The sequence below is a fragment of the Peromyscus californicus genome, unplaced genomic scaffold (genome assembly GCF_007827085.1).
Source record: "Peromyscus californicus insignis strain IS unplaced genomic scaffold, ASM782708v3 Scaffold_19__1_contigs__length_69161282, whole genome shotgun sequence".
NCBI classification, from domain to species: domain Eukaryota; kingdom Metazoa; phylum Chordata; class Mammalia; order Rodentia; family Cricetidae; genus Peromyscus; species Peromyscus californicus.
The window spans coordinates 4,266,764-4,812,126 of record NW_026294491.1 but is presented as its reverse complement, the minus strand read 5'-3'; the positions used below and the strand labels follow the sequence as shown (position 1 = coordinate 4,812,126).

The 545,363-nt window shown below is 49.3% G+C and overlaps 9 protein-coding genes, 1 non-coding gene and 1 pseudogene across 28 annotated transcripts; 6 read left to right on the top strand and 5 right to left on the bottom strand.

The window, feature by feature from the left end:
- Positions 1-65,927: 65,927 nt before the first annotated feature.
- Tcp11 (t-complex 11) lies at positions 65,928-77,896 on the top strand. 5 transcript variants are annotated; one of them, XM_052744398.1, is made up of 10 exons: positions 65,928-66,005; positions 66,217-66,525; positions 69,048-69,120; positions 70,920-71,040; positions 72,631-72,851; positions 73,569-73,705; positions 74,027-74,241; positions 74,329-74,510; positions 75,645-75,808; positions 76,368-77,896. In XM_052744398.1, the coding sequence occupies exons 2-10, from the start codon at positions 66,234-66,236 to the stop codon at positions 76,592-76,594; spliced, it is 1,632 nt and encodes a 543-aa protein (XP_052600358.1). In that variant the 5' UTR covers positions 65,928-66,005; positions 66,217-66,233; the 3' UTR covers positions 76,595-77,896. The 5 variants fall into 5 exon arrangements, with proteins under 5 accessions (XP_052600358.1, XP_052600360.1, XP_052600359.1 ...); XM_052744400.1 differs by lacking the exons at positions 65,928-66,005; positions 76,368-77,896 and adding an exon at positions 76,191-76,342 and having other exon boundaries at positions 66,097-66,525; XM_052744399.1 differs by lacking the exon at positions 65,928-66,005 and having other exon boundaries at positions 66,101-66,354.
- Positions 77,897-85,514: 7,618 nt separating this feature from the next.
- Anks1a (ankyrin repeat and sterile alpha motif domain containing 1A) lies at positions 85,515-251,986 on the bottom strand. 9 transcript variants are annotated; one of them, XM_052744379.1, is made up of 26 exons: positions 251,681-251,986; positions 190,718-190,798; positions 188,945-189,101; positions 186,725-186,787; positions 179,592-179,888; positions 178,814-178,889; positions 178,503-178,604; positions 178,303-178,404; positions 172,997-173,193; positions 170,466-170,558; positions 166,066-166,186; positions 154,365-154,951; positions 110,595-110,661; positions 105,823-105,929; positions 99,732-99,830; positions 98,012-98,164; positions 97,617-97,724; positions 96,510-96,674; positions 95,293-95,418; positions 94,964-95,035; positions 94,507-94,593; positions 91,218-91,355; positions 89,723-89,893; positions 89,411-89,509; positions 88,893-88,990; positions 85,515-87,737 (listed from the first exon to the last, which is right to left on the bottom strand). In XM_052744379.1, exons 1-26 carry the CDS (start codon positions 251,866-251,868, stop codon positions 87,734-87,736), a joined length of 3,558 nt encoding a protein of 1,185 aa, XP_052600339.1. In that variant the 5' UTR covers positions 251,869-251,986; the 3' UTR covers positions 85,515-87,733. The 9 variants fall into 9 exon arrangements, with proteins under 9 accessions (XP_052600339.1, XP_052600338.1, XP_052600342.1 ...); XM_052744378.1 differs by having other exon boundaries at positions 85,515-88,990; XM_052744382.1 differs by lacking the exon at positions 89,411-89,509 and having other exon boundaries at positions 251,681-251,985.
- A 103-nt stretch (positions 251,987-252,089) lies between these two features.
- Positions 252,090-259,785, top strand: Taf11 (TATA-box binding protein associated factor 11). Its single transcript, XM_052744387.1, has 5 exons — positions 252,090-253,777; positions 255,907-256,055; positions 258,058-258,145; positions 258,583-258,679; positions 259,270-259,785. The coding sequence occupies exons 1-5, from the start codon at positions 253,607-253,609 to the stop codon at positions 259,398-259,400; spliced, it is 636 nt and encodes a 211-aa protein (XP_052600347.1). The 5' UTR covers positions 252,090-253,606; the 3' UTR covers positions 259,401-259,785.
- Positions 259,786-260,631: 846 nt separating this feature from the next.
- On the bottom strand, positions 260,632-313,363 carry Bltp3a (bridge-like lipid transfer protein family member 3A). 2 transcript variants are annotated; one of them, XM_052744377.1, is made up of 21 exons: positions 313,008-313,357; positions 288,823-288,985; positions 288,684-288,722; positions 288,222-288,313; positions 284,821-285,010; positions 284,425-284,565; positions 283,888-284,058; positions 282,829-283,021; positions 280,505-280,591; positions 279,869-280,039; positions 279,402-279,541; positions 278,790-278,931; positions 278,140-278,333; positions 276,525-277,972; positions 271,646-271,842; positions 268,986-269,137; positions 268,724-268,874; positions 266,288-266,550; positions 265,164-265,272; positions 264,945-265,045; positions 260,632-264,623 (listed from the first exon to the last, which is right to left on the bottom strand). In XM_052744377.1, exons 1-21 carry the CDS (start codon positions 313,049-313,051, stop codon positions 264,498-264,500), a joined length of 4,314 nt encoding a protein of 1,437 aa, XP_052600337.1. In that variant the 5' UTR covers positions 313,052-313,357; the 3' UTR covers positions 260,632-264,497. The 2 variants fall into 2 exon arrangements, 1 of the variants encoding a protein (XP_052600337.1); XR_008219763.1 differs by lacking the exons at positions 260,632-264,623; positions 264,945-265,045 and adding an exon at positions 265,494-265,591 and having other exon boundaries at positions 313,008-313,363.
- Positions 313,364-320,485: 7,122 nt separating this feature from the next.
- On the bottom strand, positions 320,486-332,983 carry Snrpc (small nuclear ribonucleoprotein polypeptide C). Its single transcript, XM_052744376.1, has 6 exons — positions 332,916-332,983; positions 332,584-332,626; positions 330,377-330,485; positions 327,845-327,934; positions 325,094-325,198; positions 320,486-320,807 (listed from the first exon to the last, which is right to left on the bottom strand). The coding sequence occupies exons 1-6, from the start codon at positions 332,921-332,923 to the stop codon at positions 320,683-320,685; spliced, it is 480 nt and encodes a 159-aa protein (XP_052600336.1). The 5' UTR covers positions 332,924-332,983; the 3' UTR covers positions 320,486-320,682.
- A 22,569-nt stretch (positions 332,984-355,552) lies between these two features.
- Positions 355,553-430,073, top strand: Ilrun (inflammation and lipid regulator with UBA-like and NBR1-like domains). 3 transcript variants are annotated; one of them, XM_052744375.1, is made up of 5 exons: positions 355,555-355,831; positions 381,270-381,424; positions 386,614-386,811; positions 408,068-408,171; positions 427,199-427,372. In XM_052744375.1, exons 1-5 carry the CDS (start codon positions 355,674-355,676, stop codon positions 427,232-427,234), a joined length of 651 nt encoding a protein of 216 aa, XP_052600335.1. In that variant the 5' UTR covers positions 355,555-355,673; the 3' UTR covers positions 427,235-427,372. The 3 variants fall into 3 exon arrangements, with proteins under 3 accessions (XP_052600333.1, XP_052600335.1, XP_052600332.1); XM_052744372.1 differs by having other exon boundaries at positions 408,068-408,396; XM_052744373.1 differs by lacking the exon at positions 408,068-408,171 and having other exon boundaries at positions 355,553-355,831; positions 427,199-430,073.
- On the bottom strand, positions 392,496-407,929 carry LOC128113964 (MICOS complex subunit Mic27-like; annotated as a pseudogene).
- Positions 430,074-436,012: 5,939 nt separating the features above from the next.
- Trnak-cuu (transfer RNA lysine (anticodon CUU)) lies at positions 436,013-436,085 on the top strand. Its single transcript has one exon. It is a non-coding gene; the product is annotated as a tRNA-Lys (tRNA).
- A 20,303-nt stretch (positions 436,086-456,388) lies between these two features.
- Positions 456,389-463,575, top strand: Spdef (SAM pointed domain containing ETS transcription factor). 2 transcript variants are annotated; one of them, XM_052743848.1, is made up of 5 exons: positions 456,389-456,794; positions 458,605-458,802; positions 459,624-459,671; positions 459,773-459,919; positions 461,771-463,575. In XM_052743848.1, exons 1-5 carry the CDS (start codon positions 456,389-456,391, stop codon positions 461,947-461,949), a joined length of 978 nt encoding a protein of 325 aa, XP_052599808.1. In that variant the 3' UTR covers positions 461,950-463,575. The 2 variants fall into 2 exon arrangements, with proteins under 2 accessions (XP_052599808.1, XP_052599809.1); XM_052743849.1 differs by lacking the exon at positions 459,624-459,671.
- Positions 463,576-466,040: 2,465 nt separating this feature from the next.
- Pacsin1 (protein kinase C and casein kinase substrate in neurons 1) lies at positions 466,041-510,968 on the bottom strand. Of its 3 annotated transcripts, none has more exons than XM_052744369.1 (10): positions 510,680-510,968; positions 474,590-474,706; positions 473,604-473,760; positions 472,034-472,269; positions 471,490-471,645; positions 471,217-471,392; positions 469,984-470,104; positions 469,760-469,887; positions 469,015-469,202; positions 466,041-468,692 (listed from the first exon to the last, which is right to left on the bottom strand). In XM_052744369.1, the coding sequence occupies exons 2-10, from the start codon at positions 474,641-474,643 to the stop codon at positions 468,583-468,585; spliced, it is 1,326 nt and encodes a 441-aa protein (XP_052600329.1). In that variant the 5' UTR covers positions 474,644-474,706; positions 510,680-510,968; the 3' UTR covers positions 466,041-468,582. The 3 variants fall into 3 exon arrangements, with proteins under 3 accessions (XP_052600329.1, XP_052600331.1, XP_052600330.1); XM_052744371.1 differs by lacking the exon at positions 510,680-510,968 and adding an exon at positions 509,740-509,768; XM_052744370.1 differs by lacking the exon at positions 510,680-510,968 and adding an exon at positions 483,513-483,707.
- Positions 510,969-534,410: 23,442 nt separating this feature from the next.
- On the top strand, positions 534,411-540,456 carry Rps10 (ribosomal protein S10). The gene is made up of 6 exons (XM_052744368.1): positions 534,411-534,523; positions 535,441-535,590; positions 535,856-536,027; positions 537,724-537,801; positions 539,717-539,772; positions 540,370-540,456. The coding sequence occupies exons 2-6, from the start codon at positions 535,441-535,443 to the stop codon at positions 540,409-540,411; spliced, it is 498 nt and encodes a 165-aa protein (XP_052600328.1). The 5' UTR covers positions 534,411-534,523; the 3' UTR covers positions 540,412-540,456.
- Positions 540,457-545,363: the final 4,907 nt, after the last annotated feature.

The following is a 545,363-nucleotide window of genomic DNA, read 5'->3' as shown; positions in this document are numbered from 1 at the left end:
AGGGCGGCCATGGCAGGTGTCCACCCCCATGCCCGGGGGGGGGGGCATTTGCCTTAAACGTTATCTCCCTTGCTTGCGTTTCATCTCTGGGCAAAGGACCCCTCTGAGACACTCCTAGTTGATATATCCAGGGTCAGATCCTTCCAGGGGCACCCCTGTCAGAATCCAACCACGTGCAGGCACCTCCCCCAACCCCCTCCCTGACAAATCTCGTTCCTCAGCCTTTGCATTCCCTCTCAATGCCTCAGCTGTCCCAAAGGTGAGACCTACCCAGCGGCAAAAGCTTGACGACGAGAGTCTACTGGAGAGCAGGCGGCACAAGCCAGTGTCCCAACATCAGAGTCAAGCTGGGCACCCTTCGTACCTGCTGAGCTGGCCACTTCCTGGAATCCCAGCTGGCCAGTGATGTGCCTCTCAAAGACAAGGTATACATGGGCCCTGCTGCCATGAGCTAGGGAGCTAAATGACTTGAGAGTCAAATCCCGGCCCAGTTACTTTACTTTGCTTTACCGTGTGCGTGTGTGTGTGTGTGCGTGTGTGTGTGTGTGTGTGTGTGTGTGTGTGTGTGTGTGTGTGTGTGTACATGTGGCCAGAGGTCAACAGCCAGTATCTTCTTCAATTGTTCTGCCTTATTTTATATATTTATTTTTTTAAATTAATTAATTTATTTTCAAGACAGGGTCTCACTATGTAGCCCTGGCTGACCTGGAACTCACTCTGTAGACCAGGCTGGCCTTGAACTCACGGAGATCCTCCTGCCTCTGCCTCCTGACTGCCACCTCCCCAGGAGTGCACCACCACCACCACCACCACCAGGCTCCACCTTTTTTTTTTGAGCCAGAGTCTCTCTCTGAATCTGGAGCACACCTACTGGCCAGCAAGGCTCAGGGATCCCCTGCCTCTGCCTCTGCAGAGCGGGGGTTCTGGGTGTGCGCCGCAGCGCCCGGCTTTTCATATGGGTTCTGGAGAACCAGGTCCTCGTGTTTACTCAGCAATGCCCTGACCACTTGAGCTGTCTCTTCAGCCTCCAACTCAGCTACCTGGATGACCTCTGACCTCACAGGATTCATAGCATTAGTTCAATGAGATGATGTGTGAAAAACACCTGGCACAGAGCACATCCTAGATAGAGGCCATGGTTGCTGCTTCCACCACTTGGCAGGAACAAAGGGCCACAGTGTTGGATGGGTAAAGGCTATAGCAGTGCCTGGGACAAAGCAGCCTTGGGTCAGGCCAGGCTTTGATGCGTGGGGTGCTGGCGAGGTCAACCGGGCTTGAGTCTCACCACCCCTAACAGGTTCCTGTCTGTCACACATTCCTACTGGGAAGGTTCCAAAAATTCCATGCATTCCAGCACACTGGCTTTATCTGTAGCCTTCCATTTTATAGAGAATGAAGCGGAAACTCACCTGCCGGTCCCTGGCCCTGACCCTGCTGCCCTGCTTCCTTAGGAAGATGCAGATACCAGGGCACAAATCACAGCTCCCAGCCACCACCCACCCCGGGGGTGCGGTACATGCCAGCCCCTCTACTGCACAGTCCAGCCAACGCCTGGGGCCAGCAATTTTAATTAATACCTCGGAGCTTCATACCACTGGGTGTTGAACTCAGGTCCCCCGACATGCTCCACAAACTCTCTACCACCGGGCTATGCGCGCTAGACTTCCCTTCTGCCTTTTATTTTGAGACATCATCTCACTAAGTTGCTGAGGCTGGCCTTGAACTCATGAGCTCCCTGCCTCAACAGAGTAGCAGGGATTGTGCCTGCACTACCGTGCGTGGCTCTAGTCCCGTTTGTACTGATGGGAAAACTGAGCACTGAGCTCAGGCAGATTGACTTGCATAGGATGCTACAGAGGACAAAAGCCTGGGGGGGGGGATATCAGCCACTACCAATGTCAGCTGATGGGAGAGGTCATGTGACATGCCCAAGGTCCCACCATGTCTGTAAAGGGAAAGCTGGAACCCAGGCACATCTCTCCTCAGACCTCAATCCTGGATCAGCACTGTTGCTTCGCAGCCAGAGCCATCAGAGGCCCCTCCTGTTCCCCTCTTCCTAATGTCAGACAGCCGCCGCCACTGGTTCTTTCACCAGTGTGGGGTGCGAGTCTCACGTCTCACACTACTAGCCTATGCTCAACAGTGCATGGGAGAATTAGACAGTGGGGTCCCTGGGCTGGTGCTCAGGGACCTTTGCTTTGCTCTCACAAGGGCCTGGGTTCAATGCTCAGCACCACAGAAAACCGAGGCGCAATGACTATGCCTGTCACCATAGGAGGAGGCAGGCAGGAAGGGGCTAGATGGATTGCTCAATGGTTAGGGGTACGTACTGCTTTTGCAGAGGGACCTGACTTCAGTTCCCGGCACCCACATAAGGTGGCTCACAACTGCCTGTGACTCCAGCTCCAGGGGACTAACAGCCTTTGCTGGCCTCTGAGGGCACACGCTCACACACACACACATATACACGTGATTAAAGATTAAAATAGAATCTTTAAAGAAAGAGAGAAGGGAGGGAAAGAAAGTGTGGTCCTCGCTGGAAGTGACACAGCACTGGAGTGGGTGTGAAGGCCACGCTGAACCCCAAAGTCTGGAATCTTAGCAAGCAGCCGAGGATGCAGAGTATCGGGATGACCTTGAAGGGCCCAGGCAGAAAATGCCACTGAGAGGCAGAGGAAACAGGGACCCGAGAAGGCTGCCCTCTCTTCTGGACATTCTGGCCACCTTCGGTTCATCGCTCCTGTCTCCTCACCCCAGTGTCTAAACTCCCTCCCTCCCCTGTACCTGAGTCGAGGTGACACTCGTTCCTTGCCCTCAGCTGTTTGCATGAAGAAAACAGAAATCTCCAGTCTCCAACGGTCAGGCATGCCTCCACCCCCCAGAACCAGCACCTGCCCTCTCGAGTGTCGTTGCTCCCCTGAACTTTGGTTTCCCAGTCTCGGCTAGCCCTTGTCCCCTATTTCTCCAGTCAGCATCCTTCGCCAGCATGAACATCCCACCCCACCCTCTGCCGTTGGGACAGAGGCCCTTCCTCTTAGCCAATACCACGTACGTGGACCTGCTCACCCCATAGATTAGCCCCTCCCCCTCCTAACACAACACAAGCCTCAGCCACAAACCCACACCAACCTCCCAGGCTCCCAGGACTCTAGCAGGAGCCTGCCTGCACCCAGTCCTGACCGGGTCACCCCTCACTCTAGCGCGGCGCAGCCCTGACAGCTGGGGAGCCAAGGTCTCCAGTGGCTTCCACAGGCATTCTGGCATCCTGGGCTGCCTGCCAGGCCTTATCAAGCTTGACCTGACTGCGTCACCCCAAGGCCTCTGCACATTTTCCTCTCCCATCTTGGAAACCCCTCCCTCCCCTGATCCTCTCCTGGCCAGTTTCATGTTGGAGCGGGGCGACTTGTGGAACTCGAATAGCTTCTATCTCCTCCCCCACCCTCCCACCCCGTCCACTGTGACTGTCCATGATGGAGAGCCATCCATGGTAGTGAAAGGAATCTGGGCCATGCCATCAGTCAGCCCTGAGTTTAAATCCCAGCCCGGGCCGCGATCCCTCCTCTCTAACGTGTGCATTGTTATCTAGGAGACAGAAGATCAGACTCCAGCAACCACACAGGCAGCTGGGGATGGGGAGGGTCACAGAACAGGGGTGCAGCAGATGGAGACCTTTGAGCTTCCCCTCTCAAGCCCATGACTCTAGGGCCCCTGACCTCCTGGTTCTCACTCTCCATGTCCAGTTTGTAAGCCCCTCTTTAGGTCTCTCCCTACTTTTTTTTTTTCTTTTTGGTTGGTTCTATATTTCTGCCTACTTATAGTATTTTTCTATTTAAAATTTTTAATATTTAGTTATTTTGAGATAAGATCTTGTTTTTTTTTTTGTTGTTGTTGTTGTTTTGTATGTTTGGTTGGTTTTTTTGAGACAGGGTCTCTTTACATACTCCTGGCTGTCCTAGAACTCACTATGTAGACCAGGCTGGCCTCCAGTTCAGAGTTCTAGATCTAGATGCCTTTACCTCCTGCGTGCTGGAATTAAAGGTGTATGCCATCATGCCCAGCCTTTGAGACAGAACCTTAAGTTGGCTAGGCTGGCCTCGATGTAAAGCCAAGGATGACCTTGAATTTCTTATCCTCCTGCCTCCACCTCCCCAGGGCTGGGATTGTAGGCCAGCATCGCCATGCCTGGTTTCTGAGGGGCCGGGGGGTGGAATCCAAGGCTTCACGCATGCCATATGAGCACTCTGCCAACTGAGCCAATGTCCAGCCTCCAGTAGTCATTTTCAAAATTTCAGGAGGAACCCACCCCAGCCAAACTCCCTCCTCTCACCACCTGCCACTGTCCACTTCCTAAGAGCCGAGCTGAGTGGCCCCGTGACCCACTCAGTGACTGCAGCTGGCCCGAGTCCTTAGACTTCTGACCGTCCTCTCGTCCATCCCTTCTCTCCGTCCTTACCATTGCTGCTACAGTCCTCACACCTACAGAGTCTCCGGGGACCATTGCCAGTCAAGGTGAAGTTTGGGTGCCTCAGCATGGTGCGGGTGACCCTCCATGCCGGCTCTGGGTCTTTCTCTGTGATGATATTTGATGTTACTCTTCGGAGCTCACTTCCGTATACCCAAGCCACAGCATACCGCACAATTCTCGCCAGCTGGCTGACCACCGCCAATCTTTAAGACCCAGCTTCAGGGCATCTTATCTCTGAAGCCATCTTGCTGCCCCAGCAGATTGGAACTCTGTGGTCCTTGACACACACACACACACACACACACACACACACACACACACACACACCATGAAGGCTTTGTCCATGTTGTGCCTGTCGACCTTCCACAGGTCTGTCAGACCTTTGAGGACAGAGCTCTGTTTGTCTCCCCTGGAGCCTCAGCCTCGAGCATGTGTTGGCCCAGCTATTCTGACCAGAGGTACCTTGAGCAAAAGGATAAAGGGGTGGATGGCTGTGGTGGGGCAAGTCTGTCACCCCAGCAATGAATTCAATGTCATCTTTACATATCAGGGCAGCCTGGGCTACATAACACCCTGTCTCAAAATCAACCAACCAACCAACCAACCAACTAACCAACCAAAGAAGTCATGAAGGAACAAGGGTGTTCGCGGGAACCCTCCATACAGGTAAAGCAGCCCCTGATATGGTCTCCCTGCCCCCCACCAGCTTGGAGATGAGGTAGACCACCTACAGGGCAGCAGAGGGTCCTCAGAGTGGAGGGGCCAGTGAGGAGACCCCAAGCCAAATGAAAACCAGGGAGATGTGTGTGTGTGTGTGTGTGTGTGTGTGTGTGTGTGTGTGTGCGTGTTGGGGAGGGGTGGTTCTTGGATTCCCAGAAGACAAAGATGGAAAGCTAGAACCTTCCAAGACAGAGCTCGGGATCTTCCCAAAGTTTGAAGAATTGGATGATGGCAGCCTTGATTCAACAGCCAGAGGCAGGAGACCGGACAGGAAGAAACCTGATGCCAGAGACCTGGGGTCAGGGATGACAGTGAGTCCCATAGGCAGTTCCTGGCTGAGTTCTGGGGAAGCAGAGCCAGGGGGAGGCGGAGTCCTAAGGGAAGGCCTCTGAGAGCCCCAACCCCCTCCTCCTCTGCCAAGGACCTGCACGCTAATTCTTAAAAGGTTGTTGCAGACAACCCTTTTGTGTGATGGAGAAAGTTCTTATATAGTCCAGATTAGTCTCCAACTCTCTATGTAGCCAAAGATGACCTTGAACTCCCGATTGATCCTCTGGCCTCTGCCTCCCACGTTCTGGGATTTCCCGGGGCATGCCATCACACCCGGTTTATGCAGAACTGGGGATCCACCCCAGGGCTTTGCACCAGGGCTTCTGGCAGCCGATCCACATCCCCATGAGCTGCCTCCTGGGTCTGCCTCTTTGGTCCCAAATAGAAATATCCCCACACAGAAGGCTGCAGGACAAGGCCTCTGCCAGTGACCAGTTGCTGCCCTGACAGTCCCAGCCTGGGCGGCAGAGAAGCCTGGCAGCTTGGTCTCCCTGCCTCAGCCCTGTGTCTTTATGGATGAAGCCCCTCCCACTTCCCTTCCCAGGAAAAGATGGAGAGGCAGTGTGGGACCTCTCCCCCACCTATCCCAGTCTTGTGGGTATCAGCACAAAAGGAAAGACATTGGAGGTGGTGGAGTGTTTAAGAACCAGGCTTCAATAGCGCATAAAGGGCCGCTGTAGAGCGCCTCAGAGGAGGGCCGCAGAACCAAGAGTCCTTCTGGAAGTATCTGAGAATCACGAGGGGTTCTAGGAGTGTCTGCCAGAATGCTCTGGATGTTGGCATTACAAACTTCAGCCTTTTTTTGCATGAGGTCTCTTTCTTGACTTAATGCTTATTTAATTTATTTTTCTTTGAGATGGAGTCTCACTATATAACCCAGGCTGGCCTAAGTCTCTCAGCTCCACCCCCACCCTGTCCGGCCCTGGGATGGCAGGTGTGTGCCCCACATCCTGACCCTCTCCTCCAAGCTGAGATTCCCTGGGGTCCTGCCCTGGTCTAGGAAAATCCAGTCTGCAGGAAGTCACGGTAGGCTGGGGAACAAGCTTTTCCGGGTGTCCTGACCCCAGCGCACTGTTGCTGGTCCTCAGCCCCGGGCCTGGCACCCGCTGAGCGGATGCCGGAGCGTCTTCTAGTCTGCGGTGCCGATCATCACCAGCAGGTGCCGCTGTCCAACATTCCATCCTCCAGCCCCTGAAATGAGACCCCGGAAGCCTCCCCCGGGGTCCGCGGGCCTCCAGAGCGTTTGCTCAAGTGCGTTTTAGAGACGAGGTACGCTCACACTGGGGCAGCGAGGGCGCGGAGTTAATTGTGTGTGTTTCTTTAGGACCATTGCTTCTAACCTACCATTGTGTGCCAGGGACTTAGAGGATGCGGGGAGTCAGGATGACTCCGTGGGGAGGAGAGAGACACTCACATAGAACTAATCGGCCTATGAGGCCGAAGGTGACGATGTCGATATGTGGAAGTGTCAACGTAAAATCTTAACGAGGTTTTGAAGAAGAACGAACGGGTTGCATCCGGAGGCATGGGCTGGAGGAAGGAGAGGCCGGTTAATCTCCGGCCTCAGAAGAACACAGCATTCCCACCTGTGGAGCTCAGGGAAACAAGGAGGGTGGCGGGTGGCAGGAACCAGGTGAGCAGGGCTTGCAGGAGGAGAATGCCTCCCAGAAATGATTAACTAACGGGACTCAAGAAGACATGTGTGGGACTGGGGAGGCTCAGTGGTTAGAGCGTTTGCCTGGCATGCACAGAGACCTGGGTTCAGGCCCCAGCACTTAAGTGTGGTGGTTTACACCTATAAGTCCCACACTCCGGGGGGAAGCCAGGAGGATCAGTTCAAGGCCATCCCCAGCTACTTAGTGAGTTTGAGGCCAGCCTGGGCTATGTTAGACGCTGTGTGGCTCTGTGTCTGTATAGCAGTTGAGGGGAGCAGGGGGGACTTACGGGGGTGAAAAGAAGCTCTGAGCAACAGGATGGAGCAGAACAACGGTGGGAGGCAGGGGCTGACAGTGCTGGATCAGCTTTGGAAACTGTAAAAACTATCATTTCCCAGCACCCAGGAGAAAGAGGCAGGTGGATCTCTGTGAGTTCAAGGCCAAGGCTGTCCTGGAACTCACTCTGTAGCCCAGGCTGGCCTCGAACTCACAGAGATCCACCTGGCTCTGCCTCCTGAGTGCTGGGATTAAAGGCGTGCGCCACCACTGCCCGGCTCTTTTTTTCTTTTCTAAGCAGCAGCCGGGCAGGCTCAGGCATGGATTTGCTTGTTGCAGGGTACCACAAAGTGAGTTCACTTCCTCACGGAAGAAACCAGGGAGAAGAGCAAGCAGAGACACCAAAGGGCGGGAGGTCACAGAGCATGGGAACAGAGGTGCTGCGTTGGCTTCTCTGGGCCTCTGGCTCCGGGCCTGGGGGACCTCAGAGGACAGTGGGAGGTGGGTTTCCCAGGGACGTGTCTTCTGCTGGCCCTGTCCTGCCCATCTGGTAAGGGACATGTCTGGGGGAGAGGCTGAGGAGACAGGTGTGGTGGGCAGGGACAGTGGCTCCTAGCTGGGCTCGGAGCCAGGAGGAGTCTGTCCTGAGAATGTGTAGGCATCAGAGCTGGACTTCGAATGTCCCTGTGAGAGGCCTCTATGTGTGAGCCGAGGGCCAGGTGACCTGGCCGAACCCGGCCATGATTTGCCCGTAGCTGTCCCGCTGTCCTACACATCCTGGCAGGGAAGAATTAGCCCTGAGGCTGGGTTCCTCGGTGCAGCCAGGATGTCCTGCTGGGCTGTCCACTGAGAGCTCAGCTTCCAGGCCCCAAGGGTGGGCCTGGCCCTCTCCTTCCACAGCCCTTAGACGTTAACCTCACATGCAATGTTACTGTATGAGACCCCTCACAAGCTCAGCAGCTGCAGCTCTTGCTCACTGAAGAACAGGTTCCTTGGCATTGCTGGGGTATGGCCTATTGTCAACATCAGATACCCCTGGTTGACAGGGTGGGACACTAGTCCTAAGAGCCCCCATTGGCTAGGACTCAGACAGCCTTTGGATTCCAAATTAGTCTAAAAATGGCCCCTTTGGGTTTGTTCCCCTAGTTTCTCCCCTGCCTCAAATCTCAGTTGTTTAAAATTTTAATTATTGCAGTTATTTGAGGAGGGGTATACACAGGAATGGTGGATGTGTGGACAGCAGGTGTGTGGACTGTGGGTGTGTGGACAGTGGGTATATGGATGGTGGGTGTATGGACAGTGGGTATATGGATGGTGGGTGTGTGGACAGTGGGTATGTCGATGGTGGGTGTGTGGACAGTGGGTATGTGGACAGTGGGTGTGTGGATGGTAGGTGTGTGGACAGTGGGTATATGGACAGTGGGTGTGTGGATGGTGGGTGTGTGGATGGTGGGTGTGTGGAGGTCAGAGGACAGCTTTCAGGAGTCAGTTCTCTCCTTCCAACTCATATAATCAAGCATAATGGCGGATCTCCCTTACCCACTGAGCCAGCATTCTGGAGGCAGAGGCAGGTGGATCGCTATGAGTGGAGGCCAGCCTGATCTACACATGGAGTTCCAGGCTAGCCAGGACTGCACAGTGAGACCTTGTCTGAAACAAACCAAAAAGGGATCCAGAAGTTGAGAGATGCCTTTCTTCCTGTTTACAACGTTTCAGCCCCTCTCACTTTTATTTTGAGACAGGGTCTCATGTTGCCTGAATGTGTTATGCAGATAACCTTGAACTCCTGATTCTGCCTCCACCTTCCACGTGCTGAGATCACAGGTGTGAGCCAACATGGCCACCGTGTTTCCGCTCGTTAGTGGAGTGGGTTTCCCATAGGAGAACCCAGTTCCTTCCACCTGAGGGCTTCTTCATTCCCTGGTTAACATGGAAATATACTGAATCTTGTAAGTCGTTTCCACGTGAGTCTAAGTTAGAACATGCTGTCACATAAGTCTTGAAGTGATTGGGGACCCCCCCAATCATATACAAACCCTTGTCCTGTGTGTGCATTCCCCAGTGAAGTTTTCTATAGTGTTCTCTACAATCCCACACACATTCACCCCGAGTTACGGTTAAAAATCTCTACAATGGTGCATAACCAGGGTACAAGAGGCCACTCCTCCCCCGCCTCCACCCTCTGCTTGACCAGTCAGACCCCTAAGGAGACACCTTGCTTTCTCCTTGGGGACATTCCTCCACTCACAGACTTCCCATTGTCACCCCAACACAAGGGTGTCTTTCCTGAGGTGTGGAGGGGTGAGGGGCCACAGCCAAGCCCTTAGTTCTAGGTTGGCTTAGCTGCCCGGCGGTGAGCCATGGCTTTGGATGGGCTTGCTGGGCACAGGGTACCTGGATCCTCAGCAACTGCACAGTGACCCAGCCAGGAGGGCGGGAGGGACCATGCAGGGCTGGCCGCAGCTGGCCTGAGGAACTCTCCTCAGCTCAGACAACCCATCTGCTCTGAGTTGTAGCTGTCTCCAGAAGGCCCCTTCGGGGTTTGGAAGAGGCGCTGGAGGTGGCAGGTGTCTGCCATCCTAACATTTGGGAATAGAGGAGAGAGAGAGAGAGAGAGAGGAGGAGGAGGAGGAGGGCAGGCTAGGTAGATGGCTCCATTAGTAAGTGCTTTCCACTGACTGGAGTTTAATCCCCCAGAACTCATGTTAAAATAACAACAGCCGGGCGGGCGTGGTGGCCCACACCTTTAGTTCCAGCACTCAAGAGGCAGAGGAAGGTGGATCTCTGTGAGTTCCAGAACAGCCTGGTCTACAGAGTGAGTTCCAGGACAGCAGGCTTCACATGCCAGTACACTCCACAGTACACAAAGAAAGTCTTCTTGGGAGGGGAGTTGGGATTATGCCAGTCAGCCAAGGGAAAGCAGTGAGCTCAGAGCAGGGAAGTGGGGTTGGGGTGCGCCAGCGCTGTGACTGTGACACAGCGCTACCTGTGTCACCATGCCCCGCTGTCCCTGGTACCTTATGTCCGTTACCTTAATCAGTCCGATCCTCTAGGACCCATCACACCAGCTCTGTGACCACAGAGGAAGTTCACGGACTGAGACAGACAAGGCGCCCAGAGGAGCAGGGCCTGGCCTCCATCCTCCCGGCCTCGCTTGATGTGTGGCCTTGCTCAAGGCGCGGACCCCCACAGACCTCTGCGGCCTCCTTGGGAGAACAGTTAACATACCTGCCATGTTCAGAGGAGAAATGAGGTCATGCTTGGGCCTTGTTCTGAGCCTCGGAGACAATGAGTGTATTCTTGGGAGCAGTAACAATAATAATAATTACAGTGAATCTAACCAGTAAACACACCCGGAGCGGTAGTGCGGCCCCTTGGTGGGATAACAATGAAAGGTTTGGGGTTTCTTTTTGAAGTCTCTAGGTGGGGGAGTTTTCTTGGCCCTACATTGATCTCTGGGGTTTGTACAGTTGATACTGTGGGAGGGACTGAGGCCTGCGGCCATCTCCCAACGTTAGCATTTGCTGAATAGTCTTGTGTGTTTGCGGGTTTTTTTTCCCAGAGGCCTTCAAGTTCCCTCTTATTCTTTTGTTCGTTTGTTTTTATATTTCCCAGACAGGGTGTTATGTAGCCCAGGATGGCCTAAAACTTATGCAGTCAAGGATGCCCCCAACTTCCTGATCCTCCTGCCTCCACCTCCCAGGTGTTGGGGTTACAGATGTGCACCATCTCCTCACTGGAGGTGGGTTTCAGGATTTCTCAGACCCCCACCTCCTCCATCAGCTAGTAACCATCCACTCACGGAGACAGTGATCTGGCTGTTGGAGATCCTGGGCATTTGGGCCTTGGCCACAAATTAGCCTGAAATCATGGGCACTGAGACTCTTCTACCTACTTCTTGGTGGGCTCATTGCCAAGCAGAGGTGTGTGTGTGTGTGTGTGTGTGTGTGTGTGTGTGTGTGTGAAGCCCCCAGGTGTGATTCCAGTGCTGTTTGAATTCGGGCCTCATTAAGTCTTCAGCCTTCCACTATTGGCTGTGCACTGTCTGCTGGCAGAGAACTACGCAGTGTGGAAGTTTGAATAAAGCAGCTGGAGGACGCTCTCTCCTGGAATCTGCAAACTGACAGGAAAGCTATGGTGGGAGCTGAGGGGTGTGGCTCCGCTGCCAGAGTGCTTGTCTAGCTGCACAGGCCTTCCTGGCATCCAGGGCCATCTGCAGCACCTTGTAAACTTAGGTGGTGGTGGAGTCCTGCAGTTCCAGCAGGAAGGGTCAGGAGTTCAAGGTCACTCCCAGTGCTTGGGGGTAACGTCAACACATTCTGGTTTCTAGGAAGACCAAGTTCTCCTTTAACTCAGCGTCAGGATAAGCCAGGAACTCAGAGAAGATCGGACGTTTGTCCTGGTTTGAATGAGCTGGCCCCCACAGGTCTTGGGCAGTGAATTCTTGGTCCCTGGCCTTGCTCTTTGGAGAGGATGAGGAGGTGTGGCCTTGCTGGAGGGAGTATGTCACTAGGGGTGGGCTTTGAGGTTGCCCAAGCCATTCCATGTTAGCTCTCTCTGCTTCCTGTTTGTGGACTAAGATGTGAGATCTCGGCTGCTGCCCCAGCTGCCTGCCGCCTGCTACCTCCACACCACCATCATGGACTCTAAGCTTCTGGCATCATGAGCCCAAACTAAACCCTCCCTTCTCTAAGTTGCGTTGGTCATGGCGTTTTGTCCCAGAAAAGCGACAAAGATAGGCATTGTGGATGGATGGAGCTTCAGACAGTGGAAGGTGGACGCTGCCTGAGAATGACATCACAGGTTGTCCTCTGACCTCCACAGGGGTGTACATACATGTGTGTGCACACACACCCATAACAACAACAAAGACCTTAGCACCTTAGCGAATAGAGAAGTGTAGCTAGAGTTTTCCTGCCTGGCCCACAGTCAGGACAAATCTCTCTCACCTGCCAGTCCCACAGCCGCTCAGACCCGACCAAGTAAACACAGAGACTTATATTGCTTACAAACTGTATGACCATACCAGGCTTCTTGCTAACTGTTCTTACAGCTTAAATTAATCCATTTATGCCGGGCAGTGGTGGCGCTCGCCTTTAATCCCAGCACTCGGGAGGCAGAGGCAGGTGGATCTCTGTGAGTTCAAGGCCAGCCTGGGCTACAGAGCGAGATTCAGGAAAGGCGCAAAGCTACACAGAGAAACACTGTCTCAAAAAACCAAAAAAAAAAAAAAAATTAATCCATTTCTATAAATCTATACCTTGCCACGTGGCTCGTGGTTTACCGGCATCTTCACATGCTGTTTGTCATCATGGCGGCTGGCAGTGTCTCTCTGACTCAGCCTTCCACTTCCCAGCTTTATTCTCCTCCTTGTCCCACCTATACTTCCTCCTGCCTGACTACTGGCCAATCAGTGTTTTATTTACTAACCAATCAGAGCAACACATTTGCCATACAGAACATCCCACAGCAGAGAAGGGAAATCAGCAGGGAACGATGAAAGGAAATCTCCTGGCTTTGTAAAGAAAGAAATGAATCCTTGGATCAACCACTCCCAGAAACAAGAAAGAAAGATCTAGACCCTTCCATAGAGAGCACAAAAATCAAGTCACTGATAAAAGAATATGAAGCTGGCATCATATATGATGTTAAGGACAAGAAGCATTCGCTCCGAAATCCTGAGGGAATGAAATCTTCAGGTGGGGGTGGGGGAAAGGTCAGTGGGTTTGGGTCTCTTCCCACCCTCGTGCTCTTTAACCCTAGAGAAGGTGTGTAACAAAGTAACAGTGAGTTCAAGAAAGAGGCGGCCATGGGCTGCTGGGAATGCAGGAACACAGAAAGCAATGTGTGCTCCGTGAAGTCTAGGGGTGATGAGGCACAATGTGAATGTCTAGAGCAGGGGTTCTCAACATCCTAATGCTGCCACCCTTTAATACACTTCCTCCTGTTGTGGGGACCTCATCTTAAAATTGTATTCATTGCTACTTCATAACTGTAATTTTCTGCTGTTATGAGTAATGTAAATATGCAGGATGTCTGATATGCGACCCCATCCAGAGAGGCCATGACCCGTAACTTGAGAACCACTGATTTCAAGGATGATAATTCAGAGCTAGGCTGTGGTGGTTTGAAAGAAAATGGTCCCCAAAGGGAGTGGCACTATTAGGAGGTGTGGCCTTGTTGGAGTAGCAAGTGTGTCACTATGAGGGTGGGCTTTGTGGTCTCTTTTGCTCAAGCTTCCCTTGGTGTGACTGTCAGTCAACTTCCTGTTGCCTCTGAGTTAAGATGTAAGGACTGTCAGCTCCAGCACTACATCTGCCTGCACACCGCCATGCTCCCTGCCATGATGACAATGGACTGAACCTCTGAATCTGTAATCAAGCCACCCCAATTAAATGTTTCCTTTATAAGAGTTGCCATGGTTATGGTGTCTCTTCACAGCAATGAAAACCCTAAGACAGAAGTTGGTACCAGGAGTGGGGTAGAGCTGTGATAGGCCTGTGTTTGTTCCAAGGAATTTGAACTTTGGTACTTTGGGTTAGGAAAGAAGTGGAATGCTTTAAGCACTGCTTAATGGGGCATGCTAGTAGGAGAATGGAGGATAACGGTGCTGCTAATGATTTGAAATGTCGGGAGCTGGCTCAAGAGGTTTCAGAGATGACCTCAGCTTGGGAGGCAGCAAGTTGGGGAGGAGAGTGATGCACATGTGTTAAGGAAGACCAGACAGGCTTCCCACCATTGGGAATCAGGGAATCTCAACAGGCTGTGGTTCCCAGCACTCAAGAGGCTGAGGCAGGAAGAGCAAGTGTTTGAGGCCAGCCTGAGTGACATGTCAAGATGCTGTCACAATAAAAACTAAAAGAAATGTATCTCTGCACATTGCATCTATAGGATTTAAGGGCAACCAGGCCCTGAGAGATGGCTCAGTGGTTATGAACACTGGCTTCTCTTCCAGAGGACTTGGGCTCAATTCCCATCACCCACATGGTAGCTTATAATTTTCTGTAACTCTGGCCCCAGGGGATCCCTCTCCTGGCCTCCTTGAGCACCAGGTACACATGTGATATACATACATAAGTGCAGTCAAAGCATACACATAAATACAAATTATAGATATTAATTTTAGGGTGACTGAGAGAAGATGGGGCTAGAAAACAAACCTCCTCCCACTGGGGATGAGGGTCAGTTGCTAAAACACTGGCCTGGCATGCACAAAGCCGGCCTTCATCTCCAGCTCTGAACAAACCAGCTGTGGTGATGCGTGAGTCATCCCAGCATTTGGGAGATGGAGGCAGGAAGTTCAGAGTTATCCTTGGCTACATATCCAGTTTAGGGCTAGCCTGGATCACGTGATACCCTGTCTCATAACAAAGCAAATGAAAAAGAAAATATCAAAGGAAAATGAACCAGTTTCATGAAAAGCAGAAGAAATATAAAATAAAATGACAGGATGGTTCTTAAAAAATACCATTAATAATACATGCTCCCTTTCACACACACAAATAAATGTTAGAAAAATTTTAATTAAAAACTATTAACCTCAAGGGGCCGGGGAGACAGCTGGAAGTAAAACAGCTTACTGTGCAGCCTGTTGACCTGAGTTCAACCCCTGGAATGCACTTAAAAAGATGGATGCTCTGGATGTGGCGGCTTACGCCTTTAATCTCAGAACTTGGGAGGCAGAGGCAGACAGATCTCTGAGTGAGTTCCAGGACAGCGGTGTACATGGTGAGACCCTGTCTCAAATGCAGATAGATAAAGATAAATAAATGAAATCGGGTGCAGTGATGCACATCTGCAACCCAACACCCCTAGAGCAAGATGGTTCAGAGACAGAATTCATGATATGGACACAGGTTGGTCATCCTGAGTCCATGGCATGAGAGCTCCCATCTCAGCAAGGTGGCAGGCGAGGACCAACTCTCAAAAATTGTCTTCTGACCTCCATACACACTCTATGGCACGTGTATGTCCACACTCACACATAGATCACACACACACACACACACACACACACACACACACCCCTAAAATTTTTAATTAAAAAAAGAAGTTAACCTCACAATCATGAGATGATATGAGTCTCTGTAGCCATTTGGAAATGTAAACTCACTCATGGGAAATCTCCAGGAACCCATATTGCTTATCTCTGAGGCAGCCTTTTTGTGGGGTATGCTTACCAGGGAAGGCTCACATAAAAATGTCACCTGTGGGGGGGGGGCATCACCTTAGACTTCTGTTCCTAAGATGAAGTCTCAGTAAACTTATTGCCAAGTGTTTAGATCCCCGCCCCCTGCCCCAGTCTCACCTCAGCCTGTTGTGGAATAGTACTTTAACTAGGCAAAGATGTGCTACATTTGTTTATGTTGCATTTGTTTAACAATGTAAACATGTGTTGCTGTTTCACCTTGCCTGCCTAAGGCACCTGATTGGTCTAATAAAGAGCTGAATGGCGAAAAGCTAGGCAGAGGAGGGATAGGCGGGGCTGGCAGACAGAGAGAATAAAACGAAGGAGAAATCTAGGATGGAGGACCGAGAAAAGAGAGAACAAGGGAAAAAGAGGGGGATGCCTGTGGCGAGGACCGAGAAAAGAGAGAACAAGGGAAAAAGAGGGGGATGCCTGTGGCGTGAAGCCAGACATGGAGGAAACAGGAAAGTAAGATACCTAGAATGAAGAAAGGTAAAAAACTCAGAGGCAAAAAGTAGATAAAGAGAAACAGATTAAAATAAGAGCTAAGGTAAGGCCGAGCATTCATAACCAGTAAGTTTGCATGTCATGGTTTGGGAGCTGGTTGGTGGCCCGAAGGAAAGCCTGTTACATCAGCCTGCCTGCCTGGCCACCACTCCCTGCTCTGTAACCCTTACCCTTCCCTCTGCTGGTGAGCCCCGCACCTGTCTGGGACTCAGTCTCAGAGCTTCTATTCCTTTTTAGTTGTTGGATTGTTTGTATATTTCTTTGCATTTTATGTGCATTGGTGTTTTACCTACATGTATGTCTGTGTGAGGGTGTCAGTTCCCCTGGAACAGGAATTACAGACAGTTGTGAGCTGCCCTGTGGGTGCTGGGAATTGAACCTGCATCCTCTGGAAGAGCAGCCAATGCTCATAACTGCTGAGCCACCTCTCCAGTCCCCTATTTTGTTTTGTTTTTGTCTTTTTTGTGGTGTGTGTTTTGAGACAGGGTTTCTCCATGTAGCCCCAGATGGTCTGGAACTCACTATGTAGACCCCCAGACTGGTTTCCAGCTCACAGAGATCCACCTGTCTCTGCCTGTCAAGTGCTGGGATTGCCGTTGTGTGCCATCACACCTACCGAATGTAGTTTTTAAGGTGAGTTCCAAGGACTGAGCTCAGGTGAGCAGGCTGCACCGAAGCCAGCTCCCAGGCCTGTGGTTAATGAATTTACCACCATACCCAGTCATCCTTTCTAACTAACTCAGTGACTGATTGCTCAAGCCTTCCAGAAAACCTGGACCCACTCCTGTTTCTATGAATAAAGTTTTAGTGACTGAATTATGTCCATTCATTTGCATTTTTCCATCTGCCATCTTTGTGTACTTACAACTGAGATCATGTGACCGGCACTGCCCATGACATTTTCTACATGGTCCTTGACAGAAAAATTCTGCTGATGTGTAAAGGTAGAAATACTTTGTGTTTTCTTTCGGGTTTATTTTATTTTCTGTGTATTTTTTTTTTACATGCACTTATTTGTCTGCATGTATATTTGTCTGCATACCACATGAGGGCTTGCTGCCAGAGGAGGTTGGAAGAGTGCGTCAGAGCCCCTGGAAATGGAGTTACAGATGGTTGTGAGCCACCATGTAATGCTGGGAATTGAACGTGGGTCCTCTGTAAGAGCAATCAGTGCTCTTAACTGCTGAGCAGTCTCTCCAGAGTCAGGGACACCTTCATTCTCATGTCAACATCACAGAGCCTCAGCAGGAGAGTACCTGTCACTCATTACTTAATGGCTGAAAAATAATGGTAAAGAATTGCCTGTTGGAGAAACCACAAGAACGTTCCCTTATGCCCCAAAAATTTTCTGTGGGGCTAGAGAAGTGGCCTCAGTGTTAGAGTTTGTGTAGCATGCAGGAGATCCTGGGTTCCAGCCTCAGTGTTGTAAAAGTGGGTATAATCCCAGCTCGAAGGTGGAAGGTCAGAAGTTCAAGGCCATCCTCAGCTACATAGTGAGTTTGAGGCCAGCCTGGGCTACATAAGACCCTTTTTAAAAGTGGGGGGGTCCCCATACGTGGGGGTGTGACCTCAGGTCGGCTCTAAGATCCCTCATCTCTTTCACCATAGACGGTGAAACCCACCTCTGTGGTAGTTTAAGCAGAGTGACAGGGAAGACATCCGAACCCCACCTGCCCTGACACATCCCTCTCAGACTGAGTGCCTCAGACTGGTTTCAGGCATCTCTGTGTAGCACTCACATGGCAAGCTCCCTGGGACCTCTTTCCCACCCCTTTCTCCACGGCCATCTCCTTCAGTTCCAGCCCGAAGCCTTCCTGACCCCTCATCCCTTGTCCTGGGCCCCTGGTTGACAACAGGCTGTAAGCACACTGAACAGCCTGACTCGGCTTAGGGAAGAGGGCCAGCATGGTGGCTGGAGAGTGGCATTCCCCTCCTTAGCCACCTGCGGCCACAGACCCTGTCCCTGATTATTCGCACCCTGAGACCGGCCAGTTAAGAGGCAGGCAATTCCTGGAAGTCACCCGTGTCTTATCCAAAGTCAAGCCTCCAGGGTCCCTTGGTCTAACACTGATGAACAAAACCCTGAGTTCTTGCACCCCCATCGTCCAAAGAAACCCCCAGCTTTCTCAGTCAGGGCTGTAGATAGTCATTCCAATGACTCTCCACCAACAGAACATCAAACAGAACGAGCCGGAAGGTGCTGAGGAGGTCAGAAGTCATTGCCCAGAGGATTGGTACCTCAGGCCCTGGCAGCTCAAGGTCAGCCTACTTCCTCCTCCTCTACCTCTTCCTCTTTCTCCTCCTCTACCTCTTCCTCCTCTCCCACCTCCTCCTCCTCTCCCTCCTCCCCCTCCTCCCCTTCCTCCCTTTTCCTCTTTTCCTCCTTTTTGAGACAGGGTCCCATATAGCCTACACTGGCCTTGAAGTCCCTATGTAGACCAGGCCAGCCTCAGCCTCCTAAGTGCTAAGATTTAAAGGCGTGCACGGCCACCATGATGGCAACACTTTGATTTTACAAATGAGGAAACTGAGGCCCAGAGAGAGGAAGTTTCTCAATCTGCCACAGAGAAGAATCAACACTGGAAAGTAGTATCAGCTGAAGCAGCTGGGGGGTGGGGTGGGGTGGGGGTTAGGAGCAGGCCTGGGAGGGGTAGGAGCCCACAACTGTGGGCATGGCATCATCTTAGAGTACTGGCCTCTCTGGGACAGGGGGCTGTCCCCGGCTTGACCATCCCAGGCACATAGAGTCCACTGTCCTCTCAGCCAGGCCAAGTGCCACCTCTACTTGCCTGCGGCAGTCCTGCCCAAGGAGGCCTCCCATCCCTTGGCCCAGGGAGAAAGTCCGCAACAATGCCTCCAAACTGAAAACATCTCTTTCTCCACAGAACAATGGCCATTAACAGGCGTGGAGCTGGAGCGGAGAAAGAGGCGAACTCCAGGGACTGAGCGCCTGGAGGGGTGTGGAGTGGAGGGGTGCTGGGGAGAGCTTTTGTCCTTTCTGTCAGCCACCCCCCTTTCCCCAGAGGCATTCCCATGGAAGCCTCTGGACCCTACCCTCACACTCTGTGAGGGTTCAAGCCTGCAGAGGGTTGACCCCCCCACCCCAGCCTCACCCTGGACACTCGCCACCCACTGGGAAGTCAGTGACTTCAATAAGCCAACGATTTAAAACAGCTCCCACAACATCCCCAGCAGGGTAGTCCTGTTCCCAGAAGCCCCACTGCCTTGCTGGAACCGAACAGGACCTCAAGGGCGACCTAGAGGCCAGCAACAGATCCCCAGTTCCCTTACCATGGGAACCCCACCAGCCTAGGACTTTTTTTTAGGGGGGTAGCTGAGACAGCGCGTCCTTGTCGAGAGCAGGAGATGACGCATTTTTCTGCAGCCACAAGCCACTTTTGACGGGTCCGCCCCATCGGGGAGCAACGGAAACCTTGTCCCACCCAACACGGCCTTTGTCTGCACCACATATTTATCTTATTTGGAAGATTTTTGTGGGTTTTCCTGTCTTTCTCCAGTGCATACTGCCCTGAGGGGGATGCAGGGGGTGAGCAGAGGGAAGGGTGAGAGGCGTTCTCGGGGCTCTATGCCTGGTGGTTACAGCACATTTGGGGGGGGAGAAATCTGTCCCCCAGCACCCTCTGTGCCCCACAAAGATGCTAGAGACCTGGCCACATTCCAGCCCCGTCTCTTCTGGGTCTCCTGGGCCAGTACTTGCTCTGACACTGTTTTGTTTTGTGACAGGGTCTCAGGTATTCCAGGCTGGCCTTGAGCTCACTGTATAATGGTGAATGACCTTGAACTTCTGACCGTCCACTGCCTCCACTTACCTTGAGTGTCCCTCATTTCTACCTAAATCTATCCTTCCTTCCTTTCAAAGACAGGGTCTCGTGTAGCTCAGGCTAGCTCTCTCTGTCTCTACGGAGCTGAAGCTGGCCTTGAACTCCTAATCCTTCTGTCTTCCCCTTTCAAGGGTTGAGATGGAAGCCACGAAGCACTGGCTCCTGATAGCTTTATCCTAAGAGTTACTTCTTTTATGTCCGTGTGTGGGTGCGCCTGTCTGAGTTTATGTACACCACATACATGCAGGTGCTCAAGGAGGCCAGGAGAGGGCGCCAGAAAACCTGCAGCTGGAGTCACGAGTGGTGGTCAACCACCTGACGCGGTGCTGGGAGCTGAGCCTAGGTCCTCCGCCAGATTAGTAAGCACTCTTAATCGCCATCTCTCCAGCCCAACTCCACATGGCTCTGACAGTGGGGATGCTCCTCCTCTTGTTGAGATTAAGCCTGCTGCCTTCTGGCTTTCACATTACTCTCAGCTAGGCTACGGAAGAATATTCTAGGTTTTTTTGCCTCACATCTGCAGCCTCCCATTGAGGCCGTCATTTTCCTTCCTTGGTTCCTATTTTCCCTCCTCCCTCTCTCTCCCTCCCTTCCTCCCTCTCTCTCTCCCTTCCTCCCTCTCTCTCCCTCCCTTCCTCCCTCTCTCTCTCCCTTCCTCCCTCTCTCTCCCTCCCTTCCTCTCCCCTCTCTCTCCTTTCCTCCCCTCTCCCTCCCTCCCTCCCTACCCTTTCTCTCTCCCCCCCTCCCTCCCTCCCTACCCTTTCTCTCTCCCCCCTTCCTTCCCTTTCTCTCCCTTCTCCCCTGTTCAAATACAGAGACAGCCCAGGATGGCTTTTAACTCAGTATGTAGCCAAGGCTCCAATGCACAGTCCTCCTGCCTCAGCATCCCAAATGCTGGGATCGCAGATATGCACCACTGCACATAACTCTCTGAAGTCTTACTTAATAGTTTTTCTTTGTCTTGTGTGTATGGGTATTTTGCCTGCACATGTATCTGTGCATCATGGAGGCCAGAAGAGGGCATTCGATGTCCTGGGACGGGAGTTACAGAAGGTTGCGAGCCACCATGTGGGTGCTGAGAGTGAAATCCTGGTCCTCAGCCGGTGCTCTTAACCTCTGAGCCATCTCTCCAGCTCCTGCAATCCTTTCTATTCTGAAGGGGTTCCTGTTATGCTAGCTGTCCGTACCCCATGCCCTTGGTGACCACAGATTTGGGGTTCCTCTTCCCATTTGGGCCCCTCTCCGAACTCTGCACAATAATCCCCCCTCTCTGCATCCAGTAAAGGTTACAGCTTCTCAGAGGGGCTCCCTGGCACGTGGCAGCGAGGAACGCTGAGCAGAATCACCGTCTTGACAGGTTGGGGGACAGGAAGGAGGTGGGGTACAGAGCTGTGGCTTTGCCTGTTTCTGTGCCAAGCAGCCCTCCTCCCTCCTGGGGGGCCACAGGGCATCCCCTGTGGAGGCCTATTTTGTCCTACACACACCTCGGAGACTGTCGCCCAGTCATCAGTGTGCATTTTAATATGGCTCTTCAGAGGGCCACCTGGTATTTTAGACCAGAGAGGGTGACTCACCACGGCCTTTCAGGCAAGTGAGATATTTTGGGACAAGAAGCCTTGCAGTGCTCGGCTGGCTCCCTGGCTTCTGTGGATGATGGACAGCCGCCAACCCAAGCATATTTGCCTAAGGCCAGGTAATTCTCAAGGGGCTGTCCCTTCCAGACCTCAGGCTCACATCAGGCTGGGGATGGAAATGCAGGCTTTTCCACCCCATGTGGCTCACCATCTTTATTTCCTTAAAAGTTTCACTTTTTTAAAAAAGATTTGTTAGTTAGTTAGTTAGTTAGTTAGTTAGTTAGTTAGTTAGTTAGTTAGTTTGCCTGTACTATGCATGTGGAAGGCCAGAAGGAGGCATCACATCCCTTGGAACTGGAGTTATGAACGGTTGTGAGCTGCCATGTGAGTGCTGGGAACCGAACCTGGGTCCTTTGCAAGAGCAGTCAGTGCTCTTAACCACTGAGCCATCTCTCCAGCCCTCCTATTTATTTTTAGTATGTGTGTGTATGTATGCATGTATGCGTGTATGTGTGTAGGTATGTGCATGTGAGTACAGGTGCCCACAGAGGCCAGAGGTACCAGATCCCCTGCAGCTGGCAGTCCTAAGAGTCTGCAGCCACCCAGTGTGGTGCTGGGACCCGAACCCAGGTCCTCTTCATGCTCTTCACTGCTGAGCCTGCCCTGCAGCTCCATCACCATCTCACATATCTAGTTATGATAAGTGAGGCTTCCCAGAAGAGCACAACAGACCTTTGAAGCATTCTTGTCCCAGTCAAGAAAAGGAAAGAAAAGATAATTACTAACTACCGATAGGCAGCAGAAAGATGTGGTTTCTTCTTTTGTAGCCCAGGCTAGCCATCCTCCTGTTTCAGCCTCCTCAGTACTGAGACTGCAAGTGTGTACTCCCATCCCATCAGAGTGGGGGGATTGTCATTGGCTTTTTTATTTCCCTTGTACTATACTGAGGGCTCCTGAGTGAGGGCATTCGTCCTTCCCTGAAGACTGCAGCCTCACTGAAGTTGGGGACCGAGGCCTACCCTCCCCAAGTAGCCTGTTGGACATGGTGTAGACAGTCTGTATATAGGATTGAGGACTAAACTGATGGACTCAGTTTTATTTTAACCGTGGAGGAGCTGTCCCAGGTTCCCTAGACAGAGCTCACACACAGCTGATGGGATGCAGGATGACCAGGGGCTCACACACAGCTGATGGGATGCACGATGACCAGGGGCTCACACACAGCTGATGGGATGATGCAAGATGACCAGGGGCTCACACACAGCTGATGGGATGCACGATGACCAGGGGCTCACACACAGCTGATGGGATGATGCACGATGACCAGGGGCTCACACACAGCTGATGGGATGCACGATGACCAGGGGCTCACACACAGCTGATGGGATGCGACCTGGTGCATCCACACCTCCTTGTGGGTTTTCTTCTTTTTTCAGTAGAGGGACTCAAACCTAAGACCTCATGCCTGTTAGGCAAGTAGTTTACCACGGAAGCAGGCCCCCAGTCGACATCCAAATCTTTTATTGATTGATTGATACAGGAAACTGTATTCCAGGTTGACATCAAACTTGGTCTGTACAGAAGGATGACCTTGGACTCCTGATCCTCCTGCCCCTCTCTCTGGAACACTGGGATCTGGGGCATGGTGCCGTGTGTGCTGGGGACAGAACCTAGGGTTTTGTGCATACTGGGCAAGCTCTCCAACAACTGAGTTTCATCTCAGCCTCTGGGTGACTCTAGTGGACAGAGCCCCGATCATCCACAGACCACTTGAAAAAGCAGCAAGATCAGGAGAAAGGCATGTGTTGAGCCACTGAGGCTTTGGGAGTGTTTGTTACTAGGACATGATAAGGATTCTTCTGACTGATATATGCCTTTTTTTATATCTAGATCATTTTATTTTAATATCACTTTATTTATTGTATGTGTGGGTACACAGGTGCCCTGATGCACCTGTGGAAGTCAGAGAACATCTTAGTTCTCTCCAGGGTTCAAGTCGGGTCATCAGGCTTTCATGCAAGTGCCTGAACCCACCGGGCCATCTCATTGGCCCTAGACTATTTCATAAAAAAACAAAAATGACAACAAGACAACTCTCTGTGGTTTCTGTGACCTAAGACACAAGGGAGTGCAGCTTAGGGAAACACAAGCTCCCGCAAAATGTAATCTCCAAATACTTCCTCTTTCCTTTTGCGCTGGGCTGATATGCTGAGTGCACTGTCCAGGCCGGAGTTCCAGACACCTGTGCAGGACAGCCTGGGATGGCCACCTCCCCTCCTACCAGGCCTTCAGATCAGAGTCAGCTGGGCGTGAGCAGGTTCTTGTCATGGGTGCCTGGCAACCATGATGGACACATAGGGGCAGCCTGCTGTGTCCCAGGTCCACAGCCCAGTTACCCTGCAGTGACCTTGCCTGGAGAAGAGGGGACGGGGCTCAGAGGCCATGTTCTAGTTGACTTTTCTGTTGCTCTTAAAACCACCATGACCCTGAGCAGTTTGGGAAGGGAAGGGTTTATTTGGTTCCCATTTCCCGGTCACAGTCGGGAAGTCGGGGCAGGAACTGAAGCAGAGGCCATGGAGGAATGGTGCTTACTGACGGGCTGAAGTTCACCATCAGTTGCCTTTCTTATACCCCCAGGCCCACGTGTCTGGGAACGGTGGCTGGGCCCTCCATCAGTCAGCAATCAGGAAAACACTTGTGGACATGCCCACGGGCCAATCTGATGGAGTCATGTCTTCAACGGAGGCTCCTCTTCTTAGCTGTGCCAACTTGACGCCCAAGACTGGCCACTATAGGCAATATTTGGATTTCTTTTTATTATGTATTAATTTACCTGTATATGTGGGTGGTTTTTGTTTTTTTTTTTTGAGACAGGGTTTCTCTTTGTAGCCTTGGCTGTCTGGAAACTCACTTTGTAGACAAGGCTGGTCCTGGACTCACAGTGATCCACCTGCCTCTGCCTCCCCAGTGCTGGGATTAAAGGTGTGTGACACCATGCCCATTGTGGATTTCTTTTTAAGTTGAATTTGAGCACGTGGTGTGCAGGGGTGCCTGTGAGGGTGAGCATTCACACGCCCGCTCCCAGGCCAGAGTGGGATGCCAGGTGTCTGCCTCTCACTTCATGCCTGTTGCCTCCAGACAAGGTTCCTCAGCAGAAGCTTACTTTCCAGCTAGATTGGCTGCCCAACCAGCCAGGGCACCCACCTGTTTCTACCTTCACAGCTTCTGGGGTTACATGCATCCGCACCAGGATTCATACCTAGGTGTTGGGGATCGGTTGGTCTTGCACAGCAAGTGTTCTTATCCACCCAGCGGCTCCCCAGCCCCTGAACCTGGGTTTCTGACGTGCTTGCCCCATTATAGGCTCCAGAGATTCTCATTTCTGATCTCTTGCGGCCACCCCAGAAACAAGGCAAGGTGAAGATGATTTCATTGTCCAGGTGAGATAAGGGGAGCCCAGAGAGGGGAAAACAGTCACACAGCAGGATGAGGATATGGTTCTGGTGGGGGAAGGAGTCATCTCCAGATCTTCCGTGCCCAACTCCCAATCCTAAGCTATAGCAGGGACGCGAGGCCTTCTGTAGAGGCTGACCTGGGCCCCTCAGAGTCTCCTTAGCCTCTCCTGGGACCTGAGTGGAGAGGAAGAGTAGGAGAGACCTGGAGAGGTCAAGGCTATCCCTCCTTCCTGGGGCAGTGACGACAGGTTGGCCAGGAGCCCTGTGGTCCCGCCACCGGGCAGCCAGGTCACGGAGCCTGCCAGAACACGGGGGAATCCAAATACACAGCCGGGACAGCCTCTGTGGTAGAAATGACATTTCTTGGCTTTAAATAGCTGTATCTGGAGCCCCGGAGCCTCGGCGGGGCTATTAATGCCTGGTTCCTGGGGCCCAACGTCACTGTTTGCCTAGATCAGGGAAGAGCCCCGCCACCCACTCGCTGCCTGGCGCCCACGCCGTCTTTACAAGGGGTCCGTTTATTTTTGGCATCAGGATTCGAGTTGACCATGGGTATGTTTTGTTCTCACAAAGTGACTGCTCAGGTCCACAGGCAACTGGGAGATTTTTATTGTCTCTGCAGTGGAGGGAGATGGATACGGCGTAAGGGGTGAATGTGAGTCCTTTTCCAGACATGGATGTGTCCACTTAAAGAATTCCCACGTGTGTTTTTGTGGCTTTGTTTTGAGTTTTAGTCTTTGAGGCAGGATTTCATGTACCCTAGGCTGGACTCTAACTCACTATGGTAGCAAAAGTGAGCCTGGAAATGCAAATCCTCCTGCCTCCACCCCCAATGCTGGGATAATATCCATATACCACCACACCTGGCTCTGTGTTTTCCTTATGTATTTTCTTAAATTAGTTTTGTTATATTTATTTTTGGGGAGGGACAGGGTCACAGTGCACATGTGGAAATCACAGGACAACTTGTACTCACCATCCACCAAGTGGGATTCTGGGAGATAAAGTTTATGTCATCAGACACCTTTACCTGTTGGCCAGCATAACCACACTGGTGAGCTCCAGGTTGAGTGGAAAATAAGGCAGGGGGTAAGGAGTTCCAGATCATCCTTGACTATAAAAGGTATTTGAGGCTAGCCTGGGCTACATGAGACCGTGGGGTGATTTGAAAGAAAATGGCCCCCAAAGGGACTGGCACTATTAGGAGGTATGGCCTTGTTGGTGTAGGAGTGGTCTTGTTGGAGGAAGTGTGTCACTCTGGAGGCGGGCTTTGAGGTCTCATATATGCTCAAGCCATGCCCAGTATCTCAGCTCACTTCCTGTTACCTTCAAGATGTAGGACTCTCAGCTACTTCTCCAGCACCATGTCGGCCTGCACACTGTCATGTCCCACCATGAGGATAATGGACTGAAGATAATGGACTGAACCTCTGACCTGTAAGTGAGCCACCACAATGAAATGTTTTCCTTTATAAGAGTTGCTGTGGTCACATGGTGTCTCTTCACAGCAATAGGCACCCTAACTAAGACAGACCATGTCTCAAAAAACCAAAAACACAATAATGACTCAGTGGTTAAGAGCACTTGCTGCTCTTCCAAAGGACCTGAGTTCTGATCCCTGAATCCACATGGGGCAGCTCAAAACTGCCTGTAACTCAAGCTTACACACACACAGCGCTAGTGTCCCCACAAATAATAAACGTTTCTATTGCTGTTGTTGTTTGAGAAAACATTTCTCTATGCAGCTCTGTAGCCCTGGCTACCCTGGAATTCACTATGTAGGCCAGGCTAGCCTCAAACTCAACAGAGACGTGCCTGCTTCAATCTCCCCAGTGCTGGAATTAAAGGCATGCACCACCATGCCCAGCATAAACAATAAAATGAGGAAAGTCTTGCCAAGACTTTGTTGACTCCCCAAGGGAGGCCTTACCCTTACTGAGGAGTGGATGGGGGGGGTGGGATGTAGGGAGGTGGGAGCGCAGGAGAAGGGGAGGGAGAGGGAACTGGGATTGATATGTAAAATGAAAAAAAACTTTTAAAAAAATGAATAAATAAATATCCCCCCAAAAAATTTATATATCCATATACATATATACACTCAGAAAGCTGTGGAATGAAGAGAAACTTCCATGGTCGACAGCCTCCCAGCTGGGGTGGGCAGAGTGTCCCCTGGACTACTACTCTTCAGTGTCAAGAAGAAATGACAGACACATACAACAGCATCACAGATGTGATGCTGAAAGAAGCTTGAGAGGAAGATGGACATCCTGTGCAGCCATTCAAAGTTCAAACCAGCTTTTCTCTGTCCCTCCCCATCCCACAGCCATTTCCAAATAATCACTCAGAGGCTTATATTAATTATAAATGCTTGGCCAATGGCTCAGGCTTATTACTAGCTGGCTCTTACATTTAAATTTACCAATTTCTATTAAACTATGTATTGTCACATGGCCTGTGGCTTACTGGTTCTTTCACATCTTGCTTCTTGGGTGGCTCACAACATCTGCCTGAGTCTGCCCTTCATCTCTGTCTTCAGTTTGAATGTACCGCCTAACCTTATTCTGCCTTGCCATTGGCCAAACAGCTTTATTATCAACCAATCAGAGCAGCACACATTCACAGCGTACAGAAAGACATCCTACAGCAGAGAAGCCTCAACTGAGGAATCGCCTAGGTCTAGCTGGTCTGTTAATAGTGGGCCCAGCCAACTGTGGGTGGCACCATTCCTCAGGCAGGTGGTCCTGAGCCATATAAAAAAGCTATGCATGAACCAGAACAAACCAGACAGCAGCATCCTTCCATGGTTTCTGCTTCAGGTTCCTGTCTTGAGCTCCTGACCTGATTTCCTCATTGGTGGACTGTGACCCGGAAGTGTAAGATGAATTAAACCCTTTCCTCCCTCCTTAAAGTTGCTTTTGGTCTGTGTTTTGTCACAGCAACAGAGATGTAACCAGAAGAGAGACTCTGACTCAAAAACAAAGATGGAGAACAATGGTAGAGACGCCTATACTGACCTCTTGTATCCAGGCACAAGCACACATGCATATACCACCAGCATGTGCGTGCCCAGAGGTGCATATACACACACCACAAACTCACACACACACTCCAGAAAATAAAAAGTAAATAAACACAGGAAAAGGACAATCCTTGAAGGTGTTTCTCCTGATCCCCTTTCTCGGGCATTTTTTTTGTTTTCTGGAAGTTCTGGGAGAAATCCTGGGCAAAGGGAGTGTGATATATCAAGCAAGGTTGAGGAAACCTGATTTTCACAGGCCAAGCATACGGGGCAGCACTCGGGACTTGTAATTCTCTGCACCACTTAAGATTTGCACGGCCCCTCCCGCTGACCTCTGAGAACTGGAACCAATTAGATTGTGACCTCTCCATGGCAGGCTTTCCCACAGCTTGTCCTGGGGGACCTGACCCCAAACATCCAGCCCTGGAAAAGAAATCCACTGTCATCTTGGGTCTCCGAGTGTCTGGAGGCAGATGTGTTATGAGGATCATCCAGGGCACCCTCACTGCCCGCACCCAAAGAAGGACTGTTTGTAGACTTAGGACATGGTTGATGAGGACTCAGGGCCTGGGGCCTAAAGGCAACTAGGCCTGATAAGAGGAGTCCCTCTGTGTCCCTGGAAGCACCACTGCAGACTATGGAGCAGACTCATGCCCCGGCCGGGGCTGTCCCAAGGTGACTCCTGATGACAGGGAATACCTCTGTGGTTGAGGCTGGTGGGAGTGTGGGGGTGGGGTTGTTTTATTTTTATTTTGTTTGATGACAAACTGTTAAATAATAGACCTGGCTGGGGTTTGGGCTTCTCCAGTGTGTTGGCTGACTGACTCAGTGGTGGGTTATTTTGGCCCTGCAGGGGGCCTAGGCTCGGTCTCTGCTCCTTAGGCCTTCCTCACCTCTGGCTCTGCCTCCCCTCAGTGCCAGGCTTGTTTGCCTGTCTGTCTGGGTCCTGAGGACTGAGCAGGCAGGAGGTTTGTGGGACTCTGAGTGTCCAGGGTCTGGGCACAGGGCTCTAGGGAGGCAGATGTCACAGCCTCAGGGTACTCTTTAACTGCAGCGTCTTTCCTGGGGTCCCCTCCTCTCTGCTGGCCCCTCTGCCTGGGCCCCCAGCTCTACAGGATACAGCGGGCCACTGCCAGCCCTATCCACAGTGACGGCTCCTTCCACGGGAAGAGGGCCTTCTGGCTCCCAAGTCCAGGCCATCCCACTGCCCTCAGTCTGGGCCTGGGGCTCACCCCAGGGCGTGGATTCACAAAGCTTAGCCCATGTCTTGGGTCATGTCTCCTCATCCTAGGTGTCCTCGTAGTTGGGGAGCCCGCTGTCACCCCAAGTCCACTTCCTCCTAAGCAATAGAACCTCTTGAGCCCAAGCAAAAGAACAATTCTATGACATTCCTTAAACAGGTGGGGGGCGGTTGACGCCTTTACTCTTCCCCATTGCCTAAAGTTCGGATGTAGAAGCTGTGGCTTCAGCAGCTACCTTGAGCAGTGAGGTGACGCTGAATGCTGCTAAGGTTGTAAAGCTGGACCTTAGGGGGGCTTTGAGGTACCAGCCCAGCCCAGCCCAGACTCACACCCTGAAACTCACTCAGTAGACCAGGCTGGCCTCGAACTCACAGAGACCCACCTGCCTCTGTCTCCTGAGTGCTGGGATTAAAGGTGTGTACCACCGCCCGGTCAGACTTCTTTCATAAGAGAGAAATAAGTCTGTCCTGAAGAGCCATTGATGCCCGGTTTGGCATTGCCCAGCTGACTCTCTTCTGACCCAGAGACCCCCATTCCTAGTGACCCGCCTTCCCCTCTTCCGCTCACTTTCTGTTGTGCCCCTCCCCCCCATCACCCACCATTCCTACCTTGTTAATTGGGTCCTTCGAAAAGTGCTTTCTGACCAGTGTTCTCGGGATGGCGCCGTCTTCCCGAGAGAAGATGCCGTGCGGTTCCGGATGCTTCACATGCTAACTCACATGGAAGCGAGAATGAGGCCTGGAGAGGCTAAGCAAGCGACGTGGTGTAGGGTGGGGTGGTCCGCTTGCCCAGCAGCAGCCAGCCTCTGCACCAGAGAGCCAGGGCCTCCTCTCACAGTGCAACCACACACGTGTGAAACACACACATGCCACAGGCAGAGGCAAGAAGATGATCACACGTTCAAGAACAGCCTGGTCCTCACACTGGGCTTCAGAGGGAGACCGTCTCAAAACAAGAAGTCGCAGAAAGGAACCATCTACTGGACTTAGTTGTAATGTTTTGAAATTTGACTCGGGGCCTGGAGAGATGGCTCAGCTGGATGGCGCCCACTGCGGTTCCCAGCACCCTGGTGTCACTAGCTCCCGGGGCCCAACCCCTTTCTCTGGTCTCTGAGGGCACCTGCATTCACATGTACATACCCACACACATATACACCATCACAAAATAATAATAAAAAAAAATCTTGTGCATTGAGACAGAATTCCCATACCATAAAATCCACTCACTTAAAGTGTGTGATACAGGGCTGGAGGTGGGGCTCAGTGGGTAGTGCTCGCCTAGCATGCCACAAGGCCTGGGCTTGATGCCCAGCATTGCATAAACAGGCTGTGGTGGCACACCCCTGTGATCCCAGCACTCTGGAGGCTGAGGCAAGAAGATCAGAGGTCTAAGTTTGTCCTCAGCCATAGAGTGAGTTCAAGGCCAGCCTGAACTACAGGGGACCCCATGTGTAGCATGTAATTTCTTCTCATGTAACATGGTTTTGAGATTCATCCATGTTGTAGCATGGGCCACAACTTCCTGTTTGACAACAGAACCATAAGTTCCATCTGGATTTACCACGTTCTGTTGGTGGACACCGGTCTCCACCCCTCAGGTGCGGTAACGATGTCGCTACCCCACTCAGACCTTTTGGGCGCAGGCTGTTCTGCAGAATGCCCCTTTGGACCGCATGATTGTCCCTCTTGTGATTCGGCCAGGCTCACTGGGCCTCCGCGTTCTACAGCCAGGCAGCTATTCCTCTCTGTCTTGAGTTCCACCATTGTCAGGTGGGACCGAGCGCAGAGCATCCCGTCTCCCAACAAAGCGGCGCTATGACCCTGCTGCTGCCCGCAGACTTTGCCACAGCCCTCCCGTCTTCGTGACCACAGGACCTCAGAGCTATTTCAGGCCCCTTTGTGGTAGAGCCGGCCTGGGGAAATCTGAGGTCCTGGCTGCCGGACACCGCTGCCTTCCTCAAAAACAAGAAAGTCATCCCTGGGCTTGTGACTTCAGTCAGGCGGTCCAGCCCCTTGTTTCTGGTTCCCACTGGGGAAGAAGATGCATGCATCACTGGGAGGGGCTTCCTGTTGACAGACAGCGTGGCTTTAGTGTAGTGACAGCTCGAAAGACCATCTCTCTAAAAGTGGCTCAGCGCCCCCAGGACTCCCGTGTCTTCGTCATGGCTGGTTCCTTCACACCAGCAAATACTTCACAGTCTGGTTCCCTCCATGCAGCCCCCAAGGGGGCCCGAGGGCTATGCAGACCTGAACTTGCGTCTCTCCCAGGTGCTTTTCCTGGGATCCCCAGATTCTGCAGGGTGGGGGTGGGACCACAGTAGTCTGGGGACTTACTGTTCAACTCTGACCCTGTGTGGCTTTGAAGAGGTCCCTGGCACACTCTGGGCTCCCAAGCGGCCACAGAGAGCGAATGGTGCCATTCTTGGCAGTAGTGATCTGGGGTGGGATGATAAAACAGCTAAGAGACAGGCTGGCTGCCCTCCATGGAGGACTAGGCCTGTGATAACGGGTTAGGTCCTCTCCGGCCACCCTCCCCAAGACAGACAGCTCTAGAAGAACCCGAGCCTGAGGACTGGACACCCCGGAACCCAAACTCACCTTTTCCTTTTTGTTAGCTGTGAGGCCCTGGGCAAGTGACTTAATCTTGCTGTGGGGTGTTTACCAGGAAAGACTTCTCAGACATGGGTTTAAACCAACAGGAAGTCTTTATTAGCCTGTGGCGATACTACACCAGGTGTTTGGGATCCCAGTGTAGCCCCGAGCCTTTCTCAGTATGAGCTTTTAAGCACAACTATGTTCTGCATTGACATACTTCAGTTAACAAGAACAATTAGCCCGATGCAGAACTGCATAAGCCAACAAGCAAGGCCAGTGCATTCAGAGACTTTCCCAGAACTATGGACTTTGATGGATTACGTCTTTGTTTTCATTTTAGCGGGTGTTGTTGTTTACATGCTGAGTTTTACAGTCTGGAATGGCACTTCCATCATGGAGTCAGTTGTGCTAAGGTCTGGGGCCTGTTACAATCTCTTGGACCCTCTGAACTCCCGAGTCTCCTGTCTCCACCTCCTGAGTGCTTGGTTCACAGGAGTGATTACAGCTACTGGTTTTTTTCGCTGCGGGGGTGGGGTGGGGGGGTTGAGCCCAGGGCTTCAAGCATGCTAGAGCAAGCACTGTACCAACCAGCCACATGCCCAGCCCACCCTCCCTTTGTATAAGGCTGTAATATAACGGTGGCTTTTTCGTGGGTTGATAGATTCGCGCTTCTCAGTGAAGTGTTGGCGATAGTTTGTAGAAGGTTACAGATGCCCAATAAACCACAGATGTTGGAAGTACAGATGTTGGGGCCACCTTGATGTTCCCCCATCAGCTGGTCTCAGAAGCTAAATAGAGCCCAGCCTGCCTAGCACCATGGGAGAAGGTTCGGCCCAATAGGACCAGCACCGGCTTTCATCCTAAGGCCCCGGGCCTGGGGCTCAGGCTGAGGACAGGCTAACGTTGCCGGGCGGGGTAACAGGACAGTCCTGAGGTATTTCCCCCTTGAAATCGACAGTCCTTGTCTCTCATTCTCCTTTTCGCCAAGCCCTGATTTCAAGACCTCAGACAACGGAATTAGAAGTGGATTTCTGAAGAGATCAAGATATCCCCAGATAAACCCAGAAGGGGAAGGCCCCAGCAGGGGAATGCACCTCACCTGTGGGTCCATCACCCTGGGAGGCATGTGGGTTCCAGCCTCCCTGCTGGCTCTTGTAGGCCACCCAGAGGGTGGGATTTCATACTGCCTGGCCACAATCCCCCAAGCCTCGAGAATGAATTCTTGATAGTTCCTTGGAGGTCTGTTGATTCAAAACCTTGATCCCTGTGGGAAGGAGAGACCTTGGGAAAAGATGTGTTTTAATCCCCGGCGGCCACGAGGCTGGATGTGGGTGACATGGCAGGTGATGCTCTGTCTCTCCTCCCTTTTGTCATAGCCTGCCAGTTCCTTGGGTGTATGTGTGCACATGGCCAGTCTTGGGTGCCATTTCTCGGGTGCCTTCTACTTTGTTTTTGAAACAAGGCTCTGTCTCACTGGCCTGGGGCTCTCTGAGTAGGCTGGACTGGCCGGCCAGGGAGCCCCGAGGAGCCGCTTCCCTGTCTCCACATCTGGCTTTTGACATGTTATAGAGATCAAACATAGGTCCTCACACTTGTAGAGCAAGATTTAAAAACCGAGCTGTCTCCCCAGCCTGGAGCTGCTGCTCTGGCTGCCTTCATTACAGCGGGCCGTATCTGTGCTTGGAGTATTAGTTTCAAAAATCGGGGAGAACTGAAGAGATGGTTCAAGACACGGATTCAGTTCCCAGCACCCACATGGAGGCTCACAACCATCTGTAACTCCAGTTCCAGAGGATCCAACACCCTCTTCTGGCCTCCTTGGGTACCAGGCATGCATGTGGTGCACACACATACATGTAAGCAAACACACATAAAATGTGTCTTAACGGCCAGAGAGCAATGAGAGTCAGTTCTCTTTCTACCATGCAGGTCCTGGGGAGGGAACTCAGGTTTGGCAGCAAGCATGTTTTTCCGTGTATAGTTAGAACCTCCAGTGACATGCCCACCCTCTACCTCTCACCATCATTTTCCCACTTGTGACAAAAAATGTCTCCTAACGTTGCCAAATGTCCCCCTTGGTGTGCAGTGGTTTGAGTCACTGAGTGAGAAACTATATTACCCAGCCTCCCTTGCAGCAATCTGTGACCATAAAGTGCTACCCAGCGGTACACGGCCTGAAACACAGACCTGTGCAGATGCCAGATCATGTCTTTAAAGGGGAGAGTGGGTCCTTTGCTTCCTGATTGGTCTTCCCACTGGCTGGAAGGTGACCCATCTGATGGCCTGAGGTGGGAGTTACGGATCAGATTGGTGGAGTCACCACGCCCACCTTGTTGTTTAAGCTTAAGCAGCATCGTGTGAGAGAACCTCCTATTTTGCCAAAGCCAGTGTCATCTCGGCCTCTGATGTTATCTGTGTCTTTGTGTCCCTGGAACTCGGTTCCGGTAGCCTGGTGAGCAGCCTCTGGTCTCCATGCGCATGCGCACGCAAGCACATCTGTCTCCACTGGGCCTCTCCTAAGTTTTAAGGACTTTTGTGAATTGCTGAAAGAAAAACATTGATCCTGTGATTCCAGAAAAAAGATACCAAGGTGCAGAGGTCACGTGACTTTGCCTACATCCCAGAGCTAGCAGGGGTCAGAGCCAAAACTCAACCCAAGACATGGGAAGATCCCCCCACCCACCCCCACCTCCCCACCCGGTGCCCCCAGGTTTGGAAGCCCCGTCTTCAGGTGCGCCTGAGGGTGGGTGAGAACGGGGCATTGCTCCCTTCCACCTGCACCAGCTGTTACTCAGGCAGATTGTTAACCCTCTCTGGACCTCAGTGTCTTTCTTCATCCACAAAACAAGAGGGTTAGACTGAGCTCCCTCTCTGGCATCCTTCCCCTCAGGTCCCGTGGTCAGAGGCCAGTGGCAGGGCCAGAGGACCCGAAAGAGAGCCCAGTCGAGCGCTGCTTCCCACGTCCATGGCCGCGCCGAGTGGAGGCCACAGGCCATGCGAGCCGCTTTGTAGGACCCCGCGGTGGCTAGCGTGCATCACGCTTCACTTCGCTGGACTTCAAAAGGGACTGCAGGGCTCCTGCCCAGACAATCGCTGGGGGGCATGCGCGCGGCCAGGCGGCCCCACGGGGTCACCGCTCTGGGCAGTGGGCAGCCTTTTATGGACCCGACGTGGGGGATGGGAACAAGGAGACTGAACCCTCAAGCGTGGCTGTCACCGTCCCTGGTCTCTCCATCTCAGATCCCCAGCTACACTCACGCCTCTCACGGGTGAAACGCCCCCGCAGCTGAGGGGGAGGGGAGAATAAAGGAAAGTTTAAAAAACAAAAGTGGGGGGATGGTGGATCAGAGCAACTGCACGGAGGGAAAAGGAACAGGGTCCCGCAGGCGACAAAACAGCCGTGCGTGCGTGCGTGCGTGCGACACAGCTGCTGGAGCAAACGCATTCGGTGCTGTAGTTACGTCCTCAGAACCGGAAGAAAGGCAAGACTATTAATCTTGCCCCCCAGACACGGGGTCTAGGCAAATGTGTGGGTCACCTCACCTGCTCCTGGCCAGACCCAGTGAAGTGAATGCCAGTCATGATCTTGCCATGTTCCCAGTGAGCAAGCTGAAGTTCAGAGAGCCTCAGCAACCTGGCCGAGGATAGACCCCACATGAAAGTCAGGGGTGGACTTTGATCTTAGGTCTCTCTGTCTAGGCTGCTTTCTGAATACCGACTCCAAACCAGCCTGGTGAGCATGGAGTTCGGTCGCCTGTCACCCCAGCATGTGGGAAGCTGAGGGCCCCCCTCCCTCATGATTCCAGGCCAGCCTGGGCTACGTAGAAAGACCCTGTCAAGAAAGAGAGAGGGAGGGAAGCAGGGAGGGAGGGGAGGAGAGACAGAAATAAGGAAGCAGAGCTGAAGGCAGCTCAGCAGGGCGCTGCTCTTGCAGAGAAGCAGTGTAGTTCTAGAGCCCACGTCACCTGTGACTCCAACTCCGCATGATCCGACGCCCCCTCTGGACATCTTGGGCATTGCATACACATGCTCAGCCACACACAGAGACACACATAAAAATACAAATAAAAAAAAAACTTGGATGGAAGGTGGCTCAGTGGGGGGGAAAAAACCTTTCTAAAATAAAAGGAAAGACGGGAGGATGGAAGGAAAAGAAAGAGAAGGAGCAAGCTGTTGTACTAGCGAGGAATACAGACACTGGCTTCCAAGCCCAGGACTTGAGTTTCATCCCCAGGACCCACATGGGAGAGAGAACCCACTCCTGAGGGATGTCCTACCCCCCCCCCCCCCCGTGCTACAACACACACGCACGCACGCACACACACACACACACACACACACACACACGCGCGCGCGCATGGGCGCACTAAATAAATGTAAAAAGAAGGAAATAGAGAAAAGAGAAAAAAAGGTAGTTATGAATCTTTAATTTTTTTTCAAGACAGGGTTTCTCCGTGTAGCTTTGCGCCTTTCCTGGAACTCACTCTGTAGCCCAGGCTGGCCTTGAACTCACAGAGATCTGCCTGGCTCTGCCTCCCGAGTGCTGGGATTAAAGGTGTGCGCCACCACCACCCGGCTCTGAATCTTAAGATTCTTAAAAATTATTTTTATCTTATGTGCATTTGGTGTTTTGTTTACATATATCTGTGTGAGGGTGCTGAGTCCCCTAGAACTGGAGTTACAGACAGTTGTGAGCTGCCATGTGGGTGCTGCGAATGGAACCCGGGTCCGCCAAAAGAGCAGCCAGTGCTCTTAACCACTGAGCCAACTCTCCAGCCCCGAATCTTTAAACTTTTAAAGTGATGGGGAGTAGCCATTGTGGTGGCCCACATCTTTTTTTTTTTTTTTTTTTTCGAGACAGGGTTTCTCTGTGTAGTTTTGCGCCTTTCCTGGGACTCACTTGGTAGCCCAGGCTGGCCTCGAACTCACAGAGATCCGCCTGGCTCTGCATCCCGAGTGCTGGGATTAAAGGCGTGCGCCACCACCGCCCGGCTTAGTGGCCCACATCTTTAATCCCAGCACTTGGGAGGCCGAGGCAGTCAGATCTCTGTAAACTTGAGGCAGCCTGGTCTACATAGGGAGCGCCAGAACAGCCAGGGCTGTCTCAAAACAAAACAGAAATGTGGTGGGGAGAAGCGATGTTTGTCTTCATAGCCAGGAGGACCAAGTGAAGCTCCCACTCACTAAGAGGAACTATTTGGTAGTCAGTCGCCTGGTGACAGTCACCACAGTTCAGGAGCTGCGACTCTTTGCCCTGGGTGTCTGCACATAGCATGTAGAGGTAGGCACATAGACCCTGAGAGGTGGGCTATGGGCCCTCCTGCTCACCTCCAGATCCCAGCAGGGAGCGGAGGGGCAGGATTGGGGAGGCAGCTGCTGGTCAGTGACATCCAGGAGTCATGGACTGACCTCTCCAGGGGTTTCCGGGGGCCATCCCTTCTCAGGGGTCTCAGGCTACTTGGGCTTTCACCTGTTGGGAAGCGCCCTGGCCTCAGGATGAGGAGCCTTCAGCTTTTGGTTGTTAACAAGTCATTTGCTCCCTGCTGACCAAGTTCCTTCAGCTGATTTGACAGTTTGGTTCAGGTCGGTTCTGTGGTGTCTTAGGTGATGCACGTAAACTTGAGACAAGAATCAAGGCCTCCCTGTGTCTTAGAGGCAGGAGCTGGTGGAACAGGATAGGTCCGGCTATCCTAAGGAAAGGGGGTCCTCTCGGTGAGGTGAGCTGCAGAGGTAGCCCCAACAAGGAAGCCTCTGTGTGTCTGTCTCAGTGAAGATCCCAGAACATGTGTTCAATGATAACTGTGGGCTCCTTTCCCCAGAAGACCAGCAGACAGGCTCCTGAGACTGGCGAGGAGGGGGCAGGCGAGGAGGGGGCGGGTGAGGAGGGGGCGGGTGAGGAGAGAGGCAGGCCTCAGCATCCAAAGAGCTGAGGGGTTTTGCAGTTTTTGCTCCTTAAATCCTTTAGCTTGCTTGCTTATTTTGTTTTGTTTTCAGGCAGGGTCTCATTTTGTAGCCCAGGCTGGCCTAGAACTTACGACCCTCCTGCCTCAGCCTCTGGAGAGCTAGCATGCCATCACCACCACTGGCAGCTCTCCTTCATGTTTTTGTTGTTGTGACAAGCCTCATCACCCCTGGTCATTTTGTCGTGTTTTGGTGGCACTCGGGATCAAACCCAGGACCTCATGAACGCCAGGCAAGTGCTCTGCCACCAAGCCACATGCCTAACTCGAGGGATCCACTGAAGGAGTGGTGGAAACATCCTGAGCTTGAGTTTCAGCCCTGCCACTTCCTGGCGACTGACTTCACTTTGACTCTTCACACAACTGATAGTTGGGACAGCTGTGCTGTGAAGGAAGGTGGGGAAGCTGTCTTTATGGGAGGTGGGTGGCGTACACCGGCCACGCGTGTGCATGTATGTGTAGGCCAGGGCTGGACACTGTGTAGCTTCTGGGCCCGGTGTTCTGTCCTCTGAGCCACAGTGGCCCTGCCTTCCGGAGTCCGTCTGGGCCAAAGATCATCACAGCTAGGCCTCTGGATTCTTGAAGGTCCTTCTTGGGAGGAGGGAGCGGGGAGGGCCGTGGACTCGCCTGAGTATCCAGCCAGCTGTAAGCAGACCTGCCCTAATTGCACGTGGTCTCGGGGTCTCTGGGAAGGGCTGGAGGACATGGGTGAGGAAGGAGGAGAGGAGATGCCGCTCCGTCTACACAGCCGTGGGGGAAATCACTGTCTTCCACGCTGGGTGCAGACCTTCCGTGGCCACTTTAAGGTCACCCACGCTCTGTAAGTCAGTCCTACAAACTCACTGGTTCCTCGGTGGACTTTGGTGGACTCACGTGTTGGTCTGTCGTAGGGCCTGGGTGGTGGGTGTGGTACGGCTCCCTTGGGGAAGGAATTTATGTAACAGCCATTCTTCACATTACGTTTTGAGGCAGGGTCTCTAAATCTGGACCTCACTGACTGCCTAGGCTGGCTGGCTTGTCCACGGACCTCTGAGTCCCGGAGTTACAGGCCCACGATAAATACTGGTGTGTGTGTGCGTGTGCGTGTGCGTGCGCGTGTGTGTGTGTGTGTGTGTGTGTGTGTGTGTGTACACGTGTGTACACGTGTGTGTACCAGGGATTCCAATGAGGTCTTCACTTTTTAGCAGCTAAATCTTTGCCCACGGAGCCGTCTCCCCAGCCTCAAAGCTATTATTTATCACTCCAGGTCAACAGCATAAACCCAAACCGGGGGTAAGCTGGGACAAAGGTGTGCTGCTAATGACTCACAGATCCTGTTTCTGCCTTGGGAACATGGACGTTGTAATAGCCACAAACGTGTGCTTCTCCTGGCTGAACTGCAGATTCGGTGAGTGACGTTCAGTGGGTACTGAATGAGAGCAGGCCCCATGTGGCCTGGCCCCTCTCCTCACTTTTCCTATATCTAAGAAGGGGCCAGAGGAGCTGTGCCCAAGTCCCTTCTGGATGGCTCAGCCCGCTCAGCCCTGCATCTCTTTGTCCTTTGATGAATGCAGTCCCCGGGTTTTTCTTGGCACAGGGAGGCCGCTCTGCGCACAGCTCTAGGATTGTAAGGCTGGCCTTTCACTCCCAGGTGATTTGAATCAGTAGCTACCAGGAAGTTTGTTTTCCAAGGCCTTTAGTCAACATGTGGGTATGGAAACTTCGACCACTTTCAAGGCAGTCTACTCCTTTCTAAATAGGGACTTTCACGTTAGACTTCTCAAAACAACATGGTATTTAAACAAAATTCCATTTCCCTTTCCATCATGGACAGCAGTTGCTAAAGATATTTCTGTCCCGACCAGGGGCTTCCCCAGCCCACATTCAGCTGCTGTGATGTCATGGTGTTGAGGGGAGGGGAGCCAAATTTGGTGGCTTTTTTTTTCCCATTTGTTTGAGATGGGGTCTTATGTACCTTAGTCTGGCCTCTAACCTGCTATGCTACCAAGGACATGCTTGAACCCCTGGTTCTCCTGCCTCAGACTCTCAAGTGCTGAGACAACAGGCGTGCACCGTCATGCCTGTTTGAATTGTTCTGTGTTCTCAGTTTCTCCTCTGGCTCATCATGAGACCTCAAAGCCTAAGCTGCTTGGGCCAGAGTCTCAACATGGTTTATTTCTTTGTGTCTCTGGGCTGCTGACTGCCTGGGATTCCAACAGTGCACCCCTGGGATTCCAACAGTGCACCCCTGGGATTCCAACAGTGCACCCCTGGGATTCCAACAGTGCACCCCTGGGATTCCAAGATGCACTTCTAAGTGGTGCCGTGGCAGCACCCCAGGGTTCCTGTGTTACAGCCTCTCCTCTCAGACCGCCTTTACGGCCTTTACGATCCCAGGACTTGGCATGAGACACTTCTAACAAAGCATCAAGTACCCCCAATGCGGCTGCCTCCCGCCAGCCAAGCCTCACTTCCCACCCGAACCTGTCGCTGGTGTGGTGCATGCAGACCTGACGTCCTTCCAGAGCCGTGAGCCCTGGCCTGTGTCTGCTGTGTTCCTGCTCTTCTGCCTGGTAAATCAGCCCTCCTGTGTCCCATCTCCATGGCTGGATGATTAAAGGCTCCGGCAGCTGTTTCCTGTGCCCAGGGGCCGCCATGTGCCCCTCGTTTACCAACGGGGGCTTTGGCCAAGCTGCGGGGCAAGCGGGGCCTCAGCTGTGTGACCCGGGGTCCTTCCCTAGGGTCTGGTGTGAGGGATCAGTGACCTCAGGAGTGGGGAGAAAGTTGGGACTGAAGAGGTAGCTCAGTTGGTAAGTGCTTCCCAAGCAAGCTCAAGACTTGAGTTCAGATCCCCGGCAAACATGTCAAGAGCTGAGCGTGGTTGCATGGGCCTGTAATTGTAACGTAAGTGAAGACTGGAGCTCCGAGGAGCTGGTAGCCAGCTAATCCTGCGGAATATGTGAACTCCAAGTTCAGTAAGAGACTGTCTCAAAAAGTTAGATGGAGGATTGGACCTCAGTAACTGAGAACACTGGTTACTCTTGGAGAGGACTCAGGTTCAGTTTCCAGTACCCACGTGGGGCATGGAGTGTGTGTGTGTGTGTGTATGTGTGTGTGTGTGTGTGTGTGTGTGTGACAACTGTCTGTGACTCCAGCTGCAGGGGATCTGATGCCCTCTCTGGTCTCTGCCAGCACCAGGCATGCGGGTGATACACATATACACAGGCAAACATTTATACACATAAAATCAAAATAAATCTTTTTTCAAGTTGGAGAGAGGCACCCAGTGTCCCTTATAAGCACATACACACAAAGCCATACTCATGCATGCAAAACACACAAAGAAAACACCTAGAACCTAGGGTCTGATAAGGGCACGATTGCTGTTAGCTGTGTTTCTGATGCAAATTCAACACAACCCTACCTGACCCTGGGTGACTATGACATAACCTGCCCAGGCCCTCTGTATAGGTGACAAGAAGGCCTTGAGATCTGGGCTCTCTGAGCCTCGAGTCTGGGTTCAGTTCCAATTTGGTTCCTTGTGCATGTCCATTATTACCAGACGATGTGCCAGGAGCCGGGTGGGGGAGCCAGGATGGATGGAGCCGAGGGAGCTCCGCCCAGGTCTCAGTTGGGCTCATGCGGCAGGCGCTGGGCTCCGCACAGTTAATCTCCAGCCATCCTTTCTGGCTTCACCTGGCTCATTAAAGCCAGACACGTTTTGAGTTTACTTAGCATCTGCGAAGAGCGTCTTTCATCTTCAAAGGCTTCCCGAAGCACCAACCAATTAATCCTTACAACTGCCTCATCTTGTAGACAAATATTTATCCTCATTTCGTACCCAGGAAAGCTAAGGTGGCGTGAGAGAAAGACCAGACTGTGGGAAGAGGAAGAGTGGCCCCTGACCACTCAGCTTTCCAGTCCGTTGGATGCTGGGAAATTGTTTCTGTAATACTCTCTCATATTCCCTCCCTCCCCCATCCCTCCCTCCCTCCCTCCCTCCCTCCCTCTCTCTCTCCCTCCCTCTCTAAATGGAAACTTTTTCGAGTTCAGATAAATAGCCTGTTTTTAATAGTAACCTGAAGGAAACACATTAAAATCATATTCTATCAGTTACAAATCTTCATGTCACCAGCCGAGGATGAGGGAAATAATGCCGGGCCCCGAAATACATAGAGTCAGCAGCTCCTAAACAAGGGCAGGGACAATTTATAGAGTGTGGGCTCCGGCCCACGGGAACAGGCCGCGGAGCTCAGCAGAATGGAAGCCGGGCTGCTCTCAGATGAGGTGAGGGGGCAGAGGCCGCCGAGGGCGGCTTGGATTTAATCATTGTTTCTCATTTCTTTTCCATGTAAATTGCCTTTTCCCCCCAATGCTATAAAAGTCAGGTTGAGATCTGTCTCGAAAAGATTGCCTTCGTTATCTGAGTCTGTCAAGGGTGGTTTGAAAGTTATCAGCCCCCCAAGAAATGGTCCCCCCACATATACATACCGATCCCCACAATGGCAATCAACTCCAAAAGGGGCCATCCGAGCAATGAATTGATTGGGAATCTGGATAGTGTGTAGACAAAATATTTGTATAATTAATATGACTTTATTTCTTCTAACAGCAGGGGTTTTTCTTTGCCTTAAAATACCAAAATAAAGCTGGGGTGGTGGCACATGCCTTTAATCCCAGCAGATGTGAGTGGATCTGTAAGTTTGAGTCCAGCCTGCTCTACACACTGAGTTTCAGGACAGTCAGGGTTATGTAGAGACCCTGTCCCAGAGAGAAAAACAGTACCATGTAGCTTAGTGAATTATGGGAAGATAGTCTAGTTCCTGTTGTTGTATGTTTTTGAGGCAAGGTTTCATGCATCCCAGGCTGGCCTCACACTCCCTCCGTAGCTGAGGATGACCTTGAATTCAGACTCCTCCTGCCTCAATTAGTGCCTGCTTTTACCTGCTGCTCAGGATCAAACTTAAGGCCCTGAGTGCTAGACAAGTGCTCTACCTCCTGAACCACACCCCCAGCTCCACAGTGGTCTTTCTTTGTTTTTCTGAGACAGGATTTCTCTGTGTAACAACAGACCTGGCTGTCCTGGAACTCACTCTGTAGACCAGGCTGGCCTTGAACTCACAGAGATCCACCTGCCTCTGCCTCCCAAGTGCTGGGATTAAAGGTATGTGCCACCACTGCTATAGAGGTCTTTTAAATTAACTTTTCAAATGTATATATATATATATGTGTGTTTGAGTGTGTGTATATCACATGTGTGCAGTTCCCTTGGAGGCCAGAAGAGGGCATCAATCCCCCAGAGCTGGAGTGACAGGTGGTTGCTGAGTCTCCTGATGTGGGTGCTGAGAACCAAACTCATGTCCTCTGGAAGAGCAGCAAATGCTTCTGGTTGCTGGGACATCTCTCCAGCCTTAAATTACTTAATTTTTGAACTCAATGATTATTGTGACAAATTTTGAACCCAACAGAGCCTGATAAAAGTAAAGCTTGACTCTGAGGGTGACACAGGTGCACTGTAGGAGAAGAGTGGTTTAAACACATGCCACCAGCACTCGGTTGTTGTTTGGAAGGTAACGTGCCAGGGGTGTGTGAGCTTGTCACAGAGAAGGGGCAGGAGTGCACGGTGGACACAGATAGACTCCCAGCCTCATACCCCAGTACTCACAGGTTGGGAAGCAGGTGGAAACTCTGACCCCAGGTCAGAGGAGAAAGAAGCAGGTCACTGGATGAAGTCAGTTGGTAGAATGCTTGCCTAGGTAGGGTGGCCCACATCTCTAATCCCAGCCCTTGGGAGGTGGAGGATCTGAAATTCAAGGTCATCCTCACAGGTTAGAGGATAGCCTGGGCTATCTACTTAGGAGGAGAGAGAAGAAACTGTGTCTGGCTCCTGGGGTTGACAGCTGCCACTTAGGGTTTGGTTGGTTGGTTTTGGTTTTTTGAGACAAGGTTTCTTTATGTAGCCCTGGCTGTCCTGAAACTCACTCTGTAGACCAGGCTGACCTCGAACTCAGAGATCCAGCTGCCTCTGCCTCCTGAGTGCTGGGATGAAAGGTGTGGGCCACCGCCACCTACATAGCAATTTTGAATAGCATGTTCCAGCCAGTCTGAGGACCCGAAGGGCAATGAAGCCCTTTCAGCTTGTCTGGGATTAGCAAGGTAGCATGGACCGTGGCACTAGAGTCTCTGGGACAGTCTTTGGTATGGTGGGACAAGTTGTTCACCCTGCTGGGCTGTGTCTGTGTAGCTGATACTGTGACCTTAACTGGTTCATGGGCCCTCATCAAGGAGGGGATGAAAGCGAGAAAGGCCCTGTGGTGTGGCTCATGGAAGAGCGCATGCTCAGCACACATGCTCAGTCTTGGGTTCCATCCTCAGCATCAAAAAGAAAAGTGAATTAAAAGGGGGGGGGGGCTGAGCCTGGTGTAGTGGAGCACACCTTTAATCCCAGCACTTGGGAGGCAGAGGCAGGCGGATCTCTGTGACTCCCGGTAAAGGCATTTGCTACCATGTCTGTCCCTACACGGTACAGGGAGAGAACAGACTCCTGAAGGTTGTCCTCCAACCACACACCACACACACACACACACACACACACACACACACACACACACACACACACACACACACACACACACACACACACACACACACACACACACACACACACACACACACATACACACACACCACACACCACACACACACACACACACACATACACCACACACACACACACACACACACACACACACCACACACACACACATACACACACACACACCACACACACACACACACACATACACACACACACACACATACACACACACCACACACCACACACACACACACACACACATACACCACACACACACACACACACATACACACACACCACACACCACACACACACACACACACATACACCACACACACACACACACACACACACACACACATACACACACACACCACACACACACACACACACACACATACACACACACACACACATACACACACACCACACACCACACACACACACACACACACACAGACACCACACACACACACACACACACACACACACACACACTCACACCACACACACACACACACACACATTTTTTTAAGAAGATGAAGAAAGACTAGGGACTCAGGCTGTGTAAATTGACATGGAGAACAGTTATTGAAATGATCACATTTTGAGAAATAAGATTCCAATGCCTTTGGCAGCCCTGAGAGTTGAGCCTAGGGCCTCATGTACCTACTATGAGCCGTCATTTCAACCCGTCCAAATCTTGGTTGAGCCTTTAAGGAAAGAATGCTAGAGTAGGGCGGTGGTGGCGCACGCCTTTAATCCCAGCACTCTGGAGGCAGAGGCAGACAGATCTCTGAGTTCAAGGCCAGCCTGGTCTACAGAGAGAGTTCCAGGACAGCCAAGGCTACAGAGAGAAACTCTGTCTCCAGAAAAAGAAGAATGTGAGATTAGAATCATTTTTAGAGAGGGAAAACTGAGGCACAGCATTCTACATTTTCTTTGAGGCCAAGAGAATAGACCCCTGAAAAGCTCTAGCTTGACAACCTATGTGGACGCTGTTCCCCGAGTTCTTCTCTGGTTGTGAACTTGGGCTGGCTGCCAGTCCTCGAGGTCTCCCTGTTTAATTTTTGGGGGAACGAGGCTGGAACCTTCCTAAATTTGATTCCAAGGACCTCGCTCTTGGCAGAGAACCTCAGCGGGGTCAAGGGAGGATGGGGGCTTGGGAGCGATGGCGCGGGTTGGTCTTCCCCCTCCACACCCGACAGTGGTGGCTTCTGGGGCAGTGCTCAGACTGCTTCATAAAGAACAGCCCCAACTCCATGCAGCTGGCCTGCTGCGTGCTGGGAGGACCCTGCGTGTCTGGAATCAGAGCTGGAACCGCTCAGTGCAGGAGCCTGGCTGGCTTTTCAAGCCCGCCCTTCTCTCTCTCTCTCTCTCTCTCTCTCTCTCTCTCTCTCTCTCTCTCTCTGGTTTAACTGCTTTTTCTGGCCCCAGGGGATCCCTTGCAAGTTAATAAAACTTACTACATCAAAGGGCACCACAACCATTACCCAATTAAAACCTACCAGGGCTCCTGAAGCAGGGGGAGCATGATTAACCCCATTTCACGGATGGGGAAACTGAGGTTAAGTGGCTTGAGCACCGCCCCCCCCCCCGCCCCCCCCCAGGAAATGAGGTCCTAGCTGTGTTAGGGATTTGTGGCTTGTTCTTCTGGAGGTGGGGGTGGGGGCTGTTTCTGCGGCACACTGATTTTTATTTTTCAAAAGTACCTTGATTCTTAGAAAATCTCCCCCCCCCCCACCCCTCCTGCAGGAAATGATTCCTCCAGGGCTGTACTGGGCCTGAAGAAGGTCACTGATGCTGGCTGTCGCCTGGCGGCGGCTCCTGCCTGCAGTCTAGAGAGGTACCATAAAAACAGATGAAAGCCAGAGGTTCTGGGCAGCAATTTAGGAAACAACTTGGGCCTTTCAGAAATTAATGTTATTTAAAGGTGCGGACCCATCCCCCCCAGAGCCCTTCTGGGAGCTCAGTCAGCTTCTTTTCTGGCCCCTAATCCTCTGACTTGCGGCGCAGCTCAGCCTCCTGGAGGGAAATCAGCAACAAGAATAAACCTAGCAGAACCTGCCCTGTGCCAGCCACCCCTCCTCCTCCCCAAACAGCATAAAATTCCTAATCCTGTTTATTCTCAGCAGGGCATTAAACTCAGCTTCCAGCAGACAGTGCGTCCCACGGGGGTCTCCACGCCTCCCCCCACCCCCAACCTGTGTCCTCTCTACTGTGGATGCAGCCAAGACGCTTGGGATCTTTCCTTCCTTCCCGTCCACTGAGCCCTCCAAACCGTGGTGATGCTGGGTGTAAGTCTGCCCCGGCCTGCTGAAGGAGATTATATATTTTGGTTTGGATAACGCTGTGAGCCACGAGGAAGATTTTAGAGACTCGGAGTTTTCCAAAAGTCTCCAGTGCCGTCCCAACCAATTATAACCCACCAAGGCAGGATGCCGTGTTTATATAAATAATTGCCAGATTTCGGGTGGCCAGACGTGTTTCGGCACCCAAGAGGCAAGCCCATAAATTAATTTGGGGAATTAAGGGTCAGATTGATTTTTATCTCTGCAAAGTGGGCCAGATTCCGGCAAGCTCCAGGGACATCCGGTCGGCTGAGCCTTAGGAAGTGTGGGCCCAGGAACCAGTGAGCTGGGGGATGCTGCTTCTCACTACCTTTTCTGCTTCTTCCTGTTCCCCCACCCCAATTCTGGGAGGGTGGGTTAGGAAGAGAATCACCCCGACTTGCTCTCTGCTTACCCTACAGAGGAGGGGTGTGGGAGAGGGGCGTGGACACCAGTTCCCTATCTGTGTTTTCTTCCTGGACCACACATCAACCAGTAGATGAGCCACAGGACGAGCTCTGGGGGGGGGTCTTCTCCTCACAGGCCACTTCTCCATGTTTTTATTCGGCCAACACACGTGGTGCTGGAGCGGGTGGCAGAGCACTTGCTAGCCTGGGGGGCGCTGGGCGTCACGGCAGAGGGCTGTGGCCCAGGAACCAGCATGCCTGAGCCTGAATTCTGGCTTCCCGAGCTCTTCTGTGAAAGTGACCTAGTCCTCCAGGCCTCGAATTTCTTGTCTGGAAATTGGGATAATGACATTACAGTACCCCTTAGAATGGACAAGGAGTAAAGGAAGCTGTTTTTTTAAGGAGAGTTCTACATGGTCGTTACCATTTTTTTTTGTTTGTTTTTGAGACAGGGTTTCTCTGTGTATATTCCTGGCTGTCCTAGAACTCGCTCTATAGACTAGGCTGACCTTGAACTCATGGAGATCTACCTGCTTCTGCCTCCCTAGTGCTGGGATTAAAGTGCCCCACCACTGCCTCGCTCAGAACTTTTTTTTTTTTTTTTTTGCATTACCATTTTTTTTTTTAAAGACCAGGCTGGCATTGAACTTGCTATGTAGCTGAGCATGACCTTGGAGCCCTGATCCTCCCTCCTACCGTCAGTGCTGGGATTACAAGCGGGCACAAGTTTATGTGGTGGTGGGGAATGAATTTAGGGCTTGGTATGTGCTCACCATATCCTGGCTGGCCGTGACCATCTTAACCAGAGCAGCCATGATTAGCAGCATGAGACCCCAATAAGATCAGGCTTGTTGAGGGGGTGGGGAGAGTCCTGGACCCTCGCCTGAGATTCCTGCCATTCATCCTCTTCTGCACACCCCATCCTTCCCAGCTGCCTGTGGTCTCGGGTGCCTGAGTGGTTGGAAAGGGTTTCACTATGCATGCAGCTCAGGCTCTCCACCACACTGGGGGTGCGGGGTGGGGTTTCCTGTGAAGAAGCTGTTTGGGGATCACCCCTGCTCCTGTAAACGCGTTGGCACACTCATCTGAACTTGGTAGAGCTATTTCTTTGGTGCCTTTTCTGGGGTGACTGGATCTTTGTTTCCATCTCCCTGGCACGGTTCTCACGGAGGTCTTAGGAGAGATCCGGGCACATAGGAAGCATATGGCAGGAACTGGTTGGTTGTGATTACTGCGGCATCGGCAGACCTCACCTCTGAGGGTGGTGATGACCTGGTGGGGTGGGGTGGTCGCTTGGGGACCCAGAAAGGAAAGGTGGTTCTGTGAGGAGATGGCCTGAAGGAAGGCAGGCTTAAACCGGCCTTGGCAGGTGGTTAGCCATTTTGTCAAGTGTCTCCATTTTGGTTAAACAGTGACAAGTCCCAACACTAAAGCAGTTTGGTTCCGGCACTAAAGTGCCTTCATTTTCCAGATTCTTCCCCCACTGCCCTCTTGACCCCAAGTAATGGCTGACCATGAGAGATGTTTATCATCACTTGGCATTCTTCTCCCTTTCCCCCAGCCACAGCCAACTGCCGACCAAAAAGGGAGACTTTCCCTCCCCTCCCCCTCCCCCTCCCCCCTTTTCTGCCCTGTAACTGCCCCTGGCTTGGAAGTGAACACTCAGGGTCCCTTCCGCTGGCCCTTTCCAGAGTAAAGCCCATGTCACGTTCCTCAACAGACCTCAGAAGGACGTGCACGACTGTCCATCAGATGGGGGTCAGGGGGCTTAAGAAAGGCCTCAGGGTGCTAGAAGATGGAGGAGGACGTCAACAGAGTCTGCGGCCTTCACGCGAAGCAGCAGCCCGATCTCGTCCAGGCTCACAAGTCAGGGCTGCCCTTTCTTGGAGAGAGAGGAGTTGTTTTGAGTCGAGAGCTCGCTGAACAAGCGCGGAGCACAGGACTATAGAGAGCGGCTGGCCAGTGACTCTGGGGATCCGCCCATCTCCTTCCTGCCCCACCCCACCAGGGCCGGGGTTTCAGGGGTGCACCACCGCGCCTGTCTCCTGTGGGTGCTGGAGATCTGAACCTGGGGTCCCCTGCTTCTGCAGCAGGCACTTTCCTGACTCAGCCATCTCCCCCAATGGCTCCTAAGCCATTCTTTGAATACGTACTGAGCTGGGGATGACACTCAGTGTGGCGGCTGCTTCTCTGGGTATGGCAGGTTGTGTCTGTCCTTTCTGTAAGTCGGAAAACAGTGAAGGGCTGGGGATGTGGCTCAGCTGGAGGCTCACTTGCCAAGTGCTGGTCAGTTTTGGTCAACTTGACACAAGCCAGGGACACCTGGGAAAAGGAACCCTAGTTGAGGAACTGCCTCTGGCAGATTCATCTATGGGGATGTTTTCTTTGCTTCTCTCTCTCTCTCTCTCTCTCTCTCTCTCTCTCTCTCTCTCTCTCTCTCTCTCTCTCTCTCTCTCTCATTTTTATTTTTATTTTTTTTATTTTTTGAGACACGACTTCTCTGTGTAGTCCTGGCTGTCCTGAAACTCTCTTTGTAGACCAGGCTGGCCTCAAACTCACTGAGATTGCCTGCCTCTGCCTCCCGAATGCTGGGATTAAAGGCGTGCGCTGCCACCGCCCGGACGCTTTTCTTTATTTTTTTTTAATTATGTACAAGTGTTTTGCCTGCATGCATGTCTGTGTACCATGAGAATACCTGCAGAGGCCAGAAGAGGGCGTCAAATCCCCCAGAACTAGAGTTACAGGTGATTAGGAGGTGCCCAAAGTAGCAGTAACTGTTCTCAACACTGAGCATCTCAGTGGGGCATTCTCTTAGCTGCTGATGGATTGTAGGAGGACCCAGGCCGTCATGGGCGCTACAGTCCCTGACCTAAGCTGTATAAGAGCATTGGCAGAGCAAGCCAGCAGGCTGTGCTCCTCCGTGGTTCCTGCTTCAGTTCCCGCCCTGACTTCCCTCAGTGATAGATTGCAACCTGGGAGCTAGAAGATGAAATGAATGCTTTCTCCTAAGTTGACTACTTTCCCCAGTGTTTCGTCACAGCAGCAGAGAAGCCAGCTAGGACACCAGCATGCACCAGACCCTGACTTCTCCCCGAGCACCTCACAAAACAAGTGAGGGGTTGGCGGGGGGGGGGGGGGGGGTTGATGGCTCACGCCTGTAGTTCCAGAACTTTGGAAGTAGAGGCAGGGGCATTAGAAATTCAAGGCCATCTTTAGCTATATGCCAAGTTTGTGGCCAGTCTGGCCTACACTAGAACTCTGTCTCAAAAGAAAAAAAAAAATCCTGTCCTCAGCACAGATGAGGTTGACCACAGGAAGACTGACCCGAGATCCAGAGGAACAGACGTGGCAAGTCCGGACCTATATGCCTGGAGAGGTATTCCCGCTTCCACTTGGAAGATGGGATAAATATTGCTTGTAATCTTATTGTGTGAATAAATGAATGTTATACCAAGTCTGAATCAAGAGTGATTATTCCTCCCCCGTAACCGGGGTGTGTGCTTGCCACAGAAATATAAGAATTTATTGTTAACTTTTAAAAAATTATCCTTGCTGGGCAGCGGTGACATGCCTTTAATCCCAGCACTCGGGAGGCAGAGGCAGGCATATCTCAGAGTTTGAGGCCAGCCTGGTCTACACAGAGAGAATTCCAGGACAGTCAAGGCTACACAGAGAAACTCTGCCTGAGGGGGAGAAAATGGCCCTAGTCATCCATCTAAAATGGAATTTCTGAAGAAACTTTTGCTTGGATAGCATACCACTTACAAAGATAAATCAATTCAAGAGACATTCAGCAAGTGCACCAGCCATGGGCCTGGCTTTGCTGTAGTTTCTACAAAAGATAAGAAAGAATTTGAAAAGAAACAAGGATTTTTTTGCTTCCAACTAAAGTGGCGCAATGGTGACTGTATTTAGTCTCCTGTCTGGTGAGTGAGAGGGAGAGGGGAGGTGGGGGGAGAAGACAAAGAGGAGGCTGGAGAGACGGCTCTGTGGTTAAGAGCACTAGCTGCTCTTCCAGAGGACAGGGGTTGGGTTCCCAGCACCCACAACTGTTCACAACTATTGTCTTTAGCTCCAGTTCCTGGGGATCTGACCCTCTTCTGGCCTCTTCTGGCCTCTGTGGGCACTGCACTGATGTAGAGCTTGTCTAGACAAATTAACATATACACATAATAAAAAAAAAGATTATATTTTTAAAAAGAAAAGAAGATATGATGGAGGAAGGAAAGGAAGAAGGGTAGGAATAAAGAAACCATTGTTTTCTAGAATTTACCAGAGATGGAAAAGACTTGCTGAGAGGTGGAAAATAACACATGACCTAGCATCACTCCAGCCTGTTTTGAACTCAAAACCTTGCCTTGGCCTCCAATCTATTAACTGCTGTGTGCCACCATACCCAGTAATGAATTGTAAATCTAAATCCAGTAAAACATCACGTGGGCTATGGGATGGCTCATTGGGTAAGGGAGCTTGCTGCCAAGCTTGACAACCTGAGCTCAGTCCCCAGGACCCACATGATAGAGGGTCAGAGGACTCCTACAAGCTGTCCTCTGACCTACACACACACACACACACACACACACGTACGCACACATACACACACATACACACGTACACACACATACATGTATATACACACATGTACACACATGCGCACGCACACACATAGAGGCCAGTGAGCATGTACATGTTTGCTGCACACATATGCAAAGTAAATAAAAATGTAAGAAAGAAATCTTTAATAATAAAAGTATAATAGCGACCTTTTCAGACATACAAAAGTTGGAGGAATCTGTCAGCAGCAGAATTGCATTGTAGAAAATTGTCAAAATCCCCCAGACAGAGGCAAACGATGCCAGATGGACTGCGGCTGTGCTTGGAAGAACAGGGCAAAACCACGGGATTTGAAGCAACGGTTTATATCTTTTTCAAAGATAATTGACTACTTAAACCAAAAATTCATGTTGTATTGTGTGGTTTTAAAATATGTATATGTAAAACGTATAACAATAAAAGCCAAAAGGTCAGGAGGAGAAATGAATTCATATTGTAGGAAGATTCTTGTATGTGAAATGGGGGAGGCAATGGTGATAAGATATGTATTTTATATATATATATACACACACATCATTTTATATGTCAATAATTGTATATGTAGATACATAGAAATAGAGTCTGGAGAGAGAGCTTGCTGCTCTTACAGAGGACCAAGTGTGGTTCCCAGAAACCAAGTTGGGCAGCTTACAAATGACCATAACTCCAGCCCCAGAGGAATCTGACGCCCTCTTCTGGCCTCCTTGGATACCTGCACTCATATACATGTACACATAGGTACATAAATGAAAAATAAAAACTCGTATTTTTTAAAGGGATTGGGGGGCTGGAGAGATGGCTCAGCAGTTAAGAGCACTGGCTGCTCTTCCAGAAGTCCCTGGTTCAATTCCCATCACCCACATGGCAGCTTATAGCTATATGTAACTCCTGTTCCAGGGGATCTGACTCCCTCATAGAGACGTACCTGCAGGCAAACACCAGTGTACATAAAGTAAGAATAAATTACAAAAAGGGTTTGGGTATCTTGGTGCACACCTTTAATCCCAGCACTCAGGAGGCAGAGGCGGGTGGAGCTCTGTGACTTTGAGGCCAACCTGGTCTATAGAATAAGTTCCAAGACAGCCAGGGCTATATATATATGCACCATATAAATATAAATATATATATGTGATTAAACTCTGTAAAAAGCCACTAAAATAGCAGAACACTAAATCCCCAACCCAGAACAAAAATAACAGTAACCAAGACAGAGGACAAAATGGAATCATGGAAATGAACAGAGAAGAAATGGCAGGTAGACTCTGCCTTAGTCTGCAGATGATAACACTGAGGGTTAATAGTCATGCCAGGCACAGCAGCACATGCGTGTGGCTGGGCCGTTACGGAGGCCAGCCTGTGCAGTGAGAACCCCTGGTGGAAAAGACGGCAAAGGACTCAGTCCCGTGCTTTACACAGTGTGAGGAATGAGGGGAGATGCTAGGTCAGTAAGGGGTCATAATCCCAGCACCGGGGAGGGGAGGTGGAGGCTGCCAGATCCCTGGGGATCCTTGGTCGGCCAGCCCAGCCCAGCCCACATGGTGAGTTCTGGATCGTGAGACCCCACAAGTTTCAGGTTGAATGAAAAAGACCAAAGGACGAGTTAAAGAGCAAGACACAGATAAGATAAAATCTAAGGCTAGGGCTGGGGAGGGCTCAGGGGTAAAGGTTACGAGCCCGGTTATGAGTTCATCCCAGGACCCACACAAGGGAAGGAGAGAACCAGCTCCTACATGTCGTCCTATCTCCCCTCGAGTGCTGTGATGTGTGTGCTGTGGCCTGTGTGCCGCCCACCACCTCCCTAACAAATATAATAAAAATGTAATACACTTTTTAAAAATTGAAGAATAGAGATCGACCATGGCAACCTGCATCACAGGACGGAGCTGCTAACCGCAGAACCTTGAGTTTCTGTGACCCCTTCTCACCTGGGAAATTAAGCAGGGGCAGGCTTTGTTAGTATTTGGATGGGAGAAATACAGAAGTGACTTTATTAATATCAAAGATTTCGCCGGGTGGTAGTAGCGCATGCTACTTTAATCCCAGCACTCGGGAGGCAGAGGCAGGTGAATCTCTGTGAGTTCCAGGCCAGCCTGGCCTACAGAGCGAGATCCAGGACAGGCACCAAAGCTACACAGAGAAACCCTGTCTCGAAAAAAACAAACAAACAAAAATCAAAGATTTCAGAGCAAAGAATGTTGTTGTGTGTTAAGAAAATACTTGGGAGGCAGAGGCAGGCAGATCTCTGAATTGGAGGCCAGCCTGACCTCCAGAGTGAGTTCCAGGACAGCCAGGATTACACAGAGAAACCTTGTCTAGGAAAAACAAAACAAAAAGAACAATAATAACAACAAAAACCTTTAATAATGATGGTCAACCCACTAGAATTATTTTGTTCTGTGCTTCCTTCCTTGTTTCTGAGACAGACTTCATGTAGCCAGTCTGGATTCCAACTCAGTCTGTAGGTAGGCATGACCTCGAACTTCTGATCATCCCATGCTGTGCTCACCTCCCAAGTGCTGGGGTCACAGGCATCACCATCATGCCCTGTTTGAGTGATGCCGGGGATCAAACCTGCGACTTTGTGCATGCTTGACAAGCGTCTGCCTACTGGGCCACAGCTCCAGCCTCAGTTCATCAAAGTCTAAATGTGTGTGCACCTAATAACAGAACATGAAAGTAGATGAGGCAAAAATGGGCGGAACTACAAATATAACAATCACGGCAAATGGCTCAATATTCCGTAATTACTTATGTGGAAAATAAAGAAGGCTCTGGAAGACTTGAGCAACACCATCAACCTGACCTGTGTGACCTCCTGGGTTGTCCCATCCAACAGCAGCAGAACCCAAATACTTTTCAGACTCCCAGAGAACAGTTACCAAAATAGGCCATATTCTTTCAATAAGGCAAGTCTCAGTATGTTTAAAAAGATTCAAGCAATAAAAAAAAAATGTTTTCTCACCACAATGGAATTAAATTAGAAGCTAATAATAAAGATCCTTGGAAAAATCCCCAAATATTCGGGAACTTTGCTTCTAAATAACTATGGGTCGAAGGAGAACACAAAGAGGAACGCAAATGCATTTTGAGTGGGATTGGAACCCGAACATGAAGATGTGTTGGCGTCACCAAACCAGTCCGGGGAGGTTTCTGTTTGAAGTCTCATTTCTGCTCTGATAAAAGCACTCTGACAGAAAGCGGCTGAGGGAGAAAGGTTGATTTTAGCTCACAGTTCCAAGTCACGTACCGTCCGTCTCCCAGGCCAGTCAAGGTGGTGGGACTTAACCCATCACATCATCGCCACGGACAAGCACAGAGAGAAACGAGCACACCTGTGCTTCCGGTACTCCGCTCTCTCCACTCTTATACAGCTTTGGACCCCAAGCCTAGGGAATTGTGCCGCCCACCGTGGACTGGGTCCTCCCACACCAGTCAAGGCAATCCTCCATAGACATAGCCACAGGCCAAGCTGATCTAGATGTTCTCTCGTTGAGACTTTTCCTAGGTGACTCTAGGTCAAGTTAAAAATCAAAATTAGAGCCAGGCACAGCGGCACTCACCTTTAATCTCAGCACTAGAAAGGCAGAGGTAGTTGGATCTCTGAGTTCAAGGCCAGTCTGGTCTACATAGCAAGTTCCAGGCTAGCCAGGGCTACATAGAAAGATCCTGTCTCCAAAAAGAAAAATAAAATTAAAACTAGAAACAAGGTGTGGTAGTGCAGACTTTTAATCCCAGCACTTGGGAGGCAGAGGCCAGTGGGTCTCTGGGGGTTCGAAGCCAGCCTGGTCTACAGAGTGAGATCCAGGACAGCCAGGGCTGCACAGTAAAGAGCCTGCCAAAAACAATAAGAAAAGAAAATTAAGACCAATGATTCAGCCTCAAACCAATAACTTAAGCTTTCACCTGGAAGCATTAGGAAAACAAAAATAAAAACAAACAAGCAAAAAAACTTGTTGACTCGGGCTTAGGATCCCAGCTACTCAGAAGGCTGAGGCAGGAGGATCACAAGTTTAAGATGGACACACTGTTTCAGTGGTGAGAGTTACCCAGTATAATATTTCCAAAATTCAGCTTTATGTGATGGCCCACACCTGTAACCCCAGCACACGGGAGGCAAAGGCAGGCTGATCCCTGTGAGTTCGAGACCAGCCTGGGCTACACAGTTAGACTATCTCTTAAACCAACATAAAACTAGAAAGCAGTCATTGGACCTCTTCCGTGCCTCATTCACCCAACCTGTGTCATGTGCTCAGGGTCCACAATTTAGTGTAGCTGGAATAAATTAACTTAACTTACCCTTAATAAACTTACACATGGGTTTGAGGCAGCTGGTAACCCCTTAGCAACTTCTGGAAGCGCTGAGTGCAAACACTGGTTCCAACCATGAAGAACCTTATTATAGAGGGACCAACACCTGCACATTGAAGAAAGAGAGAGGGAGGGGAGGAGGGAGGGAAGGAGGGAGGGGAGGAGGGAGGGGAGGAGGGAGGGGAGGAAGGAAAGATCATGTGGGGCTGTAGAGTGGCTCAGCAGTCACTTGCTGCTGTTTCAGAGGACCTGACTTGGGTTCCCAGCACCTAAGTCAGGAGACTCACAAGTCCCTGTAACCTGACACCCTCTTCTGGCCTCCTTGCACACTCACACAGACACAGACACAGACACACACACCCCATCTTAAAAAGAATTCCAGATGCCAGAGAGCCCCACTTCCCCTCTTCTCCCCCAAAATTCTCAGAGTTGGGGGGCACATCATGTGGTCTTGCCTAGCAGAAATCCAGGCTTCTGTCAAGGCACCCCCTTCTGAAATCCAGGCTTCTGTCAAGGCACTCCCTTCTGAAATCCAGGCTTCTGTCAAGGCACCCCCTTCTGAAATTCAGGCTTCTGTCAAGGCACTCCCTTCTGAAATCCAGGCTTCTGTCAAGGCACCCCCTTCTGAAATCCAGGGCTTGCTGTTTCTGACCTGTGGCCTCCCTGGGGGCAGGCTGGGAGTGCCGGAGCTGGGGAGGGGTCTGTAGGAAGCCCTAAACAGTTCTTTAGAGAAGAGGCCTCTCTTAGACTGAGGTGAGGGTGGGGTAGGAGGCCGATGGCTGAGAGAGTCCAAATGTTGAGTAAAACTCAAGCTGGAGATCAAGGGCCCTCCTCGGCGCCTCTGTTGGCACCAGTGGGTACAAGAAATGGAGGTCCTGCAGGGGTCGGAGGGGGCTCAGCCGTGGTTTTTTATTTGATTTGTGACTGGACTGAGAGTGAGCCTGGGGCCTGGCTTGTTAGTCCAGCACGGTACGCTTGGGCTACATTCCCAGCCTTTGCCCCCGGCCCCCAGCCCTCCCTTGTACTCGTGTGTGTACGTTTGTGTATTCATGTGTGTGTGAAGGTGCGCACAAGTCCATATACTTGGCGGCTAGAGGTCGACTTCCGGTATCTTCTCCTTGCTCATCGGTTGCTGTTTGAGACAAGATGTTTACTGACCTCGGAGGCCTTGGTTTGGTTAGTGAACTCCAAGGGTCCTCCAGTCTCTGCCTCCACAGGGCCGGTACTACAGACTCACAGTCACGCTTGACTTTTATGTGGGTGCTGGGGTCTGAACTCAGGACACACACACACACACACACACACACACACACCCCTACACCTACACCTTTCGAGGGAGTTGTTGAGAGAGGGCCTTGCTGTATACTCCAGGCTGTTCAGCCAGATCTCACAACGTAGCCCAGGCTGGTCCTGTGTTTGTGGCAATCCTCTTGCCTCTGCCTTAGCAACTCAAAGGGGAAATTCCATAGCATGGAGTTCGAGGGTGCCCGGGGAGGCCTCCATGTCTCTTCCTGTGTCCCCACCTCTTAGCCCCGTAAATCACAATATAACTGCAAGAACATGGGAGCTACACGTGGCCTTGGACCAGCAGCTCAGCCTCCAGCCCACCCTGTTCTTGCTTCCTCGGACCATCAGGGTCAGAAAATTCTTGCCATTCCTCAGCTAGCAGCAGAGACTCAGCCGCAGTGACCTCCTTTTGTTCTGAGGGCTGCAGACCCTCAGCAAGGTTAAACCTCTCTCTCCAGCCATGCCCAGTGAGTACAGGCTTGCTTCATCAGCAGACTGTCCTGTACTGCCGGGACGGGAATGGGGAGGGGCACTGGGAAGAATCCAGAAGGGAGAAAGAAAAGCTGGTGTGTGTGTGTGTGTGTGTGTGTGTGTGTGTGTGTGTGTGTGACAGAGAGACAGACACACAGAGAGAGACAGAGAGACAGAGAGGAGAGAGACAGAGAGGGCTCTCACTCAACTCCCCCATTCTCTTGTTGTGGGAGGGAAAAGGCCCAAAGAGACACTGGTGTATGAGACTTCTCTCCTATTAGGGATGAAAGCAGGAGAGAGACTGCCTGGTTGGGAGGAGCGCCGGATGGGGAGGCATTGTCCAGAGGGTACAGAGCTTTTGTTGAGGATGAGAAAGGCTTGGGTATAGATAAGTAATGATATTACCCAACATTGTAATTTTAATTTATTTAACGTCCCTGAATTGTCCATGTAGGAACGGGCAAAGTGATAAATATTACACTACTCTACCACAATTAAGAACCCCTACAGCCATGTCCCCCGAAACGTCTCAGACATTTCTTTTGAGATCAACTTCAAATAGACTGGCCCTCGAACGCCTCGTCCTTTGTCAGGCCATTATCCTCCGCTCTCAGCACAGATAATTACAGAGGACATGACTGATTGAAACTGATTTATTTCTCCAGCCGGCTTGTGATGCCTTCATGCCTGTCCAGTCCTGGGTGTCCAGTGGCTGCTCGCCTTCACCCAAGTCGGGAAAAATAAAACGCAGGCCCCCACCTCAAGGGGGCCCTCATTTAAGGAAATGGCTTATGTGAAATCCAAAGATTTCGAAAACAAGGTTGGTGGCTGGTCATTTGCCTTACAAAAGACCGCCTCACTCAACAAAGGGTTTGCTCAAATCTTCCTTCAAGAAGGGAGCCCCCTGGAGCATTTAATGATATTATTGGATTAAAATGAAATCCCGTGGACCATTCAAGGACACCGAGTTGGAAGTATATGAATGCATTGTACTGTGTTGAGAGCAGTCAGGGTTCTTGACAAATGGACCATTTGGGCCCGAAGTAACACAAGAAAAAACAAAAACAAAACGCGTTTTCTTGGTCTAAAATCCTGGTGGCTTTCTGGAAAGGCTTTGGCAGTTTTCTAAGTGATTTATTTAAGGCCAGTTAGGCCCGAGGCCTGCGATGTGTCCATTTTATGAGAAGGGGCTGGTGTCATATTTAGGGTCAGAGTCACGACTCCTGCTGACCCCTGTCATCCGCCCTAATCAAAACGGGTTCCTGGGACCTGAGCTCAGCGTTGCCTGGCCAAGGCAGAGAGAGAAAAAAAAATCTCTCCGTTGCCAGAAAGCAGAAATGAGGCATTATTTATGTCTGCATATAGGTACATTCTGGGGCCCATAAAGGTTTAATTGTCCCTCCAACTCATTTTTTTTTTTTAAACCCACAAAGAGGCTGCCAGCTTTCCCCAGAGTTGAGAACCAACTGAATATGGTTCTTTGGGAACAGCTTAAGTGTGTAACTCGCGCCCGTGTCCCAGGCACAAGGAGCAATTGTTTTGGGGACACAGCTAAGAGAACTTCTCAAGTTGGTGTTTGTGGCTGCTGCCGAGCCTGAGTCACTGGGGAGAGGGGAGGGGGAGGAAGGGAGAGGGACGGGAGGGAGGGAGGGAGGGCTCAAGTTCTCGGTGACATTCTCGCTGCCCTCTGCTGCCCCCTTCCGGTCGAGGGGACCCCAGTGTCGCAGGGCCCTCTGCACTCCCCCCCCCCGCCGTAACACCCCCCCCCCCCCCGGCGAACCCCCATTTCAATAAAGGTTCATCGTAGGATCAAACCTGTGACTGCAAGTTTAATGACTGCTCTAGAGAGAAGGGGCGGCGTGGGGAATCCAGCAGCAGGCCCCGGGGGTTTCCGAGGAACTGAGGCTGGTAAGCCACGTCCACAGGGTGAGGGAGCTGGGAAGCCTGCTGGAGGCAAGGCCCTGGGGTAGGGACAGCAAAGCCTCTCGAATGTTGCTGAAGTCAGGCAGTCACCGCCACTTCCAGAACCTTCTTTGTCCCCAGCCCTGAGCCTCCTCCCCAGGCCCTGTCACAGTTACCCTCTTAGGGACCCCCTCCAGGCCATCCCCAGATTTCCTCAGCCTTTCTCGTAACCTTGGGGGGGCCTGTGGAAAGAAACACATTTGTCAAGAGTCTAAAGCAAATAGTTTTGACGTGCGGTTCTGTGTGGAAGAGGGGCCCCCGCGGAGAGGTCCCAGTTTACAGTGCTCCAACTGGTTCCATTTAAATGGCCCGCCCTGTATTTACGCGTCCCCACCACTTCAGGGGACTGTTTATCCCCGTGGCCTGGACTGGCTTGGTCTCCATTTAACCCCAGCCTTTACTTTTTCCATCCCAGGGCCTATCATTGACATTTTTTTCCTTCAGAAATGTAAATATTTATTTACAGTATTAGCATTTACTCCTGCAAAGCTCTATACATCACACGGTAAACAGACTGGGCTATGGGCTCTTCTCTCAAATTTTCCATAAACTGGTGGTGACCTTAACCCAGTCATTCACCCTCCTGACTCAGGGCGACTTTGGTAAAATTAGATGGTTTCTGCCTTTGTTTGGTTTTACCTTCCCCAGCCGCACTGGGGATTTCTTTTAAAATTTGAACTTCTGTGTGCCTGGAGCCACGTAGGACCATTTCCTGAACATCCCTGCTTTGTATCCAAATGTTCTTTTCAGAACATCCTTGTGCACACGACCAACCTCCAGTACAATATGTTTCTGAGAGGTAGTGCACACAGAATTTTACCAACGAGAGTAACACATACTCTTGGGCTGTCATTCAGCCTGAGACGTGTGGGGACCGTTGAGACGCAGGGGAATTGCAGCTGCCAAGGCCTGACATGTGTTTTTTTCTTTGTTATTGTCTCCCTTTCTTCCTCTGCCCCCAGCTCCTCTGTCTCTCCCTCTTTCTCTCTGCAACAGGTTCTCATGTAGCCCAGGCTGGCCTCGAACTCTCTACATAGCCAAGGATGACCTTGAACTTTTAATCCTCCTGCTTCTCTACTTCCCAAGTGCTGGGATTGCAGGTGTGAATTTCAGGCTGGGCTTGGACCGAAGTATCTGTAGCCTGTTTCTCAGAGCGGGATGAGGGACGCAGGGAGACACAGGCATTCAGATTAGTACAGGTAAACCTTCCTTCTAGGACAGGAATTCTCAAATAATTGAAGAGGAGAGTCGGATTTGAGTGTTCGAGCAGATGTGGAGGGCAGGTGTGGTGTTGCACACCTGCAACCTAGCACTTGGGAGGCAGACGTATGAGGAAGCCTGGGCTCCATAGCCTGTATGAGGCCAGCCTGGGCTCCAGAGTGAGACTCAGCCTCAACAAATAGATATTACGACCAGAAGATAAAAGGAAAATGGTGTCGTAGTATAAAAAGTGAACCCTGAAGTCAGGAGAAACGGTACATGCATGGCTGTAGTCCCAAGTACTCAGAGGCTGAGGCAGGAGGATCACAGGTTTGAGGTCAGCCTGGGCTATATCCAGGGAGTTCCATCTGAGCCTGAACTACGAAGGAGACCCGACCTGAGTCAGGTGAGCTTTGGGCCGGACAGCTGTGGGCACACTTCAGCGTGAGGACAAGCAAGGCTTTTACTTCCCACCTTAGGCTGCTTGTGCAGACACCCCCATTTCTGAGGTTTATTATGCACGGGGTTACGGTGTCAGGTGAGTGAGGAGGGACCATCCTGCTACCTGGTAGACATATGGAGAATCCCGTCACCGTTAGAGTGTAATGGCAGCCTGAGGTGGAGGGCGAACTAGGCAGACAGCTCCAAAGACAGAGGGCCGTACAGGAAACCGTATATGCTTGGGATCCTGGATAAAGGCTGAAGTTGACCTGACCTGAGCACCTGGAGCACCCGGAGCACCCCATCCTTTCTCTGACCCGCCCTTCTCTTGTACCCCATTTCAGACTCCACCAAGCCACTGTGCGCTAGACCTCCTTGTATGTAGATAGCTTCTCAACCAGAGCCAGGCAGTCAGTGTGAATTCGTGAGAAGCGTATGATCGAGAGTCAAGACCTCGCTGGGCAGGGGTGGCACACCTTTAATCTCAGTGCTCCGGAGGCAGAGGCAGGTGGATCTCTGTGAGTTTGAGGCCAGCCTGGGCTACAGAGTGAGTTCCAGGACAGCCAGGGCCAGAGAAAGCCTGTCTCAAAAACAAAAAAAGAGTCAAGACCTTGCCCACCAGTGCCTTTGGTTACCCCTGGAAATCGCTCTCATCTTGCCTCTTACCTGGGGACAGTCCGACATGATGCCCACTTTTGCCTCTTTGCACGGGTAGGGCTGTGTGACGGTCATATGCATTTGGAATGTCAAAGCACCGAGTAAACCATTAATGGACAAGGGGCGCCTACCTCATCTCATAGCCCTGGCCTCTCGACTCTGGCTCTTGCCTGGTTGGTTCTGACAGCTATTAACGACACGGATCATGGAGTCTGCACCGTGCCTGACCCTGGGAAAACACTTCTTAGTCTCTCTCTGCTACCCCCATCGTCTCCTCTTCTTCAGCCCCGCCACCAGCAACCCCCCCCCCCCCAGTGCCCGCTCTGCTTCCTCCCACAACCCTCCAAGAGAAGTTAGATCTTTTTTTTCAGAAGCAGAAATATTTATTTGTAACAAAGGAGTTTGTGTACAGTGTTGAAAATCTACAACTTCTTGTTAAATTCACATTTGCACTTCTCCCTTTTAAACAAACATTCGTAATCATTATTTTATACAGATAGAGATATGTAAATACAACATCGAGTTCAGTGGGCCTTCAACATTTTCCACTTAAATGTTTTTTTCTTTTTTTAACATAAAAACAGGTTATAATTCCAAAGTCCAGAGTTATCTAAAACTGGAAAATATTTTCTCTGTAGAAAATAGTAAAAATGATAACATTTCCCAATAAGCCCTTTTAAGCCAAATCATAGATTCTGTGATACAGAAGAGACCTATCTTCATCTGTTCAGAGAGCTGTGTTTTACTTAAGTTGTGTAAGTGAGATTCCTATTCATCTTCCCCTTCACTGTTTGATTTATGGCAGACATTTTTCTGTAGGCAAATCCATACTCTAAAAAGATTTTAGCCTCCCCTCCTGAAAGTACAGCCAGCATATCCTTTCATCAGCTTGATACAGTACAAATTCTTATCCTAATAGTGAAATGTTTCACTAAAGCTTGCCCAGTGATTAAAACCAAAACTTATTATAAGTCACAGTCATCCTAGGGTCCCCCCTGCTCGGTAGCCTCCCTGGATCTGTGGGTTGCAGTCTGATTGTTCTTCGATTTATATCTCGTATCCACTTATGAGGGAGTACATACCACATCTGTCCTTCTGGGTTTGGATTACCTCTCAGGAAGATATTTTCTAGTTCCATCCATTTGCCTGCAAATTTTATGCTTTCATTGTTTTTCTCTGCTGAGTAGTACTCCATTGTGTATATGTACCACATTTTCTTAATCCATTCTTCAGTTGACGGGCATCTAGGTTGTTTCCAGGTACTGACTATTATGAATAGTGCTGCTATGAACATATTTGAGCATGTATCTTTGTGGTATGATTGAGCATTCCTTGGGTATATGCCCATGAGTGGTAGGGCTGGATCTTGAGGTAGTTCGAGTCGTAATTTTCTGAGAAACCACCATGCTGATTTCCACAGTGGTTGTACAAGTTTGCACTCCCACCAACAGTGGGAAAATGTGCTATTATTAAAAAGAAAAAAACAACTTTTCTTTTCTCCCAGACATTAAAATACCCAAACAGAATTCTGGACTTTTAAAAATTTCTTTTTGACTGGTATGGTGGTGCACACCTTTAATCTCAACACCGGGGAGGCAGAAGCAGGCGGATCTCTGAGAGTTTGAGACCAGCCTGGTTTACAGAGTGAGATCCAGGACAGCTGGGGATACACAGAGAAACTCTATCTGAAAAATAAAACAAAACAAAAACAAAAATAATTTAAATATTTTAATATTTAAAAATGTTATTTTTTGTGTGTTTTGCCTGCATGTGTGTGTATGTGTGTGTACGTGTATATGTATGTATGTATATCATGTATATGCCTAATGCTCGGAGAGGCCAGAAGGTACTGGCTAACCTGGAACTGAAGTTACAGATGTTTGCGAGCCGCCATGTAAGTGCTGGGAACTCAGTGCTGGTCCTCTGTAAGAGCAGCAGGTGTCTTAACAGTTGAGATATCTCTCCAGTCTCTATGTGTTAGTGTGTGTGTGTGTGTGTGTGTGGGTGTGTGTGTGTGTGTGTGTGTGTGTGTGTGTGCGTGCGCGCCATGTGCATGCAGGAGCCCTTAGAGGCATAAGAGGGCATCAGGTTTTGAGCTGCCATTTGGGTAGTCTCTTTCCAGGCCTTGCATGTTCCTTTTAAAGGAGAGATCAACAGAGGTCTAAATACCTCATTATACGACAATGAGACAGTGTGACATCACAGTGCAGCTTCCGTTCACTTTTGAAGGAGAGGCTGCTTCACAGTGACACCGGAGGGGAGTGTCAGGGAGCAGGAGGGGGCGCAAGGTTTAGCGTGAGTTAGTTTGGGTGGGTGGTGATGCTTTCTGGATAGCTCTCTCTCTCTCTCTCTCTCTCTCTCTCTCTCTCTCTCTCTCTCTCTCTCTCTCGTGTTCTTGATGAGCTTTTAGAGTAAAAACCTTCGTCTTCTTCACAGTTTTCTGCTTCAAAACTGAGTTGTTCATGAAATTCACACTCTGCATTAACAAGGCAAGAACCCCAGGCAGAGGTTCTTAGAGCTGATGATACAAAGTCTAAGGAAGAAAGGTGTGTTGAGCGCCCTGCCCGGGACTGAGAGCTGGCCAGTGACCAGAGTGCTCTCTTTCTCCTTTCCATCCTTTTAAGTAAGTTCATTTCTGAGACATATAGAGTCTCATTTATCCCAAGCTGCCTGGGAACTCATGGGCAGCCTTCTTATTCTCCTGCTTCCACATCCTGACTATTGGGATTACAGGCACCTGTCGCCATGCCTGGTTTAAGCAGTGCCGGGAAGCGAACCCAAGGCTACCAATCAAGCTACAGCCCTAATTCCTTTATATTATTATTATTATTATTATTAATTATTATTATTATTTTGGTTTTGTTTTTTCGAGACAGGGTTTCTCTGTGTAGCTTTGTGCCTTTCCTGGAACTCGCTTTGGAGACCAGGCTGGCCTCGAACTCACAGAGATTTGCCTGCCTCTGCCTCCCAAGTGCTGGGATTAAAGGCGTGCGCCACCACCGCCCGGCTATTATTATTATTTTTAAGCCATGGCGGCAGTGACACGTGGCTTTAATTCCAGCACTCTGGAGGCAGAAGCAGGAAAAATCTCTGAGTTCGAGGCCAGCCTGGTCTACAGAGCAAGTTCCAGGACAGCCAGGGCTACACAGAGAAACCCTGTCTCCAAAATCAAAACCAAACCAAACCAAGAAAAAGAAAAAAAAAAAAAAAAGACTTGTAATTTCTGTGTATGGGTGTTTGCTTGCATATATATGTAACTACACCACGTGCATGCAGTGCCCCAGGAGACCAGAAGAGGGCGTCGGATGCCCTGACACCGGAGTCACAAATGGTGATTTGTGGGTGATGGGTCTCGAACGCTTCTAACCGCCGAGCCATCTCTCCTGCCCCTGAGGACTCTGAGGGTTGGGGACTGAGTTCAGCCAGTGGGGACCTAAGGCCCCTTCCATCCCCAGCACATGAACCCTTCACGGGGGGGGGGGGTTCACACCGGTGACCCCCAGTACTCAGGCGGAGGCAGGAGGGTCAGAAGTTCAAGGCCCGCCCCCCGTCCTGGGTGCTCGGCAGGCTACCCCTGACACCTGGAAATCAAGAGGGCTGAAGGTGAGCGTCTCGGGCCATCCTGGTCTCGCCCTGATTGGCGGCAGGTGGTCGGTGGCCGGTGGAGGGGGAGGGCTGCGCACGTGCCGCGTTGCCAGGGCACCCGAGCGGTTTGTTTTCGAATCCCGGGCGCTCCCACTCCTGCCGGGGCCGCGGGGTGGGGGGTGGGGGGCGGGGTTTGCGTGACGGCCCAACGAGGGGCTCAGTGGCTCCGCCCCGCTCCCCGGCCCCGCCCCGGCCCCGCCCCGGCCCCGCCCCGGCCCCGCCCCCGGGTGGTTTAACCGGAGCCGCCTACCCGCCCCGCGCCGGAGAGCCAGCCAGAGTGGGCGGGCCGGCGGAGGAGGAGGTGAGGGGAGGCGGAGGGGGAGAAGGGAAGGGTTGGAGGAGGTGAGGGGGAGTGGTGAGGACCGGGTGGGGTGAAGGGCCGGGGGGCGTTGGCCCGGGGAAGGCGCCTCGCGGTGGAGGGTAGGGTTGGGCTCCGCGGCCTCAGTTTCCTCCCTGCGCCAGCGCTGGTCCCTCCGGCCCCGACCGGCCTCCCGCATCTGCCCCCGACCCAGATACCAGCACCACCGAGATGCCAAACGTGAAGGAGAGGGCGGCCCGGAGGGAAGCCAGAACGGCCGAGGGCGCCTCCCGAGAGCCCCGCGCGGGACACCCCCGGGAGAGCGCGAGCAGCGCCCAGGGCCACCGATCACGTAGGTTCAACTGTCGCCAGGCCTCCGCCGCCCCGGACGTGGCCCTTAACCCCGAGCTCGAGGAGCCGCCCGCCCGAGGCAGGGTCGGCGGGGCCCGGGACCGCGAGCCCGCCCGCACCGCCCGGGTTCCCGCGCGGCGGCGTTGCCATGGATCTGCCTGGACGCTCCACAGTTAGTCTCTGCCCGTGGGGCCACGCGGGGTCGCTGCTGATCCACGAAAGGACGGCACGGGTCCCGGGGGTTCGGGGGGGGGGGCGTGGTTTGTTCCTCTAAACCCTGGGGCGGGTGGCGTGCGTGAGGGTCAGGGGTTGGAGGTGAAGCCGATGAAGCGTCATCTGGAGGCGGTGACGTCCACAGGTGAAGTAACTCGGGACGGTATAATCGGACTCCCGTTTTAGGAGTTCGTGTATTGGGGTTGCTTTGTTTTGCAGTGTTGTGTTTGGGGCGATCTGGACTTTTCAGAAGTCTGCCTCAGTCGCACGTTGTCCCTCCTTGTTCTGGAGCCGCTTGGTTGCGGTTGGCGGGTTTTAGTGTTTCCCGCGGGTTTTCAAGACGCCCCGCCACGGCCGCTCAGCCCCGCGCTGAAGGCTTCCCTTAACCCTCACGTGGTCCTGTGAGTTAATAGTGGGTCTGTTTACGTCGTGGACTGTGTTGTACCAGCCATCTTGGCCGGGATTGTTCCCAGGGGCGGAAGATAGGAGCCGCAGCAGCAGGTCACCTTGTTTTTGTAAAAGGATATTTAATTGTATGTTATGTGTGTGCACATGCGCGTTCAGGGCCAGAAGAGGGCGCCAGATCCCCCGGGACTGGACGTGGAAACCGGGAAAGGAGCTCAGTTCTTAGGGAAAGGCAGCCAGTGGGCTTAACCGCTCAGTCACCCACCTCTCTAGTTTACCTTCTTATAACCCTGGATTTTCTGTGAAAATCCACAATCACCTTTCTTATGTTGAGATATTTCAGATTTGTTGCAAAGTAAAATCCAGTGACTCCGCATTGTATGTTTTCTTCTTTACTGTGTGAAGGCTACAGTGTGACTTTAAATTCTTCTGAGAGAGCGAGAGAGCGTTATCCTATGTAATCTGCTCTACAGTTATTTTTTTTTTTTTTTTTGGTTTTTCGAGACAGGGTTTCTCTGTGTAGCTTTGCGCCTTTCCTGGAACTCACTTGGTAGCCCAGGCTGGCCTCGAACTCACAGAGATCCGCCGGCCTCTGCCTCCCGAGTGCTGGGACTAAAGGCGTGCATCACCACCGCCCGGCCAGTTATTTATCTTTTACATTTTTTTTTTTTTTTTTTTAGGTTTTTCGAGACAGGGTTTCTCTGTGCAACTTTGCGCCTTTCCTGGATCTCGCTCTCTAGACCAGGCTGGCCTCGAACTCACAAAGATCCGCCTGCCTCTGCCTCCCGAGTGCTGGGATTAAAGGCGTGCGCCACCACCGCCCGGCTATCTTTTACATTTTTAATCTCTTACTATAGAAAAGTTCTACCTCTCTGGGCCCGTGAGATCCCTCAGCAGTTGAGCTCTCCACACAGGTCTCAGTGGATCCCAGGCACCCACAGTAAAGGTGGGAAGCCAGACCCAACCCCACCAGACTGACCTCTGGCCTTCACACATGCCTGTGCTGTGCAATAGTAACCATTTTAAAAGACACATTTTTACAAAGTAGTATGGCCAGCATCCTGAGTCCCTGTTTACCGGTCCCCTGCTTCATTTGTTACAGACCTAGGTCTGGGTGGTCCTAGAGTAGAATTTTTTTCTTGTCCATACTTCACAACACAAAGAATTGGCAAGTTGTGATTTTTTTAAAAATTTTTAAAATTTATTTATCTATTATATATTATGTATACAGTGTTCTGCCTACATGCCAGAAGAGGGCGCCAGATCTCATTACAGATGGTTGTGAGCCACTCTGCGGTTGCTGGGAACTGAACTCAGGACCTCTGGAAGAGCAGCACAGTGCTCTTAACTGCTGAGCCATCTCCCCAGCCCTGAAAGTTGTGATCTTTAACCTTAAATCTTCTTGGAAATTTCACTAGTCAGTGAAATCCTAAAATCGGGGAACTGCTGTCTTGGAAAACCAAATAATGTTGGCGCTGCACATGGATGTCTGTTACCCGGAGGGAGAACCCGCTTTGTGGGGCAGCAGAGGCACAGGGAGAAAACTGGCTCAGTTAACAAGTGTGTGTTTGTTTTTGCAAACCCCAAGTTGGTTGTTTGTAGCTTTGTGGGTTTGTTTTTGTTTTTAAAGTTTTAAGACAGGCTTTCTCTGTGCAGCCCTGCCTGTCCTGAACTTAATCTGTAGACCAGGCTGGCCTCAAACTCAGAGACCCACCTACTTTGTGGTTTTTGTTTTTTTTTAACTTGGAAATCTTTACCTTTTAGTCAGCTTCACTTCACGCTTTCCTGACCTAACCTTCCCCATGTTGGACTCCGAGTGTTTCTAGCACTTTCATGGGAAATACAAATGTCTGCTGTCCTTGAGTCCTACAGATGAGTGACTGAATAGGTTCAGATTTATGTGGGTTGATCAGTGTCCACCAGAAATTCTCTGTGTGGCCCTGGCTGTCCTGGAACTTCCTCTGTAGACCAGGCTGGCCTCAAATTCACAGATCCACCTGCCTCTGCCTCCCGAGTGCTGGATTAAAGGCGTGCACCACCACCGCCCGGCTTCACCAGAAGTTCTTTCAATTACAGGCTTGGCGGAGAGGGTTCATGAAACTTCCAAGCTTGATTCTCACTCAGAAGAGAAGACCTTATCTTCAAGCAGGTGTTGGCTTTTATAGTTTTCTCTGTTTGACTTCCTGACATCATTACTTAGTGTTGAGGGGTTCCGTGACTCAGTGGGCACACATTTGCTGCTAAGCCCCACAGCCTGAGCTTAATTCCTAGGACCCACATGCCCCCCTCCCCAATCAATAAATAAGTAAATATCACTGTCTTAGTTAGGGTGTCTATTGCTGTGAAGAGACACCATGACCACGGGAAACTCTTCTAAAGGAAAACATTTAACTGGGGCGGCTTACATTTTCAGAGGTTTATCCATTATCATCATGGTGCGACATGGTGGCATGCAGGCAGATGTGGCTTGCCAGCCTAGCTGAGAGTCCTACATCTTTGGTCTGCAGGCAACGGGAAGTGGTCTGAGTGTCACGCTGAGTAAAGCTTGAGCAAAGAAGACCTAAAGCCCGCCCCCACAGTGACACTTCCTCCAGCAGGCCACACTCCCTTCAAACTATTACAATTATTAAAAATAAACTCAGTGTTGTGTGATGGTACAAACACACACACACACACACACACACACACACACACACACACACACACACACACACACCTACCTGTAATCCTAGGAGTTGGGAGGCAGAGGCAGGCAGATCTGTGAGTTCAAGGCTACCTGGATCTACACAGAGTTGCAGGCCAGTCAGGTCTACACAGGGAGACCCGTCTCCAACAAGCAAAACAACCCAAATTGTTGTTGCCTTGGCAAAGTGTGTTGATTGTAAAAGTTCCTATTTCAATTAATCTATTGAGGCTAGTTATAATGGTTTAGTGTTCACAGTCCAAAAATATGATCCTTTTGTCCACCGTAATTTAAATTCAGTTCTCCACATGTGATGTTTAGTAATTCTAGCAGCATTTGTTGAAAAGATTCTCTGAGCCAGGTGGTGGTGGTGCACACCTTTAACCCAGCACTCGGGAGGCAGAAGCAGGTGGATCTCAGTGAGTTCGAGGCCAGCCTGGTCTACAGAGTGAGTTCCAGGACAGCCAGAATGTTACACAGTGAAACCTTGTCTTGAAAAACCAAAAAAAAAAAAAAAATTTTTTTTTCCATTCTATATTAAATTGGCTTTGTATTTTTTTAGTTTAGACAGGGTCTCATGTAGCCTATGCTGGTCCTCCTGTCTCTGCCTCCTGAGTGTGGACATTTTAATTTTTTAAAGTCATAACAAAGAACAATAACAAAGCATAGCCTTCCTGACTGGATAGATAATGCTCTCAGAATAGGAATATATGAGGAAGAGGTGGGTGGGGGTAGTCTTTTTTTTTTTTTGAGACAATTTGTGTGTGTGTGTGTGTGTGTGTGTGTGTGTGTGTGTGTGTGTGTGTAGCCCTGGCTGGCCTGGAACTCACTCTGTAGACTAGGATGGCCTGGAACTCACAGAGATCCTCCTGCCTCTGCCTCCTGAGTGCTAGGATGCCATCACACTGGGCTGAGCCAATTTATTTTAAGCCCGACTGATCTGGAGATGTCTCTGACATTTGAGTATTGTCAAAAACAGGAAAATATTTTCCTAGATTTTAGGAGTGAAAAAGTGATGAATAACCTTCTGCTCAGTGCAGCAGCGTGTAGACACATACACGGTGAGGCACACAGGGAAGACTCACTGCTGCACTCAGGCTTGCTTCTGCTCATGAGGGTGCCTTGAAGTCACACCTAGCCTTCAGTGACTCGGCCCTGCTGTGCCTGCCCGTCTGTTGCTCCTGGTGTTGTCTTTGGGGTTTAGATTCTGAGCGTGGAACAGTTTCCCATGCCGGGAGTAACCTGTGTGTTTGACCCTCTTGTAGCCTGGAAGGTAAGGGCAAGGAGACAATGCCCAGTGACTTCTGGGACCACCTGAAAGAGCAGCTGTCGTCTGTGCCCCCCGACTTCAGCTGTGCTCTTGAACTTCTGAAAGAGGTCAGGGAGGTGAGTGCATATCTTCACTTGTAGCTTGGAGGTTCCAGGGCCTGTCTCAGCACCAGTGGGTAGTGGCTGCAAGTCCTAATTGCTAAGGTGACTAGACAGACCAACCACTGAGTAACTTAAGTGGGGAAGAGGTCATGTCAAATGACTGCAGCGGGACCAGAAAGGGAGCCATGGCTAAAGACAGAGAATTCTGAAGAACTCTGGAGCGTCACCACAAACATGTGGAGTGAGTTACATCATCGAGCTGTGTTGATGTATCCTGCCTTGAAAGTCAAAAACCGGTGAATAATGTGCTCTGTTTGGGGTGGGTGATCAATCGGAGGCACGGAGCCCTGCCTTTTATCTTCGGGGATGACCAGCTTCCTTCAGAGAGCTGGGGCAGTGAAGGAGGCCCTTCCTCTTGTAGCATATTTAGCCTCTATAGACTACAGAGGGAGCTTGTTGCAACCCCAGCAGAGAAACATGGGGGGCGGGTGGTGTCAGCCCCTGCTTCCCAGGGCAGGCACTGAAGGGCAGATTTGAAACAAAGCAGTTCTGAGTTGGTAACTTTGAAAGCTTGCTGACTGAAATAGGTAACATGAAGCAGTCTTCTGTGTACCACCTGGAGCTGGTAACTGGATTCTGCTAAGACAATTAGTATTTGATTATGCTAAATAGGCATGGGTGTGTCCTCCAGCTCCACGTGTTGGGTGTCTTAAGGAGACACAGGGATAAATAAATAAGAGTCACTTACCAGAAGCTCACATTTGGGCATCAGAGACCCCATTACAGCTCTTCTCATCTGTCTTCTCCCTCTGAAATAATTTAAAAAATAAATAACTGACCTTCTTAAATTAAGAGCACATTTTCTGGTTCTTTTTCAATTGAGATTTATTTTTAGTCCCAGCACTCGGGAGGCAGAGGCAGGCAGATCTCTGAGTTTGAGGCCAGTCTGGTCTACAGAACTAGTTCCAGGACAGCCAGGACTACACAGAGAAACCCTGTCTGGAAAAACCACAAATAAGGGGCTGGAGAGATGGCTCCGAGGTTAAGAGCATCAACTGTTCTTCCAGAGGACCCGGGTTCAATTCGTAGCAACCACATGGCACCTCACAAGTGTCTGTAACTCTAGTTCCAGGGGACTCAACACCCTCTCACAGACATACATTCAGGCAAAACACTAATGTCCATAAGATAAAAATAAAGTTTTAAAAAACACAAATTGAGTGTTTTTATCTTGTGTGTATGGTGTTTTGCCCGCATGTGTGACTGTGCACCATGTACATGCAGTGCCCAGGCAGACCAGAAGAGGGTGCTAGAGCCCCCTGGTCTGGAGTTATAGATGGCTGTGAGCACCATGTGGGTGCTGGGAACTGAACCTAAGTGCTTCTAGCCCAGCTCTGTCTGTGTCCCGTGTGCTTTGTGTGGTCCTTGGCTTTATTAAACTCTCTATCTCACTCTGACCCATTTATCACTAGCTAAGATAATACTCAGTGGAGCATGTCTGCAGCAACTTCCTGATCCTAAAAAGACATAGGCTGGTGTGTGTGAAGGCGTGAACATGGGGGAATGTGGGACTGAGCGGAATGTCTCTTCTGACCTGCCTGGCAGATTCTGTTGTCGCTGTTGTTACCACGCCAGAACCGCTTAAGAAGTGAGATCGAAGAGGCCTTGGACATGGACTTCCTCCATCAGCAAGCTGAGCGTGGGGACTTGGATGTCACCTATCTCTCTAAGTACATTCTCAACATGATGGTCTTGCTGTGCGCACCAGTGCGAGATGAAGCCGTGCAGAAACTGGAGAGCATCACGGATCCTGTCCGGCTGCTGAGGTGTGACACTTGTGATTAGTCACCTAACCTGCTCCAGGGCCTGAGCTGGGAAGGGCCGGCAGACTGTGGGACAGCCGTTGTCTTGGCTGTCTTCCTGCTGGAGACGACGTGACGCCCTGCTCCTCTCGGGCCTGTTGCTTTTCACATTTCCAGAGTGGACCTTTGGGTCATCCTTAGCTTGACAGGACCTTTGTGTAAGACACTGCGGTAGAGAGAATTCCAAGACGTGACAGACATCCTGTCCTATCTTTTCTCTGGTCTCAGTTCACACACTGTAAGGGACACGGCATGTCTCCTTCTGATGTACGGTGTGGCTGTGTGGCATTTAGGAAGTGTGTTCAGCGAGTTAAAATTCAAAAGCCACCACCCCCACCCCTGGCCTGAGTGGAGAGGAGCATCACGTAGAAGGCTGCCTTCTGTGCGGAGCTGGTGTGCTGCTCTTGCCCTGGAGCCCTTGCAGGACTTGAACTCACAGCACTTCTCTCTTGAGCCCTCCCATGGCCCTTGCTGTGCTCCACCACACCCAGCAGAAAGAGAGGATGGTGAAAGCGACTTGGCTCACCGTGGGCCTCGGTCTCGGCTGCCTGTCCTTCCGTGAATGGAGGAGACAGAGCTACGGTTAAGCTCCTTCCAGGCTCCAAGTGCGGGCCTCAGTCACCCCGCTGGCTGCCCTCCGCTTGGGTCCTTTTGTAGCACAGTTCTTTTCTCCTGCGCTAGGGGCATCTTCCAAGTGCTGGGCCAGATGAAAATGGACATGGTGAACTACACGATCCAGAGCCTCCAGCCCCAGCTGCAGGAACACTCCATCCAGTTTGAGCGGGCCGAGTTCCAGGAGCGCCTCAACAAGGAGCCCAGTATGTATGATGTGAGGACAGAGGCGGGCCACGGCTGGCACCTGACATTCTTCACACAGTGAGTGGGAGGGAGAAGGCAGATTAACCAGGAGCATACACTTTTTACATTTTAATTTAGTGATTATTTTAGTTTTTTGAGATAAAGTCTCACTCTTTAGCCTTGGCTATTCTGAAACTCATTATGTAGCTCAGGCTGGCCCCAAACTCATGGCAATGCTCCCACCTCAGCTCCACCATGCTCCACAGGAACAGTAGTAGCTGAAGAGAACCGTGGCCTGCAGCTGCAGAGGTAAAGACGCTTACACTCTCCTCCCGTTGTAGACCTCCTCGATCACACCATTAAGTGGCTGACCCAGGCGGCCGCAGACCTCACCACCCCTTCTGCAAGTTGCCCTGACACACGGGACTCCTCCAGCTCGCCTGGCCCATCTCCCAGTGACATGACTGCCCCGGAACCACTCAGCTCTGCAATGGTGCTGTCCCAGGGATTCCTGAACCTTCTCATCTGGGACCCTGAGAATGAAGAGTTTCCTGAGGTGGGAATGGGGGCATTTCCTTGTTTTAGGGTTTGAGCTTGGGCCGGATCCCTCTGATGCGCCCCCCCCCCCCCCCCCCTTCCTCAGACCCTGCTGATGGACAGAGCCCGGCTGCAGGAGCTGGAGTTGCAGCAGAAGCAGCTGACCATCCTTGCCTCCGTCATGCTGGTGGCCAATAGCTTCTCGGGCAGCGTTCTGTTTGGCTCACCCCAGTTTGTGGACAAACTAAAACGCATAACGAAGTCCCTGGTGGAGGAATTTAACTCCAGGTGAGCTGCAGACATCTTTTTTTAAAGGACTAGAAGGAAGGAGCTGGGGAAGTGACTCAGCTGGTAAGGTGAGGTGCTTTGCTGGGCAAGCATGAGGACCTGGCTGTATCCCTAACAGGCTCAGAGAAAGGCAGGCATGAGCTGGCGGTGGTGGCGCACACCTTTAATCCCAGCACTCAGGAGACTGAGACGTGTGGATCTCTGTGAGTTCGAGGCCAGCCAGAGCTACACAGAGAAACCCTGTCTCCAAAAAGACAAACAGGAAGAAGCCAGACGTAGAGCAGATGTCTGTAACTCCAACACGTGATGGGGGTGGGTTCAGGGTCAGCCAGCCTAGTCCACTGGTGAGCTGACTGGGTTCAGTGAGAAAGAAGGAAGGGAGCCGCTGAGGAAGAAGCCTGCTGCCAGCCCTAGCCCCTGTGGTACCGGCATGTGTACAGGGTGGGCGCAGACAGAGGAGTAGATGGTACAAGCGTCTCGGATACTGGCAGGTCATGAGTTTCTAGCTCTTCACCACAAACCCAGAGGCCCTCTAGAACCAGCCACAGTGCTGGTTTATTTCTGTAGTGATACTGGGGCTTGTGGGGGCGGGAGAGAACTTTCCAGAAAAGGTGTTGTGAGACCTGAGTGGGCCTGAACATGTTTGGGCTGTAGTCGATGATGACTGAGGAGATGGAAGAGCCAGATTTGGGCTGGGGATGTAGTTGAGGGGTTCAGCACTTGTTTGGTATGTTCAAGACCCCAGACTTGATCCTCGGCTCCCCAAAGGAAACAAACAGCCGGCCAGGTTTGTGCTTGGGGCCGGGGGGGATGTGACCAGGGGGGATGCTTGGGAAGGGTCTCTGTCTTTACAAAGTGCATTGGCCACAGACATCTGCATCCTGGGGAGAGCCAAGCTGTTCTTTGGTCCTGAGAGTGTTTTTACGGTTCAGGACACAGCACCATTTCCAGAGGTCGCTGGTGTTTAGAGGGAACCAGGACGTGGAACCTATCTGTCGGGCTTTGGTGCTGGGCAGCTGGGATGGGGGACAGGAGTTCCCCAAGTCCCTAACCTCTTCTGCTTGAGGCTTTGTGGTGTCTATGCCTCTGCCAAGGCCACCTGCTAGGTGCCAGCTGACCTCTGTTGTGGTCTAGGCCGGAGGAGACCATGCAGACTGTGAGTGAGCAGGTGACCCAGGAAATCCACCAGGGTCTCAAGAGCATGGGCCTCGCCCCTCTGACCAGTGACAACACGGCGTCTCTCATAGCACAGTTCCAGAACATTGCCAAGGAGGGGAACTGTGTCCGCAACGTCATTGGTGAGCTCGACCACATGTGGGTGGAGGGGATGCTGGAGGGAGGGGCCCCAGCCGTGGGTGTGGGCGAGTTTCCAGGTTCAGTCAAAGATGAGATGGTCCTAAGGAGGACTGCACACAAAAATCCTGTCCACCCAACCCGGTTAAGTCACTCAGGAGTCTCACCGTGTGACATCCACACCCACCCACCAGCAAGAAGCCAGCTGGCTTGCTTTAGAGACATTTCTCTGTAGTACAGACCCCAGCCCCATGTGGAGGAATCAGTTGAAGATGTCTTCTCTAATGTCAAATCCTAGGCCTAACCCTGCAGCCCAGGTTGGCCTGGACACAATATGTACCCTAGGCTGGCCTTACTCATGGTATTCCCCCTGCCTCTGGGTTCTAGGATTACAGGTGTGAGCCACACCCTGATACTAAGCAGTCTTGAGTACTTGAGTACTACACCCGGTCCCCGTGAGAAGCTGTCCCCCTGCTCTGGAGCACGTGACTCAGACGGCCATCGAGCAGCTGGACCCCAGCTGCTCAGTGGTTCGGTTGCCTTTTCCTTCTCTTCTGCTCACAGACCAGCGGATCCACTTGTTCCTCAAATGCTGCTTGGTTCTTGGTGTGCAGCGCTCACTGTTGGACCTTCCTGGAGGCCTCGCCCTCATCGAAGCGGAGCTGGCGGAACTGGGCCAGAACTTTGTTACCCTTACACATCACAACCAGCAGGTGTTTGGCCCTTACTACACTGAGATCTTAAAACCTATCATCTCCCCAGGCCAGAACTTGAAAGTGGAGTCTGTCTGAGCATGGGCTCAGAGCCCTGGCACCTTGGACCCAGGGGGAAGGCCCATCCTCCTGGAGTGACATCACCAGTGACCAGCAGAGCAGTGAGTCCCCTCCGCACCCCCACAGCCGGCACAGCTGGGCTGTAGGGATCAAGTATGTAAACACCAGCTGGCCCAAATCCGCTCCCTAATAAACTATGAACAGCAAGCAGCCCGCCATTCTTCTGTGACTCAGCAGAGGCCAGGCCCTGTGACTGGCAGCACCCCCCTCCGGGGTGTGCCCCCGTGGTGTCACGGATGACAGCCGAGATGTCGGGGTGCTTACCTTGGGAGCCTTCATGTTGCCCAGCCAGCCAGGAGAGGACGAGGAAAGCCAATTAAGTCAGACCTAGAGTCCCCTCGAGGTTCCAAGAGCCCCCCAGGAGGTCGGGACAGCAGGAGCCCCTGCCCCATCCAGAGCATCCTGCAGAGCCCCCGCTGCAGGAAAGTGATGGTGGCCGCAAGCAGCACCCCCAGTCGGCGGGCCCTGGTGGTCTCAGCTCTCTCCCTCAGGTTATCTAGAGTTCAGGCTGGCACAGGTAGTCTGCCCTGGTCCCACCCCCGTCCAGGCTTCTGTGGCCTCATCACTAAGTTTAGAGCGCCCACTCCTCGTGACCGAGGCAAGGCGTGCGTTCAGGTGGGAGCAGACTCCATCTCTCCTTGCTCTGCCAGTGTGGGTGGTTGTGGTGTGAGTGCCCCTTGTCGTAGACCAACACCAAGTGGGACTCTGGGAAAGACCTGGGTCACACTCACTGTTGGCAACTGGCTCCCATGAGGAAAGTGTCCCATTCAGGTCTGGTCCTTTTGTAACAGACAATGTGTGGGGATTGACTTGTGTGTGTCCTCAAGACAACATAAAGAAACATAATGACCCCTTTCAGAAGCTGGGAAAGCCCACAACACAATGCAGAGACAGCACAAGGTGGTGTCTGAGTTCTGTTGGCCTGGGATGGGCCTCTTTTTTTTGGGGGGGGGGCGTCTTTCAAGACAGGGTTTCTCTGTAGTTTTGGTGCCTGCCCTGGATCTCGCTCTATAGACCAGGCTGGCCTCGAACTCACAGAGATCTACCTGGCTCTGCTTCCTGAGTGCTGGGATTAAAGGTGTGTGCCACCACCGCCCGGCGGGATGTGCTTCCAACTGGCAGCCTTTTTAGATAGGTGACAGTGTGGTCAACAAAGTGACCAGGCATAGATCACTCAAAGTCCTGTCTTGTAACTGTATCGCCTCACTTGGGGTGGCCCAGGAAAAGATATGCTCAAATAAATAGGCTTGGCTGCTTAGAGCTCTGAGTACAGTTACTTGGTTCAATTTCCAGAAGTCCACATCTGGGAAGGGCTGGGGGGCTCTGTGAACACTGCCTGGGCAGTGGGTCCAGGCGCTGGGCTGGTGAGAGCCTTGCTTTATGTCATAATTAAAGTCTGGAGTAACCAACACAGTAGACGTTTTGAAATGTTTTTTCTTGTTCTTCTACGTGAAGGAGACAGGAACCCTATTTTATATTTACATTTATAATTCAGTCTTGCCCATGGGTTTGTGCTGGGGAATAATCCTCTTGTACACTGTAAAGGTCTGTCACTCCAACTGGTTTAATAAAATGCTGATTGGTCAGTAGTCAGGCAGGAAGTATAGGCAGGGCCACCAAGCAAAGGATGATGGGAAGGAGAAGGACAGAGTCAGGAGTCGCCAGCCAGATGCAGAGGGAGCAGGAGAAGAGCCTGCCATGCTAATAAAGGTGGCACTATGTGACAGCATAACTAAGGAATATGGGTTAATTAAAATGTAAGAGTTAGCTAGTAACAAGCCTGAGCTATCGACCAAGAATTTCTAATTCATATTCCGCCTCTGAGTCCAGTTATTTGGGACCAGGCAGTCGGGACAGGAAAAGCACCATTTATAGGTTTGAGGACGTGTTGTTGTTTCAAGATAGGATCTCACTATGTAGTCCTGGCTATCTTGGAACTTAGTAGACCAGGCTGGCCTTGAACTCAGAGAGATCTGCCTGCCTCTGCCTCCCCAGTGCTGGGATTAAAGGTGTGTGCTATGCCCCTATGCCTGGCTTGAGGGCATTTTTAATTTTTTGGGTTATATTTTAAGTTATAATAAATATAAAGTTTTCCATTAGTGATTATAATTTCATTCCTAATGTCATACAAGTATCATGACCTCCCATCCAGTGTCATTACCACAGAAGGAAATACCAGTGACCAGTCATCTCTATCAGCTCCCTTTAACCCGGGGAACCATCACTCTGGGGTGTGTGTACGCACGCGCATGCAGCCTGCAGTGGCCCTCTAAGGGTGGGAGTTACCAGTGTTTGTGAAGTGCCACGTAGTTGCTGGGAACTGAATTTGGGTCCTCTGAAAGAGCAGTAACTGCTCTTAACTACTGAGCCAATGCTCCAGACCCTATAGAAATATTTTATGTAAATAGTGTTTATATATAGAAACATGGCATGTTGTTGTTTGGTTGACTTCTTTCACGGAGGGTTTATGTTCTTAAGTTGAAGTCAGTCATGTCCTGGCTGGCTTTGAACTTGCGGTCGCGCCTCAGGCTCCAGAGTGCCCGACTCTGCCCAGTGCTTGGGCATCGTGTTCCCTGCTTCCTTACAGCTGGATCATGACGCCCCCGTGTGGCAGCGCCATGTTCTGCCTTGCCGTCCACCAGCTGGCGGCATGTGTGGTCTTTGGTAAAGTCTCTGTGGACAGGAGCACCGTGAATGATGTGCATCTCACTATACTTCATCACCTGATTTCAGTGGCCTCAAACTGACAGCCAGGAGAGCTGCCATCATGTGGCAAGGCCATGATTTGGTTTTTGTTTTTGTGGGGTTTTGTTTTGTTTGTTTTTTCTTTTTTTGTTTTTTTTTTTTTTTTTTTTTTTGGTTTTTTTCGAGACAGGGTTTCTCTGTGTAGCTTTGCGCCTTTCCTGGAACTCGCTTTGGAGACCAGGCTGGCCTCGAACTCACAGAGATCCGCCTGGCTCTGCCTCCCGAGTGCTGGGATTAAAGGCGTGCGCCACCACCGCCCGGCTGTTTTTTGTTTTTTTAAGACAGGGTTTCTCTGTGTAGCCCTGGCTGTCCTGGAACTCGCTCCGTAGACCAGGCTGGCCTCGAACTCAGAGATCTGCCTGTCTGTGACTCCCCAGTGCTGGGATTTGAAGGCGTTCCCCACCACCACCTGGCTCCACGTTTAACTCATAAAGGATCTAAAGTTTATATTGTGAGGACCGGATGCTGTGAAACAGGGTTATTCTCTTGTGTGTGGATACAACGTCCTCAGCGCCACTGTTGGGTTCCCAGTCATGCTGTGGGTACCCTGGTCAAAGAGAACTCACCGGTGGGTACTGTAGATGTTGCCCTAGCTCTTTGGAAGACTGAGGCAGGAGACTCATTTAAGGCCAAGGACAGCTTGGGCAATGTATTAAGACCCCATCTTAGAAGAAAATACTGTATAGGTAAGTGTTTATTTTTGGCGTTTCTAGTCCATTGGTCTATATGTTTGACCTTAAGCCAGTAAACTAATGTTTTAATTACTATAGTCTTGTAATTAACTTTTGAAATTGGGAGGTATGAGTCTTCAGTTTAGCCTGTTTTCAGGATTGATCATCATTATTATTTTTTTTTTCAAGACATCAGGATTGATTATTGTGGCTACTTCCTGCATTTTGATACGATTTTTAGTGTTAGCCTGTCCGTTTCTGCTACAGGGAGTTGGGAATATTTTAAATTTTATTTAATTAAAAAATTTATGTACATGGACGTTTTACCTGTATGTATGTATATGGATGTTTACCCTGTATGTATGTATGTACACCACGTGTGTGCAGTGTTGGAGGAGGTGGGAAGAGGACATCAGATCCCTTGGAACTGGGGTCATTGACAGTTGGGAGCCACCATGTGGGGGCTGGGGATTGAACCCAGGTCCTCTACAGGAGCAGCCAGTGCTCTTAACCGCAGAGCCCTCTCTCCAGCCCTGGAGGTTTGGATTCCTGAAGGCACTGAGTCTGTCTGGGGAATAATCCATCTCGGCACTATGGTGTCTGCCCATCCATGAACACGAGAGTGTACCTCTGCTTTTTCCAGTCATGTTGGGGACTGAACCTGGGTTTTGTACAGGGCAGTCAAGCACGCTACTACTGAGCTCCGTCCCATCCCTCAAGCCTGTGTGTTCATTCTGGTGTTTTTTCAGTTATGTTTTACTGTTTTCAAAGTATGGATGTTGCGTGTCCTCGGCTCTGGTTGTCCCGAAGTGTTTCTCCCATAAGTGGAGATTTGTTACTTCTGCTCTGTGGGTGACCTGTAGGGACAGACCTGTTTCCTGTGGCTTTGCTGGATCAGGTACACCTTCACGTCTGCACGGGAATTCTTTGATATTTTTCTCTCTTTTTTTTTTAAGTTTATGGAGTTTATTTATGTATGAGTGCTGTATCTACATGTATGCTTGCATGACAGAAGAGGGCGCCAGATCTCATTCTAGATGGCTGTGAGCCACCATGTGGTTGCTGGGAACTGAACTCAGGACCTCTGGAAGAGCAGCCAGTGCTCTTAGCCTCTGAGCCATCTCTCCAGCCCCTCTTTGATATTTTACTTCACGGGCTCATGTGGACATCTGGAATAAAAAGGTTATGTTTTCCTTTCCAGTTTTACTGTTTTCTTGCCTAGTTGATCTGGTTAGGACTCGTAGTCCAGTGTTGAGAAGCACTGGGACACAGGCATCCTTTGCTTATTCCTAATGGGGGGCTTTTAGGGTTTTTTGCTGTTGAGTTTGAGTGCTGGCTAGTTTGACATCAACTTGACACAGTTAGACTCATTTGGGAAGAGGCAACCTCAGCTGAGACAATGCCTCCACCAGACTGGCCTGTGGGCATTTTCTCTTCTCTTCTCTTCCTTTTTCTTTTCTCTTCTTTCTTTTCTTTCTTTCTTTCTTTCTTTCTTTCTTTCTTTCTTTCTTTCTTTCTTTCTTTCTTTCTTTCTTTCTCTTTCTCTCTCTCTCTCTCTCTTTCTTTCTTTCTGTCTCTCTCCCTTCCTCCTTCCCTCCCTCCTCTCTCCCTCCCTTTCTCTCTCTCTCTCTTTTTTTTTTCCAAGACAGGGTTTTTCTGTGTAACTGCCCTGGCCATCCTGGAACTCACTCTGTAGACCAGGCTGGCCTTGAACTCACAGAGGCTTCTGCTTCCTGAGTGCTGGGATTAAAGGCTAGTGGGGCATTTTCTTGATTAATGATTGGTGTGGTATGCCTGGCTTTGGGTCACTGGTGTGAATTGTACATAGTACATAGTATATGAAGCTCTCCCTTCGAGGGCTGCAGCCAGTTTATTTCTGTTACTGGTTACCAGGATTTGAATGATGTTCTCAAAGGCCCATGGTTAATGGCTTGGTGCCCACTCATGGTACTGTTGAGAGGTCATAGGTCATTAGGGGCATGCCTTGGAGGGCCATGGATGGCTCGATTCTTTGCGTGTAAGTGGCTCGCTCCACTTCATTTTGTAAGACGGTTTGAGGCGTGTTGGCAGAAAGCTGCTGAATCCCTGGCTATCCCTCTTTTCTCCTCAGTTTTGCTACAGGTTTTGACCACTGTGTTGAACTTTCTGGAAGACGGCTGTGTGTGTGGCTTTAAAATTTCTCGATTTTGGTTTCACTGTCCTCTGACATCTTGCTTTGAGCTTGTTTGTACTTCAAGACTCAAAACAGTGTCAGTATATTGTGGTGTGTATTTGGAATTTAAGACTTCCTCAAGCTGGTCTCAAACTTGATGTGTAGTCATGAATGGCCTTAAATCCCTGACCCTTGTGCTGGGATTACAGGTGTGTGCTACCACATCTGGCTCATCAGTCTTCTAACTGATATTTGAAAACAATTTACATTTAACATTATTATGGTTGGATATGAAGCATTTCCCAAAAGGTTCTTGTGTCGAAGGCTTGGACCATTTTGGGGATTTGATCAAGTTATCTGGAGGTTGACTAAATCATGAGGGGTATGACCTAACCACTGATTACCCCACAGAGTGGTTCATGATTTGATGGTTTTGCTGGGAGGGATTGGGATTTCTGCAGGGGAGGCCTGTGGCTGTAGGGAGCAGGCAACTGGACCAGACCTCCTCCTCGGCCCTTTCCTGGCCGCCACGAAGCAAGCAGCCCTGCTGAAGCACAAGCTTCCACCTGCTCAGTTCCCCTCAGGCCCGGAGCAGTGGAGCCCACAGCCAGCCCACAGCAGCATTTCTTCGGAAACCGGAAACCCAAATCTTCCCTCAGGTATTGTCGGAACACAGGTGCTGGGCAGGAAAGTGACCACTAGGGAGGAGGTCCGCTGTTGCTTTTCTAGTGGCTGGATTTTTCTTTTTTCCCTGCCTCTCTGAGTTATCTGACTTTTGAGATGGGGTCTTGGTGTTGCACAGGCTAGCCCTGAATTTGTGATCCAAGTGCTGGATTACAGGCACTCACTGCCACACTTGGCACTCACCACATTGTAAACCACTTTGATTTTATCCGTAGGGTCTTTCCATAGCTTTTTAAAAAGTGGTTTTGAATTTGTATATAACTTGTCACAGTCATCTTCTACCAGTTCAAGTAACAGAAACTCTGCCTCCCAGTATCCGTTCTGCACCTGCATCACTGCCTCTTTGGTGAGCCGGCGGACCTGGTGGAGGTGCTTGGCACTAAGCCTGACGGCCTGAGGTCAATTTCTGGTGACTGAGTTCCTCTGTTTCCTTTCACCCCCAAATGCCCATATTCTTGTTCATTCCTGAAGAATACTGACCTCTTAAATGAGGTAGGATTGTTGTGGAATATTTGTTTCTTTGCAAAGGTGTGTTGCATTTGTTTAGCTATGCAAAGGTGTGTTGCATTTGTTTAACTATGTAAAGGTGTGTTGCATTTGTTTAACTATGTAAACATGTGTTGCATTTGTTTAACTATGTAAAGGTGTGTTGCATTTGTTTAACTATGTAAAGGTGTGTTGCTGTTTCACCTTGCCTGCCCAAGGCACCTGACTGGTCTAATAAAGAGCTGAAGGGCCAGTAGTGAGGGAGGAGGTGTAGATGGGACTCCTGGGCAGGGAGAGGGAGGAGGAGGAGGAATTTAGGCTGGGGACGAAAGAAAAAGAGACGCCAGGGAGATGCCAGGGGCCAGACAGACAGACATGGAGGAAGCAGGAAAGTAGGACATACAGAATGAAAGAAAGGAAAAAAGCCCCAGCTAAAACGTAAACAACTAGAAACAGTTAAGTTAAAAGAGCTAGTGAGACAAGCCTAAGCTAAGGCTGGGCATTCTAAGTCTCTGTGTCTTTATTTGGGAGCTGCTTGGCCACCTGCATAGGATTCTGGTTTGTCAATTCCTCCCATCCATAGTCTTCTTTTGAGGTGTAGGGTCTTACTCTACTCCAGAAACATACTGGAACTCACCACACAACCCAGAGTAACCTCAGCTCACCCATGGCACACCTCCTGCCTCAGCTTCCCAAGTTTTGGGATCACACATGTGCCACCGTGTGCAGCTGTGTGGACTGAAGACAAGTCTCATGTCATTCAAACTGCTTTTCTTGTGGTGGCGCACATCTTTAATCCCAGCACTGGGAGGCAGAAGCAGGCAGATCTCTGAGTTTGTGGCCAGCCTGGTCTACAGAGCAAGTTCCAGGACAGAGAAACCCTGTCTCAAATACCCCCTCCCCCAAAATTATCTTTTCTTCAGAAATCTGACTGTGCTGTACTAGTTAGTATCTTGGCAAGGATTTTTGTGGGCTTATCCGTTTTCAAGTTTGCTCAGCTATCAGCAGGTTTCTGTCTCTTGCCAAAATTGGGATTAAGGCATTTATTTATTTAGCAGTAATTTTCCTTTTCGAAACAGTCCACCAGGTAGTCTGGCTGGCCCACTCTGCACTCATGACCATCCTGCCCTCGCCTCCTGAAAGCTGGGGCGGTAGGCTTGATCACCACACAGGACTGACAAGGGGTTTTCCTTCTGGAATTTGGACTTGTTAATATTATTTAAAGCTGTTTAGCTGCTGTTGTTTGCCACTGCCCTGCTAGCAAAGGGATGTCATGGCTTCCTTGCAGCCATGTTGGGCAGAAATCCAGATTCCTTTGGCCTTGGCCAACACCTGAGGTGTGTGCTCCTCACTGCTGGGTGGGAGCACTTCCCGGTCCTCATGAAGTCTGATGCTGCTGGGGCATCACACAGCCTGGAGTGGACAGCCAGGCTCCCCTGTGGCAATTGGCTAAAGTAGAGCACAGGCTAGAACTGTCTTCCTTTTGAGGCTGCCTCTTCCCTGGTGCTGCTCTAGAAGGCTTTTGCTTGCCTTTTTTCCTGTCCAGTGGGTGTCTCCATTGTTAAGTTATCCCTGGTTTAAACTGTACTAGAAAAGGGAAGCAGATGTTCCCCGTTACTTGTGACAACTATCATCAAGCCATCCTTTGTTTCATGTGGTACAAACATTAATTCCAGTTGTTCCTTTTTATGAATGGTTGCATTCTGCTATGCAGAGATGTTTGGTTTTATATACAGCTGAGCACATGAAAATGAATCCAGAGTTTTACAGCATGCATGAAAGGGCTTTTCACAGCAAGACCCTGCAATAGAGACTCTGGGCATGTTCGGCACTAACCTGTAGCCCAGGTGGAGTGGTTCTTTCAGCGTTAGAGAGACCCTCAGTGGACATCTGTGGGTGAGCCTGGCCCAAGGTGGCTCATCTGTGGCCTGCATCCCTTCTCTGTTCAGTCCTGTCCCTAAGGATTCTGCTTCAGAAAGGGTTGACTGTTAGGGCTACCTTGGCATCTACCTGCTGAAGACCACTAGACAGAATTCCCAACTGTTATCCACGTGCCCCTGACCTGCAGTGGCATCTAGCCTGTGTCCACACACAACACCAGAAGAGAAGCTTTCGGATTCAGAGACTCCAAAGCTAAGGCTGGTTTCCACGCTCTCCTTTATTAGCTCAGTCTGTCCTAAGCTGTACAGCTATGACAATAACAAACCGAGCTGGAAGCCCAGGATATGCACACTCTGTAGTGAGGTCAGTCTATGCTGCTGCACAGGTTGGTTACGTTTGGTACCACATAATTCAAACAAAATCAGACAGATTAACAATTTTATGTACAGTAAAACAAAAGGGAAGTCATTCAAGTATCAAAATATGGAAACAAAGATTAAATAACATTTTTCTTACAGTCCAGTCCCACTGTCCGCCATGAGCAACAACTCCCGTGACCTGCAGTATAGGCCCAGGCACCTCACGAGCTGACTGTGAAACATCTTGACGATTGCAACCATGCCTTCCGAGTGCTCAAACCCGAGGCTTCTCGAGAACTCCCTAACAGGCAACCTCAGAGGCAGAGCCCAAAGTACCCCATTGGGATGCAGAGCCTGCTGGTCGGGGCCTCCTGCTCAGGGCAGCCTGCGGCCACGGCAGTGAGGACACTGGGCACCTTTTACCACCCTCGTGGGAATGGCTCCTTCACAGCCAGGCACAGCCGTGGTTTTGTCAGAGGACACAACCCTTCCACTTGGCACCTGTCCTGAAAGGGGGAGACCCGCCCCGAGGAATAGAAGAGGAATTTCTTGAATGTCCCCAAACCAGTCTTGAAACGAGACCCAGAGCAGCCAAGCCCAAGACTCTGTGGTAGGAACACCCTGAATAAATAAGACACAGCAGCGTCCAGGGAAGAAGTGCCCGCCTGTGATTTTAGAACAGAGTCTCGTAGTGTCTACAGTGTCCCCAGGCTCTGCACCCACCACTGAGCTCACCGCTGGGAGCAGGAAGGGGTTCGGCACACCCGGTCCAGGAACCAAGGGCAGCTTTCGAGGGCTGAGAGCGCGAGGCAGGGAAAGGAAGTACTTTGGCCAGTACCGAGCAGTGGAGGAGCACTGGCTTCCTCCCAGAGAGGAGCTGCAATGCACCTCAGCACACAGCAGACGGAAAGCCCCAGGTCTGGCAGAGGTCAACCCTGCTTCCCACTGACCAGCCACAAGGTGAAAGTGCCCAGGAGCACTCCACACACATGCCCAGAACTGCAGTTCACAGACTGCTCAAGCCTGGCCCACTGTCCCCAGGACCAGAATGAGCTGCCAGGAGAGCCTGAAGCCTGCCTGCTACTGTCCCCGTGGGCTCAGTGTGTCTCTTCTGTTTTGCTCTCTACTCTAGAAACCCTGGGGAGCGGCCGGCCTGACTTGGTCCCCTTCCCTAGCACTCTGCTCCTCATTGTTCCTTAAGCCCAGGAGGAGGACCACCACCCAAGTCACTTTAAAAAGCAAAGCAAGCTGCAGAGGAGGTTAAGGAACACCAGCCTGTCCTTAAGACCACAGTGGGGAAGTAAGACTGTCACCTGACTTAGCCCTTTCCACATCTGGAACAGATGTGTCCAGCGACAGAGGATATAGACGTCAAAAGCACTAGCGTGAGGTCGGACAGACAAGTCCCAAGCTGGCAAGCTGCAGTCTTAGCTGACATTCCCATTAATGCTCCAAACAAAGCCACTTCTCCTCCTGACATGGCAGCCGCGGCCTGTCAACAACACGGGACAGCTGCCTCGGGCAGTGCTAACGTGGACTGGAGAGTACCAAGGAGTTCCCCACACCAGAAACTACTTGCTCATCCCCATTTGGAACCCCAGAAACTTCTGCTCTGGCCCAAGTGCCATCGGCCCTGCCCAGCTCTAAAGCAGCTGGGGACCAAAGACTGAAGTCTCAACTTTGGCCAAGCCACTCCCAGGCTGAGACCCCACCCTGAAGGCAGGGGCTGTACAGACGAGGCTTCTGCCAGTCTTCCTCTGTCTTCTTGACTGGCAGCTTCAGCCAGAAGCTGGAGCCAAGAGTTAAAAATTTGTAAAAAAAGATTGCTTTTTCCTATTAAAAACACATGTCCTGGACAGGCCACTCTTGGGACACCCAAAGTTATGGTCCCCTCGGCTAGATGCTTGGTGTCTTCTCTGCCTCCATGGCTGGGTTTGTTCTGCAGGTGGTGGCAGGCCCAGGCCAAGCAGCGGAAAGGAGGTCGTATGGCGGCGGGGCTGGGCCTGGGTCTTCAGCGCTGCCGGTGAGGGGTGAGGCTCTCGGTGCTGGGGCACAGGAACCTGTGCTCCCCACGTCCGTCCGCGTTTCCGCAGCACAGTGTGGCTGGCTCCTCAGTGGCTCAGCTTGGCAGAAGCAAACAACGGGGGAGGAAAGAGTTAACCAAAGAGCCTGCGCAGAGTGGAGGAAACGGAAGGGCAGAGCAGAACACAAGGTCCCTGCCTCCCCTGCAGCACCCTCCACAGCCTAGGCCCACGCTGCTCCTGGCCCATCTGCTCAGGAAGGCACAAGGCAGGCAGTCGAAGCGGGCCAGCCCTGCTGGACAGCCCGGGTGCTGACTGACTCCCTCTTCCACTGTACTACACTGTTGGCACCACGCCACAGCAACCAGGTCTTCTGTCTACTGCCATCTAGACTGGTCTTCCCACATCAGGACATGTGGGGCTGTCTCCAAGATCCAGCTCCATGATGCTAGCTGCTGGGGGCGGCTGGATGACGGCTGTCTCAGGTCCCCACCACCGTAGGGAGTATGAGAATGTTGCCAGACACCAGAGAAGCTGCTCAGTCTCCGCCCTGTGCGCGGGCAGCTCCACTTTGAGAAGGAAGAAGGCGCACTGTGTGCAGGGCACACCTCAGTGAGCTGGACTCCGGAACTAGGCCCACAGCACAGAAGGGGGCCAAGCGCACACAGGTCCCTCAGGAGCCCCCTGTTTGGATGTGCCAGGGCACGGCTGGTACCAACCTTGGCCCTTACAAAAAGTCTGTCCCTGGTGAAGCCACATCACGGGCCTGACCAGGTGAGAAAGCAGCACCTGAGAGCGACTGTGTGCAGGACATCCCGGCACCGGGTAGTCACAGTGGTGGGTGGCTCAGGAAAGGTGAAAACTGGTAGCTTTTGGCATCCAGCTGTGACCCAGGAGAGGACAGAAGAGCAACCTCGGAGGGGGCTATTGGGGTCCCGCTAGAAGCTACCCCCACCCCTCGCCTCACAGTGCCTGTTGCAGACTTTGGGAGCCTCAGAGCCCCTCTGGTGCCCCCTTCAAAGGCAAGTCACCCCCCAGCTGTCCTCAGCCCAAAGGGAGGATTCACAGTGTTGGGTGGTGTAAGCAGGAGCTGGAGTGGAGGAGTGTCTAGAGCTGCTGCCAGGAGAGCAGGTCCCACGGAGGTGGGGCCTTGGTGGCGGCAGCTGGAAGGAGAGTTGAGACAGCAGAAGGATCGGGTGGTAAAGGCACAGTGGGGTAGTGGAGACAGGGTGGCTTTAGAAGATAGTGGTCTCATACTTGGTGCTGAGGCTCCGCTTAGAGTCTGGCTTTGGGTCCACAATCCAGGAAACACTAGCGTGGGATGGGGCCTCCTGGTCCGAATCAGGCGGTTCCAGCTGCCAAACAGGGAGACAGCGTTAGGACTCAGAGTGGCCTCGCAAAGCAGGACCCAGCACACCTGCCCCTCCCTGAAGGTGAAGGACGGACACCTCCAGGAACTCTTGGGGACTACTCAGGATCCTTGTCCCACTGGAGTTCACACTCGGAGCTCCAGTCGCGTGGGCAGGAAGGGACAAAAGCTCAGCAGCCCCAGCCCTTGGGTCCCTCTAGTGGGCAGAGAGCTCAGCCTGAGGAAGAGCACTGCACTCCTCCCAGACCTTTGCAGAAGGCGACACAGGGCAGAGACAAAGGGCAGAGCACACAGGGAGGGAAAGGAAAAGAGTGTCACACAGGCAGAGCACGAGGCCACCGGGGCAGGAGACAGTTCACGGGCACTGTAGAGAGCCTGACACACACAGAGCGGGAGGCGGAAAGACCTTGACTCCAGGACTAACAGACAGCAGCGGAAGGTAGGAAGGACGGTGGGTGGTGCAGGTGTGACAGTGACAACAGCGAGTGTCGGGGGGCATCGGCACCTGGGGCGCAGAGCAAAGCAGACAGACGGGGTGTCACTGGGGCTGGCCGCGGCACAATGCCCTCTCCTGCCCGAGGAACCCAGGGCTGCAGGGGAGGGAGCTAACGGACAGGGCTGCTTTCCTGGGGCAACTGCCAAGGAGTGAGAAGACACTTGGTGTGCCCAGCTCCGCCCGGGCCCTGGGGGTGCCTTGTGGGTGGGGGAGGGCACATACCGCAGACTTCCTCACGCCGACCCGAGGCTTAGGCACCGGTTTGGAAGATTTTGTCTCAATCATTGCAGCTGCAGAGGCCCCCATGGTCCTGGACTTCTGGGCCTGGAGGGCCAGCTGATAGGCTACCTCAAATGCCTGCCCCAGGGTCAGGATGATCTCATAGGTGAGGTTCTGGGAAGAAGCAGAGTGCCCGCTGAGCAGTGCAGATTCCTGCAGACCCCACACTCCTCACAGGGAATAGGAAACTTTCTCTCTTTGAAAACACAAATTTAAGCCTGGCAGTGGTGACACACGCCTTTAATCCTAGCACCTAGAGGCAGGGACTTTAATCTCAGGAGGCAGAGGCAGGCAGATCTCTGAGTTTGAGGCCAGCCTGGTCTACAGAGCGAGTTCCAGGAAAGCCAGAGATACACATTTTGAAACCCTGTCTTGAGAAAGCAAAACCAACCAACCAAACACCCAATCACTGTGTTTCAGAGTGTGGTTTCAAGGGAGACATTTTTCTTTTTTTTTTTTTTTGGTTTTTCGAGACAGGGTTTCTCTGTGTAGCTTTGCGCCTGTCCTGGAACTCACTTGGTAGCCCAGGCTGGCCTCAAACTCACAGAGATCCACCTGGCTCTGCCTCCCGAGTGCTGGGATTAAAGGCGTGCGCCACCACCGCCCGGCTCAAGGGAGACATTTTAGCACATTTAGTTTCCTTAGGCTCCAACCACCAGGTGACTGCAAAACCAGCTCACCCACTGACATCCCACGAGGAACACCTGCAGCCCATCCCTAGTGTCTCAGGGACTGTGCTCTCTCCCAGGCTTCTCTGGCTTGCCAGCTAGCCACAGTCTCTTCCCAAGGTGGAGCGCTAGTGATTGGAGGTGCATAAAGTGTAGAGTGTGCCCTCAACCCCACAGGCCTAGAAACCCCGTGGTCCACTGGACTGTGCTTTATGCAGCAGTGGGTTAGGAGCAGGTGTGCCTCCATGAGCCACAGGTGAGGAGCTGCGGGCTAACACCACGTAATCTTCAGAACAGCCCAGAAGGGGAACGGGTAACATTTCTAGATCACCGAGCTACCAGAGAGAAAACTGGGCATCTGATGCCACAGTCCAGGGCTGTGTGGAGGAAGCCCCAGAGAGCTGGGCACAGGAGACTTCCTGTGGGGTGAGCAGGAGAAAGGAAGGAGAATCAAGGTCAGAGTGTACTGCTACCGGGAGCTGGGGGAGCTGGGGCAGTGGGTTGACCAAGGACCTGTCCCTCCCAGGAAACGTGCAGCTACAAAACCAAGGAGTCACTGACAGCCGGGCCTAGGCTGCTTCTCTCTGAGCTGCCGCTCACGGCCGTGAAAAAGACTGCACTGCATACCACCGGGCTTCATTCATAGCCAATCCACTGCCAGCTAGGGCTAGGCCAGCACCAACGCCCATCCGATAGGCCCTCCATGGCCACGGTCTTTTCTGCCTTCTCAGGACAGAGAGCCTGCTGTTGTCATGGGGACAACAACTCACCACGTCCACTGTGCTGAATACGTGGCAGTAGTGGTGGCCAGTCTGCAGGTCCTTGGTAATGTAGGCAAATGTACACAGGTCCTCCGGGTCCTGGGCAGCGCAAGAAATGTTCCGGATCTCATGCTCAGCAATGACATTCTGCCAGGAAAAATGTGTTCTGGAACTCACAGTTCCCCCAGGGCATGACTCTAGGATTGCCACCCTAGCCTTCTTCTAGCCTGGAACTCCAGACCATCCCCTCTAACAGGCAGCAAAATGTTCCCAGCTATCCCCTACAAGAGGCAGAGGCAGGCAGATCTCTGTGAGTTCTGCTCCACCTATCCCCTACAGGAGGGCAAAGAGCGCTCTCAGCTGGTGGATCCCGGAGCAGTCGGTGGGTCACTGAAGGAACCACTAAAGCCAGGCTGAGGACGAGAAAAGCAACTGTCACTACAGCTGAGACAAACTGGATTCCAGGACAAGGACCGGCAAACCGGAAGAGTCCCAGGAACCTGACAGTGAGGTGGCTCTGCCCACTGCTGCCCTTTGGACAGGAAGTGCTTCAGAGACTCATGTACTGAACACTTGTTCCCCAGCTTTTGGCAATGTTCTAGAAGGTGCTGGAAACTAAGAGGCGGGGCACATGAAGTGGATTAGTGAGAACATGCTGTGGAAAGTTACACCTGCCTGGCCCCCTCACTGTTTGCTGTCCACCACGAGAAGCTTCCACTTCTGAAGCCGTATGGCACAAACCCTGTGTGCTCTGCTGGTCACAAATGTGAAAAGGTGACGTGGAAGTGGGGCTATCGCAGTGACTAATCTGACAACATGGGCCTCACACCTTTGCAGAGATGTCTGTGGAGGAATCTGGAAATGTGGGACAGAAGAAGTGGGATGCTACCAGCAGACTGTGCTCATGAGGGTCTGGTAGGAAGGAGGTATCTACTGGGGAGTTGCGTTACACTGTGATGAAGAACTTGGCTGCATTCTGTCCCTGCCCCTGACCTGAAGGTGACAGCTGGTGAGCCCAGGTGAGGAGGCCGCAGGGATGCACTGAGAGGGACTATGGCTCTTAGCTGTTCCAGTCAGGCTTACAGGGAGAACTGGGAACAATAACCAAGGCAGAAAGATGTGAAAAACATGAAGTTTGGTCAGAAAAATCTGATGAAGCTGGCCCAAGGACAAAATGGTTTCTGAAGAGAGCAGCAGCATTAAAAAGGAGTCAAATATTTGCATTAGAATAATAGGAAAAATGACTCTGGAGACAGTTGGGCATTGGGCAGACCCTGCCCACAACAAACTCAAGACAGTTGGGCATTGGGCAGACCCTGCCCACAACAAACTCAAGACCATGGAAGAGTGCTCTGCCTGTGCAGGGCCACCTAGAAAGGTGTTTCCCTGGAATTCATTTGACCATGCTCAACCCTGTGGAATAGTCCTTTACACTGTGTGAATACATGTCACGGTGATTGGTCTAATAAAGAAGCTGACTGGCCAACAGCTGAACAGGATAAGGTTAGGGGGAGAGCCAAACTGAGAATGCTGGGAGGAAGAAGGGCGGAGTTGGAGGAGTCAGAGAAGCAAGATGGGCATGTTTTACTAAGAAAAGGTACCAACCACTTGGCAAAGCATAGATAAGAAATATGAGTTAATTTAAATCTAAGAGTAAGCTAGTAACAAGCCTAAGCAATTGGCCAAGCATTTACAATTAATATTAAGCCTCTGTGTGTTTATTTGGGAGCTGCTGGTGGGACAGAAACTTCTGCCTACATGCCACAGGCATGGTCTAAGGGCCCAGCCACTTCTTTAGTGGATGGCAGACCCTGGCATCACCTATGTGATGCTAGTTTTGCTGACATGAAGAATGCAAAAGTTACAGGGTCATGGAGGCTTGCACTCCAATTTCAAAGGAAGGCCTGGGGTCAGGTGGTGTGTGGCAGCATCAGGAGCCCCGTGGGAAGTTTGAGAAGCTGTGAAGTGAGAGCAGTAGAGAGACTGAAGATACCAGGAATGTGATGTTTCCAGCTGGGAGCAGTGACCAGAGCCAGCTGAGACTAAAGAGGGGCAAGGGCGGAAACAGCAGGGCTTCCCAAGGCCCTGGCCTCACAGTACCACACTACATGCCCAGACATGGAGCCATGGGCATCGTTTACCTTGCTGGGCTCTCCCTTTTAGTGGGAAAATTTTTGTTCTGTGCTATTTGTTACCTTGTGAGCATGTAATTTGTTTTCTGATTTTTACTATTTCAAAATTTTATTTATAAAATACTTATATGTATGGAGTTTTGCCTGTATGTATGTCTGTGTACCACATGTATGCCTGATGCTTGTGGAGGCCAGAAGAGGGTATCAGATTTCCCTAGAAGTGGAATTACAAATGGTTTTGTGCCACCATGTGGATATAAAAATTGAACCTGGGTCCTCTGGGAGAGTAGTCAATGCTCTTAACCATCTAGCATCTCTCCAGCCCTGGTTTCTGATTTTTTAAATTTTTTTTTATTTTATGTGTATTGGTGTTTTTTGCCATGGGTATCAAGTCGCCTGGAACTGTAGTTATAGACAGTTGTGAGCTGCCATGTGGGTGCTGGGAATTGAATCCAGGTCCTCTGGAAGAGCAGTCAGTGCTCTTAACCACTGAGCCATCTCTCCAGCCCCTGATTTTTATAGGGGCTCAGTTTGCTTTGAAGCTGGGCATGGTGGCACATGCTTTTAATCCCAGCACTTGGGAGGCAGAGGCAGGCGGATCTCTGTGGCCAGCCTGGCCTTTACAGTGAGTTCCAGGGCAGCCAGGGCTACAGAGTGAGACCCTGTCTTAAAAAAAAAAAAAAAAAAAAAAAAAAATTGTTTTGAATCTCTGAGGAGACTTTGAACTTGTACTTATGAAAAGTGCTGGAAGTGTAAGGCCTTGGAGGACGCTTGGAGGTGGACTAGATGCATTTGTATTATGAGATGGTCATGAGCCGTTTGGGGCCAGGGGCAGAATATTATAGTTAAGAAATGAGGTGTCCCCCTAAAAGGATCATGTACTGAAGGCTGGTCTTGGCTGGTAAGTGATATTTTAGGAGGTGCTAGAGGCTTGAGGCTTGTCCCTGGCCTTTCCCGTCTCTGCTTCTTGGGCACCATGAGGTGAACAGCCTCTACCACATGCGCCCCTCCCCCGGCTGGTGTACTGCCTCCTCACAGGCCCAGAAACACTGAGGCAGGTGACCCGGACCAGCCCATCTGAACCCTAGGCTGTTTTCTCTCTGGTGTCTGGTCCCAGGGACACAGAGTCTGACACACCTGCCAGCAGGTCCTCACCAGAAGCGTACCTTGTTGGAAGCATCGATGAACTTGACCCCTTTGTATGTGATGGACAGGATGATGGTGGGGACCTTCTTCATGTGCTCGGTAGATTTCTGTAAGAAAGATGGGCTGGGCTGAGAGTGCCTTCTCTGATTTCACAGCCCTCCCATCCCTCCGTGGCGTGGTAGGGCCCGGGGGTTGTGACTGGCATTCCCACTTGCTATTCCAGGCGGCATCTCCCACCTCCCCACATTTTTCCCTTTCCATTTTCATGTCGTGTATACGGTTGTTTTTCCTGCGTGCATGCCAGCACACCACATGCCTGCCTGGTGCCCATGGAGGCAAGAAGAGGGCATCCGATTCTCCTGGAACTGGAGTTACAGACAGTTGTGAGCTGCCATGTGGGTACTGGGAATTGAACCTGGGTCCTTGGGAAGGGCAGACAGTACTCTTAACTGCTGAGCCGTCTCTCCAACTCCTTACCCGCATTTTGGCACAGGCATCTTGTGTGGATTCTGTCCCTCGAAGATCTTTGATCAGCATAGAGCCCAGATACTGGGGGATGGACAGAAGATGGGTTTAGGAACATCTGTGCTGTCGCACAGGTTGACCGAGCCAATGTGGGACCACCCTGCTGTTAGAGGGTCACCTTTCCCAACACGCTCTTTTCTCCTGCCCCTTCCCTGTCTTAATCTCAGGCTAGTGTCCCTCCCCTTAGCACAGCAGAGGTTGGCCTGTAGGCCCTCGGTCCAGCCTTGTCAACAGTCTGAGGGCCTGTAGAGGCCCAGGAAGGAAGGGCGGGAGTGACTCACATTGGCCTCATAACCACAGGATTCAAAGATGAGTTTTTCCGGCTGGTGCTGCCAGCTCTGCACAGGAGCATAGGGAGCAGCCAGGCTGGGTGGACGGAGGGTCAGCTTGGTCTCACCGGGCTCCTCCTGCACAACACACACAGTTGGACACTGTTCACCTGCTCCAGAGAGCTCACAAACTCACTGTCGGGCACACCCAAGAGTGGGGAAGCCCGGGACCTCAGCAAGGGCAGGAGTCAGGTGCAGAGGGCAAACAGGCACCTGAGCAGCACTGGGGCCAAGGGATGCGCTCTCGGGACAAGCACAGCCAGAAGAGCTGTGGCACGGAGACAGGAGCATGCCCACAGCACCGTGTGTGGAGACAGGAGCATGCCCACAGCACCGTGTGTGGGAGACACAAGAACAAGGCCAAAGCTGTGGAGCTGAGTCCTTGGCTTCCTCAGGCCCTGGGCAAAGGATGCCTTTTTAAATGGACCCTCTGCTGGCAACTGGGTGGTAGGAGGCCGCCACAGCTGAGGAGAGTCAATGTGGGGATGGAGGCACAGGCTTCTGCTTCCCCCATGCGCAGTCTCCACAGAACTGAACGACTGGGCAGTGTTTTCAAGTCTGTAAAATTCTCAGCTGTGCTGTGGGAAGGAGAGGGACTGGGAAGGGGACAGGGAGACATCGAGTGACCTAGAGTGTGTGCAGGGTGTCAGAGCAGGAGGGAGCGAGGCATCGCTCTCCCAGAGGGGAAGGGACACCTGCCAGTCTGGGGTCCAGAAGGCTACTTGCAGCAAGGGGCAGAGCCAGAGCCTGGCAAGGCAGGAGGACAGACAGGCAAGCACTGGACATATGAATATGAGGGTAAGGAATCTAAGGGCTGAGCCCAGAATGCAAGCTGCCTGCACCAGCCTTGCCCTGGTGAAGCATGAAAACATCTAGCTGTGCCCACAAGTCTAAGAGCAGCAGCAGAGCACATCGTGACCTGGGCCATGGTTCTGCTGGGCCGGAGGGACAGGAGGGCAAGTTCTGGGGACCAAGAGGGGTGAGAGAATGGGACAGCCATGGGGATGAGCAAGGGCCTGCAGGAAGACCATGCCACAGGAGAGCCCCAGATCTAAAGATGGGAGGAAGTGGAGGTCTTGGACGGTGGCTCTCCTCAAAGCTGCTGGAGGTCGAAGGCTTCACCTAGCCCTGGGTAGGGGTGAAGGAGGCAGGCTGACCCTCCTGCTCACCTGCACTCGGAAGCGCTCTGCCCGAGAGGCGGCCCCAGGGTCGTACGGGCTGTCATGACGCCTCCTGCTTGTGTCAGCCGAGGGCAGCAGCAGGTCTGCCGACCGCCCTGTACAGGAATCATTCTGGCTCAGCGGGGACGAGGTCTGGGAGATTAAGTCCTGGCACTGTTGGGCAAGAAACTGGTGAAATTCCCAGGCTGAATGTGTCGGCTGTCCTGAGGCTACCTAGGGTGCGTACGCAGCTGAGGGGTGAACAGCGAGGAGGCGCACAAGTGGCCAAAAGCGATGGACAGAGGCAGGCCTTGCCTGGTCCAAGGAAGGACTAAATCTCCCAGAGGCCCAGGAGCCCCAACAACCCCACCCTGCAGAGGTCCCCACAAGCCTGTGCTGCAGAGGAACGGGCGGGGAGGGCAGAAGCCATGTTCACATTTATCAACAGTGAAATTGTCTGCCACACACCACCCCCTGAGCAAAGCAGAGCCCTTTCTCAGGAAGAGCCTCAGAGCAGCGGGTGTTCCAGCGGAAACCTGGTCTCCACAGCCCTTAGCACTGAGGCACCACGTGTGGCTCCAGCCCTGGCCTGCTCCAGCGTCATCATGGAGAAAAGCAGCAGCTTCATGAGGTTGCTGCCCAGCACAGAGCCACGTGTGGCCCAGCACAGTGGAAGAGCTTCTCCCAACCAGCAGCTCTAAGCTGTTCGCCAGGCCTGCCTGCTCTGAGTTGCCTCAGCTCTGAGGTTTTAAGGTGCAGGACTCTACCGGCTACTGCCCCAGGATCTGTGGCTCTGAGGCAGGCACCGGGGAGGCCCACTGTCTGTCTGGTCGGGGATTCCCAGCACTGTCTCAGACACCCTGAGCATTGGAAGAGCTGAGCCTAAGCCCTAGAACCGCTTGCATTAGCTCCTCTCTGTAGTTAGAGTGGCCCTTCATGAGCAGCCGCCTCAGCATCCTGGGATACAGACAAGAGGTTGTCACACTTGCAAAGGACAGAAGCCACTCTCCTGTGCGTGAGTCCAGCAGGGGAGGGCAGGGCTGTTGTCTGCTATTCCGAGTCACGTTGTTACCAACACAAAAAGCACTTGTGGACCTTTCCCCTCCTTGAACTCACTCTTAGCTGGGAAAACCTTGGGGGCTTCTGGGGTGGCTCCTCATAGGGCCTTTCTGCAAGAGAGGCAATGATGCGCTTCCGGTGGCCCAGCAGGTGGACCTTCAGGACCTGGTGGAGAAGCAGAGGAGCGGTGAGTGGCGCTGGGTTCCTCAGCCCTTCTTTTTTTTTTTTTTTTTTTTAATTTTTTTTTTTTATTTAATTTTATTTTGTGTCACTCGGTGTAAGGGTGTCAAGTCCCTTGGAACTGGAGTTACAGACAGTTGTGAGCTGCCATGTGGGTGTGGAGAATTGAACCCGGGTCCTCTGGAAATGGACAGCAAATGCTCTTAACCACTGAGCCATCTCTCCAGCCCCTTCCTCAGCCCTTCTGCCCTAGCCTCCCACGACGCACTCACGTTGACAAGCTCCAGCTCCCAGAGGTTCTTCACAGTGTCGATGGAGCTGTAGCCGCTGGACAGGAAGGAGTGGACATAGTCCTGCAGCCCCAGGGAGTCCAGCCAGGAGGGCACTGACGGGGGGCTGACCCCATCATAGCCAAGAGCCTTCACCTGCGGTGGGAGGAGGCAGGAATGGCATCCCTGAGTCACAGAGCAAGAACCTGGGCACAGTCCATCACGACTCTGAGAGGTAGAGGCTGCTCGATCTGGGGAAGAGGGGCCAGTAGGTGTGGCAAGATGGAGAAGAGGGGGTGACAGAATGCTTCTCTGTGAGCTCTAAGAGGTCACAAGCTTGTGAGGACAAGGATATAGTGTGTGCTTATGAAGCAGTCACTTCCTGAACTCGGGGTGAGTGAAAGGATCAATGGAACACTGGCCATGGCACTAACAGTCAAGGGGCGGACACTGGCCACGGCACTAACAGTCAAGGGGTGGACACTGGCCACGGCACTAACAGTCAAGGGGCGGACACTGGCCACGGCACTAACAGTCAAGGGGCGGACACTGGCCACGGCACTAAGAGTCAAGGGGCGGACGCCGGCCACGGCACTAAGAGTCAAGGGGCAGATGCTGGCCACGGCACTAACCGTCAAGGGGTGGACACCGGCCACGGCACTAACAGTCAAGGGGCGGACGCCGGCCACGGCACTAACAGTCAAGGGGCGGACGCCGGCCACGGCACTAACAGTCAAGGGGCGGATGCCGGCCACGGCACTAACAGTCAAGGGGCGGACGCCGGCCACGGCACTAACAGTCAAGGGGCGGACGCCGGCCACGGCACTAACAGTCAAGGGGCGGACGCCGGCCACGGCACTAACAGTCAAGGGGCGGACGCTGGCCACGGCACTAACAGTCAAGGGGCGGACGCTGGCCACGGCACTAACAGTCAAGGGGCGGACGCTGGCCACGGCACTAACAGTCAAGGGGCGGACGCTGGCCACGGCACTAACAGTCAAGGGGCGGACGCTGGCCACGGCACTAACAGTCAAGGGGCGGACGCTGGCCACGGCACTAACAGTCAAGGGGCGGATGCTGGCCACGGCACTAACAGTCAAAGGGTGGCGGCTGTGACCTTAGAGAAGCCAGTGCTGCCTCTCATGCCTGCTCTTCTCAGGCCTCTCTGGGGTTAAGATAGACTAGCCTGGGCTCTAATGAGTCAAAAGGGACCCCAAAGGGGGCTCTAGTGACAGGCCAAGTCTATGGGACCAGGCTCTATGCCAAGAGGACCCTAGATCCTCCTGGGTCAGTCAGGCAAGGTGCTTATTACTGAAGTCCTGCTACTCTCCAAGGGCCTGTGGGCTTTACAAGGAAGGAACCAAGACCCTGTGCCCTCCTGGGCTCTTATGAGGGCAGACACGGAATGAGATTTGCATGCCTCAGAGCCAGGCTCCTTTCCCGCTCTCTGTCTAGATCAGTGGTTCTCAACTTTCCTCATGCTGCGACCCTTTAATACAGTTCCTATGTTGTGATCACCCCAACCATAAAATTATTTTGTTGCTACTTTATAGCTCTAATTTTGCTACTGTTGTGAACTGTAGTGTAAATATCTGATATACAGGATATTTGACATGTGACCCCTGTGAAAGGGCCGTTTGACTCCAAGGGGTTAACTCGGGTTGAGAACCACTGGTCTAGGCATTCAAGAAGATGGCCCTGGCCCTGGCCTGGGAGGAGTCACCTTGGGCAGGGAGCGTGCAGCCTGCAGCAGCTTGCGCCGGTGCTGTGGGTCACTGATGCCAATCTCCCTCAGGTCTTGCTCTTCCATCACATTAGACCCCTGAGATAGAGAAGAAAACATTGGGTCCTTCCTACACTGAAGCCTGGTGTCCTGTCAAGGCAGCCTGCCAGCGTAAGTGGTAAGCAAACCTGTCCAGACTGCCCATCGCCAGAGTGCCTGGAGCTGCCCAGGCCAGGCTAGGACTGCACTCCGGTCCCCACAGACACACCTTTGTCAGCCATGGTTAAGCCGTGAGTGGACAAAGGCTGACAGGCATCTGCTCAGGAGCCGCCTCACAAGGGAGACGGGTCAGAACCCCTGAACGGAGCTCCCTGCTGTAGGGTGGGCCCAAGCCAAGCCTTGCTCAGCATTCTCACTGACCTCCCTACCGAAGAGCACTCGGGTGCAGCAGCTGCAGGGACAGAGGGGACAGCTGGCGGGCCACGCGCCTGCTTCCTAAGCACTGCCTTGCAGGCTCTATGCAACCTCGCAATCACAATGATGCCAGCATCTCTGTTAATCTTGGTCACGCAAGATGAGAAAACAGAGGCACCTGGCCATCAGAACTTTCCAGACCTTACATATCTAGTGGCAGAGCTTGGAGCTGAACTCAAACAGGTGACTCCACACCTGCAGCCCATGAGGCTGTCCCATTCTAACAGCCGTGAGAACTTTTTGTATATTGTTTTGTTTTTTTGAGACAGGTTTCTCCCACTGTGTAGTTCTGGCCTGCAACTCACAGAGATAGCCTTGCCTCTGCTCCCAAGTGCTGGGATTAAAGGCGTGTGCCACCATGTCCAGTTGTGAGAGTGTAAATTTTATGTAGTCAAAGCTCATCTGAACTCTGATCTTTCTTCTTCCATCTCCCTGTGAAGGGCTAATAGGTGTGCAACCCCATGCCAGGATTTCAGGTGCTGGAGCCTGGGGCCAGAGCCTCGTGCACGACAGGCGAGCACTCTGCTCACCGACCCACCCCCCAGCTCTGAGTAAAGTTTAAAACGAAATTCATGGGTCTTCCTGCCCTTCTCGAGTCAACTGCTGCCATTTCCTGGCGCTAAAGTTGTGAGGAGATGACACATGTGCCAGCTCTCTTCACCCTGACACCCAGGGGACACTGTTGGTGACACCTCTCCTTTCTTTTCTGAGACAGTTTCTCTGTGTAACAGCTCTGGCTGTCCTGGAACTCACTCTGTAGAACAGGCTGACCTTGAACTCACAGAGATCCTCCTGCCTCTGCCTCCTGAGTGCTGGGATTAAAGGTGTGCGCCGCCAGCCCCTGGCTGAAATCTCTCCTTAATGCTTCCAATTAGCCAGGACAGGCCACCTATGCAGGTTGCCTTTCTTTGAAGCCAATGGAGTCCCTGGGTGGGGGCACACTCACTCCCAGTGCCTGGAGGAAGAATGCCCTGTTCCAACTTACTCACAAATGGTCCCACCAGCACCCCTAGGCATCAGGCCCCGCCAGGCCGGAGCTGCAGAAGGGCACTGCTTACTTAAAGGGTACGTGTATTTAAGATCCTGACAGATGTTTGTCTTATCAGTGCTGGGTTCCTCACACTGTCAGAGGCCTTGTGCAGCAATGGCCGACCTTTGGCTACTGTTCCAGGGACACCATTCTCAGTAAAATGAGAGCTTTGTGTCCCGGCGAGGCTGTCGTCTTCTCATTTTGTTCGGGCATCTATGCAGGGGTCCCTGCTTCATGTTCTTCAGGCTTTGCACACACAAACTGATGCAGCCCAGAAAGGAGGACATGGGCCTCTCTGAGAACCCTCCTGTCTATGCCTCATCTCCACCAATCCTCCTGCTTCGGGCCCTATGTCAACAGGACAGAGAAAATTCCAGCCCAGCAGTTGGCTCACCAAGTGCTGTGCAGAGACAGGAGGCTTGGGGAGAAGCCGGATGCTGCACAGCACCTGGGCAGCTCTGCTCAAGTTGGCTGTGGTCCTTAGACCCGCAACAGACAGAGGCGAAAGGGAGGGGCACAGGGGGAGGGAGGGGCCATAGGGAGCACAGGGGCCAGGGCAGGAGATCCAAGACTCCAGCCCATCCATGGGTCCACTGGACTGAAGGAGAACAGCCTGTGGAACAGGATGGGGACTTTGGGAGCCTGGGGATTTGGTCTGACGGAGGCTAATAAGGAAGGGCTCCTGGCCTAGGGGTGCTGAAAGTCGAACACTTGTCAGCCTTCTCCAATACGAAGACCAACAACCTCAGAAACAGACAGGAGCCCCGTGGGAGCCTGGCGGCCCTGCAGCAGAAATCCAGCGGAGAAAGAACTTGATGGGCGGAGCTGGAGGCCTCCCAGCTGCGCATAAGAAGCAACTTCCTTCCCATTCATCTGCTCCTAAGCTATTTGGAGCCACGTCCGTCCCCACCCCCCAACACTGACTGTCCTGATACCACCTTCAACCACTCTCTGCCGGCCACAGCGGACCTGGACTCATGCCTTCTGCCTGGTGGGAGCCACAGGACAAAGGCCCCTCAACACAGGGCACCTCACATGGCTTTCAGGCCTCCGGGGTTAGCTCCGGCTCACCCTCTGGCCTCACCAGGCCCTGCTCTCAAGCCAACTTTGCCGGCGGCCTCTGGCCATCCCCTGCTCTTCCTCTCTGGACTTGGTTAACACAGTCCACGTTTGGAGCCGGTGTCCCTGCTGCAACCTTCTCAGCTCTCCGGTCCTCCACTGTCCCACCTGTGATCCTGGGGGATGTTGCTCTGGGTCACGTGTACAGCAGAATATGGTAAACGTGGCTCCTGCAGCATCAGAGCCTCTACTCAGGCCTTAGCAGGGGGTTGCTCCACCATGCTACTGCTTCCTGAACTTTCTACCTGCAGCTGGACCACAAGGTCCCTTCAGCCCACACAGGATCTGCTGTTCCTGCTTCACCTCCAATCGCAGCAGGAGACAGAGAAAATCCATTCTGCCGCCAAGAGAAAACAGAGCGACCAGAGATCGGCACAGGTGTATCCTGGTGCTCCTTGCACCTCCCAAGCACAGAGCAACAGTGGGGCCATGCATTCCTGTGCCCCCCTCCAACAGCCCCACATGAGCAAACTTCCCTCTCTCAGATATTCTCCCACTATATGTCTTCACACCTGTCACAGCCCTCTGGCCTCAGGGCCACCATCATATGCGCCATCAACACTTCCACAAGTCTGTCAGGGAGTAGCCCAGCATGCTTGGAGGCAGGTCTGCCAGCCATCCATGACTTCCTTCTGAACTCACTGAACGCATTTGCTCCTCACTCCCAAGAAAGCCCATTTCCTGTGGACATGGTCTGTGGTGAAGATGAATGGGCTGCAAGGTATGAGGCAGTGTGGTGGCTGCTGGCTGGTAAGGCAGCCACACTCCCTTGCCTGGGTTCCTGGTGCTAATGTTGGGCCCCTCATCAGGCCCCATCAGCACAAGAGCTCACAGTAGCTCTCACGGCCTTGGCTTGACCCTTTCTTTCTACCTACAGTCAAGAGGGTGTGGAAGAAGTTTAAGCTACAAGATTTGCTAGCCAAATCCATCATCATCACTGTGGGAACCGTCAGGATTAACAGCACCGAACCCAGATAATATAGAACCTGTGAGGCCACCTCGACATCTTCAATTGTCTAGAGGGCATAAGTGTTCTGTGTGGCCCCAAAGGTGAACCTGGGAGCAGCAGACAGAAGGCACAGGGACTCAATGGAAATATGAGCATTAAAGTATCCAGAACACTGGGTCCTCTGTCACTGAAAACATCAGGGCAGAGATGATCTGGCATGGTGAAGGCAGATCATCCTGGAATGTGCCTTACCATGCACAGAGCTCCATAATGCTCACAAGTACCCTGACAAAGAATTCCACAGTAGCACCTTGACTATGAACATGTGTCCAGATGTTCCCAACAAATCTGGACCTGGGGTTACTGGAGCTAGTTTTCATCTGGTAGAAACATCTCCAGGGAATCTCAGAACCAGGTGAAACATTCACAGTCTACTGTGAACCAAACTGGATGGGACCATGTGCTTAGGGAGTGTTTCAGGAATGGGAACACGCCTCTGCTAAAACTTATTCTTAAGCCCACCTGGCAGTTAACATGCAATTACCCAGGATGCTGTGCTGGCCACTCAGGCCACTCCAGGCACCTGAAGCAACATACTAAACTCAGGTGTGCTCAGCTCACCTCTGGGTGGAGACTTCTGCAGATGCTCCAGACCAAAGAGGCCCTGGAGGAACCAAGCTGCTGACTACCAGGGTGGATGAAGTGTCTTTCTGGTATAGGTTTTGCACCTTACATGGGCATCTGGTTCAGGGCCATGCTTCCCCAAAAATGTCATCTAGCTGTTTTCTGGTTTGGGTCTCAGGTAGGGTCAGGGAGTCCTGGGGTTGCTCAAGGGCTGGAAAACTCAAAGGCTCCTAAACTGAATTTAGGAGATAAGTACTATGATCTGCAGGCTCGGCCCCTGACGAGCATCGGGGAGTGTCTGCAGATCTCGACCACTCTTGTTTGACCCGCCAGGAGCATGGGGAAGGGAGGACTTAGAAGGCAAGCCCACAAACCCCACAGCCAGGACCAGCTGTCCTTCCCACTGACGGAACCCACCTCCTTCCTAGTTCACAGTCCTTCCTTCCCTAAAGAGTGTGGTGAGTCAGAAGTAAGAGCCCAGGAGCCATAAACATACCCATATAGCTTCAATTTTAGAAAGGAAAAACAAGCTGCTATTTTAAAACTGGGGACTTTTAAATACTGAAAAAGCAGTCCAGACCTGGCTATGAGAGGGCGGCTTGCTGCAGGCTTCCCAGGAGACAGAGCTGGCTTGGAAAGGCACTCTCCATTGGTCTTCCCTGGGAGCCAAGAGCAGGGTCCCCCTGAAGACACCAAACCCTGTGCTGACAGAGTAAACCCAGCCATCCACCAAGACGGCTCTATAAACCCGGCCCTTCATACGAGGTGCAGGGCAAGTGTGCGCCAGGGAGAGCACTCTGCTTCAAGGGGACATCGGAAGCCCCCAGAAAATGGGAGGAACAGAGCAGTGGGTTTGCTCACTTACCAAGATGTGCACCAGATAGGTTCTGCCACACCCCAGAACGAGAATGGCGACAGCGTTCAGAGAGTGACTTCTTGCCTTGTAACTGCCAAGCACACATGTCAAGCAGTGTGGCCCTGATAAAGACACTTAACCTCTGCACTACACTGTGTGTGCGGGAAACAGGTGAAGGCACCAGCACACACCTCATGGTGCTGGGAAGTCACAGAGCTCATATACATGAACCTCTGAGATCGGCACCCAGCCCACTGGAAGGACATCAGCTGTCACAGCGACTGCCGTGATGTCACAGGCCTGCTCCTGTGCATGCCTTGGCTCAGGCACTGTCTTGAATGACCCACAAGGAAGGACACACTGGGCAAGGCTTCTGGGAGACAGATGACAGCGGGACATTAGCTTCTAAGCCCAGGGGCTAAGCTGAGTCCCTACTCCCCAGGGAGCAGAGGAGAGGCCTGGTCATTCCGTTGACCCCTTGTATTCTGAGTGAAGACTGAACCTCCGAAAAGCAACCAAGCCGGCACTGCCTTTCCCTGACAGTCTGGGGCCCTGGCCTCCATCTCACTTGCTGGGGTGAGACAGGAACCTTTGCTTCAGTGACAACAGCAAAGGTCTGAAAATAAGGAAACTCCTGGTATCCAGCTGAGACGGGACATGGAGTCCCCATGGGGTACTTGGCTGTCCTGTCTGCCAAAGCTGCCGGGGACTGGCTCTACATGCTGGCCAAGATGCCTCAACCTACAGCACCCCAGCATCCAGTCTAAGAAGCAGGGCTGGGGCAAGGGTCTGAGTCAAGGGTCCTTCTGAGAGTGTTCCACCTGAACGGCAGCTGGGACAGAGAATGGGGCCGGGAATGTCTGCAAAGTTGGCATCGGGCACTCAGCCGACTTCCTAGTACACATTCCCTCTGTTAGCTCTTCCCTGGGGTTAGGGATTACATGCTCTTTCAAACTCCAGCTGAGCCTGTGCGGACAGGGAGGCCAGTTTCCAACCAGCAGCACCAGCGCTGGCCACTGGAGCGCCTGCAAGCACTCACCAGGAAGCGGACATCATCAAACCCGTTCAGCAGCAACTTGCTCTCATACTGCTGCAGGCCCGTCGACTCCAGCCACTCCCCGACGCTCTGCTCCAGCGTCCGAGAACCTGACGAGAGAGGAATCGGCAGACGCTTGAAAAGGGAAAACCCATTAAGGCGGTAGCAGCGGCACTCAGAGGAAGACAGATGGCACTGCCACATCATAGTCATCACCATAACGCAGCCAGACTATGGACAAGAGAGCGAGAGGGCGGACAGGGCGAGCTGCCTGGCACTGCACACGGGCTAACTTGGGTGGCTGCTGCCCACTCACACCCCCACGGTATGAGCTGTCCCGGACCAGGGCCGAGGCTGCACATGCACGGTCTTGCCCTAGGGCTGGGGGAGCACATGAACCCCCAGTGGTCTCTGGGTCAACTCCTCTTATCAGCGTCCACACAGAGGCACGGCAGAAAGTCTGTCCCCAGAGGCACTGGAGGGGACACCAGCGCTCCTAAGTGCCCACCAGCCTGGCTGCTCCTCTCCATGCAACTTCTGGAGCCACTGGGGGGCTGTGACGAGGGGCTAGTTCTGCGACCTTGCAGCATAAACCAGTCAGGAGTGAGCGCAAGTCTTCATGCAGCTGAGGGACACAGGCACCCAGCGAGGGCTCCGGGAAGGAAGCAGTGGCGGCAGCTGTTCACGGGGACCCAGCACATGCAATACAAGCAGCCCAGAACACGTCAGGGGAGAGAAGGGACTTTTACTTGTTTTCCCCCAGCAGTCCCGGAATAAGCAAACCATGGCCCCAGCTCTTTGTGCTCCCAGCTCAGGACAGTCAGGGGGCTGAGTGGGACAGATGGGCTGGAGTGTGGGGGTCAGGCTCAGATGTGGCTCTGCTGGGTCAATGGCATGGTCTTCTACCGGGCTGTGTGGCCAGCAGACTTGGGTGCCTCCTGGGCCGAGGCACTGCCCGAGGAGCTGCCTTCCTGGCTCGAGTTGGCTTCCAGGAGTGTGGTGTTCATTCTCACTGTCTTCGGGGCAGTTCCCGTGACCCGCCTGCCCGCCTGCCTGCCTGCTTAGGGGAAAGCAGTCGGGCTGTTCAGTTCTTGGTCAAAGAAGACAAAACCCAAGCAGATAAAAGAAAGAGGCGGCGGCACTTGTCCGTCAGGAGCCGGCAGCTTGTCTATTCACATTGCGCTGCTCTCTGGCTGAGTGACGCACACGGCTTTCTTCCCGGGGTCTCTGGTCTCACCATCTCTCCAGATGCACAGACAAGGGGAGCACTTATTCACCATGCTCAGCAGTCAGGACAGGACGGTGGCAGCACAAGGAAGACAAAGTTCAGCCTTTCCCGGCAGCCCTCAGAGGTTCTGCTCTGGATGCTGTCACACCCCATCTTACTTCTTCAGTTCTTGTAGCAGAATGGGTAAAAGGAGGGTAAAGAAGGGGAGGAAGAGAGAGGTTCAAGGCAGGAGAAGGAAGACCCAACTACAGAGACGTCACCTCCCGGGGACTCTCCTCCACACGGTGAAAGTCATCCTGCCGTTACTGACGGTCTCTGCCCTTCAAGGCAGGGCAACGCCAATTTGCTTGTCTTAGGGACCCTGCTGACCAACTGTGGCAGCCTCTACTCCTCTCCTGTCCTCCGCAGAACAGATGGTGGGTGGTGACAGGGTAGTCTCTGGATGCAGGCTGTAGCAGTACTCCAAAACGCCAAGTCTGGGGGCTCCCAGACTTGCCCTTGAATGGAAAGTCGTCTCCAGGAACCTACGCAGCAGGCTCTTGAATGCTCATGAGCTTGTGTGTCCCCGGCTGCTGATTCATTCCTGCCTGTAATCCCAGGGCTGGGCAGCTGTGGTCCAGGCTGCTGCCGGTGGATGTGCACGCCGACAGAGCCGCAGCAGAATGCTTTGTCTAAAGGCTCTGGGGCTCCACACTGCTGGCTGCCGACTGCCGGCACCACAGTCCTTGCTCACTCTCATGTCTGGCCCTCCCCTTCCTCCCCTCCCACCCTTCCCCCTTCCATGCTCAGGAAAATACATCAAGGATCGGACATCGGAGCAGAAGCTGCTGCTGCTGCTGCTGCTGCTGCTGCTGCTGCTGCGGGGGAGCCAGAGTGAGATGACAGGTTTCCTGAGACTGATGCTGGCGATGCAGACACAGCCACTAAGGGGGAGACGGCCGCTTCATCTCAGGCTTGGGGGGTAGGAAACCTCTTCCAGGGGCACAGAAGAATCATGCCTGTAACTTGGGCTGGCAGTTTCGAGGACAGCCAGGGGAAGGGACCAAGGGGCAACTTGGCCCACAGTTAAGTGACTCCCGCTTGCCACTTCAGGACGCATTCTCCTGCTCAGCACAAAAAGACAGACCACGGCTACTGCACCTGACGCTCCTTAGACGAGAACCCGGGGCCAGGGGAGAAGCTCACCTACAGCAGGACACTCAACAAGGGACAGCCAAGGGGACCTGATCAACTGCAAGTGCAGCCAGGGAGGGACAAAGTCACAGATATTCAGGAACCACACATCACCCCGGAAATAGGCTGGAGGCACCTGCATCTCAATAGGTCTCTACAGGCACTGTGTCCAGAGACCAGGGGCCCAGAGGCAACACTCAGCAGTTACTTAACAGTGAATGGGGAGTTCAAACAGAGGAAAGCCAGGCTATCCTCGACAGAGTAGGCCTTTGTTCAAAGAATCCAGAGTGGTTAGTGTGACAGACTTCTGGTAGTTGGCAGAGGCGTGAAGCAGTTGTAAGACCTGTCTTTTGGGGATTTGGGTATCTAGCTCCAGTGTGGACAGTCCAGGGGCCCTTGGGTATCCAAATGGGACTGGACTCCAGTGCTGTGGTCCTGCCCTTCAGGAGAGAACCCTGTGCAGAATTAGTCTCTCTGAGCAGCCGTTGCTTGGCTTGGGACCTGCTGCTGAAGGCCCCAAGCTGCCGTTGCCAGAGCCCAGGTATCTCCTCCTTGATTCTTGCTGACAACTGAACCCTGGTACACTGTGATCCTGACCACTCAAAATGCACAATGACTCTGCTTCGGCCTGAGCCAGCCTCTCCAGGCTTCTTAGCCAGGTAGTGGTGCAAACCCCATGCCCTGAGGTTCTCTACATCGCACACATCTTTGCCTGTCCTAGGTGTCCCTAAGCTGGGGTGTAGAAGGTGGCTCAGCAAAGTCAACACGCATACAGGACCAGGTGCTGGGGTCAGGACAGCCCGAGCGTAGAGAAGCCCTCTTGCCAATCCCCAGGGTGGAAGAGAGAAGAAGTAGCTCAGTGCAGATTCCTTCGAGGGCAGGACTCTTCCTAGGAGGCCTGCTGACTCGGGCCTCTTGGACATGCTGTGGCTTAGGTTCCTGAGGAGGTGTAGGAAAGCAGATGGTGGCCACAACTAAGCTCAATGCTCTCGGTCCCAGCTGTGATCATCCCCGAAGCACAGCCTTGAAAGTGGCATGAGGGTTTGTCTGTCCGTCCTAAATACCTATTCCCTACAAACACCTGACCCTTGCAAACACATGTGCATTCCAGAGGTGCAGGCAACCACTGAGCAGAGAGCAAACAGCTGTCTGGAGAAGGGCCCATGGCTTCTCAGCTGGAAAAGCCATCTGTCGACTCCAGCAGTCACCCAAGTCTGACAAGGACCAAGCCCAGCCCAGTCCCTCTGCTAGAACCCTGGAACCCAAAGAACCGAGGCCTGCAGGGAAAGACGCAAAGCTAAATGCAGAGGGAGCCAAGCCAGGAAACAGGTGCCCTGCTCCCGGAGTTTATCAGCGTCATAGAAACGGGCATGGCTACTCGAAGCACGGCTTCCATTCACTCAGGCGTGAGTATCTTATTAATTCACTCCAATACGATGAGGTAAGTCACTGGGTGGTGCTGCTAGGAACCTGGCACTCAGGTGGGAAGAAATGAATGACTTACTCTGAAGCCTGTATCTAGAACTGGGATTTGAACTCAGGGCAGTGTGGCTCCAGGAGCACAGACGGCCCAGCAAAGCCCACAGTTCCTCTCTCCAGTGTGCACAGCACCCTCCTCCATCAGGCCTCTTGGCAGGCAATAGGAGCCCAAGACTGGGAAGTGCCACAAGGAAGGCTGCTGGACCACTGCTGCAGGAGGTACGGAACCCCACCCTCATCAGAAAGGGGAGCTGGGCCTTCTCTGAGATGTCATAGTTCTGGGGTCTGAACCAGGACTTGATGAGGGGTATGAGCACCAGCTCTGAGAGGTACTTTAAAGACATCACTCCTGAGAAAGAAGCCCAGCATGAGGGTCCATTTCACAAAAAAGGAAATCAAGGCAGACCTTACCCTAATGGCTTGTATGAACAGAATGACCTGTTCTGTAGGGATCTGGGTAACACCAGCAGAGACAGACACCCCCTCCAGGAGACTCTGACACGTGCTAACAGGGAGAACATTCACCCAGCCCCACACTGCCAATGTGGTAAACAAGGCATATGAGGGCCATGTTTTCATGACCAGCTGGTGCCAGAGCCTTCTCAGGAACTGGGGAGGGATGTGGCAGTAACTCCAGTTTGGAGCACTGTGATGAAGTCCAACACCACAAGCAGCCTGGCAGCTACTCCGCATTACAACTCCTTTTCGTAATAAGCAGCCTCAAATTCAATGCATACACTTCCCCCAAAATGCACAGTCATTTCTCCAAAAGTGCAGGCCATGGCCTGGGCTGGCCCCTTTCTCCTCAGATGTTTGTCTTGGGTCAGAGAAGAACCTGAAGCTGCCAGAGCCAGCAAGAGGCCTGTGTTCTACAAGGTGGGGACTAGTACAGTACCTGAGACCTTCTGCTGTTCCTGAGAAAAGTCAATTCCTTCTCCAATCGAGCTCATGATTTTCTCAATCTGAAACAGAAGAAAGAGGACACAAGAGGGGTCAACTTGGGGCCAGCATTGCCAGCTCCAGGCCAGCACCACCTGTCTCTTCTCCCAGGGTCGAACTCAGCCCAGGAAGGTGTGGAAAGCCACTCCGCAGGGCTCCGGATAGCAAGTGTGGGCTGTGGTAAAGACGTGACCCCTTTTCCTGGACTCGGAAGCCTCACTCCTCAGCCCAGTCGTCTGCACATGTCACTGCTCACGTTAGCACTTAGGTTCCCTGAGAGGACACAGTGCCAGCTTTGCGCTATGTCACGCTCCAAGCACCTAGAGCCATGCCTGGCAGACTGTGAGCACAGTACAGATAGATAGGTGGTGGCTGTGACTGCCAGCCCCGAGGTGTAGAGGCAGGCAGACCACCTGCACACAGGAAGCTCCCTGAAGCTGGCAGGGAGGCCACGTAGCCCTGGATGGAAACCCTTTTTGCATCCGGGAGGTGGGAAGGAGTTTTGCACTTATTGGGGGAAGAGCCCTTCCTCTGGACCAGAACAGAGACAGTGAGCCTCAGAGCATCTAATGGCCTCAGCATGGCCCCTGGTACGGACCACCTGTCTCAGTACCTGGCTTTGGTTACTGTGGGCTGGAACCAGGCTGCCCCATCTGCCCCTCAGTCCAGTACATGTGGCCAGGGGTAGGTCTAGACAGCCAGACAAGGATGGCCTGTCCCCCTTCTTGGGCTGCAGTGATAATGAGCTCATTCACAGCTTCTTCCAAAGCCATGAAAAGAGGGACCTTTTGTACCAGGGCTTGGATGCTCTTTCCCCTAAGTGCAAGTAAGGAGCCCGGGCCTGACAATCAGAAAAACAACTCCCCAGCTGGCCTCCAGCTGGCAGACAGGGCGTGCAGCTGACGCCCAGAAGAGCACAGCCTAAGTGCCTTCTCTCTCCCTGAGGCCAGCGCGGCCCACATCCTTGGCTACAGAGCTCAGCCAAAGCACAGGGACACACCGAAGACTGTGGCGGGGGTGTCTTTGCGTGAGAGGCAGCTCCAGGGTGGGTCTGTACTGCCCCTTGGAGTGAACAGCCACCCACATGCACCCCTCCCCTTGGCTCTGGCCGTTTCAGGTGCTGCAGCACTGGCAAATGACCCAGATAGTCAGGAAAAGACCATCAACCTCTAAAGTCCGGGATGTAAATACACATTGTGTTCACACAGCATCTAGTGGATAACATGGTTCACAGTAGATGCTCAATAAAAATTAGCTTGTGCCCAGTGCCCTCTGAGGGCTCCAGCCTACTAAAGCCTAAATTTGAAGCTTAAAAAATATTTTTATGTTGGCTGGGCAGTGGTGGCGCATGCCTTTAATCCCAGCACTCGGAAGGCAGAGCCAGGCAGATCTCTGTGAGTTCGAGGCCAGCCTGGTCTACAGAGCGAGATCCAGGAAAGGTACAAAGCTACACAGAGAAACCCTGTCTCGAAAAACCTATATATATATATATAATCTGTACAGGTGTTTTGCTTGCAATTATGTCTAAGCACCACATGTGTGCCTGGTGCCTGTGGAGGCCAGCAGAGGGCACAGAGCAACCCCTGGAACCGGAGTTACAGATGGTTATGAGTCACCATAAGGGTGCTGAGAATCAAATCAAAGGTCCTCTGCCTTAAACCCTGGGCCATCTCTCCAACCCACTCAAAAAATACTTTGACTCATGCTCTTTTGTTGTTTTTGAGAGAGGATCTTACTATGTAACTGTGGCTAGAACTCTCTCTGTAGACCAGGCTGGCCCTGAATTCAGAGGTCCTCCTATCTCTGCCTCCTAAGTGCACCACCATGCCTGGCCCTCGATGTCTATTTCTTTACATACGCATTACCACTCAAGAACTACAAAACATCGTTCAGAGAACAGCATGCCTCTCTTTCTACTCTTTTAGATCACTTCTTAGACATGGGCAAATGCAAGGATAACCCCCCACCCCAACCCCCCCCACACAGACATGCCACGTATCTTGCTTTTCCCACTAACCGAGTTCTGGAGCTTTCTCACGGTTCATAGCGAACTTGCAATGGGTAAGCCACACTGTCGGTGCAGCTCTCAAATCATGTGTTTAACAGTTGCCTGGCACATCTGTGGGCATTTTCTCATTGCCAGGGCTGCAATGAGTTCTGTTCCACGTGTTTTTGTGCACATTTACAAGCACATGTGTGGGGTCACTTCTGTGTGTCTGCTGAAGGTCCACCAGGCACCACACAGCAGTGTGATCAGAGGAGGTAGCTGGGTGGGCAAAGTGTTTGTCATGCACATGTGTGGCCCTGAGTGAGGATCCCACAACTCACATGAAGATGGATGTGGTAGCTGCACCTATAACCGACTGTGAGGTGGGAGGTAGGGACAAGAGAACCCCAGGAGCTCAGAGGTTAACTAGGCTGGGGTGCACAGTGGCAAACCTGCCTTAAAGGTGGGAGTGAGGCTGATCCCTGACCTCCACGTAGGCGCCGTGAGGAGGCACGCCAGTGCCTGCCGCACTTACACACGTGAACACCTGCGTGCACATGTAGACAGAACCAGTGGCAGGTCATGGAATCCCTCCTCCCACGCACGGCGATTTTGCTGAAGGTCTTCCAGAAATGGTGCTCACCATCTCACACTGTCAGTTCATTCTATGCAGTGTCTATTGTGACGTTTGTCTTTTCACAGAGTTACAGCTTTTCTGTAACTTCAACCCAGGGGCTGCTGCCCCTCCAGACCATACCCTCTTCCCCTTGAGAGGCTTACCCAGCCCCGCCTAGAAGACACCTCAGGGCCAGCCCTCAAAGCCTGGGTTGCCTGATCTAATTACAGAAGCCTCACAGCCGGCAAAGAGCAGGTACTCAATAAACCCTGCTCCCTTGCCTGCCTCTCCCTTTCTAGACCATCTGTAGGAAGAGACAGGTGCTCAAGGCGGGAGACTTTTCCCCACACGGGGAGAATGGCCTTCGTTCCTGGGGTGATGCCAGGTTGGGGACATGGGGACATCTGCGGCAGTGCATTTCCTCGCCTGAGAACGGCACACGGTGAATAAGTGAATGCATGCATGAACAGGCACTTCCGTTACGTTGGCCTAGCAATGAAAAGTTGTTCTCTAAGGCCATGCTCCATACCATGGGCAGAGAGAGCGAAACTGGGTGACGGTCCCGTGTGTTCTCTCATTCCTGAGATTTCCCACAGGGCCATTTGAGTGCTGTTGGTCCCCAGAACCACCCCCACGTGCCTGGAAGCCTGCACGAGCCAGTATTTCTACAGCCTACCCTGTGTTCCTATGCTAGTGGACACCGCCAGGAGGTTTGCCCAAATGTTTTACTGTTCTGTAAGCTGCCACAGCCAGGTCAAGCTGAAGAGTTTAGAGTCCAGAGGAACTGAAGGAACCTGCTAGTCTTCTGCTAGCTTGTGGCCCAGGTCCCCTTCCTTGGCAACTGGAACCTACAGAGGTGACATGGGGTGGCTGGAAGGGCTGCTGCTCTCCTGCCTCCACTCACAGCCCAGAAGCAGCAGACCCTACACTCCGCAGCTCTGGTGTGCAAGGTGAGGCCAGCTGCAGGCAGACACCACTCCCATGCACGCAGGGCAGTTTAACCGAACAGGGCAAGCTGAGAAACATGAGTGTTCCCAGAAGTCTGTTTCGAGGGAAGGGAGGGAGGTGTGACAGGAGGGCATGGTTTTCTTTTTCTGCTGCTCAGATGAGGGACAGTTTTGGAGAGATGGCTAGTACTGCACTCCTCATGAGCTGTAACTGAAAATGTGTGTCTGTATTAGTTAAGATAAGGCCCTGGAAGCGATCACAGTGAATTCCTGTGTTAAAAAAATATTTTGAAGCCTGGCGGCAGTAGCGCACGCCTTTAATCCCAGCACTTAAGAGACAGAGGTGGGCAGATCTCTGTGAGTTTGAGGACAGCCTGGACTACAGAACAAGTTCTAAGATAGCCAGGGCTGCTTTACAGAGAGAAACCTTGTCTGAACAAAACAAAACAAAACAACAAAATGGAAATGATCCACCAGCAAGTATTCAGGATGCTTCTGTTCAGGTGGCTCCCCTGCCAGGGCTGTATGAAACACACTCCCCAAATGGCTGGGAGCAAACCCTGGTTATGCTGCGGACCTCTGGGCAGAGCCCCCAGGATCCTGCAGTTGTCCATGGGAGGTGGGCCCATCCAGTCATTGGGATGGTACTATGCTTTTCAAATAACCACTGGAGTGGAAGGGAAACCCCCAAGTTCTGAGGAGTGTGGCGTGTGCCAGGAAGTGTGTGAGGTGCGGGCAGTCCTGGGCACCCTGGAGGGTCAGTGCACTCCTGCTCCTAGGCCTTTGGGAAACTCCCCTTTTGGGTGGAGGACAAGGTAGAAGCAACACTGTGTCCAGAGCTTCCATTTGGGACCAAGCCACTAGGACAACAGCCACCAGTTAGGGGTGTGCCTAGACGCTGGGGCTTTATGGGGAGGAGAGGAACCGCCTTCCTCCTCCGGTTCTAAGTATAAATATTAAGGGCCATGTTTCCGGAGAGTCTCAGAGTTGGCTACTGACATCCCCCAGCTCCTCCCTACTGCCCGGGGAGCATCCCCACACACCTGGGATTCCCTGGAGTTGGAAAGCACATGCTAGTGTCCTCAGGTCTGTCCTACAGAGCAGGAGATGCCCATCTTCCTCCTCCATCCCGCACTTACAAACTTACCCAGGAACCTGTCTGGCTCTGTTGCTTTAACAGTTTTAATGGTGTGTGCCAGCGATGCCAAGAACCACCAAGGGGAAGGCCTGTCTCAGGGCCTCTGATCTCAGCCCATGTCTTCTACAGAGCTGCTGTCTTGGTGATGCTCTGGCCTGGTGATAAGCAGTGACAACTGCTATATTCAGTGCTCTCATCAGGCTGGTCACTGAAACTTGAATCACGTTTATATAAATGGAGGAAGCAGGGAGGGTGGTCTACACAGCAGCTTCTGGGTCTGTCTGGATCCTCTGGAGTGCCTTCCCTGATTTTTACACCCTGCCCAACTCCTCACCAGCCCCGAAGACCTCAGCTCATGTGGAGCAGGCACAGAACCCACAGTCAGGGAGGAATCTGAAGTGCACCTTGGCAGATCCTTAAATGTGCCAGCAGCCTAGGCACATAGCTCCTGGGCCTGAGAGGCACCAAGCCTGGACTGAGTGTTTCTGGGAGAATGAGGTGCTGAGGATCTGGCAACATCCTTTCAGCCTGCCAGAGGCTCACCCAACCCTGTCATGTGATCACTGATGCTGTCAGGGAACCCAAAAGATGCTGACAGAGACACTCCCAGACCAGAAGCCACATGGGAACGTACGGCCCTCTCTGCATCTGCTCAATTGCCTCTCAGAGCAGACAGGCACTCAGCCATGAGTGGGCTTTGACTCAACGTCTGAAAAAGGGTCAGTGACCAGGGGCTACAGTAGCTTTCTTCCCCTTTCAGACTGAGTTGCAAAAGGCCTCAGGGAAGACAAAGATGGATTGAAGTAAATGATTTGTCTGATTTTCTAATCTTGTCAATGGCTTTTAGAAGAGGCCAGGATGGCGTAGAGAGGCGGGGGAGGGAGGGTGGGGATGAACAAAGATCTGCCAGTAGGTTCGGGGCCTCTTCTCAAGCAGGCCAGGCCGGCAGCTCTGGGAACAATGGGCAGCTTCTCCTCACAGCAGACTGTTAGTCTCAGCTTAATTTGTCTCAGCACGGGAGAGCACACAGGTTGATACCATATTTACTGTGGTATCCCCTCACTCCAATTTCCTTCCCCTCACTTCTCTCAAGGTCCCTTTTTCTTCCAGGCTAAGGGGTAGGGATCAGAGCTGTCTCATTTCAAAAGTGCTTTGTCCGACCTGACAAAATGCCTACCCCTCTGTGGTTGCCCCAGACACAGAGGGGCAGCCTAGTAGAGAGGAAAGCCAAGGATGCCCAGTCCTAGGCCATGTCTCTGCCCCTCAGCCTGCACCTTTGGGCTGCAGATACTGGCTCTTGCAGCCTCAGAAAACCACCAATCACACAACCACCAACTGGGTCCCTTCTCCACCCAGAGGCAGGGCTTGTGATCCTTAACTCCTCTGTCAGTCTGACCGGATTTGGAATCATGTGAGACACACTCTGTGAGGGCGTTTTCATAGAGGTTTAAGTAGAAGACACCCCTGAATGTGTCTAGAGACATCCCACAGGCTGGGCTGGACTGAAGAGGGAGGAAAATGAGCTGGGGAGCAGTGCCCATCTGTCTCCACCTCCTGACCGTGATGCAATGTGACCAGCAGCCTCCACCACCGCCTCCACCACCACCGCCTCCACCACCACCACCACACTCCCCCTGTCCTCGGGGACTGCACCCTCACACTGTGACTGCTTTGTCACAGTAACAGGAAAACAGAAAGGAAATATGTAGATATGACAGGAACATGATAGAAGAAGCCACATGGAAACAGGCAACTATTGCTGAGTGGCCTCCTCCTGCCTGGACGGCCCACTCTGAAAGCAGTCTGACTCCAAGTCCCTGGAAACTGCTGAAAAGAGAAAAATTGGGAGACCTAGATTCCAATTAACTTTATTATTGCCCGCCACATAACTCTGGGGTATGTGCCAGGTTTTGGCTTTAAAAAGTGGGACAACTATCTAAAAGATTAATGAAACCTCGTATTTGGGTTCTGGTCCAGCTTATGCTTACATCTGGCACATGTAGGAGAGACAAAGGTACGTCACACAGCCTCGGGGGGCACAGGCCCCTGGCTGCGGGGTCCTGCTTCTGCTGCCACCTTCACCCCAACCCGCCAGGGTGGGGGACCAGCATCCGCTCCTCAGGCCTACAGTCAACAGCTGTCTGCAGTATGGCAGTGAGAGGACATCATGCATGCAATCAAGAGTCAGCACACTGGCACATCCATCAGCACCCCTCAGGGATCTGCAGCTTGCCACCCCTAATTACTGCGGGACAGGAAGAAGTCGTAGAAACGATCCAGAACCTCAAATTTTATTTCCAGACGTGAAAGGCTTCAGCTAACACACAAGGCACGTGCTGCACGACTGCCATTCAGATAAAGTGACAGGTCAGGTAAACAACTACCACAGAAAGGGCCAGAGGGGTAGGTGCCCGGGAGGCTCGAGGGTGGGGTTGGATAGGGACTGACTGGCAAGGGCAGGAGGGAACATTCTGGGGTCACAGTAGTCTTCTGCATCCTAATGGAATTTGGGGTTACACAAATGTAGGTATCTGTCAAAGATTATGCAACGACAGCTATGATCGAAGCTTGTCTTTGATTATGTATCACCCCACTTTCATGACCCAGACTATAAACAAGTATTGAACTCTAGTTAATGACACAGCTTTTTTCTTCTCTCTGTAGCCCTGGCTATCCTGGAACTTGCTTTGTAGGCCTTGAACTCACAGAGATCCACCTGCAGAGGCTAGGAGACTGGTCATACCCATGAGACACCAAAGGGCCGATCCCTGAGTCAGGAGTGACAAGATCAGAGGAAGCAGAATGCTGGAATGCATGTTCACATCCCTGACGGCCTGGAATCAATAACATCAGGGCCTCAAACACTCCAGGATATGGAGGGAACAGGGAGCCTGTGTGGGTGTGCTAAAAGCCTGTTAGGCTCGCCCCTTCCTACTTTAGGAGGTTAGATATCCTTGGAAACATTACAGCTCAAGCCTTGCACACTGCTGGTTCTGCCAGTGGATCAGGAGGACTGGCCACCAGCATGGCCCTCTTTCTTACAGCCATCAGTGACATCCTGCTCCCAGAGCTTCAAATCTGTGGCTCTGATGATCATTTCCTACTAACTTCCTGTCCAGCTTATTTTATGGATAGCCTCTGCCTCTGTGAAAGCTCAGGGCAGTTTCAGATCTGTCAGATAGACGTCACTAAAGGCACAATCGGGCGCAGGCAGAGCAGACCTCAGAATAAAAATCTGAATCCTGAGTTCAAATCCTGCTTCTCTCCATTGTGAGCAGAATCTTGGAGAAGCCATTCAATGTCTCTGAGCTTTAACACACTTCCAAAAAGTGTGAGAAAACTCTTCACCGGCCAGATCACTGCCATGGCCAACGACTTTTCTTCTCCCCCTCCCTGCTTCCCTGAGCCAGTCTCACGGTGCAGCCCAAACTGACCTCCACCTCAAGCTCCTCCTGCCTTAGTTTCCCCAGTGCTGGGATCTGGGGCATGCACCAGCATGCCCTGCTATTTCCTTCTCTGAGCCCCAGTTTCCTCAAAGGCTGCTGGGAAAGTCTGAGCCGTTATATGAGGCATGGCGGGAAAACAGCCTGTGCTTTCCAGACCGAGTGCGTGAGGCCTGTGGGCTGGTGCCATTCCTCCATGCCCTGATGACATCACTGCCGTGACACATGACTTTAACTGTGTAAAGATGTGTTGCTTTGCCTGCCTAAGACACCTGATTGATCTAATAAAAAGCTGAACAGCCAATAGCTAGGCAGTAGAGAGACAGGCAGGGCTGGTGGGCAGACAGAAAAGAGAACAATGGAGGAGGAGAGGGAGATGCCAGGGGCCAGGCAGCCAGCCGTGGAGGAAGCAAGGAAGTAGGACAAATGGAAGAATGAAAGAAAAGTAAAAGCCCTGAGGCAAAACGTAGATGAGGAGAAACAGGTTAAACTAAGTTATAAGAGCTAGTGGGACAAGCCTAAGATAACCGAGCACTCATAATTGATAATAGGTCTCTGTGTCTTTTTGGGGGAGCTGGCTGGTGGTCCAAGAAAGCCTGCTACACATCACCTGGAAGACGAGGTTCTGCAGCTTCTCCTCCAGAGGTGGGTGCGTCTGCACTGTCTTGGAAGCTTCAGCCTGGGCCTTCCCGGGCCAGAGCAGGAAGTCCTAAGGGCCTCCTTAGCCCAATCCTTAAAAATGTGGGCTGGAGCTGAATCATAATCTACTTCCTGCTCTGTAACCCACCTGACCAGATGCCAGCCTTCTTGCTCTGGGAAACATCTGTAGTCTTCCTAAACTGCATACGGCAGGCAAACTGTCCAACACCCCTCCCTCCTCACTCATTACTGTGGTTAGAAAGGCTGCCATGATTTACATCCATCTCATCCTAAAATAAACAGAATTCCACCTAAAAACAGTTAAAAGCCCGTCCTTTAGAGATAAACCCGACGGAAAGGGCTGAAAATGTTCACAACCCCAGTGAACAATAGCTCACTTCCTGGACACGGCTGCTGGTGGCTTCTCCATTCAGGACAGAGCGTCCCAGTGAGGGAGGCCTTCCTGGTGAGAACTTTGGGACAGGATAGAGGTGAGGACTGCTGTATCTGCCCTCTCCACACTTAGGAGAGGGTTGGTCCCCGGGAGCTGCACAGTAGGTCACAAAACAGGCACATTTTGATGGAGTCTGCTCTCAGTTCCTGGCCACTGTGAGCCTGCACTTGACAGCAACTTCCACTGACAACGGTGTTAGTATTAGCCGGTGCCTAGCATACGCCGCTCCAGCCCCGTCCCCACCCCCACAGGGAGGAGGACCAAGAGTAGAAAATGTAATTACATGTTACAAAGGAATGAAACAGGTGAAAATGCTGCTTCTGTAACAACCAAGTGGATATTTCCAAGAGACACAATAAATAGATTTTGAAAATGTGTTCTCAAATGAAGTGTAGTTGGTAAAATAAGTTCGAGAAATTCTGAGAGAATCCTATACTCAGATTGTTTTACAAGTGGCTTCATTCTGGCTTTACTTATAAGAAAGTCAAACTGTTAACTCCAGTCAACAGAGCATCATGGATGGCATCGTAAAGAAGGGCAGGGAGCACAAAATAAGGAGAGCCACACTGAGAGAAAGACTCAGGTTCCCTTCAAAGAGCGCGCGCGTGCACACACACACACACATCTGTAGTTCAAAGTAAATTGATGTTTGTACCTCTTTCTTTAACAGGCCTTGTAATTAACATAAGAACCCCCTTGCATGCGGTTATTCCAGAAGCTCTCACTAAACAACGGACATGGAGAAGAAAGTCCCTGGGGAAGCTGGGGCCTGAAAAACACGGCAGCACTAACTTTCCAACCCCCTTTGTTATCAAGCATGCCCCACCTCCCAGGGCAAAGTCCCTCTCTTGATGCTTTTTCTCAGAAGTCTCTCCACTGACCGGAGAACACTAGGCGGTGGTCGTCTCCTCCTTTATAGAAGATCTGTTTGAACAATGTCCTAACGTTTGCTGATCACTACCTTGAGTCGTACAAACAGCCACAGTTTGGCCTTTCCGAGCTCCCCATCAGAGCACAGAGGCATCAGTAGAGCCTGGGCTCTGCTCTGTGCCCAGAGGCTGCTGTAGTACTAATTCCAGCCTCCATCCACACACATGGCAGGTGGGAGCCAGAACTGCCTTCAGCCAGCTCAGGGCCCAAGCAGGGAGCACAGAAACAGGTTATCAAACTAAGCCCTTTTCAACATGTGGAGCCCGCCCCACAGGCAGACCATAGGACAGAAGGCAAAAGCAAGTCTAAGTCTCAAAGACATTCTGAAGATTAAAGACACCCAAGACTATCTAAGAGGAAAAGGTTAAGCTACGAGGTCGGAGCTAAACCATGCCCAGCCTGGCCTCTGCCCCATCAGGAATGCAAGAACCCACAGGAATGGCATCCGTGTGTTCCCCAAAGGCAATCCTGGAGAAGTCTCCAAACATGAGAATTCTGAGAACAGCAGAGGTCAGGAATAAGGCAAAAGCAGGGAAGCCTGGCTTTGATGGAAGACATGCCGATGTTCCTGCCAATCTGTGCCTAGCGTCCTGTCCTCATTCCTGCTGATGCAGAAGGTCTCTGGTTGAGCCTGCAAGCCTCTGCTCCTCTGCAGTCACCCGCTCTTCACTCTGTTATGCCTCTTAGGACCAGTCCGGGCTCTGCTCTTCCCTGATGTAGTAAATTTTCACAGTCAGAGCAAGCCTTCTTGCTTGGCTGGCCCTTTCAGCTAGCTATAACTCACCTAAACTTAATCCATGCATGGGAGCCAAAAGCCCTTCATGCAGGCAGCAAGGTAAAATGGAGCGGCTGGCACTCAGCACACACTTGCTAGTCCCTATACCCGAAGTTACTGCATGGAGTTCTCGCAGAGGAGGTGGCCTAGCTGCATACAGGAAGGTCAAAGCACTTGCATACATCGGCGAGGCTCCAACACACTCACAGGCCTCTGAAGCTTTTCCTCTATGTCCTGCTGATGCTCCTGCTAGGCACTGGACCCTGGACAACTTACTCGATACAGAATGGAAAAATGAGCCTTTAATGAGGTCAAACCCTAACTGGCTCTTAGACACGGGTGTCTTGGGGGCATCTTGAAGAAGGGGAGGGATCTAATAGTGGCTCACCCTGAAGTACATGGTGTCTTCCCACCTAGAATTCCTCCAGCTACATCTTCACCTAGTCACTGCTAAGACCCTCTAACACGAGCTCACAATGACCTCCACTGTGGCGGGACATTTGTTCACACTGTGATACCCCAGGACGGTGATAATAAAATTAACTTTGGATCATGGGGCAGAACCAGGGACTAGTTGGCTAGTCTTAGCCATAGAGAATATGGAGGACTTGGGAAGTGAGATAGAGAGACACACAGGAAGGAGTAGGGAGGGAATTAGAGACTCACAAGCCTTTTTGGTTTGGGACGAGTGGAGAGAAGCTCTCTTGCTGGGTCTCCAGCCAAATAGTCAGCTGGTCGCTTCCCAGCTTCTCAGATCGAGCAGGTTCCCACCCCAGTATCTGACTCCCGAGTCTTTACTGGTAAACAGAACGACTTAGGTAAAAACAACATTTGGTGTGCAGTGTGCGGCACCGGGTCACGCTGTGGCCTCTAAAGCCACCACTTCTCCCACCACTGCGGCCACTCCTAGGGCGTCTTCTCCCATGTGATCGCCTGCATCTGCACCCTGGGCTGACACTGCATGACACCTGCTTACACGACAGTGCCTGCTCGGGCTTCTTCAGCTGCGGCTGCTGTTGCTGTGCATCCCGGCCTGAGTGCCTCACAGCCCTGCTGCCACAGAAGACACCTGGGAAGTCCAAAGAAAATCTCTCCCACGTTAAGAATGGGAATTATCACAATGCAGGGAGGCAGGCTTCTGTATAGTGCCCCAATGGATGGCTTGGAAATTAAAAAATAAATAAACAAATGAAGGATAATTGACTTAGCTGGGATCGACATAATGCCAATTATTATTACTATCAGTTTGGTCATTTATATTTTATCCTTTAAAAAGTGATTTGATAAGTGTGCTAATTATGAAAAATTGACTGATAAGATACAAGCCTTAGAAAGACTTACTAATGAAAATAAGAAAAATACTCAGATACAGACAGAGGAACTTAGATAAGAACCTACCACACCACTGCATGATGAAACTGAAAGGGGCGGTGAAAGATTACTAGAAAACCAACTTTAGTTTACCTAGTTACTATACAAGAGCAACCAGCAGACCACAGGCACCTGCAAGGCTATGCAGAAGTTAACTGGAATCCTATAGAAATATTAGATTTGAGGAGATTTAAGGAAGTGGTTGTTTCATATGGTATGCATTCACCCTATGTGAAGCAGATGTTAAGTTCCTGGGCAACTTAGAACAGAATTATCCCCCAAGACTGGAAAGATTTGTCAACAGCAATATTGGAAGCTGGTCCTCAGTTATAATGGAAAACATGGTGGAAAGAGGAAGCTAGGGCCATAGAACAACAGAATAGGGCTGGAGGAACTGATAGTTCCTGAGGTCAGTTTCTTGATGAAGGCCAATATGCTGATTTGCAGACAGTTTGAATTTGATGATCATATCTTGGCCCTGTGTCATTTAGCAGCTTTGAATGTTTGGGACAAGATGAAGAATCAGGAGAGAGGTCTGAATGGTTCACTAAAATTATTCAAGGCCCAAAAGAAGCCTTCACTGATTTTTTGCAAAGATTGACTTCAGCTGTAAATAGAACAGTATCAGATCCAGAAGTCAGATAAACATTAATTGAATCTTTGGATTTTGAAAATGCTAATTCATAACACAAAAGAGGCAAGATCAGCACCAATAGATGAAAGGATTAGAAATATGGCTGATATTGGATCTCATGTTTATGATGCTGCTATGATAGAAGTGATTGCTAAAAATTTAAGAAAAATCAAAATGTCAGGTGTTTTAAGCAAACAAGGTCATCTGAAAAGGGACTGTAGGCAAAGTGTTCCTAGAAACAATGTTTTTTTTCTAGAGATAATCCAAACAGAAGGTCCCAGCCTTCTGGAGTATGCAGAAGGTGTGTCAAAGATCAGCATTGGACTAACGAATGCATATCAACAAGGCACAGGCAAGGTAACCCTTGGCCATGAGGAAACATCTTAGGGGACCTCTTGCAAGTCTCAATATCAAATTTGGTTCAATTATTCCCTGCCAGCATTGGAGAAACTCAACCACAGAGCAATTAAAAGACTTAATGCTTGTTAAAAACAACACTGCTCTGGATGTGATCAAGGACAGAACAGCTTCAGCAGAAAAAAACAAAAAATTCAGGAGAGACCATAAAACAAATATTTTGGCAAACTGCTATAAATGATCAGAGACCAAAGCTAAAAATACAAATAAATAGCAGTGAAATTGAAGGATTACTTAACACAGGTGCAGATGTAACCATAATTTCACCAAAATTTGGCATTCAGATTGATTGGCCTCTTCAGGAGGTAAATATTCAGATTTTAAGGACTGGAACTTTATCTTAGGTAAAAAAAAGTACAAGGTGAGTTGAGTGTATAGGGCCAGAAGAACAGACAGGAAAATTAAAGCCATATGTGGCTAACATAGCAATGAATTCATGGGGATGTGATTTATTACATCAATGGAAAACACAGATTACATACCTCAAATCTCAGAAACAAACCATAAAATAAAGAGAGAATGCTTCTAAGAGAAATATTAAAAGGTATTATTAAGAACAGTCACAGGGGGCTGGAGAGATGGCTCAAAGGTTAAGAGCACTGACTGCTCTTCCAAAGGTCCTGAGTTCAATTCTCAGCAACCACATGGTGGCTCACAACCATCTGTAATGAGATCTGGTGCCCTCTTCTGGCCTGCAGAGATACGTGCAGACAGAACACTGTATACATAATAAATAAATAAATCTTTTTTAAAAAAAAAAAGAACAGTCACAGACTGTTCAGGTTGCACATGAGCAAGGCACAATAGCTGTTGATCTTTCAAAGGTACCAACCACCCTACCTTTAGAGTGGTTAACTGACCAACCTGTGTGAGTGGAACAATGGTCTTTGACATCAGAAAAATTACAGGCACTGGAACAGCTGGTACAGGAGCAGCTAAATGCTCAACATACTGAAGAATCAACTAGTCCTTGGAATTCTCCTATATTTGTTATTAAAAAGAGACCTGGGCTGGGCGGTGGTGGCGCATGCCTTTAATCCCAGCACTCGGGAGGCAGAGCCAGGCGGATCTCTGTGAGTTCAAGGCCAGCCTGGGCTACCAAGTGAGTTCCAGGAGAGGCGCAAAGCTACACAGAGAAACCCTGTCTCAAAAAACAAAAAACAAACAAACAAAAATAAAGAAATCTGGAAAATGGACAATGGTAACAGATCTGAGAGCTATTAATAAGGTGAGCCAGTCAATGGGCTCTTTACAGTCTGGAATTCCCTTGGCTTCTCTATTACCTAAAGAATGGTCTGTTACAGTGACTAAATTAAAAGACAGCCTTTTTACTATACCTTTACACGAACAGGATAGAGAAAAATTTGTCTTCACAGTGCCTACTTTTAAAAATTCCCAGACTGTTAAACAGCTCCACCTTGTGTCAATATTTCATACAACAGCTGTTAGAAATACTTTGTAAACAGTTTCCTCAATCTATAATTTACCATTATATGGATATCTTACTGATTCAGATGCAGATACCTTAGAAAAAAGTGTCTGATGAACTAGATGGAATTTTGCCTTGTTGGGGATTACAAATTGCTCTTGAAAAAATACAAAGAGGAGATTCTATTAATTACCTAGGATATAAGATGGGTTTACAGAAAATTCAACCGCAGAAAGTTCAAATCAGGAGATATCAATTATGAACTCTTAATGATTTTCAAAAATTGTTGGAAGATATAAACTGGCCAAGATTGGATTAACTACTCAAGACCTAAGTAATTTATTTCAAACTTTACAAGATGATAAGTACTTAAATAGTCCAAGAAAATTATCAGCTGAGGCTGAGAGGGAATTAGCTCTGGTAGAAATTGCAGGATACACATGTGGATCACTTGGATCCAGAGCCTGATTGTATCCTAGTCATACTACCTACTACTGTCTACTTATTCTCCTACAGGAATTCTTATGCAGAGAAAAGATAGAATCTTAGAATGGAGGGGTTTTTTTTTGTTTTTGTTTTTCGAGACAAGATTTCTCAGTGTAGCTTTGCGCCTTTCCTGGAACTCACTCTGTAGCCCAGGCTGGCCTTAAACTCACAGAGATCCACCTGCCTCTGCCTCCCAAGGGCTTGGATTAAAGGCATGCACCGCCACCACTGTCCAACCAGAATGAATATTTTTTAGCACATAAACAGAGAAAAAAATTAAATACACATGTAGAAAAGGTTTCTGAAAATCCAGACTTTGTCAATTTGCAGGAACAGACTCAGCAGAAATTGTGGTACCTTTTATTAATGCCGAAATGACCTCATTATGGACAGAAAAGGAACAATGGCAAAGAGCTTGCAGTAATTTTTTAGGAGAGATTAGCAACAAATATCCCCAAAGCAAGAGACTCCAGTTTATGAAAAGAACTAATTGGATCCTCCCTCACATAGTAAGAGGAACACCAAATTCTGGAGCCCCTACATTCTATACTGACACATGTAAATCAGGAAAGGCAAGTTATAAGTCAGGGAAAATAAGTGGCTCATGGCCCTTATGGTTCAGTTAAAAAAATCAGAATCATATGCTAGTCTCATGTTATTATTAGATTTTCCAGAGCCTCTTAATATAGTTACTGACTCTCAATATGTAGAAGGAGTTGTTTTACATATCAAAACCGCTGAACTCATTTGAGATGATTCAGAATTAACTTCATTATTTATTCAACTACAACAAATAATCAGAAATAAAAATCACTCAATGTATATAACACATATCAGATCCCATATGGGTCTACCAGACCCTCTAGCACAAGGTAATGATGAAACTGACCTGCTACTGATAGGATATGTGCGAGTTATGTCAGAATTTCATTAGAAACACCATGTTAATAGGAAAGGTTTGAAGAAAGATTTTTCTATCACTTGGCAACAAGCCAAGGAAATTATAAGGCACTTTCCTACTTGTTCTTTGTATAACCAAACTCCACTACCCGCAGGAAGTAACTCAAAAGGTACCCAAAGAAATGAAATTTGGCAAATGGGTGTGTTTCATTTTTGCAGAATTTGGAAAGTTAAAGTATATGCACCATACCATAGATGCATATTCAGGATTTCAATGGGCAACTGCTTTAAGTTCTGAAAAGGCTGATTCTGTAATTACACATTTACTGGAAGTTATGGCTATTGTGGGGGATACCTGTACAATGCTCCAGCATATGTGTCTAGTAAAATGAAACAGTTTTTTTTCATATTACAACATTAAAGCATATTACAGATATACCACACAATTCTACAGAATAAGGAGTTATAGAAAGATCTAATCATGCCAGGCGGTGGTGGCACACGCCTTTAATCCCAGCACTTGGGAGGCAGAGGCAGGTGGATCTCTGTGAGTTCGAGCCCAGCCTGGTCTACAGAGTGAGATCCAGGAAAGGAGCAAAGCTACACAGAGAAACCCTGTCTCGAAAAATCAAAAAAAAAAAAAAAAAGAAAGAAAGATCTAATCACACTTTAACAGACAGGGGTAATAAAGACCCCCAGAGATAGATTTCACAGTGCCTTATTAACTTTAAATTTTTAAATGCTAATGAGAAAGGAACGACAGCTGTGGAGAGACATTGGATGGTAGAAAAACCTGACGAATTAAATCAGCCTGTATATTTTAAAGATGTGTTGACCTCAGAATGGAAACTAGGATTTGCGTTACATTGTGGAAGAGGTTTTGCTTTTGTTTCCACAGGAGAAGAAAAGCTGTGGATATCATCAAGATTGATAAAGATTAGTTTTGAACAGAAGAGATCTCTTGATTAGGAGAGGTGATACTTCAAAAACCAGCATGGCCATTCAATCTAAACTAATAAGACTAACAAATGCCTTTCATTTGATCAGGTAAAAAAATATTAATGATAATACTTTTTCTGTTGCCCAAAAACATTTTTCTTTAAGGAAGGTATAACCTGCCAAGAAAGGAACTCTCCAAAGTTAGAGTTGGGGCAGGGTTTTGTTTTTGTCTTTCCAGGACAATAAAAGTATCCAACCAAGGAATCTAAAGACTACTGGACAAATGAGACATCTGAAGAAGGATGAATCATCCAGAGAAAATGTCCCAAGAAAAAGAGCAAATTGGCCTAATAGTATATAGCACATTTCCAATAGGAAAAATTTCATAAATCTTCCCAGATGTTTGTTTCTGCTGTTCTTTATAGATATATAAGGCAAATGGTCTTTTTATGGTCCCAACTCAATTAAAATTAAAACTAGCTCTGGAGTTGGAGTGTGGCTCTCTCCTCTAAATCCAAGCATGCTTGTTAAAGGAAAATCCAAAATTTCTGTCTCATGTCAGAAGAGCCATCTGGTATGGAACAGAAGAAAAACCAAAAATAAGGGATTATTATTCTATTGCCACTAATCTCATAACTCTTTGGTCTTTTTTTTTTGGTTTTTTGAGACAGGGTTTCTCTGTGCAGCTTTGGAGCCTTTCCTGGAACTCACTCTGTAGTCCTGGTTGGCCTTATTTTGACTTTTAAAGACGTTTCTTAAGATATAAATATTATCTCAAAATTTATAAGATTATATATATATACATACATATTATATATATATATATATACATACACCTTCTGTTGTGATATTAATGGTCATATAGAATACTAATTCTAGAAATAGGCTTCTTCTAGCTTCCTGTATGTGATCTGGGGCTTGAGTCTGAAGCAGGTAACTAGGAACTAAGTTTGTATACCCCAGATGTACTTAACAAATTGTAGTCCTTTAACCTCTTAGAGATCTGCTACATATAACATTTAAAATGTTTAAGTTTTCTGTAGTGAACCATGACCATTCCTAGCAACGACCTTTGAGATCTCCAAGAAGATGATGGGATCCTACAACAATGAATTTACCTGGATTGTGGTAATGCCACTAAGCCGACAAACCCAAAGATCAGCTTTGGACTACAAACTATTCAGGACAACTTCAAAGTGGTTAGCTAAAATGGTCCAGCTCATAGACTATTCCAGCCAGGACTTCAGATAAGCCCTGCACTTTCCATCACACAGAGACTAGACAACAACTGATACAGCTAGCTTTCCCAGAACTTGACCTGGGAAAATTATCCCAATTTTCTCAGGGCCCCCTAAAGATGCCATCAACCTCAAACTACAGGAAGTAATTTTAAGAACACAACGCCCACATTCCTGAGAGGGGGGGGTGGGTAGTTTTTGATCATTCAGTGGGTTATGGATATTTGTCATTGTTTGGAGGGTTAGTTGCAAGTTGTTATTGGTCATGATCAGGGAGTAAACTAAGAAAAAGAGGTTAGATTCAGGAATCTCTTTCTAAAAAGAAAAAAAAATTGGGGTGTATAGGAATGATAGGATAAAAGGGCAGATTACTGAATCTACTTTTAACTAAAAAGCAACTATTAGTCTCAAATATTTTATATTGGTATGGAATTTTTTGTATATTGATACAAATTTAAGGTTATTTTTGTTACAATATACTGTAAAGTATTATACCTATGCAACTTATTTAAAATTATAATGTAAAGTTCTAGTCTTTGAAAGCTACTATTACAAACTGTTTGGGACAATATTACAAACTGTTTAGGACAATTAAGATAACAAACTTATAGTAAGGGTTTAGATGTAGATAGAAATAAGCTTTTTTAGCGTCATGTATTTTAGACAGACAGGTGGTCTTCATTCACTTCAGAGATCTACAGAATACAGCATTTAAGATGTTTTAATAACATATGGCTTTTCTTGACAGTGAGATATGTCTGCTCCTGGCAGCACCAATCTACTTAAAAGAAGATGATGGCATCCATATGGAATTTGCTTTCATTGTGGCAAAGTTAGCTACTGGGCAAAAATTTGCCCTTGCCTCAATTGCTGACAGTATGCTGTCCAAACTGGATAAGCAGGACACAAAGGAAGTTGACTGCCAATCTTTACCAAGACAAGGTAGGACAGTCCTTCAAAATTCCTGCTTCACAGAAAAGTCTGTCAGATATTCTAGGCCTGTGGGCTGAAGATGGATGCCCCAACATTGCAGGGGAACCTTGGGTGACTGTCTAGGCAGCCAGCTGTCTCAATCATTTCTATAGTTTTTTTTGTTGTTGTTGTTTTTTTTTTTTTTTTTTTTTTTTTGGTTTTTCGAGACAGGGTTTCTCTGTGTAGCTTTGTGCCTTTCCTGGAACTCGCTTTGGAGACCAGGCTGGCCTCGAACTCACAGAGATCCGCCTGGCTCTGCCTCCCGAGTGCTGGGATTAAAGGCGTGCGCCACCACCGCCCGGCTCATTTCTATAGTTTTGGAAGTTGTTTGCTCTGTACTTCCTGTTTACTCAGGTAATATTTTAGCCTTCTTGGGTCTCTGATGGAGGTTGAAGATTAGATAGTTATACCATTTTCTTTGTTACCAAATTCAGAAAAGAAACAAAAGAGATGTAAAGTTTATAAGGTTGAGAGACATAAAGGCTTAAGTTATTTATCTAAGAAAATATTTTAAGGTCTAAAAAGATATTTTTAGGTTGGTAATACAAGTTATGATAGAAAGTGGTTTAGGTATAAAACTTTGGACTCAACAAGATACAATAGATAATACAGTACTTTCTCCAAATTTGCCAGATACATATGGAGTGGACATTGTGAATGTAATTCTTACCTGATAATTGTTCTTATTGTATATAGTTTTACTGTGTTAGAGTTAAAATCTTTCATTTTGGGAGCTGGAGAGATGGCTCAGAGGTTAAGAGTACTGGCTGCTTTTCCAGAGGACCTAGGTTCAATTCTCAGCATCCACATGTCAGCTTACAAGTATTTATGTGTCCAGTTCCAGGGAATCTGGCACCCTCACAAAGACATACATGTAAGCAAGACACCAATGCACATGAAATAAAAACAAATCATTAAAAAAGAAAAAAAACTTTCCTTTTTATTTAGACAAAACGGGAAAAATATTGTGGGATATTTGATCTCACTCTGAAACCTCGAGACTGTGTTAATAAAATTAACCTTGAATCAGGGGGTGGAGTGACAAGAATTAGCCATAGAGAATATGGAGGACTTGGGAAGTGAGATAGATACACAGGAAGGAGTAGGTGTAGCTTAAATTTTCTCTGGTCCTGCCCAGCCCCATGGACCCCGCAACTGCTTATAAAATAATCACTCAGAAGCTTATATTAACTAAAACTCCTAGGCCATTATAATGCTCAGGCCTACCACTGACTAGCTCTTACATTTAAACTCAGCCCACTTCTGTTAATCTATATGTTGCCACGTGTTCTGTGGCTTTACCTGTGTGCCATTACATGCTGCTCACTGGACAGCAGACTGGCGTCTGCTGACTTAGCCTTCCTCTTCCCAGAATTCTCCTTGTCTGTTTATCCCACCAATACTTCCTGCCTGGCTACTGTACAATCAGCTTCTTATTTATCAACCAATCAGAGTAACACATATTCACAGCAAACAAAACAACATTCCCATCAAGTAGGGAGGGACTTAAGAGACTCACAGGCCTTTTTGGTTTGGGATGAGCGGAGAGATGCTCTCTGCTGGGTCTCCAGCCAAAAAGTCAGCTGGTTGCTTCCCAGCTTCTCTGATCTAGCAGGTTTTCAACCCAATATCTGACTCCTGAACCTTTACTGGTAAACAGAACAACTTAGATAAAAACAACACTCCACTGTCACAACCGGGGTCTTTCCTCTTGGGGATAGGGGAAAGGAAAAAGGGAAAAGGAGGGTTTCCTAGATTCCAAGCAGCACATCAGCACAGCAGACCTTTCATGACCTCCATGGCAGTAATGGTGTCCACCTACAGCCGCCTGCATGCCCTTCTCCACTCCACTCCTTCCCTGCTCTCACCACTATTCTGAAGAAAGTATCTCTGACCTCTGGCTTTCCTTTATCTTACCACCTCAGCCACACAGGGTTCCTATGAATGCAGGAGCAAAATGCATGTCTCCAGTGCTCCTGGAGCCACAGCTCAGGGCCAGAGGCTCTTCTGGCTAGGGAGGGAACAAGAGGGCACAGAAGGACCAAGGCCAAAAGAAATGCAGCCCTGTACAGGACGCACAGAAAGCCAGCTCCACTGGTCACTGTGTGTGGGGAGACATGCAAAGGTGGGGGTGAGCTCCCCATTGACAAAGAAGCAGAGACAAGCATAGGAAGCCACTCCTAGGAAAGGCTCTGTAACCTACGTGTGTGGTTCACTGACAAGGGAGCTGCAAGGTGGAACTATGAAATGATCATTTTCTCCGGAAGAACATTAAGATAAACAGCACACAGGATGGGGGAAGGCAGGAGAAATGGCCACATAACCACTCTGATATCTTTGTGCTGGGAGACCCCTAGGCTGTCCTACCCATGAGCTGACAATGCTCTGCAGCTGCATGAAGACCCCACGGCAGCATCGCCCACAAGCCCAGCCGCTCTGTAATGAGGGTCAGTGCCAAGGCCAGGTCTCCAGGACTTTGTGTGTGTCTGGGCTCTTCAGGAAAGAAGGTCTGCTGGAGGAGCCAAGAAAGACCCAGTTTATTAAAGAGAGTAAGACCCAGGACAACTGCTTCTCTGAATCTTTCTCCTAATTTTATAAGAGCCCCACTTCTGGTTACTTAGTGGATTTCTGCCAACCCCTGTGTTTCCCACTTTTGTTCCAATCATCAATAAAGACTTAGGATGGGAATGTGTGCTCATTTCAGGTGCAGCAAAGCCATGGCTAGGCCGCTTTGTTCCTTCCTGAGTTCTAGGACAACAGGAAAGAGGGGAAGACTGGGCAGGTGGCCTGTCAGGTTAGACGCAAAGGGGAGGCTTGCTGGGACCCCAGAGCAGCCTGGCAGAGGGGTCCAGCTCTTGTTAACTGGGGTGCAGCTTGTCTTCTGAGACAGCCCTTTTGCATGATCAGTAAGTGAGCTGCTGCAGAGTGGGGGTGTACAGGCTGAAGGAGTGATCCAGAAACTCACTTTTCTTGTTCTCTGAGCTCAGGCTATGTACACAGATCAGAATCTCAAATAAGCTCCTGCCGGGTTGAAAAATAAGCAGGATGACTCTAATCAAAACTGTGAAGCATTCTGGGTGATGGTGGTGCACACCTTTAATCCCAGCACTCAGGAGGCAGGGATCTGAGTTTAAGGTCAGCCTGGTCTACAGAGTGAGTTCCAGGATAACCAGGGCTACGCAGAGAAACCCTGTCTCAACAACCAACCAACCAATGAACAACAACAGAAAACTCTGATGCATGAAACTTCTAGACTCCCCTACCCCCACCCACCCCATCTGCTCCCAGAAGTGGGTGTGAGATTGGCTGGTGCAGGGTCTCCCTTACCCGCCAATGGGCAGGTAGAACAGGAGCGTGAGGACACAGGAGGGAGGCCTGTGGGTTGGCGGAGCAGGGACCCCTGTGAGTCTCTAGGTCAATCACTGCAACATGGAGACCCAGAGACGCTCAATAATTTAGAAATAACTGAGCCAGGCACTACACTGGCTGAGTCTCGATTCTTGCCTTCTGCTAACCCCCACTGACTCTGTGATAGGAAGTGGTAGATATGGAGCAGTCCTTGGTGAAAACATCCTGAATGGTGTCCCTCCAGTTCAGATGCTGGAAGATGAAAAAGTGTGCGGCACTGAGGCCTTTACCACAGGAATGTGGTGTCTATAAGCCGGAGGAGAACCCTCATGAGGGGTGCTCATGTGACTCTGGACGCCCTCAGTGCCTCTAAGCCACCTCATCTCGTGTTCTTGCTCCAGAAGCCCACACTGACTCCTACCATGCCTGAATGTCCACAGAAGCCCAAAGATGAAGAGCAGTGAGCGTACTTATCCTTTCTCCACACCCGAAAGCAGAAGCAGACACCAGCCTCTCTGACAGGGCAGCCTCCAGCCAGGGCACAGCATGCCCCAGATGGAGACATGGGGCAATGACCCTGTACTTGGCCAAGACCAAGCCATGTCTCCACTTCACTGGAGGAACGGAATGTTAAGCTATCCACTTTTCATGGCACACAGGAATAAAGTAGAGACCTGGGGCCAGATGAGGGCAAACTCTGTGGTGACCCCAGTGCTCAGTGTAGGGCGCTGCGGTGGTGTGGTAGGGCTGTCTGTAACAGTTACAGAAGACTTCCCCACAGGCAGAAACCGGGGAATTTCACCAAACAGAGGACCACCTGGAACCGTTTCTGTAACTTCTTGTGAATACACAACTATTCAAAATAAAACATTTGGGTGAAGAAAAAGAATGCTAAATCAATCACGCCTTTCTTTTTATAGAAGAAAGGCCAACTGAGCCCAAACACTGGGAAGGACAGATATAACAGAACAAAGTGCTGACAGACACACCTCTGGCCGTCTGTCCTTAGTTCTCTCCTCCTGTGGCCCCGCTGCACTGCAGGGAGGCAGTCTCCACCCTCACCAGTCTGGTAGCACCCACCCCAAGGAAGGCTGGTGTTGAGGAAATGAGGCTGGTGAGTCGGCCTGTGAGAACCCAAGTGCCTGCTCTGCTGTCTACTGTCCCCCAGAGCCTCTACTCTCCTGAGAAAGGGACGTGACGTCAGCTGTTTGCACTACTCAGTTTTGTTTTTTACTCACTGACCCTGTTCTCCCTGGCTGACCCTGAGGGCCAGTCTGTTCTCACAGCACCCTGACCCTGCCTCCTGCCACCAGGCAGCCCCAGCTTGGAGCAAGCCTTCCTCTGCAGGAGGGCAGTGGCAGGGTTCCTCGAAGACCCAAGGGTCAGCACACAGGGTGAAAGTGGGGGAAGCCGTCGCTGAGGCTGCCCAGAACAGCACCTCCCGACCCTGCACTCAGCACTTGCATCATAAGCCCCTGTAGCCCCTGGGAGGGTCACCTTAGGTATCAGTGATGTGTCTCACCCCCCCGAGGGGAGCAGCTCACATTGTAACTCTTTAGCCCTAGCTCCACCCCAGAGTCTAAGGAGGTCTGTGCCCTGCTGCCCAGGATGTCACTGGTCCCCCTCCTCAGCTCCTATCAGCACTCTCTGGAGTCACCTCCACATAAGCAGCTTGCATTTAATTCCTGCTCTTGGAGAACTCAACCTAGGAGAGTTGCTCACAGGGGAAGGAAGGTCAAAAGCCAAACACAGTGCGTATAAAGGAGGATGTGTGAAGAAAATCACCACCAAAAGTAAGGTGGCTAGCAGACACCCAAAAGCCTGGGTGGGAGGGTGTGCGTTTACAATGTGAATGTGACAGCCACACGTATGAACTATTTTCACTTGAGTAATTACCCCTGGCACAGTAACAGCCACACCTATGAATGTGTTAGCTAAAACCTGCATTAGATTTCACTTGACTGCCAGTGTTAAGGAACCCCATGCTTGAGTCCCAAGGCACTCTGGGAGCATGAGAACCCCGGAGGGCTGGTCACAGCCAGACCACTGCTAAAGCCCAGGTTTCTAATTATGAAGGACGAGAAGCATCAAGAGCACCTCCCATGGCTCTTCCGTGGAGCTGTGGTACTGGCCGCCGACCACACTTCAGACACATAGCCAGAGGGACAGAGACAAGGCAGAACTGCAGGGCAGGCTGGCACCACAAGGTGAGCAGTCTACGGGTGGCAGAGAAACAGGTGTACTACCCCATCCCGGACACCAGTCACTGGCTCACATCAGGTTTGAACAATGACAGTTTACATTCAAAAAAGGTGACATTATCTCTGCTACTCAGACAGATGCCAGGAGGCCTGGGCTTACTCAGGTACTCAACAAGTGCCCTGCATGTGTCATGATGTTGCTAAGCAACAGAGACTTGGGCTTTGTCAAAGGTCAGGTGAGACTCTGAGGTTACCTCCTGTGTGGGCCTTGGTTGCTCATATTTAAGGCCTTAAAGCAAAGCTGCATAAGCATGCTGCCCACTGCTACCAGCCAACCACGATGGTGGGCAGTCCAGGGACTGCCAGGGTGGCTGGAGTCCAACATGGTTCCATGAATGCCAATTAAAGGTGTTGCCAAGGTGAGACAGTACTACGCCCAATGGCAACCCCAAACGCAGCAGCACCCGGCATGAGCTCATGCCCTTAACTGGCACTCCCCTGGTGTATTACGACAGTTAATCACAGCACCGCTGAAGGAAAGTAGCTGCACACTGCAACTGAAAACGCTGTCATAACCTCGACTGGGTTTCATCGAGCCCTCCTGCGTGGAATGCAAAGCAGGCGGGAATGAGGGAGGTGGAGCAGCCACCTGTGAAGGGCACCCAGCCACGCACGTGCTCAGGAGGGCTGGGGCTGCAGGAAGCCACCAAGCCCTGACCTTGCAGGCCCACGGGAGATATGCAGGGAATATTCTTGTCCTTTTTTGTTTTATAAAGAGTGAAACCCACGAATGACAGCAGAACTGTGGGTGGCTCTCTATTGACAGGCCAGGAGGGCCCCTGGGCACTGAGCAGCCAGGCTGCAGGCAGGGAAGAATTCTGTCCTAACAAACACACACTCTGAGACCTAATGTGGTCACTGTGGCATTAGAGCTGAAAGGGTGGAAGCAGAGTCCCTAGGGCGGGCCAACCTGAGTCTTGCCCTTTTCCGACAAGTTTCAGCCTTAAATAGAGAAGAGACCCAGAAAGCTATTCTTGTCCTAACACACAAATGTAAGTCAACAAGGAAACCACTGAGACAAGTCCTAGCCCCAGCCTTAACAAGTTCTTTCTGTGGCATCAGGAATGACCCCTGCAGGCTACAAGTCTAGAGTGTCCTGCCCTTCAGCTCCACCCCCTTGCTCAAAGGCATCCTGCACAGCCTCAGACAGTAGGCACCATAAATACCTGTTCAAAAGGCCAGGGGCTCTGTCCCAGCCAGCCTGGTCAGCCGCTGGCAGTGAGGCTGAAAACAGGGCTCAGGGAGGCCAGCCAGTGCCGTTTGCCTGTTCTTCAGGGAGAGCCTGTTCCTAAGCCAACCTGTTCCACTCCTCACATAGCAACGGGTCCCTCGGGTTCAGGGCGCCGTGTTGCCTGAGCTGCTTGTTTATGTTTTAAAACACCAGCCTAAGTCTCAGCATCTGGGTTTCAGCTACCGATGCCAGGATTCAAGATCACGGCTAAGCTCACATGGCCTTGGTGTCACACCTGTCAACCACTGCTCTACTTGGACTCAGTTTTGTGGCTTTGTTAGTTTCCAGACAATCTCAGTTCAGATTTGTGTCATTTCGTTTCCTTTTCTAGATCAATGCTGAAGACATTTAATTACTTTATTACATAAAATTCATCAAATGATGCCATGATATTGGCTCAAGTCATTTTCTTTCTTTCCTTCCCCTTTTTTTTTGGATTTTTGAGACAAGGTCTCACTGTGTAGCTCTGGCTGTCCTGGAACTGACTACATAGACCAGGCTGGACTTGAACTCAGAGATCCACCTATCTCTGCCTCCCAAGTGCTGGGATTAAAAACATGCGCCATCGCCCGGCTTGGAAATATATTGTAATTATCACAATAAGAAATATGGTCTAAACTAAGCAATTGAAGGGCACAGCACAGACTTGACTGGAGCACACATGCTCCCAAAGGCAGAAAGAGCTTCCCACAGGCTTGGGTCTGATCCAGGAATGTTGTCATTTACTTACTTCATACGCTCTGACCCAAGTCAATAAGTGGCCTTCATACACACCTGCTCACCTCATGCCACTTGGTATGTCTCTGAGACACATGCTGGGTGGGGCGGGGGGCCATCTGCTCCCACCCCATTCACCTTCCAAGTGTGCCTCAGGTTTGACTCCAGGGAGAAAAGGTAATACCCACGGTGAAGTCAAACAGGAACCCACACTAGAGCTAGTCCACACTCTGCCATGAACTGCCAGCCGTGAAACACACACGGCACTTTCTGCTTGGGACAGGAAGAGCAAAGGCAAGTGGTAACGGCCAGTAAAGCAGCAATGAACTTGGGCAGACCCCACCCCAGGTCAAGAGTAAACCTCAAAGGTCATGGCAAGGGGCTGTTCTTACCAAGGAAGCATGCAGCCTGGCCAGGCCCACCCAGGGAAGTAGACCTGGGCAGGAGAGACTGCGGGCCTCATTGCAGGAGGACCAGTCCGCCTTGACTCCACCCTCAAAGGCAGATATCTGAGCTCTCGTCAGGGGAGCAGCGAATGCTCGACACTCACCGCAAGAAACCACAGTTCTTGTTCAGAGTGAAAAAGGGCCAGATGGAATAGAACCTTCAGGAGAAGGGAGCAGGAAAAAGCACTCCCTGAACGGAGCAGGGCCAAGCCAGGGCTCATACTCTACCAAGGACACTCATTAAGACTGATTTCTGCCGGGCGGTGGTGGCGCACGCCTTTAATCCCAGCACTCGGGAGGCAGAGCCAGGCGGATCTCTGTGAGTTCGAGGCCAGCCTGGGCTACCAAGTAAGTTCCAGGAAAAGGTGCAAAGCTACACAGAGAAACCCTGTCTCGAAAAACCAAAAAAAAAAAAAAAAAAAAAAGACTGATTTCTGCATCAGCAGCAATGTTCTGATTTAAACAAACAGACAGGTTTGAAAGCTTTAACTACACCTATGTCATCAGCATGGTGTATGTCAGTGACAGTGACGTGGGCCTCTGCTTTGTTGACTACACTCCTGGAAAGCCATCTACAGATGGCTGAAAACATGGTGCTGGCTGGGGACGTGCTGAGCAGTGCACGAGCTGGATTGGACTTCTAGGGACTGATGAAGTCACCTGGGCCGGAGCCGGCGTGTTTCTCTCAAGGTGCTGCATACCACTGGTTTCGTTTCTCCTTTCAATCTAATGAACCTGCCAAACTGATTTTTCGCTCTGGACTTACTTTTGGGTCCTTGAAAACAAAGGACTGTAACACATGGTGATTTTACCAAGGGGCTTCTGTGTTCCCTTTCTTCAAAAATGGTAATCATATTATTTATGGGAAAAGGGCAGAGAATGGAGTTAAATTAAAACTTTCTGGGCTGAGCATGATGGCTTACATCTTTAATCCTAGCACTTGGGAGACTGAGGCAGGAGGACTGTCATGAGTTCCAGGCCAGCCTGAGCTCTACAGTGCATTTCAGTCCAGCTGGGGCTACAGAGTAAGACCCTGTCTGAACAACAAAAAGTTAAATAGACATTTAAATGTTAAGTTCAATCTCATCTTTTCAAGCTAGCATGTTTGAGTAAAACAGTTTAAACTTTAAAAAAAGGAGGGGTAAACCTATGAAATCACACGGGAACCTGCTCCTGAAATCTAACATCTCTGTGTCCCATCTCTGAAGCTGTGAGTCTCAGATTCCCTCATAACCTGTGTTGTGGAAAGAAGGAGCAACTGCTTATACCAGGGAATGAAAAAGCAAATGTAAAACTGAACGCCCTGGAGACGCAAGATTCCCATCAGGCCTGAGTGTGTGCAAGGTTTTGAGAGCTTCAGAGGGACAGTGGCATTTTAAGGACTGAGGACATCCAGCGTCCTTCCCATCCTTCTGGGTCCTTAACCACTGACTCCAATTCTCTCTCTCTCTCTTTCTCCCTCTCCTCCCCCCACCCTCTTCTCCAAGACAGGGTTTCTCTGTGTAGCCCTGGCTGTCCTGGAACTCGCTCTGTAGACCAGGCTGGCTCCGCTTTCTAAATGACCTGTGGCCACTACCTTGGAAGGGCTCTGATCTGACTGGGAAGACAGGTCCTGCACACATAACCAAGATCAACCACACGCAGGCTGCCCAAGCAGACTGCAGACCCGGGGCGGGGTGTGTGTGTGTGTGTGTGTGTGTGTGTGTGTGTGTGTGTGTGTGTGTGTGTGTGTGTGTCAGGAAGACAGAATGGACACATCCCTCACTGTTTCTCTCAAGGTCTTGGCGGCTTGTCAGGTTGTCGGGGCCTCCCACCCCGCCACTCACACAGCTCTCAAGTCTCTTCAAGAGCATTTATTTCTTTTGTGATCATCTTACTAGTTTGAACTGGTTTAACATCAGGCTCTCCCTTTAAACACTTAAGCGCCTCAAAAGTGGGTTGTCTTTTATTCTGCTGTTGTTGATAGCAGTAGGCATAGAACCTGGGGCTCAGGCATGCTAGACAAGCACTCTAAACCACTGCGCTAGCATATGGCTTTTAACTCTGCAGTCCAGTCAAGCCTTGAGTTTGTGCTCCCCCCTGCCTCAGCCTCCTGAGCAGCTGGGAGCACAGGCTTAGGCCACTAGGCCCAGCCAAAGCTGGGTGTTTCTCATGCTTATATTTTCATTTGCATGACCAACTCTTTTTTTTTGGTTTTTTCCAGACAGGGTTTCTCTGTGTAGCTTTGTGCCTTTTTCCTGGAACTCACTTGGTAGCCCAGGCTGGCCTCGAACTCACAGAGATCCGCCTGGCTCTGCCTCCCGAGTGCTGGGATTAAAGGCGTGCGCCACCACCGCCCGGCTGTGCCACCACCATCCGGCACATGACCAACTCTTAGAGCAATGCTGGGTATGCAGCAGGCTTTTGATAACCGTGGGGAACTGGGACTGGGAGGCAGCTCACTGGGTATGGTGCTTGCTGCACACGCCTAAGAACCTGAATTCAGACCCCAAGCAGCTATATAGAGAGCCAGGTGCCATGGCATGCATCTAAAACCCTAAAGCTGGGGGCAGGGGAGACAGGTGGCCCCTTGGAGCTTGCTGGCCAACCAGTTTAGACAATCAGCTCCAAGTTCAGTGAAAGCCTCCGCATCAAAAAGTAGTAGCCGGGCAGTAGTGGCGCACACCTTTGATCCCAGCATTCAGGAGGCAGAGCCAGGCGGATCTCTGAGTTTGAGGCCAGCCTGGTCTACAGAGCGAGTTCCAGGACAGCCTGGGCTGTTACACAGAGAAACCCTGTGTGTCTTGAAAACAAAACAAAACAAAAACGCAGTAAGGTGACAAGTGACAAAGGAAAATGCATATGAACTACACAGGTGGATACACCTGCAAACACATGCTTACACACACACAATGTAGGGAAGAAATGATAGAGTGAGCTTTTAATGAAGGGTGAACTTCAACACAGGAAACGGAGAAAGGAATCCTTAGTGAGCATATGGCATAAACTGAGTAAGTGAGGCAGAGTAAGGGAACTGCCCAGGGCCAGAAAACATGACGTCAGAGGGTGGTGACATAGGCCACACCAGATACTCTTACACGGGAGACTGTCTAGCTCCAGCTGAGGAGTCTACGCTTTGCTCTGCAGCACCAGGGAGTGCAGGAGGAGGCTTGTGGTGGAACAGTGATGTGAAATGGTTAGGAGAATGAAGAGGGAGCTGCAGCGAGAGCCTGGAGAAGCCCAGTGGTTGTACCTGTCCCAGCAATGCAGGAAGAGGTGGGGGAATGGAGAGGGAGGGGAAGAGATATCAGAAGGAAACCTTGGTAAATGACAAACCGGCTGTAGTTCCCCTCCAGGATCTGGCTCAGGGACATCTATAACACAAGGCTTTCCTAGTCTTCTTCTGTCCTATTGATTTCAAATGAAAAATTGGTACAAAGGTATCTACACTGCAAATTAAGGTCATGGTGAGTGACGCTGCTATTAAAATCGGCCTGAGAAAGTCTCCCTGACCCAGAGCAGGCCAAGTTCACCACTGGAGAGACCAGCCAGAACCACTGTCATATTGTGGGCCACAAGGGAGACCCGTGTTGAGTGTGCCAAAGGTGCCAGCACAGGAAGAGGTGCCATGTATTTCTCAGGCAGGAGTCACAGGAGGAAGAGTTAGAAGAGTGCCAGGTGGCTGCGGACGTAGGTCAGTGATAGAGCTGGAGCGGGTTGTGTGGGGGGGTTCCTGTGTTCAAGGCTCCAGCACCAGAGAAGAAAGAAAAAACAAAACAAAACCCAAACTAAAACAAACAAACAAACAAATCCCCCCAAAACCAAAAAAGCCATGTGCGTGTACACAGTATAGCAACTTCCACTGCAGCCTCGGATGGGAAGGGCATCTTGGGAGCCATCAAGTGGCCGTCACTGCCTGGGCTCCCCGACAGACTGCTCTCTCCACTTCTGAGAAGTGGAGACACATGCAATTCCTGGATAAAGCAGGATAAGGGGAACCTCCCCGCGGTGCAACGTGCAGCATGCATCCCCACCCGCTCTTCTGCCCACCTTGTGGCTCAGCAAAGAAGAGCAGCTAGAAAACAGAGGAGAAGGAGAAGCAGAGACTTTAGCTGAAAATGAGAAAGCACTTGCCAGATCTCACTGGGTGACAGAGAGGAATGTGGAGTGTCTAAACCAAAGCTGGCAGACACTTTAGAGAACAGTGACTGTTCATGAAGAACGGGGGCCACACTGAACTTGAGAATTGGATGGAAATCACGACTTTACTTTGAACAGTCTGTCTGGGGTGGCAGAAAAGTGCAGCCATGCTGAGGCTCGCCGGGGCTGGGGGCGGCGCTGCTCCCTGGAGGCTCTCTCCCGAGGTACTGTCCTCCGTGCTCATCGGTGCCGCCGAGGCTGATGACCTGAGTTCCATCCCCAGAGCCCACGTCGGGGAAGGAGAGAATTGACTCCTGCAACTGTCCTCTGACCTCCGCGTGTGTGCACTGTACAATGTGCACACGTCCACACCAAGTAAGTGTGACACTCAAAAGTACTCTAATAGTTGAAACAAGAGCAGGCAAAAACACCCGAACTCACCTAACTTCTGAAATCAGTCACGTTAAAAGGCACTGCTTCCTCCATTTATCAAAGTCGAGGCCTTAGGCCAGGTCTTTCAGCTCCCAAAGCTCTAGTTTCCTCGTCTCAAAAACTGAACTAAACTGTGGACTAGGTCAGATCACTGCTACAAACCAGAGAGCTCACCCATGAAAAAGAAACTCCAGAAGAAACCAAGGCTGAAAGACAAAGCCATAAAATTCAGTGGAAAAACAGTGCTGCTTTTAGAAAACACTGCATTGGGAAGGTCTTTTTAACAGAAGACACAAATTAGGAGGCTGCTGAAGAAAAGACAGATAACTACACAAAGATGTTCATTTCTGGGGCTAGAGAGATGGCAGTTAAGAGCTTGAGAGATGCTCTTGCAGAGGATGGAGTGCTGTTCCCAGCTCCCCCATCAGGTGGTTCAAACCACTTATAACTCCAGCTCCCAGGGGAACTGAGGTCCTCTTCCGGTCTCTGCAGGCACCTGCATTCACATGTACACCCCCCCCCCCATATGCAAGTAATTAAGATAAAATCTTAAAATTCACTTTCAAATGGCTCATGCCTTTAATCCCAGCACTCGGGAGGCAGAGGAAGAAGGATCTCTGAGTTTGAGGCAAGCCTAGTTCCAGGACGGCCAAGGCTACATGGAGAAACCCTGTCTGGAAAAACAAACAAACAAAACAAAATAAATTAAAAATTTTTTTGCATGTAGAGAAAAAGAAGAAGAAGAAGAAGAAGAAGAAGAAGAAGAAGAAGAAGAAGAAGAAGAAGAAGAAGAAGAAGAAGAAGAAGAAGAAGAAGAAGAAGAAGAGAGAAAAGGAATAGGGTGCGGGCACCGAGAACTCAGCCCAGCAATGGAGCACTTCCCAGGGTGCACAGGGTCTTGGCCCATCGCCAGCAGAAGAAACAAACCCAAAAAGCCGCTGAAAACACAGGGCTTCTACAGTAGTAAGGAAGGACACTTCGACAGTCAAGGAGAGAAAAGGACGCAGGAGACAATGGTTCTTCTGTCCGTCCCCCGTCCGTCCGTCCCGTCTCTCCCCCCCCCCCCCCCCGCCCGCCCAGGGTTTCTCTGTGTAGCTTTGCGCCTTTCCTGGAACTCACTCTGTAGACCAGGCTGGCCTCGAACTCACAGAGATCCACCTGGCTCTGCCTCCCGAGCGCTGGGATTAAAGGCGTGCACCACCACCGGGTTTCTTGTTTCTTTTTTTTTTTTTTTTTTTTTTTTTTTTTTTTTTTTTTTTTTTTTTTTTTTTTTTTTGAGATAGGGACTCATCTAGCACAGGCTAGCCAGAACTGATTTTGTAGCTGAGGATGACCCTGAACATCTCATCTTCATACCTCTCCCACCCAAGGACTGAGATTCATGTTACACCACAGCTGGCTACAATTTCTGCTGCTGTTGTTTTTAAACATCTTTTTAAACAAATGGAAAAAATGCCAACCTCATTCCTAAGGAGACACATTGGAATGCTTTACCAAGACAGCGGTGTTGGTCTGTGAGTGGTGGTGCATGCCTGTAATTCCAGCATTGGAGAGGCCGAGAAGGAGAAACTTTTAAGTTCAAGACATTCTGGGCTACATATTTGTCTTTAAAAAAAAAAGAAAAGAAAAGAAAAGGTAATACTGCCAATCTGCTAACCAAAATGATGGACATGTTGGTAATCCTATGCCAGGGAGTGTAGAAAACAGTTTTCTCTCTGTGTTCTGAATGGGAGAGCAAGTTTAAGGTGAACCCAGCCATTCGGCTTCTGGAAATGACTGCACAAGGATCCGCCATTGCAGTAATACTCTTAATTAGCAAGAGCTGCATAACAACTGCCAGTCCATCAGCAAGAAACTTCTGACGTGAACAATAGCGTGTGCATGCCACAGGGTCTTAAGACGAAGCTATGCATGTTCTTAGTTATAATCATCAGAAAAACCATTATCAAGTGAAATTTGCACAGCACATACACGACAGCATTGCTTTCATCTTAGAGATTATGTTTGCTATGTTGGAGATGCTCACACATGTGCAGGGTATTTCTAGAAGGATACTCGAGACCAGAGAGAGAGGAACTGGGGTGTAAGAAAGCAGGGGGAGACATTTCTCACTCCATGTTCCTCACTAAGTACTTCTGACTTTGCAGGCACATGGCTGGCTGTGGTGGTGTGTACTTGCAATCCCAGTAACCCAGGAGCTGAGGATGTAGGGCAGAGCATCCAAGGTCAACCTGGCTCACATAGCAAGACCTAGTACCAAGGAAAGAGACATTTCTTCCTGGCCATTGGCTGGTATTAAATTAAAAAAAAAAAAAATCCCCAGGGTATAAACATTCCACTTTCAGAGCTGGCTCTGCCTAGATTTCCATAGACAGTTGGGCAGGAGGGGGCTGGTTAAGACACAAAGCCCCTCCAGAGGCACAGAAACAGCACCAAGATTTGGGGTTGGGCAGCTAGCTCTACCCTGAGATGCAATGTGAAGACAAGAGGCATGCCTTTGTCATGATCACTGAGTTTCAGAGTTCTCTCCCGTCCAGAGCTGCACAGTGGGCAGGGCTGGTGGCTGAGGAGAACCCTCCCCAGTAGAGACTCTAGGGCCTTGTCCTTGCCCAACAGACACGGCCTCACTGGGCTAGAGCATGTTCTGCTGAACCAAGGCCTCTTACAGTGGAAGGGAGGTGGGCACAGGGGTGCATGCCTGTGACTTTCAACCCAGGAAACTCACCAAGAGCTCCAGACCAGCCTGATCTATGAGTGACACCCTGGCTTAACACCCCTCCCTCACCCCGTCCCCTAAGAAATCCCCAACGAAACAAGAAAATGGGAAGAAACCAGAATATTTGTACAAAGGACACATTTCTTTGGGTTTACAATGGCTTCTTGGCTGTTTAAATCAGGACAGCCGGGAACAGACTGCCAGGCAAACTGTCATTTGTAAGCCCCTACTGAGCATAGACAGTTTCCCACCTGTCCAGACAGACAAACAGGCTGCCTACAGCTATGGACAGGTGGGTCCTGTGGTGCCAGACACTGGGTCATTAGTGTTTGCGAAACCCAGCAGAAGAGCAGCCACTTAGCAGCTACAGGCTCAGGTTTCCTCCTCACCCACTTGCTTGGTGGTACAGAACGGGAACATCACTGGGGAAGGCACAAGAATAGAGTGACAGAGGAACCCTGAGCTGGAAGGGCATCTGCTAGAAGTCTGGAGCTGAGACCTGAGACTGTAACAGCCCCCCACCCCCACCCTGCCCCCAGGGGGTGGCTCTGTGCTGCCTGAAGGTTGCAGATTCCCAAGGAAGCCAAAATGAGCTCCATGAATTGCTTTCTTGGAGTTGTACAAAATAAAAGGCTTGTCCCCTCACTATATGGCCAGGTAATCATTTAGCTGCCACATCAACCACACAGTACCAATTAAACTCGTCTGAGGACACTATCCTCTGCCTTCATATCTAGTGCCTAGGAAACTCCTGCTATACTAACCTACAAACTCCACCCAAGGCCAGCGATGACTGAAGTCCCTATATTTCATTCTCTAACTGGCTGTGGTGAAATTTGCAACTCATGTACCAGCCTCCTGGGAGTACGTGTCTAAAATGTATCACGCTCCAGGCTCCTGGAGGGAAGCCTGTAAGACACACCAGGCAGGGTCGTTGTGGCAGGGCCTCTTACATGGGCACTCACCACCTTGGGTGTCCTTTATACCTGATCTGCCACTGGCTCCTCTCACTGCACCTTAGTAATTCTGAACCCCTCCCTTGTCTTAGAATCCTGGAATTTAGGTTTCCTCTCTACTGATCACATGATAAGCTCATGGAAACTTCCTTCCTAAGACAGTGACGCAGAAGTCTGTCTCTCCAGCAGAACTCACTCAGGGATCCTACCCAGTGGAAAGCATTAGATTTCATCATAGTCCCACAACTCAGAAATACAATGCGTGAGCATTTAAAAGGCGCCACAACTGTCTAAAGGAAAAACAACAAAGCAAACCAAACCCGCGGGAAAACAGATGAGAAAAGACCGGCAGCAGTATGACATGCAGGGAACGGGAAGGAAAGCTAAGTTACGGGGTCATCTCTGTGACTTGTGAGTGTAGAATGGAATTTGAAATTTCTTTACAGAGAGACGAACAGAAAGTAACTGAATAATGCTGCTGGCTCCCTTCTCCCGTCACGCCACAGGCCAGCTCAGTCGCATCCTTTGTCCCACCCTTTACCCTAGCCCTCTCCTGCAGACTAACGACAAGCATACAGGCAACTTGCTTACTTACCCTTTCCTTTCTGTCTCCCGGTGGCGAGCTTTCTAGAATGCCCATGCTGTGAGAGCAAGAGGCTCTGTCATTTTGAACAATGCTGCCTTCCCAGCATCTACAACAGTGCCTGGGACACAGCAGGCACTCAACAAACTAGCTTGATGAATAATTGCAAAGAAGAAAAAACAATAAAGACTCCTATTGTGTCTCAGATGCAACTGTTTTAGAATTATCTAAGGCAAATTACCATTGCCCAAATCATACAAAACCTCTCCATCCACAGCCTGGTGGTGCTCTGACTACAAACTACAGTCAGAGTGTACATGTCCAGAACTGCCCTGGAATGTGAAAGCAGCCATGACAGTGCACTCCTCAAATTTCATTGTTGCAATCTGAGGCCAGTGTTGGCTACATAGTAAGACCCTAAAGTACCCCCACCCCTAAAGTCAGAGACAATGTTTCAGTGATTCTCAGCTCTGGAATAAAGACCATGGCTTAATCATCTACTCACTAACTTTCATGTATCACCAGAGTTGGGTTTTTTTTGTTTTTTGGAGACAGGGTCTCTCTGTGTTACCCTGGCTGCCTAGAACTCACTCTGTAGACCAGGCTGGCCTCCAACTCACAGAGATCTGCCTGCCTTTGCCTCCCAAAGGAATGTACCACCACTGCTCAGCATCACCAGAGTTTTTGGTTGAGTGTTTAAAAACAAATGTTGGGAGGCTAGAGAGATGGCTCAGAGGTTATGAGCACTGACTGCTCTTCCACAAGACCTTGGGGGCCTAGGTTCAATTCTCAGTTCCCACATGGTGGTTACAGTCTGTAACACCAATTCCAGGGGATCCGATGCCTTCTTTAGTCCTCCATGGGCACCAGGTATGCATGTGGTATACAGGTATACACGCAGACAAAACATCCATGCACACAAATTTCTAAAAAAATACATGCCAATGCACACCTTTAACCCCAGCACTTGGGAGGCAGGGGCAGGTGGATCTCAGTGAGCTTGATGCTACCTTGTTCTACGTAGTGAGTTCCAGGACACCAGGACAACCAGAGCTACATAGTGAGGTGTACACTTTAGTGCTCATGCTTGTTCATGCACCCCCTCCCCCACCACACACACACAGGAAGGAAGGAAGGAAGGAAGGAAGGAAGGAAGGAAGGAAGGAAGGAAGGAAGGAAGGCAGGCAAAGGAAATTTTTACTTGGCTGGCAAATTCCCTAACAGCACAGAACCTTTGCCCTGTTGTGTATGCTGTACCCAATGCCCCCACATGGGGTGAGTGGGACTAAGTCATTTATAAAGGATGGGAAGGCTGTGCAGGAGGTGGTATGGGAGACAACAAGAGGCACAGATGCCTCTAAAGAATGCAAACATGGCCACAAACACTAGAAAGAGGAAATAGAAGACAAGTCCCTGTGCTGGAATACAGGACGAGAGAGAGGCCAAGAAAGCCTAGCATTGATGCCACCCTGGAAGCGGGACACGAAATGAGCAGAGGGAGAGCACAGGTGAGGGAGGGCAGGATCGAAGCAGGGCTGGGAAACAAGGCAGGCAGCAGCAGGAGGCGAGAGGAGAGGCTGAAACTGGAGAAGGCAGGCCCAAACTTCCAGGCTGAGGGCTGCAGCAGGGACACCTTCCAGCCAGGTACCCAGCTCCCTGCTTCCCCAGGACGCTGTCAAGATGGTCCAGGAAGGCCAGTGGGAGGTGTGGTCAGTGTGGAGCCAGGCTTACAAGGCTGTGTGTGCAGGTGTGGAGGTAGGTGTACAGGCCATTCGTCAGTCTGGCTAACAGGAGTTCCCAGATCTGACACAAAGCCCAAGATGCAGAGCCGCCTGGAAACAAGAGTGACTTAAGCAGTATGAACAAATGCCTCCAACCTAAAACCAATGGAAACGGCGAGGATAAAAGCTGTGACTCCAGCGTGTGCCAGGAAGCAACTTAAATAGGCATTCCAGGCTCCAGGCTCCAGGCTCCAGGCTGTCCTCAGAGGTGGGAGTGCCACATTCTTGTTTAGAGTGGGAGGGCTGTGCTCAGTATAAAGTACACCTGCTTACGTGCCAAGAAGAATGCACACTGCAGACCTGTGGCAAGCTTAGGGTCTTCCGTGGAAGCGCAGACCTCCTGCGTAGCCCATGCCACCTCCCGACTTCTCAGGGGTTAAGGCAGACAAAGCCTCTGTGGAGCTGCACCAATCATCTCCCCTCTTGATGACATCATGCTAGCTCTAAGGGACAGTGCTGGAAAAGGGGACTTGGCCTGGAAGGGCGCTCTTCCTGCCACCACTTCAAGAAGGGACTGGCTGAAGGTCCCTCGGTCACTGCTTCAGACTAAAGCACAGCTCCCCAAATGGACATCCCTAAGCAGGAATCATTCTCGGACTACGTAGAAGGCATCCAGAGCACGTTCCTGCTCTCCTCCATCTCCCACTTGTTTAATATTTATGAAAGCTGATTACAAAACACAGATTTATCACTTAAGCCTTCAGCCAAGTGTTCCCTGGCTCAGATGTTTATGCTAAGTAGACAAGCAGCCTTCTGTGGTTTTCTCCTTCATAATTTTCGATCCCATTCAAAAGCAGGCATGTGGGAGACCTAGCTGACCTCACAGACATTTATACCTCAGACACAATCTGCCCGGGCAGCTGCTTTTCTGACAGTCAGCATCCACTTCTGAGGGCCTACAGGTGCAGGTTCAACAACTACATGGTGAGAAGTTACGGAAAGGAAGAAGCTGATGCCTATATTCTATATATACTGATGGTTCTCACCGTCTACATTACAGAGTCAAACACCTGTTCACACAGTGCTTCACTCTATTCGTCACCATAAGTAATCCAGAAATGATAGGACGCATGCAGCGGTGTGTGAACAGGCTGTAAGTGCTCCACCATCTTACGCAGAGGGCTTTAGGATCCTTGGAACTTGCCTGTCACGGCAGCGTTGGTTTACAGACACTATGGTGTGCAGAACAGTTAATTCTGGCATTAATTATTGTCACTGCATATGTGACTGTGAGCAGGAGGGAGGCTAGAAGTTTACCTAGAGACTCAGATACCACTGAACCTGCCACCTTGGCACAGCAGAGCACTGGAGCCTTTCCTATGGATGGAAGTGGGAAAAGCTTTGAGTTCTGAGTCCCCATCCCCCATCCCCGTCTCTCAGCATCCTGAACACTCAAGCATTGCAAGCAAAAATGAGTTTGGAGAGCTGTGTTCTTTGTTCCAGCACAAAGTCATCGACACTTGCTTAGGGGTGACACAAATAAGGTCCCCTTGAGAAAGATGTCACAATCCACTGAAGAGACTTGATAGTGGCATTATTGCTGGGCACAGTGGCACGCCCCTGTAGCCCCAGGACCTCAAAGGCACGCTCCAGCAGGAGGACTACTGTGAGTTCAAGGCCAGCATGGACTACCAAATGAGATGCTCAAACAAACAAAAAGCCGGCATTTATTTATGCGAACAGTGCCAATAGTAAGCTTCTTGGTGGAAGGTAGGCTGCAGGGATAGTGACAGGTCACAGTGGGGAACCCAGGCTCGAGGGTAAAGGAGGGACTAGAACCTGGGCAGAACTGCTCCTGGAAAAGGCCCCTCATAGGAATGGTGGCCTTTACTAGAAGGACACAGCCCGCCCAGCTCTCCCTGGGACTGTCAATGCAGAGCATACAGGCAGGTTGAGGGAAGGGAACAACTCAAAAGGTAGGAGGGATATGGTCAGCCCGGCATCTCGGAAGCCCAGCAATGTTAGCGCAGCTCCACAACACAACACTGAGCCTTCAGATCCAAGGGGATTGAAACAACCTGATGGCAGAGTATCGGACTAGCACACTCAGGGTCCTGGGGCAGATTCCTAGCAACATGTATACATGGGCAGGGGGCGACATTGAGCCCCAGCTCCAAATTCTACCTTGTCATGGAAAGGTATTTCCATGTGCAGTTATTGGGTAAGAAAAGCAAACTATAAATCAGTAAGCATTCAAACCAAATTTGGCTATGTAACAAATATTCATCTAGGTTACCTATATGGGAGGTGCACGTGGTTTCCCCCTCTCCTTGATACCTCAGCTTCTTTCATACACAGCTTCTCAGTTTACCCTCCAGTGAGCTGCAGGGGTCAAGACAACATGCTCTAACTTGACGGGAGAACCCAGACAACAACTCCTGGACTTGGGAATCAGCAGCCCTCCTAGGCAGAGCACGTGAGTAAGCAAACTCCATTTCTTCTTGGTTAGCAAGACTCTAGTAGGACATAAGGAAAAGGCTAATGTCGCCAATGGATGCTCTTTTGGAGGCTGACCTTCACCAGGCCAGCACTCAAAGTCATCTTGCCCAGGGCAGTTCACCAACGACTGCATCACCAGAAGTAATCGGCATGACCTCAAACCTATGAGCTGAGCATGCTCCCAGCCAAAGCGCCTCAGTCATCAGCCAACCAGCCCTGCTGGTCACAGTACCTAAGATGCATGCGGTAAACCCAAGAGGTCTGAGTTCTCCCCCACTTTCTTCTCTCAGAAGAGGAGAAGGCTCACTAGCTTCTCAAAGATCAAGAGGGGTGTCTGCCTGGCTCTACCAGGCCAATGTAGAGCCTTTCTCTCTGTGGTGGTGGCGAGCCACATGGGAAGACAGTCACACAAAGGGTCTGAAGTGCTTCCCCGTCACTTGGCCACCACCTGAAGATCACCCACAAAGAGAGCTGCCTTCCCTAAGGTTCAAAGATAGTCTATGTTCAGTCCTGTTTCTCCAAAGCTCCAGGAAGTGACAATATTAGAATCTGCCATGTAGCTACCTCCTTGGGCATGCCAGGAACTGTGTTAGGTACTTACACGTCCCTACTTGGGCATGTTTCACAATAAAGAACAATGACCCCGAGGATGTATGAGAGCATCCGTGGGATGTGGAGTGGATGGTGGCAATGGCTTTAGAGGCATTACAGAGGCCCAAAATGTCTCCACCTTGCACTGTCTTTTAGAAGTACCAACCAGACTCACTGCAACTCCATCAGTGCTGAAGTCACAGCTGCCCTGGACCTTTTCCTTTCCCTCCCAGGCCTCCCTCAATGAGGAGCTGCCTGTGCCCTATCTTCTTCAGAGCCGCTTCCCCAAGACTGTGGATCCAAGTTCACCAAGGAAAAGCTCGGCAAGCACAGGATGTGGCGATGCAGCCTCCAGGCCTTGACTGACTAGGGTGGAGTGGGCACAGTCAGCACCAAAGCCCTCATCTGGGACAGCCTGCCAGAGGCTTGGGTTCAGGACTAGTCCAAGGGACACTTCTGAAATTTTTGCAGAGAGAGGAATCCACAAAAACAAGAAAATTAAGGCTCAAAAGCAATGCTGAGGGGCTGGGGCTGTAGCTCAGTGGTACAGGACTGACCTGGCATATGAGTTCCATCCGCAGGACCACCAAATGTGGGTCCATCCCCACATAGCACATGATGGTAGCAGGACTATCCATGATGGTCCCAGGACTACCAAATGTGGGTCCATCCCCACATAGCACATGACGGTCACAGGACTACCAATGTGGGTCCATCCCCACATAGCACATGATGGTAGCAGGACTATCCATGATGGTCGCAGGACTACCCACGATGGTTGCGGGACTACCTCCGGCATGCCTCTGATTTTGAAAGCAGGGCTCAAATGTATGAATTCTTTCATAATGGCTCAACCACCTTCATTTTTCTTTCAGATTTAAAATACAGCAGTGTAGCCTGGCATGGTGGTGAACATCTACAACCCCAGGACTGCAAGTTCAAAGTCAGCCTGGGCTACATGATGAGGCCAACCAACCAACAAACAAATAAACAAACTTGTGAAATACAGCAGAGCTTCTGCCCAGCATGGTGGCTCACACCTGTGATCCGAACACTCAAGGGCCATGGATCACGTTATAAAAGCAGAGAAACCTTGTATAGGTGCTGTGGTGATCTGGCTTGTTCTCCAGGAGGAAATACAAAGTGAAAATACATAAGACTGCCTGGCGATGCCACACCTGAGCGGCGTGTGAATATGCTTGTCCAGCATTATGGACATCTTAGGATGAGGATGCCTAGGAAGACAGCCATGAAGAGGAAGCGGTTCAGAGTCAGCCAAGTTGCCTTCTAGCACATCTGAACAGGCCTGCTCACTGGCTTCCCGCAGTTCCCATCTCGCCTCACCTTCTGGGCCTCCCTGCGTTTGGACAAGTCCACTTTCTCCCTGACCACACTTGCACTCTCTAGGAACCCAGTGCCCCTCTTTCCCAGCTCCAGCAAACTATCTGTTCATGTTGTCTCTCCATTGTGTTAGCTTCAATCTGGTTTGAACCAAAAGAGTTATTAGTTCCTTGGTTCCAATCTAATTCCACTTCTCTATGGACGCTCTCTCCCACACTGGTGCCCCGTCTACAGACTTCCTGCTCGACTGTGTCTCCACCCCATTCCGGTGCTATCCTAAAGATGTTCTGAGGGACATCTTCTTATACATACTCTGCAGTGTAAGCGGGGGACCCAGGAGCAACCTCACAACAGTGACTTCCCTCTAGTGCCTGGCACCTCTCTGGAACAGGTCCACCAAAGCTTTGAGTAAGCAATGAAAGATCTTTTGCACAGGGATTCCTGTGTCTGTTTAAACAGTCCTAAGACCGGTCTTATCTGAAGATAAGGAGCAGAAGGAGCTGCCCCGCCCTGCCCACACTGGGAATGGGATGGGCTTTGGTTTACATAACTTTGCAGCCGCAAGGCCATCAAGCTGGGGTGGGCATAAGGGCTACAGAATGTTCACAGGCACATGGCAGCTGTACTGCCCTCCTTTTAGAGAGCTAAATGCATCCCAAGATTGTTCCTGGGAGACTGGCTGAGTCCACTTCAAAGACAGCAAGCAGATTGTGAGGCGGGCACTTTAACATTCCTAGGGTATTTGCCAATCTTTCAGACACATGTTCTTCTGCCCAGTAGGACACTCCAAAGGTCTCTGGGGAATAGTCGGTTCTCCCTCCAAATGTTCAGTAACAGTGGTTAAGAAGAACCCTAGGTCTCACACCAGAAATGCTTTCTCCTCACCACTCTTTGATTCTTGAGCCTCCAAAGCCTCCGCCTAACTGAGCTGGGAATACGAGACCGGCTGCGTGCATCTGCTGGGAGAGGCTTCTGGGTCTCAAGAACATGGTAAGAATAGACAAGAGGAACGCAGGATGGAACACCCTCCCCTGGAAGCCCTCTTCACAGCTTCTTCCCAAGCACTCCCCACCCTCTCCCCACCTGCTGCCCCTGCTAAGCCTGGTCTTCCCTCTGCCTCTCCAAAGACTCGCAGGCAGTGCCAGGGCTCTTCTGAAGTAACTCCAGAATCAGAAGGCAGATGGGCTCCAAATGTTTCCAAACACATGTCACTTCTAGGAACTGTCCTTCCCTCAGCCCTGCCCTGCCCTGCTAGGCCTCCACCCTCGGGTTTAACTATTTGGGGACATGTCCTCTAGGACCCGGACTTCTTGGAGCCTGCCACAGTAACTATCATCAGAAACATTCTCAGCACGGTGCTGAGGAACGGGGCAGTCCTGGCCCAGGAGCTGGAGAGGGCTGCAGCCAGGTCAGCCAGCCCAAATTCTCTGTGACATCACGACAGCCTTACCTCATCCCACTCCGAGGCAAATGAAGGTGACTTCTCCAGCCTCTTCTTCCCGATGCTGCAGTTGGACAGAGACTCGCTGCGACTCCCCATCGTGGTATCCTCCGTGGGGGAGCAGGTCAGAAGGTCGGAGTCAGACTTGGACAAACTGCGGCTGAGCTTGAGCTCTGCTTTGGGCTTGCTGGTGGGAGGGGCTCTGCTCCTGGCCCCGCTCCTGGCGTCCTCTTCCTCAGCACCAGCAGGGTGCAGAGGTACCGTGTGAGTCCAAGTCTGGAGGTGTGCTCGGCTGGCTGGGGCAGTCAGGCCTGCTGGGAAGCCCACTCTCTTGCTTTGGTCCAGGACGCTGGGCTGTGGGCTTCCAGTGCCGTGCACACCCGGCTCCTCTAGCTGCATGCTGGCCTCGTGGCAGGCGTCCTGCTGGGGGGACTCTGGGTGGTTCTGGCTGGGGGCGGTAAGCAGCTGGAAAGGGTCCTGCCCCACCTCACACACTGGGGAGGAGCCGTGGAGGAGACCTGAGAACTGCTCCGGGACCTGCCCGTCCTGCCCCTCCACAGAGTCCTGGCTCAGGCTGCTGCTGCTCTGCCTGTGGTCTTGGAGTGGACAGAGAGAAATAAAAAATTAAACGTGGCGAAAATCAACAGAGTTCCTACGCAGCGCGTGATGGCAGAGCAGAGTTCACAACAGGGAGAAGAAAGAGGTTGGGTAGGCTGAGGGGAGGGAGAGGACAGAAGAGAAGGAGGACAAGGAGAACAGTTTCATACTGTTCATGTTCAATTTGTACCCAAAGTCAGGGCATTTACGAAATCCCAAACACTGGCCTGATTAATGCTGCCTGGCAGCCATCCCCGTGTCAGACCTCTGTTAACATTAGCGACCAGACCTTGCTATATAAGGCCAGGAGAAGCACTAACTACAGACAGAAAGGACACACAGAAGGACAGAGTAAGGACAGAACGAGGGACAGGGAGCAAGAGTGTGCCAGCGAGAGCGACTCTGGGGACACTGGATACATTTCCATAAAGGCCACAGTGTTATTTAGAGCCGCCCGCCCGCCCTTCCTCTGGCAAGCAGTTACGAGGGGAAAAGGGAGGTCATGATCACAACCTGCAACTTCTGGAATTCCTTAACTGAAAGTGCAAAACAAAACGGCGGGGAAGTAACTGCTTCCTTTCTCCTCAGGGCCACTCAGATCCACATCCACGCCTCGTCCTTCCGCAGGAACAGACTTTTCCCTTTCTTCTTTTTTTTTTTTTTTTGGAGAATGTGTGCGCCTCACTCCTGCCAAGGCCTCCCAGCTGCTCATATTTGTTTAAGTTTAACCTTAGCTGATCCACTAGAAAAGGAAACAGTCTAGTTTGTCAAGCCAGGAGACAGCTGCTGCTCTCTGGAGACCTCCCTTACACCCTAGAAATCTGACACTGCCAGTTCCCGAGGCCAACTACTACCACACTCTCAAAAACGTCTGCCATGAAGTAGCGTCAATAATCGGCCAAGTCCACGTCTCACCCCAGTGCCACCCTGGGACACCCTGTGGGAACTCAGTCCTATCACAGATTTTCACCCACGCCGTCAGCTGAGGCAACACCACACCCGGCAGTGATCACATTCCAAAGCTAATGTTCAGGCGTATTGTCTACATGCATGGAAGTGGTACTATTCTACATGCATGCATCCAAAGAATCCCCTGATCTGCCCAAACAGCCCAAGAACTGCTCATGAGGCCGAGCACCACAGAACAGAGTGTGTGGTTCCAGTGTTTTCACAGATGAGTACTCTGTGGCCCCAGGCATGGTATGCTTTGCCCAGGGTGGTTGGGCAGAGGTTTACCCAGGAGGAAGTACTGGCTCTGCTCCTCTCCTGCTGTGTGGCCAGACATCTTGCTGAGCCTCTGCGGACTGGACTGCATGGTGCTTAAAAATCCCTTTACCGCCACTTTGACAGTGACGAGACTCCCAGTCCCCACATTCAGTGATGGCACCTGTCCCTTGGGTGCTGCACAGTGCTACCTGGTGCCTCTTTTGCTGCAGAGTACAGCCCCCACTCCAAACTTTCTTGCTTATACACTGGCAGCTGCAAGGTCCTTAAGGAAGCTCAGTACACACCGCAGGGAAGTTGGGGAGAAGGGGTGCAGGTGACCAGTGTGCCACATACATGAGGTGCTAAAATAGTCTCCACAAGGTGATGCCAGGGTCTCACAGTGCTGGTTCTTCTGAGAAAGCCTCTACGGGCCCCAACAACCAGCTCCCTCCAGGCGCCTGCACGGCTCAGCTCTGGGCAGCTCTGCAGGGCAGAGGAGGGGCAGCCAACCACTCATTACAGGCTCTGATTACTAATCCATGGGAAGCCCCAAGGATGAACTCCAGTGCCTCCCTCCTTTACATCTGACCACTCTGGAACTTTCACATCCTTCATTCACTAATCCTGTACCCTACAGGGCAGTGAACAAGGCATCAACAACTTGAATGAGTTCTCCAAGCAGAAAAAACAGAGGTGAGCAAGTTCCATTCAGCATAACTGGAGCCTGAGGAGGTCAGGACTTCACAGCTGCAAACGGCCACCGTGACAGTGGGTCCCCAGGACAAGGCTGCCTGGTGACTCTGTATGTTGAGGCTACAGAGAAGATAATACATGACCATCTAAGGGAGGTTTGGGTTAATAGTGCTTTTCTTGGAGAGGCTGATGGATCTGCCGACTGTCCAATGCTCCTGCCCAGGGTGCACTATCCTTGTTGATATTCAGCAAGGGGCCTGGGTTACTCCTCTGCATCAGCTCCAGGCTCTTAGGTAACCATTTGTGGATGGTGAAGGAGCAACAGAAAGAGAACTCCACAGTCCAGCACTGGGAGACTTCTTGGCTCACCGGGACTGGTAGGGCTCAAAACCCAAGTCAGAGAAGGTTCTGGCTGCTTACTGGGGAGCTGACAATGAAGGCCCTTAGACAGCCACTCATTCATGCCAGCCATCAATGAAGAAAGGGAAGCAGATGCCAAAACCAGGGAGATGCCAGGGGAAGGCTGTGGGCGGAGAGAAGGGATAGGAGCCGTAGGATGGAGGTCTGTGGAGGAAAGCACCTCTGTGAGTCACAGAAAGTCCAACTTGCAAATCTCACACAGGAAAGAAGCCTCGGCACCTGAAGAGCTAGATCATCAAGGCACAAGAACGCTAGTGTGTCTGTCTGTCTGACCCTCTCTCTGTACTGAGACAGTGTCTTGCTAGACAGTCCTGGCTAGCTTAGAACTCTGTAGTCCAGGCTGGCTTCAAACTTGCCATCCTGCTCCTCAGTGCTGAGACCACAACTGCAAGCCCCCATGCTCGGCAGAAACTGGGATCTTAATAAGCTCGTGCACTGTCTGTCCCTAAAAAAACTGTCCCTACCCTAAGCATGGTGGCTTAAGTTACTTTTCTATTTCTGGAATAAACCACCATGACCAAGGCAACTAACAGAAGAAACCGAGGGCTTACATTTTGAACTACAAGCATGAGGCAGAGAGAATGAACTAGAAATGGTGTGAATCTTTACACTTTCAAAGCTGCCCCTAGTACCATACCTCCTCCAACACGGCCTTATCTCCTAAGCTTCCCAAACAGTGTTACCAACTGAGGACCAAGTACTCCCACATTCAAGGCGATGAAGGACATCTTATTCAAACCGTCACACGGCTCAAATCTATAATTCAATTCAGGATTCTGAGGCAGGAGGACTGCCCTGAATTCAAGGCCAGTCAGGCTACATAGCAAGATTCTGTCTCAAAAAAAGGCAGAAAGAACATACTGAAGGCAGGCCCAGCACAAGACTGCACTGTTCTTAGAGGGTAAGGTCTTGACTAGGTGACCCGGTCACTACTACAGACCATGATCTCAGAGAGTCCAGTTCAGTCCACAGCAACCTGAGGACAAAACAAAAGATGGAATGGGAGTCCAGAGGTCCAAGTGACAGTCTGTTCCAGTGGCTTTCCCTCTTGGGATCCTTTTCCGAACATGAACAGCTGGGATGTATGAGGTCAATCTGAGACATTCTGGTCTCTGCAGCCCCTGATGAAATGGTTCTAGTCATGGGTAAAGATGTGGGTCTGGATTCAGTGGACTAGAGCTTAAGGCCTAGCTCTAACACCAACACTGGGCATTCACAGCCATCTGTTTTCTCTCCTGTAAGCTGCTGCAATGCTAAGCCTGTTCAAGACTCAAGAGACAACTAACCCATTCCCCCATAAATTCACCTCACCCTGCTGGCTCCCCCAGGTTCCCCCTGCTCCCCCTGCTGGCTCCCCCAGGCTCCCCCTGCTCCCCCTGCTGGCTCCCCCAGGCTCCCCCTGCTCCCCCTGCTGGCTCCCCCAGGCTCCCCCTGCTCCCCCTGCTGGCTCCCCCAGGCTCACCCTGCTCACCCTGCTATCTCCCCCAGGTTACCCCTGCTCACCCTACCGGCTTTCCCAGACTCCCTCTGCTCACCCTACCAGCTCCCCCAGACTCCCTCTGCTCACTCTGCCTGCTCCCCCAGGTTCCCCCTGCTCACCCTGCTGGCTCCCTGAGGTTCTCTTGGTAAACTCTGCTTACCCAGCTGGATCCTGAGTCTTCCCTTTAGAAAGCTCTGGTCTCTGTGTTCCTGGCACTTTAGAATCCCCACCAACCATGAAGAACTGGTGTCCTATTCACACAGAAGCTGAAGTTTCAAGAATGTAAGTGACCCTGAAGGTCACCGACCACAAGGAAGCGATCAAGAGTTCAGATGCAAGCCTCTGCATCTGGTCTGGACAACTTCATTTTTTCTTGCTCCTCTCTGAAAACTCTGTTGTCCCCATGAGAGCGACTGTCCCTCCTGTTCTTTCAAATCATCATCTTTACCCACTGCACGTTCTGGAGGACATGACACAGTCCCCTGAGAGGAAGATCGCAGCACACGTCATGACCGCTCCATCCTGTCACCGTATCAAAATCCAGGGAATTTCATTTCTTCCCATTTGTCTCAGAGAAGAACCTGCCCCGTCAGGACTGACTGACAGCCTTCCATCCACCTGACACTTTCTAGTCCTCATCCTCTAGCTCGGAGTCCCCGGACACTGTGTTAGTGGTGGTGGCCACATGCTCGTCTTCCTCTGCTTCCTAGACCGGGAATTTCTAGACAGTTGCAGCCCCCTGGGATAAAGGCTGCAGTTGCTGCTTAGGACAGCTTCACTCTGCTGTCTGTCCAAGTTGGTGTGAAACTTGTGACCCTCTTGTCCTGCCCGCTCCCACATCAGGGTTTAAGGCTGTTCTTTTTCAAATGTGCGCCTCGGCATAACTACACAACTGCACAGTCCCACACTCAATGTTCAGGGACTTTCTTTAAAATGCCTTCTCCTTCCCATGCTAACGACTTGAACCTGAACAGCCACCAGGACTGTGACTAACGGGAAGCAACAGGACCCAGCCCTGTGCTCATTTCTGCAGGGGGCATGCAGCTTGCTGAGGCATTTCTGCAGGGGCATGCAGCTTGCTGAGGCATTTCTGCAGGGGGCATGCAGCTTGCTGAGGCTTCCTATTCTTTCCTCTTTGGCTCAGGCTCCTCCTCTAACCTCAGCGTCTCTCCTAATCCTCAGATCCACGTTCCGGGTGTTATGGCACATCCACACACATGTTCTCCTGCCACACAGAACTCTAGATTTAGCATCTTTCCTCAATCCCAACCTTCCGGACTCCCCACGTTTACTGGTTACATAATACTTTCTCAGCCAGGCTAGACACCTCACAGTCTCCCTCAGCACCCAGCCCCTGCTCATCCACACTTGGTGACACCCTCCTGTCATCCCACCCCTTCCTCCTCCCCAGAGCTTCCTCTCGTCCCTCCAGGACAGTTCTAGTTACCCTCAGAGACTCATGAAGGTTCCTGGCTGCAAGCTATCCTGCCTCCAGCCTCTCCCCAGCCGAGACTCCCAAGTTCTCTCTTTCTAAAAGGGCAGCTCCTATGCTGTCACCCCCTCCTAAAGCTAACAGTACTGCTCTGTCTCTGGAATAAAGACTGACATTTGAGAGCCAACACTCTATGACAAGTTCCCTTTGTTCCAGCCAAACTGGAGTGCTGGCCGAGCTCCAGGCAACACTCCCCCTCCCCCCTCCGCCCCACCGTTAAGTGTACCACACCCCTGCCTGGAACCTCTGGTCAGCTCCTTCCCCAGTCTTGCCTACTGAGTTGAATCCTCTATTTCAGGGCTTAGCTCAGACCTTCTCTTTGTAAAGCTATCTCTGATTTCTTACATGGACATAATTTGTCTCCCTTTTGAACATCAAACTGTTTTTCTTTTTTTATCTCTTTCATATGAATTTAACACATTCTGCCTTTCGACTGTTTTCTGTATTTATCACACATGTCCACGTCTATAAACAGCTGTCAAAGCATTGTGTGGAAGGAAATACAGGCGCCATGCTCACAAGGATCATTCACCCAGAGGGAAAGTCAACTGTTCTAACCCCAAAGCAGCAGCAGTGGGAGGCACGTGGTCCCAGCCTGGCTGTGTCAGGAGCCTAAGTTAGAGGCTGGGGAGCAGCTGCTGCTGTGGCTCTGCCACGCTGCCTGTTTACACACTCAGTCATGTACACTTCTGCCGGGAAAAGCCAGCCTGGACTTTCAGGTAAAGATAGGGACTGAACACTGGCATTATTTTCTCTTTCTGAACTCTGACTTAACCAGCAGCAGCAAGGCCATGTGAGAATGGGAGAGGCCAGGAGCAGAGGGACTGAGGGGACAGGCCCCTCCCCTTCAGTGATCAGTCTTCTAACTCAAGTGCACAGCTCTCAGGAACATCAACTTGACTGTACAGCACCACATGGGCCCCCACCGCTGCACAGGCCCCCCAGCCTGCTCACGCTAAGCCTCACTTCACAGCTCTTGGTTAGCCCTCCTGGCTCCTTCCTCTGTGCTATCAAGCCTGGGAAGCTGTCACTGCACTTGTGAGTGGTCACATGCCTGGGATGTCAGTGCACAGAGTCAAACACTGACAGCGAAGCACAGAGCGCTCAAACAGAAAGAAGTGCCTCAGTCACACCGGCCCCGTGTTTGAGACAAGTTGTACCGCAGAGGGATATCCCTATCCCTAAAACTATCATAAATCCCATGTGGGCCTGGCGCTTTTGGGGGGTCATGCGTTTTCTGTCTCAAGGATCTGCTAACACTTTCTCCGGCGGCTGGGTTTTTCCAGGTCCATGGGCGTGAACAACATATCTGGTGGAAACTCTCCTGTGCCGCTACAGGCTGAGCATTCCTGCTCTCCAAGACTGAGGCCCATTTTAGGCGAGTAGGGATCCTTTGTGACTCAAACTGTCTCAAACACAGGACCAGTGTGACAGGGCCATTTCTGTGCTTCCCATCGTGTTTGACTCCACAACTCAAGATGCCCCCAACTATTCTGAATGCTCCCCCAGGGGTGGTGGCACCCTGCTTATCAAACAAGATTTCTTACAGCTTTTTACAATCACTTCAGGTCAGGCTACCTACCTGTTCCTGCATCACTCCCAGTGCTGTTTGTGATTAACCCTATCGCTCTCTTGCGTCTGAGTTTGCCTCCTTCAGATGACGTGTAACAGCTGCACAGAGCTAGAGGCTACACCAAGTCCAGAGGCCGCGCGTGCTGTGCGTGTCCTGCTCTACCCACTCTGGCTGCAGCTCCCTCTGCCGCCTCAGTGACTTCAAACGCCTCCCCTCTCAGGCCACCGTGCCACACCACTCAGACTTACGAGAAGCGTTTCTTCTTTTTTTTTCTTTTTTTTTTGGTTTTCTGAGACAGGGTTTCTCTGTGTAGTCCTGGCTGTCCTGGATCTCACTCTGTAGACCAGGCTGGCCTCGAACTCACAGAGATCCGCCTGGCTCTGCCTCCCGAGTGCTGGGATTAAAGGCGTGTGCCACCACCGCCTGACACAAGAAGCATTTCTACTGCCACTATTTTCTTTTCTTTTTTGAGATAGGGGGCGGGACGGTGCCTACATTACATCTGGGATGCTCTAAGGACTCCTGGACTTAAAAGACCCTCCTGCCTCTGCCTTCCAAATGATGGGACTACAGTGTGTACCACCTCACCCAGACACCGTTAATTTTAATGTAAGGAAGAAAACTGAAAACAACATAGGCAACTTAGGAACTAAATACACAAGAACGTAGATCTTCAGACGTTAAAGCATTGGCCAATTTTGCTTTTTCAGGTATATGTGTCCATGTGCCTTTTCACACTGATGTATGTGTGTGTGCACGAATAGATCACCAGTCAAAGTCAACCTCAGTGCTATTCCTAAGGTTCATTCCCCATCCTGGGAGAGTGGGTGTCTCACTGAACCTGGGGGTTCACCAAGACCGGATGGAGGGCTCTCCTGTTTCTATCTCCCTGGCACTGAGAATAGAGATTCATGTTATCAGCCAGGCACTGTTCCAGGACAGCCAGGGCTACACAGAGAAACCTTGTCTCAAAAAAATAAAACAAAACCAAAGAACAAAGAAAGGAAAAAATTCATGTTCATGTCCCATGTTTGGTCTCAGGCTTACAAGGCATGTGCTGACTGAGCCCCCACTGCTAATTTGCTAATTTTATTTTTTTCTTGAAGAACTGTCTTTTAATATATATATATTTTAATATATATATATATATATATATATATATATATATATATATATATATATCTTTATGAGTGTATGCCATGTGTATGCAGGTGCCCAAAAAGGCCAGAAGAGGGTACTGGATCCCTGGAACTGGATAAGGTGGTTGTGAGCAGCCTGATGTGGGTTCCAGGGAGCAAACCCGGGTCCGCTGCCAGAGCAGCATAATGTCTTAACCAGGAGCCGTCTCTCCAGCCCCACTGCCTCACAGTGTCCCCATCACAGTGACAGTGCACGGTGGGGCGGGCGCAGTCTGCCTGGGGTGGGGTTGGTGGGTAGGGTGGTCTCCTCTCTTCCTTCTGCTAGTGTATACACAGCATGCCTGCAGCAACACAACTCACAACAGAAGAACCCTGGACACACGCATATCCACCGACTGGAAATAAAAACTGAGAGGGGCTGTTTAGCAGCGATGAAGAAAGAAGAGCCCAACACTTAAGAACCAAGACAAAACTGGATCCATGATCTACAGACAGGTACAAAAAGTAAATTCTCAAAGTCACATGTGACTCCATTCTGGGTTAAATGTGAGTCGGCTACCTCACAGCCACCCCTGCATGAAGACAGCAATGGCCTGAGGCGGCCATGCCTCCACAATTCTGAGAACAAAGAGCTGGCCTCAGCATGCCATCTCTATGTACTCTTGTAATGCTTGCTTCTTTTTCTTCTTGGTGAGTATATACCAGTATCATTAACAAGGCAATTCAAAAGTATCTCCTGTTCCACCCCACACTACAGACTAAGGTAGGCCAAGTTCTGTCTCATTGACATTAACATAAACATAACCTTTGGAAAACAGATCAATTAGTTCATAAAAGCTGCATACGAAAATGACATTAATGGAAAAGGAGAGAGGACTCGTTTGAACTAAGCACCATAGGCTGCTGATTGCTTCCCTTCTGGGCCAGAGGTTTCAGACTGCTGACACCACAGTCAGGGCTTCTGAGAGACCAGTAAGTCCGTTTCACAGTTAATGCCTCACCCCTGTCTGAAAGCTCCAGTGAGCCACACCAAAGGGCGAGCCTGCAGGCAGAGTGCCACACACACACTATGGTTCAATTAAACAGGCTGCCCACAGCACTCACTCTCAACAGCCCAACAGGGCAGAGCAGAGCAAGGAACAGAGGGGCAGGCATGAGATTATAAGTCTTCTTTCGAAGCTTCCAGGAACTGGGAGAACTCCTGACCTTGGGACAGAAAATCCCTATCAAGGACACCCAGCAGCCAGGAGACAGGCCCACTCAGAAAGCCTTCGTTCCTTCCCGTTCACTTGAAAGGCTGAGCTAGCTGTGTGCAGTCATCCCACATGAAGCTTCTCAAAGAATCACCCTCTTCCTTCACGGAGCACCAGCTTCAAATGCAACCTGAGAGTACAGGCCTATTTGGCCAAAGTTAATTTCCATGATTTTTTTTTAGAAAGGGGCTCACACTATAGCCCCACCCAGACTGGAACTCTGGAGTTCATAGTAATCCCCTGCCTCAGTCTCCAGAGCACTGGGATTATAGTTTGTGAATGGCTAGGCATGGCTCATGTCATTTCAGACTCTAGAGAAGGCACCAGAACTGTGCCTGCTCTAAATTAAGGATGTACCCACAGGACGGGCAAACTCATACAGCCAAGGCACTGGAGCTTCCCAGTGAATGAGAACCTCTGCCTGAATGAAAAATGGAAATAGAGTAGTTGTACCTGCAACTGTGGAAAACTGAAAATGACTCACTGTCCCTGGGTGGGAAAGGATAAACTGGCACACCTCTATAAAGGAACATCCCAGCAATGAAAAGGGACAAATGACTGAAGACCAGCACAGATGGTTCTCAGATGCACTGGACAAGAGGTGCACGCTGAATGACTCCATTCACGTACCGTTCTGAAAGGGCAGATCCCTGGGACAGACATCAGAGGCCCTGTCTCCGAGGCAGAGGGACAGAGGGAAACCCTCTGTTGTGCTCAGACTGGCCCCTATTTTGGTCCTGGCTGGCAGTTCCTCACAGACTGTGCACAAACACAGATGCATCTCACTGCATCTAAAGTCCAACCTCTTCGAGAAGTCCCCAGTGGAAACTACAGGACACAAACAGATGCATCTCACTGCATCTAAAGTCCAACCTCTCCGAGAAGTCCCCAGTGGAAACTACAGGACACAAACAGATGCATCTCACTGCATCTAAAGTCCAACCTCTCCGAGAGGTCCCCAGTGGAAACTACAGGACACAAACAGATGCATCTCACTGCATCTAAAGTCCAACCTCTTCGAGAAGTCCCCAGTGGAAACTACAGGACACAAACAGATGCATCTCACTGCATCTAAAGTCCAACCTCTCCGAGAAGTCCCCAGTGGAAACTACAGGACACAAACAGATGCATCTCACTGCATCTAAAGTCCAACCTCTCCGAGAAGTCCCCAGTGGAAACTACAGGACACAAACAGCCACTATGAATAGGAAGGCCGTTCCTACACGCCCAGGGGAGGCCTCTGAACAGGGTGAGAGGCAGTGTGCTGGGGTACCCGACCAAGCTGTGAGTGACAGAACCAACTGGTGACAGTGGGCATGCGCGGTGAAGGACCTCATAGCTCTACATGTGGGGAGCAGGGACAGGCAGGTTCCCTCCAGACACCGCCCTTCAGTCAGCCCGGTGCCCGTGCGCCCTCCTCTCTGCAGGGCTGGGACTTATGTCCGGAATGGACTTTGCTGAAGCAATACAAGTGAGCCACAGTGACAAAGCACTGTAGTTACAGGTGATAGCCCGTCATGACCCTGACAAGGAGCACACTGCCCTGAGGTCAGGAACCACGGAGTCCACCCTGCCATCAGCATGGGCCTGAACAACCTAGCTTGCTAGACTCCACCCAGTCTCCACGGTGGTGTTTGCTGTCCCTCTCCCAGAGCTGTCACCTGGGTGCCCTGCCCTGCCCTGCCCTGGCTGCACAGGTGGGAGTGCTGTGTCCCCACCCACCCAAGGGCATGGAGTCCAGGTACTGGACAAGAGCGAGCACGAGGCCCCGGACTTAACCTTAGCTGCATGACCCACATCCTCAGCACCCACCCTCCCGCCATGCTTTCCTGTGCCCCGGAGTGAAGCAGGGAGTACCTTTAGTCCTTCCGTCGGGGGCCCCCAGCTTCTTGGTCTCTGCCGTGAGCAGCAGCTCATACGGGTGCTCGTCCTCCTCCCGGGGGACACTGCTCTGAATCCGGGGTCTCAAAGCCAGGCCCTAGGAGACAGAAACACCCAGAATCCGTTGGGCACAGAGACGGGAGGTATGTAACAAAGCTCCCATTCCCGCTACCTTGCAGGGCAGGCCAAGGCAGGGAACGAGTCGGGCACCCTGTGGACTCAGGTGCTTTTCTAGTCCTCCTCCATGCGTTCTGGCTCACTCCCCAAGGTTACCATGCCAGAAGCCCGACGTCCAGTGCAGCGGGGATAGGAGACAACACGCCAGAGATGGAGCATGGTGGGTTGGTGGTCCTCAGGACTCCTCTCCTAACAAACCCACTCCTGAGAGGAGCTGTAGCTTATGTGGCACCGCAGCAAAGGGGTGTTACCACATGAGCCCGGCACCCCCGTGCTCGGCCCCGCTGTGACGCAGCTGAAACTGCCCTAACCAGAAGCTAATGAACAGCTTCACGGGACTTTTGGCATCCCACCTGTGAGTCAAATAAACCTCTTTTCTTGATAAACCCAGACTCAGCAACAGAAAAATAGAAAACAATTCCTGTATATGAAATCTCCACAGTGTGACTAAACCAGTTCTTTTTTGTTTTTGGCTCCATTTTATCCTCCATAAAACGGTAAAATCCAAGCCTTTCTTCTCTCCCCTCTCTCCCCACAGTGTTTCTATGAGAATACTTTTCTAGTTGTTACCTAAGCTGCACAGTGATTGCCATCTTTCTCCATGCTTCTTCTCTGACATGCACATATTCTACCCAAAGGCTAGTATCCACCTCAAAAGAAAACAAAATACTCTTGCCACTTAAATGGCCTGTCCTTGTCCTCCTCTTCCCTCTCCTCTGCTGTTGCAGCCCTGGCTAGTCTGGAACTTGCTGTGTAGACCGGGCTGATCCTCAACAGGCAGATCCTTCTGCCTCTGCCTCCCCAGGACCAGGATTAAAGGCATGAACCACCACAACTAGCTTGTAACTTGCCTCTTCACAGATCCCAAGAGCTGTGGGAACAGATCTCCTGAAAGCTAGCTTTCTACTGAATTATAACGTGACTTCAGATGCCTCCAACAGTCTTGAGAGTCAGCAACTAGCAATGTGAGTTTCTGTGGGAGAACAGCAGCTTTGTCCACCGAAAAGGTCTTGATTCAAGCAGGTAAGCACCTCCCATACAGCAAATACACTAGCTCCAGTTAGGTGAGCATCAGGGGCTCCTCAGCTAGTCCTGGCATTAGAGCCAAGATGGTAAAACCACAGTGCTGGAGACACAGGGAAAGGTTGTGGAGACTCCTGCCCTGATAATTCTACTCATCTGCCCTGATGCGGATGTGTTTTAAAGGCAAGTTAAGAATAATCACATACCAGCTACTGCAATCAAGCCAGAGCACAAAACTTCCAGAGCTGTTTGAAGTGGTAAGTACAGCCTGGGAGTGAAGTGGGGGTAGCTGGGATTCCCTCTCATACCTAACAGAACAGTAGCAGATCCTACAAGGGAAGCTTCTTTACACATACAGACACCTCCTACCACTCACTGGAAAAGCACCAGGTTAGTGATTCACCAGAGTCCCCTCTGTGGGGACAGCTCACTGTAAGCAGCAGGGCTTACAAGTCCTCCTGAAGAGAGGACAGCACTCCCAGTCTTATTAACAAGGCTGCCTCTCTGATGGCAGAACAATGGTCTCACTCTAAAACTGCTGAGCACAGCAGGTACCCCACCCGGAACTAAAGGTGCCTTTACTCTGGGAGCCCTGGGCATCGTTTATTGGTCTGTTTTCACAGGAACACAATTAAGGGGACAAAGAGGGACCATTAAGTAGTTCACACCGTGTCAACTTAACACCACAGGCTTCACTGACAGGAATCTGGGCTCTGCAGGTTTTCACCCATATGATCCCTCAAGCAGAGTCCTGGAAATCTGATTCCCAGTATTACTGCCTCAGCAAGAGTTCTCACCCAGACCCAGGCATGCTTCCCTGAAAAGTAGCAGACCGCCAGGATGCCAAGCCTACAAACAGGGCAGGACAGAAGATTTCAGTGGCAAATGAGTCCACCAGGCAGGGCAAATGTGAGCAGAACGCATCCTCCACCACAGCTGGGACACCAGTCACAGCCGGGGACCTGATTCTGGCCAGTTTATCTGAAAACTCAGAAAGGGCCAGGGACCCGTCCAAGGTTAATGCAAAGGTCACAGCAGAGCTACTGTCATTAAATGCAGTTCCTCAGGTTCTGATCAGATTGGCCTCACTTTCCTCCAGCCAATGGGCGCCTTCTCTTCCTCAACTGCTAATGAGAGCTCCTGCTTGGGCCCAGACAATACACTGGGGTGTTCCTTTCCTCTTGTTCTGGCCATGACCAAACTAAAGGATTAAACCTTCACAGTCAACAAGAAACTTTTCTTCCAGACATCCTTGCTCCCACAGAAGTGGCCCTGTGTTACAGTGACTATGGCAAGAACTGGTTGTCAAAAGAAAGGATTCTGTTTTTTACTAGATTATTTCTTAATCTTCTTTCCCTTTTCCTCCAGGGCTGGCAATGACTCAAAGCTAAAGAATCTCTGTGGAGAGCAGCATTGCTTGGGCACAGAAAGGTTGCAAGCAGCCAGCCATCACCCAGCTGTGGCTTGGAGAATCCATGGTGTGGGTAGCTGAGAAGCCTCATCACAGAGGAGACCAGGGCCAGCCCATGGCAGCTGGTACCCCATCAGGAGGAGTAAAAACTTTTCCTGTGTGGGTGTGTGTGGGTGTGTGCACGAGCACGTGCGTGATGTCTCATGTCTGGCATCATGATGAGGTCATTGCTCGAATAAGCTCTTCTACGGTCAAATCCTGGGTCACATGATTGACATGTACACAGTCCTCAGATTGGGCTTGGTCACAAAGCCTTCCTTAGCACCAGAGACTGCTGAGTTCAGTCCTCCAAGTACTATAAACAAAATAAATCGGCAGAAAGTTTATTGACATCACTGTCTCAATGTGAGGTTTAGTTTTAAAGCTTTGAGAGAGTTGGAAACTAAGATGGTGGGGTTGGAGTTCTTGCTGCTCCTGCAAAGGACCAGAGTGTAGGTTCCAGGACCCACATTGGGCAGCTCACAAGCATCTGAAACTCCAGTTCCAGGGGATCTGATGCCCTCTTCAGCCTCTCAGGATCCCAGGCACAGTTTTGAGTCACAGACAGACAAACATGCCCGGAAAAAACTACCCATATACATAAAATAAAATAATAAAGATCCTGTCTGGATCATCAAGAGACCCATGACTCAGGCCATGTCTCCTCTGTATTTATGCACCCATAATAACAGCAAATAGGCAAGTTCAGGGTTCTCGTTGTCATGGTCTCCCAAAAACCAACTGTGTTGGTTCAACTGGTTTAGAATTCCAGGCTATTAGGAAACATTTCCAAAGGATGAAAAAAAGAAAAAAAGAAAGAAAAGAAAAAGAAAAAAAGGAAAACTGTAGCTGAACACAGTGGCACAGGCCTTTAATCCCAGCACCCAGGAGACAGAGGCAAGCGGTTCTCTGTGAGTTCGAAGCCAGCCTGGTCTACATAGTGAGTTCCAAGACATACAGAGCTACTTAGTGAGACTGTGTCTTGGAAAAAAAAAAAAAGTAGACTGTTTCAAATAACCACCTCTTTCCTTCCCACCCTTCCCACATACCTCCTTTATCTTTTATTTTTTATTTAATTTTTATAAACTTGATTATTTAATAAACTTGAAAATAAAATATCATGTAGCAAAAGTAACCAGACCAAAGTCTATCTTTTCCAATTGTCACCTCTAACCTGATTCATGTTTGGATACAGTCTTTACAGGAAGCAGTGGAAGGGTTAAAACAGAAAGGAGCCCTCTGGGGCCCAACCACCAAAACTTGATAACATTGTACTATTCATACAATGGCAAGGATGAGGGTACTCGGAACCTTGTATCAAGACACTCACATGTATGCCTCATACTCTCACACAAATGCAACAATCCTTCCTCACAAAAGAATACAGGCTGGGGAAATGGCTTAGTGACCGAGTGCTTGCTTGGCACACACAAGGCTCTGGGTTCCATGCCCAGGGGCTGGAGAGACAGCTCAGCAGTTAAGAGCACCGGCTGCTCTTTCAGAGGACCCGGACTCATCCCAGCACCGACGACACAGCGGCTCACAACCACCTAACTCCAGTTCCAGGGGATCTGACACCCTCATCCTACCTCCACGGGCACCAGGCAGGCATGTGGTGCATAACATACATGCACATACAAAAAAATCCTAAAAGCCTCCTTTTGAGCTCACACATCTACCATTTAACAAATGCTATGTCAGTGAAGGGGTGACCCCAACCCTCTACCTCAGAGGCTGTCAAGGGCAAATACTTCTTATCTACGCGCTCTTCCTCCTCTTCATCAGGTGGCGGCTTTGCTGGAGGCGGTGGGCGTTCCCTCTGCAGAAGAAAAACAAATATTCTACCATCTCTCCTTTTCAATATTTAACTTTTCGGCTTACCCTTATTTTAGTTCTATGTAAAGAATTCCCCCAGGAGCCTAAAGTTACGGTCCAGTCTCTGAGCAGATGAAGGACCCCACACCCAGACACAATCCAATCAGCTGTGCTATCTGATGTCTGCAGCAAAGATCATAAACACCTCCTTCCGGGCCACAAGGGGAACAGCACGGAGAGCTCACAACTGCCTCGCTGGCACAAATACTCCACACGACAGACACAAAAACCTGACAGCAAAGGCAGAGGCTCAACTTTCAGTCTACACTGAAAAGAAGAAACTTGAGATTAAAAGACCCAGCTCTGGAGCTCTTCTAAAGCCCAGACTCTCGGGGAAGCAAGGGGAAAAGCAACCAAAGATGGAACGTTTGTCCTTGCTCAGACTCCAACGCTGTGTTGCTGGTCATCCCTACTCATCAGGAAAAGTTCCACACCAATCTCTTAGCACCTGTAGTTTCAGCGAGTCATCCTCAACTCAACAAAACATCTCTTGGTTTGGGGGTTATTTTGTTTTTGTGTTTTTGAGATAGGGTCTCACCATGTAGCCCTGGCTGTCACAGGACTTGCTAGGCAGACCAGATTGGCTGCACAGAAATCCTCCTGCCTCTGCCTCTGGGTGCTGGGATTAGCAGCATGTGCCACCACACCCAGCCCCACATCTCTTGGTTTTAGTCACCCCCTTCAACGACAAATATAGGACATGTGTCCCTCCTGTTCATCTGGACAGGATCATGAGCACCAGGCTCCCTGGGGTGGGGCTGGCAAGCTTGCTCTGAAAGGACATAAAGCAACTATACCAGGCTTCACAGTCAGTTCTGCCACAGACGCCAGGCAGATGGTGCATGTGACCAGATTCCAAAACAACCTCATTCAAACACACGGGCTCCTGTCAGCAGGCTGTGGTTTTCCAACCCTCTCCCACAGTAAGGAACTCACTGAAGGGGATGTTGGGCAGGTGAATGAAGGGTGGGCAACTTCAGGAACATGTATGACCCTGGTGTGGCAAAGCTGGAGACGGGAACCACTGCGCCTGTACCTTTCCCATTGTTTTCTGCAGGGCTGGGGCCCCTACTCAGGGGAGGGTCAGCTTGGCTGGCCCCAAGCTCAGCCCCAGGCTTGCTGGTCAGCTCTTTGTTGCTAAAGTAGGCGGAGCTTGGAATGCTGAATGGTAGAGATTTCCAGAGAAATCTGCAAAGATGCTATTTTGGATTTTGGCACCCAAGACCTTTCTGTTCAAACATGCTTCTCTACTGCACACCAGCCTCCATCACTCAATCCTTCTGTGAGGCCAGAAAATGAGAACAAGAATGGCCACAACACAAGTGTGCACGCCAAGATGCTCCGGCTTTTTTTTTCTCTTCTGAACTGTGTGGCTTCTAGCAAAGGCACTAGCGCCCCCTACTGGGAGACACCTGTAAGCCTCACTTAAAGCAAAGCCTTCACACACAGGTTAGATACCAATAGGGAAGAGAAACACCATGCTTAGCAAAGGCTCCCCTTTCACCACTCAGAGAGTGTGCTTGCAGCTCTTGCTCACACCTCCTCTGCTAGGCTGCCACACTAGAGGGCTCACTGGAACTCACACTCAAACACTGCTATCACATCAGGGCAGGGCAGGGAGACCACCAACAAAGAACACTCCCTGAAGTTCTAGGCCTTTCCCAGGCCAGTTAGAAAGGTCAAGGACAACCCTGTCCCCTGCCAGAACTGGGCCAGAAGGGAAGGCCAACAGGAAAAAAACCCACATATGCCCCATATCTGTCTCAAGGTGGTTAGCCACCCAGGTCAGACAACCACCAGGGTATGAAAACTCACGACAACGTGTGGAGATGGAAAGAAAGTGGGGACAGGGCTGCAGACAAGGCATACTGACTCTGAGGGAGAAGGGCGAGTAGGAGTCTGGAGGCCCAGGAACAAAGCAGTGCCAAGACAGAGGCACAGACCAAGGAGAAACAGTGCTGCCCGCGTGGAAAGGGGCTAATAAAGAACCAACCGACAGACGTGATGTCTAATAAGTGCACACAGTCTGACCACATCTTGCAGCGCCCTCCCCCAAGGCAGGACAAGCAGGACTGGGAACAGCCAGCAACTCCTGTCACTGGGTGGCTCTGCTCTCAAGGATACACCAGAACAGAGACTCGGATCTGTGCTAAGGACGTGGAGGATGGAGAGACGCAAACAGGCTGTGCTGAGCTTGAAGAAACAAAGCTCTGCCTCAGTGTGACCTGAAGTTTTACCACACGGAACAGGAGAGACAAGACAGAGGCCCCAAGAACAGCGGGGGGCTCAGGCCTCTGAAACACGGGCAGCGGCAGACCTCCTCCGGCCAGCACCCCACGGCGGCCACCACATCCCCCAGGAGGCTCAGCCCTGGCCACGTACAGGCCTCACTCCAGTAGGTCTTGCTCCAGTGGCCTCGGCCTCCTTGTTCACGGAATCTCGGTCAGACGATCGCCCACTGGCCGTGCTGTCCAAGGACTGGCAGGACACAGCATTGTAGAGCGCCTCGTAGGGACCCTCCTCCTCAGCATGTGTATCAAAATCAATGATCAGTTCACTTACTGCTTTCTCCACATTCCCTGGAGAAGAGGACAGGGCAAGATCGTTAGTAAAAGGGGGCAGAGCCCTGGGTTCTAGACACTCTGGCTGAGCAAAGACTCCTCAGCAATATGAATCGTAATGAACACTAACCCACAGGGAACATGGTCACTTTGATAAGGACAAGGACTGATTTTCTCTGATTCAATATAGAAGAGTGCAGCACAGTGGTAGAACTCCAGCTTAGCATGCATGTAGCCCTGGGTCCAATTCCCCAAGAAAAGAAACTACTTTAAATACGTAATTCCCATGTCCTTTGTAAGACTCCAGTATCTCAATACCATGTGAATGAGAACTTCACCTGAAATGCAGCAATGTATAACTGAAAATTAAAAGTAATGCTTTAAATTAAGGTTGATTTTTTTGCTTTCTTGTTTTTTGTTTTTTTGAGGCAGGGTTTCTTTGTGTAGCTTTGGCTGTCCTGGAACTTGCTTTGAAGACCAGACTGTCCTCAAACTCACAGAAATTTACCTGCCTCTGAACTCACTATGCAGAAAAGGCTGTCCTTGAACTCACAGAGATCTGCCTGCCTCTGCTTCCTGAGTGCTGGGATTAAAGGAGTGTGCATGAGGCAGGGCTTCTCCTTGGACCCGGAACCTACTTTAAAGGATTTCATGAAAGCCACACACACTCAGAGAAAAGCAAACCTTCCTGAGACAAGGTGCTATATGACTTGGCGGCTGTCTCCTCAGTGCGATTAGAAATGGCATCCCTGAGTGGCCACAAATATCAGCGTGAGCTCCTGGAAAGCTAAGAGCTCAGTGAGTGGTTGATTCCACTGCCAGGGGATTCCAAAATCAAGTAAAAGTTTGGAGTGGGGGCCGGCAGGGGCTGAGGAAGCCAGCACAGACAGGCCGGGAGCCTGAGGCCCTCCCTTTTTATGTTGCTTTACTGTTTCTTTATTACGATCTCCATTTGGGGGGTGCTGTGCTGTCAATTAGGATTTATTGTCTTTGTCTTTTATCATCCCACAGGATGATTCAGTAAATGTTCAGTAAACCAGAAAGGATTCTATGGCGGAATGTTAGTTTAAGATGTGTTACATTTGTTTAATGAGGCAAAGACGAGTTACATTCTTTTATGTTACATTTGTTTAACTCAGTAAAGCTGTGTTACTTTGTCTAAAACACCTGATGGTCTAATAAAGAGCTGAATGGCCAATAGCAAGGCAGGAGAAAGAATAGGTGGGGCCGCCAGGCAGAGAGATTAAATAGGAGGAGAAATCTAGGCTTGAGAGAAGAGGGAGGATTGAGAAAAAGAGAAGGAGAAGATGCCAGGGGTAAGCTGCCCAGCCACAAAGCCAGCCACAGAGTAAGAAGGAAAGAAAGATACAGAATAAAGAAAGGTATAAAGTCCAAAGGTGAAATGTAGTTAAAGAGAAACGGGATAATTTAAGAGAGAAAAGTTGGCTAGAAACAAGCCAAGCTAAGAAGTGGGCATCCACAGTAAGAATAAGTCTCTCTGTGTATTTATTTGAGAACTAGGTGGCGGGCCCCAAAGAGCAAAAAAAAAAAAAAAAAAAAAAAAAAACCACATTGTGACGTACCAACGTGAGGCTTGAATATCCACCTAGGGCTTGAGAAAGCTGAAGAAAAAATAAAAGGAGGGGATAGGGGGAGATATAGTTCCTTTAAGAAACTCTGCTAGCAGGGCAGTGGTGGCACATACAGAAGCAGGCGTATCTCAGTGAGTTTGAGGCCAGCCTGGTCTACAGAGTGAGTTCCAAGACAGCCAGGACAAAGAAAGTCTGTCTCAAACACCGCCCCCCCCCAAAAAAACCAACCAAAAAAAAAAAAAAAAAGAAAAGAAAAAGAAAAAAGAAACCTTGCTGTACAGCAGAGCACTTAAACAGCCTTTTTCACACTATGTAGGAACAAAAAATTAGTAAAAAACACCTGCCACAGTGCAGAGCACTGGCACAGAACTTGGGGGGTGGGGGCTGAATGCAGTTCTCAGTCACCTACCCCTAGGGCCCAAGGCTTGGCTCTCAAAGACCCTAGAAGCAGGCAGAGCCAGCTGCCAAAGCTGTGGCAGAGGTCCTAGCCATGTCACTTAGCAGTTTAAAGGCTCATGCGGTCAGAAACGGATAGGGATACACAGTAAAGACAGATTCAGATAAAAAAAACTCTAAATGGATTACAGTGTGTTTAACAATGTGCATAGGCTTAAGAAAGGATATAGACAGTCATAGAAAAAAAGTAAGTGGTTTTAAATAATAATAAAAGTTTTTTAAAGAGAGAAGTAACATAAAAAAAAAAGAATAAGCCACATAGAGAAGGGAAATACACAGTGAGTCTGGATTCTGAATTTTTTGATTGCTGATAAGCAAATGACAGCTGCTGAGAGACATGGGATTGAAAGAGGGACTGCTGAAATAAACCAGCCTAGATATTTTAAGAATGCCTTAGCTTTAAAATTGCTAACAAAATGCATTGCTTTGAGAAGAGGTTTTGTTTGCCTTTGTTTCCACAGGAAACAAGAGGCTGGAAATTCCTTCCAGGTTGATATGGATCAGGTTTGATGGGGAAGACCTCCTGAATCTTGATAGGTGATATATATCAACAAAGGTTGCAGCTGGTCTTTCCAGGATGTGGCCATTATCTCAATTTCCTTAGGGACCCCTAAAGATGCCTTCACCCACAGACAACAGGAAGCAGTCTAGAGAACCCACATTCTCAAGAGGTTATTTGGTGGGTTACAGATGTTGGTTATCATTTAGGGGAATATAAGAATATAGGATAAAAAGACAACTATTAATCTCAGACATTTTGCACTGGCATGGATTTTAATATATTGATATAAATTTACAGTTATTTTTGTTTTACTGTTATATGTTTCTACTCTTGTTTGGGGTATTGTGCTTATGCTGCTCATTTTAAAATGCAATGTATAATTAAGAAATGAGGTTAGTAGTTAATCTACAATAATCAATCTTGTAGTCACATTAGGTATGTTTTCAAGGTTAAACAGGCATATTTTAGACAGGTGATTTTCAAACACTTCAAAGACCTACCTACATAATATGGCGTTTAAGATGTTTAATAACCTAAGGTTTTTCATAACAATGAGACACATCTGCTCCTGGCAGCACCAATTTACTTCATAAAAAGATGATGGGCATCAAAAAAAACCTCCATATGGAGTTTGCTTTCAATGTGGCAAGGCTAGCCATTTGGGAGAGAAACTGTTCTTGCTTTGACTGCTGTACAGACTGGACATGCAGGACACATAGGAAAAAGATTCTGAACTTTGCTAAGACAAGAAGACAAGGCAGGACAGTCCATTGAGATTCCTGCTTCACAGAAGAGTCTGCCAGATATTCTGCAGGACAGAGAGGAAAGTGACTGCTGAACTTCGCCAAAACAAGGCAGGACAGTCCTTCAAATTTCCTGCTTCATTGCAGGTCAAAAATGGATGCCTCAATGGTGCAGAGGAACTTTGGGTGACTGTCCAGACAGCCAAATGTCTCTGTTACATCCTTCTGGAGTCTTCGATGGAGTTAAAGACTAAATAGTCATAGTTGTAGTTTTCCCTAGTTATGATAGAAAGTAAATTAGGTATAGAACTTTGGAATCACTAAGATAAGATAGACAATGAAGTATTTTCTGACTTTCACAAATACAAATGGACTGAATATTGTAAATGTTATTCTTGATAACTGTTTTTGTTGTATATAGTTTTCTACTATGTTAAAGTTAAAACTTTTCATTTTTGTTTAGACAAAAAGGGGGAAATGTTGTGGAATATTAGTTTAATGATGTGCTACATTTGTTTATGCTGTGGAATATTTGTTTAATGATGCAAAGATGTGTTACATTCTCTTATGTTGCAGTTGTTTAACTCTGTAAAGCTGTGTCACTTTGCCTGTTTAAAACACTTGACTGGTCTAATGAAGAGCTACATGGCCAACAGCTAGGCAGGAGAGGGATAGGAGGGGCTGCCAGGCAAAGGCAGAGAGAATAAATAGGCGTGATCCAAGCTCGAGGAAGGGGGAGGAGAAAAGGAGGAGGAGAGAAGGACACCAGGGGTCAGCCACTCAGCCACACAGCCAGTCATGGAATAAGAAGGAAAGAAAAATATATAGAGTAATGAAAGGTAAAAAGCCCAGAGGCAAAACATAGTTAAAGAGAAATGGAATAATTTAAGTTAGAAAAGCTGGCTAGACACAAGCCAAGCTAAGGCCAGGCATTCATAAGTAAGAATAAGTCTCTGTGTATTTATTTGGGAACTGGGTGGCAGGCCCCCAAAGAGTAAAAAGACCAACCACAGAATTCTGCTGAAGATGAACACCTACCACCCAGACCACCTCCATACCAACGATTTATTGCCATAATTGCCATGTACGCAAGGACTAGCCAGCAGACCCTCATTGGCCCAACTGTTCCCAAAGTGCTGCCATGTGTTTTGGTATAGAAAGAGACACTAAACACAAGTTCTAAGTTGATCTTAAGATGATCCTGCCAATTACACATCCCTACAGAAGTAGAGGCCAAAATAAAGCAGTCATGGAGCTAGACAAATGGCTCAGAGTTAAGCGCACTGACTGTTATTGGAGAGGACCCAGGCTCAGTTCCCAGCACCCACACAGCAGCTTACAACCATCTACAGAACCCAACACCCTCTCCTGACCTTTATGGGTCCCTGCATGCATGCAGGGCACATAAACACACCTGGCCATATGCATAAAATGTGTATTGTTTTTCTTTCTTTTTTTTTTTTAAGGACAGGGTCTTACTCTGTAGCCCTGGATAGCCTGGAACTAGCTATGTAGATTAGACTGGTCTGGGACTCACAGAGAGCTGCCTGCCTCTGTCTTTCAAGTGCTGGGGTTAAAACACATGCCTGGCTTAATTTAAAAAAAAAAAAAAATTTTTTTAATGAAAAGGGAAAAGTAGGACAGATAATACCCATAGCAAAAGCTACGCTGTGCTTGCTAAAATTTCATGTAGCATGGAGACAATGAACTGAGTAAGTCCTAATAATGCCCTGCAACTATTATTTGAATTAAGAACTTCCCATTTTGCCTGAGAATGACTGACTCTCCTCAGGCTGCACCTCTTTCCTGGCTGTGACTTTGTGACTTTCCTCACCCTGAGACTTTGGTGCTATGGCATCTGTGCCGGAGAGGAGAGGTAGCTGGGCTGTGGAGGTCTTATCAACTTCTTTCACGCTTCTTTTTCCAGTCATGTGATCTGTAAGGAAAGACGGTTAAAAAAAAATAGAGGCTACACCAAGCACAGTGCCCTGTAGGTTAGCCATCCCTGGTCCCCGGATGTGCGGGGACCCATACCTTCTATCAGTGCGGCTATCTGCTGGCTCTTCTGCGAAGGCAGGTCCCGCACAGTGTCCAGGGCAGTCATTCCACGATTGTCCTTTATGTTGACATCGATTCCTGGAAAGGACAGCAGGTGGTGGACCAGGAAAGTGAACATTTTTAGGCAAGCCCAAGGCTACCCAGAGCTCTCAAGCAGCACAACCAACATTCTTCACCCACAGTCATCAACAGTCTAGTGTTCCAGGACCAAGTCACACAGCTCTAACCACACAGATACGCTGGGCTCAAACAGCGCCTGGCACATGGATCAGCGCTGCCGACCTCACCTGCAGCCAGCAGAATTTGCACCACATCGGTCTTGCCAAACAAAGCAGCCTCATGCAAAGCGCTGCCCATCTCCGTCTGGAAGGCAAACAAGAGCGCAGCAGCACGTCATGAGAACGGTCGGGTGTGTCACATGACAAACAGGACACGGATGAGGAGGGTTGGCAACTAAGCTGTACAGAGCCTCGGGGGCTCCTCTTCCCACCATTTCTTGTGTGGGTTCTAACACCACCAGGGTCCACTGTGCGCTATCGCAGGCCGGCCACGTGCATGAGCTCCCACTGCTGGTAGGGATGCTGACCAAGAAAACTTGACCAAGCTCCACCTTCCTGGGGAGAGGGAATAAAAGCACCTCATGGCCCCCGTGGAGAGTCAACGCCAAGCTTAAGGAAGTACTGACAGAGAAGCCTACCATCACAGAGGAGTGCTAAATCACATGGGCAGTTGAGGCTGTGGCAGTGCAAAAAGACAGCCCTGGGTGGGTGGGTGGGGCATGTATGGGAAGATAATGGACCTTTCTGTCTTTGAGATGGCCCACAAGCACTTCTTTTCAGGGTTTAAAGGCTGTGCCTCACACCCTGAAAAGAAACAAGCAAAAACACTGGACTCACTCCACAGAGCTCATTTGCCTCTAAGATGTCACAGCAGAATCAAGTGACAAACAGAAGCACGTGAATGTGATGTGAAACGTGCTAAACACACACACAGCCCAGCAGCATGGTGCTTGTGCCTCTTCCACCAACCGAGTCCCTGTGCCAGCAGAGATGTCTGCCTTGCTACCTGGTAGTTGCTATCCATGCCGGCGTCCAGCAGCACCTGCACCACAGCCTTGTGGCCATTCCTTGCTGCCAAGTGTAAGGGGGTGTGCTTCCTCGTGCTGCAGCTCAGGAGGTTGGGGTGCGCACTCAGCAGCATCTTCACCACCTCCAGCCGCCCGTACAGTGCTGCCAAATCCAGAGGGGTTTCGAATTTGTTGTTGCGCATGGTGGGGTCTGTGAGCTCCTCCAACAGAGCCTTTACTACCTCCGTGTGGCCGTACTGTGCGGCACAATGCAGGGCCGTCTCGTTGTCGTTGTTCTGAGGGTTAACAAGCACAGCATATCAGAAAGGGGTGGGATAGGGAACTAACATCTGCCTGTATCATCACCCATAAAACCACCGAAATTTAAATGAGAAAAATAGCAGCAATACTTGGGAACGTACAGGAGTCGGAGTCCAGGCACCGCCCCCAACTATCAAGCCTGATTGCTCCCATTGGCCACATCTGCCCCCAGTCCCCGCAGGAGGGGAGCATCCCCTGAACATTTGCAGTCCCCGCGTGCCTTCAAGGGCGCAGCTCCATATTGAAGGAGAGGGAACACGGGAATTTGGCAGGCATTTGGTAGACGCCCTGGCATGTCTGAATACTCTATTACTGCCATTGTTTCATTAAAACTTCAACTGGCTTTACAAGCATTTCTTTGTTCAACCCTGTGGTTCCGATTCTGGGTTTATCCACCAACCCCAGCCTTCCACACAGCTTTTTAAAAGGAGGTTGTCATCTGGAGCTTCTGGCATGCAAATCCATCAGCCAGCAGAGAAAGTAACAGAGCAGAGCACCACAAACCCCTCTCAAGGTAGCAGCCGGCAGCCATTTCTGCGGAGGAAGGCACAGGCTCAGGCCCGAGAGAATTCGGGACCCTATCCTGCCCTCATGCCTACTGCAGCAGGAGGGCACGTGGGGCGATGCATGCAGCTTCTACTGCATAAGACAGTGAGCACGTTGGGGAAGCCTTCTCACGTAAGAAAGGGACCGGCTCTGGGATGCTTGGTGTGAGAGGTGCAGAATATTCCAGTGCAGCACTGCCCTCCATTCAACCCCAAGTCTGAAGGCCTCGGATGCCAATTTTGTCTCAAGGATAGAGTCCGGGGCAAAATTAGGGAACTCTGTGCTTTTTCAACTGTCGAAAGTAAAATGTGAGTCCTGTCAATCGTGTTCTTCGTTGAGACTGATGACAAGAACTGAAGCAGACAGTTTTTCACAACCTCTCTTTCGGAGAAGCACTGATGAGAGGGAGGCTCTCACAAGTCTCCAAGTCCTCAGTTTACCCAGGCAGCTTCTGCTCCTTCGGGGAAGACAAGGCTTGAGAGGGCCTGTCTTGAGTCAATACTGTGCACCTTTCAGTCGCCAAAAGTTAAAAATTAACTACGTCTACAGTTGTTTTAATGCTGTTAGTGACGTTAAAATGAACAGATGAAGAGTTACCCAAACATGCATCAATTCCATCTGCTTTTGACTGTATCGTTTTGGTTCTTTTTCCCAGCTACACAAAAACGGATGAGAAAGACTCAGGGCTGCTGAGACCAAGGCCCCAAGCGGCCAGAGTGACAGCACAGAACTGTTGTAAGTGGCAGCAGGGGCACATGCGAAGATAAAAACAAATAAACAAGACACAGACGACAGTGCCAGAGTGTCAGCACAGCTCAGCAAAAGCAGCCACAGGACAGTTTTCAGTGGCCTGACGGAAGGCAAATTCATGGGGCTCCCTGTGGCCACTGGGCATGCCCACCTCCTACCAAGCCGGGGCCCAAGGCCCGAGAAAACTCAGGGGTGTCACTTCACTTCCTTGTGACAAAACACAGCTACTTCAACGGAGCTCACAGGAGCTTTCTGGAAAGCACAACCCAAAAAAGTCTAAGAAAAGTCTCTGAGTTTTCTACCTCAACTTTCGCATGCCAACCAGAGCCAAAAAGTCAGCTTATTCTCAACAAAACTCCATTCAATAAAACCTGCTGTGACTCTGAATCAAATCCTTATAGCCATGGTGCCTCCTAACATCCAGAATTATGTGTCCTTGACTTCGCAAAATGTGAGACTTAGAGACTGAAAAATTATAATCATGCACACACACAAGACAAAATTATCCAGCAAGGGAGGAAGGGAAGGAAGGCGGGGGGGGGGGGGGGGGGGGGGGGGGGGGGGGGGGGGGACGGGGGGGGGGGGGGGGGGGACCGAGATATAAAGACATGCTGGAAATATGGTTCAGTGGTAGAACACATGCTTAGCACACGTGGGCCCTGGGTTTAGTCCCTAACGTATCCCACCAAAACGATGAAGCAGAAAGACAGAGCGAGTACTTTTTAGGTGTGTTTATTGGTTCTTCTCTGGCTTTTGTCAGAATGAAGACAGCTGTCCCAAAGCTGCTCTGTTAAGGTACAATCTTGGTCAGCTCTGGCACACTGCCTGCCTGGTGTTAAACACCATCTAACCACACCTCGCTGGCACAGTGTGGAAGCATCTGAGAGTGTATCGATTTTGCCAGACACGGGCTGGTGGTTAGCTTTCTTGAGCTTGTCTGTGGTGACCACACCACCATGGCTGAGCACTGGCCACCACCACATGCTCTCCTGGTTTGTTGGAGCTGAGTGCTGTCAGGTTACGGAGTCCTCTGATTCACGGACCCTTGAGAGGCAGGGATCCCATGGAGAGCACAGATGGCAGTCATGGGGCATACTTCCCTTTCACCCCTTCTAAACAACACTGCGGTAATCATCTTACTCTGAACTGGGGGAAGGTCACGTGGCCCAGGCTAGCCTTGACCTTGATACTAAAGCCTTTCACCAACCCTCCATCCCCACTCATCTTGAGATTAAGTTTTTCCTGCTACCGTCAATTGGTCTAAGAAAACAGGGGTCTACTCCTCGCTACAGATTCCACTGAACTTCGGATCCTATATGTGATTCACAGATATACACATTCGTAAGTGAGCAGAGAAAATCATACAGAGTGTGTCCACAGGGGAGTATCCCATCACAGTCACGCTCATGTGTTCCCTGTGGACAGTCTGTGGTAAGGAGCCAGAGCTGTAGCTGTGTGCGACTGTGGTACAGGTTCTAGAGACCTGACTGGGAAGAAAGGCAAAACTGTTGGTACAAAATTAAGAAGACAGGAAAGAGAAGATTGACCCCATGACAGCAAAGAAGGATTCAGCTCCCTCCTGCAGCACAGAACTTGGACCAAAGTGGACAGGAGAAAGACACACCAGCCCAGCTAGAAACTGCAACCAGTAGCCCAGGGACAAGCGCTGGGCAGCAGGTAATTCTGTCTGTTATTGGGAAAACATGGAAAGAAAATGGAGCACCATCTGTGCAGGTAACAGCAAGGACCCCTCCAGGTGGAAAGTTGGTTCAGACAAGCACATCTCAAGATTCATCTGGGAACTATACAGAGCTTAAAACTAACCAGTCGCTGGCCCAACCTCAGACCTGGCCAAGAAAGCTGATAGAGCAGAAGGGCATACTAAACTATTATTTAAAATCCTGCTGGTATGTAGGACACACCTATAATCCCAGCACTCAGGAGACTAAGGTAGGAGGATGGAAGATCATGAGTTCAAGACCAGCCTGGACTTTATAGCCAGAACTTGTCTCAAAACAAGGGCTGGGGGTATTTTACTCAGTGGCAGAGTTGGTTGCCTAGCATGTGAGACTCTCCTCAGCTGCACCTTCAGCCCCCATTTCCCAAAGGAGCAAAACCACCTGCAACACCACCGTCATTAAGGAGACAGTCTGTGACCTGATGACACACTGAGAAGGGCATCATGTCTATGGCACCCTGTCCCACACAAGTAACCTGAACCTACCCATGAGAGTAACAGCTTCATCATGGCTGGAGGGTGGTAAGAATGACAGATGGGAGGGGAGAGAAGGGGAGGGAGGGGAGAGAAGGGGAGAGAAGGGGAGGGAGGGGGGAAGGGGAAGGGAAAAGATAAGGAAATGACTGACTAATTGACATCACGAGGACAAGTAACAAAATGTGAATATGGGCAGCATATTAGGAAACTGAATTTTCTGAATTTAGTGACTGTATCAGGGTCTCCTTACTGTTTTCAGACAAGGTCCCACCACGCTCTCTGGCTGGCCTGTCACTCACTACAGAGCCCAGGCTAGCCTCAGACTTTCAGTAATTCTTCTGCCTCAGCCTGAGTACCAAGATACCGGGGTACCCCACCATGTTCAGCTTTATAAGTGAATGTCTTTGTTCTCAGATCTCAAGTAATACTAAATCCAATTAATACTAAATCCCAATTAATAGTAAATCTAAGTTTTTGGAACCAAGATGTGAACAGCTTAATCTCATACACATCACCACCAGCTATGGCTACTACTGCAGAGGGACAGAGCAAAGGCAAAGGGCAGAATATTCATTGCTCCGCACACGCCGCACACACCACCGCAGTCCAGAGCCCTTGTGGTACAAGCCCTCCCCAGCTGGAAGTCCTTCCAATGGGGGGCTCCCTAATAGCTTCTGGTGCTCCTGATGCAGTCAGGTCAGCCAGATTCAAGGTCCTTCCAGCGCTGGGACGTGAATGGTCAGAAAAACTCATCTACCCCAAACGAGTCTGCCTATGCTGCTGGCTATGTGAAAGAAAGCCCGGCAAGGGGAAGCTGTCTTACCAGGGATGCCTGGTTCTCACAGTCCCACCATAGCTATGGCTCAGCTTCATTTTTCCTGACTTATGATGATGACGAAAGTGTTGAAAGGGAACAGGAGAGCTTGAGAACTCCACGTCTGCTCCTGAAACGGTGCCTGAGACTTCTACGTTTGTACTTGAGCCAGACAGGATTGAGCATTCACATATACTTTAGTAAAGCAATTCCTAGCCATGGGCCAGGCTAGTCAAACCCGCTAAAGTCAGGACAAAACCGAGGGGTGTGAACCAAGTCAGCTCCAGAAGGGTCTGCATCCTCAGCACACACAACTCAACTCAGCCCTCGCTCAGTGCTGTGGAAAGCACCGGGCAGCACCTCCAGACACGAGTGTTCACTGACTGAAAACCTATTTTCTCTTCTGTCCACAGTCCCCACAGCTGGGGAAAGCACTTCCAAGAACCAAAGGCCCAACATTAATCCAGGCTCTAGAAGCCAGCTGCATCACAAGTGGAGACAGTTACCGCAGGCCGCTCCTCGCCAAACCAAAGCTTGAGCACACTGAGCGGCGCTTCGCTAACTACCCAGCAGCACTGGAAACAGATCACATGGTGCCTTTTCAGAACAGCACAGGTAGTGAGGCATCGTGGTGGCGCACACCTGTAAGCCCAACACTTGGGAGGCAGAGGAAGAAGGGTCTCTGTAGTTCAAGGCCACCCTGGTCTACAGCTAGAACTACATAGTGAGGACCTGTCTCCATAAACAACAACAACAAAACCCACAGAATGCACAGGAATTTCAGAACATCTCATATATTGTTAGTTACCAGATCCTTTATCAACCTGACTCCAAAACAACCCAAAAGGGAAGGTAGTAACATCCCATTTTATAAAAGAGGAAACTGAGGCTTAGAGAAAACACATTTCCTCGGGTCAGCAGTCCAGAACTCAAGGCCCGGGGAGCAAGACTGGTTGGCAAGTCTCCACTCCAGTGCTCTGCTCCAATAAAGGGTCCCTATTTGATTCTGAGAACACAGAGAGAATACACCAGAACAGAGTGCATGTATCGGCTGCCTCAGATCAAACTGCTTCTCTACCAGCAATGGTCCAACAAAATCAGCCAATGACGTGTCTGATGAAAGGGACGATGTCCCTGCCTGTCACATCAAACATGGAAGCACGTGTGCTTCCCTTCCCCAGGACAGTTGCATTCTGAGCAAGCACAGAGCACCAACCAGGACAATTTAGCATCTGGCGCAAACTCCAGACACAGAGAGCAGCTTGGAGCTTAGAAGACAGCACAGCCGACAGAGTGCTGCCCCCCACCACACACACACACACACACACACACACACACACACACACACACACACACACGGGCACCGGGCGGGCGGGCTCTCCAGCGACCATGCCACAAGCAGGGTGGTAAGCACTCCAGCACTGGGGAGGTGTATCCTGGGGAGTCACTGCCAACCAATCGAGCCAAATCGTCAAGCTCCAGGTTCAGTAAGAGACCTGACTCAAAAGTTAAGGTAGAGAGTGATTGAGGAAGACATCGACCTCTGGCCTTCACCCTGTGGGCATGCACACACACACACACACATACACACACACACACTCACATGGGGGTGGGGGGATTAGAGGGGTGAGAAGCTGGATCAGAGAGAGACAGAGACAGAGACAGAGATTGGGGAGAGACAGAGACAGAGGGGAAAAAAAGCATGTGCGTGCACATCAGCCCAAAATTCATCTGAGTAAAACTCAGCGACAAAAATTTAGCATGTGAGGACAACAAGAAGCCATACCCACCACCTCCTAAGCTCTGTCTCTTTATGGAGAAGTCTCCTGGCGAGATAGTAGCTGGTCATGTAGGTCTAGCAAAACACTGCTGCTCCCAGTCACCAGGCCCGTGCCCTGCAGCTCTATTTCAGAGCCCTCAGGGTCAACAGTGATGAAGCAGAAAGAGAAGTGATGCTAGAGACTGGACTGAGCTATGAAGCGCCATGCAGAAAGGCACACACCCAGGAAGAGAGGGCGGCAGCCAGCAACAGCTTCTGAAAGAATGAGGTGCGGTCACCTATGTCCCCCACACCACCACTGTGGCCACGGAAACCTGAAAGAAAGTCAGATTCTACTTCAAAAGAAATGTGAGAGCAGATGAAAAGGAAAAAGCTTTCATTTCAAGAAGTACACGTCAATCGTTTTCTGTGCTTATGGCAAGGGAGCGGACTTGTTTGATGGACGAGTTGCAAGCATACTACAGCAGGCTTACGGTGAGGTCCTAGTTCTTATTCCTGCTGCTTCAGATGTTCCCAACTTCTCCTGGATGGGATGGTTTTAAAAATAAAGCCTCGGCCCCTGTGCTGTGCTTTCCCTAGACAAGCCAAAAGCAGATGGGCTGAGGCAGGCAGCTGGAGGGTGATGAAGAGGAGCCTGGGCAGGCGGACAGAGGCGCAGCATGGAGAAACACAGGACGATGTGGGGTCCTGGCCGTGATGTACACACCTTGGCATTGATATAAGGGTCAAAGGGGCCGTACTTTTTGAGTTCTTTGATCTCAAGAGCATTCTATAAAAAGGAGAGGAAAAGACAATGTGATGATAAAGTGGATGAAATATATCAAAGCAATATGTAGCCCTGGGGGCCCAAGGCTAAACAACCTAGATCTGAGTTCAGGGGGCCCGAGAGAGTTACAGGGAGGGCAGCTCCAGGGGTGCTCACTCTTATCCAGCGGAGCCGCATTAATGGCTTTAAAATCACTGTCATGTCTGTAACTGCCTGGATCCATTCGGTTCTTCCAGCTCCTTTGGACATCCTGCCCAGCCCCCGCCTGCGATACTCAAGCGCTGGGCTGGCATCCACCTGTCTTTGCCTACTCGAGGCGGGAGGCAGCCGTGAGCAAGACAAGCTAGCACACTTAAGTGGCTCAAAAACCCAAGCAGCTGTGTTTCAAGGCAAAGTGGGCGAAGACAGGATTAGAGATGATTGCTGAAAACTGCTGAAGTGAGAAAGATGACTTCCATGGGTGGGCAGTTTTTCAACACTGAAGAATATTAGTTATAAGCAAGCTTCTCTGTGCACTTCTTTCAGAGAGGAGAGAAAACTGTTGTTTCAATCAGGAGAATTGCACTTGGGTTCTAGAGAGGCAAGCGCACTGTCATCCTCATGGCATACACAGGCATCTGTGTCTGTGTCTGACGTCTGCTGCTTACCTACCTGGAAGTCCCGCCTGCCCGCCCGCCCGCCCGCCCGCCCGTGAGGGAATGGCAGGCTGACAGACAGCTACCAACACCCAGTCTCCAAATGGAGGGAGGCATCTGGAGCTCTGACAGTGTCCCTCCTCAGACAGAGCTGCCCGTCTCAGAATCAAGCCACTACCTCTGGCAGCTCAGTGGAAACCTGTGTGGCCTTGCTGACGAGTGGACTTGTCAGATGGCGCCCTAAGTTTTTAGGAAGAACCTGACATTCCAAAGAGCTGAACAACCTCCTGAGAGCTGTCACAAGGAAGCCAGCCCTGAGCTCCCTGAGAAGGAGCAGCACAGTGCACACCGCAGGAGCAGGGCCGACAGACAAACCTCCCCTCCCAGAGGACCTGCGTCCCGGGACCCGAACTAGAGGTGGGAGTCACAGAGCCTTCGTAAGGAAGTCTCTCCAAAGAACAAAGATGCTATCCTAAGAGTCTTCAATGCAGAGGCCTCGTGAGGTTTCGCTGACTCTGTTATTTCTTTTCAGATTAGGGTCTCATGATGGAGTCTAGGCTTACCTGGAACTTCTCAACTTTCCGCCTCAGCCTTTTGAGTGTGGCGATGCAGGCTGTACACCCACCACCATAGCTAGCTTATGTTAATTTTTTTTCTCTCCCTCCCTCCCTCCCTCCCTCCCTTCCCTCCTTCCCAAGGCAAGGTCTCATGTAGCCCAGGCTGTCCTCTAACTATGTAGTCAAAGATGATCCTTCAGTCTGCACTTTCCAAGTGCTGAGATTACAGGCATGTGTTTAACAAATCTAGCTAGGTAGTTATCCTTAAATGCTGCCTTTCTAATAACTGTGTTTTTTCAAAGTATGCTCACTCTTAAAGCAGCCTTGGAGGACATGATGGAAATGATCTTCGTGCCGCTGGATCACCTGTGCCCTGCATCTCCACGGTTTTGAGTTGTGAGCTCATTTTTTCAGTACCAGCACACATACGTTTACTTCTGCACATTCTGATGTATGTAAAATAACAAGACAGCTCACAGGGCACTGACAAACACCAGGAATATTGCGCTGCATGTTGATGGCATAGGCACAAATTGTAATTATGTAATCCCTTGAGTTTGAAACTACATCATCTTAAAAGATTTGCATCAAATTTTATACTGTGAGACTGTGCATGTATGTATCTGTGCACGTGTAAAATTCTAGTTCAAATCTGCATATAAAATGTATCCTCCAGGCCTGGCATGGTGGTGCATGCTTTTGATCCCAGCGGATCTCTAAATTCAAGGACAGCATGAGTCTACAGATCAAGTTCCAGGACAGCCAGGGCTACACAGAGAAACCCTGGCTTGAAAAACAAAACAAAACAAAAATGCATCCTCCAGAACACAATCTCCCCACTACTCGTAATGAGGGGGTCATGCCTAGGGAATGGAGGAACTATGTATGTTCTGAGCTATATATGCCCCGGGACTGAAGGAGGCGCAGTCTGGCCACAGCTGAGGGAGGCGGACAGTCTCTCTCCCGACCTGTTCGTTGACTCTGGTGTGCGAGGGCCCTTGGTGGATGAGCAAGCGCACTATCTGGGCGTCTCCTTTCCATGCTGCCAAGTGCAGCGGGTAGCAGCCTTTCGAGTCAGCAACATTGGTCAGCGCATCATTCCTCAGAAGAACCTCAACCACATCCCTAGAAAGCAAAAAATCAGCATGAACTTACAGAACCAGAGGTCTTTCCAGGGGTGTACTGCAGAGTCCTCTCTGACATCACCTCTCCATGTGGCTAACCTCCTCCTCTGAGCTCACTGCCAGATCTTCTTCTAAAGCCCCACAGCCACTGATGTGGCTTTAGGTGCCTGACTCACGTGAACAACGAACGACTAACCTTCCCGTGAGCCTTTCTTGGTGATCCATCTATTTCCCACTACTTTGATACTCTCTGGACCCCTTGTCTAAGTGTGCAGCACTCCCTAGTTCTTGATGTTTAAACAGCATTCAGCATTTACACAAAGGCAGTCAGACAGGGCAAAGCGACATCCTCACTACCTAGTCCCGTGCCTTGGGGATGTGGGAGCTGTAGGGGACAGAGCAAAATCAAGGTCACAGACACAAGCCAGATGCACAGAGCATCGTCTCAGAGCTCCAAAAAGAAGACTCTGGCTTTCTTCTAGGTGACATTGCTAATGAAGCAGATTCAAATGTGTAATTATCCCCAGGCACACAAGGCCAAAGAAAATCCTCCCTGTGAACACAAACAGGCTAGTAAACTGCCACCTTTGAGCTGAGGGGTCACCTTAATCCGGACTGTCCCATCACTTGAGAGGGTCTCAATCTCTTTCTGCTCTTCCTTTGTGCATCCCCCACGTGCCATGGAGCACGTACGGAGGGAGTCAATTCTCTACATCTACCATGTGGGTCCCAGGAATAAAAGTCAGGTCATCGGGCATGCACCACGGGCTTTACCCTCGGAACCACTGTGCCGGCCCCGGATTTTAGCTCGAAAGTCATTTTAGAAAAGAAACGGTATCCACACTCAACTTGAGAAGAGTTCAGTACTGCAGCAAGCCATCAAGTGGGCATACATTGGGCGAGTGACAGAATCTGTAGTGTGGGGTCTGTCCCTCGCTTGTATAAACTGAGGGCTGAGGGTATGGGTTAGTGGCAAAGCATGAGGTCAGCACCAAAGAGAAAGGGCAGGAAAATATCGGGGAGCGCCTGGTCCCTGCTCCCCAGAACTACCCCCACACAGCTCCTCTTCCTAGGACTTTGCTTCCGACTCCCAGCACCGTCTTTCCTTCCCCGTTGTTTCTGTTCTTCCGCAGCTGAGCAAACTCACCCCACGCCCACGACTGCGCCTGTGCTGCACCGAGCCCTTGATGTTGTCCACTGATGACTCTCAACTCCCCGGAGTTCATCTTCTCCAGAAAACTTCCCACACTCACCTTCTAATAACCTCCTTAGACTTACGAGGGTTAAGTGGGCCACACAGGTATTTTCTGTCTCTTTTAGGAAGGGTTCACGGTGTCCACAAAGCTGCTCTGATGAGGGAAGAGCGCCAGCTATCCGGACAGAAAGCCAGCCTCTCACCCCCCGCCCCAACCCGTGTTCATCAGGGACAGACACCTGTGGGCCAGGATCTTTATGATCTGGCTGCCCCGAGTCTGGTCTTCACAGTTACCACCATTGTGTGATGCTGGAACACTCCAGACAGGAAGGGATCATCAGGAGAAAGGGTGAAATTCACTTCTGTCTAAAGATCTTTCTAGGGTGGGGCAGGGTGGGGAGGGGAGGGGCCCTGGTGCTCACCTGTGGCCATTCAAAGCAGCGTGGTGTAGTGGGGTGTAGCCGGTGCTATCGACGCAGTTCACGTTTGGCCCTCTCCACATGCTGGTAAGAAAAAAGAGAGATTCAAAGGCTGAAGAGACACCTGGGTACTGGTGTAGTAGATAATCAAACCAGAAGCTTCCACAGACTTTGGACAGTGGTGCCTAGCACCTAGAGTGGCCTACTGAGCAAGGAACTTAATGAGAAGGCCACAGTGTCAACCCAAGGACCAGTTCACCTGGGCTGCATCACTTACTCAGTTTTGATCTTAGGACTCTGAGGGCTCCCAACTCACAGAGATGTCACCCAAACAGCACAAAACCAAACCACCCAGCCAGACATGGGTGCTGAGCACCACGTTGTTCTGGTGAGTGAACCAAGGTAGCACCTGACAGTGTCAAATATGCATCAGGATACATGATGACACAAACCAGACTGTGTCCCCTTCCTTCAAAAAGACAGTTGGCTAAGAGGAAAGGAGATTCTGAATTCACAAATTCAACTACTATGGGTTGAAATGGGCATTAAAAATGCACCTCTACCGAACATACACAGCTCCCTTTCTTATCATTATAACCCAAACAATACAGTCTAAAACCTGTTTGCATAAGGCTGGGTGTGGTGGCCCATGCCTCTGATCCCAGCACTCCAGAGGCAAGTTGATCTCTATGTTTTTGAGGCCAGCCTGGTCTCTATAGTGAGTTCCAGGATAGCCAGAGCTACACAGAGATACCCTGTCTCAAACAGAGCGAAAGAAAAGAAAAGATATGCATAGCAGTCACACTGTAGTAATCAGATCAATCAAGAGGCGGTTGCAAGCACATGGGAGTGTGTCTGTGGATAACATCAGGTGGATACACACCGTTTTACACGAGGGATTCCTGGAGTTAACCTCCTGTGGATGGATAAACTACTCCATCTTATCTGTGGATGTTTGTATGCTCACGGACAGAATCTACAGCTTGAAGGTCTCACCTCCACGAGAAACACTGTAGAGGAGAGCAATGTCACCTCCTTCAACCCTCAAAGCCCTAATTCCGACTTGTCTCCCATCTCAAAGTCAAGCCCTCGCTCGTCTCTAATTCCGCCAGCACTGAAGGTTGGAAGCACCCCTCTAACATTTCATTTTTTGTGGTTTTGGGGATCAAGCCCAGGGCCTCACTCAAGCTGCCAGGCAATCATTCTGTCAGGGAGCTACATCCCGCCCTTTCCTTTTAAAAATGTTATCAGGGAGAGTTGTTTAATCAAAATGCATTTTCAGCGTCCGTAAAAATAACTGGCTCTCACGTCCAAGGACCCAAGCGCACTGTTGCCACGGTGTCTATATTAAGCTGCTCTCGTTTTGGAGTGACCTCATCTGTTGCCACCTGTGAGAGCCTGGCTGGTACATACTGTGCGGGGTGTCTGCTTTGGAACACAATCCTTGAATTTCCACATCTGTGTTTGTGAGGCCAGCCCAAAGGTTCTGCCTTTTAATGCCACTGTAAGTGGGTAGTGTCGGTGCTCAGTTGGGGTCAGAAGTCAGCTTGGCTGCTGTCCACTCATATAAAAAGTCATTATGCTGATGGTTTTAGATTTGTTTGCATGTGCATGGGTGTTTTGCTTGTGTGTATATCTATGCATCACCTGTATTCCTGGTGTCTGCAGCGGTCAGAGGAGAGTTATCAGGTTCCCTGGAACTATAGTTATGGATGGCTGTGAGACATCATATGTGTGCTGGGAACTGAACACAGGTCCTCTGCAGGAGCAGATGCTCTTAACCACTGAGCATCTCTCCAGTCCTATTCGATTTTTTATTTGGGAACCAGCGCTCAGCAGTGAAACCATCTGGGCACAGAGCCTTCAAGCCTGGGTGCTAGAAAAAGTATCACTCCAGGCACATCTTAGAAACAAGTGCCATCACTACAGCCTAGGCAGAGCAGTCCATCATCCAGCTCCCCTGCTCTGAATGGGGCAGGGAAAAGACCACAGCCAGAGCCAGAGTGATCAGAGTCACACACGGCAGGGAAAGGACCACAGCCAGTATCACAGCGATCAGAACCACACATGGCAGGTTTGCTCATGAAGACACTGCAACAGAGAACTCATCAGACACTTTTCATTTCATCCCCATCTTACAGTTTAAAAAAATGTTACATTACGTTGGAGGCTGGGGTCCGTGAGCCACAGCACACCTGTGGAGGTTGGAGGATAACTTTTGGATGTTGCTTCTCTCCCTCCTCCTGGTGGTCAAACCCACTCACTGGGCTCGGTGACAAACACTCTACCTGCTGAGCCACTTCACGCCCCCCCCCCCCCAAAGTTTAATGAACTGACAGGAAAAAAAAAATCTTATACCTCACAGATCGATTCAGCCCTAGCAAGTAAGGACAGCTCTCGACACCTAACTGTCAAAATTGAGATTTTTTTTTCCTTTGCTTTTGTTTTGGGGGGGTGGGGGGGTGCTGGTGGCAGGTTCTCATTATGTAGTCCAGGTTGGCCTCAAACTCACAATCGCTCTGCCTCAACCTCCCAAGTACTGGGATTACACAAACCAACACATTTGGCTTTTTGAGAAATTCGTAGAGGAGAGACACAGAGGCCAACCTTCAACGTTTCCCTTGGGCGCTGTCTTTTTCTCTTGAGGCAAGGTCTCTCACTAGGATCTGAAGTTCACCAATTAAACCAGAAGGGCTGGCCAGCAAGCCCAGTGACCCGCCTATCAATCCTCCCCACTGGGGCAGTGTGTGTGTGTGTGTGTGTGTGTGTGTGTGTGTGTGTGTGTGTGTGTGTGTGCGTGTGTGTGTGCGCGCGCCACTGCATGTCATTCAGTGCTGGGGACTGAGTACAGCGCCTGATGAGTGCATGCCCAGGTACTTCACTGATCCGAACCAACCCCTCAGCCCTTTAGGAGACAGTCTTAAAAGGTAGAATGTTGATGCAGCCAAAGAGAATGCAAAGTGTACCCATCATGTCTGACTTTCCACCTATCTGATCAACCAAAACGAATGGGATTTTCACGTGTTTGTGAGAGCAGTTCACCACGGGAACGAGTTTAAGTTAGTAAATCCCCTTGGGAAGACAATCTGGCAGCATTTATCAAAACCAAAAATAGCATTCGCTTGGAGCCGCAACTTCACTTCCAGGCAACTCTTGAAGAGAAACATTTGTGCATGTGCACAAAGCACATGCTTATACAGGGTCACCTCACCAGGAGAGAAGATTCCAGAAGCCCAAGCACACCAATGCACAAGCAGTCAGGATGCTGGTGTACCCACAACACGAAATACGACACAGCCATTAACAATAAAAAAGGAAAGCTGGGCTTGTATGTCGGGACTTGGTGCTGACAGCAAGTGAAAGGACCTCACTGAAACCTAAGCACCCCATTTTACAAACACACAGGACACAGATGCTCTGAAAACGGGTGGAAGTAGAAGAGTGCTCACCAAGAACTGTTCAGTGTAACCTTGGGGCACTGCAAATGGTGCCCAGACACTTCCATGTTGATGCAGTATTGTACCATGGCATTCAGAACATGGGCAGCCATGTGCTCTCACAGCAACGGCTTTTACATGGGAGAACCGATACAGGGAAACGAAAGCACCAAGGTGTTCCTAACAAGGGGCTGAGTGTGTGGTGGGCCTCTCCAGGAAGCCCCGGTACTGACTCAGAACCCCGAGGAAGGAAGTGTTATGGAAGAGCCGACTGAGCAGCCACGGAGACAAGCAGCAGAGAAAGAGCCTAAGGAATGCAAGAAACACCTGTCAGTCATGGACCTGAGAAGAAGCTAACATCTGAGACACACACGGACTCAACTGAGTGCCAGAAAAGAAACACAGTTAAAGATGGGCAAAGGACACAAAAACACATCTTCACCATTGTGACAGGGCCTCACGCAGCCCAGAACGGCTGGAACTCTTGGTCATTCTGCTTCTACTTCCCAAGAGCAGGAAAACAGGCTATTCCCAACTCTGTAAAGATATTCTACACAAGACGCACCAATGGTCCAGAGGTAAGTAAAAAAACCTGTTCAGTGTCACTAATTATTAAGAAAGTGCAAACCCAAACCTACGTGGCATTGTTTTGTGTCTGCAGAATAGCCACTGCAAAAATGGAGAAAGGTAGGGCAGTGAAGGATGTAAGGACACCCTTGACACTGCTGGCGAGGATGCAAACTTGCACAGCCATATGGACTAGAAATAATGTGAGAATTCCCCAGGACCCAGCAACCCCACTGCTATGTAGGAGCATCTCCAAAGCAATGAACTGGGAGTGCAGGTGACACACACGTACTCCATGCTTGGTACCACGCTACAGAAGCCAAGGCACAGAATCAACAGGAGGCTCCATTAACAGTTGATCAGGAAAAGAAAGTGGAATGCTATTCAGCCCAGAAAAAGGAGGAAATCTGTCATTTACAACAGAATAAATGAACCTGGAGGACACTGTGCTGGGTGAAAAGGGCCAACTACCAACACCAGACAGACTCATTTAAATGCAGAATCTGAAGTGGAACTCAGAAGCTTTAAGTCCTTCCATGGCATGTGCATTTCAAAACTGACACAGCACTCAGGAGGCAGAGCCAGGCGGATCTCTGTGAGTTCGAGGCTAGCCTGGGCTACAGAGTGAGTTCCAGGAAAGGCACAAAGCTACACAGAGAAACTCAGTCTCAAAAAACAAAACAAAACAAAACAAAAAACCATAAACATCCGCTCACATTGTGCTTGTCAGTTAAAAGCTGAAATAAGAGGAAGTGAAGAGCGTGGGATCTGTGTGAGCTGACATCGGGGCTCTTCTTCACTACAGTGAGCCAGAGGCACATCCCGACACTCTCCACGTGAAGTCTGGATCCCTCTGCACCTCCCAAATGAGGAGCCACCAGCAATTACAGCTCACCTCTCCTAGCCATTTTTAATAGCAAACTTGCCTGAGTGTGTTTGATGATAAGAAGAGGATGGAAAGGCAATGACCTGGAAGAGCTGGAAGAGACGGTGCTCATGCAAGAGATTCCAGCATAAAACAGAGCCGTTAGAGTCCAAAATCAAGCCACAGCCACATCAGTGAGAGATGAGAACCTCTGGTGAGGCAGCTCTTGGCACGCCTCCAGAGAAGGACTTACTGGAACACTGAGAAGGAGCTGGGAAGGCAGCATCATGCAGCCACACTAGCTTAGCAACCTACCAGGCGCCAGTCCCTACGAAAATCAGGGTCAAGCTGCCCTTCATTTTAGCAAGGGTCCTCCTCCTCCACAACTGCAGAGGCAAGTACGTTTGGACATCCTACACCACATTAAACTCCCCAAAACTAGACGAAATGATGATGACAAGGCACACCCCCAGCCCTCTCCAGCCCCCTCCCTCGACCAGCATCTCCTCAAAAGGTCCATCTAGAGATTTCGGGGTCCAGGGAACAGAGCAAGCAAACTCGAATACTGAAGGAGACCTGTGATCTCCCTGTTTGGAGTGTAGCTCTGGACAGGATGGCAGTGACATCCTCTCCACCCAACGTTCTTCCTTTTTGGCAGCTCAAGAAAAGAGCTATTTACAAATCCTGATCTTCCTCCCTGCCGCAGCTGTCCTCAAACAGTGAGGACTGAACGCTGCTCACCCACAAACACAGCACAGAATAGAATGGGGGTGGGGAGGGGACCTAAAACCAGTCCAGAAGATTCCTAAACAAGGCTCCATCGGAAGGTTATGCAGAGTCGCACTTTCTGCGTTCGACCTGCAGGGCAAATCCAGACAACTCTGCAGCTGTGGGGTCACAACAACCCTTGGGGTAGCCTTAGACATAGGTTCAGGGTCTAGGCTCTGGCCTCAAAACTTACCTTCACATGGCAGACGCACCACCTAAACCACTTAATACTCCACACCACTATTCACACATCTCTAACTCCACGATGGTCTCCCAGGACTTTCATCATTCACAACTTCTAGAAGCTTCAGTCAGATTCACAACAGTAGGGTTGAGGGCCTATTGTGTGTTCATGGCCATTTCATTGCTTCCACATGCTGTTGGAGCAGCCATGTCCGATGCCTCGGAAGCACCTACGTTTAGAGATGGCCTCTAAAAACTTGGCACAGGGCAAGGAAGAACACGCAGGTGTGCCCTCCTTTGGCTCCGAACCTTGCCTCGAAGCCTCCGTCCCTATCCCTCACAGCACAGTCACACCTGCAGGTACTGCACTTGCCGGGCAGAGGGAGAATGGACATATAACACAACGCACTGCATCTGTGAGTCAGGTCTGGCCAACGGGGTCCTGAGCACGGGTTACTCACACACATGTTCAACAGCATGTGAAGGGTGGCCCACACAGAAGGCATACCAGGAGCTGCTGGAAAGGTCCTGAATGAAAGACTTCATGTTGTGTGGACACATGCATGAGCGTGTATATGCACAGGTTCATGGACTTGGATGTGCACAGGGAGACCAGAGGCCCACATCAGGTATCTCCCTTGTGCTCCACCTTACTGTTTTGAGACAGGGTCTCTCCCTGAACCTGGAACCCATTGGTCTAGCTAGGCTGGTTGGACAGCGAGTCCCCAGTTGCAGGTATGCACCAACACATCCAGCTTTTATGTGGTTGCTGGGAATCGGAACTCAGGTCTCATGTTAGCCACTGAGCCATCTTCCTAGAGAAAGCCTTCATCTCAAAGGATAGGATCCTGACCCATGGCCCACTTGGCCTTCTCCAAACCCAAACCGGAAACTACAAGATTCCTTCCTGGAGACACAATGACTCCAGAGTAAAGGTCAGCAGAAGCTGATTTGGGGGCTCTATCACCCTATATCATGATAAGGAGTATTCCTGACAAGCTCTTCTTGCCTTTGCACAGTGTCCAATCAGCTTCTTAGTCTCAGACTTACACAAGTAGATGACAGCCAGGGATCCTGGGCACTGAGGAAACCTTCAGTATGGGAAGATAGATAAGGAGCCAATAACCCCTAAAAAGTCACACCACCCGGGCACAGGTCAGGAGAAAAACAGGAAATAACCAGTGAAAAGTTCTTGGAAACTAGAAATGATTGCAAAAGTTGAAAATATAAAGTACCAACGACAAAGCTGAATAAATCACAAGGAAAAACCAAGACAGAAATAGGAAAGACAAGATCAGAAGACTCAGAGTTCTAGAAAAAAGAAAAAAAAAAAAGTAAGAAACTGGTCGGGAGTAGTGTCACATACTTTAATCTCAGCACTCAGGAGGCAAGGCAGGCAGATCTCTGCATTTGAGGCCAGCCTGGGCTACAGAGCGAGTTCCAAGCCAGCTGAGGCTGCACACTGAGACCCTGTCTCTAAACGACAGCAGAAAGGTGTAGAAGGCAGGAGGGCTAGGCTGGGTGGTGGGGTGCTTTCCAGCCTGCCGGACGCTCTCGATTCAATCCCCAGCGACACACATCCACTCACCCACGTTTTTGAATTTTGAATACATAAGACAGCACTTACCACGACTCTAGAGAGAAAATGGCAGCTCACACACGCAGTTTCTTCTCAGTATTTCTGGGAGCCCTAAGTCCAAGAACAATGCCTCCAAACTTCTGAGGTGAAATCATTCCCGCCTTAGACCTCTCCAACAGACACACTATTGTCAACGCCCAGAGCAAGACATTCACAGACACCCAAGATCTCAAATTTGACCTCCCACACCTTCTTGAGAAGAGAGTTGGAGGATGTGCTGCTCTACCAAACACAGGTAGACTGAGAAAAGGGGAGAGAGGCATCAGGAAGGCAGGCCCAGGGGCTCAGATTAACCAGGGGGAGCATGGGGGGCAGGGGTTCAGACTGCAGAAACAGAATGTCCACCAGAGACAGTGACAGCAGTGTAAACACCCGCCTGGTTTTAACAAGTAGAGTCAGTGGTTTTGGATGTAAACTCAGAAAACCAAGACAATCAAAAAGCCATTAATAAATTATACAGGAAGAAAACAGGATTACTGTATTCTAACTGGCTCGGCAGATAACCCACTGTGACAGCCACAGTAGCACAATCCACACTGACCACCAGTGTAACATCTTCAGGACACAGTGACAAGGAAGGGAGCCGCAGCCTCTCCTCCACAGCCCAGACTACTAAATGACAGCCACGCTTTGAGAACGAAGAAGCAGGCTGGAGCGAAGGCTCTGCAAGCATGAGGACCAAGCTCAGATTCCCAGCACCCATGCACAAGGCAGGCGTGGCGGCAAGCTAATCGCAGGTGGGAGACGGGATCCCTGAGGCTCACTTGTCGGTTAGTCTGGCTAAATCAGTGAGCTCCAGGTTCAGTGAGAGACCCTGCCTCGAAATCTAAGGTGGACAGTGACAGAGGGAGGTATGCATACACACAGAAGGGGGAAGAGAGGGAGAGAGGGGGAGAGGGAGAGAGGGAGAGGAGAGGGAGGACCACCACAGCAATAATTACTGCTGTGGAGGAAAGGGCAGTAGAAAATACGGGACTGAAGCGGGCGCTGTTCCAGATGAGAACAGAGGACTAAGGACTCTTGGGGCAACCTGCTCGGCTAGAGGAGCCCTCGTCAACTTTGAAATGTACAAGTCTGGTTACCTGGGAGTTTTGTGTCAGACACGTAACGGGTAGCTCCAACACTGAAGGGCTTTTCCCTCCGGAGGGAGACACAGCAAGAAAGGCAGTGCTGCACTTCACCTGTGCACACACACAATCCACACACAGCCCGGAGGGGGATGGCGGGCCAACGGGCAGACATACAGGTGACACCCATGCTGTACTGCACCTTCTTTCCAGTTGGCAGTGTGGGGAGACAAATCACACACTGAGCCAGGCAGGTGAAGCATCGTGCCCTGTGCCCTGTGCCCTGCTTGTCGATGGTGATGGGCAGGGAAGCCAGAGAAGCCTGTGGACCACACCCACAGGGTGAGTGCCAAAACCCCCTACTGCATTAAGATGATCCATGAGGATTCAAAAATAAACATGTGTGTGTAAGCCGCCTCTCCCCACTGGCTCACACTACGATTTGGGACATTTCTCTTTATCTGGCTGAACTTCTCTCAGAAATACTTCCTGACCCTCAAACGTCCAGTGCTCAGCTGTGAGGAGGGCAGGACAGAGAGAAAGGTTCCTGCTTTATTCTGGGGTTTTATTTAAAAAGATACCACCACCACCACCCCCGCAAAGGAAACGCGCCCAGCCAATGTGAGGCATCCTGCTGAAGGAACACGTGGTGGTAGATTGGGATCTCACTAGGAAGGAGAGGCATACCAGAGTGACGGGGCAATAGGGCCTTCACCAGATTCTTTACAGGTTTCTATAGTTCCTGGAACACCTACTCTCCTCTCCTCTCCCTGTCACACTCGTCAGCCCCTGTCTAGGGCTGAGCAGAAGTGACTCCTCAGGGCACCTACACCACCTCCTCTGGCCAGTCAGGCTGCCCCATAAAGAGCAGGGCCCTTGTGCTTGGCCACCCTCAAGACCGTCCATCTCACTTCAGAGCTGTTTATTATTTGATTGCCTCTTTCACCAGGCCACAAACAGTTCAGGGCAAACTCAAGTAAGTGTTGTTTACCACTGTCTTCTCATTGCCAGTGAAGTGCCTTACAAAGTACCTTCAACACCTTAGTTCTTTAAGAATGAAGGCTGGAGGGGTGGCTCAGAGGTTAAGGGCACTGGCTGCTCTTCCAGAGGACCGGGGTTCAACTCCCAGCACATCTCTCCTCCCATCTTGCTCTTCTTGTTTCTCCCCAGGGTCATGGGAAAGCCGTGCAGAGTGCTGAGGGTGAGAGCCATGAACACCCAGGCACAGACTGGGTCCCAGAGGGAAATGAAAAGGTGTCTAACTGAAGATCCACTAACATTTCCAGAATCCCACTTTGACTTCCTTACCTAAGAAGTACCGATGCTATACTGAAAGGTATCAACTGATCCATGCAATCTTAAGGTAGTAAGATAATAATCTTGTTTGGAGGAAATTCAAATGACAACAATATTCACTATAGAAACAACTCATGAAAACAGGACTAGCATGTCAAAAGTTATTACCAGACTCAAGGGCCTTCAGACATCCAGGTATTTCCTGATCTCTCAAAGGGCCACACACTAAAGCAGGATTGTGACTGTGGCTATTAAGTGGGATGTCAGGGGTCTAGAGTCACTGTTCACACCCACACGGAACCAGTGGGAGCCTGGATAGACACATAAGCTGCAGAGTCTCCGGCCAAGTGCAGGGTGATTTTCATCTGATAACTGAGATCCCCATGAACAATGGCAAGGAAGCCCTCCAGGCTGTTATGTGGAGTAAGTGGAACAATAATGTGAAACTAAAACTGCAGGCTCAAATGGAAGTACTTACATTTTAAGTGACTCCAGTTTACAATTCTGTGTAAACACCATGTCCAGAGTAAAGAAGGAGACCAGCGTGTGCTGCCGCGAAGCAACAGTACAGCCGCAGGAGGGGGAGGCGCCCTGCCTCCGTCTGGAGAGTGACCTTATCTCACGCCAGCACAGCAGTCAGCCCTGACGAGTTCTGGGCATGCATTACTTTTGCAGTAAAACATGCACTGTGGTCCCTTCACTGACTGGAGTCCAGTCAGCCTTCTTAGAGCCCTATAGAGGCTCATCATGGCTGACGAATAAACCTGCCAATTAAGCTTAAAAGTCCCGCCAGGTGGTGGCGGCGGCAGTGGCGGCGGCGGCGGCGGCGGCGGCGGCGCACGCCTTTAATCCCAGCAGAGTCAGGCGGATCTCTGTGAGTTCGAGGCCAGCCTGGGCTACCAAGTGAGTTCCAGGACAGGCGCAAAGCTACACAGAGAAACCCTGTCTCGAAAAACAAAAAAAAACAAAACAAAACAAAAAAAGTTCCTGAGCCCCTGATACCTGGTCAAGTTTCCGGTCTCCCTCCCGGGACAGCTAAGTCTGTACTGTATCTTCAGAATCCTGCTAATCAGTTCTATCCCCTAACCTAGAGGCCTCCCCTATGGAATTTTCCACCCCCCCCCACTTCCACCCTGTTGACAGATTGTATGTGGAGTGAAGGTCATATCTACCTATCCCTCCCTGTCTTCCTACCCCACCATAACAGAAGCCAGGTCTATTCCAGAGAGAGATGGGCTTCCACTTACGAGAGTCATGGCAGAGTATGCACAGAAAAGGCTCAAGGGACATTCATTTCTGCGCCTTTTTAAGGGCCATTGTGGCCCCTGATTTTCAGCCCCTGGAGGGTGAACATCAATCACTCTCCGTCCTTCTGAAGTCCCTGAATCACAGCAGTCATGAAAATAACTTGCTTTGGAGACTTTAGCCACAGGGGAGGTGACCACAGGGGTCAGTGAGTTCAAAGGCTAGTGGCTTAAGAAGCCCTGCAGGAACTGAGAGACAGCTGAGGTTAGGAGAGGTGAATGGCAGGTCAACATGGGTGCTTGTCTTAGTCAGTGTTCTACTGCAGTGAAGAGACACCATGACCACAGCAGCTCTTATAAAGGAAATCATTTAACTGGGATGGCTTATAGTTGAGAGGTTCAGTCCATTAATATCACGGCAGGAAGCATGGTGGCATGCAGGCAGACATGGTGCTGAAGAGGAGCTAAGAATTCTACATCCAGACTGGCAGGCAGCAGGAAGAGAGGGAGACACTGGGTCTGGCTTGAGCATCTGAGATCTCAAAGCCCACCCCCAGTGACACACTTCCTCCAACAAAGCCACACCTACTCCAAGGCCACACCTCCTAATAGCGCCACTCCCTATGGCCTATAGGGGTCATTTTCATTCAAACCAGCACAGTGTCCAAACCCAAGATGCTCTCCTCCCTGAGACAGTTTCATTTTCAAAGTCACCTTCTTAGTCTTGAAATCACCCCAAAATGATCAAGCTTGCCTTGACTAGGCAACACACACTCTACAGAAGTTGTAACTATCTCAAGGGCTCGTCCAGGCAGGTTCTGCTCAGAGCTTACCAGGCTGCTCTCTGTGGAACAGCTCCTCAGCCTGCCACACAAGAACCACCAACCCTGCACCACCCACCACCCTCCTGCAGACCCTGGGGATCAGCTGTGTGTCTATCTGCACACACTGCTCTCTCCCCCTCAAACTCTGAAATCTGAGAATCCTTCAAAGCCCCACTACAGTGTCACCCCACTTTCCAGGCTGAGTTAACAAGGGAGGCCCCAGCCTTCACAGACGACTCTACCCACAGCCTCTCCAAGGCCACCTTTCCTTGTCTTCACTGCCTCCTCAAGGGCGGAGTCTGCTCAGACTCATTTCCTTATCCCTGGGACCTGCATGATACCTAAAACACCTGTCCAGTGTCTTGTCTTTACAGATGGGAATGGCCACAGAGGACAGCGGGCACAGCTCTTAAATGGTTGAGCCACACTGGAAGCCAGGTTTCTTGTTTTTCAGGAATGTTCTTTCCATTACACTAGCTGTATTCAGTTTGGGAGAGAAACATGGTCATTATTTCTGAAATAGCTGTACAGGTTATACCGATCAAATTCTGCTGCCTTAAGCTCTTCTGTTTAAACTAATTTTTCAAGAAGTTATTTCTCCATAATTTAGTAAGTCATCTAGCTGTAACTTCCGTTAGTGAAAACAGCTGAACAAGGCAAATTACTTTGGAACAACAAAACCGGATTTGGCTTTAACCAAGTCCAGGTTTTTCTCACTCTCTTTGTTTCTATTTGTAATGTGTTTAAATTTAGCTTAATCCCAGGCCCTGTCTCAGGAACTCTAAGATCTGTCTTTAATCAGTGTTCCAAATCTGCTCTGCTGTCAAATTCTTCATCCAGCTTTTAGAAGTGCAGTGCTTTGCCTTGGAATCTTTCAAAAGTGACCCCCGCTTGGATGGCCGAGGCTTGGCAGACATTGCCTGAAGCAGCATCACTGTGTGTAACATCTGCTATTGGAGGAGTAAGAGACGTTGTCACATGGCTAAAGAGGAAACCAGCTTCCTGACGAGATGGTGTCCCTACAAATGCTATTTTGCTTCCAGATTATAAATTTACAGGAAGTAACTAGTCACGACCCAACCATAAGGAACCAAATAAAGCTTCGTATACAAGAACAGAGGGAGGCCATCACGGCTGTTGAGCTAGACAGGTAAAGAAACTCCATCTTCAGGGCCGGGCGGTGGTGGCGCACGCCTTTAATCCCAGCACTCGGGAGGCAGAGCCAGGCGGATTTCTGTGAGTTCGAGGCCAGCCTGGACTACCAAGTGAGTTCAGGAAAGGCGCAAAGCTAACACAGAGAAACCCTGTCTCGAAAAACCAAAAAAAAAAAAAAAAAAAAGAAACTCCATCTTCAGTGACTGTGCCCCTTGTACTAGAAACACAAGATGGCAACACTCCCCTGTGGATCAGACTGTCACAGCCGGTACCTAATCAACTCCAATCTTCACACCAAATAGGAAAATAAGAATTTGTATTACACAAATTTTAGCATGGTCAGTGGTGTGACGTCACCTCAAGGAGGGCACATGGTTATCCTGGATGCTTTCTGCCCAACTTGTTAACTCTACATGACTCCCTCTGGTGCACTACCTACCTCAAGCTACAATTTGAGACTTAAGTGTAAGTTCCTAAAACGTCTGAAAACCTTACAAATGTATGGATGCCACAACTGAAAGATTTACAACAAGCCCCCACGGTCAGGCGTGTCTGCCTATGCCTGGCGGATACTTCCGCCTAGCTAGGTCCAGGTCCAGATAGCCATTTCCGGGAACATGGCGCCGGATTTTAAAGGCTGGGCGTGGACAGATCAGCGTCATTTTTCGGCTGCGTTGTGTTCTTACCCTGCAAGGAAATGCCACGAAACACGACAGAATCCGCTAACAAGAGTTTTATTAAAGGTAAAGGGACAGAGAGTGAACAGGCCTGCAGGAAACACGTGTGTGGAGAAGAAGGAGGAAGAAGAAGAAGGAACCGGGAACATGGCGCCGGATTTTAAAGGCTGGGCGTGGACAGATCAGCGTCATTACTACACGCAAGCGCGTAGATCACATGGCCACGTTGCGCGCTTACGTGGCTAGTGGGACATCATGGATCTTGGTCCCGCGAGATGCCCTGACCCGGAAATGGCTATCTGGACCTGGACCTAGCTAGGCGGAAGTATCCGCCAGGCATAGGCAGACACGCCTGACCGTGGGGGCTTGTTGTAAATCTTTCAACAACGACCTCATGCTGTGTCTGTGTCAGCAGCCAATCCCTGTGCCTCTGAGCACACATGGCTAACAGTGACTGGTCAAAAACAGTGGTAACTCAAGGCCAGGACATCATGTTCTAAATTCTAATATGCATCATTTCTTGGCCTTTTAGCTAAGGGCAAGTGTAAACTATAACATGAACTAAAATCCCACACTCCAGATTTTTGCTCTGAAAAGGAAAAAAAAAAAAAATCAATCAATCTGATAAACATAATACCAGGCTAACAATGAAAACACAACACTAGCAAACAGGGATCAGAGGCCACCACTGAGCTGGCAGACAGGCAGAGAACGGAGGAGTACGATAAATGACTATGCCCACACACCTGAGAACTTCCAAAAAGTGAGCAAACTCCTTAAAACTAAAAGCCTCAACCTACCAAATTCATTGAAGAAAAAAGATATAAATAGGTCTGGATCTATTAAAGAAATTGAGCCCTCAATTCCTTCGCTCAATAAAATGCAAATGTCAGGCCCAGAAAGTTTTACTGGTAAGTTCTACCAAGCATTTAGAAGAGACAGAACCAGTTGCTTGTCTTCCCTTCCAGAATAGGGAAGCAGAGAGAACCCGGCTAACTCATTCTGTAGGGCTGGAAGTATTCTAATGCCCAAACCAGAAAGTAATTTAGAAGAAAGGAACAGCAGGCATGGCGGCACGTGCCTGTGAACCCAGCGCTTGGGAGGCTGAAGCAGGAGGGACATGTGTTTGAGGCCAGCCTGGGACACAAAGTGGGACCTTGTCTCAAAGAAAAGAAAAAAGAGAACAGAAGACAGGGAAAGAAAAGGAACGAAAGGAAAATAAAGAACCTCTATCTCCAACCACACAAATACAAAAGGCAAGCCAAACAAAACAGAAAGAACTACACACCACAGCTGAGTCATTTACTGTAGATATTGAGAACAGGTTCAGACTGGATCCCTTACACTCTACCTTATTTAGACGAGCCTCTCGCTGAACCCAGACTCACCAACCTGGCCTGACTGGCTGGTCACCAAGTTCTACGGGTCCTCCTGTCTTCTCCTCCCCAGGAGAGCTATGAAACCAGCCCAGCAAAATTGCAAACCACTTAAAACAAAGTTGGATTTTTGTTTGTTTTTCTGAGATTTATTAAATGGTCACTGGATTGATTTCTGAGAATCAACTTCATAGATGGCCATGTGATGTTGCAATGTCCAAGTCTGGACACACCTTTGAGAGAGCTAATGGAGGAAATTTCACTTCCTCCAGAGGGGCCTGCCACCAAAAGCCATGCAGATACGGCAAAGAGGAAGCTACCCTGAGTTACAGTCAGGACAACTGGATTCAAAAGCCAACCTTGGTGGCTGATACTGCTGCTTTCTACCCCTCACATAGAACAGATCTGAAATGAGGGTCTCCTCGGGGTTCCCTACCACGATGCACTTTGCCCTCAGTGACAACCCTGGTTTTTTTAAAGGAGCAGCTTGGGTCAAATCTTAGAACTGAGTCAGGATTGTCAAGAGTGTCAAACATTAGAGAACCCGATCCATCTATTATTAAAGAAGAAAGGTCGTGTTCCTTTAGTTAAAAAATACCTGGTGCTGGGATGAAGTGTTCCAACTGCAATCCCAACACCTGAGAGGGGAAGACAAGACATTGACCTTCAAAGTCTGGGCTACAGAGAGAGATCCTTGTCAAAAAGAAAATAATCTTGAGAAATAATAATAATGCTTTCACTATATATAATAATATATAAAGTTTCTTTTCTTTTTTTTTTTTTTTTGGTATTTTGAGACAAGGTCTCTCTGGCCATTCTGGAACTTACTCTGTAGATCAGGCTGGCCTGGAACTCACAGAGATCCGCCTGCCTCTGTCTCCTGAGTGTTGGGACTAAAGGTGTGCGCCACCACTACCCAGCTCCTCGTGATTTTTAAAGAAAACCAACCCAAGAGGCTGGAAAGGTAGCCCAGGAATAAGAGTGCAACTGTCCTTGCAGAGGACCCGGTCTGGTTCCTGGCACCCATGTTCGGGCATCCCACAACTGTGTATAACCTCAATTCCAGGGGCTCCACCGGCCCTGGCCTCCATTTATATCCACAGGAAGATATATCTTGTAAATTTTATAGTTTGATTTTTTTTAACCAAGAGGGCATATTACATAAATACTTTTAAATAAGTTTTATATTTTAGGAAAATTTCAAATCAGCAACACATCTATCTTGGTTCATTTGATTTTATATGAAACCTGTACAAAAGACAATCTCATGAAGCATCATCAGAAAAAGTATTTCTGCGTTCTACAGAATTGCAAATTGAATCATGTGCCATTTCTGTTTTTCCTCCAAACGTGTCCTTATCATGTGTCACGTGTAGATTCCCATCGGTGCTTCAAGGACAAAGGCCTTCTGAGCGCACTGTCTAGAACATTAACACTGATTAAATACGTGTTTTGAGAGAGACAAGGAAACAGCACACTGCAGGCTGCCCCGCTCACCTCCGGGTCATCCGGCTGCACTGCTCAGCCAGATAAGGAGTGCACTCGGCCGAGCACTCGGCCTTCGCTATTACATCTCCAGGCTGTGCTTTTCCAGGGCTCACTGCATGGAACCAACTTTACAGACACAATGTGCTCATCAGCACAGACATTCTCTTCTTAGACCAACATGGCTGCTGATGTTGCGACTATTCTTGGTATGAAAAGCAACTGAACAGTGTGAGATGCCAACTCTGGAAATGAACTCTTTTGTGGCCATCTCTCCAGGACCCAGATAACAGGCTTGGGCCTGAGCCACACACAGGGCTTCTTCTAAACCTTAAATATCTTCAGCTATTCCCTACAGGCTGGAACACAAGGTGAAAAGGCCACAGGAGAGAAAATGTCCTGGCTCCCACAGCTTGCTGGGGCTGATTTCTGTCCCATCTTCTAAGCAGAATGGGGAACCATTAGGAAATACTACATGAATGAATGAAGAGCATCAACTGCCCTTAGGCATTTCCAAAGACTTTTTTTCCCTGAGGCAGGGTTTCTTTGTGCAGCCCTGGCCATCCTGGAACTCACTCTGTAGACCAGGCTGGCCTCTGCCTCCCTCCTAGGTGCTGGGATTACCAATGTGCGCCGCCACCACCCAGCTCCAAATACTTTTTACTTCTGATTACTTGAAAGCAAAAAGAAGACAACTAACAGCGTCCCCATAGCTCAGGTCAGGATACTGCTAGGACAAACCGTGCAAGTTCACAATAATACTCACTAAATGCCCACTGCAACACGCTCTAAGAGATGACATTCTGATTGGCTCCCGCCTGTGGGATGAGGGCCCTGCCCCGGGAGGAAGGGCTCTGGAGACACTGGGGTCAATGACTGCTCTGCAATCGTCAAGATGCCAAGTGCTAGGGAGCTCAGCTGGCTGCAGATGGGTCAAGGCCACAATCATTAACACTGTCACTTCTATTTCCACTGGACTATTCCAACCTCTTTGGAGTTGTTTGTGAAGTGACTGTATTTATTAAATAAAAAAGTCCCAAATCAGTACCCTGGGCCCTTATGTCACCTAAAAACCAAATAATTTTAAGGACAAAAATTCATAAACTGGGTTTGAAGGTACTCAGGCAGGAAGACAGAGAGTTCAACCTGGCCTGAACTATACAGTGAGATACAATCTCAAAAAGTAATGCGTATGCATTTACACACACACACACACACACACACACACACACACACACACACACACGTATACATAGTCAGGACAACTACTAAATATTCGAATGCTGTAATACTTAGGAGCTTTCAAGACACATTTGTTTTTCTGTTTGTTTCAGACAGGATACTACTACGTAGTTCTGGATGGCCTGGAACTAACAAAGAATGACTGAGTGCTGGGATCAGAGGATTTTGTGCCTGACCTCACACTTGTTTTTATACCAAAGGTTTTCAAAATTGTGGGCTAAAACCATGTGCAGTCCCATAACTGAGTGTGGGAATTAGTAGTTATGGTAAGATATTTCTGGATGTACAATGACCAAAAAATAATTCAGAATCAAGTGTGTAACGGATCTGAGTTGTTTCTGGCTGCATGCAACTGTGCTGCATCACGTCACTCCACTGCTGCCTTAGCTGCACTCTGCAACACCCAACAATGCTGCCTACAACAGCTAGGCCGACACCCAACACTAACCACTGTATGTTACGAATGGTTCATTACAGAGAGCAAGGACTTTCAGAGAGTGGTTTATTGACAGTCACCTAGTAGGTTTCATGAGGCATTTCATACATACATTGTTCTTACTCACCCTCCTCCCCCATGCCCCTTCCCTCGCCTCAAGTCCCCCTGCTGGCCCTGCTCCCCAACAGCCTCCACTCTGGAACCGTGTCACATATACTCCGGGACCCTCTCTCCTTCTCTTCCTCCATTAAGATCATATCTTCCTTTCTCAGGCCCCTTTCCAGTTTCACTGCATAGACACGTTTACCTAACATAGCCACATCCACCCATTTCCCCACAAACCTCATGCTCACATTTGTATTTCCAGCTGAAGAGAGGCCCACTGTGTGTGCACATCACATTTTCTTCATCCATCCATTTGCTGATAAGCACCTAGGCGACTTCCATCTCTCAGCTCCTGTGACAACTGCTGCCATGTACGTACCTCTCAGGACACTTGGAGTCCTTAAGGGACACTGCCAGTCGTGGTAAAGTGGTAGTTTTCCTTGTCCTGGTCTTTTGAGGCGTGCAGCCCCGGCTGCCTCCATTTCCCAAGTGCTAGAATTCCAGGTGAGCCCCACCACAGCCATCTCTGGTTCTCTAAGGAACCTCCATTGATTTCCTCACTGGCTGCACCAGTCTGCATTCCCATCAGCAGCAACTCTCTCTCTCTCTCACACACACACACACACACACACACACACACACACACACACACACACACACACACACACACACACACCATCCTTGCAAGACTTACTCTGTCCTATTTCCTCGCTGCTAGCCATGACTTAGTAAGATAGAGTCGCAAGAGTAGTTTGTATTTCGTTTCCCTGGTGACCAAGGATACAGAGAGCTTTTTCAAGTGTTTATTGACTATTTGTGTTTCCTTTCAGAAGTGTGCATTTAAACCACTAGCCTGCTGACTGGAGATTCATTTTGGGGTGTTTGATGTATATTCTCTGCATTAGCCCTGTCGGATGGAGACTCTCTCCCACTCTGTAACGTTGTCTCACTCTGGTGGTTGCTTCCTTTGCTGGGCATGAACTTCCAAAGTTCACATAAGCACATCTGTCAACTCCTGGGATGGTCTGCTGTGCAGCTGGGGTTTTTCCAGAAGGTTCTTGTCCAGACCTATGTCTTCAGGAGTCTTTCTCTAGAAGTTTCAAAGCTTTATGTCTTATATTTAGGACACTGATCCATACTGAATTGATTTCTCTGCAGAGTGAAAGGCAGGGACCAAGTTCCATTTGTCCACAGATAGCTTTTCTCAGCACTGGTTGTTAAAGAGGTGGTCTTTTTAATCCAGACTGTGGTTTAGGTTAATGATTAAGAAAAACAACTGAATCCCAGTATCCCAGCTAGTTTAAATTCTTCTAATCCTAATATTGGGATATGTGTCCACAGGTTTCAGAGTGCATCACAGCTGAAACAAAGCTTTGAAAAGAACTTAAAGTTAGACTAAAAGGCACATAACTGAGTGAGAAACTCTTTAAGCTCAGGAAAAAGAACAAAGCAGCCCAATTATCATTAGCTGACGTGCCTTTCTTGCTAGGATGGGTTGATGGCCAAAGGTGATGATTAATTCCTTATACCTGTTTCTGCCCTCAATCTCCTGATATAAAAAAAAACTATTGATGAGTGAGTATGTACCCTAAAGATTTAAAGTAGAGCTGACTGATTCCTTTTCATATATAAAAGTTTGGGTTTGCGATTCCTTTAAGATTCCTTATAAGATTACCTTTCAAGATAAGTAATAAAGCAATTGGCCCTTTCTTTGTAACTGCAAAACAGCCTGCCAGTAAAAGACCTGACTAAGAAGAATACCTTGCTTGCCCACACGGTTAATCTATAACAAGCTGCTTGGGTATAAATGGGTTCTTGGGATAATTTGTTTTCCACCTGTAATACGTAAAATGTTTAATCATGTAAGGGATAAGGAAAACATGCTGGTTTTTAACTGTTTGTTTTGTATTCATTGTAATCATTCACTTGAAAAACAGAATGTAGGAGCTGGAGAGATGGCTCAATGGTTAAGAGCACTGGCTGCTCTTCCAGAGGTCCTGAGTTCAATTCCCAGCAACCACATGATGGCTCACAACCATCTGAAATGAGATCTGGTGCCCTCTTCTGGCTGTGCAGGCAGAACATTGTATACATAATAAATAAATCTTTTTTTAAAAAAAAAGAAAGAAAACCAGAATGTAACCACATTGCAATTCCTATATTGCTTGAAAAATTTTGAAGGGCTATATAAGCTGTAGAAAAAAAAGTATACAGTAGAAAGAATACAGAAGAATAGAGAATAAAGAAGGAAACCATCAAGAGAGAGTGTGGGTATCTTTTCCCTTAAGCCCCTCAGATAGAAAAGTCTAGTATGCCCCACTCTGTGGCTTCCCTTTGGGCCCTGCACTGCTGGGGACTGGACCCCCAGGCAGTGCAGCAAGTCAAGGGCTGCAGGCCCACATTTCCTTTTCAAGAAGGCCGACTAAACATCAGCAGTCTAAGGCTGTCCCCACACTACAACGGCCCCTGTATCTGTCGGGGATGTGTCCCACGACCACGTTGTAATGCCCAAAATGACGGACAGCCGTCAACCCCTTTTATGTCACGTCCCCTACGTATGCACGTACAAGGTAAGGATTAGGCACAGTAAGAGATTCACAGTAACTCATAAGATCATACTGTAGTAAAAAGTTACTTAAAATTTAGATGCCAGTAACCCAGGGAATGAGGCACGACAGTCCCAGACTCAAGACCAGCCTCAGCAACAAAGAAACCCTATCTTAAATATATAATAAAACAACAAAAATAAAAAATAACTGTAAATAGCTTATTTCTGGAATTTTCCATTTATTTATTTGGACTGCAGTTGACTGCAGGCAACTAAAATTATAAAAAGCAGCTGCATGAGCATTTGCTTCATCGCTGCAACTACCCAGTGAGGTAATTCCTTCGGCTGCAGTCTCATGATGGCCAACGTGCCATGAGGCAACAAGGACTTTCAACTCCGTCACAAACCTTACTGGGCCATCAATGGCTCTGTGGTTCCTTGTTGACTAAACATGAGGATCTGGCCTGGACCTGTACTAACTAGTGTCTCCTCATAAATGTAGTGTCTTCTCTCTTCAGAACTCCCACTGGCCTTCACCCAATAAGAAAAAAGAATAAAATAAAAAGGAATTTGATGTGTCTATACATGCATGTCTTTCTAGGCAAGTGTTTTTTATTTTTGATTTTGTTTTGAGAATAGATCTCACTGTGTTGCCCCTGGCTGACTTAGAACTCACCATGTAGAACAGGCCACTCAGATTCACAGAGTTCGCCTGCCTCTGCCTCTGCCTCTGCCTCCCGAGTGCTGGGAGTAACGGCGTGCATCATCACACCTGGATACATACACTAAGCTGCTTAAGTCAGCTTCAGCCCTGGGAGTGTCACCTCTGTGCTGACATGGTCCTCAGCACAAGCTTCACACACAGAGCAGATGGAAGTCGAAATGTTCCACGAAGGGCTGGAGAGATGGCTCAGCAGTTAAGAGTTCATACTGCTCTTGTAAGGAATACAGGAAATCTAGGAAGGTGTGATGGTCCAGCAGGTAAGGAGTTTGCTGTGCAACCATGAGGAACTGAGTGTGGATCCCCAGCACCCACATTACCCAGCAGCTCACCACTGAGGCAGCTGCCAGGATGGATCCACAGGTAAGAGCACTCTTCCCCAAGCCTGACAGCATCGGTTCGAGCCCCAGAACCCACAGAACGGAAACAGAACATCAACTCCTACAGGTGGTCTTTCATATATGCACAGCAGCAGGCATGTGCATGCAAACAAGTATAAATTTAAAATAAAAATGGAAAGCTGCCAGGTGTGCACACCTACAATCCTGGTCCTGGGAGGTGGAGATGGGGATCCCTGGAGCTCACTGGCCAGCCAGACTAGCTAATCATTGAATTCCAGGTTCTATGAGAGATAATGTCTGAAAAAATAAGATAAGACAGAGGCCAATAAAGGAAGACATGTGATGCAAATGTCTAGCCTTCAGGCACCTATAACCACACAGACAGACAGACAGACAGACACACACACACACACACACACACACACACATACACTACTCACTGCATGTACACACACACACACACACACACATACACTACTCACTGTATGTACACACACACACACATACACTACTCACTGCATGTGTACACACACACACACACACACACACACACACACACACACACACACACACACCCCAATACATACAGAAATACAGAAAGGTAAAGAGAATGACCTTGGTCCTCTATCCTGAGGGCAGGCTGGCCAGTACCTCACAATTCCGGCCCCAGTCTGAATCACCACACTGGAGGTGAGAGCTGGCTTGCCTGAGTCCTCCTTCAGCAAACAATACAGATCAGGGGTTGCTAGTACTCTAAAACAAATTCCCAAGCCTCCCTCAGCAGCCCTGCTTCGAGGGACATGAGAAATGGTCATCATCACTGCTCCAAAGGGGTAGTTCTACTCAGGAAATATACCTTCTTTCAAGGGTCTCCTGAACAGCCAGTGGCCAGACATAGGAATTATTAATGAAACCTCTCTCACCCCTGCTCAGTGCTGGGGATCAAACCCAGGGCCTAGCATACACATGACAAACATCTCCAGCCTGAAACTTGTGATGTTATAAAGTGGATGGCCATGTTACCCACTGGGCCTTTTTGGTTGTGGTTGTTGTTGTTGTATTGCTTTTTGTTTTCCAAACAGTCCTGGCTGTCCTGGAACTAGATTTGTAGACCAGGTTTGCCTCAAACTCAAAGATCCATCTGCCTCTGCCTGCCTCTATCTTCCAAGTGCTGGGATTAGAGGTCTGCACTACCACTCCTGGCCCCACTGGGCTTTTTAATGGCAGGCAATAATTGCAAACGTTTATGTCTTAGGGTTTAAAGACGAAGACAACTAAGGCTACAGGAAACGAGCACAAAGACTGTACGCCAGCCCAGTCCTCAGCGTCTTTCACAGTCCTATGTAAATGACAAATCTAACATCAGCAAGTCTGGGCTCCATCTCATCTCAGCAGGTTTTAATGCAGGCTGGCATCAAGGCAATCAGTTTTTATGGGAAAGCTAAAGACTGAAAAATGGAACACGGGGCTGAGGGGACAGCTCAGTCAGTACAGTGCTTGCCTTGCAAGCATGAGAACCTGAGTTCAACTCACAGAACCCACCCAAAGAGCCAAGTGTGGTAGACAGGCAGGTGGATCCCTAAGGCTCAGTGACTAGCTAGCCTGGTCAGCGGGGACAGTAGGACACTGTCTCACAAAAAGGTGGCTCCCAGCCGAGGAACACTCAAAGACTGTCTTCCAAACACCACACATAGGCACACATGTGCATGCAAGGAAAACAGCCCGCTCCTGTCCAGAAAGGTGAAAGGATTTTCTATTTGAGTGAGCAGGAACACCGGCCTCTCATGGCCACTGCTCGCAGAGAAACCGAGGAAAGAAGATACCTGGGCACTCCCCTAGAGTAAAATGGGGAGGAAGAAGACAGGAAGGCTGGTAGGGAGTGAAGAGAGAAGAAAAGGCAAGGCTGCTACAGCTGGGCATGTGCAGGGTATTTTCTTTACATGTCTCGGCCAAAACAAACAGGTTCACAGATTCAAGAGCAAGGCAGCTTGGAGCAGAGCCAGCTTGTCATGAGGCCCAGTGCCTCACACTAGGGAGGAGGCAAAGCTTCAAGGATTGTGGTCTTGCAAAAGGTTCAGTGAAAAGGACGTAGGCAAGACTCCTGAGCTACATGCAACTGCCATTGAGAAAATAGACGATAACCAGGCAGGGGTCTGGAGTGAAGCCAAAGTAAAGCTCACCAGACCCTAGGCAAGCTCCAGAGACCAGTGATGAAAACCCACTTTCACCTGGTCCACATGTGTCCTGGGACCAAAGTGAAGGCTTCCTTCCCCCTCAGCTCTCTGCAAAAGGTTTCCATTTATGAGAGATACACAGAAAAAACAGCCTTCAGCTCTCCAACATATACAGCCAGTCAGCTGGGTGTATACTCTTCCTTTCATACCAATTCTTCTGCAGCCCTGGTATCCTGGTCCAAGGCCCAGTCTTCAGAATGACAGCCCTAAAACGTCAACTCCAGGCCACCATATTCAAAGAAAACTAACAACTCTCAAACAAAAATGATGGGGTGTTGTTGTTTTTTCAGTGCGGCAGATTAAACTTGGAGCTTTACATGCATGCTAGGCAAGTGCTCTACGACTGAGCCGCATCTCTAGCCCTGAAAATAATTTAAAGTCACATTACGTTAATCCAATCTTTCAGTATTTTTTCAAAGACACCATCCTTGACAAGCCTTTTGGAAGATGTCAATCAAAGCCACAAAAGAACTGGAAGGAATCAGAGACTCCAAAGACGTCAATGTCTAAAGGAAAGGCAGCCCTTCGGGAGGGCCCTGCAGTTCTGCCGTGTGCGGTCCGTGCAGCCATCTCCCCTCACACACTCAGGGCCCTCTGCCAGCCTGAACGTCACATCTTTTCAGCCTTTCACTGCTAATCGCTGATTTCAAAACATCTACTTAGACGGTGATGTTTAGTCTACAAAAACAGCGATGGAATGACCAATGACAGGAATACAGTTCCAGACTGTCATTGAAACCTTCAAAAAGAATCTACACATCATAACTCACTAATTAAAAAACAGACCAATTCCAATATGACCAATAGTTTAAAAGAACATTTATCTTCCAAGAAGTAATGTAAATGGCTGATAAGCCTGTGAAAAGATATTTGGTATCATTACCTATAAAATAAACGTAAAATTAAAAAAAAATCACTATATATGGTCACTTTGTGGTCCCTCCCAGTTACACCAAAGACTGAAGCAGGAGGATTTCTGGGATGAGAAGTTTAGAGCCATGCTGGGGAACACAGTAAGAGCTCATCTTCGGAGGAAAAAAGAAACAGCCACTTAAACCAGCTCATGTAAAAACAGACAAACAGTAACAAGTGTGTGAGGATGCAGAAGTACCAAGACCTACACAGTCAAGAAGGTAGGACAAGAAAATGATGACGCCACTGAGGAAAACCTTGGCAGGTCTTCAAAAAGTTAAATATAGAAGTGCCACATAATTCAGCATTTCACTATGAGAAAAATCCAGGCACAGGCCTATCTCCACATAAAACCCTGTGTCTCAATGTTCAAAGAAGTATCAGTCATAATAACTCAAAGGCTTTAAGAACCTAAATGTTCATGAACTAATAAAAAAATGAACAAAATACGGTATAGCAATGCACAGTATTACTTGGCAAAAGAGGAACAGCTACATCCTAACTTCTCGTAACACTGACAACAGATCCACTCACACGGGCAGCACCCTACAGGGTTTTTTGTGGGGTTGATTAAAAATTAGAGTATGGTGATACACCTCTGTGGGTACGCTATAAACTGCCCAACTGTGTCCTTAAGGGCGGGGGTGGCTGGGAATACAACTCAGTGGTAGAGTACTTGCCTAGCATATGTGAGGCCCTAAGTTCAATTCCCAGCAACACACACACACACACACACACACACACACACACACACACACACACACACACACTACATCACATCAAAACAGCAGATACAATCTGATCAAACACCAAAATAACATCTACACAGGAATCTGTATCACAGGAAGAATTAGGACCCAGACACTTTGGTGAGAAGGGATCCCAAAGCATCCCATTCCTGTGGTCTATAGATGAAGAGACTATGTTCAAAGAGCAACTGTACCCAAGGCAGAATGGAAGCTGGACTGAAGTTAAGCTAGGAGCAGAGGTACTGGTGGAGCGCAGGCCTAGCATGTGCCCAGGGTTTGGGTGTGGCACCACCACCACCAAAACACCACCTACTCGGGTGCAGGATCTTCCTAACTCTGTTCTGTTCTCTCGAGACATATTCTCCTTATATAGCTCAGGCTGGTCCCAAAAGCCAAATCCTCCTGCCACAAGCCTCAGGGTCCTCCAGTCTCTGAACCTTAAAATTTAGGCATTTGGGGGCTGGTGAGAGGGCTCAGCAGGTAAAGGTGTTTGCCACCAAGCCTGAAGACCTGAGTTCAGTACCAGGAGCCATATGGTGGAAGGCAAGAGCCAACTCCTGCAGGTTGTCCTCTGACCTCCACAGGTCCACCCGATCACACGTGAACATGCTGTGCCTCAGCTGCAAAGCAGGTACACAATACACAGTACAGATGTGTATGAAGATGCCCCAGGTTGGGCGGTGGTGCACGCCTTTAATTCCAGCACTTGGGAGGCCGAGGCAGGAGAATCTCTGTGAGTATGAGTCCAGCCTGGTCTACAGAATGAGTTCCAGGACAGCCAGGACTGTGACACAAAGAAACTGTGTCTGGAAAAACCAACCAACAAACAAATGAAAAACCCCAAAGACCTAAGTGACACGGGACCGTGTACAGCGAACACATAACAGGGAAAGAGAGTTAGCGCACAGCTAATGGGGGTGGAAAGCAGTAACACAACCGTGCTCTTCTCAGAGAGGTGGCCCTGAAGACCAGATGACTGAGGTATGACATAGGACGAGGAGAACAGTGTGAGGCACAAAGTAGTGAGTAAAAAAACGGGGTGGGGGGGGAGAGGGGAGAGGCTGTTCTAAAATAAAAATAATAACCGTGAGACAGAGACATCGGGCTTGGATGCAGCTTCAGCCCAGGCTCCCTGTTATGAGAGCATACTTCTCAGAGCGCTTAGCTAATGCCTTGGCCCAGGGACACCAGGGTGCTTATCGCACCATTACAGCTCGCCTGTGACAGACTACTCCTGACAGGGTGATCCCAAGCATGAAATCCCAGTCCCTCCAATGACCCCGGGGAGGCTCTCGGCTATAAAGCCCTCTTCTCCCCTTCCACTGTGGGGCATCCGTCACAGTCCCAAATGTAATCGCTTTATGGCAGCCTGACCAGGCGGGCAAGGCCAGGCCTGCACGCCAGGGGCAGTAGCCTCTGCATGCAGACTGGAAGACAGCATTCCCAGGCTCTCTGGAGGGAGGCACAGAGGCTCCCATGGAAGGACTCAATCCAACGAGAAGCCTGGGGTCAAGAGGATCCAGGCAGGAGTAAAGCCAGACAGCAGCCATCGGGATGCAAACACTTGACAGGCTAGTGCAAAGCAGACAATCTGGATGCACAGGAACACATCAGCTGTCTCTCCCTGCTTCTGGATTCTGACTTACAGACCAAAGAAGCCAGCTCACATTGGAGACTGGTCTGCTCAGTTATAAGGAACACATCAGGTCTTGTTCTCTTGATCTAATAACTTGCCCCCACCCCTTTCTCTCTCAGATGTCTGACACACACACACACACACACACACACACACACACACACACACACAGTGAGTTGTGTGGATCTGGAGATTTGGAGCACCTTGCACTGAACCCTGTGCCTCATCAGTCCTCAAATCCTGGACACGTGGAGCTGTTTCAATGCTATACTCCTTCCTCTAGCCCATGGCTGTCACTCTCGCTAACTCCTGACCCAAAGAAGGTCACCATCAGAGCAGCTTCCTGGCCGACCTCCACCCTGTCACTGTCCTCTTTCAACACTTGACTCATCAACTTGTACTTCATCTTCCTTTTGCGGTTCCAGAGTGTAGAGCCCTGGTGTTCTAAGTGGCACTCTACTGTTTCCCTGTGTGGTCAGTGTTGGGGATCCACCTGGGGCCTTACTTATGGGAAGTACTCTACCACCGAGCTACAACCCCAGATCTCATTTTAAAACTGTGACACAATCTCACTTAAGTTAATCAGGCTGGCCTTGAACTCATTCTGTAGTCTCAGTAGGCCTTGAACTCATGATCCTGGCTTGGCCTCCAAGCAGCTCAGATATAAGCCTGCATGAACAGAGCAGTCTTGCAGAAGCTAACATTTGGTGCCAATTTAGGAATGAATCAATTTCCTATCCTCCAAACCACATACCCAATCTAACTCTCCATTACCCCGTGAATTTCCTGGTGGCTTCTTAGATATATCAAGGTCTGTCTCCCACTGGAACCCTAATGCACAGTGTCTCTTTGCTTGGACACCATCTGCAGATATCCTCTTAGCCAACTCACTGGTTGCCCCAAAAAGGATGTCTTTCCTGCCCAAACACACCCTCCTCTCCGGCTTTGCCTCCTCTGCTTCAGCCCTCCTCCAGCAGGTGGTCTGAGTCAACCCACTAAATGTGCTAAGAGGAGAAATACTGATCAGTTCTTGTGTGCCATGGACCATTCCAAGTGATCTGTGATTACCTAATCCTTATAACCACCGCATGCAATTATCCAAGGAGACAAACTAAGTCACAGGCTAACTGGCATAAGGTCACAAAGCAGGAACAACCTGGTGCCAGAACCCACACCACTTGTAAACACCATACAGTAATTACAACCTGCTTTATGATGCACTGAGATCATAAATTGCTCTACAGTGGGACCCATGCTTCCACTACCCACAGCCATGCCCAAGTTGCACAGTTGGAAGCAAGGTCAAGTCCCTAGCCAGGGACTGGTTACGGTGCCTCGCAGCAGCTCACACAGCAGTTTTCCTCCTCCTGGGAGCTGTAGGGAAGGGCCAAGTACCAGGGCAACAAGGCTGGGGAACAGCCTTTAAATAACACAGACTGAGTGTCCTCACATGGAACATATCTCATGGACAGGGACAGAACACATTTTGTGTCTCCACAGCCCAGGGATTCTACAGTGCCAAGTACTTGTTTTAAGGTACGTGACATATTGGAGGGGGTCACAAAACAACTAATAAGGTTCTTTCTGGCACCACCATGACAAGGCAGTTGGGAAGGCTGTGCTCTCCAAATCCTCTGAAGAAGCTGCTGTGGGAGTCTCTGCAAACACATCTCATCGCAGGCATGATGTTGTCATTTGAGAACAGAGCTTAGCCCCACCTTAAACTGTTTCCTTTTTTTCTTTTTTTTTTTTGGTTTTTCGAGACAAGGTTTCTCTATGTAGTTTTGGTGCCTGTCCTGGATCTTACTCTGTAGACCAGGCTGGCCTTGAACTCAGAGATATGCCAGGCTCTGGCTCCTGAGTGCTAGGATTAAAGGCGTGCGCCACACCGCCCGCCAAACTGTTTTCTTAAAAACATGCAAACAAGCTGGGCCTGGTGATACACACATGCCTTTCTTTAACCCAAGTACTCCGGAGGAAGAGGCAGGAAGAGCTCTGAATTTGAGGCCAGCCTGGTCTACAGAGTTCCAGAACAGCCAGGGCTACCTTGAAAAAAAAAAGGAAAATAAAAATATACACTCAGAAGTTTGTGCGGCGGTTCAGGCTGTGACCCCATCACTTGGGGAAGTGGAGGCAGAAGGATCAAGGGTTGAAGATCACCCTGCACTACTTGAGGTCCTATTTGGGGAAAAAAAGAAATAGAAAAACTATAACGCAAATAGAAAATTAAAATGTAGTGACGTTAAAAGGCTGGGACTCTGGGGGGGCGGGGCTGGAGAGACGGCTCAGCGGTTAGAGCACTGGCTGCTCTTCCAGAGGTCCTGAGTTCAATTCCCAGCAACCACATGATGGCTCACAACCATCTGTAATGAGATCTGGTGCCCTCTTCTGGCCTGCAGGCATACATGCAGGCAGAACACTGTATACATAATAAGTAAATAAATAAATCTTAAAAAAAAAAAAAGGCTAGGACCCTAGCGATTTACGGGTAAACAGCAGACTTTCCACTGTTTTGACTAACCAACATAGCCTGCTACTTTCAAAGCCAGACAGAGTCACGGTAAACCCTAGTTTCTAATCCCATGTGTTTTCTTATTTGAAAAACAATCAGAAGAAATTGTGTTTTGCCCAATAGTGTAATTCTGACAGAAAGTCTGACACAGACTAGCCTCTGTGTGTACTCTGTACTGCTCTGAGATGGGGAGGGACAACCCACAGGGCAAGATGAACTATTTTTAACTTTTGGAAAAGAAGCCATTAAAATAGATGTTTCTGGGCTCTCTCTCCTCCCACAGTTCCCATGCTAGCTGGCTGTCCACATCCTTATCATACGGCAGTTATGCTACTGAAACATTCCAACTGCAGAAGCCTCAACAACACAGGAGGGCAGGCCAATGGCGGGCAGACCATGGTCCTGTTAGAGACAACGGTCCTCAGGGGACCTTCACCGGGGACTAATTCCCAAGTTTTCCTTACAGGACTGGGAGCAGTACAGTTTACCAACTACACTGATCCTTTTTCTTTACTGTGGTGGTGAGGATGGAACCAATGAATGGCCTTGCACATACGAGGCAAGAGTCCTGCCACTGAACTACATCTGCACAGTGGGAATCAACGGCATATAAACTTCAAAACTAGGAGCAACTTATCAGATTCACAATCAGAGTGCTTTCATGGTAATCTATAAAAAGGGCACATTTTCATTTACTTTGTACTTCAACAAGTCAGAAAGCAACAGAACGCTTTCAGTTGGGCTGTAAAATCCAGGAAGCAGCAGCCCTCTGTGGAGACTGACAGGTCAGGTCCTGCTATATGGGATGGCTTCTATGAAATGGCTCCCAGATGCTTCCTGCTACCTCCTCTCCTCCTAAGTCTCTCCAGAGAGAGAGTGCAAGGGTGCACTGGGTGGGGGCTGGAGGTGGGGTACTGGAGGTGGGGTACTGGAGGTGGGGGCTGGAGGTGGGGGCTGGAGGTGGGGTACTGGATGGCAGCATACTGGCTGGAGGTGGGGTACTGAAGGTGGGGTGCTGGAGGTGGGGTGCTGGAGGTGGGGGCTGGAGGTGGGGTGCTGGAGGTGGGGGCTGGAGGTGGGGTGCTGGAGGTGGTGTACTGGAGGTGGGGTACTGGAGGTGGGGAACTGGAGGTGGGGTACTGGAGGTGGGGTACTGGAGGTGGGGTACTGGCCGGCATCATACTGGCTGGAGGTGGGGTACTGGAGGTGGGGTACTGGAGGTGGGGTACTGGAGGTGGGGTACTGGAGGTGGGGAACTGGAGGTGGGGTACTGGAGGTGGGGTACTGGAGGTGGGGTACTGGCCGGCATCATACTGGCTGGAGGTGGGGTACTGGAGGTGGGGTACTGGAGGTGGGGTACTGGAGGTGGGGTACTGGCCGGCATCATACTGGCTGGAGGTGTGGTACTGGAGGTGGGGTACTGGAGGTGGGGTACTGGCCGGCATCATACTGGCTGGAGGTGTGGTACTGGAGGTGGGGTACTGGCCGGCAGCACACTGGCCCAGCACAGCACAACAGCTGTTAAACAAGCATCTAACAAGCACTAACCAATGCCGAGCTCTGCCAGAAACCCTATCAAATGAGATCCTTTGCTCCTCACATCAACTGCATGGGGCAGTGAGGAAACTGAGGCAGAGTGTATAAAAACTTTGTGCTGAGGGGGAGCTGACTCAAGAACAAAAACTCCTAGCCACCACCCACTGCGCTCCCAAGCAGCACTTGATTTTCAATCAGAAGCCCCACACCAAAGCCTCACCATTGTGATTCCTGATGGTCAGACTCAGTCTCTAGATGGAACAGCAGGGAAGTGCAGTCAGGACAGGTGGTGGGAAGGGCATTTCTGGAGGGAGCCTGAGGTAGGAACGGAGGGAGAAGTCAGGCTCAATAGGAGTCCTCAAGTGTGAGCAAGGAGAGCCTCTTCTCCAAGCCCACAGTCCTACAAGTTGCTCAACAGCCCCCAGGGCTCCATGGTTCCTATATATGGCAGCCATGGGCCAGCTAGGCCAGGGCCCTCTTGGCCTTAGGTCTAAAGGAGAGGCCAGGCCAGAAGCAGGGTGTGTACTCTGCATTAATAGGATGTCCCTTCCTGCTGAAAAAAAGCAAAGAACCTCTACTCACAAAGACGCTTCTGCCAGGTGTGGTGGCTCACACCTGAAATCACACCACTCAGAAAGTTGAGACAGGAAGGTAGTTCATGAACTGGAGGCCAACCTGGGCTACACAGTGAGTACTAGGCTAGCCTAGACTAAGTAAGACTCTCTTGAGAGAAAGAGAGACAAATGGAAGGGTGGGGGGAGACAGAGAAAGAGGAGACGCAAGGAGACGCAGGGAGAAGCAAGACGGACATGTCGTACTGAGAAAAGGCACCAAGCCACGTGCAAAGCATAGACAAGAAATATGGGTTAATTTAAATGTAAGAGTTAGTAACAAGCCTGAGCTATTGGCTGAGCATTTATAATTTATATGAAGTCTCTGAGTTGGTTATTTGGGAAGTGGCTGCTGGGACAGGAAAACTTCCACTAACACCAACTGACTAATCAACCACAACATGGTTAATGTAATAGAGAAATGTGGAGTAAGACTGGACAACATGACATTTCACTTGCAATGCGAGTTCTTCTCACAAAATCGTAATTCTCTCCACTCAGTGGTTATAGGGATTTCAGCAGGTCATTTGGAACTCGGGGTGGGGCTGCAGAGTTCACGTGGGTTTGAAGAGGAGAGATTACCAAACTGAAAAGTGCTGGAAGAAAAGGCCACTGTCATGCAACAGCCTCCTCCCTCAGCCGAGGGCCAGCCTCCAACCTACCCCAGCAACTCTGTCCTTCCACACCCAGGTAGGAAAGCTATCAGCATGTTGCTGAGATTGCTCCTCTGAGCCCTCCTCCTCTCCCAGATCCTCCCCTGCCAGGAACAGGCAGTGGCACTGTATGATTGTTCTGGCGAGTTTTGTCAACCTGACCCAAGCTAAAGTTATCTTGAGAGGAGGGAACATCAATTAAGAAAATGACTCCATAAAGTTGGTCTGTAGGCAAGCCTGTAGGGCATTTTCTCAATTAGTGACTGATGGGGAGGGCCTAGCCCATTGTGGGAGGGGCCATCCCTGGGCTGGTGTCTTGGGTTCTATAAGAAAGCAGGCTGAGCAAGTCATAAGGAGCTAGTCAGTAAGCAGCACCCTCCATGACCTCTGTATCAGCTCCTGCCTCCAGGTTCCTGCCCTGCTTCAGTTCCTGTCTTGACCTCCTTTGATAATGATCTGTGATGTGGAAGCATGAGCTTCCCTTTCCTCCCCAAGCTGCTTTAGTCATGGAGTTTCATCACAGAAATAGAAACCCCTACTAAGACAATGATGGTCCAAAAACAGAGATGTCCATGGAAGGCCCTGTGTCCATCTGAAAAAGGGAAAGGCCCCGTCTCTAGTACAACCAGCAAGGCAGGAGGGGGCATTTGTCAGGTCTTTGTTACTGTAAGGAAATGCCTGCAGCTGAGTGCCTTATAAGGAAATGTTTGTCTGGTATATGATTCCTGAAGGTTCAAGGAGAAGATGCTGGCACCAGCACCTCACAACACACAGCAACATGGCAGTGTGAGACACGATGCCAGGCAGTGAGGCCGCAGTCAATCTCTCTCCATTTTAACAACACACTCTTGAGAGAATTCATAGGTCGCACCTTTACACCCCAGGACAAATCTTCAGCTTGGACTCCTGACAAACCAACCACATTCAATCACAGCAGAGGGCTCCGGGGTAGCAACCCTGCAGGACAAGCACTTTCCAGGCAGTGCTGTTCTACAGCTGCCTTGGAGAACAGGGGCTGTTTGTTCACAGCAAGTGATCATCCAATGTGAGGGAAGATCCAGGACACACCCAAGGACCTAAGGAGAGCTTTCCAAACTCGAGAGTCAAAGAGTGCGGTGTCTTCTGCCTTTATTGTGATGCAGTGCGATTCCCAAGAGAACTGCCCAGAGTTACAAACCCAAGGCAGATGGGACTCTGAACAGCCAAAATATGTTTATTTTTAAATTACGTGGGCGCAGAGCATATTTCAGAGCAAAGGGAAACTTTTCCAATAGACCAAATGAGGAAATGTTTCCTTAAGATGAGACATCTGGAAAACCTGGCAATTCACTTGTTGATGTAAGTTTCTGAAACCCAGGTTCTCTCTGCATTATTTTTAAAGCAGAGACTTCACAGGAGTTTGTGTGTGTGCATGCGTAGACCGGAGGACAACCTCAGGAGTCATTCTTCTATTGATCTCCCCATTTGCTGTTTTTAAAATAAGGTCTCACTATGTAGTCCTGGCTGGCCTGGAACTAGCTATTAACCAGGGTGGCTCCAAACTCACAGCTAGCTCCACATCTGTAATCTTAGCCTCCGGAATGCTACAGGTGTGAGCCACACACCCAGCCCTCTCCAACATATTTTTGAGACACAGTCTCTCAGTGAACTTGGAGCTTGCCTTAGGCTAGGCTGGATGGCCAGTGAGCTCCCAGAACTCTTTCGTCTAGAGATCTGAACTTGGGTCTTCGTGCTGTGTGATAACACTTTACCCAGGGAGCCATCTCCCAGGCCCCACAGAAAATACTGTCTGACAATACAGAGGAGGAAATCGCTATCCAAAGCAGTTCCACTTTCACAGTTTGATTCAGCAATATTTACTGAAGAGCATGCTGTGGCAAGAGGCTCAGCAGGTAAAGCATGTGCTCCCACACCCGAGAACTGAATTTGCTCCTTGGGTCCTACATGGTGGAAGAGAACTGACTGCTGAAAATTTTCCTCTGACCTCCACATGCATGCCATGGTACGTGTGTACCCATATACAATACATAAATTAATACATGCAATTAAAAAAAAAAAGCACACTGTGGACCAGACATGGTGATGCATGTCTTTAATCTCAGCACTCAGGTAGCAGAGGCAGGAGGAGCTCTGTGAGTTTGAGGGCAGCCTGGTCTACAAAGAGAAACCCTGTCTCAAAAAACAAACAACAACAACAACAATAAGTGCGCTGTGGCCCAGACTTGCCTCACACTTCAGCACTCCATGCCCAGCTTCCTTCCCACAGACACGCAGCCTTTCCCCTAGATCCCTCACGGGCTTTCCTAGGCTCCCGGCTGCAGAACCAGTACTCTCTCAGAGGCCAGGACAGGATGACTGGCTCAGGTTCTGGGGTGGACCCAGGGCAGAACAGAGACAAGACAGAGTCCAGAGCCCAGCTGGCCTACCCCAGAACAAAAGTACAGCACGCTCCCCTTTATTTCATTTTCATATTTCCCTTCTCATGTGTAGGGGTGTGTGTGTGTGTGTGTGTGTGTGTGTGTGTGTGTGTGTGTGTGTGTGTGTGTGTGCCAGAGACCAATACTGAGTATCTTCCTAAATCCTTCCTCCCTCACCTTATTGTTCTTGAGAAAGGCTCACTCACTTAGCCTGGAGCCCACCAATTGGGCTAGACTAGCTAGCTGGCCAGTGAGATCCATGGACCTTCTGCCTCTGCCTCCCCAGGGCTGACAGTACAGGATGGGTGCTGAGGATCTGAACTTGGGTCACCATGCCATCACAGTAAGCACTTTAGCAACCAGGCCACCTCCCTACATCTCTATTTCACTTCTACAGTTTCATCCATCAAGCTCAGTAAAGGAAAAAACCTCTGGAAATCTTGTAAGGCATACACGGCCCCTGTAAGCCCAGCCCTTGGGAGGGAGACTGCAGGAGAGCTCTGGGTTGTGGCTTGCCCAGGCTACACAGCAAGACTCTGCCTAAGAAAAAAGAAACACCACTGTACAAGCTAGAAACCATAATATATTACTAAATCCAGATCTGTGCTATAGCACAAATGTCCCTATACAACACACACACACACACACATACACACACACACACACACACACACACACACACACACACACACACACACACACACACCATGCAAGGCAAGCCACAGTGCTACCCAGGACTGAAGACATCCTAAATGTGCATTGCCACAGGGGCAGGAACACAGGGAACAAACCCATTTGTTTATACCCTAGGGCAGTGGTTCTCAACCTTCCTAAAATTTCGACCCTCTAATGCAGTTCCTCATGTTGTGATGACTCCCAACCATAAAATTATTTCATTGCTACTGTAACTTTGCTATTGTTATGAATCATAATGAAAATATCTGATATGCAGAACATCCAATATGTGAATAGTTAATCTTAGTGCTTGAAACAGGACTCTTTATACACGATATGACAAAAATTCCATTTTAGAGTAAAACAGCCCCACTTCAGAGCTGAAGAAATATGAATAAAGGGACCAGCGGGATGGCTTGACAGGTAAAGGTGTTTGTTGAGCAAGTCTGGCAACCGAAAGCACAAAAGGTGGAAAGGGAGACCAAGTCCACAAAGTTTTCCTCTGGCTCCCACACTCACGTTGCCCCCATACACTCACACATAATAATACATAAACCGTATGTTAAAAAATCAGATGCATTAAGCAATTTGCCAGCGGTCATGCAACTGACGGTTTTCAATAGGCGACATTTCTAAGTCATGTTCTCCTCCCACAGACAGCTCTGCCTCTCACTGCTGCTCCCAGAAGCCCTCAGCAAAATCGCCAGGAAGAAACAGCCATACGACTGAGTCTGTGGGAGAACTGAATGGAGCCTCGGGATGGGCCTGAGCGCAGTGTCCACGGTACAGTGCTAAGGTCTCGACTTACTTGAGAAGTTTCCTCCTAAAGCTCTTAAGAAACTGAGCAGAGCTGTGACACGGGAAGACTGCCTTTCACAGATAAGTCTGGTCACTGCACCCTGGAGGGTAGATATGTGCATTAGGAAATGGGTAGCACACCGCTGTGTTTCTCTCACCCTGTCCAACCCAGCATTGGTCGAGACTTTTAAAAAACAAAATCCTTGAAACTGTCCCTTTCTCACTTTTAGAAAAATCTGACTACCTCCCTAACTAATGTTAAATATACAGTGAGGCTGGAGGTATAGATCAATGAGAGAGTGCTTGCCTAGCATTTCAGCACTGCAAACACAAACCACCACTAAAAAGCAAAGGGTGAGCGGGCATGGTGGCACACGCCTTTAATCCCCGTACTCGGGAGGCTGAGGCAGGAGGATCTCTGTGAGTTTGAGGCCAGCCTGTTCTACAAAGCAAGTTCCAGGACAGTCAGGCCAGACCTCTGTTACACAGAGAAACCCTGTCTTGGAAAAAAACAAACAAAAAAACAACAACAACAAACAAAAACAAAAACAAAAAAAGGGTGAAAGCTACATCATTCCAGGCTCACTCACTAAGTGACTTACTACATGATGAATTTTTTTTCAGACAATGTATGAGCCTTTAATTAATACTGTGTCTGTGTCTTGGTGTTTTTGTTGTTGCTTAGATTTATTTTATTTGTGTGAGTACTTTGCCTACCTGTATATATGTACACCACACCATGTGCATGCCTGGTGCCTAAGTAGGTAAAAAGAGGGCATTGTATCCCCTGGAACGGGAGTTACAGGTGGTTGGGAGCCACCATATGAGTACAGGTCCTCTGTGGGAACAAGTGCTCTTAACTGCTGAGCCATCTCTCCAGCCCTGAGGAAAGTATTACTTTTTTTTTTTTCCTTTTGGTTTTTTGAGACAGGGTTTCTCTGTGTAGCCCTGGCTGTCCAGGAACTCACTCTGTACACAAGTCTAGTCTTGAACTCAGAGATCTGCCTGCCTCTGCCTCCCATGTGCTAGAATTGAAGGCCTGGCTGAGAAAAGTTATTACTTAAGCACAGCTACTTGATGTTCCAACATTCTGCATCTGGCTCCGAGGACAGGTCCCAACACACACAAAAATACATTAAGACATGTATAAAAATACATGGACATGGTGGAGCTGCCAGCACTTGGGAGGTGAAGGAGGATGGATGAGAAGTTCAAAGTCATCCTCAGCTACATAGTAAGTTCAAGGCCAGCCTGCAATATATGAGATCATGTCTGAAAAGATAAATAAATAAGGGTCTGGGGAAATGGCTCAGTCAGTAAGGTACTCGCCATGCAAGCATGAGGACCTGACTTTGGTCCCCTAGCACCCACAAAAAAACCTGAGCAAGGTGGCAAGTCTGTAATCCCAGCTCTGGGGAGGCAGGGGGTCTCTGAGGCTTGCTGGTCATCCAGTCTAGCCAAACCCATGATCTCCAGGTTTAGTGAGAGCCTCTGTCTCAAAAGAGTTGAGGATGATTGAGGAAGACACTTAACCTTAACCTCTGGCTTCCACGTGCACATGAACACACATGCAAATGAACATGTGCACATACATGAAGAAGCATAAATGTTACTCAAAATTATTTTAATTTCTCAGTCCAAAATATACCATGTTCTTTTCAACGGTCCTCTATGCACAGTATCAGAGTGTTCTTCCTAGGGCTCCCTCTGAGCTAACGTCAGCTCTGCAGTAGAGTGAGGCAGTTCTCTAAGCAGATGCCTATTCAGTCCTTTCGAGCTAATCAGCTATTTCCGTCTACCCTCTCTCATAAGACATGCTGCCAACTCCTTCCCAGAGACTGAAGGAGCTTCCTTGGGATAGAGAGATGAATCAGCAATTAGGAGTACTTGTTGCTCTTGTGGAGGGCCCAGTTCCTATCTCAGAACCTACACGAAAGCTCGCAACAGTCTGTAACTCCAGTTCCAGGGGATCCTACTCACCCTCAACGACCCCTGAGAGCACCAAACACGTAAGGGATGCACATATATAAACATACATACATGCAGGCAAAGGACTCTTGGAAAAAAAATACAAGGGTCTTTCTCTCCCAACCAGCACGCGCTGTCCTACCCCCAGAGGGCCACTTGGTCTCAGAGTCTACAGCACTTGTCCCCTAAAGACCCTAGGCCTTCACAAAAGCCAAGGTTTGAGAGAAGCCCATCCACTTCCTCCAGGGGGCTGCCAGGGAGGAGAGTCTTGAGGTGTTGTCCTCGGAGGACGTACCCCTCTCAGGCGGTGAGGACCAGTCTACACCTGGATCCGAGAAATCCCAACACTAAGAGTGACACCCGAGACAAGGGGACAACAACCTGAAACTGGGAGCTGGCCACCTCGGCAGTTCCCAGGAGAGCCACCGCCCTAACTACCACGAAATCCTGACGTGCTTGTCGTTAGTGGTGGTTTCATCACCACATGGAGCTCAGACTGGACATGCTCAGCTCTATCATCACTGCTCACGTAGCATGCCTGCTTCCTGGCAACATACGACTCAAACGAACACTCCTGAGTAGAAAGGACACAAGCTGCTGCAGTGGCGCGCCATCCTGGTACTCAGCCCACATCCTGGAACGCAGGTACTCCTCGGCACACAATACAGATTCCAAGGACAGGAAAGGTGTCCTGTCACTCGGGGCTTATGCTGACACTGGTCTACTCACCTGAGGATTCTCAGGCCTGCACACCACTGTCAGTTTTCTGAGCTGTCAGGGATTCACGGTAACAGGAAATTTGAAGATGGGGTAGGGAGATGTCTGACTATGGCTGACTGGAGAGAACAGATTCCCTCTGCATGAAGGGTATGGTCTATGTTTTTTAGTTGCCTCTGGAGTTAGGACTGTTGGGATCACCAATCACAAAGCCCTGGGAACTTGTTCTGCCTATTTTCTTTCTTTTTTAAATTAAAACTAGTTTTTGGTTTGGGTCTTTATTTTTAAGATTTATTTTTTTAAATTATGTGTATATGCGTGTGTGTCTACGTGGGTATGAGAAGATACCCACAGACGCCAAAGCATCAGATGCCCCTGGAGCCCCCAGGTCCTCTGCAAAAGCAGTAAGTGCTCTTTATCCGGCCATCCCTCCAGCCCTTGCTTTGCCTTTTGGATGTCCTCAGTGCCACCTGCAGTCCTTATGAGTGACAGTCTAGCACAAGGGTGGGAGCATGGGCCGTGATAGCCAATGGTACCCCACTCCCACGCCCACCCTGCTGTGATCCTGTGTGTGAGGAAGGAGCTATTCCAGCAGAGCTCAGACCGAAGAAAAGGCAGGGCGAGCTGTAAGCCTTATAAGCCTCAGAATCCACATGCTAAGCCGGTCCACAAGAAGCGCTGACTGGGCTTTTTGCACATGTCAGTGAAGAAATAACTGTGTCAGGTCCTGAAGGCGAAGGAAGGGGAGCCTCTTCTGCCAGCTCCCACTTGGCCTAGGGGCTCACAGGGCTTCTCTGTGGAACAGCCACTTAAGATGTAGCTTCTGCCATAATAAACAAAGAATAAGGAAAACAAACTAAAAGACCGACTCATTTGTCTGTTTTAAAAAGTTATCATTAAGCCGGGCGGTGGTGGCGCACGCCTTTAATCCCAGCACTCGGGAGGCAGAGCCAGGCGGATCTCTGTGAGTTCGAGGCCAGCCTGGGCTACCAAGTGAGTCCCAGGAAAGGCGCAAAGCTACACAGAGAAACCCTGTCTCGAAAAAAAAAAAAAAAGTTATCATTAAGCCAGTGTGGTGGCGCACGCCTTTAATCCCAGCACTTGGGAGGCAGAGGCAGGTGGATCTCTGTGAGTTTAGGGCTAGTCTGGTCTACAGAGTGAGTTCCAGGCCAGCCAGACTCTGTCTCAAACAAAACACTTATCATTCAACTCTTGGCCTTAGCGACAAACTCCCATGCACATCAAACAAACGGAGGTGTATGAAAGCAAGAACTGCCCCTCAAGAAGGAAAAGCATTTTGTTTGACTTATGGCCCACAAAAATCCAGTCCTTCCATAGAGTCCCACTCAGCAGTTTCACACCTGATGCTAAGTCACGGGAGAGATGAACTTCTCAGTGCAAATCAGCAGTCACAACATCCTGTTCATTCCACCTCTGAACGACGAACACTCTCGCGGGACCTTTTCATGCCTCCAGCAGGGCATTTATCATTTTGCAACCCCTAGCCCACAAATTCATTCTGTTTTAAAAAAAAAAAAGAATCAATCTCCCCAATGGGCATGCCCATCATTACCATCGCTGTAAAACCCAGCACCAGGCCACCTAATGGCGTCAGCTCTGCCTCCTGCCCAGCTCTCTATTCCACAGCCCAGGCCTTGCGCTTACACCCTCTGCAGCTGCAGGCAGGCAGTTTTCTCAATGTGCCCCACTCTTCTCTAGTCTGAGGCAGCTCTGGCTTTCCCCTTCTCTGCCTGTACAGCTCCTTAGCCCGAAGACTGTCCCAAGTCTTTCCTGTTCTGGAAGGGAAACTCATCCTTGGTTTCTGGAAAGCCCTCAGTATCCTTCTATCCCGCAGCACTCATCACAGGATTATTGCTTCTTCGCTCTCTTCCCCAGCACATGACAAATGGCTGAACAGAGACTTCTTTTCTGCAACTCCTCTAGCCAGCAAGGTGATCTGGCACAGGCAAAGCACTCATTAAATGAAGAAACCGCCAATTGTCCTTTGGCTCCAAATCAGCACAACTCCCCCAGCTTCCCCAGAGAGGAGCATGCGTTTTGATCACTTAAATGCACTTAGAAATGTGAATCAGGTGCTAACTACTGCTATTGGCCCCATGTGAACCATGGACGGCTCTAAGCCAGCTCTGTACTTGTCTGCTCAGGACACAGAACGGGGTGCAATGGAGGAGTCTTGGGGGGATGAGCTTGAACAGTTACATGAGTACATGGTGGAGTAATAGACATGTTTCTGGAGATTCCCCAGTGCCAGAGGACAAGACTAGCTACCTCAGGAAGAGGTACTCCGGGCTGCGGTGTTGGAATACACTCTTGAGGACACAGATACACTCACAGGTAAGAACATATAGATCTGTACCTGTAATATTCACATCTTCAACTCCATTTATACTTCTTCATTTATACTTCTTTTTCTTTTGCCGCACTGGGCATCAAACCCAGCACCTTGCACATTAGGCAAGTGCTCTACCACTGCACTCCAAGCTAGAAGGAAGCGTAAGGCTTGGGGGGCTGGAGAGATGGCTCAGTGGTTAAGGGCACTGGCTCTTCTTCCAGAGGACCCAGGTTTTCCATGCACTCATTTGGAGGTTCACAACATCTGTAACTCCAGTTCCAAGGGATCCATTGTCCTCCTCTGGCCTGGGGGAACACCAGGCACACAAGTGATACACATACATACACTCAAGCAAAACACCCATACACATTAAAATAAATGAATAAAATCCTAAAAGTAGGCTGTGCAGTAGTGATGTATGCCTTTAATGTCAGCACTCAGGAGGCAGAGGCAGGTGGATCTCTGTGAGTTCGAGGCCAGCCTGGTCTACAGAGTGAGTTCCAGGACAGCCAGGGCTATACAGTGACACCTGCCCTCAAGAAACAAAACAAAACAAAACAGGCTTGGAAGTCAGTGACTGGGCCTGAACCCAGTGTTTCTGTAATGGGCAGTGGACACACCCCCAGGGCAGGGCAGCAGCATACAGAATAGTGCACATAGTAAATGCCTCATGATGTCCCAACAGCACTGAGGAGCGTCTTTACTTAATATAAAATTCACTTCAGAAAGTTACTAGGTCTGTAGTCACTTGATTGTAGTGCATCTTTCCCAACAAAGGGGACCAAAGGACTCTATAGTCCTGCTGAGACTAAATAAGTTTCTGGACTATTTTAATTCATCAGTTCTCTCCCAAAGTCTATATACTCCCTGAGGCCCAGCATTCAAGCCTGGACAGTCTGGTGCCAGCCAACCCAGCAGCCTCACCTCAACTGGCTGTGCAGGAGCCTCCATGGCGCCAGCTGGGCAAACAGGTCTAGTCCATTCCAGCCTCTCCACTTTTACCCCTGCAGCTCCCCTCCCACTCCCCCTTCTCAGCTGTCTGGATCCTGCAAAGGCAGGGTCCAGACTCTACTTCCTCAGAGAACACTGCATGGTGGAGGAAGGGCTCCCAGACTACCCTCACCCAACTGCCATCTCCTCCTCCACAACCCTCAGTCCTGACAATTTACACCCACAACTATATGGCTCAGTGCCCAGAAGGAGGCTGGATTTCCTCTGTAAATATTAACAATCTTCAGCTGCCCTGCTATGTTCTAGCCACCTTTAAGCATTTACACACATTTCATGATTGAACCTTCATAAAACCTCTTAGGAGAGCTCTTCCTTTCTTGTTTTTGTTTTGTTTCATTGGGTTTTTTTTTTTGGGGGGGGGGCTTATTTTAGAATTCACCATGTAGCAAAAGGTAACCTTGAACTCCTGATCCTGCAGCCCCCACTTCCTAAGTCCTGGAATTACAGCACATGCCACCATACCTGGCTGAAGTTCTATTATTACAGACGATGGAAATGAGACAAAGAGATAAGGAAGCCATGTCAACCGGCAAGTGGGAAAGACAAGACCCAAACAGGCATCCCAAAGACAGCATATATGCCTCCACTGTTGCTAACGTTTTTAGATTCGTTTTATTTTTATGTGTATGGTTACTTTGCCACCAGCATGGATGTCTGTGTACTGTGAGTACCTGGGTCCTTGGAGGTCAAAAGAAGGTGTCGGATCCCCTGGAACTAGAGTTACAGACAGTTGTGAGCTGCCAAGGGAGTGCTGGGAATCAAACCTGGGTCCGCTGGAAGAGCAGCCAGTGCTTTTTTGTGTATTTTTGAAGCAGGGTCTTACTCTGTGGCCTAGGCTAGCCTGGAGTTCCCTATGTAGCCTAGGCTGGCTCCAACCTTCAGCAATCCTCTTCCTGGGTGTTAGGCTTATGGATGTGCCATCACACTGACATAATTTTAAAAGCATTTCAAAGAAGCAGGGAGAGTCCTTGTCCCCCCAGGCCTCCCCTCCCCCATTCTGAGTATCACAGTGACAGTGTACGTCCATCACAAGCCACCGGAAAGCACCAATCATAAGAGGAAAACAGACATTTTAAGAAGTCATTATTAGAGGCTGTAGAGATAGCTCAGCTGCTGGCTGCTCTTCCAGAGGGCCCAAGTTCAGTTCCCAGCACCCACATCAGGCAGCTCACACTTGTCTATAACTTCAGCTCCAGGGGATCTGATGCCTCCTAGGGCACCTGCACTCACATGCACATACCCACAGGACACACATGCAGGGACACACACACACACACACACACACACACACACACACACACAAAATTTACAACATTTTTAAACAAATCTTTAAAAAATAAATCAGTTTGAGGCCATTGAGATGGGCCTGGAGGTAAAGATACTTGACACACAAGACTAGAGTTCTGAGTGTGATTCCCATAATCCACATGAAGGTTGGAGGAAAGACTGGACTGCACAAAGATGTCCTCTGACGCCCACACATGCCGTGCAGCATGTGCATCCAGACACATGCATCATACACACAATAATGATTTTTAAAGAGAAGAAATCCGCTGTATACCCTTCCTACAAAGACAACCTTAAGGTTTGCTTTGACACTGTCCCTTTGGTGCTCATGACAATCTACAACCACACACGTGTTCCTCCGGGAAACCAAAGACATGTTTAAATGACTGTGGAATGTCACTCCAAAAAAATGAGGTTTTCCTAAGTGTCTGACGAGGGAAGGAGAAGCGGTTAAGTACTTGTACCACAGATGGTCTCTCTGTAAAATAACTGCAAAGTTGTTGAGAGCCTCATTAGCAGGGTGTAGGACACATAACTGCTATGGAGGAGTGATTAAACGTTCAAGCCCAGCCTGTACTACAGCATACAGCCTACAGGGGTCAGGCTAAACTACATAGCTTCTGAGTGTGCTTCTCTCTCTCTCTTTCTCTCTCCCTCCCTCTTCCTTTTCTCCCCTCCCCCACACAAACAAGCAAAAAACAACTATACATTAGAGAGAGGTAACTGGAATGATGGGAACTAAAAGCAACAATGAGACTAACAGGTTGTGAAGAGTAAGGAGAAGACAGTGAATACATAGTTCATTCTTATTAATCTGTCCAACGACATAAAGTTTTACACATACACACACACACACACACACACACACACACACACACACACACACACACAAAGCACACACTGATCCTCCTAGTTGGACACGGCGCACACCTGTGACCCCAGCTCTGGGGAGGCTGACAGTAGGATGTGGGGGGGTCAGCATGGCTGAAGAGTAAAACAGTAAGACCCTATCTGAAAACAAATCTGAGTCTGATTTCTTATGCACTCTTCAAAAAGAGAAAACTGCTAAACAGTAAAGCAAAGCCATAAATACCGAGCTGTTTACTTAAAAACCTTTCTGAAGATCTGCTCTGTGTCTGATAATGATGGCAAAATGAACAGCTGAAGAGTGACTAGCAAGAAAACGAGTCTCCAGCTGGATCTTATATGGACAATTATGTCACTTGCAACAGATTACAAGTGACAAATCCAGACTCTCTGCCAATTTCCACATCTGAGCTGCTCTTATTGCTAGGTAAAGTAATAGCACGTCCCACGACTGCTAGCCACACAGGACCCAGGGCTGCTCCACAGCCTCTGAGCCAGGCTCCTCTGCACTTCCATCACTAGGATGCAGACCATTGGAGCCGTGAGCTCCACACATTACAGACCCTAAGGGCCACATGGGGAAGAGGGCCACAATCCCAGTAAGATGGACACTAATGCTCTCATTGAAGAACTGAAGATTAAAACACCAATCTTATTATGGAAAACAACATTTCCCATCTCACAACCCCAGGCTTCAACTATTAGCCACAGTCATTTGACCCAGGCAGATAAGAGTCTCTGAAAATCTCTTTCTGGAAAAACTATGATTTGAGAAAGCAAGATCTAGTTGTGAAGCACTAAAAAAGTGGGTGAGAACTGAAAAGGGGGAGCTGAAGGCAACAGCTGGACATGAGCACACAGCGGTGTACAGCTACAAGAGCACACACATGCACACAAAAGCACACATGGGGGGCTGGAGAGACAGCCCAGAGGTTAGGAGCACTGGCTGCTCTTCCAGAGGACCTGGGTTCAATTCCCAGCACCCACATGGCAGCTCACAACTGTCTACAAATCCAGTTCCAGGGGACCCGACACCGTCACATAGACACACATGAAAGCAAAACACCAATGCACAGAGAATAAAAAAGCACCCATGGTACATGGGTGTGAGCATGTGTACACACACATTCACACATACCTGCACACAGTGCACAGTTATGAGCATGTGCATACATTCACACACACGCATGCAAGCACACACGCATGCCTCCAGCTTCTCATTAGCTGTTCAGACTCACTTTGAACCCACTATGGCCACACCAGTATACCTGGCATTTCATTCATCCAAAAATCTTTACCACTTTCACCTGACGGAGGAGTCTGGCTTTTCTCACAGGTAAAATTCATGGTTCCATGAACCTGTCTTAAGGAAGCTAAGACTTTTCTGAGAGGCATATGGGAGGCTTCTCCATCTTCACGGGCGTACATGAGGTTCATGTCCCACATGCTCCAGACCACTGACAGCTGGCATACATTTAAAGACATCTCTCCAGACAACTTCCCTATACTCCAGAGAAATGACCAATGACTAGAAAGAAATGAGCCTATCTAATTTTATGTAATCAGCGTGCTCCACAGGGACTCTGTGTTCCAGTCTTAGGAAAAAGAAATAATTCCCAGTTGCTTAGTAACTAAGCAAGAAGGCTGGAGTCAGTCTGCCTGGGTTCAAAACCAAGCCTCATACTTCCCAGCAGCTTGCTACCTGGACGGTATTGCACATGCCCTTCCCCAGTGAGTTGTTACAAAGATAAAATGCATTAATGTCAGAGAAATGTGCAGCACAGAGTAAGGTATGTAAAAGCAACTACTGTAGGAAATTAAGTAAAGCTGTAATGAATTCTCCAAGTGTTCCAACAGGTGCTGGGATCCAGAGTCTGGGAGTTGCAGGGACTCCTGGCTCTGCCCTCTCCTGTGTGGCCCTGGGCTGGCCACTTTAATCCCCTCTAAACCTTTGTCTTTTCATCTGTAAAGTGGGAATAACAACTACTGAGCAGGTGAGCTATAAAGGCAAACACAAAATAGGGATGCAGAGCCAAGTACAAAGAGTGCAAAGGTGACCCATGTACACATGTTCACACCCACCTGCTGGCACAGCCACCTGCAGCGGGCAGGAGAGCTGACAACCATAAACACTACAGGGTGGGCCAGGCTTTGCACTGGCTACCCAGGGAAGATGGCCACCCAAAGAAGGCCGGGCGCCCTGCCACTGCACCCAGTGAGAACAAGAGTCACCAATGCATAGCCTTCTTCAGGCTGAACCCAAGGACCAAGATATCGACGGTTAGGGACAAAGCCTGACTGGAGCTGGGAGTGGTGGTGCACACCTAAAACCCCAGCATTCAAAAGGTAGAGAAAGGAAGGTCAGTTCAAAGTCCTTCAGCTGCATAAGTTCCAGGCCAGGCTACCTGAGACCATATCTCAACAAAAACAAAGTAAGATGAAAAGAAACTACCAGGACGTCTAAGAGGCTGTCAGCTACTCAGCTAAGTGGCCTGAGCTGGTCAGTCAGTCTGTAAGCTTGTTTGCTATAGGACTTTTCATAAGTAGGTCTCAACTTTAATTTACAGGAAAAGCAACCTGAGGAATGAATGTGTTTCAAAGAAACCACAATGACTGTGCTCAGGCAAAGGGAAACAAAGCAAGGCTATTCTATGTGGATGAACAGAGCTGGGATGCAGGCAGACAGTGTCTGCAGAGCCACTGTGTCCGGTTAAAGTGTCATCTCCCAATACACTGGGCTCTACTTTCTGGTTATCTGACACCTCAACAGTACCACTTTGCCCACCTTTTCACAAATAAAAGGAACAATTTCCATCTTTAAGTCATTTTGGGTTTTTTTTTTTTGGGGGGGGGTGTTTGTTTGCTGTTTGTTTGTTTGAGACAGGGTTTCTCTGTGTAGCTTTGCACCTGTCCTGAAACTCACTCTGTAGCCCAGGCTGGCCTTGAACTCAGAGATCTGTTTGCCTCTGCCTCCCTAGTGCTGGGATTAAAGGTGTGCTGCTATTTTTAATGAAGGGTTCCTAGGCTGGGGATGGACCTCAACAGTAGAGCGTTTACCAAGAACACATGGGATCCTGGGTTCCATGGGGTGGATGGTTAATTATGTCCCTAAACAAAATTAGCATTGTTGACATTTTAAACTTTCTATACAACTGAAAGGAATGTAACAGGGAATCTGCACAGCTGCTGCTGCAGAGTTGAAACTCATGAAATACCCAAAAGAAGTAACAAATGAATCAGGCATGGTGGCACACGCCTATAATCACAGCTCTTGGGAGGTGGAGGCAGGAGGACCTCAGGTTCAAGATCAGGCTCTGTGGAGTTAGAGGCTACAAGAGACCCTGTCTCCATCCATATATAATAAGTAAATAATAAAATTTGAAGGGACAGTAATTAAAAAGTTACTTTACTTATCCTAGTGAGCAAATACTTCCTGCCTGGCAAACTTAACCCTACAATTTGGCAATCAGTGAACACTCAATAAAGGCCTGAGTGGTCTCCTGGCCACCACCAAGAAGAGGTAAGAGCAATATACAGCCAGGACAAATGATGGGCCCCACTGCACGGAGCTTAAAAGCTGCAGGTTTGTAATTATCCATTTTAAAAGCTAGAACAGCAGCAAAAGAGAGCTACTGTGTTCACATCGTTTCACTTAGACTGCAGTGCTCCATGCATATGTTATTCATGGCCTTCTAAACACGAGCCTCTGAGTTGACCACTAAAACTCCTATGTTTGGCTAAAGAGATGGTTTGATGCTTAAGAGTGCATAATGCATCATTATGAGGACCAGGCCCTGGAGAGATGGCTCAGCTGTTAAGAGCACTGGCTGCTCCTCCAGAGGACCCAGTTTCAATTCCCAGCACCCACATGGTGGCTTACAACCAGTTACGATTCCAGTTCCAAGAGATCCAATGTCCTCCCCCCGCCTTTATGGGCACCAGGCATTCATGTGGTGCACAGACATACATGCAGGCAAAACACCCATGCACATGAAATAATTTTAAATGAAAAATTTTAATCATAAGGACTTAAGTTCAGACCCCTGTACCCACTGTAACAAGCTGGGCATCCTGCAAACTCCTGTAAATCTAGCTCAAAGGATCCAACATCCTCTTCTCAAAACAAGAGAAACCACTTTTATTTTTAGTTATCAGTACACATGTATGTCCATGTGGGGATATGTGCATGGCTGCAGTCCTAGGAGTCCAGAAGATGGTGTTGGGTCTCCTGGAGCTGCAGTTATGAGCGGCTGGGAGCTGCCCAGTATTGTACTGAGAACTGAACTGGATCCTTTGCAAAAGCAACAAGAATTCTTACTCACTGAACCGCTCTCTCCACATCCTCTTGCCTCTACAAATGCAGAGGCACAGGAACCCTCATACATGCACAGGCAAACACACGCACACAAATAATTTTTTAGGAAAAAACAAAAACCCTGTTCTCGGGACAGATATGGCTGAGTGGGTGCAGTTGCTTGCTGCTAAGCACAAGCCTGATGACCTGAGTTCTATTCCTGGGTCTCACACAGTGGAAGGAGAGAGCCCACTCTTACAAGTTGTTCTCTGAGGTAGGATGGTAGCACACACCTTTAATCCCAGCACACAGGAGGCAGAGACAGGCAGATTTCTGTGAGTCCAAGTCCAGCCTGGTCTACATAGCAAGTTCCAGACCAGCCAGAGGCCCACACACAGTGAAAGAACAAAAAAGAAAACAGCAGTGAAAGTTTTCTCTGACCCCCCACACACACACCCCCCCCACACACACAAATAAATAAATGCAATAAAAAATTTTGAATTCTATGTTTACAAAAGGCAACACTCTGAACACGAGAAGAACCTGACAGCCAAGACCAGGCATTTCCTCCTACCACATGGACCCAAGAGACAGCAGGACCTCAGAATTATTTCATGAGCGGTATCCATTTCAGTTGCACAGTTATGATTTGGGCAATGATCAAATATTCAATTTGCATCTGCCGTTCTACTGAGTTTACAAATGTTGCAAGCATGAGTGCATAAAAAACTCATCGACAAGGACAACTCTGGTTGACAACCACTCCGTACTTGAAAACAGCTAGCAAGGCCAACACAAGACTGGCAAGTGTCAGCAGGACGGAGTGTATGTAAGCATGAAATTTCAGACTGCTCCTCACAATACACAATGGCTCTGCCAATCAAAAATAAAAACACGGACCGGAAGATGGCTCGGAGTATTAGTTGTTCTTCTAGAGGACCCAGGTTCTATTCCCAAAACCTAAATGATAGCTCACAACCATCTGTAATTCCAGTCCTAGGGGATCTGGCACTCTCTCTGGCCTCTGCATTGTACAGAGATATTCTTGCAGGCAAAGCATCCATACACACAAAATAAAAATAAAAGAATCTTTTTAAAAAATAAAAATAACATAATACTGAAACAATTTTTTTTCAAAGTTTTAAACCTACCTACAAAGATATGCATCATGCATCTGTCCTAAGCAGAAAACTAAAAAGATACTCATGTCTCACAGCAGGCAAGGAGTTGAATAAATGACAGTTCCTAAATACCATAGCTATCACTAAGCCTCTCAAAACAAGGCTGAACAGTATAGAAAAGGGACCTTTTTTTGTTTTGTTTTGTTTTGTTTTTTTGGTTTTTTGTTTTTTTTTTTCAAGACAGGGTTTCTCTGGCTGTCTTGGAACTCTCTTTGTAGACCAGGATGGCCTAGAACTTACAGAGATCACCTACCTCTGCCTCCAGAGTGCTGAGATTAAAGGCATGTGCTGCCCCACCACCCAGCCACAGGGACATTTTCATAACACATTCTGTTAAAGTTTGATACAAGTTACTAACAGAATGATGTCAACTCCTGTAGCAGGAATCTTAACAGGTCTTATTAATAAAATCAAACCTGAGGCCAGTTATTGGGGTGAATGCTGGATGATCAGAGACGCAGAACAAGCCACAGCTTCCTCACCTGGACAGTTCTCAGCTGATCCTGTTTCCTCGGACTGGAAGCTTCTGTGTCCTCATCCCAATGGCTCTCAGCTGAACTGCTGCTCAAAAGCCTGAAGCTTAACCAGCTAAAAGCTTCTAGTTCTTGGTCTTCACGCCTTATATACCTTTCTGCTATCTGCCATCACTCCCTGGGATTAAAGGCTCACTTCTTGGGATTAAAGGTGTGTGTCACCATGCCTAGCTGTTTCCAATGTGGCCTTGAACTCACAGAGATCCAGGCAGATTTCTGCCTCTGCAATGCTAGGATTAAAGGTGTGAGTGCCACCATTTTCTAGTCTCTGTATCTAGTAGCTGTCCTGTTCTCTGACCCAAGATAAGTTTATTAGTGTGCACAATATTTTGGGGAACACAATATCACCACAAACTCCATTTTTAAAAAAAATTTGCACAGGAAAAAAATCTAAGTATGTACAGCACAATTGCAACAGTTACATCTTTAGGTGGTAGAACTATAATCTGTGTATGTGTTCTTGTGTTTTGAGACTTTTCTACGACAAGGCAGGTGTCTACAACTCCCAAATAAAACAAGCTCTAAGCCAAGCATAGTAGCACATGCCTTTACTCCCAGCGGTAAGTTGGAGGCAGCCTGGACTACACAGTCCTGTCTCAAAAAAAAAAAAAAGCTGTGAAATTATATTTCCTAAGTCAGCAGCAAACTAGTGTGCTGCAAAACCTGACCGTGACCGGAATGAAGCTGCTTTGTCCCTGCCACAGTTAACGTGAACAGTCACAGGATTTACAGAGAAACGGGCTGTTCTAGGGATGTCGCAATCCCACTAAGGGGCTTACATCACTCTCCTTATATCTTAGTCAGGGTTTCTATTGCTGTGATGAACTCCATGACCAAAAGCAACTCGGGGAGGAAAGGGTTTATCTTAGCTTACACTTCCATGTCACATTCCATCATCCAGGAAAGTCAGGGCAGGAACCTGGGGGCAGGAACTGAAGCAGAGGCCATGGGGTGGGAGGTGGGGGGTGGGGAGTGGGGGGATGTTGCTTACTGGCTTGCTCAACCTACTTTCATTACAACCCAGGACAACCTGCCCAGGAGAGGTACCACCCATAGCGAGTTAGGCCCTCTCAATTGTCCACAGGCCAATCTGATGGAGGCATTTTCTCAGTTACGGTTCCGTCTTCCCAGATGACTCTAGCCTGTGTCAAGTTGACTTAAAACTAGCCAGCACACTCCACAACCCCAAAGCTCCATAGATTCTGAACATTAAGCAGGAGACTGAAGAGCTGGCTTAGCTTTACCACTCTTATGTTTTAAAAATGAGATTCCTAGGATGGGCATGGAAGTACACATCTTTAAATGTAGCACTTGGGAGGCAGAAGCAGCCAATCTCTGTGAGTTTGAGGCCAGCCTGGTCTACATAATGAATTTCAGGCCAGCCAGGGCTACACAGAGCAACAATGTTAGAGGGTGGGCTGTAGACTGAGATTCCTCTCCTGTGAAAGAATCGAGAGCCTGCATTATCAATTACTACCAACTTAAAATGGTAGCAGTGAAAAGACAAGTCCCTCACGAGCAGGCTCACGGGGCCAACTCATCAAAGGTGGGAACATCTGGCTCCCATGGATGATCCTAGCAGCCACGGTCTATTAACCTCCGGACACATGCTAGGCCGTACATGCCTTGCATATTTTGTTTCGACTCATCTGATTTTAGAGAGATGGAGACCAGTCCAGGATGCCTCTACCTATGAGGAGATGCAGGCTTGGAGAAGTTTCCTGAGTTGCTTTCGTCACAAGCTATGACTGATATCCTGAGCTCCAGGGCAGCGGCCTGAAGGTGGCTCTGCCTCCTAAGTCACATCCGCCCCCACCGGCTCAGTAACTGCAGTGACAGGGCCAGCAGTCATGGCTGGTTTTAAGACGGACAACTGACTTATTTCAAAAACTCCTTTTTGATTTGTAAACTAAATGGACTTGATCTATAAATTACTGAGGAAGGATAAATTGGAAGCCCTACCATATAATTTCTTGTGCTGCTACCACTAACCCTAACCACACCAAAATTATTTGAGGATGTTCTATGGATGCAACATATTACACGATATAATTTTCTACACCACAGAAAATCTCCCCGTAATCTTTTGGAAATCAATGTGGGAAACATCTTCCCGGGACACTCCAGAAACAAGCTCTTGCTTCTATCCGCCAGGGAGCATGGCTTCCAAAAACAAGCCTTCTACTGTCTAATTTGGGGGTTTCCTTGGTGTCTGTGTGCTACAGAAGCCGTATTTACTTTCCTACCAAGGACAAGGGCAGAAATGACTCCGGACTTCCTTCTCAAAAACCCCAATTCAAAGCTGTTTGGGGTGAACAAACTCAGGAAGGGGACTGAAGGGGTTTTTCTGGAAAGGATGCGGCGTCTACTAGTCCCTAAGCTCTTCTGACAAGTGGGCAGGCTGAAGCTGACCAGGGCACAAATCAAACTTCACACCACAAGGCTCTTTCACCGTCCATATAGTGAAAACTGAACTCAACTGGGGAATTTGGAGAAAGGGGAGCACAGAGTTACTAAATACATAAACTGTCTTCTGCTACATATACTATCCTACTTAAGAATGACACACTCAGGTGGGCAGTGGTGTCACACACCTTTAATCCCAGCACCCAGGAAGCAGAGGCAGGCGAATCTCTGAGTTCGAGGCCACTGGTCCAGGACTAGTTCCAGGACCACCAGGGCTAAACAGAGAAACCCTGCCTCGAAAAACAAAACAAAACCAAGAGTGGTACTCTCTAGATTGTTTTTCCTCCTAGCGAAGATCCAAGTCAAGCCTAGGCCTGATAGGCACCAGCAAACTCCAGCTCTGCACTCCTTCCAAAACAAAGATTCTGAATATGAAGTAACACAGAGTGACAGGTTTGCTACCTTGTTTTCTTTCTTCTTTATTGTTTTGAACAAAGTAACCATTCTCCTTTAGAGAAAACTGTAACATATGGCAATTCTAAACTTAAGGAAGAGGACTTCCAGACAATTAAAATCATACTTTAAAAAAAGTATCCTGCCGGGCGGTGGTGGCGCACGCCTTTAATCCCAGCACTCGGGAGGCAGAGGCAGGTGGATCTCTGTGAGTTCGAGGCCAGTCTGGTCTACCAAGTGAGTTCCAGGAAAGGCGCAAAGCTACACAGAGAAACCCTGTCTCGAAAAACCAAAAAAAAAAAAAGAAAAAAAGAAAAAAAGAAAAAAAAAAAGTATCCTAAGAAGTTCTCGGAAACTGGAAAGACAGCTCAGTCATTAAGAACATTGGCTGTTCTTGCACAGAACCTGGGTTCAGTTCCCACACAGTGGCTTCACAACCACTCGTAACTCCAGCTCTGGGAAACCCACACCCCCTTCCGGCCTCCGGTGAGAAGGCAGCATGCACTGGTACAGACACACACAGGCAGAACACTCCGGTGCAAGTTCTTTAAGAACTGGTTGGCTGGGGCTGTAGCTCAGTGGCAGAGCACCAGCCTAACACATGCACCACCCTGGATTCAATGTTACCCTAGCACCTGAAAAAGGCTTTCTAAATGAAGCTGGTTGAGTGAAAGAACAGGGGTATGTGTGTGGTTTATCCTAGGGGATGACTGTGTCCTGGTTGGGATGGTGGGTATGGTGGGTTTTATTCATTTGTATTTGGGGGTCTTTTTTCTGTTTGCCTTTGTGGGGACTGAACAGGAACTTAAATCAGGCTAATTCACAAGATCACACCACATCACCCTTCTGCTGACTTACACAGTCAGCGTGTTCCTTTTAGGATATTAAAAGCATTTCATGTCATTTGTGGTATTTTCCCCTTGTTTGTTTCCACAAGACGGCAGAGTAAAGGGCTTAAAACTACATCTACTGGTACTGTCCATAGGTTCTCAGACCTCTTCAGAAGCCTCTGTGACAACAGAATTGCCCTGAACTGTGACGAAGCCCCCTCTGACTTTATTCCTCTGCACAACCCCCGAGGGCACCTCACTTCGCCTTTCCTTTCACATACACTAATTCATGGCTCAGGACTCAACATAGAGTTTTAAGCAATTACCTGATAAGTTGCTTTTTATCTTCCATATTCTCTAACCTTGGGCCTTTTAACCTAAATCGTACTGTATTCTCAGACGTAAATTGCTTTCCTGGAAATCAGTAGTTTCATTATAAACCTAAACACAGCCTGTCTTGTCCCCAGTCCTCAAGCCATAGTGTGTATCCAGGAAATGAGTCTATACCAAACCAAATATCCTCCATGCAGTGCAGAATCTCCATAGCACTAGACACTTTGGAGAATTAGCTCATCTGCTGATTATTAGTAAAGTAACAAAAATTATATTTGCATCACTTTGGATAGAAAATTAAACATCTACTGAACATAATCTTTATTAACGGCTAAAATTCATAATAGACAGCACTAAGATATAGTACAATAGTGCTTTGGGCCTACTCAGGTCTGGTGAGCTACAAACCTCTATATCCACAGCCTCAACGGACTAAGGGGTGGGTGTGTACATCTGCCTACACACTCCATTTTGTCGGTTTGTCACAGGCATACTAACCCACTACAAACTCTAAAGCAAACTGTGCACTACAGGGAGAAGGGCGAATTCTGGCGTGGCGCCTACTATACGTAAGTGCTGAGATAAATTTCGCAGTGCATCTAGCAATCACTTGGCTGGAACAAAGCAGACGATGGGTAAAACAGTTCATGAATGGCATTCACATGTCTGCCTAAGCAGGTCCACACCTTTCTGGACAGTTTCTAATCCACCACCACACAAAGAAGAGATCACCAAGCATGAAAGAAACCACTTAAAATGTGTCTGAGTGGGGGAACAGTGGAGCACACCTGTAATTGAGCAGCACTCAGGACTTGGAAGATGGAGAATCCTATGAGTTCAAAGCCAGCCTTGACTACATTAGACCCTGTCTCTAAAATAAATGAATAAACTTAAAATAAAATGAATCATGTCTCACGTAACAATTTGCACTTAACAAGTGCAACATGACAGACTGTGTGGTGAGCTGAGGCTAGCTCACAGGGAGTGCACAAGATGTGTTAGGAATTGTGGTGCAATGTGTTCACTGCATTTACTACCCAAGGCAGCATCTATATGGCAGGTAATATTATCTTCATCTTACAGAGAGTGGGGAATCAAAGCAGTTAACGTCTACAAGTCAAGTGGCCAGCCAGTGGTGGCAGCAGTCTGTGAAGTCAGACAACCTGACTCCATCGGTGACTTCAGTCTGGTGTCCTATGCTGCAATGAGGGGACAGTAACTACATACACGGGAGTCAGGGGAACACGGCGCCTGTCAGTGCTTTTCCAGCAGGTCTTCTGGACATTAGGATTCAGATATACTCAGTATAGGAGTATATATATATACATGAGGACTGCAGCACGAAAACAGCACAGTGACAGACTGTCTTCTTCATTAGGGTTTCTAGTCCTGTGATCAGCAGCACCAAAAGCTACAAAGGGAGAAGAGAGTTCATTTCAGCTTAGAACTCTCAGGTCACACTTGATCGCTGAGGGATGTCAGGGCAGGGACTCGAGGCAGGAGCATGGAGGAAGAAACTGAAGCAGAAGCCACGGAGAAGCGCTGCTTACTGGCTTATTCCATATGGATTGCTCAACCTGCTTTCTTATACCATCCAGGGGGCACTGCTCACAATGGGCTGGGCCCTCCCACATCAATCAGGGGGCCTTTTCTCAATTGAGGTTCCCTTCTCTCAGGTGACTCTAGCTTGTGTCAATTGACAAAAAAAAAAAAACTAGCCAGCACACGGACCAAAGAGATGAGTTCTGAAGGGAGGTAAGTGAAGGGTTATAAACTACAGGATGTGCCCCCCAAACCCCCAGACCTGTATCTATAAATTATAGGATATACCCCCCAAACCTATCAAGACCTGTGTGTATGAGGCCCTCACGAGCTGTGCGAGGTTAAGACCCAAGTAGAAGATGCTCTATAAGAGACAAGGCACGCAAGGAGAAGAGGAGAGTTTTCTAACTTCCGAATATACAAAAGGGACTGGACGGATAGCTCAGCTGATAAAGTGCTTGCCCTGCAGGCATGAGGCCCCAAGTTGAACTCCCTAGAACCCATATAAAAATGCCAGGAGTAGTGGTGTCTGCTTGTAAATCCAGGGCTGTGAAGAAGGAAACAAGAAGAATTCTGAAAGACAGTCTCTCCCCCGCCCCGACAGAAAAAGGGGGGAGACAAGCACCTAAAATAATGACATCCAAGGTTGACCCCTGGCTTTCACATATGTATACATGCAGCCTCATGCACACACATGCGCGCGCGCACACACACACACACACACACACACACACACACACACACACACACAAAGAATACATACAAAACCTCTGTGGAGCTGGGCCGCGGTGTGGCACACACCTTTAATCCCAGCACTTGGGAGGCAGAGCCAGGAGGATCTCTGTGAGTTCGAGGCCAGCCTGGTCTACAGAACAAGGTCCAGGACAGGCGCCAAAATTACACAGAAAAACCCTGTCTCAAAAAAAAAAAAAAAAAAGAAAAGAAAAAGAAAAAGAAAAGAAAAGAAGAAGAAGAAGAAGAAGCACCACCACCACCACCACCTGTGGCATGACCAGTGGTGGTGGGGTCATAAATACATGAGGAAACAAACACACGTGTGTTTGCAACACTATATCCACTGCAGCCATAAGCTCCTTAAACTGCGAGAGAAAGTTAGGCTACACTGTGCAGTACTAATGAGCTGGGATACATCTGTGGACACAAGTCAAGATACCAAACTAGGAGTCCATAGCTTCCAATACTAACTCAGGGTTCCTGGCAAGAAAAAGGCTGGATACGTAAGGGACTCATCTCCATCTCACCATCTCCAAATCTGCAGAGGGGACATGCTGACCTAGTGGTTATTCAAATGCATGGCCTCAACCTCTTTTATAGGTTAACCAGAGTCATCCCTAATTAATGACACACCCGGTGTAACAAGGGTCTAAATGTCCTCCCTGCCTCTAAGAGTCACAGGAGTGGGAGAACAGGAAGCTTATAGACATCTGCAGCCGCTACCAGACACGGGAGCCAATGAAGAGTCCCGCAGTTTCGTGACTCCAGGAAAAGGAGACACCACTCATAGTTCTATGGCAGAAACTGGAAACACCATCAGGAAAACCAAAGTAAAACCACTGTCATGATAACTACATGGCAGCTAGAGCTCAGCAACGTTTCATCCGCCTCTGAGGGAACACCAAGAAGAACTTGACCTGTATTTGAGGGCAGAAGATGTATGAGAGTCTATACTCTTCCAGCAGAAGAGTCTGGGCGTTAAGGCATTCCTGGCAAATCCCCAAGTCCTACATCATCAGTTCATTAGAGCGACTTCCAAACTCGTGTAGTTTTCCCGTACCTCTCAGATATCAAAACTGCAGGATGCCAAAACAGTACAGATGGAATTAAAAACTAGGTCTGGTGGTGCATATTTTTAATCCCAGTACTTGGGAGGCAGAGGCAGGCAGGTATCTGCTAGTTAAAGGCCAGCCTGGCCTACATAACAATTTCCAGGCTAGCCAAGGCCACATAGTGAGGCACTGTTAAAAGAAGGAGGAGGAGGAGGAGGAGGAGAAGAAGAAAGAGGTGGAGGAAGGAAGGAAGGAAAGAAGGAAGGAAGGAAGGAAGGAAGGAAGGAAGGAAGGAAGGAAGGAAGGAAGGAAGGAAGGGAGGAAGGGAAAAATGCATTCAATGTTTATTTGCTGAGCACCTGTGTACTGGCTAGTTTCTGCCAACTTGACAAACTAGAATCATCTGAAAGGAGGGAACCTTGATTGAGAAAACGCCCCCATAAGATCTGACTGTGGGGCATATTCTTTTTTTTTTCCAGACAGGGTTTCTCTGTGTAGTTTTGGTGACTGTCCTGGATCTCGCTCTGTAGACCAGGCTGGCGTCAAACTCACAGAGATCTGCCTGGCTCTGCCTCTGGAGTGCTGGGATTAAAGGTGTGCACCGCCGCTGCCCTGCTGTGGGCCATATTCTTAGTGATTGATGAGGCAAGGCCCAGCCCACTGTGGGTGGTGCCATCCTGGGCTGGTGGTCCTGGGTTCTATAAGAAAGCAGGCTGAGCAAGCCATGAGGAGTAAGCCAGTAAGCAGCACTCCGCCATGGCTCCACCCACATCAGCTCCTGCCTCCATGTTCCTGCCCTGTATGATTTCCTATCCTGACTTCCTTCAGTGATGGACTACTATGCGGAAGTGTAAGCCATTAAATAAACTCTTTCCTCCCCAAGTTGCGTTTGGTCATGGTGTTCATCACAGCAACAGTAACCCTAACTAGGACAATCTGTGACTCTGTCTCCAGGCACTAATATAGGGACTGAGAACATAAGTGTGAGGAAGACTGTCAATATGAGAGGCAACAGTGTACCAATCCATTCTTATTTACCTTCAAGGGGCCCAATTACTCAAGATGCCAAGCAGGAAGTTCCCTGAATAGCCCACAAACACCAAGTAAGTCTCCTTTCTGTGCCTCTGAGCAGGGTGTGCTTACCTGGAACATTCTCACTATGTATGACCTGTCAAAGTCAGCCTAAGTACACCTTCCCCTGAGGCTCTGCCTCCCAACCTATCCCAAAGTGATATCCATACTCTCAAGTACCAACCGCTTACAGTGTGGACCACCAACACTTTATTTAGAGATGGATGATCCCCAAAGGAGACGGCGCAGTCTGTAAAGAGCTTGTTCAGCAAACAGGAGCCCCTGGATTTGATCCCTAGCACCCATGTTTAAAGGATGGCTGTATGCGCCTGTAACCCTAGTACTGGGAAGGCAGAGGCAGGGGGAATCCCCGGGAACTCACTGGCCAGCCAGTCTAGCACAATCAGCAAACTCCAGGTTTGGTGAGGGACACAGTCTCAAAGAAAGAAGATGGTGAGCAATTGAGGAAGACACCCAATGTCAAGTTCTAGCCTCCATCACGCGCGCGCGCACACACACAATGATCATTCTCCAATCAGTACTTCAATCTATTCAACAAATCTTGAGTAGCTACTATGAGCCAGTACTGTTCAAGGGACTAGAGAAATAGCAGCCAACAGAATGAGGTTTTTCTTCCCCAAAGGAAGGGGAAAGTTCTTCTGTAGTGTTTTTTAAAATCTTCCTGAGAAGATGTGGATCAGTACTCAGTACTGAATACCTGTTTATTAGAGTCTTGGGTTTCTTTGGTCCAAGCTCTCCAAGCAGACTCAAACTGAAGGTACATAAACTAATAGGGAACGGAAGCTAACGAAGCCACTTCTAAATGAACTTCCACTTCTTAAAAACCTCAAAAGAACAAGGAAGGAAAAGAAAACAGCTACGAAAGCGCTGCTGAACCAACACATTTTATGCACTCTGACAAAGCATTCCAATCCCCCTTGTAAGCGACAAAGAGTGACCACCACCACCACCACCACCACCACCACCCCCCCCAAGCCTTGCAGCCCCGGATTCAAGTGTCTAACAGATCTGAGAAAGTTGAACGCACGTCAGTTTCCTAAACAAGTCTTCCCAAACCTTATCGAGTAAGTCCCCGGGAGAAATGAGCATATGCCACTTGGACGAACCCAGCGAGAGTGACTACAAGGAAACTGACGACAAATTGAGCTTCAAGCACAAGAGAGGCTCAAAGACTGAACACCTCGTGCGCGATCAATGCAGAAGCAATTTTAAAAACAAACAAAAGCCGGGTCCCGCACAGCCCGGTGGAACGTTCCAAGTTCCTAAGAGAAGGAAATGAGGAGAAATGTGCTCCAGGGGAGTCGCGAGGCTCTGCACGGCGTGGGAGTTGCTGCAGGATGTGAGAGGGATTCCGCGAATTCGGTCTGCTCTGAAGTGGCTTTTGTGAGAAGCGACAGCTGGCACCCCACGGCGGGCGAGGGTGACGCCGGGCTGTGCCATGAGGCGCGGGCTGCCACCTGGGCACTCCCCCCATTCTCCGCAGCGGCGACGCCAGACGCGAGAGCCTGGCCTGCGCCGCGCGCGCCTCCGGAGCCGCGACCCCTCGAGGGAGCCCGCGCCGTCCAGGCTGCGAGCCGCGCCGCGCCGCGCCGCGCGCACTCACCTCAGCAGACTGGAAAGCGGGTGGCTGGAAGAACCGAGGCCGCCGCCCCCGGAGCCGCCGCCGCCGCCGCTGGAGCCGCCGCCGCCGCCGCCGAAGCCGGAGGAGAGCCGCTTCCCGGACAGCAGCTTCTCCACGGCCGGGAGGTGCCCGGTGCGGGCCGCCTCCAGCAGCTCCTGCTCCTTCCCCATCCCCAGGACCGCCACTCCTCGGACCCCCCACCCGGGGCCACGCAAAAGCCTGCTGCGGCTCCCAAACTTTCCGTCTCCGGGCAACGCACCCCTCAAACCGGCCGGGGACGCCACCCCCTCTACACCCCCCCCCCCCCGCCTCCTTAGCCTCCCCCCCCCCGCGGCGCGTCACTTCCGGGATCCGGCGTCACGCGTCACCGCGCCCCCGCGCCCCGCCTCCTTGCCCACCTAGTGGGCGGGGCTCGCGCCGCCGTGCAGGTGACTGAGCCAAGCCGAGCCGGGCAGAGCGGAGCCTTGCGGAGACCCGGTCCACGGCCGGCGCACCGGCCCATTCAACAGGTGGGAGAGAACACGCGCGGCACACCTGTGGGAAGCTCCTGACGTGCTCGCCTTCCCAAAGGTTTGGTACCTCATGGGCCTGGAAATACGGTAATTTGTTCAGGCACTGTAGGAACAAAAGAGAAATTTGGTAACGCGCACGTATGTTTTCAGTTCCATTCAAGACTCAGATCAAACACGGAAAAGGCGCGGAGACCTAGAACCAGACATGAAGAATCCCGCCCTCTGGTGCCTCCTTGAGGGAAGACCGAAGAGATGTAAAATCGCTGGGCGTGGTGGCACATGCCATCCCATCTCTCGGGAGGCAGAAGCAGGTGTACCTCTGTGAGTTTAAGGCCAGCCTGAGCTGCATAGCAAGTTCTAGGCCGGCCAAGGCTACACAGTGAGATCCTGTCTCAAAAACAAAAAAAAAAAGGTGGTGGGGGACGGGACGGGAGTGGCTGGAGAGATGGTGCGGGGGTTAAGAGCACAGGTTGCTCTTTCAGAGAACTTGGATTTGATTCCCGTCACCCACATGGCGCCTCACAACACAGTCTGTTAACTCCAGTTCCAGAGGATCCGACACCCTCTTCTGGCCTCCCAGGGTACCATGAACGCATGTGGTGCACAGTCATACATGCAGCCAAAACACCCATACATATGAAATAATTTAGAAGAAAAAAGAAGTTTTTCCTCGCACTCCATCCTAAGCAGCTTCAGTGAAACGGTCAGAAGAGACCTCTCTCTTAGCTGTCGTGAGATTAACCAAACATATTTTTTAAATCAGATTTGGAAAACCAGTCCCGATTTTGGGTATTGGTGGGCGACTGACTCAAGCCAGGTTACCAATAATTGAGGCGTTGAATGAGAGCATTGGAAATATTCTGCTGGAGTTAGAGATTCTTGCGGAACAGAGAGGAAGCCCTAGCAATTCCCTGGTGAACACAAGCCCACGGTCTCGGTTCTTTCGAAAATTACGAGGTTGGGTCCCTGCCGGAAGTTGTTCAGTCCAAGGCAGCACTATTCCTTGACGCCACCAAGCAGCGAGACTGCGTTTTCTCCGGTTCCCCAACTTTGCTCTGAAGGAGTCAAGTTAAAGGATTAATTGTCATTGCATTTCCAGAAATGAGAAGAATAAGAAGTCTCTCAGCAAACGAATGTACGCTCTTTCAAAAACGCTTCTTCCCTGAAGCGGAAGATCCACACTTCTAAATTTCTTTCTCGTGAAAACAAACTCAACTTTAAGTGGGTCCCCTGAGCTAGCAACGCGCTTCTGAAACTGACCCTTCCGAGGAGCAGTGGGGATGACGTCATCGCGGCGCGACGACAAACCGTACGCCCCGGCTCCGCTGTATGGCTAGTCGTCTCTCGCTCCTTCACCTGGCAGCGCTGCCATCGCCTCTGTCCAGCTTCTGCCGCGATGGACAACCCTGGGGAGTCGCCCACAGACAAAGGCGGAGAGCCAGCGGAGTCAGAGGAGATGAGGGCTACTCCTGGGGTCCCGGCGGCCGCCGACACTGAGGGAATCCCAGAGGAAACCGACGGAGATGGAGACGCAGACGTGAAAGAAGCCGCGGCGGAGGAAAGCGAGGTAGGTAGAACTTTGTGGGTAAGGCTGGAGGAGTACCCGGTCGCGTTACCGTCTGCTTCCTGGAGAGCTAGAAGAACTAGAACTCACCACGAGTCATTGTTAAGTCTGCAACCTTGCTGGGCAGGGGAGAGGACGTGGACGTGAAGGTGCTGCTTCGGTTCCAGGGGCCAAGCACCGCGTTCAGTCTGTCCTTACCTTCATTGTACATTGAACCAGTGTCTTGGCTGCTGAATTCCAGGGGTCTCGGAACCTCATTAACACCATCGACTGTGCCACTTCAAAAGCTAAGCATTGTTGCCTAGTTGAACCTCAAGTGTTCTTTAGGTTCCATTTCTGCAGATAAAATCTCGAAGTTTTAGAGCTGGAATTGGCTTTGAGAAAATCATGGAGTGAACAGTAGAAAAGATGGAAATGGGCTTTCCAAGCGCAACTGCCACTTCAGAACGTTTTGAAGTAATGACTTTTAGGAAAAAGAAAACGTAGCGAAACTTGATGGGATTTTGCTGTCCTCTTTATGAGGAGCATCTCCCTAACACAGGCTGGCCTTGAGCTTGTGACCCCCCTGTCACAGTTCAGCAGCAAAACTTTCCAGAAGAAAATTTTTAAGCTGAATGTCCCATGCAAGCAGCTGACGTAGAAGGAATAAATTCCAGGACTTCATGAGCTACAAAATGAGACCTGCTTCTACCCCAACTCCCTCAAAAAAGAGGGGAGGAGAAGAAGGGAGAGAAAGGAAGAGGGGAAAGAAGGAAAGTTAAGGACAAATAAATTTGAAAATCTGAAGCACAAAGGTTAGAAAATGTGTATAAATCGATAGCTAAAAGAGTTGAAAGGATTGCTAGATATATAATGCCTTCAGTCCCCCTCTCCGAATTTCTGAATGAGTTTAAATATGAATCCCTTTTTAAAGGAACCATTATATCTCATTAATGAGTTTTGATGTACAAAGATTCCATAGTACGTTGGTCGGAACAGAGTTTGGATTACATGTCATGAGTAAAACTGATGAGTGCTTATGTGGAGAAATGTAAATAATAAACATCTTTAAAAAGATTTTAGTGTAGGACAATCAAAATGGCTCAGCAGGTAAAGGTGCTTGCCATGAATCCCTGGGAACTGGAGTGTGATCCCCAGAACCCAAATAAAGGTAGAGGAACACCAACTCCACAAAGTTGCCCTGTGATCAACATTTGCAAGTCCACACATACTATGCATGAGTGTGCGTAATTTAAGTTTGGGCTTTTTAAATTTTCTTATTGTATGGATGTTTTGCCTTTGTGTATATATGTTTGCCATGTATGTGTCTGGTCCCTGTGGAAGTCAGAAGGCAACATCAGATCCCCTGAAACTGGAGTTACAGATGACTGTGAGCTGTCATGTGAGTGTTGGTCATAGAACATAGGTCCTCTGCAAGAGCAGCCAATGCTCTTGACCTCTGAGCCACCTCTGTTTTTAGTTTAAATTCAGTGTGGTGGTACAAGTCTATAACCATAGCAAGGAGCCTGAGGAAGGGCAATTTCCACAATTTGGAGACCAGGGAGTGTTGAGCCACCAGCCTAGGATACAAAATGAGACTTTGAAAGTCTTAATTACAAAAAAAAGGGGGGGGTTGTTCCAAACTGGGTGTGATGCCCAGCCCTTTAATCCCAGCACTCGGGAGCAGAGGCAGGCGGCTTTCTGTGAGGCCCACCTGGTCTACAGAGTGAGTTCCAGGACAGCCAGGACCATGTAGACTGTTTCTAGTAGCAGGAAGGGTTAGAACACTGCAGGCAGTGGTGCTCCCCAGGCACAAATGCTGTGGATTGAGCACTGCTGGCATCTGGAGGGTGAGGGTGTGGTAATTTGGCTCTTTGGCATTTCTCCCTTACCTTGGTAAACAGATACAGGACCTCTATGTGACCATGGCTCAGCTGGAAAAGTGTATTATTGATTTTCTTCTCCAGCTAGGCTATAATCTTCCTTTGGGAGATAGGCGGCCTCTTAATGCTGATGGTATAGGCAGTGCCTAGAAGCAGACAGCTACTGCATAAACAGATTTCCTAGCTGGAAAGAGCAGGGCATTTGCTGACTCTGCCCAAACCTGAAAAGTGTACCAAATATGTAGTCAAAGTTTCTGTCCATCTTCCCAGCTCAAGAGTCAGGATGTCTCCGATTTAACAACAGTGGAGAGGGAAGACTCGTCATTACTTACTCCTGCAGCCAAAAAGCTGAAACTGGACACCAAAGAGAAGAGAGAAAAGAAACAGAAAGTGGACGAAGATGAGATTCAGAAGATGCAGTGAGTCTCTTCTAACTGTTCCATTTCAAGGTCCTAACTCAGCTCTATACACTCACTCTTACTTGCTTTTTGTTTGTTTTGAGATAGGGTCTCATGAGGTTTAAGTTAGTCTTGACCTCCTGATCCTCCTGCCTCAGCCTCCTTAGTGCTGAGATTACAGGCATGAGCCACTAAGCCTAGATATAATTTCAAGCCAGCAAGCTACCAGTTAAAGGTGCTTGCCACCAAGCCTTATGACCCAAGTTTGATCCTGGAAAATCACATGGTGGGAAGAGAGACTAGAAATTGTCCTATAACCTCCATAGGCACACCCCTACACATACACAAAATAAATGCATAAATGTAAGGATATTAAATAATTTGTTTAAAAATGCTTTGTTTTTAACATTACATTTGGTCAATGTTTCCCATCAGTTATTAATTATATACCAAAGTCGTCATTTTCTTCAAGAAGCTCGATTTTATTTTGTGATTGCAATAATATGGGCTCATTGCAAATAACTCAGAATACCAAAAAAAAGTAAAATGCCCCAAATCCAGCAGCTAGATCCTATTCCAAGAGTGTATATCTGGGTCTATTTGTGCACGTGATATTCTCATAAGTATCAGTGTTTCCTGGTTGTGTTGCATCTTATCTACGTGATCTATCTATCAACCCTTTACCTATTCTGAGTAGAGTTTTAACATTTTGTGTTTGTTTTAACAACACTGTTACATCTTTGGACATATCTCTCCATCTCATCCATTTCTAAGATAAACCAGCTGTATAAGTGCTAGTATAACACGTTTCAAAGGCTTTTCAGCATATCTCCAGATTTATGAAAATTGTGATCTTGTTTTAGTTGATAACTTCAAGTTCCTTGATTAATACTTAAGGTTCATTTTTTTTTTTCTCCATCTTGATTGGCCATTGGTATTTCTGTGAATTTCCTATTTAAGTCCTTAGTGCATCTTCTAAAACTGGTTTGGCCATCTTTTTATTTATTTAAAGAATTAACTATAAAGAATATAGGGGGCTAGAGAGACTGCTCAGAGGTTAGGAGCCATCTGCACTAACAAGACCAGTAAGGTCTCAGCACTCATCTCAAGCTGCTTGTAACTCGTTCGAAGGATCTGGCACTCCCTTCTGGCTTCCATGGACACCTGCACACACATGTGCACAGATAGACACACACAAGCAAACATACTCACATAGATAAGTTTAAAAAAAAGAGAAAAGAAACAGAAAAGATGGGGCCTGGCAGGTAGGGCACTTACCATCAAGCCCAACAACCTGAGTTTGACCCTTGACCTACACGATGGAAGGAGAGAACTGCTTACTTCAAGTTGTCTTTCATGTTCCCCACACATACATACACCACACAGGCATAGCAAATAGATTCAATAATTTGAAATATTAGGGCTGAGGCTGTTGTAGATTGCAGAGCATGCAAGAAGCCCTGTGATTGATCCAGCACTGAGTAAAACCAGATGTGGTGGCACATCTGTAATCCCACCCTCTGGAAGGTGGGGCCAGGAGGATCAAAAGTTCAAGTTTATTCTTGATAACATCAAGTCTGAGGCTAGCCTGAGGTATATCATGTCTCAAAAATTTTCTAAAGAATATACATATTTTTAATATTTCGCTCTAATCTTGTTACTATTGAAGAGCCCTGATTTGAACAGAAATTCTGTATTAGAGGTTTACTGTCAGTGTGAAATACAGTCAGCACAGAATACAGATTTTGTCCTATTACGATGTCTTTTAGGAGGAGCAAGATGGGCTCCCACTCCTGGGCAGGCATGCACCACCACACCCAGCAGCTTTTGTCTCTAAGGAAAGGAAATTGTGTTTCCTTTTCTCTTTCCAGAGTTCCTTAGCAGTAGAAATGCCATTCCTCAAGAGCACTAGGCCTAAAGCCAGTGACTCCTTGAAACACATTTTTTTTTGTCCAGAGCTTGCTTTTGTTGATTTATGTGCCTTTAGTATTCATTCTCATTAACCAACTTAATCTTTGTCTAGAATCCTGGTCTCTTCTTTTTCTGAGGAGCAGCTGAACCGTTATGAAATGTATCGCCGGTCAGCTTTCCCTAAGGCAGCCATTAAAAGGGTAAGGATGGACTGCCCCAGCGTGCCCCCCCCCCCCCATTAGGAAGATGCCGGACTCCACACCTCTCTCATCCTCTGGCCAACTCCAACCTTGTATGCCATGTGTAGCCAGCCACAACACACAATCCTTGGGGTTTTGGTTTTTTATTGTTTTCCTTTTTGTTTTTTATTGATATATCTATAAATATATGTGTGTGGGTGCCCATGAAAGCCAAAAAAGGGCATCAGATACCCTTCACTAGAGTTACAGGTGGTTGTGAGCCACCCAGTATGAGTGCTGGGAACTGAACTGTAGTCCTCTGAAAGAGCAGCAGACATCTTACTCTAATAGTCTGTTTTAGCACACAGCCTTCAGTATGGCATGCACCACTTAACTGCACTACATTCCAAAGCCAGCTACTGACTATCTTAACACAGTCTTTCTTTCTTTCTCCCAAGCTGATCCAGTCCATCACTGGTACCTCTGTGTCCCAGAATGTTGTGATTGCCATGTCGGGTATTTCTAAAGTTTTTGTGGGCGAGGTAGTAGAAGAAGGTAAGTGTCATTGGCTACACAACATGTATTACGCTCGTGAGGATCTTACTCTCTAGAGTATCTACACCAGGGCATTTAAGGGTCTGTGTGAGTTTCCAGCCACACTAGAAGTTGATCCTATAGGGAGCCCTGTCTTGAGGACAGCATGGCTACTCTTGTAATTTTTATCACTGAGTGGTGGGCAGGGTTGGGGGATGGGGATGAGACCATCTAGGAACTCCCTCTCCTTAGCCCAGGGTGACCAAGACAGTTATGTATGTTTCCTTAGCAGACCTTGCTTCTGCTGTTCAGTGTAAGACGACAATACCCTGATAGCGGTACCCCCGCTGAGAGCTTTCCCTCCATCAAGTAGAAAGCCTTGCTAATTCTCAATGCTCATCTCTAGCTTGTGATGTTGTTTTCTTTCCTTAAGCTGTGATACAGTCCCTGCGGGGTATAACTAAAGCCAGTGTGACAGACTTTATAACATTTTCTTAAGAAAAAACATCTTGGTTTGTTTCTTTGGCGAGTTTCACAAAAGCCAGAATTATAACTTGAGTTATGATTAGTAAATCTCATGTTAACGATGCTGTCTCCTTTCCCCACGCCAGCCCTGGATGTGTGTGAGAAGTGGGGAGAAATGCCACCCCTGCAGCCCAAGCACATGCGGGAGGCTGTTCGGAGGCTGAAGTCCAAGGGGCAGATCCCCAACTCTAAGCACAAGAAAATCATCTTCTTCTAGATCTGACCCGAGAGTGGTCCAGACTTGTCGTAGTCGGGCTTCCGCACTGGTGCTCTGCTGTCGGTGCTCCAAGAACCTGACGGTGATTTTAATGTATCGGCACACCAGAAAGACAGACAACTCTGGTGGTTTCACTTTGGAGCCTAAAGTTGCTCAGACGCAGGTTGTTTCTTACCTCTGGTTTTCAGAACTGCACTTGGGATCGTCTGCCATGAAGACAGTCACAAGGGTGAAATACTTCATGCTGTTAACATTTCAGATTCTCCTGTGGATTTTGTGAGTTATCACTAAACTTTTCTGACTTGGGTGGAAAAGTTTATTTTATTTTGTTGCAGGCAAAATTCATCATCCTTCCAGTGTCTAAATAAAGCTAACTAGTCTTGGCTTTTTCTTTTTGGTTTTTGGAGACAGGGTTTCACCACCTGCCTCTGCCTCTGCCTCCCGAGTGCTGATTGGTTGGTTTTTTTAAACAGGGTCTCACTCTGTAGCTCTGGCTGTCCTGGAACTCACTATGTAGAGCAGGCTGGCCTCAAGCTCACAGAATGCCACTACTAGAGCCTGGCACTAGTCTTGGTCTTTTCATGAAAAAAAAAATCTAGTTTTGAAACAGGGTCTCACTTTGTGGCCCTGGCTGGTCTAGAACTCCCTATGTAAACTAGGCTGGCCTGCCTGTGGCTCCCGAGTCTGACGTGGTCACACCTGGCCCTTTTTCCTGAAAAGAAACAAGCAAGAACCTTAGCCTTGGGCCTGGAGCAGTTCAGAACAGAGGATCCAGGTTCAGTTCCCAGCCCCATCAGGACACTCACCACTTCCCGTAACTCCAGCACTAGAGGATGCAGTACCTCTTCTGGCCTTCACAGGCATGGACATATGTTCACACACATATACAAAAACAACTAAAAATGAGTATGTATGTAGTCAAAGAAATAACCTGAACTTATGGTCTTCCTGTCTTTACCTCCCCAGGACTAGGATTACAGGTGTGTGCCACCATACTCGGTTTATACAGTGCTGGAAATTGGACTCAGGGTCTCCACACATACTAGGCAAGCATTAAAATAACCTAGGCATATTCCCAGCATCCAGCACTGTTTACAGCCATGTAAATCCCAGGAGAATCATGTGTTTGAGGCCAAATGGGTACAAAGCAAAAATAACCTATCTTAACAAAACAAAAACAATGTGAAAGCTTATCTACTTCAGCTCCTATGAACAGATATACGAGGACCAATACTGTTTAATAGTATTTTTTAATTTGCTTTTCAGGTGGTTCACAGAACCAGTACACTCAGAGTTTGATTAGATATTGCAACATTAAAATTCCCCAATACTGACTAGGATTCCAGTTCATTGTATACATCCTCACTGCTTTCCTCAGAGAATGAAGTGACTTTATTGACAGTGATTAGCAGTAGTAAGGCTACCTGATATAATTGGCAATCCACTGACCTGCTTCCCATCCACTGTTGAGTGTAACAGGAAGAAGGGTTGGAAGCTGTTCTCTTCTGAAGCTTTCCTGAGCAAGTCTTGTTTTTAGCACCCTGAGTTAGGGAAATAGCTCAGACTCACGTAATTAGACAGATCTTTTAGTAACTTACATTAAAATTCATCAGTTTAGCCAAAGCAGAAGACACTTCAGTGGAGCACTCCACAAAGAGTGCTGTAAGATTCAGGCTAAATATTGACCAAAAAACTAGTAAACTGACAAAAAAAAAATTCCCTCTCAACTCGAATAGGACATCTTAACATGTAGGAACTACTCCTATTTCGATAAAGGATACCGGATAAGGCAGGAATATAATAACAGGACAGGAAGCTCAAATCCCAAGTCTGGCCACTTAGAAAGGCCTCACTGTTAACAGTAAGAGTACTTCCCTGTGCCATGGGGCAAGTGCCTCTTCATTAACAGCCGTTCTCCATACCTACCCTGGGGAAATGGAAAGGCCCCAAGTCTCCCATGTGTGGCCTCTGAATCTCTAAGAGTTAGTCACTTAAGTCACAGCTGTCATAGCTCTCAACCAGATGTTACTCTACTAGCTTAGGTAGTAAATATCTGTTTTCAATTTTGTGGCTTTGATGTCACTGATGTTAGAAATTTAGGCATAAAGATGAAAGGAGTTTGGAATAGAAAGTTCCCGCCCAGGAGAACTCACACTACCTTCTTTGCAGTGCTCAATCTCTCGAGCCCTTAAGGGAAAACTAACATAAATTCACAGCAAACATTTGAGTTATAGGGTCTGTGAGATGTGGTATCATCCCTTTCTATTTCATACACAGGTACCATTCCTTCAGAGCACAGAAACATGAAGATTATGGCCCATGGCACAGCAAGGGTCAGAGGAAATACACAGTAAAAACAGCTCGTAGGGGAAGAGAACCCATGTTGGCTTTCCATCAGAGACTCAGTCTTATTCACTGAAGTAGACACTGACAGCCATCTGCAGCCCGGTTAGAGGACTAGATCTAGTCTACACACACCAACACATATTCCCAGTACATGCATGTAAACAGGAACTCGAGGCAATCCCAGATGACGCAGCTGCAGTAAGTGCTTTACAGCTGAGAGGGCAATGTGCAGTGGCTGCAGTCTCTGAGGGACAGTGCTGCTGTCCCTCCAGAAGTTTTCTTGAGGTATTATTTCATGTTACAAATCCCAGCTTCACAGCAAAACTCCCAAAGAACTGCCCTGCTCTCCATTCTATTCTTTTACCCTTATCCTGAAGATTCACACAGCCAGTTCACATCTCATTATGACAGTTTCTCTTGTTTATCCCCCAATGAAGAAGGGAATTGAATTACAAAAGATGACATCGAGATCCCATGGAAAATAATTTTACCATCTTTTCTGAGGGATGACTCCCAGACACAAAGGCCAAAGCCACCACATAAGCCAAAACTATGTCTCCATTTGCACATGGACAAGAACCCCAGAGCCCCTCAGCTCAGAAACCTGACATTCTGACCATCAAGGCATTATCCTTGACAAAATATGTTTCTACTGCAAGCCTGAAGGAGAAGCACGCCGAGTGTTTGCTAGACATCTTCTCATGGAGGGATGTGATTTTACACCAATTCAAGTGACCCTGATCTATGATTCTATTTTCTAGTGACTGGCTCTCCCTTTCCCTCTAAGAATCTTAGAAACACAGATGCCACTTCTCAAACAAGCTCTTCAAGTTTCTGACTTTATTAAAAGTGCTTTCTTTTCCCTGAGGCAGTGACAGAGCCCTAAAACTAGTGTTTCAAGATTGGGTTCCTCCTACTCTTGACTGTGTGTGGTCATCTGCTCCCCTCCACTTTCATCTCTGAGAACAGTCTCCGCTTTCATTGCACATCCCCAATCGTTCTCCCTGTTCTCTGAACCTCCGTTCCCTTCTCTATGTCCTAGATAAATAAAGCCAATAGAAATGCCCAGTGGTTGGATGAAGTCACAGTTCTGAGACGCTGCTCTTGCCAGCCAGGAGTGCCTTCCTAATGATGTTGGGAGCACAGCCAGGCACAGCACCACAATAGTCCCTCCTCCCTAAGGAGGCTCTGGATTCTTTTCTCATTTTTTAGTGGTAGTAGTTAAAATATACATAATCTTTATTTTTGTTGTGTTTCTAATGCTGGGGTGAGTCCGGGTCCTCTCAAATGCTACCACTGAGCCACATCCCAGGCCTTCCTGTGCTGAACTTCACTGGTCATGTTTCATATTCACAACCCTGCTCACTGTGACTTTTCTATGGCTGTGTTTCTCTCTTCTGGCCTGCTTTTCAGTGTCTACAAGCAGCAACATTTAACTGCATTTAAAGTTCTAGGTCATTTATAAAAATCTGAAACAAGGGAACTTCACCTGCTAACAGTGTCTCCAGATGGTGTTCCCAAGTGTGTAATCTATCTCCTCAGTGTAACAAACCACAATCCTGTAAGAACTGGTGTTTAAAAATTTGCCTTGGTGAAGAACATGACTGAGTCCTGCAAGTTTGAACGAATGCAACCTCCTTCTTTCATAAATATTTTTCGTTTACCCTCAAAACACAGGGTGGTGCTTTTCCTTCCCTCCCCCCAGCCACAGGCATCACCTGGCTCACAACCAACCATCTTGTCCTGTAGGTGAGTTAGTGATGCTTCTGTTTGGCCAGCACTACTTGGAGACAGCACCGAGCTGTGCTCTTTCACAGGGACAGGAGGAAGCCTAGCTAGATTTACTTAAGTTGAAATCACATGATTTTAAAAAGCCATAGTAACAGGGAGTGAGGCAGCATACTGAGGTGTTTACGCCTAAGTTTAGAGCACATGTTTATCTCCCAAACTACCAAGTGTTGAAGTTAGCAAAGGCAGAAAGACATAGTGCTGGGAAAGCAGGAGCCCAGGGACTCCTAGTATAGAAAGAAGATAGTCAGGTACAGCTGTAGAAACAGGCAGAACTGTACCCCTGCCTCCTCATGCCCTCAGCCAAGCACTATTTCTCTTGATTTAAATCTCAAACCAATTACTGTGCCGGGAAAGACAATCTAGGTGAGTCACAGTCAAAGCATCACAATGAAGAAATTCAACAGAAAAGAAACGGGACCCAAGGCTATTGGCCAAGATGGTATGAGCCTAGCCCCCGTTCCAGGATGGACAGTCCATGGCTCCCTGACCTCAGGCCTCCTCTGCCCTAACCCAAGGCTGGGCTATTTCCTGATCTACTCCAAAACTCAGGCCAAGGACTTCAGGTATGCCATCGGAAGCACTGGGTCATGGGATCTTAGGTGGCTGTGTGCATGACTCAGGTGGACACTTGTTCACACAGGCCATAAAGAAGCAAACACCACTGCCATGAAACCAGGAGGTGAAATGCTCTACAGTGTAGAGAGGATTCCTCTAGTATGCAGAGGGCTACAAGGCTACCTAATGGCAAGATAAGGTGCAGGGCCAGGTACATAGCTATCCCAGTTCCTGGATGCAGCCATGCTCTCCTTGTCCCCCACAAGGCTAGCAGCCAGCAGGAAGCACACAGAGAGTGACCTGGGTGCCCCCTGGCCCTGCTGGCTCCTCGGCACCGCTGTCCTAGGTGGTGCTGTTGCTGGTGATATCTTTCTTCTCTCCTTGGCACAGATGGCTGAGCTGCTGTCAGAGCTCAAAGAGAGGGTTGTATTTCCTAATCTCCTGGAGAAGTTTCTCTTTGTCCTGGTTGGCATTGGCCAGTGCTTGTTTGGTGTCCATCAGTTCTTGCTGTAGGGTAGGTAATTCTTTCTCCTGAGGGATAAGCAGTTCACCATTAGGAACACAGCCAGACCTCCTTGCAACACCACAGTAAGGAGGCTGGGGAGGGGGAATTCACAGAAGCAGCAGTAGGGCAATGATTAGAACCAAACAGTTTTCCAAGGGTCCAGTTCCCTCACTGAGCTCATCAGCTCACGTCTACAGCCTCTAGCCTTTCTTCCAAAAGCTGCTGCTGGTGACAGGAGCCCACACCACCCACTGCACGCACAGATGACCTTTTAGACCTCTGAGTTTTATTGCTCCCACAATTACAACCCCCTAGAGGTTTATGGGGAGGTTAGGTCAGGTCCTCACCTGCAGTCCCAAACCCTGTCCTTCGGGCACCAGGAGCACCTGTTCTTTTGGGACTTGCTGCTTCTCAGGTACTTCAGCCAATGGTGTGTCCTGAGCAGGAGCTGGAGAAATAAGCATTTTCAGTGACAAACAGCTGCCAACAGTCAGACAGACCGACTTGTCAACTCTATCAACTCATCAGAGAAAGGCAGAACAGAGAAGCCGAGAAGCCTAACTCACCGCCAAGGTGAAACACACCATCGTCACTCCGCTTCAGCACAAGATGCTCCATCGCCAAAGTGATGGGGACAGGGCCAGGGGACGTTGGATAGATAGGAGGGATATCATCCTGAAGGACAGAGGGGAACCACATGACTTACCCACCCAGCTCAGGACATATCCATGCTTCTACCATTCAGTTCAAGGCATTTGACGCCACTGATTCTCCAGGTATTCTTTTGTTTATAATTACATTTATTTATTATTTGTGTATGTCTGTGTGTGTCTGTGTCTGCATGTCAGGGCTCTCATGTGGAGGTCAGAAGACAATTTGTAAGAGTAGGTTCTCACCTTCTACCATGAGAGTCCCAGGGATTGAACTCGGGTCCTCAGGCGTGGCAGCAAGTGCTTTACCCACTGACCCATCTTGCAAGCTCGCCCACACATTCCTGTAAGGTACAAGAGGCATAACCAAGCCTCGCCCGTCCTAGAGATGGTGAGACTGAGATTCACACAACCAGGAGCTTGGCATGGTTACATAGAATTACAAATGACCTAGGGCTTTGTGAGAGTGTGTTCATGTGCATGTTCATGTGTGTACATGTGGAGGCTAAGGTGTCTTACCTCAATCATGTTCTTCCTTTTAAGGTTTATTTTGTGTATAAATGTTTTATATTCGTGTATGTATATGTATCACCTGCATGCCTGGTGCCTGCAGAGGTCAGAAGAGGAAGTCAGATCCCCTGGAACTAGAGTAACAGATGGTTGTGACCCACCAAGTGGATGCTGGGAGAGAAACTCTAGCAAGTGCTCTGAACCACTGAGCTATGCTGCAGCCTTCTTTCAACCCTATCTGTGAGATGGCTTCTCACTCAACCTAAAGCTCAATGGACAGCCAGCCCCTGGAACGCTCTCGTCTTCACCTCCACAGAATGGGTCTTTCTAACGTATGAGGAGCAGCAAGCCCTTAACCAGCAGAACCATCTTCTACCCCAGTTCAGGTTTTGACCCATGCCACCCATGCCCATGCTACTGAAATACTGGAGACAATGCTGGAGCACCTTTTCACTGGCTCACCGAGCTATGAGGGGACAGGAAGACACTGCCACTACAGAGGCCAGGGCAAACACCAAGGTCCCTCTCACCTTGAGGGTAATACTGGAGTTCAGGAGCTCAATCTGCATCGGGACTACCACTGGGACTTCCTCATCCTCCAAGAAAGGCCCCAGACCATTGAGCACTGAGGTGAACAGCTCCAGGTCACAGCCCCGAAGTAAGAACCGCAGGAAGCCATTTTGTGTGGCCAGTGGAGAATGAACAGATGCACCAGGCCCCACCTCAAAGCGCAGACCTACAGCAGGCCTGATGTGGCCAGTCTTCAGATTTGAGGATTCCTGGAAGCTTGTACCTTTGAAAAGAGAGCCGAGGAGAACATATTAACACAGAGGCTGTTGTAAACACTTCTCCTATGCCAGCATGTTAGCACCATCCCATCTCAGAGGCGTGAACTAAGTCACAGAGAATAACTTGCCCCAAGTTACACAGTTGTAGATAGTGGAGGTGAGATCTGAAGTCAGGCTGTCTGAGCCCATGAGCTTAGGCTCTTCATTAGAATGCCTCAAGGTAGAGGAACAGTAAAACACCTTGTATGAACTGAGGCACTGGACTAACGGTGCAGGGAAAGTGCTTCCCACAAGACCTACAGTACCCAAACCAAGCATCTTTTCCTTCTCTAGCGTGGTGGCCTTCACACCCGTCACTCACCCATGCTAACCCTCCACAGGGCCTTAGAGAAAGACCTGGAGTGGACCTACGCAGAGAAGAGTGTGCCAGAGCGACTGGAAAGCTGAAGCACCCGACTTTAGTGATGGAGAGTCGCCACCTAGGGTAGACCCTCAGGGGTACAAACCCTATGGGAACTCTTGAGCATGAGCACCAGGGAAGGTGTGCCTGGGAGTCCACAGTGCCTCTACTTCAAACAGTCACAAACGGTGGTGTGCGGCACACGCCAGTGAACCCAGAACTCAGGAGGCACAGGAAGAACCATCAGGAAATCAAGGCCAGTCAGAGGCACATAGCTAAGTTGCAAGTCAGCATGACTGCATACAAGACAGCATGCCTAGGAACGAACAGACTGGAAACAAGTCGAAGCCTCAGGAGTGAGCAGGCAATGGATACAAGAAATACTTTACATGTGACAGAAAGGGGTTTTGATGGTGACCACACAACTACAAATTTATAGTATTCAAATTATAACTGAGAACGGGGGAGAGAGCAGACACACCCAAAAGGAAGAATCCTCTAACAATGAACCGCTCTCTTTAGAACCTGGAGCAACAAGCAGATCAGGTTTGAGCCAGGCATGCGGTAGTATGTGACAATAATCCTAGCCCTGGGGAAGCCGAAGAAGATCAGGAGTTCAAAACCATCCTCAAATACATGCCAATTTCTAGTCCAGCCTGGTCTATATGAGACCCAGACTCAAAATAAATAGGGGCTGGAGGGATGGCTCAGTGGTTAGGAGCACTGGCTGCTCTTGCAGAGGAGACAATCCCAACACGGTGGCTCACACCATCTGTTAGTCCAGTTCCAGGGGATAAAACACCCTCTTCTGGCCTCTGCAGGCACAAAGCATGAACCTGGTGTACACATCTATTCAAGCAAAATGTGGAAAATAAAAGCAATCATTAAGATTTGTTAATAAAGCCTGGAGTAGTGGCAAACACCTTTAATCCCAGCACTTGGGAGGCAGAGGCGGGTGGAGCTCTGTGAGTTGAGGCCAGCCTGGACTACCAAGTGAGTTCCAGGACAGCCAGGACTACACAGTGAGATCTTGACTTGAAACAACAACAACAACAACAAAAATCAAAAACAAAAACAAAAAAAAACTTGTCAATAAACACAATGTTTTGTGAAAAAAATCAAATCACAAAATAGTAACTATGATTCTATTTAGAAAAATATCCAAAATTAAGTAACATTCTGATGGAAACAGATGGAAAAGTTACAGTGTAATGCAAGAGAATGGTTGCTTAGGGCAGGGAGGGTGGGCCTGAGGCAGTCGGGAGAGCGTCTGGCAGGCTGCAGTGCTCACTGACCAGGTGGAAAGTATGAAGTATATACACAGTAAGGAAGGTATGAGAATCCACTGCAGTGCTATTATTTTATACGTAATCTATAAATAGTCTTTGGTAACAACTTAAGATTTTTAAAAATATGAAATGAAGCCTATGACATAAGCCAGAGTGTCCTGCCCTCTGATGAACATGAATGACACAAGTTCCTGTCAGATACAGCTTTTTTGGCAGCCACAAGACAAAGGACAGGACACTCTTCCAGGTTAAACCCAGTGGGGTCTGGAGGTGAGGATGGACACTACCCAGTGAGTGTGAAGAGCTCACACTACCCACGAAGAGCTTCAGCAGGCCTCCTGTTAGACAGGGACTCACTGGAGATTTCCCCACAGCTGCCAGAGAAAAGAGCCACGTGCCTGGCACTGGAGTTTACAACACAGGGCTGGTGCCAGCCAACCCCGCCTGCCTCGGGGAAACCCCACTTTCTGGAATGGCCGTCATCTGTACCTGGGCACTGTCCATGTAAAAACTGCCAGAGCCCCACAGTGCCCAACTGTTGCAGGGCCAGCTCTTCTGCTTGCAAGGCTACTGTCAGGTCCTCACCCCGAACTTCAATCCCAAATGACACTTCATTCACCTTCAGGACCAAAACTGACACCTGTCAAAAGAGATTCTCTTAGTTTTGATTCCCCACTTGGTGCCTGACCCAGGGCCCATGCCCCCCCCCCACACACACACACACACAGAAGAACAAAGCTTGGCAGCTGACCGAGTGAAGGACGAGGTCATCACTGGCTGACACTGAGCTGGTGGTCTCTGGCAACCCCTGGCCACAATTATCCAGAACAGGGATCCCTTGAACACCACTGTCATCCAAGACACTTGTCACAGGCGCTGGTGGGACAGACTCTGGACCAGATTCTGCATGAAGATGGTAATGAAAAAGGTCAAAGGTCAGAAAGGTCTGTTCACATCTATCCTCTAAAAACATCGACAAACTGTAAAAAACAAATATACGCCTTTAATCCCAGCACTAGGGAGGCAGAGCCAGGCGGATCGCTGTGAGTTCGAGGCCAGCCTGGGCTACCAAGTGAGTTCCAGGAAAGGCGCAAAGCTACACAGAGAAACCCTGTCTCGAAAAAAACCAAAAAAAAAAAAAAAAAAAAAAAAAAACAAATATAACAGCTGGGCATTTGAAAACTAACTAGAAAGCTGATGAATTTAAGGACTGTTGTTTTTTAAAGTGCAATACTGTATTTGGTCAACAGATAATCAGAATATGGTATAGATATACAAAGAACAATATTTGGACTTAAAATGAAAGGAAATTCTACACTATACACATTAAAACCTAGAGTCTTGCATACACTGTATCAAATAGAATACACAAATCATAAAAAGACAAGCAAGTGGAGTATGGTAGCACATGCCTAGAATCCAAGCACACAGGAGACCTAGAGAGTATCAGAGGTTGGAGGCCAACCTGGCCTGCACAGTGAGACCCTAAATCAAAAAGCCAAAACCAGGAACTGAAGAGATGGCCCAGTGGTTAACAGCACTGGCTGCTCTTGCAGAGGACTTAGTTCTGTTCTCAGTGGCTCACAACTGTCTATAACTTCAGCTCCAGAGGATCTCATGCCTCCTTCTGGCTTCTGAGGGCACCTATCCTCACATGCACATACCCATACACACACACACACACACACACACACACAATTAAAAACAAATAAACATCTTTTTAAAAAGCCAAAACTACTCGCCCCCCCGCCCCGCCAAAAATAAAAATAGAGAACAAGTGTTGGCAAGAATGTGGAGAAGAGTTGGGTGGTGGTGGTGGTGGTAGTGGTGGTGGTGGCCTTTAATACTAGCACTCAGGAGGCAAAGGCAGGTGGATCTCTGTGTTTGAGGCCAGCCTGGTCTACAGAGTGAATTATAGTGAGTTCCAAGAGAGCCAGGGATACACAGAGAACCCATCTTGAAATACCAAAAAGAAAAGGGAAAAAAAAAAAAAAAAAAAAAGACCGTGGAGAAAAGCAAACCCACCCTAGCTATATTCAAAGGAAATACAGTAGTATAGTCAAGGAATGTGTGCACTGCCATGTTTATTGTAGCCTAGTCACAATTACCAAGCCACACAAACAACATGTGTCCACTATGCAGTGAATAAAGAAAAGTGTGTGTGAGAGTGCAGGAAAATCTGTCACTTGAGGCAATATGGACAGAAAGGCACAAACCACACACTGTCACTTACACGTGGTATAGGAAACAATCAGACATATTGCAAAGAATAGAATGATGGTTACTATGGAGAGAATACAAAGATGTTGGCCAGAAGGTATAATCATTCAGCTGGACAGGAAGAGTAGATGGTATATATGTGAGATGACATCTATTACCACATAAACACACACATCACAATTGGTCACTCTCCAATGAAAACTAAAGGGAAAGAAGGGACCAGTGGTGTGACTCGGTGTCAGAGCACTTGCCCAGCACACTGACAGCCTCGATTAGAGCAGCATCAAAAACAATAATTATAATAGTATCAAAAGGAAAGACATAAACATGTTCTTCAAATATTCTGAAGGAATCATTTAATAAGTTTCTATTTTGATAAGCTAAGAGCATGTGACTTCCAAAAGTGATAAATTTAATTCCTGAAAGTTAACCATTGTATGGAGATAAAGAGATGGCTCAGTGGTTAAGAGCACTGACTGTTCTTACAGAGGAACCAGGTTCAATTCCTAGCACCCACATAGCAGTTCACAACAGTCCATGACTCTAGTTCCAGGGGATCCAGCACACTCTTCTGTCCTCCAAGGGCACCAGGCATGCACACAGTATACTTACATACATTCAGACTAAACACTCATACACATAAGTAAATATAAAAATTAATATAAACTAAACATAATAAATAATAAATAAATCTTTCAAAAATTAAAAATACCCAGGCAAAACAAAGCCCAGACACAAGCATGTGCCACTAACAACAGATACAAAATCAACTCTGGTCAGCTGGTCTTGTGGCTCAAAGAACTCCTTTGACTTGAATATTTTTCTGTAATAAATGTTGAGTATTAAACAATAACTTGTAAGAGAGATAGGAGTGATGGCACATACTTGTAATCCCAGCACTTAGGAAAGTTAGGAGAATAGGGAGTTCAAGGCTAGTCTGGGTTACACGAGACCCCCCCACCCAAAACAACAACAACAACAAAAAAAAAAACCAAAGAAATAAACATAAAAATAACCTAGGAGATGTGGAAATAAAGCCATAAAAACATGTACTGAATTTTCTCTCTTTTGTTTTGGTTAGGAAAAATACCTATTTTATCCTGTCTCAGCTCCACTGGAATCCTGCTGGTGTGAGCATTAGCTAGAGAGCAAGCACACTCTCTGGACTAATGCAACTTTACTCTTACATACCGGACTCTAAGAGCATCACAAAGCTATCACTGCCATCGCTGTCTACTGAAATCCGGTCTTCAGGGCCACTGCTGTCCACTGAGACACCATCAAATGACTGCTGAGAGACTGTCCTCTTCATGGAGAAAAATCGGAGCCGGGCAGCACCTCCACTCACTGGGGCTGCTACCCCCTCATCTGTCTTGGCCATGGCTTCCCTATATTTAAAAAGAAGTAAAAAAAAAAAATCACCAATTCAGCTTTGAGGACCTGCTTGTTCCCTCTAAACTCACCCAGCCTCAGTCTGACATATTTCCCTAGTTCAGACAGTTAATGTGAACACACACTTGCTGATTTCCCTAGCTCAGACAGTTAATGTGAACACACACTTGCTGTTTGAGCATTTTAACTACTTAAGCATCTAATAACATAAAATCTCAAGGTTATTCAGGTCATGCCATTCACAGAAGGGGCCGACTACCTGCCCCCTGGTGATAATGAGTGGTGCCAAAGCCCCCCGCACACACTTCACAAGTCTTGTTTTTATGAACATGTGTATGGGGGTCCACGGGGGTCCACGCACATGTATACACATGCACAGACGCATGGTTTCTGAGGTAGCCAGAAGAGGGTGTCGGGTTCCCCGGAGCTGAGTTACAGAAACACGGTTGTAAGCTTTCTGATTCGAGTCCTGCAAGAGCAGCAAGAGCTCTTAAAGGCTGAACCATCTCTGCAGCCCCATCCCACAAGTCTTTACTCAACTGCTCTGGAGAGACATGAGTACAGGGTGGGTAAGCTGATGAAGGAGCATCCCCTATCCTCAGAAGAAAGACGGATAAACAGGTATGTTTCATGGGACTGAGTCACACATGCCCTAAGAGGCCAGAGGAGACATGATCAAGAATGGCATTTCAGGAAATGGCATTTCCTTTGGTTGTGAAACTAAAGTTTTGCCTTGCAGCCCTGGCTGGCCTGGACCTTGGCATCCTGAGTTCCACCACACTAGGTCCAGGAGCTGGCACCGAAGCGTGTCCCTGAAGGACTATGGAAGAGCCAAAGCAGACAGCACCCCAAGAGGAAAAGAGCACAAGCCAAGTGCTCGGCACAAGATGAGTGAACAGCACTACCTGGCTCGGCTCCGGTGCGGTGGGGGCTGGGGAGGAAAGGTGACAAAGCTAAGACAGATGGCTGAAGAGAAAGCTTAAAGCCCTTCCAGCCCCACTCTCAGAGGTGAGTCAACAGCTAAAGTGGGATGAAGAAAGACCCAAGTCCTCTAACCGCCATTAAGTGCTTCTCACACAACCACACAGACTGCATCCAGATCATACAAAAAGTCAAAGTTGTGTTTTTCAAACTTGGTGGAGGTGATGTCTTTTTAAGACAGTGTCTCAAATTCCTGCCATTCTCCTAGACTCCCAAAGAGCTGGGATTCCAGAAGTGTGTGGCTGTAAAAATTCTTAAAGATGGAGCTGGAGAAAGCTTGGTGGGTAAGAGCACTGGCTGCTCTTCCACAGGACCTGGGTTCAGTTCCTAGCACCCACATGGCAGCTCACAGCCACCTGTAACTCCAGTTTTGAAGGATCCAACACCTTCTGGCCTTTTCAGATGTTGTGTTCATGTGGTTCACAGACAAAATGCGGACAAAACACTGAACACTAAAATTAACACAAAATAAATCTTTAAAAAGTTAAAAAAAAAAAAAAAAAAAGAAGAAAAAGAAAAAGAAACAGGGAGACCAGGTATTGGGGAATATTACTTTAAACTGGGCAAAGATGTGTTATATTCATTTATGCTGCATTTGTTTAATTACGTAAAGTTGTATTGCTAGCCAGGCAGTGGTGGCACACGCTTTTAATCCCAGCACTTGGGAGGCAGAGGCAGGTGGGTCTCTGAGTTCAAAGCCAGCCTAGTCTACAGTGTTGAGTTCCAAGACAGGCACCAAAGCTACACAGAGAAACCCTGTCTCGAAAAAAAAGCCAAACAAACAAAAAAAGATGTGTTGCTGTTTCACTTTGCCTGCCTAAGGCACCTCATTGGTCTAATAAAAAACTGAAGGGCCAGGAGAAGGAAAAGGAGCCTGGCTTTCAACCTTTATCCCACCACTCAGGAGTTACATGACATTTTTTTCTTTTTGGCACTGTTAATAAAATAGTAATAACTCATGTTCCAGAGGAACTGTATGATCCTCAGCAAGTTTTTGCCTTGCTGAGTTGTTTCCTATTAAATGAGGCCTGCTGGGCTGGAGAGAAGGCTCGGGGGTTAAGAGTGCTGACTCTTCTTCCAGAGGACATGAGTTCAATTCCCAGCACCCACATGGCAGCTCACACCTGTCTGTAACTCCAATTTCAGGGGACCCTGACACCCATGGCAAAACCACAAATGCATATAAAAATAAAATAAAATATATTTAAATGAGGCCTGCTGTCAGTGTGTCCCATAGGATTACAGGAATTCAGTAGGTAAATACCACGCCGAAGGCAGAACCGCACACACGGGAACTTTCAGTCTGGTATTATTACACACTGGTCCCTTTTTGCATATGTGTGTGCTTATGTGTATTCACATGTGCATATGTGTCTACAAATGCATGTGGAGACCAGAGGTCAACATCAGGTATCTTCCTCAACTGCTTCATCACATTATATTTTGAGACAGGGTCTCTCAGTTAACCTGGAGCTCCCCAACTTAGTTAGAAATGGTGGCCAGCAAGTCCAAAGGGTCCTCCTATCTCTTCCTCACTAGCTTTAAGATTACAGGCAGATGTCCAGCTTTCTTTTATGTTGGCGCTGGGTATACCAATTAAGCTATCTCCCCAGCCCGCCAAGGACCCCTGTGAGGTTTCCTCCCCTTCCCCCTTGGCTGACTACCCTAGCAGGCACTATACACAGGCACTGCCTAGAGACCCACTTAGGACAGTTCATACAGAAAAAAGCTCCAAGGAGCTGGGGAGATGGCTCCTCAGAGTCTGGATCCCTAGAACCCACAAAATGCCGGTGGACATGGCATCCACCTGTAATTCAGGTTTGAAAGGCGGAGACAGGCAAGCTAGCTAGCTAGACTAGATGTACAGGTGAGTTCTGGGTTTGACTACGAGATCTTGCCTCAATGAGTAAGGTGGAAGAGGAATCCAGAATGAATAACAACATCAACCTTGGCCCTCCACACACATGCACACCACATAAAATTGGGGAAAGAGGGCCTGGAGAGCCAGCTCAGTGGTTAAGAGCACTGGCTGCTCTTCCAGCAGACCTGAGTTCAATTCCCAGAATTCCCATGGTGGCTCACAACCATCTGTAATCCCAATCCCAGAGGATTTGATACCTTGGGCACTGCACTTATATGCAGACAAAACATCTATACACAAATTTATTTAATGGAAAAGAAAAGAAAAAAAACTCCTTGACTGTAATGCCATGGTCTGTGAACCACCAAATGTCCCAGAAGAGACTTCATCATGCCATATTTTCTTTCTTTCTTTTTTTTTCTTTGGTTTTTGAGACAAGGTTTCTCTGTGTAGCCCTGGCAGTCCTGGAACTTGATCTGTAGACCAGGCTGGCCTCGAACTCATAAGAGATTCACTTGCTTCTGCCTCCCAAGTGCGGGGATTAAAGGGATGCACAACCATGCCCGGCTGTCCCATTATCTTTCTAAAAGCTCAAGAAATTCACAGGAAAAGCCATCATTTCCAACCTCCTGACTGTGCCTTTCTCTCATCCTATTGTATCCTCAGTGCTTGGCACAGGACCTACCACACAGTAAGAGCTCAACACTACTTCCCTTCTCCACTGCCCCGGCAGATGCTAATGCAGCACTGCCAGGAAGAGCACGGGCCAAGGCACAGCTCTTTTGTTCGTCAGGTCTGGGTCAAAGAGCAGGACCTGTCTCGAGCATCACTCTCCTCAGCTATGAACGAGAAATACAAAGTTCTGCAGCTACTTTACTGGGCTGTTGTGGGGATCAAACTAAACAAAGAGATTACAAGATAACCCAGTGCAATGACTATTACACCAGAGTCAGGCGCACTGGCACACACCTATAATGCCAAGCCTCAAGAAGGTGAGGCCAGAAGACACAAAGTTACATTAAAAAAAAAAAAATCTGTTTCAGCACTAATAAAAATTTTGTTGCTGTGTGAGAAGAAAAAAAAAAAAAAACAGGGAGAAAGTTTGTTCCAGACCAGCGTGGGATATATAGTAAGACAGTGAAGACAGTGACTTGTCTTCAAATACAAGCAAACACAGTATTTGGGCTAGGAGTATGGCTCAGTGCTAACAGTACTTGCCTAGCATTTGTGAGGTCTTGGTTTCCTTAGCAACAAGAACAGAATACGGATGCCAGGTACTGTTATTCTGATACAGCCTAATCTGTGTTGATAATTGTAAGGCTACACATCCTGAAAAGCTACAAATGTTGACTTGAAGCCTTCCCATTCAACCAGCCATTTTCCCCCCTTGGTAATTTATTTATTTATTTTATTTTATTTTTCAAGGCAGGGTTTCTTTGCGTAACAGCGCTGGCTGTCCTGGGACTGGCTTTTTTAGACCAAGATGGCCTCAAACTCACAGAGATCCACCTTAAAGGTGTGTACTGCCACCACCCGGCCTATAAGTTATTTTTATTTTATGTTCATTGCTGTTTTATGTTCATTGGCATTTAAGTCTATGTGAGGGTGTCAGAAACCCTGGAACTGGAGTTACAGACAGACGTGAGCTGCCATGTGGGGGCTGAGAATTGAACCCAGGTCCTCTAAAAGAGCAGCCAGTGCTCTTAACCCCTGAGCCATCTCTCCAGCCCCCCACCAGCCATTCCTTCTCTAAGAGTACACACAGTAGGTAGCCTTGAGCCCAATGGCCAGAACTGGAGGAAAAAGAGTAACTAGAGGAGGCTGAGGACCACTCACTTGGTGGGAGGCAGGGACAACATCTTGTGCATGGTGGAGGTCATTCGATCTCTACCCAAACTGAAGGCATCCCTAGTCAAGGACACAGCTTCCTTGGTGAGGTCCATGGTGGCATGGAGAGCCTCTTTTGTGGCATCCTTGGTCATGTGAATAGCACTGGACAATTCCCCCTCAATGTTCCTCAAGGGTATGGGTTCCCCTCGTCCATTCGTAGCAGCATCCCGATCAGCTGGGTCCTTCAACACAGCCGGTGAGCTGACAGTTTGAGCTCTGCTCAACTTCTTGGCCTGCAGAGACTCAACTGCCTCCTGGCTCTTCCCTGCTGACTGGTGTGCAGGTGAACCAAAGTCCTGCGGCGCTCCATCATCATGCAGCCTTTCCTGGGATGCATCCAGATTTTCAATGCTGCTGACCTTCGGGACTTTCTCAGGGCTTACTGGGCCCTGGTCTGAGGAGGCATCAGACTTCAGTTCCGGATCCTCCGATGGAGACAGCTCTGAGTCTATGAGGCTGGTGGTATCTGAGCCTGCAGAGTCGGCTTCAGCAGTCGCAGGGGTAGGATGCATGAGGAGAGCCACCTCAGCACTGGGGAAGAGGACACCAATACAAGCTGTCTGGTCCTGCAGGGGAGACCCAGTCATGGCCTCTGTGTCCTTGGCCAGCTGCTCCTGAAGCCCCTGAAGAACTTCCTTGAGGCGAAGTAGAGCCAAGTACTGGTAGTGGTCGAGCCTCACTCGGACGTGGGCAGGGGAGTGCACAAGCATGTGAACATCCGCCACACCCTCCAGCTCGGCCATGTGCCCTCTGTGGTCCACACCAGCATCACCTTCTCTCGAAACCTCTGGGGTTTCAGTAAAGCCTGACAGGCTTTTCAAGTCTCGTTCAGTCTTCGACCTCTGATGGGACACAGACTCGGGGGCAAGAGCTTCAGAATGCACAGGACTGCCAAAGCTGGCTGATGGTTTTAGCCTTCCCTCGGAGGCCAAAAGGAGCCTCCGTGCCTGGGCTTGCTGCCAGCGGAGAGGAAGGCAGACCCAAATGGACAAGGGGAAGGGGGCCACAAAATTCAAGCTATGGCCTTTGAAGTTCTCTGTGCCTTCAAAGTCCAAGGAGATCTCGGTGAAGTGCAGAGACCAAAGATCCTGGGAGGCTGCAGGCCTCTGAGGAGGGAGGGAGCTAGGCTGAGCTGGGAGGGAATCCATCTGGAAAGCATGATGCAGGAAGAGCATGTGCAGAAGGCTGAAGCCCCCTGGAACCTTAGGAAAGTAACAATAACTAGAACGAAAGAACTCAGCAGCAGCAAAACCCCGGAAGAGACTCTGGAGGTCTGGACAACCGCAGTGGGGGGCATGCCGAGTATTGGTGGCGACCATGCCTGACGTGGAGAAGACAAGTGCCTGGGGACGATGCAGCTTCGCCTGCTCTCTCTTCTCTAGCGGGAAGCTCACCTTCAGAGAGAAAACGAAACACAGGTGGTTAAGGCTATCTGGACAGGCGTGGGCATCTGAAGTTGATTTTCTTTCTTCTATCAGGTGGACACAGGAGGACTATCGATCACAACCTTGAAAAACAGCTGTGTCTACCAACAAGTGCCAAAGTCTACCTCCGCCCCTACCTTCAACCAGAATGCATCCAGTCGAATGTCCAAGTGCTCATCTTTTTGTCTTGAATCTTCCAGCTTATAGATAGCTTTGAACTGCTCCAAGCTGCGGTATAAATCTAGGCAAAAGAGGTTTCCCCAAAGCAAGCTGACGGGATCCACGGTAAATGTCAGACCATTTAACTGGATGTAGAGATTAGGACAGGGAACTGGAAGCAGAGAAAACAAGGATAGTCATTTACAGTGTAGCAGCTAGACTCTTCTAACCAGCTAACGTTTCACTATCATAACAGCAAAGAGACACCCTTGTACACCGCAGAGTTTATTTGTTTTGTTTTTCAGACAGGATCTCACATATCTCACATACCCCAGACTGATCTCAAACTCACCATGTAGCCATGACCTTCTGCCTCCACCTCCCAGAGTGCTAAATTGAGTTGTGCATCTCCACAATCAATCTACATGGTGTTGGTGACGAAGCATGGGGCTTCATGCATGTTAGGAAAGAACGCTCTCAACTGAGCTCAACTGCAGCCCCAGCCCCGGGCAGAGTTTTTAACTGGACACATCACACTCCTAACCACAAGTGAGACTGTATACTGTGGTCTCAAAGCTGACAAAGGTGAAGGGCATCAATGGAAGAAATGGCGAGGCCAGACGCTTACCTGGAAGCTCCTGATTATCTGGGAAGTAATACTCTGTGAACTGTACATGGATGGCAGCCACCTGAGTCGGGAGGTGGTGGCGTTTGCGGCTGCAGGAGAGCAGAGTGGATGGCTTCTTACTTGGCTGTCCTGCTGTAGAAACCTAAGTAACCACAAGTCACTGTTAGCCTGCCTAACACGACTGTTTCCTAAGGAATACATGCCTCTGCTATCCCCCCACATCCTTCCCTGAGAGGAACAAAGAGCTTTCCACACATTCAGACACAGTCACAATGGTTCTGTACTATCCCCAAGCTGCTGTTCTGTTTGGTTTGGGGGATGGGTCTCACATAGTATAGGCTGGTCTCAAACTGGCAATGTAGCCGAGGATGGCCTTGAACTCCTGCCTCCACCTCCAAAGTGCTAGGATTATAGCACCTCAACCAGTCCAAGTTCATTTCAGCAGGAGGTTGTAATACAGCATTCTGAGAACATCCCAAGGCCTTTCTCAGCAGAAACTGACCAAATTATCCATCTCCTCAGAAGAGAGGCCAACAGACCCTGGCTTCCATATCTAGGTTCACACTGTTCCTAAACTATCCCACACCCTCCAGTGTCTTCCTATGCCTTCACCTGGTGGATGTCCAGGTCATCCACTCGTACAACCAGGCAGCTAGAGCGTAAACGATTCCATGCTGGAGGCCCAAAGGCAGCCTGCCAGCCCTGAGCAGGGCTTTTATCAAGAGGGCTCTTTCCAGGGCTAGAGAAAGAATCTAAATAAAAAGGAAAAGGAAAAAGAAGTAGATGCATTCATTATTAATAAAATTTAGAAATTAAAAACCCAAGATCATTAATAGCATGAAGCAGAAAGAGAGCTCAACACTGGTGGCAACTTGCTAACAGTCCCATGAGTGCAAGACAGGCCTGCTGACAGCCCTGTAACTGCAGCGACTGCTGCTGACAAAGGGACTCCACCCTGGCATCACACTGTGGGACGCAGCTAGGTGAAGAGAGCCTCCACTGCTTCATCTCCTGCAGCTATCCAGAGCCAAAGAGCAGAAGGTTCAACAACTAGAACCCTCCAGGTCCTCAACACCTACCTGCTTTCTTCCTGAAGGCAGAGTCGACACCCAGGTGCCATGGCGGCTTCACACTGCTCTCCTCATGCCACTTCTCCATCTTACTCTGAAACTCCATCACCAGTTTCTGGGCCCAATGGCTTCGAGTCTCCATGGCCTCACAGTGCCGCACCCAATGTTTACAGCTGTCACCTGTGGGGTAAAGAAGAAAAGGATTTGGGCCCAATGTCACAGACCAGTGTTCCAATGTTTTCTTCCTGTCCAGGATAGTCAGAGTTCAGATTAGATCCCAACCCCAACCCAGAATTTCGAGGGGTAAGAGGAAAATGCCCACTAAGAGCACCCATCTTCTTCTAAACTCCATGTGTAATTCTCATTTCCCAAGGGCCTCAAAAGGGCTATTTTTGACTATGGACTACTAGACGGTTTTAAACCTAATGATCTTGAGGGTCTGAGAGTAGAATCCAAAGCACCACCCACTTCCTCTAGTCATCAGCAACAGTACACCACACAGGCCTGCAGATCCTCACAGGAAGATACTCCCAGCACCCCTCTGAGCATATGTAGCAATATCTAGCACCCTTTTGCTGGCTGGTCACGTGTGAACCCAGAAATCAATTATCTGGGCCATGCCAGAACACATTAAATTTCTCTAACCTGCCCAGTGGAAGGGATAGTAGTCAAATGCCATCTTGCGGAAGGTAAGCTGCATGGCACCACCTGTGAGTCTGTTTGCAGAGACACCTATGAAAGAAAGACACAGGTGAACAGCACTGAGGAGCAAAGAAACCTAAGCATCACTTGAACCACCAGGAAGTCCTCTGGAGGGTGGAACCCAATGCTCTTGGCAAGAGCAACCAGAGTTCTGAACGAATGGGCCCAGATCTATGCTTTATACCACAGAATATACAAATACTCCTTTGTTTCATTAATGGATAAGAAACAATAATAACGGTTTTAAATTAGCTATTTTAAAGCTATTAGTACTTAAAATTTAAAACTATAATTACTGATAATGTTTTGGGGATTTTTGTTGTTTTTTTAGGCAAGGTCTCAAACTCAGGCTAGTCTCAAAATTATTAATCATCTAAGAGTAACCTTGAGCTTCTGATCCTCCTGCCTCCATCTCCCAACTGCTAGAATGTAATATGTACAACTACAATAATGCATTCTTTTTATCTAGGGAAAGGATATTCTTTTTTTTTTTTTTTCAAGACAAGGTTTCTCTATGTAGCACTCCCTCTGTAGACCAGGCTGGCCTCAAACTCACAGAGATCCACCTGCCTCTGCCTCCTGAGTGCTGGGATTAAAGGTGTGCGCCACTACAGCCAGGCTTGCTTTTCTTTGGCAGGGGGAGATATAGGAGAAGGGGGGCCTATTCTTGAGACAGGGTCTTGCTATGTGGCACAAGCTGCCTCAAACTCATGACAATACTTCGCTATAGCCTCCAGAGCACTAAGATCACATGTATGCAGCACCACAACCAGCAAGTGCACTACGTGGCCTTGGCTGGCCTCAAACTCAAGAGACCCATCCAGGACTAAAGGCATTCACCCCCCACTCCAAGTCCCTAAGCAACGCTGGGAAGAACTTACTAAATAAACACTCACTTCCTCTGGTGGAAGATGCCCTATCTACTCTGTCATTCCTCATGTCTCCTCTTCGTATGGAAGGGGGTCACTGCAAGACCAAGGAATAACAAACCAGAGAGGCAGCGCAGCTTGGTGGCCCAGGGGAAAAGACAAAAACAACTATGTACCCCTGAAATACTCAAGGGGCAAGTCTACAGCAGGAGTTGTAGCTCAGTGGTACAGCAGCTGCTCAGCACTCACCAAGCCCTGGGTTCAAACCCTCAGCACCACCTAAATAAGGACGTAAGTAAGAGGCAGACAGCAAACGCAGCCACAGAGAAGCTAAAGCACGAGAGAACCGTCACGTGTGAGCACCAGAGAGCACGAGGGAGAATCGTCACATGTTAGCACCAGAGAGCATGAGAGAGAACCGTCACGTGTGAGCACCGGAGAGCACGAGGGAGCAAAGGAACGAAGACAGGGCAGGAATACGCGTGAGTCAAAACCCCGTGCAATGACTGTCGGGGGTTCCCAAAGCCAGCAGATCATCTCACTTGAGCCTGACAATGGCTTTGAGGAATATGAGCAAAGACTGATTTCACTCAATTTCACAAATGAGGTTATTCCAAAAAGTTAAGCAGGGCTCATAAAGAAATGTCAATCATTCTGAATAAAGAGAAATACACATGTGTGATAACTATGTTAAGCATGCCATTAACATAACCTCCCTACACATATAAATACAATATATATAATTGAGGGAGGGATTGAGACAGGGTCTCACTATGTAGCCCTGGCTGTCCTAGAACTCACTGTGCAGATCAGAATGGCCTTGCACTCACAGAGATCCACCTGCCTCTGTCTCCAGAGTGCTGGGATTCAAGCTGTGCACCACCACACCTGACTACCACAAGATAATATTAAAATGATTTAAAACTGAACATTCTGGCTCTAGGTAAAGCTGCGGTGGAGCACTGGTTTGTTTAGTATAAACATAAGGCCTGGGCTCGATCCTCAACTCCAAAAACAAGGAGAGAAATCTGAAAACTCTGAGTTTCCTACGATTGAATTTACTCTTCCTAAAATCCCCCAGCAGTGGTTCTCAACCTCTGGCAAACACCAGTGTTTCCCAGGGGACTTGGCGAGGAAAACAGTCTTATGCTGGTTGGGAAAAGGGCCTGCCAGGTGTACTGTGGGACAGGTGGCTCCAGCACACCCTAAAGGCTGGTGAGCACTGCTTCAAGCCAACACAGAGCTACCACAGGAGGGCTGGGGCCTAAGCAATGCCTGTGAGTAAGGGAGCTAACTGAAGGCTGGATGCCACAGTGTCTGTGGGAAGAAACCTTCATCCTAGGCTCTGCCAAGACAGACAATGATGTGCAACCAGCCAGGCGTGGCCCCCATGGGTACCTGGCTCCCGGGACTGGCTGTCATCACAGATGTGCAGGTCCAGGCGGGAGATGAGGAGATGGTAGGAAGACTCCTTCACATCAAACTTCTCAAAGTACTGGCTGAGGCGGCTGCTGCTGCTGCTGCTGCTGCCCTGGCTGCCACCAAATGCCTGGGCCCAGGTCTGCTGGGCGCTGGGAGCAGGCGGAGTGATCTACATGGGACAGAGAGGAAAACATCAGGGGCTGGAGAGACGGCTCGGGGTTGAGAGCACTGGCTCCTCCAGTAGACCCAGGTTCAATTCCCAGCACCCACATGGCGGCTCACAACTGTCTGTAACTCCAGTTCCAGGGCTTCAAACACCCTCACACGGGCATACATGCAGGCAAAACACCAAGGCACACAAAACAAAAATAAATTATGTATTTAGAAAGACAGACAGACAGACAGACGTCAAGTCCATACTGAGAGGCTCCTTCTGATGCTTCCTAAAGCTTAAGTCCACATGAATCAAACCACAATTTAACAGCATCCCTTCTGTCTCCTAACTTCTGGCTAGTCTCTCACTCAGCACTACCCGAGGAAGCAACCCAAACTCCAAAAAGCCCATCTATGACAAGTAACTGTCCCAGTGTGTCCTCAGGTTTGAGCTGCCCTACAAGTTCTCACCCACCAGGACTGGGCTGAGCCCAGTCGTCTCTAGAATGTCCTCCCTAGGGGCACTGCCAGACTGGATGGGCAGTGCCCCTTCTCCATGCTCCTGCAGCACAGGGTCTGCCTGTTACAGCACCCGGCAAACCATGTATTAACAGCTTGTCTACTGTCTATTCTCCAAGACAGAGCAAGTCCCAAGGGCAGGAATGAAAGGCTCACACCGCCTCCTTCCTTTGGAGACCAGTTCCATCTGATATATGGGAGGAAGCCAGTGGACACAGCAAATGAAAGAGGACAGGGGCGAGCAACACCACAAGCCGTGAACTCCATCAGCAAGCCAGTACGCCTTCAGTCCCCCAACACCAGCACAAATTAGGGCTGGCCAACGGCCTCCCCAGCCCCACAAGATGCCCACTCATCTCTAACCTGCACAGGCTCAGGAGCCAGGCTCTTTCTCTGCTGGGCTGACTTCTCCATGGCCTCACTCAGCGACTCAGCATACTTCATCATTGCCTTGAGCTGTGAATCAGTCAGCACCCAGAGCAGGTCATCCAGCAGGAACGCCAACTTGGAGGCCACCACATTACAATCTTTGGTCTGAGGGGCCACAGAGAACACAGTTTAGCACCTTGTATCTTCCAAGGCCTTAAAGTGACTGTAGCCTGGTTTTCGAAGGTAGTTTTTCACCTTCCAGGAGGTAAAAAAGAATCATCAAGCACTTTGGAAAGCCTACTTCTTACAAAATAACTCAGGTTTACTTGATTAAGAAAGAGCACCAGTCAACCTCGAGATACTTGGGCCAGTGTGTACATAATAAACACGGGGAGAAACTGTGGTTTCTAAAAGTACCAAAACGATAAAAAAAAAAAAAGGTTCTCTCATGCTGGTGGGGCCAAGAACAATGTGGACAAAGGAGAATATTAACTTGCAGAAGTATTCTTGGCATGGGGAGCACACACTCACTCTTCTCTTGAGGGCTATTTGGATCCGGCCTTGGTTGGTAATGAGCCTCAGTGGAGTGGTAACTGGGTCCTGATCACCATTTTCCGTGGCATCTGCCTCAATTCGAAGTGTCTGCCAAGTTATTTCCTTAAATGTTAAAACCTAGGAGAGAAAACAAAATCCCTTGATTCTATGGATCAGATGAACCAAGAGACGAAAGAACCAAGGGGACACTCTTAGCCAGCATCCTAACTGAAGGCAGTGGGTCCAGATCTGTGCCTGAGCACTAACATTGGTCAGAAAGGATCCCAGCTTTCCCAAGAGTGGGGACAGCTCCAACCAGGAAGAGCATCCTCCAGGGGTTTCTCCTACTTCAAATCCCTCCACTCACTCCCCTCAGAATGCTAAGGCTGTCACCTCTCCTCGACGGGGATCAGTGATGCGGGTCAGACGCAAGTCACTCTGCTGCCAATTGGGGTTGACACTATAGCCCTGGAGCTGCCACAATTCAAAAGAAGCATGGAAAGCCTTGGAGTGGATCTTGATGGTGATGGAATTGACGATGATGAACATCCCCTCCACCACCTTCTCAGCAAAGCCATACTCACTGCAAACAATGAGGGAGACGGTCATTAGAACCAGCAGGCTGCGGGCAGGACACTGCTGCGGAAGACAGCAGATCCAGCTACAGATGTGACTACTTGTCTTTCTTCTTCTTGGTTGGGTTTTTTTTTTTGTTTATGTATATGAGTGTACTGTCTGCATATATGCCTATTATATATGACATGCTTGTAGTGCCCGGAGTCCAAAAGAGGGAGTTGGATCCCTGAAACTGGAGTTACATACAGATGGTAACAGTTGCTGTATGGGTGTTAAGGACCAACCCCAGATCTGCTAAAAGAGCAGCCAGTGCTTTTAACCTCAGAGTCATCTCTCCAGTCCCCTAAGTTTCTATAAAATCTTCAAAGACACAGAATACTTTAAAAAGGGAATAGGAAGAAGAAAGAAATACAGACAGGTCAGGGGTTAATAGTGTCAACTCTACTCAAGAATGCTCCCACCTCCACCCTGCCTAGTACAGCCAGAGAGTTCCTTCCCTCTGAGAAGCCAGAAATGGCAGAGAGAGAAGAGAGAGAAGAGAAAGATGCCTAGAAGTCCTCAGGCTGTGAAAAACGCATTGTTTTTTATTTATTCTTTGACCTTTTCATTTATGTACATGATGCATTTTGGACACTTTCACACCCTTTACCTCTCTTACCCCTCCCCTACTCTCTCAGCCTCTGCTCTTCAGGAAGTCCTCTTCCTACTCTAATGAAACAGACATTCTTGAAATGGAATTTCTTTTCTTCTGTCTTCTTTATTTTTATAAGGACTAGAAACCATCAAAGCGCCTCAACCCACACATAAGGGGTGTGGTTGTAAACTGCATTGTTGACTTGACCAAAGAATTGTTGAGTTGGGCTGGAGAGACGGCTCAGAGGTTAAAAGCACTGACTGCTCTTCCAGAGGTCCTGAGTTCAATTCCCAGCAACCACATGGTGGCTCACAACCATCTGTAATGAGATCTGGTGCCCTCTTCTGGACTGCTGTCATACATGCTGTATACATAATAAATAAATAAATCTTTAAAAAAAAAAAAAAAAAAAGAATTGTTGAGTTAAAACCAATTCTGAAACCATTTCTTATTACAAGAAACAAAAAAGATATCTAGAGCCGGATGGTGGTGGCACATGCCTTTAATGGCAGCACTCGGGAGGCAGAGGCAGGCAGATCTCTGTGAATTTGAGGCCAGACTTCTCTACAGAGCAAGTTCCAGGACAGCCAAGGCTACACCGAAAAATCCTGTCTCAAAAAAAACGAGAGAGAGAGAGAGAGAGAGAGAGAGAGAGAAATTAAAGCTGAAAGTACACGTTTATATACAATTTAGTCACATAGGATAATAAAAGGTCCAAGAGCCCAATAAAAATAGAACAAAGTATACATAGTTCACAGAAAAAACATTAAACCTTACACATAAATCAGAACTACAGTGACACCTTGGGAGTACAGCTAAGTGGCCAATCGCTTGCCTGCCATGGAACAAGCCCTGGATTCATCCCTAATATAATAATAATGAAAAAAAGCTGTGGCTCACACCTCTAATCTCAGCATTCAAAAAGTAGAGGTAAGCAAATGTTCATGAACTTCAGGCCAGCTTGCTCTGGGGATCTCTTTTCCACCGCCAGAGCTGAGATTACAAGTGGACTCCTACACCCCTCTGGCATTACGTGAGTGCTGGTGATCCGAACTCCAGGCCTCATGCTTACAAAGCATGTGTTTTACCCGCTGACCCATCTGCCCAGCACCTACAGATACTTCTTTAAGGAAAAAATTAATTAAAAAAGTAAAAATGCTGTGCCGATGAACCACACCTTTAATTCCAGCATTAGAGAGACAGAGGAGGCAGATCTCTGTGAGTTTGAGGCCAGCAAGTTCCAGGCCAGTTACACAGTGAGAACATGTCTCGAAAAAAGAAAGACAGAAAAGAAAACAAATCGAGAAGTTATATTCCTTTAAAAAAGGAAAAAGAACTCCCCACCCCTCTCCAAAAAAGAAATGTGAATATAGGACATGAAAAAAGTATATAAAATGTTAAAAGCAGATACAATTTGGTAAACTGTTGGGAAGAATTTGACAGTTTCTTCCAAAATTAAAACTCCCCATACCATTATTACCCAAACATTCCCTCCCTAGGTGTTCATCGAGAGAACAAGAGCACACCACCACACAAATACCTCTGAATGGATATTCACAAAAGCCTAAGAGCACAGCAGAAACGACAATCAAGTGAGGGAAAGGGGCATGCCTGCACAGCCCGTAATCCCAGCTCTTGGGAGGTGGAGGCACAAGGATCAGGAGTTCAAGGCCAGCCTGAGCTACCTATAGTGAGTTTAAAGGCATCCTGGGCTACGTAAGACCTTTCTGGGGCTTGGGGAGGGCTGTATTATACCATATAATAGAATGTAACTCAGTTCGAAGCTCTGTGTCCCCCAAGTTCATACTGCAGTTAGTAACATAGACTGTGGAGGTACAATAGGGCACCTGGGATTTGCTTTCAGGTCCTGGAGCACACAGGAAAAAGACTGGCAAAATGTTGGTAATTGTTGAGGTTTGATATTTGAAACACAGGGATTTGACAAACTAACCTATCTGCTTTAGGTATGTTTGAAATTTTCAATAATCAAAGTTTTTTGGGTTTTTTGTTTTTGGTTTTTTTTTTTTGCTTTTTTGAGACAGGGTTTCTCTGTGTGGCTTTGCACCTTTCCTGGAACTCGCTTTGGAGACCAGGCTGGCCTCGAACTCACAGAGATCCGCCTGGCTCTGCTGGGATTAAAGGCGTGCGCCGCCGCCGCCGCCGCCGCCGCCGCCGCCGCCGCCGCCGCCGCCGCCACCACCACCTGGCGGGACTTTTAAGCTTAATTGGCAGGTTTATTCGTCAGCCATGATGAGCCTCTATAGGGCTCTAAGAAGGCTGACTGGACTCCAGTCAGTGAAGGGACCACAGTGCATGTTTTACTGCAAAAGTAATGCATGCCCAGAACTCGTCAGGGCTGACTGCTGTGCTGGCGTGAGATAAGGTCACTCTCCAGACGGAGGCAGGGCGCCTCCCCCTCCTGCTAGGATTAAAGGCGTGCGCCGCTGAGCCAGGAAAGTGTGGCACACTTATAATCCCAGTGTTCATAGACTGAAGTAGGAAGATCATAAGTTTGAAACCAGCCTGGACTATAGTGAAAGACAATCAATCAATCAATCCTTTCACTGGGCTCATAGTAACTAACCTCTGTCCTGAAGCAAGGGCAATGGGAGACTGTCCATTGGGGGGGCGAGGATCTTCACAGGTTTTCATCTCCACCTCCACCTTATCTAGACACTGGAATAAAAGTCACACAGAACTAAGCATTCATACAAACCTCACACCTCACCAGCAAGACAGCACACACTGTGCTGTAGCCACCCACAGCCAACACAAACCACACTTCTTTCTGTCTGGATCCCAAAGGAAATGTAAAGATAGAGCTTGAGAAGTAAAACTCATTATTTTATAAAACAAACAAAACTGGGTGGTGGTGGTGCACGCCTTTAATCCCAGCACTCGGGAGGCAGAGGCAGGCGGATCTGAGTTTGAAGCCAGCCTGGTCTACGTAGTGAGTTCTAGAATTGCCAGGGCTACTTCAGAAAGACCTTGTGTCTCAAAAAGCAAAAAAGACAAACGATTACTTTCAAGTATGAAAGGCCATTACCAAGCAAATCGGATGTGTCTTCAACTTGGTCCACTGGATCTGAAAGAAGAAAGCAAAGACACAGGCCTGTGACAGCTGGTCCTCAAGAAAACAAGCCTCCTGTCCCAAGAGAGCCACAGCACTTGGACCCCATTCTCACCCGGATGGAGGCCCTGTTGCAGTAGACTCTGGTAATGGCTAGCCAGGTGGGCAGTTCCAGCACATTCTGCAGAACCTCTTCATCCAGCTCCAGGTTGGTCAACTGACCCTCCCCTTTCAGGGTGCTCAAGTTGATCTTGTCCGGGGAAAGATTCTTAGTGAACCTGCAAAGAGTGATAGGAAAACACCACTGTTTCTAGGGCAACATGATAAATTGGCACTACTACAGTCATTCGTCCCACGATCTCCACACCACAAAAGGTATGAGGTGAGACCTCTCATTCTTCTATGATAGTCACCATCCTACTGACGGCGTGTGGTGGGGAGTCTGGGGAAATGCCCACAGGAAAGTCCTCTAAAAACAGAGCTGCTGGGCCCACCCCCCTCACTGTGGCACCATGCTCTGCAAGGTCATGATGCTTAAAACCCATGAGGACTAAACCAATTGCTTTCTAGAACCAGTAAGCGATGACTACTTAATTCAACTCTCAACCTACTAGATTCAACTAGTGAAGACCTACTAGATTCAATCACTGACCGACTACTAGACTCAACCAGTAACCATCCAGATCAAATAGTGACACAACAGAATTGACTACTGATCCAGAGACTTTTTTTTTCTTCTGAGACAAGGTTTCTCTGTGTAACAGCTCAGGCTATCCTGGAACTCACTTTGTAGAACAGGCGGTGGTGGCGCACGCCTTTAATCCAAGAACTCAGGAGGCAGAGGCAGGCAAATCTCTAAATTCAAGGCCAGTCTGGTCTACAAAGTAGGTTCCTGGACAGCCAGGGCTACACAGAGAAACCCTGTCTCAAAAAACCCAAAGCAGCCGGCGGTGGTGGCACATGCCTTTAATCCCAGCACTCCTGGGAGGCAGAGCCATGCAGATCTCTGTGAGTTCCAGGCCAGCCTGGTCTACAGAGTGAGTTCCAGGAAAGGCGCAAAGCTACACAGAGAAACCTGGGGCGGGGGGGGGGTGGGGGTGGGGGACACGGACGGACGGACGACGGATGGACACCAAAAGCAGAAGAAAAAGAAAACTAGAAAATGAAGCTGCCTCACAGGTCCTTCGAAGTCTGTATATGGAAACAGGCAGATGGATGAGAAAAGACAGCCAAGAATGTTCTCAGCAAGGGTACAGAACAAAGCAGAGGGGTACAAAAAGGCACCGCATAAATCCAAGAACAGAGGAACGCCTAGGATTCAGTGAAAACCAAAGTGAACTAATTTGAGAAAAGCAAGTATAACTGGGAGGTTCCTGCAGCTACAAAGGGGCCAGGGAGAACCCAAGCAAGCTGAGTAGTCCAGTCTGTCAACTCCAGAGACTAGCCTTCTCAAGTGCCTTTCAAGGCCACAGAGAAGAATCAAAACAAACGTGACAGATTTGGGAGAAAGGTTGTCTAAAGCAGTGGTTCTCAACCTTCCTAACCCTGTAGCCCTTTAATACAGTTCCTCATGTTGTGGTGACCTCTAACCATAAAATTATTTTTGTTGCTACTTCATAATTTTGCTACTGTTATCAACTGTAATATAAATATCTGTGTTTTCCAATGGTCTTAGGTGTCCCGTAAAGGGTCATTCTACCCACAAAGGGGTCACAACCCACAGGTTTAGCACTGCTGGTCTAAATCATGGTAGGGATGGAGGAACAGACCAGCAACTGGGAAAGCAAACCATTATACTTTTTCATAGCACAACAGCAACAGATACCTTTGTAGACTCTGAAACAGGGACAAGCTGATTACTTTACTGATGGGATCCGAGAACAAACCAACACTTGTGGTCTTCCCAAAGGGACTGATCCTGATTCACATTGAGACATGGAGTCTAAATGCTAAAGGAATCACACAACAGAACTGCTACCTCTGAGTATGCCATCAACAGAATCCAGGCTGTCTTCTCACTGGTCCACACTCTCGGCTGTCATCCTCCCTCCCTCTCCTGGAGCATCCATCAGCAATCCACTTTGCTCCCTAACCACGGAAGCTCCTAGCCTGCCCTTCTCCTCATTCCCGGAATCTGTAACACACATTCTTGTCACAATCCCAGCAGCCTCTGATGTGCAGCCATGCTTGCTCAATTTGCTATTCCACCTAGGACCGAAGCTTAGTTTACACATTCTTCCCAAGCGGTGACTGTGACTGAACAAACCTCTCTGTTAGCTAACAACTCCCAAATCCTTTCGCATCTTTTTGTTAGCTAACAACTCCCAAATCCTTTCGCATCTTTTTGGCTGGATCAACTTAAGCCTGTTCTTCCGTGTGACAAGCAAAGCAGATGAACCTCATCTTGCTACTGCATCTTAGGGTTGCTATCTTCTGTCGCAATTTGCCCTCCAACACTAACTATTCTTGTGTTTAGGTGTATTCTTGTCTTAAATGCTAACAGTTTAGATCCAAGTTTATACTTAAGACCTTTGCCTCCACAGGTCCCTCTCTTTCTCTAAGCTATGTCTCAATGGTGTCTTTCCTTTTCCATAAAAATCACAATGTGCACTTTTTTCGTACATTATTTATTCATTGTGTGTCTGTGTGTGAGTATGGTAGGTACACTCATGTCGAGGTGAGTTGTTGGGACCCTTGTGGGTCCCAGATGGAGGAGCGCAGGTTGTCAGGTAGCAAATACAGTCACTCTCTGACCTTCAGTACAAACAAAATCAGGATGAGAACCAGCAAGAAACACTGCTCTTCCTTACAGTAAGGAGGCCCCAGGCTGGCCTCAAACTGGCAATCCTGCTGCCTTCACGGCATGAGTCCTAGAATTGCAGGTACATGCCGCCATGCTCACGTGGGAAGATCTTTTAAAGAAGAAAATGAGGAGGAGGACTGGAGAGCTAGATCAGAGGTAAAAACACTCATGGAATCCCAGTGACAGGAGAGCCAACTCCCACAAGTCATATACACACACATACACATATACATACACACACACACCCCAAAGTGTTTTTTTAAAGAAGAATATGAACCTTACAACTGATGCTCTGACGAGACAAACTCTAAACACAATAAGCTATATATTGTTAGCACTGAGGAGTGATTATACTAAAGAGATGTAACATAACTAATTTCTATATTGTGTTCTTTCCAAAATATCTCTCTAGAGTTTGATATAAAATAAATGGCATTTCTCAGGGCTGGAGAGATGACTTGGTGGGTAAGAATGCTTGCTGCTCTTGCAAAGGACTAATTTTGGTTCTCAGCATCTACATCAGGCAGCTCACAACTGCCTGTAATTCTATCTCCAGGAGACCCAGCATCCTCTTCTGGCTTCTGTGGGCACCCATACATATGTGCGCGCGCACACACACACACACACAAATTTTAACAATAGCTTCAATCTTGTTGCTTATAATGAATCTGTTTAAGTGACTTACATCAGGTCCTCCCAGCTTTATTCTGACACTCCTTTATCTGCAATCAACCCTGCAGGGATGGGTTCCAGGATCCACAAAATCTGTGGGTGCTCATCTTTTAAATAAAATGGCTTGTTTATAATATTTACACATCCTCCCATGTATCTGGTTTCCTGAAGGTGGGTCTTGCTGTGTAGTCCAGGCTGGCCTTGAACTCATGACCCTTCTGCCTCAGTCTAACAAGTGTTGGGATTACAAGTGTACCATCACACTTGGCTCCTTTTTTCCTAATATTATTAACAGTTACCTCAAAACACACATGGTGGGCTGGAGAGATGGCTCAGTGGTTAAGAGCACCGGTTGCTCTTCCAGAGGACCCGGGTTCAATTCCCAGCACTCACATGTCAGCTCACAACTGTCTGTAACTCCAGTTTGAGGGGACCTGACATCCATGGCAAAACACCAATGCACATAAAATAAAGTTTAATAAAAAAAAATTGTTTTTGTTTTTTGTTTTTTTCAGACAGGGTTACTCTGTGTAGCTTTGGAGCCTGTCCTGGAACTCGCTCTGTAGACCATGCTGGCCTCGAACTCACAGAGATCCGCCTGGCTCTGCCTCCTTAGTGCTGGGATCAAAAGCGTGTGCCACCACTGCCTGGCAAAAAAAAAAAAAAAAAAAAAAAAAAGCAGTAGGGCTTGGTGGTGCACGAGTTCCAGGACAGGCTCCAAAGCTACACAGAGAAACCCGGTCTTGAAAAAACCAAAAACACCTAGCGTAAACTGCTGTGGGATGTTCTGTATGTCAAATGTGTTGCTGATTAGTCAATAATTAAAACACTGATTGGCCATTGGCTAGGCAGGAAGTGTAGGCGGGATAAGGAGGAGAATAAAGCTGGGAAGTGGAAGGCTGAGTCAGAGAGACACTGCCAGCCGCCAAGATGAGAAACAGCATGTGAAGATGCCGGTAAGCCACGAGCCATGTGGCAAGGTATAGATTTATAAAAATGGATTAATTTAAGCTGAAAGAACAGTTAGCAAGAAGCCTGCCATGGCCATACAGTTTGAAACCAATACAAGTCTCTGTGTTTACTTGGTCGGGTCTGACGGCTGTGGGACTGGCAGGTGAGAGAGATTTGCCCTGACTGTGGGCCAGGCAGGAAAACTCTAGCAACAAATGGCGTCCAACGTGGTGGCAAGAGTTTCCACCTAAAAACTGAGAAAAAAAGATTCTAAAATGGAGCTAAAAACAGTTCCTAATTGTCTCTCTCAAATGAGCAGCAGCTGCTGGTTTGAGCTACTTGTGGGTTCCTGGTGTGCATGCTCGACATGCTGTATGGCAGGAATGAGGCCTCTGCAAGTGGCACATTAAGCTACATTGTGGATTTAGCCTTTGCAGGTACAAAACAAACAAAAAAAGAGGTTTCTGGGCTACACGCTGCTTGGCTAAAAGCATAGACCCCCGATAGCTCCCAGAGCTGGCGGTAAACCATGGCCATGTTGGGAAGCTGAGGTGGGTGGATCCAGCAGCCACAGCTGCTGCAGTTTAAGGCAATAGATTCACAATAAGACAGATTCAGATGTAATAGTTTAAAATGTGTGTAAAATATACGTAGGCTTGAAAGAGACAAAAAAGGTGATATATAGAGTTATAGAAACAAATACATAGTTTTAAAAAATAAAGTCTTTAAAGAGACAGTAAAGGTAGTATAAAAAATAAGCCACGTAAAAATGGATATTACACAGAGAATCTGCATTGTGTTGTCTTTGGGACTTTTAACTGCAGAAAAATATTTGATTGTAAAAGCTGTTGAGTTATGCCAAAATGTATATTTTAAAGGTGCCTTGACTTCAAAATTTGGATATAAGGATATGTTACTTTGGAAAGGAGACTCTGCTTTTGTTCCCACAGAAAGCCAGAGGCTATGGATTTGTTACAGATTAAGACACATCAGGTTTGACCAGCCAAGGCCCCCTGAAAGGTCTCTGATGACACCATGGCCCAGATGATCCAACATCCAGAATGGTTTGAAGGCAACTGGCTCAAACGATACAGCCTCATGGACTTTTCCATGATCCTAAAATTTTCTTTGTATCCCCATAAGATACAGCGCCCCCCTCCAGCAGGAAGTAGTAAGAGAAGCTACGCCCAAATTCCCAAATTATATGTAATTTTATTTTGTTAAGGTTAAAACCTTCCTTTTTTTTTTTTTTTTAAAAAAAGAGGGGAAGTGCTGTGGGATGTTCTGTATGTCAAATGTGTTGCTGATTAGTCAATAATTAAAACACTGATTGGCCATTGGCTAGGCAGGAAGTGTAGGCGGGATAAGGAGGAGAATAAAGCTGGGAAGTGGAAGGCTGAGTCAGAGAGACACTGCCAGCCGCCAAGATGAGAAACAGCATGTGAAGATGCCGGTAAGCCACGAGCCATGTGGCAAGGTATAGATTTATAAAAATGGATTAATTTAAGCTGAAAGAACAGTTAGCAAGAAGCCTGCCATGGCCATACAGTTTGAAACCAATACAAGTCTCTGTGTTTACTTGGTCGGGTCTGACGGCTGTGGGACTGGCAGGTGAGAGAGATTTGCCCTGACTGTGGGCCAGGCAGGAAAACTCTAGCTACAGTAAACTGCACTTAGAAGCTTCTCAGAAATGTTTAGAGCAAGATTGGGGATATAGCTAGTAGTATAGAACTTGCCTGGCATAACGAGCCAAGTTCAATCCCCAGAACTCAATTCTTAAAAACAAAGAAAAGAAAATGTAAGGATGTCCCCCTTTGCAGTCACCCATAGTCTGCTTAACCTGTGTAAGTAGAATAAACTTACATAAACCTTTTTATGTAAGGTTATAGTATAATATCATCAGAAACCTTTCTGAACTTCACTAACCCAAATGAAATTAGCAGAACCCTTCTTGAGAATGCCAGCGCTAATTCATGTCCCTCCCAGCAGCAACACCCACCAAGACGCTGACTGGTGAGCACAGGAGGCACTAGCTGGATGATCAAGTACAAAAGCAAACAGCATTCATCAAACATCAAAAGCGGAACACTGCTACTGAAAGTTCTTCAAGTTGGGGGTGGGGATTTACTCAGGGGTACAGTGTTTGCCTAGCAAGTGTAAGGTCCTAGGCTTGGTCCTCCTCACCAGAAAAGTCTTCGGTACATTACCAGGACTACAAACAGGCTTTCCCTACGACAATAATGATTGTGACAGTAGGCATCACTTACAACAGGGATACTGCCTGAGTGATGTATCCTTAGGCAATTATCACTGGGCATACTTACATGAATCAAGATATAACAGCACACTGCACACCTAGGTAGAGCAATGTGCAAGCACACTGTATATCTGGTCAGTCACTGACCAAAATACAATACAAAAATGCATAACTGCATCTTCTTCATCAATAATGAAAGGATAACACCTTAAGCTTCTCCAAAAAGGAAGTAAGGGTTCCTTACAAATCAAGCACATGCCTAACACACATGAAACCCCAACCGGACCCCTGGGACTACAAACAAGTAAGAATTCAGTAGGACATGGTGGCACCTTTAATCCCAGAATTTGGGAGGCAGAGGCAGGTGGATCTCTGAATTCAAGGGCAGCCTGTTCTACACAGTGAGTTCCAGCCCAGCCAGAGCTACATAGTGAGACCACTTTTAAAACAAACAAAAATTCCCTGAACTAGTATTTCCTAAATTTTACAGCAATGATAAAGAATACATTTTAAAAGGTGATCAAAGGAGCCAGTTGCTATGGGGGAGGGGCAGGTTTCCTGAACTGAGGCTCCTTGAATGCTACGAGATGTTCAAGTGGCCCTCTCATTAACTACACAAGGAATTCCAGCACAAAGTCTGAGTCCATCATGGAGTCCAACTAGATTAGACTGATGCTATGATGAAGCCAGATGAAACTCTCAAGGAACAAAAGGGATTTGAATTCTTGAGAAGAACCTTTCTGTGTACATCTCTATCCTCTATAGTCCCTGGCACAAACTTTACTCAGCATTTGTGTTCTAACTGAACACAGTATCTATGATGCCTCATAGGCCAAGAGTGGCTAAAAAGGCTAATGGCAGTCTGGTCTTTGTTCCAGTCGAGTATATGGGGAAACATTTTCAGGCCATCTGTTACTATTACTGACTACAGACGCTTAGATGAAACAAGTTGGAAAAACACACTCATCAACTTCATCTCTGCCAGAGAAACACAATCTGCCAAAGAGGCAAGAGAAAGGCTCTCAATCATCTTTGCAAAACTGTAACACGATATTAGGAAGCCAGAGATTTTAAACCTGCAGACTCAAAGAGCCAGAAACTTTCTTTAAGTCAGGGTCTCAAGTAGCCCAGGCTGCCCCTGAACTCAGTACTTGGGAGGCTTGCCTTGAATTCCTGATCCTCCTGCCTCAGATACCCTAGTGCTGGGGTGGCAGGTATGTGCCAACATGCCCAACCAAAAAGGATTTTAAATAACCATTAATTCAAGCTGGGCAATGGTGGTGCACGCCTTTAGTCCCAGCACTGGGGAGGCAAAGGCAGGTGAATCTCTGAGTTTGAGGCCAGTCTAGTCTACAGAACAAGTTCCAGGATAACCAGGGCTACATAGAGAAACCCTGTCTTGGAATTAATTAATAACCATTAATTAAAAATCTATAATTTGCAAATGAAGACATAAATCATCAGAAATGAGAAAGGGTTGCCGAAAAGTCATAGCTAGCTGGTGGTTAAACTAAGCACACCACAGAAACGGAACAGAACCCAGCATTCACTCCACTCACTCTACTACCCTGCCCCTGGACACGCAGACAGCAGAACTTGCAATAACTCCTTCCTGTGCTCCAGATCCACAAATGTGCTCTGCTCTTTCACTAAGATGTATAACAAGACCCAGTCTCAGAAATCCAAAACCAATGGAACTGGAGAGATGGCTCAAAGGTTAAGAGCTCTGGCTGCTCTTCCAGGGGATCCAGGTTCAATTTCTAACACCCACATGGCCGCTCACTATGTATATAACTCTAGTTCCAGGGGATCTGACACTCTTTTGGCCTCTTCCAGCACTGTATGTACACGATACACGGACATACATTCAGGTAACAATTGTACAAAAAAAGTGTAAATAATAAAATAAATAAACCCCCAAATGCTGAAGACTTTTTTCTAGTTATTGTTTCCTAATTCAATTCCACTATGGTCAAGGAACCTAGAACATTTTTTATATCATTAATTGTTTTATTATTTTTTATGTGTATGGGTGTTTAGTTGCATGTATGTATGTGCATCACATAAATGTCTGCTACCCACAGAGGCCAGAAGAGGCTATCAGATCTCCTGGAACTGGAATTACAGTGTGAGCAGCCACGTGGGTGCTGGGAATCAAATCCTGGTCCTCCAGAAGTACAGCCAGTACTCATAACTGCAGAGTCATCCCTCTAGCTACTCAATATCTTGAAAATGATTGAAAGAATTTACTGATCAGGATATGGTCTACCTGTTGGACTTTTCTTGTGCATTTGAAGTAAAAATTCTGCAGTTGTCATGTGTGGTATTCTAGGAATGTATATATATACTATATAAATATAAAGTCTTTACATATGGCTTGGATCATAAAACAGTCACCAGTGTGGTCTTTTAAGGAAGTAAGAGAACTATGCAGTTTTTTATAGTTCCATTGCTTGTCATTCTTTCCTGTAGGCCAAAGCTTCTATTTGTTTTCCTTTCCTCTTCAATTTGAAGAAAGTCCTTTAGTAAGTATACCTTGTACTGGGGTTAGAATCCTCAGTTTTGTTATCTAAAAAATGTCTCTATCTCATCTTGTATTTTGCCTCAGTTACTTTTCTATTGCCAGGATAAAACACTATGATCGAGGCAACTTACAGAAGGCGGGGTTATTCTGGGGCTTACAGTTCGAGGGTTAGAGTCCACAACAGGATCAGCTGGAGCAGCAGCTCAGATCCTCACATCTCAAGCCACAGGCAGCGGCAGAGACTATCTTGAAATGGCATGAGTCTTCTGAAACCTCAAAGCTTGCCCCAGTGACAAACTTCCTCCATCAAGGCCACACCTCCTAATCCTCCCCAAACAGCACCAACTAGGGACCAAGCATTCAAATGCCCAAGACTTATGGAGGACATCATTCAAACTACCACATACTTTTAAAGGACATTTTAGCCGGGTATGAAATTTGTTGAGTTTCTTTCAGTGTTTAAAATTCCGTCCACCATCTTCTGCTGTTGGAGTAAAATCACCCGTGCTGTGGAAGCACTTTATCTGCAACTGCTTTTGTTTTTATCTTTCATTTTCACAAATACGAACATTATGTCTCCAGGAATGATTTTGTTATTAGTTTGAAGTAGTTTCTCATATAGTCCAGGCTGGCCTTGAGATTGCTATGTAGCTAGAGAGGACTTTGAGCTGATCCTCCTGCTTCCACATCCCAAGTGCTGGGATTTCATTTGTACACCACCACACTAGGCTTGATATAGTGCTGAGGATGAACTCTAGGCAAGCACAACACCCCAGACCAGGAATGGTTTTCCTTGTCCTTATCCTGCTTTGGCTGAGCTTCCTGTGTCTAATAAAACCTGCCTGCGAAAACACCTTCATAAACACTCAACCCACATGCCATGCAATCCATCCATTTAAAGTGTACAAGTCAGTGACTTTAGTACTACCAGTGTGCAACCATAAGTAAAACCAACTTTAGAAAAGTTTCATTACCTCCTTTCCAAGAACACCCATGCCCTAGCTGTCACTCCCAATACTGCCATTCTCCCACAGCAGTCCTAGTCAACCACTGGTTTATTTTGTGTCTCTATCGTTTTGTCTATTTTGGATATTTAATATAGCAGGAATCATATACGGTCACTCTTCTGTAACAGATTTTTTTTTAGTTAGCACCACGCTTTGTGCCTGTACATATATGTTGCATGTTCATGTCTATGTGTGTACCTGCATGTGAGAGTGTGCACATTTGTATGTGTTAAGAGATGTGTGGCGGTCAGAGGATGACATCCGGCACCTTCCACTCTTTAACCTGAAATTTCAACACTTGTGCTAGCTCTGTTTCACAGCACCTCCTAGGCAGTTGGTCATGTCAAGATGAAGCTGAATATCTACATTCCAACCACTGTCTGTCAAAAACTCACTAAAGTGACTGATGAGCACACACTTGGTACTTTCTTTGAGAAGTTCATGGCCACTGCTGATGCTCTGGGTGAAGAGTGCAAGGTTTATGTGGTCCGAATCAGTGGGAACAACAAACAAGGTTTTCCCATGACATAGGTCATCTAGCGCCACAGTAGAGTATGTCCGTTGTTGTGTAGGGGGCATTCTTGTTATAGACCAAGGACAACTGGACAGAGGAAACTCAAGTCTGTTCGAAGATACATTGGGGATGCCAATCTGGGTGTTTTCAACTTGCTTATTGTAAGCAAAGGACAGAAGGAGAATCCTGGACTGGCAGATACTACTGTGTTTGGCGGCTGGGTCCCAAAAGAGCTAGCAAAATCTGAAAGCTTTTTAGACTCTCTCAAGATGATGTTGGCCAATGTTCTCAGAAAGCCCTTAAACCAGTGGTTGTCAACTTGTGGGTCCCGACCCCTTTGGGGTCAAATATCAGATAATCTTCATATCAGATATTTACAACTCGTAACAGCAACAAAATAACAGTTATGAGGTAGCAAGGAAATAATTTTATGGTTGGAGTCACCACAACATGAGAACTGCACTAAAGGGTCACAGCATTAGGAAGGCTGGGAACCACTGACTTAAACAAAGAAGGTGAGAAGCTCAGGACCAAAGCACCCAGATTCAGCATCTGTTACTCCATGTGTCCTATAACACAAATGTCAATGTATTCTCTCAAGGTACAGTGCATTAAAAAAAAAACAAGGACGCTATAGAACATGCTAGACTTTTGGCCAAGAAAATGAAGGAAGCCAAAGAAAAACACCAGGAAAGGACTATCCAGAAACGATGGCTGTCCTTGACGAGAATGTCTACTTCTGAGTCTAGTCAAAAATAGTCTTTAGTCAAAAATAGTCTTTAAGGGTAACGAATAAATGATCAGACCTTGAAGAAAAAGACACAAAAACCAGGTAAGGTAGATCAACAAGCCAGTAAGCTTCCCAGCAGCTCCCTGACCCCACCTCCTACCTTACCATCAAGGTTACAGGCATGTACACCAGTCTGGCATTTTACGTGGCTTCTGGGGATCTGAACTCAGGTCCTCAAGCTTTCGAAGCAAGCATTTTACTCACCGAGCCAGCTCCCAGCTCTGCCATCACTTCATTCCTCTTTATGGTCTAACAATGTGCTAGTGACAAATAGGTCACATTTTATTTATCCACCATACAGGCATCATCACCTGACAGGCATTCATTTGAGAGCTTCCTCTTTGGGGCTATTATGGCGTTGTAAACATGCACATGTAAATTTTGTTGTGAGCATGTGATTTCATTTCTCCTGTGATGTAGGAGTGGAACCTCTGTATCTGGTGATGTGCTTTGTGTTGCTTTTGGAAGAGGGTCGAAATGTGTACCACAGAGGAACACGCTTGTGTTCCGCCAGCAGTGTCTGAAGCCCTCACTGACACTGGTCATCACCTTCTTCACTGCAGTCATCCTGCGGGTCACGTGTCTGTCTTCACAGCTCTTACCTGCACTTCTTGACGGCACTCTCCAGGCCTATCTACATCCTTTGCCCATACTGAAATTTGGTTGTCTGCTTATTATTTTGCTGTTAGCTTTCTGATGTTTCTGAAATAAGATCTCATGTATCCTAGACTGGTTTTGAACTCTCTGTACAGTAAAAGATATCCTTGGGGTTTGGGGGTTTTGTTGTTGTTGTTGTTGCTGTTTGCTTAGCTTCTGTCTTTGAGACAAAGTCTCATTCTGTAACCCTGGCTGTCCTGGAACTCACTATGTAGACCAGGCTGGCCTCAAACTCATAGAGATCCACCTGTCTCTGCCTCTTGAAAGCTGGGATTAAAGGTGTGTACCACCATGCCAATCATCCATCTCTCTCTCTCTCTCTCTCTCTCTCTCTCTCTCTCTCTCTCTCTCTCTCTCTCTCTCTCGATTTATTTTTATTTCATATGTATAGGTGTTTCACCTGCATATACGTCTGTGTACCACCATGCATGCCTGGTACCCAATGAGATCAAAAGAGGGTTTCAGATCTCTCTCGATTTATTTTTATTTCATATGTATAGGTGTTTCATCTGCATATACGTCTGTGTACCACCATGCATGCCTGGTACCCAATGAGATCAAAAGAGGGTTTCAGATCTCTCTCGATTTATTTTTATTTCATATGTATAGGTGTTTCACCTGCATATACGTCTGTGTACCACCATGCATGCCTGGTACCCAATGAGATCAAAAGAGGGTTTCAGATCTCCTGGAACTGGAGTTACAGATGGTTGTGAGCCACCATGTGGGTGCTAGGAATTGAACCCTGGCCTTCTGGAAAGGCAGCCAGTGCTCTTTAACTGCTAAGTCATCTCTCTAACCCCAACCATGCATTTGTGGGGCTCTTTCCTTAAATGCTAGGATTACAGACATGCGCTACACCCCCTGCAGTGTGCTAAGGATGGGGCTCAGAGCTTCATGTATGCTAGGCAAGAACTCTACCAACTGAGCCATATTCTCATTGCCATTATTTCAAATACTTTTCTGTCTTGTTTTATCATCTGCTGCTATGTAACAAATCTCTCTATGCCTAATGTCACAACACAGAAAGCGTTTTACTAAAGTCATGAACTCGGTGTGTTATAAATTTGCTCAAGAAGGAGGCTCAGTTGGTGAAGTTCTTGCTGTTCAAGTGTAAGAGCACAAGTTTGGATTTCCCAGCACCCACATAAAAGCGAGGCACTGTACTCCCAGCACTTTGGGAGGGGTGGTCCCGGGAGCTTGCTGTCCAGACATTATACAAACAGGTTCAGTAAGAGACCCTTTCCTAAAAACAAATAAAATGGCAGAGCTATAGAGGAAGACACCCAGTACTAACCTCTAGCCTCCACATACACGTGATGGCCATGCACACCCATCCCTCCCCCTAGCAACACACACATAAAGAAAATGATAGCTGGGCGGTGGTGGCGCACACCTTTGATCCCAGCACTTAGGAGGCAGAGGTGGGTGGATCTCTGTGAGTTCAAGGCCAGCCTGGTCTATAGAGGGCTACACAGAGAAATGCTGCCTCAAAAAACCAAAATAAATAAAATAAAATAAGGAAAATGATAGTTTCCACTATACAGGATTATATATCTAGACAGACACATAAACTATAATTTCCTATTTTTTTTAAACTTGCTTTTATTTTTAAATAATATAACTAATATTTATATATTATCAGACTCTTAGGTAAGAGACTAGCCTCTTACAGCTAGCCTAGACTGATCTCAGACTCACTATGTAGTCAAGGCTAGCCTCAATTTCTCAATCTTCATGCCTCTACCTTCTGAGTGTTGGAATTACACAGGCTCAAACTTGTTAACCTTTTTCTTTAGACAAGGTCTCACTCTGTAGTTCACAGGTCACAGGCTGACCACAATTCTCCAGTTCAGCTTCCCAGTACCTGGTTACAAGTGAAAGCTGAGTTCCAGCAGTGTACTCAAGCACACTTGGAGATGCTAAGGCAGGATTCTGAGTTCAAGACAACCTGGGCTACCTAGGGAGACACTGTCTTACAAAAAAAAACAAACACTACTATGATTCCCACTCCATCCATCTTCTCCCTACACCTACCTACATGGACCATTACTCAGACTCCAGGCTGCTTTTTTACCTTTTATTTTTACTGCAGGTACACTGTGACTGCATGTGTGTGTACAGTGTGTGGCACACACAGACAGCATGAGTGTGAAAGGGAAAAACAACCTGCCGCTGTTCTCTCCTTCTACCAAACCCAGCTCCTCAGGCTTGCCGGCAGGAACCTTTATCTACTAAGCCATCTTACTGGCCAAGAGGCACAGTCCCTTCTGCTGTGGAGGCCACCACCAGCTAGCAGAAAGAGCTGGGTTGTGATTAAAATCATACTGATTATTCTATAAAGTGAAGATAACTAAATGCCCTCTAATGCTTAAGTAAATGCTCTAAGGGATTAATCCAGTGTACACACTCTGGCTACTTCCCCTGGTGGTGATCTGAATGAAAATGGTCCCTATAGGCTCATATGTATGAATGTTTGGTCCCTAGCTAATAAACTGTTTGGGAACAATTAAGAGGTGTGTTCTTGTTAGAGTAGGTATGTCTCTGGGGAATGGGATCTGAGGTTTCAAAAGTCCACACCAGGCCCAGTCTCTCTCTCTGCCTGTGAATCAGGATGCAAAGCTCTCATTTACTGCTCCAGCACCGTGCCTGTCTGCTTCCCACAATGGATCACTGTCTAACCCTCTGATTAAATGTGTTCTTTTGTAAGAGTTGTCTTAGTCATGCTGTCTTCACAGCAACAGGACGGTAACTAAGACACACCTATACTAAGGTCCCAGTCTCCCCATGTCATGAGAGGTGCTTCCTTCCTTCTTTAAACCCAAGCATGTATCCCCAATCTGCAGTAAATGTCTAGAAATGTAATATTAGAGGCTAAGGAAATTGCTCAGTGGTTAAAGTTCTTACCACACAAGCATAACAACCAGAGTTCAGATCCCCCCAAACCCATGTAAATGCCAGGCAGAGTGACAGCCTTCCTGTAATTCCAGTCTCAGAAGGTATAAACAGGGGAACCTCAGAACAAGCTGGCCACTGAGGTTAGTCATACTGGGGGTCCTGGCTTTGACTGAGATATTCTGCCTCAATGAGTTAAGTCTGGAGAACAATGGAGGATAACCCCCAATATCAACATTGAGCCTCCACATACATACACATGAACCCATACCCACACATATGCAAAATCATGCATGTATACATGCACAACACACATAGGGATATGAAAAATGAAAAAAAATGTGATTGAGGCAGGAGAAATGGTTCAGCAGGTAAAATACTTGCCACACAAGGCTGATGACCTGAGTTTGGTACCCAGAATCCACAAGGAGAAAACTGACTCCACAGATTTGTCCTCTGATCTCCACACATGCAGGCACACACACCTCTACAATAAATGTATTGGTTTTATGTTATTTATTTATTTTTGTTTCTTCAAGACAGGGTTTCTCTGAGTACCCCTGGTTGTCCTGGAACTTACTCTGTAGATCCGCCTGCTTTGCACTACAAATGCTGGAATGCTTCAGAGAAGAACAGCAAGCCCCCAACCCCAACCTCCATGCAAAGATGACATAGTGAAGCAGCCATGTTATTTCAAAATGTAATTCCTATCCTAGCATGGTAGTGAACACGTATAATCTCAGCACTAGGGAGGCTAAGGCAGGAGAATTGTAAATTCAAGGGCTACACAGTACGGTTATGTTTCAACAAACAAACACACACCATGTAGGCTGGCCATACAGCTCGGTTGCAGGGCACTCGTCTAGCCTGTACAATGCCCAGATTTAATGCCTGGCACCTGTGGAGAAGAGCCAAGTGCAAAACAACATGTGTGTATTTTATAGATGAGAAAACTAAAAGTTCAAGAAGGTAAACTGCTTGCTAAGCATAGAGCTTTTAAACTCATAGAAACTGAGTCCTAGCTCTTTCGGCTACACCAACATGCTCTCAACTGATCTCTCAAAGCAAGTGCTTCTCACTGTTTAGATCCATCTGTGTCTGTGCCAGTGGGGCTACAGAAGGACCTTGCATGTGCTAGCCACAGCAGGCCCTTGCATGTGACAGACCACTAAGCTGCTCAGATAGACACTCAGCCCCCAAATTTTCTTTAAAATTTTTTTAGATTTATTTTACTCCATGTGTTTGAGTGTTTTGCTAGAGGTATGTCTATGTACCAACTGTATGCCTAGTGCCCTCAGAGGTCAGAAGAGGTCATTAAAACTGCAGTTATGGATGTTTATGAACACTACATGGGTGCCAGTAACTAAACCCAGGTCCTTGGCAGGAACAATAATTGCTCTTAACTGTTGAGTCATCTCTAGTCCCAAATTTTCTGCTTCTAAAAAAATGTTACCAGAAAAAGAGTCCATGGCCAGGCGGTGGCGGCGCACACCTTTAATCCCAGCACTTGGGGGGTAGAGCCAGGCGGATCTCTGTGAGTTCAAGGCCAGCCTGGTCCACAAAGCAAGATACAGGACAGGCACCAAAACAACACAGAAAAACCCTATCTCAAAAAAACCAAAAAAAAAAAAAAAAAGAGAGAGAGAGAGAGTCCATGAATTTGAAAGAGAGCAAGAGGCTGGGGTGTGCAAGAGAGATTGGAGGGAGGAAAGGGCAGAAAGAAATTATGTAATTATGATATCAAAAAATTAAAATTTATTTAAAAAATTAAAGTGCTTCCTATAAGTCATCATAAGCCTGACATAGTAGCACACACATTTAAGCCCGGCATTTGAGAGGCAGAGACAGGCAGATGTCTATGAGTTCAAGGCCAGCCTGGTCTACTTGAGTTCCAGGTCAGTGAGGGCTACAGAGATCCTGTCTCTTTAAAAAAAAAAGTGACTTTTTGCCAGGCAGTGGCTCACCCCTGAAATCCTACCAATCAAGAAATACAGGTAGAAGGACTGCATTTTGTGGCACACACACACACACTTTAACACACACAAATGTAAGACAGAGAGACCCTGTCTTTTTTGGGGGGCGGTGTTCGAGACAGGGTTTCTCTGTGTAGCTTTGTGCCTTTCCTGGAACTCACTCTGTAGCCCAGGCTGGCCTCAAACTCACGGAGATCCACCTGCCTCTGCCTCCCGAGTACTGGGATTAAAGGTGTGCGCCACCACCGCCTGGCGAGACCCTGTCTTAAAAAGTTGTAGGAAAGCTATGCAATTCAAATTTCTATTTCTGTAGGAAAAATAAAATGATATGTCAATGGGCTGCTAAGATTACAGAACAGAATGACCAGATATTTAGAGAACAACACCTTTACTCATTTACTATGTAACAGTTATTCTGACATGTGTTGTGTGATGGCTGGAAACATCCTTATCTCCACTGTCCCTTTGTAATTTGAACATTATTCTCCAATGACATTATATGTTCTCAAGATTAGGACATCAGAATCTGAAAACTGAACAGACTAGGGAGCTCCGCTCAGTGACAGTATGTGTTAAGCAGTGCAAAGCCATGGGTTCAATCCTTCGCATCACAGACAGACTGAGCAGACAGCAAAACAAAGTGTTCACTGGTTTACCACAAGAAAGGGGTTTTTTAAACTTATTGTTTCCTGTGGGTTTTGAGACAAGGCCCCATACTATAACCCAGCGTGTCCTTAAACTTCAGGCAATCCTCCTGCTTCAGCCTCTTAACTGTTGGGAACTACCACATCCACCTTTTCAAAATAAAATTATATGCATCTTCCAGAATGGCGGCCGTGAAAAGGACAGAAAATGCCAAGTGCTGTCAAGGATCCAGAATCAAAGTTCCCACACATTTCAGTAGCAGACATGCCAATTAGCACACCATGTAGGACTGTATTCATGAAAACCCACACATTCTACAACCCAAAAAATCCCAAGCCCTGGTCTTAAAGAGACTAACAGGTATGTGTACATTTGTCACTAAATAAACATGTACTAGAACATTACTAGTATCACACTATTATTTATAATGGCTCTGAGAAAATACATAATATTCACCAACAGCAAGTATAAGGAAATTGAATGATATTCCCATTAACAGAATAGCCTACAATAATGAGGTCAACACGATGGAGCATGATCACGCCCTGAACAGCCAGATGAGGGCTAGGGAGCTGGCTCAACGGGTAAAACGCTTGCTGTGCCAGCATGAGGACCTGATGCGGTCCTCAACACCCACATAAGAAGCTGGCTGTGGCGGTGTACGTTTCTGGTCCTAGCTCTAAGCAGGCAGAGATAGGAGGATCTCAGGAGCTCGCTGCCAGCTAGCCTTGCCTTAATCAGTGAGTTCCAGGTCCCAAGGAGGTAACTGATAAGACAGCTACTGAGAAATGATGTATGAACACATGCACACACATATACAAGACACAAAAAAAATGTTTAAGTCAAACAGAAGCCAGATATAGTAGTGTAAACCTGTAACATACACATGCAATAAATAAAATGCTTAAAATATGTATGTGAATAACACACACAATGGGTAGTGTTGACGGTCCACACACAGGCACTGGGCTCGGTCTCTAGGACCACAGGGTGGGAATGGGAGAGCCACTAGTGGTGCACACCTGTAATCCCAGTACTTGTGAGACTGAGGCAAGACTGCAGAGACTGTCTCAAAAACGAAAAATTTGGGGGTTGGGGTACAGCTCAGTGGCAGAGCACTTGTGTCAAGCACACAATGCCCTGAGTTCTATCCCAGCACAAACCAAAACAGAATATGAATCTAAAGATTTTTATTTTTTTTTTTTTTTTGCGACAGGGTTTCTCTGTGTAGCCCTGGCTGCCCTGGAACTCACTCTGTAGCCCTGGCTGCCCTGGAACTCAGAGATCCGCCTGCCTCTGATTCCAAGTGCTGGGATTAAAGGCGTGAAACACCACCTCCCAGGGAATTTAAAGACTTTACAAGTACATAAACTGTGCAATAACATTTATATAAAACAAGACAGTGGTTCCATTTTGATGGAGGGGTAATTACTGAAAGAAGGCATGGGTGGTGCAGGAAGCCTCTTGAGTGCTAGGAAGGTGCTTCAAGTGGGGGCCGTGTTCTGTCTGAAACATGCAATAGATGCAGAGCATTTTGGCAGCAGAGGTTAAAGGGCAGCTCCAGAATGCAGCCTGCACTTGAATCTCCTTCCGTCACTTACTAGCTGTGATTCTGGGCAAGTTCCTTAACCCTTCTGCTGCAATTCTTCATCTACAACACAAGCTTCCGCCTCCAGTTATAATCTCAGTTACCACAAGACTGTAGATGCTTGTTAGTAGAGACGGCCATCACTAAATGTTTGCTGAGTTAATACAAGAGGTTTATTCTAAAGCAACATTAGGAAATGAGAAACAGGAACAGGGTTTGAGAGTTACTAGAAAACAGACAGGGTGATTACTGGAGAAGTGATGGTGTTAATAACTAGTCTAGCTGGTGCAGTGGTACAAGTCTTTAATCCTAACACTCAGGAGGCTGAGGAGATGATTCTCTTTGAGTTCAAGACCAGCCTGGTCTACAGAGCGAGTTCCAGGACAGCCAAGGCTACTACACAGAGAAACCCTGTCTTGAAAAAACAAAAACAAACAAACAAAAAACAAGTGTAGCACAAAGGAAGGAACTTAACCTACAAGTTGAGACTAGTCCTACAGATTTCCACCCAAAGGCCCTGACAGTAAGCCTCTGAGAGCTGAGGCCTGCACGGCCCATGGCTGTGGGGTGGGGTGACCTGGTGATCTCCAAGATCTTTCCAGTATTTGACACTCTGGAGCACCAGAAGGCCCCCGGTCAAGAACTGCAACAGCTCAACTCAGTCAGGCTCTCTTGCTCTCCAAAAGGAATTCTGAACCTTCCCACGCCTCTGAGGTCCATCATCTATGTTTATAAAAAACTCAGGTTGACATTTTCTACAGTCACTTAAGAGTAAATAACTGGCTGGGCGGTGGTAGCGCACGCCTTTAATCCCAGCACTCAGGAGGCAGAGGCTCACAGATCTCTGTGAGTTCGAGGCCAGCCTGGTCTACAGCGTGAGATCCAGGACAGGTGCCAAAACTACAGAGAAACCCTGTCTCGAAAACCAAAAAAAAAAAAAGAGTCAATAACTAAGATTTCCAATGTGTTTCTGAAACAGGCAGCTAGTGCTCTACCATCCACACTAGGACCCTATCCCTAACGCCTCTGGCCATTTTACAACTACTCTTTATTAAACACTACTTATATGTCAAGCACTGTAACAAAAACCATATTCCAATCCTCAAAAACATTCTGCTAGCCCCTATTACTCTTTCCTATTCTTTTTTTAAAGATTTATTTATTTATTATATAGAGTGTTCTGCCTGCATGTATCCCTGCAGGCCAGAAGAGGGCGCCAGATCTCATTACAGATGGTTGTGAGCCACCATGTGGTTGCTGGGAATTGAACTCAGGTCCTATGGAAGAGCAGTCAGTGCTCTTAACCTCTGAGCCATCTCTCCAGCCCCCTTCCCTGTTCTTATCACTTACCCCCAACGACAGCTCAGCTGGGGAAGACTGCCCTGGTCAACAACGGCAGAGTTAGAAGATGAATCTGTTTTGTCTGGATCCAAAACCTATGCTCTCTCCATCAACAGAGTCCCCTGACTGACTTCACATCCTGTCATATAACTTCTTACTTGTGAATCCAAGGTCATTAGCTGAGGTGATCAGGCAAAAAGAAAATCCAGACACAGTGCCGTCATACCAATAATAACAATACTTCGAAGGCTAAAATAGACAGGCAGGGTTCTCAAGAAGAGGGGGAGAGAAAAAAAAAAGAAAAAGAAAAGGAAACAAACAAAAACCACTAATAACCTAATTTAGTGAAAAATCTATTTTAGCATTTATTTATAAAACAGGGTCTCAATAAATGGCCCAAGTTGACCTCAAATTTAAGACCTTCCTGCCACAATCTCCCAAGTCCTGGGATTACAGGACTGCACCACCACACACAGCTAATTCTGACTATTTTTAAAGGAAATCATATTACTTCCCATTGCTAAGTAAAGCTCTTTTCATGGGTCCATTTCAATGAACATTTAATGGTGTATTAAATTTCTGCAGAGTAGACAATGGTCACCCAAACCATAGGTGAAATTCCTGAGACATTTAATCCCCACTGCCTTTCCAGTGCCCAGATCAATATCTAGCATAGAGAAAGCATTTAAAATAAATAGCTGAAATTAATAAAATTACCAGAATGCACTTTCTCATCACTGGTCTGCCCTCTCTGCTCTAGGGCATGGTCCCTGAAGTCAAATGGCCCTGCCAGACACCTGCCACAGTTAACAGAGGAAAACTCTGCAAACCTCCCCAGCTTTCCTTCCCCATCAGGTTCCACAAACCAAAGAGCCACAGCTCCTCCCCTGCTGTGGGAGTGGATACAATACATGGCATACATGATTAAATAGTGAGTCCAAAATAAACAAAGGCCCTGGGAATCTGGCCTTTCCAACCAGACCTACAGCCTACTCCTCTGCAGGGGGCACCTGAAGTTGCAGCTTTAAGTAACCTCTTCCTCCTCCCAGACCCACACCCAGGAAATCAGAAATGGCCCTCCATGTCCGGCATACGATTTCTACTTTATTTAAAGCAAAAAAAAGGCTTTCCTCTCCCAGGACTCACCAACTGTGTCAGGGAATACAGAGTTAGTTGTCAGCTTGAGTTCCATGACATCATGCCGGGGGGTGGGGGTGGGGCACAAGGGCTTCAGCATGTATCATTAAAATTGACATTCACAGAAGGTGTATGAAACATGTGTGCACTATAGGAAAAGTGCATAGAATGTGTGTGTACTATGGGGAATATACCCCAGAGTTGGGAAGCTGGTTCTGCCACACCCCTTTATTTTCTGGACAAGTCACTCATCCTTGCTGGGCTTCTTGCTTCCTCAGTCAAAAGTGAGGGGTTGAAGTCAGGCATGGTGACATATGCCTTTAACTCCAGCAACTGGGAAGCGGAGGCAGGAGGATCTCTATGAGTTTGAGGTCAGCCTGGTGTACATATGAAGTTTCAGAACAGCCAGGGCTACACATACTGAAACCTTGTCTCAAAAGAGACAGAAGGAAAAGAAAGAAAAGGGGAGAGAAAGGGAGGGGAAGGAAGAGAAAGGGAGGGGAAGGAAAAGAAAGGGAGGGGAGAGGAGAGGAGAGGGGAGGGGAGGGGAGGGGAGGGGAGGGGAGGGGAGGGGAGGGGTTGGACTACATTAAGAATTATTCACTTATTCCAGAATGCTTTGAGAGATTCAGGTACGTGCATTAGGCCTTCACAACTCCCACAAGAACTTCTACAATGGCAAATGTCAATTATTCCAGCACTTGGAGGCTAAGGCAGGAAACCCACTCCAGGCTACCTTGGGCTACAAAACTGAGGCACTGTCTCAAGAGAAAGACAGAGACACCAAGAGAGAAAGAAAAGGTCAACAACATAGCTCAGCAGGTAAAAGCATTTGCCATACAAGTCCGATGACCTGAGTTTGATTCAGAGTCCACGTGAATGTGAAACGAGAAGGGACTCCCCCAAAGCTGTCCTGCAACTTCCACGTGCACACTGTGGCACCCCTGCACCTCCCCAGACACCCACAACACACACACACACACACACCCAATAATGACAATCATTTTTTAAAACTGTCAGTATATATGAAATTTTCCAGGCAGGTCTATGAACGGCGCTAAACTGTCACACAAGCTACGACCCCCAAATAAAAACATCCTGTGTCCTCCTGAGCACTTACTACGTGTGAGGCTCTGTCGTAAGTCTTTACACACAACAACTCGCTGTAGTCTTCCCGCTAGCTTCTCTAGACCGGCTCAACATGTAGTCCAGGTGGGCTTGGAACTCTGCGTTCTCCAGGCTGGCCTCAAAATCCCACTCCTACCTCCGCCTCCCAAACGCCAGGACTGCAGGCGGGTGCCCCCACAGCAGCCGACAACAATCTTTCAGTATATACTAACATAACACTATCCTCAGTTTGAAGATCGTCAAAGTCAAGGAGGAAGTGCTCAGGCTGTAGGAGGAGCCCTTGAGCTCAGGCGTGCGTAACCCAGCTAACCAAAAGACAGATCTGAATCGAGCTGATAAAGTCTAAGATCACACATGCCATGTCAGTCGGGAAAAGGGGAACACCATGTCAGGAAGAGTCCTCACACACCATTTGCTAAATACAAGGAGAAAGGACTGAAAGGCTACATCAGCACAAGCCCGGGTGTTCCATGTTGACTGGCAACACACGCAACACATACATACATACATACACACACACACACACACACACACACACACACACACACACACACACACACCCCTCTTTAAAACCACTGTCCACTGTGCAGGCACACTGCATCCCTGGAGGTACTGAGACCACCTAAATGAACAACCATCACCGACCCCAGGTTAGAAAAAGTTAAGAAAACAAACCGCAAAGCTAGCTCCCAATTTTTTGCAGCCACCAGTTCGAACAAGTTGCACCATCACATAGAGACCAGGAAGGCGTCCTCCAGATACAGCTGAAAGTAGCCTTGCTAGTCAATCCCTCCCGCCCCAAATACCGAGCCACAGAACGGCTTAACAGAAGGCTACAAAGCCCAAGTGGACACTGGCGGTCAAAAAACTTCCACGGCATCTTAAAGGGAAGGTTGCTGAAACTTTATCCCCAACTCCGCCGACCTTTCTCCAATTAGTCTGTGGAATGAGAAGAAAGCGGAAAGAGAAAGGAGGGAGGTCCGAAAGGAGGACGAGCCTCGGGTGAAGAAGGGCTTACATCTTCTCAAGGGTGATGCAACAGGGTCAGACAGGAGAGGAGGAGCTCGCTGCACAGAAGCCAGCCAGCGTCGGCGCTGCAAATCTAAGGGGACGCGGGTTATGCAGCACCGCGCGGCAGAGCGAGCAGTGGAGCGGGGGAGCCGGGCGGCTCCCGGGGCGGCAAGAGGCCTGGAGGGCTGGGCAGCGGTGCTCGGGAGGAACCGGCGGGCCTGGCTGGGCTCCGTGCGGGTCTGGGCCACCAGAGAGCCCGGTGACCCGCGCAGGGGGAGGAGGGGCGGGGGAGGAACGCAGCGCTGACAACGGCCGGCGACGGTCGGACCGGGGCCGTCCGGCCCGAGCGCGGCCTGAGAGAGAGGGGCTTTCGGGGAGGGCCCGGGTACGCAGGGTGTAGCTCTCACCGGGACAGGTGCTTCAAGATCTGCTTCTTAATGATCCCGGCCATGCCGCAGCGGCGGCCCGCCTGGAGGGCGGGCAGGCAGCCGTGGCCTCCTCAGCTGTGGCGGAGAGGCGGCCCCTCAGCTCGCCGCGGCGCGGGCACCGGCTGCCGTAATCACAGCGGCCGCCATGGCGCTCGGTCGCCCCCGCCGCGGCGCCCGCAGTTCCGCCACGTTCCCACCCACCCGCGCGCCGCGCCGCAGCCTCCCGCGGAGACGAGCCGCGACCGCACGCCGTCCTCCCGGCTCCCCGTGGCGAAAGCGCGCGGCGAGGGGCGGGGACGCGCGCGGCGGCCCAGGCGCACGGGATGAGACAGACGCCCGGGTAGCCGAGGCTCACGAGGCGAAAGGCGAGGCTGCAAGGGGCGGGGACTACGGGGAGGGGGAGGGGCTTACGCGCCGAGGGGCGGGGTTCTCTCCGCCCGGAGCTGGCTAGTGGCGCGGGGCTTTCCTCCCAACACTCCCGGAGGCAGAAGCAGGCAGATCTGTGAGTTAGAGGCCAGCCTGGTCTACATAGGGAGTTCCAGGACTGCCAGTGTTACGTTGAGAGACCTAAATCCAAAAAAAAGTAAAAATAAAAATACGCAAGTGTCCTCTGGACGGTTCCTGCAGCTTCTAAGTCTGAAATCTCATGCTGAGGACTATGTGCAAGGCCCTGAGTTCCATCCACAGTACCAAAGGAAAGCGCCTCAAACCCCGAAGAGCAAGGACAGTAAGAAATGTTTCCAGTGACCCTGTCTGACAAACTATTCTAGTGATTTTGTGCCAAGAAATCTGACCATTAGTGCTTCCAGTTTCAAGAAAAGAAGTCTCTGCGGTTATTAAACATCTATCAAATACATAAGGTCTTTGTGGTAAAATGTCAGACGAGCCTTCAGGGCTCCGCTAAACACAGGTGGAGCAGGCTTGCTCCACACGTCACCACTACATCTAGGAGTCTAAGATACCATCTGACCACAGCTATACAACTGGGACAAGGGCTGAATCCTGTTTCCACGTAGGACGATGGCTCAGTGCAAGGATCTCATTTCCCAACGCAGCATTCTGACAAACTGCTGAGAAGTCAGGACTCCAACCAACCACACCAAAGGTAAACAACATACTTTGCATAAAGTTTAAAAAAAAAAGAAAGAAACCCAATCTCCCTATTGACCAGTATTATATATGATTCAAATGAAGGGGGGCGGGGGAGAAACCCCAGCATACTCAGCAATGGCTTCCAACTGCCCTTGGAGAAAGAAACAGGCATGCAGATGAGTGCTACTGTCTTCAAATGTTCTTTAGTGTGGTTTTGCTTTGTTGGTTAGTTGAGGTTTTGTTGGCAGTAGTGGGTATTAAACTGAGTGCCTCATGCAAACGAGGTAAGGACTCCACCACTGACCTACAGCTCCAGACACCCCCCTTTTAAAGATGTATTGTTTTTATTTATCTGTGTGTTCCTATGTGAGTGTAAGTGCATCATGGGCATGCAGGTACCTGCAGAGGCCAGAAGCTGTCAGGATCCTTTGGAACTGGACCTACAAGCAGTTGTGAGTGCTGGGAATTGAACCGGGGTCCTCCAGAGCGGTAAGCGCCTAACTGCTGATGTTTTTTTTTAAAGATCTATTTATTTATTTATTATGTATACAGTGTTCTGCCTGCATGTATGCCTGCAGACCAGAAGAGCGCACCAGATCTCATTAAAGATGGTTGTGAGCCACCATGTGGGTGCTGGGAATTGAACTCAGAACCTCTGGAAAAACAGCCAGAGCTCTTAACCACTGAGCCATCTTTCCAACACCCCTTGACTTGATGTTTTGAGACAAGGTATCCATATACAGCCCTAGATGGCCCAGAATTTGCTTTGTAGATAGACCAGGATGGCATCAAATTTGCAGCAATCCTCCTGCCTCTGCCTCCTGAGTGTCAAGATTATAGCTGTGCATACCACACCTGGCTATACTGTTTTATTCACACCAATTAAAATTCATTGAACTTTCACCAATTGTCATAAGTTTTTCCGAAACTTTATTCCAAGACTAGCTAGCGGTGTTTCCAGGATGGATTTTTAATTAAAAACAGTTTGGGCTTGCTCTTCCTGCTGCCTGCCGATCCAAATGTAGAACACTTTTTTTCCCCAGCACCATATCTGCCTGCGCACTGCCATGCTTCCCACCATGATGATAATGAACTAAACCTCTGAACCTATAAGCCAGCCCCAATTAAATATTTTCCTTATAAGAAAGAAAATGGGGGGGGGGGGGCCTGGAGAGATGGCTCAGAGGCTAAGAACATTAGCTGCTCTTCCGGAGGTCCTGAGTTCAATTCCCAGCAACCATGTGTGGCTCACAACCCCTATAATGAGATCTGGTGCCCTCTTCTGGCATGTAGGCATGCATGCTGGCAGAACACTGTATGCATAATAAATAAAAATAAATCTTTAAAAAAGAAAGGAAAGAAGGAAGGAAGAAAGGAAGGGGGGCACTGTGGGTCAGACACAGTAGTACAGTCTGTAGTACTGGCTACTCAGGAGGCTGAAAAAGGAAGATATTGAACCCAACGATCCAAAGACAACATGGCCAGCAAAGGAGACCCTGTCTCTAAAACAAAACAGAGTGGCACATGCCTATAATCAAAGCACAGAAGAGCATGAAGCTGGGGATCAGGATTTGAGACCAGACTACATGAAACCTTATCTAAATAAATAAATAAATATTTTATATATATAAATAAATATTTTTATATATAAATAAATATTATTTATATATATATATATATATATCAGCAGTTAGGAGGCTTGCTGCTATTTCAGTGGACTGGAGTTTGGTTCCTAGTACATGTGAGGCAGTTCAACCACCTGAAATCCAGCTCCAGAAGATCTAACATCATCTCCTGGCCTCTGAGACTAACCCACCCACCCCCGTGCAACACACACACACAGCAGACATGCAGACACATATACACATAAATTAAAAAATTTTAAATTTTAGTAAATTAAATAAAATTAAAATTCTACGTCAGAGGTGGTGGCGCGCACCTTTAATCCCAGCACTCAGGAGGCAGAGGCAGGTGGATCTCTAGAAATTAGAGGCCAGCCTGGTCTACAGAGTAAGTTCCAGGACAGCCAAGGTTACGCAGAGAAACCCTGTCTCAAAAATCTAAATAAATAAACAAGACAAAATTCCAGCCTGGTATGGTGGCCCACGGCTTTAATTCTAGTGCTAAGGAGACAGAGGCAGGCAGATTTCTGTGAGTTAGGGGTCAGCCTGGTCTACAGAGCCAGTTCCAGAACACCATGTATGTAGAGACCCTATCTCCAAAAGAACAAAAAAATGAAAACTAAAAATAAACGTAACTAAAACACATACTTTGGACAAAGCCTCCCTTTTGAAAGGATGGGTATCAGGTACCTCACCTCCTCTAGCTCCTCTAGCGCCTCACACAATGCAATGGCACCCGGAAAGGAACAATGGGTCACAGGGGACTGAGAATCCACAGGAAGAGTAGGGAGAGGTGGACTGTGGAACTGGCCATAGGAAAAGGCAGGGCAAACCTTAGTCTTACTGGAAGCTATTTAAAAACCTAACTGGTTCTACAGGCTTTCTTTTTTTTTTTTTTTTTTGGTTTTTCGAGACAGGGTTTCTCTGTGTAGCTTTGCGCCTTTCCTGGAACTCACTTGGTAGCCTAGGCTGGCCTCGAACTCACAGAGATCCACCTGCCTCTGCCTCCCGAGTGCTGGGATTAAAGGCGTGCGCCACCACCGCCCAGCTTTTTTTTTTTTTTTTTTTTTTTTTAAAGATTTATTTATTTATTATGTATGCAGTGAGTGTTCAGCCTGCAGGCCAGAAGAGGGCACCAGATCTCATTCTAGATGGTTGTGAGCCACCATGTGGTTGCTGGGAATTGAACTCAGGACCTCTGGAAGAACAGTCAGTGCTCTTAACCTCTGAGCCATCTCTCCAGCCCCTCTACAGGCTTTCTATGCATACTCCAAGAGGGGAAGAGCCAAACCAGAAACCTGCTGCATCTATGTGAAACTGAGGGAGAGCGGGCAAGGTGGTTCATGACTCATCCCAGCACTTGGGAAGCTGAGGAAGGATCCTGAGTTCAAGGGCAAGTTGAGGTATATGATAAGACTCGGTTGGAAAAATAACGAAAAAAGCCTGACAAGATAGTGCACTCTTAAAATCCCAGGACTCATAAGGCTGAGGTAGAACTGCTGTGAGTTCAAGGTCAGGCTGGGCTACACAGCACGTTTCAAGCCAGCCTAGGCTCTACAGTACATCCCTAGCTCGAGACCGCAGCCAGACATGGAGCAACTCTGCAGTATCAGCAGATGGAAGGCTGAAACAGGACTTAGAAATTCCAGGTCAACCTCAGCTACATAACAAGTTCTAGGACAACCTGGGTTACGAGACCCTGTCTTAAAAAGAAAAAAGAGGGGCTGGAGAGATGGCTCAGCAGTTAAGAGCACTGGCTGCCCGGGTTCACTTCCCAGCACCCACCTGGCAGCTCACAACTATCTCTAACTCTAGAGATGTGAGACACTCACACAGACACACATGCAGGCACACCACCAATGCACATAAAATAATATATTAAAAAATAAAAATGTTTAGTAGCTTTTCTAAACTGCAAATTTCCCAGTCCCAGATCTATTCATCCCAAATCTAGATTTATATTTAGAAGCTAGGGTAGACAAGAAGACAAGTCGGGGGGCAGCTTGCGTTACCCACTCTCCACCGCCCCCCCACCTCTGCAAAAACAAATCTTAAATCTTTATTTTGAAAAGGGACCCCTGTGACCTGATTACATCAACCATGCCTGCAAACTGCTGGCTTGGGCCACTCTCTGCCCTCACACAGCAACAGCACCATTAGTCTGGCAAGGATACTTTGTTTTCATGGTGATTTTTAATAACTCAAAATACAGAATACCAGAAAGGGACAAACTTTTCTCCCCTCATTCCTGTCCCCAACTACCATTCACTCTTCCTGAGCTACTAATATCACAGTTATTTACCTAATACACAGGCAAATAGAAACAATTCCTTAAGGGCAGCAATGAACTTAAAGAAATTATCTGCTATTATATATATACTATATATATATATATACATATATATAATATATGACTTGTTATTTATATGAACAAACCAAGGTACAGAACCAAGCATGTCTTCATCTTTTCTATCAGTACACACAGCATCCCTTTCTCTTTTAAATCCATTATGTAGCCCGATGTGGTGGTGCAAACCTTCAATCCCAGCACTTAGTAGGCAGAGGAGGTGGATCTCTGAGTCTGAGGCCAGTCTAGTCTACAGAGTTCCAGGACACCCAGGGCCACACAGAAAAAAAAAGAGAAACCCAGCTTCATACCACAAAAAAACAAACAAACAAACAAACAAACAAAAAGCAAGCCACTATGTAAAGCCAGACTTGGTGGTGCATGCCTTTAATACCAGCTTTCAGGCAGCAGAGGCAGGCAGAACTCTATAAATCCAGCTTTTGAAGCCTGGAGACAGAAATGATATGCCTTCTATACCTGCATATTGGCTGCCTGTGAAGGTGGAAGCAGTCATGTTTCTAGACGTGTGGTTGGCCTGACCATCCAGAGCTGGGGAGGTGACTAGATGGATAAAGTGGTGGCTTTGTAAGCATGACAGGAATTTGGAACTTCAGCACCCACATGAAAGCAGGGCTGGTGTGTAATGGCTGACTGTGTCCCTGTACTGAGTACGGAGATAGAATCCCAGATGCAAACTGGCTAGCTAGCCTAACCAAATCATTGAGCTCTGGGTTCAACAGGAAATCCTGCTTAGTAAACAAAGAACAGTGATTGAGGAAGACAGCTGACATCAACCTGACTTCCACATGTGTCCACTTACACGTGAACACAAACAAATGCAACAAGGGAAAGCTCCAGATTGACAGCCAGCAAAGACAGAAATCTGTTTTACAGAAGCAGGGAATTAAATTCTTCCACATCATGGGCTGAGAAATGGATGTGAGCTTCAGAGGAAACAGCCCACCTGTTCTGTACTCTCAGAAGACGGATGAAAGTTGGCGTGCTTGATGTCTGAGCTACAGAACTGTCTGATGAACAGCGTGCCCCTTTTGGTAACTGGATTTTGGGACCTGTGTTGAGGCAGCCTGAACTTGGAATTCATTCACCTCTGCACAGATGCCAAATCAAGTGGTCTAGAGTACAGAAAACCTACAGCGGGGAATTAGCAAACTGACCGTCTCAGTGCTGTGCTGGCTTAGTTAAGTCCTGTTGTTTTCGAAGGCCGATTCCAGATGCTGTGAAGTTGACAATATTAACCACATCTACGGAATCTTTTCGGAATTAAATACACAAGTTACATCAACTCAGAAAAAAAATCTGCATAATTTTACAAACCTTGTAGCTATGAAGCCACTTACTGGCAAGAAAGCTGGAAGTGGCAGTGCACACCTGTCATCCAGCACTGGGAGGTGGCAGTAGATAGGGTTAGTCCAAGGCCAGCATGGACTACGTGAGACCCTCTCCTACACTGGGCCCCCACCACTACCACCACCACCACAGCAAAAGACTAAGGAGGGGATCTGAGAAAAATGGGGAAATGGCTAAAATGGGCAGAATAACTCACAGGCGTGGATAATAATCAGAGTTCAATCTTGGGGAGTCAGATGGTAGAGAGAACCAATTCTCACAAGTTGTCTTCTGACCTCCACTACTCACCACATATATACACAAATGAATGTAACAAACAAACGTTTGGTTTTTGAGATAGGGTTTCTCTGTGTAATAGCCCTTGGCTGTCCTGGATCTTGCTCTATAGATCAGACTGGCCTCGAACTCAGAGATCCACCTGCCTCTGCCTCCTAAATGCTGGGATTAAAGGCGTGCACCACCACCGTCTAGCTATGAAATGAAATTTAAAAAAAAAAAAAAAAAAAAAAAAAAAACCACACAAAAAAAAAAAACGTGTTGATGTCCAAGCCAGGTATGGTAGTACACACCCATAATCCTAGCATCAAGACTAGCCTGAGCTTCTAAGATCCTATCTCAGCTAGGCATGGTGACGTCAACATCATCCTCCACTACAAGCTGACTGAGGTCAGCTTGGGCCACTTGAAAAACAGGTCTCAAAAATCAAACAGGTAAAGCTGGGCAGTGGTGGTGCAAGCCTTTAATCTCAGCACGGGAGGCAGAGGCAAGCAGAACTCTAAGTTATCTCAGCCTGATCTACAGACCAAGTCCAGGAACAGCCAGGACTACACAGAGAAACCCTGTTTCAAAAGAAAAAAGAAATAAAAAAATCCTATCTGAGCATCCAAAAGAAGTTTTCCAAAGTCCTGAATGAGGAAATCTGACTAAACAGACAGGCAAGCACTCACACCATGGCCAAAGACTCTCGAATGTGGGACGTGCTGGACAACAAGCTAGCAGCACACAGCAGGAAGGAAAAAGGGACACGCTTTTAACTAAAACAGCTGACAATTTTATTTTCACATTTCACAATGTCAGTGAAAGCTGCACTTTTTTTGTCCCACTTCTCTCTGTTCGGAAGGGGAAGCCTTCCTGTCATGCAGCTAGAAAACACTCAGGCTCAGCACCGTCATCTCCTGGTGAAACAGAACAAGAAGTACAAAACTGAAAAAGAGCCTTTCTGCTCTTATCTGTCTGGCCGAGTCATGCCAGGCCGAGTGGGCACCATCATGGGTCGAGCAGGAGGTCTCATCATTGGAGGCCCAGGCATCATGGGCATGTGGCCTCCCATAGGTGGCCTCATTCCAGGAGCTGTAAACAAAACGAAAGACGAATGAGAAATGACATTCATGAGACAGTACTATGGGATTTCTTTTCTTTGCGCCTTTCCTGGAACTCACTCTGTAGCCCAGGCTGGCCTCGAACTCACAAAGATCCTCCTGCCTCTGCCTTCAATTGAGCTGGGCGGTGGTGGTGCACACCTTTAATCCCAGCACTTGGGAGGCAGAGACAGGACAGATCTCTGAGTTCGAGGCCAGCCTGGTCTACAGAGCAATTCCCAGGACAGTCAGGGCTGCACAGAGAAACACTGTCGAGAAAAAAAAAAAAAAAACTAAAACGTGGACCCTGAAAAATACTAGAAAAAGACACACAACAGAAAAAAAATGCAACAAATTAATCAAATTTTAAGTTACTTAAGACATCAAACTAAGGTAAGTCAGCACAGAAAGCTCTGGGAACCCTGATGTAGTGACAGCAGTGGCTATAAATAGACCACTGTTCACAAGGCACCAGGGACACTAGTTCTGCCTTGCTCAGTTTGTTTGTTTGGTTTCGTTTTTTGTGTTTTTTGTTTTTTGCTCTTGTTGCTGTTATTTTTGGTTGAAACAGGGTCTCTCTATTATATAGCCCTGGCTGTCCTGGAGCTGGCTATGTAGACAGGCTGGCCTCAACCCCTCTGCCACCCAAGTCACTGAGATTAAAGGCATGTGCCACCACAATTACCCTGCTCAGCTTTTTTAGTCAATTATCTCCACCATGTAACAGGAGCTGTCTCCTCCATGTCCAGTCATAGAGGACAGTCTTCCCATTAAGTGACTTCTGGGAACTATGGGAAGGTGATCAGACCCAGGCTGAAAATCTGATAGTAACTGCAGTTAGCCCAAATCACGAAAAATAGCAGGCCATCAGGAATTATACCAAATGGAATACACAGAATTTCATTTTGCAAATGCAGTTTAGAAACTATTAATCAATTTTGTATGTGTCTGTGTGCCAGGGAGGAAAAGGCAGGCAGCAGAAGGTAGGGAAGCAACATGGCAGCCTCAGTGACTGTTTAGTGACTGTCTACTCCTCATCTGGATGTGGGCTCATCAATATTCATTTTGCTATTATGCTCTATAATTTTTCTGCTGTATAAATTCTTTTTAAATTTAACTTTATTTTATGTGCATTGGTGTGAGGGTGTTGGATCCCCTGGAACTGGAGTTACAGACAGTTTGGAGCTGCCATGTGGGTGCTGGGAATTGAACCCTGGTCTTCTAGAAGAGCAGCCAGTGCTCTAAACCGCTGAGCCATCTCTCCAGCTCCTGTATAAATTCTTTATAAATATCGAATTCTGCAAGCATAGTGGCACTTGCCTGTTAATGCCAGCACTTGGGTGGCAAAGGCAAGATGAGCAAGTTTGAGGCCAGCCTGGTTACTTAAGCTCCAGGCCAGCCAGGGTTACACACTGAGCCTTTATCTTTAAAAAAGGAAATAAAATAGTAAGCTGGGGGCAGGCTCCACTGAAATTACAAATGGATCCTGTAATTGTTTAAGTAACTAATTTTGATTAAAGCTTGTGTTATAAATGGCTCAAGAAGGGGCTGGAGAGATGGCTCAGAGGTTAAGAGCACTGACTACTCTTCCAGAGGTCCTGAGTTCAATTCCCAGCAACCACATGGTGGCTCACAACCACCTGTAACGAGATCTGGTGCCCTCTTCTGGCCTGCAGTCATACATGCTGTATACATAATAAATAAATGAATCTTAAAAAAAAAGCTTCCCAGGAAGATGGAGCCAGTTCACAACCCTGGCCATTCATTAAATAAATAAATTAAATAAATAAATAAATGGCTCAAGATATAACCATATTCAAAGTTGGATGATGGCCTGTAATGCCAGCACTCTGAAGAGACAGAGGGTTCCTGAGTTCAAGGCCATCCTGGGTTACAAGAGTAAAACTATTTTTTAAAAGTCAACATATCCTTTCCCCCACCATAGGAAGGCGATTGATATAACAAGCACTCCAGCACGGGTGCGCGTGTGCACACACACAGACACACACACACTCACAGATAATGTGAGAAATGACAATAGGGACAGAAGCTGTAAGGACCAGTGTCAATGGCAGCACGCTCTCTGTACTCTGAGGTCCACGAGCACACTCACACTTGGCAATCTGTGTATGTGTGTCTACAAGAAACTGCTCCAGATAAAACATTACACACTGGGCACCTGAGCATTTGTTCTCTTTGCCATCCACAGTGGACTGAATTCAGATTTGCCAATGTGATTTCATACAGAAATCGTAGGCTCTTTTCATCTTTAACTTTACTATAAAGTCTGGGAACACATATAGGGTAGTAAGATGGGTGTGATGGCCATCCGTGTCTTTAGACCCAGCTTCAACGTGTACACACCCTGAGAGCCAGCCCCTGGAAACCTTCTTTCCCTTTCGCCATCATTTGTTTGTTACTGTTTCGTTTGTGTGTTTTAAATAGGGCCTGCTACAATGCCTATAGTGCCTCAAAATATTCTGAGTAATTAGGATCACTCAAGAAGGATTACAGGCATGTGCCACCATGCCCAGGTAGATCTCTTTCAATGGCTCACTCATTCCCAGTTCCCAACTCTTTAAACTAAGTATGTTATTTTGTGACACTAATTTAGAGAACAAGCAGGTCACAGTGGCACAGGTCTTTTTTTTGGGGGGGGGGGGGCCGCGGGTTTCCGAGACAGAGTTTCTGTGTAGTTTTGGTCCCTGTCCTGGATCTCACTCTGTAGACCAGGCTGACCTCGAACTCAGAGATCTACCTGCCTCTGCCTCCTAAGTGCTGGGATTAAAGGCGTGCGCCACCACTTGGCGACGTGTCTTTAATTCCAGCATTTCAGAGGCAGAGGCAAGTAGATCTCCACGAGTTCTAGGCAGCCTAGTTTACATAGTGAGACTCTGTCTCAGAAATATTAAATAAACAATAACTGCATCTAAATTACCTGGTTGTGTTTTGAGTTCCTAAGCCAGTAAATCTGTTCTCTATATTCTCCACCCTCTAACTAACAGCTACACAGGCCCACAGCTACACTGGCCAGAAAGCTGTTCTACTTTACACCTCTGTGCACCTTGTTTCTCCAGTTGAGTTGGAGGCACCACTCATCTATTTTCAAACCATGTTATGCCTGCCATTTTTAATACTGTAATTAGATAATTTAACTATTCCGAAACCAGTAAAATGTTTGAGAACTTGCGAAGCAGTGGTGGCGCACTTTTTAATCCCAGTACACAGGAGGCAGAGGCAGGTGGATCTCTGTGAGTTCCAGGCCAGCCTGGTCTACAGAGCGAATTCCAGGACAGCCAGGGCTACACCGAGAAATCATCTTAAAAAAACCAAAAGGAAGGGGGTAGGGGGATCAGAGGTAGCTGGAAGGCTCCAGGCTAGATGACCAGAACATTAATTCCCTCCCTAGCAAGGAAGACTCCAGGAACTAGATTTCACTGCAGTCTCCAACAACTTCAAGAAAATTGAAATTCCAGCTGAAGTGAGCACTGAGGAGGCAGAAGCAGGCAGATCGCTGTGAGTTCGAAATTAGCCAATGATACATACATATTCCTTTTCATATTTAAAATCCGCAAGGCCTTGGGTGCACTCCCAGGCTCTGGCAAAAAAAGAACTCTAAATAGAAGGTTTGTGGCTGTGGCTAAGAGGTAGAACTTGTAAGCACATCAAAGCACAAGGTTCAATCCCTGGCTACAAAAATATAAAATAGTTCTCATAAGTTTTTTTATGCTTCCTAAATTAAAAACATAAACAAAGGAACGCTGGGCATGGTGGCACAATCCCAGCAGAGGGAGGCAGAGGCAGGCGGATCTCAAGGCCAGCCTGGTCTACATAGAGAGCTCCAAGACAGCCAGGACTCGAGAGGGAGACCCTGTCTCAAAACCAGAAAAAAGAAAACCTACTAAGCCAACGGTTTCTAGTCTACTGATTAGGTAGTTAATCTTTGAGAGTGTATCTGCACTAGGAGGCAGCTCTGCACCAAACAAAGCAGAAGTCACCCTTCCTCTGCCCCCAAGACACAACAAGCTCATCCACCTCATCGCAAGTGGTCACAAGTCAAACCAAAAAACAGGAAGGAGGGATAAGAGGGGCAGCCTCATCCTGCTTTCAGAGCACAAGGCCATTAAATACTATTCGATCCTATTGACAGATCAAGTCTTTATCATTAAACGCTGACCAAAGTCAATGTTACAATACTTACAGCTAACAAAGAATGCCCCTTAATGCAGAACTAAAACTCACTGTGCCGCAACCAAAATGTGACACATTCCAACTCACCAGGTCCCACGGGCATCATCCCAGGAGGAGGAGGGCCCATCATTGGCATCATGGGAGGGCCTCCCATGTGGGGTGCAGGCATCATGCCAGGGCGAGGAGGACCCGCTAAAATAGACAATGGAGGTTGTGGTTAAAGCAGGTTTGCATGCTGACACTCTAAATAATAAACTTCCTATAGTTTCTTATTCTAACAGTAGAAACACAAATATAACATGTCATAACTTGTACTTTGTGATTAAAAAGCAGTAACAAAATCCCAGCAGTCAGGAGGCAGTGACATGTGGATCATGTGGATAGCTGTGAGCTCAAGGCCAACATGGTGTACTAAGCAAGTTCCAAAACAACCAGGGCTACACAGAGAGACCCTGTTTCCAATAACAGAACAAAACATAAAAGTAGTAACAAGCCTGACTAGACAAAAATGTAAAAATGAAGTGAGCCCCTACATTTGAAAGGCTCTGGAGTTCAGTATGCAGCTCAGTGGCAGAGCATGTGCTTAGCTTGTCCAAGGCCCCTGGGCTCAATCCCCAGGACATTCACCTCTAAGAACAACAAATCCCAGAGGCTAGACAATCACTCAGAGCACTTGGCTCATCTTCCAGAGGCCCCAGCACCCACATAGCAGCTTACAATCATCTTTAACTAAAGATCTAGGGGATCTTTTTTTTTGTTTTTCGAGACAGGATTTCTCTGTGCAGCCCTGGCTGTCCTGGAACTCACTCAATAGATCAAGCTGGCCTCAAACTCAAGCGATCTGCCAGTCTCAGCCTCCCGAGTGCTGTGATTAAAAGCGTGCACCAACATGCCTGGCATAAGTCAGTTCCAGGGGATATACTGCCATCTTCCGGTCTCTTCTGACACCAGGCACACACACAGTACACTTACATACATGTAGGCAAACTACTCATACACATAAAATTTTAAGAAATTCTACAAAATGTGTTTGTTGTTGTTGTTTGTTTTGAGATAGGGACTCACTATGTAAAAAGATGCAGACTAGACTCAAAGCTCGGGAAAAAAAGGAGGAAAAATCTGGAGGCTTCAGTGACCTGGAAGCTGCACAAGCACCCAGAGGGCCTGACAGGCCATCCGTGGGCAACTCCTCTCAGCATCCCAGTTCTTTGTTCACACCGTAATATACAAGATGTTTAGTCTCTCAGTCCAAGTCCAGTCTAAACCTTCCAGGGGAGCAAAAGGACAATGTGCTAGAGATCCTCCTGTCCACTACATGAACAGCAAGCCTTCCCAGAGAGCACAGGCTCATGATCCACTCCACTGTCAACTATCCAATTCTTACCTTTCATGGGGTTAGGTATGTTGTGGGATATTTGTACATTGTGTGAAGGTGTATTGCTGTGACTGGTGTAAAAAGCTGAACGGCCAATAGTTATGCAGGAGGTATAGGCAGGACATCTGGGCAGAGACAAAGGAGGAGGAATCTAGGTGTGGGGGAGATGCAAAGGAGACATGGAGGAAGCAGAATGGGTGGTACGTGACAGAAAACGGATTAAGAGAAATGGGTTAATTTAAGTTTTAAGAGCAACTGGGGCAAGCCTAAGCTAAGGCCAAGCTTTCATAATTAATAAGTCTGGCAGGGTGGCCAAAAGAAAAATCTGAATACATAGGTAAGTTAGAAATTGGGAAAAGACTGAGTTTATCAGCTACTTAGGTCTTCTGGTATTGTGCTCATACCAATAAAGAATTTAATTTGCCGGGCAGTGGTGGCGCACGCCTTTAATCCCAGCACTCGGGAGGCAGAGGCAGGTGGATCTCTGTGAGTTCGAGGCCAGCCTGGTCTCCAAAGCGAGTTCTAGGAAAGGTGCAAAAAATACACAGAGAAACCCTGTCTCGAAAAACCAAAAAAGAAAAAAATAATAATTTAATTTGTTCAATAATATCTATTCCTTTTGAGATCTCCAGACCTGGGGAGTCACAGAAACATTACAACTGAAAGTTACCCCTGAGGCAGGCACTATGATAATCCTGGTGCTTGGGCGGCTGGGGCTAGAAAGACTACTGAGTTTCGTAACAGCCTGTGCTACACATTAATACACTGCCAGCCTGGTGTAGTGGCACACACCTTTAATCCCAGCACTCGGGAGGCAGGTGGATCTCTGAGTTTGAGGCCAGCCTGGTATAAAGAAGAGTTCCAGGACGGCCAGGGCTACACAGAGAAACACTGTCTCAGAAAATGGAAGAAAAAAAAAAAAAGGAACTGAGTTCAAGTTCAGTTCCCATGTAAAGTCAGGCAGGGTATGTGCAGCTGTAATCCAGGCATTGGGGAAGCGAAGACAACTGGATCCCTGGGGCTCACTGGCCAGACTACCTGCCTAATTATAAAGCCCTAGATCCCAGAGAGAAACTGTCTCGAAAACTAAAGGCCAGGAAGATGGCTCAATGGCTAAGTCACTTGCTGCCAGGCCTGACAAACTGAGCTCTTTTCTCTCCATCCACAAAGCAGCAAGCAAGGACTCAGTCCTCCAAGTTTCCTCTGACTCCACATACATGCCACAGCATACACACTCAATAAAACACCAACACCACAAGGTGGATGACTCCACCGTCAGCCTCTAGTCTCCACGTGAACACATGCACTTTCACACTCACATAGAGGAAACTACACTGCTAAAGCTAATTCCATTTAGTCAACTACCTACAGTCAACAGTATTTGGAAGCCTACTATGTGGCAAGCTAATAATCAAAGGATAATCTGAGCAGCTGCACACTTTAACATAGAGTTTCAAACTTACGCAGACTGGGGGGAGGTGGGATCATGGCCCCTGCAGGAGGAGGAGCAGAGAATGGAGCTGGAGGTATCTTTCCTTGTTGAAATGCAGCCGCTTAAAATAAGCAAGAAAACAAACAATGATGTGTTAGGAATGCAGCAACCTGTTTACTAAAATAACTGCCTTCTTCCTCTGGAAACTTTACTTCCTGCTAGAGTATTCTAGAGTCCCTACGGGTGGCATTACAGTTTGAAAACCACGGAGACACTCAATTACTACCACTGCAATGGACTGACTTACTGATGAGGTGCTCTTCACTTCTACGGCTAAGATAACTGTCACCAGGCGAGTTGGTGCACACCTATGAGCCCAGCATTCAAGGCATGCTGGTGGAGGACGTGAGCACAGGAAACCAACTTAGGCAACATAACGAGACTAGTTTTTACATTTAAAAATTTAGTTTAGCCGGGCGGTGGTGGCGCACGCCTTTAATCCCAGCACTCGGGAGGCAGAGCCAGGCGGATCTCTGTGAGTTCGAGGCCAGCCTGGGCTACCAAGTGAGTTCCAGGAAAGGCGCAAAGCTACACAGAGAAACCCTGTCTCGAAAAACCAAAAAAAAAAAAAAAAAAAAAAAAAAAAAAAAAATTTAGTTTATAACTAATTCAAGTCAATAGTTTTATTTAAAAATATACAATCCATACACAAAGGCCAGGCTTTAAAACATGTCTCCTCCCACGTCCTGAGTAAACACAATATACTTTCCTTGCTTACTTCTACTGAAACAAATGTACTGAACCGGATGAGGAAGAAATAAATATTTGGAGTCAAAGACACTGCACTAAAGGAGATTATCATCTTAACAGAAGCCTACCACAATCAACTTTTTTATTTTTAGTTTTTTTCTTTTTTTTTTTTAAACTTTTTTCCCTGGAGAACATGAGACAAAAGGGAAAAAAAAAGAAAATGGAAATTTTCTAGGCCAGACAGTGGTGGCGCACGCCTTTATTCCCAGCACTCAGGAGGCAGAGGCAGGCGGATCTCTGTAAAGCCAGCCTGGTCTACAGAGTGAGTTCCAAGACAGCTAGGACTACACAGAGAAATCCTGTCTCCAAAAACCAGGAAAAAAAAAAAAGAGTGCCTCTACACCCTTTCTGACTTCCACATGTGCATGCGTAGGCAGACACCCACAAATACAAAGGGAAAAACAAAACAACTACCTAAACAAAACGCACCAGGCACATGTGTAATCCAGGGACTTGAGAATCTGAGACAGAGGATCCAGAATTTAAGTTCATCCTCCACCACCCCCAGCAAGCTGGAGGCCCACCTGTGCCATATGACACTAAGGGGATTTTTTGAAAAAGCTATGTTTCAAATACACCCCCATGATCTACAGTAAATGCAGTCTTGGACCCAAAACACAGAAGGTTCCTAATGAACAAAAAGAATATGGCAGATAAACAGTGGTCCAGAACACATACAGACTGTGTTTTCACAACAGTTAAGGTTTCTTTTGACTACTACTTTTCTTCTTCTTTCTTCTCCTTCTCCTTCTTCCTTCTCCTCCTTCTTCCTTCTCCTCCTTCCTCTCCTTCCTCTCCCTCCTCTCCTTCCTTCCTCTCCCTCCTCTCCTTCCTTCCTCTCCCTCCTCTCCTTCCTTCCTCTCCCTCCTCTCCTTCCTTCCTCTCCCTCCTCTCCTTCTTTCCTCTCCCTCCTCTCCTTCCTTCTTCTCCTCCTCCCCCTCCTCCCTCCTCCTCCTCCTCCTCCTCCTTCTTCCTCTGTTTTTGTTTTCCCAGACAGGGTTTCTCTGTGCAACCCTGGCTATAATGGAGCTTTATTTATAAACCAAGCCAGCCTTTGCCTCTCAAGCGCTGGGATTAAAGGCGTGCGCTGCTGCCACCACCACCCATCTCTACTTTCTTCCAGATTCACAAATATGAAAGCCAAAGTAAAGTCTCTCAAATCCACTTCTACATTTTCCAATTATTATGGAAAAACTGTCGATTGCAGGGACTGGAGAGATGATGGCTCAGCAGTTAAGAGCACTGGCTGCTCTTCCAGAGAACCCAGGTTTAATTCCCATCACCCACATGTCAGCTCACAACTGTCTGTAACTCCAGTTCCAGAGGGTACGACACCCTCACATAGACATACACACAGGTAAAACTCCCAACTCACATAAAAATAAATACATCTTTAAAAGAAAAAATTGTGGATTGCAATTTTGCAAAGACAGTTTCACATAAATGTGCTACAAAATCTTGTTGCCATTAACAGGAAAATCCTAGGCAATTCCATCTTCTCTACCCCACCTCCCAGTCTAACCAGACTGCACACAACTGTTCTCTAACGCATTATCTCGATGATTAATATTAATGTGTTCCTATATTCCTGGAATTCCTGGGAAACAAGTGACCTTCCACTCCACTCATTCAACACAAGCAAATAGCCCTGTGTATCATACAGAGCAAGTTGCTACTGTGGAAAACAAAGAGACGAAGATAAAAAAAAAGAATGGGACCATTCTACTACACTGGGACAGAGACTGAGACATACTTGTTTTGTCAATCAGGCTCTGGGCCTGCTCTTCCATCCATTTCTGGTAGTAGTCTTTCACATTCTCTTTGTGTTTCCGACCACTGCAGTGTGTCTTTCTCACAGATGGCTGTAAAACAAAAAGGTCATGTCAGTAACAGAAACAAAATTCCAAAACGAAAAAGCTGAAAAGCTTTGGCTCTGCATGGGTGGCCTGGCTAAGATGTTAAAGTACCTTTTACAAACACTGCCCTGCAGTGTACATCTTTACTAGACTTATTACCTAGCACACTGTGGCCTGTGAGTCAAACACCTGCTTTTCAGCACTGGAACACAGACACAGACCCTTTCCTCCTTGCCTCCCTCCACTCCAAACTAGGAATGGAACTCTGAGCTTCTGCATTCTAGCCAGTTGCTCTAGCACTGGGCTACACATCAGCCCCAACAAATACAGTATTCACTTACTTACTGTCTAAGGCTTCTCTCTATATAACAGACTTGAATATTATAAAGACTCCATATTTACAAATCTAAAATACAATCTGCTACTTTAGAAGAAGTGTACGTGCCCCTGGTCTGAACCATAGTGATATTTTAATGCCCTGAGTTTCTCCACAGGAAATAGTAGCTTCAATACACTTAAGCAACATTGTTATGTGTAGCAGGAATCTTAAAGAGTCTGATTAATAAAATCAAACCTGAGGCCAGGTATTGGGGTGAATGCTAGAAGATCAGAGAAGCAGAACAAGCCACAGCTACCTCACCTTGCCAATTCCTCAGCTGGTCCTGTTTCCTCAGACTGGAAGCTTCTGAGTCCTCATATCCAAATGGATCTCAGCTGAACTGTTGCTAGAAGCCTAAAAGCTTAACCAGTCAAATGCTTCTAGTTTCTGGTCTTCATGCCTTATATATCTTTTTGCTTTCTGCCATCACTCCCTGGTTTAGAGGCTCACTTCTTGGGATTAAAGGTGTGTGTCACCATGCCTGGCTGTTTCCAATGTGGCCTTGAACTCACAAAGATCCAGAGGGATTTCTGTCTCTGGAATGCTAGGATTAAAGACGTGAGTGCCACCATTTTCTAGCCTCTGTATCTAGTGGCTGTCCTGTTCTCTGACCCCAGATAAGTTTGTTAGGGAGCACAATATTTTGGGGAACACAATACCACCACAGTTATGAGAATACAGTACTTTAAGGTGGTTGTAGTGATGCATGCCTTCATTTCCAGCATTCAAGCTGGATAGTCTGGTCTACATAACAAGTTCTAGGCCAGCCAGGGCTATATACTAAGACCCTGTCCAAAAATAAAGAAATAATTTTCATTCAAACAAACTATAAACACCAAATTTTGTTGTTGCTAAAGGGTTTGTTTGGGTTTGGCTTTCGAGATAGGGTCTCCCATCGTAGCCATAAATTCACCACAATACTCCATCTCAGGCTCTCAAATGCTGGGAAAACAGGCATGAGCCTAGCTTTCTTGCTGTTTTTATTTTTCCCAAGGCCTTGTGAACTCTAAACAGCAGTCTACACTGAACTACATTTCATTAGGTTCTTACACTTCTTATTCCTGCTGATGAATAGTTAAGAGTTCCCACAGAAGCAGAGATGGAGCTGCAATTCTATAAATTAAGACATTTCTTTCCATTCTAATAAAACTTTTGAATAATATGATATAATCAAATATTTGAGTTGCAGGAGCACACTCCTAGGTTTTGAGGAAAGTTATTTTGACAAGGCCTCAATATGTATCCTAGACTAACCTGGAATTCACCATCTTCCTGATTTAGCCTCTCAAGTACTGAGATTACAGAAATGCAGCTTCTGCACATACAAATGTTTTCATCCTCAAGCCTGTTAAACCTTTATCATTCTGCAAATATCTTCAAATTACAAGGACCATCACTGGATGGGTGTTAAAAAGAAAAAAAACGCTTCCCAATTACTTTCTTGTTTTGTTTTATTTTTCAAGACAAGGTTTCTATGTGTAGCTCTGGCCGTCCTGGAACTCACGCTAGACCAGGCTGGCCTCGAACTCACCTGAGACCGGCCTGCCTCTGCCTCCCAAGGGCTGGAATTAAAAACGTGCACCACCACCCCCAGCCCCAACTACTTTCTGTGAACAGTTGTAGTAAAATTTCCAGCAGGCTGTAAAGCACGTACCTGGACCTAAATAAGGTTTTTTTTTTTAATCATATTTTGCATACAAGATTATGAAAAGACGCGCCACTTACAGAATCATGGGTCAGATACGTATCACAGTAGTCACAATAAAACCTGAAAAGACAAGAATATGACAATACTTAGCAGATGTCCAAACAAACAAAAAACCTCAAACTCAGATTCTAAGGCGTCAAACAAAGCGTTCTGACAGAATCCGGGGCTGCGTGGGGAGGGGCCGGGCCCACTCTGGAAGGGGGGCAAGAGCGCCTCGTTTCCCACCCCGCATCTCACCAAGACGCTCGCCTTCCCCTGGAAGCACCAAGAACCGGAACCCGCGGCCCGCCGCCTTCACGAAGACCCGACTGACCACCCCAACTCCGCCAGACCTCAGGCCCACACTCACTTAGGCATGTTGCTCCGCAGGCCGTTGGCTCCCCGGTTCCGCGCCGCCGGGAAATGACGCACACAGCCCGCGCCGACACGGCCTTAGGACGGAAAAGACGAGGGCGGGACTTCCGCTACGGATCTTTGCTTTGCTGAGGACGTCCAGGGAGTGTGCTATGAGTGCCTCTGAGGGTCAATCCGCGCTCACTTACTCGTGATTGGTTGTTCGCTCGCGGAAGTGCATTATTTCATTCTTTCAACAAAAGGTTCCAAAGAGCAGATTCTCTAGTATGTTCCCTGCTCTGCTTTAAGTGCTGGGAAAACAGCAGAACCGCTGGGCGGTGGTGGCGCACGCCCTTAATCCCAGCACTCGGGAGGCAGAGCCAGGCGGATCTCTGTGAGTTCGAGGCCAGCCTGGGCTACCAAGTGAGTTCCAGGAGAGGCGCAAAGCTACACAGAGAAACCCTGTCTCGAAAAACCAAAAAAAAAAAAAACAAAAACAAACAAACAAAAAAAAAAAACAGCAGAACCAAAGCAGGTAGGTGAAATAGATCAAATCAGTGGATAGTGATCAAAGTCCTACGCTTGGGAAAATGAAGCAGGAAGAGGGGAGCTCAACTTCAAAGAAAACGGAGAAAACTTATTAGACTACCACTGAAACAATTATTAAATTTTTCCAAGCAATAAAGCCAAATGTGACCTGCTTTTTATTTCCATCCCTTGCTGGAAAGATGGCTCAGGTTGGTTAAGAGCACTAACTCCTCTTCCAGAGGACCCGAGTTCTATTTCCAGAACCCCTATTTCGAGACATGGTTTCTCTGTGTAGTCTTGGCCGTCCTGAAACTCACTCTGTAGACCAGGCTGGCCTCGAACTCAGAGATCTGCCTGCCCCGGCCTAGAGTCCCCAGTTTTAAAACTGTCTCACTGCAACCATGGTGCGCACGCCTTTAATCCCAGCACTCGGGAGGCAGAGGCAGGCGGATCTCTGAGTTCGAGGCCAGCCTGGTCTACAGAGTGAGTTCCAGGAAAGGCACCAAAGCTACACAGAGAAACCCTGTCTCGAAAAAAAAAACTGTCTAACTGCTTCCTAGCTATGCTACTTTCTCTGAGCTTTCAGTTTCCGGGGATTTGAGGAAGAACAACTGTAAAAATGCTCATTTGGATTGAAGCGTTTGCTTGGCGGTTAAGGGCATTTGTTGCTCTAGCAGAGGACCCAGGTTTGACCCCCAATATCCACATGGTGGCTCATAGCCATCTGTGGCTAAAGTCCCAGGTGATCTGACAACCTTTTCTTTTTCTTTTTCTTTTTTTTTTTTTTTTTGGTTTTTTGAGACAGGGTTTCTCTGTAGCTTTTGGAGCCTATCCTGGAACTCGCTCTGTAGACCAGGCTGGCCTCAAACTCAGAGAGATCCACCTGGCTCTGCCGTCCGAGTGCTGGGATTAAAGGCGTGCACCACCACTGCCCGGCTCTAACAACCTTTTCTGACCACCGCAGCACCAGGCACACACGTGGTACACTTACATACATGCAAGCAAAACACTCGCACATAATAATATATAAAATATTAGTAATATCAAAAAATAAATTTAGAAATTGTTTTTAAAGCTCATACAGTGTCTAGTGCAATGTCTGTACACTTAGGCCACTATTACTGGTAGCTCTTCCCTAGGAAGAAGCTGACAGCAGTCCCTTGCCCACTAACAGTCAGGTGTTTGACCTCTCAAACGACACAGTGGATTGCCTTTTAACTTCAGCTCCTGAGAATGAGGGAGAAGTACCCAAAACTTGGAGTTATACTGCTGTCAAAGAAATACAGAAAAGCTACCATACCTTGGCCAGTTTGCAAAACCCAATTCCAACGCGATGTCACGTTAAGGTGGTGATTTCCACTGTCGCCTTCAGATAACTTGGGTCTTTACCAGTTCCTTAGTAACCTAGACATTCCCTCAACCTCTTAAATTCTTCCCCAACACTAAAGTTTCAGAATGTAATGCCTGGTTTACATAGGAAGTTACAACCTGAAACTGCCTCAAAAAGCCAAAATAAGGGACTGGAGAGATGGCTCAGCCGTTAAGGGCACTGTGCCCTTCCAAAGTACCCAGGTTCAATTCCTAGCACCCACATGGCAGCTCACAACTGTTTATAACTCTAGTCAAAGGGGATCCAAAGCCCTCTTCTGGCTTCTGGGCACTAGGTATACATGCACACAGACATGCATGCAGACAAAACACCCATACACATAAATAAATAAATAAATAAATAAATAAATAAATAAATAAATAAATAAATAAATATTAAAGTCAGTCCAGGGCACATGAGATTTTGTCCAAAAAAAAAAAAAAATACTGGGACTACAATTACCTTGTCCATCTGGCTACCAGGTGGCAGTACACACTATCTATCCTTGGCCAGTGAGAAGGAAAGAATGATTCATTAGTTCTTCTGTGAATGTTTTGCCTCCTTGTAAACAAAGAGTTTACGGCTAAGAATAGAAAAGTCTGAAGTCCCAGGCCTGGAGAATGTGTTGTCCTTTGAACCTCTTTATTAATCTAAAGCTATTAGAGCAACAGGTTTGGAAACAAGGAGGAAGCCAGGGAGGAACTAATGGCCAAGGCAGAAGAACAGGTTTAGCAGGTAGGCTCTGAGTAATGCTTACTGAGAAGGAGTTATTACTCACTAATGGGATGACTCTCTTTACATAGGCAGGATAGCTTCTCTCAGCGTAGTTTATTAGCACAGCATATTTTAAGTCTAACTCAAAGGGTGCCCTGCTAGAAAGCTAAGACAGGAACAGCCTTTATATGGTGTAACACTCTAGCATGACTTGAGGGTGTGGGAAGAAAACACGCAAGAGCGCGCGCGCGCGCGCGCACACACACACACACACACACACACCCATGCACCTAAAATGCACAAGCGTCCTGTTGCCCTGGGGTAAATTGTCTTGGCTCTTGAATGGAAAAACAAACAAACAGGAAACCACTAGTTATTAAGCACCTAGTTGGTGTCAGAATTAGATAAGGAGTTTTCATTGTTGTCTGATGGGATTGGATTTAAGTTTTTTTTTTTTTTTTTTTTCACTGATCATGAAACTGAGCCCCAAAGAGGTGACATAATCTGCAGGAAACTGCCAAGTTAGTAAGTGGTAAAGTCAGTGCTTGAGCGCAGACAGCCAGATCCAGTGCTAACCTCTCTGTGGAACACACAGCCCGTGTATGAGAACCTTTGAAATCTCAACCCGAGTGTAGCCTCATAACACCTTTGATGCAATTGGAGAGCCTTATTTTTTCCAGATAGGTCCTTCAAAGCACCAAGATATAGCCTCAGACAGACTGACTTCCACAAGAGATCATGCCTAAAATGCCTCTGAATGATATTCGTGACTGGGAAGTTCCTGAGGCAGGAGGACCAGAAGTTCAAATAACATGTGTAGAAAGTGAAAACTGATTCCCACACATGGTCTTCTGACCTCCACAGGAACATCTTGGCACTAATGTGTGCATACTAACATACAGAATTAAATTAAATTAAAATGTTTAAATATATCAGGAAGCATGCATTTAATCCCAGCACTTGGGCGGCAGAGGCAGGTGGATCCCTGAGTTCAAGGCCAGCCTGGTCTACAAAGTGAGTTCCAGTATAGCCAGGACTATTACACAGAGAAACCCAGTATTAAAAAAAAAAGTTTAATAATCAGGTATAGTGGTACATTGTTACTGGACTGGACATTGCTAATATATATATAATGGAGTTTTTATCTGAATCTGTCAAATGTTAATGGACTAGATATCGTTAATGTAATTCTTGAATGTATATATTTATTGGATATAGTGTGGGAGCCCGTTCTCGGGTTCCTCGTGGCTTTACCCAGCAGGTCCACATAGAGGATGATTAGGACCACGGGCCTGAGTGCAGGTGTCTGAGATGGTCTGCACTTGGCTGTGCTGGGGGAGGAGGTCTTTTGCTCCACCCCTTGGCATCTCTATAAAAACCCTGGGGCAGAGACAGTCGGGGCCCGTTGGAATAGGTTCCAGGCCCTCTCGAGGCTATCCTTTATTTTCTATCTGTTTATCTCCGCGATATTCTCCGCAATAAATCCTTCCATCTAATATTTCCTGCTGCTCGCACTCAAGAAAACTCTGGGGAACTGTGGGGGTGGTTGGGTAAACGCCCCACAATATAGTTTTTCTTGTATTAGTTATAAGCTTTTTTAATTTTAGACAAGAAAAGGGGAAATGTGGTGGTATTGTGTTCCCTGAAATATTATGCACCTTAATAAACTTATCTGGGGTCAGAGAACGGAACACCCACTAGATACAGAGGCTAGAAAATGGTGGCACTCACACCTTTAATCCTAGCATTCCAGAGGCAGAAATGCCTCTGGATCTCTGTGAGTTCAAGGCCACATTAGAAACAGCCAGGCATGGTGACTCATGCCTTTAATCCCAGGGAGTGATGGCAGAAAGCAGAAAGATATATAAGGCATGAGACCAGAAACTGGAAGCTTTTGGCTGGTTAAGCATTCAGGCTTCTGAGCAACAGTTCAGCTGAGATTCATTCTGGATGAGGACTCAGAAGCTTCCAGTCTGAGGAAACAGGATCAGATGAGGAATTGGCAAGGTGAGGTGGTTGTGGCTTGTTCTGCTTCTCTGATCTTCTAACGTTCACCCCATTATCTGGCTCCGAGTTTGATCTTATTAATAAGACCGTTTAAGATTCATGCTACAGTACATAGCTGTAATCCCAACACTCAGGAGGAAAGAGGCAGGAAGGTTAGTGTAAGTTGAAAGACAGCCTGGACTATGTAGCAAGACTCTGACTAAAATGGGGGGGGGGGGTTCAACATTTTTGCTCATGGCCCTGAAAGATGACCCAATGGGTAAAGGCGTTTGCACCAAAAGCCTGATGCTCTGAGTTTGACCCCTGGACTAACATGGTACAAGGGGAGAACTGTGGACCACAAGTCGTCATTTGACCTTTACCCACACACATACAAATAAAATCTTTTTTCACTTAACAGGCTGGAGAGATGGCTCAGTGGTTAAAGAGCACTGGTTGCTCTTGCAAAGGACCCAATTCAGTTCCCAGAACCCACATCAGTGGCCCACACTGTAACTCAGTTCCAGGGCATCTAACATCCTTTGCTGGCTCCATAAACACCTACACGAATGAGCTCACATAATACACTTGGATACATATAAAATAAAATTAAAGTATATCTTTAAAAAGTACGGTTTTTTTTTTTTTTTTTTTTTTTTTTTTGGTTTTTCGAGACAGGGTTTCTCTGTGTAGCTTTGCGCCTCTCCTGGAAAAAAGTAAGTTTTTTAATTGGGGAGTGGAGCAAATGGACTTCTGTCTGTCCACAGGAGTGAACGCTGCTACAACCGCTTTGGAAAAGATTGGACAGTTCTGCGAACAGTGAACACAGCTATCCAAGGCCAAAGTATTCCACTCTCAAGCCACCCAAGAGAAATGAAACAGATTCTATGTGAAGACTTGCCTGAGAACATTCAAAGAAACTTTCTCATAACACCAAACTAAAAACTACAACTTCTATCCCTGTGGGAGGGCAAACAAAAATCCCACAACAGAACTCTACTCAACAGCAACTGCTCTGCTGTGGGGTGTTTACCCAACCACCCCCACAGTTCCCCAGAGTTTTCTTGAGTGCGAGCAGCAGGAAATATTAGATAGAAGGATTTATTGCGGAGAATATCGCGGAGATAAACAGATAGAAAATAAAGAATAGCCTCGAGAGGGCCTGGAACCTATTCCAACAGGCCCCGACTGTCTCTGCCCCAGGGTTTTTATAGAGATGCCAAGGGGTGGAGCAAAAGACCTCCTCCCCCAGCACGGCCAAGTGCAGACCATCCCAGACACCTGCACTCAGGCCCGTGGTCTAATCATCCTCTATGTGGACCTGCTGGGTAAAGCCACGAGGAACCCGAGAATAGGCTCCCACACTCTGCCAGGAAAAAATGAATTTGGTTTGTTTGCTTGCTTTGTGGTCTTTTGACAGGGTTTCTCTGTTTATGATATTTTGTTTGTGTTCTAACAAATAAACTTGCCTGGAGATCAAAGGGTGGAGCTAGCCACTAGTTAACCATAGAGGCCAGGCAGTGGTGGATCACACTTTTAATCCCAGCACTTGGGAGAAGGAAGCAGGAAGATCACCCTGGGCTACACAAGACTGAACCAATCTAAAAGAGAAATGGAGCAGGGTGGCTGTTGGTCCACACCTTTAATCCCAGCACTAGGAGGTGAAGACAGGAATATAAAGCAGAGACAGGATCTCTCACCCATTTGGTCTGAGGTTCCGTAGAGGTAAGAAGTTTCCGGTGGCTGCTGCTCTGCTTCTGTGATCTTTCAGCTTTCACCCTCCATATCTGACTCCAGGTTTTTACTGTTAAAACTAATTAGAATCACGCTTCATTTCTCTGTGTAGCCCTGGCAGTCCTGGAACTTGCTCCATAGACAAGGGTGGCTCTGAACTCAAGAGAACTGTCTGTCTCTGCCTCCCAAGTGCTGGGATTAAAGGCAATTACAAAATCATCCAGTTTAGAGCACAGATCTTAAGTACATAGTTTGGCAGTGTGATCCTCTGTTTTGTTTTTATGGGATTTTGTTTCAGACAGCTCTCTATGTAGCCCTAACTTGGCTTGTAAAACTATGTAGACTGGGCTGACCTTGAACTCACAGAAAACCTCCTGAGCTGCCTGCCTCCCAAGTGCTAGAATTAAAAATGTGCACCACCACCACCCAGTGATGAATTTGTTTTTGAGACAGTGTTCCATGTAGCCCAGGCTGGCCTCAGGCTTTCTAGGGAGTCCAAGATGGCCTTGGACTCTTGATCTCTTGCCTCCATCTCCCAAATGCTGGGATTCCAAGTGTAGCCCATCTTGCACAGCTCTTATGAATGAACTTCAGTAAACAAGCTAGATGAAAGAATCCAGGCATAAGAGCGTACAAAGCATTGTTCCAAGTATGTGAAGATCTTAAGCACAGTAGTAATTACCTGGCAGAGAAGATACCAGGATCACAAAGGAATGTTCCCACAGCAAGGCGTAATGATTGCTTTCCAGCCATGCTGGTCCCTGTGATTTCCTGGAATATGGGAAACTCACGTGCATATTTTGTGATAATTGACAGTGACAGCTGTTCTCTCCCAAGGGGAAAAAAAAAAGTAAAATAACGCCGGGTGGTGGTGGTGGTGCACGCCTTTAATATCAGAACTCGGGAGACTGAGGCAGGCGGATCTCTGTGAGTTCAAGGCCAGCCTGATCTACAAAGTGAGTTCCAGAACAGCTAGGGATACACAGTGAAACCTTGTCTCAAAAAAACGAAAACCAAGCCGGGTGGTGGTGTGCATGCCTTTAATCCCAGCACTCGGGAGGCAGAGGCAGGCGGATCTCTGTGAGTTCGAGGCCAGCCTGGGCTACCAAGTGAGTTCCAGGAAAAGGCGCAAAGCTACACAGAGAAACCCTGTCTCGAAAAACCAAAAAAAAAAAAAAAAAAAGTATTTCTGCCAGCAAGGTGCTAATTGTACCCCCACTAACTGGGAGGCTAAGGCAAGAGGATCAGGAGTTCAAAGTCATCTTTAGATATAAAGCAAAGAATAATCAGATTGCAACCCACAGATCCAGGGAGGCTACATAGCAGGGGGGACCCTAGGATGACTGTGACTTATAATAAGTTTTGGTTTTGCCCAATCACTGGGCAAGCTTTAGTGAAACATTTCACTATTAGAATAAGAATATGTACTGTATCAAGCTGATGAAAGAATATGCTGACTGTACTTTCAGGAGGGGACGCTAAAATCTTTTTAGATTATGGATTAGCCTATAGAAAAATGTCAAAAAATCAAACAGTGAAGGGGAAGATGAATAGGAATCTCACTTACACAACTTAAGTAAAACACAGCTCTCTGAACAGATGAAGACAGGTTTCTTCTGTATCCCAGAATCTAATCAGTATTTATATGTATGATTCAGCTATTATTTGTCTTAAAAGGGCTTATTGGGAAAGTTACTATTTTTACTATTTTCTTCAGAGAAAATATTTTCCAGTTTTAAATAAAAATAAGTGGATCTTACCACTTCAAATGATTTAATTAATCAAAAATCCCTCATACGTGTGCCCAGCCATTTTTATGATGCTTTAGTTAATTCCAGATTCCAGATGTAATAAAGTTGCCATCAACCAGGTGACTCTAGGTTGTGCCAAATTGAGAATAAAAACTAACCAGCAGAGTGTACAAGCACATATGCCACAGCACAGTGTATGTGCAAGCACACATGTCACAAACACAGTGAGTGTGCAAGCAGAGACATGTCACAAGCATTCATGTGGCAGTCAGAGGACAACCTGTGGATGTCTGCTCGCTTCCACACTGTGAGCCCCCAGGGTCGAACTCGGGTAGTCGAGTTTGGAAGCAAGAGCTTTTACATAGGAAGCCTTCTCACCTGCTGTGCATTGTTTTAGTTGTTGTTGGTATTGGGTTTTTGTTTGTTTGTTTTTTGACATAAGGTTTCTCTGTGTAGCCCTGGCTGTCCTGGAAATCGATTTGTAGACCAGGCTGGCCTCAAACTCACAGAGATCCACCTGCCTCTGCCTCCTGAGTGCTGGGATTAAAGATGTGCACCACCACTATCAGTCAAAAAAATAAATAAAATAAAAAATAAGGTGGAGAACAACTGAGGGGGTCACCGGATATCCTTCTGTCATCGTCTGCGTGATTACATACTCACCAATCCCCAAACAAAACAAAAACTTCGTACACAATTGTTATGTTGTTGGTGTTGTCTAAATTAGATGTCCCAGTTTTTTACATTTATCTGGGGAGTGTGCGCGCGCACGCGCACGCGCACGTGTGAGGATCAGAGGACAAGTTAAGGGAGTCTGCACTTCCTTCCACCCTGTGGGTTCCAGAGATCAAGAGATCAGCCAGGGACCGCCAGCCACAGTGGCATGTACCGGCTGACCCGATGTCAGTCCTGAAGTCTTAAAGTGTGCTCCTCACTTCCCTGAGGTCTGCCCCATCACGGCAGAAACAAGGGCAGCTTCTGAGTAAGAAGTCCGCTGACAGCCCCAGCTGTGGTCAAGTCAAGGCGGGTGGGGTCAGAAATCCCTTCTCTGTCAGACCCAAGTCTAGGCAGCCTGTGCCCATGGTCAATGTCAGACTCTGCATTTGTTGTGCTGCATTTGTTGACGGACTCTGACCTCTTGGACTCTAGATCTGATTATGCCTGTCTCAACTTCTGGTCTGGTTCCACTTCACCCTTACCCCAGTGATCTCTGTGGTCCCTTTTCTGCTGGTAGGTCCAGGAAGCCCTGCCTCAAGAGCCCTAGTCTCTCTGGAAGGACCTTAAGCGGGTCCCCTTCACAGTATAATTCCCAGGGAATCCATTACCTTATACTTCTGGGACCCCCAGAGTTATGACTACTGGGGACATTGAAAGCCAGGGAATGGCTATGAAGTTCCACATATGCGGTGTTATTTTCATGTAAGCAGTGTGCATATCTAAGTGGCCCAGCAGCAAAGGGTAGGGAGCCTGCAGCTCTCCCCTTGGTGCCAGGATTTCCACATACTACAACCTGGCATGGCAATAAATATGTGGAGAAAAAAAATGTTGGAAAGAAAAGTTCCAGGCTATAGTGACACACACCTTTAATCCAAGCACTTGGGAGGTAGAGGCAGGTGGATTTCTGAGCATAGTGTACAGAGTGAGTCTGTCTCCAAACAAAAAAACAAACAAATAAAAAACATTAAAAAATCAAGAGTGGCCAGGCAGTGGTGGCGCATGCCTTTAATCCCAGCACTCAGGAGGCAGAGCCAGGCAGATCTCTGTGAGTTTGAGGCCAGCCTGCTCTACAGAGCAAGATCCAGAACAGGTACCAAAAACTATACAGAGAAACCCTGTCTTGAAAAACAAAACAAAACAAAAACAAAAAACCCAGAGTCAAATATTGGGGTGAAAGCTGAAAGATCAGAGAAACAGAACAAGCCAAAGCCATCCTCGCCTCGCCAACTTCTCAGCCGATCCTGCTTCCAGGAATCCTCAGACTGAAAGTCTCTGAGTCCTCACCCCTGAGAGTCTCAGTTGGATTGCTCTTAGTTCCTGTCTCCTCAGGACTTGTACACCACTCTCCACCCAGCCATGTCACTTCCAGGGATTAAGGGCGTGTGTGCTTCCCAAACACTTGGTAGCAAAGGCAGGAGATCTCAAGTGCTGGGATTAACGGCGTGTGCCATCACTGCCTGGCTCTGTTTCCAATGCGGCCTTGAACTCACAGAGATCTAAATGGTCTCTGCCTCCCGACTATGTAACTAGAGTTTTCCTGGTCCCACATGGCTCGCAGCTGCTCAGACCCAAATAAACACACAGATGCTTATATTGATTAAAACTGTTTGGCCTAATGGCTCAGGCTTCTTGCTAGCTAGATCTTACATCTTAAATTAACCCATTTCTATTAATCTATAAGTTGCCACGTGGCTTGTGGCTTACCGGTACTTTACATCTTACTTTTCATGGTGGTGGCGGCGGCTGGCAGCGTCTCCTGACTCAGCTTTCCACTCCCCAGAATTCTCCTCTCTGCTTATCCCGCCTATACTATACTATACTTCCTGCCTGGCTACTGGCCAATCAGCGTTTATTTATCATCTAATCAGAGCATACAGAACATCCCACAGCAGGACTGCTAGGGTTAAAGGCGTGTGCCACCACTGTCTGGCCTCTATGTCTAATCTAGTGGCTGGCTCTGTCCTCTGATCCCCAGATAAGTTTTATTTGTTAGAGCACAAATAAAATATCACCACATCCTAGGTGTACTTTCGTATTTAGGAATATATATGTACATACATGTACATTTATGTATGTGGCAATGATTAATGAAAAAAGGCCACCAATTTGAAAGAGGCCAAATAGGGGTGTGTTGAAGGGTTTAAAAGAGCAGTGGTTCTCGAGGGCTGGAGAGATGGCTCAGAGGTTAAGAGCACTGCTTACTCTTCCAAAGGTCCTGAGTTCAATTCCCAGCAACCACATGGAGGCTCACAACCATCTGTAATGAGATCTGGCGCCCTCTTCTGGCCTGCAGGGATACATGTATACAAATAAATAAATCTTAAAAAAAAAAAAAAAGCCGGGTGGTGGTGGCACACACCTTTAATCCCAGCACTTGGGAGGCAGAGCCGGGCGGATCTCTGTGAGTTCGAGGCCAGCCTGGTCTCCAAAGCGAGTTCCAGGAAAGGCGCAAAGCTACACAGAGAAACCCTGTCTCAAAAAAACCAAAAAAAAAAAAAAAAAAAAAAAAAAAAAAGCAGTGGTTCTCAACCTTTCTAATTCTGCAATCCTTTAATACCTTATGTTGTGGTGACCCCAACCATAAAATTATTTTCATTACTACTTCATAACTGCAATTTTGCTACCTTTATGAATCGTAATGTCAATATTTTTGGAGATAGAGGTTTTGCCAAAGGGGTGGTGACCCACAGATTAAGAACCACTGGTTTAGAGGGAGGAAAGGGAAGGAGAAAATGATGCAATTATAATTTCAAAATATGAATGAAAAACATTTTTTAACTTAGATGGCAAAATAGTACCAAATATATTCAAATACCAACAATAGGAACTTTAAAAGTTACTGCAGAAATGCATCTGGTATAGGAAGTAGCTATGTGTTGAACTGATTTTCTTTTTTTTTGTTTTGTTTTGTTTTGTTTTGTTTTTCGAGACAGGGTTTCTCTGTGTAGTTTTGCGCCTTTCCTGGAACTCACTCTGTAGTCCAGGCTGGCCTCAAACTCACAGAGATCCGCCTGCCTCTGCCTCCCGAGTGCTGGGAGATTTTCTTTTTTTTTTTTTTTGTTTTTTTTTTTTTTTTTTTTTGGTTTTTCGAGACAGGGTTTCTCTGTGTAGCTTTGCGCCTTTCCTGGAACTCACTTGGTAGTCCAGGCTGGCCTCGAACTCACAGAGATCCGCCTGGCTCTGCCTCCCGAGTGCTGGGATTAAAGGCGTGTGCCACCACCGCCCGGCAGATTTTCTTTTTTTTATTAAGAGATTTTTCTATTAATTTTACATACCAACCACATATTTCCCTGTCCTCCCTCCTCCCGCTCCCCCCCTCCAGCCTTCCCCCGAACCCACCCCCCATTCCCACCTCCTCCAAGGCAAGGTCTGCCATGGGGAGTCAGCAGAGCCTGGTATATTCCGTTGAGGCAGGTCCAAGCCCCTCTTCCCTCTACCAAGGCTGTGCAAAGTATCTCACCATAGGCACTAGGCTCCAAAAAGCCAGCTCATGCACTGTCCCACTGCCTGGGGGCCCCCTAAACAGTACAAGCTAAACAACTGTCTCACTTATCCAGAGGGCCTGGTCCAGTACCATGGAGGCTCCTCAGCTATTGGTCCACAGTTCATGCGTTTCCACTAGTTTGGCTAGTTGATTCTGTACTTTTTCCAATCATGGTCTCGATATCCCTTGCTCATAGAATCCCTCCTCTCTCTCATCAATTGGACTCCTGGAGCTCCGCCTGGGACCCGGCCATGGATCTCTGCATCTGCTTCCATCATCAGTCACTGGATGAGGGTTCTATGATGACAGTTAGGGTATTCGGCCATCCGATCACCAGAGTAGGCCAGCTCAGGCACCTTCTGGACTATTGCCAGTAGTCTATGGTGGAGTCATCCTTGTGGATTGCTGGGAACCTCCCTAGCACTCTGCTTCTCCCTATTCCCAAGGTGTCTTCATTTATCATAGTATCTCATTCCTTGCTCTCCCACTCTGTTTCTGTTCCAGCTCAAACCTCCCGATCCCCTAAGCCCTCATTCCCCCACCGCTTGCCCTCCATTTGAACTGATTTTCATAAAAACTATTACATAAAACTTAACCAAAACCAAAACAAACAATCAAAAAGAGCATCAGATCATAGGTCTGCTACTTAAGCAGTCAGAGCTTAGCCTGAAGAAATCAGGCCACACCCACCCCACCCCTGGACAGAGAGTTCAGGAACTGTGCTGTGCTGTCTTTTACAGCCTCTGATGTGCAACCCTACCCTGTACCTGGCTCTCCCATGCCTCCAGTCACATAGGCTTCCCAGACTGAATCACATGGAGGGGAACTTCCCGACACCTCCTGAATGCATATAAAAGCCTAGGTCAGATATTTCCCGTTGATCAGGAGATTTCTCTGAGTTCTTTCTGCTGAGCCTCTTCGCCATGGCTCCCCACACCCCTGCCCCTCCACGGCCACACATCCATCTCTTTTCCTCTTCCTTACAGCTTTCTCTCTTACTGATGCTCCTCTTCAGGCTGTTTTTCATTCGTCTGTTCATTTGTGTTTGTTTTTGAGACAGGGTCTCATTGTGTAGCCCTGGCTGGCCTGGAACTCTCAGAGATCCACCTGCCTCTGCTCCGAAAAGGGCTAGGAGTAAAGGTGTGATCACACTGCCAGCTGCTCCTCAGGTTTTAAAGAGAAGCCTGCTTTTTCATTAAAGCCTCCTTATGTCGCCTGTCTCTAAGCTGCTGTCCTATCCCCAGGCCCTGCCCATCCCTGCCCACCATGGTCATGAGGTCCCTCCGCTAATAAAGCTCATTTCTGAAGGGTAGACTCATGTCTTCTTCTTTCCTGAACCCACCCCTCCTCTCTCTAACAAAAGGCAATGACAGTTCACAGTTTCCACCAGCATCTTTTTTTCTTACTTTTTTTTTTTAAGATTTATTGTTATTTTACATGCATTGGTGTTTTGCCTGCACATATGTCTGTGTGAGGGTGTCAGTCCCCGGGAACTGGAGTTACAGACGGCTGTGAGCTGCCATGTGGGTGCTGGGAACTGAACCCGGGTCCTCTGGAAGAGCCGGCAGTGCTCTTAACCTCTGAGCCGTCGCTCCAGCCCGGCACTAACGTCTTCTGAAAACTCATGTGATACAGCAGAAGTGAGACTGAAAGGAAAACTGGAGGTGAGGGGGAGAGGGAGGGAAGGATTTTCCAGAAGTAGATCTACATGCATAGGCATAACCACCGCCACCACCCATGGGTTCTGCGGGCTGATGACTCATCACAACTTGAGATAGAGTCTCCCAGAAGAAGACGGTATGGCTGGGCCATCAGCTGGGTGACCCAGCTGTCCCAGCAGCGCCAGACCCTGTGAAATCACTAACCTCTTTTTTCTGAGTCTCCTGGTTTGTGTGAGGAGCCACCCTGGCCATCACATTGTCACACCCCGAGATCAGCAGGTACAGTGAGTGTTTTGTTTTGCAGAGGTATTTTTTTTGTTGAACCAAAGTTCAGGGCTTATTGGAGTTTCCTGTAAACCTCTGGGGGAACCTGACGAATCATTTCAAATGAAATGTTTTGTTCCAACTTCCCCATTTTTCTTCACAACTTTCATCTGTGTCGAGTATGTCTCAAGACAGTGTCTCCTTAAGAGAGCCTGCTCTGCACACAGGGCTCTGGGTTCTAGTCCCAGCATCATACAAACCTGGAACAATAGGGTACACATGTAATCCCAGCAATTGGGAGGCAGAAGGAGGAGGATCAGAAGAATTTCAAGGCCATTCTGGGCTACATAAGACTCTGGGCTCTGTCTTTAAAAATGGGGGCAGGGTGGCTGAAGAGATGGCTCACAAGAGTTCTAACATCCTCTATGTTGTAGAATATTACTTTTACTATGTAAAGATGTGTTATATTCATTTATGCTGCATTTGTGTAACTATGTAAAGATGTGTTGCTGTTTCACCTTGCCTGCCTAAGGCACCTGATTGGTCTGATAAAAAGCTGAACAGCCAATAGTTAGGCAGAGGAGGGCTAGGCAGGGCTGGTGGGCAGAGAATAAACAGGGGCCAAGGCCAGGCAGCTGCCAGCCAGCTAGGTACTGAGTAGGACTACAGAATAAAAGAAAGTTAAAAAGCCCTGAGGCGTAATGTAGATGAAGAGAAACAGGTTAAATTAAGTTCTAAGAGCTATTGGACAGGCATGAGCTAAGGCCGAGCACTCATAACTAATAGTAAGTGTCTGTGTCATGATCTGGGAGCTGGTTGGTGGCCCAAAGGAAAGCCTGCTACACCTGTCCTCATGCAGAGGACCAGAGTTCAGTTCCAAGCACACACATCAGATAGCTCACAATCACCTCTAAGTCCAGCTCCAGGGATCTATTATGAACTCTTCATCTATCCGTACTCACACGCGCGCGCACACACGCACACGCACACACAACTAATAAAAACAAAAGTGTAAAAATTAATCTTTATTTTATGTGATGGATGTTTTGCTGGCAGGTATGTTAATGTACCATTTGTTTGGTTGTTACTCTTGGAGGATATCAGACTCCCTGGAACTGGAGCTATGATGTGGACAGTTGTGAACTGCCACGTGGGTGCTGAAAATTGAACCCATATCCTCTGAAAGAGCAGCCACTGAGCCGTCTCTCCAGTCCAAAATAAAACTTTTTTTTAAAAGGCAGAGAGGCCCAGTGGTGGTGGCGTACACCTTTAATCCCAAAACTTGGTAGGCAGAGGCAGGCGGATCTCTGAATTCAAGGCCAGCCTGGTCTACACAGCAAGTTCCAAGACAGCCACGGCTATACAGAGAAACTCCTTCTTGAAACCCCTCCCCCACCTCAGAAAAAAAAAGGCAGAGGAGACTGAAAGCTGACAAGTTCAAAAGCAAACCTAAAACTTCTTTCTCAAGGTTGCTGAGGGAAACACCCGGCCGAGCACAGCCAGGGAAGGAAAATCATAATGGAGTAACACTGGTTCCAAATACTTAAAATACACCTGGGAAGCCACTGTAAATCAGAGCACACACACACACACACACACACACACACACACACACACACACACACACACAAAGAGAGTGTGCAAACTGACCTTCGAACATCACTAGTGTCTGATGAGCTCCGGTCCCACAGACTTGGTCTGGACACTCAGACCACATCCAGTCCCTTTCCTACAGACAGTCTCCCTTCTGCAGTGCCAATCATAGAGACTGACAAGTGCTGTCATTTCCAAACCCTTTGTGGTTAAAGCTGTACAGTCTCCATTTTGTAAATGCTAGAGCACGCATGTGCATGTATTTCAGGAATCAGTTCTTTCCTTTTCCATCTGGATCCAGAGAATGAACTCGGGTCATGAGATTTGGCAGCCACTGACTTCATGCACTAGGTCATAAACAATTTTTTTAATTTTTTTTTGGATTTTTGAGACAGGGTTTCTCTGTGTAGCTTTGTGCCTTTCCTGGATCTCGCTCTCTGGACCAAGCTGGCCTCGAACTCACAGAGATCCGCCTGCCTCTGCCTCCCGAGTGCTGGGATTAAAGGCGTGCGCCACCACCGCCCGGCATAAACAATTTTTAAAAGTAAAATTTAAACCAATAATTTTTTCTAAAGCAGCATAAGATACAAGTAGAACTTCCTAGGGGCCGCCTTTGGTTGGGAATAATTTGAGAACTCTACCAAGGCAATGGTATAGTGAGTGTCAGGACTTGAGAATCTAGTTTCTCTCTGGCTCCAAGGATGGGGACAGTCACTGAATAATTTTCTACCTGGACTTCTGCAATTTAGAACGAACGTCAGAGCAGAGAAACACTGGGGCTTTTTCCAACTCAGCATTAGGGGTTCACCCACGTCTGAGGCTGTTGATGTAGTTCCTCTCCATCTGTAATCTTCTTGCTGACTTGCTCGTGATCCAAAAGATCTTGAGGTCAGAGTAAACAAACATATAGAGAAAAACCCCTGGGGAACTCTGTGGCAGGAAGATGTGTTCCTGGAAGAGAATGACTGCAGGGGTTGTACACACAGCTCTGCTCAAGCCAGGTGTGGTTCTTTGACCTTGGGGATTTCCCTGGAGAGGTCAAACTAGTTTTATCACAAGAAAAATGATTTGATAAATTAAGGATGGGGGCTGCTATCTCTCACCCTCAAAAACTGGGCAAATGAACCTTAAATAAAAAAGATGCTGTAAGCCAGGTGTGGTCTGTAATTCTGGCACTTGGAGGGTGGAGACCAGAGGACAAAGGTTAAAGGTCATCCTTGGCTACATGTGAGTTTATGACCAGCTTGGTCTATGTAAAGAGATCCAAGCCAGCCAGGGTTACATGTAGCTAGAGTTTTCCTGGTCCTGCCTGGCCCACGGTCAGGACAAATCTCTCTCACCCGCCAGTCCCACAGCTGCTCGGACCCAACCAAGTAAACACAGAAACTTACATTGCTTACAAACTGTATGGCCGTGGCAGGCTTCTTGTTATCTAGTTCTTATATCTTAGATTAACCCATTTCTATAAATTTATACCTTGCCACATGGCTCATGGCTTACCAGTATCTTACATGCTGGTACTCAAGGCGGCGGCTGGCAGCATCTCTCTGACTCAGCCTTCCACTTCCCAGAATTCTCCTCTCTCCTCGTCCTGCCTATACTTCCTGCCTGGCTACTGGCCAATCAGTGTTTTATTTATTAACCAATCAGAGCAACACATTTAACATACAGAACATCCCACAGCAGTTACATAGTGAGACCTTGCCTCAAAAACAAAAGTAACCTTACCACCCAGAAAGAGGTATGGTTAACATGTAATTTATCTTCTCAAATTGCTTTTTTTCCCATTTAAAGATTTATTGGGCTGGTTGGATGGGTCCGTGGGTAAAAAGCATTTGCTATGAAAGCCTGAAATCCTGAGTTCGAGCCTCAGATTCCACAGCTGAAGGAGAAAACCAGTTCCCAAAAGCTGTCCTCTGACATCCACACATGCACCACACACACACACACACACACACACACACAATCACACAACATAGGAAAAAATATTTGTTTTTATGTGTATGTGTCTGTGTGAGTGCATGAGCATGTGTAGGTATACCAGGGTGTGTGTATCTGCGCATGCTCTCAGAGGCCAGATGATGGTGACTGGTGTTCTCTTTTATCACTTCTCCACCTACTTTTGAGAGGCAGGTTCTGTCTGTCTGTCTCTGTCTCTCTCAACCTGGAGATTGCATTTTCTCAGCTCCTTGTTTTCACTGAGACAGAATCTTATGTTGCTCTAAATGTCTTTAAACTCACTATGTAGCCAGACTGTCCTTGAACAAATAGCAGTGTTCCCAGCTCAGTCCCCTGGTGCTGGGATTACAGATGTAAACCATCCAGTCTGGCTCTAATGATACATTTTTGTTTTGTTTGAGCCAGAGTTCCATGTCACCCAGGCTGGTTTCAAATTCACTATGTAGCTGAGGCTGGCCTTCAATTCCTGATTCTCCAGCCCTTTGCCTCCCAAATGCTGAGATTACAGGTGTGAGTCACCACACGAGTCTCTCTCTCTTTGGGCTTTTTTGAGACAAGACCTCTTGTAGCCCAGGCTCACCTTGACCTTGCTACGCAGTGAAGGCTGGCCTTAAATCCTGATCCTCTGCCTCTTAAATACTGGGATTACACCATGTGACATGATACCCAGGTCATCATCCTGTGTGTTAACTTGGTAATTTATGTCCTCAGGAAAGCATGAGGAAGGAGTGGAAAACCTGGAGCAGATTGTTTGGAAGAATCAGCTGCACTGCCAACTTCAAAAATGCACAGATCTTCATTCTGATCATCCTGAGTTTTGTCCCTCAGGACCTCACAGTTGCTTTTTGTGAGACAGATGCAAGTCAAACATAGCAGTAAAAGTAAGTTTAACTTGCTAATCTTTAATCAAATTGAACTGTTGGGCAAACTATTTGCAGCAACAGATGGTCCCGATCTTCAAACTTGAATAGGATAAAAATCACCAGGTGACTCCTGAGCTCCAGCCCAGACATGCTGACTTCAGTTGGGCTCCTGGACGGAGGAATTTTAACAAGAGCCTCTTTTCAGTAGTCCTCATGGTAACCCCTGTAATCTCAGCAATTAGCAGGTAGAGGCAGGAGGATCAGGAGTTCAAAGTCAACTTCAGCTGCTCCTTTTGTGGTTTTCTGAGACAGGGTATCTCTGTGTAGCTCTGGCTTTCCTGGAACTCATAAAGATCTGCCTGCTTCTGCCTCGTGAGTACTGGCTTAACTTCATAATAAGAAAACAAAAACAAAACAAAAACTAAACTAACCAGATGGGTAATAGTGGCCCATGCCTTTAATCCCAGCACTCAGGAGGCACAAGCAGGTGGATCTTTATGAGTTTGAGGCCAGCCTGGTCTACATAGTGAGTTCCAGAACTGCCAGGGCTACACAGAGAAACCCTGACTCAAAAACAAACAAACAAACAAACAAACAAACAAACAAACAAGAATTCCCAGAACCTGGGCATTGTAATTCATGCCTGTAATCCCAGCAGAGAGATGGACACAGGTTTTTTTTTCCTGAAATTCAGCTTATGTTTGGCTTTTTCAATGTATATCTCTTTGAACAAAGTACTTACACCACTGACTTTTATTTCCCTGTCTCAAAATGGTAATAGTAATAATATTGGTGTGATTTGGTTGTGAGAATGGAGTGAGTCAGTCAACATGTGGGTGAGCACTCCCTGATACCAGGTTCCTTATATCCACCCTCCCATACCCTTCCTCTTCTCCGATTTCACCATCTGGAGATGGAGTGGGGCTGCGGGATGTGGGGCAGATTGGAATAGACTTGGCGAAAAGAATGAAGGAAAATATCATACTAAATCAGAAATTCCTTGGGGTTTTGTTTTTGCCTTTTTAAATTTTGGTTTTCTTCTCTTTCAGGTTTGTTTGTTACAAGAGAAAAGCCAGTGACTTTTAATGATTAATTATTGTTGTTATTATTATTTAAAAATTATGTATGCAATTTTGTTAAGATTTACTTTTATTATTTTGTATGTGTGTGTTAGTATGTGCACATGTGTGCAGGTGCCTGCAGAGTCTAGAAAAGAATATTCAGTTCCCTGGAAATAAAAGTTACAGGCAGTTGTGAGCTGGCTGATGCAGGTGCTGGAAATTGAACCTGGGTCCTCTGCAAGAGCAGCAAGTACCCTTAACCACTGTGCCACCTCTCCAGCCCCCTTACCTGTGTTTTCCATGGTTATCAGGAAGGGGAAAAAATTAAGGAGTCTCCAAAGAACAGGCAAGGTCTTACAGCTGCACAACACTTCTAAAAGCCTTCACTGCCTCCAACCCTGTGGACAATCAGCTGGGCTGGGGTCAGGGCTCCTAGAAGGAGCCTCAGGAAACTCCATCCCTTGCCTGTTCCCTCTTCCAAAGTCCCACAGCCAGCAGTTGAATACAAGTTGTCTTGCACTGTCACCTTCTCTTTAAATATATATATTACATTTAACCTATTAAATATAATATTACACCTATATTACATGTATTTATTAGTGCGGTTGCATGAGTAGGTGGAGTCAGTGTTTTCCTTTCACCATGTCAGGATTAAATGCAGGCAGTTAGTCTTGGTGGCATGGCCTGTCACCACTGCCATCTCAGTGGCTGCTACCTTTGGTGGTGGGAACGAAACCTGGACTCTCTGGAGCTAAGCACGTGATGGCCAGAGGTTGATGTCCAAGGTCTTCCTCTATGACTCTCTGCCTCACTTGGCTAAGACAGGCTTTCTCACTGAACCTGAGGTTTGCCTTTGGGGCTAAACTGGCTCGTCTGCCATCTCTCAGGATCTGCCTGTCTCTGTGCCCCAGGGTTGGGATGACAGACACAAGCACCCATCCTTAGCTTTTTAAGTGAGTGCTGGGGATTCAAACTCAGATCCTCATGCTTGCATAGAGCAGCCATCTTCCCAGCCTCCTAGCTCATGTTTTCATAGAGGGTCAGCACGTGAGAAAAATGAACTCTAAGATAGGCCAAATGAAGAGACAATCCCTGCATACGTTGGTACTTTGGCCAACGTCTAATCCCAAAGCCATCTCCTCACATCTACTGCCTTGTACAATAACAGTTATATTCTGAATGCCCATACTAATGTCAATCCTATTGAGCAATGCATTGTGCTTATATATTGTTACTTCATTACATAAATCAAGGAGAGAGGTGGCTCAGCTCATTATATAAATCAGTTTACTGGATGGATCCTGTTGTTACAAATAGTTGGCAGAATGAAAATTTAAATCCCAAATGTATATGACCCAAAGCTACCCTCCTGCCTCCAAAAGGATCTCATGCAGCCCCGACTGACCTATGTAGCGGATTCTAGCCTTAAACCATTGATCCTCTTGCCTCTCGCTCCCAAGTGCAGGCATTACAGGCCAGTGCCACCACCCTGGCTGAAGACTATTGTGTGCACATGTCTGCTGGGATTAAAGGCGTGTGCCACCACCATCTCGCTTTTTTTTTTTTTAATAAAGTGTCTTATACCAGGCGGTGGTGGCATACGCCTTTAGCCTTTAATTCCAGTACTCGGGAGGCATTCTGTGAGTTCGAGGCCAGCCTGGTCTACAGAATGAGATCCAGGACAGCCAGGGGTATTATACAGAGAAACCTTGTTGGGGCGGGGAGGCAGAGGGGGAGTAAGTATCTGACTATGCAGGCGTGGCTGACCTGTAACTCACTATGTAGACCAGGCTGGCGTCGAGCTCTCAGAGACCCGCCTGCCTTTGCCTCTAGAGTGCTGGGTGAGACCAGCGTCACCACCCTTGGCCGTCAGCCAGACCTTATAAGCGGGGGCTGAGCAGTAGGTCTCAGGAACTCAGGTCTTCATGCTCACAGGCAAACAGTTTATTAAGCCATGGCCCCGGTTGCAGGTCATTTCTTACCCACCCCCTTCTCCATACCTAGTTATATCTGGCAACAGGAGATACTGAAAACACATCTGGTAACAGAATGGGCAAATGGGTTTCTCCACATCTTTCTAATCCTTCATCTTCAAACGGGACCTCAAAGAGGTAGATACACTGCATACAGTATACAGTCATGTTTTTGTCTTGTTTTAAAGACAGAACTAGATTTGCTGAATTCTCAGGTGTTGACCTGCATTCGCAGAGGATCGGTTCTGGCAGCGAGGGCAGTGTGCATCTGGACCTGTGACTGATGCTTGTGTGAGGCTGCCTTTATTTCCCGGAGACGCCGTGCTAAGGTTGCATAATTACATAAGCCGTCATGATAAACTCAAGTCAGAGGCCCGGGACCAAGCGTTCACGGCTTTTTGAAAGTGTCTTTTTGAAGAAGTCCTTTCAGAGCTCAGGAACAAGAGCCGGCTCTATGGTGCCCTTTGCACTTTGACCTTGCCTCGTTCTCTGTCCCTGAGGCGACTTCTGGCTCCCAATCAGCACAGGGGTGGGGTTGCTTGTCACAGCCGCACATCCCACGCTCGAGACTCCTCCCACGCAGCGTGGGGACTCGCGCGGAGGACAGAGACCCGCCCCAGGCCGTCCTTTCCCTGCGTCCCACCTCCCGCCCCCTGCGCTCCGCCGGGGTGAGGTCACGCGAGAGACGTCACCGGGTTATGACGTCACTAAGGGCGGGCCTCCGGGAGAGGAAGGGGCGGGGCCCAGGTGACCCCCCCCCCCCCTCCACGCGCGCGCGTGCGCATTGGGCGCGGCGCGTGAGGAGGCGGAGGCGGCCGTGCTGCAAACAGCGGCGGCGGCGGCGGCGGCGGCGGCGGCGGTGGAGGCGGGCGCTGGGGGGGGTGGGAGGGGGGGGCAGCGCGAGCCCAAAAGCTAGCCGGAGAGGGAGCGAGCGGTGCGGCGCGGCGCGGCGCGCGCAGCCCAGGAGGCGGTGAGAGGCCTGGGGCCTGCCTCGGAGCAGCGCGCGCGGCGCCGGCCAGCAGCGGGCCGCCCTTCGTGGGGCCCGGGCCCGGGCGCGGCGGCCGCCCGTGGGGAAGCAGGCCAGGGCGAAGGAAGCTGGGCGTCCGGGCCCCCCGCCATGGAGGGCATGGACGTGGACCTGGACCCCGAGCTCATGCAGAAGTTCAGCTGCCTGGGCACCACCGACAAGGACGTGCTCATCTCCGAGTTCCAGCGGCTCCTCGGCTTCCAGCTCAACCCGGCCGGCTGCGCCTTCTTCCTGGACATGACCAACTGGTGAGCCGGCCCCACGCGGAGCCAGCCCTGCTGGCAGCGGCCTCGCGGCCCCGAGGGAAGGAACACCCGAGCCCGCTGGCGGGACAGGGCAGGGCAGGGCCGGGCCCAGGCCGGGAGGTGCCTGGGGGAGTCCGAGCCCGACGAACGTGGGAAGAGGGGAGAAGTCGTGGGGATCGACGCCAAGGCAGTTGATCTGGGACGAAAAGCGTGTGTTCTGGACGTAAAAAAAAAAAAGCACAGGAAATGAGCGTTGTGGAGTATTTGTCTTTTAAATAGGTGTGAAGGAACTGAGGATGGCAGGGCTGTGAGGGAACTCGGAGGGAGTGTGTTAGGTGCAGAGGTCGAACCCTGCCTGGGCACGGGAGAGATCTTGGAGCTGAGAGTAGATCGTGTGTGTGTCTCCCTCTGAGTAGAGATAAGGAAAAAACAACTTTTGGGGGGGGGCACGGGGGAGGAACGACACAAATGATAATCAGCTGCGTATGAGCAAGGAAGAGTTGTGCCAGGGAGAGGTGAGATCTGATGGAGGACCTGGAGTGTCAGACCTGGGGCAACATCTAGGAAAAGTCCTCAGAAAGTGAAGGAAAGGAGCCGATCTTGGGGGCGGGAACGTAGTGAAGACGCTGGAGTCCTGGCAGGGGGTTGGTTGGCGTTGGGAACTTTGACAAGCCTACTGAATACACGAAATAGAGGGAGTGGAGACCGGCCGGCTTATTTGACCGAACACCACTGGAAAAATGGAGAACGGTAACTTAGGCTGGGGACCAAGTGTTTTGGCTTGTAGTTGTTGAGTTGTGCAGACTGAAATGGGGCAAAAGACTATGGTATGGTACCGACGTGTTTGTTGGCTCTGACAGCTGCCCTGTTTTTGGTAAGCACGACTTTGTCCTGGTCTCCAGGTAGTAGGGATTGTTGAGTTCGCTCAGGAGGAGGGAGGAGCCGGAGACCATTATAGACTGCCTTTGAAAAGGCTCCAGGTGAAGCAACTAATCGGGATTTGGGCGAAAAGCAAGGAGGTGCATGCCCTTTGCCCTGTGTTCCGCGTTTGGTGCCCTGACTTGTGGAGTTTTGTTTCTCTTGGCACCCCTCGAACAAACTCGCGTTTATTTCCATGTCCACCAAATGCCTCAAGCAATGCCTGAAAAGACTTTGTAAGCTTAGATCTTTATCCCACTCCTTGCCTAGTCCCCCCTCCCCCATGACGCTTATTTGTAGATGAGACCCATGGGTGGAGGGTACGTTTTTATTATTGGTCTTTAAAAGCCAATCGTTAACAGCAAGAGTGGGGCTGAATTTTTAGAGTTTGGTAAACTCTGGAGGCATTGAATGCAGGATACAGCCTTTAGAGTTAAATAAGCACTTGTAACTTCTGCTGTATCAAAAAAAAAACCTTAGAGGTTTATCTTTATTATTTTGTAATTACGTGTTAGTATGTGCATGTGTGTGCAGGTTCTTTTGGAGGCTCGAGGCATCAGATACACTTGGGCTGGAGTTAGGGGAGTTGTGAACTGCTCAGTAGTGCGTGCTGGGAACTCAACTCAGGCCCTCTGCAAGAGCAGTGTGCTTTCTTAGCTGCCGAGCTAAATCTAGCTCCTCCGCTTGTACCTTAGGTCCAGATGATCTGATGCAAGGATTGTAGTTAACTTTCCAGGCACCAACTTGCTGAGTTTGGTGGACACATACCTTTAGTCCCTGCACTCTGGAGACAGAAGCAGGCAGATATCTGTGAGTTGAAGCCAGCCTGGTGGTCTACATAGCAAGTTCCAGGCCAACCAAGAGGTGCACACCAAGATGCTGTCTCAAACAGCAAACCTCTGACTGAAACAGAATGACAGGTGATTGACTAGAGAAAGAAGGGCTATTGTTCTAGTGTTGTTCCTAGGCGCTCTATCTTGTGTCAAGTTCTTTTGCCTGCCTGCTTCCCGCCTCCCAGCTTTTCCCTCCTATTTACAGTAGGAAGCTTGGTATGTTGTTGCCAGTTTGGTAGGAAAAGAACATTATTTCTCTCCAGTTTCTCCTGACTGACCATTTAAGTACTGAAGTAAGTTTTTAGTTCGCTCATTGGTTTTTGGTTTGTTTGAGACAGAGCCTCCAGTGTATCCCAGGTTAGCCTCAAACATGCATTGATCCTTAGTCTCTTGAGTGCTCGGATTACAGATGTGGGCTATCAGGCCCAGCTACATTTTTAGTGCTGCCAGTGTTTGTTTTTATTTTATTTTATTTTTTTGCTGCCAGTGTTTATTACTAGAGTTATTCTGATTATAAAACCAACTTAATTTTATATGCTTGAGGGGTATGTGCTATCTAAGATTGTTTTGGGGTTTGTGAAAAGTGAGGAACATCTGAGTCTCTGTGGCTAAGAAAAAGTAACTTAAGAACCTGACTGCCCTAGCCAGCCAGTAGCGGCGCACGCCTTTAATCCCAGCTTTTAGGAGGCAGAGGCAGGCGGATCTCTGTGAGTTTGAGGCCAGCCTGGTCTACAGAGTGAGTTCCAGGACTGCTAGGGTTGTTACACAGAGAAAAGCCTTGTCTTGGGAGGGAAAAAAAAAAACTGACTCTCAAAAGTTGACCTCTGACTTCAATACACCTGCATGCAGTATTCACACAAAGTAATAATAAAGGTGAGTTTTTGTTTTTGAGACAGGGTCTCTATTATGTAACTCTGACTGTCCTGGAATTTTCCTGTGTAGACAAGGCTGGCCTCTAACTTACAAGAGATCTGCCTGCCTCTGCCTCCCAAATGCTGGGATTAAAGGCTTGTGCCACCATCACCCATCTCATATTTTTTAATTAAAAAAAAATTAAAGTTCTCAAAACAAAACCCCACAAAAACAAAACAAAGCCAAAGACCATACCACCAAACTGTGTACTTAAGATCTGTACCTGGAGCCAGGGTCGTTATGCACACCTTTAATCCTAGCACTTGGCGGGTAGAGACAGGCAGATCTCTGAGGTCAAGGCCAGCCTGGTCTACAGAGCCAGTTCCAGAACAGCCAGGGCTACCCAGAGAAACCCTGTCTCAAAGACTTTATTAAATAAATACCACACAACATTCTTTAACATTTAACTCTGAGCAGATGGAAGGTGAGAAACAATGTGTCATTCAAGTCTTCAAAATGACATCAGCGTGTGAGATTTGAAATACGGACAGAAGGCAGCATGAAGCAGAGCTTAGATAATAAGCAACTAAAACAATACAGTGGCAGTGAACCATTATTTTAAAATGAACATCCCAAGTCTTCTAAAATGAAACCCAAACTGAAAAGATTACACTGTTGTTTTCAAAAGTAAGTATTTTTGTTGTTAGTATCAACAAACTAATGGAACATTTTGGCCCTTACATATTTATCATCTATCGACTCCTCTTTTTTTGTTCATACAAGATCTTACATAGTCTAGGCTGGACTAGAACCCCTGGTCTTCCTGCTTCCACATCCCAGGTGCTGGGGTTCAGGTGTGTCCCCTTTCTGTCCAAGAAGTTCTGGTTATTTTTTTGAAACAGGGTCTCACTTTGTAGACCTGACTGGCCTGGAACTCAGAGATTTCTTTTGCCTCTGCCGCCCCAGTGCTGGAATTAAAGGTATTCACCACCACTCTGAGCTTTTTTTTAAAGATTTCTTTTTAATTATTGTTCTTACAGAACATCTTTCTAGCACTTACTTTAGCTGCCAGAAATGGCGCTGGGATCAGCAGAACAACTTCTTCACAAAGGTCACCAGTGACTGTGTCCTACGTGAGTAAACGCAGTATCCAAAGCCAAACTGGAGGCTGGGATGTGCTCAGTGGTTAGAGCAGTTGCCAGCCATCCATGATCTTCTAGATTGAATCTCCAGCACCGAAAAAGCTAAATGTAATGTTTTATAGATTAGTATAATTTCCTATTAGTGGAACTTTTTTCAGACATGCTACTGGGCTATGAATAAAGAATTTGGCCAGGTGGTGGTGGCACACACCTGTAATCCCAGCACTTAAGAGGCAGAGCCGGGCGGATCTATGTGAGTTCCAGGCCAGCCTGGACTACATAGGAAGTTCCAGGACAGCCAGAGCTACATAACAAGACCCTGTCTCAAAATAAATAAATAAATAAATAAATAAACAAACAAATAAAATAAAAAATAAAAGAATTTGTGGGTGATCAGTTGCCTGTAATCTATCATGTGGAAGATTGAGGATGCTTACCAATTTTAGGTCAGTTTGGGCTAAATGAATCCTTGTCCTGTATTAAAATATTAAAAAAAAAAAAAAAGATACACTTGTAGTTGGAGTTTTCCTGGTCCCACAGCCGCTCAGACCCAAATGAACACACAGAGGCTTACATTAATTATAACTGCTTGGCCATTAGCTCAGGCTTATTACTGACTACCTCTTACACTTAAACTCAGCCCACTTCTGTTAATCTATATGTGTTCCGTGGCTTTACCTGTGTGCCATTACATGCTGCTCCCTGGATGGTGGGCTGGCATCTCCTGACTCAGCCTTCCTGTTCCCAGAATTCTCCTTGTCTGCTTACCCTGTCTATACTTCCTGCCTGGCTACTGGCCAATCTGTTTTATTTATCCACCAACCAGCCACACATATTCAGAGCATACAGAACGACATTCCACAGCATACACTCAATGAAATTTACCATCTTGAACTAGTTTTAAGTGTATAATTGTTAAATAGCCTTTAAACTCACTTCGAATTCTCTAACCCATTCTCTCTATGTGTTCAGATGAAGTTCTCAGTATAAATACCTTTTTTCTTTTTTCCTTTTTTTTTTTGAGACAGGATTCTCTATGTAGCCCAGGCTGGCCTCTAACTCACAGAAATCCACCTGCCTCTGCCTCCCAAGTGCTGGGATTAAAGGTGTGCACCATCACTCTTGGCAGCACTTTATTTTAGAGAACCTTAAGCTAGGAGTTAGCCTTGGGCTGATATGTGAGTGTGGCTGTAGCTTTTCCCTTACTAACAGTTAGAGGATAGTGTTGGCTATTTTTTAAAATTAATTTATTTTATGTATATGAGCACTCTATCTGCATGTACATCTTTATATCAGAAGAGGGTATCAGATCCCACTATAGATATTTGTGAGGCACCATGTGGTTGCTGGAAATGGAGCTCAGCACCTCTGGAAGATCAGTCAGTGCTCTTAACCACCAAGCCATCTCTCCAGCCCCCAGTGTTGGCCATTCTTAGGTTCATGCTGTGCAGTTTAGGTGTTAAAACCTTATAGGCTGTCACTAGGGTCTTCATGGAGCAGTGGGTTATGTTTTGGCTCATTGCCTGCATCTACCAGGGGTATAAGCAGGTATTTTTCTAATGTCTGAGAAAGGGTTTCTGGTACACCAGGCTGGTCTTGAGTTTGTTGTGCAGTTTAGGATGACCTTGAACTTTTGATTGTGCTGTCTCTACTGGAGTACTGGGATTATAGGTGAACAGCGCCACACCTAGTATATACCATGCTAAGATTTTGTGGATGCTGGGCAATAGTAATGGTTTGGAACAGGTGTTTTTTAGAAAAAGCTGAGGAAAGCATTCTTTTTTGTTTTCGATTTTTAAGACAGGGTTTCTGGTTGCCCTGGAACTCTCTGATCAAAGGAGTGGGCTGCCACTCCTGGCTAAGGGAAACATTCTTGTGCAGTAATGCTCTCCTGTATAAGCGTTGGAAGCTCCCTGTTAAGTGAAGGTGGAACCAGAGTAATGGAGCTGAAATCTGGGGTGAAAATCAGTTTTATCTGTAGTTGGACTTTCCTTGGAATACCAGCTCCCAAATAATGACACGGAGACTTACTATTATGAAAGCTTGGCCTTAGCTTAGGCTTGTTTTTAGCTAGCTCTTGTAAATAAAAAAATGCATTTATAGTAATCTATGTTCTGCCACATGGCTTGTTACTTCTCAGTACCGGATATCTGACTTTTTCCAAGTCTATTTGCCTCAGATTCTTTTCCAGAGTTCCTATCTCTGCCTGGAAGTTCTGCCTATCCTCTCTTGCCTAGCTATTGGCCATTCAGCTCTTTATTAAACCAATGAGAAGGTGCTTCAGCAAATGAGGAAGGACATAGGCACATCTTCACACAGTGTTCAAAAAGATTATCCCAACATTTACTTGTATGATCACCCATGAGTTCTGATCTAGTCTCTGGTTTAAAGATAAAACTTGGTATTTCAGTAGTCGTCTTTAAAAGTGTGTGTGAGTCAGGCTGTCGGGCTCAGTGGGGCATACCTGAGATCCCTGGAGATGGAAGGTTAGGAGATGAAGGTCATCCTCAGCTGTTTGAGACTTGCTTCAACCCCCCCCCCCACACACACACACAAAATGCATGTTGGGGTGAGGGAGTCATTCACTGATAGTGTGTACTTAACATTTGTGAGGTCCTGAGTTCAACTCCCAGCACCAAGAGAAAGTGTGCTAACACTAACATGAGAAAAGAACCTGAGAGGGCTGGGGCTAGCTGGATGCCTGAGGTTATTCTCCACTGTTTTCTGAGAAGATTGGGAGTTCTTACTCTAGGTTTTCTGTTACGGTTCTTCTTAAGTAGCACATAGAATGTGGGACTCTTGATATAGAAATAGAACATGTTCATTTTAGGGTTTTGCTTGTTTGGTTTTGGTTTTTCTGAGACAGGGTTTCTCTGTGTAGCTCTGACTGTCCTGGAAGTGGTTCTATAGACCAGGCTGGCCTTGAACTCAGAGATCCACCTGCCTCTGCCTCCTGAGTGCTGGGCGTAAAGGTGTGTGCCACCACTGCCTGGATTAGGGGTTTCTTTCTTTCTTTTTTTTTTTTTCTTTCTGTAGGGTTTTCTTTTTTAAAAAAATTGTTTGTGTGGGTTCTTGTGTGCTCTAACCTGCCCTGGAAGGACAAAAGTCTCTGGGTCTCCAGAAACTGTCATTGCAGGTGGTTGTGAACTGACTGATATGAGTGCTGGGAACCAAGCCCTGGGGGAGTGGCAAGGCCTCCCAACCTCTTCCCTTTTCTTTTGAGTTATTGCTAAATAGCTCAGGTTGGCCTTGAGCTTGATCCTCCTGTTTTTGCTCCCTGAGTGTCATCTTGGTTTAAAGGAACAGAAAAAGTACATTGCTGTCTCTCTGAAAACGTTTACACTGTGCTGTTACCACAGGGCTTGCATTTCCAGTCACAGATAGTAAGGATTAGCATTACAGTCAGTGTGGGCATAGGCGTATTTATTTCTTTTTTTATTATTTTTCTTTTTTATTAATTTTTGTGGGGAGGGGGAAGTGTGTATCCCAAATTGACAGTGGAGACCAGAGACAACTTGTGGGAATTGGGTTCACTCCTGCAGTGTAGGTCTTGGTTTTGAACTCAGGTCATCAGGTTTGATCACAAATGCATTACCCACTAAGCCATCTTTTCAGTCCCAAGAGTAGTTTCTTTATCACCTCCCATCCACCACCAACCCAGAGTTCATCTACTATGCAATAGCAAAAACTACCTACCAAGAAGTATTTTTTAAGTACTTTTATTATTTTAAATTATGTGCATGTTTGTGTATCTATGTTGTCGTATGTACACGTGAGTGCAGGTGCCCATGGAGGCCAGAGGCATTTGATTCCTGGACTAGAGTTATGAGTCATCCATTGTGGGTGCTGGGAACTGAACTTGGGTCCTCTGAAAGAGAAGTAAGTTCTTTATTTAACCACTGAGCTGTCTCTCCAGCCCCAGTCACAAACAAGTGTGTTTTGGGTGGGTGCTAGCCGCAGTGTAAAAGATGAGGAGACAGTTGCTCCTGTTAGGATTTTATGATTTGCTCTCTGATAGTAAATTCTGTACCTGAAGCCATTGGAGGAAAGTTGCGTGATACTCAGGAAGATTCTTGTGTCTACACTTAAGATACCAGTAAAGTCTCAGAGTACAGTTGAGGTTGTGCAAAGATTTGTCTATTCTGGAGTTTTATTTGGATAGGGATGATGAGATCATGAGTGACAAGTGTGGAGTTGATTGTTTTTGGTATAGAATATTAGTATGGTGGTGGTGTTAAGAATGAGAAAAATTGGGGTTGGGGATTTAGCTCAGTGGTAGAGCGCTTGCCTAGCAAGCGTAAGGCCCTGGGTTCAGTTCTCAGCTTGGGGGGAGGGGGAGAAAATTGCTGTCACAAAATTAACTGTCTTGTTTTGAGGCGATCCTGCTGTGTGACCCCAGCTGGCCTGAAGCTCACCTGGCCCCTCCTGCCTCTCTCTACCTCTTAGCTTGCTGAGGTCACAGGTGTGAGCCGGCAGGCCTGGTTAAATCACCCCAGTGTGCTCACAGTGCTTTGCAGCAGTTACCCCAGAGGCAGCTGCAATCTTTACGTAATTGTCCCCACTCCCTCCTGTCCAGGCCCCCACCACCATCATTGGCAACTGCCCTCAGTTCTGTTACCTCAGATGGAACTAGGCTATAAATAGAATGATAAACTATTTGACCTTTTGTGTCTGGCTTCTTTCTTCCTTTCTCCCATCTCTGCTTGTCCCGTCTTTCTCTTTTCCTTCCCCTTTCCTTTCCTCCAGAGCTTCACACATGCTAAGTTAGCGCTGAGTCTCTGAGCTCATCCCAGCCCTGTGTCTAGCTCTTTGATTTAGTACGCTGTTTTCAGGGCAGCCATGTTATGTCAGTACATGGTTCCGTTTTGTGGCTGAGTAATATTCCACTGTATGTGCATAGCACAGTGTGTGCATCTCTCACCTGCTGAAGGAAATCTCGGTGCTTCTGTTCCCGGCTGCTGTGCATAGTGCTGTTCTGAGTGTGTAACTGTGTTTGAGCACTGTTTCACTTGTGTAGAGAGCTTCCAGTGGGATTGCTAGGTCCTGCGGTCTTTGAAGAACTGCTAATAATTTTCAGTGACTGATTTTACACTTCTGCAAGAGATGAATGAGAGCCTGTCCTAGTTTCTCCACATCTTCACCAAAACCTGTTTTGTTTTGTGCTTGTCCTTTTGAGACAGGGTCACTCTGTGTAACAGCTCTGGCTGTTGTGGAACTCACTCTGGTCTCAGACTCACAGAGACCCACCTGCCTCTGCCTCCCGCGTACAGCTACTTCTTTAAAAACAAAACCAAAATCATCCTAGTGAATGTTAAATACTACTCCATGATTTTTCCAATGTTTCATTGTGTGCCTGTGTGGCGGATGTGGGTGTGGATGCCACAGTGAGTGTGTAGAAGTCAGAATGACTTTGGATGAACTGAGGTCAGTAGGCTTTTACAGTGAGCACCTCTGTCTGCTGAGCCATCTTGCCAGCACCTTCCTTATGGTTTGGACTCCCCTTCTCCTAGTTCTAATATCGTATCTTTTATGTTTGTTGACCATTTGTACCTCTTCTCTGCGCAAATCTCTCTTCTAGTCCTCTGACCCTTTTCAGTTGGGTTTATAGGTTTTCTGTGAAGTTGTGAGAGGTCTTTATGTGTTCTGGGTGGTAGACACATGGCTTGTAAATGTTTCCCCCTCCTCTGTGTGTCTTCTTTGGTGGAGGCCTTTTCACTTACTTGTGCTCACTTCTCACACCCAGCTTTGCTTTTCCAACGGTAAGCTCCTTTCTTCTCCTTAGAATGTGCTCTCCTTTCTTTCTGGCTTAGGAACTCACAGGGTTTTCTGGAATTGTCACACTGAGCACCATTCTTAGAAAGCTCTCCTTTGAACTCATACATCTATATAGCATTAGCATGCACACAGACTTACTCAGGGACAATGTCCCTAAGGGCCTGTGTGCTCCTGAGCATCTTCTGCAATGTTTTAGACATGAGAGGAGATAGGAGAAAATGTTTACTGTTATAGACCTCATCTCACTATGGAGCCTCGAACACTTGATCCCCTGCCTCAGCAAGTGGAAAGGCTTAATTCCCCCCACCCTCTGACAGGGTTTCTCTGTGTAGCTTTGTGTCTGTCCTGGATCTCACTCTGTAGACCAGGCTGGCCTCGAACTCACAGAGATCTGCCTGCTTCTGCTTCCCAAGTGCTGGGATTAAAGGCGTGTGCTACCACTGCCCAGCTAAAAGCTTAATTTTTATGGCAGTCTGTATTTCTTTTTATTATTACTGTTGTGTTAGAAGAGCAGTACACATTCCATGATGCTCATATAGGGGTCGGAGGACAACTTTTGGGAGTCATTTCTCCTCCTTCTGTGGGTTCCAGGTCATCCAAGTCATCAGGGTTTTGTTTTGTTTTTCTTTCTTTCTTTCTTTCTTCTTTTTTTTTTGGGGGGGGGGGGGTTCGAGACAAGATTTCTCAGGGTAGCTTTGCGCCTTACCTGAAACTCACTCTGTAGCCCAGGCTGGCCTCAAACTCACAGAGATCCACCTGCTTCTGCCTCCCGAGTGCTGGGATTAAAGGCGTGCGCCACCACTGCCCGGCTAGTTATCAGGTTTTTAAAGCATGTATTTATCTGCTGAGCTAACTGGCAGGACCCACTTTTTCTTTTTTTCTCTCTTTTTATTCCTTAGAATTGAACACAGGACCTCCTGCATTTAGACCAGAGCTCAATTAAAACCCTATCTTTTAGTGACATGGAACCTTTCTGCCTCAGTCTTCCTACTGCTGCTTTATAGGTGTGCCCTACCTACACATAAAAAAGCCAGATTTGATGGCACATGCCTGTGATTCTAATACGTGGGAGGTGTGCTGAGCGTTCACACGTGAGTTACTCTTCTGTGGTCATCAACTCATGGACTCCTACAGACCATCCACTCTAATGATTGGCCAGTACCCTCTGGTTGGGTCTCATTCTGTAGGACAGACTGGCCCTCACCTCAGGTGACCCTCCTTCCTCTGGAGCTTAGGAATTACAGGTATGAGCCGCCACAGCTGGTTCTTGGGTTTTTTGTTTGTTTGTTTTCATTATCTCTCATAGCCCATACTAACCTCAAACTTCCTGGTGCTCTGGTCTCTACGTCCCTTGTGCTGGGATCACAGATGTTCACCCCGTGTCCAGTTTGTGTGATGCTGGGGTTGCTAGGCAGGAATTCTACCAGCTGAGCCAGCCAAAGTCTCTTTTTTTGAAGTTTTTTTGTTTTTCTTTTTTTCCATTTGTGGAAACATCTTAGTGTTTTTTAAATTTATTTATATTATTATATTTTATGTATGAGTGTTTTGCCTGCCTGGTATGTGCACCAGGTGTATGCCTGGTACTCATGTAGGCCAGAAGAAGTCATCAGATCTTCTGAAACTGGAGCTACAGGCAGTTGAGCTATACCACATGGTGTTAGAACTGAACCCAGGTCCTCTGCAAGAGCAGCCAGTGCTCTTAACTGCTGAGTCATCTCTCATATTCAGGAAGTTTGTGTTTTTTTTTCTGCTTCCCTTTTGAACTTACATCATAGACCTTCAGTTTGTTAGCAGGGATTGGAGTAAAAATGTGTGCCCAGGCTAGTCCTCTTATGCCTACATTGTTGGTGCTGGGAAGGTTTAGGTGCGGAAGGGTATACATAGACTCACACTTCTGGATCTTCAAGTTGCCTCAACATTTTTCTTTTTCAATGGGAACAGCAACACACGCTTTTTCTCTAAAATCTTTAAACTCCAGCTAGCAAGCATCCTCCAAAATAAGACAGCCATTGGGTCTTTAAATTGTTGTTTATTACAGCTTTTTTTTTTTTTTTTTTTTTTTTTTTGTTTTGTTTTTTTTCAAGACAGGGTTTCTCTGTGTAGCTTTGGAGCCTGTCCTCTGCCTCCCGAGTGCTGGGACTAAAGGCCTGTGCCACCAGGCTCCTCAAGTTCTTATAGAAAGTGGCACAGTACTTCTACTGCTATGGACAGCCTCATCCATCCTCCCTTCTAGATCACTGACATGGTGAGAAACAGATGTTAAAGTATATTGTAAACTCTGCACAGATGGGAGATTGGAGATGACTCAGCGGTTAAAAGCACTGACTATTCTTACAGAGAACCTGGGTTCAGTTCCCAGGACCCACAGCAACTCACAGCCATCTGTAGCCCCAGTCTCAGGGGATCCAGTACCCTCTTCTGGCCTCCTAGAGCACCAGACATACACATTCAGGCCAAACACACTCAAACACACAGAAAATAAAATAGATATGTTTTTTTGACTGTTTCTCTGTGTAGCCCTAGCCGTCCTGGAACTTAACTCTGTAGACCAGGCTGTCCTCAAACTAAGATCCTGCCTCCTGAGTGCTGGGATTAAAGGTGTGCACAACTACAATCCAGAAGAATTTTTTAGTTTTTAACTATCATAAAGTATATTATAAAGTATATATAACTATTATAAAGTATGCCAACTTGCCTAATCTCTCTCTCTCTTATTGTAACTTATGACTGACAACAAGTTCATTTGTTTAGGACAGAAAAGATAGGCACCCCTTCCCCATAGACACTTGCTTTGAGAGTCTCCCTGTGTATTCCTGGCTGGCCTAGAACTCACAGTGGGCACTGTGCAGAATCACTGTGTAGAGGCTGGTCTGGAATTGGCAGTAATTTGCCCGTAGTTGCTTCCTCAGTGCTGGGGTTACAGATGTGTATAGCCACATCAAATCCCTCCATGTTTGTAGGGGTGGTCAAGTTTTCATGTATCCAAGACTGGCCTTCAACTAATACTGATCATACTGCCTCAGTTTACAGCCCTGGGATTACACATGTGTGCCACCATATCTGGCTCATTATTTTAGAAGGTCTCAAGAATGTTCCAGATTACCTCCTTGAAGGATGTTGCAATTCATCTTGATAATGAGGCAGTAGAGAGCCTGCTTTCTGTGAAGTGTCAAGCTTTCACCTTTGCGGTGTGTGTATCTGTCAGGTAAAAGGTGTTAACTGTTTTTGCATTTCCTTGATTGTTGGTGTGGTTCAGTGCTTTGCTTATAGGCAGGGTGGCTATTTGTTTTCTTTACTCTTTCATTCCCCCCTCTTCCCAGCACCCCTTTTGAGTCAGTCTTATGTAGCCTGGGGCTGGCTTGGAGCTCCTGTTCCTCTTGTCCTCTGCTGCCTCCAGTGTGTTCTGTCACATGTAGTTGACTTTCTTATATGCTCAGAAAAAATACGTAATGAACCCTGTTTATGTACTGGCCACCTGGATTTCAAAATCATTAAGATTTTGCTTTTTTTTTTTTTTTTTACCACCAGAACTTTTTGTTGTTCTATTACTTGTTTTTTCTTTCTTTTTGTTTTTGTTTTTGTTTTGTTTGTTTTTTTTTTTGTTTTGTTTTGTTTTGTTTTGTTTTTTTTGTTTTTCGAGACAGGGTTTCTCTGTGTAGCTTTGCGCCTTTCCTGGAACTCACTTGGTAGTCCAGGCTGGCCTCGAACTCACAGAGATCCGCCTGGCTCTGCCTCCCGAGTGCTGGGATTAAAGGCGTGCGCCACCACCGCCCGGCTTGTTTGTTTGTTTTTGAGACAGGGTTTTTCTGTGTAGTTTTGGTGCCTGTGCTGGATCTCGCTCTGTGGACCAGGCTGGCCTCCCGAACTCACAGAGATCCGCCTGGCTCTGCCTCCCCTAGTGCTAGGATTAAAGGCATGTGCCACCACTACCCTGCTATTATTTGTTTTTTCAATGTTATTAAATTTAATGTATATGGGTGTTTTGTTTGTGTATCTGTCTGTGTACCCATGTGTTCTTTTATTTAAAAAAAATGTATTTTTTGTGTGTATGGTGTGTGTGTGTGTGTGTGTGTGTGTGTGTGTGTGTGTGTGTGTGTGCGCGCGCATGTGCGCGCGCGCGCGCGCGCGCGCGCGCATATGAATGTATGAATGTATCCCAGGGTGTCAGAGGAGGCCACAAAGCCTCAGAAGCTCTGGCTGTGGCTGGAGTTATAAGTATCTGAGCTGCTTGATCTGGGAGATTGTACATCTTTCTGTTTTCATCGGTCATTTGTATTTTCTGTGACTTGTGTGAGGTAGTTATTTTTTCCCTTGATTTATGTGAGGTGTTTGCATAGTAAGGAAAATAGCTGTATCTTGTATCCCTCAAATCAGTTTCTAGCATCAAAATCGAAAAAATGAAATGTTTTTTTGGGGAGCTGGGAAGACTAAGCCAGGACCTTGTTAGGTAAATGCTGTACCGCTGAGCTACACTCCCATCCTTTAATTTATCCATTTCAATAGATACAGTAGTTAACTTGTGTTTCTAGGGCATGGTGTGACATTCCATGGGTTTGTACTGTGTGTAGTGATCAGCTCATGCCTAGCACACTCGGATGCTTATTTCTTGTTGGGAACTTTCATGATCCTCATCAAGGTAATTCTGGAGTACTCTGTTAGCACTGGATTTGTAGTTCATTATTAGAGTATTCTCCACATGCACAAACGAGGCCTGGGTTCAATTCCCATGAAGTTGACATTAAAAGTTGTCAGTATTAGAAGTTTTTCCTTCTGTTGAGTGTGTCTTTTAGCTTTGTTTATGACACCTTTGCTTTTACTTACATAGCCCTCTGTATAGATTTTTCTTTAATGATGTATAATCCATCTGTTCCCTTCCTTGCCCTCTTTTGGTTCAGTGCTGGGAAAGAAATCTAGTCTTTTTTTGATTCTTTGCTTTTCCTTTCATGCTTAAGCCCTATGTCCATCCTCACCTAAGAGTTATATAAACAAATACCCACATACCCCAAGCTGGCCTTGAACTAACTCTAATCAAGAATGGCTTTGGAGCTTCTGAACCCCCTGCCTGGGATTACAATCATGCACCAACACACGGGGGTTTTATGTAGTGCTGGGGATGGAACCCAGGGTTTTGTGCATGCTAGGCAAGAACTCAACTGTAGCTAGAGTTTTCCTGCCTGGCCCACAGTCAGGACAAATCTCTCTCACCCGCCAGTCCCATAGCCGCTCAGACCCAACCAAGTAAACACAGAGACTTATATTGCTTACAAACTGTATGGCCATGGCAGGCTTCTTGCTAACTGTTCTTATAGCTTAAATTAATCCATTTCCATAAATCTGTGCCTTGCCACGTGGCTCGTGGCTTACCGGCATCTTCACATGCTGCTTGTCATCATGGCGGCTGGCAGTGTCTCTGACTCAGCCTTCCACTTCCCAGCTTTATTCTCCTCCTTGTCCCATCTATACTTCCTCCTACCTGACTACTGGCCCATCAGTGTTTTATTTACCAACCAATCAGAGCAGCACATTTGCCATACAGAACATCCCACAGCACTCAACTGAGCTGTATCCCCAAATAAAGCTTTTATAATATCTGGTATGTATTTAGAAACCTGGCAAGTCAATGTGATGTGACTTTTAGTGATTAGGCAGTGAGATGGTTGATACTGTTCATTTGACAGGATATAAAAATCACCTAAGAGATGATCATGCAGGCACACCTTGGAGGGATTTCTAGGTTAGGTTGAGACATTCCACATTGTCCTGGTTGATAAAGGGAAACCTCCAGTCCCTTCTGTTCCCAAAAAAGAACTTTGAAAAGACCATACTGAAGAACCGTTAGCTTGTGTAGATTAGGCTGGCCTTGACCTTGCTCAGTCTTCTTGCCTCTAGTGCTGCGATGACAGAGTTGGATGTCTGGGTAGCCTGGCTTTAGTGTGTTAACAGCCATTTAACTGCGTGTTGATTCTTGAGCCATTAGTGTATTGGGATTACTTTTCTTCTAGGACTTGGTGAATGCTATATCCCTAAATCCTTTCATTAACCCTGCACACATGCCCCACCCCCATTTCCAAGAAAGGGGCTGACCCTGTAACTCCAGGTTGGCCTTCAATTTGTTAGTCCTGCTGTTCCATCCCTCAGGTGCTGAGATTACAGGTGTGAGCGAGCTGCTGCCCCAGCACTGGCTTTTCTGCACAGTCTTTTGCTGTCCTTCCTGGAGATGGTGGTTTTTCCAGTCTTTGAATGCTTGGTCTTCTAGGTGCTTTTGTTGAATTGTTTTTTTATTTTTGTTTTCAAATTAAATTAGTCTCATTTCTTCCAGGTGTGTAATTTCTTTTCAGTATTATCAGATACTCAAGTGTTCTGACAGCACTTTTTTTCTCTTAAAAAAAAAAAAAAGTAAAAGGTGAAAGATTTATACGATCTGAAGAGAAACCAGATTTTTTATTTAAAAACCATTATTTTTTATTTAAAAATAAAAAAATAAAAAAGTAGTATTCTAAGGAATTGGAGAGATTGTTCAGTGGTTAAGAGCATTGGCTATTCTTGCAGAAGACCCAGATTGGATTCCCAGCACCCACATGACTCACAACCTTCTATAATTCCAGTTCCAGGGTATCTGATGCTCTCTTCTGGCTTTGTGGTACACACATATACATGAGAGAAAACATCCATATACATAAAATAAAAATAAATATTTAAGAAGTTTTCTATACCAGACATTGTGGCATATGCCTTTAATTTCAGCACTTGGGAGGTAGAGGCAGATGGATCTCTAAGTTCAAGGCCAGCCTTGTCTACAGAGTGAGTTCCAAGGCAGCCAGGGCCATGTAGGGAGACCCTGTCTTTTTTTTTTTTTTTTTTTTTTTTTTTTTTTTGGTTTTTCGAGACAGGGTTTCTCTATGTAGCTTTGCGCCTTTCCTGGAACTCACTTGGTAGCCCAGGCTGGCCTCGAACTCACAGAGATCCTCCTGGCTCTGCCTCCCGAGTGCTGGGATTAAAGGCGTGCGCCACCACCGCCCGGCGAGACCCTGTCTTTTAAAAAATAAAATAAAATAAAATAAAAGATTCTAGAGCCTTAGTTCCATACTGGTTTTCCTAGTTGAGTTATAGGCCTGTTGCATGGTTCTCAGCCTGGTGTTTAATTTCTGTGATTGAGAGCCTTTGAAAATCCTCTACGCCCTTAAAATTAGACTTTTTGATAATGCATTGGAAATATTTGAGACTCTGGCATTCTGAATAAACTTTTTTCATACTCTGACCCATAGTTGATAAGACATTTGGCTGTGCCATCTATTTGAAGGCTGGCACTGTTTTTCTCTGGATTGTGAAGGTCTGGTCTGGTTGTTGATATATTGTAATTGTTTGGATTCTTCTTTGAGATAGCTGCTCTGACTCTAGAGCCCTGGGGTTGGACTGCACTGCAGTTCCCCTTAGCGTGTTTTCAGTCACTGTGCTCAGCGAGGTGGGCCCTGCCAGTATATAGACACTCCCTCTTTTTAGCCTTGGAAAATTTCCTATTTGAGACAAGTCTTACATTGTAGCCAAGCCGACCTTCAGTTTGTGATCCTCCTGCCACAAGGCCTCCCAAATGCTGGGCTAGTGGGCATGTACTGCCATGTCACCTAGCTTCTATCCTAGAAAATGATGGGTTTTGTTTGTTTGGGTTGTTGTTGTTTTGTTTTGTTTTTTGTGGAGGTGGGCTTGGGGAGATGGTTTCAGTCAGTTTCTCAGAATGTAGCCCTGAGTTGCTTGGCATTGGAGACCAGACTGGTCTTGAACTTTGGTCATCTTTCCTGGGTCCATTTCCTAAGTGCTAGGAGTATTACAGGCCTGTGCCACCTGGCCTGGCTACTTTTACTTCTTGATAAAATTATTTATTTATTTTTGTTCTTGTTGTCTGGGTAATCTCTTTGGTGCTGTCTTCTTTAAGTTGCACTTTTTTTGTTTCTTTTTGTTTTTGTATTTTTTGGGGGTGGGAGTGTTTGAGACAGGGTTTCTTTCTCTCTGTAGCCCTGGCTGTCTTGGAAGGCTTTGTGGACCAGGCTAGCCTTGAACTCAAGAGATCTGCTCTGCATGCCTCTGCCTCCCAAGTGCTGGGATAAAGACATACTACCAGGGCTGGAGAGATGACTCAGAGGTTAAGAGTACTGGCTGCTCTTCCAGGGGTCCCAAGTTCAATTACCAGCACCCACATGGTGGCTCACAATCATCTGTAAGAAGATCTGGTGCCCTCTTCTGGTATGTAGGTATACATACAGGCAGAACACAGTATACATAGTAAATAAATCTTTAAAAAAAAAAAAAAGCATGCACTATTCCCCCCCCCCCCCACCCCCCCCCCCCCCCGTCATCTGAAGGATGTGCTACCTGGGGTGTGACGGTGTTAGGTCTGTGTACATAGCAGGCCTTTGCAGGAGCAGCTCTTCGTTGCATTTGAGGTGCTGAGAATGGGGTCCACTGAGTTATAATAACCCTAATCTTTATTTTTAGAGAAAAGATGTTACTATTGGTGGAGGGCATGCCACAGTGTGTTTGGTGATCAGGGACAACTTTCCAGGAGTTGGTTCTCTACTTCCACAGTGGGATCCAGGTTGAAGGGGTTGGTGGCGTGTGCCTTATCCAGTGTGCCTCTCTCTGGGTTGAGTATATGGGTTTGAATTTTTTTTTGTTTTATTGCATTTATTTATTTGTATGTACACATGTGTACCAAGGCTCTCATGTGGAAATCAGAGGACAGCCTGTTTCTCTCCCTTCACCACCTGGGTTTCATGTATTTGCTCATCATGTTTGGCAACAAGTGTCTTTACCTGCTAAGTCATCTTGATCCCAGTGGGTAGCTTTCTATTGATGTGTATGTGTGTGTCTACTTGTTGACATGAGCACATGAGTGCTGGTGACGTGGAGGCCAGAAGAAGGGAATAGGACACCCTTGGCACTGGAGTCACCTGTTGTTGGCTGTGGTGTTTTGTCTACGTGTATGTCTGTGCATCATGTACATACAGTACCCTAGGAAGCCAGAAGAGGGTGTTAGAGCCTTTGAGACTGTAGTTACAGATGGTGGTGAGCCACACCCTGTGGGTGATAGGATTGAACCTATCTTTGGCAAGATCAGCAAGTGCTCTTAACTTCTGGGATATCTGTCCAGCCCTGTGTGTAGCTTTTTTTTGTTTTTGATTTTTGTATTTTGAGACAGTTTTTATATAGTCCTGGCTGGTCTGTAGCTTGCTACGTAAAACCAGTCTGGGTTCAGATTCACAGAGCTCCCCCTGCCTGTGCCTCCCGAGTGCTAGGATTAACATCCTGTATTACTACTCCCAGCCTGTTTATAGCTTTTTAAAAGTTCCTGCTTCATAGCCATCACACAGCAGCCATGTATCTTCAGACTAGGACTTGAAGTTGCAATTGCTGCAGAGTGAAGAGGTCAGAGTGGAGTGCCTGTGTCATGGTTTGTTGGGGGTCGGTAACACTGGGTTGCCGTTGTCACCACAGCAGTGGGTCGTGACCTCCATGAGTGTTCCATACTGGATAGCCTGCATATCAGATATTTACATTACGACTCATAACAGTAGCAAAATTATGGTTGTGAAGTAACAATGAAATAATTTTATAGTTAGGGGTCACAGCATTAAGAAGTTGGAGAGCCACTGCTCTATATAATTTGATTTATCATTTTGCTGAGAGAAGAGCATATTATTGGTTACCCCAGCTGTAAATGTTCTCTTAAGTGTGCCTGGTAGTGTATACTCAGGACATAGTGTGACAAGACTTGCTTTCTTGTCATTTCCAAAGATGGTATGGCCAGCATGTTCCTTAAGGGAAATGAAATCAAAGCTACTTTGAGGCTGGTGCCTGTTGGTAGCACAGTGTCTAGGGACCTCAGAGGCAGGAAATCTTAGACAGGAGAGAAACATTGTAATCAGACTTTGTGTAAAAGATGTATGGTATTTCTCAGCTAAGACCATAAAATCTTCCTTTATCATGTTTCCTATTTGTACAGCAATAGGAGCTAGATTATAGGATAGAATGTGTGTTCAGATATTTTTGGCAATTTAAAAAAAAATTAGCCGGGCGATGGTGGCGCACGCCTTTAATCCCAGCACTCGGGAGGCAGAGCCAGGCGGATCTCTGTGAGTTCGAGGCCAGCCTGGTCTACAAAGTGAGTTCCAGGAAAGGCGCAAAACTACAGAGAAACCCTGTCTCGAAAAACCAAAAAAAAAAAAAAAAAAAAAAAAAAAAAAAAAAAAAAAATTAAACCCAAAATCTCTTTATATTTTTTATTTAGAAAACAGCTCTTTGACAGGCTTGGGATCAGGTTAGTTTTAAACTCTGCTTAATTGCAGATGTACCTTATCATACCATAACTCTCTTTGTTTTGGTTTTTTGAAACTCACTCTGTAGACCAGGCTGGCCTCAAACTCCCAGAGATCCACCTGCCTCTGCCTCCCCAGTGCTGGGATTAAAGGTGTGCACCACCACTGCTTGGCATATAACTCTATTTTAAACAGTCTGCATTTTATGAAAAACCCAAAACTGTGGGGAGCTCTGTGTCTGAACCCTGCTCTGTGCTGTTGTCCTGGGGCATTTGGGGCAGTCCACATTTTCATGTCTCCCATGGGTCAGTGTCTCAGCATTTCCAGAAACTATAATCACCATAGACACAGCGATTGTAAATCATTTCAGGAAATCAGATCCAGGGACCACAACATGAAGTTACTCTAAACATTCATTTTTGATGGAAACGTGAGTTCTTGGAAGCAGAAGTCTGTGATGGAAGTGACTCAGCAGAGAGCAGCCTCATGTCGGGAGTGTGCAGTTTGCCTTGGAGGCCCTAGTGTTCTGAGGGAGCCTTTGCATGTGCAGTGAAGCACACCGCAGCAGACCTTGCATTAGCTTTTTGCACTGCAGTAGATTAGTATAACAATGTGGCTTCCATGTGCGAATTCATCTGAGCAGTTCTGTAGGTCTCCAGCAGCCTGAACCTGGTCTGACAGAGCTGGAGTGGAGGGGTTCCTTCTAGGGATCCTGCTTCCAAAGCCACTGGCATTGTCAGCTGGGGCTCCACTTCTCCATCCTCCTGCCATCTGTCGGATTTTCTCCTCAAACTCCCTGTTTACTCGAGTGAAAGCGAACATGGGGTGTGGCCCTACAACCCCGGGTGGTTTCTGTTTGAAGGTCTGCTGATGAGTCATTTTAATTTCCTTTACAGTGTACTTTGGCATGTGGGTCTGAGGGCCGAGGACAGGCTGGGGATAACGGATATGAAGCACAGCGGCAGGTGCTCCACAGCCTGGTGACACCACCCGGTCTGTGACTGTAGAGTTGTAAAATGTGTGATGACATGGATCTCCTTTATGCTTGATGGTTTGGTGTGTGTGTTTGCAGTACTGGGGTTAAATGTAGGGCTGCATGCATATTGAGCACTCAGCCCAATAAAAGTATTTTTTAAAATTCTTTACGTTTCTTTTTTCTTTCCTGCCTCCCTCCTGCATTTACTGTGTGTGCATACGTGGTAGCCACAACTGCATGGGGAAGCTGAGGAGAGCTTGTCTGGGGTGGGTCCTCCTGCCCACAGTGTGGGTTCTGATGATGGAACTCAAGTTGTCAGGCCTGGCAGCAAGCACCTTTACCCAGTGAGCCATCTTTTCAGTCCTCCATCCCCTCCTCTTTTGGGATCAGGGTCTCATACTGTGGCTCAGGCTAGTAATCTAGAACTACTATGTAGCCCAGGCTGGCCTCAAACTCCTGACAGTCCTCCTACCTTAGCCTTTTGAGCAGTGACTATAGGCATTAACCTTATGTCTGTCTGTTTCCTTTTGCTTTAGTAGATCTAATGTTCCCTTTTCATGGATGGTGGGTAGGGTCTCATGTAGCCCATGTAGTTTTGGCTGTGGACTGAATTGGGATGCATGGGAGGGGTTTGATGAAGGGGAGTGTCTGCCTAGTAAGTGGCTTGGCCTGGATTGCTCTTGGTGTCCTTCTCCGGGTCAGGGAGGTCTGACCTGATGGCACACTCGGGTAAGATAGGACACAAACTGCCCTGAGAGTTGCTGATTGTACTCAGTGTGATGACATGGATCTCCTTTATGCTTGATGGTTTGGTGTGTGTGTTTGCAGTACTGGGGTTAAATGTAGGGCTGCATGCATATTGAGCACTCAGCCCAATAAAAGTATTTTTTAAAATTCTTTACATTTCTTTTTTCCTTTATCCCTCCCAGTTGGGTTTTATCGCAGAAGACACAGTGCAAGTTGCTTGTAAGAGAGTGAGGCAGAAAATCCGTCTTCTCAAAAAATGGACACAGCTTATATAAAATGCTTCAAATGAACAAAGTGAAAACGAAGCTTCTTTTTCTTTCACTTTCTCTTCAGTCTTTAAGGGTAGGGCTGATTGCCATGTGCTTTTGAGTCTGCCTATGGGCCACCTCAGGTTTAACTAGCCACATATTTATGGCTTTGATCATTGTTATCTACAAAGGAAACCACTGGAAAGACTCAAGTCCAAGCCTTTGTATGCAATAGTGAGTGAACAGGTGCAGTTTGGCTCCTGGCCCAGCTCTGCTCCATGTAAATTTCATCAGGCACACGGGACAGGCGTGCAGCTGGTGTTGTAATTCCAGTCCTTACTGATTAGTATGACCGGCCACCATCACATGATGCTTACTCTAAGTATAGCCTGCCTTTCTGGCAGCTGCAAACACCTGGAGAAGCAGGCACGGAGGCCCTAGCCAGAAAGTATTTGCTTCTCCTAGGTGTTCGTTGTGCAGTTGTGACTGTCAAGCTTGTTTCCTGCTGTTTTTGTAAAGGGTAGAAGCAGCCCACTGGCTCTTCGGCTCACAATTGGGGTATGCTGAGAAGCTTACAGGTTGGTCTGTTGTCTGCTATGAGAACTGGTGATGAGCTCACTGATAGACCAGAAGAATACCTTAATATCATTCCAGAAGTGCCTTTGATCTCTGTAATGGACATAGCTTATTTAAACAGCCTTGTAGTCTTTGGTTTCTGACACTGGAGAACTGAGCCAGCCATGATGGGATGCTGTTCGGTTGGTGAGGGCTCTGGATTGTGTGCTTGGCTACTTAGGAGTACTTAACCAGGTGGCTCTTCCGAAAAAAAATTGCAAATGGCGTTTGCCTTCTCCCTGTTCCTTTTTTGTTTTGAAACAGTTTACAGGCCTGTGTACCATCCCAGCTTAAAAACAGTTGAGGATGAGTGTATGTGTACTGGTTTGTGTGGAAACCAGAGGTGGTAGGATGGCTGGTGGCTCTCCAGCTTTTGTTTTGTTTTGAGGTATGGTCTTACTGTGTAGCCCTAGATGGTCTGAAATTCGCTCTGTAGGCCAGGCTGGTCTTGAACTCACAGAGATCTTCCTGCCTCTGCTTCCAAAGTGCCGAGATTAAAGATTTGTGGTACCATACCCAGGCCTCCCCAGTTTGCTTTTAGCGATAGGGTCTCTCACTTTGAGTTCACCAGATGGCTAGAATCCTGACCCATGAACCCTGAGATCCTCCTGTCTCTGCCTTCCATGCCTAGCTTTGCATGTGGGTGCTAGGGACCCAGATTCACATCCTCATGCGTGCACACCAAGAACTTGACTCACTTCGCCATCTCTTCAGTCCCACAAATAGCTCTGATTAAAATGTAAAGATTATTTTTTTATTTTATTTCATAATTTAATTTTACATATCAGCCACGGATTCCTCTGTCCTCCCGCTCCCCCCCTGCCCTCCCCCCAGCCCACCCCCCATTCCCAGGGCAAGGACTCCCCTGGCGATTCAGCTCAGTCTGGTAGATTCAGTCGAGGCAGGTCCAGTCCCCTCCTCCCTTCACTCAGGCTGAGCAAAGTGTCCCTGCATAGGCCCCAGGTTCCAAACAGCCAGCTCATGCACTAAGGACAGGTCCCGGTCCCACTGCCTGGGGGCCTCCCAAACTGTTCAAGTTAATCAACTATCTCACTTATCCAGATTATTTTATGTGCATGAGTGTTTTGCCTGTATGTCCATATGTGCACCACATGCATAAATGGTGTTTTCAGAGATCAGAAGAGGGTGTTGGATCCCCTGGAACTAGAGTTACAGATGGTTATGAGATGCCATGTGGTTGCTGGGAATTGAACCCCAGTTCTCTGTAAGAGCAAGAAGTGCTGTTAACTGCTGACCACTTTCTCCAGCACCTCACCCCACCCTAGTAGCTCTTAAACATGTAAAGAAGTAGTCATTTCTCATTATTTATTTACTTACTTATTTTTGGTTTTTCAAGACAAGGTTTCTTTGTGTAGTGTTGGCTGTCCTGGAACTAGCTTTGTAGACCAGGCTGGCCTCACAGAGATTACTTGCCTCTGCCTCCCTACTGCTGGGGCTAAAAGTGTGTGCCACCACTGCCCAGCTGGTCCCTTCTCTTACTGTTTTTTTAAAAACAGTCTCCATATTTAGCTAAGACTGGCTTCAAACTGTAATCCTCTGACCTCATCCTCTTGGGTGCTTATAGGCTTGAACCACCACACCCAGCAAAGAGAAAAGCATTTAAAAATGTCAGTGAAATATTTTACTTAACAGGTTGGCAGAAATCCAGCACAGTGAAGAAGCACTGACCATCAGTCATCAGGGAAGCAGGTGCTGTCACACATGCAGTTTGAGCATTGCACTGCATCTTTGTATTGAAGGAAGTTTGTATCCAACAATGAAAATACAGATATATCCTCTAAGACTTATCACATAAAGGAATTTATTCTATAGTATGCTTGTATACAAGGTGATATGTTTAAACTGGAAAAGTTGGCTAGAAACGCTTAGTTGATTGTTAATGACTACAGCTATGACAGACAGTGAGACTACTCATCACTGACAGACAGAAATGTCTTTAAGACCCAGTGTCAACGTAATAAAGCAAGGGCAGTATAAGATGCTATCTGCTGTGGGAAGTAAGAGCACACTGTATGTGCATTGTGTGCATACGGACACTCTGGGAGAAACTCTGTCCTGGTGTACAAGTATTGAGGGAAGAGGTAGCATGCTTTAGTCCCACTGTACATTGCAGATTTTGTCCCATTTGCGTGGATTGCTTTCCCGAAAAATTAAGTCAATAGAGTACTTTAAAAGTGGAACTAGGCCGTCAAGATGGCTCAGTGGGTAGGGACGCCTGCCTCTGAGCTTTATGACCTGAGCCTGAGCTCCAGGAATCACGTGGTCAAGCGAGAAAACTGGTTCCCACAGGCTGTCCTCTCGTCTCCACGTGTGCACCGTGGCGGGCACACGCCTGCACTTAGGCGTGCAAGAGTGGAAGTGTAGCAGGCTTTCTTGTGCCACCAGCCAGCTTTCCAATTGTGACATGGAGACTTATTACCTTATGCGTGTCCCACTAGCTCTTAGAACTTAAATGAACCCGTTTCTTCTCTCCTGTTCTGCCTCGGGCCTTTTTACCTTTCTGTCATTTTGTATGTCTACTTTCCTGCTTCCTCCATGTCTAGTCAGCTGGTGACTGCCTGCCTGCCTGGCTGGCCCTGGGTGTCTCCCTCTCCTCTCTCCTGTTGAGTCTAGATTCCTCCTCCTCCTCACTCTCTCTGCCTACCAGCCTCAGTTGTCCCTCTGCTGCCTAGCTTTTTTATTAGCCCAGTCAGGTGCCTTAAGCAGGCAAAGCAACCCATCTTTACACAGTCAAACAAATGCAGCAGAAACATCTTTGCCTAGTTAAAGTAATCCTCCACAGCAGTAGTGGTCTGTTACCCTTGTGCAGTGTCTTCTGGGGAAAGTGGCACATAAGTTTGTTGGTCCTGCTTTTCCAATTGTTTCTCAGCAGTGATCAATGAAGGCTTGGATAGTGAGAGCCTTGGGCTCTGTGACCAACCCTTAGGAAGGATTTTCCTTTGTTTTGACAGTTCATTTAATACCCTTTAGACAGCACTGAAGTTTTTTGTCTTTTTATCTATAGGAACTTACAAGCAGCAATTGGCGCTTATTATGACTTCGAGAGCCCAAATATCAGTGTGCCCTCCATGTCCTTCGTTGAAGACGTCACCATAGGAGAAGGGGAATCTATACCTCCTGATACTCAGTTTATAAAAACATGGCGGATCCAGAATTCTGGTAAGTGTATACCGGGAATTTCTATATTGATGGGTTTTTAATAGTTAGAATGAGAAAGGACTGGCTATGATGTCCTGACTGAGCTTTTTCTTATCCACAGTATTATCTTATACTGGCACAGTGACCAGACACCAGTAAACTATCTTAGAATAGGGAGAAGGCTTAGTCTGTTGCTACATCCAGACACAATCTAATACTCATTTGCTACTAGAAACTAGGCTTGTGTGTGGTAGAGTATTGTCTCCACCTAGAGTTCTCCATAATTCCACTTGTGATCTCATTAATACTCATCCTCCCTGGCAGCCGGAGAAGGTGCCTCCTTGACTGGAGTGGGGTAGTTGGGAAGAGCTGTGGTCATCTGCTCCCTGCAAGTTCATTTCCGTGCAGCCACAGGACTCAGATTGCACTGGAATGTCTATGGGGATTAAGACCACACTGAAAATGGGGTAAGGAGTGTGGAAATTTGTTCAGAAGAGTGAGTCATTTTAGTAAAGCACATTGTAACTCAGCACAGTGCCACACAACTGTAATCCCAGGACTCTAGGGCAGAGGCTAGAGGATTGCTGCTAGTTTGTGGCCAGCCTGGGCTATGTAATGAACTCCAGATCAGCCAGAACTACATAGTGAGACCCAGTCTCGGACAAAAACGAATACTGGCAGGGGACTAAGTAAAGCATGTTGTTTTGACTCGTTGGTGAGTTGACCATAGTTCCTTGTCAGTGGACAGACCTGTTCATGGTGTGATAGATGCAGTGTCTGTTACCACCTCTTGCTTGCTAACTTCTTTGAGTTTGTATTTCTGTCCCATCTAGTGGAGGTTTGTGCTTCCTGGCTGAGATGCCTTAACATGCTTAGAAATGAAGAGAAAACCTGAGCTATGGAAAGCGAGCGAGCGAGCGAGCGAGCGAGGCAGAGTGGTATTTAGCTAAGACGGTAGTAGTTTGTGAGTGCCCTCTCTATCATGGTGATTTGATGTGAGATGACATAAAACTCAGGGGACCCAAGCAGACTTTTAAAAAATTACTTTTTTGGGGCTAGAGAGATGGCTCAGAAGTTAAGAGCACTGACTGTTCTTCCAGAGGTCCTGAGTTCAATTCCCAGCAACCACATGGTGGCTCACATGTAATGAGATCTGGTGCCTTCTTCTGTATACCAAATAAATAAATCTTAAAAAAATAAAAAAATAAAAAATAAATTACTTTTTTGGGCTCAGTTTCTTTTTGAGTTCTTGGCAGTTTAGTTTGTTGTGATGGGGAAACTCTGGCTGAGCTAACCTGTTTTGTTTTGTTTGAAATGGAGCAGCCAGGATAGGTGATGTCCTGTGAGCCCTTGCTCCCAGTTGTCACCGCAGTGCATTGTTTGGAGGCCTGTGGTGACACAGGAAAATGCTCATATTTTCTGGGTTTTGTTTTTTCTTTCAGTTCTCAGCCAAAGTCTGGATTTGGTTTTTTTGGTTTTTTTGTTTGTTTGTTTGTTTTTTACTTTGCTTAGTTTCTTTTTCACCTTAAAAATTTCCTGTTTTCCTGTACATCAAAAATCTCTCTAGTTCAGCGTCTCTTCATATTTCTCAGAATTATGCAAACTTGATATTGTAAACTAAAAATGTTTTTCAGACATACATGTGCTTTTCTATTGGTTCATTTTCTTCTTCTTCTTCTTCTTCTTCTTCTTCTTCTTCTTCTTCTTCTTCTTCTTCTTCTTCTTATTCTTCTTCTTCTTCTTCTTTTTTTTTTTCTGAGACAGGGTTTCTCTGTGTATCTCTGGCTGTCCTGGAACTCACTCTGTAGACCAGGCTGGCCTAGAAATCACAGAGATCCTCCTGCCTCTGCCTCTTGAGTGTTGAGATCAAAGGTGTGTGCCACCACCGCCCCGCAAATCTGTTTTTATTCCATTTATTTCGTATTATGGGTGTGCACGAGTGCCATACACATGTGGAGTCAGTCCTCTGCTCTCCTCCCGTGGGTCCTGGGGACTGACTTTGATTTTCAGGCATGGAGCAGGCACTTTCTACTCACTTGGCCATCGCACCAGCCATTTGCTCTTTTGTTTGGAAACAAGGTCTTACTCTGTAGCCTTGCCTGTCCTACAACTTGGAATTTGCCTGCCCAGCTGTTTATTTGGGCTTTGACTTTGTTTTGAGACAGGGTCTTACTGCTCAGACTAGCTTCGAGCATGCCATCTCCCTGCCTCAGCCTCCTTAGTTTGGGTTATAGACTTGGGTTATAGTTTGGGCTACCACAGCCTGCTACAAGGCTTTATTTAAGAGGCTGAGGAAGCTGGGTGTGTTGTTAATTCCAATACTTGGGAAACTGAAGGTGGGAAGAGGTTGACAACCAGGCCAGCCTGAGCTAGAGAAGGATGGAGAGAGGGAGGGAGGGAGGGAGAGAGAGAGGGAGGAGGGAAAGAAAATAGGCAGGCAGAAAGACAGAGAGACAGGCAGTGTCTCAAGACAACAACAAAACCTGATTTGTTATAGAATAGCTGTTCTGCTTTCTATAAAGCCTGATGTCTATCATTTACTCAGGAGATAGCTCTGCAGATGATGGAGGAGTCGGGGAGGTTGTCTGTGATGGTCAGAGTACCCAGTCAGAACTCCATACTGCCTTCGCCTTGACCCAAAACACTGTTTGGGGTAACTGCTGTTGTCTCTCAGCACTTCTGTGTGTGAAAGTCAGTTCTTGTATCTTAATTCCTCTTGAAAAGTTGGACAGCAATTGCTTGAGATTTTATCCTTCAAGGTACTGTGCACAAAAAGGTTTTTGATCTTTTGAAAGTAGTTCAAGCTATACCTGCAACCTGAATGCTTTCCATATGACTAGGGAACTGAGTAGGGGTAAGTTATCAGAGGACGCGGGCGTGTTCTGGTTCCTCAGCATTGTCCTAATACTGCCGACATCTTCAGGAAATAGATACTGGTGTAGAAGTAGGGTAGGCACCTGCCACTTCTGGCCTCTGACTCTCATTCATAGCCTGCTTTTGGAGAAAAGTGTTCACTGAGAGAGTTAAGTGCATAGTAATTGTGGTGGCACTTCTTGTTTTAGGTAATAGACTAATTAATGCACAACAGATGAGATACACAATAACTGCATGGAGCTGTCCCAGTAACTTCCCCAGAGTTTGTCATATACTTGGAGTCAGCCCTTTGATATTTAGCTGTGTAGATGCATACTGGTAGAATTGAGACTTTTTCTTTTCTTTTTCTTTTTTGCTATAGAAGCTTTGGAAGCCTTACAAATACAGAGGTTAGAGTTTAAACTAGAAATATTCTCTGTAGGGCTGGAGAGATGGCTCAGTGGTTAAGAGCACTGACTGCTCTTCCAGAGGACCTGGGTTCAATTCCCAGCACCTACATGGCAGCTCACAACTGTCTGTAACTCTAGGATCTAACACCCTCACACAAACATACATACAGGCAAAACACCAATAAAATAAAAATAAAAATAAAAAATATTCTCTGTAAAGATGTAAGTAGGGGGGTTGATGAGATGGCTTAGCATTTAAGAGCACTATCTGCTCTTCCAGAGGACCTGAGTTCAATTCCCAGCACCCACATGGCAGTTCACACCTGTCTGTAGCTCCAGTTCCAAGGGCTTGAACACCCTCACACAGACACACACGCAGGCAAACACCTATACACATAAAATACAAATAAATCATTAAACAAACAAACAAACAAAAACAAGATGTAAGCAGACTGGGTACCCATGTAGCTTGGCTGGTAGAATTCACCTTGAATGCACAAGGCCTGGGTTCACACACACACACACACACACACACACATGAAATGTAAATAGACAGAATTTTCTTTGTCATCAACTTCCAGTGAGGGTTAAACTACACTTGCGAACAGTTTCTCTTGGGTGTTACAGCTGTGGTTCTCACACGAGAGTGGCCTGAGCATGCTCCTCACTGTCGTTTGTATGTTTTATGCATCATAGAAATGAAAATGAAAGTAGACCTTGGAAAGGAAGTTGAAAAAGAACAACTGTTCCCCCCCCTCCCTCCTGAGACAAAGTGTCACCATGTAACTGAGATTGTCCTGTGCTGCCCCGCCCCCCCCCCCCATTCTCTTCTCCAGAGCACTAAGATAGACAACTTTACCCTTTTTTTTCTCTGTGTAGTTTTGGTGCCTTTCCTGGAACTCACTCTGTAGACCAGGCTGGCCTCGAACTCCACCTGGCTCTGCCTCCCGAGTACTGGGATTAAAGGCATGGGCCACGGCCACCTGGCAGACTTTACCCTCTTTTCAGGCTGGCTGTAGAGAGGAGATTTCACTGAGCTCACTTACCATGTTTTAGCATTTTGTAATTGTCTTGTTAGATGTGGGAAGGAACTTGGGATTGTCTCCATGGAGCAGCCTCCATACACCAGCCTGATTGGGGAGCCCTCCATGGGGTTCGTCTTCTGCATCTCCAGACTTCTGTAGCCACAGACCGACCTATGGTCATATGAGTCCAGGCTTTCTGGAGCTACTGGATGACTTCCTTTTGATTTTTCTGATGCTATTATCTTAAAATTGGTACATGACAGGGTAATATTTTTTTTAATAAAGTGATATTCTCTGATAAGAGAGCATTACTGCCTTAATCATATATGGAACCTAATTTCCAAAGTCATAAAGCACATGTGAGCCATCCTTTTGTTCTAGAAAGACCTATTCATGTACGTGAGATAACAGAACAATAGTAAACAGATCTCTAGGCCAGTGGTCCTTAACCTTCTTGATGCTGAGATCCGTAATAGAGGTCCTCAACCATAAAATTTTCATTGCTACTTTAATTTTGACACTGTTATGAATTGTAATGTGAATATCTGGTATTTCCAATGGTCTTAGGCAACTCCTGTGAAAGGTTTGTTTAACCCCCAGGTTGAGAAATGCTGTGTGTGTATGTACATGCACATGCATGTATGTGGATGCCAAAGGACAGCTGAAGGGAGTTGATTTCTCCTATTATGTGAGTTCTGGGGTCAGATTGAGTTCACCAGGCTTTGCTGTAAGTGCCTTTTACCCACTGACCTGTTTCTCTCACCCTCAGAGTTCCCTTTGCCGAGTGGTATGAGACGTGGTGTTGCTCAGGGATATGTGGGTAGACTTCCATGTATATATGAAGGCCTTTTCCTCAGTTCAATAAGAACTCCAGCACAGGACCACTGATTTCCTAACATGGTTTTCTTTTGCTTGAACTCAGGGGCAGAGGCCTGGCCTCCAGGGGTTTGTCTTAAGTATGTCGGGGGAGACCAATTTGGACATGTGAACATGGTGATGGTGAGATCGCTCGAGCCCCAAGAGATTGCAGATGTCAGCGTCCAGATGTGCAGCCCCAGCAGAGCAGGAATGTATCAGGGACAGTGGCGGATGTGCACTGCTACAGGACTCTACTATGGAGGTGAGTATTTCCTCATGCAGACCAGGGCGAAGGAATTAAGGCAGTACCAGCAAGCTTCACAGCGTTGTTTACAAAGCTAATGAATGTGTAACAGTACCAGAGTGGCCTCTTGTTAGCTGTGCAGGTAAATGCCTTGAAGTTAATGACACGTTGGTCCAGTCTAGTTCACTTTCTTTTACCCTAGAAATGTCAGCTTCAGTGGAGTGTGTGAGATATACTTGCATTGTAAATCGTTTACTGGGGATGCTGACTAAATTTACTGTGTAATCTCATAGTGCTGTCAGAATACTGGCTGCAGGCCTGTGACCACCCCAGACCTATAGATGTCTGTAAGTCATGTAGATCAAAGAGTACACAAAATGTGGGTGTTCTTCAAGTCCCAGGACTTGTCCTACTGCTAATTCTCTTAGCCCTCCCTTTATTGCCTCACTTTTTAAACAGTGGTGCATACTCTCTACATTTTCCAGTCACTCTCCAACCCAGGCTGTTCTTTACCCTCTGCACTCTACAGTGAGTAGTTAACAGCAACTGTCCAATTGCCAAATGGAGCAGCCATTACAGTCTTCACACCGCCCAGCCTTATCATCTGTCCTTAGGTGCTGCACTGAACATAGTTAGTTCTTCAAGGTAGTGTCTTTGGCCCGTCCTGTTGTTCTTCCTCTCTGTTCAGTTGCATCTTTACCCCGAAATGACTGCCTTGTGAGTGGAGTTCCACTCGGGCCTGCTGACCTCATCCACCGTGTGGGTCAGCTGTTCCCGGTTGTCTGCACAGGATGCGCATATCACCTCTGTGGCCAGGGCCTGTTTTCAGAGCTTCAGGTCTTTGTTTTAACTGATTATGGGCAGAACACCTGGATGTTCTATAGATTTGGATTTTAAAATTTTCCACCAGCAACATCCTGTGGTAATTAGGCTCAAACCCTGGATTGGTCATTTGTTCTCTCCACCTTTCTTAATTACAAGCCAATTCCTGTTGGTTCCATTATATCCTATGCCCAGACTGATCTGGGAGTGATTGGGACCTTTGGTGTTACGTCATTCATCCTTGAAGTAAGTCCTCACAGTTAGCCCATGGAAACTTTAGATATTTCTACAGTCGGAAGATTTAATAGTAGAAAGAAGGTTTCATAGTGCTTACATGACATCATTGCCCTACTTGTGTCTCCTGTAATGTGGCAGATTCCCACTGCCAGTCCCCGAAGATGCCTCACGATTGTTTTTCTGTGTCCTCACTCACAGTCTTGTTGTTTGAAATCTTTCTTTCCACGACCTAACACCATCACCGTCCGTCATTCCTTGCCCCTTCCTACTTTCCTTACTGCCCCAGGAAAATTCACAGGTCCCTTCCCAGTCCCTCCCTTTTACATTATTTTAATTTTCTGTGGGGGGGTGTTTTGCCTGAATGTCTGTCTGTACACTACCAGCATGCAGTGCCTTTGGAGACCAGAAGAGGGCATTGGATCCCAAGAACTGGAGTTACAGATGGTAGCAAGCCACCACTCCAGCACCACCCCCTTTTGAGACAGGGTATGGTTTGCCCAGGCATTCTGAGATCCCTACATAGGTAAGAGTGGCCAGTCACCTTCCAAGCCTTCTGCCTCCAGCTCCAAGGGCTCTGACGACAAGCATGTGGCACCACCCCTGCCGGTTTTGTCCTTCCGTTCCTCCTCCTCTTCCTGTGTTGTGGATAAACCCAGGGCCTCTACCAGTGAACTGTATCCTCAGCCCTCCTCAGATACTATCTGTTTTAATTACATATGTATCAAGACCCTAGATCAAGGCTCCTATAACTCTGCATATAACCCAGGCTGGCACTAAACTCATTCTTAAAAATATATTTAATTTTATGTGTATGTATGTGTGCCTGAGTGTATATGTATGTGTATGTGATACGATATGCATGCAAGAGCCCTTGGAGGTTAGAAAGAGGTGTCAGATCTCCTAGGACTGTAGTTACAGGTGGTTGTGAGCTTCAGTGTGGGTGCTGGGAATCAAATCCAAATTCTCTGTAAGAGCAACATATACTCTAAACCACTGAGCCATCTCTCAGCTCCAGCATTGAACTCAAAGATCCTCCTGCCTCAGACTACCAAATATTAGGATTACAGATGTGTGCCCCATGCCTTTTTCAGTAAAGCTTTTACTTTTTAAATTTTGTTTCGTTTTGCAACAGGGTTTCTCGATGTAGCCCAGGCTTGCCTTGGTCTGTAGTGATCCTTCTACTTGTACCTTCCAAATACTGCAGTTACAGGTGTGTGTCGCCATGCCTGCCGTATCCTGGGCTTTGATTTGTCTTGTTTTCGCTCACACATGCTGCAGCTTAGTGAAGTTTAAGACAGACATCACTGTTCTTGGATGAGAACAACATGATGTAAGTTTCCTTACTGTTTCAGAGGTGCCAGTTGGTGACGGTAGGAAAGGCATGGCAACTGGGCCATTCTGTCCATGGTGTTGGTGCTTTTGGTCCATCTTGTTCTGTCTTGGCTCATCAGGAAACAGGAGAAGCAGACTGACCCTCAAAGGCCCACCCTTTGTGGTTTACGTGCCGGTGTCTGAGCCACTACCACTCTTCTCCCAGTTCTTCCGCTCTGGAGCCATGTGGCTCCATTAGTCACGAGCGAGACTTCGCCTCCTCTTCCCTCACCTGTGTTTTCGATGGCCGAGGTTTTAAATGCCCTGCATCCGCACAGCTGTCTGAGTCTCCAGTCCCCAGCCACCGGCTGTTCTACCTGGCACTCCTCTGGCTCTTTAGAGCCCCTTTCTCACTGTACACAAGGTAGCTTTGAATTCGTCCATTTGCCTGCGGAGTGCTTGAACTATGTACGGGCCGCCATCCTAGGTTAACCCTCCTTTAGAACATTCTTCTTTGTGAGCCAGTGGAATGGCCCAGTGGGGAAAGTGCTTGCAGCCCGGGAGCTGGTTTTCATAGCAGAACCCGCACATACTATGCTATTGTGCATAGTCCTTTGCCCTCGCATGCAGGCTGCACTACTGCAGCATGTGTGCACCACACGCATACACTGAAGAAGTAGAACTTTTCTTTTGGGGAGAAAAGTATATAAGCATTCTTTTTGGTTTGGTTTTTTTGAGACAGGGTCTCAGTGTGTAGTCTTGACTGTCCTGGTACTCAGTATGTAGACCAGGCTGGCCCTGAACTCAGCAATACAGCCTCCCTTATTTTGGTGTGCTCCACTGCAACCCCCCCCCCAAAAAAAATTATTTTTTATGTATGTGAGTGTCTTGCCTGCATGTGTGTAAGTGCATTTTGTGTGTGTATGTGTGCCTGGTACTCTGAGAGGCCAGAAGATGATACCAGATCTCCATGGAACTGGAGTTACAGGTGGTTGTGAGCTTAAGTGTGATGCTGGGGACCGAACCTAGGTCCTCTGGAAAAGCAGCCAGTGCTCTTAGCCTCTGAGCTGTCTCTTCAGGCCCTGAAAACTCTCCACAGTGTTCTTTAGACATCTTCCCTGTAAGATACTCAGTGTCCAGTATCAAGTATGAGCAACTCTTGAATTGAAAACACAAAGTTTTGTTTTTGGTAGAAATAATACTATAAACAGATATGGGCTGTCTGAAAAGTGTTTTAGAAGAGACATTTAAAGTTATAAATGAACTTTTAAATTTTTGAGTCTTTTTCTGAGACTATCTGTTGCCGTGTGGTGAGGGCTGGCCAGATCTGCTGAGTCGGAGACAGTGTGTGAAGTGGCTGCACTCTTAAGAGAGTACAGGGAGGGTAGGAGGGAGGAAAGGATGTAATTATATTACAGTCTCAAAAATGAAGGATATTAAAGTTAAAAAACAGAAATCACTGCATTTTTCAGACAAATCTGCATTCAGAAATGCAGATGGATGTGTTCTGAACATCTGTGACTATGGAAAGGCAAGTTGTATGAAGCAGTGATGCTTCTGTATGGGGCAGTGACTGACAACATACTTGTGTGTCTGAGTTTGAATCCTCAAAAGCCTGTCACTGAGCTGAGCAGCCTCAATTGATGTTGTTAACATCATTTCTTTTGTGATGGCTTTCACTATACCACAGTCCCCACCTACAAAGCACTAGAAATCAGTTAAGTCCCTGCTTTGTCTTTTTTCATTGCTTGATTTTTTTTCCTCTATGTAGCCCTGGTGTCCCAGAACCCAGTATGTAGGCCAGGTTGGCCTCAAAGGTATAGAGATCTGCCTGCCTCTGCTGGGATTAGAAGCATGTATCACACCTGGCTTTGCTCTGTCTGGAGCTCTGCGCTTCTCTTTTTGTCTTGAAAGAGCTTATGCTTTCCTGCCTCTGCAAAGGAAATGCCAAGATCAAGCTTTGGCCCTCAGCAGGAATGCCATGCCCTGTTCCTCATCAGGCTGCTTGGGGAGTTATACCTACCTTTTATTTTGACATGGTCCAGAAGGCATGAGTTAGGCGTTGGCATAATAGCACTTAAAGTCAGTTTTTCCTTTTTCCTTTTGTTGTTTCTCTTTTTTATATCTAGAAATTACTTGAGGATTTTTTTTTTTAATGTTCTCCTGGGCCGGTGAGATGGCCTCGTGAGTAAAGGCCTTTATCACCAAGCTTGCCTGATACCCTGAGTTTCATCCCCTGGATCCTCCATGGAAAGAGAGAACTGGTTCCTGCAGGTTGTCCTCTAATTTCCACGTGCACACCGTGGCATGCACACACTCCTACATACATAGAATAAATGGGTTTTAAGATGTAATTGAAAACATGCTTAGTAATGCATTCTGTTTATTTCAGCATAGTATCATTCACTGTGTGATGGGCTATGGGCTATGTAGGACAGAGCTGCCGCCGCCGCCGCCGCTGCCGCCGCCGCCACCACCACCACCACCACCACCGCCGCCGTCCCTAATCCGTTCTACCAGTTGTTTTGTTGGGGAGGATAGCCTCTAGGAGTTCATTTTCCACTTGGTGCAGGACACAGTTCTGAGGTCAGGATAGCTCAGTGTGGTGATGTGATGAGGAGGGAGGGAGCTCATCCCAGCCTTGCTGGTGCCTGTTGCTTGCAGAGGTCGCAGGGTGGAGTAGGTAGGCGGGACTCTAGTCTAGCCCACAGAAGCCTGGCCTGGTGTTCTGCCTTGGCAGGATAGGCCTGATATTGGCTTGCTGGGCTGGCTGCTTCCTCATAGTCTCAGGAGCCAGGCCACAAGTGACCACATTGCTGAAGGCTGAGGACTTCAGTCCTGTGGCCATGAGAGAATGGACTTCCTAAAGAAGAAACAGGTCCACCATTGCCTACGGTGGGCCTTCAGGATACCTGGATAGTGGAGCATAACACCCACAGAATACTTAGTGTGCCTCCCCAGGAGCTGTGGCTGGATAAGGTGTCCGGGCAGCATGGAGAAAAGATGGCCGCTAAACCTCAAGGCTTGTGGGTCGCAGGGTGTGGTCATCTGTTGGGGTAGGGAGGCCTGAGAGACAGTCACAGGAAAGGCCCTGGAAAGCTACTTCTCAGAAGATTCACACGCCTGTACTAGTTACTGATTTTGGGTTTTAGGGGTTGTTTTTGGTTTTGTTTTGAGATAGGGTCTATCTATGTAGCCCTGGCTGACCTGGACAACTCAGTACATACTGGACTGACCTCAAACTCTCACAGATCCACCTACCTCCCAAGTGCTGGGATTAAAGTGTATGCAACCATGCCTAGCTATCCCAGTTTTTTTTTTTTTTTTTTTTTTTTGGTTTTTCGAGACAGGGTTTCTCTGTGTAGCTTTGCGCCTTTCCTGGAACTCGCTTTGGAGACCAGGCTGGCCTCGAACTCACAGAGATCCGCCTGGCTCTGCCTCCCGAGTGCTGGGATTAAAGGCGTGCGCCACCACCGCCTGGCTCAGCTTTCTTTATAGACACAGGGAGATAGCCAGTTGTACAGGAGAAACTGAGGAGTGCTGGTGGAGCCCAGAGCCAGGGGCAGTACTCCCAGAGATGGACCTGCCCGTAGGACTGCAGATGCTTCCCTCTCACCCACCGTACCCCTTCACCACAGCCTTCTTCACCGCACTGCGGAGAGACCCGCGTTCTGAAGGGACCATGACCCAGCAGAAACGCTGGCATCACTGGACAAGGAAATGATTTTGGTATATTTTATTTTGTGTGAGACTGAGTCTCATTGTATATCTCAAGTTGACCTTGTGGCAATCCTCCTGCCTCGGATTTCCAGATGCTGGGATTGTAGGTGTGTTCCACCATGCCTAGCTCAGACCAAGAATTTCTCAGAGTATTCACGCATGCTGTGTGTACTAGCTGAGTAATGTGAGCAGAGACTCGAAAGAGTGAGTAAGAAAGTATGTATAAGGGACACAACTGGGAAAATTACCTGAGCTGGATGCTGGGTTCATCAAAATTCTGGAACCATAAAGTAAAGAGGAAAGAGGAGGAGGGCTGAAGAAGTCCCTTAGCAGTAAAGACCACTTGCCACACCCCCTGAAGACCCAGGTTCAGTTCCCAGCACTCACAACAGCCTGTTATGTCAGTTCCAGGGTTTCTTGTACGCCCTCAACCTCTGAAGTCACACGGGCATGTTCAATACACACAAATACATAATCTCCACCCCCTACATTGGCCAACGTGTTTATTTGAAAATGTCATGGAAAACATTCTAAGTCCTGCTCTGTCAGTCACCATTTGTTAAGTGATTTTTCACCATTGTTTACAACTTGGTACATCTTGCAGTTCTCTATGCTCCCTCTAGGATTCTAAATATGCTGAAGAACAACCTTCAATCTGTTGCAGCTTCTAGTGCTGACATATCTTTATCTTCTGGATGAGACTGCCTGTGATCTGAGAGCTTGTGTCAGGTGTAAACTGTGTAGTGCCTGAGGGGAGATTTCATTTTTGTCGCAGAGGCAAGTTGTTTTGGTAGACACTGAATGTTCAGGACAGACTTTTTTTTTGCAAAGATCCCATCAGGTCTTCCTATCTCTGCTGCAGGGAGTGGCTCTCTTTCATTGCTTTTGTCTTAAATGACTTACAGTGAGTTAAGGGCTTGATAAATCTGCCGCCTTGTGGTACATGCCTTTTTTCCCAGTTCTGTTTGCAATTATTACTGACTGAGCTGGGTAGCAAACAGTTGCTCCTAGCGGGTCAGTCCTAGTGGATAAGCAGTTTTCTTTTTTTTTTTTTTTCTTTTTTCTTTTTTCTTTTTTTTTTTTTTTTTTTTTTTTTTTTTTTTTTTTTGGTGTTTCAAGACAGGGTTTCTCTGTGTAGCTTTGCGCCTTTCCTGGAACTCACTTGGTAGCCCAGGCTGGCCTCGAACTCACAGAGATCCGCCTGGCTCTGCCTCCCGAGTGCTGGGATTAAAGGCGTACGCCACCACCGCCCGGCCGTTTTCTTAAACCTAGAACCTTTTTTTTTTTTTTTTTTCCTGAAACCAAACCCACCAGTCCTAAAGCTGTAGTCACTCCCATTTGGGGAAGAAAACCTTAAGGATTCTTCAGCTAGACATATGCATCTTTTCCAAATTGTGCTGTATCCATTATCCCATTCTTCATAAAGACATAAACACCCTTGGATCAGCCAATATAACAAACATTTGTAGTTCAGATGGACGCAAAGTCTATTTGTAAATAACAGGCTGTCCTTCAGCATATTTAGAATGGAGAGGTGGTGCAGTATATATAGGGCTCTGTTCTGGCCTCACTAGCTGCTTTTTGGGTTCCTCCTCTTTGACCAAGTGTACGTTTATAGATGCATATAACAGATGTGCGGGCATGGTTGTCAACTTCCCACGCTAAAGACCGCCGTATCTGTGACCCTTTAGGCTCACGTTTTCAGATGAAGGGCTCAGAGGGACAGAGCAGTTCAAGTTGACTTGTATCACCACAACCCCTCTACATAATATATCTTTAAAAACAAAAAAGGGACTATGTGCCAGTCAGACAAGGTGGAAAAGAATCAGAAGCTGGGTGGTGGTGGTGCTCACCTTTAACCTTGTTACTCGTGAGGCAGAGGCAGGTGGATCTCTGGTCTACAGAGTGAGATCCAGGACAGCCAGGGCTGCTACACAGAGATTCTGTCTCGAAAAACAAAACAAAAACAAAGAACGAACAGAATCAGTACAGGCTGGGAACTTACTCGTGTATGCTGTTCCCCACTGTGTGACATTCTGGGAAAGGCAGAGCTGGAGTGGTAAAGGTACTCATTGGCCAGGGCTGGGGAGGGACGAACTGGCTTGGAAAGGAAGATGTTTCATTCGGTGGCAGGATGTGAATGTTGCACAGCGATATATACGTTAGTCCACATCTGCATGTATAAAACATACAGCACCAAAATGAACAGGATAAGCTGTGGCCCCAGGGTGGTGTCAGGGCCTCACGACTTCATCAGTTTAACAAACTGGCACAGTGATGTGGCCACCAGTGCAGGAGCAGGCAGGAAGACAGTGAGTGGGTATTGTGAAATAGTAACCATGTAAGTAGAATGGGCATAAAGGGCTCACCCAAACAAATACGGGGTGTGTGTGTGTGTTTTTCAAGACGGTTTCTCTCTGTAGCCCTGGCTGTCCTGGAACTCAATCTGAGACCAGGCTGACCTTGAACTCAGAGATCCACCTGCCTCTGCCTCTTTAGTACTAGGGTCAAAGGTGCGTGCCACCACTGCCCTGCTGTCAGACGTTATCGACAGGTAGTGTCGGAGTGGTGACAGGGAGAGAGCACTTCAGACTGAAATGGGATGATTAGTTTGTGAGCTGTGACAAGTGTGGTTTGTTGTGAGTAGGGTTTTGGTGTGTCAAGACTGTATGATAAGCTGGAGACCATGTTCTTTGTGTCCCCTAGAGGAGAGGAGAGCCGATGACCGTTCTGAGATGTTCGCTCCAGTCTATCTGGCCAGGAGGGGCATCCTTAGTTCTGCACTGCAGATGACAGTGGGTGAGCAGTGGAGCTGAGTGCCTTTTTAGAAGAGGCCCAGCCAGATGCCTAGGAGGAGCCCAGACCTGCAGCACACCAGTACTGATTGGGCCCCCAAATCTCTTCTCACTGCTGAGCTGGAGAACATGTTTGGTCCAGTTTAGGCCCCGTGATGGAGTTGGATAAAGCCAGCAAGAGAAACTGAGGAGACAGGACAATGCAAAGGGTCTGCGTCACTGCTGTCTTTCCCTTTGAGTTTGTCCGCGGATTTGGTGCCTCGGGAGAGGATGTGGTTCTCTTCGGAGAGACTGTCGAGAGGCGGAGTTACTCCTTTCTTTATGGTGTTGGTTCGTGTGTTAGTCCAGCTAGGGTTGTGATGTGGATTGAGAACAGTTTTCCTTTAAGCCTGAGACAAAGCAGGTTCTCTCTGAAGAGGGGGAAGGGCAGGCATAGCCAGCACTGTGTTCTGTGCAGTCACTGGGGAGCCAAAGCCTTCACCAAGGACAGCTCCAGACTGCCACCATGCAACGGATTATATCTTCAGCCATCAACAGGTCTCAGACTAGTGGGGCTCATGTCTAATCATTTTGCTTATAACTATTCAAAACAGTCGGTAGCTCTGTAGAAGTTAAACCCATCACATAGAAATATGTGGACTGCCCTTTGGTGCCCATGGTGGCACACCCCTTTAATCCTAGCACTCGGGAGGCAGGCAGCCGGATCTCTGAGTTCAAAGCCAGCCTGGTCTACAGAGCTGGTTCCGGACAGAGAAACCCTGTCTTGAAAATAGAGAGCCAGGCGGTGGTGGCGCACGCCGTTAATCCCAGCACTCGGGAGGCAGAGGCAGGCGGATCCCTGTGAGTTCGAGGCTAGCCTGGTCTTCAAAGCGAGTTCCAGGAAAGGCGCAAAGCTACACAGAGAAACCCTGTCTCAAAAAAACAAAAAAAAAAAGAGAGAGAGAGAGAGAGAGAGAGAGGAGAGAGAGAGAGAGGAGGGAGGAGGGAGAGAGGAGAGAGAGAGAGAGAGAGAGAGCGCTCGCAGGAAGGAAGGAAAGGAAAGGAAATAATGTGGACTAGAGGGATGATTTGGGTGTTTAATTTTTTTTTTTTTTAAAGATTTATTTATTATGTATATAGTGTTCTGCCTACATGTATGTCTGCAAACCAGAAGAGGGCACCAGATCTCATTACAGATGGTTGAGAGCCACCATGTGGTTGCTGGGAATTGAACTCAGGACCTCTGGAAGAGCAGCCAGTGCTCTTAACCTCTGAGCCATCTCTCCAGCCCCCTGGGTGTTTAATTTTTTTTCTGATTTGTGTATGTGTATGTGTGAGTACATGTGTGTGCATACCTGCATGTACAGAGGCCAGAGGTCTATTTCAAGTGTTTTCTTCTGTTGCGTTTTTTCTTATGAGGTTTTGTTGGTTTGCTTGTTTTGTTTTTTTAGTTTGTTTTGAGGTTTTTGGTTTTTTTTTTTTCCTTTTTTACCCCCAAGACAAGGTTTCTGTATATAGCAGTCCTGGCTGTCCTGGAACTTGCTCTGTAGACCAGGCTGGCCTTGAACTCACAGAGATCTGCCTGCCTCTGCTTTTGGAATTCTGGGATTAGGTGAAGCCATACAGCACCTCGCTCAGCCCATTTTATGTTTTGAGATAGAGGATCTCTCACTGAATCTGGAGCTCACCAAGACAACCAGCAGGCCCCAGGGACCCACCTGTCTCCACCTCTGAGCACTGGACTTTTAGATACAGCCCACACCTAGCTTTTACATGGGTGCTGAATCTAAACTGAGGTCTTCATGCTTGCCATGTAGGTTTTTTTGTTTTTAAGATTTACTTGTTTTGTACATAGTGTTTGGCCTGAATGTGTGTGAACTACCTGCATGCAGTGCCGACAGAGGCCAGAAGAGGGTGTTGGATCTCCTAAACTGAAGTCACGGATGGTTCTGAGTCACCATATAGGTGCTGGGAATTGAACCCCTGCCTTCTGCAAAAGCGGCCATTGTTTTCTCTCTGTCTCTGTCTCTCTCTCAAATATTTATTTATGCATTTTATGTGTATGAGTGCTGTGTCTTCATGCACACCAGAAGAAGGAATCAGATCCCATCACAGATGGAGTGAGCCACCATGTGGTTACTGAGAATTGAACTCAGACCTCTGGAAGGGCAGCCAGTGCTGCCCACTGAGCCATCTTTCCAGCCCCTTGAGCGTTTTATTTTAAATTGCTTTTTGTTGAAAATTCTATAAGATACCAAGATTCTCTAGGTGTGCCCCTTCACTCTTGAGAAATTCAGTTGGAAGTTTGAAACTATCTTTTCTTCTCATTTGTGTATAAAATGGCAATTAAAAATTTAAGCCCTTGTGGCTGGAGAGGTTACTCAGTGGTTGAGAGCAGTGGTTCTCTTCCAGAGGACCCGGGTTCACTTCCCAGCACCACATGGCAGCTCACAGCTGTCTGTAACCCCAGTCCCAGGGCATCTGAGGCCCTCACTCAGACATACATGCAGGCAAAACACCTGTGAACATTAAAAAAAAAAAAAGTTTTGCCTGACAGTGGTGGCTCACGCCTTTAATCCCAGCACTCAGGAGGCAGAGGCAGGGGGATATCTGTGAGTTCGAGGCTAGCCTGGTCTACAGAGCGAGATCCAGGACAGGCACCAAAAACTACACAGAGAAACCCTGTCTCGAAAAACGGGGAAAAAAAAAGTAAGTGCCTCTCTTAATCAGATCTTGGAATTAGAGACAGTTGTTAGCTGCCATGTGGGTGCTGGGTCTTGAACCTCGGTCCTCTGGAAGAGCTCTTGACCACTGATCAATCTCTCCAGCCCCCAAACATCTGGCTCTTAATACACATTACAGCTTATGTTACCATTAAACATAGTTGTACTTTGAAGTTTATAGCTTAGAAGTTGTTTTGCTTATGTTGTGGTATGTATGTGTGGAGGTCAGAAGTCCCGTGTTGGGTGCCTTCCTCAGTTACTCTCCACTGTAGATTTTTAAGAGTGTAGGGTGGGAGTGGGATGTGTGAGTGTATACCTTGTGTGTTGGGTGTCTGTGGAGGCCAGAAGAGAGCATAAGATCACTTGGAACTGGAGTTTCAGGCTTTGTGAGCCACCTGACTTGGGTGCTGTGAACTCAGGTCCTCAGGAAGAACCATATGCAGTCTTGACTGCTAATCTGTTTCTCCATCCCTTCCACATTACTTTTTTAGACAAGTTCTCCCACTGACCTGGCACTCAGCAACTAGGATAGTTGGCTAGCCAGTGAACTCCTGGGGGTGTTGTGGGATATCTGATGGCACTGTGAAACTCCAAGACTGTATTATACAATTTACCTTGGATCAGGAGGCAGAGCCAGCAACTTGTTGACAAGAATTAGCCAAAGAGAGTAAGGAGGACCTGGGAAGATGGATAGAGAGACACACAGGAAGGAGTAGGGAGGGACTTAGAGATTGGCAGGCATGTTTGGTTTGGGACAGGAGAGATGCTTCTCTTGCTGGGTTTCTGGCCGAAAAGGAAGGTCAGCTGATTGCTTCTCGGCTTCTCTGGTCTAGCAGGCTTTTACCCTAACATCTGACTTGAGTCTGTATTGATAAACAAAACAACCTAGATAAAAACCACACAAGGGTTTGCCTGTCTTCCCCTTCCCAGCTTTTCACACAGGTTCTATAGATGGAACTCAGGTCTGCAGTGCAGGTGCCTTGCTGACTGAGCTGTCCCTTGGTGCCTGGATTATGTTCTCAAGGTGTCTACTGTTGGGTTCTTTTGAGACAGGCTCTTGCTATGCATTTCTGTTTGTTTTAGTACCTTGTGTTGTAGCTCGAGCTGACCTTGAACTTGTGGCAGTCACTTGCCTCAGCCTCCTGAGTGCTCGTATTGCAAGTGAACACCACCATACCTGGCTAGTTGTTTAAATTAAGAGAATTTACATGTTTGTGTTAGTGCACACTCATGGAAGCCAGAAGAGGCATCAGATCCCTTACAGCTGGCCTCCAGCTGCCTGACATAGGTCCCGGCATCCAAACTTGGGTCCTCTTGGAAGAGCCTTCAACTCCCCAGGCCTTCCTTCTTCAATTTGACTCCATCTTGGCTACCGTGATTCTTACTACTTAGCCAAGGGTAGCTTCAAACTCATGGCAGTCCACCTCCTCCAACCTCCCAAATGCTAAAATTACAGGCTTAGGTTACCACACAGCTTTAAATTAAAATTTGCTTTAAAAAAAAAAATCCTTTGCCAAGTCTCCTGACCTTTTTCTTTGTAGCCAGAGCTGATGGAACGTGTCGGTGCAGCAGGGTACTGTTTGGGGTGTGTGTGTGTGTGTGCGCGTGTGCGTGTGCGTGTGCGTGTGCGTGTGCGTGCGTGCGCGCGCTCCTGTCATGGGGCAGCAGTGTACTGTTTGGTGTGTGCGTGTGCGTGTGCGTGTGTGTGTGTGCACGCGTGCGCGTGCGCTCCTGTCATCGGGGCAGCAGTGTACTGTTTGGTGTGTGTGTGTGTGTGTGTGTGTGTGTGTGTGTGTGTGTGTGTGTGCTCCTGTCATCGGGGCAGCAGTGTACTGTTTGGTGTGTGTGTGTGTGTGTGTGTGTGTGCACGCACGCTCCTGTCATCAGAGCAGCAGTGTACTGTTTGGTGTGTGTGTGCGCTCCTATTTCATATGTGCTCGCCTCAGCCCGGTATCCACATCCAAGATGGTGGTGGTCCAGTTCAGTTGGATGCCTAGGTCCAGCTGCTGCTCTTCTGGGGAAGGGAGGAAGTCCTAGACAGATAGGACTCACTTGTGTACAGGTCTGGGAGGACTTGTGCTCCGTCTGCTTGCTATACTGTCACTGTCCTGCCCTCCATTTTTAGCTTCCTATATTATGTGTTCACTTGTCAAAGACATCAGTATTGGAATGCAGCTGGACCCTAAATGCCAAGCTTTATTTGGTTTCATCAGTTGATCTCTTTATTCCGGACTCCACCTGAGGCTGCTTAATTAGTTTTTGTGACCTCCAATCTCCTTTTATCTATGACTTTCTTTGTCTCACTTTCATGACCCTGGATGGTCTTGAAGAGTTCTGTGTGTTATCTTAAAACCTACCTTGTCAGAACTGCCTGATGATCTTGTGATTATACTGGTATTACATGCTCCAGGACAAATACTTCAGATATGAGCTGCTGTGTCATTGTGCACATTGTACTCAGCCAGCACCACTCCTTCTGTGAACCCTGGCCCCATGGCTCAGCAGTGTGTGTCAGGTTTATCTGCTGTAGAGTTACTGTTTTTCCTTTTTTCTGTTCAGCTTTCAAATCTGGGTTCTCAAGTCATACAAGGGTTACATATCGGGTATCCTGCAAATCAGATATTTACATTATAATTCATAACAGTAACAAAATTACAGTTGTGAAGTAGCAAAGAAATAATTTTATGGTTGGAGGGCACCACAACATGAAGAACTGTATTAAAGGGTTGCAGCTTAGGAAGGTTGAGAACCACTGTTCATCCTTAAGTGGGATAGAAGATATAGGATTAATATCTCCCGGAATTCTTTGCAAGCAGGTTTGTTTCTTGCTCGTGTAGTGAGTCATTGGTGTGTAACATTGTGGTCTCATGTATATTGATCTCTGGAGTTACCTAGTGCTGCAGTTCTTGTTGCTCATAATTACTCTAGCTTTAGCCATAGGGGGTACTCGCAAGTTGGCTCTTGTGCCTATTACATACCTCTGTCTTCTGTTCTTTAATGGCTTCCTTTCTGATACTCTGGTTTGTCTTGTGTTTCCCATGCCATAGCCCTGGAGCTGGCCATTTCTCTTTTTTTGTTCTCTTTTATTGAGAAACCAAACTCTGGACACTGGCTATGTTCATGCTGCAGGAGTGTTGTTCCTAGTGGTCCTTTTAGCAAGACACTGGACCGATGTCCAACCAGTCTGTACTTGTCTCTGTGCTTCTTCATTTGTGTGTGTCAAGCTAGTAGACTTCGTGTGGTGTTTCTGACTACAGTGCAATGCCACAGGCTTGCTTTGGAAGCTCTTTCTTATGTGAAGGGTCCCTCAACAGTGAGACACTGTGCTCTCATCTGCCACTCCCTGACTTTTTGCTTAACCCTCATTTCCCCAGCACAGCAGCTTTCAGAGTGATCCCACATCATCTCATGGAGAAAGAAACTTGTAGCTTGGATATGTTGCCTTGGGCTTGTTTAACAGTTCCCTTTTACTGGACAGAGTGTAGGCACTTGTTTTAAACATTGTTTCTGTGATCTACATGTCTTTTTGTGTTGGTGAAATCATTAGCACAGTGAGCTCCAAGCAGAGCATTTCCTTTACTCTTTTTTACAGTCTGCTATGTAGCCCAGGCTAGTGTTGAACATGTGATTGATGCCCCTGCCTTGGTTCCTGGTCAGTTACATTATTTCTTTACTAATTTGTTAAGTATTTCTACAGAAGAAAGTTTATACTTTACTAGTAACATTTGCCACTGAGGCAATTTGTTTCCTGGAGAAATGTACCTACAACATCATCCATCTGGAAGTTCTGACTCAGATCCTCCAAGAAAATTGCCTTCAAACCAGATATTTGCAAGCCATTTTTCCCCATAGGTTACTGAGTCCTGGCTACTTAGCAATTGAATTTATCTTCTTGACTATTTTCCAGTTCATCTTGATTTATTCTAGTTATTGTAGTTATTGGTATCAAAGCTCCCATGTTGGTGGGTAAAGATACAAAGGCCTGAAGTGGAACTGATTTAACTCTAGCTTTAGTTCCCTTAGTGCTGGGTTCACAGCATCCTGCTCCGAGTTGGAAGAGCTGCCTGTATGCTTCGTACTAGAGGTCCCATTCAGTCTCAGGCTCCAGGTCTGCCCTTGGCTGTCACTCACTCTCACCTCTAGACCCCAGGTCCTCAAAGTGATGTCTTTTCACTATAGTAGTTTATTTGATGATCTTCCAGTAAATAGTTTGGTTTTGATATTATCAATACAAACTCTGGTTTGTAGTTCCTTAAAAAAACAAAGATTCAACTTTTATCCTATTTTAATTATTTTTTAATGGTACTGGGAATTAACTCAGGGCCTCATGCATGCTAGGCAGACACTACCTACTGAACTACATTTCCAGCCAGTTAATTCTTAGGTCAGTGATCAAGACATTCAGACAAGACGTGGGAATGGTCAGCTTATTGGAATCTTTCTGTTATTTTAAAATAATTCCCATGTACTTTGTGCAGAAATGAACTCATTCTGAATCATGAGGCCCAGATGCTGTACCCAGACAATGAGATTGTTCCACAAAGGCGTACTGTCCATACCACCCACGGTGGGCATCAGAACTGTTTCCGTTATTTGCATCTCAGAGGGCTTTCCTTTCACAGCTATTTGCAGAATCAGACCAGTAGCCAAGGCAAAGAGGTGACACAGGTGTGAACAGTAATTATATCAAAGAAGCTTTAGTTCTCAAGGCAGAAGAAGTGTCATTAGTCTCCTGCTGCTGCTGACCTTCATTCTCATAAGCATTTTGTCTCCTGAGCTGTGAGAGAGAGGCGTGTGGCCTGCATCTGAGAGGAAGCAGGAACAACTCTACTGTAAGATGGAGCACGGGAGGCTGGGGAGATGGCTGAGCAGGTAAAGTTGTTGCTGTGACCAGGTAAAAGAAGCCAGGTGTGGTGGCTTGTGGCTATGATCCCAGCAGTGGTGGGTGGAGACAGAAGGATCATGGAGTGTGCTGACTGATCATTCTAGCCAATCGGTGAGCTCCAGGTTCAGTGAGAGACCCTTGTAGCTGGACTTTCTTTGGATCACCAGCTCCTGAGTAATGACATGGAGACTTCTTATTAATTATGAAAGCTTGGCCTAGCTTAGCCTTGTTCCCAACTTGCTCTTAAAACTTAAGTTAACCAGGGCGGTGGTGGCGCACGCCTTTAATCCCAGCACTCGGGAGGCAGAGGCAGGCGGATCTCTGTGAGTTCAAGGCCAGCCTGGTCTCCAAAGCGAGTTCCAGGAAAAGCGCAAAGCTACACAGAGAAACCCTGTCTTGAAAAAACCAAAAAAAAAAAAAGAAAAAAAAAAAAAACTTAAGTTAACCATTTATATTAATCTGTTTTGCCATGTGGCTCATTACCTTTCCTCAGTACCATATGTCTGACTTCTTCTGCAACTTCCTCTGTGTCTGGCAAATCCCCCACTTCTCAGACCTCCCCCCCAGTTCCTTCTCTCTCTGGAAGTCCCACCTATCCTCTCTTGCCTAGCTGTTGGCCATTCAGCTCTTTACTAAACCAATCAGAAGGTGCCTTAGGCAGGTGAGGTAAAACAGAGACATCTTCACACAGTGTGATCAAATACACCACAACATTTCCTCCTTTTTGTCTAAATAAAAAGGAAAGGGTTTTAACTCTAACATAGTAAAACTATAAACAGTAAGAACAATTAATCAGGTAAAAATTACATTCATAATGTCCAGTCCATTTGTATTTGGCAGATTCAGGGACATCACTCTATTATCTATATCCTATCTTGGTAAGTCCAAAGTTTTATATCTAAACCACTTTCTATCATAACTTGTATTACTAACCTAAAAATACCTTTTTAGACCTTAAAACATTTTCTTAGATAAACAACTTAAGCTTTTATGTTTCTCAGTCTTATAAACTTTACATCTCTTTTGTAAGTTTCTTTTCTGAATTTGGTAACAAGGAAAACTGTAAAACTATAACTATCTAGTCTTCAACCTCATCAGAGACCTGAGAAGGATAAGGTATTACCTGAGTTAACAGGAAGTGCAGAGCAAACAACTTTGAAAACTATGGAAAGTTTTTCAAAGAGACAGCTGGCTGCCTGGACAATCACCCAAGGTTCCTCTGCAATATTAGGGCATCTATCTTTGCCTTATAGGCCTAGAATAGCTGACAGACTTTTGTATGTAGCAGGAATTTTGAAGGACTGTCCTACCCTGTCTTGGCAAGTTGACTTCCTTTGTGTCCAATTTGGATAGCATACTGTCAGCAGTTGAGGCAAGGGTAGTTTCTTGCCCAGTGGCCAGCTTTGCCACATTGAAAGCAAACTCCATATGGAGGTTCTTGGATGCCAGTCATCTTCTCTGAAGTAGATAGGTACTGTCAGGAGCAGACATAACTCACTGTCATGAAAAGCCTTATGTTATCAAAACATTTTAAATGTCATATTCTATAGATCTCTGTAGTGTTTGAAGACCACCTATCTGTCTAAAATATATCTGTTTAACCTTGAAAACATACGTAACATGACTACAAGTTTGATTGTTATATATGACTAACTAGTAACTCGCATTTCTTAATTTTCCTAAGCAGTTTGTAGGACTAGCACTTTACATTTTTAAGTAATCTGCATAGGTACAATACCTTAAATGAGTAGAAACATATATATATACAGTATGTTATAACAAAAATAACCTTAAATTTGTATCAATATATAAAAATCCATGCCAATGTAAAATATTTGAGACTGGTGGTTTCAGTTTAAAAGTAGAGTCAATAATCTACCCTTTTACCCTGTCATTCCTGTACCCCCCCTTTTTTTTTTTCACTAGATAAGAGAGAAGGAAGGATAGAGGAAAGTAAAAGAAATCCCATAATCTAACCTCCTTTGTTTAGTTTTCTCCCTGACCATGACCAATAACAACTTGTAACTAACTCCCCTAAACAATGACAAACATCCATAACCCACCGAACGACCAAAAACCACCCACCTCACCTCTTGGGAATGTGAGTGTCGTGTTCTTAAAATTACTTCCTGCTGTCTCAGGGCAATGGCATCTTTAGTGGACCCTGAGAAAATTTGGATAATGGTCAAGTCCTGGGAGAGCTAGCTGTATCATTTGTTGTCCAGTCTCTGTGTGATGGGAGAGTGCAGGGCTTAACTGAGGTCCTGGCTGGAGTAGTCTGTGAGATTGGACCCTCTCAGCTACCTGCTTTGAAGTTGCTTGAGCAGTTTGGAGACCTCCAAGGTCGTTGCTTAAATATTCATTATTCACAGCAGACAACTTAAACATTTTAAATGCCACCCTGACTGAAGAAATGGGAGTGATAAAAGGAAGATACCTGGCATCCCTCTCTGGCCTCCACGTATTTTCCCACAGGCTTATATACCCATTTAGACACACAGACAGGACACATTCTCTTCAGCTAGAAAGCTAATATAGGAAGATGTAGAGTGACTTCCGCAGGGCCTGCTGCCAGCTTGCTCTTGCTTAAGGCCCATATCTCACTGTTTTACAAGATTAACTCAGTCTAGAACTCTAGTCTTCTGACCTTATAATAAAGTGGCATGCCATATTTGTAGCTAGAGTTTTCCTGCCTGGCCCACAGTCAGGACAAATCTCTCTCACCTGCCAGTCCCCACAGCCTCAGACCCAACCGTAAACACAGAGACTTATATTGGTTACAAACTGTATGGCTGTGGCAGGCTTCTTGCTAACTGTTCTTACAGCTTAAATTAATCCATTTCCATTAATCTATACCTTGCCACATGGCTCGTGGCTTACCGGCATCTTCACATGCTGTTTGTCATCGTGGTGGCTGGCAGTGTCTCTCTGACTCAGCCTTCCACTTCCCAGCTTTATTCTCCTCCTTGTCCCGCCTATACTTCCTGCCAAGCCACTGGCCAATCAGTGATTTATTTATTGACCAATCAGCAACACACTTGACATACAGAACATCCCACAGCACATATTCAAGATGTCTTAACTGAACATGACTCAGTCTCCTGGGTAGGAGAATTGTCATGAATTTGAGCCCAGTCGGATATACATAGTGAGACCCCCATCTCAGAAACACATTTTGTGGTAGTAGTTGGCATGAGGATGTGTGGTTTGTTATTGTTTTATTTTGAGACAAGGTCTCTCTACATAGCCCTGACTGTCATGGAGTTCACTATGTACACCAGGCTGGCCTCAAACCCCCAGAGACCCACCTGCATCTGCCTCCCGAGTGCGAGAGTTAAAAGCATACAGTTTCTTTATGTGTCGGGAATGTTTGCCTGGGATACTGTGAATTGGAGTTTTGCAAGTGTGTATGGTTGGTGGATGCTGCTTCCTTTTCTCAGAAAAAAATTGCCATTCCAGACCTGAACAGCGGGTGTCACTGCAGCTCTGCCTCCTCTGCCCAGCTCTTAGCTGGCCAGTTCTCAGTACAGCTCCCAAACCACTAAACTAAGGGATTATGGCTGTGTGGCACTGGAAGAGACTCTTCTTACGGGACCCCATTGAAAAACTGGGCATGGGCCTCAGTGCCTCTCTGTCTGTCCTTTCAGGGCTCTGTTCTAATAGACTCCCTTACCACATTCTGCATAGCTGAACTGTAGCATGGGTTTGCCTTCCTTAACCTTTCAGCAGCTGTGTAGCAGCCAGTGTCGCTCTTCATATTTGTTTCAACATCAAAGGGGACAGCTCTTTTACTCTGACAATAAAGAAATCTGAAGTGAAATTATGACCAGGTCGTATCTTTTGGTATTGATGTATATAGGTTCCGGTTTTCACGCTGGCTTGTGATTACAGGCATCCACTACTGCGCCCTGCCTGTACATCTTTCCTAAAACAGAACTTAAGGGCTGGAGATACGGCTTAGTGGTTAAGAGCACTGGCTGCTTGAAGAGGAAACAGGCTGGATTCTCAGCACTCACAGTTCACAACCGTCTGGAACTCCAGTTCCAGGGAATATAGCACCCTCTTCTGGCCTCTGAGAGCACTGCACACATGTGGTACACAGATATAAAGGCAAAACACTCATATACACAAAATCAAAATAAATAAATCTTTTTTAAAGAAATAACTTAATGGTTATCCCTGTGTTACAGAAGAACAGAGCTGGTGATGGATTGGGTTACCCTAGAAAACCAGGTTGTTCTGAACCTTCAGTGTACTTGCTTAGAAAGCATGATATCCCGGATCTGGTTAGTGCTGCTTTACATGGCGTCCTTATTTAATTATTTATAATGCCTTTTGCTGTAGCTTCTCTTTTTGGACAGCATATGGTCATTCTAAATTGCCTCCCAAGTGGGGTAAAGTTAAATAGGTTGTGAGTCTAGTCATAACAAAAAGTAAGCATTTTTAGCTTTAAGAATTCTGCCTTCGTGGAATTTTCAGAGTTAAGCACATGCAAAGTGAAGTGAAACCACACAGAGCATCCTGTGAACTGGAGCTTTCTGGTTCTGCTTGCTCTCCTGGTAATGGTTTCCAGATCTCTCCATGCAGCTTCCTTGCAGCTTCGTGGGTCCCACCACAGAACTGTACCAGAGCTTGCCCTTGACGTTATTGAAGGCTGTGCACATGTCTCGGCAGCTTTCAAAGAGCTGGATGTGGAGAATGGTTTTCTCAGTGGTTCGATAGTATTTGGGTTTTCGGTGGTGATCAATCACCCTGGGCCAAGGGTATGCCTGGCATTGATACGAGCTGCCTTTTTGTTTCAGATGTCATCTGGGTGATTCTCAGTGTGGAGGTGGGTGGACTTTTAGGAGTAACGCAGCAGCTGTCATCTTTTGAAACGGAATTCAACACACAGCCACATCGCAAGGTAGAAGGAAGCTTCAACCCGTTTGCCTCTCCCCAAAAGAGCCGGCAATCAGATGAGAACAACTTAAAAGACCCTGGGGGTTCCGGGTTCGACTCGATCGGCAAAAATACATGGGCTCCTGCTCCTGACCAAACCGAGCAAGATCAGGATAGACTGTCACAGAACTCTGTAAATCTGTCCCCCAGCAGTCACGCAAACAACCTATCAGTAGTGACTTACAGTAAGGTAGGTGCCCTCGGAGAAGGGGCAGGTGGTGGGCCTTGGGATCCGTGATGCTCCTTCCTGGCAAACCTAGAACGCTAGACCACCCCTGCCCAGAGCAGACGTGGCGGCTGTCAATAGCATCGCCTTGACAAAAGCCTTCTCCTCCTTCCCGCGTGTCTGTGGCCTGCTGCTTCACCCACGTGTGTAGTTTACTTCTGCCTGCTCTGATTGGGTGTTGAAAACTGAGGCTCTTTACCTTTATTATTTTTAAAACTGACAAAACATCATTAGGAGTGCTTTCAGGGCAGGTGTGTACTGAGCTTACGTCATCGCAGCACCCGTCTGCCACGGGCTCCTGATGCGTTGTCTTGCTTTAGGTGGGTTTTTCCCTCTGAGTAAAAAGCCAGGCTCGATTATTTTCTCCTACAAAGTTGTTGGCTTTGACTCTTCTGTCACATATCTCTTGCTGATGTCTTTTCTGTTTGCTTTGGCTCATGACTTCCTCCCCCACAGCCTAGAGTGGCTCCGAGGGATGTTTTTACTTTGCACATGTGGGAGATAAATAAGGGAAGTGATTGCAGTTTCAGAGTCTGGTTGTCAGCAGTGTCTCCCACCGTTGAGGTGAGGGTGGCTCCTGACTGCTGGTTTGATCTGAGCCCACAGCTAGGGTTGTTGTCACGGCTCAGCCATGTGTGCGCACTCCTCCCATGACTGCTAGAGCCTCTGTGTCCAGTACGGTCCCAAGTCCACCTGTGCTGAGAGCCGACATTCAACCTCGGGGTTTAAAATGCACTTGTGTGTTGGCGGTCAGGGTAGCCTGCTATAAGAGTGGTACTGTGTGATCAGTCTCATAGGAGAGCTTGGTTCACTTGAGAGGATGCAGAATTGATTTGTTGATTGATAGGGTAGTCATTGCAGAGACTGCATGTGGGCTGTTTCTATATAAGAAAAGGAAATTGGCCAGTGACTTGCCTGATGAAGGGAAGATTCCACTTTCTGTTTTTGAGGGGCAGGGTCCTCCTGTCTGCCTCCCAAGTACTGGGGTTGCAGGCCTGGTTCAAGGAAGCTAGCCAAGACCCCACATCTTAGTGTTCAAACAGATTTTCTTTTTCATTTTTATTTTTGAGATCTCATAGCCTAGATGAGCCTCAAACTTGCTATATAGCTGAGGAGGATGACCTTGAACTTCATGTTTTCCAGTGTCTGCAAATGCCGAGCTCACAGACAGCCAGCAAGCCTCCTTCCATGCTGTGCTGGGGATAGAAGGTCTCCTGCACACTAGGCAAGCACCCTACCAACTGAGCCACATCCTGAACCCAGAATATTGTCTCTGCCCTCTCTCCCCTTAAATTTGACCCCTGCAGAGTCTCTGCCTGTTACGGCAGGTAGAGCAGCTGTCCCTGCCAAGTGTGCCTTGTTGTAGTGAAATGATGCAGCCGAGGTCAGTGGGAAGATGAGAGTTGGCAGAAGCAGCTCAGGCATCCATTGTTTTCAGGACAGGATGCTGTTTTCCCAGCTGGGCCTTATACTGAGCATGATTGTTCTTAGGATATTTCTGGCTAAGGAAGTAAAGTCATTTCTAGCTGTGGAGCATCTTCTTCAGGGATTGATGCGTCTTAACCAGTTCCAGTGGTTATTGACACATTCACAAGACAGGTAGAGGGCTGAACCTCCTGCCAGCCTAAAAATCCTACTAGGCTCTGTTGCTTTTTTTTTTTTTTTTTTTTTTTGGTTTTTCTTTTTCTTTTTTTTTTTCTTTTTCTTTTTTTTTTTTTTTTTTGGTTTTTCGAGACAGGGTTTCTCTGTGTAGCTTTGCGCCTTTCCTGGGACTCACTTGGTAGCCCAGGCTGGCCTCGAACTCACAGAGATCCGCCTGGCTCTGCCTCCCGAGTGCTGGGATTAAAGGCGTGCGCCACCACCCCCCCGGCACGGCCCTGTTGCTTTTTAAGGGCTGCACAGTGGTGAAGACATTGAACTTATTTCATTGATGAGCTTATACGATTTTACTCCCCCCTCCCATTTAAAAGTAAGTTTTCAGGGCTGAAGAGATGGCTCAGTAATTAAGAGCACTGGCTGCTCTTGAAAAGGACCCAGCACCCACATGGCAACTCACAATCATCTGTAACTATAGTTCCAGGAGATCCAGAACCTTCTTCTGACCTCCATAGGCACCAGGCATGCACATACATTTGCTTACTTATTTATTTATTGGTTTTTCAGGACAGGGTTTCTCTGCAGCCCTGGCTATCCTAGATCTCACTCTGTAGACGAGGCTGACCTTGAATTCAGAGATCTGTCTGCCTCTGTCTCCCAAGTGCTGGAATTAAAGGCTTGCATTAGCTTGCCTGGCTCACACATACATTTTTTAATCATTTTTCAAAAATACAAATAAGCCAGGCGGTGGTGGTGCAGGCCTTTATTCCCAGCACTCGGGAGGCAGAGCCAGGCGGATCTCTGTGAGTTCGAGGCCAGCCTGGGCTACAGAGTGAGTTCCAGGACAGGTTCCAAAGCTACACAGAGAAACCCTGTCTCGGGGGGGAAAAAAAAATACAAATAAAAGCAGCTAGTGAGATGACTCAGGGAAGGGTCTGATAAACCTGAGACCCACATGGTGGAAGGAGTTTCACTGCAGTTGTCTTCTGACTTTCACACGCGCACCATGTCGTACACACACTAAATAATGTATTCATTAGAAAACAGCTTCCCAGTAGAGATTGTATCTAGGGAGACTTGGATAGAGTTTATGAATAGTGTGAAGCTTTAATCTTTAGAGAAATTGGGGCCTCTGTTGTTTTTAATCCAAGCAAAATTTTACTCAGAAAACAATATGAAGCGTCTGGCTGATTTTTCTGTGTCCAGCTAGATCTCTTGACCCCACCTCCTTTGGATGACACAGGCAGTGGTCAGTGAGTCATGACACACCTGCCCTCGGTAGGACAGTTCACTGTGCAGTTGGACCTGTGCCCACATGTTTGCTGTGCATAGAGTGGGGAGCAGTTCAGAGTCAAGTTTGGAGCCGTCAGCAGAGCAGTCAGCTGTGGGATTCACAGTGGGGAAGCGAGTATTGGCAATAGGAGGTAGTGAAGTTGGAGTGAAGGATGGGTATTCACAAAGGTAGGTGAGGTTTGGAAACCGAGATGGATACACAGCGTGGACAGTGCTGTGGAGAGCTGTAAGTGCTGAGGTGTGGGCAGTGGAGGCAGGGTCAGTTGTTCCTAGTGTGTCCCTTTGAAGAGGAGTGGTTGAAACAATCACAGATGGCTTTGAAAATATTGATACTAAGGCGCTGAAGAGATGGCTTAGGGATTGAGAGCAGTGACTGCTCTTCTAGAGGACCAGGTGCAAGTCTCAGCTCCCACATAACAGCTCATGGCCATCCTTAACTTCAGTCCCTGGAGATCTGACTCCCTCTTGTGGCCTCTGTAGGCACTGCATGCACATGGTGTACAGACGAAACACCTATACATATAACAATAAATTAATATATACATACACACACAAATATATGTGTATGTATGAGAAACTGAAATGAACACAAGTGGACATCTAGTGATGAGACTTAAAGGGCCATGTGTATGGCAGTGAGACACTTGGTGGTTAAAGTTTTTTGCTGCCAATCCTGACAAGTGAGTTCCATCCCAGGACCCACATAATAGAAGGATAGAACCAACTTCCATGTTGTTCTCTGACCTCCACATGTACACCATGTAATTTATTTTACTTTTCAATTTTTTTTTTATGTTTGGTTTTTTGAGACAGGGTTTCTCTGTATAGTCCTGATTATCCTGGAACTTACTCTGTAGACCAGGCTGGCCTGAAACTCAAAGATCCGCCTGCCTCCCCTTTCCGAGTGCTGGGATTAAAGGTGTGAAAAGCATAGGTAAGGGGACTGGAGAAGATGGCTCAGTGGTTAAGAGCACTTGCTGCTCTTGTTGAGGGCCCCATATCGGGCAGCTCACACTCACCTGTACCTCCATTTCTAGGGAATCCAATACCCTCTTCTGTTCTTCTAGGACACTTGTACACATGTACACAGACATCATACTCAGATACACATACGTGCACACACACAAAATTAAGTAAATAAAGCATAAGTATATAAATAAAGCATTTATATTTGACTTGAGAACACAGGATTGGTTGGTGCTTGAAGTTATGAAGTGTGTTGTTCCTAAGAGCCCAGACATGCTGTTAGTTACTTTGCCTGTAGTTGAAAAAACAAAAGCTGAGGGGCTGGGTGCCTTGCCCAGTGTCACACAGAGCTAGAACTCGAGTGCAGTGACTCATGACTGAGAAGTCTCTGCCTCTAGGTTGGTGTGCTTGCTTCCCTAGTTCCTCTTTTGGCTGAATGAACTATGTTGAGTGCCAGCGTGGATTGAAGTGACTGTCAAGGCAGGAAAGAGGCAACGTTGACGTGTGACAAGACATTCTAATGTAAAGTAGCCTGACACACAAACCATGTGGTGTTTATAATGGATGAGCAGAAAGGGAGAATGAGATCCTGGGATCCCAGAGTAGAGAAGTGTCTGCAGTCCAGCGGGTGCCATCTTCAGCGCCTGATGGGCTGCTGTCGGAACACTGAGTGAGTGGACGAGGAAAGGGATACCCAGAGAGATTCCCACCAGCCATGGAGGCTGGGGAAGAACAGGATGCTCTTGGGAGCTCATGCATGGTCTTTGTAGATGCTTTCCTGCTGCCTCTGAGCAGAGTTTAACTTGTTAAAGTTGGGAGGACAGAGTGCAAAGATCTGTGGAGGCCCCCCGCTCCGTGGGCGCTGGGTGATTATGTCAACAGTATTGCACATCTGTCAGGGTTGGGAGCTGGAGACCCTGGAACCCTTCCCTGGCGGCTGTGAACGAACAGTCTTAAGCTCTTGATGCCCGATTCTCAAGGGGAATCTTTGGGTGGGAAAGTGTGCCCCAGCTGCATCTCACAACCCACAAAGGTTGACCCTCCCTGGGAGAGCTTCAAGGGAATCAACAGGGGAGTGGAGACCGACCCGCTCCAAAGATTTTTAAAGCTGGGTCCTTGCTTTTGTCGGGAGTTGACTGGCCTCATTGTCAGCTCAGGTGTGGCAGATTTGTCCCATGTCCTGATGAGAGCTGTTTCAGTGACTCTGTCACTGTGAAAGCAACAGAACCTGCATTCCTTGGGGTTACAGAAGACAGGATACACTCTGGACAGTGCATTCCCGCCCCATGATTCAGCTCTAGGGCCGAGGAGCCTCTGTTTGGGCAGTTGGTTAGTGGAAAATGTCCAGGAGTGTGGAGAAAGGGAAGGGAGTGGACCTATTAAAGTCAAAGAGGCCATCTTATGGCCAGGATTGATTTCCAAATGCTTTCTGAAGCCTTCCAGAACAGTTCAGACACAATAGTGACTCGGGACAGGTGGAATGAATGTGGGGCTGTGGACAACAGATGCTGTCTTCCGTTCTGCAGTAAGGAGCCTTTGCGCCAGGCAGGCTGAGCCCAGGGTTTGATTTGTTACTTGGACTGTGGATATCTTGTTCTGGCCCTGGGAAGGAGCAGGCTGGTGTTTGTCATGTGCTCCTACCTCCCACTGGATCACCGCCTGAGCTACTGTCATTACTTCCACCAGGCCCTGGGTAGAGGGAGAACATGTGATTATCTTCGTGTAAAGTGTGTGTGTGTGTGTGTGTGTGTGTGTGTGTCCACACGAGGGCTTGGGCACCATAGTGCTTGTCTGAAGGTCAGAGGTCAACCTTCCAGCGTTGGTCTGTCTTCAACCATTTAGGCCCCAGGAATCAGACTGAAGTTGTCAGGCCTGGCAGTAAGCACCCTTACCTCATGAGCCTCCTGGCCTGCCTCTACCCGGGGCTGTCTTGTTGACTAAAGCATAAAGAAGTTAATTTCTCTCAGATCAGGGTGCTGGAAGGATTGGGGTAAAATAAACCTTGTTTGTTTGTTTGTTTGTTTGTTTGTTTGTTTGTTTATGGGGGTTGTTTTTTGGTTTTGAAGTAAGGTTTCTCTGTAACCCAAGCTGGCTTGGGCTGTCTACCTTCCTGAATCTGGGACTGCAGGCATGGGCCCCACACCTGACTTTGCTTTTCCAGGGCTGCATGCAGAGTAGGCCAGCCCTCTGCTGCTGAGCGGCACTCTCCACCCTGGAAAAAGCTAATCTTTTACTCTGTGGGATAAAGATGCAGTGACTTCTGGGTCATCTTACCTGTTTTGAAGTGGCCACAGATTTAATGTAGTAAGCCTAGAGTAGTGATGCACACTTTTAATCCCTGCACTCTGGAAGCAGAGGCAGGAAGATCTCTGTGTATACAAGACCAATCTGATCTACATAGCAAGTTCAAGGCCAGCCAAGGCTATGTAGAGAGACCCTACCTCACAAAGAAAGCAAATTTAACATAGTAATAAGGGAGTGGCTGGGGAGGTCCAGGTCTCAGTTTAATTAAAACCAAATTCAACAGTTTGACCAAAAATGGTGGTTGTCACCACCTGGACTAATGATTTCATGCCTCTGTAACTCCTGTCTAGTTTTAGTAACCAAGATGTTCTAGAAAGCTATGAATGCCATATTCTAGCTTCCCAACTGCATTTCAGATGGGCCAGGCAGCTACTGCCCCTGCCCTGCTAAACATCTCCTCCTGAGGAACCTCCTCGATCTCTTGGGTTCAGATTTTGTTGGTTCTTTTTTTTTTATTTATTTTTATTTTGTAAGTGCATTGGTGTTTTGCCTGCATGTGTGTGAGTGTCTCACATCTCTAGAACTAGAGTTACAGATAGTTGTGAGCTACCATGTGGGTGCTGGGAATTGAACCCAGGTCCTCCTGGAAGAACAGTCAGTGCTCTTAACCCCAGAGCCATCTCTCCAGTCCCTAAAGTTTCTATCCTTGTGACAGAAACACCTATAGTTCTTGAAGTCACAGAAGAAACTGTCCTACATTCCGTGATGGTCCTTCAAAAGATATAGTCTATGTTTTTCAGTTTTCCCTGAACATAATATTTTAGAGTGAGGAGGGCAGCTGACCTGCTACTCTTGGCATGTTCCATTCTGCAGAAGGTGCCTAGAATTTTAGGCACAGATACAGCAATCCAAGTCCCAAGGTAGGAATGTGCCTGGTGGTTTCGAGGAATGAGATCAAGGGGGATGAGCAGACGTGAAGTCAGAGGGCAGATATCAGATCCTGGGGTCTTTAAGGACCCCTGTGAAGCTTTTGTTCTGAGGGAAAGAACCACCCAAAGGCTTAGAGCCTGGAGAGATGTGTTCACCGTCACATACGGAATACAGGACACAGTATAGGCAGGTATACCATGGCAGCTGGAGTAGCACAGAGGAGGTAGAAGTGGACCCTCAAGAGTCTGTTGGTAGCTGGAGGGATGTCATCAGAGTAGAGGATGATAGAGCAGTTTAGAAGGGTGGAGTGGACATACTGGAGGTGAAGGGCTGTGGTAGAGCAGGGCTGTGGTCAGGAGTTGGGTGTGTGGAGATATCTGTAAAACCCAGACAGAGCCGGGCGGTGGTAGCGCACGCCTTTAATCCCAGCACTCGGGAGGCAGAGCCAGGCGGATCTCTGTGAGTTCGAGGCCAGCCTGGGCTACCAAGTGAGTCCCAGGAAAGGCGCAAAGCTACACAGAGAAACCCTGTCTCGAAAAACCAAAAAAAAAAAAAAAAAAAAAACCCAGACAGAGGGGCAGGCAGCCTCACGTTGGAGTATGGGGGTGGGGCTGTACCTCTGGGCATTGTGCCCCATGGATGATGTCTAATTTTTAACAGGGTTACCACTTTCTAATGATGACTTGCAGCTGTTGATACGTAAGAACAGCACCAATGTCTCTGGGGACAAAATCCTCCATCATATAGAGAAGGTCTAGGACTAAACTCTGCTCTCAAATGTGTCCAGAGCATCATTGTTAGAGTTCTTCCTGCTTTCTTTGTGGTTCAGGTACTTGAACCCAGAGCCTTGGGTGTGTTCTTCCTCCCAGCCGCCCTACTTTTTTTTTTTTTTTCTTGGTTTGGTTTGGTGGTGATTGTCATTGTGTCTGATGGTTGTGAGTACCTGAACTCCTGGGCTCAAGCAGTTGTCCTGCCTCAGCTGGCCAGGCTACCCTACCATATCTGGCTTTTTGTTGTTGGAGACAAAGTTTCACTGTGTAGCCTGACTGGCCTGGAACTTGCTATATACCAGGCTGTTTTCCACCTCATGCAGCTCCATCTACCTCAGCTGGGATTAGAGGTCTGCATCCATGATGCCTGCCCCTTCCCTAATGTTCTTAGTGATCTTTCTTTTAGATTTACTTACTTTATTATTTCATATGTATGAGTGTTTTGCCTGAGTTTAAGTTTATGTCTGCCTGGTGCCTGAAGAGGTCAGAAAAAGAGCACTGGATCCCCTGACACTGGATTAGAGATGGTTGTGAGCTGCCATGTGTATGCTAGGAATCGAACTTGGTTCCTTCTCAAGAGCAACAAGTACTCTTAACAGCCGAGCCAGCTCTCTGACTCCTTAGTGCTCTTCCTAATACACACTACTCTAGGACTTCCGTAGTTACAGGAGATAGAACAGTAGTTACCAGTGCCCTTCACACTCCCACAGCAGTTAATAGGAGGCCGTGACCAGAACCCAGTTTGAGTCCAGCACTCTAGACCACGTTGTGATGAAGGCTGCTGGGGAGTAGAATCGGTTGTCTCCTCAGGCAGTCTGTGCACTTGTGTCGGGTGTGGAGACTCCCTCACTCACCTGTGGGAGCTGTAGAACCCGTGGCCGAGGAGGAAACAAGACAGAGCAGCAAGGGACCCACCCATGCTCTGGCAGCCCAGCACATTCTGTACCAGAAAGCGCTTGACAGGAGATTCTGGGTTTGATGCTGTTACAATGACTCTATCTCCTGAAAACTCAGAAGAGCCAGTAAAGGCCTCTCCGCTCCGCTCTGCCGGTGTTTGCATTGGCATGGGCTGTGTGTGCGTTTTAAAATAATTTAAGCAAACAGTGTGGGCCTTAGAAATATCTTTTGTTATGTAGCATTGCTGATTGACTGAGGCTGAGAAGTATATCCAGGAACACTCCTTTGTTCCTCCACAGTGCCAACGGTGCCCAGCTCCTTTGTTTGTTTTGGGGCTCTGGGCACTGTTTCAGGCTGCTCAGGCCAGGCAGACCTGCAGCAGAAACACCAGCTCATTTCGTGTTGGTTGTTACAACTCTCTTCTCCGAATTCAGCATTTTAATTTCTGGTGGGGTTCTAAAGTCAGTGAACAAAAAGTGTGACTCACAGGTGAGAATCTGTTGGTGTAGGTGCTGAGCTTTCAGCCCTGTTTCTCTAGCAGTCTGCACTGACTGGCCTCCAACAGGCTGTACAAAGTGTGAGCATGAATTCTGCTGCCCGGGTGGCAGAAGTGGGCCTCCTCCTCTGCAGGGGCCTGAGGGACTCGGGCTTTTTGCTTGTGATGTGTTGCCTAAGAACCAGTTACAATCATCTGCTTTACGCATCATATTGATGTTGCTCAGTCGGTCATGAGTCTCCTCTGTGCTCAGTTGCTGCTAATCCCTGTCTCCAAAGGTGTTGGTTGATCACAGGTGTGCTTTGCTGTGGGAAGGGATGTGAGCCAGAAAAGAGAAAATAGGATTTGGGGAGATTGATTTTGTTTGTTAGTTTTTCTGTTTTCTTTCAGAAAATTTTATTTTAATGTGCTACAATAAATTTTTTAAAGATTTATTTATTTTTGACGTGTATGTGTGTGTATGTGTATGGCAGGTGTGTGCAGGTGCCCACACAGAAGAGGGCGTTATAACCTCTGGAACTTGAGTTATAGGCAGTTGTGAGCTGCCTGATGGGGATGTTGGGAACTGAATGAATACTGGTCCTCTAGGAGAGCAGGAAACATTCTCAACTGCTGAGCTATCTCTCCAGCTCCTCTTCCTTTCAAGTTTTTTAAAAAATGTTGAACATTTGTTTATTTGTGTATGAATGTGGGTGTGCATGCTGCCACTCATGTAAAAGTCAGGGTGACTTGAAAATTGAACTGGTTGCCAAGCTTGGTGGTAAGGCCTTTGCCCACTGAGCATTTTTAAATTTTTGTTTGTTCTTACAGGTAGCCCATGCTAGCCTAATCCTTCTGCTTCAGCCTCCTGCCTGCAAGGATAGGATGTGATTGCACTCCAGTTGGCTTCTCTTGGTGGGTGGTAGGTGGATGGGGTGGGTGGTAGGTGGATGGGTGGTGTGGTGGTGGTGGGTAAGGTGCAGGGTCTTACTGTATAGCACTGTGTCTCAGGCTGTCTATTGCTGTGAAGAGACGCCATGACTATGGCAGTGTATAGAGCAAAACATTCAGTTAGGGTGGCTTACAGTTCAGAGGTTTAGTCCATTATCATCATGGCAGGAAGCATGGCCGCAAGCAGGCAGATATTGTGCTGGAGAGGGAGCTGAGCGTTCTACATCTTGATCTGCAGGCAACAGGAAATAAACTGCCACTGCACATAGCTTGAACTTATGAGACCTCAAAGCCCACCCCCACAGTGACACACTTTCTCCACCAAGGCCACACCTACTTCAACAAAGTCACACCTCCTAATAGTGCCACTCTCTTTGGTAGGCATATTCTTTCAAACCACCACACCCTGGTTGTCCTGAAACTAACAGAAATCTGCCTGCCTCTGCCTCCCAGATGCTACAATTAAAGGCAGTCACTCCCTTGCCCAGCCCACCCTTTTAAGATTTTGTGTGTGTGTGTGTGTGTGTGTGTGTGTGTGTGTGTGTGTGTGTGTGTTGGAGTTATGTGCAGCCCTGTCTGTGTGGATTCTGGGAACCAAGTTTGAGTCCTCTGGAAGATTTGCAGATGCTCCTAACCACTGCACCAACTCTCCTGCCCTCCAGTTGACTTTTAAGTGCCCATAGGTGTTGGGGAAGAGAAAACCTTTACAATAGTGTTGTCTTGATTGGTGGTGGTGGCTCATGCCTTTAACCCCAGCACTTGAGAGGCAGAGGCAGGCGGATCTCTGAGTTCGAGGACAGCCAGGTCTACACAAAGAAACCCTGTCTCGAAAAACCAAAAAGAAAGAAAGTGGCGTCTTGGTGGGTAGTGAATTTGGAATGAATTAGAGGGAAAATTGCTTGCAAGAAAGCCCAGAGGACGTTGGGCAGCCACCCAGCTCTGGTAAGTGAGGTGTGCTTTAAAGGGTGAGGGGAATTTCCAAAGATGGTCTTTGAGATCTGTCAGAGGAGGGTCACTTTTAATGTGACAGCCAACAGCACCAGCAAAGCAGTCCCCAAGTGCTTGGTAACAGCAAGACTGAACCAGCATGGCTGACTGGGACAGAAGAGGAACAGCTTACTTTCTTCTCAGTTAGAATGGAGGGCTTGTAGGGACAGGGAGTTGACAGACGACAGTGGAACCTGAGTGCAGTTCTAGAGGAAGCAGGCAGAGGCTCAGCGGTGTTTAGAGCTCTCAGCTGAGAGCCAGTGTCTACAGGACTAGACACTTGCAAGAGCGCTTCTCCTGATTGATTTCCTTCCTTCTTACTCTAGGAGATGGCCAAAGAGAGCTCTGTTCCCCAGAATCTATCTCATCTGGATTTTAGCATACTTAAAGTTAGCTGAGGTCCTGGCCATAAATCCAAAAAGTGTTCTGAAGTCTTTACTGAGGGGAGTTCAGTTAGTGGTTTGGTTTGTTGATGTGTGGGGAGCAGGGTTTCTAGCCCAAGGCTGCTTTATGTCGGCTCCACAGGCCCTCAAATGGTGCTGAAGCTGCAGTTGTGTTTTGAGTCTGACTCCTCAAGGCAACGCTCTTAGATCAGGGGAAGGTTGAAGGCTAGCCGCTGTGGTTGGTCATGGGCACTGGGTGGGCAGAGGAGAAAAGATAGGTGTATAGGTGAAAAGGAGAGGGAGGGTACAGGGGTGGATGCTGACTGGATTGAGGAGGGTGGACAGAACTATGTGGGTGACAGGCAGATAGGCTAGGGTGGACAGACAGGTTCCTTGGCAGCAACAGAAGTTAAAACTGGCTGGGAAAATTGTTATTATAGAGATAAGAATAAAAAGTGGTTTTACAAGGCTGTTTGTTTGTTTGTTTGTTTTTTCAAAACAGGGTTTTTCTGTGTAGCTTTGGAGCCTGTCCTGGAACTCACTTTGTAGACCAGGACTTTGTAGACCAGGCTGGCCTCAGACTCACAGAGATCCGCCTGCCTCTGCCTCCCCAGTGCTGGGATTAAAGGTGTGCGCCACCTCCGCCTGGCTTACAAGGCTTTTAAAAGACAGAGAACATGGGCTGGAGAGATAGCTTAGTGGTTAAGAGCGTCAGCTGCTCTTCCAGAGGACCCAGGTTCAATTCCCAGCACCCACATGGCAGCTCAAACTGTCTGTAACCCCAGTTCTGGGGGATCTAACACCTCACTAATGCACATAAAATAAGAAAAATTAAAAAAAAAAAAAAGAGAACACTCTCATAACTGAGTTAACCTTTTAAGCAGTTTGACAGGATCAGAAGGCCATGACCTGAGGCTACCATAGTCCTCATGCCTAAAGCAGGCTTCCTGCACTTACCCTTGGCCAGCACGTAGGTACATCTTTCAACTTTGGGACACTTTATTTGAAAGTGGCCAGACTGCAGTGGTGTGGTACCTTCAGAAGTTCCTGCCTGCGTGAAGTGGCCCTGCCACACCATCAACAAGCCCCCTGAGCAGCCAGCAGAAGGGCTTAAGTACTCTGACCTTGCTGGTTGTCCTCATTACTCCAACATGGAAGTCCATTTCTCGTCATGCCGGTTAGTCCCTGACCTTGGGTGGCCAGTGCATCCTGTGCATTTGTATGTGCAGTCCAGGGTCAGGGCAGAACTTCCTGCCAAACCTTGCACTCTCCTGGGCTTGTGTTCAGTGTGTTAAGTGACACACAGGAGCACTGGGCAGGCACATCAAGGAGGGCCTCCTGGTGTTACCTGCTGCCGCCTTTGGTGCATGGGGGAGGGCTGTTTTCTTGCGTGCAGCCAACGCTCTTGTTTATGAACCTATGTGGGCCTTTTTCCCTTTTTCCTTTTGGATTTTCAAGACAGGGTTTCTCAGTGCAGCCCTGGCTGTCCTGGAACTCACTCTGTAGACCAGGCCACCTGCCTCTGCTTCCCGAGTGCCGGGATTAAAGGTATGAGCCACCACTGCCCAGCCTTTATTTATTTAAACTAAATCACAACTAAAGCAAAATAAAGACAGGTGTATGAAAGTCTCTGTGTTGTGGTGGTTTATCTAAGCAAGTTTTCATGTGCGGGAAAGGACTAATCCCAAAAGGTCTCAGTGAAATGTCCTTTTTAAAAGGAATTTTGGCCTCTTCTTGACCCCTCCCCCAGATAAAAGACACGAGCTGAGTCCCCAGCACAGCCATCCCTTTATTCATTTTTAGTGCGAGATGAGAAGGGTTGGTGGGCTCCGCCCTGTGGGCAGAGTGTGGTGTGGCTGCTGTGAAATGGGGACTAGACCGAGAAGCAGAAGGAGCAGACCTGGTTCTCGTGTGTCACGGCACAGCTGAAGTGCTTTTCCCGGGGACTGTTGGTGTAAGTTCAAGGATCTTTAATCCCGAAGTACAAAGCAGGAAACTTCTGAACGCTACAGGATTCCTCAAGTGGGAAGTTCTGTGTCAGGAACCTTTGTTTCCTACAAAAAATGTCAAATTGCTACATATAATTTTCTTTAAGAGCAAACCATGCATGAGACATAAGTAAATGGTGTTTAGTCTTGGGTTCCACCCCTAAGCCGGCACATGCAGATATTCCAAAGTCTGGTGGGGGTGGGGTCCCAAACACTTCTGACAGAAGCAGTTCACATTCGGGTCCTCAGTGTACACCCCTTTGGGGAAAGGTTTGGTGTTTTTTTGGACACCATATTTCAGGCACTCCTCCTGTATTTACCGGGACCCCGCACAGAAGCTCACGGTCATGCCCTGACTCTTGCTGCTCCCCAGGGTCAGCGTCATGAAGACTGTCCGAGACAGTTGTTGATGTTGGGTTTGCTCTGTGGACTCCATTGGATGTACTAGATCTTTTCCCCGGTTATTACTAGGGCTTGACCCTGGCCAGCACCTGTGGAGCATGCCACCGCTGTGCCCCACCTTCCGAATACAAGTGCTAGATCTTACACTGTTCTCAGAAAAGATAAGGGTGAGTAGGAGTGAACTTAAGTTTACACACAATGAAGTATTTTAGGAAAATAGCCAGTTTGGGGTTTGCAGTAGTTAACATTGCGTTCTGGACAGATGATCAGGACCTGATACACCTGCTGTGTTCCTTCACATCATTGAGGCACAGTGGTCTCTTCCCTCAGGGACAACCAGCTGTGTTCTGTGTGGGCTGGCTGGAGCGCCTCAGCCCCTGCTTCTCTGGCCCGTGTGTACTTGGGCTGCTCACAACCTTGACAGCGGTTCTTTCCAGAGCCTGGGAAGACTGAAGTTGGGAAGAGTCCACTCGGCTACTGCAGGCCTGGGTGCTCCTTCCCTGGCAGGTGTAATGAGAGCTGCCAGGAGAAACCTTTTCCTGCAGAGTAAGCTCTAGGAGGAATTGGCCTTTAGATCCTACTGGATTGGTGTCCTGGCAGCTTTGGTTGGATGGGTCATAGATCCTGATAAAGGTGGGTGGCCTTCTACACCCACCTTTATCAGGAGGGTTCGTTTTTGTTTGGGTCAGAGTTGAGTTCTGAGCTCTCCGGTACCATCTGCTGCAACATCGTCCCTTGATATGTCCCTTACCAGCGGTGCGCTACTACAGAAAATAAGGTCGGGCAGGGTCTGGCTTCTGCTCTTCTTTCAAGCAAAAGCTAGGGTTCAGGAGGCAACTTGGTGGGTAAATGCACACTGCGGGGGCATGCGGAGCTAAGTTGGTATCCCTGGCACCAATATAGAAGTTGCAGTGGTGTGCCAAGTCCAGGTGATGGGGAGGTGGAGACACAGATCCATCCCTAGGGCTTCCAGACCAGGGTGAGATGCAGGGTGTGTTACTAGATGTCAGCAGAGATTGCTGTGCCGCAGACCCTACCAGGCCAGGCTTGGTGGTGACCACCAGAACCTGTTCCACTGGCTTGTAGAGCTGTATCAGAACCTGAACTGTGGATAAGCCTTGCATCAGGATTTTCTCTCTCTCCATGCCTCAGGTAGGAAAAACACTTCCCATATGGCCTCCTGCCACAGGCTGCTCGACGCACTGCTTGGACCCTTCGGCAGTCTCTCCCTCTGCAGCCGGTGTAGTGTTGCCTGGGTTCCGTGACCTGCTCGTGACACGTACAGTCCTGCATGTGGGACGTCTCTGTCAGTTGCCTCCTTCCTTCCTTCCTTCCTTCCTTCCTCCTTGAAGTGATGGTAGTTAAAACTTGGGGGAAGGCTGGGCGGTGGTGGTGCATGACGCCCTTAATCCCAGCACTCAGGAGGCAGAGGCAGGCGGATCTCTGTGGGTTTGAGGCCAGCCTAGTCTACAGAATGAGTTCCAGGACAGGCACCAAAACTACACAGAGAAACCCTGCCTAGAAAAAATAAACTTAGGGGAAGGAAAATGTCTTGTTCCTCAAGCCACCTTTCTGCACCAGTTAATCATCAGCTCTTCAGTATGCTACTCTTCGTTTGAAAGAGAATTTCATGGGCCATTCTTTCCAGAAGACATAGGGCCTCAGTTATTAGAGAACCAAGGAGAACCATAAATTAAGCCAGTTAGATGGTCTGAGGGTCCCACAGCAGGTGGGAATCCAAGAGTGCACGTCTTTATCCCTGTCCCTGCCCAGCGCGTAGATCTCATCTTTTCTATTAATTGGGGGGTCTGGAAGTCATACTCCCTATCTAAGTATTCCCAGACAAGCCACAGGCCTGGGAGGGCTGCATGCACTGAGAAAGGCCTGAGGGGGCGGTACTTCATTGCTTGCTCTCTTTGTCCCCCTGTGTCCGTCCCCGTCCCCGTCCCCCCCCCCCCCGTCCCCCCCCCCTCAGACCTTTGAGCGTTGTGCTTGTTCCCAGTCTGAGCTGCCTCTGTGGGTCGCTTTGGGTAAGTAGCTGCTGCTGGGCGGTGCTGAGTCAAGGCTTATCTTCAGCTGCTGTGTCCTTGCTGGTGCACGGGCACCTTCCACTGAAGCCCATGAGATGGGATCTGAGAGTTCACGCTTGGCAGAGTCACCGAGGGCTGCAGCTGTGACTGCCAAGGTGGTTGCAGCTTTCATTTGCCTACCAGAGACGTGGCTGGTGCAAGGGCCCGCAGGCATGTGGCATCCTAAACACCAATTTGGCTCTCCAGTGCTGTGCTCTTGATGGGTTGGAAAATCACATATTTCTGTGGACCCCAGACTTAAGTAGACTGTTATGTGCTACTGCCTTCCCTTCCTCCCAGTTCTTCTCTGTTGGTTACACACGCGCGCACGCACGCACGCCGCCACCACCTCCAGTGATACTACCAAACAGCTAAAGACATACCATACTTCTGTTCTTCAGTACTTTCCACTGGGGGGAAACTCAAAACCTCATGTTCCCATTCTTAGAAGCTTTGGCCTCAGGTGGTATTTTCCTTGGGATACTGGTTTTCAGCCTCCTGAACGAGGCACTGTGTGTCAGCTCCCAGAACCTGGAAAGTGAGTAGCTATATGGAGGAGTCAGGTGTGTGTGGGAAATACCCTCCGGGGTCATGTAAACATGCAAAGTGGGGAGCAGACCCAGCTCTCCCAGGTCTTGGAGCACCACTGGCATCTTCCACAGCTGGGGCCCGACTGATTGGTGGCCCAGGCACTTGTGTCCCCTCAAACTAATGAACCACAACAAACCGACTTTGGAAGGGGCCTGACTTCCCGGGGTCTTACGCTCCAGGTGTTCTGAGTAGCACCTGTCCTTGTTCGGGTACCAATTTAGCACACCTCTGAGGCCCAGGCACTACACTGGGACATAAAGTTGTCATCCTGGCTCCGTTATAACCACATAATTCTGTTTAAAGAACTGTGCTAATTTTTGAAAGCACTCTGACTTTGCCCACATTCCATCAGACTGATGGGGGTGTCCATTTCTTCCTGCTGTGGGTTGTGCCTAGATTTGGGGTTCTTTGGATGGACATCAAGCACAGGTCAGCTCCCTCTGATAGATTTGGGGTTCTTTGGATGGACATCAAGCACAGGTCAGCTCCCTCTGACCACTCATGGGATGACTGGGGCTCGAGTGTTCTCCATGGAGGCCTGTTGCTGCTAGCCCATGGTGGTGTACAGGAGCCTGGTATAGCTGGTCACTGGTTACCTTTGCCCTTTTAGGCCTTTGCTTTGAGTGAGGTCCACCCAAGGACAAGGGAGACACGTTTCACACTTCAGCCCAGTCCCGTGGTGGTTCTGGTGCTGGCTTACTGTGGAGTTTCCTCCTCATCCTCCAAGACAGGGTTTCTCTGTAGCCCTGGCTGTGCTGGAATTCTTTCTCTGTAAACTCAGAGATCCGCCTGCCTCTGCTTCCTGAGTGCTGGGATTAAAGCTGTGTGCCACCCCCAGCCAGTAGAGTTTCATTTTCAATGTAGGGGGCGGTAAGATGGAAGTCTTTACCACTCAGCCAACGAGCATAGAAAGTACCTTTGGGGTGGGGCCTGTAATCCCAGTACTTGGGAGGCTGAGGGAGAGGATCAAGGATTCCAGTCTCGGTGGGGTGGTAGTGGCGCACACCTTTAATCCCAGCACTTGGGAGGCAGAGCCAGGTGGATCTCTGTGAGTTCGAGGCCAGCCTGGTCTACGGAGTGAGATCTAGGACAGGCACCAAAACTACACAGAAACCCTGTCTCGAAAAAACAAAAACACAACAAAACAAGGATTCCAGTCCGAGGGCTGGCCAGATGGCTCAGCGTGAAGAACACTTCGCTTGCGAGCACTCGCCTATAACTTGAGTTCCAAGGGACCCAGTGCCTGCTTCTGGGCTCCATGGGCTCCTGCCTGCATGTGGTGTGCATAAGCTCGTGGACACACATACCCATAATAAATCTTAAAAACAATTCCAGCCGGGCGGTGGTGGCGCACGCCTTTAATCCCAGCACTCGGGAGGCAGAGCCAGGCGGATCTCTGTGAGTTCGAGGCCAGCCTGGACTACCAAGTGAGTTCCAGGAAAGGCGCAAAGCTACACAGAGAAACCCTGTCTCGAAAAACCAAACAAAAAAAAAAAAAAAAAAAAAAAAAAAACAATTCCAGTCCGTCTGGGCTACATAGTGAGACCCTGTCTTAAGCAAAACAAACGACAAGGAAAGTAAGCGTCTGAGCGCATTTGAAATGTGGTAGGAGGGGCAGCTCACTCTGGTCCTCAGACGTGCTTGTGAGCTCCACCTCTTAGCAGCTGCCCCCTGGAAGGCCTCGGTCTGCAGGAAGATAGCCCTGAGGGTGGACTGGGGCAGGTCTGGTACCACGTATGGTGCCTGGTGCTGGGTAAACAGCAGCAGCAGCTCAACCTGTTTTGGTTGTGTTCACTTTGTGTGTGCCACAGCATGCATGTCACAGTCGGGACACCTTGTGGGAGTCAGTTCTCCTTCCACCACGGGGATTCCAGGGATGGAGTTTGGGTCCTCAGACTTGGCAGCAGCTGACATCCACTGCGTCATCTTGCAGTGGAGAGTTTGAGAACCTGTTGTCAAGGACATGCAAAAGTTTTGCGCCCTGGCTGGAAGAAAGTGGGCATCAGCCGAACCGCCTGTCCAGGCAGAGCAGTATCTCTCCCACCTCTCCTCTCTAGGCTGGTGGGATTCAGTGGGAAACTCGGCATCTGGGCACATCCTGATCCTCGGTCTGATGAGGTGCTGTGTGGCCAGGGCAGTGAGCCTCACACCTCTGTGACTGGGGCTGGATTTGCTTCAGGCAGCACTGGTGTGCACTTCACTGACTGTCTTCACTCTCTTGCAGGGGCTCCACGGGCCTTACCCCTTCGGACAGTCTTAAACGGGTGTCAGCAAGAAGAAAAATTAACAAAAGACAGAAGGCCTGACTTTGGGGGGAGAGGGCAAGGGGTTCCTCTGGATTGCAGACCACATCGCACGGACCCCTGGCTCAGACCCCCACCTACCCCCAATCACGGAAGAAGAAGAAGAAAGACTGGTTTTGAGTGAACTCAGTATGCATGTGTGAATGCTGAACTGCAGGAATGGTGTTGAGGCAACCAAGAAGAAATCCACGCAGAAATCCACCTTGGGTTTAGGTGATGACGTCAGTCTAATGAGTTGTTAGGTCATTCGGGAAGGGGCAGAAATTTAAAATGGGGGAAAATAAGCCATCTTTTTAAACAAAAATTATTTTACCTACAGAGAGGTTGTAGTTTTGAGCACATGTTAGTTTTTCCCTCTTCCCGATGTTTCTGTTAAGTAAGGGACGGCGTGCTCTACAGAGTGGTGCTTGCTCTGGAAGCCGTCACAGTGAGATGAGGCTGGCATGGCATGTTTGGGGACTCTGCCAGTCAGTGTCCTGGGCTCGCGCCCACCTGACCGCAGTCTGACCTCGATGGTTCTTAGTGGCTTCTGCCAATGATATATCACCTTCCCCTCTTTTCAGTCTCTTGTTGATTTATACCTTTGACATTTGTGTCTGTCAGCCCAGGGCTTCTTAGCATCAGCACGCTCTCAAGTCCAGACTTCCTGTATGGCCAGCAGAAGCCTGGAGGATAGTCTGAGAGGTGGCCTTTTGCACGCTTGTGACAGCTGGGACCGCTTCCTCCCATGTTTCCCTTGGCAAAGGGAGTGTGGCCACGAATACGCAATACTGGACCCTTCATGCAGTGGCCTGTCTTCCCTTGGCTCTCGCTGGGTGGGTGCGTGTGCTAAATGCACACAGGGCTGTAACTCAGCAAGTGTGAACTGTGCCCTGCTTCTCTTACCACACAGCTCTCCTCCCTGCCCCCCCCATGTCCTCGTGGCATTCTCACAACCTATTAGTGGAGCTCGAGCTGTTACAGAATGATGATACAGCCCCAGCTGGGAGCCCCACTGCTGACCACTGCCTGAGAGGCCACAGTCAGATGGAAATGAAAAGACCTCCTCCGGCAGGGGCTGCTTAGTGTGGGGTGGCAAGTTGCAGCCCAGCTGGAGTGCAGGCATTTGCTCCCTGGGTGGGGTGCAGTGCCCACTAGTGTCCCATGGACTCCAAGCAGGTTGAAATATGGATGTCTCCATGGGAATCTTAAACCAGGCTAGAACAGCTGTCTGCCAAAGATACAAGAATATGCAAAGTCCCTCTTCTTAACCCCTCCTTCCCTAAGTCAGTGGTTTGAGAGCCGGGGATGTGGATTTGGTATGGCTGTAGGGTCCCCCTGCTGTCTCCAGCCCCCATGTGTTCCAGGGTTGTGAGCAGAGCGGGGAGACCAGGGTATGAATGGCTGTAAGAGGTCCTCTAGCCTGGGTGTGGGTGCAGGTCTGCCTGCCTGCCTGTCTGTCTCTGGATGTTTGAGTTCCAAAAGTGTGTGGTGTTTGTTCCTCCTCATTCTCTTCTGAAACGATTGATTTTTAAACAGTTGATTGTGAAAGAAGCTTGTATGAAAATCTCCCTCACCTTTCCATGTCCTGTAAAAGCAACCACAATAAGCTCTGTTTTGTTGAGGAAGTCCCCTGGGCAAGTGGAAAAGGCCATGGAGAAGAGCAAGCAGCTGGATCTCCAGCTAAATGGGGGCTTCCCTGGGACCCTTACTTCCTCTGCACACTTGGACCCTTGAGCCAAAGGCAGTCCCTAACAGGTGCCCAAGCCACAAATCTCAGGGGGCTTTTGTCAGAGGGACTCCTCAGGGCCAGTCTCTGAGGACACTGCCCCCTAGAACACATGCATGCCCAGCCATTCTTCCTGCTTCCTGGCCTTGGAGCAAGCAGCGTGTCTCCAGCTGCCCTCTTGGAATCATGAGAGGCTTCAACCCTGCCTCACTGGCTTCCCCATCTATCCCCTACTAGGTACCATACTTCCTCAGTTTCCTAGCAGGGACCTCGTGGGCCACTGTCACTGAGTGTCCTTCCCGTCCTGAGCCCCTTCCCTCTGTAGCAACCTCACTTGGCAAATGTAACGGCTCAGGTACCCTGGCTTCCTTCCCAGAAACAAGTCCTGTCTGTGCATCCTTGAGAGGTAGTTTGTTCAGAAGGCCAGAGCAGGTGCAATCCTTGACCCACAGCTTCCTGGGTCTTTCTGCAGCTCCTTGGAGCCTTCACATGCATCAGGCCACTTTCTGGCAGGACCCCCAGTCCGGCACTCACGAGGTGAGGCAGACACCAAGTTTCAGGTGGTAAAGAACCTGAGCCCAGTTGGGAGAATGGGTGGGTGCAGGCTTGGGAAGACTCTGTGTGTGGAGTGAGGTGTGTGTGTGTAGGTGTGTGCACGTGTGCATGCCTGTTTTCTTTTTGCCATGGGGACAATTGAATTTGGGGCATTTTTCTATAAAAACAGCCTCCTCTCCCCTGTAAACTGGCTGTAACCATAAGCCAGTCACTTTCACAAATACAGCAGGTGGCCAAGGTGGGAAGTGGGCATGATGTAAAGACCCCCCCAAATTTAGCCTGAGCTCCCAGCAGGATAGGATGAGAGGGTTGCCAGGGCTCACAAATGCAAACTAATGTGCTGTCCCCACCCTTGCCCGTTATCCTTTGTTTCCTTGGGTGAATGTGGGGCGACCTGCTGCCCCTCCCATCTGGACAGTGATGGGTGTCTGGTGGGGCCTTGTGGTGCCTAGGAGGAGATGAAGATGAGGTTTTCCTTACCATGTAAATGAATATTTGTATGATTAAATTAACACAAAAAAAATCCCACCTTTCTCATGTGTGCATGTGAGTTTTATTGCACTCTGAGCTGCCTGTTTATCTGGATCACCCCACAGTAGCTCCAGTGCACGCTTGCAGACAGAACTGAAACACTGAGATCCACGTTTTGGAAAGTATTAGTCACTGTATGATAGCCGTAACAGTGCCCCACAAGGGAGGACAGATTGGAAGCTTCGGAGGACTTGAGGTGTGGCTGGGATGCTCAGTCTCTGATGGGTGGTAGGAGTGGAAGGTGGAGGCTGCTCACGTGCTGGCCGACCAAGGAACAGGCGCCGAGCTGTCCCTTCCAAAGGCTCATGACTAATGAGAGGTTTCAGCTGGCTTGACCCCAGCCCCTAAGGGTTCCACAGCCTCCCAAAAATAGTGTCACAGCTGGGAGACAATCGCTAGGTAAGAGTGATTAACAGGAAGTCAGCTTTGGTATACACTTGTATCTTCTGATACCCAGTAACCAAAATGGTAGACTCCAAATGGTCTGTGTGTCATTGGAGTACCACACCTGCTGATGAGTTGGCCGTGGGGCAGTGTAGAAGGCAGAGCACCTTGGCTTCTGTCTGCTGTGGAAAACAGGCCAGGGACAGAGCGCTTCCCAGCCACCATGGGAACCAGGTGTCTTTCCTGGGTGTTCCTCTCAGCCTGGAAACCTGAGAGCTAGGAACACACTGCAGGCAGTTGGCAAATGAGCGAGGAGCCAGCTTTGTGACCTTGGGGCTCACAGAGGTTCAAGAGCACTGAGGCAGCCAGAAAGGTTTCAGAGGCCGATATTAAAGCAGATGGGTTTAATGCCGCCAAAGCTTGTCTTCAGAGCTCAGAACTGGAATCTGTCTGGGAAGAATCCTAGTACTTGGGAAGTGGAGGCAGGAGGATCAAAGGTTGTAGGTCATCCTTAGCTACATGAGACTCTGTCTCAAAGTTCCCAGCATCACTGCCTGGGCTGTAGAGAGCACACTCAGAGGGAAAGGAGAGGGGAAAGGGAGCTTCCTGTGTCTCACAGCTCTGGACGGGGCAGGCTGGGACCCCAGGTCCCAGGACTGGGACCTCCCAGGTGTCTGAGGCATTTTCACTAACTGAAGAGCCAACTTGGAGCTGCAGACCATGCATGGGCCCTCCCCCTGCCTGGCAAAGCTGTGTGTATTCAAGTGATGCTCATGAGCCTGATTGGGGGAGAGGACCGTCTAGCTGTGTCCCTGCAGGCAGCCTGGGGAACCTCTAAACACAGACTTGGTGGGAGATGGGGCCTCTCAAAGAACTGATCCCCTGTGCCAAGAGCTGATGCAAGACTACCCAGGAAGCACCTAATATATTACCCAGGGACCCCCACAGGTGTCCTCACCCATGACAGTACACCTGTACCCTGCTTCCTCCCCGGTGCCTACAGCTGTTTGCTCTTTGCAGGGAAGGGACCCCACCCTGTCACCTGGGTCATCCCCCCCCCACCCCCAACACCCCTGCTCCTGAACAGTTATTTGCTTGGCAGAATCTGTTTATCTTTGGGGCTGTAACCTGTCAAGAAGTCACTGGGCCCTGGGAGAAAGGAGCAAGTTCAGTGGTAGCTCCTAGCGTGAGCCATTCCCACGCAGGCTAGGTGACAGGGAGGGGGCTCTCAGCTGAGCCTGGGAGATGGGGAAGCGGCTACAGTGGTCTGGTTGGGGAACCGGCCCTCCTCACAAAACAAGCACTGGTGCTGCCTCCCTGCCAGGTTCAGGTTGTTCTTGGACCTCCCGCTCTGTTCCTGAGAAGGCCCCTCCCTACCTGGCCTCTGTGACCCAGCCATTTCCCAGACCTCACCTGGAGTCCAGCCTTGACCAGCTGGGAGAGCAAGACTAAAGGCTCTCACGACAGCCCTGGGCCCCAGATGGGAAGGGGGCAGACAAGATTGCTCAAGAGAGGGCTGTGTTAGCGTGGGGGTGGGGTGTCCAGACTGACGGTCAAGATGAACGTGCTTTAGAGACGAGGACCACACGTTTTTGTCTCTCTGATGCCTTAGTCCTGAGATGCGGGGATCTGGGGCACATGTGGGTGCGGAGGCCAGAGGTTGGCAGCAGGTGCCCACCTCAGTTGCTCTCTACCTATGTTTGGGGACAGGGTCAGTGAAGCTGGAGCTCACTGATCTAGTTAGACCGGGGACCCACTTGTCTCTGCCTCCCCAGAGTTAGGATTGCAGGTACAGGGTGCTCGGGGTCCGGACTCAGGTCCCCATGGTGGTTCAGCTCTACCAGTAAGTACCAGCCGAGCCGTTTTTACGTAAAGACCCCGCCAAGCACGCTTCTCAGCTTGCAGAGCTGCGTTCCGCTTGGATGAGGCAGACACAGATGTCATGTGTCACGAGGTGCCCAGAGCTGAAGAAACAAGATTGTCATTCCTTCAGGACGGTTGGGGAAGCCTTGTGTGAATCTCTGTGGGGTCACTCGAGGCGGAGAGAAGCGCAAGCGCTAAGGGAGGTGGACTCAGGTGATGTGACTGAAATGTCCAACCAGGGTGAGGTGTGAGCCACCCAGAAAAACCTTACAGGATCCCTGCCCCCGCCCACATTGAGAAAGAACTTGGCGGGGAAAGCCAGATAGCCACAAAGATGAGTCAGAGTCAGGTGTAGTGGCACAAGCCTGCCATCCCAGCATTGGGGAGGTGGAGGCAGGAGGATCAGGAGTTCAGAGCCAGCCTCAGCTACATAGTAGAGGAAAAGAAGGCCACTGTGGCAGGATCAGATACTAGTTGACAATTCCTGAAGTTTGGGCCTGAGCACCTAGCATGTCCCAGATCAGTGGGTTAAGGTCACCAAGGATGACCAGGCATCAGAGGCAGAATTGGCGGGTTAGGACCTGCTTGCTGTGAGGTGGCCCACAAACCAGTGCTTCTCAGCCTTCCTAATGTGACCCCTTAACACAGTTCCTCATGTGGTGGCGACTCCAGCCATAAAATTATGTCCTTGCTACTTCTTTGTTTGTGTTTTGTTGTTTGTTTGTTTTAGACAAGGTTTCTTTGTGTAGCCTGGGCTGTCCTAGAACTCAGAGATCCACCTGCCTCTGCCTCGAAAGTGCTGGGATTAAAGGTGTGTGCCACTACAACCCAGCTTACATCATGATGCTTTTATATATGTGTAAATTTATTTTTATTTAGGAGTATGTGTGTGTGTGTATGCCACATGTATACAGGTGCTTTTGGAGGCCAGAAGAAGGTATCAAATCTCCTGGAGCTGGAGTTACAGGCGTTTGTGAATTGCCTGATGTGAGTGCTAGGAATTGAACTCAGGTCCTCTGAAGAGAAGTAAGTGCTCTTAACCATTGAACCATCTCTCCAGCCCACATTACGATTCTTCTTTTTTTTTTTTTTAAGAGATAGGGTTTCTCAGTGTAGTTTTGGTACCTGGATCTCGCTCTGTAGCCCAGGCTGGCCTCAAACTCCCAAGTGCTCCCAAGTGCTGGGATTAACCCAGTGGTTTACAATTCTTAACAGTAGCAAGATTACAGTTATGAAGTAGCAACAAAGCCAGGCGGTCCGGGTGCATGCCTTTAGTCCCAGCACTCAGAGGCCAGTGAATCTCTGTGAGTTTGAGGCCAGCCTGGGCTACAGAGTGAGTTCCAGGAAAGGCACAAAGCTACACAGAGAAACCCTGTCTTGGGGGAAAAAAGACAAAAGAACACTGGGTATTCACCTAGCCTGCACAAGGCCCTGGGTTTGAACCACATGAACTGGGCATGGTGGCACACACCTGTAACCCCAGACTGGGAAGACAGGCAGGAGGGTCAGGAGTTGACAGTCATTCTTAATCACACAGTGAGTTTGAGGCCAGCCTGAGCTACATGAGACCCTGTCTAAAGAAAGAAAAACAATCGGGGCTGGAGAGATGATAGTGCTCGGTAGATGAGCACTTGTTGGAGGACCGTGTAGCCCAGCACCGGGATGTGGAGACTGGTCGGCCAGTCTAGCTGAATTAAGGTCAGGGTTGGAGGTGAGTCCCCGTCTTAAAAAGTAAGGTGGGGAACCACTGAGGAAGACACCACCCAACATTGACCTCTGACCCACACATGCGCGTGCACTGGTGAGGTGGGGACAGATGGACCCCCGGGACTCGCTGCCCGAGGAACACACCTGGCCTCTGGCCTCCGTGAGCACCCACACACAGAAAGAAGGTATAAGTTCTTCCCACTTTATAGTACAGGAAACTGAGTCTCAGGGAGGTCGAGGCCTTGCCCCAGGTCTGAGGTACGTGGGTCAAGCCTTCTGTTCCACCCTTGCCTTGGTCCCCTGGCTCCAACGTCACTCGTACCTGGGCAAGTGTGACGTGGGGCTGGCCACTGGTCAGCTGGATCTCTGGGCCGGACCCCCACTCACCCAGCCCCTCCCTCTTCTGGGGCTGGACAACAGCTGGGGGGCAGGTCCTCACCATGTCACAGGTCCCCCACTCTGCCCTGGCCTTGTGCCAGCCAGGCCCGCCCATGCCACATCTTCCAGATGGCACCATAAAGCCATCTTGGAACCTGGGCCCTGAGAGCAAACAGCCCCTCCTAGGAGGCCTCACCCAGTAGAGACCACATCAGTAGCTCTCCTGGTGTGAGGTGAGGGTGCAGGACATGCGTCAGGCCTGGGTGGGGTGGGGGACACTGGACTCCCTCCCCCCCCCCTTTTGATCTCAGATCTCAATTCCTCCTCTTCTGGAGACAGCCACCAACCTACCTCCCCTCAGCCCTCGGGCCTTGGGCCAGTTCACCTCTGAGCTTTCTTAAAGCCTGCTTGAGAAGGCCGGGTCCAGCCCCCTCTGGTCTATCCCCATTCCCTCTACAGTGTGAGTGAGGAGGGTGTGCCAGCCAGAGGGCACTGGCAAGCTGAGGGTCCAAGTGTCCCTTTGAAGGCCTTGCTTGAGAGCCTGAGCCCCAGTTTCCCAACCTGGGCAGAAAGGCAAGGAGGCAGGATGTGAAGAGTGCCAGCTCCCAGGGCATCTGGACCAGAGCCTCGTACTCAGCTCTGCCCTACCCCTGCCAACCCGCAGCCAGTTACAGACTAGGCCTTCCATCCTCTCCTCACCGACAGCCTGTTCGTTACACCCGAGGCCAGATGACTCAGCTCCGTCACCTGCCTGTCGTGGCTGCAGAAGGGGAACCTACACAGGGAGTTGACTTGGGCTAAGCCAGAGCTCCCACCCAATACTTCCTGCCTGGCTTCTCTGCCTCAGTTTCCTGACCTGCGAAATGAGATGGCACTGGCCCTGTGGGGTCGGAGTGAGGTCAAGTTCCACCTAGGAAGGGAAAGGCTGCAGGGACTCATGGCACCACCCCCAACTGTAGCTAGAGTTTTCCTGCCTGGCCCACAGTCAGGACAAATCTCTATCACCTGCCAGTCCCACAGTCGCTCAGACCCGACCAAGTAAACACAGAGATTATATTGGTTACAAACTGTATGGCCGTGGCAGGCTTCTTGCTAACTGTTCTTACAGCTTAAATTAATCCATTTCTATAAAACTATGCCTTGCCACATGGCTCGTGGCTTACCGGCATCTTCACATGCTGTTTCTCATCATGGCGGCTGGTATGATTTGTGCAGGTATACCCATAATGGCCATAACTTCTAGCAAATGAGTGATTACAGAATCAGCTTTTTCAGAACTCAAAGCAGTTGCCCATTGAAATCCTGAATAAGTATCAATAGTGTGGTGTACATATTTCAGTTTTCCAAATTCTGCAAAGTGAAACACGTCCATCTGCCAGATTTCATTCCTCTGAGTACCCTTTGGGTTACATCCTGCTGGTAATGGTGTTTGATTGTAGAAGGAACAAGTAGGACATTTCTTTACTATTTCTTTGGCTTGTTGCCAGGTTATGGAAAAATCCTTTTTTAAACCTTTACTATTTACATGATGTTTTTTATGAAATTCTGAGGCCTCCAGCACATTTCCTATCAATAATTTATCAATCTCATCATTGCCTTGTGCTAGAGGGCCCGGCTAGCTCAGTCAGTAGAGCATGGGACTCTTAATCCCAGGGTCGTGGGTTCGAGCCCCACGTTGGGCGCCATTTGTAGCTAGAGTTTTCCTGCCTGGCCCACAGTCAGGACAAATCTCTATCACCTGCCAGTCCCACAGTCGCTCAGACCCGACCAAGTAAACACAGAGACTTATATTGGTTACAAACTGTATGGCCGTGGCAGGCTTCTTGCTAACTGTTCTTACAGCTTAAATTAATCCATTTCTATAAAACTATGCTTCGTGAAAAAGAAAAGGGTGGGCCGTGGAAGATGGTACCGGGGGCCTCGGGATTCCAGCCAGCTGTGGGCTGGTCTGTCAGGCCTCCCCAGGCAGGGTGAGAGGCAGCCAGGGATGGGGGGCTCCTATGAGACTGGAGATGGCCCTACCCTGGAGGCGAGGCAGAGGCATGGCCGGTTAGGGTGGGGCCATGGCCACTGTTCGCCATCTCCGGGTCTCGGCTTTCCCATCTGTAAGTGACAGAGATCTTCCTCACAGGGAAGTATGAAAACGAACACACATGAAGAGCTGGTGTAAGCAAGATGTCACTGGAGTATCACGTGAAGTGGGCTCTGAAACAACCAAGGCCCTTCCTTCCATGAGGCAGGGTCTGTGGGCGTGTCCAGGAGAGCCAACTGAGGGCCAGTGACAGCCAGTGACAGCGTCTGACCCAACCTTACCGCTCCCATGCCTGATTAGTTGGTTGTTTTATTTTTATTTTAGGGGTGGGGTCATGCTACGTTGCCCAGGCTGACTTTGAACTCACGGGCTTTCGGGATCCTCCTACCTCAGCCTCCCAAGTTCAGGTACTACGACCATGTCTGGATCCTCTTGGCTTTTTTTAGAAGATCGGGCTGAGGCCCAGAGAGGGCAAGGAACTTAGAATATATTGCACAGCAAGTCGGAGAAAGAGCCTGGTCTTGAACCCACTGGTCCAGGTTCTGAGCCCATCCGCAGTGAAGGTGGCCCAGAGAAAATCTTCATCTGGCTCTGGCTGGCACCTCTCTGGCTGCTGACTCCCTCCATGCCTGGGACCATGTGGCTAAGCAGGCCTACACTCAGATCAGCTCTGCTGCTGTCTCTGATGTTGCCTCCCTCTGCTGCCTGCCTCAGTTTGTGTGTCTCTAAAATGGGCTGGAAGATGATCCAAGCCCCACAGCTGTGCTGTGCATTCTCTGCCCCTTTGAGTTAGTGGTGCCCCGTTGAATCCCAGAACTAGGAGGCAGAGACAAGTGGGTCTCTGAATCTGAGGACAGCCTGGGGTAAATAGCCAGTTCTCGGCCGGCCAGGGCTACACAGCGAGTCCCTGCCTACCCCAAAAAATGTTCCTCCCATTACCTCTACACCCAAGGTCAGGTAAGTCGCCTGTGCCCTATCCCAGTCAGCCCTGCTCTCATGGGTGAGCAGGGTCCAGCCCTGCACCACGGGGGTCCTGCCCCACTTCAGCCCTTACGTCCCTAAATCCTGGCGTCCCCATCTCTGCCCAGTGACCCACAATCCCAGGTGTGGTTTGGGTTCCCATGAGCTCTGAAGGCCTGAGTGGGCAAGCCAGGGAGCGGGCAATGGGGAAGCTGGGGGTGTGGGTCTCCCTGCCCGCTGGGCAGTGACACCCGAGACGCTGGGTGGGTCCCACTTCCTGAAGCAGCTGCCAAGTGTGTGATAGACACGACACTCGGATCCTGGCTTCTCTGACGTGACGTGGGAGCCTTGTCAGGGGCAGAGTAGCGCAAGGGTCACTGGTGGACTGGGGTGGTTGGCAAGGGTCACTGGTGGGCTGGGGTGGTTGGCAAGGGTCACTGGTGGGCTGGGGTGGTTGGCAAGGGTCACTGGTGGACTGGGGTGGTTGGTAAGGGTCACTGGTGGACTGGGGTGGTTGGCGAGGGTCACTGGTGGGCTGGGGTGGTTGGCGAGGGTCACTGGTGGACTGGGGTGGTTGACGAGGGTCACTGGTGGACTGGGGTGGTTGGCGAGGGTCACTGGTGGACTGGGGTAGTTGGCGAGGGTCACTGGTGGGCTGGGGTGGTTGGCAAGGGTCACTGGTGGACTGGGGTGGTTGGCGAGGGTCATTGGTGGACTGGGGTCGTTTCTGGGAACCACCTGGGCTGCTCGGTCCAAGGCAGACCACAGGTAACAAGAGGCCGAGGGAGACACAGGACAAAACTCCCCCGGCGCCCACTGGCCCTGTGGCCCCTTGGTCAGCCCCAGGTACAGACAGAGCCTGGACTGGTTGGCTGTGCGTTCTGGCTGCTCCCTCCTAGCTGGTTGTCTCTGGGTCGGTGGCCAAGCGTGGGTGTGCTCACCTCCTCATCTGCCCCCCAGAGTGTGAAAGTGTGAAAGCCGGGTTGCATAGGAAAGTATCCGTCCACATCCGTCCAGTGACCAGAAGGGGTCAATACAGTGAACTGGTGACATCATTGTCCAGTGTGTTGTCACCAGGGCTCAGGAAGGAGAGCTGAGCTGCGGAGCTAGAGGTCCCAGGCCAGCTGTAACAAAGTACCCAGTTTGCGGCTCTGGAGCCAGGCCCCCTGGGGCTGGCTTTTCAGAACCTCCACTCACAACCTGTGTGACCACCGGCAACTTCCTTAACATCTCTTCTACATACCATAGATTGCAGTAGTTCCCCTGCCTCAGGGGGCTGCTGCTAAGAGGGCTGGGAAGCCCAGCAGTTAGTGCTGTGTGACTCTGAGCATGCTCTTTGCCTCTCTGAGCTTCCTCCATATCCTTACAAAATGAATCCTCAGATTAGCCCAGCTAGTGCTCCTTCCAGCTCCGTGGTCTGTAGTTCTGGGAAGTTCCTGCAAGTGCTCCCCTTTTGACAGCCCCCCACGCCTTGTTTAGCCCACCTCCTCCCCTTTCCCCTTCTTAAGCTGGGGGAGGGGCACACTACCTGAAGGGGCAGGTGAGAACTGTGGGGGAGGGGGGGCGCTGGATTCCTCCAGCCAGCTTCTCCCTGAGTGCCCTACCCGCTAAGACCCTCAACTGGACAGCTAGGCCGGAGCCTTCAGAGGCAGGCCTGTCCTGCTCCTCCATCGGGATCTCCAGAGAAGCCTCAGCTCCTCTGCAGCCAGCTAGAGCAGGTGCCCTAAGGAAGAGGACACCATACTTGACTTAGGGTCGACCTTTCCTGACCCTGAGCCTGTCTCGGGGCCTGAACACAGGACCAGGCATTCACAGCCCCTCTTGAGCTAGTGACGAAGTTCCTCCCCAGGGACCTGACTCAGTGGTCTGTGTGGCTTGTCCTGTACCCTACACCTGCTAGGACTTGAGTCACTTCAGGGGAGTCCCTGGGTGTGGTGAAAGGTGAGAACCCCACACCCGGAAGCAGGCCTTGTTGCTGTCACCTTGCCCTGACCCTCCTCTTCCTGCACACCCATGACCCTGGCCACACTGGGCAGGTCTTGCCACAGCCGCAGGGAGAAAACCATGTCCCATAGCCCTGTCCATCCAGAGGAAAGCCCACACCTGCCTCAGCGCCAGCTCCTCGCTTTCCCACTGACAAAACCTGTCCTTCCACCCCATCCACCAATCTGTCCATCTGTCGACCCATTCACCAGCTCGCCCATCCACCCATGTACTCATTCACCCACCCGCCAGCTACCCATCTACCATCCTCACCCCATCCCGTCATCCACCCACCCATTCAGTGACTCATCCATCTACCTGTCCGTCTGTCAATCCATCTACCCCCTACCCATCCATCTCCAGATTCACCTCTTCACCCGTCCACATCTACCCATGCACAGACTCATTCACCCATCTGTCCACGCACATCTGTCCACCCGTTCATCAGTCTACACATCCATCCATCCCCCTGTCCACTCACCCACCCACCCATTCTTCTTGTCCTTTTCTAGAGTCCAAGGACACCAAGCAATTAGGACACAGCCCGTCTCCATGGGCTCCTGGCCCAAAGCGGACAGGCCGGAGAACTTATAGAGTAGGGTGATCAGAGTCCAGAGGATGGCAGGATCCAGAAGGCTGTCTGTGCTGGGCTGGCTCTGCAGACAGACTTAAGGGAGCATGGAAAGTGATGCCTGTGTTACAGGTGTGTGACTAAGTCCAGCCAAAACTGCCTTGCTTTCCCCTCCTTTTCTGTGGTACGGGAGATGGCGTAGATGGCCTCAAACTTTCTAGGCACAGTACTCTATCACATCCCCAGTCTTACCCCCTCATCTTCCTCACTGGAGAGTGGCTGCCATACCAGACTTTGTCTCTTGCACTGAAGGGATCCAGGAGCCAGCCAGGCAGGCTGTCCCTGAGCCCCCAGGTGCAGGACTGTGGACTGTGGGCCCTGCTAGAGAGGCACCGACTGTGGGGCTGAGTGACTGAGCATGTGGCTCTGATTTCTCAGCTAAAGTCACAGAACTTGGCTAGGGGCTCATGAGGTTGTGAGGCGACCCCGTTGTCCAGGGTTCTGTCAAAGGGAGAAAATACCCAGTGTTGTCAGAACCATCATGGAGAAGGTTCTGACGTCTTCAGTGGGTTTCCATTTCTTCATCAGTGCCAGCAGTTCGGTGTATAGCCCGAGTACAGGAGTCACATGGGCAGCAGGGGCGCTAACGTGTAGTGTTGTACACGATGACCTTGATACGGGGTTGGTAGTCGGGTTTATTATGCTACTGAACACTAAAGAGGGGCCAGGCATGGTGACACAGGCCTGTCGTCCCAGCACCCGGAGGCTGAGGCAGGAGGATCCTGAGTCCCATGCAAGCCCTAGCCATATAGTAAGACTCCCAAAAAAAGATTGGGCTCTGACCCCCATGAGTATGTGTCCTAAAAGAAGGGTGTGGATGGGTTAGTCTGGTGTGTACCCGAGGACCTAGGAGAAGCCTCTGAAGTGCTTAGCACGGACTGCGTGCTGAACCGCTACATCCGGGCACTTCCATCCCACCTGCTCTGACAATATGACAGCGCCGCCCCGTTTTTTGTGGTGTTTTGTTGTTTTTGTTTTCAGAGACAGGGTCTCTCTCGTGTGTTCCAGGCTGGCCTCAAATTCACTGTGTAACTGAGGATGACTTTGAACTTCTGAGCCTTCTGCCTCCACCTCCTGAGTGCTGGGATGGCAGCCCTTGCCACCCAGAGGACAGTGACCCTTGGAAGGGGCACTAGGCGTCCCAAGAGAGCCTGGGTTGCTGACAGCTCTTTAGAGTCAAAATGCCCCCCATACCTCTCCACAGTCTGCCAGCTCTCAGCTCCAAACTAGCCTGGCCAGCACCTCGGCAGTGAACACCTGCATCCCCATCCACGCTCAGCGTTCCGTCTCTTGCCCAGGGCCCTGCCAGCGGAGTAGCAGGAATGGAGTCCTGAGTGCACCGCAGGGCTGCTGGGGTCCAACCTTTGCCCTGCTGTCATTGTGCTGTGTGGCCTCATTAAAATAAGAACTTGATGTGCTGACGGGCCACTGCCTGGTTCTGCTTGGACAATCCTAGGGATTAAATCCAGGCCCGTTTATCATTTTCAATCCTGGGCAGGCGGTGGTGGTGCACGCCTTTAATCCCAGCACTAAGGAGGCAGAGGCAGGTGGATCTCTGTGAGTTCAAGGCCAGCCTGGTCTATAAAGTGAGTTCCTGGACAACCAGGGCTACACAGAGAAACCCTGTCTCTGGAAGAAAGAAAAAAAGGAAGGAAAGGAAGGAAGGAAGGAAGGAAGGAAGGAAGGAAGGAAGGAAGGAAGGAAGAAGGAAGGAGAAAGCAAAAACCAAACAATTTTCAATCCTGGGGTCCTTTTATTTTGTGATTACAAACAGGAACTCCCTGTGTAGCCCAGCTGGCTTTGAACTGGCGATCTGCCTACCTGTGTCTCCCAGTGCTGGGCTCACAACCATGATCCCCACACCCAGTGTGGGTCTCTACTTCTCTCCTGGCTTTCCCCTCCTGTGTTTGTGATTCTGAGTGTGTGGAGGGAGAGGCTAGCCTAGATCTCCATTCCTGAGCCACCTGCAAGGGCACTTCCGCTAACCCCATACACGTAAACCTGTCCCCAGCGCTTCCTGTCTTCCTTCCCTGTCTTACCTCCGCCCCCTGCAGCACAGAGCACCCTCTGACACGAAGCGCCTGTGTTTGTCACCTGTTTCCACAGCAAGAATGCCAACTCCAAGGGAGGGGAGAGTGAGGCTAGGGTCCTTCATCACCTCCATGGCCCCCGGGACTTGGCGTGTAGTAGATGTTCAATAAACATTTGCAGAAGGTGCGGCTGGGGGACCAGGCGTGAAGCAGGTCTCTGTGGCTGAGGAAGTGCCCGAGGAGGAAGGAAGCACTCCTCCCCACCTGGCACCTGTGGAGGAGTGCTGGCCAGAGGAGGGTGGGCAGGATGCTGAGGATGGAGGTGAAGGGGAATGTTCAGAGAGAAGGGTGTGCAGCTGGCAGTGACAAACCCGGTTTGTGTGTGAGACTGGGGGCCTCTCGGGGTGTGCAGCCCAGGTGCTCTTTCCCAGGAACCCACCCCACCCCCACCACACACCCCCGAGGTAGTCCCTGGGCCCAGGTAGAAGTCAGAGCGCACACAAAGGGCAGCTGTCCCTGGAGTTTAGGGGAAGCCTGGGGCTTTGATAAGGTGGGTAAATTTCAAAGGGGCTGCTGGGGGCGGGGGGGACGGGACACAAGGCTGCTGATAGCGGCACCCGGGCTGCCGGCAGTCCCTCCACCGCGGTGGCCTCATGGCCCAGCCCCTCCAATGGAGCAAAACAGGCTTGATTGTATTCTTATCGGACCTGTGGTTTTGTAAGGCCCAGCAGGCCGGCTGGCTCTGCGTCAGTAGGGGAAAGGCAGTAGCCAGCTCCCTGGGTGAGGGCATGACGTGGGCCACCACCTCCACCCCCTGCGGAGGCCTGGGGTCCACCTGGTGCTGGGGCAGGGAAAGAACAACTGATACCACACCCCAAGCAGGGAGGCCCTGCTGGTGGCTGAGAGTTGGCTGTGTTCCATGCCTGGCTCCCCACCTCTCAGCACAAGCCCTGTGCCTCAGTTTCCCCACTGAGAGTAACAGGAAGCCTGTGACAACAGTGTCCTTCCAAGGAACCGTTGAGACCATTGAAGAGGCTCGTCTAAGTGCCTGGAAGCCCCGGCCCAGCAGCTGGCTCGCAGCCAGGTCTGGTGAGTGACAGGTTTAGAAGGACAACCTGGGGCACCTGGGGCTGGGCCTCGAGGTTGTACAATGTGGCCCCCCAGCCTTCCTTCTCCACCTGAGTGCTTAAAGCTAACCCCTTCAGCTCCCAACCTCAAGGAGACCCAAGCAGTTCCCCCACCTCCTCAGCCTGCTGCCCACCACACTCACCTTCCCCGGCTTGCCTACCACTTCTTCCGTCACAAACAAAATCCCTCTTAGCCATTGTCCTCTTTTGCTGTGGGCATCTAGGACCTGGGGGCCATGCCTGACCTGACGGAGTGAAGCGATTCCTGAGGACCAAGACCGGGCCAGGGGCAGCTGTGCTTCCTGACATGGGAGGATGGGTGAAGAGGATGCTGTCTGTCTGTGTGTGCATACACATGTGCAGATGTCCTGTGTGTCTGTCCCTCCAACCGGCCCAAAGCTTTCATCTCTGACTACAGGCTTGCCTGGACCCCGAGGGTCACCCCTCCAGAGGCCGTCTTGGGAGTAAGCAGGCAGTGGCATTGAATGAGTGGGGGAAACTGTGTGTGGGGCGGGGGATGGGGTGGGCAGTGAGGCCTGGGTGCAGGGAACAAGGGCCTTCCTCATGGAGTGTCTCCAGGGTGCATCTGCAGGCGGGGAGGACACGTGGGGAGACCCTGGGCTTGGGGAGCTGAATCCAGGACTGGCCAAGGACAGGAATTGTGGCTTTTTGTAACTTCGCAGAACCAGGAGGCCCACAGGTGGCTACCCTTGGACCAGATGCTGGGGGCTGTCTGTGCCCTCTGAGGCAGACACAGAGGGACTTTGGCTGCTAGAGCAAGCACAGCAGAACACACGCTAATCTGGAATAAGCAAGGAACCAGGTATGCCTGGGACACGCGGTGGCATGTCCCAGCTATGAAAATAGCCACTTGCTGGTCCCTATCTTCCCTACCCAGGCACAGCCTAAGTCCTGCCCTGCCACATCTTAGCCCTGACCCTGGTCAACCCAGTAAACCTCTGCCTGGCACCTGTGAATGAGCCACATGGGCAGTGACCCCCAGTGAGCAGGCTTATTGGCATCAGTTACCTGAGTGACCACTTGTGGGAGCACAAACTGGGATCTGGGTTCAGATCTCAAGCTCGCTGTGTGTTCTTAGGCCTATTCTCCAGCCTCTCTGGGCTCAGGATATTTGTCTCTGCCACATCCACTGGATACTGCCTGGAATCTCGTGAACCAGGCTTCCTGATCATGCCATCTTTCCGCCATGGTCCCATCAACGTGAGAACATCATGTCAAAGGAAGAAGCCCCAGGCCCCCAGTGTTTCTGCCTCCTTAAAGCCAGAGCCTGGGACTCAGGATGTGGCAATCCTATCCCTCTGGTTCTGGAATGGACTCAGACTTCTCTGCTGTTATCACAGACTGAAGTTCTTCAGAAAGCCAAACACAAAGGATGGAAGTTCTAGGAGATAAGACAGAGAGCAAGCCAGAACGACAGCTGTCCGCCAACAGATGGACAGACAGTCTTTCCCAAGATGTGTGCACAGCCTTTAAGTTTGGGCAGGGTGGGTCTCACCTTCACTCACAGAACACATGGGACTCGTCACTGCCCCACAATGTCACTGACACCCTGCCCTGGACCTCAAGTCCCAGCTTAAGAGCTCCACAGAATGGGAGTCTGTGGAGTCAAGGTGGAGAGGGTATGCCAGGCAGCTGCCCCAGACCTTGTCATCCTGGGTTTAATAGCTCCCTAAGGCAGTAGGCAGGAGGTGGGTATGCCCACAGGTGGGAGGATTGCCAAGATCAAGACCAACCTGGGCTACAACATGAAACTATGTCTCAGGAAAACACATACAGGGGCATAAGAGAAAAGAAAGGCCAGGAGATAAAGAATAAAGACTGGCCTGGGGCGGGGGAGCTTAGGGCACAGTCTCTGAGATGAGGAGCCAATGAAGTAGAGGAAAGACCAGGTATGGTGGTGCACACTTTTAGTCCCAGCACTCAGGAGGCAGAATCCGACAGATCTCTGAGTTTGAGGCCAGCCTGCTCTACTGAGTGAGTTCCAGGACAGCCAGGGCTACACAGAGAAACTGTGTCAAAAAACAAAAACAAACAAAAAATGTGATAATAAAATCTTAAGTGGAGGGAAGCCAGGCAGGTGGCACACCCCTGCAGCCCCAGTACTGGAGAATGTCCAATGTTATCCTCTCCTACAAGTACAGGGCTAGCCTGGGCAATCTGAGACCGGCAAAGATGAAAGTATGCTGCACACGCTGCTGCTTACCTTTAGGCTCAGCACTCAGGATGCAGAAGCAAGATCTCTGTGAGTTCAAGGCCAGCCTGGTCTACATAGAGTTCCCGGCCAACCAGCTGCATAGTGGGACCCCCATCTCAAAAACAAAGAAAAACCAAGGTGTGATCCTTCCATTTGTCTGTGTTCTTCAACATCTTGAAGGCTCACAGAGCCCAGATGGAGAGAGCACATGCTGCTTCTGGAGGCTGAAGAACAGTCCCAAGACAGACACACACGGGGACAACGAGGGACCCTTGTGTGGAGGGTAGAACTCAGAGCCTCCCGAGGTCTGGGTAGAGGGTAGGCTCTGGCATGTTCATCTGCTGTGGTGGCCAAGGAGGACTAAAGAGTGGCCTGCCTCGGGGGAGCCGAGCAGGAGGCAGGAGGCCTGGAGTGTTCACGAGCCCGTGCAAGGGACCTGAGGCTGGATCCTGAGGAGTGGAAGGGCAACATGGACTGGTCAGGAGCCTGGGGTTTGAGTCTGCCACATAGCTGTGACCTTGGACATGACATTCAAAGTGCTCCTGAGAAGTGGGCCTAGCACCACCTTCCTGGAGGAAGCACTCCCAGGTGATCTCCCCTCACAGAAGCCCTGAGTTCTGCTGGGGGTGGTGGGAGTTGGGGGGTGACCATCAATTTCTGTTCCCTGGTAACCCGAGCAGAGCTATGTCTTTTGAGATAGGTTTCGTGTAGCCCAGGCTGGCCTCCAACTGACTATGTACCCAAGGTTGACCTTGAACAACTCCTCCACTTCCTCAGTACCCATTCATGCTAAGAAAGCGTCCCTACCCCCAGCATGTATTGGATTAAAACCAAAGTAGGTGCCCTGACATCACACTAATGGATCAAGATAAAGAGTCCCCAGGGACCCCTGGGGTTAAGGATGGGACCCAGCTGGTCCTCCCTTCCATCTGGCATCATCATCATACCTAGCTGCAAGGGAGTCTGGACTCCATTCACTCCAAGTGGCTGTGTGCCCAGCTAAAAATCACCAGCTAGGGACGGGAGTAGGAGGAGCTCCCTACGAGAACACTTTGGAGCATGCAGTAATCCCTCAAAATGGAACATCAAAAACAACCTAGATCCATTTATTGAGCAAAGGAGGAGAGTGGGCATGGGGATCACTAGCTTTTCCTAGCACCCATCCACTCAGGTACATTTGTGCAGCAGCTGAGTACTCAGGCATCAGAGCACTGTTCTGGGAGCACCATTGTCTGTGAGAGTGGGGACAAGGGGTACCTGTCCAGTAGAGGAACAGGGAGCAGGAAGGTGAAGGAGTCACTGGGGAAGGTAGCAGCCTTTTGCTCACTGGCCCTGGAGGACCGGACCCCTGGGGATCAAGAGTGGTTGCTTGCAGCCATTTCCAAACTTAGAATTACCTCCTCGCCCTCTCTGCCTTCTTCACTAAGTGGCCAGTGAAGACAGTAGCTGTGCTCAGGGCTGCACAGAAAGCCCAGGCTCTGCTGGAAGGTGTTGGTGTGCATCAAGGTGAGAGGCTAGCCCAAAGGAAGCCGGGCTGTGGGAGGTCACACAACTACTTAGGGAGTCAGAAAGCAGTGGTGAACACTAATGGGACTGGAGAGATGGCTCCGTGGTTTAGACACTGGCTGCTCTTGCAGAGGACCAGGGCTCAGTTCCCAGTACCCACAAGGTGGCTCACAACTCCTATAACTTCAGTTCCAGGAAGCCCAATGCCCTCTTCCTACCTCCACTGGCATTGCTTGCACATGGTGCACACACACACACATACACACACACACACACACACACACACACACACACACTAAAATATTTAATTAAAAAAATGTAATGATAGCCAGGTGTGGTGGCACCTGTCTTTAATCCCAACACTCAGGAGGCAGAGGCAGGTGGAGCTCTGTGAGTTCTAGGCCAGCCTGGGCTACAGAGTGAGACCCTGTCATTCTGCTGACATGAGGAGAGATGCATTCTGGGATGATTCAGACATAGGCCTCACTCAGCTCTGCCCGCTGTGGCATGAAGAGTAAGCTGAGTGCCCGATGTGTGGCTTCTTGAGCAGGTGAAGGAACCTGGGCAGTGGGGGCCTGGGCTGCAAACTCCCATCCTGCGCAGCCTACCTGCTGCTTCCCTTCAGGGGCTGGAGAGAACGTTCTGTCACTGGTGGAGCCTGCTCTAGGTCCTTTGCGTCACCGGGTAACGGGCCTGCAGGCAGGTGTGGGGTATAGAGAACACAGCTCCTGCCAGCAGATGGGCTTGAAGCCCTCCCAGGGCTCAGGGCGGCAGACAGCACCACCTCCTGGGAGCCCTCACTGACTTCTCTGTCCAGTCACGGTGATCCCCACGGGAGTGAGTGGTACCGAACCGTCAGCACTCCTGCTAGCTTGTTCCCAGTCCTTGAATGACCACTCTGGATCCAGAGCCTGGTCCCACTGGGTGCGTCCTTTGTGCTTTGTGTTTGTGAAGTGAGCGTGCTGGTCATGGACACTTAAAGGAGTGAGTGAGTGAGGGCCTCAGTCCTCTATCCCTCGGGAGGCAAGGCCCTCAAGGGTTAACCAGGAGCCCGCCTGCGGTCTGAGGTAGGCAGGGAGCGTATTTGTTCAGGTAAATAAGGAAGGATTACTTATAATGGGAAAGCTGGCAGACCAACTCTCTATCTTACTTCTGACTTCCTTCCAGCGAATTCCTGCACTCCGTCTGCTGTCCACTGGGCCTCCCACACCCAGTCCCCCGGCCCGCGGCTGCCCCTGTAAGCACCCCAGGTTAGGGCCTCATCATGGTGTCAACAGGTGTTCCTGAGCCTCGAACAGGGGCCTGCCTGCCTGTAGACCCTCAGGCCTGAGACCCCAGACTCCTCCTCAGCGGTGGATAGGCCCTGGTGGCCCACCTGAGGGCCACCTCTGCCCCAGCCCTGCTGGCCCCACTGATGCAGTCTGGCTGAGACGCAGCAGTGGTCCGTGCTGCCCACTGCCTCCTCGTGGTCCCTGAGGTTAGCGCTACAGAGGACAACTCCTTGGACACCAGGCGGCTAACGGGTGAGTGTGGCAGGAGGCAGTGTGCCCTTCCAGAGGGTCCCCTGTCTGTTGTGGGGAGGCTGATGACTAACACAGATCGGAGGCACACTTTGCAAGCTTGGAGCTCATGTTCCAGATACTAGGGACTTTCCCATAAAGTCTTGTTCCTTCCATATGCTCCCATTTACCTTGCTGGGTCAGACCCAGAGCTTAGGGGGCACCCCCTTTTCCTGGGGTCCCCATGTCTGTGGGCCCTGCACAGAGCCCATCCTATGCAGTTTGAGGGGAAAGCAGCCATGTGGGTGTATGGCACCCCTGGGTCTGGCCAGTTTTGCCCTGACTCAAGCAGCTAATCGGCCAATGCCACCTTGGCTGCTCTGCCAGAGGGAAGGAATGGGTGTTTTCCTGGCCACAGTGGGCAGACAGAGGCCCACAGGACCTGGGGGCTCAAGGCATGAACTAGAGCAAGAGAGACAGGTCCAGAGCTCAGGAAACTGGCCCATCATGGTGGCACAGGCCGGCAGTCTGGGGGTCACCACAGAGCAAATCTAGGCACACAGAAAGCAGAGAGATCACATGGGAAAAGAGCAATGTGTGTGGGGTGGGGGTCCTGAGATGCTCATTCTTTTCTTTCGGTTCTTTGGGGTGTTTATCCTGAGGGGGCCTTACTCACTATGTAGGCCTTGCTGGTCTCCAGCTCACAGATCATCTGCCTCTGCCTTGGAGTGCTGCGATTAAAGGTGTGCGCCATCGTACTGGCTGGGATTTGAGACGTCTCTGTAGCCCTGGCGCTCAGTCCTGTAGTACAGGCTGGTCTTGAATTCATATTAAACCTCACCCTGAAGGCACTCATTTCTGCTTGCTTAGGTTTTTAAAAATTGCATTTATTTTGAGAGTGTGAGACCAGGGATAGGGGTGTGGATGTGGGGGTTAGAAGAAAACCTGTGGCCTGGGGTCCTTTAGAGATACACCTGCCTCTGCCTCCTGAGTGCCAACTCGCCCAGCTTGGAGTCAGCTCTGCCTTCGTGCGCCAGCCCCAAGGCACTCATTTATAAAATCTGTCAAATTCCCATAGTGAGGAGAGAAGGGAGTGAGTGGTAGGAATGATAGGGTGGGGGGTGAGGGCCTGAGCACCCGAGGTGCCCCTGAGGCTTGCTGAGGTATGCCTGTGTGTGTGTGTGTGTGTGTGTGTGTGTGTGTGTGTGTGTCCCCTGAGACTGGCTGAAGTGTGAGTGTGTGTGTGTGTGTGTGTGTGTCCCCTGAGACTGGCCAAAGTGTGTGTGTGTGTGTGTGTGTGTGTCCCCTGAGACTGGCCAAAGTGTGTGTGTGTGTGTGTGTGTGTGTGTGTGTGTGTGTGTGTGTGTGTGTGTGTGTAAGTGCATGTGCATGCATAGGTCCACTATGTGGGCCCCCTGACCTCGCTGACTCCATTCCCAGCAGTGTCCAACAGTTCCAGTCCAGCCACTGCCCTCCATGCTGACCCCATCCCCCTGGACAAGATGGAGACTCAGCTCATTTCCTGCCCCCACCTCACCAAGCAAACAGCTTCCAGACAACCCCAATAAAGCTGCGATGTCCCATCCCAGCTGCTCCCCTGAGTAACAAAGTAAACAGGCCCTGCAGCTTCCCCCAGCCCGAGGTAGAGGGCAGAGCAAGCAGGTGCTGCCCACCGTGCAGATGGCTCCAGCAAGCTGAGCGTCTGCTTCCTGCTGGAAGAGTGCCCCCATCTCAGCACACAGCGGGCTGGAAGGCTGAGGAAGGGTAGAGATGGTCTCGCTGGGTCTAGGAGCCTGGCTGTGAGTGGACCAGCATCTCTTCATGTCAGGTATGGAGGGTGGCTGGAGCGTTGAACATTCTGTTCCTGCAAGTTTCACCTGTCACTCATACTCATAAGAACCCTGTGAGTCAGGTGGGACTCCCTGCCACCCGAGACAGAAGGGTTACACTCCACGGATGTCCAGTGGCTAAGAACGGGGCCTGGCGGGAACCAGAGCAGGAGACTCTGAACTGGCTGACTTGCTGTGGCCTGTGCTGAACCCAGAAAGGGTCAGCGCTAGTTGGCTGGAAGACCAAGGCCCTGATGCAGAGCAGGAAGGGATGGGTTAAGGACCATGGGGCGTCTCTGTCCCTGGGTGTGCTTGCAGCTCCTTGCCTGCTGACTGAGAAGGTTATATGAGCTGGCCTCCTCGGTGAAAGGTGGCATCATGAAGGAGACGTGCTAGATGGTGTGGGACTTTGAAAGCTGCATAGGAGTTGGCTAGACGCTGGTTGGACTTGCCAGCTTACACATTAGGCTTGAGGAAGCATACAGTGGGCAGGGATTCCTGGCTCTGGCTCCCACCAGAAGTCAGGAGGTGTAGACAGGACCAGCAGCTATCCAGACCTGGGAGGAGTGGGGGAAGGGCAGAGTCCAGCCCTCCCTCGCCTCCGCCCTCAAGTCTCTGAGCACCTCACTTACTGAGCACCGCAGTCTGTCCGTGTTCTCACCCCTCCTTCCTCTCCTTCCCTCTTGTCCAGTCTCTCCCTTCACCTGTTCCCAGGTGTGCATTCAAGCAGACTCCGCCATCACAATCTACAGGAATGCCTCCTGTCAGTAAGCCAGGCAACCCACAGCCATTAACAAACTTCACAATTCTCTCAGAAGAAAGCCTCCAGACTTTCTGGAGGACAGGAGGCAGGGCCTAGCTCACGCCAGGGACCCTCCCCTCGTCCCAGAGCCCCCCCAGGCAGCTCAGCAGGTAGAACTGCTCCTCTCAAAGCAAACCTTGGCACCGTGGCCCTGGGCCCTTGCCGACATTTAACGCTCTGGGCTCCAGCTGCCAGCGAGAAGCCTGAACCCGCCTCTCCTTTCCCACCATTCCTTCTGATCAGTCCTGGCCACCCAGGACCTCACTAGCACTCTGCAGGGGCCATGGGACAAGGGCCTCCCAGCACAGGAGAAAAAGCCAATGAGACCTGTCAGGGTTCTTCCAGATTGGAGGCACCCCTGCCCCCCAGGGCTGAGGTGGGTAAAGGGACAGCTAGTGGCTTCCAAGCTGGGTTCAGGCTCAGAGGCTGTGACAGAGGTCAGGCCGAAGGGGCTTGCCTCCTGTCCCATGTGAGTGCAGTCTCCCAACCAGAAGGGGCCTGTATCTACTGGTGCCTCTTCACTCCAGTCCCAGCCTCCCTGGGAGTTCATTCTGGGTCTGGATTGGTTGCTGGAGGAGTCGGGGGAGAGAGAAGCTGCTGTATCCTGCCCTCTGAGGAGGGTCCCTGGGCTCAAATGTGGGAGACCTGTGCCTGCTAGAGAGGGAATGGACCCCGAGAGCTCCATGAATAAAAGGGCTTCACTTGGGGGTGCGCGCGCGCGCACACACACACACACACACACACACACACACACACACACACACACGAGGCCAAGTGAGGATATAAACTGCAGTATTTAGAAAATTCTGACAGCCAGGCAAAATGGAACTCGACAGGGTGGTTAGTGGACTCTCTTCCAGGCTCGCCTGGGCTGCGGCCTTGCTGACGGCGGGGAGCAGGGACAGGCAGACAGTAACTGCCGTCGGATGGGAGCCTTTCAGAACCTGTGAACACAGATTCCGGGGACACTCAGCTCTGTCTCTCCTCTCCTCTCACTTCCCTCTCGTTTTTTAAAGACAAGGTCCCATGCGGCCTAAAGCGACCTCAGACGACGCTGGGGTAGTGGGATCTCTGTTTGGTGGGGAGAGGTCAAGGCCAACACTCAGGGCGCTGCAGAGGGGAAGGCCTGAGTCCAGCTCACCTGGAGGGCTGTGATGAGGAGTAAGGCTGCTGGGTCCCGGGGAGGAGGTCTTGAAAGGCGGAGATGGGCAAGGGAGTGGCAGGCCAGAGGGAGACTGGAGCCTGCAAGCCTGAGGCTCCCTGAGGCCTAGCCTGGTCTGGCTCTCTCCAAGGTGCTGACAAGCTGGTGGGTATTGGGGTGCAGGTGTAAGGGACCTACATACTCTGTGGGGCTCTTCAACAGGTCTTAGTCTTGCCCCATACCCTGCCTCTAGCCTATTTAAGGGGTTCAGAGGTTGGCAGGGTTTGGGGAGTAGCCAACAGCCAGGGCCAGACCTCTTGTGAGGCCACCAGAGACTGGGCAGGGGGTGATGATGACTGACTGTAACCTCCCTCACTTGAGGTCCCTCAGTGCTACTTCCCCAGGGCCTGAAGCTGGGTCCTGGGATCTCGGCCACTAAGATTAGGTCTCAGGACGGGGGGTGGCCTAAGGCATTTTCATGCTACATCTCCATGTTCTGCCACCATCCCTAGGAGGCTGGGTCTGGAAGAAGGAACACCACAAGATATAGAGAACAGGGGCTCCCAACACCCGGCCACCAGGCATTTCATAAGGGCCTCCTGGGCAACTTCACTCCCTGAGGATGGAGTACTGGATATGAACAGAGGACATGGGGGCAAAGGAGCCCCAAAGGGAATGAGGTACCCAGAAACAGCTGCACTCAGTCTCCACCACTGGTCCCTCTGTGGCCTCCCCTCACTCACCGTCCTGGGGGACAGGAGGTACTGAGGGCTGGACTCCAAGCTATGAAGCTCTATCCGCTAACCCTCTGGTGTGGCCCTGCCTACTGACTCGGCCTGCACCAGCTGTCACCAAGCTTGCTTTTGTCTGGAGAGGCAGCCAGGGCTTCTGGGGGAAGAGCAAGCCAGACCCACTGAGCCTTAATCCAGACGCATGGCTTTACCCCCCAAGATCAGCTCGAGGTTTGGAGACCTGAGGTGTCACTCAGGAGACTGTAGCCCTGGGCAATTGAGAGAGACAGAGAGTAGACTCTGTCCAACACGCCAGGCCCCGGCAGACCTCAGGCTTGTTTTGGGACCTCAGGTCTACAGAGCAGGTGTCTGGTTAGGTCCTGATTCTTCAGCGTGTGTCTGGGTCCCTCCCTGCCACCCCCTGACCTGCAGCCTCCTGCAAGTCCTCATATTCCCACAGGCAGATGGCTTTCTGAGGATTTAGTCACGGACTAAGTTGCCAGTCACCGGTGGGCCATCAGAAAGGGGGACATGAGAAGGACTCCATGGGGGTGGACGCTTAGGGAGCTTGGGATGAGAAAGACACGACATCTTGGGAAAGAGGACAGTAACATAGGGAAAATACCACCACGACGGCGTCCAGTGCAGGGAACAGAAGTGTCGGCCTCATCAGAGCCTGGACGGGAGGAGAATGTGCTGCGTGGCGGTTCCCGCTGCCACACAGCTTCCCTCGTTCTGAGTCTCATCTATGCAGCGCTAGAGACAGAACCCCTGGCTTCGTGCATGCTGAGCAAGTGCCCTGCCGACCGAGCCACATCCCAGCCCCTGGGGCCAGGCCGGCAGTAGGGGCCATGCTTGCCAGGTTCTTGAACAGAGGAGTCTGATAAAAGGGTGTCGGAAGGAAATGAACTTGACCCTGGGGTGGGGTGAGCAGCCAAGAGCAGAAGATGAACCTTGGAGGAGGAAGGGACCCAACTGGGAGGTGGCAAGACACCCCGGAAGAGGGAGGTGGTCAGAGCAGGTGTCTTAAAGAGACTGTGGTCCAAGGAACAGAGCCCACACACAGGCAGGTTACACTCTCCTGAGCCTGGCCATCTTCACCTGTGAGGGGAGACCCTATTCCACGTCCCCAAGGCTGTGGGTAGCTGTCCTAGTTAGGGTGACTATTGCTGTGAGGAAACACCATGACCAAAGCAATGTGGGGAGGAAAGGGTTTATTCAGCTTACACTTCCACATCACTGTTCATCATCAAAGGGAGTCAGGACAGGAACTCAAGCAGGGCAGGAACCTGGAGGCAGGAGCTGATGCAGAGGCCATGGAGGGGTGCTGCTTACTGGCTTACTTCCCATGGCTTGCTCAGCCTACTTTCTTATAGAACCCAGGACCAGCAGCCCAGAAATGGCACCATCCACCATGGGCTGAGCTCTCCCCCAAAAATCACTAATTAAGAAAATGCCCTCCAGGCTTGCCTACAGCCAGATCTTATGGAGGCATTTTCTCAACTGAGGCTCCTTCTCTCTGATGATTTTAGCTTGTGTCAAGTTGACCTAAAACTGCTGGGCGGTGGCGCGTGGCTTTAATCCCGGCACTCAGGAGACAGAAACGGGCGGATCTCTGTGAGTTCGAGACCAGCCTGGGCTACAGAGTGAGTTCCAGGACAAGCTCCAAAGCCTGTTTTTCGAGCTATCTCGAAAAACCAAAAGAAAAGTTGACATAAAACTATCCAGCACAGTGTGTGTGTGTGTGTGGGGGGGGAGGCCCTGGCATGCCAGTGTCTGCATTCTCTGTGACAGCCTTTTCTCCTGCTTCAGTCCAGCTGCAGCCAAGCTACCAGGCCCCAGGCATCAGGGGCCCTTTCCTTCGCTGTTGGTCCATTGTTCAGTCAGGGGAGCGCTGGGCATTGGAAAGCAGAGAGGGGAGTCTCTGCTGAGGAAGGGTCCAGCCGGCCTCCTTTACACCTTGACTGCCCCACCAGTAAAACAGGGGTAAGAAGGAGTTTGGGCTGCCTCCCCCTGGGGAGGATATGGGTGCCAGGGCCACAAAGCCTACTCAACAGATGAGGTAAGGATGTGGCATTACATAGTACCCAGGCCAGCACTGGCCCATCTGGCCCCTCTTGCCACAGTACCTGGACCCCAGCACCTGTCTCCCCACACACACCTGTGGCTGAGGCCAGGCAAACACAAGGCCACAGAGAATCGAATTCTCCTGCCCTTTGGAAAAGCTAGCGGCTGGGCACAGGGCCCAGGGAGCTGGCAGGAACTGTCCTAACGTGGCAGCCGTGGGGCTGCTGGGGATGTGGATGGGGCGGGAGGCCACCGAGGGGTGAAAGAGGAGGGATGGCAATTGGAGAAGGCTCTCCTGGGGTGGGGTCACCACCTGGGGTATAGGGTGTGGGCACAGGCCAGGGTGGGGACTCGGGCAGAGCAGGCTGTGGACACTGCCTTGGTAAACACCAAGGGCCCATGGCACACACGCATGTTTGCACAGAAGGACTTGAAATTAATCCAGGCCTGCCCTCTGTCCCCCGAAACTCCAGACCCCCCCATCCCTGCCCACTCCACCCACCCTAACCTTTTCTTCCTTGTTACTTAAAGGATTCTTTGAAAGGAAGAGTTGGAACCAGAGGCAACACCTTCTCCTCCTCTGTTGGCTTTCTCTCCCTGCAGGAGCCTGCAGGGCTGTGCTGGAGGGTGGGAGAGCTGGGCACTGAGCAGGGGAGGGGGGTAGGCACTGAGCAAGGGGGGTGGGCACTAAGCAGGGGGGTGGGCACTGAGCAGGGGGGGCGGGTACTGAGCAAGGGGGTGGGCACTGAGAAGGGGGTGGGCACTGAGCAAGGGGGGGTAGGCACTGAGCAAGGGGGGTGGGCACTGAGCAAGGGGGGGCGGGTACTGAGCCAGGGGTGGTGGGGAGAGAGCTGAAATTCATCTCGGCTGCATTCATCAAGTTTTGCTAGTCCAAAAGAACAGGAAGTCGTTTCCTGAGTTGTGGGACGTTTTCAGACCAGTTAGCTGCAGCCCTTGAAGAATCCCAAGGGTTCTTCCAGTCTGGGCCTTTTCCTTTGCTCCTGTGGTGGCAAAAGCCAGCTGCACAGTGGGCCCTCGAGAGTGACCAGAGATGGATGAAGGTGCCCCGGGCCTTCCCACAGCCGCAGGTGCTACGCACTTGCAATTCCAGCACTAAGGAATTACAAGAGGCAGGAGGACCGATGGATGGTCTAGGCCATCCTGTGCTACCTAAGACCTTAAAAAGAATTGCCCCTCCACCTGCCCAGGCCCGATCTTGCCCACACATCCACCTTATTGTCTTCCAGCCAGCCCTGGACTCACTGCCCAGTGACCCAGAAGCCTCCAGGCCTCTCCCAGGCCCAGCCCACTGCCTGCTGAGTCCTGAGTCTTATAACCAGCTTAGTGGCCCCCACAGAGTCAGGGCAGCCATCAGACCCACCTTCCTTCTTCTCTGATTTCTACAGACACAGCCACAAGCCTCAGCAGCAGCATGGGCAGCGCCAGCCCAGGCCTGAGCAATGTGTCCCCTGGCTGCCTGCTGCTGTCCCCAGATGTGGTACTGCGGACAGGTGTGGAGAAGGCGGAGGCAGGAGCAGTGGGTCCTGAGAAGCGAGAATGGAGCCCCAGCCCTCCCGCCACCCCTGAGCAGGGCCTGTCTGCTTTCTACCTCTCCTACTTTAACATGTACCCTGAGGATGGCAGCTGGGTAGCCAAGGTCCCCGAGGCCGGTGCCAGGGAGGAGCCACTGGAGGAGCCTGAGCAGTGTCCGGTCATCGACAGCCAGGCCTCGGCGAGCAGCCTGGATGAACACTCGCTAGAGCAGGTGCAGTCCATGGTGGTGGGCGAGGTCCTGAAGGACATCGAGACAGCGTGCAAGCTGCTCAACATCACAGCAGGTGAGACCCTCCCTGCCACCTCCACCGGGGATACTCGCAGGGTGGGGATCTGCCAGATGGACTCCGATCACCTTGGGCAGCCCAGGACACACAGCTGCTGGAGCCAGGGCCAGGCCCAACCACACCTGCCCTCACTTAGTGGATAAAAAGCATTCATGTGCTGTTCCATTTAGCTCCCACCTTTCCTGGGACTCAGCTCCCCTCGCCCATCACTCTGTTCCAGCCGCTTGGTCTCCTCACCCCAGGACCTTTGCACCTACTGGACCTTCAACCTAGAATGCTTTCCCATAGATATCCTCCTCAGCCCGTCCCTGGCCGCCTTCGGGTCTTAACTGGCAGCAACCCCATGAGACCACTGATCCTCGGATGAGATTGTCGCCCGCACCCCACCTCTGGCTCCCCCCATTTTCTTGCTCTCACGATACAATTGAAAGGTCCGAGAGCACGTTTGTTCCCACCTCGCTTGCTGTCTGTACCCCACTAAAGGATTTGGGTACCCCAGCTCCTAGACAGCACTGGACGTGAGAGGTCTTCAGTAAGCAACCACTGATTGACTTCGTCACCCTTCCGGGACTGGGGGACTAAACAATGAACAGGGCATAGAGGTCCCTCTGTGTGTGGAGCCAGCATGATGGGTCATAATTAAACAGCTCAATGTGGCCCAATCAATTGGTAGGGAAGAGGATGTGACGAGGAGGGGATACCAAGGAACAGACGGTGTGTGTGTGTGTGTGTGTGTGTGTGTGTGTGTGTACACGCGTGCACGCACTCGCGCCTGCCTGGTCTGGGGTGTGTCATGGAGCCAGTGCTCTAGGTGGGATGGCTGGGGGGCAGGGAGTCCTGGCCTCCACCCTGTAGCATTCTAATGGGAGGGAGGAGCTTCTCTTGCCCCTCGCACTCAGCTCCTGCATGCCTCGCCCCCACCCCCCATGAATCTGCTTAGATGCTCCCAGGTGGTGTCCCCCATTCAAGGCAGCTCCTGCCCACAGCTCCTCTTCTCCACTTTCCCACACTCTGGAGAGCCCTACCCCAGGAGGCTCTCCCACGGCTCCTCTTCCCCCATAGCGGCTTGGGAGGGCTGTACTCTCAGAACAATGGGGACAGAAACAAGTTGCATTGACCTCAAGGAGGAAAATGGCCTTACAAGGTGGGAGCGGTCTCGCTTGCGGGTCACTCACCTGGGACACTGACTTGAACCAGCGTTCTCTGGAGGCCTCACTGCCACTGTGACCCAGTCTGGTTCCAGCTGTGTGCCCCCGAGAGCAGTCTCCCAGGGGACACACACAGCTGGTGAATCCCTTCTCTACCCTTAGCTGATCCGTAGCCATTTGGGGCAGCTGCTATGAACTTGACTGTTTGCTAATCACAGGACAGGGATGCACCCCTCCCCTCATGGGCCTCAGTTTCTTCATCTCTAAAATTCCAGGATGGAGGGGTTCCTGGGTGGGTTTTCCCCTTGAGAAGATTGTGGAAGGCAAGAGGTATCTGGCTGTTTGTGACTGAATGTCACTGTCCCCTTCAGAGCTAGTGTCTCTAGAAAGGCATCCTGGGGGGGCTGAACAGACACCTGGGCATGATGGGGTTACGGAGGCCGCAAGCCTGTGTTAGGGCCATGGCTCTTCCTTCTCACTTCCTTTTTTGTGGAAGTGTCTGCCACCCTGGGGCTCCTCAAGGCTCTGGACGTCCCCACCCTGAGGAGTGCGTGGTCCCGGACAACAAAGCCCCATGGGTGTTCCATCCCCCCATGGACAGTTGCCTTTGGGGTGGTGCCCGCCAGCGGGCCTGAGCGAAGATGCTGTCTCTTGCCCAGACCCTGGGGACTGGAGCCCTGGTAACGTGCAGAAGTGGCTGCTGTGGACAGAACACCAGTACCGGCTGCCTCCAGCCGGCAAGGCCTTCCAGGAGCTGGGCGGCAAGGAGCTCTGCGCCATGTCGGAGGAGCAGTTCCGTCAGCGAGCACCCTTGGGCGGGGATGTGCTGCATGCACACCTGGACATCTGGAAGTCAGGTGAGACAGGAAACAGCACAGGCCGAGTCCCGCCTCGCTCCAGGCCATTATGTTGACCGGGCTGGCCTTGAACTTGCATCAATCCTCCTGCCTCTGCCTCCCAAGTGCTGAGATTACAGGCACACATCACCACGCCCAGCTCTTATTTTTCCTTCTAAAGGGAGCCCCTTTTTAAGGTTAGCTTTATTTTTTATTAAAGAAATCATGAAGACTATCAGGGGCTCAGTGGATAAAGCTGCTCGTCTCCAAGCTTGACAACTTGGGACCTGCATGATAGGAGAGAATGGATCTCCCAAACTGTCCTCTGACTTCCACACGAGTGATGGCACACCTGTGTTTACACACTTACACAGCACTGTTGCCTGCTTTTTTTTTTTCCTCTTTGGCACTTTGGAGGATTCTGTGTTTGCTCATTGGGTCAAGGCCCCTTTTCTTAGAGGTCTGGGATGAATCAGGGGACTCTGAGTGGTCAGCGCCTGCCCCAGCCCAGGTGCCTGGCCAGTGGATGTGACCTGAGCTTTGTCCCTGGCTGATGGCCTAGCAGTGGGCAGAGGGGGTGGCCTAGTGGATGGCTGGAGGGATAGGCCTGGTGCAAACGCTAAGGCCTCCCTCAGCACCTGCTGCCTGGCCACAGCTCCAACGGGCGTCCCAGTCCCATTTCAGTGCGCAAAGGGAAGCCCCTGCACATGGGGGCGACGCGGTCGCAGCTCTGACATCCTCACCCCCTTGTTAGCACCTTGTTACTCTAGATAGGCAAGAGGCAGGGAGCTGTAGGACCCCAGCCACAGGGAGTCATCCAACCTCCCCTCCTTGTCCCACAGCGGCCTGGATGAAGGAGAGGACCTTGCCTGGGGCCCTTCACTACTGCGGTGAGCCGGGCAGGTGCAGGAAGGCCTGGTGGGGTTGAGGGAGGCTGCCTGGGGAAGCGGGTGGTCGCAGCGGCCACTCACCCTGCCCCCCTGGCTTCCAGCCTCCACCAGCGAGGAGGGCTGGACAGACGGCGAGGTGGATTCCTCGTGCTCCGGGCAGCCCATCCACCTGTGGCAGTTCCTCAAAGAGCTGCTGCTCAAGCCCCACAGTTACGGCCGCTTCATCCGCTGGCTCAACAAGGAGAAAGGTACGATCCGCCGGACACGTTCACCAGGGCGGGGAGGGGCTGGAAGGGGGCGTGACTTCTGTCAGAGGGACAGGTCTGTGGTGGGAGGGGCCAGAGCGGGAGGGTGGGGTTTATATAGGGCGGGGCTCCGGGCTTTGTGGGCGGGGCTCAGACTGCTGAGAGGGGAGGGGCGGGGTTGGGGCATGGCTTCTAGATGAGGGACAGGGTGGGGAGGGCAGGAAAGGTGAGGTTTTTGTGGGATGGAACCCCTACACAGAGCGTGGGCAGGGCTGGGGCGGGGCCTCTGTAGGCGGAGGTGCGACAGGTGATGGGCGCAGGGCTTTAGCAGGGCTGGAGAGCATGGGCGGAACTCCGATTGAGGCGGGGTTGGGGCGTGGCTCCAGCAGGGAGAGGCACTGGGGGTGTGGCCTAGACTGACTCCGCCTTCACCCTGTGCCAAATGTCACTCAGAGATCTGCACCCCTCCAACTCCAAGGATTCTAAGGTTTAGGGTGCTGTTTGTATCCTCGTTGCCCCGTCCACCAGACTTCACCCTGGTACTGAGACTCCTTCAGCACCTCACAGTGTCTGGAACACAGTATGAACTTGAGAGTATTTGCTGCTGACAATGGAAAACATGGCTTCAGCAGGGCGTGGTGACTCAGGCCTTTAAGGCCAGCACTGGGCAGGCAGAGGCTGGTGGTGAATTTTATGCCTACCCTAGTCTACATAGAGAGAGCTTGTCTCAAAAAAACAAACAGGACTGGAAAGTCGCCTCAGTTGTTAAGAGTATTTTTAGTCTTGCAGAGGACCAAGGTTCAATTCCCAGAACCACATAGCTGTTCTGGACTCTCTCTAACTCCAGCACCAGGGGTCTGATACCCTCCTCCGACCTCTGCAGGCACCAGGCACACACTTACAGACACACAAGCAAAAACACTCATACACATGATGTAATAAAATAAATCTTTATAAAATCTTAAAAACCAGAAAACATCATGTTTTGGGGGCCGGTGAGACAGCCCAGTGAGGGTAGGCACTTGCCACCAAGATGAAGACCTGAGTTCAATCCCTATGGGATGGAAAGGGAAACAGTTCCTGCAAATTGTCTTTGACTTCTACATACAGGCACTCTGGGGCATGTGTCTGCTGACACACACTCACATGATCATGAACAATAAATAAATAAATGTAAAAAATTAATAACAAGAAAAATCATAGCTTCAACCTAGAGACTCAGGGTGTTTATCAGAAACACAATGTGAGTCCCATATATGACATTAAATGTTCTAGGTCCAGAATCGAAATGTTTAAAAACAAGTGAGTTTCACTTTAATGATATTGCCTGACCTTTAATATAAAATTCCTAAATGCTCCCCAAACGTGAGCTCTTTAGAACCCTGTCATGGATTTCTGGCCAGGAAAGCCTGTCAAATATTCCCAAATCCTAAAACTCCAAGCTGTGATGCAGTGCGGACCCCAAATGTCAGATTAGGGGTCCTCGACCTGCATTTGACCTAATACTATACGTAAGTTAGAATTTCAGCCAGTAATAAAGGTAAAAATTATTGAAATATATTTGCTAATGCCAGGTGTGGTGACACATGCCTTTAATCTCAGAACTCAAGAACAGCCAAGGTTATAGAGAGACCCTGTCTCAGAAAGAAAGAGAGAAAGAAAGAAAGAAAGAGAGAGAAAGAAAGAAAGGAGAGAAGATGTTTGCTGAGTCACATGGCCTGTCCTTGGGGCCGAGGGCTGAAGAGGGCCCCAGCTTTTGTCTCTTATGCCTCCCCCAAAAGTGACTGATGATCTCGTCTCTCTTCTCACGCTCTCCACATGCTCCCCCTCTCCTCTCACTTTCCTTTCCCCCAGGCATCTTCAAAATTGAGGACTCTGCCCAGGTGGCCCGGCTGTGGGGTGTGCGCAAGAACCGGCCGGCCATGAACTATGATAAGCTAAGTCGCTCCATCCGCCAGTATTACAAGAAGGGGATCATCCGCAAACCTGACATCTCTCAGCGCCTCGTCTACCAGTTTGTACATCCCGTCTGAGAGCCACAGAGGCCAGAGGCCGCTCTCTGCTGCCCAGGGCTCTGCCCAATATGAATCCAGGCTGCTGGCATTCCAGAAGCCAAGGTCACGGAGAGACAGTCACTGATCTGGGATACACATGAGCTCTCTGGGTCCCTCTTCAGGTCATACTGCTCAAGTACACAGGCCCCTGGAGGGTCAAGGGAGCTAGGGTTGCTCACAAATGGAGAATTCCCCCACCCAGGCTTGGACTGTGAGATTCCTGGAGGAACCACCAAGCAGGGACTGGACCAAGGCAACTCACAGGACGGTGATGTTACTGCCTTCTGTTTCTACCACCACCCTGTGCCATAACTGGCCTGGTGCTCAGAGATGTCTGCACCGTGCTGGGGAGCCGGGGGCGCCCTAGGAATGGATAATAAAGATACAAGACAACTGACAGGTCCCCAGTGTCTGGCTGTGGACGGCACAGCCAAGAGGCCAGGAGTGGTTAAAGGTGACTGTGGTCACGGGTGTTCAGGTTGGTGATCACAAGGAAAGCTTGCCCAGGGAGGTGTCATGGAGCCGAGCCTAAGAGAAAAAACGGTAGCTGTTTGGTAGAAGTCATGGAGAGGCAGAGAGTTCTCCAGGCCAAAGTAGCTAGTCTAGCCAGCCACTGAACCCTCCTCAACCGGGCAGGGCTGAAGCAGGAGTGGGCCAGGCTGGAGAGCATCTGTACACAGGCCCGAAGTAAGGAAGGCAGCCTCTGCACCTGTTCTGCTGAAGGGCAGGGCTTGTCGCCAGGTGTGACCAGGTGTGCCAGGGGTCTGGCTCTCCTGCAAGAGGCCCAGAGCTATTTTATTTGCCTGGCCACCCTAGAGAGCTGAGTCACATGGTGGACAGTGGGAGACGGTGGGCGATTCAGGCTGTTTATGGGGCGGTAGCTTTGTAAGGATGCTGAGGTTTCAGTCTCTGTCCCCCAAAGACTTCCCAAGATCCATCCATGGAGTTGTGTCCCTTACCTGGGCATGAGAGCCACCTGAGTGTGGGGAGCTGGGCATGCATCTGCTCATTCTCCTGAGCAACTCAGCGTATCACATGTCCCTGGTTTATTTGCCCAAATCAGGCATCCTGAGGCCCTGCCATGCACTGGCCATGCCCACTCCTTGTCATTGATTTTCTCAACAAAATCATGAAGTCAGGGTCACTTCTCTATTCTGCACATGGCCAATCAGAAGTCCAGGATGACCGAGCAATTAGCTCACAGTCACACAGCTATGGATGCCAGGCCCGGGAGTTGAGCTCACACTGTCCCTCCAAGGACAGGAGTCTCCCTGCCTTTCCTTCCTAAACAAGTTGGCACCTCAGCCCCACAGCCCTTAGCTTCTGAGGCCAATCTTCTAGGAGAAAGGTCAGGGAGCCAGCAGCACCCAGAGCACCAAGGGGTTTTTTGGTGTTTGTCTTTTGAGACAGGGCTTCTCTTTGTAACCACCCTGGCTGTCCTGGAACTCACTCTGTAGACGAGGCTGGCCTCAAACTCAGAGATCCACCTGCCTCTGCCTCCTGAGTGCTGGGATTAAAGGTGTATGCCACCTCGCCAGGTTGGACCACTAAGGGTTAAAGGCATCTTGTACCCTGCCTTCTGCCCCCAGCAATTTTATTGTCTCCTGAAGAATGTTTACCCCTGACAGAGAGCAAACAGCGCCTTGGCATCTGTCAGTCGGGATTGGACTTGACAGGAGGTGTGTGTGTGTGTGTGTGTGTGTGTGTGTGTGTGTGTGTGTGTGTGTGTGTGTGATCTACCCAGGCCTCTGCCTTGCTAGGCCCCAGCTGTCTCCCATCCCCAGGGAAGAGGCAGACTGGGACCCTGGCCAGAGGCAGGCTCAGTGCTCTGTTAAACTGGTTTTGTCTCCAGCCAGCCCATCCTGCCCCTCAGGAGTCCCTGAAAATCACACTGGATGTCCCAGCTGTGCCTGGGCCAGGCTCAAAGCTTAGGCAGGCCTGAGGGTTTCTCAAATGGGCTGGGGTATCGGATAGTTGTAGGGCTGGGGGTTTCTCAAATGGGCAGAGGTATTGGGGAGCAGGAACAGCTCCACCTAGGGGAGGTATGGGAGATCAGAGGAGCAGCTTCCATCAAGGAGCATGCAGGCAGCTGCATCCACCCAGTGACACCTCGTGAGCTGGCAGCAAACCATGGATTCTCCTTCCTCTGTTGGTGCGTCCCAATTAGAACCTCACCTGGGCAAGACGTTTCCTATCCCCCTTTTTTTTTTTTTTTTTTTTTTTTTGGTTTTTTCGAGACAGGGTTTCCCTGTGTAGCTTTGCGCCTTTCCTGGAACTCGCTTTGGAGACCAGGATGGCCTCGAACTCACAGAGATCCGCCTGCCTCTGCCTCCCAAGTGCTGGGATTAAAGGCGTGTGCCACCACCGCCCGGCCCCTATCCCCTTTTTAGAAGCCTCATTTCAAGGCTCCCCCAAACAAACTGTAACAGCCTGTGTGGCTAAGCGGCCACCACTTTGACTCTAAGATTCCTGGGTTGGGCATGGAGGCCTGAGCCTGTAATGCTAGCATTTGGAAACAGGAGGCAAGAGTTCAAGGTCACCCTCAGCTATACAGCCAGTTAGAGGCCAGCTAAATGAGACTGTTTTTTATCATTTTATTTTAGATTTACTTATGCATATGGGTGTCTTGCCTGCACATATGTCTGTACACCACATTCATGCAGTGCCTTCGGAGGTCAGAAGAGGGTGTAGGATCCCCAGGACTGGAATTACAGAAGGTTGTAAACTGCCATGTGGGTGCTGGGGATTGAATCTGGATCCTCTGCTAGAACAGTCAGTGCTCTTAAACACTGAGCAAACTCCTCAGCCCTAGTGAGACTCTAGTTTCAGCAAAGGAAAGAAAAGAAAGGAATGAATAAAGGGGAGGGGTGTGGAGGAAGGGAAGAAGAGGAGGGAGAAGGGAAAAGGGGGGAGGGGGGAGGAAGGCAGGCCGGTGAGATGGCGCAGCCTGTAAAGGGTCCTGCCAGGAAACCGGAGGTTGTCCACTGCCCTCCACAGGAAGCACATGTGCGCTCAAAGCATGCTCTTGGTTGCTGGGTCTCTGGAACATTCACACACATTCAATAAAAATGTAAACAAACTGTTTAAAGGAATGAAGGAGGAGAATGAAAGGAATACGCAACAAGAGTCCTGTCGGGGAAGAGCAGAGCTTCAGCTACGGATGGGTTTAGGAGATCGAGGCAGATGATGGCCATGCCAGCCTCACCTCCTCTCACCGTGTGCACCCTGGGAGGGGGAGGGCTGTGTGCACCCTGGGGGGGGAGTGCTGTGTGCACCCTGGGGGGGGGAGTGCTGTGTGCACCCTGGGGGGGGAGTGCTGTGTGCACCCTGGGGTGGGTGCTGTGTGCACCCTGGGGTGGGTTGCTGGTGCAGGGGTTATGTTTGTGTGAGGCCCTATCAGACTGCCAGGGTCAGAAGAGCCTCTGATACCCCCACAGACTGGGAGAGCTGAGGCAGGGGAAAGGGGGCGTGGGTCTCAGAAAAGACCCAGCTGGGGTGCAAGTGGGCATCAGAGTTCCAGGATGGGCCTGGGAGGGCGTGGCAAGCTGAGCTCCGAATCCTGCCAGGGCAGATGCTCCCAGGAGGCCTCCTACAAAATGTGTTCACAGCGGGGCAAGCAGCAGAGGAGCAAGAGGACCTTGTCACCCCATGGGGGGGCCTCAGCAATGGCTTCTTAGAACTCCCCTGTTAAAACTCAGAACTATTTGAAGATCCAGTTCACCCTTGAACCACGAATTTGGCTGTTTATTTATCAGTGGTGGTACCTGGTATGGAAACAACCTCACATGTTAGACAAGAACCAACGGGCCACACCTCTGCCTTGGAGCCTCAAGTCTGGGACTTTAAATGCCCAGGTCCACCGGTCAGTGCTGCCACTTTGTACCTGAGGCCAGAGCCTTAGCAACCTCCTTTGGATAAGACGTGGGCCCTCAACTGCCCAGCTTGGTCAGCACTTAGCCTTGCACAGGGCCACCCCACCCAGGACAGACAGCTTCATCACAGAGATCCTTCCAAGGACCCACACAAACCCCCAGAACTAAAAATGCACACGATTCAGATGACAAGTCCAGCCAGGTTGACAGAATTCTGGTTTTATCCACAGCCATACAGTCACAACTGAGATATAGATATATATATATATATATTTGTATTTATAGACCTTTCAATTACACAATCATGTACAAAACAGGTGCATTGCTGAGGCCACAGCACTCTCGGAGTTTCACAAGTGTCTGGAACTAATGGAGTCAGGAAGCCTAGGGCGGCAGACGCAGTGGCGGCGGGCGGGTGGCAGGGCAGCCTTGGCTCCTCCCCGGAACCAGGCTACAGGGTCGTGGTTTAACAGGGGACGAAACATGTCACTGACCGAGCCCTGCAGGGTCTCGTGCAGCATCAACGGGGCCCTTGGGGAGTCCAGGAGGGGTGTGGACATGGCGAGGGGTATGGTCCAGCCCAAGGTTGAGTGCCCTGACACCAGTGACGGACAGGTGGGGCTTGGCTCAGGGCTCAGGGCTCTAGGGACTTCCAGGGGGGAGACCCTTCAGCACCGTGGTGCTGAGGCGCTTGAGGACCAAGTCTGGTCCCAAATGGGGTCACTGAAGGTGATTCTTCATAAGGGATAGATTTTCCAGTCCCTGCCCAGGAGTGGGCAGCTAGTGTACTGGGGGAGGGGCAGGCCTGGGGTCTAGACAGGACCGCAGCTCCTCCCCAGGTGCTGGGAAGCCGCTGGTGCAGAGGGGGAGCCCAGGCCCCAAGGTGCAGGCATGGCGGCTTCTTGCCTTTCTGGGGTGTGAGTGATGGTAAGGGGTGAAGGACTCCTGCCAGCTGGGGAGGCAGGAGGAACTATGGAAAAAGGAGGGCTTTGAATCCTGCTTCAGGTCCTGAGGGGTCCAGGACCCAACCTAGGCTGCAGCTGAAGCCCCTAGGGCAAACAGTGATAAGGAAGGGGGGTGCTGGCAGCCCTGTCCATAGGGTGCCATGCTCATGGCCCTGAGGGAGGACTGCCCAACATAGGCCCCTGCCACAGCCCTACTCATGAGAAGGGGGATCAGAGCCCCAGTGCTTGGGTCCATGACCTAACAGTGTCAGAAGAAGTAGCAGGGAGCTAAAGAGTCCTAGAGAACACAGGGTCACATACTCTTTCCCTGGAGGCCCAAAAGGCCACCTGATTTGGGGGCAGAGGGTGTCTGTGGCCCAGAGGCCTAGCAGACACCAGCTATGAGCATGGAACTTCTCAGGTCCTTGTTCCCAAAGATCCGGATAAACAGCCTCTGACCATTCTCCCCTGGGGTTTTTTCCAACCTGTCTGCTTCCCACTTGCCCACCCAAGGAGAGCTGCTATCCCCTTTCCACCCACAAGGGCCCTGTGTCCCCTCCCACCCCCAGAGTCCTTTAATGGAGACCCAGGCTTAGAGAAAGGGGAGTGGGGGGCTGCCAGCATTCAGGGGGTAATGTTGGAAAACCAAAAGAGACAAGGAAAATACGGTGACCATCCAGAGTTTCTTTCTCATGCCAGCCTGAGCTGCTGGCTTCCCCTTACAGTGCCAAGCTGGGTGCCCCCCGAGGCTGTGTGTCTCCCCAGGTGAGAAGGGACCTGGATGCCCCCCTGAGCCCATGTGTCTCCTAGGTCGACCAGGTAACAGAAGCCGAAAAGGAGGCTGAGAGCCTTGCAGACTGGCTTCACGAAGGCAGATGCTGACACAGTGAGGGAGGGAGCATTTCTGGATGGCCATGAAGGAAGGGGGATGGGTGGCCAATGCCTCTTCCCCAGGGAATGGGAGAAGGCTGCTACTGTTGCTGGCTTTGCCCTGGGCTTGGGTGAGGGGCGCTTTGCCCAGTACCAAGGCCTTAGGAGAGGGTCAGGGCCTCTGTGAGCTGCTGAGTGGCTCTGAGGATCAGCCCTCCTCCGGCCACAGGCCCAGACAGGGTTTTCAATCCTCAAAACGGGCCCAGCATTGGGAGGGTTGGCACGGCCTGGACGGAGGATCTGCTCTTCCCTTCCCTCTCCCGTGTGCCAGGGACACCATCACTTCCTCTGGCTCACCTGCCTTCACGTCTGGGGAAGCCCAGAGGGCCCTGGAACCTCCACAGAGAAGGGTGACCAAAAGGTCGGGGCTGGGAGAAGAGCACCCCCAGGGCAGAGTGGAAGACTAAAGATCGGGAGGCCTCCTTCCTGGGGTGTGGAGGAGGCTTTTAAGAGGAGGATCGTGGCAGACAGGGACAGGGAGGGACGAGGTGAGGAAGCCAGGCTCGGGGTGACGAGGGTAGCTGCTGGCAGCCTGGGGTGGGGCGGGAAAGTGAGGCAGGGTAGAAGGATCCAGAAGATATCCCTCAGGGCTCAGGAGACTCTTTGGTGGACTCTGTGGAGCAGATGTGACAGTGGGCTAAAGTCCCAAGACCCTTGCCCACCCTGGGGCCATCGTCCTAAGCCCCACCACCCTGGCCTCCAGGTAGGCTGCAAACTCTGTCTCTTTGTATTTCTTCTTTTGTTCTGTTTTGACTTTTAAAAAAATAAAAGCTTGATCGGAAAATATGTCTGGAACTCTATGGTGAGGGGAGGGGAGGGCGGGAGGCGATGGACAAGGAGTGAGGGGACTTGGGTGGGCAGGGTAGCTATATGGCCTCAACGTAGTTGGCAGGGTAGAGGCCCAGCTGCCCGCTGTCCAGCCGCCCGCGGCACCAGCCCTGCTCATCCTCTTCTCCTAGTTTGGTGAGTTCGTCTCCTGGGGAGGGGAAACACGGGGTCACCTGGTTAAGATGGACGGTCCCTCAGCACAAAGGCACACCTTTCTGTCCCACTGATTTACCTGGACTCGCATTCGGGGCTACAGCCCACTCAACTCCAGGTGCTGCCCCGACCCGCTTCAGCCAGCACCGAACCGGGTCTCGGCCCCACCCTCCACGCACGGGCCTCTGCCCTGGCCCCTTACCTGCCTATCCTTGAAATCCCGGTCTCCAAGCCCGAGCTTTGCACTACCCAATCCAAGCCCAGTCTTCTCCGCTAGCCCCGCCCCTCGGCCCCGCCCCTCGGCCCCGCCCCCGTACCGGCCTTGAAGCTGAGCTCATCTTGCTCCTGGCCGTCGTAGTCATAGAGTGCCCGCACACGTACTCCCTTGGCATCATCCTCGAAGGGGTTGGCGCCGCCGTTGGCCTCGTTCCCCCCGAAGGGAGTCCCACTCTCATCATCTGACCACTCGGTGGCGTACGGTTGGCCTCGGTCATAGCTGCTAACACTGAGGTGCACATGGAGGACCTCCGTCAGCGGCTCCACCCCACCCCTGTCAATACCCTCTCCTAACCAGAGCCTGGGTCCAAATTCTACCCAGGCTGGGGCAGAGCCGGCGTCTCTCTGACAACTTGAACACTGCGCATCAGTATTTCAGCTCCAGAGGGAGGAAGGGCTGCAGAGGACCCCGGAGACTGACCCTGTGAAAGGGGCACTATCCCTAAATGGGTACCAGCTAGGATGTGGAGCAGAGAACCTTCCCTGGTTCTGAGGTGTGACCTTGGGCATGTTGCCTAGTCTCTCTGGACTCGACTTTCCCTATCCTTAAAATGCACACATTTTTATACATTTCCAGGCTGGCCGGAGGCTTGAGTCCATTAATGCAGGAGAGTGCCCAACACACTGTGTGAGTCCCAGCGGGAGTCTTGAAGGGTCACCCACCTGGTTTTCAGAGGACACATAGCAGCTATGGTCTGGGGCCATGTCTTGTCTTCTTGGATAAAATGTATCTGTCCCAGTATGTCGGTCTCTCTCCTACCCAGGAACTCCATGGGAGGTACTCACCTGCCACGGTCCCCAGCCTGGGATGTGGACTCCACAGCCCCAGTGGCATTGCTGAGTGTGGCCCCCTCTGCCTTCTTAGGCTGTTTCTCCTTCTTGGCAGTGGTGTGGGGGAGGTCTGGGTTCCACTCCTGGGGGCGGAGAGAAGTCAGGCAGAGGGATCTGAAGCGGCAGTCCCCTCCTAACCTGCTAAAAGGATTCCCCTTTGCCACCCTGTGCATCCTCACCTCGAACTGAGGCCAGTTCATGGGCATCCCGGGGCCACTGGTACTGCGGAACCACCTGAGGTCCTCCTGGGCATCGGCTCCCCGGATGGCCTGCTCCAGTTCTCGGTAGACATGGGTATAGCTACGCAGGAGGAGGGGGGCATAGGCTTTCTTCTCATCCCATCCAGAGGCCAGGATGCTGGGCACATCCCCAGCCAGGAGGCAGAAGACTCCCCCCACCCCCGCCCTTCTTTTTAACATTGTATTTATTTATTTTATGTGTGTGGGTGTTTTGCCTGCAGGAATGTGTCTGCACATGTGAGTCCCCGGTGTTGAGAGGCCAGAAGAGAGCACTAGATTCCCCGGAACTGGAGTCCAGGGTGTTTGCAGCTATCAGGCAGGTAACCTCAGTGCTGAACTGCTGAGCGATGTCTCCAGACCTTTAGCTTGTTGTTTTCCTTTTATTTTAGTTGTTTGAGACAGGCTTTCTCTGTGTAGCCCCAGCTCTCCTGGAACTCACTCTGTAGCTCAGGCTAGCCTCAAATTCACAGAGATCCGCCTGCCTTTGCCTCCTTAGTGCTGGGATTAAAGACATGCATCACTACTGCCCAGCTTTTTAAGTTTTTTTTATTTTAGATTTATTTTTTTCTGCAACTTTTGTTTTGAGACGGAGTCTCTCTATGTAGCCTTGGCTAGTTTTGAACTCACACAGATCTGCTTGCCACTGTTTCCCAAGAGCTGGGATTAAAGGCATTCAGCAAGATTTTTTTTTAAGATTTATTTTTATCTTGGAGGTCAATGGTAAGCCACCAGATGTGGGTCCAAGGAATCCAACTCTGGTCCTTTGTAAAAATGGCAAGTGCATCAGTTGAACCACCCACCTCTCCAACCCAAGATCTATTTAGTCTTTAATTTTATTTTATATGTGTGCCTGTGCATGTGACTGCAAGTGTCTCCAGAAGCCAGAAGAGGGTGACAGAACCCTTGACACTGGAATTACAGACAGTTGTGAGCTACCTGGTGTGGGTTCTGTGAACAGAGCTCAGGTCCTTCCCTCCAGCCCGACCAGCTCCTGCACTCTCAGCCCAGTGTCCTCACCACGGCCATGCACCACCACCCAAGCTTGTGTTTCCAGGGTAACTAGTGAGCACTGGCTCACCCCCTGCAGCAGCTCCCTGCAAGTCTTCCCTCTCCCCCTGTCCCCAGGCCTGAGGTGCCCGCACTCCAGTTACTCAGCGGGCCATGCCCGGGTACCTGCTGTTCTCCGCTAGGTTGAGGTGCCGTTTGATATCCAGCAAGACTTCCTTAAGGAAGACCAGCCGCTTCTCCTCAAACTGCTGGCACTGCTCGAACACCTGCTCCATGCCCTCCATGTACTGCGGCGTGGTTTTGCCCACATCTTCCAGCACCTTCTCATACTTCTCCTGAGTCTGTGGGTACCAGGGTGGAGGGAGGGGTGAGGCCTCACCAGGCCTGCAGCTCCCAGCTACCACTCTCACTGCTCCCGCCCCATCTCCCCACAGGTACCTTCTGCACGTCCTGCCTACACTTGTCCACCTTGTCCAGAAGTTTCTTCTGCTGCTCGGGGGTGACCGACTGCTCCGTCTTACTATTCATCTCCCGAGTCATGGCCAGCTTCTCCTCTTTGCAAGCCAGATGATAGGCTTTCTTGGCCGCCTCCAGCTGTGGGGAGAGAGGGCCAGGGTGGGTAGACACGTGGTCATCCATCACCAACACCTGCCTGCCTACTCCACCTCCCTCCCCCGACCCCCCCCCCCCTGCGGAGCTGCCCTTGTAAGAGACAAGCTGCTGCTGCTGGCTCTGACTCTCAGGCTTCTCCATGTCCTCATCTAGGGCTGCTGCCCCACATGACACTGCTCACGGCCTCTGCAGACATGCCAGTCACGGGATCTGTGGAGCCAGCTGGCTGTGTGCTGGGGAAAGCACATCAGGTACCAGACCCTGTGTGCACAGTTCTTTCCGCGCCCTGTGGGGACCCTCCCTATCCACAGATGCGCTCCTGGGACACGCCACCCCTGAGCTGGCCACCTGCCCCCTCTGTCTGAGGCACCTCCTTCATCTTCTTGGCCCAGGGCTTCTGGGCCTTTCGGAAGCCGTCCTCTGCCTCCTTGGTCTCCTTGAAGCCGCCCATGATCTGCTTGTGGTAGGCATCCTTCTGCCAGTTCTTGACTTTCTCCAGGTCCTCGTTCAGCAGGCTGTTCTTCACCTCCTGATGCAGCTCACTCACCTTGTCTGCCTCCGTCATCATGGCGCCCCAGGCCCGCTCCAGGCTGCCATACTGCGGACCTGGGGAAGATGTCAGGGAGTTACAGGGACCCCAATACACAAGGCCTACAGTCCTCTCCGCATCTCCGATGCCTCCCCTCTCTTCCAACAGCAACAGAAGCACCTTCCTTCACTGTCCCCAAACTTCTAGCAGGCCCTTTTTTTTTCTTTCAGTTTTTGGCTTTTTGAGACAGGGCTTCTCTGTGTAACAGCCCTGTCCTGGAACTCACTCTGTAGACTGGGCTGGCCTTGAACTCACAGAGATCCACCTGCCTCTGCCTCCCCAGTGCTGGGATCAAAGGCGTGCGCCGCCACCACCGCCCGGCTGGGTGATGGTGGTATGAGCAGCTGCTGTTCTCAGACATGTGGAGAGTCTGGGAGTGGGGGTGAGGGTGATGGTTCTAATTTCCCTCACAGCGTTCAGAAAAACGTGCAGATTAGTGGAGGAAAAGCCTGTCTGACAGACCGCAAGTGTAAGACCAGCTCGGGTTGCACAGCAAAACCAAGACGAAGAAAAGGAAGCAGCAGCAGCCTCTGCAGATATGGTGGTGCACAATTCAGACCCAGCGCCCGGGAGGCGGAGGCAGGCGGCTCCCTCTGCCAGCCTGGTCTACAGAGTGATCCTAGGGGCCAGGGCTTCAGAGTAAGATTCTGTCTCGAAGAAACAAGAGAAGTGTGGGGGAGAGGGGAGCAGGGAGAGAAAAGCGGGGGAGAGGGAGGGGGTAGGCAGGGTCGTCTACACCTGTAATCTTCGATTTAGAGACAGGGAGGCAGAAAGATCAGAATTTCAGGGTCATTCTTAGCCACATAGAGAGTTGGAGGCCAGCCTGGGCTACATAAGATTCTGTCTCAAAATTAAACAGAAAGCTACAGTGAAATGTTAATGTTGCCGGGCGGTGGTGGCGCACACCTTTAATCCCAGCACTTGGGAGGCAGAGGCAGGTGGATCTTTGTGAGTTTGAGGCCAGCCTGGTCTACAGAGCGAGATCCAGGACAGGCACCAAAGCTACACAGAGAAACCCTGTCTCAAAAAATCAAAAAAAAAAAGAAAAGAAAAGAAAAGAAAAAGAAATGTTAATGTTAGCTGGTGAAGCTGGCTGGGGGGTACCCAGGGTTTCTCTGCACTATAAATGTGACTTCTCTGGAAGTTTCTTTCAAAATAAATAAGTGATAAGTGTGTGTGTGTGTGTGTGTGTGTGTGTTCGTTCGCTCTAGAGTTGTACAAAGCAGGAGAATGAAGGGGCCTGCTTTGGTCCAGGACACCCAGGACACCCAGGGGAAAAGCCCTGTGGCTGGGATGCTGGTGCACCCGGGGCCCGCCCGGGGGACCCGTCAGAGCCCGGGGGGTGGGGCACCTTTCTCGATGAGCTGGCGCCAGCGCTTGGCCCAGTCGGTGAGCTGCTGCGCGTAGGCTTTCTCGATCTTGGCGCGCTCCTGCACGCAGCTCATGAGGTCGTTGCAGAGGCGGTGGCCGTCGTCAATGCGCTTCACCGTCCGCTTGTAGTTCCCCACCTGGCGGCGGAGCAGCAAGTGACCGGCAGCCCCTGCGATCCTGGCCCTGGCCTGCAGGGGGCGGTCGCCTCCGCCTCGTCCCGCCCTCCACGCGGCGGAGTCCCAGAGCTCCACGTCAGACCCCGCGGTCTCCACCTACCCTCCTCCTCCTCCTCCAAAACCTCCTCACTGCCGCAAAAAGCATACGGAGTTTTATATAATTTGGACTTGGGCTAGAATGAATTATTCATTTTTCTCTTGTGAGCTAAATCAATTATATTTATACGAGTCATATAAGCTTGAGCGGAGTTACTGTTTCTTGACACAATATTATGTTTTGTGGACATCTCATTAAGCAGTTATTAATCTAGGCTTGCCAGTTTCCTTTTTAGTTTCCAAAGCCAAAAGCAGTATTTTTTTTTTTTCTTCAGGTCACAAATACTCTCAGAAGCTCCTGAAAATGCTAACTTGTAGTCTCGCCTCTATGGGGTTGTGCGGTCCCTGGGCTCACCCAACTCTCTGGTTCAAAAGTCCATCCCCTGCCCACCACACAGAGGGTACAGCAGGAACAGCTAGGTAGGCTCTGAGAAATGTGAAATATAGCAGATGTTGGTGTGAAGGGCCAAGAATCGTCCAGTCTGGAAGGACCTGATCTCCGAGTGTGAAATGTTACAGGCTCGTTCTGGAGCAGCTTCCGGAAGCCGCTTCCGGACATTGATCCTACCCCACCCTCAAGACCTCGGCTGCCTGTTTGACACTGGGGATTCTGGACAGGCTCAAGGAGTTGGGGTGCAAGGCTGAGGTCATGGGTTGAGTCAGGGGACAGGCAGGAGCCTAGACCTCCACTCACCTCCCAGAAGCTATCCGTGACCTCCTCCGAGGCCTCATCGTAGGAGCCAGACATGGTGCAGCCGGAGGGAGCCGGGCAGGTGTGAATCTGCACTCAGCAGGCTTGGCTGCTCACAAGCTGCAGGGGCAGAGGAGAGATCCACAGAGATGAGGGACATGGTCCATGTCCTGTTCCAGGCCTGTGTCCCTGACTCACACGAGAAGGAAGGTTCCCAGTGATGAGCCTCAAGCTGGGGTGGAGGCTTCCTGGAAGGGTACCATCCTGAGGACAACCCCAAGATCCAATCTGTGGTTCCTAGCGCCCATCCCCACCCGGGCTCTTCCCACCTCCCGCGATTCTGCTGAGCGCCTCTCCTCAGAAGCCATCTTCCTAAGGAAGCGCCCCCCCACCCCCAGGTTACACACGCCTTCTCCACATATCAGTGAGTTCCAGTTGGTGTCCTAGCTGGAGCCCCACTCTCCTCGGCACCCCCACCCGACCCAGGTGGATCCTGACACTAGATCCAAAAGATGCTCCTGGATTCCCCTGACCCCAACACAGAACCTCTGGGCTTGTTCCCAAGAGTCCCAGCTTCTGCCATGCAGCTCCCTGGGAGCTGACAGGAGGGACACCTTTCTCCCACTTATACCCTGAGCTAAGGGTTCCCCCAATTTTTCCAGTTGGGCTCTGTCCGTCTTCTTTTGGCTGTCCCAGCCCTGCCTCAACAGCCCCATTAGCAGCTTACAAATCTCCCCCCACATGGCTGAGCATGTGGCTCTCTGGCCCTGGGGTCACACTGTGATCTATACAACATCCCTGGCGCTGAGTCTGCCCTGGATCTGTCATCAGGCATCACAGTTGTCCAATCTAGGCCACGCTCTGCCCCAGGGGCCGGGGGGGGGGCACACCCCTCCCCTACCGGGCCTCACTGTCGCCCAGTTGAAAATGGCTCAATAATCAGGCAACAGCCTTCAAAGAGGCAGCCGTGGCTCCTGGGGCACTTCCTTGTTTGTGATGCAGCTGTGGGATTGGACCCTGACCAGTGAGGTCTCTGGGTGAAGGCGGGCTGGCTCTGCAAGCTTCAGCTCCACCCTGGAGAGGGCAGGTAAACCCCATCAACCACTGTCCCTCAGATTCAGGGCAAGTGGCACCAACACATGAGGCTCCTGGGTCAAGGATGCCCCTCCCCCAGCCTCGGTCTCTCTGGTTCAGGGCCTGGCGACCTATTCCTGTAAGGACCCAGAATGGCCTTCTGTGCCACTGAAGATCAGAATTGCCACAAGCCTCTCGGCCACAATGGTAGGGGAGCCGAGTGACACAGAGCGGAGGGACCCGTTCCTCACGGTCTCACAGGATGGAATTCTCCCCCATAACACTACCTCTAGGAATTCACCTCCAGGGTGCAAGCCAAGCACGCACAAGCTTGTTCAATGCAACAGTGGGGGTCCACACCAAAGGCTGGGGTGACCTAGATCCACGTACCCAGGACACTGGCTAAGTAAGTTACAGTTCAGAGCTGCAGCCTGCACCCCATCCCAGACCACACCACCAAAGTGACATGCACACCACGCAGAGCAGTCTGGCTGGGAAAGCATATATATATGTATATATATATACATGGGACTATTTTGGGAAGACCACGAAGCAAAACTGGAGCAGTGGTCAGCTTCGAGGAAGCATGTGACTGGGAACGGAGTGGGACGGGTTTCCCACACCGGGTCCACCCCAGCTTTTCATACTGCTGCTTGTGAATAAACTGGATTTCTTTTAAATAATGTGCATGATTTAAAAAATCTTTTCAGCGGAAGCATTTTCTTCATTTATAGCTGCTGTGGGAGGGCCCAGCCCACGGTGGGCAGTGCCAACCTGGGCAGGTGGTCCTGGGCCAGTGGGAAAGCAGCCTGAGCAAGCCAGAAGCAGCATTCCTCCGAGTTTCCTGCCTGAGTTCCTGCCCGACTTCCTTGGACGATCAACTGTGATTGGGGTGTGTGAGTCAAACAACCCTTTCCTCCCTGAGCTTCTTTTGGTCATGGTGTTCATTACATCAGTAGAAAGTCAACGAGGACCTGTGGGTTTTGGTGATCGGGAGGCAGGTCCTCAGGTCTGCATGTGACGCTTACCCACTGGGACATCTCCCTAGCCCATGAATTTATTTCAAAACAAAACAAAAATGGTGTGTGTGTGTGTGTGTGTGTGTGAGAGAGAGAGAGAGAGAGAGACAGAGAGAGACAGAGAGAGACAGAGAGAGAGAGAGACAGAGAGAGAGAGAGACAGAGAGAGAGAGACAGAGAGAGAGAGAGAGAGAGAGAGAGAGAGAGAGAGAGAGAGAGAGAGAGAGAGAGAGAGAGAGAGAGAGAGGATGTTTAAGAGCATTGGCTGCTCTTCCAGAGGACCTGACTTCAATTCCCAACACCCACATGGTGGTTTACAGCCAGCTAACTCCAGCCCAGGGATCCAATGCCCTCTTCTGGCCTCCATGGGGCACTGTATGCAGTGTGGTACACAGATGTACATACAGGCAAAACACCCCTACACACAAAGTAAAAGAAATTTAAAAAAACAGTTGGTGTGGTGGTACAAACCTTTAATTCCAGCACTCAGGAAGCAGAGGCAGGAGGATCTCTCTGAGTTTGAGGTCAGTTTGGTCCACATAGTGAGACCCTGTCTCAATAACAACAACCAAAAACAATTCACCCTGCAGCCCAGGAGAGGAAAGAATCAATGGCCCGGGAGCTTGGCTGAGGATGTCCTCCCAGCACACAGCAGGGACAGTGTGGCTATGACCTGGAGTGTCAGGCTAAGAGGGCACAGGCCGCAGGCAGCACGGCTGGCAGAACTCTCCTGGGCGCTCAGATGAGGTAGCAGGTGGCATGAGGAAGGTCCAGTGCCAACTAGCCCCGTGACTCTGGGCAGTGGCCCCTCTGGGCCCTGCTGGGAATGACTTGACTTCAGAATTAGATGAGCGACTGGAGAGTCATTAGGAATGTTTGCTGCCCTTCCAGGGGACCTGAGTTCAGCTCCCAGCACCCATGTCAGGTGGCTGATAACCACCTGTAACTCCAGGCACCAGACCCACACACAAATATACACAATACGCACGATTAAAAATAAAAAGTCTTAATTAAAAAAAAAAAAAAAAGAATGAGGTGAGTTAGCAACCCAGTCCACAGCAGACTCTAGGCCCTCTGCATTCCAGCCTCTCCGGGTGGTACCCACATGGGATTGTGCTTAGAAGGGAGGCAGGCAGGGTAAGACGATAGAAGAAGAATGTCAGATGAGCCCCCAGACACACACACACACACACACACACACACACACACACACACACACACACACACAGGCAGGAGGAGGATCCCCCCTACAAAATACCACGCTCTTCTTAATGACAGGGCTGTTTCTGTCAGGGGTCAGGAAGTGGGTGTGACCGGCATCTGGCACTTCCTGGGACACGCCCCGCAGACGCCTAAGCTGAGCAAAAGGCCACCACACCCAGTTTCCCTGTGGCCTTTCCTCACCAATATCAACACGTGGCAATCACCAAGCCACATAGAGACTAAACCCCACAGGCTCAGGGACGTCACTGTGAGGAGTCTGTTCCAGGGGCATGGGAAAAGCATGACAGGGTTCTGGGAACAGTCATTCCAAGGTGACCAGCGGCCCAGCAGCCAGCACTGCTTCAGGCCATGGGGGTCATGAGGACAGCCAGTAAACACCAGGGCTGCTGGTCCTGTGCTGGGTACCTACTGAGCAGCAGCCGGGGGATTGGGGGTGGAATAAGGACCAAGCAGGTGGGAGACTCTGGGGTCAGATGTCCACTTGGCTGGACTGAAGGGACACACACAGCTGGCCCAGCATGCTGTCTGTGCAGAGTTGAGGGGGCTCTGGCCACCAGTGTGCACAGGCACCTAAAGCCAGCGGTGGGGCAGAGGCGAGCAGAGGAAAGGGAGGCTGCTGGCTGCTCTCCTGCCCAGCAACATGGAACCCCTGCTTCCCCAGCCCCCTGATGCAGGGGCTGAGATATGCACCAGCAGCTCCCCACTTTCCTCTCTCTCACAAACCCCCTTCTCCCCCATCTCCTTTCGGCTGCTGGTCTGTGTCTCTTGGGAACCCTAACTAACAGCCCCTGACGGGAAAGGGTGCCTAGGATTGGGAGCCCAGGGTCCTGATCTGAGTCCATTTTCTTTTACGTCACTTACTATTGTTGTTGTTGACAGGTCTTAAGTAGCCCAGGCTGCCTCAAATTCACTACATAGCGGATGACGATCTTGAATTTCTGATCCGCCTGCCTCCACCTCCCCAGTGCTAGGATCACTGGGCTACCACACCCCGTTGATAGTTAGCAGGACTTCGGCATGCTGGCCAGCGTGCTCAGCTGAGCGGCAGCCCCAGCCACTGTTGTGAAAGTGGTGTTGACATCGGTCTTGGCTGTCACCAGCTCGTAGCTACTGAGTGTCCACTATTTTGCTAGCTATGGTCTTCATGCTTTACACATACTTCACCCACACTTAAAGATGGAGAAACTGAGGCCTGAGGCAGATGAGATGGAACATCCAGGGCCACTGAGGTGGTGAATGGTGGAACTGGGCCCAACCCCGGCTCCGGATACAGTCCCCACCACTATTCTGGTCCCTTCTGAGCCCCGTCTCCCCAGGGGGTGAGGAGGAAGCCAGACACAGGGATGAGGCCAGAGGGCGCAGGCTGTGTGTGTGTGTGTGTGTGTGTGCGCGCGTGCGCGCGCGTGTCTCGCTCAGAGAGGTGATGCAGCAGGCCAAGGTCACACAGCAGGGCAGAAGACTCTAGGCTGGCTGGGTCCTCCTCTGTCCCTGCTCCCTGGGGTCCAGCCTAGCACTGCAGTGTCCCTTCAGACCTCCTGGTCAGCCAGAGCTGCCTCAGGTTCCGCACATGCCCAGTGGCTCCCAGCATTCTCCTCCTCCCCTTAGAGTGGGAGGGCAGACAAGCCTCTGCGGGGACCAGAATGCAGTAAGAAGACATGGGCTCAGAGGTGAGGTGCTGTGTCCCCCTGCCCCACCCCCTGCCCCTCTTCTAGTCCACGAGCCTCCTCTGGCCACGCTCCCTCAAGTCACTCACACCAAACTCTCCTCACCCACCCTCTCCTCACCCCCTCCTGCAGTGCGCGGTCAGGTCACCACCCCAGCTTGGCAGTGCACTGTCCACGGGCCATACAGGACTGAATGAAGACTGGGCTCAAATCAGAGCTCTGCCACTTCTCAGCTGTGGGAACTTGGCGGGTTACTTCAACTACCCGTGCCTCAGTTTCCTCAGTTGAGAAGCTGAGGGGGTGCATACCACCTATCCTGGGGCAGATGGAGAATGCAGTGGGTCACCAACACAGTGGGCAGAGGCAGGCCTTGCTCCATGGCCAACACCACCGAGGGGGCTAACACCTGGAACGTCTTCTGAACTGCTGGGTTTATCTAGGACCCCCAGGTCCTGGTGGGAAAGCAGGCCCAGAACTGGCTTCCTCTTCTCTCTGGGCCTAGAAATCAGCCCTGGGCTGGTGCAGGGGCACACACCTGTTATCCCAGCACTCACTGTGCAGGCAGGAGAATCAGGAACTTCCCTATATAGCTAATTTAAACCAGCCTGACCCGCATGAGACCTCGTCTCCAATAAAACAAACGAATGCATCTGACCCCATTTCATCTGCCTGGAGGTCCCCAGGGGACTTCTTTTAGAGATGACAGATCCACAGACATTGGCCCCCAAAGGAAACAGGAGGCACCAGGGAGACCCAGGGCCCAGTGGGCATTGACTGAGCAGCCGGAAGCTTAGTGGACTCCGCCAGCAGAAAGGGTTAGAGGGTAGGTCCCCAGAGGTCATTCTCCGACCTGTTCTTACCCCTACCCTAGCTGCCGCGCGCGAGCTGAGCACCGTCTCTCCCCTCTCTGGGACATCACCCCCAAACACAGCCCCGTGCTCAGCCTACTCCCAGCCTGGTGAAGGAGCTAACATGTCCAGCCCCACAGATCCACAGAGCTTCCCTGGGTAAGCTGTTGCTGGATGGGAGGGCACAAGATGGCCCCGACGCCTTAGGGTACACACATTCCTGTTAGACGTGACAGTATGGAAAGGCCAGGCCCCAGGTGCCTAGAACTGTACAGGAGGAGTGAGGCTCAGCCTTCACCCCAGGCCTTAGCTCCAAGCATGCGGGGCGCAGGGACCCAAGGGATTTTAGCTTCCCCTTTTCATCTTAGGTTCCTGGGGTCTCTACCTTCCCAACCTCGTCTCAAGGCAAAGTGTGGGGAGCCTTAAGTGAGTACCGAAAGGTGGGGAACAGCCGTCTGCCTCTGCTCTGAATTCATCCCCTTAACCAGTGATCAAAAGCCAGTGCCCTCTCTAGGCACCAGTCTGTCCAGTCTGTGTGTCCTGAGCCCACGCATCCACGGCCACCTTGAGCAGAGGCAGAGCCACTGGCTATGTGGGTGTGGGTAACGCTCCTGGTAGGGACATGATGGGTTTTTCCCACAGGATGGAACCCAGGCGACAGAAAGGAGGGAGCATTGGCTGTCTTTGGTGGCAAGATGGAGCGTGGTGGGGGCAGCTTGCACATTCCAGCCCCTTGGGGGGAGTCACATCGCCATCACAGCCTGGGCCCTTGGACCACTGCCCAGGTAAGGACACTGCCCTCCCACATGGGGACCAAATCCCAGAGATCTGCTAAAGCGCAGAAGCTCGCCAGCCCCTGAGGCAGGGACTCTGGCTCTCAGGACAGAGGTAAGCTGCAGTGGAGAACTGAGTCTGTGGGGAACTGAGTCTGCAGGAATGACATCCTAAAGGGGTTGGACGGGTAAATGACAAAGTGGGCTGTATGTTGACGAGTACTGTGGAGAAAGGAGGCCTGAAAAGGGGCAGGGAACCATGGTGGGGGGGCCAGGAACAATGCTATACAAAGCAGGATGGTCACAGAAGGCCATTCTGAGGTGACATTTGAATAAAGACCCAAGGGAGGTAAGGAAGAGAGCTCTGAGGAGATCCAGCCAGAGGGCCCAGCCAGTGCAAAGGCCCTGAGGTAGAATCAACGGCATTTATGGGTTATGTGGTTGCAGCAGACTGAGTACAGGGAGGGAAGGGAGGGGTCCGGGAGGCATGGAGGGGCCAGGTGGAGGATGCAGATGACTTGGGTCTTCCAGGTCAGGAGACCTGAAGTTTCCTCCCAGTGACAGTAGGAGCCACTACAAGGACTGAGGAGAGGTGGGGTGTGGTCTTGCTTTTATTTCTAAGGTCCCCTACAGTGGGACAAGGAGAACAGAGCCTCTTAGCTCACGGCTGGGGGGGCAGGACATTTGGAGAGGGGTCACAGGTAGGGGAGAGAAGGTGGGTGTGGAAATACTGTGACTGGAACCAGGAAGAGTTCCAGTGGTTGGGATATTGCTGAGAGGAGTGGAGGGGTGACTCTGGAATTGGGGGCTGGGTAGCTGACATACACATGGACTGGGTGGAGCCCAGGCCTCTCTCAGCTCGGGCTTTTCAGTGCCAGGGCCTCCCTTGGGCTCTCTGTTGTGTGGGAGAAGCTCCTCCGGAAAGTGGGGTCTCAGCCTGGTGTCCAAGCAGGTGGTTTGGCTGCAGATAACTGGGGATGAGCAATATATCCTGGGGGACTCTTCCTGAGTCTAGTGGCAATGGAGTACATAGCAAACATCATGCAAAAACTGAACCCTGTCAAGAACCGGGGGGTGGGGGGGGCGGCACAGACAGGGCAGGAAGCGGGGAGTGGAGGTCAGACTATGGGCAGGTGCTGGCTAAAAGACCCTGTCTTCCAAATAAGCCCTGCTGGGGGACCAAGGTGGCAGCTGACAGCCCCGAGGCCAATCAGTCTTGGCTGCAGAGGGTAGGACATGCATACACCCCAGCTCAAGGCTTCCCTGAGGGAGGAGGGGGGAGATCTGCACCCCCTGACCCCGTTCTTGCCAGCCCATTTGTGCTCTCCTACCTCCCAGGCCCCTGCCTTCAAGGCGTGAATCTGTACCCACACTCCCAGACTGTGTACTTGACATTTGCAGAAATCAGCACCCCCATAACCTACAGCAGACTCCCACCATGCAGCCGGGCCTCTCCGAGTGCCCAGGGGAAGGAGGGGGGCCCACACTTCGTGCAGGACCAAGCAAAGAACTCGTCAAACAGCCAGGGGGTGCTGGGCACAGAGGTAGGGCCCTAGCCCACTCTCGGGGGTAGGGTTTCCTGGCTCTCCCTGCTCAGCTCCTCCTCAGTGCTCCACTCTGCTCCCTCCTCCTCCGGACAACAGCGGCAGCTTCTCCGCAGTCTCCCTGCTCCCCTAGTAGCAGTGAGCAGGTCCCCGGGAGCACCACTGCAGAGGGACAGCGGGAGTGGGGCGGGGGGGGGGGGGGGGGGAAGGCGAGTGGGGGGGGGCGGACGGCCACAAGCACACCCTCCCCTGGCTGGCTGGGGTTGGGTCGAGAGCCCTTTGAGAGTTGCGGGGTCATCCCATCGGATGCGGAGGGGGAGGGACTGAGCTGCCCTGACTCGGAGCCCAATGGGCAAGACCACCCAGGAGTCATCCCAGAGGTTCTGGTGTCAGACGGAGGTTTGTGACAAATGGCCAGAGATCAGCAGCTCCCCGAGAGTGGGGGTGGGAGACAAGCGCACTTCTCTCCACGCCTGGCCCCTCCCTGTCTGGCATCAACCTGGGGGAGCACAGCACCGTGGTCAGCCGCCCCGAGCCCACTGAGCCCACTGCCTCCGGGGAGTGGGACAGCTCTACAGAGTCACACCTGTGGTGCAGACAGGGAAGGCGGTACAGAGGAGAGACACGACGACAGACAGCAGACAGCCCCAATGCGGTGCAGACAGCAGGTCCCTGGCCCCCGAAGCCCCTCGGACCTGCATTTGCTACCAGGTGAGACCAGCCAGCAGGGCGCTGGGTCCCCACTCTCCACACAGACTTCTCCAGATCCCCATCGCCTACCTGAGCCTGGCTGGGCACCAAGCTGGGGACAGGTGGGCTCTGACTGCCCCGGCTGGGCCACGCCAGGGCCGGAGGAGCTGGTTGGTCACCTGCTCCGTGGTAGCAGTGGGGCGGGGGCCTGGCGCCGGGCTCGGGACTCCGTCCTCGGGGTCCCCTCCGGCGCGCTCTGGCTCGGGAGGCGACAGCGCCCGAACTGCAGGAGCCAGCTCCCTGCCCCCACGCGCCGGCCTCCCCCTTCCCGACCCGCCTCCTTCCCCAGCCACCCACCGCCCGCTGCTCGTTTCTATGGCAACCGGGTAATGCTGCGCACAGATGTCCTCCCTGGGTGGACGGCAGGGGACGCCCTCTTTCTGCACCACGCCGCGGTGACCCGGGAAGACTCCCGCATCTCGCATCTCGCCTTTTCGCTGCCAGCACCCTCGGTCGCACACCACCCCCTTGGCTGCCAGCCTCCCTGCAGGGCACGAGGTGCTCCTGCTCCAGCCTTCACACCTCATCTCATGCTGAGCTGCTCACCGAGACATTTCAGTAAACTTGATCACCCAGGCTTAGTGACCAGACCCCCTTCCCCTCAGGTCCTGCTAGGTCGACGAAAATACCCACACACAACCCAGTGCTCTAAGAGTTCATACCCATTATGCAGATTCATGTATTTATGTTCAAGACGATGCATAGAGATCTTCCTGCCTCTGCCTCTGGAGCGCTGGATTAAGGGCAGTGCGCCACCACGCAGCCTTATTAAAAGTTAAGTATAATTTTCTTTTTCGAGACAAAGTTTCTCCGTGTAACAGTCCTGGATATCCTGAAACTCGCTCTGTAAACCAGGCTGGCTTCGAACTCACTGAAATCCACCCCAGTGCTGGGATGGTAAAGGTGTTTACCATCACCGCCCAGCAAAAGTAAGGATACTTTTTTAAGGCAGGTGTGTGTGGAGTTTAGTGGCCAATCCTCAGGAACGTTGAGACAAAGTCCTCCACTGAACCTGGGGCTCACCAGCTGGGCTGGACTGGCTGGTCATGGCGCCTGGGGGTGGGGGGCTCTTGTCTCCACCTCCCCAGTGTTGGGGATATACCGCTGTGTTGCTGGTTTTTAATGTGGGTGCTGGGGATTTGAACTCAGGTCCTCAAGCTTTTGAGGCAAGCATTTTTACCAACTGAACCATTTTCACAACCCCTAGATTTTTTTAAGATTTTTTTTTTTTTTTTTTTTTTTTTTTTTAAAGATACGGTCTCCCTTCATAGCCCTGGCTGTCCTAGAACTCACTCTGTAGACTAGGCTGACCTCAAACTCTGCCCTGAGTGCTGGGATTAAAGGCATGGGGCACCATTCCTGGCTTGAAGGTTTATTTTATTTGTGCCCGGGCCTGCAGAGACTGGAGGCATTGGATCCCGTGAAGCTGGAGGTATATCCTTAGACATATATTCTACGGAGGTAGAAATAGAAAGGGTCTAATTTAGATTCACATGTGTTCCCTGACCACATGTGAAGACCAGCAGTCTTCCTCATTGGCCGGCGTGAGTGCCTGAGCATTTCACTAGGAGAACAGGGGAGGAGTCAAGTTTTCCAAGTGGAGGAGCACAAGAATGCCATCTTGTGAGCCCAACAGTGGGTGGTTAGAATGAAGTCACTGGGCAAAGCAATCTCAAAAGGAACAACAACATGGAGTCGATGGACTAAGAGTTTGGCCCTAGGATGAGTTTTATAAAGACAATAAAGTTATTTGTAAAGGACACAGGATATTGAAAAATATATATACATATGTATTCTGAAAAACCAAACCAAACCAAACCAAAACCAAAACCACGCTGGGTGATGGTGGTGCATGCCTTTAATCCCAGCACTCAAGAGGCAGAGCCAGGCAGATCTCTGTGAGTTTGAGGCCAGCCTGGTCTACAGAGTGAGATCCAGGACAGGCACCAAAACTACACAGAGAAACCCTGTCTCGAAAAAAAACAAAAACAAAAACAAAACAAAACAAAAAAAACCCCACAAAACCTTTTTGACATTTTTAATGTTTTAGATTTATTCATTCATTTATTTATTTATTCATTTATTTTTGAGACAGGGTTTCTCTGTGTAGCCCTAGTTGTCCTGAAACTCGCTCTGTAGACCAGGCTGACCTCAAACTCACAGATATCTGCCTGCCTCTGCCTCCCGAGTGCTGGGATTAAAGGCATATGTCGCCACCGCCCGGCTTTGTTTTTGATTTATTTATTTTTATTTATGTGTATAAATTTCTTTAAAGATTTATTTGTTTATTTGTTTTTATTTATTATGTATGCAGTATTTGTCTGCATGTATTCCTTCAGGCCAGAAGAGGGCGCCAGATCTCATCACAGATGGTTGTGAGCCACCATGTGGTTGCTGGGAATTGAACTCAGGACCTCTGGAAGAGCAGCCAGTGCTCTTAACCTCTGAGCCATCTCTCCAGCCCCATACTTGCTTATCTCACGTGTGTGTAAGTGCACACGTGTACACATGCCCACCCCTATGCCGTGGTGAACTGGAAGTCATAGGGCAGCTTGCAGGAGACAGTTCTCTCCCTCCACCACAGGGGTTCTGGGGCTAAACTCAGGGGACCAGAGTTGGCTGCAAGCACCTCTCCCCGCTGAGTCGTCTCACCAGCACCCCCAGCAAGTCTCTTTGTTTTTCATTTGGGGGCAGGGTCTCGGTCTCGATAAGTTGCCCAGTCCAGTCTGGCTTTGCCCTTGCTCCGTAGCCCAGGCTGGCCTTCAGCTTTCCATCCTGGTGAGGGAGGGGATCACAGGTGTGCATCCCCAGGCCCAGGTTCTTCATGATAACAGCAGCCTCATCCACATTTATCACACAAGTCCCTCTCAACCAGAACACAGCTGCCAGTCATAGACTGCAGGAATACTATAGCATTGGAGATGTTGGCACAAGGCGGCAAATCCCCCGTGAACTAGAGGTCTCAGGCTGCCCCACCAGAAGAACACAGGCCCTCTAGGAAACAAGTTCTGAGACTAAGTCATTTTCCCAAGGTGATAAAGTCAAGAAAGGGCTGGGTTGGGATTTGAACCCTCTGCCCGACAACCTTTATGATCTTGGTGGTTGCATTATGAAAGGCTTAACTGGAAAAAATGGCAACAGCCACGGAAAGTCTGTAAGGTTCATAGCCAAGTTCAGTCCTTGTCCTCGGATCAAAGGCAAAACAGAGAGACACTGTGTCTGAAGGGTGGGTCAGTTGAGTGGTGGGCACGAAATGACCTTTGGGGTAACATGTAGCCTTGGAATAAGCCCACCATCAGCTGTTCTCAGGCCTAGCGGGTAGAGGTGCTGAGTGCTGCAGAGCACAGGCTCTCTGGAGAGGGCTACAGCTGGGGGATGGGAGGGATTGGGTTCCCAGGCGCTGTAAGTAGAGCCCCTCTGCCCACCCATCAGTCCCCAAGCCAAGATCATGTTTCTTCCAAAGAGAGGCTCCATCCAGGGACACTGAGACAGCTGCCCCCCTCCAGTGAGCTTGACCCAGCCCATCTGCTGCCTGGCAGACCCGAGTCCAGCCTTCCCACACTCAGCTACCAGACGGACCCTGTGGGAGAAGCAGACCCCTCCTGTCACCTCTCCATGGACAGCATCCTTCCCATGCCACCCTCAGGTTATCCCAATCTGGCCCAATCCGGTCTACTGCTGGGAAGACCCCAGTCTCTTGCAGCTCTAGTTCTCTCAGGACTGACTTAGCCCTTGTCCCCAACCCTTAGCCCTTGTCCCCACAGCATAGACAAGGACAGTGTCACGTCTAGGCCACAAAGCAGCTGCCCTCATGCCCTGCCCTGTGATAGCCGCTTCAATCACTTCTGCTGTGTCTTCTTGCCCAGCCCCCATTCACTGCTCCTGCCCCCACCCTGGCACAGCCATCCACGTGTTCCCCAGCACCAGGGCCAATGCAATCAGGGTTCATTAGCTGCTGCTTTGCATATCATTTGCATAATGTTCCCTTGACTGTCAAAATGCCAGAACCCTCCTCAACCCCTGAGCAGCTCTGCAGAAATACAACAGACAGAGCTCCCCGGGGGTCTACATAGGAGGCTGAACACTGGGCACTGGGAAGCGAACAGACTGAAGCAGATTCCAGAGCCCCTCAGGCCCAGAGGAGGGCACTGGACCCGACTGAGCAACCTGCTGAGTCAGGTAGCAGGCACAGGACTTTGCAGGTATGGAAACTGAGTCTCAGAGCAGCTAGGCTGCACTGCTCACAATCTGGGTCCAAGGCTGGGGGTGAAGGTCAGTGGGAGACATGTGCCTAACTAAGTAGGTATGAGGGTATGGTTTACACACACACACACACACACACACACACACACACACACACACAGAGAGAGAGAGACAGACACAGAGAGAGAGCAGTCATCATCTGCATTACCCATCAAGACATGCAGGGCTCTGGTCCTCACCCCAGGTATCACACATCAGAATCTGTATTTCACAAGAGCCTGGGACTTTGTGTGTGAGACTCACGATCCAAAACACAGCTGGAAGATGAAGCTGGCACCAATACTGAACTGTGTCTCCTAGGCTAGGAGCCAGGTGGTGGTGGCACATGCCTTTAATCCCAGCATTTGGGAGGCAGAGGCAGGTGGATCTCTGAGTTTGAGGCCAGCCTGGTCTACAAAGTGAGTTCTAGGATTAAAAAAAAAAAAAAAAAAAAAAATCCCAGGCCAGTGCCTTGAGTATGTTCACCAAATATTTCCTGAACACCTACTATGTGCAGTACTACCCTGGGGTCAGGGGTAGTAGATAACACACAGTAGATATCCCAGTAGATAACTAGCCAGACACCATCCATAAACTTAATGACATTTCATACCAAAAGGGGAGGTACACAGTAAATAATGTCATTTCAAGTGCTAGTTTGTGTTATCAGGAGAATAATGTTGGCTAAAAGGAAAGTGTGAGTAGGAAGCCATGTAGAGCTTGCAGTGCTGGGGATGTGGCCCAGGGCCTTGTACACACACACACACACACACACACACACACACACACACACACACGGGAAACACTCTACCATTGAGCTACACCCCCAGGCTACAGCCTCTCAGTGAAGAGGTGACATTTGAACAGACCTAAATAAAGGGAGAGAGGGAGATGTGTGAGGACTTGTGGGAGGAGTGTTTCTGGCAGAGGAAACAGAAAAGGCGAGTGTCCTGAAGTGGGAGGAACCCAAAACTGGTGAATGGGTGGATGGATGGGTGTAGGGATGGGCAGATAGGTGATGATTGGATGGATGGATGGGATGAGTGAATGGGTGGACAGATGGATGTAGGAGTGGGACAGTGGGTGGATGTTTGGATGGATGGATAGGCCAGGTGTGGAGATGCATACCTTTAATCTCAGCACTGGTGAGGCAGAGGCAGGTGAATTCAAAGCCAGCCTGGCCTACGTGGTGAGTTCCAAACCAGGCAGGGCTATATAGTGAGACACTGTCTCAAAAAAAAAAAAAAAAAAAGTAGTAGATAGATGGATAGGTAAAGGAGAGATGGGTAGATGGGTGGGTGAGTAGATGCCTGGATGACTAGATGCGTGAGTCAGTGGATGGGTAGATTGGTGGGGGAGGTGTGGATGGGTAGATGGATGATGGGTGGATGACTGAATGAATGTTTAGATAGATGAATGGATGCATGGGTGGGTGGGTGAGTGGATGGATGGATGGATTAATGGATGGATGCATAGGTGGGTAGATTAATGAATGGATGAATTGATACATAGATAAATGGATATATAGATGAATTGATGTAATAGATGGATCAGTGGATGGATGGATGGAAGGATCAGTGGATGGACAGATTGATGGGTGGATCAGTGGATGGATAGATGGATTGATAGATGGATCAGTGGATGGATGGATGGATGCATAGGTGGGTAGATTAATAAATGGATGAATGGATATATAGATAAATGGATATATAGATGAACTGATAGATAGATGGATCAGTAGATGGGTAGATGAGTAGATGGATGGATGAAGGGTGGGTGGGTGTCAGGAAGAACTACCCAGACTGAGAGCAATAAGGGCAATGTAACAAAAGAGAGAAGCAGGGCTTCAACCCTATAGAACCTTGTCAGCCATACTGAACATTCCAATTTATTCCAACGACGGAAGGAAGCCTGCTGAGTACTCATCAGTCCCGGCCCTGCGGAAGGTCTGAGACTGGGGCAAGAACCCACGACCCTGAGATTAAGAGTCTCGTGTTCTATCAACTGAGCTAGTGGTGCACGCCTTTAATGCCAGCACTTGGGAGGCAGAGGCAGGTGGATCTCTGTGAGTTCGAGGCCAGCCTGGTCTACATAGCGAGAACAGCCCAGGGCTACACAGAGAAACTCTGTCTCGAGAAAAAAAAAAAAAAAGATAACAGAGGAGGAGAAAAACAGTAAACTTAAGACAAAGAGATGGAAATTACTCAAAGCTCAGAAAATATTCAGTCTGGGGGTTCGAGAGATGGCTCAGAGCTTAAGAACATTGGCTGATCTTCCACAGGTCCTAAGTTCAATTCCCAGCAACCACACAGTGGCTCACAACCATCTGTAGTGAGATCTGGTGCCTTCTTCTGGCCTGCAGGCATACATACATACATGCAGGCAGAACACTGTATACTAAATAAATAAATTTTAAAAAGAGAGAGAGACTCTTAAAAAAAAGAAAAGAAAGAAAGAAAATATTCAGTCTGAACAACAGACAGAAAATGGGCTTTGGGAAGGGGAATAGACAGAACCTCAAGAGGCTGTGTGACCATCACTAGAGATCCAAGTGTATGTTGTCTGAGTCCAGAAGGAGGGAGGAAGGTGAGAGCTGAAGAATCGTTCAGAAAGAGGACACAAAACAAACACCCAAACTGATAAAACCGCCAACACCACGGAGCACACCTCAGCGGGTTCTGGAGAACCAGAAAACTGGGGGTGTGAACGGCACCTTGTCTAACAGAAAACAGACAACCGTGGCTGCTCAGAAGACACTGTGGGACTCCACAGAACCGGCTGAAAGAAAAGCCACCCACCCACCCGACGGTGACTTAGGGTCGGGTCTCAGTGACGGACACCGAGGGTCAGAAGCAGACCTGCCCGAGGACAGCGGCTGGAGGAGGCCCCTGGAACCTGAGGGACAGGAGGAGATAAGCTTCCGAGCAAGGTGGAGAGTAAGAATGTGGGGTAAGATGACAGGCTAGGCTTCTGGGGAATTTTCTAAATTGTGAGTTGAAGTAACAATTATCACGTTGTTACCGCCTTGTCTCCAAGTTTCTCACAATATGAGGTATTTAAATCAGCATTCAGGGCTTTAGACTCTGGGTAGGTTTTCTATAATTCACCTCAAAAAATAAAGACACCAAAGTGATAGAGAGTAATTAATTATTAAAATATACATTGAAGTCACTAGGGAGGCAGAGGCAGGAGAATCTGAGTTCAAGGCCAGCCCGGTCTACATAGTGAGTTCTAAGACAGCCAGGGCTACATAATAAGACCTGTTACATAATGAAACAAACAAGTCAATCCCCAGTTTCCTTAATACCACAGCTTTAGCTACCAACTGGACCTTCCTGCACCACGAAGTCAAAGGGACAGCACTAAGAGGAACCACCGGAGCACATGGACACAAGCCTGGGTGTGGCTCACCTGGCCAAGTGCTGGCCTAGCATACATGAAGCCCCGGCTTCCATCTCCAGCACCCCAACAAAACAGGGGTACTCAGGAGACAGAGGCAGGAGGATCAGAAATTCAAGGTCATCCTTGGCTACATAGTGAGTCCAAGGCTAGCCTGGGCTATATAAGACCCTTTCTCAAAAGGAGTTTAAAAAAAAAGGCGGGGGGGGGGGGGGGGGGGGGGCGGCCTCAGCCATTAAAGGCTAAAGTTCACAACCAAAGAGCAAAAGAAGAAAAGGAAGGGAGAGAGGAGGGGAGGGGAGGGAGGGGAGGGGAGAGAGGGGAGGGGAGGAAAGGGGAGGGAGGGGAGGGAGGGGAGGGGAGGGGAGGGGAGGGTAGGAAAGGGGAGGGAGGGGAGGGGAGGGACGGGAAAGTGCAAACATGTCCAATACCGGGCCTGATGGAGCCCAAGGCACATTCCTGCACATCACACTCTAGTCTCCTCTGTTGTGACAGGGCAGAGACTCAGTTCTTTGACAAAAAGGAAAACAAAAAACAAAAAAACAACCACGATCCCCCAACGGTGTAAAACTCACACTTAGGGATGAAGCAGCCTCCACGGTCATGTGCTATATTTAGAGATGACACTCCCCTGCTCCGATAAAAACAGCATTAGCAGTAACATGAGGCAAACTGAGCCCAGCCTGCCCCCAGGAGGAGAGGACTGGGGGCTGTGCCTTCGATCATGCCGCCCCCAGACACCCTGAGACCTGCGACTCCTACATCTATCTCCGCTGTTTCAACTACTCTGCTATTTCTGCTGTTGCAAGGGGACAGTGTGGAAAGACAGGCAGCACATCAAACTCAAACGCGGAAGTAAATGTCTGTGTCCCACAGCCCTTCCTCTGCTGCCTTCCTGACCAGGGTCCCCACCGCATGTGGGAGAGGGCACCAGGTGTGGCTCAGTGGTATGCATGTACTTAGCATGTGTGCAGGAGAGCCTGGTTCCCTCTTCAGGGCAAGTCACATATTGGGGTGACAGGGGGCACACACACAGAGACTGGTCTCCAGCAAGTTTGTACACACACACACCCACACACGGGTAGTGGGGGGGTACAGAGGGCACACACACAGAGACTGGTCTCCAGTAAGGTTGCACACACACACACACACACACACACACACACACACACACACGGATAGGGGGAGTACAGGGGGCACACACACAGAGACTGGTCTCCAGCAAGTTTGTACACACACACACACACACACACACACACACACACACACACACACGGGTAGTGGGGGGTACAGAGGGCACACACACAGAGACTGGTCTCCAGCAAGGTTGCACACACACACACACACACACACACACACATGGATAGGGGGAGTACAGGGGGCACACACACAGAGACTGGTCTCCAGCAAGGTTGTACACACACACATGCACACACACACACACACACACACACACACACACACACACACACACACACACACGGGTAGTGTGGAGTACAGGGGGCGCACACAGAGATTGGTTTCCAGAAAAGTTTCTTGACTCAGCACTGGCTGACACATGGGGCCGTCCTGGCACTATGGGACCTGAGCAACATTTCTGGCCTCCCTCTACCAGGAACTAGCCACCTACAGGCATGTTAAAAACATGCAGACATTGCCAACTGTTCCCTGGGAGCAACTAATCCCAGACTGATGTGGCCAAAGCTTTTCAGCAGAAGTGGGCACTTGTTAAAGCACAAACAACAGGCTGCTGCTGGGGCTCAGGCCTGCCATCCCAGCTTGGGAGGCTGAGGCAGGAGGATGGCTAGTTGATGCCTGGGCTACAGAGAGATCAAAGCCAGACTGGATTAACTCAATGAGACCCTGTCTCAAAACAAAAACTAAAAAAGCAAGCTGAGCTGGTGGTGGCCCACACTTTTAATCCCAGCACTCAGGAGGCAGAGGCAGGCGGATCTCTGAGTTTGAGGCCAGCCTGGGCTACAGAGCAAGTTCCAGGACAGCCAGGGATACACAGAGAAACCCTGTCCTGAAAACACAAACAACCAAAACCTAAACAAAACAAGAATAAGTGTCCTTGATGGCTGAACCATCTCTCCAGCTCACCAAGGAGCCCTGGCCATGCCTGGCCTTTAAAGGTGGGTGCTGGGGACGTGAACTCAGGACCTCATGCTTCTTTCACTTAGCACAGTGTCTTCCAGGTCACCCATGCAGTAACATGTATCAGCCTTGTCAGGGCTCGGTACTATTCCATGTTATATGCACACCATGTTCTGTTTATCCGTTCATCTGCTAAGGAACAGCAGAGCTACTTTTACCCTTTAGCTGTTGGGAACAACGGCACTTTGGGCCCAGTATCTACGAGTCTCTCTTTAAAAGGAGTCTTTGAGGTGCTTAAAGCTTTCAGTACCCAGAAATTGAATTGAAAACAAAGATTTAAATTCCTGGATCACACGGAGGACCAGCTGCTCACCCGCCCCGATGGTTGTGCGGCTTTCTAGTCGCATGCAAGGCACAGGGTCCCAGTTTTGCAATATCCTCTCCAACAATGGCCATTTTCTATTTTTAGGCTAATGGCCATTACCAGTGAGTGTGAAGTGGCATCTTGTTGTGGACTGGATTTGCATTTTGCTAGCGATTACTGACCTTGGACTCTGTTTCACGGGCCATCTGCATGTCTTCTCAGGAGAACTGTCTATTCAAGCTCCTTTCCTGCTTGTTTTTGGGTTAGTTTTGCAGAGCTGGGGGTGAAAGCCAGGGCCTGCGAGTGCCCAACCATCCAACTACAATGCTTTTTTTTTTTTTAAACATTTTTTTAAAGGTTTATTGCTATTTAATGTGCACTGGAGTTTTGCCTGTATATATTCTGTGTGAGGGTGCCAGATCCCCTGGAACTGGAGTCACAGACAGTTGTGAGCTGCCATGTGGGTGCTGGGAATTAAACCTGGGTCCATCTGGAAGAGCAGCCAGTGCTCTTAACCACTGAGCCATCTCTCCAGCCCCCCCCCCTTTTTTTTTTTTTGAGATAGGGTCTCCCTCTGTAGACCAGGCTGGCCTTGAACTCAGAGATCCACCTGCTTCTGCCTCCCAAGTGCGCACCATCACAGCCCTGCTAAAAAGTATTAATTTTTATTATGTTTCTGTGTGTCTATGTCCAGTGTGTGTGGATGTCCAGGGAGGGTAGGAGAGTGTCATTTCCCCTTGGAGATGAAGTGCCAGGCTGTCGGAGCCGCCTGGTGTGGGGGCTGGGAACAGATCACTGGCAAGGGCAGCCGGTGCTTTCAACCGCTGAGTCGCCTCTCCGGTCCCGTATGCTCATTTTCTTGGTTTTGTTTTGAGACAGGGTCTAACTATGTTGCCCTGGATGGCCTAGAACTCACAGAGATCCTCCTGCCTCTGCCTCCTGAGCGCTGGCATTAAAGCTGGGAGCCACCATGCCTCATACCCGGCTACACGCCTGCTTTAAACTGTTGTTGAATCACGTACGTTCTGTATAGCTGGGCACAGCGGCTCACGTCTGTAACACCAGCACACAGCGAAGGCTGGAGGATAAAAAATTCAAGGTCAGCCTAGACAACCCAGTGAGTGCCACAGCAGACAATGTGCCCAGGTCAGTTCTCTCCTTCTAGCGTGTGGGTCCTGGGGGCAAAGTCTTCAGGCTTGTCTGCAAGCGCTGAGTCATCTCGGGGGCCCCAGCTGTGTTTCTGCTTTTAGTGTACTTTCCTAATATTTCACTTTTAACGATTTATTTATTTTGTGTGTATGAGTGTGTTGCCTGTACGCACGCGTGTGTGCACGCGCACGCGCGCGCACATATGTGTGTGTTTGTGTGTGACTTTAGTAGGGATTGCTTAGGTGTTTTCTGGAGGGCCTGTCCACGTTATATCCACTTGACCCAGGGAACTGTGGTCTGGATGTTGCTGATTCTGCCACACAACATGTCGGAGACCCACTGCTCTGTGGGATCTGGGGAACCTGGGGGTCTCCAGGGAAATGTCTGCAGCAGGGGTGTGATCCCAGCACCCTCATCCAGCCCCAGTAGAGACACATCATCACACAACTAGATAGAACCCCAGGTGGCCTGGCACATCCAGCCTGCTGTGAGGAGTGATGTTGCTGCCTGTGAGGCTGGCTCCTGTAGAGCTCAGGAGGACACCGGCTGCAGCGGTGACTCACCCTGCCAGCCTCCTGCACAGCCTCAGAGGGACAGTTTCCTTTGTCCTCCCAGCAGCCCCCCAAGGTACAAGAGAACATAGCATCAGATTTACAGAAAGGGAAACAGGCCAGTCTCCTGTGTGAAATGGTGAGTTAGCAACAGAGACCCTCTGACTGAAATATGGATTGCAATCCAGGACGAAATGGTTTACCTCAGCCTCCATCTTCCAGAAACGCCTCAGGACTGGCTCTGCCCACTTCCAGAACCCACCCCTTTCTATTTCAAGGCTCTGTTCAGAAGCTGGACTAGACAGCAGAGTGCCTGTGGTTAGCGAGGTCAGAGCTTCTGCACCCCAATGTACTGGGGGCTCCCAAGCCTCACCAGGCCTGGGTCCCCAGAGTCTAACTGCATGCTCTTTTTACTTGTAGCTCAGGCTGGCCTTGAACCCCTGTTCCTCCTGTGTCTCTCTCCCAAGTGCTGGAACAAAAGGCTTGCACCCACATGGTGGCTCCTGACCACCCATAACTCCAGGTCCAAGGGAGCCAACCTTCTGGCTCTCCATGGGCACGTGGTGCACAGACATACATGCAGGCAAAACACTCACACACATAAAATGAAATAAATAAACCTTTAAAAAAGTAAAAATAAATAAATAAAAAGGCCAACTGTCATAATGCACACCTTTGATTCTAGTATTCTGGAAGTGGAGACAGACAGATCTCTGAGTTCAAGAGCAGCCAGAGCTACATGGTAAGACCCTCTCTTAAAAATAAGTTAGTTAATTAACTAACAATAAGGTAAAATAATAATAAAGGCCATAAAAATATGCAGTTGAAGTACCATGAAGTACCTCCAAGGCTGGAGAGCCATCTGTGGAAAAGTTTACACTTGAAGACTGGCCACTGTGTGGTGCTCAGCCCCACTCCCCAGGGGGGACCCATCTCCTCCAGAACCACCCACTGCCACACCCGGTGATAGGCCAGAGTGTTGTGGGTTTACACATCAGGCCTCACGATCCCACCGGAGCCCGTAAACTCCATGACTTCAGCTATGGCTGCCCCACTTCCTCAGGTGCCCGTGGCCAGCCGAACAGGGCTCATCCTGCTGCTGGAATAACCGCCCCCAGTCTCCACAGAGCGAGCCTGAAGCAAAGCCTCACTGTCTACAGAGGTTTCTGAGGAAGGGCTGCTATGACTGGGCAGAAGTCTGTGTGTGGGTGTCTCTGGTATCCCCTCCCTACCCTGTGCTGACAGGGAGAGACAGCGCCACCACGGTGCTGTAGCTTGTCATTGGCCCGGCCCTTGGAAGCTTCCCCAAGCAGAATGAACTGTTACCAGAGCAGAGACTTCCCACAGCTAGAGAAGGACTGCAGGGGATGCTGCCAGGGCTTGGGCACTTTTAGTACACCTGGTAGATGTGGGGTCACAGCTCAGTCCTTCCTCTGGGTATTGCCCTTGGCTAAAGGGAAGAGCCTGGCCCATGGTTATCCCTTCTCCCTGGGGACAGCCTGTGCCCTGTGACTGGCCAGTGAGGAGGTATAAAGACCTGGCCCCCTTCTCAATATGGGACAACTCTCAGGATTGGCCTGGGTCAACTGAGGCCTTCTACTGTGGCTTCTGCTTCAACACAATCCAATCTCACTAGGTCCTATGAGCAACTTCCTGTAGCTAGAGCTCCTGTATCCAAACCTTCTTCACCCAAAGTCCAGCTAAGACCTTCTTCCCCCACCCCCACTCCTCCAGGCAGGGTTTCTCTGTGTAGCCCTGGCTATCCTGGAACTAGCTCTATAGACCAGGTTGGCCCTGAACTCACAAAGATCTGTCTGCCTCTGCCTCCCGAGTGCTGGGGTTAAAGATGTGTGCCACCAGGCACTGACTCAGCTAAGACCTTAACATTTTAGTATCTGCACACTGGTGACTAGCTTTAACTGTGAGGTTGGAGGGGACAGACCGCCACACAGGGCATGTGTCCCATCCCGAGACCCCTCCAAACACCAGTCCTGCCCTCCTGGCCAGTTACCCCCTCCCTATTGTTTTCTCATCTGCAGAGCAGGGACGGTGGTACCCACGTCACTCGGTGGCTGTGGGAGTCGTGGAAGATGCCTCCACAGCACCTTTCTCACCCACTCTGACAACTATGCTACTTATTTTGAGAAAAGGGGAGCAGCCAAAGACAGTGCCCCACATTGCTCCCTGCTTTCTGGTCCCTGTCCCACCATGCTCTGCCTTTTGCCACAAACAAAAGATGTTTCTTCTGTCCCCCATTAGAGACACTATCCTTTCTCCCATGTAAAAGAAAAAGGGACTAGGGATGGTGTTTTAGGCCTTAAACCACATGTAGACACAACAGACACAGACACACAGACACACAGACACACAGACACACAGACACACACACACACACACACACACACCACACATACACACACACAACCATACACACACACACACACCACACACATACACACACACACCACATACACCACACACCACACACCACACACACACACACATACACACACACACACCACACACACCACACACACACACACACACACACACACACACACACACACACACACACACACAACTCATGTTTTGCCCAAGGAGGCCAAAAGAGAGCATCAGATCCCTGGGAACTTAAGTAAGGGACTGTTCTGAGCCACTCTGTGGGTGCTGAAAATCAAAAGTAACAAGTGCTCTAAGCCGTGGAGACACCTCTGCAGCCTCCTTTTATTTTTAAGACAGTGTTAGGGTGGCTTAGTTAGGGTGTCTATTGCTGTGATGAGACACCATGACCACGGCAACTCTTAAAAGGGAAAACATTTAATTGAGGCTGGCTGACAGTTTCAGAGGTTTAGTCCATTATCATCATGGCTGCATGCAGGCAGACGTGGTGCTGGAGAAGGAGCTGAGAGTTCTACATCTTGATCCACAGGCAACAGGAAGTAAACTGTGTCTACATCGAGCATAGCTTGAGCATAGGAGACCTCAAAGCCCGCCTCCACAGTGACGCACTTCCTTCAACAAGGCCACACCTACTCCATCAAAGTCACACCTCCTAATAAGGCCACTCCCTATGAGCTTATGAGGTCAATTACATTCAAACTCCCACATAAGGTCACAGCTAAAGTGATCAGAAGGCACAGACAGCTCCCCCAGCCTCTCCCGACAGGGTCTCCCCTATCTAGAGCACCCTGCACCCAGGAGGCACAGCTGTCACAGCTGACAACCCCCCACGGAGGCATCATCACTTTCCACCCTCACAGTCTGCTGGGGTTCACGCTGGCGCTGCAGAGTCGACAGGTGTGCCGATGACTGCTGTTACAGGACCACACAGAGGAGCTGTCTTGTTCTGAAAGGTCTGTCCATCCAGCCCGTTCCTGTTAAGCTCCTGGTACCACTGATCCCTCTAGTGTCTGCAGACTTTTCCTTCCCTTGGCCCTCATACAGCCATGGAGCCTTCCCAGTGGATCTCTAACTCTGTAAAATGCATTTGAGCTTCAGCCTTGCCCTTTCAAGCCTTAATGGCTCAAGTCTTTGAGTGCTAAATAACTGTCTGGACAAACTGCCCACTGCTTACTAACTTCTTAAGGGCATCCTGATGGCTTCTAAGTCCTGGCACTTCCTTGACATTTGTAACCCACCACAGCGCATTAAGGCCCCAGGAGTTCTTCTGTAAAGAAGACTCTTAACTGGGTGTGGCAGCCCATGCCTGTAATCCCAGCCCCTGAGGGACAGAAGCAGGGGGGGGGAGTTTGAGGCCAACCTGGGCTACATGAGACTTTGATTCAAAAGTAAAGGAGGGGTTGGTGAGTAGCTCAGCAGATAGCAGCACCAGCTGACACTCATCTGCCGACCTGAGTTCAAATCCCTCGGACCCCCACCTGGATGCCATGGCGGGTATGTGCACATGCATACAAATAAATTCAATGTAATTTTAAAAAGCGATAAAGCTTTTATATTTAAAAAAAAAAAAAACAACAGGCATGGGCTTGGACATACCTCAAATGGTAGAGTCTCGCCCAGCATGCATGAGGTCCCAGATTCTGTCCTGAGCACCAGAGAAGCTGGGTGTGGTGATGTGGGAGGAGCCAGGAGCGGGAAGATCGGGTGTTCAAGGTCATCTTTGGCTACACAGTGAGTTTGAAGCCAGTCTGGGATACATGAGACCCCGTTTCAACAAAAAAGAACAAAACCCCCTCACAAAAAGGTTCCCTGAGTGTTGCCAAGGGGGCAGAGCCCTTGAGGGAGCCCCCACACCTCAGGCAGCTTCGGCCTCCACTGCCACGGCCTTGTGGAGCCGTGAGCGGTCAGAGAGGCCTGGGAGCTGGACAGTGGGGGAACAGGGAGAGAAGGGGGCTGGAGAAGAGACTCTAGGGAAGGCCCCATCCTGTTTCTCCTGCTCACACCCATCTCCCAGGCAGGCTGGCTCTGCCCTGCATTCCCTCCTCAGTATCTCAAGACTTGATTCCTGTGAGTCTGGCTTGAAGCCCCTGGCAGCTGCCAGCCATTCTCAGCATCTAGGACCCTATTGTTGGTCCAGCCCAGCCCACTGGGCTCGCCAAGCCGCCTTGTGCCCAGGGGAGAAGAGGCACCAACCATGCACCAGAGCATGGGAACATGGGAACAGGGTAGAGGTGAGGCCGGGACCCCGTGACACAGGGAGGATCCATCAGAGGAGCCCGCCAAATAGGGCAGGTGAGATGGCAACCGGTCACCCAATACCCAGATCGGGCAGGGCAGGGGGGCTGGAGCCTGATGGGGCCGGCGATAGGGAGACACCAGATACCCCTGCTGGAGGAACGGGGCGGGGGGGGGGGGGGGGGGGGGGGGGCGGGGGGGGGCAGGAGGAAAAGGCCTCGGCACAGTCTGGCACTGGAATCACACACTCCTGAGGGACTGTGGCTGGAAGCCTGAGGCCCCTCTGTGGCTCAATCTACCCATCTGCAACTGGAAATTGAGGCCTGGGGCTGTAGCTCAGTGGGAGAACACTTGCCCAGCATACTGGGCTCTGGGTTGTATCCCAGCACTGTAAAAATAAATAAATAAATAAATAAATAAATAAATAAAAAATAAAATAAAATAAAACAAGGCCAACCAAGCAGCCAGGGGACTGTAAACTGTGAAGGAACCCAGCACGAGGCTGTCACTGGGAAGCGGGGCTGCAGAGGCCCTGCAGGGGAACCGGGGTGCTGGGCAGAAGCTCCAGGTAACAAGGACAGAGCGTGTCCTTCACTACTGAACAGCCAGCACTCAGGCCACGCTCAATACTGACTCATTCAGCGTCTGGTACAGTGAGCACGCAGCTGGCAGCAGGCAGCCTCCGGCCTGGAAGGGCACACTAGGCAGAGCACTCCACCAACGGAGCCACATCCCCACCTTACATTTCAAGACAGGGTCTCGTACAGCCCAGGCCGGCCTGGAACTCGCTCGTAGTAGAGGAGGACCTTGAACTCCCGACCCTCCTATTTCCATCTCCCAAGCAGGAACCTAGCTTGCTTGCTTATTTATTTATATACGTATGTGTTTGTTTGTTTGTTAATTGTTTTTTTCCAGAGTTTCTCTGTGTAGCCCTGGCTGTCACGGAACTCACTCTGTAGACCAGGCTGTCCTAGCACGCACAGAGATCCGCCTGTCTCTGTCTCCCGAGTGCCGAGACTAAAGGCCTGGGCCACTGTGCTGGCTGGGGCCTTTCTTTTTTTTTTTTTTTACAGGGCTTGGGTTTCATTCTGAGTGGCAGGGAAGTCACTAAAGAGTTGCAGAGAGCAGGGATGTGTTCCTCAGCTCAGGAGGAGCCGGCAGTCCTGAGGTAGCAGCCCGGAAGCATCTGGTGGAGGCTGAGAGGAGAGCGATGGAGGTCGGGGTAGGGTGTGGATTCTGGGGGTCCTGAAGGCGGAGCTGAGATGTTTCCTGCAGCTGGTAGCACCAGGGGACAGATGGACCCAGCTACCAACTCAGAGAGAGGACGGAGGGCCCTGCTGGACAGCACTGTGGCGCTGCAGTCAATAGAGCCCAGGCTGTGGCCTGTTCAGACAAGGCAGATGGCTCACCAAGGTGCGAGACGTCTCCATATATAGGCAGAAGACACGGAGGAAAGGGACAAAGGGTCTCAGCCAATCACAGAGCACAGGCCTGATCTGGGTCTTCTGTTCCCTTCTTTGGATTGTTGTTTTGAGACAGGGTCTCATGTAGCCCAGGCTACCCTCAAATCTGACATGTATCGGAGGCTAACCTAAATTCCTTATTCTCCTGCCTCCACATCCTAGGTGCTGGGATTATAGGTGTGCACCACTATACCCAGCTCTTAAACTGGAAGAGAGGTGGTGAAGGGGGAGGGGGGGAGAATGAAGAGGAACAGAGGGAAGGAGGGAGAGGAGAGGGGAGGAGGGAGAGGAGAGGGGAGGAGGGAGAGGAGGAGGAGGATCCATCTGAGACAACAGGAAATGGGAGTCCTGAATGACAACTGATGACATTAATGAATTGTTCCTTCTTAGGTATAATAAATAGTAGGCAATTCAGCTAGACAAAGTCTCTTGGGATGAAGGTATAGCTCATTGGTAAAGCCCTTTCCTAGCATGTGCAAGGCCCTGGGCTCTGTCTCCAGGGCTACAGCCAAAAGGAGGAGGAGGAGGGGGGAACGAAGGAGAAAAACGGAGAAAATTACCCAGAGAAAGTCCTTATCTTGGGCGGACAACGGGGCTCAGTGTGTAGAGGTGCTTGCTGCCAAGGCTGATAACCTGAGTTTGATCACTGAAACCAACATGGTAAGAAAGAACTGACTCCAGCAAGTTGTTCTCTGCCCCCCACATAAGTGTGTGTGTGTGTGTGTGTGTGTGTGTGTGTGTGTGTGTGTGTGTGTGCTTGACATGCATGCACACACAAATGAAATTTAAAATATTTAGTAGTAAAATATTTTTTAAATTATTTATTTGTAGCAGGTATGTGGTGGCGCACGCCTTTAGTCCCAGCACTCGGGAGCCAGAGCCAGGTGGGTCTCTGAGTTCAAGGCCAGCCTGGTCTACAGAAAAAGTTCAGGGACAGCCAAAGCTACACAGAGAAACACTATCTTGAAAAACAAAACAAAACAAAAATTTAATTATTTACTCGTTTATATCTTTTCATGTGTACATATGTGTCTCTGTGTGAGTTCACGTGCACTACATGCATTCAGCGCCCTTGGAGGCCAGAAGAAGTCATGGGATCTGCTGAATCTGGGGATACAGATGTCTGTGAGCTGCCATGTAGGTGCTGGGAACCGAACCTGGATCCCCTGCAAGAGCAGCCAGTGTTCTTAACTATTCAGCCATTTCTCCAGCCACATTTAAGAAACTCCTGAAGCCCAGGCATGGTGGGACACGCCTTTAATCCCAGCGCTCAGGAGGCAGAAGCAGGTGGATCTCTGTGAGTTCGAGGCCAGCCTGGTCTACAGAGCAAGTTCCAGGACAGGCGCCAAAACTACACAGAGAAACCCTGTCTCGAAAAACCAAACAAAGAAACAAATTTCAAAGCCCTTATTTTAGAGATGTGTCCTGAGATTTGGTTTGAATGATCGAATTATTGGAGAAGGCAGGCAAGGGAGAGATAGACATAAATGCCACTTTCCCTATGCATATAAATTATGTTTTTTGACAGTATAAAATTTACAAATATAGCCGGGCGGTGGTGGCGCACGCCTTTAATCCCAGCACTCGGGAGGCAGAGCCAGGCGGATCTCTGTGAGTTCGAGGCCAGCCTGGACTACCAAGTGAGTTCCAGGAAAGGCGCAAAGCTACACAGAGAAACCCTGTCTCGAAAAACCAAAAAAAAAAAATTTACAAATATAGTTGGAGAGATGACTCAGCAGTTAAGAGTACTGGCTGCTCAGAGGACCTGAGTTCTCAGCACCCACACAGCAGCTCATAACCATCTATAACTATAGACCCATGAATTCTAATGCCCTCTTCTGGAGTACAGATGTACATGCAGACAAAACACCCATGTACATAAATAAATATGTCTTCACTGTTGTTTTTCCAGACAGTGTTTCTCTGTGTAGTCCTGGCTGTCCTAGAACTTGCTCTGTAGACCAGGCTGGCCTGGAACTTGTGCCTCCATGTCCCTTAATAAATAAATCTTTATTTAAATTTTACAAATTGCCGGGCTTGGTGGCACACACCTTTGATCCCTGCACTCGGGAGGCAGAGGCAGGTGGATCTCTGTGAATTCGAGGCTAGCCCGGTCTACAGAGTGAGTTCCAGGATAGGGTCCAAAGCTACAGAGAAACCCTGTCTCGAAAAACCATTAAAATTTACAAATTAAAGACAGAGGAGATTTGTCAAGTCCTAGAGCTAATCCCTAGCCACCTTTCCCCAACAAAAAGAGAATATTCAAGAGAATGAGGCAGGAGGATTCTAAGGTGAAAGCCAGCTACAGAGGAAGCTCAAAGGGAGTCTAAACAATTTAGTGATAACCTGTCTCAAAATAAAGTAGGACTAGCCTGGTCTACATAGCAAGTTCTAGGCCAGCCAAGGCTACCCAGTGAGACCCTGTCTCAAAATAAATAAAGAATTTTTTTTAAAGATTTATTTATTATATATACAGTGTTCTGCCTGCATGTGTCCTTGCAAGCCAGAAGAGGGCACCAGATCTCATTACAGATGCTTGTGAACCACCATGTGGTTGCTGGGAATTGAACTCAGGACCTCTGGAAGAGCAGTCAGTGCTCTTAACCACTGAACCATCTCTCCAGCCCCAAATAAAGAATTTCTTAAAAGGCAGAAGAGAAAACAGCCCAAGAGAGGCCCTAAGTGGCCCAAAGCCCCTCAGTGAGTCAGTGTGGGGCCCTTAGCCTGGACTTCCAGCCCATCTTCCCACCCTGCCATAGCCACCTCTTTGGTGACAGTGACCCAGGAAAGTCACGGATGGCGTGCGAGCCCCCAGAAAGGCTCAGGTGCTGCAGAATGAGGCTGAGGAATGAAGGGTCTCCTCAGGGCTCTGTGAGAACTGGTTGAGGCCTGGACCACCTGTTCTAGAAGGTCCAATGAAGCAAGTCATTTAAAATGTCTATCATCGGTGCCAGGCATGCTGGTACACGCCTATAATCCCAGCTCTGAGGAGGGGGAAGCGGGAGGATCAGAAGTTCAAAGCCAGCCTGGGCTACATGAGACCTTATTTAAAAACAAACAAACAGAAAAAACCCACAAGCAGCCAGGCAGTGATAGTGCACACCTTCAATCCCAGCACTCAGGAGGCAGAGGCAGACGGATCTCTGAGATGGAGGCCAGCCTGGTCAACACAGCAAGTTCCAGGACAGTCAAGACTACACAGAGAAACCCTGTCTAGAAAAACCCAAACAAACGAACAAATGAATGAATTAAATGTCCAGCATCATCTATTACCTGTTGTCTCACCAATCTCTTGGCTCTATCCCCCTCAGTCCTGCCTGGATCTCCTCCCCAGCCCGCAAACCACAGCCCCCCACGTCTGTTCCTGCTTTAAGTCAGCGTGGAATGTCCTCTCCCCTCTTTAGACAAACCATCCTTTCCTCTGAATCTGCTGCTCACACAGTGGCCACCCAGCATTCAGCATCCCTGCCCAAGCTCTGAGACCAGTGACAGCCCCGGCCTGGCTGGAGGTGAAGTCACCTGCTCTAGCCTATCCATATGTTACAACCATCTTTTCACATTGTCCTGTGCCACACACGCACACAACAGTGCCTGGTACATAGCAGAGGGTGGCTGACTAAATGACTGAACGGCAGAAGGAAGAAGCCCTGAAGTTGGCATGGGGGGATAGTCTGACCGTATCAGGTCCTCCTGGGGGCAGCTGGCTGGCCATGCTGTCCAGCCAAGACTAAGACTGTCCTTGCTAAGACTGCACCTTAGTGCAGTGGGATTGCCAAAAAAGGGGGTTCAGCGCACTCTCCCCCAGAGATGTGAGGGTTTGTCCTCCACACCCCACGCCAGGAAAAGGCTTACTGTAAGGATTTGTGCTGACTGGATTAACCTTATTTAGAAGCTCCACCTCTCCTGGGCATCTGAATGGGCAAGCACTCTCTGGGCGGTGCGTAGAATCAGTTTACTGACACACAATTCAAACTGCTCTGTGGGCTGGGGCGCTGGCCCAGTGGGTAACAGGCTTGCCCTGTGAGCATCCGCCCGGTGTCTGAATCCTGGGAACGCACTTGGAGCTGGGCATGGCCGTGTTATCCCAGTGTTCCTACAGGGAGACAGAAGAGCCGTGAGGACCCCGGAAGTCTGGACAGAGCAGCACAGAACAAGAGACCATGTCTGAAGCAAGGTGGCCCACGAGGCCTGAGGTGTCCCCTAACCGCCACACTTGCACATTGTACACAGTTACACACACACACACACACACACACACACACACACACACACACACACAATCTGTTAATTCTGTTCATTTCAAATAATCACCCAGAACCCCTCCACCAGGACAGAAAAGGAGCAAATAGGAGACTCTGCCCTCTTTCCCTCTCCATCCCTAACTAGCCTAGAGAGGCCAAAGGACACTGGGACAATTCAGATTACAGATAAAAAGCAAATCAAGCTTAAATCATTGCACTCATTTATTTATCGTGGAGGGGTGTGAGTGTGTGCCACAGTGCACACACTCGTAGGGGTCACAGGACGACTGTGGAAGTCATTATCTTCTTCTACCCTGCGAGTCCCCAGTCTTGGCAGCCAGCATCTTTACCCTCCAAGGGGCAACAGCCACAGATAAAAACGTTCCTATAAGGGCTAAGTGAGGACTGTCACAGGAGAACATGGAGCAGGTGCTCTGTCATCAAGATATCATGAAAAACCCTCTTTCAAATACAAGTATGTAATGCAACATTTGGGATTTTTTTGTTTTGGTTTGGTTCATTTGTTTGTTTTTTAGAGACAAGGTTTCTCTGTGTAGCTAGCTTTGGAGCCTGTCCTGGATCTCACTCTGTAGACCAGGTTGGCTTCGAACTCACAGAGACACACCTGCCTCTGTCTCTCGAGAGCTGGGATTAAAGATGTGTGCCACCACCAATGGGCTTGGATTTTATTTATGCTAAAAATGAACAAATAAATTGTTTTCTCTGAACTTTGTTTTTAGTGTTGGGATTTAACCCAGGACCTCAGGCACGCTACACAAGTACTTTACTGTTGAGCCACATCCCCGATCAAATTCAGGTTTTACCATTTAACCAAGCACCCCGTGTTTTATCTTACAGCCCTATCCCAGCCTATCCCAGCATTTAATTTTGTTTGATATATTTATTTGATTCTATGTGTATAAGTGTTTTGCATGCACGGATCCCTGTGTGCCACGTGCGCCTGGTACCTGATGAGGTCAGTGCAGCTGGTACCTGGCGAGAAGAAGGTTCCAGATGCTCTGGGACTGAAGCACAGTTTTGATCTGCCATGTGGGTGCTGGGAGTCACACCCAGGTAGGACCTCTGCCAGAGCAGCCAGTGCTCTTAACTAATAAACCATCGTCCCACCAACATTTTCATAGGAAGTGATGCTTAAAAAGTAGCCAGGGCCTCTGGTCCTCCCAGCCCTCGGGAACCCCGGTTTGAGGGTGTGTGGCATCTCTCCAACCCCACAGACCCACTCCCCCTCTGAGCTGCCAGCACTCACTTGGCTGGCATCCAAGCTCCCGCCTCCTGCAGCCCACCTCCACCTTCCTCTACCCTTCTTGGAAGTGAGCATCATCTATTGCCCTGGCTGCTGGGTTGCCATCTATAGATGCCCTGAACGGGTCCCCAGCAGCAGGACCTAAGGATGCTGGGACCTAACTGGACACACCTCTGAAACAGTCCCTCCAGCTGTTCAGAGTCTGTGGGGTCATCTGCGATTGCCAGTCACTGAACTGAAGCTCTGTTTCTGTGGGTGGGTGGCTCCTGTTGGGGTACCTCTTGGGACCCTGACCATCCCACCCCAGTCTTTGACGACAATAAAACCAACAGCAGGGTACACATGGCAAGCAGATGTTTCTAATGATGGCTAACGGCTTTCCAGTCCTATGTGAATTTCTAAATTATCCACAGCAAACACCAATTACTTTATAATAAGAAAAAAATGGAGGGCTGGAGAGATGGCTCAGTGGTTAAGAACACTGGCTGCTCTTCCAGGAGAACCAGGTTCAATTCCCAACACCTACGTGGTGGCTCAAAACTGTCTATAACTCCTGTTCCAAGGGATCTAACACCCTCACACAGACATACATGTAGGCAAAACACCAACGCACATAAAATACAAATAAATAAATCATTTTTTTTTAAAAAAAAGAAAGAAAAAATGAACAACAACCAAAAGCCAGGTGGTGTTGGCACATGCCTCTGATCCCAGCACTCAGGAGGCAGAGGCAGGAGGATCTCTGTGAGTTTGAGGCCAGCCTGGTCTACAGAGTGAGTTCCAGGACAGCCAGGACTGTTATACAGAGGAAACCCTGTTTCAAAAAATCAAAATGTGTTGTTTGAAACAGTCTCATATAGTCTAGGCTACACCCAGAATACGTAGCCAAAACTGGCCTTGAATGCTTAATTATCCTGCCTCCCAACCGCTGATATTACAGATGTGTACGGCCACACCTGGCTTGAAAAGTCGAGTTTTTTTTCTTCTTTTATTTTACATTATTTGCCACAGCATGGGTGGAAGTCAAAGGACAATTTGTGGGAGTCAGTTCTCTCCTTCCACCATGTGGGTCCCAGAAATGGAACTCAAGTCATCAGGCTTGGTGGCATGTACCTCTCTACCCTCGGGGTCACCTCACAAGCCTGGAAGGCCGTTCTTGTTCTGTTTTTCTTAAAGAAAAAAGCTCAGCAGTTAGTTAAGAGATCATATTGCTCTTGAAGAGGACCAGTTCCGTTCCCAGCACCCACACTGGGCAGCTTCCCACCACCTGTAACTCCAGCTCCAAGGGATCCAACACCTCTGACCTCCACAGGCCCCTCCACTCCCATGCACACCTACACATAACAAAAAATAATAAAAAGACTTGGGAGGCCGAGGCAGGTAGATCTCTGTGAGTGTGAGGCCAACCTGCTCTACTCAGTGAGTTCCCAGGACAGCCAGGGCTACAGAGTGAGACCTTGTCTCAAAATACATCATCATCATCATCATCATCATCGAAGAAAAAGAAGAAACGTAAGTAAGAAAGATGTAGAACTAAGGTCCAGGGCTATCTACATAGCACAGAGGGAATGCCCTTGCCTAGAATCTTCCAGTGAGGGGATGGGGTGTGGCTCAGCAGAACATGCTTGTCATAGTAAGTCCCAGGCCCTTGGCTGGATCCTGTTCCTACCCAGGACACCCACTGTCTCAGCTCCTCCTCTTGCTTCCTTCCACAGGGGGACACCCAAATCAGCAAGCTCCTTCCCTGATGGTCCTGGCCCGCCAGGCCCACAGAAGTTTCACCTCTCCGGTGAGGTCTCCCACCGCCACTCACTCCTACTGGGGAGGCAGGCATCTCCATCTCCTGGGGAGGGAGAGCCCTACATGAAGTCACGGTGGAGCCACCATGTCAGGCTTTCACAAGTGAAGTGAAGTCTCTCTGGGTCAGGCCTTGGGGACACCGGACCAGGACACACCCCCTGCATGCAACCTCTGACGCCATAACCCAGGGAAAGACGACGCTCAGAATCTGAGGCAGTGTGATACCAGATGGTCCAAGGAGGGGAGAGGATGGGGTGGGGGACACAGCCCAGGAAACTTCCGAAGGCTTGCAGGTGAGGCCAGTGTGGCTTGGCTGAGGAACTGAAAGAGTCTCAGAGCCTTGGAGGGCAGAACGGGGGTGAGGTGGGGTCAGCTGACTGGGCACAGTGGCACAGGCTGGCCAAGAGGGCCCTGCAAAAGCCCATGTCACCTTCACACACAGAGCTCACTGGGGAGAGCCAGGAGACCCAGGACAGCCTGGCTGGAGCCCACCCAGCCCTGAGCATGACCTGGATTGTCTGGTTATAGTTGGGACAGAGGGTCTGAGCATAGCAACACAGGAGAAACCACCAAGCCGGTGGCTTGAAGAAAGGGAGGTCCCCAACAACGGGCCAAACTCCCGTGGACATTAGGGGGCCAACAAGACAGTCAGGAGCCAGCAGGGCGGGAGGCCCTGCAATAGTCACAGCTGCCCTCAGCCCCAGGCCTAGAGGAGCTTCATGGCTCTTTGGTCCCTGGGGGAGATGGGAGTGGGGGGGTGGGAAGGGGAGGGGGGTGGAGTAGAAAGACCAGAGGGGGCTCCCTTCCATCTTTCAGCTTGCTAGCAATTGCTGAGAATTTACATATTCATTTTTTCATTCATTCATTCATTCATTCATTTATTCTGCAAACATTTCTTCCGTGCTGAGCCCTTCTCAGACGTTGGAGCAATGACAGAGACAAATCACATTTTCAGCCTGAAGACACTTTGGTCTAGAGGGCGACAGACCAGACATAAATAACCTCAAGGCTGACAGGGCCCAAGAACTCGGGTGTGGGAGGTGGCCTCTCACCTGGGGCGTCAAGAAGCTACTTGGAGAGGGTGATCTGAGTAGCCAGGCATACATCTGCTAAAAAAACCAGGCTGGGGGCCGAGCTTCCCAAACCACTGGCAATCTGCACCCCAGCTGTGCCAGGGCCCCTGACAATGGTAGCTATTTCTGGTTGTGCCTAGAAAAAGAAGGTGGCCGCGTGTGTGACTTCCCCCCAGGCTGCAGAGCTGGGCTTGGGGGAGGTGGGGGAAAGCTGGAACTTAAAAAGCTGGGGCTTGAAGTGGGGTCTAGCCAAGCTCTGGGGCTTGCCACCCTGTCCCAGACACGTTAATGACCCTTTAACCTTTCCACAGCCTCCTGAAAGGTGAACACAGCCGGGAGGCCGCCCCAACCGTGACCAAACGGTCTGAGGTTGGTAGAGGGAGGGCAGTGTGGCGCAGAGAGGATTCTGCTGCATCTACGGGGGCCTCAGCATCCCCACCTCCTCTCTCCTTCCACCTCCCACCCCAGCTGGTGGGGGGAGGGGTCGGAAGCAAAGAAGGAAGTACCTGTAATCTAAACCAGACGTCGCCGGCTGTCTTCTCCCCAGCCCACTCTGATCCAGAAATAACATACGCACCAAGCTGGCACCGGCCCACCCATCCCAGCTGGTCCCTGAAAAACACTCTCAACACCCGGGGCCAGGCCCCAGCTTCCCAACAAACCCTTTTCCTCCCGTTTCCTCAGGGTAAAGGGCTTCCCCCTTCAGCACCCGCAAGGGGCCTAGCTCAGGGCCATCCTAGCATTGCCTGGGTTAAGCCCAAGAGCATCCCCGGGTGCGCGCCCACCTCTCTCCAGGTACCTGTCCTCGGCTGTGTCCAACGCCATCACACGCTGGGGACCTGCATCCCTCACTGGGGCCCCGGACTCCGCGCACCCCCCACTCCACCCCGCGCTCGCTCCACGCTTTAGACCCCCTTACCTGGGCGCCGGAGCGCCTGACACCATCCGCGGCGGTGGCAGCGCGGGGTGGGGGGCGAAGCGGGCGGCAGCGGCCCGGCCTCAAGCCCGGACGGCTTCCCGGGGGAGGAGAAGGAGGCTGGCGCGACCGCCGCGCGTCTCTCCGGGGCTGCGGGAAGGAGGAAGGTCAGAGACTCCGCGGAGCGCAGCGCCGCGCGGGGGCGGAGGCGGCGCGGATTAGAGCGGCTTCTCCGCGAGCCAATGGCGGCGCGGTGGCTGCGCAGGTGGCCGCGCCGCGGTACCCGGAGGCCGCGCCCGCCCAGCCGCTGGCTCCCCAGCTCGACGTGTGGCTCCTGCGTGCTCCTAATCCCTGCGTCTCACGTGTGGGTGCACGCAGGATAGAGACTTGCTTGCCTAGGTCTAGTCTTGGCGTGATGACCCCCTCCTCTACCCGTGTGTGTGTGTGCGCGCGCGCGCGCGGATGCACCGAGATCAGGGGCCTGCAGTCTAGCCCTGGTGTGATGACCCTCTCTTTTACCCATGGGTGTGGGGGTGCATGCAGGACAGGGGCCTGCGGTCTAGCCATGATGTGATGACTCCCTCTTCTATCCAAGTGGTGGCGGTGGTACATGACAGACAGGGGCCTGCGGTCTAGCCATGACGTGATGACTCCCTCTTCTATCCATGTGTTGGGGGTAGTGCATTCCAGACAGGGGCCTGCGGTCTAGCCCAGGTGTGATGAGCCCCTGTTCTATGTGTGTGGGGGGGTGTATGCAGAACAGGGGCCTGTGGTCTACCCAAAGAGAGAGAGACCTCTCTCCTCCACCCTATCCCATGGCCCACCCAACCCTCAGCTCTGCCAAGAAGGCCCGTGTGGACCCTCAGGCCACAGTTCCAGTTCAGCGGATTGTCAGCAAAGCCGACTCAAGGCCTTCTCTGAGGCTGTCTGAGACTTGGGATCCAAAAAGTGGCCCCAGATGCTTTCATGTTTCCAGGAACCTGACTTCTGCCCCAGGGAGTGGGGCCTAAGGCGAAGATTCATTCAGTGTGTCTGCTGAGCCTGCTGTAAGTCAGGCACTGAGCAGTGAGACAGCTGGGCTTCAGTAGGACAAAACTGACCACCTCCAGGGTGGTGGCGCCACACCTTCAATCCCAGCACTCAGGAGGCAGAGGCAGGGGGATCTCTGTGAGTTTGAGGTCAGTCTGGTCTACAGAGAGAGTCCTGGCTGTACAGAGAAACCCTGTCTTGAAAAACAAAACAACCCAAACCAACCAACCAAACAAACAAACAAACAAAAAACTGACTACCTCTGTCCTTCCCTAGCTCACGCTCATGAGAGAACTGGGCATTCATCAAGGGTAGGAGCGTGTATTTTGAAGTGGTACGCCCAAAATTGAAAACAGATCTGGAGAGAAGAGGACTACAGGATGGTGGCCAGACCCAGAGTGGGTGAGGCTGACCTTGAACACTAGACTTCCAATGAGGCGGTGCTGACTCCAGTTTGCTGCAGACATCACTGCTCTTTACTGCACCCCTGAGCCGATCTGCACGTGTCTACACTTCCTGAATCCCCTGGCCGTGAACCCTCACTGTGAGCCCTGAAGTTCACCACTCCAGGGACCCAGGAGAGTGTCTGAGTACAGGGTTCGTTCACTTGGTAAGAATTCTCTGAGCACTGATTCCAAGCTAGAGGGTTAGAGCAGGCCTCAGGGCAGAACCCATACCAGGGTTGGACCAGACGGTCAAGTGTGTAGACGGATTAGTCAGGGAACGGCGATAGAATGGATGTCTATTGCCAAGGGGCTTGTTAGGTTGGCTTACACAATGCAAGCCGTCTGCGTGCTGGAGAGGCTGCTCCATGAGGCTGGGTGCCTTGGCAGTCCCAGTTTGGCACTGAAGGCCTGGAGGATTTCTAAAGAACCACGGTAGTCATCGTAGGCCAACAGTAGGCATTGGAAAGGGAAGGGGTGGGGGTCTGGTGGCAGCAGGCAACAGGGCTGATGGGTTCACACGCACAAAGTGAGGCCAGGCAAGCTAACAACACTGTTTTCCCCCAAGGCTTCTTTTATCAGACCACCACCAGGGGCCACCCACCATGGGAAAGTGTCTTGAGGAGTTGCTCCAGCTCTGGCACCTGTCTCCTGGGTACAGTGGCGCAGGCCTGTGATCCCAGCACGCTGGAAGCAAGGGTAGAGGGTCAGAAGGTCAGGAGTGAGCTTGAGGTCAGCTTGAGCCACTTGAAAGATCAAAAGGAGGCGAGGCAGGGTGGTACCTGAGTTTAACCCCAGCACTCGGGAGGCAGAGGCAGGTGGATCTCTGATTTGAGGCAGCCTGCTCTACAGAGCGAGATCCAGGACGGCCAGGGTTGTTTTCAAGACAGAGAAACCCTGTCTCAAAAAAACAAAACAAAACACCAACCAACCAAACAAACAAAAACAAAAAACCCAAAAAAAGGAAACTATCAAAAACAGAGAAGGGGTGAGTGGGAAGACAGCCAGGGGCAGTGTGTGTAGAGCTGAGGCGTGGCTGGGGTGTAGAGCTGAGGCGTGGCTGGGGCTGAATTCAGACCTTAGCAACCAAAAAGCTGAAACTTTCATTTGTAATAATTCTCACTATTGGCTGGGCGGTGGTGGCGCACGCCTTTAATCCCAGCACTCGGGAGGCAGAGCCAGGCGGATCTCTGTGAGTTCAAGGCCAGCCTGGGCTACCAAGTGAGTTCCAGGAGAGGCGCAAAGCTACACAGAGAAACCCTGTCTCGAAAAAACAAAAACAAAAAAAAAAAAGAAAAAAAAAAAAAGCTGAAAACACTGAGAACACCCCACCACACACGCCCACACACTCCATCCCCGTATAACCCAAAATAGAATGTTTCAGGAACTGGCATGGAATGACCACGCTTCCTAAATTAGACCCTCTTCCTCCGAGACGTCCTGATTGCAGACCTGCTTTCCGAGGTGAACCTGATCCACCTTCCTGCTGTGTTCCCCCGGGGTGGGGGGGGCCCACCGCCTTCCCTCCAGTCCTGTGCCTCTGCCTCCACTTAGACGACCTCACCTCTGCACAGCGGGCTTGACTTTGCCGCACATTGCCCACATCTCTAGTGTCCCTGCCTCACTCTTCCCAGCCGGGTGAGAGGTGTCCAGTCTTTGTTTCCACAGAACTGTCTTTCCCTCCCGGGGCTCCTAGCCTCCCTCAGGCCAAAGCTTCCTCCCTCAGACTTTGTGCCGTGCAGCGCAAGGAGCCAGGCGCAGCTGTCCCTCGGGGGTTTTCGGATGCCAGTGAGACACAAAAGACATGTGGACAGTGCTGAACTGGCGTGGGAATAAATAAATCAATGAATGAATAATGGATTGGTAATTGATACTGTGTGTTAGGACTGGGAGAGGGACAGGCAGATGAGAGAGCTCAGTTCCTCTTTCTTCCGTAAAAAGACTGGGGGGCAGGGGGAAAGGGGGAGGAGGGAGGAGGGGGCCTGAGTTTTCTTTCTCTCTCTCTGAGACAGTTGAATGTATTTTCCTAGGGGAGTCTTGGACAGTTGAGGGTGATGTTCTACTTCTTTGGGTTTTTTTGTTGTTTTTGGTTTTTTTTTTGTTTGTTTGTTTTTTGAGACAGGGTTTCTAGGGTGCCAGATATTGATGAAATTATTAAGGCCACTCCACGTAGTTAAAAGGGAGGTTTATTTAGTGGCGTAACTTACAAATGAAGGGATAGGTAGGTTGCAGGGTCTGGGGAAGACGTAGCGCAGTCCGGCGGTGTTCTCTGGAGAACTCTGCTCAGTCTACCTCTAGCGTCCAGGGTCCAGGAACCAAGAGAAGGCGGCGCATCCAGATCTCAGGTCTTCAGGGCCCTCTCTTGGCCCTGCCTTGTAGGCATGATAGTTACCGAAGCCTCAATGGGGGTTAAAACTTCCAAATCAAAGCTAGAATGGCTACCCACTACAGGTTCCTCTGTGTAGCCCTGGCTGTCCTGGAACTCATTCTGTAGACCAGGCTGGCCTTGAACTCACAGAGATCTGCCTGCCTCTGCCTCTTAAGTGCTGGGATGAAAGGCATGTGCCACCACTGCTGGCTCAACTTCTGATCTTTCCCTGGCCTCTAGAGCACTGGGATTACAAGCATGTGCTGTCATGCCCAGTTTGGAGTTTTGTTGTTGTTTTAATTTCTAAAAAATCATTATTTTCTTTCTTTCTTTTTTTTTTTTGAGACAGGGTATCCCTGGCTGTCCTAGGACTCACTCTGTAGACCTGTCTGGCTTTGAACTCACGGAAATCTGCCTGGCTCTGCCTCCTGCCTGCTGGGATTAAAGGTGTGTGCCACCACCATGTTGTGGCTAAAAACGACCTACTCTTATTGTATGTGTGCGTGGCATGGGTGACATGTATGTTTGCGCTCAAGTGGCACACTGCGCGAGTGGAGGTCAGAGGACAACTTCCGGGTGTCAGTACACCCCTTCCTCCAGGTGGGACCACCAGGCTTCTGTGGCAAGCACCTTTCCTGCTGAGCTGTCTCTGCAGCCCTGTGCCTGGATTTATAACCAGGGCCCTGTGCATGCTCATCGGGCACTGTGCCAGCTCACCCACCCCCCGCCCCGACCACCCCGTGCAAGGCCAGGGATTGACCCCACTTTTGGTCGGTGGGGATTCTGAAGCCCAGAGAGTGAAAGTGACTCATTCAAGGTCACACAGCACGTCGGTGACAGCCAGAGCTGGGGCTAAAAACAGATCTCTGTGCTCTGATCGAGTTGCGGCTTCCTAGGTCTCCTTACTTCCCCGTGGAACCTGTGTGGAGGCTGGGTAAGACGGAGCAGGGGATCTGACTGGCTGGTCGTGGCTGCTCAATGCAGTCTTTTATTTTCTGAGCCCCCTTTCAGCAACAGGACGTGGGAACAGGCTCCCCTCTGCCCTCTCCTCATCCCCCGGCCTGTTGGCCTCAGGCTTGCAGACTGAGCTGTCACCTGCCTCGGGGACAGAGACTATCGCCAGCTTCGCCTTGAATCCCAAGACCAGGGTGTCAGGAGCCTTGCAACTGTGGGTTTCTCTCCCTGTGACTCACGTCTGGGAAACCCTTAACCTTTGGGAGGTGCCCAGATTTAGGACCCAGCGTTGGCCTGGAGGCAGTTAACCCCAGACACACAGACACTATGACAGACAAGAGACTTTCTCCATACCAGGTTCTTTTTGAATTTGAGGCATATGAACCGTGGGGAGACTGTGGTTACTGACCAGCATGTTACAGCAGGGATACGGAGGCCGGAGAGATTAGGTAACGTGTGCGATGTCACACAGCTGGAAAGTGCTGGAGCTGCCATTCAAACCAGGCAGTCTGGTTCCAAGGACTCCATTCTGCTCTGCACCTAGAAAGAGCAAGCGCAGCCTGGGTGCTGACTCCATCCACTAGGGCTTGTTGACCCTCACTGTGGTACCTGTGCCTATGGCCTGGACACTCTCGCCACCTAGTGGTACTGGACCTCAAATACAAGCGGAATTCCCAAGCAGAGCCAGTGTCCATCTCAACCTGTGTGTATGTTTGGTGTGGGTTGAAGGTGCTGTTTGGTTGGTTGGGGTTTAGGTTTTTGAGGGATGGTGTTAAGTTTATCATCCTCCTGCCTCCACTTCCCAATTGATGGCGCTCTAATCTGCTGGAGCTGTTACAGACAGATGTGAGCAGCCATGTGGGTGCTGGGAACTGAGCCTGGGTCCTCTGCAGTGTGTGCTCTTAACCTCTGAGCCAGCTCCCCAGCCCTCGATTGTTTTCTGAGACAAGATTTCACACTGTAGTTTAAGTTGGCCTTGAACTCAGTGTAATCCTCCTGCCTCAGTCTCCTAAATTCTGAGATCACAGGAACCAGTCCCACTGTGCCCATCTATTCCTTTTTTTAAATTATTTTTGTTATTATCAATATGTGGTGGAGGGTCAGAGGACAACTTCCTAGAATTGGTCCTCTTCCTAACTATTGAAGAGGCCTAATTTAACATTAGTGCAGCCATGACAGACTGCAAAGTAACAATACTGGGACTAGGGCTCATCCTTACAATAACCAGGAAAAGCCACAAACTACCCTTCGGGGAGCCAATCAGAATTGCGACAAACAAGTACTAGATGCTCCAGAACATTAAGGATAGCTTACATCACATTAAGTTGCCAATTTCCTTGCAGCAACACTAGTACCAATCCCTGTTTGACAAGACTTCTGAATCCAGAATTCCCCTACCCCCACATCCTTTACTCCTTAAAAACCCTGTCTCGTAGCTGGGCGGTGGTGGCGCACGCCTTTAATCCCAGCACTCGGGAGGCAGAGGCAGGTGGATCTCTGTGAGTTCGAGGCCAGCCTGGTCTACAGCACGAGATCCAGGAAAGGCGCAAAGCTACACAGAGAAACCCTGTCTCGAAAAACCAAAAAAAAAAAAAAAAACCTGTCTCAACTGAGCTCGATGCTCTCCCTGATCCAACTGTGTGTCAGAATGGATGGGTAGCCCAAGCTTGAGCTTGCAATAAAGGCTCTTTGCTTTTGCATATGAATTTGGACTCCTGGTGGTATCTGGGGGGGCTCATGACTTGGAGCATAACACTACATGGTCTTCCGGATTTGAACTCAGATCCTCAGACTTGCATCTTTGGGCAGCAAGTACCTTTAAACCATCTTGTTACCCTATTTTTTTCAAGTTATTATTTATTTATATGTGTCAGGGTGGGAGTGGTAGGATGTGTGGAGGTCAGAAGCCAACTTTTGGGAACTGGTTCTCTCCTTCTGTTGTTATGCCCAGATCTTGGGGACCCCCAAAAGACCACCACGGAGACCTGGAGACCGAATCTGTATGCAAAAGCAAAGAGCCTTTATTTCAAGCTAGAGCTTGGTCTCTCTGTCTGTCTGAAGCAGTGGTGAGAGCAGAGAGCCCAAGCCTGGGCCGGGCAGGGTTTTATCATAGTAGATTGGGGGTGAGGGGATTTCCAGGGTTCAGGACCCTGAGTGGCTGACATTTGTGTAGGGCTGTCTTGTCAAAAGAGGGAATAGGCGTGTGCTGGGCTCAGGGACATCTGGCCATTTATCTAATCTTATCTAACAGTTGGAATGTTTGGAATGTCAGGTACTTCCCCTTAGATGCTGGCCTGTTCCTGGGTGGTACCAGGGTGGTATCAGTTTATGGTCTTTCCTGGAACCAGGTGTTGCCTCAGGGTAAACCGAAACTCAGGCCTATTTTCTGGCTGGTCTCTATGGATCCGGTCAGGGCAGCAGTGTAACCAAGCTGCTGCTTGGGTCCCACACGACCATATGGGTCGTAGGGATCAAACTAGGGTCACTGGGCTTGGCAGCAGGCGTCCGTCCCCATTGAGCCACACCATCCCCATCTATTCTTAACATTAATAAGTCGAGCGGACATGGTGATGCACACCTGTAATCTCAGCGTTCAAAAGACCGAGAGAGGAGGATCGAGAGTTTCAATAAGTTTGGGCTGCAGAGCAACACCTTGTCTCAAAGAATCAGACAAAAAAATACAGTAGTCGGAGGAAGGGCAATCCGTGCAGGGTGTTGCTTTTGCAGGGTTCCAAGGCTTTCAGGCGAGGCTAGCCTCATTCCTCACCGTGACAAGCACCTGAGGGAAGCCATTTCAAAGGAGAAAGCGTTTATTTTGGCTCATGGTTTGAGCTCAGGGTCGACTGGATCTATTGCCTTGGGTCTGAAGCCAAGCAGACTGTCCTGGGGTGGGAATGTGTTTGTCATACCAGCCAGGGGAGATACAAGCCCTGGACTACTGAGCCTCTCTTTGTTTTTCTTTTTTTCTTTCTTTTCTTCCTCCTCCTCCAGTTGTGCCCAGATCACAGGGACCCCCAAAAGACCACCACGGAGACCAAATCCTGTATACAAAAGCAAAGAGCCTTTATTTAGGGGTGAACTTCGACTCTCGACACAGCAATGAGAGCAAAGAGTGCCGAGCCTGAGCGGGACCGGGTTTTTATCATAGTAGAGATTGGGGGTGAGGGGATTTCCAGGGTTCAGGACCCTGATTGGCTGACATTTGTGTAGGGGTGTCTTGGCATAAAGGGGAATAGGCACTTGCTGGTCTCAGGGACATCTCTCGATCTTATCTTATCTAGTGGTTGGAATGTCAGGTACTTCCCCTTAGATGCTGGTCCTCCCTTGGTGGTACCAGGGTGGGGTCAGCTTATGGCTTTTCCTGGATCCGGGTGTTGCCTGCCAGTAAGCCTGTCATGGTAGCTGTTTCTGGGTCCCTAACCCTGTCATGGCAGCTATACGTCAAGTTTGCCCCCCCCCCCCCCATCTAGTAAATCTCTAACATCCCTATTCTTGGTGTAATTAGGAGGACACATGGGATTCCTGGTTCTGAGGTGGTGGGGATTTTTTTTTCCAAAGAATTATTTTGTTTAGAGGGGCTACCAATGTATACATTTTCATCCTTCACCAAAGCCTACACAAAATTTCCCAAAGAGAAAGGCATTAATAGTGAGAATTATTACAAATGAAAGTTACAATGTACTGGAGAAGTGTGGTCTGCAATGTTGAAATGCTGGACCTTTGTCCAGCAGCAATGGTGGGCATGTTGTGGTCCACACCACAATACTACTTTGAAAGCCACCTTATTTTGATAAGGAAATGGACTGTGTTGATGCTGAACCCAAGCCCAGTGCTCCGAAGGCTACATCTTGTGTCCGTAGGGGCCACACTTGATCAAACAATCTTGCCCTCGGCTGCAAGGTTGGGTGACTTGCCCACAGGTCTGGGGACACCCATGGGTCTCAAGGCAGGTTCTCCTGAATTGTAGAACGCAGTCTCTCTCTGATCCCGGCTGTCACCTGCTTCTTTCTCCAAATCCAACCGCATTGGAAGAAGGCGGGGCTTATGCAGAGACACTGTCCAGGACTCATGAGGACCTTTTAGCCTGTGCTCTCTGCTTTTCTGCTCTCTGTTTTTTTAGGGCTTTTTGTTTTGGGGTATGTGTGTGTGTGTGTGTGTGTGTGTGTGTGTGTGTGTGCATAGGAGTACATGTACGTGTCATTGGTGAGTGGAGGCCAGAGGTTTGTGACGGAGTCTCTCACCTGGAACACACAAATTGGGTTTGGTTAGCTAAGCCAAGTGACACTTGGCTCCTCCTCTCCGATGCCTCAGCACGGGGATTACAAGTACGCTCCACCACATCTGGAAGCTTTGCATGGGTGCAGGGAATGCAAATTCAAGTCCCTGGGCTTACACAGTTAGCTCCTCATTAACTGAGCCGTCTCCTCAGACTCTGGTCTTGGGGGACATTGTTTTACTTTATGTATGTGGGTGTCTTGCCTGCATGTATGTCTATGTACCATGTATAACCTAGGATGTGATCTTGTCTCAAAAAACAAACAGAGCTAGTGTGGTGGTGCACCCTTTTGATCCCAACACTCAGGCGGCAGAGCAGGTGGATCTCTATGAGTCTGAGGCCAGCCTGGTCTACAAAGTCAGTTCAGTGTTGTAGAATATTAGTTTAAGATGTGTGTTACATTGCTGTGGGATAATGCTTTTGTGCACTGTAAAAATTTGTCACTTGAATTGGTTTAATAAAATGCTGATTGGCCCGTAGCCAGGCAGGAAATTTAGGTGGGGAGAGCAGACTAGGAGAATGCTGGGAAGAGGAAGGGCGGAGGGCGGAGTCGCCACCAGGCCCAGAGGAAGCAAGATGAGAATGTCCGCACAGAGAAAAGGTGCCAAGCCATGTGGCTAAACATAGATAAGAATGATGGGTTATCCCAACACTTGAGAGGCAGAGCCAGGCAGATCTCTGTGAGTTCAAGGCCAGCCTGGTCTACAAAGCGAGTTCCAGGACAGGCTCCAAAGCTACACAGAGAAACCCTGTCTCAAAAAACCAAAAAAAAAAAAAAAAAAAAAAGGATGATGGGTTAATTTAGTATAAGATCTAGTTAGTAAAAGCCTGAGCTACTGGCCGAGCACGTATATGTAATATTAAGCCTCCGAGTCAATTATTTGGGAAGTGGCTGCTGGCTATTTGGGAGTTGCTGGTGGGACAGAAACTTCCATTTACATTACATTTGTTTGTGCTGTGGAATATTTGTTTAATGATGCAAAAATGTGTTGCATTCATTTATGTTGCGTTTGTCTAACTCTGTGAAGCTGTGTTACTGTGCCTGTCTAAAACACCTGATTGGTCTAACAAAAAGCTGAATGGCCAGTAGCAAGGCAGGAGAAAGGATGGGTGGAGCTGGAAGGCAGAGAGAATAAACAGGAACAGAAATCTGGGAAGAGATCGAGGAGCAAGAAAAGGAGGAGGCCACTAGGGGCCAGCCACACAGCCACGCAGCAAGCCACGGAGTAAGAAGTGAAGAAAGGTATACAGAATTGAGAAAGATAAAAGACCAGAGGCAAAAGGCAGACAGGATAATTATTTATTTATTTATTTATTTTTTGGTTTTTCGAGACAGGGTTTCTCTGTGTAGCTTTGCGCCTTTCCTGGAACTCGCTTTGGAGACCAGGCTGGCCTCGAACTCACAGAGATCCGCCTGGCTCTGCCTCCCGAGTGCTGGGATTAAAGGCGTGCACCACCACCGCCCGGCATCAGACAGGATAATTTAAGAAAAGCTGGTTAGATACTAAGCCAAGCTAAGGCCAGGAATTCATAATAAAGAATAAGCCTCCATGTGATTTATTTGGGAGCTGGGTGGTGGGCCCCCCAAAAAGACTCAAAGAGTAAAAACAACCAACTATAGTTCAGTCCAGCCAAGGTTACATAGTGAGACTCCATCTCAAAAACAAAACCCACACCAACAAAACAGAGTGAATAACGGACTCTTCTTCACAAGGGAGGTCACTGGATGTCCCGAGGATACCATCAATATAATATAAAAATAACCTCAGGGAAAAAAATCAAAAATTCTTGCCAGTGGGAGCTTGGCTGGCCATCGGAGGACTGTGGGTGAGGCTAGCGCACTAGATGCTCACAGGCAGGGGTGGAGACAGGTCAGCTCTCCCTGAAGAACCCTGCTTCTGAAGGCCAGGCTCACGATCTGGTCATGATCACGGTCAGGGGTGGGGTTGGGGGCCACTGGAAAAGAGTGGTTGGTGTCTTCCACCAAGGATGAGTCCCACCACCATCCCCAGCATCTATCTTGGTCTCTGACCAAAATACCTTCCGTGGTCCTAAGGGGCCCTGTCTCCCTCAGCCCGCTCTGTCCACTGGACCCCACCTGAAGCAGAGTGGCCAGAGGCAGGAGCAGAGTGAATCCAGCCCCCATTTTGTCATACACCTAGTCGTGCTTCCACTGATCTTGAACTCACACTAGGATAAAAAGCCATGGAGGTGACAACAGAGTCCCCAACAACCCTCCAAAGCTGTAAGACTTGGTCAGACTGTAACACATCCCAGCACCTGAGACCCCAGCCTTCCTGCCTGGCCCGGTTGGCACAGACCTTAGAGAAGCAGCTGTCGACCAGGAAACCATACCAAGTAAGCTCCTGAGATGACCTTGGTCCTTGGCACCATAGATCAGTACATAATAATGAGAACCACCTGTGGGAATAGAGAGGGTCACCATGTAAGGACATTTGAAAAGGGTGTCAGAGCGAGGCCTGAGACATTGCTATGGTGTGGTGATATTTTATTTGTGCTCTAATAAATAAAGCTTGCCTGGAGATGAGAGGAAAAAGCCATCCATTATAAGTAAACACAAAAGTCATGCACTGTTAGCACACACCTTTAATCCTATCACTTGGGAGGCTGGGATCTGTCTGGATCTCTGTGAGTTCAAGGCCACAATGGGAACAGAGCCAGACGTGGTGGCACATGCCTTAAATTCCAACACTAGTTAACCATGGAGGTCTGGAGGTCTGTACAAACAGACAGGAAGTGACAGGGCTGGGCAGGAAGAGGCAGTGATGTAGCTGGACGGAGAGAGCAAATCAGATGGCAGAACAGAAAGGCATATAGGCGTGGGAAGACAGGAAGTGACTCGCCTTAGGAAGCTGCAGAGTTGGTGAGGTGAGGTTAGCTGTGGTTGTTCCTAATCCTCTGATCTCTCTCAGGTTTTCACCCCTATATCTAGCTCCGTGTTTTTTATTTAATAAGACCGTTTAGAAATATGTCTACACTGTGGCACATAATTTCACATAAGTGCCTTACAGACCATGTGTCTTGGTGCCATTTATCATCCGTGATAGATTTTTGTGGTTTTTTTTTTTTGTTGTTGTTGTTTTGGTTTGGTTTTTCGAGACGGGGTTTCTCTGTGTAGCTTTGCACCTTTCCTGGAACTCACTCTGTAGACCAGGCTGGCCTCGAACTCACAGAGATCTACCTGGCTCTGCCTCCCGAGTGCTGGGATTAAAGGTGTGCGCCACCGCCACCCGGCAGATCTTTGTGTTTTGTTTTGTTTGTTTGTTTTGTCTGGTTTCTGAGACATAATCTTACCTATCCCAGGCTGGCCTTTAACTCACTATGTAGCCAAGGATGACCCTGAACTGATTCTCCTGCCTCCATCTCCCAAGTGCTGGGATGACAGGTGTGGACCATCATGCCCAGCTTGTGGTCCCAGATCAACAGTAAATATTTGTAGTGGGGTCTCAGATGTCTCAGAGCCAGCTGCTGCAAACCCAGCCAAAGCAGAGATATTCTGTGCCTGGGCCTCAGCCCCATCTGGTCTCAAGAATAACCTGCAGGATGTACAGCCTGACACTCCACTAGGGGCAGAACCCCGGTTCCTCTGTTCCTCCACGCTGGGACCTTTCCAACCTGAGCCTTTCCATTCCCCCTGAGGCATAGAGCGAGGAGATGGGGATCCCACTGCCTGTGTAGCACACTCCAAACCCAAGGCACAGAGCGAGGAGATGGGGATCCCACTGCCTGTGTAGCACACTCCAAACCCAAGGCACAGAGCGAGGAGATGGGGATCCCACTGCCTGTGTAGCACACTCCAAACCCAAGGCACAGAGCAAGGAGATGGGGATCCCACTGCCTGTGTAGCACACTCCAAACCCAAGTAACAACTTGTTTTTTTGTTTTGTTTTGTTTTTTCGAGACCGGGTTTCTCTGGTAGTTTTGGTGCCTGTCCTGTATCTCGCTCTGTAGACCAGGCTGGCCTCGAACTCACAGAGATCTACCTGGTTCTGCCTCCCGAGTGTTGGGATTAAAGGCATGTGCCACCACACCCGGCTAACAACTTGTTCTTGAGGCGTATCCATTTTTAATTTTGCCTGCATGTACATGATGAGCGCCATGTACGTGCAGTGCCCATGGAGGCCAGAAGAGGGCGTCAGATACCCAGGAACTAGAATTACAGGTGGTTGTGAGCTGCCATGTGTATCCTGACAATTGAATTTGGGTTCTCTGGAAGAGCAGCCTGTGCTCTTAACTGTTGAACAATCCCTCCAGCGCCAATTTTCCATTGTAGTTTTTTTTTTTTTGTTTTGTTTTTGTTTTTTTCGAGACAGGGTTTCTCTGTGTAGCTTTGCGCCTTTCCTGGAACTCACTTGGTAGTCCAGGCTGGCCTTGAACTCACAGAGATCCGCCTGGCTCTGCCTCCCGAGTGCTGGGATTAAAGGCGTGCGCCACCACCGCCCAGCTCCATTGTAGTTTTAAGACAAGTTCTTGAGTCTATGACCATACCACCAGAACACACCTGATCTCATAAGCTAAGCAAGTTGGAAACTGGTGAGCACGTGGGTGGGTCAAAGGCAAGAGTCTCACGCAGTCCAGGGTGACCTCAAGCTCACTGTCCACCAGAAGCTGGCCTTGAGCTCCTTGACCCTCTTGCTTCCACCTCCCAAGGGCACAGATTATAGGCATGTGCCACCATACCTGGCTAAGTCTGCCATTTTAGAAAGCAACCTGGTACCTTTGTGTGTGTGTGTGTGTGTGTGTGTGTGTGTGTGTGTGTGTGTATGTGCCTGTGTGTTTATGAGTTTGTGCATGTATATGTGCATGTGTTCATATGCATTCATGTGCATATGCATGTGTGCATGTATGTGTGTGTGTGCATGAATGTGCATGTATGTATGTGCATGGATGCATGTAAATATGTATGTGTGTGTGCATGTGTGTCTTTCATTTTGCTTTGAGTCTCATGATGTAGCCCAGCCTGGCCTAGAACTCTAAACCCTCCTGCCTCAGTCTCCCACATTCTAGGATGGAGGCTGTGCTGTCATGCCAGGCTCTAGCTACATATTGAGAATCAACTCAAACATGTTTCCTAGTTCAAGCAAACTTAATGACATGAAGTAATTGGGAATGAACATGAAGGTAAGTGTAGCTCGGTACCCAGACGATCCACAGTTCCCAAAGGCTTCCCTCATCCTGTGCCTCTTCATGCCTCTGCCCCTCTGGGGCTGCCATGAATGCAGACAAACACTTTGGGCTTACTGAGGAAGGATGCGTGTGAGACTTGACCAGAGGCAGAAAGTGACATCTTCACCAGTCATAGAGATGTATGCCTGTCATCCTAGCACTTGGGAAGCTGAGGAAGAACCATCATAGTTCAAGGCCAGCCTGGGCTACACTGTGAGTTTCAGGCTAGCCTGAACTACAGAGTGAGACTCTGTCTCAAAAAATAAATCAATAAATATAAATAGCTGGGCATCTTGGTGCATACCTTTAATCCCAGCACTTAAGAGGCAGAGGGAGGCCAGCCTGGTCTACAGAGCGAGCTCCAGACCAGCCAGGACTACACAGAGAAACCCTGTCTCAAAAAAAAATAAAATGAAATAGGAACAAAAACAAGAGTGAAATCTTCACCTTGACGGGATAGAGCTAGGCACAGAAGACAGCTGGAGGAGACATAGAGCCCTGTCCCTAGTTTACAAAAAGCCACTTCGGTGGCTGGAGAAGAACAGCCATACGGTAACAGCCTGGCTGGCACTGCAGCAGCTTAGGAAAAAAAACGCTGAGGCAGGAGAGCAGAACACGTTGCCCTTCACCCATTCAGGGACACGGCTCGGGAGAGGCCCCTCCTAGGCCCGTGCAGCTACCTAGGCTCAGCACCACACCCTGAGCGCCCCCAGGTGGGCTCAGAAGAACCACTTTGGGATTTGTTTACATTGTTGTTTTTGTTGGGTTTTTATTATTATAAACTCGATAGGTAGCCAAACAGAGTGAATTTCTGATCCTCCTGCCTCTACCTCCCAGGTACAGATGTGTGATGCCATGTTTATTGGGCACTGTGGCTCTGGGGGCTTTAAATACAGGTCCTCCCTCACACACTCCAGGCAAGCACCTTAACCACTGAGCCACACCCCCAGCTCTAGAATGTGACCTGCCCTGCCAGTTCACTCGCCTTCCGTTCATCTGTCCTCAGCCGGTGTCCTGTGCGAAGCAGAGAGTGGTAATGTTGGGACAGGACTTGAGGATTTTCAGGTCAAAGGCAGAGATGGGCCCGCCAAGCACTCCAGGGCTGTGAAATGTGTCTTTGGAGCTCTGCCCACCCAGCAGCGTTATGTATGGCACTGTCCACGCTGATTGGTGATTTCTTGCTGCTCCATCTGGCCCTCACTGGCAGAGCTCCAGGCTTGACTTCCCTCTGGCCGGGCCATATGTCCTGCCAGCCCTGGGAGGCCTGAGAATGATGGAGTGGGAGGCAGATGAGAGCTAATTCCTTTCCACCATCCTGGCTGCCAGACCTGGAGCTCCTAGAATCCACAGCAACTGCCTGCATGGGTAGGATTGGGAGACTGGGACTCCTCCACACACACATCCCTTGGTGATGTCACTGCCATAGCCTTCACTGCCCAAAGGCCAGGTGTCCTGAGCAACCAAGATGGCACCTGCATGCCTCTGGATTGGCCAAGCCTAAACTGGAACCTTTCTTTAAAAGTGGTGTGTGGCCGGGTGGCGGTGGTGCACACCTTAATCCCAGCACTCGGGAGGCAGAGCCAGGCGGATCTCTGTGAGTTCAAGGACAGCCTGGTCTACAGAGTGAGATTCAGACAGGCACCAAAACACACAGAGAAACCCTGTCTCAAAAACCCAAAATAAGGAAAGGAAGGAAGGAAGGAAGGAAGGAAGATGTGTGTTGCCAGCCGGTGGTAGCTCAGACCTTTATTTATTTGTTTGTTTGTTTATTTTCAGAGCTGAGGACTGAACCTAGGGCCTTGAGCTTGCTAGGCAAGTGCTCTACCACTGAGCTAAATCCCCAACCCCTATTTTTTTTTTAAATAGACATGAAGATATTATTTATTTTGTTTGTTTGTATTTTGAGACAGAGTTTCTCTGTGTAGCCTTGGCTAGCCTGGTCTTGAATTCATGATTCTCCTGTCTCAGTCTCCTGGTAGCTCAGGCCTTTAATCCCAGCAGGCAGAGGCAGGTGGATCTCTACTGAGTTCAAGGTACACAGGGAGTACCAGGACAGCCAGGGCCACACAGTGAGACTCTTGTCTCAAAAAGCAAACTTGCATGGTGGCACACACCTCTAATCCCAAGCACTTGCAGAGGCAGGCAGATCTTTAAGAGTTCGAGGCCAGCCTGGTCTACAAAGCTAGTTCCAGGACAGTCAGAGCTGATACACAGAGAAACTCTGTCTCAAAAACTAAACAAAGAAAAATAAATCTGTTTCCACGGGACAATCTAAGTCAGAAAACGACAAGTTACAAGGTGAATTCAGGTCACTGTGATGTCACAGCTAGCAAGGAAGCTCTGGAAGACGGATCATGCCAGGGAGACTGGGTAGCCATCTGCACAGGCTCCCACTGGACTCTGCATGCTTAATAAGAACTACAACAGCCAGGCAGTGGTGGCAAACACCTCTACTCCCAGCACTCAGGAGGCAGAGGCAGGTGAATCTCTGTGAGTTTGAGGCCAGCCTGGACTACAGAATGGGTTCCAGGAGAGCCAGAACTACACAGAGAAACCCTGTCTGAAAACACCCCCCTCCAAAAAAAACTACAACAGATTTAAATCAACCAAACTCAGTGGTATTATAATGACATTAAAAGACAATTGATACCAGGTGTGGTGGCTCCTGTCCAAAATCCCAACACTTAGGAAGTGGAGGCAGGAGGATGAAGAACAGCGTCATCTTTAAGCTCAAGGCCAGCCCTGGTTCCATTACATCCTGTCTGAAATGAATGTGTGTGTGTGTGTGTGTGTGTGTGTGTGTGTGTGTGTGTGTGTGTGTATGTGTGTGTGTGTGTGTGTGTATGTGTGTGTGTGTGTGTGTGTGAGAGAGAGACAGAGAGAGAGAGAGAGACAGAGAGAGAGAGAGAGAGAGAGAGAGAGAGAGAGAGAGGTGTGTCATCCAGTGAGACACATGCAGCACAAGCCATCTGGTCTGAGTTTGGTCCTCGGGTCCCGTGGTGGAGGAGAGAACTGACTGCGGAGCTGTCTTCTGTCCTCCAGACGTGCAGCCACACTCAGGTGTGAGTGCAATAAATATCTGTGAAGACAGTTCAAGGTCATCGTCCTTGGGTGACTTCAGGCCAGCTCTGATTCACATGAGACTGCCTCAAAACACAGCCCAGGGCCTGGGTACCCAGGTGTGGTGGCACATTCCTTGAAAGCCAGCTCTCGGGAGCCAAGGTCATGAATCTCTGAGTTCAGGGCCAGTCTAGTCAGTCCATATAGTGAGACCCAGCTTCTAAAACACAAGGAGGAGGCATTCTGGCACATGCCTCAACTCTCCCTGAGTGACCTAATGAGTGTCTGTCTGGAGTGTGAGTGGGCTGTGCTTTGCTCCTAGCTACAGCACAGGGAGAGAAGCCTCCTTTGGGGTTTGTTTCTTGGTGTTTTGATAAAGGGGCATCTCTCTTTGTAACCCTGGCTGGCTTCGAGTTTTCTCTCTCTCACCTCAGTTCCTAGCCAGCACAACCAGATGCTCTGAAGTTCTGTTTTGGTTTTAGGGTTTTTTTGGTTTTTGTTTTTATATTTTTGAGACAAGGTCTCATATAACCCAGGTTGGTCTGGAACTTACTATGTAACCGAGGCAGGCCTGCATCCACCTGTCAAGTGCTGGGGTTACATGCAGATGTGGGGAGAGGTGAAGCCAGGGTGTCTGCTGAAGAATGTCTGGTTTACTGTTACAGGCAGAAGACCACTGTACTGCCATCCTCCAAACTCCAGAACCTGTAACTTTCTATTATATTACAGAGCTCCAGTTTTCAAAATGAAATTCTGGAGATGGACCATCAATGTCCTTAGTCCTCTGAACTATACGTCTAAAATGGTAATTTTAAATGAGTGTGTGTGTATGTGTGTGTGTGTGTGTGTGTGTGTGTGTTTCCTACATGTGTGCAGGTACCCGAGGACGCCAGAAAAGGTGTCAGATCCTCTGGAGCTGGAGTTATAGGCAGTTGTGAGCAGCCTGGCTGGATGCTGGAAACTGAACTTGGGTTCCCTGGAAGAGCAGCAAGTGCCCTTAACCAGTGAGGCATCTCTCCAGCCGCTCAAAAAGGTCATTAAAAAATGAGCAGAAGTAGAGACAGCCTCTGTGGACCAGCATGTGCTGAGGACCGTGGCAGTATACAGCAGGTGACAACTAGTGTTTGACCAGTCAACCCACCAGATGGATAACCCTCTGATGGGGAGCCCCACCTGGCACAGCCGTGAGGTCACTGGCTGTGGAAACCAGTTGTTTTCTGTCTGTAACTCTCTTGGGTGCCACTGCTATGCCTCCCTAATAAGAACAGCTGTGGGGTGATTTTCACAGCCCTTTGGTAGTGGGTTTTACATCTCTGGGAACACATTTAGCTGTGGATTTCTGTTTAAGCTGTATAATTCTAATGAACAGAAATATTACCAGAACATTCTTCTTTACTGACATAGGAAAGTAGCCGTATTCTCGGTCTCAAAGACAGCCTTTACACATTTTGCAAAGACCTCAGAACTAGTCCAAAACAGACTAATATACACAAAGACTAATTCCCGGGTGTTGTCTATTGCTCAATCAAGGCCAGGCTGTTTACATCAAGACATAGTCCTTGCAGTAGCTCCCTTTCCGCACCTACCTGACTGCTCAAAGTTCAGCCAGTTGTTCAATGTCTGGGACCCCTCACCAACTTAGAGCCATGTGCATGGGTCAATGTGACATTACTAGTCTAAGAGAAACTACATGCCTTATCTTGTGTTTTGAGAATGGGTAGGACCCAAAAGGTAACTTATGATTGTCCAGAGTTTGGGTGTGAGGCAACAGCAGTGGTGGTGTGGAGAAAGACGGCTGTGTAGAGCTATGTGAGAACTGCTGCAGAATGTGAGTGAAGTGTGTGTGTGTGTGTGTGTGTGTGTGTGTGTGTGTGTGTGTGTGTAAGTATGAGAGAGACAGTGTGTGTGAAAGAGCTTCTGCTTCGTACAGGAGCTGTGCCTAGGAACTGTGTAAAGTGATATATGCTGAGAGAGCTGTGTGAATGAGATGTTGTTGGGTGGAGATTTGTACCTGTGTGGAGAAAAGGAAGACGCAGTTGTATAGAAAAGACATGTAGAAGTAAAATGTGTAAAAGAAACATGTGGAGCCATGTGAAAAATGTATGTGTGTAAAGGTGTGTAGTTGTATGCAGCAGTGTGGAGATATGGAGCCGTTCTTAAGAGTCAGAGACCATTCTTAAGGTGAAGTAAAGAGAAAGTTAACATCAGAAAGCATGCATGGTTTCTTATTTCACCAGTCATAGATAGACTGAAACTTGTTTCTAATTAACCTCACATAGAAAAATCTAGCCCTTGCCGCCTTCATGGATTTTCTCACATTACCCTGAAGGTGGCCTTGGAGCAAGCTCTCCACAGGCCCCCATAAGCCTACCCTTCTCTCTCTCTCTCTCTCTCTCTCTCTCTCTCTCTCTCTCTCTCTCTCTCACACACACACACACACACACACACACACACACACACACACACACACACACAAAATGTGTGTGGACAATTTGCTGGAGTCTCCTGGTGTGAGGACTGGCTGCCAGAGCCTTTACCCACAGGACCATCTCACTGGTCATAAAATTTTAAAGACAAGTGTGGTCTCATGTGCCTGCAATAACCACACTCAGGAAGCTGAGGCTGGAGGATTATGAGTTTGAGACCAGCCTGGACCATGTAATAGTTGTCTCAAAAAGTGAACCAGATTCGGGCACGGTGCCGCAAACCTTTACTCCTAGCACTAGGGACACATAAGCAGATGGATCTCCGCAAGTTTAAGGCCAGCCTGGTCTACATACGGAGTTCCATGACAGACCCAGGCAATAGAGACTGTTTACACCATCATCACTCACTCTCACAGAATCCAGGACTCCAGACAAAAGATCCATCAGGCTGTAAACTGGGGCCATTTCCTAACTCTGCTTTTCTCAGCTTGGCACTGGTCTGATGTAGTGGAGGAGAGTCAGGCAGGCAGGTGAGGGCGGAGGCGCCGCCCCAAGCAGGCAAAGGTGTGGTCACCTCCAGAGTCAACCCTGCGTGCTTTGCCCGGTCGGAGGGGACCACTAGACCCCACGCAGAGAAGTCAGAGCCTCACCCACGCACCAGGTGCAGGTGTCCTGGGAGCCTGTCAGGCGCCCTCTAAGCCGCCTTCTACCCGATACCACAACCTCCTGTGCTGGGGAGCTTTAATGGGGCCTCGCGGCACAGATGGCTCTTCCTGGGAGCCTCTGTGTGGGTGGGAAGAGACGACGCGCTCCAGGCTTGGGAAGCTATTCTCGGTGTGTGAAGGGCGATGTGCGAAGAGGTGAGGCCCAGGGCATCTGCTGAGCATTATCTGGGTTATTGTTTGCAGGAAAAAAATGTATCCGCGGCCACCAAAGCCCCAGCAGTCAACTGCGCTGCCAAGGTGCCGCCGATAGGGGGCGCTGCTCCCCCAGGCCTGCTTTTGGCTCCTGACCTGACAGGTTGGATTTAAAGGCCTAAGAATTAAGGCAAGAAACTGGAAGGCCATCTTTACTTATTTCCAACCTGAGGAGACCCCCAGGGGGCCCAAGAACCCAGTCCTTGGCTTCTGCCCTGGGTTCCCGACTTCAGCTGCTCTGCTACATCCCATCCCAGGCACCAGGTTGGCTTAAATACATTCTTTATTTTATTTATTTATTTATTTTTTTTGAGATAGGGTTTCTCTGTGTAGCCCTGGCTGCCCTGGAACTCGCTCTGTAGACCAGACTGGCCAGTACTCAGAGATATGGTTCTCTAGTGCTTGGATTAAAGGTGTGAGCCGCCACCACCTGGCTCTTTTTAAAAATTCTTTTCAATTTATTTATTTTTATTTTACTTGCATGTATGTCTGTGTGAAGGTGTCAGATCTTGGAGTTAAACACAGTTGTTAGTTGCCATGTGGGTGTTGGGAATTGAACCTAGGTCCTCTGGAAGAGCAGTCAGTGCTCTTAACCACTGAGCTATCTCTCCAGCCCCCTTATTTTAAATTCTTAACTTTTATGTATTTATAAATAGTTATTTTATTTTTTATTTTTGGTTTTTTCGAGACAGGTTTATCTGTATAAACTTACTGACCTGAAACTATAAATATATTCTCTTTTTTGTATATATTTTATTTGTTTATTTTACTTTCAGCCAACTTTTCCCCTCTCCCCCTCATCCCCATCCAGTCCTCCAAAGCTCCAGTCATTTCCCCATATGCTCTCAGCATATAACAGGTCTATGTATCGCCTGATGTGGAATGCATGTTCCTCCCATCCATTTTAGCCTAAACTCCATTTAGGCCCAGTGTTGGGGCCTGAGTGCCCTGAGACTGCAAGGGTGCCAATTAACCCCATGATGCTTATCATGCCACTAGAAATTTGGGTGCTCTAGTCTGGCGGTGGTGGCACATGCCTTTTAATCCCAGCAACCAGGGAGGCACAGACAGGCAGATCTCTGAGTTCCAGGCCAGCCTGGTCTACATAATGAGTTTGAGGACAGGCTCCACAGCTACACAGAGAAACCTTGTCTCGAAAAGCAAATCAAAAAGAAATCTGGGGGCTCTTGCCCCAAAGCAAGACACCTGAGATGGAGCCAAACCCGGGGGGGGGGGGGGGGGGGGGGGGAGAGCGGGGGGGGGGGGGGGGCACAGACTGTTTTCCTGGGGAAGATTCACGTGGAGCCTGCAAAGATCATAGAGGAGACCAGGAGACTCTATGAACAGAAGGCTTTTATGGGTCTCCTGGGAGGGGCTCAGGAGGGTAGTCATCAAGCTGCCTGATGCCACCCCTGTCTATGTGGGCAGTTCCAGACCAGCCCAGGCTACAGAGTGAGACCCTGGCATCTCCTTTCAGTCACCCGTCAGACATCTGTAGACCTGTGGTGGGTGGAAAGACGGAGAGCCTAAAGCAGCCTGGGCAGGAGAAGGGCTCCTCCTTCCCTAAGCGTACACTTTACCTTTCCTGCTGGTTGGCAGAGGACAAACGTCAGCACAACTGAGAAAGCCAAAACCGTCTCTAATAAGTATTCCTGAGCAGCCCTCCCCAGCCCAGACAGTCTGTGGGGAAGAGGACTCCTGACTCTCTTGTCTCCACTTCCTTTAGTGTGCCACCATGCCCAGCTGATGTGGTGCTGGGCATCAAACCCAAGGCCTTGTGCATGCCAGGCAGGCACTCTACCAGCCAGGGACTTGGCTTACTGAGGAAGTGGTGTTGAGAAGCCAGCTTACCCACCAGGCATGGTGGTGCATGCCAGTAATCCCAGGATCGATCGTGAGGCAGAGGCCGGAGGATTTGCTGGGAGTTCAAGGACAGTGTGTGGGCTACAGAATGAACCCTTGTCTCAAAATCAATAAATAAATGTTTAGTCAGATTGGTAAAGGAGAAATATAGACTAAAAACAACAGTGTGAATAACATTTCTTTTTTGTTTTTGTTTTTCAAGACAGGGTTTTTCTCTGTGTAGCTTTGCGCCTTTCCTGGAGCTCGCTCTGTAGACCAGGCTGGCCTCGAACTCACAGAGATCCGCCTGCCTCTGCCTCCCGAGTGCTGGGATTAAAGGCATGCGCCACCTCCGCCCAGCGTGAATAACATTTCTTTGGTGTTGTTGGTTTTGTTTTTTGAGAAGGGACCTCAGTCTGCACCTCTAGCTAGACTGAAACTCACTATGTATACTAGGGTGGGCTTGGACTCACAGAAATCCGCTTGCTTCTGCCACCATAGTGCACACATCATGCCCTGTCTTTTAATATTTTTAAAATTTCATTTATTTTTACTTTATGTGCATTAGTGTTTTGCCTGGCTGTGTGTCTGTGTAACGGTGTCAGGACCGCTGGAACTGGAGTTACAGACAGTTGTGAGCTGCCATGTTGGTGCTGGGTATTGAATCCGGGTCCTCTGGAAGAGCAGTCAGTGCTCTTAACTGCTGAGCCATCTCTCCAGTCCGCCTTTTAATATTTTTATAATCTATTTTAGGGAGGGTCATACACGGATGCTGCTGGCCTGGACGTCACCTTGCCTGATGGTTAACGTTTCTTACCTGAGAGACTAAAGAGCTTAGGTAAAATTCCCTTTGGTCTAAGCAGGGTTAATGGGCAGTGAGCCCCAGTTACGGCTGCAAGGCTATGATAGTTTCTCCCTGGCGAATAAATCCGGCACGTGTAAAAAGTAACCTAGCCACATCTGCTTTCTTTTTGTCCTTTTGAGACAAGGTCTCAGGTAGCTCAGGCTGGCCTAGGGCTCACTATGCAGCTGAGTCTAGCCCTGAACTCACAGCCCTCTCTGCTTGCATCCCACCCCTGCGCTGTAAGCACAGGCTTCTCTGCATCAACTGCCAGCAGGGGGTTCCGGACGACGCCTCCACTCGAACCTGCACCGGGGGGGGGGGGGGGGGGGGGGGGGGGCTCGCGCATGCGTGGCTGCGCCATCCTCAGGCACTGCGGAGGCCACCCAAGACGGCGCGCGGGTCCTGCGGGGGGGGCGGGGCCACGCGGCCCGGAAGAGACGCTGCGCCGCGCATGCCCCTTCCTTTCCAGCCTCCGTCTCGGGTCCTGCAGCCGCCGCCGCGGTGAGTTCCCCTGGGTTTGGCCGCTATCGGGCGCCATCCGGGCCCTGGCGCAGCCGTGGCGGGCCTGCGTCCTCCGGGGCAGACAGAGGCCTCCCTCGCCCTCCCCACAGCCCGTCTGTCCCCGGCCAGAGGGCTGCGGACGCAGTTCTGCGGCCGTAGGGACGCGGGCTGACGAGGACCGGCGTCCGTCCCGGTGGCGGGGAGCGGAGGAGCGGGACCTGAAGGCCACGTGTGGCGGGGAGCGCCCGGGCCGGGGGGGGGGGGCCGCCGCCCGCCCGCGCGGGTTTTCACGGCAGGCCCCGTGCCCCTCGCCGGCCCGTCCCCAGTCTCGGTCCCCCGGGGAGGGGTTAAGGGGAGCACCGAGTCTTGCCCTGGGGTCCTCTGCCTGGCGGGAAGCGGAGCCCCCATTTCGGGTCTTCGCTGTGTTCCTTGAGGAGCAGCCCCCCGATTCCACCCCGAGAATGCCCGCTGGTTCCGATGGCCCCCGGTGTGCCCGCCCTCCTCCCCTGACACTTGCTGGGAGAGCTTTGACAGCGCCGCAGACGTGTCCCGCTGCTTGCCGTTTGTTTAACGACCTGGCAGTTTTTAGCTAAATTGTAGCAGTTGGAGGAGGGCTCTGGTCCCTGGACAGGTCGTTTTGTAATTTGGGGTATTTATACCTGTGAATTTACCATGTTGTCTCACCAGTTCTCACTGTGGACGTGGTGGTTGTGAACTTGGAACTTCTGGCCACAGTGCTGATGAAGTGCTTTTTCTTTTTTTGTTTTGTTTTTAAGAGACAGAATGTCTCTGTGTAGGCCTAGACCAGACCTGGACCAGGCTGGTCTCAAACTCAGAGATCCACCTCCCTCTGCCTTCTGAGTGCTGGGATTAACCTGGCCCAGAGATGTCTGTTCATGATCACTTCTCTTTTGTAGATGTTGATGCCCAAGAAGAACCGGATTGCCATCTATGAACTCCTTTTTAAGGAAGGAGTGATGGTTGCCAAGAAGGATGTTCACATGCCCAAACACCCCGAGCTGGCCGACAAGAACGTGCCCAACCTTCATGTAATGAAGGCGATGCAGGTATGAAGTGGACAGGGAAGGAGGTGTTTGCCTCTCCTGTTGGGCTGGACTGCTTACTGCTGTGGAGGGAGGTGAGGCAGATCCACGCTGAAATGTGTCTCCTCGGGGCAAGAGCAGAGGACAGTTCCTTTTCCTGATCTACTTGCCCCAAAGGACCCTTTAGGATTGGAACCCTTGACCTCCAGGGACTTCTCAGCCTGCTGCATGACTGCTGTGTTCCATGTCGGCCTGCCAGTCATGTGTTAACGGTGGTTCTGTCCTGCAGTCTCTGAAATCTCGAGGCTATGTGAAGGAGCAGTTTGCCTGGAGACACTTCTATTGGTACCTTACGAACGAGGGCATCCAGTATCTCCGTGATTACCTCCACCTACCTCCGGAGATCGTGCCTGCCACCCTGCGCCGCAGCCGTCCTGAAACTGGCAGACCTCGGCCCAAAGGTACGGATTCCACACACCCCAAGAGCTTGGAAAGCACTTGGTGGGAGTATTGGTCCTATGTTAAAGAGAGAGTGGTGTAGCCAGGTGGCGCACGCCTTTAATCCCAGCACTCGGGAGGCAGAGCCAGGCGGATCTCTGTGAGTTCGAGGCCAGGCTGGGCTATGGAGTGAGTGCCAGGAAAGGTGCAAAGCTACACAGAGAAACCCTGTCTAGTGAGCGGTGTTAGGGTCTCCGGAAGCTCAGAAGGGCCTTGAACTCCTTATGTAACTGGGGATGAGCTTGAACAACTTTGATCCTCCTGCCTGTGTCTCCAGGGTGCTGAGACTTAAAGGTGTGTGCCACCACTCCCAGCTCAGAAATGTTCTTAGAGTGCATTGGTGTCCGTTTTAGAGACACCATAAAGTGCAGGGTCTTGGGTCAAGCTTTGGAATGTCTTAATGAATGAGATGGTATTAAGCTTTGAATAGTTTCCATGTCTATACCTTTCCCTAATTGTCTACAATGATGAGATGCTGTGACAACAGAGTGACTTGTCCAGCAGAGCGGTTGTCCTTATCCCAAAGCAGAGCTGTTCACTGTGTGTGGAAGAAATGAACTCTTTGGTGTATTTCCTTGCAAAGGGAACAGAAATTAGGAGTAGAAGAAGCCAGCTGTGTATAATCATAGTCTGAGAGGATAAGATTCTGTATTGAGTCTGAAACTGCTGACTCCTAGCTCATCCCTGCTGACGCACACTCTTGAACTTTGTAGAAGCCACAGGCTGAGGTGATAGGGTAAAGAGATTCCTGAACAGGATTGGGTTTGTCTGGAGAGGGACCTCAGCACACGAACTTAGTACAGAAAGGCCTAAAGGATTCTAGTGTTTAGGTAGGGTTGTATCCTCAGAGCCAAAAGGGGTTCTCTGAACCTTCAGAACCACCTGGGGAAAAACCAGGGTCTGGCATCCATGTTTACTGCTTGCTACAGAATTGTATGTAGCCCTAAAAGTTTATTTAGGAGCCAGTGGTGGCACATGCCTTTCATCCCAGCACTTGTGAGGAAGAGAAAACTGTTGGAATTCCAGGTCAGCCAGGGAGCCTCACAAAAACCAAGAAATGAAGTTTGTTGGTTGGGTTTGGGAACAACAACTTTAATCCTCTAGCACCCAGGAAGGGGAGGCAAGCCGGTCAGCTGGGTCTATATAGCAAGACTCTTGTCTCCAAAAAATTGTGTTTCCAGTGAGTATGTGCTAAGTCAGTCCCTTAGCGGAAATATACAAGAGGCAGCAGAAGGTGTGTGAGTACTTTGACATGTGTGGCATGTGGGGACAACTTTGAAAGTTGGGTCTTTTTTCCATGGAACCTGAAGATCAAGATCAGGTCCCCAGATTTCATAAAGCATCTTTTGTGGGCTGAACTATCACTGGGCTTCTTGGTTCTGGTTTCTTGTTTGTTTTGGGATTCTCTGTAGACCAGGCTGGCCCAGAGTTTGCCTGCCTCTGCCCCACAAGAGCTGGGATTAAAGATGTGCACCACCACTGTCTGGCCTGTTTGTTTTAATCAAGATAGGAAGAACCAAAATAGTTACAGTGACAAGTTCTCTAAGCGACATCCAAGTTTGTGGCTGCCAGTGATGGCTGGAAGCACACTGTTGCCCACTTTTCCTGTTCTCTGGTCATTGGCTGCCTCGTGATCACAGTGCACTTTGGTTTCTGTAGGTCCAGAGGGTGAGCGACCCGCAAGGTTCACCAGAGGGGAGGCAGACAGAGACACCTACAGGAGGAGTGCTGTGCCCCGTAAGTATCATGTCTCTACCTGGGTTCAAACCCAGATTTCAGTTACCCTGGGTGGACTGCAGTCCTTGTTGCTAAGGTGGCCAGGAAAGGTCCTTGGTGTGGGAATTGGAGGAAGGCCAGTGTTGGAACACTGACGACCTGTCCTCAGAGCAAAGCTGACCTCTTAAGAGAGTGAGAACAGCATGCTTTCTGTTGTCCTTGTGTGGCCTGACTCTCCTTAAGAACAGTGGGGTTGGGGGCTGGAGAGATGGCTCAGAGGTTAAGAGCACTTACTGTTCTTCCAGAGGTCCCGAGTTCAATTCCCAGCAACCACATGGTGGCTCACAACCATCTGTAATGAGATCTGGTGCCCTCTTCTGGCCTGCAGGGACACATGCTGTATACGTAATAAATAAATCTTTAAAAAAAAAAAAAAGAACAGTGGGGTTTAGTTTTTGAGTAGAGGAAATGCTTGCCTTGAGCCAGAGTAGCAGTTGTCTGTTCACTCACGGGTGTGTGTTGGGTGCCTGCTGTGTGCCAGGCACTTTTTGAGGAGCTGAGTGCGGGTCTTGGCACTGAGCTTTCATCTAGTGGAAAATGTGTGTGGGGAGGGTACTGTAATTTTCAGGTGTGTAGAGAAAGCTTTACAGAAGTGAGGAGGATTAAGCAAGCATCTGGAAGAGCCAGTTGGGCTCTCAAGGGAAGAACATCCCCAGCTGAGACCTTAGAGGAATACAGGGGAGCCTGGGAGGTAAAGGTGAGGCCAGGCTCTCTTCTCTTCCTTACCCACTTTGTGTCTTCTGTGTACTTGGAAGTGAAGACTGCCCTGAACACCTTCCCACTCAGAGGGTGGGGCCTGTGAGGATGACACAGGTAAGTCTGCACATTGATGGGAGAACAGACTTGGTTGAGGGCAGGAAGTGGCCAGCAGCAGCCTGTGCTGTGAAGGGGCAGAGAAGTCTCTTTTTTTTTTTTTTTTTTTTGGTTTTTCGAGACAGGGTTTCTCTGTGTAGCTTTGCGCCTTTCCTGGAACTCACTTGGTAGCCCAGGCTGGCCTCGAACTCACAGAGATCCGCCTGGCTCTGCCTCCCGAGTGCTGGGATTAAAGGCGTGCGCCACCACCGCCCGGCTTAAATATATATGTTTTTTTTTTTTTTTTTTTGGTTTTTCGAGACAGGGTTTCTCTGTGTAGCTTTGCGCCTTTCCTGGAACTCGCTTTGGAGACCAGGCTGGCCTCGAACTCACAGAGATCCGCCTGGCTCTGCCTCCCGAGTGCTGGGATTAAAGGCGTGCACCACCACCGCCCGGCCGAGAAGTCTCTTAATTGTAGTACTTACCGAAGCCGTGTGTTCTCCTGGCCCTGGATCACCCAATCTGTAGGAACTGAATTTGAGTGTAAAACCTACATTTAATGGAAATGTTATTTGGCTGTTAGTCCTAACCTGTCATTTAAAAAATCTAGCCTCCTTAAAACACTGAGATATTTTACATCACTTTTCCCTTCACTCTGAAATGTGCACATTGCAATTTGAACTGGGGCTGCTTTTTTGAACGGGTCTTGCCATGTAGTCCAGGCATCCTGCTTCTGGGTTTTTGGGTTCCAGGCATGTGCCCTGGTGCCCTCGTGCCTGCTGCTTTCTCGTAATGGAAGTTGGACTTGGCTCGCAGGGCTCTTTACTGCCCTTCATGCTTCCCTTGGCTGAGTTTCCTTACCAGCTTGGTCCTTTGTCATCGGAGCAGCCTACCTAGAGGAGGGGGGGTGGTCAGTGAGTTTGGAAGGATCTGGGAAGGGAGGGAGTAGGGTCGAGTCATGTGTTTCCACCATCAGGGTGATGTGCTTGGTGGGGTGACCTTCCCTGCATGGGTGGGCTCTGTGGCTTGTCGTCCTTGCTTCCCAGAGATGAGATCTTAAACATCCAAATTGTCCTCTTTCCAGCTGGTGCCGACAAGAAAGCTGAGGCTGGGGCTGGCTCAGCCACCGAATTCCAGTTTGTGAGTATCTCCTTGTTTACGTTCCGTAGTCCCTGTAGTGTCCTAGCCTAGTGGGTTAGTGGGTGCTGGTGTGTGATGTCTCATACCCTCCTTCCCCAGATTAGGATCAGTCTTGCAGTGAAACACTGTGCAAACCTTGGTGAATATGTGCTTTGCTGATCTCATGTCAGTACCTGTGACATGCTGGTATTACTGATGCTTTTGATCCAGTCTCTGAATTAATTTTATGAAGTTTGAGATAGAACTAAACACTGGAGATCCTGTGGGTCCCAGAATAGAATTGCTCTAGAATCAGAATACCTTCAGATGCGGTCTTGGTTCCCTCCTCCCTTGGTTTCTCTGAAATGGGACAATAATAAAGGCTCTCATAGACGAGCTAATCCAGGTTGCTTGCTTGGCATGGAGTCCTGTGGCAGGACTTCATATCTCCAAACACTGAGTTTGTAGCCTTGGCCCCATTCTAACAGGAGTCAAACAAGGCCCCACGGCCCATAAGGGGTGAGGCTGGGATGTGCTCATCTGGCTGTTTAGTTTTGTGAGTGTCTCCAGCCAGGCAGACCTGGGCCTGCTGCTAACTGTATGTGCTTTGTCTTGCAGAGAGGAGGCTTTGGTCGTGGACGTGGGCAGCCACCCCAGTGAACTTGAAGATTGTAATGTTTTGATTAAACTTTGAAGAAAAATGCATCTGCTTTGTTGTGTAGCCTAAAAGGGACTGGTTTAAGGGTCATTGTGAATGGATGTGACCTTGACACCTCCCCAAGTGTCACACCTGGTTTGGGCTAGAGTAGGAATGACCTAGCTGCTTTTTCTTTTCTTTTTTTAATGCTGCGGGTACGGCTCTGTAGTAGAGTTTGCCTAGAATGAGAGGCCTGGGATTCAAACCCTGACATTGACAAAGAACTTGGAAGTGCCTGCCCAGGCTTGTGAAGGCTGGGCTGTTCTATTTCCAGAATTGGAGAATAAGCTGGGGGAGCTGTTACTCTGGGCACCCTGGGAAGAAAATGAATGGCAGTTTTTCTGGGGGGCCCTGAGTAGTGGTGACAAGTACAGTTTTCTGGGTAGAGGAAAGTTATTTGGTTTGAACACCAGGTAAAAGGCCTATTTTCACGGTCCTGCAGGTCAGTCAATGACCACCCGTAGTTCTAGGTTGGGGCTGGGCTGGGGAGGTTGGCATAGCACACCCTATCTATAGGTTCAGAACTGCAGAGGCAGGGCAGAGTCCTGGTAGTCCTTGGTAGTGTGGACCACTAGGTGGCAGTTTGGTGGCTCAAGTGTGTGGCTCTCAGTGGTGCTTGGGGGAATCTGGGCCTTCTGCAGTTCTCACTCCTGGGATTCTTTAATTAAGACTTCAGGGAAGTCAGCACCTCATTCCCTTGTGTCCTACCTAAGCCAGCCTGTAAATGGGTTTCTTCCACAGCCTTCATTTTTCTTATGGTGCTTGGCAAACCTCGTGATTTAGATTAGTTGTGGGTTTATTTTGAGGTCCTACTCTAACTCAGATGTGCTTGGTAGAAGGGCCTTGCCTCCCCCCACCCCCTTTCAAAACAATGTGCACACCCTTAATCCCAGCACTAGAGAGGCAGAAGTAGATGGATCTCTTGAGTTTTAGTCTATATAGTGAAACCCTGTTTTTTCAAAAAAACCCCACAACCGGCCGGGCAGTGGTGGCGCACACCATTTAATCCCAGCACTCGAGAGGCAGAGGCAGGCTGATAACCTGAGTTCGAGGCCAGCCTGGTCTACAGAGCGAGATCCAGGACAGGCACTGAAACTACACAGAAGAAACCCTGTCTTGAAAAAACAAAACAACAAAAAAAACCCACAACCAAACCAGAGTTTTTGCTTTGTACCCCAGATCACCCTCTGTCTCTTCTCAGCCTCTTCCCTGTGCATCTGCCATTGGGCCCAACTAAGACAATGCCCAAGGTCACCCATAGGCTGGGAGAAGCTTCAAGGACTCCACAAAGCAGTCTGTTCTTGTGTTGGTGATTGTCTTGTCCCTGACTAGTAATTTTCTTTCTCTTTTTTTTTTCTCTTTTTTTTTTTTAAGCTATGTATTTTTTTAAAGATTTATTTATTTATGTATACAGTGTTCTGCTTGCATGTATTCCTTCAGGCCAGAAGAGGGCACCAGATCTCATTACAGATGGTTGTGAGCCACCATGTGGTTGCTGGGAATTGAACTCGGGACCTCAGGAAGAGCAGCCAGTGCTCTTAACCACTGAGCCATCTCTCCAGCCCTTGTGGGTTTTTTTGGGCTTTGCATATGTGTGTGTTTTAAGACAATTCACTGTGCAGACCAGGCTGGCCTCTGGCCAATAGATCACTTAAAAAATAAATAAATAAAGACCTTCAATAATATGGAGTGAGAATTTTTTTTTTTTAGACCCCATACTAATAGGCTTACCTTGAACTTGATGCCTGCCTTCCTCCCAAGTGCTGGGAGTTCAGCCTGGGCTACCAGGCCAGGAGTGAGAGGTGGGAACTCACAGATGCACAGGGGATCTCAAAACATTGAAGCCCTCACTCCAGAATCCAGGGAGCAAAGCTCTGGGTCGCTCAGTCCCTGCTCTGGGCACCATAAGACACGAGGTCACTAGTGGCTGCAGCGCTGTGAAGCTGTTAGCAAGAGAGGAAGGGAAATCCATCATTTTCTCAGGGTTAGAAAAGGAAGCCAGGACAGAATGAGGTCATTGCTGGGGAGGGGGATGAGGAGGATTGTTTGGAAGTTCCAGGGCATGGAAGCCCAGAGGCCACTGCTGTTCCGAGCTGCTTCATTGGAAGCCTGTGATAAATGCATGGCTCAGGTCCAGAGGAACAGCCACTTGAGAAATAAGCCCTGCCTGGTTGACTGACACATCAAAGAGGCCATTGTGAAGAAAAGGGCATCTTTAAAGAATGAAATATGAAATAGGAGAGGGAGGATACCAAGGTGAGGGAATAAGAGGACCTCAAAATGAAGCAAAGTTTATGGAAGCTAGAAATCAAGTGGGACTTCAAAATTACGATGAGCGCCCAGAAGCAGCAACAGACAGTTAAGGATTTTAAGGATTTGTCTTTATTTTCTGGGTATGTGTGTATGCCTGTATGCAGCATCACATGTGTGCAGTGCCTACAGAATCCAGATGTTAGATCCCCTGGAACTGAGCCACCTGCTATGGGTGCTGGGGACAAGACCAGGGTCTTCTGCAAGACGGTTAAGTGGTAACTGCTGAGCCATCTCTCCATTGCCCCTCTCCTACCCCTTTCCCTTTGGAACATGGTTTCATGGAGCCTAGACTGGCCTCGAACTTGCTGTGTAGCCGAGAATGGCCTTGAGTTCCTCATCTTCCAGCCTCTACCTCCTGAGTGCTTGAATTACAGACTTGTGCTGTTACTCAGTTTATATGGTGTTTAGGATGGAACCTAGAGCTCCATGTATACTTGGCAAACACTGCCAAATAATCGACGTTCCCAGCTCTTGTTAATCTGTATTTTGCTGTTACTGATAATGTCCAGTGCTTTAAACCTACTGGTCACTTGTATATTTTCTTGTAAAATATCTATTTAACTACTTTGTCTGTGTGTGTGTGTGTGTGTGTGTGTGTGTGTGTGTAGCCCTGGCTGTCCTGGAACTTGCTATGTAGATCAGGTGGTTCTAGAACTCACAGAGATCCACCTGCCTCTGCTTCCCCAGTGCTGGGATTCAGGAATGTGCCAGCTCATCTGTAAATTTTTTATGCAGTGCTGGGGACTGAGTCCACTGTACATGGTAGACAAATCCCCAGCCCTCTGGACTGTGTAACACACATTGGTAAACGGTCTCATTAATAGAAAACCCGGAGCCAGATACGGGGGTGAAAGGTGGAAGGAAGAGAAACAGAACAAGCCAGCCACAAAGTTCTAATCTCTACGAAATCCTCAGCTTCAATAGAGAGACTTCCTGTTGACTCACGCCTTTTATACCTTTCTGTGTCCAGCCATCTTCCTTCCTAGTGCTGGGATTAAAAGGCATGTGCCACCACACCTGGCTGTGTTCCCAGTGTGGCCTTGAACTCACAGAGATCCACCTGGCTCTCCCTCCCAGTGCTTGGATTAAAGGCGTGTGCCACTGCCGCCCAGCTCAGATTTATCCATCTTACCTTACGGGTGCTTTGCTTGTATGTTCACCACATATGTGCTTGGTGCCCAGAGAAGTTAGAGGAGAGCATGGGATCCCTTGAAACTGGAATTACAGATGGTTGTAAACCACCACACGTAGGTCCTGGAAATGCAATCTGGTCCTCTCCAAGAGCAAAGAATGCTCCAAAACCCAAGTCACCTCTCCAGCCAGACCTTTTTATTTACTTAATTTTATTTTATTGGTGTTTTGCCTGCATGTATGTATGTCTGTGCGATGGTATCAGATCCTTTGGAACTGAAGCCACAGACAGTTGTAAGCTCCATGCAGGTGCTGGGAATTGAACCGGGGTCCTATGGAAGAGCTGACAGTGCTCTTAACCACTGAGCCATTTCTCCAGCCCCTTTATTTTTTAATCAGACTGAAGAAAAAAAGTTCAGGGGGATCTCTGTGGGTTCCAGTTCTGCCTGGTCTACAGAGCACGTTCCAGGACAGCCATATCTACACAGAGAGACCTTGTCTCTAAAAAAACAAACCAAAAAGGTTACTATGTATGTGGACACATAGGTCAGAGTGCATGTGGAAATGACAGTTCTTCGTTTTCACTGTGTGGGTCTAGGGTCTAACTCGGTTGTCAGGCTTCGTGGGGAGCGCCTTTACTCTCTGAACCCTCTAGACTATTAACGAGTGTAGTCAATACAGCTGACTATGTAATGAGTGCCAGCCAGGCTGGGCGGCGGTGGCACACGCCTTTAATCCCAGCACTCTGGAGGCAGAGCCAGGTGGATCTCTGTGAGTTCGAGGCCAGCCTGGTCTGCATAGCGAGGTCCAGGACAGGCACCAAAACTACACAGAGAAACCCTGTCTCGAAAAAAACAAAACAAAACAAACAAACAAAAAAGGCCAGCCAGATGGCCCAGTAAGGTTATTTGCAGCCAGGCCTGACCACTTGAGTTCAGTCTCCTGGTACTACATGGTGGGAAATAAAGAATTCACACAAGCATCATGGCACAAACACACACACACAACTATTTTGGGACTTACTGATAAATCTGTGTGTGTGTGTGTGTGTGTGTTGTTTTTACGAGACAGGGTTTCTCTGTGTAGCTTTAGGAGCCTATCCTAGAACTCGCTCTGCAGACCAGGCTGGCCTCAAACTCACAGAGATCTGCCTGCCTCTGCCTCCCGAGTGATGCGACACACACCCGGCTCTGCTTTTGTTTTTTGAGACAGGGCTTCTCCGTGTAGTCTTGGAATACTGGAATATCCTAGAGTGCTGGGATTAAAGGTGTCACCACCGTCATTCTTACTGACAAATCTTCATATCCTGACAGTATTTTCTAAACATTTAGTGGATGGTAAAGGTGCTGGGTTCAGTGTAGGAAAGGTGAATCTCACTATCACGTCCTCCAAGAGGGTCATCCCAATATATACTCACTGCCAGGAAGGATGTTTCATAATTTATGTACGTGTGCTGCGCGCGCGCGCACAC

Coding starts and splice junctions, on each gene's coding strand:
- Tcp11 (XM_052744398.1), top strand. CDS start 66,234: ATGCCAAACGTGAAGGAGAGGGCGGCCCGGAGGGAAGCCAGAACGGCC. Junction 66,526..69,047: donor ATCTGCCTGGACGCTCCACA/GTTAGTCTCTGC, acceptor TTTCAATTACAG/GCTTGGCGGAGAGGGTTCAT. Junction 74,511..75,644: donor GTGGAGGAATTTAACTCCAG/GTGAGCTGCAGA, acceptor GTTGTGGTCTAG/GCCGGAGGAGACCATGCAGA.
- Anks1a (XM_052744378.1), bottom strand. CDS start 251,868: ATGGGGAAGGAGCAGGAGCTGCTGGAGGCGGCCCGCACCGGGCACCTC. Junction 154,952..166,065: donor CCCCGACGGAAGGACTAAAG/GTACTCCCTGCT, acceptor GTCCACTCCAAG/ACCACAGGCAGAGCAGCAGC. Junction 89,510..89,722: donor TCGGCGTGAGGAAGTCTGCG/GTATGTGCCCTC, acceptor TCTGCGCCCCAG/GTGCCGATGCCCCCCGACAC.
- Taf11 (XM_052744387.1), top strand. CDS start 253,607: ATGGACAACCCTGGGGAGTCGCCCACAGACAAAGGCGGAGAGCCAGCG. Junction 253,778..255,906: donor CCGCGGCGGAGGAAAGCGAG/GTAGGTAGAACT, acceptor CCATCTTCCCAG/CTCAAGAGTCAGGATGTCTC. Junction 258,680..259,269: donor GGGCGAGGTAGTAGAAGAAG/GTAAGTGTCATT, acceptor TCCCCACGCCAG/CCCTGGATGTGTGTGAGAAG.
- Bltp3a (XM_052744377.1), bottom strand. CDS start 313,051: ATGGCCGGGATCATTAAGAAGCAGATCTTGAAGCACCTGTCCCG. Junction 268,875..268,985: donor ATGACCTCGTCCTTCACTCG/GTCAGCTGCCAA, acceptor CTCTTTTGACAG/GTGTCAGTTTTGGTCCTGAA. Junction 266,551..268,723: donor TTTACATGGACAGTGCCCAG/GTACAGATGACG, acceptor CTCTTTTCAAAG/GTACAAGCTTCCAGGAATCC.
- Snrpc (XM_052744376.1), bottom strand. Junction 325,199..327,844: donor CCCACCTCCCCCCAGTCTGC/GTAAGTTTGAAA, acceptor TGTCTATTTTAG/CGGGTCCTCCTCGCCCTGGC. Junction 320,808..325,093: donor GATGATGCCCGTGGGACCTG/GTGAGTTGGAAT, acceptor TTTTGTTTACAG/CTCCTGGAATGAGGCCACCT.
- Ilrun (XM_052744372.1), top strand. CDS start 355,674: ATGGAGGGCATGGACGTGGACCTGGACCCCGAGCTCATGCAGAAGTTC. Junction 355,832..381,269: donor TTCCTGGACATGACCAACTG/GTGAGCCGGCCC, acceptor TTTTATCTATAG/GAACTTACAAGCAGCAATTG. Junction 386,812..408,067: donor TACAGGACTCTACTATGGAG/GTGAGTATTTCC, acceptor TTTTTGTTTCAG/ATGTCATCTGGGTGATTCTC.
- Spdef (XM_052743848.1), top strand. CDS start 456,389: ATGGGCAGCGCCAGCCCAGGCCTGAGCAATGTGTCCCCTGGCTGCCTG. Junction 456,795..458,604: donor GCTGCTCAACATCACAGCAG/GTGAGACCCTCC, acceptor TCTCTTGCCCAG/ACCCTGGGGACTGGAGCCCT. Junction 459,920..461,770: donor CTGGCTCAACAAGGAGAAAG/GTACGATCCGCC, acceptor CCTTTCCCCCAG/GCATCTTCAAAATTGAGGAC.
- Pacsin1 (XM_052744369.1), bottom strand. CDS start 474,643: ATGTCTGGCTCCTACGATGAGGCCTCGGAGGAGGTCACGGATAGCTTC. Junction 471,646..472,033: donor GGGCCAAGAAGATGAAGGAG/GTGCCTCAGACA, acceptor CTCTCCCCACAG/CTGGAGGCGGCCAAGAAAGC. Junction 469,888..469,983: donor TGAACTGGCCTCAGTTCGAG/GTGAGGATGCAC, acceptor CTCCGCCCCCAG/GAGTGGAACCCAGACCTCCC.
- Rps10 (XM_052744368.1), top strand. CDS start 535,441: ATGTTGATGCCCAAGAAGAACCGGATTGCCATCTATGAACTCCTTTTT. Junction 535,591..535,855: donor ATGTAATGAAGGCGATGCAG/GTATGAAGTGGA, acceptor TCTGTCCTGCAG/TCTCTGAAATCTCGAGGCTA. Junction 537,802..539,716: donor CAGGAGGAGTGCTGTGCCCC/GTAAGTATCATG, acceptor TCCTCTTTCCAG/CTGGTGCCGACAAGAAAGCT.